The sequence below is a fragment of the Lepisosteus oculatus genome, chromosome 3 (genome assembly GCF_040954835.1).
Source record: "Lepisosteus oculatus isolate fLepOcu1 chromosome 3, fLepOcu1.hap2, whole genome shotgun sequence".
Taxonomy (NCBI): Eukaryota; Metazoa; Chordata; class Actinopteri; order Semionotiformes; family Lepisosteidae; genus Lepisosteus; species Lepisosteus oculatus.
The window spans coordinates 58,407,538-58,974,871 of record NC_090698.1 but is presented as its reverse complement, the minus strand read 5'-3'; the positions used below and the strand labels follow the sequence as shown (position 1 = coordinate 58,974,871).

The 567,334-nt window shown below is 36.6% G+C and overlaps 11 protein-coding genes and 3 long non-coding RNA genes across 23 annotated transcripts; 6 read left to right on the top strand and 8 right to left on the bottom strand.

Moving 5' to 3' along the window:
- Positions 1-87,817: 87,817 nt before the first annotated feature.
- On the bottom strand, positions 87,818-107,014 carry LOC107079782 (uncharacterized). 5 transcript variants are annotated; one of them, XR_011189181.1, is made up of 6 exons: positions 106,934-107,006; positions 100,262-100,383; positions 98,305-98,438; positions 92,732-92,812; positions 91,564-91,697; positions 87,818-90,215 (listed from the first exon to the last, which is right to left on the bottom strand). It is a non-coding gene; the product is annotated as an uncharacterized lncRNA (long non-coding RNA). The 5 variants fall into 5 exon arrangements; XR_011189182.1 differs by lacking the exon at positions 92,732-92,812 and having other exon boundaries at positions 87,818-89,470; positions 90,185-90,215; XR_001480702.2 differs by lacking the exon at positions 92,732-92,812 and having other exon boundaries at positions 106,952-107,014.
- A 29,535-nt stretch (positions 107,015-136,549) lies between these two features.
- mfsd3 (major facilitator superfamily domain containing 3) lies at positions 136,550-155,131 on the bottom strand. Of its 2 annotated transcripts, XM_015366210.2 has the most exons (6): positions 154,713-155,131; positions 153,623-153,979; positions 149,178-149,325; positions 140,508-140,611; positions 138,059-138,168; positions 136,550-136,976 (listed from the first exon to the last, which is right to left on the bottom strand). In XM_015366210.2, exons 1-6 carry the CDS (start codon positions 154,753-154,755, stop codon positions 136,803-136,805), a joined length of 936 nt encoding a protein of 311 aa, XP_015221696.1. In that variant the 5' UTR covers positions 154,756-155,131; the 3' UTR covers positions 136,550-136,802. The 2 variants fall into 2 exon arrangements, with proteins under 2 accessions (XP_015221696.1, XP_006627045.3); XM_006626982.3 differs by having other exon boundaries at positions 153,623-155,131.
- Positions 155,132-157,112: 1,981 nt separating this feature from the next.
- Positions 157,113-167,981, bottom strand: anxa1a (annexin A1a). The gene is made up of 13 exons (XM_006626877.3): positions 167,872-167,981; positions 166,348-166,421; positions 165,993-166,080; positions 163,548-163,642; positions 163,289-163,402; positions 162,635-162,725; positions 162,482-162,561; positions 162,323-162,379; positions 162,039-162,132; positions 161,393-161,488; positions 160,600-160,658; positions 159,660-159,782; positions 157,113-158,179 (listed from the first exon to the last, which is right to left on the bottom strand). Exons 2-13 carry the CDS (start codon positions 166,405-166,407, stop codon positions 158,120-158,122), a joined length of 1,017 nt encoding a protein of 338 aa, XP_006626940.1. The 5' UTR covers positions 166,408-166,421; positions 167,872-167,981; the 3' UTR covers positions 157,113-158,119.
- Positions 167,982-195,444: 27,463 nt separating this feature from the next.
- LOC102689163 (uncharacterized) lies at positions 195,445-197,362 on the top strand. Its single transcript, XR_011189180.1, has 3 exons — positions 195,445-195,543; positions 196,494-196,583; positions 197,276-197,362. It is a non-coding gene; the product is annotated as an uncharacterized lncRNA (long non-coding RNA).
- An 18,145-nt stretch (positions 197,363-215,507) lies between these two features.
- cyp1d1 (cytochrome P450, family 1, subfamily D, polypeptide 1) lies at positions 215,508-235,684 on the bottom strand. The gene is made up of 7 exons (XM_015336575.2): positions 235,377-235,684; positions 233,838-234,710; positions 233,055-233,178; positions 228,046-228,135; positions 225,063-225,186; positions 223,089-223,175; positions 215,508-220,250 (listed from the first exon to the last, which is right to left on the bottom strand). The coding sequence occupies exons 2-7, from the start codon at positions 234,675-234,677 to the stop codon at positions 219,968-219,970; spliced, it is 1,548 nt and encodes a 515-aa protein (XP_015192061.2). The 5' UTR covers positions 234,678-234,710; positions 235,377-235,684; the 3' UTR covers positions 215,508-219,967.
- A 12,905-nt stretch (positions 235,685-248,589) lies between these two features.
- On the top strand, positions 248,590-281,560 carry LOC102685231 (aldehyde dehydrogenase 1A1). 2 transcript variants are annotated; one of them, XM_069187312.1, is made up of 14 exons: positions 248,590-248,777; positions 257,029-257,153; positions 263,456-263,560; positions 265,353-265,493; positions 265,682-265,811; positions 265,976-266,037; positions 267,236-267,364; positions 267,530-267,643; positions 268,101-268,203; positions 269,336-269,520; positions 272,172-272,336; positions 272,651-272,808; positions 274,736-274,810; positions 279,817-281,560. In XM_069187312.1, the coding sequence occupies exons 1-14, from the start codon at positions 248,723-248,725 to the stop codon at positions 279,887-279,889; spliced, it is 1,620 nt and encodes a 539-aa protein (XP_069043413.1). In that variant the 5' UTR covers positions 248,590-248,722; the 3' UTR covers positions 279,890-281,560. The 2 variants fall into 2 exon arrangements, with proteins under 2 accessions (XP_069043413.1, XP_069043414.1); XM_069187313.1 differs by lacking the exon at positions 279,817-281,560 and adding an exon at positions 278,696-278,994.
- A 600-nt stretch (positions 281,561-282,160) lies between these two features.
- tmc2b (transmembrane channel-like 2b) lies at positions 282,161-303,100 on the bottom strand. The gene is made up of 20 exons (XM_015367245.2): positions 302,750-303,100; positions 301,920-301,961; positions 299,370-299,718; positions 298,888-299,040; positions 294,746-294,836; positions 294,569-294,650; positions 293,650-293,756; positions 292,917-293,015; positions 292,460-292,602; positions 291,712-291,859; positions 291,319-291,507; positions 290,114-290,293; positions 288,962-289,114; positions 287,724-287,852; positions 286,792-286,859; positions 285,587-285,826; positions 284,566-284,691; positions 283,813-283,891; positions 283,571-283,697; positions 282,161-282,581 (listed from the first exon to the last, which is right to left on the bottom strand). The coding sequence occupies exons 1-20, from the start codon at positions 302,793-302,795 to the stop codon at positions 282,328-282,330; spliced, it is 2,805 nt and encodes a 934-aa protein (XP_015222731.2). The 5' UTR covers positions 302,796-303,100; the 3' UTR covers positions 282,161-282,327.
- Positions 303,101-307,943: 4,843 nt separating this feature from the next.
- Positions 307,944-360,763, bottom strand: tmc1 (transmembrane channel-like 1). 2 transcript variants are annotated; one of them, XM_069187309.1, is made up of 21 exons: positions 360,758-360,763; positions 358,814-358,891; positions 339,354-339,395; positions 329,164-329,590; positions 328,060-328,212; positions 326,969-327,059; positions 326,613-326,694; positions 326,035-326,141; positions 323,488-323,586; positions 322,511-322,653; positions 321,365-321,509; positions 320,007-320,201; positions 317,872-318,051; positions 317,244-317,396; positions 315,625-315,753; positions 313,785-313,852; positions 312,949-313,188; positions 311,436-311,561; positions 310,909-310,987; positions 309,596-309,719; positions 307,944-308,940 (listed from the first exon to the last, which is right to left on the bottom strand). In XM_069187309.1, exons 5-21 carry the CDS (start codon positions 328,083-328,085, stop codon positions 308,711-308,713), a joined length of 2,217 nt encoding a protein of 738 aa, XP_069043410.1. In that variant the 5' UTR covers positions 328,086-328,212; positions 329,164-329,590; positions 339,354-339,395; positions 358,814-358,891; positions 360,758-360,763; the 3' UTR covers positions 307,944-308,710. The 2 variants fall into 2 exon arrangements, with proteins under 2 accessions (XP_069043410.1, XP_069043411.1); XM_069187310.1 differs by lacking the exons at positions 339,354-339,395; positions 360,758-360,763 and having other exon boundaries at positions 358,814-358,887.
- Positions 358,914-369,838, top strand: zfand5a (zinc finger, AN1-type domain 5a). Of its 2 annotated transcripts, XM_015367269.2 has the most exons (7): positions 358,914-359,079; positions 362,194-362,724; positions 363,531-363,707; positions 365,200-365,311; positions 365,828-365,931; positions 367,326-367,454; positions 367,751-369,838. In XM_015367269.2, the coding sequence occupies exons 3-7, from the start codon at positions 363,548-363,550 to the stop codon at positions 367,897-367,899; spliced, it is 654 nt and encodes a 217-aa protein (XP_015222755.1). In that variant the 5' UTR covers positions 358,914-359,079; positions 362,194-362,724; positions 363,531-363,547; the 3' UTR covers positions 367,900-369,838. The 2 variants fall into 2 exon arrangements, with proteins under 2 accessions (XP_015222755.1, XP_015222740.1); XM_015367254.2 differs by lacking the exon at positions 362,194-362,724.
- A 15,365-nt stretch (positions 369,839-385,203) lies between these two features.
- On the bottom strand, positions 385,204-402,930 carry gda (guanine deaminase). Its single transcript, XM_006626977.3, has 14 exons — positions 402,635-402,930; positions 398,412-398,500; positions 397,828-397,999; positions 396,636-396,723; positions 395,913-396,018; positions 394,671-394,698; positions 394,236-394,343; positions 393,546-393,653; positions 392,277-392,374; positions 390,216-390,283; positions 389,780-389,926; positions 388,656-388,774; positions 388,123-388,150; positions 385,204-387,754 (listed from the first exon to the last, which is right to left on the bottom strand). Exons 1-14 carry the CDS (start codon positions 402,755-402,757, stop codon positions 387,684-387,686), a joined length of 1,353 nt encoding a protein of 450 aa, XP_006627040.3. The 5' UTR covers positions 402,758-402,930; the 3' UTR covers positions 385,204-387,683.
- A 3,952-nt stretch (positions 402,931-406,882) lies between these two features.
- On the top strand, positions 406,883-412,873 carry LOC107080072 (uncharacterized). Its single transcript, XR_011189097.1, has 4 exons — positions 406,883-406,972; positions 407,384-407,555; positions 411,043-411,118; positions 412,586-412,873. It is a non-coding gene; the product is annotated as an uncharacterized lncRNA (long non-coding RNA).
- Positions 412,872-432,603, bottom strand: c3h9orf85 (chromosome 3 C9orf85 homolog). Its single transcript, XM_006626976.3, has 4 exons — positions 432,302-432,603; positions 426,500-426,606; positions 420,563-420,676; positions 412,872-416,540 (listed from the first exon to the last, which is right to left on the bottom strand). The coding sequence occupies exons 1-4, from the start codon at positions 432,401-432,403 to the stop codon at positions 416,276-416,278; spliced, it is 588 nt and encodes a 195-aa protein (XP_006627039.2). The 5' UTR covers positions 432,404-432,603; the 3' UTR covers positions 412,872-416,275.
- Positions 432,604-432,788: 185 nt separating this feature from the next.
- Positions 432,789-466,423, top strand: abhd17b (abhydrolase domain containing 17B, depalmitoylase). Its single transcript, XM_006626873.3, has 4 exons — positions 432,789-433,333; positions 436,406-436,881; positions 462,785-462,964; positions 465,986-466,423. Exons 2-4 carry the CDS (start codon positions 436,415-436,417, stop codon positions 466,203-466,205), a joined length of 867 nt encoding a protein of 288 aa, XP_006626936.1. The 5' UTR covers positions 432,789-433,333; positions 436,406-436,414; the 3' UTR covers positions 466,206-466,423.
- Positions 466,424-473,525: 7,102 nt separating this feature from the next.
- On the top strand, positions 473,526-510,578 carry cemip2 (cell migration inducing hyaluronidase 2). 2 transcript variants are annotated; one of them, XM_006626975.3, is made up of 24 exons: positions 473,526-473,707; positions 474,900-475,232; positions 476,462-476,602; positions 477,198-477,759; positions 482,204-482,373; positions 482,961-483,149; positions 485,559-485,728; positions 487,609-487,818; positions 489,216-489,421; positions 491,021-491,090; positions 491,972-492,100; positions 493,184-493,272; positions 495,614-495,745; positions 497,703-497,738; positions 498,088-498,243; positions 499,049-499,226; positions 500,396-500,611; positions 501,035-501,246; positions 503,161-503,343; positions 506,179-506,398; positions 506,719-506,820; positions 507,225-507,370; positions 507,909-508,015; positions 508,701-510,578. In XM_006626975.3, exons 2-24 carry the CDS (start codon positions 474,908-474,910, stop codon positions 508,895-508,897), a joined length of 4,146 nt encoding a protein of 1,381 aa, XP_006627038.2. In that variant the 5' UTR covers positions 473,526-473,707; positions 474,900-474,907; the 3' UTR covers positions 508,898-510,578. The 2 variants fall into 2 exon arrangements, with proteins under 2 accessions (XP_006627038.2, XP_015223642.2); XM_015368156.2 differs by having other exon boundaries at positions 474,896-475,232.
- Positions 510,579-567,334: the final 56,756 nt, after the last annotated feature.

Here is a 567,334-nt window from a genome sequence, read left to right as displayed (position 1 = left end):
AGGATGTACTGTATTAATTTTAACATAATATGCCGTAATGGTGATCGTTTAGTCAGACTATACACCATCATATGCAGTAGTATATTGCTGAAATCGTACTACTTTAATAATTATAACGAGGAATCTACAGCGTCTGTAAAATAAATTAGAGTTCGTAATTATAAATGAGATTCATAATGTTATTTAATCACACATTTATTTTGTTAAAAACTTTTTATGGTTGCTTTCAGGGATATTCTATATTTCATGGAAAACATTAGTAAATAGTTTCTAATTTCTGATTTGTTGAATGAAGCGCAAAAGGACAAACAGCTTACACCATTTTACCGTAAAACTTTAGAAATGCTAGAATTAATTTGGTAAGCGTTCTGTTTTGCGTAATACATATTAATTCAATTAAATATTAAACTTTCACTTTGATATTAATGGTTACTTTCAGTGATTTCTTGTCTTCGTTGCAAGACTGGTCTATTTTTCTATCCAAATAAATTATACAAGTTTACATTTTAATATTAAAATGGATGAAAGATTTTTGCTCACGCATACTCTCTCCTAAGTATTGCACCTTAATGCATACATTTGCTGTCAAGAAATTCCTCTGAATTTGAAAAGCTTGGACCAGGTAAAGTATTGTTAAAAGGCAATATTTTTACCTACAAATCTAATGAAACGCATGTGGGATTTCAGGCACTGCACAGGTAATCAACACATTGTGATGAATTAGGACAATAATTCATTTGTATGCAGAGAGAATTGAGTGCAATTTTTAACTTAACTAAAACTCACAAAATTAAAATCTAGACTTTAATCTTTTAAAATGTAAAAGTCTTCTACAAATCCTGACTAAAATCTAAACTGTATTCTTCAACCCAGAAATCAAAATGAAAATTTAATTATTATATGTTTGCATGTCTATAATATGCAGTGTTAACCACAAAACAGAATTTGCCCACAGCGGTTGTTGTGTTACTGTATGTAGTTTCACATTAAAATGTATATTATTTTTTTATTTTTATGCTCAGAAAGACAATTTTACAAGAGTTTTAGAAAATAAGAAGAACCATTCAAGTATGCAAAAATCTTATAATCATAATGTTTTATTCAACCAGAATATACTGTAAACAGATATTGTCAGTGGTAATATTAAAATGGAATTAAAAGTCTTACATGGTGTTATGGAACACCCCAATCAGTATTTCTGAATAGGATACTGAAATCATGTAAACAGCTGCAACCTGTAAGAACCCTTGCTATGATTTGGAATCATATGTTTATGCATAATGCAAATTCTAGTATAAAACGGTGGTAGAAACTCATGTTATAATGTCATCGAACTAGAGAAATATTTTTATAAACGTTTTTTTTTACCAGCAAGCCCACAAAACAACGTTTTTCTATCACAATATAACAGTTGGAGACCCCAAGACCCAAGTCCCTATCGACATCGTTATCACCCAGGACTGTAGCTCAGCCCACAACCAGCCATCCATCATCAAGAGTCATACCAAACATGTATGAGGAAGGGGCAAGGCCAAAAAAAGATCAATTAAAAGTGCTACAGAGGAGTCTTAGTCATTCCTATTGCAGGACCTGAGGACTGAACAGCCTTGCCTTCTGCCCCAAGCATAAATGCAATGAAAAGATCCGGAATAGAAACGGTCTTATTAAAGCAAAATAAGATGATTACATGCACACATAGCCTAAGACTCTAGAATAGTGAATAGACAGTATATATTTTCAGTGTACATCTTTCTTGGTTCATTTATTTAAAGTTCCTACTATGATATGTCAAAACCAGTATCTGTGCATTATTGTGTATATTCGCTGCCATGGTTATTTTTTAACTACAATTAACACCACTAATTGTGGGAACATAATGATGATGTATAATCAGTCATGTTGAAGATAACTGGGTGATTGATGAGCAACATTCTTAATGCTGTTAGATATTTTAGAGATGCATACACACAGTGTATTTGTCTGTATAAACAGTGAAACCCCCTGCAATTTTTTAACAACTGGTCACCAATATCCTAAGAAATTACTTGCTTCTTAATAGTCCTGTCTTTTATATTGTACACACATAATACGAAGCTCTTAATAATCAAGATGGTGTTACTTTTCGGATATGCATGTCTTCTTCCCCTAATATTCAGTCAGAATTCAGGTGAATCTTCAGTAGTTATTTTTAAATCTTATTATTTGAGACACCTAAGGCCTCATATTATTATTTCACTATATACAATTTACCAGGAGGCCTCACCTGGAAACAATAAAGAAAAGAGTACACAAAATAAGAAAAGTAAGCAAAGCCATTTAATGACTCTATTTTAAAATGTGTATCACTATGTCTTGTGACTCTATCCCTCTCACTACCAAGAACAAGGTTTCCTCCGTCTCCTAAACTCCACAGATGTACTGCTGTGACTGACATGCTCCTGTGACAACCTGATCATCTTACCTTCTAGCTAAGCTCTCCCAGGTAGCGTGCCTGCAACATCGCCTTGCCGCCTCACAATCATCCAAAACTGATGCTCACTTAGTGCTTTTCTTGCTTCGCTATAGTCCTTTTACTCTTCACTGATTCTCTGTGCCTCTCATCATACTGCCCTCTCTTATCTGTAATCCCACTCTTTTCCTACTAAGGTCTTTTTGTCCTCCCTGCTTTTCTGCTGTTGGAGTCTTAGTTGTTCCTTCTTCTCATTCTTCAGAAACCAATGTGTGTTCATTCTCTTCTCTCTACCTGGAGTGAAACCTGATAACTAGAAACACCAGGACTTCATTGTTTCTAACCACCCTCTGCAGCCTTCAGATCATCCTACAGTGTTCAACTGGTCGGCTAATTCATCCCAGGATCTCTTTAACTTCTCCCTCATCTTTTGCTGTTTCACCTTTAATAGTTGAATTATTTTTTGTTTAAATCACTTGATGTTCTACAACTTTTGCACAGTTCACAATTTCAACTTCAAACACAAACTGCATTGGATAAAAGTTGAAGCTAAGAATATAAAGCACTTTCTGGTTCGGTTTGTTGGTACTCTTCTTCTGCTGCTTGAAAAATGAGCACTACGTCCTATTTATGTCTGATAATCTGAAAATTAAAAGTTGTCAGAATCTGCAAAATGAGGCCAAAAAATGCAAAGCTCGAGAAACACAAAAAAGGAAAAACAGCGGAAAATTCAATATGATCAAGTTCATGTTCCTGATCCAACTAAAGCTCAAACTCAAGTTCATGCAAATGTTCACTCTTGTGAGTTTGAGTGACAGGAGGCAGCCTCTGCCTGGTGCAAGTCACTTTCAAGAAAACCAGTGGCTTCGGTGGCAAGAACAGCACAGCAGTCCATTTAAGAGCCAAATGGAGGAGGAGGGGCTCAGGGAAAGTGCCGAAAAAAAGCAACAGTGGTCAAACATATGTTTGTGTGCAGTGACCACACAATTGTAATGTTTTCAATGTAATTCAATACCTCTCTTGTAGTTTGTCATAGTGCAGTTAGTGATACTAACATTTTTTCCATTCACCATTTGAAACGTTTTTTGCTTAAACAGTAAATATCTGTTTTATTATTTATACTGAAAATGCTTTGCATCAGTTTGTACTTTTGTTTAAAATAGAAACATTATTGCTTATAGTGGAGGTGTGTTACTTACCCCTTTTATATAATGCAAGGTGTTTATACATTTTCTCCACAAAGATTTAATATCGCTGCCTTACATCAAAGGGCTAACAAGTAGATTACTCATACACAACCCAAATTGCCACTTCAGGTTAGAGGCAAAATAAGACAGCATCTCAAGACAACTAAGATACAATACAATATATGTGATTCATTATAATTATTATTTAATTCACAGAAATTATCATCAGTTGAGTACTGTATTTTTCTGTTCAAAATTCCTATTAACTCAAAATTTTCAAATAAAAATAAGGTGTTTGTGTTATACATTAAATCAGGTTTAATCTTTTATGAAAACTTTCATGAAGGTCTATTTACAGTATGTTGTATGTGTATACAAATATATGAGACCAACTAAGGGTGTTCAAAAACGTTTTCTTGTCTCTGTATAAGCTGTTTATTCCATCACTCCTCACAGCTCTACTTATTTTTTCTTGATCTGCCTTTTAGCACTTTGATCAGAGAAATAAACATATTTTTGTTTTTGCTCTCCTGAAATGTCTTGCTGTGCCAAGGAATTTTACTTTAGCAAGGTACTTCAGCCAGAATTCTGACCATTCTAGATTAATTATTATAAACAGAAAAACTAAAATGATTTTAAAAAGCAAGACATTCCTAACAGTGTTATTTTTTTACATACACAGTACATATACCTGCATTTTCTGCTAAAAGTTTTAGCTGCTGGTTCTGATTTAATCTTCACACCCTGTTAAATAATTCAAGTGCCAGCTGACTATTGAGAATCACATCTGGAGTGTTTATGACTAATACAGAATAAGGATGGTTTCTGTTTGTATTATTTGCAACATGTTTCATTGGTAATAGGCTGCAATTTGCAGTAATTTAAATCAAAATTACTGGATCATGGAAATTGTGGTTTCTTATTCAAAGGGAATCGTTATCAATGAAGAGGACAATAAAAAGATTTAGTTTTTTTGAATGAGTTAATTGAAATACTTGTTTTAAAATTTATTTGGCTTTGCATTTTTATCAGTGTACTGAGTTTATAACTTATTTTGCATACATGTTAAACTTATCCATATTTAAAAACACTAACAGATATGAGGATATGGAAAAATACATATGTGTTATACTGTACATGTACCAAACTGTATGTCAGGAGTCAAAATTATCACTACAACAAATTCACAAAGTTATGAAAATGGCAAATCTTTTCTGTTGCAGGTGCACCGACAAAGGTACATTCATTATGCAGATTAACATTTATCATCAACAGAGTTCATCTACAGGGGGTCTCCTGTAAAGGTCACAGACTCATAGCATGTGTTAGAAATGGTGGAGGTAATACAATGTACACATGAAATATATGCTTTGTATGTGGTTGCAAATTCTATCCTTTGGTCTCCTGTCACATTCCTCTTTTATAACTTGGATAAGCATGCTTCAGATCACTGTTCTCCAAACACTTGATGGCTCATCACCTAGGCTCCTCCTACAAATGTTCAATGGCTCTCAAGTCTGGCAAGTTAGGCTTCAAAGACAGAAGTGTCACATTCTCACTTTGCTAGAATGTTGTCACATCAGAATGAGCACACAGGAAGAACAGCAATTGAAGTCCTAGGGTTTGATCAATGTTGAGCCATGCAGCCAGGCTGGTATCATTCCTTACCAATAGAGTTTTGAGAGACTAGACACTAGTGCCCAGATCATCACACTTGGACCCCCTCATCAATCAATCTGTTGTTCATTTAGTATACAATGAGCATATAACATCACACTTGCTGATGTCCATCTGGGTGGTGTACATATAAACCACCCAGATTTATCACTAAACAGGCTCCACTGACTTAGACATGCTTAACTTGGCAGGTTAAGTCACTTATGGATGATCAATTAATTAAAAAGGATGCCAAAAACATTTTCCAAATTCATATACTTTATTTTCCTGAGACTCTTCATGCATATAGAGAAGCTTTTGTTTTAATGCTCAGTAACATTTTAATTATGTAGATCCTTATCTGAGCCACATTGGCTCATTGGGCCAGAGCTTAATTTGGTTTCCATGGTTTTAAGTGGACAGAAGAGCATGCGTACTCACCCTGACAAGACACCAGCCCATCACAGTAATCACCTCCAGCATTACTGGTCCCCATTTACACAGCTGGCTGGGTTGAAAGTGTTGGGGTTAAGTAGATAGCTAAAGGTACAGCCAGTTCCAAAGCAGAGACCAGAGACATACACACTATACTGTGCCACCCCCATATACTGTGTATACTATGGATTTATTAATACAATAAGTATTAATAATAAATGCATTAAAATACATCAATACCTGTTGATTTTAAATATAATTTGTTCTTTTTATTGCCTCTTAGTACTGTATATACTGTAATCGAATTTAGAAGCAGAATGTTTTTAAAAATTCTAATTTCATCTCATAAAACAACATTCACATTTTATAATATTTTGATACCAGTTAATAGAGGAACTACTAATATGAATATCTTCTTAGCATCAAATAATTGTAGACACATTAGGGTAGCCAATCAGGAGATCAACGACAAACGAAGTGCCAGTCCTTATTCAGAAACTTGTTTCGTGTGTATTGTCAGTCACTGCTCTGTCGTATTTACTATAAACCATCCTAGGCAGTATGAAACCTTATTAATTTTGTTTAGCTTTCATCACTGAAAAATATGGCAGAATCAACGCATTTGATGATATTGTAGAAAACATAACACTATTATCGACGTGATGTTATTAATATCTGTTTGCTACATCTTTCTTTCCTAGTATGTGGACTTGAACCCAGACAGTCCTTTCAGCAGCAGTCCCCATCAAGAATGATTAATGGAACTCCATACACTACTGTAGCTTTTCTTTTATCATTTTGCTGCACCTTTTCCCTACACATTGGATTAGACATGCAAATATTTCTGCCTTTTTTTTTAAACACCCCATCCTCTCAAAATTGAATTCTGAAACCAGAGTTGAAAGTCATTTCTTCAACATTTTCTCACTGGCGCATCTACAATTTGTGAAATCTCATGGTTTGGATTGACCAGAATCTGCTCCTTTCAGCCATCTATAAAATGACATTATGTCACATTTTAGGCCATTTTCACCTCACTTAATAAGGCAGTTTTCTACTAAAAACAAGACATAAAAATAAACATAACATTAACTCTAGGTATTTTGATCAATCCTTTTTTTTGAATTTTCTGTATTTTATTTCTATAAACAATGATTTTAAGAAAAAGAGGTTTGCATTTACTGTAACTCTCTTCCATTTTAAAGTCTTGTTTTTCTATGCACGTTACATTAAGAGTGACTTACTGTCAATTGTGAAGTATGTGTTGATATTAATCCTCGGAGTCATGCCCTCTCACCTGTTATGGTAACCCTCATGCGCCTTCTGCTCTCTTTGCGGAACTGCTACAGCTACAGTATCTCTGAATGTAAGCTCTGCAAAATTTATGCTTTCCACAGCTGAGCAATTAATGACAGCGATTCAAACACACACCACAGAACTGAAGAAAAATCTCTAAGCAGACTTCTAGCTTCAGGAATAGCTGCTAGGGGATATTCAGCAGGGAATTACTCCAGAAATAGGTCACATACATTGTTATATCCCTTATGTAAAATTCTGTCAATTGGATAACAAAATCTGATAAAAAAAGACCATTTTGAGTGTATTGCAGTAATTTATTACGTAAAGAGTTGTTCCCTTCCCCAAAGGTTAAGTGAAATCCCAAGAACAGTAAAAACAAGTAATATGGAATAACAGTAGCCAGGGTTCAAAGTTAATGATATAGACTGGCTTCAATGATTACTTCCACATTTCCACTTCTTATAACATAGTCTGAATCACACTGTATTTTAATTATATTAAAATTGAAAATTTTAATTATATTAAAACTGGAAACTTTTCAATGTGTACAGGGTATGTACTGTATATAGATGTTGATGCTTTCATGTTTGCTCTGAAGTAAAAGGTTGATTTTGTGAATCATTTTGGTACTAAGGAGCTGATAGAGCCTGAAATTTAGACTACAGTAAGTAAAGGTTCACTACTAATGTAACAGTTCTGTCAGTATGGCTAAGATGTGTTTTAGGTGGGAAAATCACAGAGAATATACAATAAGAGTTTTGGAAAATCTGTGATGAAGACTTGAGTCTTGTCTCAATATAAATTATGATTTGGGTGTTTTATTTTGCAATCTGATCACAGAGGCAGATTTGGTGGTTTGGCATTACAGCTGCTAAGAGAACGATTGCTCAGTGCCGTCAGTCTCTCCATTCCTTTCTTGATGATAACTGTATGCACAGAGCAGCTGAGGAGTATTTAAACTAAGGAACAGCAGGGCACAGAGCTCACAACAAGCCAATTCTGGTGAGAACAGAAACCCTTGAGCAACACTATGCATAAAACAATAACACACTCATTCCTAAATGCTTGTACCTCAATGCTAGAAACATTAGAAATAAAAAGCAAAAACATAAGGCTAATGCATTATCAGCAAACTATGACATTATAGAGCTAACTAAGGATTTGATAGGCTAAGGGAAGGATGAGGGACAATTCTAAAATGAATGGATACATATTTTGTCATGCAGACAGGCAGAAATGAAGTGGTCCTGGTGTGTGACTACATATCAAACATAACCTGCAAGGTAGAGAACTGAAGTGGGTATATATAGTCAAAACTTTGGAAAATACAAGTTCAAAGTACAGTATAGTACATAAGACTAGATGCAAGTTATAGGTCACTTCATGTAAACCAGGGTACAAGTATATTACTATATGACCAAAATCAGACAAGATCAAGTTTCCTACAAATAAACTGAGATTGGGAATATAGAAGCTGAAATTTACCTGGTTGAATTGTTTAATGATTGCTTCTTAATCCAATTTGTGAAGATGCTCTAATTGATCTAATCTTTACAAACAACCACAGTATCATTAATGGATGTGATAAAACCAATTGTAATTGTGATCACAATATGGGATATTTAAATGTATATTTTAAATCTCTAAAACATGAGTCTAAAATAAGGAATTATAATTATAATGAAGGTACAAAACAGATCTTACTAGCAGTGACTGTCAATGGATGAAGAATGGTCCTACTGCAAAAATGAATATTAAATGCTTAAAAGCAAATTCATCACTAAAACAATTAACTCCAAGTCTAGGGAAAAAAGAGCCTTAATAGAAAAATTCAGGAAAAAAAAATCAGAACAAAGCTGGAGTAATACCAAGCTATAGGTGCAGACATAATTAAATTATAATTATGTCAATTATTTCAAAAAAGACATTATAATTATAATTTCAATTGTAAAGTTGGAAATGGAAAATAATATTGCAACAGAGGCAAAGATTAATGCCAAGGATTTTTAGACTACAATAGTAATAGAACTATAAAAGCAGGTATAAACAATGTATTAATTAATAAACATACTAAATTAATATTTTAAGGTTTGGGTATAAAATGCCCCATGATATAAAATGAGCTCTAGGAGTCTTAGATAATTTTAACATAACTGGTAATATGGGTCTACAAGGTCAAAGACAGCTAAAAACTAATATATGGCCAGGGCCTGCTGGAATTTAACCACCTGTTCTTAAGATAATGAGTGATGTTATTCATAGACCCATAATATTTCAACTCTTATCAAAAATGGTAGTCTTAGCAACAAATCGGAGAATTGTAAATGTAAATCTGATTAATAAAAAAATAATCAATACAGAATCAGGAACCTACTGCATTAAACAATATTACTTCTGAAAGTTATGGGAAGCATAAAACTGGAAGAATGCTTTCAAAACAGAGCTATCTTAAGAGGCAGTCAACATGGACTTAGAAAAGAATTCATCAGAGTTCTTTGCGACAAGGACGGTTAATAACACTAATGCACTAAAGGATACAACGTCAGACATTTCAACTCCCAGAAAGCTTTGACAAGGTCTTCAATCCTGAGATTACTTTAATTCTTAGATTACAATACACAGGAATCCATGAAACTTTGTGCTCAGGGTTCAAGAACTGGAAAGGAAACAGCTTATCATCTTATCACTGTATGACGTGGCATTCTGCAGGGATCCTTTTAAGGACTGCTGTCATTTCTGATTAATATCAATAATTTACAGTAGACTCTGATATAGTTAGAAACTAGTTAGATTTGCAGATGATACAAAAAAAGGGATAGTGAAAAGCACAGAAGCAATGGCAAGGGAATTACACAAAGGCTTAGACAAAATCATAGAATAGACACTCACAAATGGAATTTAACATTGGTAGTGCAAAGTGATCCACATATGAAGTAGGGAAATACTGCTATCCATACTGTAGTAGGAATATACACTTAATAGACTGCACCGGTGATTCAGATATTTGGGAAACTGAGCATGAAGTGGATCTGGGTGTTTATGTAGTTTCTTCTTCTGTACTGTATGTCCTCATCTAAACAATGTGGTTCAAACACTGTTCAAATGAACCAGGAATATGTCACTTACAGCAGAATCATATGTTCAGTTTTGGTAATCATAGTCCTAAAATGATATCATGACTTAAGGAAGAGTTCACAATAGCAACAATAATGATTTCTGATATCAGGGGATTGTCATATACTGATAGATTAAAGGAACAAAATATCATTAGTCTACAAGGAAGATTGAGAAGAGATTTGGTCTAATACTTTACAGAATATAAAAAGTAGTGCAGATCGGTTCAGCCCCTGAAATTTCATACAAAGATGTGAGTTAAGGATATACTGTACAGTAGGGTCACAAACTGGAAGCTAAAAGGATTTCATTTCAGTGCGAATCGGAAATGCATGTTTATTATAGAAAGAGCTGTGTGGATCAGGAACAGGTGACTCAGTCCACAATTCTCGTTTTTCATAAGAAACGGCAGGCTGAAATGTTGTGCATGTTCACACCACCAGGGTGAGGCTTGTTCAAGCCTGTGGGGTGGCAGTGGTTGCCAACAAAGACCTGTTGACTCCAGTCTAAAGTCCTGTTATCTGATGGGGTCATCAGAAAACGATGTTATCTTTTTCCGTCACTTTTCAATCGCCTTTATAGTTGAGGAAGGAGAGGCGTGCCACCTGCAGTGGGTTGATGGAATAGAGTGAGGTGAGAAGGAAGAGGAATGAGTTAACATCTGCAGAGAACCTCGAATGGGTATAGTAGAAAACTGAATTGTTTTGTTACAGTTTTGTATTATTTTCCCCAAAAAATGAATCCCAAAAACATCATATGCCTTGCTATAGCATTATCATGAGCAGACTATAGTGCAGCGCAATATCACAGACAGAATAATGTTAGATAATTAATTGCATACATTATGCATTTCAAGACCAATCTGCCTCATCACTTAAGTCAGCTAAATATTTATTGTGAGTTGCTGTCAAGTTTGAATTGTGAATTCTAAAAAGCACCAGTGAATGTCCTTCAGTAGGGCACTGTATGGCCAGCTAACACAGCAGCTCAAGCTCTTTGTGCAAATTCACTGCAGATAAAAAGGAAGAAAAGGTCTGATTTAATCATTAGGAGACAGTTTTGTAAGATCAGATGCATCACTGAGAGATACAAAAGGATGAGAAAATGCATTCAAGACTATTTCAAGGACAAGCATCAGACCTTATTATTGATATAATGGTGGCAGACCTATTGATGGTCAGTTTTAATGAAAATATGCTGGGGTTTATTTTGGCTAATGAGCATTAAAGTCACCTACACTCAGATCTTACCAAAATTGTTTTTCAATCTCACATTTTACATAAATTGGATTGGCAAACACTATGGCAAATAGGTGAACTACTGTGCCTATGTGACACGTTCAGCTCTTCCTACTGGGATCTGATGCCCGGTCTCTCACAGGCTCCCAGTACGCACAGCGCCAGACAGCAAACTCCATTATGCCAAATAGAGTCGGTCCTCTATTGCAACAGTTTTACACTCTAGATTTTTGTTTGAAGACACAGATAGCTGCTCCAAAAAACCCAGGAACCAGTTAATTAGTCCAGTCCACAGCTCAGTAGGTAGATTTTAATAATAACTATAATTGATAATCGAATTTATATAGCACTTTCTTTCCCAAAGTATTCAAACGCACCTTACACTGTACTTAGGGGATGCTGTTGTCAACACACCAGATTTCTTATCTGATTTGTTTCGATTCAAGTCGTTGACTTGTGTCCGTTTTCAGACTACAAAGGCAAAAATAGTGACTACAGCAAAAAATATTCAGTAAAAAGAAATCACATGTGCACAATCCAAATGACTGCAGCGTGTCCACAATGAAGATGATCTTCAAGACTGCAAGTCATTTAAGATTACTGTTTATATCTCAGAGGTAAAATCACCATCTTCTGTACACTAGAGAGCATCTGAAGGGGTGGTAAAAAGAGTGGTGAGGTGTTTTCTTCAAAAGTACAGTTTGCTTGAGATGGTTCACAGCTTGTGTTTAGATGTGATAGAGAAAGTTATACTGAATTGTGCTTTGCTTTAAGGCAGCTGATGGGCAGAAGAAATGTGATGATATGAGGAGGGATCTTCTTTTACACAAGAATGTCTTTGATGCAGATTGAGATCAGACTTACTGCTCAGCATTTCTGTGACAAAGTCTTTTGATCCAACAGATTTTCAGTTTGTGCAGGCCAATCTGGGAGTGTCAATTTTCTAGGAAGATAATGCAAAACCTCACACTGCTATGATCACAATGGCAAAATTTCAAGAAAACATCAGCATGAGCTTGCTGTCGCTCACTTTTGCTCCTTATTTACTCAATGGAACATCTGTGGGACTGACTCATTAATGCCATCAAAGAGTGGAGGAACATCCAACAGGAGTGTATGCACTACTTATACATTACTGCTACTAGGACTTTGCTCAAGGGCGCCATGCCTGACAATAACTTTGTATTTTTTAATTAAAAAATATGATTAATTATTATTTAAAATATTAAGAAAATTAATAGTGTGTCATGAAAATAAATCATTATTGTTCCAACTTTTTTTCAATGAATATTTTCTGTCATTTTATATATTTATAATGCCTGATTACATACTGTATCATTAGATCTGAGGTTGCTTTTCTGTTGTGCATCAGTACATTTATGCAAAGCTCACTGTCCTATATTAGCACTACTTTGGTGAGTTCTGAAGAAAAAGATAAGCAATTAAAGGTGTGCAATAATAAAAGCTGATTGCATTTGCATTTTCATGCCAATTTGCCAAGTTCTCTGCATATAGGAATGCTAGTTTTCTTCAAGAAACAGCTAGATTAAATATTTGGATCAAGTCTCAACTAGCAACCAAACAAGCTAGATGGGCTGAATTGTCTCTTCTGACATCTTTCTTAAGTTCTTATGGGGTGACCCACATAATCTATAACTCAAGTGCAGCTCTTAAAGCAATAATCTTTGATAATATATTACATTTTTCACTTTGGAGTATGCAATAAGATATGATTGCACATTTTACTTACAGTACCTAGACAAAATAGATAATACTCTAACTGTTACACCATGGAAAACCATGGACTGAGGCGGACAGGTTTCACAGATGTCTGCTCTTTATTGTGCATAACTCCTACTGACACAGAACTGCAAAAACCAGCCAGGGCACCTGAGTGCCATAAAGCAGTAACCCCCAAAGAGAAGCGCAACAGCGTCATAAACCCTGTTTAAATATGGATATTTTTAAGGGAGTTTAATGGAAAATTCAATGCCTAGCAAGGTTTTGTAACAATCACATTGTCCTTTGTCGTACTGTACATGACTTTTGTCGTAGATGTTGACCAATAAATGACAGAGGTCAGTCTCAATGTCAGGCTCAAAGGCCACTTAAGATGTTATTTACATTCATCAACGTATTTTCGATTTACACTCAAAGCTATCTTTTAACAGGATGGAAACAAAATATTCAAACCAACAACTTCCATACTGAGCAACAAATATGCTGTGTTTGAAAAAGTTTAGAAAATGTGCAAAGCCAAGCGTTGACTCACTTTTGTCTTACCAATTTGTATCCTACATATACAAAGCTCACTTTAATCTAATGACCATTCTAAATATTCTTTAAAATTTATATTATATTAATGACATTTTATATTGGAAAAAATCTTTTCTAAGCTCTCCATTTTGCACTTTATTCTTGAACTTGTTATCTTATCTATTATAGATCCTTATATCCTGTTTCGGTATCCTTGTAGATTTTATCATGCATCTTAAAACATTTAAAGGGTGTTTTACTAATATAGACTTTTCTCCCATTTTTTCATACAATTTTCCTTAAGCTTCCTGACAAAGGTGTTATGATACACCTTATATTTTCTACATTGTACAATGTACAGTTTAATACTAACTTTGCACATGACATGTTTTTTGATGCTGCAAATCATAAACGAGCTATACATTTTCACTGAAGGGTGGTGCATGCTGTACACAAAATGGGTCCTGCCCTTAAATTCCACAATGGAAAGTCAGAATCAAAATATTTTATTATTTAGATCTAGTTGAATGAAATGGAGGCATATGGACTCAGCAATAATGGCATTTAAACTTAATAAATATAAAACTTTCTCTTTGTGAATTCCATTGCATTCCCTTATAAATTTGGATAGGCTCATTGTGTGGCACATCCATACAAGACCACCTAAGATGGAAATGCATTATAACAAAAACATAAGGATACATTTATTTGGCATGATTTAATCTTTCTAATGTACTGTATGAATTCAATTTTTAAAAATGTGTTTCTTCCACAAGCTCATGAAACCTTTCAGGGTGACCTAACTGAGACAGAGGGTACAACGCAAGAGGGACATTGTTATTTTGAGGACAATACACACAGTAAACACTGCATACTGTAGGTCAAAATGCCAAAGTAACAGATAAGCACTTGGGATGATGTTCACTAGCAACATATCAACATTTCCCCTAGACAGCTAAATGTCTCTTCTTAAAATTGAAAAAAGTAACAATCCACTAGAGCTGCAAGATCCTAGATAGTTTCAAAGCCAACTACAGTAAGTTGCCATGAAATACAGTAACCAAATTATATTTATGGCAGGATTTTAGCTGCAAAAAAGAGGCCATATCAGAGAGTGATACTGCATATTTGAGTTGTAACCGAGATGCTGTGGTATATTGTGGTACACCATAAAAATCAGATGTAGCTTGTATCCCTGTGATACAGCAATCACATTAATGGTGCTACAGTATGTCTGTTTCACGTTAACTGGAATAGAGAGTATACTGGGACAACAGCATTCACAATGTTTGACTTTTGAAACTACTATACCATCCCTTACTCTTCACAGTTTCACATTACCTATTAACTTTTATTAATTGATTCATTGATTTTTGTTTACAGTCAATTTTGGCTTCGTTAAAGAAATGTATGTTTATAATACAAGAAACGTGAGTGGTTAAAACGTTTAGCCAAACTGAAAATGCAATTGCTGAAAGGTACCATAGAAAACGGGTTTTCAAGCTTTATTGAGCAGTTCTGGCAGTCTTCCTGGTTTACAGTGGAACACAATTTTTCAAAGATCATGGCAGCCACGTTGAAAGTTTTATTACAAATATTTTTCAAAAGAACTTTGAAGCTGGGTAAGTGATTTAATCAGTTTTAGTTCATTATTGTGTTCGCCGTGAGACATATTTTTCATTTATTTTAGAAGCTTAATCTTGGTCTGAATACCTTTTTATATGCATTCAACGTTCAATTTATTTACAATATTTTGATAACTTTTTCTGAATCACAGATGCACTGCCGATTAAAAAAATTACAAATAACTTTTTCGAAGTAAAACTTCTAATAACTCGTTTATGCTTGCAATGTTAAACTGTGCATAAAACTAATCCCACATCTACGAAATGCGTACAGTACATGTACTGTATTTCTGCGCCAACACTGACAAGAGGCGCCTGTCAGTTACAGTACAGTATGTGTAAAATTAGATTGAATCTAATTTTGTTTTAGTTTTTTTGTTTCCTTGTGTTAAAAATAACAACAATAATATAATCTATATTCTTTATTATAATCTTACAATCCGAATAAGGATACTTTTTGTGGGCAATATGTCATGCTGTAAGAAATGTCGCAATAGTTAAGAATTGCGTTAGGCTCTCCGCTAAAAGCGTCACGATTCGCCACCCGAGACTTGTCATGTTTCCCAGATCTGACCCTGCCATGTGTGAATCGCGCAAACTTAAAAAAATCGACTAACGAAAACAGATTTGGAAGAATATAGAAAATATTAACACTTTACAATAGTGTTTCATATCTCTTCTTCACATTCTCGTTTACTTATTTCAAGCAACGAGTAGCACATGACTGAGGTACAGTAGCTACTGTAGGAGTCTCAATCGTCTTAATAAGATTAACTTTAATGCAAGAGCTTTACAACTGCGGTTCAATATTTTGTAGAATAAATGCCGGAATTATATTTATGTAAAGCTTTAGCAGAAAATACTATTACCTTTACTGCAAAAGACAGACTGTTTTTTGTAATCATTTTTTTAATTTAAAAATGAAAATGACCTCCTTTGCAGTATACAGCAGTTTAAGAAGAAAATAATCAAAGGATTTTGGGAAGATCTGTTTCATTTTATGCAATCAACTCAGGCATCACACACACCTTAAATATGCTCAGAGTCAGTTGTTAAGATGTCAAGATGAAAGAGCAGTTCTGGTATTGACAATTAAACATAACAGCAATGCAATAAAACAGATAAAACAGAATGTCATAGTATTGAAATGCAGAACAAGATAAACTGAATAGAAGTTTTAGAGACACAGATCTGATCCATCAGCATGTGCCTCGGAAATGTAGTACTCATTTGTCAGTAGTTTAATGATGGTCTCACAGTAGGTACAGTAGATCTCTCTAACACAAACCCCCTGGTATTGGAAAGCAGATGTTATCAACATAAATCCCATCCAGTATTTTATCATTTCTTCTTGATTTAATGCACTAATAAAAGAAATGCAAAAGTTGCCAAACGTCCCATGCTTTCATCTTCTTTGAAAGGCCTCGTGAAAAGACTTGAATTACGGGGTCATGTGTTTTCTTTAATTTTGTCACATTAAATTTATATGTCTTTAATGAACATTAAGAGTCTTGGAATAGGGATTGTGATTTAAAAAAAAATATGTTTACTCTTGTGTGGTAGACAGTCGAAGTCCTGGAAGGTCAGAGCCTTTTATGGGTCACCATAAAGTCATCAGTTGCTATAGGGATGGAATAATTCATCACTTAAATAACTAAAATCAAGTAAATTTAAAAGTCCTTAAAATAATGAGCACTTTTCAGGACCAGATATTCATTCTCTAGCTAATTTTATCAATTGTCATATCCTGTACAACTAGAGGGTTCTTCTACTCTGTCCTGTTCCTAGTTTCCCTGTGCTTTGCTTGTCCTTCTGGTTTGTCTTTGTTTGGGGCTATATAATTCCAGGTCACGCTTTCCTCCTGGCTCAGCATCGAGGGTTTGAATGTCTTGAAACCCGCCTAGCACTAGGTCGTCTCCTCTGTGGCCTGAGAGCACAGTTTTCTACCTGACATCGTCTGACCTGCTGAGCCCGGGCTAACCCCCGTTTTGCAGCTACACATAGGGTCCTTATTGCTCTCCTGCCTTATCCGACATCTTTGACATAAATTACTTGTTTAAATAAACAGAAACTAACATGCACACATAGTAATGCATACATAGTGTACGTTTCTGCAACACTTTTATTTATTATCATTGTCTATACGGCAAATGTGTCTCTCCAGGGCCATGAATGGCCACTCCTATTTTAGTGTGTAATTTTGTGCCATTAACATAACAGTTACATTCTTGTCTTCTTCCCTAAAAAGGGAAAATCAGAAATAATTGATAATAAGTCCAAACTATTTTCTGTCATTAAGTCAGCAAAAGAGTGTATAGAGTATCTTGTAATCCTCTTAGAAACAGTTAGCAGGGCACAGTTTAAATATACTTTGGCTAATGTATGAATTGTAATATGTTGTGTTATTATTAGTATATTATTCTAATTGATTAAATTGGACTCTCCAATTCAACTTAATTCAATCACTTGGCATTTCTACAAACTAATGTTCTTGTTTAGAGCCATATCAAACTCACATTTACAGTACTTCACATTACAAGTCTTGATCCACACATTGTACAGTAAGTAAAACATCGAAGCTTTCAAAGTAAATGCTGCCTCTGGCCGCATCCAATATAATATCCTTGTCCTTATCAATATCTGACTCTCTATCTCCTCTTGATATCTTGTTTTTGACTTTCTGCCTAGTTGTTCTGTCTCATCACTTCCCTTCTCTTCACTCACTTATCACACACTCATACTGTGCACTTGCACCCATGTGGCTCAACCAGATAACTGGATTCAGTACATCAGACCTGCACCACATTCCTAGATCTCCCATCCTCTCAAGCTGCTTTATGGTATAGAAGCACCTTTTGTACTGTACAGAATATGCAGTACTTTTCACCTACATGTAGAGTAGTTTTTGAACTATTACCTAAATATCACTTGTGGAATACAGAATACAGGAAATGCTTGATAAAAGCTTAAGAAAGCTGCTGCATTTAAAACAAGAAAGTTAATGCATGCTTCCTTTTTTTACCTGTGTAAAATTTTGTGCAGCCTTTTTTTCTACATCTTGTAGAAGAGATTAAAAACATTTTAAGATCTGTGATGAACAAAATAAATCAACAGTATCAAAAGGCAAAACTGGAAAATTCAAAACACTAAGAAGACTTCCCGACTAAAAAGAAAGATGTTAAACAACAAATATAGTCAAGTTGAAAGAATGAACAACTTTTAAGCCACAGAAATGACATTCTCAAGGTGTCTGTCTTATGGAGGAACAAAATACACTTGAGAAATTTGCAGAAAGATACCACAAGTGACATAGGCAATTTCTGAAAAAAATTACTTCATCATAATTTCAATCCGAAAAGAATTGAATGAAAGCCCTGAAGGAGCTTTATTGTGTCACCTTGAAACAGCAGAGGAAATGTCTATTAAACTTTAGCCTTTTCTATAGTTTTAAATCAAAAAGTTTAACACTTAAATTTGTCTGCATAAAATGTCTTTATGTAAGAAATGCTGCTTAGTCTGGGGTTAATATAAATATAAACTCAAGGCATTAAACTGATGTAAACGAATTAGTGGACATTGTCCTGTTAATCAATGTAATTATCAATAATATTAACAAACCTGGGTGAGTGTTACACATTAGTTGTAGATGAAGTGAGTGTCTTCCTATATTTTAAACACTTTGGGATAATAAATACATAAGAAAAGTTACAAATGAGGCCCAAAGAGCCCCTTTGGTGCTTGGTAACTAATTGGTCCAAAGATCTTATCCATCTGTTTCTTGAAGGATGTCGGTTGCTGATATTTGTTGTGGAATGGTTAGGGTATTGGCTTCAAAAGTATACAGATAGCTTGTTCCATAGTCACACAACATTTTACATTGTGTTTTGGATCATTCAGGATGAAAATAGGTATATAAATGGGCAGAATAATTATTAATTCTCTGAAATGAACTGTAGCTTTTGTACTGAATTATGTGTAAAATGTTTTAGGCTTTGACTATATATTGTGGACTCCTCTGGCTAACAAGGTACAGTACCTACTGGAGTATACTGTATGACACGCCTATGTTTTATGTGAAAGTTAGACTTCGTTGTGTCAGTTGACAGAAATTTGTAAAAAATAATGTTCTCAGAAGGTCAAATGGTATCAGTCACAGATTTGTGATTTCAAAAGAAAATGCAGCATACTGTAGGTAATTATTTTGGTTGATAAAAACTTTTATTGTGAAAATATCCATCATCCTTTTTTTTTGTTAAACTATTATTCTAGTTATTTTGTCAAAAACAAAAAATAAACCAACAGATTCTCCAGCCATTTCTGATAATTTTCCAGGGCACATTCATGCTAGTAAATAGGGTGGTGATTACCACCGTTTAAGATCTTTCTACAGCGGTCAAGATCAGCAGACTGGTGAGGGCAGTGTCATGATTTTTTCCTTCTCTCTTAAGTAATCTAAGCCCAATGTAACAATACATTCAGCCAATACCGTGGTGGAAAATATAACTGTATTAAACAAGACTGAGCAATGCCCCCCAGTAAGACGAATTTTAAAATACTGATCATAACCGCCACAATTTTATTTTTGAGCTGACTTGCAAAGCTTACAAATGGAAGTTCTTTGCACTGCAATTTCAGTGTAAGTAGAACAGGATTCATTGGCACTGAGCAAGTTACAGCACTGATGTCTCTCCCTTGAAACTCACAATTCTCACATGGCAGGAAACTTCTGCTGATCCACAATGTTTAGTGAACACAACAGTGATTCGACGACTTAATCTTCATATGAATGGAGTATTACATTAATGCAATACATATTATTTACTGCCATGATCCACGGCCACAATAGAAAAGTAAAAATGAATATATGATTAATTACTTATGCAAGAAATTACCAGTAGAGTACAAAAAATAAACTTCCCTTTAAAGTATGTATTCAGTGAAAAATCCAAAATTCATCAGGATTTATGTATTGTGCAATTGTGTTTCAGTATGTTCAGGTGTCTCAGTAAAATCAACTGCCAGATAGGTATAGAACAGGGTGTCCAGTCGTGGCCCTGAAGGGTTTTTATTCCAACTCAGCTCATAACAATATTAACCAGTTAGTGCCTGGTTTAAGTGGATAGATTTAACACCTTCTACTGGCTCTTCCGGTGCTGTTGTTTTTAAGAGACCTTGAAAACTTGCAGACACACAAGCCCTTCAGGACCAGGACTAGCCAGCTGTGATTGGAATGATGTGATACTAATTTCAATATCTCAACATAATGTTCACTTTGCCAATGTTAAGAAACACAGATGTACTTACTATAGTGTAAATAGTTCTTTACACACATAAACTATGCTCCCAATTTGAAAAATTACCATCTAGACAATGTTTCAGAGTACCAAAGGTTACCGAAAACATTTTAAGAAGTCATTAATTCTGAATACCATTATTCTCTTAAACTCTGATGTCGGAGCCCCTGCAGATCATTGTATTGGCAGTGTTAGACCGTAATGGTAAAGGAAAGTGTGCAGCTGCTATTGCTGTGGCAACTGTGACCTTATGCCCTCTCGGATTCATCACCGGGAAAATAGGAGTTGAAGCTGTTGTGTTATGATGGCAGAGCAACAAAAGTTCGTGTCTCTTTGGTACACCAGTCTCCTCACTATTTTCGCCCTGTTCCAGTCCTCAGGGGTATCATTGCTTCAGGTCACTTGTACATGCTTAGAACAGTATACATATACTGTATCACACTTGTGAGTCTTATGTTTTTTGTACCTGATGTACTGTATGATATTGTTATTTATATTGCATTGATTATATTAGTCTTTAAATACACTGTTTTGATTTTTTTCTCAGTGAGGCGAATGCAAATTTCCACTGTATACGGACAATAAAGTCAATTCTGTTTTCCTGAGCGATGCGTAACTGAAGTTAAGCTTGGATTTCACAATAAAAGTAAGACATTTTAGCGAGGAGGTACTGCATCTCTGATTGCGGTTGGGGAGGGGATTTTGTGGGTGAGACAGAAGTGATGCTCTTGTTTACATTTTTCTTATGTCTGGAAAATTAAAACTAATTAAATTATCCCTACAGAATAAGTAGTGTGCAGGCAGAGTAGGTGGGACTGGACTTGAAAATGTGTGTGTTCTTTTCCAATCCTGTCCTTTTCCAGTCTTCATTTGTTCTGCTTTTAACATCTTAGTACATAATTATTCCATTGTCTTGTTTGCATTATAAATGTATGTGGACTATGTGGAATTTCCTTGTAGTGTTTGTGTTTTCAGCATCTTAAGAAATGCACTCACCGCAAACATGCTGTACATACAAGAAACAAAAAGTGTATTTTTATAAATTGAGCTATAGTGTGTTCACAATCATTCATTTACACCATATTATTTAGGTCTCATAAATGTCCTTGCTGGTTAAGTATGGAATTAATTTGAAGAGAAAAATAAAAAAAAACGCATTACACAACATAGTACCGTATCACTAAAGATGCTTTTTAGCAATATCAGAGACCTATTTTTTTGCATACTGTACATAAGCAATACTGTACCAATCAAGCGATTAAAATAATTCCAAGAATGAAGCAAGCTGCATTTCCTCCAGATTAGCACTTCATTTTAAAATAGATGCAGATCGTTCACGTCTCATCATCATACTGTTAATCTTTTCACATGCTAATAGATGCTAAAACAAGCTGTTTTTCTATCTGCAGTTCTTCTTCTCACCACGGTAAATAAACAGCTGATCTATCTCTATCTGAACTCCGAGAGATGCCACAAGTAATTTTTAAGCACTCATTAATTCAGTTCTTTTTACAGCAGGTGGAGTATTCTATCCTCTCAAGTCATTAATCACTCACAGGTTGGGGTACAGATATTAATTAATACGTGGTTAGAGACTACGACAGCCCAATTCATAACATCTCTAACAAAAGTACATCCAGCTGTGGATCTAATATGTTGTAATGCAGCCATGGCTAGATTAATCCCTACACATATATGGCGCTTGTCAGGGGAGTCTTTGTGCTGCTGGAATAACCAGAACACAACAAACGATACCTGTTCAGTACTAGAAAAAAAGAAACAAAAAAAATATTCCAGAAAAAATATGTTGTGCTATTTTTTGTATTTCTTTATCATTTTAGTTGTTTACTTTTAACTCAGTACCTTGTGATGGGAGTGTAAATTAGAATTCAATGTGTAATTTTTAAGAAAACAAACAACACAAATATAACATCCTGACCCAACACTTCAGTTGAATCTATTAAATAAATTTAACTAAATTAACTTACAATATTCTTCCATGCAATGTAGTGTAGAGTGGTGTCTGTTCAGATACTTGATAGACTGCTTGAATGGCTGATGACAAAACTGCTTCTTGTATTCTCTGTCTAATCAAATATGAAGCCCAACCAGAATAAAGTCTATAACTTATATAGGGCTGGTTATCATTGATCTAAATCAAGTAATAAACTTGAAACCTTTAAATATATACACAAAGGGAGAGAGGTGCAGTACATACCTGTTCTTTGGATACGGTAAGTATGTATTATTTACTGGTATGTACTTCCTATTTTTTACTTGTTTATTTGATATTGATAGTGATGGCAATAAAAAATAAAGGGTATTGCTTAAAATGGAAAGGGATCTGTGAAAAAAATAATAATTGGAAAAGGAAATTTACTGTTATTTCCTGATTTTGTTACCAATGCTAATAATGCCTTGCCTAGAAATCCTATCCTGATTATGCCTCTGCATATTTAATACAGGAAGTATCTTGTTGACCTTGACTGTATTTTAAGTCAAACAGACAGCAAGCTTTTTCTTATAACAAGGGAGATTAAATCCTATTCCATTTCTGATTGAGTGATATGCTGTCACTTCTTTATTTATGGCAAATTTGACAAGTAACCCCATGCATCTATGGGCAGTATAAGAAAGCCACCAGATGAATTTCAAACAGCTGAATTCATGGTTAGGCAAAGAAATCTGAATTATTTATTATATGAGATATTCAAAATATATGTTTATATTTTGTGGGTTCTTCACAAGGTGATAGACTGATTGCACAAGTTGGCAGTGAGTTCTCACTAGGGGGAGCAACACCCCTGAAGTTACAGACTCCAACCCTAGGAAGGATGGTAACTGGAATCACTCCCAAGTTCAAAGTACAGTCTCAAACAAATTGTGGGGTGACTATGAAACATTATAAACATGTTAAGTACAGTGAATACAGAATAATAATAACTGACAAGTCAGTCCCATTTGTCTCTGGTCCAGCAGACCCAAGAGGAAAATGGCATAATTATTTTCCAATACAATCCCAGTAATACTGTCTTAATTACCAAAGTACCCAGAAGATTCTGGGTTTTATATGGCTCTCGGCTACGGTGGAATGCCCATGTCAGCCTCAAGCAGTGCTGCTAGGTGGCACAGATAATTCTCCAGTCCACCAGGAGGCCATTGGATCTGTTCTCAATACCTCATTAAGAGACTCTAACTAGAGGTTGAGGGTTCATCAGTCACAGGGTTATTGTTCAGTGGAGGTGCAGGGGAGGGATCAATCACTCTAACCTACCTCTCCACAGGTAAGCAGTTCCTTTCATATTTCCTACCACTTCAACAACAACACGCCCACCCCAAGTGAAACACAGTGAACTAAAAAGGGGCAACTCAAAGAATATGAAGGTGTCTATAAATTCTTCTGGAAGGGAAAATGTTAGATACATGGAGCTTGATTTGGTATAAAAAATGAAATTAACTACTTTGTCTTCTGACTTTAGATTCAGACAACACATCCACACTGCATTTCCTTTTCAAGCTCAAACACTTTCTTCTGAAGGACAGACTTATTTTAGTTGGGGACTTCAATGCCAGAAGCAGTCTGCATGAAGCAGAACCATGGGCAAGGTAGGAGTTAGATGTGTCAATATGGGCTACCAATATGGGCGCATCATCACCAACACCCTGTTTCATCATAAGAACAGACATAAGATATAATAGCAACAGCTGAGCTCCAAACTATTTCATTGGCTATGCCCAGGAAAACATCTAATATCCACATCACCATCAGCAACTCAACACTGAAGAACCAATCTATTTCCTATTTTTTCAGTTATGATGTCACACTGGCTCACAGCTGAAGAAGCACTGACTATTATCCAACCAAAAAATAACTTTTTCCTGAATGCATTAGAGAAAAGCTCTCCAGCCTCAGCAAAAAAATAAGTGCGCATATCACTTGGGAAGAACTCATAAAAAATATCAGCAATACCTGCAAAGGTATTTGGAATTTATGTCAGGAAACAGTAGGATTGGTTTCACAAAAAATAAGCAGATAGTCAAAGTGCTGATTGATTGTAAGAATAAGGCTTTCTGTGTATGGCAAAAATAACCCAAACTTCTAACAGAGGAAGCTCACCCAACAAAAAGCAAAGAACATTCATATTCTGATGGACAAACAATTTCAGTTGATTCTTCACTGCTACATGCATTGCTTATGGCCCAAAAGAGTCCTGATCAATGCCTGTTAGAAGGAACATTTTAAAGATCATTCCATCGAGAATCCACCTTCAACAACAATAAATTCAATTTGATCCTACAACACCCAATTAAAGACGAGCTTAAAACTCTGACAACACCTAATGGCATGCAAAATTATCACAATAAGGGGATGATGGAAAAACTGCAGAAACTTTTAAGCACAGTAGTCAGAAACTAACACTCTACCTCCACATTTTCATTATTTAAAGCTGAAATTACAAGTTATTTCAGTGAATGTAAGCAAAATCATTACAACAATATTCCTGTTGTTGAACTGCATCTCCCATAATCCCATTCTGGGTTTAGACTCAAAGACTCAAAGTATGTTTCACAGCCCATCTATTACAGGGAAAATGTGAAGAGCAACACCAAACTCTCCAATTAACACTCTGGAAGATCCTCCTGAAATATTGATGTCCACCAAAATTCATCAGCATCCTTTACCAACGTCATCATGATATGTGTTCACTTATCCTTACTAATAGATCTATTACAGAGCCCTTTGAAAACTGGACACCAGACAAACAAATGTGTGTCATCACCTCAGCTCTATTTTCAATATTTCTGAGTGCCATGTTCCATTTGATTATACACAAGCTCCCTGCTGGAGTGCAGATGACTTACCATATGGACAGTAAATTATTTAAACTTCAGTGACTGCGGTCCAAAATTAAACCATCCCTATGTCAGTTATCGAACACCAATACACTGATCATGCCGCAGTATGTGCCTTGACAGATATGGATCTCCACACCATTGTCAATTGTCACAATATTTACTGAACCAAGGTTCTCAATCAGCGAGCTCCAAATGTACAGTACAGTACATACCCTTGTGCCATTGATATGCATTCATAAGTATCTAGAGAATGCAGAGCATATCACATACGTTTTGTGAATTATTTTCTTAGGCAGCTGATATTAACAAAGAAATCCAGTATTGCCTGAAGTCTGCAAGTACAATCTTAGAAAGTGTGTGTCTAAGTAATGATTTCTACCTTAGTGTACAAGCCCTATAAATGGCCAAGATACAGGATACAATTACTGTATTTGTAATGTTTATTTTTGTAATAATTAAAGCACAGTAGTTTTTTTCTCTAATTCTGTTTCCAGAAGTTTTTATGTATCGAGTGAAAAAAACAGATGAACCTACACCAGGGCTTCTTCAGAAAAAGGCACCTTAATCAGTGAAATAATGATTATTTCTCATTAGTTCCATTGGGTTGATCATGTCATCTGCAGGACTAAATCCTCTCCTAGTGAAGCCAAGGCATTCACAGTAGAGAAGGAAAGAATAAGTGTTTTAAAGACATTGTTAAAGTTAATAAAGTAAAATCAACATCAGTATCAGCTCCAGGACGATTATGATTGATTTCTTAATTGCATGATGGAAGAATATGAAGGAAGGGGCATAGTGGTATCAGATTGATGATGCAAAGCGACTGCATTGAAAAAGCTCACTATTACTGGATTGTACAAGTGGATATCTCCTGAGATAACACCTGCTACTCCCAGAGAGTGTACAGGTCCCATATACAGTAGGTCATGGGTCATAAATGGGTTCATAGAAGACAATCATCCTAAACAGTGAGGGATAGTCAGTAAATGTACTCCAATCTGTGTTTTTCTATCTGCCTGATGAATAGTGGTATTGGTTATATGTGTATACAGTCCCAGACAAATTATTATTGGTCAGATACAGTCACAATACATTCTTCATCCCAATATCCTCTCCTCTCCTATTTATCTTGCTTCCTTAATACCTCAATTAAGATGGTCTCAGAGTTTGTCTATGATCTCAGTGTTTGGGTAGAACTGCTGGGTAGCATTGTTGGTCCTGCCACCATTCTCTAGTTGATCCCTGGTTGGCCACTTATAATTGGGTTGGTTTAAGGAGAAGGCAGGAGATATTGTTTTTTGATTGTTCTGATTGCAAAATGAAAAAAAAAGAGCTGATTGCAAAAAAAACGTTTTGTCCATTATGATGGTGAACATCCTTATGTGTGTTGGAATACTATTTTTTCTTGTTGTAATTATATTGTCAATAGAAAGATACCTAATGGGGTTCCCAAGTGACTCAAGTAGTAAAGGTGCTTGCCCGAACATAGCATGAGCTCTATTATTGTGAGTTTAATCTTGGCTCATGTCACTAGCTAACTGTGACTATGTTTCCAAAGATATTGGCCGAAAACCAACAACTGCATGGTGGGACTAGTTGGCCAGGGCTCTTTCAACTTTGGGTAATAGAGCAGCCCTTGAAACCTGCAGGGCATATGCGTGCTTGTGGTGCTTTTAATGAAGGACCTGTTTCTTCTTCACCTTGACAACCACATGAAAGGGGCTGTATTTCCTGTGATGTGTTAAGAGATAACTTGAAGGCTTGAAAATGGACTGATTGGAGGACTTTGCATATTCTTCCTCATTCAACCCTCTGTGTGGTGGCACAGTTCATAGCCACGAACTAAGAAATGAATAATATCAATCTGGTGATTCCAAATCCGGTGGGTATTGTCACTCCCCGCACTCTCCTTCACAAACGCCATTACCTGTACATTCCCAAAGCCACTGTTTCACGATCTCATTCCTAACTGAACCCATCACATTCTCAAATGCATTTTGTGCATTTTGCCAAGATTGTGTTTTTTTAGAAAAAGCTGTTTGCATTTTACCACACATTTGCAAATCCTTTGATGACCTATGATCTTAAAAAGGTATAATTGCAATGTAAGGTACAAGTCTAGAACAAATTTAAACTGACCCAAGTTTTAAACTTAACACCCAACAAGTTTTAAGTGTATCAGTGCAGTGGTTTCTAAGATGGCAGTAATTTGATATTTTTGAATAAAATGCTGGTTGGGGATCCAAATGAGATTTTGGCATAAACCACATTAGTTGTATTGATATGAGAATGACACCAATAAAGTTTAGATTTAAGTGGTCATTGAACACGTACTGTTTGTGTAAGAGGCTGCAGTTTGCAATTGCCTTAATGACCAGCTATGGTTGGGAAAAGTATTGCAATAAATTAGAAGGAGTTAGAAGAAAATTTGGTTGCTCATGAAACAACTTCAATTTAATTGGTGCGTTCGTTCCAGAGAGGCAGTTTGAATTCTGAGAACAAAATGGCTGTCATATGGTCTTGGTATAGTATTAGGTATACTATGTATTAGGTGTTAATGGTAATCTTCCTAGAATGAAGCTTACCATTTTGAGTGAATTGGCAAAATAGTTTTCAATGGCTATCTTGGTTTATGCAACAAGGGTATTTTTCCATTAACTCATTTATTATCCTATTGGTACTAGAATGATACTGTATACAGTATATAAAGTTTGGAGCTATTTGCCCAAAAAGATTTTGATAGCATAAGTTTATATGATGAGGTACATTCTTGAAGTGGTTAATGACCCATTGGGGACATACAAATATTTGCAACTTTTCAGATGCACATTTTTGGCTCTTGATGAAATCTGCCAAACTTCATTACAATTTATGCAGAAGCAGAAGGAGATCTGGAAAGGGCTTTTGAATATGTGGATCAGGCTATCATCTTGGTTAACACAGGTCTCTAAGTGTTGTCATAGATTGAATGGAAGGACAGTTGGAAGAAAGAAGTTCTTAGAATCACTTTAAGCTACCACTACTTGGAAACCTAATCATACTGTATATAAACTCATGTATAAACTAATATAAGTCTCCTGTCTTATATTGTTTGCTATATTAAACAGGTCTTTTGAATTAATGTATTCTGAAGATTTAAACTGCTTGTGCTCAAACAGTGTATAACCTTCCAGTGTCAAAATTGGCAGGTATCGTACAGTAAGTGTGCTATTTATTTAGAATAATAATAAGGAAACCTAGCTGCCACATTGCTTTATTACAATATCATACAGTATACTGTAAAAGGGATTTATTCAGGAGCTTTATGGTTTTCATATTCAAGAAGACAAATAACTTTAATGCATTTTTCTTTGCTATTGATATGACATCAAAAGATACATATTTGTCTTGTATAAGACTAAAGTGGTGCAATATGATAAAGTCACAGTGAATAACACTGCAGCCTTACAGTGCTGAGGCCCTGGGTTCAGTTCTAGACGGGGTGATATTTGTGTGGAGGTTGTACATTCTCCCTGTGCTCTTTTGGGTACAGGATGTACCCATTGCTTGCCAGGATAGGCTTCAGCTCCACCACAAACCTGTATTGAGTAATGTTCTTAGAATATGGATGGCTGGATGGAAGACTAAAATACATTTATCAGAGAAACAAGTATATATTACTCAAAAGTACTGAATTTTCTCTGCAGCTCTGGTAAGGAGTTTCAGCCTAATATATTTGCTACTTTTTTTCACAGGTATGAACCACTAATCTTGCATGTGTAAAATGAAACTTCAAGTTTTGGTTTCTTTTTTTAACCAAAAAGAATACATATATATATATAGTTTTTAGTAAGTTATCTAAGAGCTATGTGTACCAAGGGGTATGCTTTGTTAATTTCATTGTTAATTCCAAAACATTTACCAGGCACAATATGGAGGGCTTTTTGGTGATTTTTCATTCTGCACTTCAGAACAAAGTAATCTCTTGTAAAGATATGGTTTGTAATTTTAAGGATTTATCACTTACACAATTTATTTCCATCTGAAAAGGCTCCCTTTAATATAGATTGGTTTTGGACATTTAACATGTTGATTCGACAGTAGCTAGGGGAATTCTTACTGACACTTCTGCAGTTCCTAATGAGCCAGGCAGCCCTATACACCACCTCTGTCATGACAAGCTCTTTCCTTTGTATCAGCTGTATTTCTATCAGTGTAGCAAATCAGCTTTACATGAAAAGCCAAAGGCATTCCCAAACGTATTGCATCTCAGAGAGAACAGTAGAAGATCACAGACATTGCATGGAAAGTGGCGCTGATGAAATTCTATATATGCTTCTGTAACACTCTGCTTTTTAAGCATCTTTTATCTTTTTGAAAAAATAAGGTGTTGTCAAGCTAGATAACCTCTGATAAAAACTTTAGAGAACATTGAGTCTCCTCATTAAAACAACTAGGAACAAAAATGCAATTGTTGCTATTCAGTTTCATTCTGCGGAACCACCTTTATTTCTTAGTAAGTTATATAAATCCATGCACATCTTTTATAATAGAGGAAAGGTAACTCCACCCACAACTCTAACAAATTTATACTCTTGGACTACTTTCAAATGAATGTCTTTTGTGGTGTGTCTTAAAATCTTCATTTTATTATGATAATTAATTTGATTTAAGCTTGTCATAAATAGGGATGTGCTTAAATTCAAAGTCTTCACTAATATCCATCACCATTCTGGTGAGAGAGCTGTGTAAACCATAGATTTACATTGCTGGAGCTGTTGTTGTGCAGCTTCTAGCTTAGATATTTTGGGACACCAAGAGACGTTTTGTACAATTAACACTGTAATAGTTCTCAGACAGTAAACAGAAATGACCTCAAGAGTTAAGATATTATCTTAAACCACAAAAGCAAGAGTTGTTCATGTACTATACATTAAGTCAGTGTTTTTTTATTTTGCACAGACAGTGAAAGTAAGTTTTCTTAAATCGCTGTGGCCCGTTTTGTTGAGAAGACGTCTGCTAATGTAACTACAAACGATGGCTTAATTTTATTTCCTTTGTTGTTTAATGTAAATGTGATTATAAGTAGCCAACCAGTATTGTGTTATTTATATTCTGATATTATCTGTTTAGGTATGAAAGTCTAAAATTCAAAGTACAGTTTGTGATGCTCATTTTTAAGTCACTGGAATATTGCTGTCAGCAAATAATCAGTTTGCCAATTAAGTAATGGCTGTATAACAGGTCAAATAAGCTTTTTTGTATTACAGTAGCCATTGATAGAAAAATAGAAGAATCTCATTAAGGCTCATAAAGAATCACTGGTACTGCATAATAAAGGGGTGTATAACATCTTCAAGACATTAAACATTCAAGTGCTTGCTTCCATTACTGTGAATACAGTATGAAAAGCAGTTGTTTTATTGTAAGTATAAGTATGCATACAGTATGCTTATTCTCACATGGTCTTTGGCACCTCTTATGTCCCTTATAAATAAGTCATGTTCCTGATGCTGACCAATAGGCTTGGTGATGTTCAAATGAAGCCATACTGGAATTATAACTATTCTTTATATGGTCATATGCTTTAACCATGTCAAACTATCAAACTCTGCAGCAAACGGAGATGTGTCAAACCAATTTGATACAGACAAGTGTGCTACATGTAATGTTTCCTTTTAGCATTTAAAAAGTGTATGTGTTCTTCTTTAGTTTGGAAGGGAAGCTTCTTTACGTTTTTTATCTTTGACGGTGGTGATACTTTACTGATACATTAATTGTTGATGCAAAATCAATATACAGTAGCATCACTTACTGTAATAACTTGGTCATTATTATATAGTGTAGATTATGGTACAGACAGCACACATATCAGCATTTGTTTATGCTGATCCTGACCTCTGTGCTGTCGACATTGTGCACAGGAATTGTTTTCTTCAGGTCTGTATGCACATGAGACTTTTAAACCACTATCAGTTCTGGGGAATCTAAAGTTGTCCATAGATGGCAACTTAAAAGCATATGGAAACCTTTCATCATTTTGTCCCTTGTTTACTGTTTTTTATTATTATTGCCCACCAATCCATCCTGTTAAATTGAAATTAAAATAAAAAATTGAAAAATTGAATTTAAAAATAATTCTATTAAATTTAAATTCAGAGACTCATAAAATCTTTGAAAATTGCAGTAATTGGCAAAAGAATGGAAAGAAATGGTAATGTTACAGATTTCACAAAACAATCGCAGCTGATTACATAACAGGCTTTTTAGGATGTGTCACACTTTTCTGTTCTTAAAGAAAAGTTCAGCTACAACAGCTGCTGTATTAATATTGAATGTTGATATTGTTTGTTAATCTGATAATTGCCTAATTGAATTAGTAAGTATATTATTTCCTACTGATCACATATTTGGTATCATCATTGTTTCATTTTAATCCCTCTGTATAAAAATTGTTTAAAATCTTCACATTTTACACACATCTTCAGATTTTAAGCTTTAAGTGTGTTGTTTTTTGTTGCTGTTGATATTACTCACATACTGTACATATACAATGTCAAAATGTTTGGAGGGTTGAATAGTAATATTCTCTCTGAAGCTCTGAAAAATGTCTCCTTTACAAAAGCACAGGTACCTCAGCTTTCACAAGAAACCGCAACAATCTTACCTATGGGGCTATATCTCACCAATTAAAGAAGCACGCTGTCACAATATAGCACAAATACCCTGTAACAGAATTTCCCCAAAAGACGACCTGTCCCCTGTGCCCTAATCTTCAACATGCATCATGAGAAGAACTTCCTGTGTCTTAAAAAAAAACATATTTATTGCTGAGACAAGCCCTATTCTCCCAGAGGCTACTTGTGTAAAATAATGTTCTGGCTCACTATTCTATGTCTGTGGTTTCTTCCATGTTTCACAGCTCTCCTGAGTCTTAGTCATCAAGAGATTGTCTCAGCTACTTTTGTAGTAGGGATTCTACAGACTATCTAACTGGATTATTCTCAGATGTATAGGAGATACACAGAAATTACAGTTGGCCTGGGGGTGTAATATTATCTGGGACTAGGCAAAAAATGCATTATTTATTACAGTAGATCTATATATTAATTTGCAGATCATTTTATAGTTCATTATAAAGTCTACACATCAAGATGAGGCGACGATGCCAACAAACATGAACAAAACCTCCTGCACACAGGAAGCATGATGTCATGGCTGGTAAAGATGTAAATCGGTCAAAGTCTCCAATTTTTTATGATTTTTTTATTTCTGTAATTTTTAAGAAATAGCTTGTTGTACCTTTTGTTAGCAAATGACAAAGTGTTTGCCGTATCTGACATTTTTTAGCTCTCTGTAGTTATTATTTTCATAGGGTTTTACTTTATATACAAATCTGACCATTTTACCCGACACATGGGGTCACATGGGGTCACAGTGAAAACTGAAAGTGAAATTTAGGACAGGTAGTAGGAAAGAGCTGTGGTTATCTGGAACAAGCTTCTGAAGCAGGTGGATGAGCCCCAAACCCTGGGTCCTTTAAGAAATGGGCAGATGGAATTTAACTTTCACTAACCTACTAAATTTCCAAATCAGCAAACTGGGCCAAAAGATTAAACTATACCTGTGTTTTTTTGTGATAGAAATCAGAGTGTTGTAATTACAGATGCAGCCATTTAGAAATTTCATCAAAATTTGCAAACTGTGATATAAAGTACTACAGTTCTGTTCAGCATGCCGAATTCAGCCTCTCGCTGCTCAAAGAAGATTCTTGGTGGCACATGTAATGTGTTAGATGTTACTGAAACAGTAGCTTCATTTAATTTTTTTGTTTTCCTACTCTACTAATCATATGACTTGAAAATATTACATAGTTTAAACTGCTTTTAAACTGTTTTTTTGCTTTTTTGGAAAGGAGGAGTATATGCAATCAATGGATCCTGAATCCATTAGATTGAAAGCTCACTAATTAGATCACTATGTATGGTACTGTACTTGATGTACTGGAAGCCCACTTCTTCTGCATCAAGAATTCCAATTTATGTGTACATATGGCAATAAATCACTCTGTTCTCTATTTTATCAAATTCTTCATTTTAACTACATTTCCCATGTAAATACCTGCAAGGTTTAAAATAAAATCAATAAACTACATATCATTCAACAAACATAAGTTACTGTATATAAGCACTTACAAACCACCAGAGCTTGGTTGGACCTGCAGGACCTGGAGGACCTAAGGAAGCAGAACAGTGGATTTCTGGGAAGTGTAGTTTTTGTGGGCTGTGATTGCTTCAGCTTCCCCAGCCTTCTTTTTTCTGAGAAGGGGATTACATGCCATAAATGGAGCCTGCATCCATTAGATTAAAAACTCAACTTTCTCCAGAGACACATGTTATTATGGAATATCTGATCCTTCTCTGAATGATTAACCTTTTTAATTACATATTGCCTCAAATATGAAACTGTGTTTTTCCACAATAATTATTTTCATATTTTAAAATTCAATATTATTAATTAATTTTAATTAATTTGAAATTATTTTACTGTTGTCAACTGTGTTACCATCATGTACTTACTGTATAAATTTATTTCTCTAAAAATATTTTAATTGCATCTTTTTTGTTTGATGTGTATTACACAAAAAAGAGGAATATCATCTAACTTGTTCAAAATGAAAAACTCAACACATTAAAAAAATATATTTTAAATGTGAATTTTGTAAGAAAAAAGTAGTACCACCATGGGTTTTTTTATTGTATATTTAATACAAATTTAATCTAATTTCTTCTTTAGATAAAAAATAAAAATGGGTCAAGAGATTCTGAAGTGTTCTACAGTATATCCATGAATTGTTTTTTGTGACCAAAACACATTTTATAAATAATGTGCTGTACAGTATGTCATTACGGAACTCACAACAAATACTGTTTCATTCATGATCGTAGCAAATAAACTTGATTTTCACATGAAGTATTTTTGTTAGCATAAAACAAAAAGCTTTTTGAAAAAGTATTGTCTCCTATTTTTACCTTTTCAAGTGTTACAAAATGTACTGCAATTGTAGAATTACCCAGCAGTACCCTAAATAAAAACATTGCCAGCAATTGGCTGAAAGCTGAAAAGAGTGATTCATTTTCACACAGGTTTGTTGCCCTCCTATTTACAGAGAGGTGTGCTGCTCCCTGCAGGGAGGAGCTGAAAGGCCTGAGAGAGACAGGAGAGGTAGGGCATCAGCCAGACAGACTGAGGCAACAGGGCAAGAGTACATACAGTACCTCCCCCATCTTTATAGCAGGGGAAGAGGAAAGAGGGAGCGATGCAAGGGGAAAGAGCAGAGGTCATGGGACAGTGCAGTGCCAGGGGCGTGGAACTCTACAGTATTTTAAATATTTAGTTAGTTTATATTAAAAAACATCATATACTCGAAGGATAATCAGCACATTTTGCTAAATTGGTATTCTGTGAAGATGTGCTAACTGCGGTTTATAGAAATTTAGTTCTCCCTAAACATAATGAAACAAAAATAACAAGAAAGCAACAAATAATACCATGTAATTGTTGGTACTAGTATTTTGATTATTTATGCAAAGGAACCAGTAATAGGTTTATTCCATGCTGAAAAAAAGAAGAAAGAGAACACAACGTTTCGGCCCTGGAGCCTTCTTCAGGGGTTTTGATTATTTATTATATGTATGGCACATTTCAAATACATTTAAAAATACATTCTTAACTGTGACAAGACTGATGTCATTCCTATTGGCACCCCCCATCAACTTTGTAATACCAATGCTGTATCCCTAACTATGGATGGTTCTGTACTTGAGCTTCAGTCTAAATTGAAAAACCTTGAGGTGATATTTGATTCAGTCTTGACATTTGACCCACATACGCAGCATATTGTCAAAACATCTTTCTTTCACCTCAGAAATATCGCTAGACTACGCCCTATGTTATCACTAACTGTGGCTGAAAATCTGATCAACATTTTGTCTTCTCCCGAATTGACTATTGTAACGCTCTGCTCACTGGAGTTTCTAAATCCACATTGAACAAACTCCAGTATGTCCAGAATCTGGCAGAATCTTGAACAGGTCTAACGCAAGTGATCACATTACTCACAACACATTATGCTGGAGTCCGTGAACTGGCTTCCTGTCACGTTTCGTGTCGACTTCAAAATCCTCATGCTCACCTATAAGGCTCTGCATGGCTTGGCACCTCAGTACCTGTCTGAGCTATTATCGCCCTACTCCCCACCTCGCAACCTTCTAATTCTGGTCTCCTATCTGTCCTCATGGCACATCTACGTTCTATGGGTGAAAGGGCCTTCACCTGTTCTGCCCCCAAGCTCTGGAACTCTCTCCCCAAGGATATCAGAGAGTCACCTTCTCTAACTCCTTCAAATCCAGACACAAAACCTTCTTCTTTAGAAGGGCATTTACTTAACTGGTTCTGTTCTTTACCCCTCTGCCCCTACTGTATTTAGTAGCACCATCTACTATCTCCTCTGTGTATTCTCATTGTGCTCATCTTGTGTATTTTTTTATTGTTGTTGGGATTCTGTAAAGCGCTCTGAGAATTTTTATATAGAATAAAGTTTATTATTATTTAAATCAAATCTGTCCCACTATTGAAAACTAATTTGGTTCAACTGGAAAACCCTTCAAACTGAAATGGAAACAGAAGATGCAATTTGACTTCTAATGTTATCACTTTTACTACAAAGACTCTTCAGGAGAATTTTTAACTGTATTCAAGAGACAATGAATGGTGGAAAAAGGATTCTAGGTTTATATGTGCTCAAAAGAGACTTCTCGTTTTTAAGAACTTAAGACTCTAAAATGCCACCAAGGGTGATCTGAAATGCCAGTTCAAGGATGTGCACGTCAATGTATGTGACCAGTATGTGACTCGTGTCATGTATGGACATCTCATGAGTAAAGCCAAAACAAGCACAGAATCCTGCTAGAAAATCAGAGCAACAAATCAGCATGAATATTAAAATCTTCAACAAATTAAATCAATGTGAAAGCAGGCACTGGGGATGACAAAGGAGCAAAAACACTTCACAAACAACATAATTCTGCCTTGGTGTCCTATGTACACTCAACATTGCTAGAGGCAAAATAGAAATGAGCTCCAGTGCCATGTGTTCAAATGATTTAGTACATCATCATTGCATTTTGTTATTTAATTTCTCACTAATTTTATATTCAGTGTGTGTTCAGTGTGGTTATATTCTAATTTATTAGTTATTATACTAATTTTATATTTAGCGTGGTTCTTCCTTGCTTTTCTTTTGCTTCCTTACCATGCTAAAAGAATTTTGTAAAGAGCTCTGATACCAAGAATGAAAGGGAATAACATGGGGGGAAATATCAGCAGTGCTAATATTATAAGTAACAAATTTAACTAATTAGAACATGAACAACAACAGATGTAGTAACTTAAATCTCCATGGGAGCTTTTGTCCCATGGATGGTTGGGTCAGCGAGTTCCTGCGTCATATTAAAACATTTTTGGAAGAGCTAATACGTGAAATGTGTAGTGCATTTCCTTATGAATGTTTACTAATGTAAATGTATCATTTTTAGTTTGTTGTTTTTCCATTCTTATATGCACATTATATATTTACTCCGCTGTGCATTTTTGGTTAGAAGTGGCATTGCTTTGTTCGTATCAGTTTGGCATCCGAGAATGTTGTTAATATTGCAAATAGAATTTTGAGAACCAATAAAAAATAAAACTTCCAGTAAAACCTGCCATGGTTTTAAACTTCATTTGCATTTTTCTGGGTTGCTTATGGCCTTAGTGATCATCTCTGGAACTACAACAGGCACGTTTATCGCATTTTACTCGACGTCTCTATGCTTTTTTGTGAATTTACCAGGATATTTCCAACTGTTTTACATAACTGCGTGCTGATATTATGATAGACCACTGTAAACTTTTTTAAGCGTGTGCAAACTTGAACCTCCTGCAGTCACTGAGAATTGCTTATTATGACCTGAAAAAGTTATTGGTTGTTCCTGTTGACTATATCACATTAGTTAAAAATTTTGTGAACTGTGCCTTGGGTTTCATTATTCCTAAATCTTCACTGCACATTTCATTTTCATTCTACACCATGGTAAGCTGTTGTTTTATTTGTATTTACATGAAACTGTTAACCCAGAGTGAAAGATCTTATATCCTCTTTCAGTCTATTCTACACTTGCTGTGTTAAGTAGTTTTAATCCTAAAATGCTCAATTGTATGAATGCAAGAGGCACATGTTTTAAGATTGTTGATAATCCTGAGTCTAGAAAAGGGATTAAAGGTATTAAACTTTGACTGTTTCACAAAAGCAGCATTTCCTATCAAAAACATATTAGATTACTTATATTAAAAGGTTACCATCGACCTGATAAAAGTTGTATGAGAAAAATCTTATTCTGTACATATAATTAAACAAATATAACCATTCCATGCTTGTAACCATTCCATTATTGTCCAGTAAATGTAACATTTATTTTTAACCCTCAACCCTTTGGAAGGTTTAAGACATTTCTCTCAAGTGATTCACTATGTATATCAATACTGTCTGCAAAAGATTCAAAATTAAAATGCAAGCCTAAATACAATTTCTGCAGGAACAGTTTTAACAAAGTGTTTACATATACTTTTCTTTGATGAGCTTGTAATGAATTTAGGGATTTTTCTAAAAATTATTAATTATTTGAATGTTAGATTAAACCAGCTGTATGGCTTTTTGTTATTTAATATGATCACCTGTGATTGTAGGGTCTATTTTTCATCTTTGTTTGTCTGCAGCAAGATGAACCATTAATCCTTCTAGGATTAACAAGAAAATGAAAACCCCACAAGGCGTGTCAAGTAGTTTCTTTATTTCATTTTTTATTTTCCTTCAATGTAGCAGGAGGATGGTTGCCTAAAATGTTTCAGTGCATTCAATGAAAGATTGTGTTCTTTATTTTTGGTGATTTAACTGAAATTTAGTTTGATGTATAAACCAAAAGTGATATTAGAACAAAGAAAGAAAAATACATATACAGTAATTCACATCTAGTTCATATAGTACATATAGTTCACGAACTGATTAAACAGTAGTTTTTACACTACTGTATTCATTCAAATACATTTTACCATAATCATTCTAAAACTATATTTTTAATAGTTATAATGCATTGTGTGTACAGTATATACAGTAAATTGAAAATACAGAAGCATGTATTTATTGTTTTTGGCAACTCCTACATTTAAATTATAATAAAATCTTCACATGCCAGAAGAAGAATGCACAGTAACAAAATTATTTTCTTCTTTTCACCGGAGTTGAATTAATATCTACTTGTTCCTTTAATATGTAGGATTGTGTATACTGTGTATATAATCAAGATAATGAAAAATGTACAGGGACATGACCAAGACATTATCTTCTGTCTCACATGTAACATTGTTCTTTGTAACATCTTTAAATAACATCTTCAATCTTCAAGTTAAATACATTTCTCAAATCTTATTAAATTATCAAGTCATTAAAAAAAGCATTATTTGTGTTCAATGGTAAAAGAATGGTGGATCCAAATTTTGTTTTATAAAGAAATAAAGCCTGGAAATCCTGGTGACCCTAAATGTAATGTGTGGTATTGTCACATTGATTTTTCGCTTACTGTATATTAAAGTGAAAATAAAATTTAATACTACAGTATAGTTGTACCGTAGTTTTGTATGCAATAAGGAAACTCACTTCTCATTTATGTTTTATCTTATTGCACTACATGTTTGTTGTTGCTTTTTAAAAACAACCATCCTACTCTGTCTCCCACTTTCGGTCCTACTGCCTCTGGAGGTGCACTGCAGAATCACTGCAAGATGTAGGTCAGCAGGCCACAGCTTGGCTGCCTTCTGTCTAGACTCAGACTTGAGGGCATAAAGTCACAGAACATGCACATTGACCAGCACAATCAAAAATATAAAGCTTCATTGCACACCGAAAGTACAACATTTATTGGTATTCTTTACAGCATGCTAAACACAACTCCAAACACTTAAAGTTTACGAGGACATAGTCCTGCAACCTTTAAAATACAACAAAAATATCATTAGTCAATTTTTGTATCATGTTGAGGTTTGAATCAATGGTAACTTTGAGCCCAGATTCTTAAATTATGCAATATAGATCCGGGGTTTCTAGAAAAATAAGAATTAAAACTCCTTTTTACACGTACCTTTTTGGACCTGTTCCTTTTTCACCTAAAAATTTTTAATTATATTAAAACTGACATATACTGACTGTCTAAATTAAACAAGAGAGTCTCCTCTTATTTGGGAATTCTGTGACATTTTCCTCAGATGTTGGCAGCTGTAAGAGGTGCTGTTATTGTTAATAGAACGTGATAGCAGCAGGTCTCATCTCAGAGCTCACTACAGAACAGAGGTTTTTTTATCAGCAAAGGCTTTTATATATTGAAGATGCTTTGTAGGAGAGAGGAAAGTGTATGTCAATGGAAATTAAAATTATTAAATATTTTAATCAACCTACTGTAATTTGAAATATTTTTTATATTTAAAGTAGACAATCCAAGGTCATTTTGGAAAGTTAACCTCACTCCTGTCATCCATTCCAAGTCACTGTCCAACAAATCGCCTGAATTCCTCTATAACTGACGGTAACATTTAACTGGGTCTTACTTCACTGGGTGATTTGAGGAGCTGAATTCTTAAACACACCCACCACAATCTCATATTGGCATCTTCAGTCTGTTCTTTAGCACCTGGATTTCTGATGCCCATGGCAAGTTGCAGGTAATTCATTTCTCAGCTGAGTCTGAAAACAAACAATGTAAAGGTAAAAGATCTTCCCTATAGGTAATCCTTTAAAGCAAAAAGAAAAACTTCCAAAGCTGTAACTCTGTGTCATTACAACAATTTGAAGTAAGCCTTTAAAAATATAAAAATACAGCTCCTTATCATTGGAACAGCACATATTCAATGAATGCTAAAAAAAGGGGGTTTCTCGGTTATATGTATTTTCACTGACAGCTCTATTCTCTTTACTTATTAGAATGAAGTATTACATTTGGTTCAGAGATTTACTGGAGGCAGTCAACTGTAGAGTTATTAGACCATGATTACAATCCAGACATAGCTGCCTACTTTCTGACATTGTGATCCAGATGTGCCAGTGATTACCCAGAATCACACAGCCAGCTTGCTGAGTGGAAGGTGCACAGTGTATTGTACTATTTCTTAATCTAGGTGTAATCTAACTGTAGATTGCAAATTGACAAATTAACTGACAAAACCTAAATAACGAACCATGAAAATAAAGCAAATTAAATGTTGTTACTCATGTAGTGTCTGTCTTGGGAAAGGTATGTTTTGCATTCCTGATTTTCTTAAATTAGTGTTTTCAGTCATTTATTTTTGCATATTTTTGCTCAGGTCAGTACATTTGTTTACCTATGAGATCTACTTCTGCATAAGCTACTGTATATACAAATGGAATTAAGTTGATAAATACTGTACATTTTCTGTATCATATTTTTTCATGCACAAAATGCAAATAAAATAGTTTTCATGTTCTGTGTCTGTCTGACATAATTTACATGTAGCAAGATATGACAGTACATAGAAAATATTTTTTCTGCATCTAGTACTGTTGCATTCTTATAAATATATATACACAAAGTACATGACTCAATAACTGTGTAATGTACTACTCACTTATTTTTTCCATGACTTCCTCATTATTCAAAAATATATTTGCAAATTTAGTAATACTTACAGTGTGGGAAATAATTTGTATTTTTACTAGATGACTCTGTAATTATAATTATAATGAATTATAATACTATAATCATAGTATTATAATTCAATAAATTAATTGTATTCTTATACTGTATTGTTACATCCAGAGAATTATGAGTCTGAATAACTTAGACTGAATCCAAGTTGCTACAAATACCTTTCCCCCCAAAAAAACACTCATTCTATTCTTTAAAAAATACCCTTTAATATCTTCTACTCAAAGTAACTCATTTATATACACACTTTGACACCAATGTGCACTGAAAAGTCTAATATACCATTCTTCTCAGAGCCACTGTAAAAAACAGAGATAAAACATAACAAAGAGGAGAACTTGAAATTCCAAATAGTTCCGAAAGCACAATGGGAAACTGAGAATTTCAGTTACTGAACTGTATATGATTTAAAAATGTGGTGAGGCTCATTCTAATATAAAATATAAGAACTGTGAAAATGCTGTAGTCCAACTTTATTTGTACTAGCTTTAAAAGACTGCACAGCTCCAATTGCCATAAATGTCTGTGAATCATGGGACTTTGTTAAGCAGCTTTATAAAATCAATCTGTGACAGCTGTATTCTATATCCGTAATTAGAAATGAAACAAATGTAAATTTAAGTGCAGAAATAGCATATTCCAGTGTGAATATTTAGAATTGGTTTGTGCAATTCTAAACTGTGATTGAACTGTAGAAAACCTGCATTATGATGCATAAAACTCATCCAGCTATGGCAAACATTTTCAAATCTGCCTGGTAACAGCTGTCCTTAGCTTTCAATGTTGAAATATTAATATATGCAAACATATAACAGCTTAAGGCTCAGCTTCTGTGATGGTTATTTCAAAGACAGCTAGAGGAATTTTTTTTAGGCTTTGTGTAAGTAATATATTTGCAACTTGCATCAATCTGGAACTATAGTATTTTTGAAAACGCTGAATGATGGTGCTGAGTAAATTATCTTATTATTTTCTTAACATTTAATATACAGTATAGTATAGCTAAGCCCGAACTCATTTTTATATAAATCATATTGCAAAAGTAGAGAAGAAAAAATATCCCTAAAATAAACAATAACTCACATACAGTATGGATATTATAAATCCTACTTATAATCTATTTAATGTTAAAGACTGGGTTATGCTTTACTTGAATAACGCACATAAACAGCTTCATAACTCCTTCATAAACGCAACACAACAAGGAAAAATAAGATTCTAAAAACATTCAGTAGAGCAAAATAATCACATGACATACCTGGATCACTGTTACTGAGCTGCATCTACAGAAAGTACTTGTCAGCTCTCAAGTGCTTAATGAAGTATTCCACCATTTTCACATTATTTCTACTTTATGCTCTTAGCTTTAGGCTGAGTTCATCATGCTATGCATGGTTACAAATATGGTAATTGTATGCCTGAATGTGTAAGATTACTATTTACACAAATCATTGTAAAAGGTTAAGCATGTTGTTATACTGTATTGTGTACTCTTTATGAAGGAGTTATAACAGTGTTTATTCGCTGCATTCAAGTTAAACAATATTTAAATTTGTTACCAGAGTAATACTGTAGGTGTAATTGTAAAAAATTCAGTAACTGTAAAATTAGTTCATGTATATGTACTTAAAGTGGTTTATATATAGCCAGTTTAAATACAGGTTTACAAATCAGGCACACGGTTTCATTTCAAAACATGCCCTGTATTTTCATCAGAAAACATACAATCACAGCTCTAGTACACTCTGCGATTCTTTGTATGTTAATGATACTGAAAAAAAAAGTTAATACAGATCAGGTCAACCAATCCCTATTCCCTTTAGATGTATCACAGAGAATATTAATCACAGCCCATGAAAGTTAAACCAGTTACGGGACATGAATATTTTTGTTTTTAGTGATACAGTAATTGCATTAAGCTTGAATCTATTTTAACACATTTCATTAGTGCATTACAGCACATAAATTGAATATAAAAGTAAAACAATATTTCTTCCACCACACAAATTCACTTCTGCGTCTTCCATAATGACACTCTTTAATTTCTGGCCAAAACCTGGGGAAAGTGAAATTATACAAAAGTGCAATGGAAGTATAATGTAAAAAAGATCTGGCTGTGTCAGATCCACACAAGTAACGACTACAAATGACTACAAGATTCAATGTACGCAGGGAATATAATTAAGTTTTAATCTTAACAATAAAATAAACATTTAATGTGAAAAATCAAAGGAAAATGTGTGCTGTAGTATAAATGCCATGAACGCAAAACCACAGTAATTTTGCCTCAGGCATTATCACGTGCTTATATTTAAAATTAGGAAATGAGTTATGAAAATCTGATCCTGAGCTAAAAGCTGGGGCTGGGTGATTGCAAATAAATAAATAAAAATAGTGCATATTCATCAAAATAGAGTAGTTTTCAAATTCCCATTAATGAATTGTTCATTAATCTATTGGGAAGTTTTGAAAATGAAGAGACAACAAATATATGGATTTATTCTCTTAATTTTTTCTCTATATTGGAATGACAAAACAAATAATAATATTTTCTTTAAATGAAAGCTGCATTTATTGTCATTTTCTTCTCTTTTAGCAAAAACAAAATGTGACAGTTTTTTTCATTTTAGAAACCATACTGTAGGTATACAATTTCAATTTGTTTATTTCCTGTAATATTCCCAAAAATATCTTGGTCATGCTCATTGAAATTAATTTTGTTGTGTGGGCATTTACAGTAAGCGTGGGGAAAAAGATATGTCACTTGTTAAGAGATTTAATGGTTCCATTATTAACACATTATTTTTAATCTTACTTTACACTTGACATGCCAGAAGAGACAACCTGTATCTTTATATTGGTATGAAAAGGAAGGAAAATGTGTATCTCCTGTCTAAGGTACATGCATGAACAGAAGCAAATGTATGCTGATTCTTTATATTGTCACTTATTTCATACAGTATTTTCATTCACTCATTTCAAAAGAATAATCTTACAGTCTTATAGTACCTCCTTTTCGTGCTTTTAAATACACTTCCATGTAGTTTCCACTTTTGCCCTATAGTTTGTGTTTCACTATTCATTTTCAAGAAATCCTCTAGGTCCTTTAAGAATTTTTAATCAAGTCCCCTCATAGTTTTCTCTGTTCAAGACTAAAAACATTCTACTGCCAGTGTAGGATATTTTTTAAGTCTTGGAAAGCATCAGTATTTTGTATTTAAACTATAGTCTATGTTTTTACTATCTGCATGCAAAACCCATTATCTGTCTAGATTTGTCATCTGCCATGTTTTTGCTCACTCTGGAATGTTATCTAATTGCTGATATTCCTTTATACAGCAAGAATTTCAGGATTAAACCCATGAGTTCTAGTGACTTGAGATAAAAAGTCTAGTAAATCAGGTGTGGTTAAAGCTGCAGAATAGGACTTCATCTGTGGGTGGATCATACATACAATGTATCAATCTGCATGCAAAACCCATTATCTGTCTAGATTTGTCATCTGCCATGTTTTTGCTCACTCTGGAATGTTATCTAATTGCTGATATTCCTTTATACAGCAAGAATTTCAGGATTAAACCCATGAGTTCTAGTGACTTGAGATAAAAAGTCTAGTAAATCAGGTGTGGTTAAAGCTGCAGAATAGGACTTCATCTGTGGGTGGATCATACATACAATGTATCAGACCCAAATGATTCACACAGTGAATTTTGCTTCAGGACAGCCTTTAGGGTGATATACTTTTGGCTGCAAAGTGGCAATGTTATGTCCCCCAGCATCTGGAATTTTTTTTGGATAGTAACACTGAATCTTACTTTAATCCAAAAACACAATAGGCCCCCACACTTCCAAAATTAATCTAACAAACCCCAACACAGCCTGGACTTTATCCCTTTTCAAGCTAGAAGCTTTATGTTCTATGCCACAATTCCAGCTGACAGAAATTTGAATTTACAAATATATTTCAATATTCATTAAAGAGGAACTGGTACACTCTCTGGAGAAATTTCTTTCCCCCTGGTGCTGGGAGATATATTTCCTATTGACAGATACTGTATGACTGCCTACAGGATTGCTTGAAGTGAAAAATAGTGTGGGTCACGTGCAATTCTCCGAGTCATGAATAGGGTTTTTACAGAATAATAAGAAATAGCAACTCTGTGTATGGACATTATTATGCTAAATCCTAAAAAAATGAAAGAATAACTTCACTTAGTTAAAGGGTTCATAGTGGAACAAAATTAAAAATAAAAAAGAACAATATGTTCCCAATACTACTGTACATACTGTAGTTTTGCATGTCACCATTCTTTACCAAAAGGATTTAATGTCTTTGTTGACATACACTGTTGACAAATTTGTGGCTGAAATGATGCCTCCAGACTATGTTAAAATAAGTATTTTCTCTGAATATAACTTCAACATTGGATATACTATATTGTTTGTTTGAAGTTTAATTAAACTTGCTATTAGAAAAAATCATTTGTGTACAAGAACCTGTGCTATAGGACTCCTACTGCTATGCTAGAGTTCTCTGCAGACAGTGGAGAGGTTTCTAATCACAGCCCTGCAGCAGCTCTATTGGGATGATGGGCTGGGAAAAAGTGTTAACTGTCATCCATGTATTGTATAATGTAGGTGTGTCCTTTTCATGTCCTTAGCATTATTTCTGTTTCCTGTTGATTAACTATTTGAGGTAAGTACGGGAGTTATGGATTTATGCATTTATGATGATGAATCCAAGAATTTCATTCCAATACATAAAGTGGGATTATTTAGACCAACCAGGTTACATAAGATAAGGCTGACATGGTGGAGTCAAGGAATGAAACACTTTTCATTTGTTGACTGTTTCCCATTCATACCTGAATATCTTTAGAGGGCTCATGGCAGGTCACATGTCTTGCTTTTACATGTATTTTTTTTTAAATACACATTGGCCTCAGGAAACCTCCAGTTTCTGCACATACTATAACAATGAAGATGAATCAATGTGTCCAAAACAGTCTATCCAATGGAGGCAGGTCAGTTATTTATTAAATGTATTGCTAAAGCAAATAGCACAATTTAAATAATAATAAAGATAAAAAATACAAGGTAGAAGGTTAAAACTGGACATGTGCTCTTCAATACCGATATACTGTATCTCATTCAAAGTTTTTAGAGATATCGAAACAAAGAAAAAGTTAACACTAAAGCATGGCACTTCCCATCTACTACAAACAGGTCAAATACAGATGTTGCTGCTTTTTCCCCAGCATTAATATTTTCTATGTAAAGAGAATTGAAAGTGCATGTATAGTACGCTTTCAGGTTGAATAATATTTTATTCATAAGTTCATAACTCTGAAAGGCTGTTTTGCTTATGGATAAACTTGGTCTGACCTTTAACTTTTACAGAAAAGGAATGGAAAAAAATAACAATGCCCAAGGATGTCCTGAACCAAATTTACAATATATCCATGTCCTAAGGTGCAATTATTTTTGCAAATGAAAAACGTGTTCTGCTATGGAGGACTTTGAACCCATATTAGAGCATGCTTTGAATGAGAAAAAAAGTCAAATGAATGTGGTCCCATTTTGATCAATTATTCATTTCTTTCCTAATCACCTACATGCTTTGTTTATTATTATACATACATTATAAGATAAAATATACTGTAAATAAACCCATAAGTGCATATTGCAATTAAAGTACATGAAACAAAATTGTATGGAAAAAAAACAAGATGTAAGGTTTCTTGATCATTTGAACTTAAAACAATAGCAATACATACTTTATAAGGAAGAAAGCACAAAACCAGCACTGTGTTCTGTGTATCGTCTTACTCAAGCCTATCTGTTAACAGAGCACCTCATGAGTGCTTGTGAAATCCCTGTAGCAATAGTTCAATCTTTATCTGGAAGCCTGGAAGATTCCAGTTGTGAAACACTACAGCAATACGTAGTAGATATGTTGAGAAGAAGGAGACATTGATTATATTATCCATCGAGTTAGTTATCATCTCTAAGCAACAAGAGTATGTTGAAATTGGTTGTATGTGCAAGCATTTAGTTTTGACCAGATCATTGTTTAGAATAAAAAAGCTTAACCACAATCGAATACAAATCTAGCCAATCAGAGTGCGCTAAAAAATGATACATCATAATGTGCCATACAATTATCTGATGTTATTCCACTACTTTGTTTCACAGCAGTGAAATCTTAACTAATTCTAATTCTTTAATAGTTCTATAATTATAGAATTGTATTTGTTTACTGTTTTTACTTTTATACATTTTAAACTGTTTATAACAACATGTTAAATATTAAATTAATATTAAAAATTAAAATAGGGTTGTTTTAAGCACAATTACTTATTTGGATATAAACATAGCTTATTATTACAGCATGTTGTGAATGCAATGTACATTTTTCAGTTTTATGGAGTTGGTCACCCAGTTTGTTATTTTTCAATGAAATTCAATAAAAATCAGGTAAATTATTACACCATTGAAAAAGAGACTTTACCCTTATTACTTGCTTTGCATCTTTTTGAGGTTTATTTAGGCTCAAATCAACTGCCGTTGGTTGATTTTACTGATCACATTCGTTTGCCTTTTCGTCATTATATGTATAACCATAATCAACAACTAATGCACTGTACTGTAGTTTAAGTAGGTAGCTGCATCAGCATGCGTAGGCTGCAAAGGAACAAGGTTTATTTACTTACTGAAAAGAGAAGAAAAGAAACAATGTTTCGGCTGTGGAGTCTGAAGGAGGCTCCACAGCTGAAACATTGTGTTTCTTTTCTTCTCTTTTTAGCATGGAATAAACCTTTACTTGTTCTTTTGCAACTAATGCACTGGTCGGTTATGTAACAAGGTCACTCCCTGGAAATTAGACACAAGAAGGGCACAGAGAATGTTGTAGCTGATGCACTGGTCCCTTTGGCAGAGCAGTGGCTCTTTGGCTAAGGATCTGCGCCTGTGGCTGGAAAGTTGCTGGTTCAAATCCCACAGCTGGCAGAGGAATCCTACTCTGTTGGGCTCCTGAGCAATAGGCCCTCAATCCCAACTACTCCAGGGGCGCTATACAATGGCAGACCCTGTGCTCTGACCCCAGGCTCTCTCCCTGTCTGTGTGTCTCATGGAGAGCAAGTTGGGGTATGTGAAAAGATAATTCCTAATGCAAGTAATTGTAAAGGGTTAATAAAGTGATATTATTATTATTATTATTATTATTATTATTATTATTATTATTATTATTATTACAGTTTGTTACAGGGTTAGCTCTGAAGGAATACTTTCTGATAAATGAAGAGTTATAGTGGAGTTTATCTCCTGCCTACTTCATTTTAATAAACATTATGTTTGATATTAAGGGTGGGGTTGTTACGTCCTGTTGTGTTTGCTAAGTAGAACAGACAGCCTTGTTTGGGTTTGTGAGTGTTTTTCTTTTTCATGGTGACTGGCTGGCAAATAGATAAAATATAACTTTGTTACATAACCCATCAGAGATTCATCAACAAGGGAATCCTGCATGTTTGAAGAAAGCCACTAGATGCCCAAGAAGAGGGGGATGGGGTGGAAGTCAACTGCTGGGTTGTGGTCTACCAAGAATTTTAGGATCTTTTTGGTTGTTGGGCAGTTGTATATGTTTTTAGGAATATTATGGGGGGATAATGTTGGAGAGCTGGGCAAGTATTTCATTTGGTTATTTTATATTTCCTCTAGGTCCGTTTATTTCAGTGTAGCCAGTTAGATGCACAAAATACATTTTTTGGCATTGGCATTGTTGTTTTTCGAGAAGTTAGTGGGTGAAAACATATAACCTTGAATAGTGCAGTAGGTTATTTATGTGCTTCCCATTGTTCAAGGGAGTTGCAATTGGGCCAGATATGGCAACTGGGTTTTACTCCCATCATTGTCACTATTGTCAGTAATCTATCCCTAATTCCCACCCGAAGAAGGTTCCACAACTGAAAAGTTATGTTTCTTTTCCTCTTAGCGTGGGATAGTTAATAGTTAGAGGCATGTGAAATTTTTGGTGAAAAGAACAATAATCCAGGCACACTTGGTCAAACAAATATTTATTAACAATGACAACACAAACACTCCATTACACACAACATAAACATAAAACACACAAGTTTAAAGTACAGTATGTACAGATACAGCATTCCATAGGTTAACATCCTTATCACCCAGAACACCCCAGACTGCTACCAAGTATTTGACTCTTTGCCATTTCTGTCTGATCCATGTGTCTAATCATGGTCAGATACAGTATTGGTACAGTATATGAAAGTACAATACTTCAGTTATAAATCAGCAAGAACAATTGTATCTTGCCATCTTCATAGAAACTACCTGAAAGCTGAAAGATGAAACTACTCTCTTCTGCCTAGTCTACAGTAGTCTGTAGTACCCAGGAAACTAGCTCTGGTCACATCCTGGAAGACAAGTGACCACCAGACTTCTCAGAACTGCCATTTCTGTCTGATCCATGTGTCTAATCATTGTCAGATACAGTACTGGTACAGTATATGAAAGTACAATACTTCAGCTACTGTATAAATCAGCAAGAACGATTGTAGCTTGCCATCTTCATAGAAACTACCTGAAAGCTGAAAGATGAAACTACTATCTTCTGCAGGCCAGGAAACACCTGAAGTTACAGCAAAGAGAGTGATGGGGTGTTTTATTCACCAATGAATGCTGTTTTCCTCTTCACAGACCTGTCTGAAGACGGTGTGTGGATATGGAGTTGAGAGCATTATGTTAATGGCAACAGGTGTTGTGATGGTGCAGTGACATGGAGTGGAACTTCCTCTGACTTTAAAATGCACTTGGTACAGTATAGTGTTGAGTGCTCTATTGTGATTTTGCTTGATATCTATGATTAAAAATATTTGATTAGATTAAAACACTCATAGGTAGATAATTTAATCAATTTCAAGAGTATCTTCGAAGCAGCTTGTAAATCTCACAATTATTCATCTACCGTTATAGTAATTGTAATTATCTTGTAATTCATTTTCCTATCTTGAAAAAATGTTTGGTCCTCTTATCTCTCCTCTAAGTTGTGGAACCTGTTTCTGTATCATTAAATTAAAGTGTGACAGAATAGTCTCCGATCGTACTTAAATGAAGCTTGTACCATCTTACTTGATATCAGGCTGGTTCTGGTTTTAATTCTACATTGGTGACCTTGCCAGAAACATCTGGAAAATATCAATTTCACCACATTCTTCATCCAATGTTTCCATTGCTTCTGTGGTTTTGTTCTCTGTACATTTGCAAGGCAAATAGTGAAATTATTTTCTTGAGGACATAATGTTTGTTTTGCTGAAAATTTCATCTTAGAGAATTAAAACTATCAAACTGGCTCATACTCAGTTCAGAGCATAGGACATAAAGGTAGCAGCCATTCTTCACAAGGCAGCATAATGAGGGGAAGTATCTAGCTTCTTTCCTGAAACCAGGGCTGAAACAGAGAAAGGGAAATACCCAATTATGCCTGTATGAATTTAGAAATAAACCAGAGTACCCACAAACACACAGACAAACTCATCTGTCTGCTAAGAGAGATCTGGATGAAGATCTGGATCTGGAGCTCTATTTTTACATGAAATGTTTATGGAGAGACATACTGTAACTGATGATGTACTGTACCAACTGAAATTCCCCATCATTAGTAGGGTGCCATATACAGCAGTCTGAAGTTAACCCAATGTCTCAAGTATCCTTTTCCTCATGTGCAGCATTCAAATTAAATTCAAGACGTTTTATTGGCATAACCAATGAATTTAAGTATTGCCAAACCATATTAACACAACATCTACAGACATTTAAAATACAGGCACATCATAAGACATTTACATACAGTAAAACATTATTGAGAGAAAGGCTCACTGTTAAATTAATTATTTTTTATGTTGAATCATAATCAGATGGGCAATTGCTTTTCATACACATTAAACTCTATTCTTTAGTTATGATACCACAATGTCAGATACAGGCCCCTTGTTGTTTGGCTTAGGCCTTACTTATGTAATTGGTTGCCCAGTGGTTTGGCAATATCCCCTTCCATGCTGCCAGTGGTTTCAGTGTTGTTAATCAGCTAGAGATGCACTGTTTTTCTCCTGATGCCTTGCAGTTTTAGGGGAAAGGGGTAATTATCTTAAAAAATCTGTCTGTGTCTGTTTCAACAGTTATTGTTCTCTACTCCTGCAAAAAACTTTCTTTGTTTTTTTGTGTATTTTCACTGTCTGGTGTACTGTTACTATGCAGTGGGTTTGTAAATGTGTTTCAGCACTGTCGAAATCCACTTTAAATTTGCTAATTAAGTCCAGTTGAAACTGCAGTGAACCATGCCAAGGTGAATGTGTTCTGACACCAATTGAACCAAAATTCAAGGTTCCTTATACCCTTAGAATTAAGCATGATTTTAATGTCATATTAATGAATTAATCCTGGTATATGATTTTATTTTATTTTACACTTTTAAAAATTCATTTCTCTATAAAATAGCAAAGCAGGGATTTTTGACCACTTAGTCTTAATCATATATATCCTGAGATCTCATCAGCTTAATCTGATGAATCCCTGGAAACTGAATATTATTACTATTTTAAAATGCAAAGAAATACTTAATGTCATGAACCATGGCCATTTCTTTATTCTTTAAAACCGATAACATTTAAGAAATTAAATGTAAAGGGTTTTTGCTCAGTAACTTACTAATTATCTTGTGGGTATAATGGGGTGTACCTTTTATGTACTCTACATCCCATGTGGGATACAGTAATTAGTTGCATTCAGTTAAGGCAGTTGTACATGATTGAAAGATTAATTTCCAGTACCTAAAGCTGTTGTCTTTTTAATCTTGCTAATATTATCTTCTCTCAGTTCTACATGTTAGAAAAGAAAAACACTGTTAGAAAGTGCAGTAATACAGACAGCTTCATTTCAAGATGGTTTCAAGTCCCCAGTTGTAGTTTTTTTTTTGCCAGAGCATCTGTCATTGTGTCCTGTTTTCCCTCAGCGGAATGGAGGGTACCATTGACCTTTTTGGACCTTCTCTTGGCAGTAATTCCACATTGCATTGAGCCCCAAGCTTTATTTTGCCAGTAGGACAATTCATGCAAATGCTTTAGAAATAAGCTCAAATATCCGGAATTGTTACAGCATGTCATTGTTTGCTGCCATGTTTTCCTACTCAGCGTATATGAATAAGACTTTCAAATGAGGCACTTTTTAATATTCATTAGAAAACTAATTGAAATATTTCCTTTGGTTTCAGCCAACTCTTTTAATCAATATGTATATATATTAAATAAGCATTCGTATTTTCTTAAAAAAACAATATCCTCAATGTGAATTGTAGAAACATTTACAGAGTACACACATTACAGTCACCAGCAGTGTAAATGTTAACCCTTGCTAACCAAACTTTTCTCATCTGAATGAATGAGTGAGTGAATGTTCTAAGGTTCTGTGAGGCAAAAGACATTAAGGACTATAAAAAATTTAGTTTTATGTGTCATTTCTGCTTTCTTTAACAACTTTACTGAACAGTCCAGACAGCATTGTTAATCATTCTGTTTGTAGCGATGCGTAGGTCAGGACCCTATGCAGACAGTGTAATCCGGAAGTAAGTGGAAACAGACATGGGGAGGAGACGACGAGGGACTGGGCAGGTTGACAAAAGGGGGGGGGGGGGGGGGCGTGACGACTGTGCACTGGTGCTTGGGGGGGGCGTGGCCAAGGCGAACAAGTCCAGAGCAGGCCCAGATGGTCAGGACGCTGTGGTGAGGCCTATGCCGTCCGGCTGCTCCTGGACCTACCTGCTGGTAGCTGAGCCCAGAATAGTGAGAGTGTCTGGCTTAAATAAGGAGGGGCAGGAGATAGGAGGCAGGTGCACATAATCTACTAAAATATGAAAGAGCTGCAGCGCCCTTAAGAGGAGGGATTACGATCGTGACACTGTTCCTAACACACTCCTTTAAGCAGTTAAATTTACAAGAATGCAAATAACTAATAAAAACAATGTTTGGTTCAAACATACCAACTAGATCAATGTCACAAAACAAGAACAACTACAACACAGATTGGTTAAGTGTGCACTGTTATTGCACCTTTCATATCTGTGATATACAGTAAGAAATAGTTCTGGAGTTAATGGAGGTAGGCAAAAATATTTTTATTTAAAAATTTTAAAGGGCAAAGGCCCTTAAAATCACTGCATTCATTGAATCCTAATAAATGACTCAGTTTTCATTTAAGCTCTCAAAAGGGGTTACATACTGTATTTATTTCAATTTGATTGATTATACTGTATATTCTGTACCTTGCAGAGGAATTTAGACCCTTGCCTAGTTCTCATATTGTTTTGCTTTAAAGCTTGCTATCTTGACACTTTGAGGTAGCAATATGTGTTATGTACAGAATTAACTTCATACACTCAAAGCAAAAAAATATATAGTTATATAGAAATATACAAGAAAATGTACTGGATGTTATGTCTATAAATATGCCATATTTTTCTTGCATACATTTTTGTAACAATATATCATATATATTACTATATACTGTAGTACACTATGTAACAGTACTGGGGAGAGGTAGGGGGGGCTTGACTATATGCAAATTTGCCTAATTGCAAATTCGGCCTATTCGGTTCTCTGCACTGAGCCCTCACAGATGTCAAGACCCTACTGTATTTTATTGTTGATTGATTGATTTCAATGTACTAATACTGTAGTGTATATCATTTAGTTTATATACACAATGTATTGCTTAAGAGACCTTTTGATGTGATTTTTTAGAATTTAGAAAAATAATTTACATTAAATGTGTGGCAATCCACAAGTGTTGAATGAAGAAGTGCAGAAAGGCTCTTCTAACCAACTTCCATCAGAGTATTCCCCTGTTGACATGCTCTAAGGTCTGGAGTGATACAGTATGTACTGTAGGTGGTTAAGTGCCAATTGGAGGAGAGGCATGGTCCTTACTGACATCACCAGAAATCTGGAAAGCTACAGACGCCACAGTTGCCAGCTTGGGCAACGACTAGAGACAATGAACAGGACTTTTTGTGAGGCAACTGATCAATCATGTTTCACAAAATGTTCCATAAAAGCTTTGTCATGTTACTAATCCTGTCAACTGTGAACTGTCTTTTTCATGGATTAGTGAAGAATGTTTGAAAGACTATTATGACTACTACATCAGACTACATAGTTTTCTCTGTCTTCCATAATAAAAAAAAATATTTAGGCTCTCACTGAAACCAACTCTTCTTATTTGGTGAGCAGCACACAGAATCCTCTAATTGCATTCTGGGCATGGACACATGGCTTCTGTTTAATTTGCACATACTGTAGTCCTGTCTCATCAATAACTAATCTGTCTATATGTGTTTATTGATTTAGAGACCTTTTGTCCTTTATGTGACACATAGTCAAAGCTGAACTCAGATTGCCTTTTTTTCTTGAGCCCTCTAGTTAATGTTTTCACATAGGTACCTCAAATTAAGCATTGCAGCAAATCTTTTTAATTCCCCAGCAGTAGTTTGGTATATTAATAATAATTTGCATAACACTCCTTTTTCAATACTAGGAACATACTATATTATTTTAAGAGTTGTTCAGCTGTTCACAGAAAGGTGTGATTAAAAATATTTTGAAATATCTTGAATTAATTGAAAAACTGGAGGAAATCTGACAGGTAATGCTTTTCATAGACTTTAATTCCAATGTCTTTAATAAAACAGTTATTAAAAGATAATCATGAATATGTTTTATTGTTGTGTGGTGGGGGAAGTACTGTATAGTCATTGTATCAATATGGATTATGACATAGCCCTTGAACACTCTGTAACCTTTTAGGTAGTATTGGCCAATAACCAGCGCTAAACATACAAGTCACTGCTTGAGTGACTCCATTGCATCTAGGGAGCTATGTTGTTTGGAGTTTGTTTAATACTGTATGTTCTCTAAATCTACCCATCAATCAGAAGTGTGTTGGTGAGGCAGAACATGGGATGGTCTAAGACGTTATTGAAAGTGGTGTGATGTGATGATGTGACACAAACACTGAAAAAACAGCAAAATGTAATTCCAAAACATCTATATAAAATTCAAGACTAGGTGTCACGGCACCTTCTTTGGTGAGGGTATTAACGGGCCAAAAGGCACAGGGAAAAATAAGGAATAAGTAAAGATTTATTCCAAACTGAAAAGAGAAAAAAAAGTCTTCAGTCTCCAAAGCCGTAATGTTGTGTTTCGTTTCCTTTCTTTTTAGCATGGAATAAACCTTTACTTGTTCCTTTGCAGACTACGCATGCTGACAGAGCTACCTAGTTGTGCAGGGAAAAATAGCCAGTTTGACAAGCACACAGTAGCACTCTGGTGCAAATGTGCTTATTTTAGTGGTTCCCTTCCAAAAATCCAGGTGCAATAACCTTTTGTATGTTGCTGTTCAACCCCTATTTCTCTTTCTCTCTACACTCCAAACACCCTCTTATACTGTATGTCTTCAACTCCACCCATAAGAATGATCCATTCAGGGAAGTTTACATCTCACTAGTACTTATTTATAAAAATGCCCTTTATATAATGCATTAACATCACACATTGTTGTATAGCTCTGGTTCTTTGTGCAAGAGTATATATTTATCTGTTGTTTTGCATAAGAACTTGTGATAATTTTAAGTGACCTCTGTTTCTACCTTGTGTTATAATTTTCATAAACTAATAAAGGCCCTTTACACGCAAGATTAGGAGCGCTACTATTATTTTACTGCTAGCAACCTGGTCTACTAACCCATTTGCAGTAAGTCTTTACAGTTACTGAAGGGTTCAGATTTATTAATATGTATATGGCTATAAGTTATATGGCTATAAGGCTATAACTGTGGTCTATAATGCCACATCGAAAGTAATAAATATTCCCAGTTTCCCATAGTCTTTTCACTGTTTGATAGTCTGAAAACCTTGATTAACTACATCTGCTATACTGTATGCCACTTCACTATACACACACATCATGATCTCAGTTTTGTTATAAGTTAATGGATGTCCTTTTTCAGTCCCATAATTATGTAATCTAGTTTTCTCATAGAAATGTATTATTTTCCTGATAAAAGCAGTGGTACGGTAGGTGCATAGGCAGATTATAGTCTAGTCTGTATGTCAGAAAAGACCACAAAAGTGATAATTATTAGTTTACATCTTATTAAAGTCAGTTACTTTTCCCTTATGGGGTACATGAAAATTAATACATGAGAACAACAATAAATATTAATCATTACTGAAAAGTCACCGTAATAAACCTTATGTTAGAAGACATGCTTATACCTGTACAGGCTTATTTATTTACAAAATCTCTTTTACTGTTGTTTTTAAAGCACTATGAATGAAATATGAATGATCAGTACAGCACTTAAATCTTTAATAGTGTATAGACCACTAAAGTGAAAACAGCATAGTTGAAAAAGTTATAAAGCACCTTAGGAATTAAGTGAATCCAGTAAGCAGAAAGTATTGGAGTGAACAGAAGGAACACTCTCTTGGGTATCTTACTTGGAAAATTCTCAGACAGAGGCTTGAAAAATAGTCTAGAAAACAAATAGTGTCCTAAATTCAAACCACTTAGGTGCTTAAGACTATATTACATCCTATGGGGATTTAAAAAAGGTGTTTTGCATATTCAGTTCACAGTTTTCTCTTTGCTGCAGTTATTGATGAGCTTAGGTTTTAAAAGCAGGTTTTGTGTTAGATGATTATACTGTATTCTAATAAGTAGAAAAACAGTTTAAGCAGTTCATATTACTATTGGTAGTTGTACTCACATCTAATCTCTCTGAATAATACCTATTACATTTAATTCCTCAAAAAGTAAAGACAAGGTTGCTGCAGCTTTGGTCCATAGAAAGGTGGAACTCACTCATAACATCTTGGTTCTTCTCATAGAAAGTTAAGGTTGACCCTAATTATGATATACTAAGCCTGTCTTTCTGGAGTGGTCATTCATCTCTTGGCTTGCCAGTTTGTTAACTTGCTTGGGCATCATTCATACAACCCCCTCCCCCCCCTTATTTTACAGTCCCTTCCACTCCAAGGAAAGAGGGTCAGTATATTTGTGACACTTTTCTTTTCATAACTTATTACAACTACATTAGAGATAAAAACTCAGGGAAGGATGTTGGAACAGTCAGCAGTGTGATATGGATATTAGTAAAAAAATGACTATTACTATTATCTACCAGCATGTATCACCGAATCCTCAAGTTACTCGTTCAACAGTAGTAAGATGTCTTGAAGACAAGTGATGGATGAGTCAAAATTGCCTCCAGTTAAGAATAAGATTGAGATGACTTTATTTGGTTTTCCTAGCAATTGACTTCTTTATCTTTTGAATCACGTCTGCAAAGTCTGAAGCTCATTCTTCCTTCTATGAAACAGATCTCGCTTAAGACCAATTTGTTTCTTTCTGATGCTGAGAACTTAGTTCAACAGCTGGTTCTTCCAACAAATTACTTAAGAAACTGGAGTACAACCAGAACTGTGCTGCACGAGAGCTGACTAAGACTGAAAAATCAGACCATATTTCTCCTGTGCTGAAAAACCTGCACTGGCTACCAGTCTCTTTTAAGTTTAAGAATTTAATATTCTCCTGTTGACCTACTTAATGGTCCAAGGACTTCACATTGTATGTTAGGGGACCAAGTATTTTCAGTGATAGCCCATTGGACTTGGACTAGTCTTCCTGACCATATTAAAAATGCATGCTCTCTTGATGCTTTTGAATCTCACGTTAAAACTTGTGGTTTTATGGTCTTTGATTCACAAACTATTTCTTTCTTTTAAATTCAAATGTATACAGTACATGATTTTATAGTATTTCTGTTTACTGTACCTTTATATGTATCATTTCTGTAAATGGCCTCAAGAACGCTCTGGATTGAAAGGCACTATATAAGAATGAATTGGATTGATTGACAGGAAATAAAGAGATTAAAAATATTAGTTTTGTCAATTATCTCTAGAGACTTCTGGACTAGGATATCACAATTATATTAGCCTTAAATGGAGGGGGAGAGGAATAGGATTATGTCTGGGAACCTCTTCATGGATGACAAGCAGGTGGAATCTCACAACTAAATAATAATCCATCACGAGAGAACCTATTATTCCTGGTAAGGGAAATACAAAGACAATTTAGAGAATTATACAGATAACCAACTTAATTAGGTCTCAGATCATTGCTGTAATTCCTGTTACAGCCAGACCAATATGCTACTCCCTTATGGAAGCCAAATATAGTTTTGGAAAGCTGTAACAGATTTGCTTGGAAAATGTGATGATAGCAATAATAAAGAGTTCTCTAAAGTAATTTGAAATAAAGGGAATATAATTCAAAGTTAAAACAGATTTAGCAACTTCTATGACATTGAAATGTACTGTATAATGCATTTTCCTCAAATAAAGCACTTGTCATGTACATGGAGTTTGCTATACTTATTTGTTAATTAGTACTACTATGTTATTTTCACCACTTAATTTATTTCAGATGCATTTAAAACATATTTAAGCATTTGCAATAGGTTATCATAAGACACATCATTTGGCAGTGTTTTAAAAATTGAAACATCTTTTAAGAAATGTCAGCTCTGGTACTACAGAGAGAAAAGGGCAAAAGTCTCTGAAGGGCTTTAGATACTGAACACTGTATTGTTAATTTGTCCATTTAATGCTCAATTGTTTGTATTTAAGATTATGTTTTGGTACAAGTGTGTTGATCAGAAGGTGTGAAGAGAAGAGATAAAAATCCATAAACATCTTAATACTGACTGAACCAACTTTCAATGTGCTCAAATTCAGTGATGCGTATTTATTATTAATTATCCTAATTTGAGTTTTTGATGGGAAAATATATTATTCTTGACACTGAAACCAGTACCAACATTTAGTCACTTACTATTGCCCATCATTAATTGTTACTGTAATACTTAATTGTTAACAATTTGGAGAAGAATACTAATTGCAGTCACAGCTTCTTAAGAGAGAACATAAAAGTCTCAAATCATGTTTGTCAACTATCAGCAATGTCACTTGAATTTAGACGATATTACTGTGCATGGAAAATATACTGCCAGTATTTAAGAACTGGTGACCGTTGTGCACGAATCTCACAACGTTTATGGAATAATGAGAACAATAATACAATTCATTTATGAGAGATTTTCAAGAATGGCATTTCTGCTAGAAAACATGTACCAGACCTATAAAAATAATTTAATAAGCTACTATTAATCTACAAAAGGTCAACACCATTGTACAGTTGAACCAGGCACTTGAAATTTGAGAATGCCGATACATCACAGTAACATTGTTGCCTTAGTATTTAGCCAGACTTCCCAGGTGAGCAGAAATATTTGATCCAAGCACTAAATAACATTTCACTATTATCTAAATTCGTTCTTACAGTGTTGTATTTCATAATTCATTATAGTACAGTACGTCTGTTTTATAGTATACAGCAACTTGGATTTATATCTGTGCTCACAATATGGAGATATCGATTAATATTTTATACTCACTCATACTCATTTTCATCTCAAAAGAACAGAATTTTATAACTAATACAGAGGTGTGCAACATTACTTAAGGGCTCCCAGTGACAACTCACAATGTGCCCCAATTCAGTGATGGGTATTTATTATTAATTATACCTATTCAACTTTTTTGATGGGCAAATATATTATTCCTAAATTTGCCTGCTTTTATTTCCAGTTGTAAGATAGTAGCTGTACGGATTTGTTGAGAAAGACATTGCAGAGGAGGAACAGAAACACAAAAGGCTTTTTTTGTCCTGTTGTCAGCTTATCAGAATATGTGTGTTAGATCCCACACTTTATAAAAATAGTCACTTACGTCAAAGAAAACCAAAGCTCGTTTCATATACTGCTCTAAAAAATCAAGAGCCTTCTCTTTTAATTTAATTGTGGCTGCAACATAGAGGTTTGACAAGTCTTTTTATGTAAATGATCCAGCAGAGCAATCAATCATCTTTGTTGCATATCTACTGTCGGAGCCTCGGGTGCCTCAAAGACTTTGTTGCAAAACTTACTTGTTAAATTAGCACTGATCAAAGGCTAAAACATTTATCATGCTTATTAGAGAATAAACCTAGCAGCAGGTATCCCAAGTGAGGAAACAACCTCCATAATTTCCTGCAACAATAAATAAGATATTATGCAGAATGCAGGCAGGAATTGTTTAGGAGTGTGACAATTGTTAAAAAAGGAAAGAATTATATTGGCAGACGTTACTGAGCAGTTATATCTGTGTTGGCATCTCTGTGAAATTCCAGTCACTAGACAGACTATATACTGTAGTTTAGTCATTTTTGCTTGTTGTTATGACAAATGTTGAAGAGAAAATGATCAAATTAGTGTCACCAATTTTGTTTATGAATATACAATTAACTAAAAATAAGTAGAAAGCCCCAAATAAAATCATGATACCTACATTACCTGTAATTTAGTCCTATGACAACAAGAAATAATGCTTAGCTGCATAAATACATTCTTTTTTATCAGTACTTTAATCCAGTCAACAGTACACAAGCACAAACTATTACAACATCATGTGCCATGATTTGTTTTGCCACAGATCACGTCATCATGTTAGTGCTACCTTAGATTATCTTGGACTACATTTATCATATTTGTTTTTAATTCACTTTGAATAAATCCATTAAGAGATATCTCTCTTACTTCTTCTGCACATTTGAGTTTTGATCTCAATTAGATTTTTTTATTTAGAGCAGATCGCAGATTAAAAAAATAAATTTCCAGTTCAGGACCAACACAGAAAAGTAACGAATTTCCTATTGGAAATGTGTGAGCCAATTAACTTTGTGTTTTGAGTTCTAGTAAATGAAGAAACGAAACTTTATGGAATGCTTTATAAACAAAGTTTCATGAGACACTGGACTGTTTTAATTAAAGCAGGGGCTCAGAATTAGCAATTAAGAGAACCACGTTGTTTTAGACAGCAAGGGCACTTCAAGTATTCTATAGTACTTTCTTGAATGGTACATTCTATTTATAATTATGCATGCTTAAAAACAATTAAACTATAAAGAATCCGGAAACACAGTTTGCATATTCTACTGCAATGTTGTAACATATCAAAAAATAAACCTGTAGTAGTAACATAAAATGGAAAAGGTTATGAAACAATTTTGTGTTAACTGAGCTCAAAGTTGGAAGGCTTCACTGCTCAAACAGAAGTGAATGGCATAATCTGATAGATCAGGGATTCCCAATACCAGGTCTAGGGACCTACACCTGCTGTTGGTGTTTCAGATGAGCTCTCAGTTGCAGCATCGAACCCATAATTTACCTAATAAACAGGATTCATTTTTCACCTATTCAATGGTTTCCGGTCTTGGGTATCTTGGGCTATTTGCAGTTTAACCATTGCATTTCATTTGTAGCAAGTAGAAAAAAAGTGCAAAAGATCCAGTCAAGCAATGTTAGTTCCATTGAAACTTCAGTTAAACTCTTAATGCCTACAGGGGGCACATAAGAGATAAGATGCCTTCTAACTAAATACAATGCAACCTGCAGTTAGATTTTTCTCTTTGCACTCCAGATGCCACAAAATAAATGGGAGCCTATATCCCTATCCATAAAAATGCACCCTAAGCAGGAAAGACGTTTGTAACCGAGGTACAGTATCTTTTACCACAAAAACCCAAGTTCCATATAAACACAGAATAGCATGCTCTCTCTAGCAAGGTTAAAATATTTAGCTCCAGTCAGGTTTGGTTTGGATTATCCTGAAGTAGGGACTTTCGCCTGGTGCAAGCTTTGAGTCCCAACTCGGATTATTCCCTCTTCTTCTACTCCTACCTCTTGATGCTTCTTTTCCTCTGTGCTCTTAATGTGATCTTATATTGTGTGTTTCTGTACTGCTCCTTGACAATCACTAACCCACAACTAACCTAGGTATACTAAGGAAAGCTTTACAATTGTTTCTGCCCAAGGGAGCCCCCAGACCTCAGCAAACATCCTCTTCGCTTTGAAGCAAGAAGTGTTTTCTCTGCTAGGTGTCACAAATTTTTATCTAAAATCTAAAAGACACTTCTCAGTCACCTTAAACTGTAACAATAGGTTTACACTGTTTACAACTACTGTATATATTTTTAAAAAGGCTGAACATTTTTAATAAATATAAGAAAAAACAGATTTTAGAATCCAATGAATTTTACTTGGATACTACATTTTTGTGAATACCTCAAGTTATGTAAACATAATTTAGCACATCAAAATATATAACAGAAATTATCCTTAATATTCTTAACATGTCTATCTAATGTAATACAGTGATTTATTAACCTGTATGCAGTTCTAAAGGATTCTCATCCCACTTTGGGAAAAGATTGGAGTTTATGCATCTTAAAGTTAGATTCTGTTAAACCAGTATGGATTTGGTATGTCTGTCTTTTATGCTGTCCTGACAGTGGATCTTTTGCGGCATGCAGTGCCTTTATACAGTAGGTGCATCTCATTCTGTTGTCGAGACGTGTATAATGTTGTGTGATAGTGAAAAAGATAAATATTACAATGCATTGCAATTTATAGCAACCTAATTATATACTCGTAGCTTCAGTTTACTCTTTGTTTCATTCTGTGAGGGCAGACAGAAATTGGAGATGTCAGGAACTTCCCAAGCTCATCTTTAGTAATGTACTTGAATGTATAAGCAGTGAGAGTGCCCTAGGGTCTTAAACAAAGGGTAGTGGTGTGGAAGTGGGATGGGGGGGTTGTGGCATTTTGTCTTACATTTTAAAAGTAGATAAAAAGGAAGAAATTAAATATTGAAATTACTTAAAAACCTAAAAGTAGACACTAAGCAAGAAAGGAGACAGTGGGGGGCAAAAAACAACAAATAAACTGTGTTTATTTCTGCTGTGTATACATCTGTTTTACTGTATTTGCAGTATGTATGTACAGTAAGCAAGGTACTACATCTCTACAAATAAAGCAATACAACTGTATAGTCATCAAGGCTTTAAAATGTACATCTTTATTCAAATGTATTGTATTATTTTTAGACTAGAACTTGCATATGTATATCCGTATTTACTGAAGATTATTTTGTAATTATGTTGATTATGTGTAACATATGCATGAGTTTTTTTTTTTTGCAGTGTGCAATGTAGGGATCCAGTTTTTATCCATGTTTCTATGTTGCCGTTTTATTTCTGGGCTCGGCAGATCGGATGTATAGATCTTGGCCAAAACTCCTGATGTCCCTTTTCATCTGTGTACAAATGAATATACAGTAACTAGCCAGCAAAGTACAAGCAAGGAGAGGAAAAAGAGTGAGTGAGGACAGGAGCTCATCACCAGCTAGCAAAGTGGAACACATACTGCATTCAAATTCTGAAGTAAATGCTATTGCTTTTCCATCTAGAATTCTTGGAGAATTATTTCTGTTTAAGAATATTTGTGGTATGTACAATAATCCAAATATTTGCAGATATTGACGTATGTATTTATCTGTTATTTCACAGATAAAAATGTTTAATAGAACATGTTCTTTCTCTATAAACATTTGTTTTCTTCCTTTAGATTTTGAATGCTTAATAGACTGTTATGCTGTTTTATCTCACAGTATGTTGATGGGAAGTCACAACACTGGAATATGTTAATTAGTTTAACAATCAAATCCTAATAGATTTTATGCATTAAATTACATGCTGTACAGTATCCTAATAATTTGGTACTGTGAGAAACTGAAACAAAATATTTACATCCAGTAGCCTCTATACAGTATATGCCTCATGAGCTTTTGCTCATTTATTCATATCTAGTAATACAGCTGTGCTGGATAAAGGTTCTTGTCTTCTGCAGACACATTTACAATTTGCTTGTGTATGCCGGTTATTTCAAACTGTGAGGGACTATATGTTGTGACATTCAGACTCTAGAATGCCCTAGGTGATTTTTAATACAGGCAAGCAATAGACACATGTGACTAAAGAGATGATTCAACTAAGACAAATCCTAGGTCGTCTCTATGGTAAATTGATTTCATTTTGTGTGTATTTATGCTACATAACTATTTTTATTCCACTGTCAGATTTCTCCTGTACAGTATACATTGTATGAAATATTAATATTTTAACTTCAGTTTAAATATTTTATGGAGACTGATGCATTTATTTTAAAATGCTTGATAACAGTATACATGTATGTTATCTTGTAATGTCTCTGCAGCTTTTATGCACCGTCTATCATATATGCTATTACTTAATCTGGAAAGTACAAGCCGGGATTACTTACTGTATTTTTATATTCACGATATACTATAAATGAAAATGTGCACAATGTGTCACATTTTTTTATTGTTCTTATTCAGTTTTTCAATTCTCAGAATCTTGTAAAATATAGTTATAAATGTAAAAACTGCAGATATAAAACGACATCTCTTCATGTTTTTAACCTTTTCAAACTCTGCATTCACACTTTCTCAGAATCAGAATGCCTAAAGTATATACAGTAGCGAAAGTGACTTTCATTTGTTTTACAGGGTGGAAAAAATAGAAAGGAATTATTTCAGTTTATATGAATAATAATAATATTACTTTATTATCTTTGGGAACTATGCTATCTCATGCAGTACGTCCCCAAGAATTGTAAGGCAAATTATGCACCACCACCTTATTTTAAAAATATTTTTGTCATAGTTTTCTTTAAAGAGAAACATATGAAAAATACTAATTATCACATGGAAAACACTGTATGCATTTTTTCGTCAAGTTATTATTTCCAGAATAGGTTTAGGGTTTTTGCAACCCTTGCTAAGGAATAGTTGACTTTCTAATAATGGATGGAGAAGACGCATTTCAGGTGGGTAGCTGCGTCAGCATGCTCAGGTTGCAAAGGAACAAGTAATACATGTAGGTTTATTCTACGCTGAAAAGAGAAGAAAGGAAACACAATGTTTCAGCTGTGGAGCCTTCTACGGGTGTGAGCAAGAAGGGGAGAAGAAGCATGTCTAGGCAAGATTGGCTCCAAAGGTTTACAAGATCACAGTCTCTTTCATTTAGATACAGTATATAGATTTCCAGACGTTAGTAAGAATACTGTCTGCAAATGGGAGGAGGTGTTTGAGGAACCTTCAAGCTTGGGCTTTAACCACATGACGGGAAGCCTGTTCCACATACCATTCTTTCAACTTCCTTGTGCAGAAGAGTTACTTATTTTTCGTCCTAAATAAACCCTCTTCTCATCACTTTAAATGTTTGAAAGGCGTGCTTAAATGCCAGAATGAAGTGAAATGTATGTTTTTAGGAAATGAGTAGCTGAAATCATGTCGTGGTATAAAGAACGGTCATTTATGGGTTTATGTAAGAGAATGTTCCCACCGACAGAAAGATATGATTGGCCGAAGAGTGTTTCCTTTAGCCTGGGCAGACATTGCAGCAAGAACCAGATGGGTGCTCTCTCACAACAACGAACACCTTGCCATTCCATATTGCGTAAAATGCACATCTTAAATCTTATTAGGTAAAATAATAATCTAGCTGAGCGTCTGTGCAGTTGACACAGCAATCACTGCTTTGCTCCTAGATTCTTTAGATATCTTGGCAGGATTGTGTTTAAAGCACGGCAGTGAGAAAGAGAGCACAGCTCCTACTGTAAGTCTGATGATTAAAGGGAGGAGCTTCCATCTTTGGATTAAGACAACAATAATGGAAGAAGAATAACTCGGTAACTAGTGTTTGAAAAGTACATTTCATTGAAATCCACAGGGTACATGGATGGGATCATTGGCATATGAATGGCAATGGAAAATCAAAGCTTTTTTTACAATATTGTATAATGGCATACAGAGAGTGATATGAGAGATTTTTTCAGGGTTTACAGTTGACAATATTGCCAGGAAAACATACTAAAAACATAGACTATACCTTTATTTACAATTCGAACCCACTGAAAAAATCAGAATCTAGCACTGAAGCCTCAGAAATCCGTTGCCATAATGCAATCGGTTGCAAACAAATTAAGATGTTCAATTATTAATTTTGAAAAGTCAGATATTTGTTTTATTGCCTTAATATCTTAATGACACAGGAGCTAAAGGTCAAACAGGCTACAAACATTGGTGGAAAATCTAAAGGACCACAAACCTTCAAACAGATGTGATTGAGGCACCTTGGAGGTCTTTCTATTTAAGCTTTTTTAAACATTTAGCTTGTGCAGGAAGGACCTCCTCTTCAGAAAAAAATTGTCATGGAGTATTTGAAATATTTAGATAGAAAAAAAATGGGATGCAAAATATTAATCAAGTTTTTATTAGATCTCCTGTGTCATAGCTTGAGTTTATCAATGTAACTCCTTTCATTAAAGGAAACCATCCATTATGAGATCCAATGTGAAAACATTCATATTGAAGGGTTTTTGACTAAAGAACTGTCAGTCATTTCCTTTGGCAACAATCATTGTACTATTAAAACAAGCCAAGAAAACACATACAATATGTACTGTATGTTTTGTTACTTATAATTCAAGATCTACAGTAAATAATGGAAAAAATAAGAAATATATATACAGGAAGCGGTGTTAGTGGGACCAGCAGGGGGCGCTCACCCTGCGGTCCATGTGGGTCCTAATGTCCCAGTATAGTGACAGGGACTCTATGCTGTAAATAGGCTCCGTCCTTCGGATGAGCCGTAAAACCGAGGTCCTGACTCTCTGTGGTCATAAAAAATCCCAGGGCGTTTCTCGAAAAGAGTAGGGGTGTAACCCCGTTGTTCTGGCCAAATTTCCCATTGGCCCTTACCAATCATGGCCTCCTAATAATCCCCATCTATGAACTGGCTTCATTACTCTGCTCTCCTCTCCACTAATAGCTGATGTGTGATGAGTGTTCTGGCGCACTATGGCTGCCGTCGCATCATCCAGGTGGGGCTGCAGATTGGTGGTGGTGGAGGGGAGTCCCCATTACCTGTAAAGCGCTTTGAGTGGAGTGTCCAGAAAAGCGCTATATAAGTGTAAGTAAGAATTATTATAATTATTATTATTATTATTATTATTATTTTTATTATTATTATTATTATTACACAAATAAATCTATTTTTTTGCATAATCATTCCAGCTGTCGTGTTCACAGTTCTCATCTCATAAGCCGCTATACTGTACGGTATGTTACTGGTTAGTCACTGAATCATGCTTTAGACTGTTATAATTTGACTATGCTGGTGTACAGTATGTGTGGACAATAGATATTAAGAGCATGAACTGCGGAATGAGATCTTGGAATCTTGACTGACCTTTGCAATCATTAGCAGACTTTTGGTTTTGTGTAGTAATACATAAGTAAATAAGTAATAAGCACTGTGGAACCACACTTTTGTTGCAAACCAATGCAATCGAAATATATATTAGTTTACTTTACTTGCAATGAAGTCTCTGTAGTCACAAAGCTAGAATTATATATTAAACATCTAGGAAAACAAGTATTTTAAGAAAAGGACTTCTGTTCTGTCATACATATTATAATTATGTTGGCAGGATCTAAAGCATTAACAACATCAATAGTTTATGACCCTTGTGAAATATAAAATGTATTCCCTCATCTTTAAATTTCTAAACAAGACTATTTGCACCAAAGTTCAAAAATAAAATTATAAGAATCTTGTTAAGCGTCCACCAGTATTTTGTGATGTTCTATACAAACTTTACAGATTAAGACAAGAAAGAGACTGGTCCTTGTTACATCTCTTTTGTTCCTTGGAAAAAATCATCGTAAGGATGTAAGCACCTTAAAAAAAGAAATAATTAATAGATGCTGCTGGTAAACATGAATAATGCAACTTTTATATTCAAGAAAATTACAAACAAAACCCGCGGGGAGAGAATGGGGGAAATAATTAACTCCAGACGAGAACCTTTGTAAAACGCAGCAAATATTAATAATTTATCTGCATAAACAAATACAACATGAATAAAAAATACTTTAAAACAAAATTATTCTGCAATCCAAGCCGCAGCAGTTGCAATAAGTTCCTGAGAAACTTTCTACACTTAAAAAGCAAAGAAACGATTAAGTTTGAGTTGGACTAGATTCAAATTGAGGCAATTTTTTGCCTTATTTCGTGTTTGCATTCTTTCTGCTGGGAACTGAAATGAGAAATCAGTGGGAGAGGGGGTTATCTGAAGGGTGTCCCTGAAAAACCTTAGTCAAACAAGAATATTATTTTCCCTAGAAAAAAACATCAATTTATGTTATCTAGGCAAAAATCCCAATTACAATTATTGTATTTTAAATTATTAAATTTGTACAAAACAAACACAGGGTTGGGGTATTTATGTTGCAAAGCTTGACCCATTAAAAGTCAGAACGAACCATGACTGTGTTGCATATAATCACTGCGAGTGTTGAGAAAATGAGAAACCCCTTTTCTTACAACACACGATATACCCCTCTGCCTCATTCTTAAAACTTTCCATAGCCAAACATCGCTAATCACATACAGTACTACTTGTAAGGTGTCAATGTTTTTGGTTCCTCTCAGATGAAAATCTATGCCAGCTGGTCTGGTCCTGTCCTGTGAGAAAGTGCACAGGTTGTGTCTGTTGAACACTAAACTAAAAACTTGGGACAGCAATACAATTAAGAAACCTATACATTAAATATTCAAATGTTATAATGAACTACTGTACAGTGAATTACAGTACAGTATACACAGTGCTTCTCCTTGCTTGATGAGAGTGTGCTGATCAGATCAAGTGCATGGAGATCAAGTGAATGCATTAATAAGAATAGTAACCACGTTTATGACACTACTTTTACAGGCTCCTGAAATCTTGATTCTTTCATAAATATATGCAGGAGGAATTATCTCTCCTGACTGAAAATGCATTCAAATTACTGGACTTTCACCAGTGTTTAACCATTTATCCTCACGTTAAAATGTCTTGTAATCTTTGCTGGCTGACCCGTCACATCAACTAATATTTTATTCATCACAATCTAGGATAAAGAGTGCAGTGTTTTATATTTTTGTCATTCTGTTGGGTTGATACATTAAAATAATGGGAAGAGGTTGAACTGTGTGTGCAGTTTTAAATTACTATGAGTATTCAGTTTACTGTACTGTACACAGTAAGTAAAAGAGAGTGTTTGTTATATTATACATTATACAGTATAACACATATATAAATAATATACTGTACATCCTATGTTGAAATCTAATAATTTAATTAAAACACAAGTCATATCGTTTTATTTCTTTAAATGGATTATAGTTATATTAAAAAGTATATGTATACTGTAGAATTAAGTAACCTTTCCTGACCTTGATATCCTGCTGAGCCAGAGACACTGAGGAAATCAAGGTCATTTATCAGCTGCTGTTAACTAGAACGTCAATTATATGTTGTTGCGCTGTGAAGCCGTCAGAAAATGTTAGTGCACAGAAGGAGATGTGCCCCTGGGCACACTCATAGGGACACCCTTAAGATACAGAGTCTCTGCTGACTGAAAATGGGCAACCATATAGCTTCTATTTACCAGCTAGTACTTGAATGTGTTTTGATTTGCTTCACTACAGTATACTTTCTATTAATCCTCTGGCCTTCTTTTTATTTTGCAGGACATACAAACTAGAAAAGTCATGATCCTCTGGATCTCAAGAGAAATACAGATTCGCTCCATTATTGCTTACTCAAGCTATTTAAAATATTTATTTGCTTTTTTTAAAAAAAGGCTAAGTAAATAAACGACATATTCTACTAATGTGCACACGCAATAAAATATTGACCTCTTTTGCACTGTAAGTATGAAGAAATTAGAATAAACATCTATACAGCTACTGTACCTACTACACACCATGTCTGTATTGCAATGCACCCCTCCCGTACAGTTTTAGCAAAATGGTATAATGCTTTCTGATTTGATAATAAAATACACACTCACTAAGTGTCCCCAGTGTCATTTTCAACAAGAGAAACCAGTGGCAAAATAATGCTTAATTGGCTGCTGATCTTGATTTTATTGAGACAATTAAATACAGTTTATCTCCCTCAGGGTATTCTAATCTGAAAGATTTACTTTAAACATGTGAGTGATGTGTTTATGATAGTTTAAGGAGAAATGGCAGTTCTACAGCATGATGATTTATTACTTCCAGAAACCCTATCTGGCATGTCCTACATTCAGTTACCTCTCGGTTGCACTTAATGCTTCAAACTGTATTCAAACTGTACAATTTGAGATTTTGAAACTAATTGTTTAGATTAAAGTAATCCACTAAACATGAATTCAACAGTATGATTGCCAACAGATTTTAGAAACTTTAAAGATATGTATTCAAAATAATTAGCTGTTTTCCTTTCCTGAGTGTTAACTGTATAAGTATAAATCTTTTCTTAAATAAACTAAAACACCCCCATTTCCACATTTTTTCTGTTGTACTTTTATGAGACATTCATTTGCAGCAGCAACTAAGAAATTGTCTAAAACACAATAACAAGAAATAGAGTATTAATTCTACAGCACTGGCATTCTCTTACACAAATCAGGTTTCACAAAGTATTTTGGATTTGATGTCAATGCAACGATTAAAATTTTTATTCTAATAAGTGTCTATTTCAATTATTATTCTTTAGCAAGAAAGGCAAGGAAATAATGTCTTGAAGCGTAGTGATATGTAATTGATATTTATCTTAATTTTCTTGTCCGCTATCAGTCATTCTAAAAAGGTAACTAATGTTCTCAGCTTTAATACATAATATAACCTCCTGTTTTCTTGTGTGCTGTCTAGTCACACAATGTACTAACATACTTCAATTACCTTGTGTGTCTTGAGTATTTAAACATTGCCTAGCAAAAACCATAATCAGTGTAAGTAAATATCAGGCTTGTCGATAAATTGTCATCACTTTCCAGTGTACCCAAAGAATAAATCAATGTTGACACGATTCATTCATTGTTAACAGCTAACATTGGGGAGGTGTGATTTTGGCTTGGCTATAAACTATAAATATTTCAGATGGGAGGAAATCATTTGGTAGTGGGTAGTTTTCATCCAAAAACCATCCAACAATTTGTTCCTAACTGTCAGGAGTCCAGTTCCAAAACATGGCTTTGTAATGACATCCATGAATAATGAGGGAGACAGGGAGACAGAGGTCAATGAGGTGTGTTGAATCACAATCTGTGTACATCGCTGTATTTAGAGGGCTAATCCTGAAGTGAGCAAAGGGCAGAATGACAAAGGGGGCAGGTAAAGTAAGCATTAGGGCTCAGGTGGGCTCCTGTGGAACAGGGGAGGAGGTCCACAATGAGCTACACAAATGATGAAAGCAAGCAGTAGCCCTGGCCAAAGGTAGAGGTGCAGAACTTGAGCAGAGAAGTTCATAACGGGTCCATTGATGGAGGCATGTGGCAGACTAAAGGGAGGGGTTGTGGAGCTGAATGTAAGATGATTCCAATCCAGAAGGTAGGGGATGCAGAGCTGTAGCAAGTGATCTTAGAAACATCTCCAAGACAACTAGTGAGAGTGGAGTGGTCTGTGTGCACTATTAAGAGAAGGGATGAGAGTACAGCCCTTGGAGGGAAGTGAATGAAGGGGTGGAACTGGTGGAGCCAAACAGAGTGGCCTTTGGGGCGAAGTGGTGGCTCTGTGGCTAAGGATCTGTGCCTGTGGCTGGAAGGCTTCCGGTTCAAATCACGCAGCCGGCAATCCTACTCTGTTGGGCCCCTAAGCAAGGCCCTTAACCCCAGCTGCTCCAGGGGCGCTGTACAAATGGCTGACCTTGCGCTCTGACCCCAAGATTCTCTCTCCCTATTTGTATGTCTCATGGAGACCAAGCTGGGGTATGCAAAAAGACAAATTCCAAATGCAAGAAATTGTATATGGCCGATAAAGTGATCTTATCTTATCTTTGAAGGGAAGCACAGATCTGCTGCTTTGGGAAGAAAGCATTGAACCTTGGGTGCTTGGTTCATTGGGTCCATGGGTGGAGCATTTGGGCAGGGTATGCATGGGAAGAAGTCAATTGCTGTCACTTGCTGGGTTGCAGCCAATGTTGATGTGCCAGTGGTGGTGAGGGCTTCTCCTTCAGCCCAGCCCTGATTCAGATGGACGCAGTGAGCTTAGCCCACAAGAAGCAGAGAGAGAAGAACCAAAGTAAAACTGGGGAGAGCAAAAACAATATGTGTAATCAAGTAAGCAAGAAGTTGGTATTTATACATTTGTGGTGGGACATGAATGAGCTTAGGTTTTGACCTCCCAAACATTTGTTTAGAACTTTGTATATTGACATGAATGCGTAACATTCTCTGTTGAACTGTGATCCTCGTGTTATCGTATTTTTTTAGACGAAAAGAAGACCTTTATCAAATTGATGTAAAATAGAATATTATTAATCCAAATGTTTGTATCACATTACAATGTGGTTTTGATGATAAAAATCATTAGTAAACGTTAAGACCACCATTTCTTTTACTTTTGAAATAGTTAATCGTATATTAATGAATCTCATTATGATTTTAGATTCTCATATAATTGTGCAATTAAGTTTTATAAACATTTCATGAAATCTTTAAGAGAATAAGTCAAGAGACCTGAATGAAGGGGAATATAAGGCCTACAGCAAAGTTTAAAATAGAACCTTTTTATTGCGCATCATTCCTTTGAGTCTAATTTTAAAACTAATTTGGAGATGATAAAAATGTCATTATTGTTGAAATTTGAAACCCATCTTGCGATTTTGCATTTGATCACTGTTCTCATAATGTAAAGTTACTCTCAAAACTAGGACACACTTTAATGAGTGTAAATGTTTATAATGTTGTAGACCAATTTTCTGATATCAGTGCTGGCTGTTCCAGAGTAATACATGTGTTTGTGTATTGTGTTTTCCTTCAAAAACTAAAGTAGATTTAAAAAAATATATATATATTTTTAGTTTTATTTGCTTGTGGAACCTTATTCACATTTTGAGCTGGTAATGTTATGCTTGAAAGAATTGATTATTATGTCACCACCATGACATTTACATGATCTTGCAGCTTTTATTAAAAAAATAAATAAAAGGTTAAATTGTATGTAAGGTTAAAAAATAATTAACTGCCATATGAAGGGAAGATAAGTAAAAATAAATAACTGCCATAAAACCATAAAACAGCTAATAGCTACACTAAACCATTACTAAAACTAAGCTTATTAGAATGTAAATCTGATGATTTTATTAATTGATCCGGCAGATTATTATATTTAAAATGCTGGTTAAACCCAGACCTTTTGCATCCAACAAATGCATACTCAGTTTTAAATCATAAAGCTGCCATAAAGTGACACTTTTGAAATCTGGAATCGTGGGATGGGTCAGATTTTTAGTTTAATCTTCATTTAGCATACTGCTTTACTATAGTATTGTAATCACTGATTCAGTCAGAATGTCCAGAGTTATGTCATTTTTTTCATAAGGAAGAAGCCTTAGGACATAAGGACAATGCACAGAATAATTACCAACTGGTAAACCCATCCAATAAAGCAGTTAGAGAACACTTACAATATTTTTGGTTGTTTGCTTTTTTTCAAAGGGATGTGGCATACACATACTCATATGTATATTTAAGAGTATGTGTATGCCACATATGTATGTTAGAGAACATAACAGAGAACATGAAATCAAATCCTTCATACATTTGCAGTATATATAATTATATAGAGAGTAGAGATATATAGAGAGTAATTATGAAACCTGTAAGGACAAGGGATCCTTATGACACAGACCTAATAAAATAAGGAAAGACACTTTTATTAACAAGAGAACTGACAATAAATGGATGTGTCCACAAAATGATGAAAACCCTAACTCACACTCCGCCCCTCACAGTAGGTAAGTAGTGGTGCTTGTCTGCCTCCATTAAGTCCCCTACTGGAGAAGGTGACTCTAGAGGAGAGAGGGATTCCAAAGTGTTGGAAAAACCTCCAGCTGCTGAAGGTCCATCAGCCCACAGGGGCCCCTCCATTCACACTCTCTTCCCCACGGGTGCTTCATAGCCGCTGCATGCCCACAGCTCCTGTGCCGACAGCACACTGCAGTGGCAACGCCCACCTGCAACCACGCTGCCACAGGCAGAGACAAGAGAACACAGGATCAACGCACAGCAGGCGTCTTTTACGTCTCCAGGTCTCTGTCTGTTACAATGTATTTTGATTCCCATTGATGGTTGTGACTGATAAACTTTGTTTGCTTTTAGTTTTCTTGATAACTTTTCATCTTTAAAAATGTGTTTACCGACTATTGCTTTTCCCTATACTTGACTCTGTGACTGTTACTCCATTAAAGTATTACAGGACTTCTATGGCTCTCTGGAATTAGATGTTTGCTGTCTACGGCTTGTCATTCTACTAGCACGCATCTTAAAAGGTAAAAAATGAAAATGTCACTACACATGACAGAAGATTTAACTAAGCTTCGTGATATAGTTGTATCAACCATATCTGAGTATTTCACTCGCAGCTGGAGGCATTTCAATTAAAATGAAGTGATTCAGGCTTACCGATTTATTCACATTGTTCCAGTATTCAACCCGGCAGCTAAAATCCAGTTCTGTTTCTGTTGCTTTGGATCTTTGCATTTAACAGTCGAATAGAATCGTTTCCTTATTATAAATTTGTATATTCATTTGCACCTGATCTGAAAATTAAAAAAGGCACTCTGCAAAATTAGGATTATAGAGATAATGATGACAAAAGTGTTTTAGAAGGACTTGAAGTGTTTGAACGTAGGTGCATTGCCTTCAAATTCTTTGCCTCTTTGAAAAATTGTCAACATAGTGTTCAGGTAATTTTGCAATGATGAATTCAACACATCCCAATACAACACCTAAATGCTCTTTACATTTATTGAAGTTCCACCAAAGTGTTTACTTGAATGCAACTTCTGTTTCAGTGGTCCTAACAAATCCCAATGAAAATCCTTTGTTATTTATTTTACATCATTACAGTATTGAGCATCAAAAGAAATACTGTATATCACTTATAACTACAGGTTAATATGAGAATGGCAATCTGTTTTGTAACAAGTACACTGACATTCTAGTGAACAGACATGACAATAGATACATTATTCTGATCCATATTAATCAACAAAAGGAATGATCAACAGGGGGCTGGACTGTGAAAGTCACAGGCTAGTAGTGTGTGTGCCCAGCATCGGAATTAGTACAATTACAGTTCTGCAACGAACGCTCCAGGTAGTAGTCTTGTGGAGTTCTGTCCAGTCCCTTTAGCAAAGCTTAGAGAACCTAATCTGTTCCCTGATATGTGAGCCTGAGATGCCAAATGTCATCACAGGTTATCCCACGAATCCTCAATTCTGGTGAGTAGGCATAATACATCTGCCTAAAAGGTGTTTTATATAAGCAGCATAAAGATGTTTGTTGTCTTGCTGGAATGAGCCAGTGGGAAGGGCAGCAAGTGAGGTCTTCTAGAGCTGTGCTGTCACGTTGCGATCAATCACTACAGGTGGTGTTTTCTACTGACTAGACACTCCTTTGTTTTCCCATTGATTGGTCTTTTAGTATAAATCAATTAGAATATCATCCTGCACATCTGTGTTCCACACAAAGCTTTGAATCATCGCTAAAGGGAACCTGGCCACGTAGCAGGCAAGTCCACTTAAGATGACTTAGTCCAGAAGTGTTGTTCTCTTGATAAGCGAAGCAGTGGTTCCTTTCTATGACTTTCTTTCTTTCAGCCGACTACACATTCAACAAGTTAATCTGTTGATCATTTGCGCCCAAGTACCTTTCACTAAAGAGGTGATTTATATGCTTATGCAACTCTTGAAATCACTCACGTATTACTGTCTATCATAAATGAACAGTTAATAAAAGTTACGTCACAGATATTTAAATCAATATCCAATATCTGTGTATGTTATTTTTTTAAATGTATGTATACAGTAAAAAGTATAATATTCAAAAGCAATACAGTGTACTGTATCTCTGTTCAAAGGAAATGTTTTTTTCTCAATATATAGAGTATATTTTTAATAAAAAGTGTTTAATAAAAAAATAACACTACAACAGTATCAAAAAGTGTAATAGCTATGTTTTCAACCCTTAATGCATCCTCCAATAAGGTCTTTTAATTCTGCCAATAGATTTTTCTAGGTTTCTATTATCTCAAAAGCTGATAACTAAATATTTTCTCATAAGGCGGCTGTTTTCATTAGCATGGTCATAATAATTTGACTGAAGATTAGTTCAGATTTGGTTTAATATTTTTTTTTATTAGCTGTAAAGAAAATAAGTATTTAACATTTGTATCCTGCTTCTAAGATAATTATCCTATGATTTGATCTACTGTACACAGGTGGTCTTAGTATTATGCTCATATTGTGCTGTACAATATACTTAAAAAAACAATAACACATCAAAATACTTCAAATTACCAGCATCTTCAGACACTGTAATGATGTGTTGCTATTAAGATGTGCATAATTGTTCATTAATATAGCATCCACCAGTTACTTATTACATATGTTCTCAGAGGAAGTAGTCATTAACCTTTCACCTGGTACAACCAGCTCTGCCTCTTTGGAAAAAATTTACTGCTGTGACTTTTGAAATTTCAGCCAACTGGGAAAGACAGAAATGGTGAATCATATTGAAGGACACCAAAAGAGGCCCATAAAACATCAGTAGGGTTATAAGGTCTATAGATTTTAATTGCTGTGTGCCACTGAGCCCTTATAAAGCAATCAAGCAGGCAATCTCAGAAGGCAGCCTTGCCATTATACATTTAACAATAAAGTTTTCACCCCATCAGCAGTGCTGGGCTTATCAAGGTCCCAACTGCAATTAATGACCTTGTGTGAAGTAATAAAAAGACAAAGTTACTAATGGGCTGCCTACTAAATATCCTGTGTAGCACAAGTATTATGTGTGCAGTAAAATACATTTTTACTTGTCAATGAAATCTGGAAAATTGCTATATTTCACTTTAAACTAAATGTACAAAGCATTCATTTTGGAATCAAATCTTCAATTATTGACAAAAACTGAAAAATTGTGCTGCAGCAGTACAATTGACTTTTGTCTTCTAAGGTGTGTTATTCCTAACACAAGTACTAAAACTCCATTGAAAATAGAAATATGGTGTACTTGAAATGGCTTTTTATGGAGTTCTACAAGGATTCTACATAAAATTTGGTTTGCTTTAAGTGTTAGTCTTCGAGCTTATATTGGTAACAAGAGTGCTCCCGAATATAAAGTTTATGATATTTTAATTGGAAAATAATACTCCTGAACAAAATGTGTAAATTCCCTCCAGAAGTGTCTCTATAATCATTTTCAAAAGCAACATCTTGTTAATTTTGCTATTCACAGCCTTTCCCTTGTAGAAACAGGCAATATGCAGTGAAAAAAAAACCTTTTCTAAATCCTTGTTTCAACTCATTTTATTTTTCAGAATGCTGGTTCATTTAAACAAAACATAAATATCTAAATAAAACTTGATTCCTTTTGATTCCTGTGTATACTTTACTGTAGGTTTTGTCCCTGTTTACTACAAGGTTCATACCCCAAAAATTATAGTTAGATAACATCAAGTTTCCCTTGGGTTCATCTTTTTCCTTAGTCTCTCCCCCCTATACAGTCTTATATATTTATCAGCCGTGTCTTGATTATCCTTGCTGACACCTATGCTCTATTATTGTGCTGGGAGATTCCCAATCCTGGGAGGCTTCCATAGGTGGTAGCCATTTTGGCTCTTATGTGGACCAGGAGTAATCACTGAGCCAAAATGGCTACCACCTATGGAAGCCTTCCAGGGTTAACTAAACTCAGGGACATAGAATCTCTTTTTGGGAAATTTACATCTAAAATGTTCATTTGAATTTTTAAATGCTATAAATGACAGGGGAAAGGAGAAAAATATATAATGACAAAAACAAATGGATAAAATGATGTTCAACAGCTTGAATGCAGGAGACAAGAAATAAAACGTTTCTGTACCGCATCAATATCCTGTATTACCGACAAAGTGATATTGTAGCAATGGATGAATTATTACTTTGTAAATGTAAATTACATTAAAAGTGAATCGATTAAAAACTTCAGCTTGCTTCCTAATGTATTTACTTTGTTGCACATTCTTAGACACAAGCATTCTAAAAACAATTACAAACAGTAAATAGGTAGAACTCGTGTTTAGTTTATAGTTATGTTGAGAACTGAATTATCGAACATACCATAGGAGCATTTTAAACTATTGATTATCCCGAATGATCATTTTACAATATATGTTTATGTTTTTAAGGTAAAGCTTCTGCAGTGCTGCTTTACAAACAGATTGAGAATGTGCCTGAGTGGACCTGGGTTGTCTTGACCTAATAAAAGCACCTGCCACCATGCATTTCTCGGTTGCAACAAATAAACTGGAGAGGAAGCAAAAATATTGTGGAATCTATTGACACACCCAACAGGAACAGAACAGAACGATTGGTTTCAGTTTAAGACAATTCTCCTACTAAGTGTTAGCTTTGGGTTTCATTTTCTTAATGTTTAAAAACTAATTTGGCAAAGGCATTGCAAGTGACCGTCAATGGAAGCAAGCTTTATTTTACTCGTATCGGAAATCAGGTAAACCTAGAGTCATTATTTGCATGAAATTTATATGGAGAAGTTAAGCTTCATCAGTTCCCTTTAATGCATGTTGAAAAAGATTTTCTTTCAAGAGCATTACAAAGACACCTTTAGAGTAATTGTTTTACAGAAATGTACACCTTTTTGTTGGTAACATTTCAATTGTATGAAAGGCTGGAACTGATAAACAACTTCTCCCTTCGGGGAGTTAAACGAGAACAATCAATTTATTTATATTCCCATTAATCCTGTTTCCCATAATTTCATTTCTGGGTAAACTCTTGCTTTAACAAATAGCTAATCCTTTTTTATATATAAAATTAGTGTGAAGTGTGTTGAAATTGAGAACCTTCTTAAAATTATTAATAAAGTAATTTATTGTAGTTTTAGTCATATACAGTAGATGCTGACTGATTACTAGTTTTTATTCTCAGTTTCTTGGAATTTGTCAACCCTTTTTTGTGAATGGTTATGAATAATTCTTATTACCACTTTAATCTACCTTCCCCAAGAACACTTTGAAATTACGTCAGCTGCACTGTAACGTGTTTTGTTAACAGTTTTCAAGCTTACACTTACGACTATAAGATTTTTTTTTTCTGTAGCAGTTGGGTGGAATGTCTCTTATTGTACATCTGTTATTGTAATATTCAAACTGCAGTATTATATGTTGAAGACATACTGTTTTCAGAAAGAAAACAGTGAACCTTTAGAACAGCATTCAGGTTTTGACATCCTGCATTACTTCACATAAATTTCTGAAGAAAACTAATCAGTGTAGGGATCAAATAAAAAAAATAATACTTCTAATTCATAATGATACTCTTTTTACACATTTACATTCATAGAAATGTGTTCATTAACAGACTATAGTAGCCCTTTGAAAGGACAAGTAAAATAATATGTGGTGCTGTCCACAGATGTGAGCAAACAAATACAATCATTAAGCTGGACATAAGTCAGAAAGAATTAAGGATATTTTCAAAACTAATTTTCAAAATCAACATCACAAATGATATTATTTAAGTGTGCGTTTTTGTCTGAGGGTGCCCTGTAATAGACTGGCATCGTGTCCAGAGTGTATCCCACCTTGCGCCTGTTGTTTACTGGGATAACCTCTGGATTCCCCTACAATCCTATACTGAATAAAGTGGTTTAGAAAATGGATAGATGGATGATGTTATTTAACCCGAAGCTGGGAAGAAATCAGATTCTCCTTTTGCACTTCCACTCTCCTACTGTACATGTAAATATTCACTGGCTGCCCACAGTGCAATTGAGCAGTCAGCTCTTCAGCCTCAGTTTCTCCAAAAAAATCACAAACACTTCTGTTTCTGCCATGTTTCCATGTTGCTCTTTACTTTTAGCTCTGTCAAGAACCTGCCCGCCCTGGAACCCTCCTCAATACGCACAAGTATTAAGCATGCTATCAGTTTAGATTTGTTGTCTTGTTTAATAATGATCAGAATTTGACCAGACTAGTGAATACAAAATAGAAGTAGCTGGTAAAACATTTTGATTTGAGATGACCTTCAATATTGCAGCAGTAAATGCAGGTACAAATGCTCTGCAAAAACTAAGATTTCCTAAGACTATTGTAAATTTCCAAACCTCTGTAGTCTATATCTGCACTTTCTTTTTAATGTGGATGCCAAATGTTTTTCACATCACATTGCATTTTTTACTGTACTGATGATATGCTATTCATTAGTAATCCTGTTCAATATGAAAGGAACCACAGGTTCAGACATTTGGTGTCTGTGCTTGAATGAGGAGCCAGTGGTATATAGCTTATATAAATATATAACCTTCTGTTAGATTATGATTGAATGTCTCTTAATCAGAATCTGCTTGACACTGAGAGGCAATGACATATTGTCTTGTGCCAACTAGTCAGGGGACGGCTCATTCCCCACAGCATTCTGGGGAATGTGGTCTAAACAATAATCTACGCCTACCCTTTCACAAATAGGTTTCTGGTGGGTAGAAAAAAGGTGTCGCTGGCAAACAAAAACAGCTAACAAATACAGAGTTTATTGAAATTTGATTAGCATTGAACCAGAAGGCTCCACAGCCGAAACGTTGTGTTTCCATTCTTCTCTTTTCAGCAAGGAATAAACCTATTGTTCCTTTGAAAAATTATTATTTACACTTTAGATTCTGCTCATTATTATAGGTGGACAGAAATGAAAAAATAATGGTAGTTGTTTAACGAGTTTAATGAGACACTATTTTATGTATCATGTATAAAATATCACCCCTTAGTGAAATATGAATTTTGACAAATCTTTCATTAATAGGTCAAAGCTATTTCCTTTTAGATGCAGTACTGTAAAAGGAATTGTACAATATATATATTTGTTTATGAGTTTATTAATATAAATTATATTAATAATTAAATATAAATATGAAATAGATATAAATATGAAGTTCTGAGAAAACCCAAGATAAATATTATATATATGAAATTATTTGATTCCTCAGCTGTCTGAAGAAAAGGCTAGAAGCAATAAACAGTTAACTAGGGCTATTTTATTTTAAGACATGCAACAGGCAACATTTTTTGCGCTTGCAAAACATTTGCCCGTGAAATCCTACAACAGAAGTACGAATTAACAGACAGTTCTTTGAAAAGGCTGAAAAAAGTTTTTGCTTTTATCTCTTGATGAAATCAATCTGCTTACCATCCATGAAATATACAATATTGCTCCACAAATAACAAAGCAACAAAACATTTTAAGGCTAACATAGTCATCCCTCCACACCATGTATTTTGTCATAATTAAAATTTACCTAGGAACCTTATTTTGTGTTGTTTAATAGTAACATGGAAAATTAAATAAGATATAAATCGATGCTAATGCATCATATAGTCCAGCAAAGAAACCTTTTCATAATCTGGTTGAATAGGGAGTAAAGCCATTCTGTCTTCAGGTACAGGTATTTATATTTTCATTGTGTTTAGCATTTTCAGTATATTCTGTACAGGTACAGTCATCTAATATTAATTTCTTCTTCTTCCTCTTCTTCTTCTTCTCCTCCTTCTCCAAAATGCACACATTCATACAAAAATTATTTAACTTCTTAAGTCAAAAGGTGGTATGTTTTTATTGGCCTAATTCATAAAAATGAATTATCATGTCAGCTGAACTCTTTCCAATTATTATTTACAGTAATGTGAAATTTTAAGTAGTTTTAACAATGGAAATCTTATTTTATTAGACCATAACAAACATAATACTTAACACTCAATTAACCAGCAAAAGTATTTATAAATGACAATTCTATGACTTCAGTTAATAATTAGCAACTAATCATTAGTGAGAGTCACTTGCTACCAGGTACAGTATGTGACACTGTAATTAATGCTCTTGATGTATTATGGTTGATAGGGGATTTAGAAATGAATTTTCAGCCCCGTGTTGAAGTGTTGCTGGATATTTTATACTAAGATTTTTTAAAACATCATTGCATTAGATCATATTATATTATATATTACACTCTAGCTAAAAGTCAAATGTTTTAAAGGTTATGCCTGCAGTTCTGTTTCACATACATTGGATGTGCATGGACTGATTTTTACATTCATAATCCATAGAAATAGAGAAAGCTCTATAAGCTCTTTTGAAATCATGCTCCCTCTTGAGCCTGTGGCAGGCTGATGGAAAATGAGACATCTTAGCAGTGGTTCTCCAAAATAAGTAAGATCTTGTCTGGTGGGCACATTGTGCTTAAACCCTTTCTCTTTCAAATATACTTTTAGCCCGAAGCCCCCAGAATCACTTGACTGTAACCTTTTTCTTTGTGCAGTCACCACATACTGTATACTATTGTGTTCTGAAAGAAATAACAGTATGCTTCCAAACCTTCACATAATTTTATCAACTCATACAGTATATCGAGATTACTACCATTTAAATTTCTAATACATTCTATGGCTGATTAAATATTGTAAAGGTTTTAATTTATGAATTTCAGAAATGCTTTGAACATGTCAACATACAGTATATAATCTTAAAAACATCAATTAGCACTGAATTCTGAAAAGAATTAAAAATCCAAACTTGTGAATTGGCAGTCTACATACAGAAATTACTAGATGAACTACTGTGCACAGCTTTAAGCTTTAATGAGATGTTAAACCACTTAAGAATCAGTATTTGTGGTGGTCCATTATAATAGCAAGGAAAATGCTAAGATTAAACATTAAGAGTTCCGTCTCGTTTTTTTATTCTTTTACGTTTGCGGTTCTGTGAGGCAGACCATTGTTTTCTGCCGATCTTCCCTCAGTTGTAATGTAAATGAAGAAGTCACAATCAATTAAAATAATTGCACTGCAGTCCCTCGTCTTCACACAGAAACCAAGCTGTATAAAACAAGCAAGGACGGAATTAGTGATGCTCTTCTCATTTCCTGTCCTCCTGCAGATGGTGATGACTTCAAGTTCAGACTACATCAAACCTGAGTGGAGTATCCCAGCAGGTGGCTACACTAATGGAAAATCCTAGCTGCAGAATAATGGGAATTATTGCAGACGGCTCTTCCACACCATGGAAGTCCTGATGTATTGTTATTGACAGAGCTGCTTTTGAGTCTAAAAGGCTCATCTGACAGTTAATGCCCAGTTCTACTAAAGTAAAAACCCCTTGGGTATTCGTTTTAACCACATTGCTACTGTCCCTGGCATGTAATTCTTCTAACACAATACATTTTTCAAAATTATTATAGCATTTCGTGGTAAAGCTTACTTCATCACATGATGCCTTGAGGTGCTGTGTATACCTTTTTCCAAACATGTAAGTAGCAAATAGAAGCTGACGGACAACAGAATTTTCTACTTGTTCCTTAGATTGTAAGCTGCCCTAGACAGTCATGTCTGATAGTGTCGGCCCTTAGAAGCACAAACATATAGACTCCCCCTAAGGGCCTAAGGGATGTTTTTCCATTTTTTAGTGTTTCTACAGATACCGACTGGTCAGAAATAATCACCCCATCACTTTCACGGATAAGATAAATAAAGATAGATAGTGGTTTATGTTTTTATTAACTTTTTTGTAATAGCAGATAGGAAAGTGATACAAGAAATCTTCTTCATGATAGTATCTATGTGAACACTTCTCAAATACATAGTGAATTGAAAGTTGTGCATTGCTTACTGGCACAGTAATTTGCACAGTGCTTACAGGACACAGCAACATAAAGTACAGTACATGCATTGTGCATGTAAAATGAGAAAAACATCTAAAAGCATCATTCAAGAACCTGAGGCTAACCTTACTTTAAGCTCTTTGACCCTTTTATACCATTAACTTTATTCGCCCATTACTAGACCATGGCCCCATTGCGTAAATGCTTCCATTGAAACTTTAATGCTGTAAGTGTCTGAAAGGACATCTATTAATTATAATAAAGTTCTTGCAATTACTTTATGTGTATGCATTAGTGTAGCTAGAAATACTTTGTGGCTATCACGGCATCTGTTTCAAAATCAGAATTTCAGCACATACAGTATGCCTTGATGATAGGAATGTATCAAATCAAAACACTGTCAATATGAATAAACATTTTCTATTTTTACCGGTATATGTTTACTCACAAAGCATAAATATACAATTATAAAATTACAATTTTCTACTTGAGAACTGCCAGGCGCAATTCTGTTAATTGCACACTAGATAATTTATATAAAAATGACTATTCACATAACACAGCAGATTTGTACACAGTATCATATGAAAATTCATTTAGTAAGCACCATATTATGAGGAACATTTAATGTATTATTCCTATTCATGGACCCTTATCTATCTCTATCATCATGCTTTTAATAGAGGAACTCAGAAGTGAAATTCCCCTGTTAAATGGACTGTTTTTTCAACTGTTTCTGACTAGGCAACATCTTACACACTGGGAAAAAAACTCTTCAGGTTAAACAGAACTGGACTAACTGCTGAGTCAACCTAGGAATGACACTCCCTTTAGTGCATTTCTTGATAGGAATACATTGGTCCCACAAGGAAAGTCACAAAAAAGAGATTCTTTACGTACCCAATACATTTGCTGCTTTTTAAAAAGGGGAAAGTCAAGGGACCTTAATGAAGACTGTTCACTGGATGCAGGTACTGGATGGATTTTCATTACTGCATGATATTTCAAAACTGGGATTTCTCTGTACTGGATACGCTATATTTTTGTTAAGAAATTGTATTCTTATTCTCCATTTTGAATAAAAATATTTTTTTACAGTTGTGATTTCCCTGTAACATGTTGGCAAGTTGTTATATAAGCTCCCCTGGCCTGGGGAGAGTTTGAGACTCTTGTGTGAGAGGCCTGTACCCTCTATCCACAAGACATACCGGAGCTTTAGTTAACTGAGAGAGAAAGAAATGAACTCCCTAGCAGTTGATTGATATGTCCACATGTCTGTCATTTAGCCCCAGGCTCATTTAGTTACCAGACAGTGTGTTCACCTTGGGACTTGATAATCTGTTCTAATTTCTTTCATTAGAATACTAAGTACACTTTACTGTGATGTTCTATGTGAATAAAGTCTCATTCACAAAAACAAGACTTAAGACAATTTTGTAATATCTACTATATTACGATTTACTTTTTTTTAATTCTGCAATTGAAAAAAAAACATTAAAAAAAAACTAAATGAGACCTATAAATTCAGAGAAATCTCTTGTTGACAGCAAGGTCAGTGGAAAATTGCTCAGGTTGTTCTCTAGAGCTCAAACGCCTGGCAGCATTGTCTTGTAAAACATTATTCAGTCTTAAGCAAGATCTCCTGCTTTTAATCTTCTTTTCTCAGGTGAATCTCAGCAGAATGGTGAAGGTTAAACAGACTTGATGTTAAATGGGAAATTTTAATTTAAGATTCTACACTGTAAAAAACCAAAAGATTTTTTACATGAAGCATATGAGCGTGCACGTTCATAATACAATTATGCAGTTTCTTTTAACATGTAATAGAGAACTGGCAATCACACAAACATTTCTAGCTGTTATCAAACACTTTTCATTACAGGGGCTGTGAAACTAGGTGGCAAATCCAGGCATCTGAATGAAACAAGAAGAAACTGAGTGGCAGTATGAGTGTGGAAAACAATGATTTCATGATTTTTGTGTTTTCTAAAAAAATCCTTAGAGATGCGACAGTTTTCCAGGGTATCTATGTGCTCTTTTATGGTGATAGTTGGGTTCAAAGCAGACAAAAAAGATATCCATTACAATTTATTTTAGTTTAGTCAGTTACAGTACATATATTCCTCATCTTTCCTGCCCTCCTCACCCCCTAATAGACTCACATTCAAAACATTCCTGCTAAACTTCACTGGGAAATGTACATACATCTCCATACTTCTCTACATATGTCCTCTCCATGGCTTACAAACTAAAAGTCTTTTTCCTGTCTTATGTTTTTTCCCTGCAATTGTGTATTTAGTATCTGATGCCTGTTGGCATTTCCACCATAAGGGTGCAAGGAGGAAGACAACTTGGCATGAAAGGTTACATACAGCAAGGGCTGGATATTGCTAATAGAGTGGAGAAGGTGGATGGATATAAAGATGTAGTATAAATGTGAAGTAGGGAAGAACAGAAATTAAAAAAGTAAGTCAGGATAGCATAGACAGTAGTCACCAGAGTATATGGTCACCACTTATTTATTCTCTTCTTCATGGTCCTGCAAATTTTTAACCTCCCAATTTTATTCAGCGAACATTGAAATGTTAGACATGAAGGCCCATTTTAGCACAGTACGTAATAATATGATTTGATCTCAAAAGAGTTTCTAAAAAAGAGCTTTTAAGAAGTCAAATAATCAGCCAGTGAACATGATTTCCCATTGCCTCTCTTTATGCCTGTTAAAGTGTTTTAATGCTTATAGTGCCCAAGATTCCTTGAAAGAACATATTTGATTAACTAATCCTGGTAGATGGAAAATATCCAGCTCCCACTGTGCTGAATAGAAACCCTTTTCCAGTCCTTATGTCTAAGACCATTTATCTGCCTTGTCTAGTCAGTGGGAGATGTAACGTCAACTGTTCTTTTACGTAAGGAATTAGTGAAGTCTCAGTACGCTTGCACTGATCTAATAAAAATCGGATGTTTATTCACATATGAAAACAGAGCCGAATGCAATATATTTCAATAATGTTGATGAATGAGGGAAATGTTTCTTGGCATCAAGATATAGTATATTTTTGTATGTCAGTTTCCTGGCAAATGAATATGTAGCACAGGAAACTTCAACTTGTTGTCAGAAGTTTTATCAATCTGAATAAGATTAAATAAATTATGTTTAATCAAAGATTAAAAGATTTTAAATAGTTTAAATCAATATTAACAGGAAAATGAAAGAGAGATTATTTGTGTTAAGACTTGGAAATAGCACTAGAAATGCCTCCATGACAGGTAAAACCATCAATGATTAAATATTGCATGTCATACAGAGCATCGTTGAACACATTTCTTGTAAAAAGATTCAGATAAATTAAAATGTAATAATACACAGTGGAAGTTAACTAGAACTCTCAAATTAAGAGTCCTACCTATTCTAAAATATATTTTCACTATAGACTTTGTACGGAGTCATAACTTACTGAGGGTACGATTTTTTCTTTCTTAATCAATTATTAGTTTGAATAAGTTTTAAAATCTCAGTGATGTACTGTGTAATTCTATGAAGAATGGTCTGTCCAAAAAGGCTATATAGCCCATTAATTTGGGTTCTTAATTATTTAATAGAGATTGCAATTTTCTGAGTTCTTATTCATGATGTAAATGAACTGCAGTCTCCTCCTGTTCTGATGTGATTAGGTCTTCACACACAATTATATTCTCCTGTAATTATACAATAAAATAATATGATTATATTTTGAAAAAAATCTAACTTTGACCATCAATGAAAAGAGCCATTAGAAAGAAACACTCGGCATGTTTTTACCTCTTAGTTATTAGTGATGTAACACTAACTGATTCAGTTGCAGGAAGATGGGATTTGGAGAGGTCATGACAGAATAATTACTTTTGATATGCCAGTGGAATATACGAGCTTTTTGCCCCTTTCTGATTTTTTTGTAAACTCTTATGAAATGCAAAAAGTGTGACATGTATGGTTACAAGTGCATTCTGTACAAGTGAATCTGTATTTAAAAATGCAATATTTTCACACAATAAAAAGTCATAGAACATTTTAATCACACCTCAGCAAATCCATGAAACACACCCTGGGAAATGTACTGAGGGAAATGTGGAAACTATAGCACATTCAAGGTCCACCTGTTTGCCATAAGTAGACTCACTTATGAACTGACAGGAAGCACCCATGATCAATCCAGAACTTGTCAGTTAATAGCTTAACAAGATCATTCTGGTCTCTGAACATCTTTGCATAACAGAATAGATGTTATTTTTAAATATGACAATGTCTTTTATTTTGTTAGCAATTTCTGGACAAAACAATTCAGTGTATGTTTACTGAGTGTGAGTAATGCTTCACTGCTTTCTTTTAGGTACAGTGTATTGCAAACCATTGATTCCCTTCCGATGATGTCCCATATTATTGAATTACAAAATTGACACTTATGTGCATGAAATAAATTAAATATCAGCAATAAAGGCAACATAAAATACAAAGCTAAAATTTATTGATTGCTAAGTATTGATTGCCTCGAGTCAATAGCAGGTGGAAGCACCTATGGCAAGTCTTTTCAGATCAATCTTGACCAATTCTGCACACTGGTATGGCATAACCTTCAGCCATCTTCTCTTAAAACTTGCTCAAGATTTGTATAATGGGTTGGGGATCATTGATGGACACCAATTTTCAAATACGTCCACAGATTTTTTATTTATTTTAAGTCAGGACATTGACAAGGTCAATTTGGTTCATTAGGAGACCACAGTAGGTTTTCCTCTCAGATTTACCTGTATTTTGCTCTGACCATTTCAACCCTTGTCTTGACAATCTCTGCTGATCAGAAGCTGCCTCATAATACAACGCAGCTACCACCATGCCTGACAGCAGAGATGGGCTGACTAGGTGGTCCACTGTACTGGGTTTGCGCCAGATGTAACACTTTTCTTTTAGACCAAAATGTTCCTGTTTTGCCTCATTTCATCACAAAACCTTTTGCCACATGTAATGCTTTGTGAGATTTGAAGTGTTTTTTTTTTAGTAATGGCTTCCTTCATACCATTCTGTCATACAAGCCAGCTTTGACACACGGCCATTTTCTCACATCTCACCGATGTACAGTTCCTCTTTCAAAGTTGTAATGGGTTTAATGAGTTTCCTCCTTGTCTGGCTGTTACGCTTTCAGGGATGACTAATTTAGGCAGTGTCCGGTTATATTATACCACTTCCACTTCTTTGCTTAAAGGATATTCGGTGTCTTTAATCAAAACGTGAATGCTCAAAATTAACATTTTGAAAGACGTTAAATGTCAGCAATAACGGCAGCAAAAAATCCATAAGTAAAATATCCCGAAAATAACACTTTAGATTTGGGGTTGAAAATCCATCCATTCATCCATTTTCTAAATGCTTTATCCAATACAGGGTTGAAGGGGAGACTGCACCTATCCAGGGAAACCAGAGCACCCAGAGGATATCCATGCAAAGAGGGAGAGAACTAACAAACTCCATGCAGATAGTACTCATTAAACTGAATCCAGGGCCACAGTGCTACAAGCCAGAAATGCCACTGTACCACTGTATCCCCTTGCCGGAAATTCCATATAATGTGTTCTAAATGGAATCTATTAATAAATTAGGCCCTTCCTAACCTGCGGTATAAATAAACAATTGTGGCTCAGTTACAGGTAAACTAAGAAAAACAATAATATCTTTTGTAATGCATATGGTGGTTTACAAGCTTTTGAATGTAAAATTAAAATGTAAAAGTACTGTATAATTATGAAAATTGTTGTATTGTACTGTACTATTAGATGCATTTTACCGTAACAATACAAAACAAAAATCTACAAAAATATGGAGACTTCTATTAACAGAAGTGTTTGGGACATTTGCTCTTTTAAATCCCAGTCATGAAGTTAATGTACCTCTATGGTATTTCTGGACTTCAGGATATCTCAATGACTTCAAACTTAGCCAAATGTCATGACTCTAAGTGCTACAGTTAAACAACAGTTGGTTTGTTTCTTCTTTCTGTCTGGCATTTGTATGTCTATCTTTGTGTAAATGTACATACTCCTGATCTATATTTGTACTGTATCTGTGACACTGCAGGAAAAATATTTTTTTCAGTTTTTTTGCTTACATTTGTATCTTACCAATTTGATTTTAGGAAGGTTGATCTAATACCTGGAAGGGACACAAAGAGATTTTGTATAAGAAAAGATACCAGATCAGAAATGAGGATTGAGCACAATTAAAGCCTGCATATAACATTTTTCAGGATACAGATATAAAGTTGAGGTTACAACAGAGCTCTAAGAAGTTTGAGTCAGCAGTTGACTGACTGTGTATGCTCATATAGTTGCAAGATTCTGTAAAATGCAGAGTTACTACTTGTGATCATGCAGTAGAAGCAAAATATTATGGGATAAACTATTTCTGCAATATAACAACTTAGGTAAGAAGTTAATAATAAACTATTTATAGAATGACACAGAGTAAATGTGATACCAACCAGCTTCTACTGTTACTAGATTAATTGCACATTAGTAACAAACCCCCCAATCCTGATGAACTGTGAACCATGCCCCTAACCTAACAAAAAGGTTTATAAATGCTGTTGTGTGCTTATTTAATTGCAAACTGGGACTGAGGTAACTTAGCTACTGAAATAACTGCACCTCCTGTGAAGGCACATGTAAAAATAAGTGCTAGAGTTGTAGGAATAGTAGGAGTATCAGGTTATGGAATTAGATCAAAGGTAATGCTACCACCCTATTCATAATTAACTTTTTGGGAATGCTCTGGCACTTGTGTGTTGCTGATGCTGAAAAGAGTGAATTGCTTTGGAGCTTAAGTAACATAAAAATCAACATACCCTGGTAGTTACTCCTTTAATAAATTCATCTTTCCTGCCAAAACGTAACCTTATGAGCTTTAATTAAAAGATGAAAGCAGGTGCGTGTCATGTGTAATTGGTCTGTTCTTGGTATTAGTTAAATGTATAAGGCAATCTAGATTGGAATATCTTCCCGTGCCGGCAGTAATTGTGAAAACAAGATAAGACGGATGATTAAGCAGTTGTTGTTATGTTTCTTGCGCATAAAATATCTCCATAATAACACATTATTATATTTAAGGACTATGGAAGAAGCATATCCTTTAGGCATAACAAGATATTTCCACTTATTCACAAATCTTTGCTTCAAGTCTTCGACAAATGTTTTTTCCACAAACAAAAATTACAATAAGAAGCAGTTTTAAAAGAAAAACCTGTCCATGTGCCCAAATAAGTTTTTCATTTGATTCATCCTTTGATGGGGTGGAGGAAGATGCATAAGATGAAATTAGTATTTTGTGTATGATACTCTACATATGTTTGTAAAAAACATCATTCTACTATCCCAGAAATATCGCCAGACTACGTCCTTGGAGTCCTTGCATTGGCTTTGCATTAGGTTTGAAGGCTGGATTCGACTTGAACATCCCCATGATGCTCATCTATAAGGCTCTATGTGGCTTGGCACTTCATTACCTGTCTGACTTATTATGTCTACTCCCGGTCTCACAACCTTCGTTCGTCTGACTCTGGTCTTCTAGATGCCCCTCAAGTTCACTTACATTCCATGGATGACAGGGTCTTCTCTTGCTACAGTACATCCCAAAGCTCTGGAATTCGAAGAATATCAGACCAAGGATATCAGAGAGTTACCTACTCTTAGTGCATTTACAGTAAATCAAAACTCAAAACCTTTTCCGTTCAGAAAGGTTTACGTTATTGGTGTCTGTGTCTGCTCCATTTTCTAACTTCTGCTGTACCTCTAACAGCTTGTGTTTTTTATGCATACTTACTTTGCACATTTCTATCCTTATAACTGTTTTTACACCAACTGTAAAGTGTTTTGAGATGCTATCTTTAAAGGTGCTACATAAAATAAAGTTTATTAGATATAAAAAACTACAACAGATCAGACAAAGGAAGCCTGCTGGCACAAAATACCACATAGACGAATTACAAACTACAGGCTTACAGGATACAATACAAGCAATCATTTAGCACTTTTAGCAAGTTAGTATAAGACAGGAAAAAAATGGATTTTTTCAATTCTGTACTGAAATTCTACATAATCAGTTTTGTTAGGGTATACAGTGTATATTAATGTCTTACAAACTGGAATTTATTTTCATGAATATTTATACACTAGTGGCATACACAGGAAGACAAACTGAAAATTGTAATTAGTAACAAGAGGCTCTTTGTTAAGAGCCAATGTACTTTATATAGAACCTTTTTTACTTAGATTTCAAGATTTACAAAAACAGCCATTGCAATCTTTTATGTCACAAATGTACACGCCATGTATAAAATGTATTGTGCAAAGAATTTAGTTAATGTGAGCATCTCATCCAGCCAAAGTATCGTCTTCAATCACATAGCTGAGTAAGTGTAATACACGGATGATATGGAAGTCGGAGTCGACTGGGATAAAAAGAAAAGATGGACGAGATCATGTGGAAGTGAAGTACTGTACTTGCACATGATGGTCCCAAATATCAAATCAAAATTACTTACTGTCTATGACCTTTTAAGATAAGTCCCTCTCTTTTTTACATCAGCCATGACCCACTATTACAAATCTTTGTGGAGAATTATGGTGTAAAATTGTTTAAGCTATCATGTTCCACAGTCAGTAATGACTTACAATACAGAAAGTCTGGGGTAGCTTCTCATTGCAAAAGGGGCAATTCCACAGACGGTAGAATCTGATGGCAAGCACACAGGACTGGAATGGGGAACCGAAAGGGGAGGGAGAAAACATAAAGGTGAATCAATTGCAGCCAAAAGTACTAGAATTGTTTATTGTTAAAAAATGAGATGCAACTTCAAAAATTAAGAATTTCTTCTTGAGGTAAAAAGTGTTATATAATGGAATGGAGTTTTTTTTCTTTAGTTACTATTTTCATTGTCTTTCCATTACCGAAGTATACAGTAGGCTGTGGTAGGATACTACAGTATATGTACAAAATCATGCCTTCTTATACTTACTGTTTCACCTTATCCATTCAGTATAGTTAAATATTCAAATGTCGGTTAAACTTTCTTGAAATTTTAAACTCATCTAAATTCTGCAAATGTAGAGTGAGTGATGTGTGCTTTCACTAGTAACTTTTTATAAAATTTACAATTTTGAAAACATTGTTATTATGATACTCAGTTTGCAAAGCCTGCTCGTTCTTAAGGTTGGGTCACTGATAAAATAATTTCTCTCAAGCTTTCCTCTGAGGAGGGCTCCCAAGTGGCTCAAAGGCTCAACCTGAGCACAGGAGTCCAGACCTCACCAGCTTCAAATCTGGGCAATGTCATTATCTGACTATGATCTGGATTCCTTAAGTATACCATCACCACTAAACAGTTTTCCAGGTGCCTCCTGGATTGAGTTGGTTTGTAGTTCACCAGGGAATCTCTATCTTGCTTCACAGCAGTGACCCCTGCAGCCTATTTCATAGTTAATCAAATCCTGTGATGTTGCAGTTTTATTAGTGAGAGTTTCATCAATCAACAACACCATCCTTAACTTTGTCTTTGGGGGTCTTGTACCACAGATTTAAAAAAAGCAGATGGCCTGCCGCTACACATTTTCATTGATTCAGAGTTCAAGAATGAACGATTCCAACATTATTTCTTTCTTAAGATATCAACTGATGTCTACAAAGTTTGACGTTTTCATGTCATATCTATCCGATTTGGTGAGTCTCTGGTCACCAAGCAGTGACTCCTGTTCTGCATAGTGAGAAGATGGACTGACAAGCTCACAGGTGCCAATGCAAAACTGCAGTTTCACAGGGTGTTACAAGAGAAGCCTGCACACCTAACCCTGATTCTACCCCAGAACGGAATTCTTCCCGTTGTGCACTGTCTCTTGGGGAAACAATTGGCTAAGGACATGACCCAGGCTTGGATTCACACTCGCTAAATCTGAACCATAGAGCTCAACCTGTATAGGAGCAACTGGTTTTGACTGTTGAAACGCTTCTGAGCCCTGTAGAATAATATAATTCCCATCAATATACAGTATCCTTCCCTTCATTGCTGAGAGACAAGACATCCCGTGGGATGTCTGTATAGTGTACCAGAAATGATTTGGCTGAAACTAAACAGGTTTATAACTCTATTTTTAGTGTTCACTCCCTGAATTTACTGCACATTTCCTGTATGTGGTATCTGATTCTCAATTCCTGAATAGCTCCATTGTGCTTTACCATTTTTTGCTGCTATATCTCCTCATCAACTGAAGAAATTCCCTTTTTTACACACTTAGGTGTAAATCTTCATGTTATTCCCTTGATGTGCATGCAGCACTTTGTTTTAAAATGGTAATCTTTTCCAAAATGATTTTTAGGAGTCTGCCATCTGTTATCATTACTTTTGCACATTTTTAAATATTATAATGTACTGTATGTGTTTGACAAATTCTGTTATGGTGTCTAAAATGGAATGCTAACATCCTTACTTCTAAACAATCAGCCAGACAAACAAAAACAACAGGAAGTCCAAAGTATGTGTTCTCTCAATATAGTAGAATATGTCATTATGCTCTGTAAAGTTTGGTTTCCATGTAAAATTAGAATTTTATCTGGTTTACATCATTTCTGCACTTACTTTTGAAAGCTTACAGACTCTTCTTTGTTTGTCATTAGGATTTACATTGTCAATGGGAGACAGAGTGTGAGACTAATTTGACCTTTTATTTCTTTAAAAAAGTAACAAAAACCTTTAAGTACAAAGAAAACAACACCCAAACTTACAGCATTTGCCAATCCTTCACAGCTGCAACATCTAATGAAATACCTCTTTGTTTGGCTTTATTACAGTGCAGCAGGTGTTAGGATTTGATTACTAGTTTGATTATGTTGTACATGGCTCTAGCGATGGTAAGGTTATACACATTTTTTTCCATAAACACAAATACTTGCATCCAGTACTTGTTTCACATTTAATAATAAAAGCCTATGATAATACCAAAAAGAATACTTTTCCCTAATGTACCTTTTGTTCTCAGTGAAGGTGATATGTTCCGGTATTCAAGTTACCTTTTGATTACCATTTTTGTCCAGTTTATATAAAAATGTTGAGGATAAATTCAGTAATCGTATACGTGCAAAGCCTGAAAAATGGGGAAGTACAATGTAAAGGATGTTTGTCCTTTGTAAGAAGCATGCAGTAGGGTTGCTGAAAGACCAAAGGTGTTTCAGAGGGACAACAGGTTTTTAAAGTTTGACAGCCACAATCCAAATGCTACTCAAGCAAATCAAATGATGAACACATTTAGTTTTAATCTTAACTTCAGTATATGTGCAAATGTAGAGCTCCCTTAAACCAATAGATGAGTACCACTTATGTTTCTGAAGGATTTTTTTGTTTAAACTGTCTTTGGGTAAATCTGATTTTAAAAGAGTTTGTGCTTATGCAACAAATAGAAGAGTGGGTATTAATTTACCCAAGACACCTATGATTAACAGGATACAGTTTTTTCACCTATTTATTGTTTTAGAGTTTTCAGTTTTTTGAAGTATTCAAAAATAAGCGAAACACCCAGTCAAATAAGTAAATGACATCTTAACTATGCTGCGATGATTCAGTAGTAAAGTCTAAATATTAAGTCAATATAGGTGTCCAGTATTGCATCACATAAACCTGTCACATAATGTAGTGTGGCAGATGAACCATGTGTCTGAGAACTTGCAGGTGTTAGTATAGGCTGTGCTGGGTTTCAGATATCTGCCTGCGGCACACAGGCTTCACTGCTGTAATCAGTAAGGCAAAAAAAGCATTCTGTCACTTATTTGCCTCACTTTGGAACAGCAGCCCCTGATGAACAGACCGAGTAAAGTCCGACACAGGTTGTCCAAATTCATCTTTCAAAACTGAAGCAATTATTGTCTAAATTTTAAATTTCTAGAGTTGAACAAATATGCAATCATTTGCTTTAACCCTTCCAGTCTCACAGATTATGAATGATTATACTAAAACCATTAAGCTTATGCCAGTAGTACATATTGACTTGGTTCACATTAAACTAAACAGCAGAATCTTTTCATATTGAACACCATTTTGAAATGTAAATGTCTGAAATCTAAGATCTCATTTATATATTACTTCTCCAAGAAACATTCAGTATTATCAATGAAGTAATAGCTATCTCATATGAAGAGATTCTGGTGTGTTTTTATATTTAATACAGAGATAGCAGGATAACAGTGCCAATGTCATAGTGAGATAATGTTTCAAGTCAGCATGAAGTGCTGTATCATTGAGATATTTGTATATTATAAATCAGTGAATAAGCAGAAATAAGGTTCACAAAGTATACCAACATGCTGAATCTTACAAATTTGAAATGCAGCATTTGTATCTTTTAATTTGGAAACCAACAATGTTAGCTTGATAGCTAACTAAACAAAGATGGAAATGAATAAAAATAACTACATGACAAATCATGTCACATGACTTTGAACTCAACCTTTTGCTCATTCAGGAGCTTATTTGTATTCTGCTCCTGTAAATAACTACCCAAAACAAATGTCAAAAATGCTGTTTTTTTTCAGCTATCTTTTAGTGGGGGCATCTTTAACATTTATAATTATCAAACCACGAGGACTAACATTTACTATTTTATAGGACATTAAAGTAAATCCATAATCCTCTTGATGACCTAAAGGGAAGTTTTAATTCCTACTATTATGGTTCATTTGCTCCAAGATTCCCAAGCAGTCCTGTAATCGCTAGTCATGTGTGCATTTTTATTGAATTATTTAAGCTTCTTTCAAGGAAAGAAGACGGGGAGAAAGGCAACAGATTTCAATGCAAATGAAAAAGCTTTAGGAGCTCCCCACAGTGAAATGTGATTAAAGTCTGACAGTAAGTAAAAGGGGTTGGTTTAGAGCTGTCTGCCTACATATGAGATTTTATGCCCTATCGACCAACTGGCAGGCTCTGTAAAGATTTTCTGATTTTTTGGGGGGTTTTTGGGTTGACGTAATTTTACAACATCCAGATTTCAAGTTACACCTATTCTAGAAAAAAAGTCAAATTCACTCATATTAAATCTTTTTTTTTTTCAAATAAATCTGTATTTTTTAAAGTTAAAAAATGTGTATAATTTGTTTCCTCTTCTAGAGTCGAAAGGATTAGTTTTGAAGTATGGACAGTCATGAAAAGCCTCCCAAAAATAATATAGTTGCAGAAAACAGCAAAAGGAAAATAACAGTAACATTTTATAAGAAATAATCAAAACTTGTTTTCAATTAAAATGTCATCCTTTGAAAATTGCCCTTAAAGCTGCAAACTATTAAATATTTTAATTATTGACAATAAATTGCTGTGGCGCCTTCAAAAGCATTATTTCTAAAAAAAACATTCCTATCATGAGCTCTGTGACTGACGTACTTATGGCTAGAATGGAATTAATCAAAAGAAGGGATACACACATTGTATCAAAAAAGTACTGTATATCTCCATAAGGTTTCAGCTTTCCTCAGCATAAAAGAGCATCCCACCAAACTCAAAGAATGTACAATATTGATACACCCTTAAGCAAGTCTTGTTATCCAGTCAACTTTACTTTGCTGGGAAATATTTTTGCTCCACCTACAATTATAAATTGTAAACATACATTAAAGAACAAAGCCAAATATGTATCAAATTTCCTCATAAGAAGCATAATAGTGTATGCTCCCTGTAACATAATGCCGTCTGGGGAAGCTATAGTAAGCCACAGTGGATTTAAAAGGCCCAGATTGTTCATTAATAAAGAAAGGATAAGACAGGCCTATAAATCAACAGGGGATTCTGAGGGAGTTTCATATTAGACAGTAATTAAATAATGGCTCATGTTTCCTTCTTTCTCTGGGAATTAAATCCTTTTCACCTCCTCTCTACTGTAGCGGAGACATCCATTACCACGAGCAGCTACAACACTTGTCATATTCAATCAGCTCCAGCTGACCGGAGGCCAACTGACATCTTCTCTCTTAAAGTGCACTTTCTTCTTCCCCCAGCAGCCTCTTGTCCTTTCACATGCATGTAGCAGTCACAAGCGATTACATCACCACAGGAACACAAACAGAAACATATGGTACTGTGGACCTCTGCTGGTTTTGGTGGTTGAGCATGCTAAAGCTTACATTATAAGCCCCAAACCTTTATATATAATTTATTTTATATGTGTATCAAATTTCTCCCATCATCCGCTTATAAAAGAGGTTAAGCTCTCACCTTCTGTCCGGAATATCGTAGGGTGGCATCCCACAGTGGACAACCGTTTCAATCTTCTTAGCAGAGTTCAAGCTCAATCTTCCATAGTCTCGGCTCATCTGTGCCTCAAGAGACGCTCATAAAGACCGAGCTCTCTGGAAACATGAGCATTAATTACAAATAAAAGTAGTGTCTAAATAAGGAATCATGAAACTATTGTTAACTTAAAGTTTTTCTTTCAAAAATCCTAATTATATTGAGCTGCATACAGAGAAATTACTTGTGTAATTGTGTATGAATTATTGATTATTTCTTGAGTCCCTGATTTCTCCTACACCTTCATAATGGACTACTTTTAATTATGATGTACTATACATATTGTTATAATTTGATTTTATTATTATTGATTTTATTCTCTGTTTGAGAAGTACATTTATAGATCAAATAATTTTGGTAGTAAATAATTATTGAGTATAAAATTGTAAAGAGGGGCTCAGCGCATTTTGTTTCAACAGGTACAACCTCAATAAAACCAAAGCACATGTTATTAATAGATTCAAAGTGACCTGAAATAGAAGATGAATCATTCGTGTGTCCTTTACCCATTTCTCTTGCCACTTGTAATACTAAGAATATGATTTAATCGCTAAAGAAAATTATTTCACTATAAACTCTAAATACACCTCCTTATTTCGGCAAGGAATGAGCCAGGGAGTAGCTGTCAGGGTGTACATGGGGTGGCGGGAGGAGTGCATAAGGAAAGATACTGTATATAAACATAAGGTAGGATAGCAGAAGTAGGCAAGATCAGGATTTAACCTTACTCCTGAACTTCTTTTAAAAAATTATATTTCTTATTAAAAAATTATTAATCTTAAATCTGATAACTACCACCTAGGATTTTATTTTTAATAAAATAATTCAGTCCTACCCTTTAGGGTTAACACAAAATGATAGTAGTGAATTTCTTGATTTGTATTGAAACACTTGACTGATAGGGAGTCTCTTCTTGGTCAGGTGTTTTTGTTATGTAATTAAGCACTTATAAAAGAGATTTGAACATTCTTACAATATGTTGCAGAAGCTGAAAGAATAGAAAAATTCAATCAGATCCATAGTACATAAACTGAACATACTAAAATCATCCATTTGGAACATGCTTTTGAAAAAATAAATCACAGGTATAAAAACAATCAGCCACGAAAAACACCTGCAGGTGATGACAGAAAAGGTATCAGAACTGTCAAGGAAAACAGTGATCACTAAACAGCAACTGTCAGTGAAATCATCCACCACTTGCAAAATGCAGAGGTGAAGATATCAAGATCCATAGTCACATTTCCGCAGTCCTCAGCTGCATTATGAATGTTGACAGACTGAAGAAAAAAATGACAGATTTATGCATCTAAGTTCTTCATTTTTTTTTGCAAAACAAATGAGAAAAATTAAGGTAAAATAATTACAGGAGGTGATCTGGCTTCTTATTCAGTTTCTTGTAGCTTTTTGATCAAGAGCATGCTCATTTCTTAAACAAGACCTAGGGAATTCAGTTCCACAATGTGCAGTCAGTCCATATAACCAAAGTGGTTACTCAAGCCAGCATTTCCTTCAATTGAAAGGAAATATAAAAAAAAAACATTCTTTGAATATTCTGGTCATGTAATACAATAAGCTAGAGTCTTTTTTTGTGATGTATGGTAACTAATGATGGACCAACATCCCAAGGACAGGCAAGAACTTTCTGAATCTTAACATCTCTTTTTAACTCCTTTTTTAATTTGCATAAAGTATTTAAATATTAATAGTCAACTTAAAGGCATTCTGTATCCATCTTGTGTTATGATGCTTTTGAGAAATAAAACTGCAGTAATCATTTTAATGCTAAATAAAATGCACCAACATCCAACACAAATGACTAAACCATTATAAGAGTAGAGAGTTATCCCAGTGTCTAGGTCAACTTTAACTTGGCCTTTACCGTGGCCTCCAAATTGTCCCCAAGTATGATTGGCTTGTACTTGCTCTGCGCTGGAGCGGTGTCCACGTTGTACCCTGTCTTGTGCTCGTTGCTTGACGGGTACGCTCCGGCTTCCTGTGACACTGTATGGTATAAAGCAGTTTGGTAAATAACATGACATAAAGAGTCATTTCAGACAAGACAGTTGGGACAATTATTACTGTTATGAATAATGAAAAAAAGATTTTCTACTTAAGGGAGAGTTGGTCTTCTGGCAAACTAAATTAAGTATTTTAAAACTATTTCTAGTTCTAGACTTACTGTATAAAGTTGAGAGGACAAATAGAGCTCTTCTGACCTTATCACTATGTGATGCGCATTTACAAGAGAGATGGACATTTACCTGCAATTTGTTTCCCAGTGTAATTTTGTGGTTCACACTGCTCTCCAAACAAACCAAAGTGAAAAAAACTCTAGTGTGAATTTTGATAACACTATTTGTGTTAGCAAGACTGCGGCTAAGGATCAGTAAATTTGTTTCCCTTAGGTATTCTTTTGCCATGTAGTTTGGTTAATATAAAATTACTCCCCCACTATTCTTGTTGCTTTATATCTTACCTATCACAGAAAATGGGATATATGAGAGCCTTCAGAAATAATAGCTAAGCATTGGATTAGAAATCTTTCACGCAGTATTCCCTTTCTTTTCGGAAAGAAAATGGGTCTAGTGATATAAATCAGCCAACAGTTATTTGATCACGGAGATTGTAATAAAGCACTCTTATGTGTTGGGAGCTGTCTTGCTGTAATTCTTATGACAGGAAAGATATATTCTTTGGACCTACATGGAGACAAGAATTCTTCTCATTTATCAGTACTTTTCCTGTTTGAAATTATACTTTAGTGCCTCATTTTTGTGTTTTTCTTTTGGGTTGTAACAATAATGAATTGAGTCCTAGGATCTGACAAGTACAGATAGGGCCAGGTTATCAAGCAGAATGTTGGACTAAATATAAAAATAATTGTAAAGGGCAATTCCATAAAGAACAGGGATTCAAAGCAGGTGAAGTAACAATCAAAGAAGGGAATGCTGAGAGATAAAATATCCAACACAAGGGGAGAAAGATACTGTATACTGTATCTGTATCACAAGTGATAGTTATTATCTGTATCACAGTGATAGTGCTCTTAGTTATTAGAGCACCGTATCAAAGCACCAAAACCTGTTCAAACTCTATCCTCATTTTCAGAAATACTAGTGCTGTATACAGTATGTCACATACTGTAAAAACACAAAACACAACATTTGCAACCAGGTACATTAAAATGAATTTTAATGCAGCTCACGTGTCTCCATTTAAAAATGGGTATCTGTACACTAAGAGATGCTTTAAATATACAATATATGGGGTATCCCTTTTCCTAATGGTGGCAGTTTGTTATTATAAAGAAAGAAAAACATATTAAACATCTATTCTTATTACTATGTCCACCATGAATCTAAATTGAAACATATTTGATTGTTAACAGTTTTTAATGTGTTTCATTAATAATGCTGATGAACGTTTATTATTGAAATTTTATTATTAATATTATTTATTATTATTTTATGTTTAAATGTATTTGTGGCAGACACTGATACATTTGAATGCATACACTATAGTATACTGTGTCTATAAATAAAACAGATTTCACCATTTACCTGTAATAATTCAGTTTGAAACATTAATATTTTTAATAAATTAATAATTTTAACTATATATTATTTCTTTATATTTTTTTTCCTTTCAAGCAGATGCTGACTTGATATACCCATTGTGGATATATGGACTGAACTACATGATGTGGAATATTTGTTCAAGAAACAGCAGGAGTCTGAATGAATGAGAGGCCAATTCACCTTCTGATTTTTTTTACCTTGCTGATGCAAATTAGTTTTTTATAAAAACAAATTTATATAAGCAAAGAACTCCAGTGCATAATTTTGGCAATTTTTTGCTCCAGTCTATCAATATTCATAATGCAGCTGTGAAGATACAGTATCCACGTATAGACCAGGATCTGAGGGACAACAAAACAAATTTTGATCCTTTAAAATAATTCTTGTGTATGAAACATGATAATGAAAAGGAAATATTCATATTAAGGGAAAACAAACTATTGAAAAATACTAATTAGATTCTATAAATATATGCAAATACTGTTAATTAGAGAAAGGACCTTGGGTACTGCTATACTTCTTTTCTTTTTATTCCTGACTTCCATTGAAGTTTCTACAATGCTCTTGGCTCCCCAGTGGTACCAACCCAATGTCTCCTCCCCCAGTATCCCAGGAGAACCCTGCTATTGGTTCAAACTTCTGATATCAGAGGCCTCTGAGGTTGCCTGGTCTGAAAATCAAGTTTCAGAAAGAAAAGGTCTGGACCATAGCAAGATTCTAGTAATCACAGGATGTAGGATTTCAACATTTTCAGCATGATAGTTTCTGTAACAGTGGCTACACTGGATAGACAACCAATGTTTTTTTTAACTTGTAGATTTGAATTTGTAGCAATTGCTCACTTATCTTCTGAGTTAATGCAGCACAATCCCGAGGGATTCTGACACGGAGAAAGCTGAAGTAGAGTAGAAGAAGAACAGTAGAAGAATAATATAGCAGAAGAATTAATTATTTTGTAATGGTACTGTGATCAAATGAGTTGCTTTGAAATGTTGGTAAAACTTAAAAGATATGTTTGTTTTGTAAGAAATGTGTGGTTTAAAAAGTAACATGAAAATTCTGTACACATCTACCTGAGTTCAAAAAACATCTGAAAATCTGAGCTTGTACACTTTAAATGTACTCTGTTTATGGAGAAAATTGTAACTCTTAACAACTAATAATAATTAATATTATTTTTAAATCCCAAAACATAACACTTCATTTCTAAGTCTTGACCCTGAAAGCAAGAAGAAAATAACATTAAATGTCTGTTGTACAGTATAGTATGATTGCGAGGGGGGAAATTTATGGTTTAGAAGTTTCCAGTGGATTTTTGTTTGGAAAGCTTTGACTACCATGATGTAATTATGTTCACCTTAATTACTTTCATTCATGGACCATGAATGTACATGAGAGCAGTTTACAGTGTTGTTCACAAATTCACTGCAGTCATTGCATCCCTGCACACATCATACAGAACTGTGATATAACAGAGTCCTAAAAAACAAAAACCCATATTGAGAGCTTTTACATTTTAATACAGCGTTTTGCCTGTCTCTCCTTTGGTCTGAGTACCCGTAACAGACAGCAGCATCACTGTGTTGTGTGCAGTTCTCCACAACTTTGCTATCAACTGGGATGAACCAACTATTCTATCTCCAAGACAACAGAATGGTGGATTCTATACTGTCATTATTGGAAAACATAAGAAAGAGAATAAGGAGTTCTGAAGAACTGCAATATAACATATTGTACCCAATGCAACCCCTGCTCTCCCTAAGCACCACCAGTGAGTTGCCCCGTCACACACCCAGATGTGATTGAACTCACTTAAGAATCATGTGGAGTTTACTTGTACTGTATGTACTTGCCTCAATTTCAGCTTGCTTTCCTCCACAGAATATGTATATATTTCAAAACTCATTATCAGATACTACAACCTCTATGTGCATTAGAACACGAGGCATACAGTAGGTCTATTATAATGTGGTTGGAATGCAATTTTAGTTGAATGTTAAATTTCTCAGCAACAAATGATGTAATCATTAAGTAACAACAATATTATTTGTTGTTAATAATATAAAGCATGTTTTATCAGTCGGTGGTAGCGAGTGCCATTTTCTACGCAGTGGTGTGCTGGGGCTCTGGGATTAGAGCAGTAGATTCCAAAAGGCTGAACAAGCTCATCAGAAGAGCAAGCTCTGTCATTGGGTCTGACCTGGACCCCTTGGAGGTAGTGGCTGAGAGGAGAATGATGTCCAAACTAGAGGCCATCATGGACAACTTCTCCCATCCCCTCTATGACAGGCTTGCAGGAATGAAGAGCACGTTCAGCAATAGACTGATTCATCCATGGTGCGACAGGGAGCGCTACAGGAGGTCATTCTTGCCGTCTGTCATTCTTGCCGTCTGCCGTCTGCCATAAGACTGTACAACGCATCCACCTTGCGTCTTGGCAGAGGCAACAGCGACAGTGACCTGTTTCTGGACTAAACGCATATACACATCTACTGCTACATCTGTTCGCTTTCTTTTTCTTTTTCCCGTTTACAACCACTTTTGTGCAATATATGCCAGGGACCTGTGCAATACATTTATATTTATATTTATATCTATGGTTACATCTATATTTATATTCATACGTGTGATACGATTTTCTGTGTACTGTTCTGTTCTAGTTTCCTCTTGTGTGTCCGGACTGTGAGTAACTCTTGTATTGTATTGCATGTATTGTACTATTATTATATAATTCGTTACACTGTGGCTGTGTTGTGTGTGTTAAGCTGCTGTTGCACTGCAATTTCCCTCACGGGATCAATAAAGTATCTATCTATTTCAGTAATAAGATGCCACTAACATTCTGGAACTTTACTATATGATCCAGCGCCTGCTTAATGTGGTACTAAATTGTTTAATTTAAAGCACGGGTACAAGTGATTTAGACTGGTACTTTGATATCCTCTAGGGGCAACAGCTATCACTTTGGCCTCATTGCAATTAAGAACATTGAGAACATTCTTAACACATAGTGAGGGACTAATCAGCCGCCATGTTCATTGCAATTGGTATTTACCTGGCAGACTAGCTTTGTACAGAGCTCTGTAATAACTACAGGATCATCCCCAGTTAGTGTGCAGCTTTCAGTCTGTTACAATTAACCAGTATTTCTTTGAATTATTGGCTTAACAGTAGCACCCCTCACAAGTTTCCTACTTGTCTGCCTTTTTAGTTTGATGCACCATCCATTACTTGATAACTAAGTAAACTCAGCTTACCTGTTCTTTTCTATGACTGCTTGAAAGTCACTACCTGACCAAAGAACCTCACAGAGACAGCCGTTTTCATTCCTACTTCTGATTTTTTTCACAAGGACACAGATGCTAGTCAACTAATTGTGTGGCTTGTTTAAGTAATTGTATGCATCTAAATTAATTTAAGATTGCCACAACAAAAGATATGAATATTTGCACAATCATATTTTTTTCCCATTTTTCTTTCATAATATTTGCTTGTTTTTTTAACTTTTTTTACATTTGCGTGTATTATAATTGCTACTTCAAAGAGTCATATCTGCAAGCTTTAAAACAAGAACATTTGAAAATTGTCCAAGGATCAGAATATTTGCAAGGCACTGTATATTTCTTAGCATTCTTAATTCTATTTTAAAATATTCTACTAGCCTCATAACTAGCTTTTGATTAATCTTTTCAAATACTCCAATCTGTTAATGCTTGTCTCAAATGAGCAAATTCATGTAACAGAATAATAAAACATACAGGTGGAAATGGTGTAAGATGTTTATTGAACTGCATGTTTACTGAACTTATTGAACATTCTGGCATTGGATTTTGATTATTACTGAAAGTAGGTTTTTCAAAATAAACCAGAAGCAGTTACAACCTAGTAAAAAGTGGAAGAAATGCAAAAGAATAATAACTTTTGCACATCACATAATCTGCAATTACATAATATTAAATTTGAAATATTGAACATTGCTATCTTATTATATGGTCTATTGAGAAAGGAGTTTTTAATTCATGAGATCTTATGCAAATATTCTCAGGTTTGTATTTTTTTCATCTGTGTGGTCTATGTTACAACCCCACGTGTCTAGGGGTAAAGGGGTGTAACATTTAGGAGACTTTTTGGATGCAGGTGGGTTCTAGTGAGGGACTTAGGAAGCGTGATAAAAAGGGTCAGTGCAATAGTGATGATTGTAAGGTGAATACGTGACTGGTATGTAATAGGACACAATAACACACAGGGGTAGAGAACCAGAGTGGTGCCAAAGAAAAGAAAATAAACAAAATGGAGCTGACCCAACTACAAAAGAAAACCCAAAACACACGGTCTTTGGCATCTTCGAACACCCTAGCTAACCTCCACTGACTACCCAAAACCATACAGGACAAATGGACAAGATAATCAAAAATAATCAAAAAGAGTGGACTTTTCTATAGTCCTTGATACGAATGCTCCTATGCATGTTCACTCGTGGTCAGGTCGAGCTTTTGTGGAGCCCAGGGAAAAGCCTCTGCTCATTCCTTGTGTTCCAGCTGGAGTGGTTCTGGAGATGTACTGTAGTATGTGGGACCCAGTAGTGTTTATCATTGGGAGGATAAAGCACTCTGTCGTGGGAGCAAAAAAGTGTTTCAGATAACCTAAATACAAATGTAGCTAATGTGACTGGAGACTCCGTTTCCGGCTAACCTGACAGTCGTGAGATATCCACATGTACAAACACACACACATACGCAAACATTTCACTATCCAAACAAAGGCGATACATCTGGTTTACAACGTAAACAAACTTAACTTAGACTGGAATTCCGGGATTGCTTTGCTTGCTCTGTGGGTGCACACACAGAGTAAAGTAAGGTTGTTCACTATGGCCAAAATTAAACATTAACTCAACCCAAACATCCGTTTTCTTTGTTTTCGGAGTGAATTGAACTATATTGGCGTTTAACTCACGTGTTTCAAATTAATACCTTGTTTTGATTTCTCACCCGCAAAATGGTTTCTCCCGCAACCTGTAAGACCCAGACCTTGCCATGGCAACAGGGGCTGGCTTAGTACTGCCTGTTTCAGTGTTGCGCACGCGTGGATCGATCGATAGTTACCATTAAGAAGGGGTAGTATTTTCTTTAAAAATATTTATATATATAAAAGGAGTACAGATGTTTTATTTTTGTTAATACTATGTTCATTGTTTAATTGTGTATTCACTGGAGAAAGGTGTTCAGTATATCAGAATTCTGATCATTATTTTCTAGAATTATTTTTTTTATTTATAGTGGAATATTCTAGGGGGAGGAGTTTAACCTAGAAAAGGAACTCCTCAAGATGGGAGAAGAGTAGTGTAGAAAAGAAGCTGGGTATAACAATCTATTTTTTAAATCAATTAGTTTTGTAAGTTTGTATTTTTCACTTTGTTTTTTGGTTGTTGACTTTAGGAACACAATTCCTCACAATAAACACCATTGCACTTCTCTGCAATTGTGGCTGTGCCATCAATATTGCTGCATTCCATCTACAGATGACAGCTAACAATCTTAGCTGGCTTACAAAATTATTTTTCCATCCCTTTTTGTATAAATAGTGTATACTACATGTACAGTATATACAGTATATATGTTGTACATGATTAATAGACAAGTTAACTTGTCTATTCAATTTGCATCTTTTGGTGGTCTCAGCTGTTTTGTATTGAGCTTTGATGTTTTCTCTGTTTTAAACTAAAAGGTTTCCACTTTCTTCAGCCTGTTAGTGTAGGACATTCTCTAAAATCCCAAAAGTACTGATCCAAGGATCTCATACAGCCATTTCTTGAAAGAAGCCAAGATATGGGCTTCAACAACAAGGCTTGACACTCCCACAACCCAAAGAAGTGTCTTTTGATCTCAGTTTTAAATACAAATATTCCACTTTTTCCCTCTGTTTTGCATTTCATTGATTCTGAAGATGTTCGTGTTGTCTTTCTTAATTCTTTTAGGATTTTGAATATTTGGACTGAACCTGAATGTAAACAGTAGGGGAAATGTAATATGAATATATTCAATATGTATTATGAATATATTCTTGTATGGCATATTACAGTATATAAATACATATTTTAAGATTGAAAATAAAATAAGTTTGTTCCACCAGCTTTAAATTCTTAATGTTGAAACCAAATTTAAAGCAATTCAGAACACGCAATGAGGTCTGTTATTATTGTGGTTGATATTATAGTAATATTTTACAAAATACAGATATAGTACTTAAACTACTGCTGTAGGAAACTAATTATAAGACAACCATTTTATTTTTTAAAGTAATACTACTAAAAGAAAGTACAGTAAGTTTTCATATGGTTGTGTTTACTTAATAATTTAGTTTTCTTTTTTAATACATATAGATGAAAAAATCCTCTAGTGAATAAAGAAAGTTTTTTGCCTATACATTTTAGTATTGTACTCATGGATTTTTTTTCCTTTCATGTCGATTCATTACATTTAATTTATTAATGTTCAATACTTAATGTGCCAAATATGTCAAATTCAAAGAACAAAAAATGGGACAAATTTAATTTAGATTTCCATGCTGTTTTAAAGCTCTTTTTACTAAACTATGTCCCAATGGAATGACATCTGTTTTTCACCAGGTCTGTGTTACAAACTTTTTCTGAAAGCTCCTGCTCGTAATGTACCTTGATTTTACACAGGTAACCAGATATTTCTTAAGATTTTACTGGTTATGTTTTTGAAAAGGGCAGTGTGATTTCTCTCAGGTGACAGAGGCTGTTTTCAGAACTTTTTTTAAAAAGAAATGTAAAATAAATTAGGGCCAAACATGAAACTGATAGGTCAACTACAGACTGTTTTAAACAGACAGCTTGAAAAAGAGTGGAAGAAGGATGTACTATTAACAGTATGTTAAAAAACACAGAGAAAATGAAATAGTATGAAAGTCCAATTTATTACAAAACATGATTTTAAACTCAGATGGAAGAGCTCAGACTCTATGTTTTTCTATACCATCTTTTTCTCAGATGAAGAAGAGTGCACCTGAAAAGCTGGATGTGTACCTTAACATTTTGACTGTGTAATTTGTCTGTTCTTGGATTAGTCATTTGTCATTGTTTGTCTTCTTTGGTTTGTGGGTGTTAATGCTGAAAGAACTAAAAACCAAAAAGGAGCCCTGTGTGAATCCTCAAACTCTGAAGATCAGAGGTCTCCATCTCTTCTCCTTAAAGAGCTCCAACCCATTGGCAAATAATTCACCATAATGGAGATCACCGTTAAACCATTAAACCAAATTTATAAAAGTCCTGTGGTCTCTTCAGTGGGTTGTTTGTGAAATTAAGCAAAGTACAGTAGAGATAATTTGGGACCAAACTCTGAGTACTCTTCAGCCCTCAGTGATCAGAGCTCCCACTTTTAAACAGATTACTTGTTTAATAAATCAACAATGTAGAGACATCTTAGAAGCTATCTTTAGAAGCAGGTAGCCTATAAGATTGGTTTAACTGGGGCTCTCCAGGACCAGTGTTGGAAAGCTTATTTTAAATAATAATGCTAATTCCACTAGTAAGTAACAATACTCTCATCACACTTTACCGACAAACTGAGTAATAGCACAAATAACAGGAAGTTATGCATGTTTCAAGCAGAATTAACATGTTACTCCACACCTGTCTCACAGACACAAGCAAGCTGTCAAGTTTTGAATCATTTTCAAAACTATCACAATTTTATAACCTGTCAGGGCCTTCACCTTTTTGAATCTACAATTTCCTGCTAATTTTCTTGTGCCTGTCTTCTTGAAGTTCTTAAATCTAAATTGAAGATGCATCTGCTCTTTCCTTCCCCTGAGCTTTTTAATAACTACTATGATATATGTTCTAATTTCCCCTTTTGCAATTTCTCACATTTGGAATAGGAGCTTTTACACTCTTTAACTCTGTTTTAGTGTCTGGAGGAAGAAAAGTAAAAAAAAAAATGATGGAACATTTTTTCCAATTAAATGAAGAAGCTGTTGTTCTAGAAAATGAGATGTAACCCAGTTTAGTGTCTTACCCATAAAGTTTCCAAAGCTTTATAAAATAATTCCAAGATCAGATAAGATGCAAGAATTAGCAAGACAAAGTAAATCAAGGTCAATCGTTATCTACTTTCAGCATTTACAAAGAGCTCTTGAGACTTGCAAATGTGTCACCAGTTGGATATATTTTTTACACATGCGACAAATACTATTTTCTACTTTTGCATGTATTTGCCACACTTTCCTCTGAAACATATGGTTAAATGTACTGTATAATCCCTTTAAGTGGGATAAAGAAGAATTCCACAGATAGGGTCATTTCATATGAGACAATTGTATCCACAGTGACAGAAGGAGATAATGGAATATTAAAGTTTTGCATCCTTATAATTCATTGGTGTGGCCTCTAGGGGACAAAATGGCAGTTCTTTAATCAAAACTTGTTGTTTTGATATTATAATTTACATATTATGGATTATTAATAAAATTGGTGTATTCCTTCCAAATTAATCATTTAAAATCACCATTAACACCATCTTCAAAGAACACCTCCAACTATACACTCATTACTCAAGATTATTTCCCATGCATCATTACTGTTTTTATTTTGTAATTATATGTTTTAACAAATAAAAGGAATTCCAATGAATTCATGGAATAACAATATTTGTTTCATACACGTGGCATGTACCCTTTAGTGCCAAAATCTGCTGACCCTAAAACAGCAGTTGACCCACTGGCCTCATTTGTACGGACTCTTAATTTTGCCAGTATTATGTTTCCTGGTTTTTATGTAGTTCCATACATTCTCATATCAGATGTTAAATAATATATGGTATACTTTTAGATAACATAATTAAGTAGTAGGCAATACGATCATCTCTTAGCCTTAGACATTCTAATAACTTTCTTGAAACTATTCTGGTTCAAACTAACATCAAGAGATGTGGTCCTCTGTGTTACTGTAGCTTTCTCTGTTCTCATAAGTCAAGAGAAAATATTTATATATTAAAATATATAATCAAAAAGCTACATTAATTCCTATGCAAAGATAGATGAATCCAGAGTACCTAAGATGCTACATGGATCTTCAAACTGATCATGATGTCTTCTTGCAAAAACTGAGTCACAAGTAGAACTAGGCCAGCACCCTTAAACCATTTAGAAATAAGTTCAATAGCTTTAGCAGAAATATATCAACTGCAACCCACACTTGTAAGGCCACATACTATTAAAATATCTATTGTGTTTACAGTATCACTAACATAGAGAGGTATCATTATAATTACATGTCTGGACCTATGAGTATAATGGAGGGGAAAAATACTATTGGTCAAATCTCCTTTGCATGACTAGAACCTCTTGGGACAAAAAAAAACCCATAAACATGCTTTTATATGTGTATCCATTAATATTAAGGTCTTTGACTTTACTGGCATTAATGCACATTTGCATTATGTGCACTTTTTTCCAGCTGCACAAAGCTGCTTTCAGTCCTTGGAAACATAACACTAGGAGACCATCTCTCAGCTGGATGAAAACAAAACGCCATTTTTTGTGAACACATTTTTATGTAAATTATTTTTTCAAAAAGAAAAACTTTAAGAAAACAATACAAAACAACACAATGTAACATTTCTCTCACCTCCCCCTCAAGTATTCTTTAAGTAATAGAAAAATGAATAGGCCCCTTGCTAGAAGCAGATTGCTTTTGAAGTACTGTACAATTCAACAATATGATCATAAACTGATCAGCCCTGACAAAAGGGCTGAAACATTATATAATCCCACTTCTAGATTAAAACCTTTCAAAGACAGTCCATATCTGTTAACAACAATACATTATTTAAATCATTGAATGATAGGTGATGTGCAGGATACATTTGATTATACACATCCTATTTTACAGCAGAAATGTCTCATTTATTGTACATGATATGTTTTGGTTAACATTATGTTAAGATTTGGTTATGTAAACGGTAGAGCCTACATAACTGTCATCCTCAGAAGAGGGAGTGTTCTTAGATCTGTTTATCATACTGAGATGAATTGTGAATATTGTTATTTTATTTCCCTAGTCTGAGATTAATTCTGAAAAACAATTTGGAACAAATTGCTTATGTTATACTGGTTAAGAAAGAAGATTAAAATTATGAGTATTAAGAGTCATTATGGATGCTTTGGATATTATGGATTATGGAAGTGTAATAGTGATTATTACTATTACTATTAGTAATAAGAATAGTGACTATATTTTATTTTATTACCATTCAGTACATGCAGTTTTGTGTTATGGCTAAATAATAATTCTGACTATTATACAAATTAATGTTGGGGTGCTCCAGAAAAATCAGTAGCATTTGTATTTATTTTGTCTGATCATATAATTTCATGGAACACACTAAAAATGGAAATGTTTATTGGACTTTTTCTTAATATTGTACTATTTAATATTTTTTTCTTTGTTTTAACTGAACTAAAAACAATAAATCGGACAATTACATAATCAATACTGTCTTAAATAAATTGAAAATTATTTTCCTTGTTAGTGCAAATTTTAGAGATAATAGGAAGTGCTGCTTAATGTCAAGTGACTTTTTTTCTGCGTGTGTAAAGGGACCTGTGAACCAGAACACTACTAGTGTTGGCTATGGAGTCTGCTTTTTGTATCTGTCTAAACTCTAGTTGAATTAGTTTCATCTTAGTATTTTTTGCATAAGAATGATTTTTTTGAGGGTGAAGTTTCTATTATTCATTCATTCTTGAAGAAGCAGACATTCTATTTATTTAGTTAGAGATGCCAAAGGATTTTTTTGGGAGGGGAGGAGTGTGGGCATATTAAGATAGTAAACATTGAAGTAGTCATATGATTTTTAAAGGAATAAAACGTTTTTTTTGTTCATATGTTCTGAATCTTTGTGGGGTTAAACTCAATATAAAATGCATTTAGGTGTAGATGTTGATTCACCTTTTTAAAAATCACAGCAGTGTATTTCTTGTAATGTTTCTATTCTTTCTAAGAACTGCCATTGTTGGTGACAAATCTGCCAATCACACAGAGTTTAAGACCCAGGGTGAATTTATGCAGACTTGCGGTTGCAGATTTTCTATGTACCACTGACATGGACTGAAAATATAATATGGATTTTTATCACAGCCATGCACACAAAATAAGAGAAAAACATTTATGTTTTGTCAACATTTTGAAAGAAAACACTTGAATATATGAAACATGTTACACGATAAAGAATACTGTACACAATACTGGGGAAATTAAACACAGAATGGCACAACATCACAGATTGACAGCTAGACATGGACAGATGATTCTGTCTGTGCATACTGTATGTGTATTTGTGCCCCAGTATGTACATATTTTTACAGTACTTTAATTGATTTAATAATACTATGTACTATTGCTATTGTGAAGGTGAGTGATGAAACATAGTTTAAAGTTATTTAAGCCACACAGATGAAATTATGCCTTAAGGCATCAATTGCTCTCCATACACAATTGGATGGAGTGGCCTTTAGCTCTGATGCAAAAGCCATCGTTTCTATGGAAACCTGAGACCAGTACAGAATGTACAGGAGCAATTTCTTGTACCATTTGCCCATTTGATTAATTATGTCTTTGTGTCAGTGAATGTGGCTGGGCTTTACTGTCTCATCATGTATTGAGAAAGCTGATGTTCTGACAAATGGGGGTATTGTTTTGGGCCTATTCATCTTGGTGCGTCCCTGAGAGCTGATAGACACTGAAACAAAATGACTGTCCCTTAATGAGCTGCTGCCTGTCAGAAACAGTTAGGGACTCATACCAAACACAGTCCTCTGTAATGACAGCTATGGCTGTGAGTGCAATGTGTGGGGCGTCCATTTAGAGGTTATACTGCACCTTAAGATTAAAATGTTTAAATACAACATATTATCATATTAAACCCAAGCATAACCTTTATGGGAATTTAAAGTACAGTTTGAGAAAAATAAGAAAACAAAGAATAAACTGCACAGAACAAAAATACAGACCATATTGATTGCATTGATTACACTTCCCTATAGTGAGCATAACCACATTAGTATCTTTTATGTTTGTTTCTGTGTGGGGATTTGCTTAACAAATTTCTTGCAAAAGCTGTTTTTTAATCATAGTATATAAAACATATTTAGATTACTGGGTGCATAGCTGTAGGGGTAACCAAGGAAATACAATGTAAATAACATCTAGAGTATAAAAATAGTCAAATAACAACAGACAAATAAGTACAGTTCATATTAGAAAATAAAATACATCACCTGACTTAAATGATTTGAGTTTTTGTGAATATCCTTTAACTTCTCTTTTGTGTTCTGTGCAATACACAAAAAAATACTTCAACATAAGAGAACATTTTCTTCAGATAAATAGTACTGCATACTGAGAGGCATTAGAATAAAACAATATAGCAACGGGATCCAGCACTAATTTGATGTGTTTTAAATATATACATACAGTATACATAATACGTGTGCACTGCCCTAACAAAATATTAGAGAATGGTACTATATGTTCCACAGGGCCTTTCCTAAGTGTGGTGTGCTATGGGAAAAGAAATTAGTTGTAGGTAACTTCACAAGAGACATAATTATTAGTCTCTTGACATCCGAAGAAGGCCCCAGAATCGAAACATTGTGTAAATCACTGATGGCAAAAGCAGACCTGGCTAATCGTTCAGTTCAGACAGCGTTAAAGATATAAGGTCAGTGGCTGATAGATGAAGGAACCATGACGAGTAAGTACAATTCAGGCCAAAACAAACACACTGAAGAGCATCATCTATTGTTGTTTGAGTTTAACTATATCTCTGTAGGTATCCATGAACATCTAGAAGAATCAGTGCTTCAATATTTTGAACTGAACTTCTGTTAGAGTTTTTCTCTATTTTTTTTTGTTAGGACAATATATAAATATGCTATTATTTAACATTAGAGTTAGAGGTACGAATCTAACAACTAACAAATATGTAGGGAGAAATGTGTTATACCTAGAATTTAAAATTTAAATGTAAAACATTTTACTAATTGTTTATGGTGTATTATCTGCTTTGTTTATTTCAACCTGTAGCACTTTGATGAGGCACTTTTATTATTAATATATAATATGCAGTATAATGCTCGGCTTACTATGCACATGTCATTACAGACCTGTCTCCAGAGGAGAAGCTACAGGGGCTGGATGTTGTTCCCCAAGAAAAAACAACACCTGATCTCTCATAATTAACTGGGTTCAATTAATTAAATGCATGACGTCACGTTCAAGCCTGTCATACTGTTAATGTCAGAAAAAAATACAGAAATCCTACGAAGGTTTATTTTTATGTCACAGAAAAACTTACTGTATTAATATTCTTAACTGAGTGGATAATAAAAATGTACTTTACTGGGTTTTGCAATATCAACTTCTCTGATTTTAGTCAGCAGCACATTAATTAAAAAAGCTCCAACCCCTTTCAAACTTTCTCTCTTCATTTTGCTGATGATGACATGGCTTTTGTGACCAGCAAATAGGTGAAGCAGAAAAATGTGTAGCCAAATTTTGCTCATTTGTTACACTTGATGATTCCTGCTGTCCACTACATATGCCATATCTTTTTGGAGTGTTTTTATTCCTACTGTTCCTGGAATGTGTAACCAGAACTAATTTGACAACCACCTGTGTTATATTCTCTCCTAAAACCACTGTAATGGCAGTGGTGTGATAAATCACTCTCTGAAATAAACCTATAACAAGATAAATACAATTTATATTATAGAATAAATTCATTTGTACAGTACGTGTTTCTCATATTTAATATTCAACTTGTAATAATACAGTATTTATAATATGATGTGCCAGTTAATTTGTTTACCATTTACTGTACATTAAATGTATTCAATGCAGTTTCTTAACTACATATTGCTAGGATAAGTATTCAATAAGCATAACATTTATAGTTCACAGATACATCTGTGAATAACCTGTATGCAAATACAGAATACTCTTAAATGTTTACATGTTTAAGAGACATTTGCATCTCGTCTTTATATAGTAAAGTAAGTTTTATTCGCTTTTTATTATGTTATCATACAAATGTTATACAGTAGTTTTACATTCAACAATAAAACATTTTGTATTCATTTACTTTATGTGTAATATTCAGTACACTTCTATATTTACAGAAACATTGTTAGAAGCAATTTCATTTCAAAATCATTGGTGGAAGTCAATTATCTGATTAAGCATTAGACTACAGCAAGAGGCAAAATTCTAGACTTTTTTTAACTGGGTTCCCTCATTGGCCTTGTTTTAGACTATAAAAAAGCTTACTAAGGCTTTGCATTGCTTTGTACACTGATACTTATACCGATATCCTCTGAGATGTTAAGCATATTTCTTGCTGATTACAAAACAAAAATATGTGCAATGTTATGCATTGTAAACTACTGTGATACGGTATGTATTTACATTGTAGTTGACAGCTATACAGTATTTCCATCTTTTTTAGCCAAAAAGATTTTGATTAAACCTTACATATTCTTACATTTAAATGAGTGCAGTAGTGTTTATGCTAGATTTGCTGAAAAGCAGCCTAAATTCAGAGCTACGGTACCTTTCAGGTGGTTGGATGTATATACTGTATTCTGTACAGGCAGTATCTGTAACAGCTTTGTGGTACATAACTTAACACTGGCCCACCGATCAAGTTGTGCCGAGGCGAATTCTAATAATCACAGATGGACGCCTAGCTCCCTGCAGCTAGCTATAGCCACATTTAATCAGCTGAATAATTGTGGATTAGAGCTAATTCAGATTAATTTTTAGTGGTAGAGATTTATTTTATAGCCACAGAATTCATGCAAAGATTTCTTCCACATTAATTTGCATTTTGTCTAGACATGACATCACATTTATCCTTTTGTTTTCCATAAACAATAACTATTGACCTTGAGTTGGATAAATCTCCACTTTCAGTTAAGGATGCTAAAAACCGTTGGCTTAAGAAGGAGGGCTCAAATATAGCGAAAAGTAATTTTCTGTCTCTCCCTTATACAGGTGCAGTACGTTCAAAATGATGATTGTTATGTATTTGTAACTTTACAAAAGTCCAATCTAAAATTCACAAATTCCTGGTTAAGACCTTTAAAAGAGCACAAAAGTTTGGTTCTATTATAAAATGACTTTGATAGTTTACTTTTGATCTAAAAACTAGCTTATTTATGGGCTCTGCAGGTATACAGTATGCTATACTAATTACAAATAATGGCAAAAGGGAAAATTAACTGACTATTTAATGAGTCAAACTGCATTGTCTTTCCTTAGTCATAATAATGTTACATTTGCATGGTCAGTACTTAATTGTATAATGCTCCTGTCACTAAAAAATCAAATTGTTAACTGAATGAGAAAGAAACTTAAATCAGTTCTTAAGCCAGTTCAGAGTGCTACAGAATTATAGGGATCACTATTGTTGATGGGGTTCGATAATCTTTCACCATACAGTAGGTCACTTTGACTTTCCACATGGTAATGTTCTGTAGTATTCAATAGATTGCTGCTGTGCAAGTCCCTTGAGTTTGCTTTTATGCAGCCTCTTTTAATACCTAGTGTCTATAAGGGTAACTTCAGAAGCTTTGTAAACGTTTTGAGACTTTGCTAAACGACGTGATGGCTAAAACATGTTCGAAAATAAAATTTACAGCATTTTCAGCATATTAACCGGATATGTATAGTATAATTGTGACAATAGTCTATTAAGAAAGTCAGTATTGGGACAGTGAAGTCCAAGTTACTATTTATGCTGTATAATCAAGCAATTTGGTTTAAAAACATGATCACTGTGAACATAAATTAATTTCATGTAAGGAAATTTTGACCCTAGCTCTTAACAAATTTAAAATCCTCCTTTCCTCCCAGCACTTGTACAATCTTTTACAGTGAGATACTGAATAGTGAAATATAGTTAGATTTCCAAACATGGAGTGCTCCATTTAAACAATGTTTCCACCTCTACTACAACACAACATTGTCCAAACAGGTTTATTTAACCAAAGTAATGTCTCCCCTGAAACCTGTTAACTTTGCTTCAACTACATTGATTTAATGTGTTAAGCAGGTATGAACCCATATAACAACTGGAGATCTACACATATTCATCAGTATACTGATCACATTAGCAGCTACAATTTTGTGTCATCATGCGGATGACGGATTGAAACAACTTTAGCATTTTCTGAGTGACAGTCTGTTACAGCATGAATGAATAGTAAAGTAGAGATGATAACTCCAATCAATACATCAGTCACTCAGTCAAACCTCTTGATTTATAAGTAGTTCACACATTCAAACACATTTTTGTCAGTAGTTTTCTGTTTTCTCAATAATGCATTAACAATTACAATAAATATGAAAAACCCTTATGGGAATTATACTTTGCTTTACTTAAATGTTGTTTTCTTATACATAAGGTAATAAATATATAGGCCTTATTGATAGCTTAATGATAAAACTATCAATAAATGATATTAGGCTAAATCAAGAATATTAGACCCAATGGTCGTCAAGTGGTTAGGATTCAGTACTCCAGTCCGGGTTGGGCCTGATTCAAGTATTGAAAATCTTCAAAGGCGTTAACAAGGTCAACTGTGGATGTCACAGAATGAGCAGTGAAACACAAGCTGATGTGTAGTGAGCGTACTGGCGCACGATGGCTCCCGTCATATCAACCAGGTGGGGGATACACTTTGGTGGGGGTGGAGGGGAGTCCCCATTACCCGTAAAGCAGTTTGAGTGGATTGTCCAGAAAAGTGCTGTATAAGTGTAAGGAATTAGTAGTAGCAATAATAGTAAGGAGCCGTGGCAGCTCCTGACCGGAAGGTCCTGGGTTCAATCCCAGGTAGGGGCAAGTGATGTAGCTCTAAATCCTTCCAGACGGCTCCCAGGTCCACTCAGCCTGCTTTCCAAATGAGTACCAGGGGTTAATCCTTCTGGGGGTAAGAGGCTGGCCGGAGTGTGATACTGACCACATCACCTCCACTTTGAATGTCGGATGGTCAAGAAAAAGGTGGCCCTTGACCCCTGTTCCCCATGGGCTTTTATGGCCTGAAAAGGGAGGTACCAACCTAGTAGTAATAGTAAACATCTAAAGTACTGTAGTAAAACATCTTATTATTTTTCTTTTTAAATTGAATGTATTGTTTAAAGGAGGATCACATAAACAGTATTATATGATCATTTGCTTAAAATTTTAATGCATATAATCATTTGCAGGGAAATGTGCTATTATAAATACTGAATTCAAAAATTGATTTTTTTTTACATGTGAGACATTTCCCAGTTTAATATTCAGAACCCTTTTACATGATCTGCCGATGACAGCTGGATTTTGCTTTTCTGTACTACCTTTGAGTACCTTGGTTTAAGTTATGATTGATTGCCCAAAATAATCATTTTTATTAATGTTCATTTTGCATAATTTGAGGATTTTTTAATTATGGAATTAATCACTTCATTTTTTATTCATGTTTCCAAATTGAATATTGCTTTGATAAAAGGATTTATTTTCTTTTTATAAAGGAGGTTTGGGTAGACCTTCTGTGAGTCAATAGTTCGATAAACTGGTGGGTTTGGTAGCAGGAAAGCATGTTATAATGGCACTGCATTTTCTTCATATGTACAGTACTGTTGGTGCTTTTACCATTTATTTATGAACCACTATTTTATTATTTCAGTAAATTTGGTTTAACATAATTAATAGGATGCACATGTTTATTGCGTATACTATATGTAACTATTGATGACATGGCATCATCAAATATTATTCAAGAACAATTTTTGTTTATTAATAACAATACAGTTTTTTGTTTTTTGTAAAATAGTATTTTTACTTGTATTGTAAATAAAACTGGCAATTGGTTTTCCATGACCTGCACATTGATAAGCAAATAAAGGGAAGTTAAAATATGGAAAGTGAGTCACATTTTCATGCAAATAAGCAGCATCATGAATCTAAATGACAACACTGAGCTTCACCTAACATTGCTTAATTACAGCACACTGAAAGAAAATAATTACAGTTTTAAGCCAATCAGAAGCCCCACACCTTAGTTAGTTTATAAACAGAAAGGTTAATTTGAAAACTGAGGAGCATCTGCCATTTTAGGAAAACATTGCTGAAAGGGATGCATCCGTTGAAAGAAATTCTGCTCTTCTTATTATTTTTCATGACACATGCACTGTTACTGTATTCTGTTCATGAGTTTGTGCTTCTACAGTTTCATTCGGTTCCCCCTTCCCTGACCCCGCAGCCAGTTTTTATCACTAATACGCTAAAATCCAGTATGGTGTGTATTACATTAATAGTACACCGAGGACGTAGACCTCACAAGTAGACTACAAAACTGAGATTGGAAACAGACAAAGTAATTGTGCAGATTATTATATACCCTATAAGCACCAACGTTTGTTGAGCATGTGTAACTATTTATTGGATTATTACAGTATACTAAATTAAATTTAAAAAAATTTAACAGTGTTAATGATAATGTTTTATCTGCAAACAACTAATAACTAATAATTACGCGCTGTAATCCATGCTTCTGAATTAGTCAGAAGTAACTCTGGACCGCAAAACGCAAAAATCCAAATTCAGATCCAAAAATGAACTGAAAAAAATATTCTTCAATTTGTGGGCCTCACACTGTAACAACCTTTATTTATTTTCCTCTCTACTTTGTAGATTTTTTACTGGGATTATTTGAGAACTGTCACTATCGGGTGTCAAACTACAGTAGTAAGAGACATCAAATATTTAGATAAGAAACTTATCTTTTTTTCTTCAGTTTTTGAAGCAGTTTTATTTTATTTAGGAATCCTGTTGAGACTGAAAAAAGGTGTGCCCTAAAGACAGATGTTCATTCAAGTCATTCCATCAAGTAAAGGTACACTTTTTAGTAGTTTGGGATTTGTGCATTTTACTCCATCAATAAAATTGCCTTTAGTGTGAGTACAAGAGAAAACCTCTAAATACTTATTTCCATGATTTCACGGTAGCACTTATACAGATTACAGAGGTCCGTAATGTAATCTCTGCTTGTTAAATTCCCCCCTGTCATCACTTTCCATTTTGGTGTTGTGTTAAGGTGCTGCAAATAGAGTCACCTGTTGTGCGATTGATTTTCCCAAATCTAATTTCCCACCTTCAGTCTCAATAGTAAGTTGAGCCAACCAGATCCACTGGGAGGTATATTTGATAGTAGATTAGTGTGTTGGCTGCATGTCAAGTGAGCCTGGTATAGATAACAAACAGGTTGCTTTAAATGCCAGATTACCTGCAATGGAAAGACCATAATCACAGGCCCCACTGTAGTACTATAAAAAGGCTGAAATTGCTTTAGGTACCAGAACTTAGACATTTCCTCTGTTGTTTTAAAAATTGTGAAAGCGTGTACAAATCTTTCCACTCAAAAAAGCAGGTCAGAAATAGTTTAAATAGACCACATGAGCTACAAACAAACCTCTATAATAACCATATTTAGAACAAATAAATTAGTTTTGTCCCAGTAAAATACAGTGACACAGTTTAAAACGTCAAAACTGCTAACAGGCTGAAAAAAGCAAATTTACCCTTTTCAAATTATTTTCTTTGTGCTCCCAAATGTACTTACTGTAAATTGAAAAATGAAAAGTAAATGTAAAAAAATCAACTTGAACAAAAATACAGTACAGGTACATGAGTCTGAAAATATAGGCTAATATAATCATTCAGCTAATGAATTGGAATGTTTTTAATTGGGTTCCACTGTATTGACCGTACAAAATAATAATCAGTCTTCCAAATATATGTTGGCTGATTGGTGTCTCCAAATTGTCACTCTGTACTGTATATGTGTGCCTCCTGTCCAGAGTGTAGTCCCACTTTGCACTCAAAGCTTCCAGAATAGGCTACCGTTTACCACAAAATGTAACAAGAATAAGTGGCTTTCTGACAATGGCTGGATAGAAAAAACAGCCTCACCATGGACATGAGTAAAAAGCCATCTAAGGTCAAATTGAGACTTCGAAATGTTCTTAAGGGTCAAATGTTGAGTGCAGAGGCATTACCTGCTGTAGTCCTTTCAGGGATTATGCTTGTAAAGATCTGCTATAAAGCCTCTTTATTAATCTAGTTTAATGGAGTTTTAAATTAATGTTCAGGAGGAGATCAAACTCCAACATCGTCGACTCCCTGTCATGATCCCAGCGCACCTGTCTGTGTATTACCACCTCACAGCCCTACTGCCACCCATCATCACTCTTGCAGATTTGTCCTGGTTCATCCCTTGTAAAAGGACGGGGACGGGGGGGTGGAGGGGGATCTGAGAGCCTTTTCCTTATGACCAGCCGGTTGCACCCTTCAATCAGGTTGATTAAGCCAAAAAATCAGTCTCATATGAATTCCACCCTTAAAACAGTTTTTAGACAGGAGCTGAAGGGATGACAAACTTGAATTTCACTCAGTTCCACTCTCCTTTTTCTCACACCCCTCTCTTCACCCTGTCTTTACAATAAGGACATTAACAAAGTCTTTAATGATTTCATACAGCAATGAGACAAAAGAACAATTCAATGCAATTAAGTGCAGCACTTCATGTCGTGTGTCTTACATACGGATAATTTGTTAGTTAACTCCAAATGAATGCTAACATGTTCAGGATCATGGTGATCAGGACATATTGGAACCAAATCATCAAAAAGCCAAAACTCTCCAAAAATAATATTGTGAATTCCTCAGCTTAAATTCTCTATCTGATACTGATGAGTGATGATCCAATAGAAATCTCGAAAACAATCTTATTGCAGAAACAGGTGTAAAGGTTTCTTTAAAAACAATAAGTTCCTTTGAAACTTTTTCGCCGTTTTTGTTTTGTTTACTCTACTCAACAAATGTTTCTGAGTAGCTTCACAGGACTGTCCCTTGGGGCAATAATGTGCTAATGTGTAACTGTGAACATAAACATCTGTACTGTATGTGCAGAAAGGTTCATTGCAACAGTTCAATTGAATTGCTGTCTGTCAGGCTTAGAATTTACTCTGATTAATTTTCTCTGATAAATCACTTTGGTATAGTCTGGGCTTTTGTGCCTTGACCACTTTTTTTCTATAGAGTACCAAACTCACAATTCAACCTCCCTCAGGATCTTACATACAGAACGTGTTGCAATGGTATCATTATCTATACAGTGTAAATATACACTTACACTGTACAGACAGTACACTCACTATAAGCACATACCTGTAGGCAAATGTTTATGGGTTGTCTAACATCCAGTGCAATTGTAACATGTTAATATAGTTCTGTTTTTGTAATATTTCATTTTCACACAAAAGTGAATGCAAAATGTATATTGTATACCCACTTTTTCATCTGGTTCCATAATTATACTTAAAATGTGTGGTCAAATTAAACAAAATAATTATGGACCATTAAGTCTATAATTTGCTACTTACAGTATGTGTATTATACTCAGTGCTACTGTATGCCCTGTAAATATTCTCTGATTTCATTTCTGATATACTGTAAAAGCAGGGATGACACCAATTTTTCTGCAACATCATGGTGATAAGATTGTGATTGGATTCCTATCATCCATTACATTAAACCACTGCTGTAACTTTGTCATACTCACTGCTTCATGTTTGATTGAAAATGAAGAACTGGCAGTTGATCTCTGACTTTTGCTTTTGAACCTCCTGTGAAAAGTATTAAAATGAAATTGCTTTTCTGTCTTAGAAATATTACCAGGCTGTACAGTATCTTATGTTGTCAGTGTATACAGCTGGGAAAAAAAAATCATGCAGGTTTTTAAAAATTATTGAATAGTGTAGAAGCTCTATTCACGCAAGTCTCTAAACTATACTGTAGTTAATACTGTATGTTACAGTAGATTGCATTCAGACTTTGACGGCTACTGTATAATACTGTAGGTTATCTTCCTGCTAGGTTTTGAGTTGGTTTTAAAATCCTTCTGCTCGCGTTCAAGGCTCTATACAGTACAGCTGCCCAGTGTCTAGCTGAGATGTTATCTGTTTACTCCCCTGCAATTGACCTTCACTCAGTTGATTCTGATCTATTATCTATTCCCTTTGTTTGTAAGCTCTCTAAGGGCAACAGGGCCTTTTGTTCCTGTGCCTCCAAATTGTCAGGATGAAGCATACATTTATCTACAGAATCTTTTTTTAACTATTCCTTGTATTGGGGAATCTAAACAGTCAATAGACTTTTAAAAAGTACAGATTGGAGATGTGTGCTTCCCTCACATAAATATTTTGTGCAATTGTAAATGAATGCCTGAAAATCAAGGGGGAATTCACACTCCTTTCCCTCCACATTTGCATGCACCTTTAAGAATACACCACAGAATTTCTCATTAATATATTTGAAATTTTTCATGACAATGAACAATTCCATTTGTCCAATTGAATTACATAAATAGCATATTCACCTTAAGTATCCAAAAGTGTCACAGAGTATATTCTGTTCTTCTCTATAACTGTTCATGTCTTTGTATTAAGGCACAACTAGGTGACTAGGAGATTACTAGGAGATTGCTATAGAGCTATTATCTTCAACAGCTGTGTGCCCTTTGTCCAGTGATACCCGTTTGCATATTAACTAATCCTTTTGGTTTCAGGATAATAGGAATTCTTATTTGAAAAACAGTAACAGACACGTAAGGAAAGAAAGTAATGTGTTGTTTGGTGTGCCTTTTTTGACCTTAGCTTTACTAAGATTTAGCAACTCAAACATGCCCATGAAATTTTGATGCTGGGAATGTAATTATCAATAACGTGCGCGCACTCACTCATCACTGAGTGCTGGTTGGCAATTTAATTATATTTGAGACTTGAATTGATATGCTAACTCTGGCACTTCCTCCCTCCTGCTATAGCAGAGCCATTGACAGCAATGTCAAGTATTGTCTCCTTCATTTCCTAAACCTTGCATCTTAAACACTGTGCCTTGATTCTAAATGTATTGCATTTACATTTTCCAAGGGGTCATGCAAAGCTTGTGCGAGGGGAAGCAAGGGGATTTTAAATCACTAATTGCACTATATAATATCACTCATGATCCCTGAATTACACATAAGGTGTGATTGTCAGATTGAAAGAAAAACATTTCTTTCTCATTTCTGCTGTGGGATTGTTTCATTTAAAAAAATAGAAAACATCACTAGATTCTTTTCTCTAAAGGCTATCTTATGACCTTCAAGAGTAATTGCATCTGTTGTCTTCGAAAACAAAAATGTTTGTGTTTGTAGAAAAGTCGAAACCTTGCTGAAGAGAAGATTATAACCAATATCCTGGGCAGTAGTGGTGTTTTCATTCTCCCAACAAGCTTTTGATATGAAAACATTTATACTTGGGCATCACAGAGCACTTTGCAATACTACAGATACAATTTTACAATGTTACAGAGCAAAAGCAGTAAAAATCAGTCACTCTAAAGTACATTTCTAAAAGTAGCCTTTTATTTCATATCTACAGTAACTGGTTTCAACTTTTCTAAATTTTGCTCTGCGGGATTCCCACTTAATCTTAATCAGAGACTTAATCTGAATCATGTGTTCAATTAATTGGTCTCTATGACCTCTATTTAAATATCTTTACTAAATATTTATTCATTTTTATAAATTTATGCATCTTCACCACAGGTTCTGCTTACTCAGTTTTCAGTTCTGATGACAGGGGTAAATTACATGATATTTTAAACTGTATTAGTGGATAATATTTACTGGCACCCTTAATACTCCACCACTATCCATTTTCCAATAGTAGTTTAAGAGACATTATAAGAACATAATAAATGCCACAGACAAGAGAAGGTCATCTAACCTATTTGATAGAATTGTACCCGCTGTTCTTCTTTGGATGTGAATGCGTGGATAAAATATTTATTTATTTCTACAGTATGTAACTTCATCTTTTAAAACCAATGCACATTACTCATCTTTTAATGTAGCATTGAACTGCCTCAGCTCATATAACAGTGTTTGGCTAGGCCAGGGAAATTGATTAATATTTTAAAAGTGAATGCTTCTTACTCTTGATTAAGCTTAAGGATTTTATTACCTTGTTAAAAAAAGTGTAAATATCAAATTAAGCATCTGCCAAGTATATATCTTTTTGTAGCATTAAAAAACATTTGCTTTTCAAAACTTCTATTTTAAATCTTTTACAAAGTTAAAAGCAATGTGTACAGTACATGCTTAACCATATACAGTATGATAAAAGACGACACATAACTTTTGCATTATTTCATTTACATCAGAACTTGCCGAAAGGAATGCATCTTATTAAAGGGATTTAAGTATCAGATTAAGTTGTCTGCTCCATAACAGGAGCTGGTAGGTTGCAGAAAATAATATTATACCTGAATGAAAACTATTTATTAAGACATATTGCATTTAATATTTTCAACCTACACTGTAATGTGATGAATAACAGCTTCATGTTCATTTTAAGCTTTTCTGATTTAAATAAAAGACTAAACTAAATGGATTGAAGTTATAAGTACCTGTTATTGGAATAGTTCACAATGGTTATATATAATATAGTAAGGTAGCAATTTAATATGTAAGAACAAGTTTTTCAAACGTTTAAGAAAACATATTACAGTAGCTCTACGGGTGCAATCTGCAGAATGTATCAGGTCTACCAGCGATATGTTTGAGTGTGCTTTATTAAATGTATTGTAGTTCTTTCTCCAAAAGAGAGATCAATACACTTAAATCAGTTTGGCATGGATTAATCTTCATTTTAACAATCCGAAACAAATCTTTTGAGGTTGAAATTCAAATCAATGTGAAAACCTTGATTGGGCTTCAAATTTATAACCTTTCTGCATACATCAAATTCTGCAGGGAAAAAAAGATTAAGCACTGATTCCTTCTTAATCCTGCCAAGAAGTAAAAGGGAGTGCTGATTAATCCCATGATGAGAAACATGATGAGAAAAAATCTCCCCAAACAAAGTTGCACACAAAAACAATATTCTCCTAAAAGTGCTCATAGCAATAAATAATATTTTCTTGTCAGTCTAAGACAGGCATGTCATGATGATAGACATTCTTCTTATTGTTATTTTAATATGATTAGAATATAATAACATAAGAGTGGCTACAGATGCACAGATGCAGGAAAAGGTCATTTGTATGACCTTGCTCATCTGTTTGTTAGTTTTTCTTAAAGAATGCTCTTGGAAGCCAAGTGAGTCAGCATCTATAACATGCGTTGTCTACATGCTGCAACATTGCTTACAAAATGTCCCCAGTAGTATAATTTAAAATAATAATATCCAACATCTCAAAGGAATACACTGTGTTAACTTGAGACTGCTGGTCAAGCATGCATGTTTATCCTCCATCTAACCAGTCAAGAAAGCAATTCAGCAACAGCTTTGGGGTGATATAAGGGTGATTTTGATTGTTATTTCCACGCAATTCAAGAATTGGAGGGGAATGGTGTGTGTTCAGGAAAATAACATAAAATGTAAAAATGCATGTTTTCCCCCTGTAGACTATAATGGTGTGTAACTAACTACTAGCTAGCTGGCATCTTGAATTTACCGTGAATGCTTAAGATAGCTTCATTCTTGTAGTGTAAATGCATGACTAATCATCAGAAATTAAAGGCAAACTTTTTCCCAATTAATAACAGCTTTTCCTATTTTTTAAAACGCCTTGCTATCTTTTGCATTTATTTTGGAATATTTATGCAGATTAAAAACAGTTTTAAAAATAGTTTACTATAATGATATTGACTTGGAGCAAAATTCCTTTTAATTCCAAATCTACGCAGGCCTTCTATTTTCAATGATCTAATTAAATTACAGCTCTTCTAACAGCCTATTAACGTCTCCCAATCAAATACAGTTATTTTATCAGTTCAGTCTTTCTCCAGAATTTCTATCAACTACTAAGTAGCAGCTCATACTATCTTTAAATTTTTTAACTTTAAAAAAATCTCTTACAAATGAATTTATGAAATATTGTGAGACAATTACATTGATTTAGGCCACAGAGCAAGAGAATAAAAAGTAAGTAAATAATAAGTAAATAAAAACTAAGTGCTATGATATCTACAGTGTGTATTTCATTGAGCTTTCAATTATATTTTTTCATATAATTGAAAAATCAGAGCAATCAATTACATACCAAAAACACCTTCTATAACATTCATAAAAACACATAAATACTAATAAGTACCATAAGTAAAATAAGTACCATAAATATTTTTTATTAGCTTTTTATAATCTTAATTCGTCATTTTGTCTATAAACAAAAACAGTGAATGAGGTTGAAAAGTTGCATTAGAACCATGAAGCACCTGGTATCTACTTTTTGTATATTTGTACGTATTGAAATATTCCTCAATGTTCACCTGAAAATAACCCCCATGCCTCTGTGCCTTTGAACAAGAGGCCTTCACATGTTCCATGTTTCTTTGTCTGAAATAAATACAAAGAAAGGGGCTTTCAATAGTTTCAGATTCTATTGGCTGAAATTATCAAACCAGAACTGTGCAGAAAACTTTGCCAGAAGCATCAACTTTGAATGAACTCCCTTAACTGATTTTGAGGATTCTCACTACTACAACACAAAAGGTTCTTTCAAGCAGTTCCCTTCTGAACTTACTATTGACACCTTTGTTAATCTCTTTTTGTATGTTCATTTTTTTCCCTTCAATTATATTTGCCAAAGCTTCATCTTAGATTGTGGAATGTAATTACAAAGCATGTTAGAGTCTTTCACAGTTTGTAGAGTGACTAGTGCATTAACATTGATCTGTCAGACCAACCATGTCTAGAAATTCCCCAAACACTGTGTGACTGACAATTATTTGGCTGATGAAAAGCTTTTTACTGGTTTCAGTTTATGGAATTATTTATGCTACATATAATCCTATGCTGTTTTAACAGAATGTAAATTTGATAGAATAAAATGGTATACCACAGTATGTTTCTTATAGTACAGTATATACAGTACTGCAGGAGGAATCAATGCAGTAAAGTGTTTGACTATATTCCTCTAAATGAACTTTCATAAAATGATCTTTTAATTTAATTGCCAGGATCAAGAAGTTCTTAGTTTTTTGTCAGTTTGTTTGATAACACACAATTCCTATAGTTCCCTGAATTTGGGACTACACATTTGGGAACTTTGAGCTTAGCTGGGAAAGTTTCTGATTACTCTGTCTGATAGAATTAATAAACAGATCATGTCAAAGATTTAAAAAAAAATTAAGTTTAGTTACCTTTTCAAACAAACAGAAAAACAATATTTTGCTTTACAAAGGTGCCACTTTGTTTTGTTACAGAGAAAAGAGCTATCATTTTTGCATGAAAGTGATTGTTCAGAAGTAATTTTTCTCTCCTAAATTTCTAGAGTAGTTAGCCATCTACACAATTTAAATTCCAATTTGTTTGCCATTATATTTTCATTACATGCTTTTAATATTTAAAATCAAAGGAAACTGAAAAATAGAATGAAATAGCTGAAATAGTGTGTTACATAAGCTACAGGCATTATTTCATTACTTCTAAGGGAACACAATTTTCTATGCACTACTACAAAACTTTGTACAGTGAATGTCAACTTTAAACCAAAATGGGCGTAGAGATTCCCTAGGATATATATTTGTATAACATCCAGAATATGTCTACCCCCACCACCACCCACCCCAAAAATGGAAAGAACAGAACCCAGAAATCTATCTTGTTTGGAAGTTTGCCTGTATTTCTTACACTGCTCATAAACAAAGCTCTAAATACTTAGAGAGGAAACACACTGATATCTAATGCCTATGCACTCAAGTCACTCTGCACTTTTGTTTAAACTTTCCCATAAATATAATGTCCTGATAGGCCATTCTACAGGCTACTTCACAAAGCAAGCATAAAACTGACACCAGAACCTTCAGGCAGTGACAAAACCTTTTTGTTGAAAAGATTAAACAAGATGCATTCTCAGTGTTTTAACAATAGAAACTAAATATCATTAAGATGCAACAAAAATGCACCCCGTCATTTATGAGATATGAATGTGCATTTTTGCTATAAGCCTTTTTTTGTATCTCCAGGTTTAATGAACGTCCTGTACCTAGCACAGCTAAATGGAATGGCTATCTCTTTTCATCTTTACCACAGAGTGGGTTGTTCTGACTGCTGTTGTGTTTGCTCTCTGCAATGATTCAAATGTGAAACACTAACTTTTAAATATAAAAGCATGTTTATTATATTAATTCTGTTAGTGGAATTGTGGTTACCTAACAAAGAAGCATTGGTACTGTATGTTGCACATGTCAAAAAGTATATCCAAATGAATGTATGTCATTGTTCTTTTTTGGATTCTAAACGATATTGCTTACACTCTCTATTACAGTATTATTTTTTCAGACCAGCTTGCAACTAAATGTCTTTATAAAGTAACAATTTAAATATGACTCACAATTCAGGTTGAATATGTAAAGTTCCTTAAAATAAATACTGGTAACAGAGCTGTACTGTATATTGTAAGCCTCTAAGTGTAAGCGGCATGTAAACTATCTGATAAGAAGCTTGTTAGCATTGCAGTGATCTTTGACCTCACAATATTCTGTGACCTTACAGGTCCACAGATTGGTAGAAATATGGCAACACAACTCTAGGGTAAAAAAAAGGGATGAGAGCCAGCCAATGTATTCTAGCCTAGAAAAATGCATGGACAAAAGAAAAAAAGATCAAATAATCTCAGCGCTAAAATAAATTACAATACAGTATGTTATACAATGACATGTAGGGAAAAAAACCTATATTTCTGCATCATGAAATACTATAAAATGATTTTAAAAGTCAAATTAATTGCACTTATAATAAAAATATAAATAGGTAATGGTACATTTAAATAAAATACATGCATGTGAACAAATGTTATCTGTCAGGAAACATGATGTATTGCCCTTTGATTTCCCCCATCGACATTGAAGGGACTGCGGTGGAGATGGTGAACAACTTCAAATTCCTAGGTGTTTACATCACTGAGGACCTCACATGGGCACTCAACCCCTCCAGTCTCATCAAGAAGGCACAACAGCGGCTGTACTTTCTGAGGAAACGCCTGCATCCACAGATCCTCACCAACTTCTACAGATGGACGGTGAAGAGCATACTGACCAGCTGCATCACAGTCTGGTACAGCAACTGCACCGCATCCAACTGTAAGACACCGCAGCGGGTGGTCAAAACTGCCCAACACATCATCGGCAGTGCCTTACCATCCATCCAGGAGATCTACAACATCAGAAGTCTGAACAAAGCCACCACAATTATGACTGACCCCACTCACCCCAGTCATAACTTGTTTGTTCCCCTACCATCTGGCAGAAGGTTCCAGTCACACACAACAAGACTCCGAAATAGCTTCTTCCTCAGAACTGTCAAGCTGGTGACCTCCCCCCCCATTCCCAGCCACCAAACTATGATCTCTCCTCATTTCTTTGTGTACCACACAACAACTGTACATACACCATACCTCCCACAATTGAATGTAAGCCTTGAACGTGAAACTTGAACTTGATTGTAGTTGTACTATTTGATAATCGCCGTATTATTTTTCAGTTTTTAACAGATATGGGTACTGTTGCACTGGTACCATACTGTTGTTTACACTGTCATTGTTATTGTATTTACTGTCTATTGTCTTGTCTGCTGTTCTGTATATACTGTATACTGCACCTGAGAGACTAATGAGAAACACTTTTCATTATACACCTGTGTAAGTACAATGACAAAGTTTAATTGAATTACTCCATTCATGTTGGAGTATAAATTACTGTTGCTTGGGCACTTTGACAGGTCTTGGTAGTTTTGGACAAGAAAGTATTGATCTTAGTTGGCTCAGGACTCCAGTTTACCTGTTTATGCTAATTCAGTCTTTGGAATATGTTTTTTCTCAATGCCTTAAACCCATATGAGACCCATTTGGTTAGGCTGGGTCTTCAAAACTCCATGTTGAGAATTATCAATCGCAATGGAACAGTCCTGCGTCATCAAGGCTTACATAGCCAATGACTATTTCTAGAACGATGGTGTATGCTGACCATCCACATAGAAACATATTGACTATTGCCTACTATCGTCTGCATTCATGTGTAGAACAACTCTGGTGTAATAGAGAGCAATTGATACATTAACAATGTTGACGTGTGCCTGATTTTGGTAAATATATATTTTAAGAGTAAGAATTATTTTTTAGGTTGTGAAAAATAAAATAAATAGAATGTGTTTATTATATTATTTAAAATACATTATCTTTGGGGAAAAAACATTTTATTTTTTTCTAAAAACTGTTAAAAACATTCAACAGTCAGAGAAGAGGCATCTTCTGTGGTTTGGTGCACCTAAAAAGTCATATCTAATTGAAAGCCTGCCAGATTATTCTGGGCATTATTAATGATACAGTACATATAAAATAATCTACACAGATCCATATTCACTGTGAACCTACAGTACGTTTTCTATCAGGTTTTACAAACTTACCTCATTCTGTTGTTATACCAGTAGTCCTCTTGTGGAAGAAATTACATATTATCTCTTCAGTTATGATATCCTTTTGCTTAACAGGGTATTATTTACTGTATTTTACTGCTCTTATACTGAAGTAGGGTAATATAGGATCACCTTTGTGGAACAATACTTTTTTACAGGCTTTTTGCAAACAGGGTACACTTCTTTCTTCTAGATTAAAAAATGGTTGGATGAGATCCGCAGAATATATAACTACTACCAAGAGGATTAGGTCAAATGAATACTCTCCTCTAATTTGTAACTTTTCTTATGTTCTTAAATCATATATCAGACTGATGACTACAACTAATTTGTCCTAACACTGAAATAAACAGCAAGGTGCAGACGTTGTTTGACAGGAGCAATGCCATTTAGTGAATCCTACTGAAGGTGAAGTCACAGAATGCTAAAGTATCTGGTTTTAATTATATCTTATAATGTGGTAAACACAACCCCATTAAGTGATGTGAAGATTTCTAATGAATAGTGTATACAGTTTTAACAACAGCATAAGCTTCACGCCTATGTTACTAATGCTTGCTATTTGAATGGACATGATGTGAAAAGGGAAAATGTACTAAAATCTGATGACCAAATGATAAAAAAAACTTTACCCTGCATCTGTGATACCCATGTTTTTTTTTTCCTCCCCCGAGCCCGCTGTCTTCTGTTCTTCATTATTTAATTGCAAGTTAATTGATTAAAATTTTCCACTTGAGGCATATTTTTTTAAAATTTGCTTCCAAATTCTAAAAAGATTTGAGAGAATGTGTAAATGGCATCCAGCCTGTATCTTCCTCAATCAGGTGTTTTTTTCTGAAATATGGGGGAGGAGGGAGGAGTACTCATTGTAGGAGTGTTTCTTCTCAAATGTCTATTCATCATATACCGAAAAAACACTTAACAGTTTTCTAGACAGAAATAAGGAAGAATACTGTTTGTGATTGGCTCTAGAAGTAGGTAAATTAAAGAAAGCAAATTAAACAAGACCAATTAAAACCATCAATTGGCAACAGTGATTAGCACCTCAGATGGAATGAAAACAAGCAGACACAGGGATTCCCTAAGGACCAGGGTTGGGAACCACTGCCCAATGCAGTTATTATGAAATGCTAAGACATGGGGAGACTGCACACAGGCTGGCTCCTAAAGCTACTGTCTCATTAAAGGCACCTTTTTTTTAACAGAATGCAATACTAGAAAGGACACTGCAGAAATAGTGAAACTTTTCTGCATCCTAAAATTAACAAAATCAAAACAGGCAAGCTAATCATCCAGATGTGTTAGTAAACGTAGAAGCGATATACTGTTAAAGGCAAGAACAGGTAGGACACTAAGAAACTAAAATAAAATATGATTTCCATAATGTTGGAAATAACACTGCTAGAGATGCTGAACTGTCATGAACACACAGAAGGCTTTTTTAAAATGAGCGATTCTACTGACAGCAGATGCACCCACTGCTACTGCTGATTGGTTCTTGATCTGACATTATTATTGTCTTCTATTAACACTCACTAAATATGAAAGCTAAGAAGTAAAAAATATATTTTGTCCTAGCTTTTCGATGTAATCAAAACACAGAGATTTAAACAAAATAAGATTTTTATCTCTTTTCTCTTAGTAATGCGAAGGACTGTATTGGACATTGTGCGACAAGACATGGGTGCTATTTAATACTTATTTTTCAAGTTGTAAAGTAGCCAAAATAATAGCGAATTCTTTCAGGCATGTCACATTTAAAACAATATAATGGGAAGTGTGTTATATTGTAGAAAACCTTAACAATTTTAAAAAAGCAGACTTTGAAGGAAGGAGAAGTAGAAATGGACAGGACACACATAGATTTGTTGAAGAATGGATGGCAACAGTTTAAGGGCAAAGAGATTCTGCTTAAAGCAGAGAACATATGTATCCCAAGAGTGAGACAATCAAGAAATTTAAAAGCCTGTATCCCAAATGGTTTAACCAAACATTTAGGAAAAATACTAATAGATTTGAAAAACGCTTCATAATATGATTAAAAAACACATACAGTATGGACAGTAGACTTGCTAATGTAGGATTCGTTTAAAGAAAATATGTACAATTTCAAGCATAAGTAGAAAGTCAAAGAGTGAGATAGAGATGAAACTGAATATTGCAAAGGAGGTTAAAATAATAAAAGGTCCTTTAGAAAACAAATGTATCCAGGACAATAATGAAAAATGTCTATACAAAGAAAGGGAAATAAATAGAGTATTTTACTCTATGTACCAAGGAAAAAAATCAATGACATTCAAAGTTTTATATCAAAGAGTATAAGTGAAGTGTTTTGGATATAAGAAAAACTAAAGACTCTCCAGGGCATGATGGCTGTTCACCAATTACACTTATGTAAACAAGAGATGTCATTCAGAAGGTATGGACAAATCTTCCAATAGCCACTCAAGACAGGGTAGAACCTATGGACTTGCTATTGTAGTAATGATCCATAAAATGGGTGACAGACCTGAACCAAGTAATTATTTACCAAGAATTATATTTGTTATTAAGGTTATTTTTACTTATTTAAAAGGCTATTTAAAAATAGAACTAGAGGATCCCTTATATGGAAATACAGTATGATGCTATTTTCAGCATGGATTTAGAAAAAACAGGTTTTGCTGAACTAAACGGATATAGGTCTTTAAACAAGAAACATGGACACACATAAAGAATACAATATGGTGTATTTATATTTTTATAGATAAATCTGTTTGATAGATAAATCTGTTTTATAAATTATTGATAAATCTCAAAGATTAATTCTCAAATTACAGGTGTTAGGCATTATGGGAAATGTTTTTTGGCTAGATGGGCCAAATGGCTTTTCTTGTGTTCTTATAGGCATATGCATGCATGAAGATCAACAGATACAGTCTGTCTATAGGTATTTATGTGTACAATAGATCATTTTTCTTGCCTTACCAAAGCAACTCTGTGGCCATTCTTTTTTGGCTCTTCTTGCTCTGCTTTGTCATGTTGTACCCCACTGTACAACATTTCTTACATAAAATCTTTGTTTTTCTATTTAACCTGTTGTCAGTGTGGTTTGAACTTCCCTTCAACATCAAGTGACTTTTCAGATTAACCGGATAGAACAAAGCATTTGGTATTTATGCTAAATGCCAAACCCACAGGCATTTGTGATGAACTGTGGGACCAAACACCAGAATACAGAGACTGAGTGACCCATGGCTGCAAAGCTGCTGAGCTATGATAAGGCTAGAAGCTTGCAGGTGTTTTCACATCTACAGGCAATGAAAGGGCTGTGGAAGTAGCCAGTGTTACTCTAGTGCTTTTGTTATTATTTACTTCATATCTTCATGGGATTTAAATTACTCTCAAAACTATTAACTGTAAAACTAACAGTGTACAGCACTGCAAACAGTTTAGAAATTAGAGACAAAAAGAGACATCCTTCAACTAATGCATATACGTGTGCAGTATATGGACTTGAAACTTATTAAAAACTTTTTGTTGCTGCTTTGCCAGGGTTTGCTAGGCAAAATTTGACAACCTGGCAAAATATCATGAAAATCACTGTCAAACACATCTCTAACATGATACTTGTCACTCAATTTCACAGTAGATTTAGTGGACCTGAGTTACTCATTATAAAACGCAGCTAAGAGTCCTATAATGGAGTTTTCAGAAATACTTGAGTAACGTGCTCTCTGACATGATTGGTGTGATGGTACTGCCTTTTTTTCCCCAATAACAACTTCCAAATTACCACTAATGTTCAGGCACAATGGAATTTGCTGGTTAGTCTAATTGCAACCAAAAACATTATCTTTTAAGGTTGAGTAGACACCTGCAGTCAGAAAAAAACCTTACCCTTAAACTTACATACCCTTAGATCATACATGGTTAAAGTCATTTTCAGGAATTGTTCTTATGTAAAGAAGTACAACAAGGTCACGCAAGCACAAAAACTGTGAGAGCAGTTAAAACACTGTCTAATCAGAATCCTATTTTATTTTCTGCGCAAGTCTCCACTTTTTGTACATGTTTGCTAAATAACAGGTACAAGACAGTTAATTCAAAGCAATTACATTATTGTAGATTGTAAAACAACTGATTTAAAAATAAAGCATTTAACTCACTGAAATACAGGTTTTACATCCTTGAAAGAAAGTGGAAACCTTATTGTGCTATCGACAAGACTCAGAAAACAACAGGATACATTAACATTCTGATTGGGTGTTCGGTCAGCTTCCACTAACTGGTGCTTTAAAGACATGCACTACAGCTGCTGCAGAGAGAATTAGAAACAGAAAGAAACTGGCTGGGAAGCCAATCCAGTCCACAACCCCGCCGACAAGGGCACTGAATGTGAGCTTTCCCATTACCTCCAAGGTTGCCAGGAAACTGTAGTGTGTAGCCTGAAAAGAGAAACATAATATATGCATTAGTTAATGGATATATTGTACTGTACATACAGTACGTGTCAACTGAACATCCAAAATGGAGTGAGACACAAGAGGCTGGGAGACCGTTAATAATAAAGTATGAATCAAGCTTGGCAGACTATTATTCAATTGTTTGTATCTCTACTATTTTTTTAAAACTCTACAATACCATTACACTATTATGACTGTGATCCATAGCAACATTTAAATCCATGAACAACCAAATAAAAAATCAATATGGACAAAAATAAATGTTATAAAACTGAAGTCTGGAACCTACTTCATATAATAATATATAGTTTATATATACAGAATTCATTCCCGTTACACTCAGGATCATCTTTTAATACATTTGTTTGCCTTTCAAGAGCCAACACTTACCAGACAGATGGAAAATATATAAATGTACAATCCTTGTCATTGAATGTGGTGAAAACCATGCTGTTTTAACATACTTAGATTTGAAAACCAAAACTATAACCTGGTTAAGCTGTATTTCAGTTTCTGACTGAGCTTTAGTAGCTTTAGAGCTATGATGTAGAAACAGCTATATCCCACATCTTAAAAGGAAACCTGACATCCTATGAAATTCTAATAAGTTAACTGAGTTTCAAAGTGAAAAGCACATCTATGCAGTTAAATAAAACATGCAAAAAATCTCATAATATGCAGCTTATACTGGTACACTACTGTATAAATACTGAAGTTGAGGTTTCTTTTTACCAGTATCTTACTACTCCCAATGCTGAAACTTGCAGGACTGATCTGAATTACAAAGAAAAATTAAAATCACTGTTTTAAATGTTAAAAGTGGTGCAAAAAAGCAGCAAAAACTGGTCTGGTTTCTTATTTCTTATACTTCTATTCATCATTAACCTGATCATACAAACAAGGTTGAAACTGTGTTTCACTTCATTTAGCCTGCAACAATATCTCAACTCTCCTTAACAATCTGGTGACATTTGGTGACAACAACACAAACCCTTATTGCAGGAATAAGGAAAGAAGAATGTGAAATATAAAAGGGTTTACAGATTTCTTTTTTTTCCTCTGACCTGTATTCTTTGATCAGCTTTCTGTGTGCAGTACATCATGATACTGAACGTGACAGTGGTTATAAGTCCCCCAAGAAAATGCTGCATGCATAGGCTCAATATGGCAGCACCTGATGAAGAAATAAAGCAGAAACTTGAACCTCATTCCACACTGTAGCATTTGGTAACTTTTTAAGATGGTAGATAAGGCACTGGGACACAAGGAGGCAATAAAACTTTTCAAATCCTTTCCTTCATATTACACAGGGTAAATTGGGTTTTCTTTGATGACTATGCATCTCTTCTGCCCTCAGTCTACTCCTGTACAATGAACTTGGAGAACTCCTGGTGGTCAGAAGTCACAAGTAATAAGTTCAACATTCTTCAGAAAGCATATTTTAAAAGAGACTCATATGCTTAGAAAACATTCAGAGCTGTGCCTTAGAATGCGGAGAAGTATGTATATAAAATGGCGTTTTCATACAGAAGTTCAGGAGGTGGTGAAATTTTAATCTCGCATTTCCGCTCTCTTACACACAAACCTCTCGCCTGCTGAGCCTGTTTTGTGCACATCATGTCTCATATCTCTCCTGCCACCCCTCCTTCACCGCTGCAGTAGTCTCTCAGCTTTATTCTTTGTAACTGATCGGAAGGGGGGTTTGTCAGCCACAACTTAATTGCCATGCTCCAATTTTCTTAGCCAAGAGAGTAAATGCTAAATATTAAATATGCTGTCCTTATAAATGTCCTTGTCTTTTAGCATTAATTAGAATTTGACCAAACCTTAGCATTTTCGTGTTTTATTGCTTTACACCTGTGCATCTCTAAAGGATGTGGTTGGTTCTCTTCTGCAGCTGTTGGCCAGGCATTCATTTCTCCAGATCCTTCCACATACATTTATTATACTGGCTGTTCCTAACCATTCACTTTCTCATACTGCTTTGTAGCACACCTTCATGTAATTCAGAAGGTGATATCTGTAGTTTTGACTATCTGATCTTTAGTTGCTCTGAACAGCACACAAAAGCTTTCTGCATGTTCAGTGATTATTACAGTTAATCTAGCTGTCATTTTGATGTGTCATTTTGAGACAGTTAATAAGCTTTAATTAGCTTATTTTACTGATTTAACGCATGGAAAATGCGTAACAATATTTGTGTTATGCACTTCAAGAGTGAAACAACCTTTCTGAGTTTGAGGTCCAAATTCACAGTAATAAGAGATAATCAAGATGCATAAGAAAGCGTGTTTTACAGTGTTACTTGGCCACAACATTACAGGCAGCAGCTAGACATCATTGTCTTTATCCAGTATGTGACTTCAGCTTCAAGCTTTTTTAGATTATGTGTGGACTCTCCTAATCCACACCAGGCAGACCTCAGGCAGTCCACTGAGGTTAGGATGTCCTGATAGAAAAAGGGGTAAAGAGGGCCCCTGAGTGAACTTGTGAACTTATTCAGAGCAAAGACAAAGAGTTATGGTATAGTTTATGGTATAGACGTCTGTAGCTTGAGTCTACGTTACATCATTAGCCGCTTGTGATCAGGAATCCCCAAGCAGCAGCACAGTTTGTTGCACACAAGGCTGCAAAGGGGATGGGGGAGGTGACTTGAGCTGACCAGGCAATCCTTGACCTTCTGTAGAGAGGCGACGCTTCTGACTTACCAGGAGACTTTGAGCTTATAACTGTGCCCTAATCGAAGAGCCTGCAGAATGGCATTTCCAACATGGCAGCACAAGCGGAGCAGATGCAATCGTATTAACAGGGGTCATGACAGACCTTCACAGGCGATAAGTGCCTGACAAAGAATGCTATTCAGTGGGCTTCCTGAAAGAAGCTGCACATGTAGCACTACCCTGTCGGGGCTGAACCACTGCCTTGTTAGAAGGTCTGTACAGGTATATAAATTCAGCAGATCCTTGTGAGTCATAGCGGCATGAATGCTCCAATCAGCATGAACTCTGCTGTTGGCAGTGTAAGACTAATACTATAAAAATGTATTATCGCTCTAAGACATCACACATTTTAAAGAAAAGGGAATACAGAGCTAATGAACGATTGCCATCCTGAAGAGTGGTGCAGATTTAAAATGAATTATAGAAAACATCAATATCCAGATATCCAGTGTACATAAAATGCATTGGTCAGAATCTACTTTTGAGACAAAACTAAAATTCTATATTGTCACAGGTATACTATAAATCTTGACAGGATTATATTATATATGAAAGATAAACAATCTATTTACAAATAAATAATTATACAATACAAAAATATTGTTAGAAAAGTGATAGTGCCGACTTTTCCTTTTCTTTTGGTGATGTTAATCCCAACAGTATAATATTTTAAATCAATTCAAAACTTCAAACGAAAGAAAACAGGTGGAGCCTCAGTAAAGTTTTTTTTCTCCTAAATCTTAATCTTATGTCTTTTACAGACTACAAATATGTTTTTCAGGTGTACTCCTACCTTTCATGAGTAATGAACTTCCGGTGAATGCAAACACTAAAAATGTCTGAAAAGCCAAGCCGCCCAGTCTAAAGATGAAGGCAGATGTCATCACAGAAATTGCTCTGCAAGAAAAAAAACAGAATACAGCTTGTGAGCACTGGATTACAAACGGTTTGCAGACCACTTTGAGGTTCTTAAGTACTTTCCTGACAGACAACACTTACAAACGTATACATATGTTTAAAAACTCAAGACAATTCTAAAAATGTAAAAGGGACGCTAGTAATAAAAAATAAGCAATAGAATTAATATTGCATCCAAATATAGAATGTCTAGCATTGCTGTCAAAGTCTATTATATACTTATTTATTTATTCTTATTCTTTCCATGCCTGACACTCTACTGTAAATGTGTATCAGTTAATAAAGAGCTTCTATACGGTGTCCTGCTTTTCTGGCAGGACTGTGATGGATAGCATTGAGTAAATATGCGGCTACGTGCACATTAAATAAAGATTTATCCGTCTTTAAAGGTTCCCCAAAGCATTTTCTCTTGACTGTTTAAGTCCTTTAATGAACTCAAATGGCTTATCTGCCCATCTTGGCAACAAGCCCCAGCAGTTCAGGCAAAGCATAAGATCTCCCAGCATCACTCTAGCTAATTGAGTCCTTGGAAGAAGTTAAAGTACAGTATCCCCGGTGGGATGTGTTCGCAAGAAATCAATATCCCAACAAGATCTTCATGACAGCCTGATTAAGAGCAAAGTAATTAATAGCCATCAAATGTTTTATTAACAATTTGCCATTCTGCCACTCAGTATCGCTGAAACACTATCGACAAAACAAAAACAACTGAGTTTGAAACTTCAGTCTTATGAGTTTTTAGCTTTTAATTGCCACTCTTACATTCTGTACAGATGTATACTATGTAAAAGCATCACGGGCAGAATATTCAACATTTCTTGGATTATAAAATAAAATATCTCTGCTTCATGCACGTGAAACTGTAGTAAATACCTGTAGTATAAAACACTTCAGTAGTGAACACATTTGAAATAAAAAAAAACTGTTAAAGTTTTCTAACCAAAACGTAAATACATTTTGAATCAATATTATAAGTAAATCATCCAACGTCAGTGCTGTTTCAATTTTGTTAACTTTGCCTCTGCTCATTTACACAAGGTAAATCAAACTTTATGTTATTACATACTGCACATGCATTAATCGTATTAAATCAATTGTTGAACTTGTGTAGAGAGGCTACATGATGATGAAGTTCACATAATGCAGATTTTACAGTATTAAAATCAATTACATGTTATCTTACATAATTCAAACTAACCTAGTGGATCATCACCAGTTTAGCAATAGCTTTCAACACTTACCATATCTAAATTAATGTATATTAAGATCTAGATTCAGCCACATTCATTTCTAACATCAAAGAGGAGGAGAAGGGAATACTGCTGAAGTGGGAAAAGAAATGTGAAATTCAGAAAGCTGACTAAGCTGAAAGGGCAAATAACATTTAATATCCTTCAAAATTGCATGTACAGTATGTAACTAACATCTAGATAAAATAAAGTAAATACAACACAACTATAAGATGGGAAACAATTAGCTTAAAGAAGTTGCTTAATAAACAGACTGGTTACATATGGTTACTGTATGTTGACACTTCATTAAAAATCTTCTAGACCACTGTTTTCCAGTCCTGGTCCTGGACTACCCCTGTGTCTTCTGATTTTCATTCCAACTGAGATCTTAATTAGTTTTATTGAACCCCTAATTGAACCAACTGATTGTGATTGATTTTAACCTTTTCTGCACTCAGGAACTAGCCTCATATGTAGTCTAATTTATGTGTCATTTCCAAGAAATATTGTAAGCAGAACTCTGTTTCAAAACTGTGGTGTAAAATCATTGCTTCCCAAAGAACCGAAAAACATTTACTGTTTACCAATTAATGATGTGAAGGCACAGATAGAAATGACACTCTCAGACATTCTCATTATAAGCATTCTCACTGCTGAATGGACCCCTTGTTTTAAATTCAACCAAGTCACAGACACAATATACCTTAGTGAAAGATTTAGAAAATACAAGCAAACAGCTCCATTTAAGAGCTCAATTAACCAAACTAGTAAACTTGGAATAAAAGCCAGAAAAACCACGAAAAGTACTCCAGGACCAGTTTTGGGAAACACTGTTCAAGAATGTGAAAGAAAAAAGGCAAAAAGAATGTTATTTCATATATAGTTTAATAGTGTACAATTCAAATCAACATGTTTTTCCACAATGTTACAAAAAGATATTGCTTCCTCTGGAATGAGTCCAAGAAAGAGAGACCAGTTATGTTCCTGGGCTCAAACAAAGAACTGTAACTTTCTTGTCTTGATAAAAGAAGACTATAATGGATCCTGGATCAAGGATTGTATTCCTCAAAGGAAACAAAAAATTCAACTTAATTTGTGTCTTCACAATCAGCAGTGAAAATGATACAAGTAAAAACTACAGGGAAGTGTATATAAAACTGAGAGGACAAGACACCTATACACAAAAGGCTGTGGGAGTCTGGAATAAGCTGCCCAGACGTGTTGTCAAAGCCGATACCCTGTCTGCTTTCAAAACAATGACTAGTTGAGATGCCCAGATCACTTAACTACTAACAATCAAAGAAGGTTGATAGGCTGAGTAGCCTTGACTAGTTTGTAACTTCTCTCAAGTCTTGAGTCAAGGTCTTTTATAACACCTAATTAAAGTGGAACACTAAATTAAGTGGAAGATATAAATGGAATTATAAAAAGCTGCGTGATGGCTAAAAGTTGCTCTTTCAGAAACAAACTACTAGGTCAACACGCCGGCCTGGAAAGATTGCTCAAAATTGTAATTACAGAACCTCCAGATTATAGCTTCCATGCAAAAGAAGCATGAGGTAATACACTCATCAGTAAGGTAGCTTCACAAATTTCCATCACTTCCAATTCCTTCTTCAAAAAGGTGCAAGGAAGGTCAATCTACGAGCAGTAGTCTACTTGGGACATAGGTCTTGCAAACAAATGTGCTCAAGTTTGCTAATGCAAGCCCTGCTGCAGAAGACTGCCCAATCCAAGACAACCATGTCCCTGATGGTTTTAGAGGCGTCTTTCAATTGAAACCTGGGTCAGGCCTGAAAATATAGCTGATCTGTTTTCTTGTCTATTTGATTAGATCAACTAAGTCAGTGGTTCTCAAACTTTTTGGACCAAGTACCACCCCTGATCAAACTAAAGCACCCAAGTACCACCTATAAGTCATCTCCTCATAGGAACAGAAAATCTCAATGGCCAACATGAGCTCGCACACTCGCGCGCACACACACACACATATATAAAAATAGCACATAGCATTTACCAATTTTGTGAGAGGGGTGTACCTGTTTAGTCAAGCAAAGCCTTGCAATGTCAGGGACAAGGGCAGTGAGCTTTAAACGCAGATCTGGCGCAGCATCCATTTTGCTGTGGCTTTTTCTTCATAGCAGTGATCTTGTCAGACACAGAGTCCCTGCAGTCCCATATTCAGCTCAAATGTGAGAATATATCAGCCAGGTAGGGTAATTTTACCAGCCACACTGGACATCAAATAGACTTGCCAAGGGAGACTACTGGTCATGCAAAAACATCTGTACCTCGTGGGCTCTTTGCCCCTTGATAACCATCTCATTTCAGTATGCAGCAAAAGCTACACATGTCCGCTGCCTATTTCATTACAAAACACACTAAGCCGCAGTAATTCATGGGTCGAGCCTTGATACAATTCACAACTTTGACAGCAAAGTCTAACAGATTTGAAATCCTCACGTATTTGCTTGACTGCCAAGACCTCGCGGTGGATGCTGCAGTGCGTCCACTTCATATCTGGAGCAACCTCTCTAATTCATGCAACTACACCGCTGTGTCATTTTGTCATCGCTCTAGCACCGTCGGTACAAACTCCGAAGCATTTTTTCCAGTCGATGCCATTCTCTTTGATAAATTCATTCAGAAGCTGAAATCTGTGCTCTCCTGTAGTTCCTGTTGGTAGTGGCTTACAGAACAGAAAAATCAGTACTCCTGGCGTCTACTCCTTTCAGCCATGACATAATACTTGATTTTTGCAAGGTACTCAATTGTTCTGTTGGCGAATGTGGTGCTGTTGGAGAAATTTTTCCCCGTTTCCCCTTAAAATACATACAGGAGTCTGTCTCAGAAGTTAAAATAAGTTTTTTTAAAGCGCATGGGAGCAAAACACAGAGATGCTCGGTGTATTTTTCTCAAATTAACCTAGAACAGTCCCTAAATATTTTTCTGTTATCTATCACGCTTTCCTGTGCTTACAAGATTGGCAGTGTTCCAAAATCTCCTACCTCCCTATTTGCTAAGGAAAACTTATTTTAATACAATTGGTCACTTAGGTTCGTAGCACGCATTCCTATACAATGGTATCGAATAACATAGTAGCTCTTGTGTCCACTCAAGTATTAGCGTGCGCTGTATCGTCCTAGCTAAGTATGTAGGGTGTGTATTTGACACAAACATGAAAACATGAAAAACCGTCCCAATTTTTCAGTGCACACAACAAAGTTCCAGGGTCATCTGGCATACCACCTGAGGGCGCTCCACATACCACCATTGGTACGCATACCACAGTTTGAGAACCACGGAACTAAGTCATTATGGTTTGAGATGGAATAAAAATAAGAAACAAATGTGATTCCCAAGGACACTGCTTCAACTGTCAGATGGTCTAAACACGTCTCCACTATACTTATAGCTGCATAGTGTATAACTTTGCATCAATTCAAGGGTTTTAATTATTTGATGCTATGTATCATTTTAAACTACTTGTGAAACTCCCCAAACCTCCTCTTGATCCTGTTAAACAACAATGAATCAATTTCTCATTTCTTTCCAATGACTGGAGGTTTCTGGATGTCTGAACCTTATTATATAAATGAAAATTAATACATCATCATTGTAATGCAACCAAGTTCCTGTCTCTTTGCTTGTCTTTTTACACATTTTAGCTTTTATTTGATCAATAAAGAGGAAGAATTCAGTTGAAAAAGTCTTTAGAGCGTATCACGTGTAAGAGTGAGATAAGATTTACACTATTGGGTTACAGATGAAGATCAGTGTATGAGAGGTCAGTTTTTGGCTGGTCAGGCATTTCAGATTGTGCTGGATAACTGTCCAAGTTAGCTTTTAACAGCGTGAAACTGAAGCAAAGAGGGGAATGAATAGGAAATTCAATCCCAGACACAAGGAAGTTAGGGTGAATGCACATGGTGTCAGGTAAATGTTACGATGCGTGTGAAATTTTACATTCCTGCTTTTTAGTCCTTTAAAAATAACAGTGCATTCTCTCTTTTTAAAGGTTATGTGCAGTAAGTAAGCTGTAAAGTATCATTTTACAAAGAACACAAACCATAGCAGGATCCCTTTTAATTCTGCAAATATTACACCTGAAAGAGAATATGACTAAATGAAAAAACTGCTAAGTAATTCTCTGTATCTTGTTGAGCCTGTACAAGCCAAAAATAAAATAAATAAAAGGGAAGAGAGTAAAAGGAAATCAAGATATAATGGAGGTTATACACATAAAACCTACTGTCAGTGTTACTATTGTTGTACCAGAACAGATACCTTTTCCCTCATTTGCATTTCCTGAAAGTGATTCATAAAATTATGATAAATGCCTTTTTGAAAAAAAAAACACATATTCATAAGAATGGTTAAAAACTAGTTCATTCAAACCTACAGTATTTGATAGTTAGTGACTAATTGAACCAAGGATCCTATCTAGCCATTTCTTGAAAGAAGCCACATTCACCAATATGGGAGGCTTGTTTTATGCTCCCACAACCCTAGGGGTAAAGAAGCTGCTCCAGACATGATTTTACTTCCATGTTTTTTTTTACTTGTTTCCACTGTTCTATGTTTTAAATGATTCTTCTAATGAGCTCCACTGAATGAACTTTGGAAATGCCATTGAGGATTTTGAATATTCCAGTCAGATCTATTCATAGTCTTCTATGTTCAAGACTTAAAAGCCCAGATTGTTCTGTCTGTAGGACATGGGAGGTATCTGGTTGGTCTTCTCTAGATGGATTCCAGAGTAGTAATGTCTTTTCTATAATCTGATGACCAACATTTAGCACAATGTACTAATTGATGCCTTACTTGTGCAGGACTATTACTTAGTACAAAAATGTATCAAATCTGGGAATAATTTACAAATGATATGTTTGGTGAGTGTTTTTAATGCAATTTTTACCTGCACATTAAAAATAGTGCCTCTTTCTTTTAAGAATATACTAGAATATCAATCTGCAGTAGTTGCTCATGTAAATAAATTCAATGGGCAGAAGGGTATAGATGCACACTAAATCCTGCATCTCATCTGTACAGGTCCAGCAGTGTTGAATATGTAGCTCTTAACAGAACTTACTACTCTAGGCTACAGTAAGATCACATGGCGTTTGTTTGTAAATTTCCAACTGGAGCTGGAAGAGCATGTATAGGACAGAATGGTTAGAGATTAGCTAGCAAAGAGAGACAAATACTTGTAGGCGTGTGTTCAATTACATCTTTGCATTTACATATTTTAGTTTGTTTTAGTTTAGAAAAATGCAGTGTATTTATGATGTTCTTTTATTTTGAAACATCAATTCAAATCATTTTTGAATGACAAATGATTGATACAGTCTATTATTAATCTTCTTAAAACAAATCCCTGGACATATCTTGCCATTCTACAACAACCTTTTCTTAGAACGTTTGAATTTTTTACAGCAATAAACGTTGCACACACTCAAGGTATTCTGTCATATGAATTGAACAGACTTTTCCTGTTTTTGTGATGGTTACAATATTTTTTTTCCCACTACCCTGTCATGGACATCCAATAACATCATAGACTTAAGTGGTCAGTGTATTAGTTTGAAAGGAGTAAAAATATGGCAGTACAACAAATGCTGAGTCTGTTATGTTACTTTAATGATTTAAGACTTTTTGATCTAGATGAGTTTTATAGATGAGTATAAAACAATGCTCCTTGTACTGTACATATCCACTTATTGTCCATAAGAATATTTAGAAACAAAACGAGGCCATGGTTTCCAACAATTGTATACAAGAATCCATATTGATATAGTACATCATAAGATCATTTGCAAGTGATGGTACATAATCACATTATTCTAAAATCTCACACATTTACAGGAAGTCTAGATCAGAAGAAAAATAAGTAATTAACATAAACATTTGAAACCATGAGATTTCATGCTTGTCTTAATGCATACAGAAAATAGCTAATACAAATGTGTTTGAGGCACAGTGTTCCTCCTTGGTCAGCATCAAGGGTGGTTGTTGGGGCTCGTTAGGGAGGAGCTTCAGTGACAAAAACTGCTCAACTTGCTGATGTTTCATGAGGAACAGTGGGTAAGGTGATGTTGGCATATAAGTCTGAGTGAAAGACATCATCAGCTAGGGGAAACTGCGGAGGGGAACGCATACTCAACAGTGATGTCCTTGCATTGGTTCGAGATGCTGCCAAAGCCTGGCAAAGAGATGAGCAACTGTGAACCAGCTGACTATGTCGTGTCAATCTAAGGTGAGAGCAGGCAGTTTCATCAAGAACAATCCATTGAGAACTTCACAGAGACGAACCGGGTTGCAGTGCAAACCCACCCCCCAATTACACTTTTGCGAGTAAAGTGGTCTACTGAGCAGTGGAAAATGTTATATGATCAGATAAGTCATCACCCTGTTCTCAACAAGTGTAGCCAAAAGAACCCGACAGGCTCGAGTGCTTGTTTCCCCACGGTGAAGGGTTGTGCGCATTTTCCTGGCATGGTTTAGGTCCACTCAACTGTTTAGAGGGCAGGGTATATGCCTATAAATACAAAGCCATGCTGAGTGATCATGTTCACCCCATACTAATGCTAACGGGAGTGGAATCTCCCAGGATAATAATGTCGTCATCCACAGGGCACAAGTGGTCACCAAATGGCTTGATGAGCATGAAAACAATGTAAACCCTCCCAATCACCAGATCTCAACACAGTTGAACACTTCTAGGAGATTGTAGAGCGGTGCCTGAGACCGAATTTTCTACCACCATCGACACAACAACCAAATGCTGGAGTTTGTCATGGAAGAAGTGCTTCACCCCACCATCAGAGTTACAGACACTTGTAGAATCTACGTCAAGGTGCACTGAAGCTGTTCTGGCAGTTCATGGTGCCCCAACGTATGTTGGTTTTTCCTTTACATTGGCATTTATTTCTAGTTCTTATGGTGAAATGATGTCCTGTTCTTCATAATATTGTTTAGTTACAATAATAAGATAGCTAGTTAGTTTACAAGCATCAACATACCTGGGTACCTTGTTCCATACTCTCACAACCAAATGCATTAAGAAGCACCTCCTGTCCCTTCTATCTAAATAAATATTGTAAATAAACATTCTATTTTCTGCTCTACTATCAGTAAGGTTATCTTCTAATAAAACTGGTGAAAACAAATTGCTATGTACAGCATGTAATGCATGCATTGCTGGATCTAATATGGAGTTAAAAGATATTTTTGAAAAGGGAATTAATTTTTAAAAATAGCACATCTCTGAGATGGTAAACTGCACTTTTGCATAGTCAGAAGTAAAACATTACCTGTATTTTGACATTAGCAGTCCACCAATAGAGGAGCCCAGGATAGAAAACCCCATTGCCACCATCCCATTCCAGATGCCCAGCTCCCGAGCAGACATGTGACTGTCCAGCAGGAACAGAGGGAACATGCTCATAGCGCCTTGTTCACCTATAGAGCACAACATCCAGACATTTAATCAAATCACAAACATGTACTCAGTATTCAACTTGTGAATAATACCAAAAAGTCATATAAAAAAACTACACACTAAAAAGAGTTTCACTGTTTCCACAGACTAGAGTAGAATGGACAAAGGCATACAGTAACTGCATTCTTGCACTGAAGGATTCTACTTTTATTGGGGGGAAAAAAATGATTTTTTTGGTCTGAGAAATGATTATTTTCGTTTTTTCCCAAAGCATATTTGAGTGAAATATCAAAGAAATACATTTGTACTATTTTATATTATGTCCTACACTGGACATTTGGGCTACTTTTAATCTGTATGACTTCATGAGCTTTACTTGCTTTACTTGTGTACAAGGTTACAAACACAAAGAAACAAAGACAAAAGCAGGCAGCTTAAACCTAGCAAACAGTCATTTAAGTGTGAGTCTTACCGATCCTCTTGCTTGCTTGGAGGTTAAGGGTTTTGAGAGAAAATAATATAGTCGGCTGTATCAGTCTCTCAAATACCCCTAAATCAACCCATAAAAAAATGAAGTATTGTCAACCAACTTACTGCTTTGTTTGCTCCAGTATCTGTGTTCTTTATTATTTTCACCTAAAACAAACTTCATCTGGCATCTCTACCAAACACTTCCTGAACTGATCAAAGATGGGATTTAAAAAGCAGAGACAAATATATAGCAGATAAAAAAGCTCTGTAATGGCATTTCCATTGAAACACAAAAGAACACATTTATTAATAAATGAAGAACATGTAAATTGTGTATGAGTCCCAACACTGTAGCTAATAAAGACATCTACAGAGAGGTGTCTGACAATACATATGTACAGTATCCATATAATTAAGTCTTATGTTATATTATTGTATGGAAAAAAGGTGCAATATATTGAATGTACTGTATTATAATAATACTCCTTTTGGAAGGGTAAGGAACATCTTGCACTACTGGTGTACATATGCTTGCATTAACTAAACCACTGTTAAGTACGGCAACATTTATTAGTTAAATGTAACAGGAAAACTCTACTTCAACTGTTACTGTTGTGAGAAAGACAGGCTCAATACCTCAGGTCAAATGAAAAATATGACAACTGAAACAGTGCAGACAAGAAATTTTCAATGCAGCAAAACCAAACCCCAGGGGGAAACATTACTGGAAGGGCATTTCTGTTCAACAATAAATTGAATTATGGAACCAACGGTAATCTCTTAAAATAGAATCACGACGAAAAAGTGATTATATAACATAACAAAAGAAGTGCTAATAATATTCAGAACACTCCATGAACAATCATTGTGCAAAGAGAACATATCCCCTGTCTTTATAGAATAAGCTTATGGTTGATAAATTACATCTTCTCTCAGAATAAAAAGGCACTGCAGGCGGGGGCACTGACGACGATCCGGATTTGAAATTGAGACAGAAACTTAGCCTGATTTGCAGCAGTACTTGAAACAAATTTGTTTTTAAGGAGATTTCAAACAAAACACTGATTATTTTATTCTATAAATACTCTTAGAGCAGCAAATGTCTATGGATGAGTGAGTTTCAGCCGGGTGATTAAGCTACAGTGTAGACTGTGTGTGCGTGTCCGCTCCAGACTCAGGTCAGCAAGGGCACTTCTGTCACAGTATAAAGACCTTAGCTGTGCAGTCTGAGCATGAGCACACTAGAAGGCTCGCTTCATACTTCAATCATAGACTCTGATGTTTACCTAGAAATATACTCACATACACAGATAGATGGCTGTATGCAAACATTTATATAGGTATAAATATTAGGATTTGTCCCTGCACATGGAAAAACAATACTTTTGAAACAAGTTACCGTATTAATGTTAATAAATTCATCATATACTGTATATACCATATATATAACTGTTCTTTTATGTTCCTTTTCTCTAAATTGTTTTTCTATGGTCATTATCATTAAAATCAAGTACAAAAATTTAGAAAATAAATGCCCACCTTCACAGGTTTCCCAGGATGATCATTGATTTTGATTTTATATATCCAATAACCTTCATATGAAGGGCAAATAAAGATTAAATATGAGCCAGGTTAGGTTTTTTTCCATGCATTTAAATACTATGTTCATCACACAGCACAAAGCACAATCACTCAACAGTGAGCATGTGCCTTCTCGGTTCCAGCTTTGTGCACTTCATTGTTCAAATTAAATGTCTCTACAGTATAACAGAAATAAAGTATTAATCTCCCTAAAAAACATGAACATTTTTCTACAACCAAGCTCTTCAAGGTTAATTCTCAAAACGTTATTACAATTAAAATAAATATTACTTATGGGCTGTACATAACATATACAAATCTGTAAATATTGCTCTACAGTTGAAACGTCATACTTAAATAATAGACTCTTACATTGTCCCTTATATTACTTCCGCACTGCATTCAAACCAGTGTAAATACAGAGACCGAATCGTTAGGGCCTCAACTTCCTTTCTAGTTTTGGGTGCAAACTCCATACATTTGAAAACACTGGAGCTGCCGCGTGGTGGATATTAATTAATTCATTCACTTAAAATTCCCAGCCGTCCACTTCATCCCATCTAGAAAATATTTGCTTCTCGCCAGTGACTCCTGCTGTGCAGGAAGGAGAAGCAGCCAAAGCCTCCCTAGTGAGCCGTGCCTTTCCCCAAATACCATCTCCGCCACCTGTGCCATTCCCAGCACAGGCTTGTCTGTCCGAGCTTTGGGAATATTTCCCACTTACGCACAAGGGATGTAGGGTCCCTGTGCACAATCCAGACATGGAAGCTGACCAGACATCATTATGGCCTTTCAATGCATGGGGGTCAACGCAGGCGTCCTAACTGGTTAAGCAAGAAGATTACAGTCGGTTGCTGATTTTAATTACACTGCAGGATTGGTGGGGGTGGATTGAGGTTGGGGGTGAGGGGGGTGGAGGGGTCAGGGTGATTAATAGAAAGAATTCTTTCTCTATTATTGAGTTAGTCATTGCCTGATGATAATCTCTTCTTTAACTCTCTTCTTTATACATACAAATATGTGCACTCAAGCGTGCATCGTCTGCCACAGCAAACAATTCCATCTAGTAAGAATATATCTAGATGTATGCAGACTTACTCATTACCATTTCCACAACATACTCAAAATGAGAGATCATGTCCTGCTCTGAGGTTGCCCAGACAGATTTTTTTCAATATGCAGTTTTTATTGTTTTGTCTGCTGTTGCGGCAATCGTGGTGTATTGGACTGCTGTTGCATTCTACTTTATCTATATCTATACCATATCTACACTGATGCACCAAAAGAAACATGCACTTCTAAATTCCAGTTACCATGAAAATATGACAGACACAAAGAAACTAATCCTAATATAATCCCCTTCTGGTGCAAAACCATATTTTAATATTAATTCATTACCTCAGTATGCTTCAGGCTAAGATCTATAAAGTGTGGGGCTTTATCTGTTTGCTAAATATAGAGAATGAAAGAGGTTCTTATTGACAAAACAAAAAGGCTCACCTATCCAAATTACTGTGACAAAATTACAGGTTTCATTGGTAAAACCTAGTCCACAAACCGCTTTCATCCAATTAACTTTCTCCTGGAGCGGCAAACAAATGCAACTAAAATGTCAACAGCTACACCTTGTGGACAATAAATAGAAAAAACACAGAAATTCCAAATGCACACAGTATACAGATAGAATTAATGAAGGAGAATGTACAGATAACCAAATCTTCCAAACAGGGGGATTCCTATGTACATTTTTAAAACTATTTTTATATGAAACTTTTTTTTCCCCCATTTCATAATATACAGTGTTGCTCATGGGTGGGTGATCTACAGTTTAAACAAAACATTAAGAAACATACTGTCCATGTACAAAATGTCGTACTGCATGTCAGCTCAATTTTGAATAATAGCAAGCTTCTGCAGATTTAAAATATGTACCTAAACATTCTAAAATAGTTCAATGCGTACACATTTTTTTTATTGTTATTGCACAACTCCTAAGTGATCCCTTTGTGTAATTCATTGCATTTACAATAAACCTAATGTCTACCATTGTCTCTTTTATGGGTTTGTGAAGTCTTGTTATTTTCACTGAAAAAATAAGTAATACAAAACAGAACTAAAACAACACAACATTGGAGCTAATTATTGAATACCAGAACACAATTTTAAATGCTAGTCACGCAAACAGCATAAATGTGCATTTCAAAAGTCTGAAGCAGTTATATTACTGTTAAGGTACACTGCAATAGTTCAATACTGTAAACTTACCTAATTTATATATGAGAACGAAAACGAGAGTCCACTGTGTGCCAGGTACAGACAAAAGTTCTTGCAATATCTTCCAGGGATTTAAGGTGTGCTTCTGACTTTTCTCTTCATTGCTTTGATTTATAAAGTTTATGTTAAGCACTGGTGTTTTCCAGGTGTACAGTGCTACAACACAGTATACAGTACTCAGCATGACAAAGAGGGAGCTCCATCCAATCACATCCATTACTGTAAGAAGGCCTCCACCTGCAAGCACTGAGCCTATCTTATACCCCACAACCTGCACTGTGTTTCCATAACCCACTTCTTCCTGCCTTAGGAGTCGCACAGCAATGCCATCAACAGCAATGTCCTGAACTGAAGATAAGAAGTTCATTGTCAGCAAAGCCAGAGCAACAGCTGCAAAGTCAGTATCTGGAGACAAGAGAGCATTAACTAAACACGTCACTGCCAGTCCAGACATAGTAATCAAGAGCCATTTCTTCTTTGTGCCTAGGTTGTCCACAAAAGGAGCCCAGATTATTTTCAGGATCCAAGGGAAATAGAGAGCTTTGGTCAAACTGATTTTGGTCAATGAAAGTCCTGATGTCCTGAGATAAATAGGTAGTAAAGATGACTGCAGACCGTAAGGCATGCCCTGCACAAAGTACAGAAGGGCCAATACAGTGAGTTTGGAATTCATTGTACTCTTCAACTGTATAACTTCATGATGCATCTATTTAACATTTATGCACGACATGTTAAAAACAAACCCAGTTGCAATACAGTTCTTAAATTTACAAATAAAGAACACTGCGTTCTAACAGTTGTAATAAATGCGTGAAACTAGCAGCCTAGAAGAAGTTATATATTTATAATGGATGAATGAAAATGTGCCTGTATGTTTCCAAGAAGGTAAAGAAAAACGGAAAGCTGCAATCACTTCAGCTGTGCAGTTAAGATCATCATTTTGTCATCGTTACCTGCAGCTCGGTGCAACAGCGAAAATGAACCTGCATCAATTTAAGGACTAATTCAAGGGCTATCAATTAATTAATAACGCAATACGTAATATTAAAATGGTTAAAGGAATGCACTGGAGTAATAGTACCTTCTACAACGAGATTCATGCTGTAGTACGGTATACCTTTCATAAAAAATCTGTTGTAAATGCAGCGAACAAGACAGTCTAAACGAAACAAAATCGTTACAGATTCTCACTGCGTTAATTCAACGTTTTTTAATAGCACTGCGACACTGTCTTGGAAGTAGTTCCTTATTAATTTTATATTGGAAATGCAGTTAGTGAAAATAAACACTGAAGGCGTAAATATAACTAGACATAAATTTAATTCCTCACACAAAGTAGTAAATAGATTTGGAAATAGCTCCTACGTAAGGGAATGAAGCATTTCTTAACTACTGCCTACCACACTAACTACTACTAGCACTACACAAAACTGAACCCCGGCAAGCGGAAATGTCCGGCGGTTTTAAAATTCAGTACTTCATTTGTGAGGTTAATAAAGACTAGCACAAGGAAGGAGCAGCGAGTGCGTCTGAAAAATAATTATGCGAAAAAAACGGCAGCGCCACCATCTGGTCGAAATGTTTATGTTCGCCACGTGTCTGAAATGCACTTTTTTGTTTGTTTTAAAGAGATACAAATGAAATAATCCATACACACATTTTCTAAGTGCTTCATCCACTTAAGGGTCGCGGGGCAGTCGGAGCCTATACCGGCAAGCACTAATGAAGTAATGTGTTCGTCAAAATGTCTTTGAATCGTTGTCCATATGGAAGTAATTCGGTTTAGTGTAACGTTCATCCATACATTTTAAAAAAAAGACATACAGTACCGGGATCTACACGTTGCGTGTGGTCTCACTTGGTGTATTTTATACTATAGTGTATGTATTATATCGTATTACATGTTGCAATGAAACGTTGTACTTTTAAGCGAAAATCTGTATTGAGGTGATGCAATTTTCATTTTGGTGATACAGTAATTCATAATTTTATATAGTGTATGAAACACACCCAAAGAAGGCTCCACAGCTGAAACGTTGTGTTTTCTTTCTTCTCTTGTTCCATAATTGTATATATTCTGCATTGTAAGTATATTCACTATATACAATGTTGTATTATTTGCATTGTCTAAAATGATATTTATATATCAATCCATTTTCAATAACTGCTCCGGTGATACGGAACCTAACCCGTCACACAGGGGGAGGAAGGATACACCTGTAGGGAGACCAGTACATCCCCAGGCACATAAACACACACAATCAATTAACCTAAACACCCAGAGAAACCGCTCACAGCTATAGGAAGAGCATGTAAACACCATACAGAAGGGCATCCTGGTCTTCATCACGCCCAGGATCCAAGAGCTGTGAAGCAACAATTCTGTTTTTTAAAACAATAAGAATAAGACTGGCACCCACACTAAGTCAGGCAATCATTTACAGTAAAGCGGGTTAAATTGACCAAGGAGTCTGACTTTTCTACAGGTTTTTTTTACAAGTCCTGACTCACTGTGGTCATTAAAAATCCCTGGGTCATTACAGCACCCAGGTAGGTGTACACAGTGGTGGAGGTGGAAGGGAGACCTCATTACTTGTAAGGAGCAAGTAGAGTAGAGTGTCCAGAGAAGTGATACAGAACTATAGGGTATCATTAAATCCTTTACTGACCTCCTGTACTATACTGGCTATAGCTTTAATATCCTCATGCCCACTATTAGCATTAAAAGGAAAAAAAATACATGAAACAACTCTCAGTTTTACTCTTAGGCGATCATGTTATGTATATTTTCCCACCTATAAGTAGTGCAGAACAATGAAGAAACTCCTCTTTGATTGAGCAATGCCTGGTGCCTCAATATTTCAACAGACACACTGTAACGTCACATGAAATGACATAAGCTAACGGACAAACCAGACACACCTATAGTCCTATCTGTATATGTATACTGTAGCACTCAGTGTTGGTTCTTGGGAATATGTAATTTTTTATTAGCCTTATTGCAAAACAGTACAGCAATGCAGATAAACACACCCACTAAAAGAGCCCACTCCCTTGCTGTCAGCTCTCTCTCAACTGAAGTCCAGACCTACTGTACTTCTCAACAGGAAAAGGGCTCACTCAGTAATGTGTTGCATCTATTTCTAACATGTGCCTAGTTCACCGTTTTACATTTATATTGTAACATTTGAATTTTTTTTATATTTACTAAATCCACTCTAGATTAGGTGATTCAGCTCCCTGTCCTGTCATTCACAGACGGACATTAAGGAAAAATTGTACTATCCCCAATTTTTCATTACAATTAGCATGGCAGAAGTGCCAGGAATCCATAATTTAGAAAAATATTTTGAAAGACTAGGCTACTATTTTAAGAAATGTCCGAAGAATGCAAACAAATTTTCTTTTTAATTTTTGTCAAATGTTTAGAAGGCAGTTTGATTAACTAGTCAAAGAGAACAGAATACCACAGCAGCCAAACTGCAAATATAATAACTTTATTTCAGGAAGGAGATTTGTCAAGTTTACAATTAGTCAAAGCAGACTTGAACTGCAAATCTTGTAGCAGTCAGTATATTAAAAAGTCCCACCAGAGTATGAGTCAGAGGGATACAAGCCACAAAGCAGCAGTTACTATGACTACATCAAATATTTGTATCATTTCCTTTAGAGAAAGCTGGATTCAAAACATTGCTATTTCAAAGATCAGAGTGTATTGTAGGCTATGCTGCTCAGCATATTTTACTTAAATATAAGCTGTGAGCAAGCATGAAACTAAAGTATTGTACTGGTATTTCATCTTTAAAGAAAAAGTACAATTTACAGGAATTACATTTGCCAGGTTGGCATAATTACATTTGTAGTACAAATGAAGCTCACTACAAACATTAATTCCCATTGGATGGACAGTATTTTTTAAAAAATGTGCTCAAACATTTTAGCACCATTTCTCAGTTGCAATCTTGATACACTTTTCCACACTGTCCCATCCAATTTACTGTGAAATCTACAATGATAGCAAAAACTTTTCCAAAAGTCTATGGTTCTGGAAGAAAGCACAAGTTTTGGGAGTAGTTACTGTAGAAACTCCAATATTTCTATTTTGAAATGAAGCTATGAAGTACCCTAGTTCCTTTGTGGAATATATTTTTTTTTGGTTCATTTAAGCTGCAATTCTTACATTATTTTTAAGCATACAGTCCTAAGAACTACAGTCTACCAGGTAAAAAATAAAAGAAAACCTTGAAGTTTCAATGAAAATCCAATGTTTTCTAAATGGTTACATATAAGCAGGGAAAAAAAAAGTTCTGATTACTTCACTTTAAAGAAAAAAAACAGCACTGTGCTATTATAGAGTATTATTTGCACCAGTGGGCTCCAATCAAAGTGTTCAACTGCATGCTAAAAATGATATCTAACAGACTTTAAATGTTATACAAGAAGCAGATGTTTAATTGTTTTGGCTTCCAGGACTTTGTCACCCTCATCTTAGTTCTCACTTCCACATAAAGCTAGCAGGATCTTCTCATAATCTCCTTTGGTATCATCCTAAAAGATAGAAGCATACATGTTAAATGGCTCATGATACAACCTAAACTACTGTTTTAGTATACAATGTTTAAACTGTTGTTAGAATCAATATTTTAATTCATAGTATTGATGGATTTGTTTTGTTAATGCACAATGAATTTTTCCCTGAATACAGAATTGAATGCTTAGAATCTAGTTCGCTAGAAAGTATTCAGTTTCAAATGAGTCTACAAGTAACCAAATGGTTAGATGGACTCAGTGGTGTCCTCTTGTTTGTCAACATTTTTAATTTTCACACCACTTCCAATAACCACTTATCCAATTCAGGGTCATGGTGGCCCGGAGCCTATTCTTGGAAAGCACCGGGTGCAGGGCAGACACTCACAACAGTTCTAATTTCCCAGAAGGCAATTAACCGACCAGCACATCTTTGGACTGCGGGAGGAAACCCACACAAAAATGAAGACCATACAAACCTCATGCATATAGCACCTCAAAAACTGAAACCCAGGGCCCCAGCACCGAGGCAGCAATGTTAACTACTGCATCACTGTGCCACCCCTTTCATTTTGAGTACTGAATGTTAGATTAATGTCAAAGGCCTAGAGCCTTGGTAACTGTCTTGATAATTCACAAAGCATACGCAATGTTTAAGTGCTCTTCTTGTAATGGTTGCCCATACAAAACACCACTGGCTGTAAACATGTATAATGCCATTATGAACCAATGTTAAATGCTTTTAACTATTCAAATTTTTACTGTATTTTTCACACACTCCTTAGTCATACATGGTGGTGCAGCAAATGTTTAATTGGAGGCTAAGATGTTGCTCTTATGACCAACTGAGCCACACTTATGTCTCCAAACTCTTTAAAACATTAAGAAATATGTGCAACTGGTAATAAATTAAGTACAGTAGTATGGACTTTGTTAACTGTGAAACTATAAAACACTAGATGTCTATTTCTAAAAGAGAAAACTTGTATGATGGATACAATGGATAGGAGGTAGATAAAAGGCAGAGTAAGTGTTCTAATTATCCCAAAGTATGCAGTTTTCCATTTATGCAATCCATATCTATGTCAAGGGATGAAAGCATTTTTCTAATGTTAATAAGCATCAGAAGTAGATACTGCACAAAGTCCTACACCTACATTAAGTTCTAAGAAGAGATATTAGGAATAAAGTTTGCCTCTGCTAGGTGTATCTTACCTTTTCTAGAATCCATTTTATACTGTCAGACAATAGCTGGTATAAATAAGTACTCTTGAAGCACAAAACTATAATGATTCACAAAAAATCAGACAAATGGTCATTATGTTCACATTGAATACCAAACAGATTGTTCTTCTTCCATGTACAGGTGTTTTCATTCAATACTGTGAGGAACTATAGCTGTTGCATTTCCCCCTAAGAAGCAAATTGAAAGTGTGAACATCAAAGCTAAAAACTACTCGTTTCAGCCAGCATACTTCAAACTAGTTTTAGAGTCACTTACAAGGATATCCTGATAAAGGGTTTTTCCATATTTCTTCTTGTATTCCTCTTTAATTCGTTTTAAATCAATCTCTGAGCGGGAAACCATAATCCTCGTCAGTATTTTAGTTCTTGTTCCAGATCCCTAAGAGCAAAGTGGAAGAAAAAAAACCTTGAAGATTTAAAAGTAAACCTGGAGGGGGCCTATATATTTTAAATCTCGTTTCTATTGGCACTGAGGTGGAGATGTTGAAGGAATGGCCACCAGGTTAAGGTAAATGGCATTGTTTTCTATTAGCAAGCATGTCTTGAGTGATGGATTTTGTTTTCTGGGTGCAGAATGACCATACTTCTAAGTTTTTGATTAAAATTAAATAAGAGGACTAGCACTTTGTGTCACAACCCAGATTTGATTAAAATTTAAGACCCATCAAAGGCAGTAATTCACAACAGACTTATTTGCCAGTGTCCCTTTCCTTCTACCCCAGTAGAAGGAATCCTTCAAATCCAGGATTTGAAATAGGATCACTATTTTGATTTAAACCAGGTCATGTTATGCAACTTGCTATTTTTGGCCAAATAGAAGATTTGATCCAGAACTAGGTCTGGCTTCCTTGCTGTGACATTTTACTTTGTATCAAGGGTCATCAACTACTTGCTAAAGGTAAGATTTAAAATTCAGTGACACAACTGTAATTTCCATAAAATTACTAATTTGTGAGAAGAATCACCATACTTAATGAGAAGATTTAATTCATTAAGTTCTTGATCCATAACACACTATAGTGTTCGGTCAAAATCTTGTATGGGAAGCAAACAAAACAGATATTACAGTATGTAGTAAAAGATTTGGTTTTCTGTTTTGATTGAGAATTAAGGCAAAAGCAAAAAAAATGAACTTGCGATATACTGTAGACATTTTCAAAATGACCAAGATTTTTTACTTAAAAAAAACAACTTACCTTCATTGATAGATACAGTTTTTCAGCAAAGAAAGGTGGTTTACTTCCAGCACATTTGACTGGAAAAAAAAAAAGATACAATTCATATCGATATTGCACTATGACTTTTTAAAAATGAGTTAAAAGCTCAAATTAAAATACACTCACTAAGCAAAAGCTGTGAATGTAATTTGTAATTTTGTACTTTATGAAATGAATGCAAACCTAAGTCAAAATGGTACTGAAATGTAAGGCATTATATATTGGCAGGATTTAGGAAGTGAAGACATTAAGTCTTTTAAAGGACTAATTGTTTCAGTTACTAGAGTCTTTTTGGCCTACCGTAGCTTAGGTGGCACAGCGCACATTTGTGCCATTAACACAACAGGTTTAAGAATTCACATGACTATGTTAGTAAAGGTTTGCCAAGAGTAAGCAGAATATCCAGAACCAAGATTCATACAAATGTTATTTCAGAGGTTTGACAAAATCCTAATTCTCCCACCATTCCCCAAACCTCTCTTCACAGGGAATAAGCCAGGGAGCAGCAGAAAGAGAGAAAATAGGGTGGTGGGAGGGATGCAAGAAAAATTCAAAGGGGTCCTCAGCAGGTGATATTTATATGCAGGAGAGCAGAAGTGGGCAAGATCAAAAGTTTCCCTTCACCTAAACATGTTTAAAAAATAAGATGCCACCATGTAAGATACAGACTAAATTAAAATTACATAACTGATAATTTTATCAAAATGCAGTATTAGGATCACTTGAACAGATAGTTGAAGAGTTTTTAATGAAGTCTCTGAGGTTTCCTCACCAACAGCTGTCAGGCAGTTCTCAATGTCACCCTTCAGCTCCAGGTCAATTGCTTGTGACACATCATGCTTGCTATATTTTGTATATCTCTCAAAGGCTGTAAAGAGAATCAGAGTAATTAAACATTTTGTGATGACTGAAGCAAAATCGAAGAATCGTGCACCATACATACGATACAATATAGTTGCAGTGATTCAATACACAAGCCATATAGTGCTGATAAACATTAAAAGCTTCTTCAGTGGGTTAGTTCACTGCTCTTTCAGAATCAAAAGATTGCTCAATAGCTTTGTTTACAATGTACAAATATTGATATGCACAGTAAGGACTCACCTCACAAAATTAAATTCATAACTGGAATCAAACTTCAAAAGTTAACAAATCAAATACTTACCAAATGACTTGCGTCTTTTTTAAATCAAAGGCCTAGCTACTGCTTTCAATGGTTTGCTTTAAAAAAAAATCTAGTAATGGGTAAAGATTGATTCTACACTGAAAAGAAAAACAATGATTCAACCTTTAAGGTTTCAGGTGGGATAATGGAGGTTTTCCAGCCAAAATGGTTTTATTTACTTCAACATGAAATTATCGTTTACAGCCAACACACACTGATGCATCTCCCTACAAGAGTAATTGATGCTTCTTACTTTTCCGAAGCTGTGGAGCACTCCTGGTAGTGAGAATGTCAATGAAGACTGAGCAATCCGTGCCTTTTCGCTTCTCTCCAGCTTCATACAAAGCCTGAGGAACAAGATCCCGTCATCAGGCTTACACTGCAACTGCTAATAGGCACTCAAAAGACCTTCTGCTATTATTTGAGCTCTGCTTACTTTGCAACATGAAACTATTTGTTGAAACCACCAAGACCAAGGGAAGAAAAACTGGAAATTACACTTTAAAAAGGGTCATGGAGAAGGAACTACAATCTTACTCTTGCATCAGTGTCAGCACGTTCCTCATTCACAAGACTATCCTCACTTCTGGATGCCTGAAACAGGAGAAGGAAAAAGAAAAAAATTCTCAATTATGGCTATAGATGGCACAACAAAACAGGTGCATATTATAACCCCCCCAATACAAATGTCTTTACCTTACAGAGGGACAGGAGAGCAGCTCTGAAATCTCCACTTGTATCGGATTTGATGTGATCTTCCAGCTCCTTTTTATACTCTGCAAGAAGAAAAAGTCTGAGAAAGAAATCTTAATAATTCCACCTAATGCTGGATAACTGTGTGACATTTACCCTCCTTGTAGACTTTTTTGATGTCTTTGATTTCTTTGTTAGTTCTGGATGCCAGAATCTCAATCAAGGTGTCCTCATCAGTTCCAAGACCCTGAAAGGAAGTTACTGTAGGTAAATATCTTAGGTTGGATTAGACGTACTTGATTTATGTTGTAGTTTGACATAGTGACTTAAAGGGTTGACTATTTTATGTTTTACACTTATGTAGCTTATGCACCTTTTCAGTTTCTTCCTGCTACATGTTCCTTATTTGCTTGCAATTTAGCCACTTAAAAATGAGAATTGAAATTCATTAAAAGCAGCTTCTAGTTTCCAAAGTTGAGTCCGGAAATGACAGCTGCTTCCCTTCTGCACTTCCTGATAATAAACTTTTAAAACACCCCCAATCACCATGCTTGACATAAAACAAGAATCTGAATACAAACTTAAAAATTAGATTCATGAAGAACCACAAGCCATTTAATTGATATTCCCTAAATGATTCACTTCTACTGTTGTATTCAGAATGTCACAGTAATCTGAGTCAATTACACTGAAAACGTTGTAGGAGCTTTCCACTGGATAGAGAGAACAGGCTTCTCTCAACTGTTGGGGTTTCATCAGTAAAATAGTAAATGACTGAATGAAAACTCTCCCCTCCCTAATGCATCTTACATGCATGGCATAATGAAGCTGATGGGCATCGTACTGTGCTGGGGTTTTCAACAACGCGAGGACAACATCTTCAAGTTCCCCTTTCAGTGCCGATTTCAGGGCTGCATCCAGAGGCTAAAAAAAAAGGAAACTACAAAGTATTAGAAATGAAACAATCTATGTAAAGCCCTTTTTGCCAAGTGTCCCACTCCACCTTTTCACTTCAAAAGCGCAAAAGGTCAACAGTGAGCAAAAGACACAATCAAAACTGCTTTCTCACCTTTCCAGAAGCCTGCTGATAGGCTGCCTTGATCTGCTGACGTTGAGAGTTGCTTCTTTTCACCAGGATCTCAATAATGGTGTTCTCATCCACTCCTAGAATAAACAAACATACAAATGGTACTGGAATGAAAGTGCAAGAAGAACTGTGAAAGCAGACAAAAGGAAGCATTCAGTTGTCAAAACACACAAGAGTCTCAGCCATGCTCTTAAGTATTAAGTATGTTAAGGGAAAAAAAAATCCAGATGCTTCAGAACAATATTTTGGTGTAATTCAGTGATAGCCTGCCGACAGAGACGAGTTTGTGTTCGCCATGTCAGTGTACTTTGTACATTACTGGGCTGCTATGGCTGAGGAATCAGTGTAATACAGCACAATCACATCCAGTTTAGAGATGCAAGTTTTGAGTGCTAAGACTACCATTTTTTCCCCACTAATAGTTTTCAAAATGGGACGGATTTCCATCGGGCTTGCTTCAGACTCACTCAGTGCAGTACATTTAGCTTGAAGCTTATGAACTGTCAAGCCGTACAGTGCTGTGATTCACAGCTGCATAATTTAATTTCCGTTTAGAACTGATGGAAAAACTAATTGTCTATAGTATACTGTATATAATACATGTCTTTTTTTAAATACATTTAGCTATTTTTTCCTCACATTGCCAACACATCAGAAACCCTCTTTCAGACTCTGAAAATAAAATAAAAATGTTCTGCATTTAATGGCATGATAATGTAGGCATAGAAAGTGCAGGCTGGATACACAGGAGGAATTCATGTTTATTTTAACTGATTAATATAAGTTTGTAATTACCTCTATTTCTTTAATGTGATCAAAGTTATATAAATGAAGTTAGTCAATGCTTCAGTATGTTATCATATAAAGGAGGTCTACTTATGACATGAAACCATACATAACATATACTAATGTACATTATGCGACGGTGTGGGGTGGACTTGGTTATACATGCGAGTTTGGTTATTTGCAACAGTTTTTTGCTGCCACTCCAGATGTTCTCTGACCCACAAGACGGTACTGTAGTCAGCTATCAATGATACCTTTGAAGTCTTGAAAAATGCAGATTTTCATTCAGAGGTGACCTATTGTAATTCTGTCACGCATATATTATAGGTTACTAGAATTTATCATACTGTAGCAAATTTGCTCAAAGTGATTTCAATAGTTCACCCAAAGCTAATGAGACGGAGAAAGACGTGATAAGTTAATTTGGCATGGGCTGAGAGGCTGAAAGAACAGCAGCCTGCCTGTGAAGGCAAGGATGCTAGGACCCCTCTTCTCTTCACAAAGAATGAGCCAGGGAGCTGCTGAAAGGGTGAAGATGGGATTGAGGGAGGATTGTGAGAAAGAAGAACCAAGTGCTCAGTAGGCAAGTTGTTTGTGTAGGAAAAATGAAATGAGCCAGATGAGAACTGCCCTCTACACAAACATCTGCTCAAGAGCACTATTAAGCAAACTCAAACAATCAGGAGATACAGACACCCCTGGGGCCTTCTGAGGTGTCCTTCTGCCTTCCAAGACATGCTGTGTCCAAGACAGTGCCTGTTTCCACACATTGTTGAACCAGAACATTCTCTAGGCCACATCTCAGATAACCTACACAATCAAGCCAGAGACAACCCAATGATTTTCACTTCTCGGGCTTGGGATGGTTCAGTCTTCCACTGTTCCGTTTTAATTCAAATCATGCCTTTTTGAATGGCTATTTATTCAGCTGCTTAAATCAACTCATTTTGCAAAGTTTGCAATCACTTAAATACCACAAACTGAGCACCTGGAATTTTATGAAACACTTTCAGTATTTTGGTATCACAAGGAACAATAATAAACCTATCTGTGCAAAATGTAGATAACATTATGTACATAATGATCTACTGAGATAAAACTGTTGGTTTTGAATTAGGTATCTGTACATTTGTGAGGGGGTGTTTACACAAGTTCTCTTGAATGTGCATTTAAATATCCCTAAACTTCAGTTCAGCCAATTTCCTATCTGTAGTGGCCAATACAGTAACTCGCAAAGGGAATCATAAAAGTAGTGTAAATTACAGAAAAAGGAATGCAATGATTTTAACCATCTACCCAGAATTCATTTTCTCTGATGGCAATTTCAACTGCATGATCAAAAACAAACTCCATAAAAAAAGTATATGCTTACGTACTTGAACTCTAGCCTGTTCTCTTTTACTGTTTAAACAATCAAGACATTATCAACAATTACTATAAACAGGAAATAAGCAAATCCCGTACGACCGGCTGATGTCTGGAGGCCAAAAATAAAAAATGTTTCTTGGTCCAGTTAGCCATGTAGCTTGGTTCTACATTGCCAATGTAAATTACTCCTGTCACTATCCTCAACCCCACATCTGTATGCATTTAAAAACTGCTCAAAACTTATTTCTTCTGCATTGCCATCGGTTTACGCACCTTTCGCTTTAATTGCTTTGTCCAAAGTTGCTGCATCACTGCTTGCACTAAAATGTGCAAATGGAGTGACTGTCCCTTGATAGGTGCCCTGTCAAAAGATGGTGGTCATTTAAATATATACTCTTTGCAACAGTTAACAAAATTGCCATATGGGAGAATCTGTAAAACACAAACTTCTATTAAATGATCAGAAATAAAGGCACAAAACTCTAGAATTTTCAGCTTCATGGGAGTGGCTCACATTCCATGCTCTCTGAATCATCAGCCTAAGTAGTCATTTTTTGTGCACTAAAGTGTCAGCCTTTGCCCACACTGAAGGAGCACTGCAACTCTGAATACAAACGGAAAAACTTACCAAGTCATCAGACATGCCCATATACACAGCTTGCTGAAGAAACTCCTTAATGAAAGACATTTTCAACTGATGTTCTAGGAGATAAAAAAGTAACCATGGAAAATAATGTTGTACAGACTGAATACACCATAAAATACATCCTTCTGATCTCCTTCTATCCAATCATCAACCCAGTTTGAAAGAGAAAACGATAGGATACCGAGAAAGAGCCACAGCTGCAATGTATGACTTTGTTTTAATGTTATCTGCTGTACATGCTGGCTTTAGTAAGAGACTACAGCAGTTATACCCTGGATTGTCTTTCCTTGTTTGAAAAGCTTTGATATCTATTCAGAGCATCTAAAAAAATACAACTCAATGTTCCAGTCAAGTACAAGCTAATAAATCTAAAGATTTATTGTATTATCACAGCATGCAGACAGATTGCCTTTCATTTTCTTCACATCAAGGTTTTCTTAAACTTTATTAACTTCATGCATATATACTGTAAATTACAAATGTTTGTTTTGACAGTGCACCTACAAACTGTCGAATAACGTCCAGTCCAATAACCAAAAAAACATGAATTAATAACGGCAATATTTATCTGAATTCAAGTACTGATAACATGGCATTTTTTAAAACGTTGCACAATCACTACATCTTAAATGTCTAAAATCAGGCAGGTAAGTCATTCTTTCAAAGGATGATGCATCTTCTCCAACAGGGAAATGTTTGTACTTTATATCTTATTATGAATATAAAAGTACCAACTTAAAAAGGTTCAGAAGGAACCATCGAGTCTTAAAAACAACTGAAAGTTAAGTTGTATAAAAATTTTGTATTAAGACGGTTTCGATTGAAACAAACTATTAAGGCATTGTTAATCGCGTCGTAAAGATAGTATAACCACTTTAGAAACAGTGGTTCTTAGAAATAATCGTAGGCTTTAAGCAATAGCTTTGATTTCTACATTGGAGCTGGCTGTGCCACGCCCGATTCTGGGGATTTTCTAACTGTAGCTTTTCCTTCGCATTTTTTTGGCGAAGTACAGTAATCGTTTTAAGATCTGGGTGATAATAAATTCCAATTTTTGCAACAGTACATTTATGCAACAGAAATGTAAGTCACTTCCTAAGGAGCTTGATCTAATAACGGTGGCATTTTATTACGACTTTGATATGCTAGTATAACTTTTGTCTTAAATTAAAATGACTTCCCAAATTAGATACGAAAGTAGGGGGAAACAAATCTGGGGATTGACAGTTCTTAAACGTGTTCTTTTTTAAATTCAAACTTTAACAGACATCAGAATATAACAGTAAAGTACGATTTGAAGAACACTTCAAGGGGGATGGATAACTCAACATCTCAGCATTATAAAAATGCACTTACTAACTTTAAAGTCAACAATTAGTACTACGCCCACTTTCACATAAAGGGATCATTTTGCAATGCAATGCTGCTCTTTTAAGCACAAAACATACTACTTACTCTCACTTTTCAAATAATTCAGTTAATAAAATCCATACAGGAATACCTTACCAGTTGTTGTGGATGTTACCTGAAGATTTTCCTACGATGTCTGATTGAAGAGGGTGAGGTAACTTTCACAAGATGTATTTATACACTCCAGCTCACCACACCTAGCAACAGGGCTTGACACACAGCCGACCGATTGGCTGTTGCTAGTTTCTTTAGTCATTCAGTCATTTGCTACGAAAAAAAAGGTTCCAGTGCTTAAGGCGAAAAAAGAGGAGTGACATGATTCCTAGCAGAAAGCTATTTTCTTGTCTTCTTAAGTCACGGTAGCAAACACTCTTCTGTAAGATACTAACTGTACTGTAGATGAGATTTGAACATTGTCATCTTTAATCCCAGCATTCTTTGTACTGTACCCAAATTTTGTTCAAATGTGTATAAAACAATTTTAGTATAAGCTTTATCTGTAGTATTAGTATTGCAATGTCATTACAAAGTAGTGCAAATTACCCTGACTTGTTTTGTCTCTATTAATAGTTGCATAGCTTTTGGAGTTTGCAATGTAAATTCAAACTGGGCTTCTAAATCACCACAAAGAGAAGCCTCTTGACTGCTTCAAACATTGCAAATAGGATTAATCAGATACATTTTGGTATATTTGGTGGAATCCAGTCAAATATGGTACTAAAGAAACCATAGTATCTTTATATATATATATTAAGATAATACTTTAAAGTACAAATCTTAAGATGTTACAATCACTTAAAAGTTACCACTGTGGACTAGTAAAATAATGTGGGGTTCTATAGGGCAGACTACAGTATATCAGACAGGAATTCTCTTTAGCTCATACAATGCAGTTCATGAGCACCAAGCGACTTTCATCTTTACACATTCAACCTGGAATGAAAAATTAGTGTATTTGCACTGAAGACCAAACATGCAGAGTGTAGAGTTCTTTCAGCTTCTTGCAACTTTAACCACTTTTACTCCAGCAGTATTTAGAAATAATAGAAGCAGTACAGTATCTAGAAAAATACAGTTTGCTCTGCCAACTACCTTGATATCTTAATCCATATCACTCAGCAAAGAAAAGAGTCAAGTCTTGTCAGTCCAGTTATTCCAGGTCTGGTGCTTAGGATATGTACATATCTCTGTGTTTTAAGATCATGGCAGGTGATTTGTGCATTCATCATATGGTTAAGTAGTGAAGGTGGCCCATGTGTTTAGTGTTGTGACATCTGGAGAAAAATGACACAGACATTAAAAAACAGGATAAGGAATTGATTTTAAAGATAATTATTTTACTATGCTGTATTTCTAACAACACGAAAAACAATCCAAAAATGTTCATTTCAGCTCCAAATCCAATACATTTCCAACTTAAAAAATGTATTGTACTTCTAGTGGAAGAATATTGGGGTCTAAAAATCATCACATTTTTATTTATTCCTTAAGTTGAATGTGTATAAGTTGTGTACAAAAGGTACTGTAAAATGAAGCTAACTACAGTAGGAAAGTACAGTAAATACGCATATTTTGCAGCTGGTTGCGGAAAAGCACATACACATACATTTTCACAGCAACGTACATTAGTCATTACAGTGACTAGTGAGCAGAAAGGGGCCGCATCATGTCACAATGCGTGGGCACTCTCACTCTCACCAGTGGCAAGATCAGTGAATTGTGACAACTGTCACGCCCTCTGCAGCCAGAGGGCGCTCCTTCTCGGTCCTGTCCCTAGTTTCCGGTCTGCTGTCCTTCCTGTCCCTCTCTTTCCCTTGGGCTATATATTTCCGGGTCTTGCACTCTGTCGTGGCTCAGCATTGACGTTCGGATGTCCTGAGACCCGCCTAGCACCAGGGCGCCCCACGTCCGCTCCCTGAGGGCATAGGTTTCTATACGGCATTCCTGAACTCTTTGCACTATGAGCCCGGGCCTTTTTCCCGTCTCGCCGCTGCGCATATGGGTCTTTTCCCGCTCTCTTGCTCCCCACGGTTGGTCCCTTTGGACGTCCGTGACAACAACATGGCGACTTACAGTACTTTCACAAAGTTCATGATTTTGTATTTAATTCAAAATGTATATATTTTTTTCTGTCAATTAATTTATTTTGTTATCAACATTTAATAACCAGACTGAGAAATCGAGACTGCAGCTCCCCTTTAACCCGAATCTGGTCTTACAGGCTGATATGAACAAGGATCCCTCCTTTCTCCTCTCTCCTTGCTTTCTGTCTTTCTGTCCTTTCCTGTGTCCTCCTCTACTCTCTCTATACCTGCCTGGTTTATGCTGTGTTCCTGTACTGTTAATTGATATATTTAATTTAATCATTTACCCTTAATTAATCAAGGTAAACCAGAGATTCCTTTGATCAGTGTGTCTCACACCCAGCCCAACTAAAGTAAGTAAACAGTTTACAGTAGTTCCTTTCTTGCACTGAAACTCCAGAGAACTTCAAATGTTGACACTGAACCAAGTGTTACCTATTGTATCTAGATTCATAAGGCACCTCAGTAGCGACTCAATAACCATAACAATACATACACACACATATAAGGTATACAGATACACTATGTAAATGACAACATTCTTTCCAAAGTAGAGACATATGGTACAATGTAAAATACAAATCTTCAGGATATTATTCCTGCAGGGGCTTTTGAGAGAACATTGTGCACTTTGGCTTCATTTGAAGCTTTTGTTTTCTGTTATGTAATTTCCACCTTGGGTGGTGCAGTGACTGGGGCCCTGTGTTCAATTCCTGGCCTAAATCTCTATGAATGTCTGCATTTGGTGTTTGTCAAAAGGGTCACAAAGGGATTTATATTTATACAATATGATTATCTGCTGTTGTTGAAACCTATTATGATAGCAAACCCTAGTCAGCCGGTTCTGACTCCCGTGAAATGCGTGGTTAAAGACCCTATGTATAATCCAGAAGTGACTGGAGGAGGACATCAGGGAAGACACAGCAGGATCAGGTCAGGTAGAAACACAGGGGGTGAAGACGGCGGTGATCTGGTGCATGGGGGGAGCACAGGCCAACAAGTCCGAAAGGAAGTCCAATGGGGGAAATCAGGGTCAGTCCAAGGCCCAGGTGCCGGGAGATCCATCCGAGACGAACACAGGGAACAGGGGACTAGGAATACGTATAGTTAAAACCTTGACAGGACAAGGCACTCCGAGCCCCGGACTCAGTAGGTCAGGACGTCTGGGGAAAAGCTCCTGAGCCCCATGGATAAGCGGGCCTTCAGACGTCCGTCTTCCAAAGCTGAGCCCAGAACTACAAAGTCGCCGGGCTGAAATAACAAAAAGGGGATAAGACACAACTGGGACAAATAAAACTGGGAACACAATGATAAAGGTAGGAGCGCCCTCTAGAGGAGGGATGATAACCGTGATAAACACATCCTTCACTCATTGTAACATTTACAGTATTTCAGCATTCCTTTTGAAAGAAGGTAAAAAATAAATGACATGAGAGACATGAGTAGTGCTCTACTCTAGTAACTCCTCTAGTACTCTAGTAGGTTTAGTCATGGTTGGTAGCGTTGCAGTATATCCAATGAGTATCTATATATTACATGTGTATATAACAACATTTTATTATTTAGGATTATGTTAATGTCTAGCATCACTTTCATCCCACCTATGCTTCCAGGATGGGCTCCAGGTCTGTGCCTTGCTTATTAGGAAAAAGCATCTATCCAAGAATGGATGGATAATTGTCAGTATTCTGTATTTAAAAGGAGCATTTGATACGATGCCATATAAATATATACAGTATACATCCCAGATGTAATTTAATTTGCAAAAGAAAGAAATTGAAGACTGCCTTTGAGAGCACAGAGCAGATGCTTTTTCTCCACCATAACTATTTGTTTTCTAACGTGGCAGGGTTGGTTGAAGGACACATAGCTGGCTGATTACAGACTCAAAGTACATCCTGATAACAATTCATTTTTATAATCCAAGCCTGAGGAACTGGATCTCTAGGCAGCATGTGACCAGAGAAGTCTCTTTTTTTTTATCAGTACTTTCCACAGTTATTGATGGTAAACTGGAAAAGATGAAATATTGTTAGATTGTTTATAGTCTATATTGCCACAGGGTTACAGGGATCCATAATAATAATAATAATATTGCTTACACTTACATAGCGCTTTTCTGGACACTCCACTCAAAGCGCTTCACAGGTAATGGGGACTCTCCTGCACCACCACCAATGTGCAGCCCCACCTGGATGATGCGACAGCAGTCATAGTGCGCCAGAACCCTCACCACACAGCTATCAGTGGGGAGGAGAGCAGAGTAATGAAGCCAATTCATTGATGGGGATTATTAGGAGGCCATGATTGGTAAGGGCCAAAGGGAAATTTGTCCAGGACACCAGGGTAAAACCCCTACACTTTTCGAGAAACACCCAGGGATTTTTAATGACCACAGAGAGTCAGGAACTCGGTTTTACGTCTCATCCAAATGACAGCGCCTTTTTACAGTATAGTGTCCCCGTCACTACACTGGGGCATTAGAACCCACACAGTCCGCAGGGTGAGCGGCCCCTGCCGACCCCCTAACACCTCTTCCAGCAGCAACCTTAGTTTTTCCCAGGAGGTCTCCCAGTTAGGTACTGACTGGTCTCACCCCTGTTTAGCTTCAGTAGGTTGCCACTTGTGAATTGCAGGGTGATATGGCTGCTGGCATTATTACTGAAGCACTAAACAAATTAAAACTAACTAAATGATTAACCAAACAGATTTTAAACAATATGCATTTTACTATTATGATTTTATTTAAATACTTTCTCTTTCAATTTAGGTATTATTTAGCATAGTTAAAATTATGCCCTATGTAAAACTATTAGCTATATATAAATGTTTCAAGGGAAAAAATAATCTGTTTTACTTAGGGTGTTCACACATTTGTTAAATTGTGTAGAATTCTTAATGTTTGTACAATCAAATGTGTAACCATTGATGTGGATCAAGGTCACACCGTTTTACAGGTTTCAGAACGTCCGGTATTCCAAACTGAAAATATCCACTTTCAGTTGAAAAATAAGAACAAAATGGAAGCTATGTGCATTGCTACTTGATAGGAACTGTCCTCCTGACAGTACAATGGTATCGAGCTTGACAACTTCTCATTTTGATCTTTTGCCAGTGATCGTAAACCTAGACGAACATAGCTTATGAACTGGTTTAAAAGTCTTGTTGCAATTTTGCTAAAGATAAAAATCTGATACCATGTGACTTCATCTGCTCTAATTTTCACTGCACTCCTACAACGAAACAATAGGTTTTCCATGATGTGGTACGAATCTACTTTCTTGTATCTGAGCATTGTAATGTTCCTATTAGAATGCTGCACCCTACTCAAGATGAACTGTTTGCATCTGTCTGGTATATTTATTTCAGGTGAACCCTACCAGATCTGTGAGCAAGTCTCTCCCTTGAGATGTGAAAAACATTCAGATCTTGGTTTTGTTTTGTTTGTTTGTTTTGTTTTTTAAAGAAAGTGTCTTCTGAAATAATGTCAAAGTGTACACATTCATGTACACAGAGTGTAAAGCAATATGAGATGGTTTCCTGCATGTTGTGTTTTGTAAATACAAGATGATTTATGATATTCCTCAAGAAACATGAATTCCTTTAAACTTTAAATATTTTTGAATATTTTTCAAGCACTATTGTTCTTAACAATTAGAAAAAACATTCTCTATAGGATAGTACATTATGGTTAATCCACCAACTTAAATATGGTTTTAGTTATCTATTATCTCTTAACTGTCTTTCTTTTACATGTTCCCAAAATTGAGGGTTTTGAGATGATCCATAATAGTCCCTCATTTCCCACAAACAGGAACGACTGGTATTCATTAAATCCTCAGCAACGTATTTTGGGTCGGTGAGCATTTTGAGAAAGTTAACTCATAAAATAACTTAATTTTTAGGTTATGTAATGATATTCAGATGTCATAATTTATATATTTCAGAAAATGCAGTTAAGGAGCGTGTTCTATCTGTAGGCATTTCAATCTATAATCAGACTGTGTTTTGAAAAGTTTCTTTAAATATACAATAGTGATTTATTTCACCCAATCCACATTGGAGTTCTGGATTACCACAAATCAAGAAACAAAGATGGTGGTTGTGAGTCAGTTGAATTCATTTCTCTTCTGGGGTGCCTTCTGTGTTGAGTTTGCACCTGTGTTCACTATGGGTTTTCTCTGAGTGCCCTAAAGCCAGCTGATAGGTTGAATGGCTATACTAACTTTCCCAATCCATGAATGAGTAAGTGTGGGGACTTTTCTTCATTGCTCTGTCCTGCCTCTAGTAGCTGTTCTCCAGTCCCATCCCCAGTTCAGCTGGGATTAGGTTAAGGTTAATTAGGTTAAGAAGCATCAATAATCAAGTAAGTGCTCAAATTATCAAGGGCTGCTGAATCCAGTATAAACATTGACATTGAGTATGATTGTATTTTATTTTCAAAGTTTGGAATACATTCTTGTAATTATAGAAAGGCTATTAAAATATGTAAGACTATTTCATTTTAACACTGGGATACCAGAACTGTGCACTGATATCTTGTTGTGGCTTCTGTCTCATGCATGAATAACATCATGAATGTTTAATATCAGCCACTGCTTCCCAGGTAAACTAATAGTAAAATATTGAATTACCCCCCTCATATTTTAATATTTAAATAGTGCTGAAAACCTGATGCTGATGAACAATTCTAGGCATCTTAGAGGTTTGTCTTGTAGTTCCTCTTAATGTCACTAAAGCAATGTTGACATTTCCTCAGTAATCAGTTTTCAAATTCAAAATCAGGCAAGAAATTTTCTCACTGAAGGTAAATACTTGTTTTATAGATTTATCTTGGCCTATTGCATGCAGAATTACTTTCTGTGTTACTACTTTGTAGACAAGTGATCTTTGAGATTACATAATGCGACTAAGTTTTGCAATAGTACTTTTTCCCAAGAAACACGTTGAAATATTTGAACATTTGGAAGGTAAAATTATTTTTTTCTCAAAACTAAACAGATACATTTGTGTTTTTTTGTTTTATATTTTATATAATCTGCAATGGAGAACAATATATTCTAGCCATTTCTATGGTGCTTTATAAGTCTGAAGTAAAAAAAATACTACGCCAGACAAACGTTTTGTGTTAAATTATTTTTATGTGGTTCTCACTTGTGAATCAAAAACATAGTCAGGATTGTTTTCTGACAAGAGAATTATCTGTTCCTATGTTGCTGTGGTATATGGTATATATATGGAAGATGTATTACAAGGAAATAGGACAGTGTTGTCTGTAGCACAGTAGATAGTGTAGGAACTAAAGTATCCTTACCAAGAGTTTTACCAAGAACCAGCAAAGCAATCAGTAGTAAAGAATCAAGTATGTGTTGGTTTGGAAACATGTAGTGTATCATTCATGTTAGCTGGTATTTCATTTCTGTGAATATTATTATTTTCATAGTTCATAAATAATTATACACAGTAATTGATAATTGAGTGATTTCACTCTATAATGCTTCATTTATGAAAAAAAAGGTATATTAAGAAGAAAACTCAGGTTGAAAAGATGCGTGAGTTTATACTTTATATATTTATGCAGATTGTCCTGACACACTGTCAATTTTGTATTGAAAATAAGAAATATGATTCTTGGATGGATATTAATATATACAGTATTGATACAATCACTGAACCTCCTAGTATGACTGGAAAATTTGCTTCTCTAAAACTGAAAGATTAATTTTAATTAAATTAATTTAGATCTAAGTGTATGGAGTAGTCCATTTATGTCTTATTGTACTGTATATTATACCCAGTAGCCAATGTCAAGTCCGATGAAATTTAGTCTCAAACATTATGAACCAAAAATGTATATGATAGATTATATGGTAGTTATATGTTAGATTATTTAAATATGTTCCTTACTTGATTTAAAATGTATTTCTTCTTTTCTGCTTTAGGAAAAGGCCTTGTTACAAACATCCACCATTATGTATGTGAGCCCTTCTATGACAGACAATGTCGCTTTGCCAACAAAATGCTTGGGAAAAAGAGCAAGATATAGTTCAGTAGCTCCTGTAGAAAGGCAATGTAAGTATCAAAGATTTAGAGACAACTGTGAAAAAAACAAGCTTTCATGTAATCAATTTTAGTCTTGAAATGTTCTGATTTAATAAAAAAATAAATACAAGACTTTTGAGGCTTGAATTTAACTGAAAATGTTTGCTTTTGTACTTTGTTGATGTAAAGAATATATGGGATTCTTCAGTTCTCTGAGGAATGTGTGAGAATGAAGACACGGCTTAAATATTTTAACCGCATCAGTGAATTGTTTTGAGGAAAATTGTGCAATCGTTTTATCAAGGCAAGCACGCCTTAAAATGTGCTGCCTGTTCTTTTGAGGTATTCAACCTTATAACAGGTACAATATTATTCTCTAACAACCTGAGAAAATTTCTAGTTTTCAGAATATGAATGCAGTAAATATTACAGTTCTGCTCTGTGATGTCACTATTGAATTTAAATAGTGTTGAAGGAAAATAAGGATTTTTTACCACATGAATTGTGTATGAAATAGTCTTTATTTTAAAAATAAGAGAACAACCCAGACATTCTGTTCACATCAGATGACAGAAGCAAGTGGAGGCAGATTATCATCTTGCAACTTTGAATTAATGAAGCTCATCAGCACTTGTTGTTGAGGTGCTGATGCATAAGTGCTAGAGTTAAAGAATGGATAATCTTCACTTCATTTTATTATGTACCAGTAATGTAGGGGTTCATGCAGCACAATCAATTGCTAACATGACTTACTAACAATGTAGTAAGTTGGTAGCATGGATTCCTTTTTTTTCTCATACCTTCTTAATGGGCTTCGTATGGATGTTTTCAGATCATAAGGTTTTTCTAAGACAGTGCACACATTTTCATAATTAGAGTGGTATGTTAGTAGTTAAGACTGTAAATAAGGAAATGTTTTATTAATTATTGCGATGGTGTGTGGCTGAAATTTGATCTCAGGAAATACTGTAGACGTGTTCTCTTACGCTGAGCTCTGCTGTTCTGTATGCTCAGCAAATGTGGTGTATAGTTGACAAATTGGTACAGGACCTAGGATAGGTTGAAGAGTGATTAGGCATAAGCAGTGGATACAGAGCTCATTCCAGCCCAATGAGATATTACAGTGTAGGGCTCGCTTTACAGAAAAGAGCTGGCAGACAGAGGTGAGGAAGTTGGTAAGGGGATTCAGGAGAGTATACAGTATGTGAGATTGCCAAAGAGATTTCTCACTCAAACGTCCAAATGTTTGCTGTTTTGGGGCTGTTCAGTAGCATTCCCAAACAAATTTACTAGAATAAAACCTTCGAACTAGGATGCACATAAAATAGACATAATATAGTACTGAAAACTTAAGAGCAGTAAGTTTCTTAAAGCCATGATGAGGGAATTGTTGGATTTGAGAAATAGTTTTACTGTTTAAGTTTATTTGAGGGAGCACAGCACGCAAAGCAATATGTTTTCAAATGTATTATAATACATCACATTAAATACATTACAAAGCATTAAATAATTTAAAATGTGTTTTATGTCATGATACGTGATACTGTCATGAAGAATATCATCTCATGATTGGGATAGAAACTGTGCTGCCCACAGTATGACAGTATAATTTGCTACTACTTCACATCAGATAGCACTCACCAGAGATTCTTCATTGTGTATAAAAATAACATGTTCAGCAGTCAGTAGTAACCATGGTAGCTTACTCTATCTGCATTTCGTTCTCTTGCTCTGACACCTTTGTAGTATTATGCCTGTTGCTGATAATGAGGTTCAGTTGAAGACAAGATACTGTACCTTGTCAAGGAAGCTCCCTTCATTCAATTTTAAATCCAGGAACTAAAACTGAAAAAGGTGCACCCCAATTTCTAAACCATCTATGCTTTAATATTCAGAACCTCTAAAATTCCACATTAAACATAATTTCCAATCTCACGAATCGATTCAGAGTCTAGAAATTCAAATAATTATGTAGGCCTACTTCATGTATCTTAACCTTGTATATAAGCAGACTGAGAACTAAAACCAGGACCAAAAAACATTATTGTTTAGTACATAAAAGGCTCACAAGATTAAAATCAATAAATGATATTAGAAAAATGATATTATATATATATATGATAAAATTCATGTATTCTATCATTAAACAATACATGCATTTTATAAAATTCAAGACCATTATTAATTATAATATTTTACTATGTATGCAAATGTAATATTAATTCTAATACTTTACTATGTATGTAATGGGATATTTAGAGTAGATGTTGCTGATAAATTCTTTGTGAATTGTATTTTTCTACCATTTACTTTCAGGCGCCTGGGAAACAGCACCCCTGCCTTCCTGTTCTCATGAGCCTTCGGAGCCCCTGAGAGCTGATCTTGGATACCAGCCTTCTGGGACTCTGGGTTATTTACCAGGCTGCATCCCTGAGCTTCCAGAGCAACTTAAGCACCACTGCTGTGCAGTCCGAAATACAGAGGTTGATACAGACCCCGGAGCTAGTAAGCAAATCAATGGCAAAGTTGAACAACAAAATGTGGCTGCTAGGGATTTCTCTTTCCATCTTCGTAGTGCATATTACAAGATTTAAATGCAGAGCTTATACATATTTACAGTATATAAATGGAATATTATTTCACAGTTTGGTGATAGTCTTAGACTGGATAAAGTTAAAAAGAAATGGTTAATGGTTTACTCATTTGATTTCTTAGTTGCCATCATAAGGGAGTAGCAGATCTTTACAGTGAGATAATTACTTAAAAAAAAGAGAAAATGCCTTTCTTTCCAAGATCAAAAAGTGATCAAGAGAAAATGAGAGTAACACACTCTCACCTGAACATAAACTAACAAACTGGAACTTACTATTGAATAAAATTTATAGAACATTTTTTTCTTGAATTGACTTGAATTGTTTTAAATAGTACCACTGATTGCTTTGTTGAAACCTTTAAACTAAGGATAAAGTAAAGGTAAAAGAAAAGCAGCATGGAATTTATCACAGCCATTTGGGAGGAAGATCCTAATCTTGCCCACTTCAGCTCTCCTGCATATACTGAATATTGTATATCTTGCCCCTGGACTTCCCTTTGCAGATTTACATTTCTCTCACCTCCCTCCCTCTACCTCATCTACACCCTTGCAGTAGCTCCCTGGCTCATTCCTTGCAATAATAATAATAATAACTACCAGAGTGACCCTGCTGCTTTCAAAAGGCAAGGACCCAAAGGACCCTAAGAATTACTGTCCGATTACTTGCCTCCCAACTATGTACAAGATAAAGACCACTTTGATCTGTGAAAGGCTCTATAAACACCTTCTGGACAACGTCATCTTACCACCAGAACAGAAAGGCTGTAGGAGGTCAACACAAGGATATAAATATCAGCTTCTTGTGGATAAAGCGGTAAGAGTGGAAAACAGAGATGCAACTTTACTACGCAGGAGCTTGCATCAAGACTGGTAGAATTGCCATCAAATGGGGAATATTCCAAGATTCTCCTTGTTACCACTGTTATTTTGTGTGTCAGCTGGATCAAGAGCTCAGCATAGTCAAGACATTTCGCGACAACATCCAGATGGAGTTTGGACTGGACAAGTGCTCCAAAGTGACCATCAAGAGAGGTCACTTTGACGCCGCCGAGATCCGGAATGAATCCGGATGAAGTCTACAAGTACCTTGGTGTAGGCCAAACCAATGATATTCAACATGGCAAAACGAAAGAGAAAATCCAGAAAGAATACTACCGCCGGGTCAGACACATCCTTGGCACAAGATTCAAGCGATTAACAGCTTAGCAGTGCCGTGCCGCAGTATACCTTTGCAATCATCAACTGGAGAGAGCAGGAAATCCAGGAGAGGAATAGGAAGACCAAAAAACTGCTGACAAAGTATGGTCTCCTGCACCTGAAAGCCAATGTAGACCGAATATGTATACCTAGGAGCAGGGGTGGCTGTGGGCTCACTGAGCTGGAAACCACATACAAGAGCACAATTGTCGGCCTGCTAGTACATCAAGCAAGGATCCGACAAATACACCAGGCTCATAATAAGACATGAAGAAATGAAGGAGAAATACTCTCTGGTCAACATCGGCGAGGAAATCAAGAGCCAATATATCAAGCCTGAAATCAGCTCCCATACAACAACATCTAGTTGGGAGTCCATCAAGAGTAGGATGAAGGCCTCGCTCATCTAAGAGAAAATCAACAAACTCTTGTCGAAGCCACTCCATGGTCAGTTTTACAAAGACCCTTAACAAATATGTTGATAGAAAACTGACCTTTGGATGGCTACAAAGCTCTGGGCTACAAGGAGAGACAGAGTCTACTCATGGCAGCTCAAGATCAGGCACTGAACACTCGCTATCAGCAGAGGAATATCCTCAAGATGGATGTGGATGGCAAATGCAGGTTGTGTCACCAACAAGAGGAGCATATCCGCCATATTGTTGCTGGATGCTCTATGCTAGTGCTGAAAGAATATACACATCGGCACAACAGAATAGCTAGCTACCTGCACTGGTCAGTGCTTCAGGAGCTTGGCCTACCAGTGCCTGATCACCAGTACGATCACCAACCTGAAACAGTTGTGGAGATGGAGAACACCATCATGTATGACATGGCTGTTAACACCGATCGTACCATTGGAGCAAAGCGACCGGACATCATCCTCCATGATTGGAGCAAGAAACAATGTTTTCTCATCAATGTAGCTGTCCCAGATGACACGAATGTCTGTCTTAAGGAGGTCGAAAAATGAAGCAAATACAAGGACCTTGAGATTGAGATATCGCTCATATGTGGAACACAAAGGCAAGTGTGAACCCCATTTGTAGTCGGAGCTCTTGGAACCACTCGACTCAGATTTCAAAAGTACCTAGATGAGCTGCCAGGCAAAGTGAGTGCTGCTCAGGTGCAAAAAGTCGCTCTCCTCGGAACAGCCCACATACTCCACAAAGTCTTGACCATCGGGCAATTGCAGGATCTAAGGAATCCAGTGGATCCCTGGTCAATAGCAACCATCAGAAAAGCTGAGAAGAACTTTTATTATAATAATAATAATAATTCCTTACGCTTATATAGCACTTTTCTGGACACCCCACTCAAAGCACTTTATAGGTAATGGGGACTCCCCTCCGCCACCACCAATGTGTTACCTCCACCAGCCATAGTGCACCAGTATGCTCACCAAACATCAGCTATCAGTAGGGAGGACAGAGTGATGAAGCAAATTCATAGAGGGGTATTATTAGGAGGTCATGATTGGTAAGGGCCAGGACACCAATTGGCCAATTTGGCCAGGACACCAGGGTAACACCCCTACTCTTTTCGGGAAATGCCCTGGGATTTTTAATGACAACAGAGGTTGAGGACCTCAGTTTTATGTCTCATCTGAAGGACAGCACCTTTTTTAACAGTACAGTGTTCCCATCACTATACTGGTGCAACATGACCCACACTGACCACAGGTTGAGCATTCTGTATTGGCCCCACTACTACCTCCTCGGGGAGAAACCTTAGCTTTCCATGGAGGTCTCCCATCCAGGTACTGACCAGGCTCACACCTACTGATTCTGTTGTGAGTTGTAGGGTTATATGACTTCTAGCAATAGTAAGGGGAGGTTCAGGCAGCCTCATCCTTATAACTGGCCTGCTGTTTCCTCAGTTGTATTTCGAGTTACACCAAACTGTCTACACATCTCATTGCATTCATCTGGATCTATAGAAACTACTGAAATAAAGTTTGAGTTCATTTTTGATCTCGCACAACCAAAGATAAAAAATTTAGAAACTTTCAACTTTAGAAATAGAAACTATGGCTCAAACAGCATGAGCAGTAGCAAATTTCTTGAATTGTTGAATTGAAGGCGCTCAGAACTCAGAGAAACAGAGCTGGAATTCTATTGTTTTTCAGCAGTCCTAAAATAAAGAGGGCTCTTAAATTAGTTCTGAAATATTCAAAATATTTGTACTTTTAAAACCTAATAATAAAGTTATAATAGTTTGCAATGAGAAATTGCATAACTTCCTCATTCTCAAAACTGGTCAATATACAGTACAGTAATTACATCTTGATTTTTTAGCGGCTAATTGCATCTGTTAATAACATAGTTTATAATAATAATGATGTGTAGAAGTGAAAGGCCTTTCAATAATTTGTTATTTTTTATGGTAAAGTGTACTGGACAGTCCAGACAGTAATAAAGTGTTATTTGCTGCATCACTTCACAAGACAGTTTTCTTTGCACCACGGGGCAAAATGGTAGACAAAGTACCTTCCCTTAGGGTCGGCTGTAAAGTGTACTGGGCCCCCCGCTGGTCTCTCTAGTGAAAGGAAATCAAAGTGTGGAAGGATGTGTCTCTGTGACATTCTCAAAGGGCTTCCAGGAGAGTATGAAGGATGTTGATTTTACAACTGAAGCAGAAATTTGAGACAGAGAGCTATTTCAACAAAAGGGATTTCGACTGGAATTTGTTGAGATTATGTCTTTTTTCTTTTGCTTTTTTTTCTACTGTCTTTGGACTGAATACAACAATAGCTGTACCCTAAGGGACCAACCAAGAAGCCTTAATGCCAATGTTCACTCATCCAGCAAACAAGAGAAATGTCTGAGAAGGGCATTTCCACATACACGCATGCACACACATGCACACATTGAAATGGTGTTCATTCTGTCTCAGAGTGATCAGTGGCAAATAAAAACCCGAAATCTCAAAACTCAGAAATTAGGGGGATAGAGACTTGATATCCTAATATCAATCCTGATCACGATGTCACATACAGTTGGTTAATTATCAATGATTGTCACATTGTCATACTCAGTTACTGTATACCGCATTCCTCATGAGTGTTGCAGTCACATGCTGGTTCACGGTGATGTGAAATAAAACTGCCATGTTTGAAAAACTGTAAATGGATTGTTTTTCTGCATTGTAAACGGGAATATTAATAATTAAATCAACCACCATTGGGAGATTTGCTAGTCAAGGAAGGTACCATTATTTTAGAGGTTACATTCATATATTAAAAAGCCCTTTCAGGCTAACTCAGCATCATCAATCCTGGTTGTACAGCTAAACCCTGCAGTGGCAATTATAATCTACTGTATCTGCCTGCAATGTCTAGGAAACCTGATGTGTCTAAACAGAGAAAATAGGTCTAGTATAAGCCTTCATTTTTTCATGATGGCTCAAAATGTCAATGTTCTTTTTTTCTCGTTTGAGAGATATGCTCTTATCCAATTTATTATTAAAGAAGACTGTCACTTTTCAGATTTCAAGTCTGGCATAAGAGAGTGTTAAAAAAATTGGAAGCATATTGTTATGCAACAGCACAATTGCGCCATTGCACATACTGTCAACTGCAACCCAGTGCAATGACTAATCTATTTTTTGAAACACTAAAATTTAATGCATTCCTATTTTTTAATAGACTAAAAATACTGCTTTAGAAACATTTTTTCAAACATTCATTTTCCTTTGTTGCTTTAAATTTGCTGAAATAATGTCCTTGAGTATTATTATTGTTTCTACTCACCATCCATTTTGCTGTGACATGATAGTGTGAAGGTTTTTTACTGCTGCTGTACCTCACAGTTCACTATTCTTGCCTTAAGACACCTACAGTAAATGTGTTTGGAGTCTGCACTTTCTCTCTGTGTTCACATGGATTTGTTGTCATGTCCTTTGGCTTCCTCACTCTTCTCAGTAATGTGCTACAGTATGTAGGCTTGAATGGCAGTTCTAAATTATCCCTCTCTCTGATGCCCTGCAATGGACTGGCATCCTGTTTAGGTTGGAGCAGTCATGTCCTTTCAGTCCCGCCTTGCAGACTACTGTGTGATTTATGGATTTATGGACAGGCTCTGGCTTGCTGATCCCCATACTGGGATAAAGAACTTATTAATAATGGGTGGATGGAATCTGTCGATTCTTAATCAGCTCAGCTGACTACTTCATGTACACCCTTTGTATCAGAATGGGGTCAATAAGGACAGTATGAAAATACAGGGCCATTTTGCAATTTTACACACTGTGATTTCCACAGTCCCTTACATACTGTAAGTGGTAGTGTTGATTGGAATTACAGTGCAACTCTGATAACTACAATTGCAAACCTGCAGGTTTCTAGCAAATCCCAGTGACTGTTATTAAAGTTTAACTATAGCCACACAATGCCAGCAGTCAGAAGTTTTCTGCCACTTGGGTTATGCCAGGCCCAAGAAGCAAACAACAGATCCCAGACAAACACATGAAATCTGGACTGCAGGAATTCTTAGAGGTGCCTATTCTGGCTGAGCCACTTGTGAGCTGGAATTCTGAACAAGTAAATAAACTTTTGTTAATCACAAAAGTGTGGTTTTCAGAATGCAGTCTGCATTTCAGCATTGAGTGGGAATCGGTTGTAATTTCTGAACTTCTTCTAAGTGTATTTGTGTTATTTTTAAGAAATTACTGACAGCAAAGACTCCTCAATAAAGATAAGCAAGAATAAGTGGACTGCCTTCAAACGGTGGATTAAAGCTGAAAGAAAAAAATACACAGAAACTGGGACAGACCAAGGTAAGCCATAGATGTGCATAGCACCTTTGGAGAAACACTATCTAGGTTTTAAGTAATAATTTCCTACTTTCCTAGAAGAGCATATAATCAATATAATCTAGAAGATTTTAGAATCAAGATTAATACAGTACATGTACAGAGTTGCTATCCAATCCAAGACAAAATATTACTTGCTGCTTATTTTGTCCATTAGAGCATTATATACTGTAGCTCTCAAATTTGTATATGCACCTAATTTACTCATTTTATAACTCATTTTATTCAGTTGCCTTTGTCCTCTCTCAGCTCTGGATACTAAAATTCTAGAGTAGTTAATAGGAATCAATTCATAGTTCATAGAGTACAAGGAAGCTTTGATGTTTTGATGACTAATGTTCTCTGTGAGCTGCTACTAATCATTACATTTGAATCACTGCTGCATATCTGCATTGACGGGAGATAGAAAACAATAAGGGTTATTAATATAGAGCAATTAAATAAAGAAAAGGTATAACCATAGACAGCACTGTGAAACTGTGCAAATTAGAAATTTAACAGGTGTGAAGTCATTATATGTCATTATATATTTAACTGGTATCTGTGTCTGCTTTTTGCAAGTTGTACTACATATCTAATCCCTTTTGTTTCTTTGCGTTAATTTTGTTATTTTCTATCTGTGTTACTGTTTCTAGTCAGTTTGTGTGTCATTTTCTTTGCAACAATATCACGATACACATTTACACTTGTGATCATAATGTGAACAAAAAAAAATTGTGTATTCTTCAGTTTATTTGAAACGTCCAACGTCTATAGCATTGTTCAGTTTTTCAGGTTCCCTATTCAAAGGAACAGCAGACTTTAAGATGCCAAGCAGAGAATGCAGACAATGTGAGGATATTCATTCCTTTTGAGTCAGCTAAGTTATGCATTGCCCAGGTAAGAAGAAATGGCAACAAGTAGCTTAGAGGTTTCTCTTCTTATTTGTAGATTCTAATATTCCATCTCTGCATTTTTTTTCCTAAACAGGAGACACGTGAAAACCAAAAGGCTTATGTACAAAAACATAACTCTTCTTATACAGAATATGCAGTAACAGTCAATTAATTCATAATATGTAATAATTTTGCATGCCTGCATCCCCTTTTTTTGAAACACTAATGACTGCATAACATCTCCCATTTCCATATTTTGCTTCATTATACTGTCGTATATCAGCTCTCATATATTGTAGGTGTGCATAGTTGGTTCTTCAGTTGCCAAGAAGGAAAAAGAACCTTTAAACAATCTGTAAGATACAGTAAATGTTTAGCACTTTTTCTTTCTTTCATTGAATATTGTGAAATGAAAAAATGAATGACAAAGAACAACATTTTAACTAATTTTCAAAAGTTCTTCAAATATACAGTATATTTATAGTATAATATATATATATAGTTATTGTTATTGATTTGTGTTTGTCTTTTTAGAATTTCTATGTTTCTTTCCAAAACTGGAGTCAAAACAAATACAAGGCTCCTCAGTTATATCATATCAGAAAACCACATGACACAGTTCAACAGTCTACTGCACACTGCCTGGAGATATCATGAGCTTCTTCAAATCAGGCCCTTCTCTCTGGAAAACAAAGCAACACTTCATTTATGAATTCAATCATTTTTGTATCCAGGATTTCATAAGTTTTAAAATTAAATTTGTTTATATATGTCTTATGCATGGGTGGCACAGTGGCATAGTGGCTACTATCGGTCCCTTGCAGCGCTGGGTGTATTATCTGTATAGATATTGAGTGTTCTTCCATGTGTTTGCATGGGAGTCCTCCATTTGGTCTGGTTTCCTCCCATACCCAATCCAGTAACCAGTAGATTATGTGGCTTCTGGGAAAACCGTCCCAGTCGTGTGTGCTGTACGTGTCTGCGTGTGTCATGCCATGGACTGGCATGGCACACACATGCCCAAGGGGTCCTGTCTAGGGAGTACCCCGCCTTACGCCCCGTGCTTGCTGGGACGGGCTCCAGCTCCCCAATGACCCAAAATTGGATGCAGTGGTTAGAAAATAGAAAACTGCAAATACATTTCTTACACACCTAATGATGTGGTATAATATGCAACAGTTCATCTCTGTGGTGAAAAAGATGTTTTTTGTTAACAAAGAAAGCAAGGTACTGTATAGTAGGACAGGAAAGCTTTAAATTGACGAGGGTGGAGAATGAATGTAGGAGGATTTTTAAGGAATATTTTATTCTATATCCACCAACAATTATTAACCTTCTATGTGAGCTGCAATCTGTTTACCTTACAACTTGTTAATAGATACCTGTAGTTGCTCATACATTTTGTATGTTTAAAGAAAAGAGGAGGCTTGAATATGCTTGAATATTCTGGTGATCATTATTGAAAAGAGGAGATCAGATTAGTAACATAGTTTTTTTTTTCTCTTACACAGGTAGCTGAAGATATGCAACTAATGAAAAACAAACATTTGAATATCATCCAGGAACTAGAAGAGAACTTCCAAATTGCAGCTAAAGAAAACCAGGTTCCTTAAATGTTGTATGTAGAGACACTAGGCATATTGAAATGAAGAAATAAAGCTAAATTACTTTGCCATATGAAACTAACAGTTACCAGCATGTTTGTGCAAGTATTGGGATATAAAGATAATATGCCACATTTATACTGTATATTACCTTTTTTTTTTTTCCTCTTTCTATCTGACTTTACCCAGAAGACCTTTTTTCCTCATTCTTTAGCAGCTGTAGATAATGTGGGGGTTCAGTCAAGACTGGCAGATGACAGGTCACGCAAATGTTATTTGCATTACTGCTAGCAATTGTTAGAGACAATACTGATTTGTTGGCACTTCTGACATATAAATGTTTATTGTACGATTCCTAGTACTCTGTCCTAAAATAGTGGTATTGGTAGACACTTTTTGCAAAGAACTGTACATGAACTGTACAAGTAAACTATGAACAAAGAAAATGAAATGATCGTGGGCCCTAGAGGGAGGAGAAGGAACTGCAGCCTGGCTACAAAGGAACCTTGGGAGCAGTTGACAAACCAGCAAACAGTAGCAATTCTAAATGAACATGAATGAGGGAATTGGTAATTAAACAGGAACAGATCATTACACAACCATATGAAAACAAAATGCGACGATTGAGTTTGGAATCAATAACCTTTTTGTTTTAACTTTAAATGTCCTTCAGCATACTGCAGTTGTGTAATTCTGTTTCTATTTATTACTGCATCATTCCTCAAAACCCTCACGAGAATATGTTAGTCCTGCAATAAACTAAGATTGTGAAAACTCTGTCCCAGAATGTGCAAACATTGCCTTGCAAGAGTAACCATACAGGTATTTTTTTGGCTTAGATCCTATGTTTAAAGGTGCAAACACTTCTTTTAATAATACTCCTACAGTACAGTATAATAAGCACATAAGCAATAAGGATTTATAAAGGTTTTTTTTGTAACCTTAGGAGAAAACCGCCGAGTTCATAAGAAAACACTACCAAAACAAAATGAATACTGTGAAGAGAATACTAGAGATATATCAGAAAAACACTGAAAGAAAAAATATCTGCTATGAAGAGACAATAAAGGTAAGTTTTCATTTTCCCTGCCAATTAATTATCAGAAATTAATTAATATCTGATAATTTCAAATGATATATTTTCTTTATGTACAATTTCTACCATAATAATGAATGCAAAGGTTAATATTCTAAGGAAGAAATGATGCTGAAGCTACTGTATGCTGCAGTATATTGGCACAACACACAATTGATGTGTTTCGCTGACCTGATGGAGGCAGTGGCCAGGAGATAGAGAAAAATCCAGGAGCAGGCTCTGCAGATAAGGGGCAGTACAAAGTGGTAAATGTGAAACCTAACTTTCACACACAATCCGTATTTATGGTCAAGCACCGAGACTATTCAAAAAGGAGTTGAAAAACAGGTAGAGGTCAGAGATCAGTCCAGACCAAGGTCATACAGGCCGGGTCAGTACATGGGAGGTGAGAATGGTCAAAGTGATGAATAGGTCAAAACCAGAGAAAACTTATCCACTAGCAAGCCAGAGAACGCCAAAACATGAGAATTGACTTGATGACTGAGAATGGGAAGCTGTTACTGCTGGACTTAAATATCTGACAGAACAAAATAAGTATCGGCTTTTGCATTGGTGGCATTGATAATCACCCCGATTTTGTCGCCACGGCAACCGATGAATTGGCAGACCTATCGAAGACTCGGCCATTTGCTGTGTGAGCTGTCATTCCCATGGGTATGACATAATGAAGTATTACTATGTTAAGTCACTAACCAGTGGCACCTTTCCATGGCTTTTCAAAACCAATAGTAATCAGATGCAGCAAGCAAGCAAACTTTGAAATGTAGTGTTGACATAAGGTCTGATTTAATTTGATTTAGTAAGAGTCCCTACTGCTAAAGAAACGTCAGTGTGAGGATTTTTTTTTTAGATGGGACTTCTTGAAAAACAAATCACTCTCAAATATATTATATACTGTATACGTCTCCTTCTCTTGTCTAGGAGCTTCAAAATTTAAACCATCAACTTCTTGAGGAGAAAACTGTTGTTGAGGAAAAAAACAGAATCGACTCTACCAAGTGGGAAAAGGAAAAGGTGATTCTTTCTGTTTATTTCCTCCTTTCCTTTTTCTCCTGAAGCCCTGATTTACTGGGATTTACAGTATATCTGTAGCTACTGTATATTGTTTCACTTTCTTATTTTTAATTTGTGATAAAACATGATGATTTTTTAGATCTGTATATTAATGCAATGACATACCATGGTGGAGGTGTGCACAGGACATCTCCTTTTCTTGCCCAAAATCAGACTCCAAAAATAGAACAAATGCTCTTTACTGAATATACAGATAACTGCAGTGTACAGAGTAAATAGCACAGGATCAAAGGTTTAGCACCTCACTATTGGATTCCACTCTAATGGCATTCCTGTGAACATAAGGTTTTAGGGTACCTATCTGGCACAAAAGTTTAACATGTCTAGATGTTTATACTGTAGATAGCGGTTTCATCATTTCCAAGGGCAATGTTACAGTTTGAGAGTGTTGATACTCTGATTTGGAGATCAGGTCTCACTATGACTTCCACAGTTCAGATCTGAGGTTATCTTCAGTTGGTTTTCTGCTGTTTTGAAATGATTACATCTGCCATGTCACTGGGAAATAATGAAAGGTAGCTTCCCCCACCTCAACTGGTAGCAACCAACCATCAGCTGATTTACTTTCCTATGCAACTTTCTTTGCATGAGTATTTTGTGACAAATTTGATCAAACCTTGAAAGGTTCATCATGCACCGACCCTAGAATAAAAAAGCATGCACACATGAAATTAAAAATGCATGCATGCAACATTCAATGACACATCTAAATTGCACACACGTTCACAGTCTGTGTAGGTGAACTGGAAATCGTTTGAACATCACTCAAATGTGGTTTGCATCGATACTGTTGCAGAAGACCTGTCACAACAGCTATTGAAACCTTAGCAGCCCACAGACAGTCAGATATTGACAAAAGATTTTGAATCTAAAAGTCTAAATTCATACTACTATTTCAGTTTTAATTCCCTACATTTTTGTTGGTTGGATTTGGTTATAAAGATTTCAATAGGACTAACCATAGATGAGAGCCAATGTACAGTTCACAAGAAATCTTTGAGCTATATAACAAAAACACAGCTCTAAACTTCTTTGCTCAGTTTGAAATGCAGATATCACCCTCCCATAAAACTGCACAGTGTATGGTATTTCTAACCCTAACCTTAATTGGGGACTGTTATTATCCTTATATATAGGGCTCAGATAACACTAACTTTACACCAAACAACAAAATTGCTCAGAAGTGCAGAAATATGTTTGAAAATTCATCAGTCAAATTTCTACTTACAGTATTTGACAGGTATCTTTATGCTGTTTTAACTGTAAATAAACTAATACTATATTAAAGGTTTTCCTATTTACACTTGCAATATCTTATTGGCTAGTTGTACGTAAATGAAGTTAGTGGTCCGCAAATAATACTAGATCCACATTGGGACTGGAATAAAATGTATAGTTTGCATGCCCTTGTAGACTTAACTTTAATCTTTTTGGTTTTGGTTATAATATAGGTCAAATACTATTTTTTCTTCCTGCACAAAAATGTTTAAATAGGAAGTAAATGAGTAAGAACTATGAGGGTACGAATAGAATGCATCGCAAAAGGTCATTTTAGTTGTGGGAATGCACTTAAGTGATTTATGTCATGTGCTGTAATTTAAAAGATAATGTGGATTTTGCAGAGCAAGATTCTGGAGCTGTTTTCAAAAAAATTAGACCTGCTGCACATTCACCAGGCTTCAAGTAAGTTTCTACCATAATGCAGAGATCTGTGAAAAGTTAATCAGTGAAGTTCCTTCCATAAGGATTTTGCTATAAACTGTCATTAATCAAAACTAACCCTAAAACAGCTCAGATTTCTATAGAAATCCCTATGGGCAACAGACATGAAAAGAAGGATACTTCAAAGAAGTGATGTCCAATAAATGGATATTTGATGTGCTATATGCCTTATAAACCCTTATCATGGTAAATTTGCATGGTAATTTTGCAATTCATATGGCTTTTTTGTGCTTTTGTCTGACCACCATCTTTTCTGACCTAGATAGACATCTGAGGGAAGAAATTCACATAAATTGAAAATGCTGTTTTTTATGTCTGATTCATAATTTTGTAGTTTTGAATTACATCGAATATTTTCATTTTTTATCATTGGGTTTTCATGATAAAAGCTGACTGTAATAAAATGGAATGAATCTGTTTTTAATCAGCTAGCTCCTTTGTATACATCAGCAACACTTCAGTTTCTGCATTTTCTGTGATTTACTCATTTTCTTCTTATAGAATAATATTAATAGATCACCAGGGCTTCAGAAGAATGGTATAATTCTGTGTCAAAAAGATTGAATAATAGGACCCAGGAGACATATCCAATCAACTACAATTTTGTTTTGAAAGCAAAATATTTATTAAAAATCCTTTCTTAAATATATTTTGATTAAAGTGGGAATATTTAATATATAATGATGGCTTCTAACTGCACAATTTTCAGTTTGATTGACTACTGCAGAGAAAATTCAAGAGAGGTTTTTACTGGCTGCAAAGCATGTGTAGTAATGCTGATTGTACCCCCTTAGTGTCTGTAGCAGTGGCTACTCAACTGGCCACCAAGTTCAGAGATGTTTTCTCAAAAAACAGTGCTGTAACTTATATTTTGATCATGTGTTGAGTTATTAGAAATGCTGGAAGAGTATAATCCCACATCTATAGCATGATTCAAATTACAGTATGTTATACATTAGAGTGAGTGTGTTGTAAAGACTGGAAGCTGGGTATCCCATGTCTAGGGCATGACTGAAACTACTGTGTGTTATAGCTTTACAAGAACTCAAGATTGCTCGGATGGAACTAGGGAAGGTGCAGGAGATGTTGAAGAGCTCCCCTGTAAAAGAGAGTCCTTCAACATCTAGCATCATATCGGGTCATAATGAGATGGAGGCACAAGAGCTGGAAAAAATAAAGCTGAAAGTGAGTCTTCCAAATCTCTTTAAACTATGTATTTTAACCATTGCATTTCCTTCTTTACTGTATTTTGTTATTCTGTATGTCCACCTGTACTTCCTGGTTCTCCCATAACTGAACTTGTAAACTTTCTATCAAGCATATTCTTTAGCCTGTTTTTGTAAGAATTCCCTAACCTTTCTAGTACTCATTTTATGTTCTGTATGTGTGTTTGCTTCAGACAGAGAAATGCTGTACACCCCCACAGGGAAAACCAGCATATGGCCAGCAGCCATATCACCCTACAACTCACAACAGGCAGCCCACTAGAGCTAAGCAGGTGTGAGCCTGGCCAGTACATGGATGGCAGAGACTCCTGGGATAAACTAAGGCTGCAGCTGGAAGACGTGTTAGTGGGGCCAGTAGGGGGCGCTCATCCCCAGTATAGTAATGGGGACAAAATACTGTAAAAAGGCACTGTCCTTCAGATGAGATGTAAAATTGAGGTCCTGATTCTCATTCTCAGGGTCATTACAAATCCCTGAGTGTCTTGAAAAGAGAAGGGGTGTAACCCTGGCCGGCTGACCTTTCCCAATCATACCCCACTATGTGTGGATGCTGCACATTGGTGGTGGTAGAGGGGACTCCCCATTTCCTGTAAAGTGCCTTGAGTTGGATGTCCAGAAAAGTGCTATATAAGTGTGAGGATTTATTATTAATTATTATTATTGCAAGGAATGAACCTGGAAGGTACTGCAAAGGTGGAGGGAGGGATGTGAGAAAAATGTCAACCTAAAAAGGGAAGTCCAGAAGTCCAGTCAAATATTATTATCATTATTAAAACATAAGAAAAGTTTTGAATAGCTATATTAAAACCCTTTCAGTTCTCTGTATTGGCATTATCATAATCTACAGTACTTCAAAAATATCTTCTTTTTATGACCAGAGATTAATGAAAAAGTACTTCTGCAGGAATTAGAATTAAATTCAATAGATATTTCATTGAAATCTTCCATAGGTACCAAGAATCAAACCTGTTCTCCTCCCTATTCTACCTTAGCTGTTAAAAGACACATAAGATTAATTCATTCTAACATACTATAAAGCATGCATTTGCAAACATTAGGGAGGGACGTTTTGCTTGTTAATTAAGGAAAAAAATAATTTGTAGTATTGGTAAATCAGAGCAATATCAAGTCATTCCTATCCTAAATCACTGTAGAATTATCCATTTATTGTGTGTATTTTTGTCAGCATTAAAAGCTTTCGGAAAATAACTGTGCTGGTTTACTGATATTCTTAAGCTATTTATTTCATTATATGTAGAGTAAATGCTTGCTTTCATATCTTGTACAATACGTGGGCATTGAACAATATATCAATGATAACCTCTTTCTGACCTACAGGAGGATCGAGGCGATGACGCCCAGAGTAACAATTACAGGGAAAGGTCGCTAGAGGGGGCTCAAGCCTGTTTAGAGGTTCTGAAAAACAACCTGTACAAGAGAGAGAGGGAGATTACAGAGTTACTGTGGAGTGAGAAGGGCCGGCAGAAAGAACAGGAAGGAAGTGTAACCAGGCTGCCTTCATGTGCAATATTACTGAGGGCTGTCATTGAGAAGGTGAGAGGACCACTACACTGCATTAGTTTAAAGAAAGAAAAATACAATATGCCACCCTGAAAAACTGCAGACCAGCAGGACTGGAGATGTAAACAAGCACCCAAAGCGGCCAGACTGTTCCACTGGGCTGCTTTGTTTTCATTACCAAGGTCAACATAATATTCCTTTCACTTCCAGACCAACTTCAAGTGCTTCTTTGACATATCAGCTTAGGGCTCTGTTTAATAACAACGTCTGCACATTATGTGCGAGGGAATTGATATAGTAATTCACAGAAGACTACCGCTTGTGTTTTCTTTAGCAAATGAAAAATCTTGAGGTGTTTTAATAAATGTGCCCACAACGGTTTTAGTAGTTTTAGCATAATTCATAAAAAATACATTTTAATTCTCATATTGTTTCCATCAAAACAGGCCCATAATCTTTATCGTGAAGTTCCTGAAGCAAAGTGTGCCATTGACCACATGTCAGCACAGAACACTCTGGCTTGTGACAGAGCCAGGGACCACTTTAATCAAGCACAAAGCAGTGCAATGAATTGTGAAAAAGATCAAGGAAACATTGCAGATCTCAGCAGGTGAGATGTAAGCAGTTTTTGTTCAATAGGCAACGCCTAGTCTGCAAATGATTAGTTTTTGGATTATCCTTTCAGAATATGTAACCATACACCTCTAGGTTTATGGATTAAAAAGGCATGACTATGTTTTACTCCACCACAGACAAGGGTTAACACAGACTCTGCCCTATGAAATTCAACTCTGTGTCATGTTAAGATTTAGGAGGTGAGCAAAAAGAACCAAAAGCAAATTGTTTTAATTACTACACAATTTTATTGATAAGAATTTAAGGTTGCCTTAAAAATTTTGTTCTTGCTAATCTTGTCTTGTCCAAAAAAGTCCTAACAGTATTGTTACGAAGGCAACATTATAAATAAGATGTCTTTGTATTACCCATTTTTGTAACATGTTTCTTTTTAGTGCATTCCACATGGATATTAGTTTTTGAAAACATGAATAAAAATGCTGCCAGATAATGCTTATTCTCTTTAGTTTGCATTCATGTTAATAGCTCTTCAAAAGTACTGCCTTCATGCATCAATCTGGTAACGCATTTCAAAAGACACTTTACCTTGGTAAGCTGGACTAACTGATCATATAAATTCATATTTCTAGTCCTGTAAACAGGGAAATCATATTCATGTAAATCAATGGCATTTTATTCTTCTTTCAGGAATAACCTAGGTGCAGATCCCAGTAGCAATCTCCAGACAGCTCAGGAAACACTACAGAAAACAGAAACTATTCATATTGCTTTGGAATGCATTCGAAAAGGATCTATTCTCATGTGTTGTGGTAAGATATTTGATTTGACTATGAGTAATGACATAGAAATTTAACTTCAGTTCTTTATTCCTTCTTCCTGTGTAACTTAAAGTCACAATGCTAGTATAGCAGTTGACTACAATAACATTTATAGTATGTTAATTGAGTGTCCCGTTAATTGTAATCAACCATTATATATAGACTTGCAGGATCTATTTGATGAGCTACAGTCCTATCTTCATTGTTAGTATTATCATTGTCATGCAATTAGAAATTACTTATTGTAATTATTTAACTTTATAGTATTGGAATTGAAAATGATTAAAGAAGATTTTCTATATGTGTGGGTTAAGTTTTGCGTCAGTGGGTCTAACTGCTAGTCAATTATTAAATTACTGACAGACACTAAATTATATAAATTAAACCGGAATATCTCATGGACATATCCAATTGCCTTAGTTAATTTAATGTTTTTCCCTACTGCTTTTTCCAGGAACAGGCAGCACAGGGGAATTAAACCCTAACATTGGAGCACTGGACACAGAGCTTAATGAAGAACATAGCCTTGTAAGTAAAATCTTCTGTCCTGTCTTGTCTATTTGCTAGATAGTAGCTAATTATTCCATACAATCTGTAACGAACAGTTCTTTCCGGACCCTATGCGGACGACACAGTCCGACGGAGTGGGGGAAACACTGGGGAAACGTCATGCAGGAAAACGGGGCTGAAGACAGGGGGGCGTGTCCAAGGTGCGCTGGTGCACGGGGGAGGTGTGGCCGAGGCGAACAATCCGAGAGTAGTCCTTAGGGAAAATCCAGAACGCAAGAGTGAGTCCAAAACCAGGAGATCCATCAGAGCAAGAATTAAAAAAACACGAAGGCCAGGTCGGAACCGGCGGACGGGGAACAGGAACGGGAACCGAGATTAAAACCTTAACGGGACCAGGCACTTCCAGGTCCCGGACTCGCCCGATATGGAAATCAGAGCAGAGCCCGGATGAGCGTCAGCGCCTGGCTTTTAAGGTGGGCTGGGGATAGGGAGCAAGTGCACAGAATAAAGTCTTAATGAAAGGGCTGGAGCACCCTTAAGGAGGGGGAACTATCGTGACACAATTCCCCTGTCAGGATGGCCACAAATGTAAAAAAAGCATGTATCAATCTATCATATTACACGGTACTCTACAGTATGTGCATATTTCAATCTATAGTGCTTCATATTATACTGTAAATACAGTCATGTGCTAATTCACAAAAGGTATTTGACTAGTGCTATCATGTGTTATTTCAAATTAACATGTCTATAGTTAAGGTATCAGAATTAGTTGGATTGATTAGCGAAGATAGATTGAGATGAATTACAAACTGTCATGTAGAAAAGTGTTTTTTAAAAATTACTACATTAACCGTAGTCTTATGATAGTGTTTTGGTGGATAAAAATGAAATGCGAAATACATTTCAGGATCCATACTTGAGTCTTTTTTTGTGGTCTCTTTAATCACACAATCTGAATGCTTTAGGGTATAGAAGAAATCGTGGGAGTGAATGACTGTTTCACCACTAACAGAATGAAAAACATCACACAGAAACTCCTGGTGCTGCAGACAGAGGTGAATATTTTCCCAACAGCATGACTAAGTGGTTCTTTTTACAAAATAATACCCTATTAGCATAATACATTTATAGTAGTTCAGGTGGGTTGCAATATTCCCAACTTTTTTCTTTTATGATCTGTTACTACACCTATTTAATATTACATTTCAGCCATATACAGTACTTACTGTACTTGTTCTTTCAGTAGTCTTTTTGAAAGTTGTGCTCCACTCCACAGTAAACAGAGACTACTGACCAGATCAGTGGCAGTCCCTAGTTCTAACTACAATGTCAGCACAAGTATACATACTGTATACTGTTGTAGCAGAGAAATGTTTTTTCAAAGTAATGTCACAAATGAAATACATTTATAATAACCTATCTTATAAAAGACAACTATTCTTTTAGAAGTTTGTGTACCTTACTAACATTATTTATTATAAACTGAAACCGTCAATAGCTTTATATTTCCCTAAATTCCATATTTTCTTTTAAGAGACCTATATTATTTGTCCAATAACTGTATCTCACCTGAGATCATATTAAGATGTCCCAATGTTTTACATAAACCATTTGTAATAGGCTAGATTTTGGTTATGCCATATAATAGTTGGATAGATGGGGATTTCATTAATTTTACTTTCTGAATACTGTTATAAGTGAAAGTTACGAACCTTTAAATAAATCTAACGTTTTCTGCTTTATACAGTTAAAACAGGTCAAAGAAGAGAACAAAAATCTAATTGAGAATTTTAACTCTGAACGAGTCCTGAGGAAAAAGTACTACAACATGGTGGAAGACATGAAAGGTAATAGTGAATGCTTTTGTTAATGGGACTGTTGTTGTATAAAGATTATGTGACTGCATAAAAGAATGTAACATGAATTCTGCTGTATACATTTCCAGGTAAAATCAGAGTCTTCTGTCGCATAAGACCTTTGAGTAAATCAGAAATAGGACGTGGAAGTAGGATTGTTGTTGACTGTCCAGATGACTACACTGTGACTGTAGAAAGCTCCCGGGGTTTAAAAGAGTTCCAGTTTGATAAGGTATTCAACAGCAGCTGCACACAGGAGGACATTTTCGAGGACACAAGCAGGTAATTTATATGGTATAAAACAGTGAGGTTACAAACAAGAGGAAGCTCATCTACCCCGTGTGGTAATTGTTCCATTTACTTGCATGTTCTTCCTTCTGGGGTGGCCACTATACCAGTAGGCTTATTATCATAATTTCAAGTAGGTACCCTGTAGCTGCATCAGCATGCGTAGGCCGCAAAGGAACAAGGAAAGGTCAATTTCATGCTGAAAAGAAAATAGATATTTGGCTGTAGATCCTTCTCCAGGTGTCTTCTGAAGTGTCTTCACTTGATTAAAATGTCTGGTAAACGAACACTGCAAAGGAAAGTGGAAGACGAATTTTGTCGTTTATTTTAGTCATACCCCAAGTGATGGATATCAATGACCCTTGCCTGAAGTCCTCATACAGTAGATGTACTGTACTACTGAACATTTTTTCTGTGTATTACAGTACTGTATCTCCTTCTGTACCCCAGGGAAAGAGGAAACCTTCGGAAGGCCTTTATAGTTCTGGAGGCTTCCATTGCAGAGAGCAGAATGTAACCTTTATTCTTTTACTGTTAGGTTAATTCAGTCAGCAGTGGACGGCTACAATGTCTGCATTTTTGCTTATGGACAGACAGGTTCTGGGAAGACTTTCACTATGATAGGGGACAAAGAACTGAAAAACCCTGGTGTCATACCAAGAGCTTTTCAAAGAATGTTTCACATCATTGAGGAAAATAAAATGAAGTTCGATTTCAAGGTAACATAACGTTATTTGGCCATTGAGATTTTTCATATGCAAATCAGGGAGACAGCAGAAGTGGGAGAGAAGATTTAGTGAGTGTGGTTTATGGCTGAAAGGGAACTGCAGAAGTTCAGTTGCTGTAAACGTGTTTTAGGGGTAGAGTGAACAATTCATATTTATTTTCACACAAAAACTTCAATTTCACATGAAAAGGTTGTCTCACACCATTTCATATGTAGCAGACCAAGCCACAGTAGAAAAGGTTAGTTACTATATGGTGTCATCATGGCTGGATAAGCTGGCCTAGGGATACACCATATTTAGTAAAGCAGATCAAGGTAAAGCCATGCATTCATAGGGCATGTTTAGAAATGTAGTCTCCTGAGAAGTTGTTTCCAATCCAGACCATCTTGTGAACACACACAAAAAATATTTGTGTCATTTAACAGGGAAAAAAATTATGTATTAGTTATTAGAGGGAAAACAAAAAAATTAAACTGATGCAAAGTCCATTTTATATGCCTAAAACTTCCATAAAATGTAGAATCAAATTCTTCTTCTACTTGCCAGGTCTCAGTCTACATGCTGGAGTTGTATAACGAACGTCTGCTGGACCTCTTTGCAAATCCAAATGAGGCTTTCAACAGGAAGACTGAAATCAAGAAAGACAGAAAGGGACTTGTGTTTGTCCAGGGGGCAGAGACAAAAGAAGCTGCCAGTGCCGAAGAGCTTTTTGCACTCTTCGAACAAGGCTGTACAAACCGCCATATCGCAGACACAAGTATGTGCTTAATGAAACGTCAAAACAACCATGTTAAAGGCTTGTGATTAATCATTTTAGATAAAGTCAACACTAGTGCATGGTGAAGAAATCATTACTGACAATTAAGAAATTTGAATATAAAATATCTGTTAAGCATGGCATAACAAAAACAGAAGATGGATGATACTATCTTTAGTTTGAAGAGAACTAACATAGTATTTCAAATATGAAAATGATAAATATTTTAAATGTTATCTATCGCTGGGTATGGATATCGATGGATATCTAGAGGGGCTTTATTAGCGTTTGTCTTGTTGCTTGATATCACTTATTAAAACACAGGTTCTATAAATAATGTGCATTATCATCTCTAAGTGCTGTACTGTATGTACAGTATGCACATTATTTCTCGTCTTGTCCCTGTCCCATTTATTTTAAATAAACTTACACCTATACTGCATGTATTAAATTTTGACAGAAATGAATTCTGAAAGTTCCCGTTCTCACCTAATCATCGGGGTTACCGTTGAAAGCACAAACCACACCAATGGGAGTGTCACTTATGGCAAACTCAGTCTGGTTGATTTAGCAGGAAGCGAGCGGGCTGCAAAGACTGGGGCCAAAGATGAACAGCTGAAGGTATGTTTGCTATCTATCAGAGAGAGCAAAGCAGATGAAAATGTTAAATATAACATTATATACAGTATAAGTAGAGGAACATTGCTCATGATTTGCCACTATCTTATTCAGCCACTTTCATCAAGTCCTAAGCTAAGGTTACAAAACACTCATAAATAGACAGAGGTTAGGATGGGGTAGCTGTGTCAACACATGACTTCCAAAGGAACTAGTAGAGATAAATGATATGGTGGAAACCAAAGGGAAAGAAGAAAAAACATCATTTCAGCTGTGGAACTGCCTTCAGGTGTGTGAGGGAATGAGGAAAACTCATAAATACCACACATAAATATTTACCATTCTACAATCTAAGAAGCACAGCAGAAGATTGTACGGATTGACATTACTTTAGTGGGAGTATTAAGACAAAACATATACAGGAGAAGAAGGTTAAAGAAAAGGTTTTTATCTTTGCTAAAAAAAAAGTACAGACAAGAAATCCCTGTTTAAAATGAGAGAGCAAATCAAGAACCAGTAGACAAAAATGACAGTGCACAGCCGATGGCAACTTCATTTCTGGCCTCCTGCAGGAGGAAGAAGCCACTTATCAGGAACAACGGGAAACAGATGAACAGAACGTTTCTGGTCAGACAAAAGCAATACAAGCAGCATAGTAGTGTAAATATGTGGGTGCTCTCTGAAGATTCTTTCTCCTGTTGTCTCCACAATGCGGAATCTGTTTCTAGACTGACTTATCTACTCATCATCATTCATCCTCAGCTTTGCCTATAAACTAATATGTAAACCGTACATTTGGAGTACTACTGCATTTCAAAGCTTTTTGGTAACAGGGGTGATATTCTGGCCTTTCTGCAGTTTTCAATTAAAAAAAAATTCATTTAGAACTTTCCTGATGAAATGGAAACCGATACGTGGAGTTCTAGGGGAGAAGCTGGGGATGCTCCGCCCCTTCCTCTATCATTCAATTATCTCTTCCCTATTTAAACCCTAACCACACTAACGCGCACGTCTAAAGTTTTGAATTAAAGTCTTTTGAGTTCTGAGCGTTAGACCTATAATAGCTCACATGTCTAATTACCTACCAAACTCAGACCGCCTTTCTCTCCTCCAGCACCTCGAAGATTCTCCACACTGTTCACTTTCTGCTGTTTGGCCGTCTCAGCCTCCTGGTTTTCAACCTAATCCACCTGTCTCCCATGTCACCGATGTTTCTGCTTCTACACTCCAGCCTCCCGCATTGCGCCGCCGCACTACCGCGGTTACACCAACCCGTCTTTTTTATAAAGACTAGCCTCTTTCAAAGCTCCTCAAATCACTGTTCGACAGATGTTTGCATACTCCACCTCAATCTCAGTCTACTTTTATGCAATTCCGTCTCAGCTGAAACAGTTCTCCCTCCTTCTCTCTCCACTGCAGTATCTTCAGCTCCACCTTCTGCAAAACGGACAGCTCCTCCTCCTTCTCTTGGCTCCCCAGGTCCGTCTTCTCCTCCTGCACAGCCACCGAGCTCTCTAGTGGATACCCCTTCTCTTCAGGTTTCCCAGGACGTTTCTCAAATTCTCTGACCCTTTCCTAACTCTGTAACCGACATCAACTCCCGTCTGCTCAAGCTTGAGAAACCCCTCCATTCAGCTCCGCCCTCTGATTCAGCCCCGCCTGTCTTCAGTCTCCCTCTACCCGTCAAGGTGTCAGATTTCACCCTCAGTAAAGCTATTGCCCCAGGCTCTCAGGCTGCAGTTTCACTCCATCGTCATATTCCCGCTCCTTATTTGTGCCGCCAGATTCTCGAAGGTAAAGATGTCAATCTTGTTTCTCTCCTCCTAGCTAGCTCGGAGATTATTGATCATCGAGTAGTGGATTGTGGCAATCTTTAAAATTTCTTTAAAATCCCGGGACCTATATCTTCTCAAACGTTTGACCCTCGGCATATTTATTGTCATTTGTTCTGTCTACCACCTTACCACCACCCCAGGAGCTGGACCACTACATGTACTATATCGCTGACCTTTCTGTTCGTTATGGCGGTTCTTTATTTTATGAATACCACAAATCTTTTTCAGCTAAAGCTACAGCTACTTTTGCTGGAGATAATCATATTGTTGACTGGTACTCTCCTGATAGTGACTTTTTTCACAGAATTTTTAGTGGCCTCTGAGCCCATGCCTGTAGGATTTGCGCTTCTATTGCTCATTCTACCTCGTTCTGTCCTAGAGCTGCAGCCTCTGCCTCTTCTCCCAACCCCCCACCCTTCCTTTCCCCCTTCTATTCATTCATTCCTCTGTTTCGTTCCTCATCTTTGGACAAATATGCACGTCCAATTAAATTTTTTAGGTCTAAAAAGATTTGCGATAATTTTAACCATTCTTCTTGTTCAGCTGAGGTATGCCCCTATCTGCACCTTTGTAATTTCTGTGATGATGCCCACTCTAGACTCATCTGTCCCATTCTTCCAAATTGTCTACCTACCCTCTTACAAGTTCATACACCCATCTGTATTCCTGCCCTGGTACGCGCCCTTCAGAATCATCCAGACCCCTCTAGATGGCCTCCAAAATTGATTTTCTACTGGCCTGTCTTCATTTCTAGCTTCATCCTATTCTTGTCCCAACCTTTGTTCCGCAACTGCTGAACCTAAGATGGTCACTGCCTTGATTCAAGCTGAGCTCCAAAAAGGTTTTCTCATTGGCACCTTCCTTGAGTCTCCTTTTTCAACCCTATTGGCATTGCTACTCCTTTTCACTGAACTTTCTGCCCCAGAAAGGGACACCAGTGTTAATTTTCTCATCCCACATCACCTGTTTTCTCTTCATTATATTACTATCCATCCATTGCATCAAATTAGCAGGCCGTGGTGCCTGGCTAGCCAAAGCGGATATTTCGGATGCTTTCAAGCTCATGCCTATCCACCTATCTCTTCGTCATCTTTTTGGTATAGAATGGGACAATAGGTACTATTTTGCTACTCAGCTCACCTTTGGTTGCTCCAGTAGCCCTAAGATCTTCGACACGCTCTCTGCTGGATTTTGCTTAACACCTACCGATGACCTTTTCTCCTTTACCTCCTCAATGATTTTCTCCTCATCTCTCCGCCAGCTGACCCTCCTGGACTCGCTTTAACTAATCTCTCCACTCTGTTTTCTTTCCTCGGTGTTCCCTTGTCTCCTCGGAAATCTATAGGTCCTCTCACGAATCTGGAATTCTTGGGCATCACTTTAGACCCTGTTAAATTTGAAGCTTGCCTTCCTCCTGACAAGCTGTCTCATATTTGTTCCCTCATCTCTCATTTTCAGATTTCGAATTCTATCACTAAACGCAACTTGCTATCCTTGTTGGGGCATTTTAATTATGCTATCAGTATTATACCTCAAGTCTCTCAACGCACACGTCACTATATCAGTCGACACTCGGATGGATATCAGAATGTGGATTGTTTTACTTCGAAACTAGAACGGCCTCTCTGTGTTTTACAATGATTGGTGCTCTGCTCCACATGATCCGTCTCCCTTCACTGAATCCTCCGATGTCAGATTTGCAGGTATATTTGAGGCTCAATGGTTTTGTAGTTTCTGGCCCTCTCAAATCCAGAAGCTCTCCCCACATGTATGAGCCCTTCTGGAACTCTATGCTAGTGTTTCTGCTGCCCACATCTGGGGACACCAGTGGGTCAGAAAATCAATTCACATTTCATTGTGATAACAAATCCACCATTTTAATCAATAAAGGAAGATTCTGTTCCCTCCTAATTTCAAGCCTCCTCCGCCGTCTCACCTGGATTTCTGTTACCCATAACTTCCTTGTCAGAGCTGAACACCTCCCTGGACCTTCTAAGGCCACAGCGGACACCCTTTCTTATTTACAGATACTCAAATTCCTCAACCGGATGCCCAATGCAGCTCCTTCTTCAAGTTCCGGACTTTCACAATCTTCTATTCGACTATAATCAATTCTCTCCACCCAGCTCCAATCGACATGTTCCTACTGTTAATGCACTGAGCCATTCATCCTCCTCTGTAGTTGACCTTTATATCCACACCACTCCCTCAGACATTTCAGCTACTCACTTATCCATTGCTAGTATGCCCGGGGTGGGGGTGTCTGTTCCGCTGTGGCCACCAGAGGTTTCCCCCGAATCGGAACTAAGGGTTTTTTTCCTCTCTACTGTGCAGTCGTAGAGTGTGTTCATGTGTTCATTGCACTTAGGATTGTTGTGAAATTTAATATATAAATGAACTCAAGTCCACATGGCAATGCAAGTAACATGGAATGTCTACACTACTACTAAAATATAGCTCATTATCCAATCTCTCAGTGGTTTTGTATATCCTTAATATCATTTTGATTAAATAGTTGATCTTGTTGTCTTGATGAAATAGTGATATTCTGTATGACAAAAAACATCCAAAAAGACTAAAAGGGTGGTGGAGTGTTTTATTCACCAAAGTAAGTTGTTTTGCCCCAGGTATGATGAAAGACAGTATGTGGAGATGTTGTGGTGAACGTTATGGTGACTGTTGCTTAGTTCAAGCCAGCCCATGAGGTGAAGGAATCTCCTTTCACATTAAAAATATTTAGCTCGGCAATACATTGATACCATCCCTGAGCCAATCATTTTTCCATCCCAGCAATCATATCCTGAAGTGTCAATTTTTCCAGCAGGACGGTATGGTATGGCAACAAGAAAACAGATCTTGCTGTGTCCAGCTTTTTCCTAAGACCTGACCCAACAGAACCACTGTGGGACAAATTTGATAATGCAGCTAACAGGGGACACATTGAGTTGTGGAACATTCCACAGCAGTTCTGTCCAGAGTTTAATCACATACTTCAACTGTGGCAGGATTGTGTTAATATTCAGGGGGATCATATCTGATGCTTACTGGCATTTGTATTGCTTTACACTGTAAACACAATATTTTCACACTGTAAATGTATCATATTTTGATCTGTAATTTTTTTTTAGGCCTTCTTATTTTTTTTATTTTTAAATATTTAATTAAATTTATTAGAGGTCAGTGTTGCATTGATATTGTACAACTTTAATTTAAGAAGCATTTAATTAAATATGTATTAAGTTTTAATATGGATAGGAGACTTAATTCAGAAATTTCAAAACTCACCTGAACACTGGTGAGTGTTTCTCTTCACTCAAAGGAAGACTACTTACTATTTTCTATGTTTCTATTTTCTGAGAATTACAGGAGGCCAATTCCATCAACAAGTCTTTGAGTGCTTTGAGTGACGTTATATTTGCCCTTTCAACTGAGCAATGCTTTATACCTTACCGCAACAACAAACTGACTCAAGTCATGCAGGACTCATTGGGAGGAAATGCCAAAACACTTATGTTTGTGAACATATCTCCCTCTGACTACAATGTTGAAGAAACCCTAACGTCACTGATGTATGTATTGTTCACCATGTTTTTTTTATTTTACTGCCTACTTGTATATAATGTAATTTCAGAGTCTCCTTTTCAAAGAGAATAAAAAATGACCAGCTTTAAAGGACTGCTATGTGGATGAATTATCTGAGTCTTTTAGCAAGAACTTGCATTTAAGACACAGACTTAATCTCTCAAATATTTTAGACCGAACAAAATCTATTTTAATATAATATACACTGTAGGTTTTTCATAATAAATTAAAAACTAGATTTCAGAATTTCACTCACCATGTGACAGTGACACAAAATAAACTAGGATATTGGCAAAATAACATAAATTGGTAACTTGATCCAAACTCACACAACCTTTAGGGTAAAGAAGTACTTTCTGTTCTCAGGTTTAAATACTCTTCCTCTCCGTTTCCATTGACACTTTCAGATGAATACTGTTATTATGCAGTAAGAATATTGTCTGTTATTAGAGAATTGTAGATTGGCTTTTAATCTACTTAAGTTTATAAATGAAATATGTCTACGTATTTTCTTAAAGATTTATTTTTTTCAGCTATGCCACACGGGTTAAAGCAATAACTAATAATGTGCAGAAAAATTCTGAAAGTAAAGAGATAGCTCATCTAAAAGAGGTAAGATGGGAAAAAATACAATTCTATGCATGCCCTAAGAGGGTTTTGTGTTTTTTGAGGAATTCATCAGGTTTTCAAGGAATTCATTGTGAATTCCCAATTTTGTTGGAGTCCAGTGTTTTCTGATTGGAATTAGAGCAGAATGCATTCCTGAGATAATTAAAATCTTAAAATAATTTCCTTAATATTAAATTTATTTTTTCACTCACTGAAATAGTGGCAGATTTCAAATAACTTAAAACATTTATAACGATCTAAGAGTTGCAATTAATTCAAATGCAAGAACTGAAATTAATTCAAATGTATAATTATAAGATTATTTCAGTTTACCATTCAATTAGGTAATTGATAGCTAAACTGGACCAGAAAATAGGAAAGTGTTGGGGTTCTGAAAACCAGGTTTACAAGGTTCATTCTTAGGAAGAAAAGATTAAAAGTTTTCAAGACAAGAAAGTTTATATCTTAGAGAAGATACTTTCTCAAAATAAAAACTCGTGTAAACTAATCTCAAACCATTATTTTGAAGAAACACTTGAAAGTTAACTGAAATATTGTAGGAGAGTGGCAAACCCCTTGTCAAGAAAATCATTCTGTTTAAATTATATTTATACCATTCTTATACAAACTATGGAACTAGTGTTTTATTGTATGAATTTATTGTGCTTTCCTTCTATTACAGATGATTTTAAAATTAAAATCAGGACAGTCTGTGGAAGAGGTTTAACACCAGACTGCTTCTTGGAATACAAACCAGCTTTTTTTCTCTTAAGAAGAACATGAGATCCACAGCCCTTCAAAATGATAAAGGAATAAATAAAGCAGTGTATGTAGTAAAAACCAGTATTTTCATAAGAACTTCAATCCTTTTGTGTGTAACCTTACAGCTTTGTCAAGGCTGAAAGGTATTATGTCATGTAAGGTTTAGGTTTTGCCATTTACAGTATTCTGAAATGCACAGGAGAAAAGGCTGGGACCTAACAGAGTTGGACATAAAGCCAATATCTTTGATTAATAGTTCACTTCCTTTTTTGTTAGTCATAATCAAATGTGGATGTTTAAATATTTGAAAAAATGATAGAATTGCAAGGTTCTTTGCATATATCAAACTATTGTCTCACTGACTGGCTCACCATGACCTGTTATTGGACTACAAGTAAGTAATTATTAAAAATAAATGGGATAGAACATATTTTAAGGTTTGAATTCTTTAATCCCTGGCATACTGTCTGCCAAACCTGCAATTACTCGCCAAAACCACATAACATTTTCCAATACCGAGAGCTTGAAATTTCAGAAGGGTGGATCAGGCAGTCCCCTTGCTTAATCCACAACTTATTTATCTCAATGGTTTTTAAAACAAATCCAAGAATAAACTGTACCTGTAGGTTATGTGGCTTTCTTCATTTATTCAAGCCATCCATTTTCTAACCACTTCAATACCTTCAGGGCCAGGGGGAAGCTGGAGCCTACCCTGGCAAGCAAGGCACTCAAGGTGGGATACATCATGGATGGGACAGCAGTCTGTCGCAGGGAACAGACACAAACACTGACACGCACACAGTGACACCAGAGTCAGTTTTCCTAGATGCCAAATAACCTACCTGTATGCTTTTGGATTGTGGGAGGGAACCCCTGAAAACTCCAGGTCTGGAATTGAACCAGCACAACGAGGCAGCAATAGTTACCACTGTGCTGCACTTTATTCAAACCATTTTTCCCTAGTATAATTCTAATGTCCCTTGGATGAAACATAATGAATTTGGAGTTAATTGGCTGTACAGTCTGAAAACAGAAACAGCAGCAAGTTGTTTTCCATGTATTTCCATGTATTTTGACAAAATTCCTATGAAGATTTATATGAAGACATATGAAGATATACAAGAAAATATCAACATGACAACTTTTATGTCAAATCAACGTAGCAGGTTTGAAATGGATCAGTTGTTAATTATACCTATGTACCTTTGTTTCTTAATGTCCCGGGTTCAATCCCATGTAGGGGCAGGGTCCATACCCCCCTAAAAACACAAACAAGGCACTGAGGGAAACCTGAGGACAAAAACCAGGGCACAGACAAAAGTCAAAACAGAAAAACTAGAGCGAGAAGCCAGACAGGAAAGGTTTGGGAATATATAAGTAAGAAGAATCATTACAACCTTTTACATCACTAAACAGGTTCCTTAGCCTGAATGTCTACATATAAAACCAACCATTGTCCTGAAATCTGATATTTATTTCTAAAATTGATTAGAAAATCTTGAATCAAATTAAATTTAAGAACATGTATTGAAAACTCTCTAGTTTCATCAATTTGATGACAACAAAATGCTTTATTTCTCATGACATAGAGCCTTTTGGTTTATCTACTAACCATCAGCATAGACCAAAACAGAGTAAAATGTCATAATCTGGCTGTTTGAGTGCACAGTAAATAACTATAATTATGATGTAGTGTATACTACTTATCTCTGTCCTCCAAACGTCTGTAGCAATAAGCACTTTTATGTCTTCTTTTTAAATTATAATTCCTTAATTGAATGGTGGTAATAAATTCTTCACTGTGCCTCAAACTACCGAATATCTCTGAGACATCTCGCAGCCCCTGAAGCCATGAACCTCACAAGCAGTTTTATTCTTTTGTTGAAAATAAAATGTTTATTATTCTATCACCTCAGTGTGAAAACTTAGTTGGCATCAGAATATCTTGGACAAGAAAGATTTTTCTTTAATTCCATCTTCTCAAACATATTCACATCATCATTCCTTGGATGACTCACATTGCATAAGTTTGCTCCTATTCTTTATAACATTACACAATAAAAAAGTGCTCCACAAGCTCACATAACCCCGAAGATTTATCATAGCTTCTAAAGGAAATATTAATTGCAATATTAATTGCAGAATAAGAATAATAAATGATAGTTCCCTCTTTAAGTCAAAGAAAACAGGTTTTAAGCAAAACCAGAAAACGAATGACAAGTTGTTGTGTATTCAACATCTCTCAGTCTTAAGAATATGTCAAGATGTTTTACACAATTTTCCATTGTATTGTGCAACAGGCAATGCTGTAGATATCCCAAAACATTTAGAATGATATTTCAGTATGAATAGATTCTTAAGTATACCATAAAGCTTAAAACGAAAATGATATAATCAGCATTATCCATCAGAGGAGCTTACATTATTCTAATGCAGAACCACAACTGAGGAAAATCATCATCTTCAGGAATTTTAAACTCTTATTCTGATGTGAAACATAATTCCTTGAATAATGCCTTGCATATGGCAAAACTGCCTATGTTGACACTTGTATTATTAGATGTGAGATGTGTACAGAGTGCACTGAGGTTAAGCACATTAAAAATAAAAGACAAGAGTAAGGTAAACCTATGATAAATTCCAAAACCACAAAATAAATGTAAAACAGAAAATCGTTGTTTTTACAAGTACAGTACACCTGTACGTACAAATAAATATTTGGTTGATTTGAAATTATTCTCAAGCTTTCTGTCAGATTCCATCTTTCCTTTTTCCAAAGTTTAATTTGTTTCATAAAGCACAGTATTACCAAGAAATTAGTTAAGTGATCTTGTATGAAGATAAATTAACATTACTAAAAATTTAATTTACGACCTTTAACTTCAACATTCGGGGAGTTAAATTGATTTGCTTTCATGTGGTAGAAGCCTGCAATAAAAATTAAATTGTGCTATAAAATTAAATATAAGCATATGCTTTGGCTAATGTTGTGGGCAATTCCTCTTCACGAAGGGACTTGCCAGGCTTATCTTGCTGGAGGAGGAAGATGCACAATCTGATGTAAGTTAAATGAACTATCATATAAACTTTCGTCCTCCCATGCAATTGCATGGTCATTTTAAAATCATAAAAAGTGAGTAAAGTGAGTGAGTTCATGAGTTAGACTTGTTGAAAAAGGGCAATCAATAACCTGCATTAAAAATGCTCCTAATAATAATAATGATTGTAAGAGCTAATAAGGGTAGCAAATTGGCAAAACAATCTTCTTGTTTCTTTTAATTAATTAGTAAGGACATACAGTACAGTAAATGGAACATAAAGTACAGCTGTGTTTAAGGACATAATTGCAATGTAGGAAAAGTGACATTTCCTTTCATCCATTTACTCACCCGCTTTATCCAATACAGGGTTGCAGGAGAACTGGAGCCTATCTGGCAAGCAAAGATCACAAGGAAGAATACTCCGAGGGTGGGACAAAAGCCCATCACAGGCCAGACACACACACAAACATGCAAATTCTCACCCCCTCTGTGCCCCCAGGTGTAAAACCAACAGACTCAGGAAATCTTTCATCCCCACTGCAATCACACTCTTAAACAATGCAAAGTAACCACCTTGTCTCTTGTCTCTTGTTTCATTCTCCTGTAACACTGCTTTATTCTCTTCCCTTTTAATCATGTGTATTGTCATTGTGTTGTGTTTGACTGTGCCGTAAAACAAATTTCCTCTAGGGGACAATAAAGCTTGAAATTGAAAATTGAAAATTGAAAAAACCTACCAATATGTCTTTGGATTGTTGGACGGAACAGGAAGACGTGGAGAAGACCCATGCAACAGAGTTTCTGTACATGCGGCTAACATACAAACTCCATGTGACTTTTCTCCAGGTGTTCTGGTTTCCATTGTGCCACTGTACCCACCCAAGTGATACAGTATTTCCGTTACCAAAACATTTTTGGATGGATAATTGTTTTTTTACATTGCATTATTCTTATTAGTAAAGGCAGTATAAATTCCACTCAAATTAAATTCAATTTTGCATTTAAAACACAGCCATGTAGATAAGTGAATCCAGACTTTTCTAGGTATTCTAATCCTTACTCATGATCACCTTCAATACCATGCGCATTCTGAAGAGGTTCCAAGCAGCAGATTTCAAATAAAAGCAAGCTTGTCTAAATTAAACCACCATTGATACATTTTCCATGCTTTTACACTGGCATTTAGTTATTTGAGGCAGATATTTTGATTCATTAAAGCACATTAACATCTATAATGTGCCAGAATTCACTTGGTATTCTAACCCTAACCTTAGTAAGCATTCAAAGCCATGGTCATTCTGAAAAGCAGGAAATTTCATATGAAAGCAAACTTGTCTGAATCAGCAATTTTAACACAGTTTATCAATTTTGCATGGTTTTAACCTGACATGAATAATTTCAGGTTAATATTTTGATTCAGTAAAGCAAACATTCAACTCACAAGACCTATAAGTTCCAAACACACATTAAAGAAAGTCTGAATTTAACCTTGAGCTAGGATTAGAGTTTCATTCTCCACAAGATTTAGATATTACAAAAAATTCTACCTTTTAGAACAATTTTAGGCAATATCATATTTTGCTATCTTCTTCATTTTGAGCCATGTTTCTTCCTAAGACCTTTAAAAGAGCAAATTTTTCAATGACAACAAACTTGTCTCAGTTAGAAATTGCATCACTATTGATACAGTTTCTATGTGTTTAAGCATTCATTTGTGTGTTTCAGGCTTATTTTGTTGATTAATTGATGCACATTTTCAACACACATGACTGGACAGTAGATAGCCATTTCAAAAAGGTTGAGCAAAAGCCTGAGCTAAGATAAGGGTCAGTTTTCCTACAAAATGTAGGCATTTGACAGCAGATCTGTGTCTTAGGAAATAACTGAACTGGTGAGAAAATTATATTTCTTTGTACCTAAACATTTGTCCTGATGGAATTGGATGTTTTCACCACATTACTCATTATCAAATGCTGTTTATATTGCAACCTGTGACAAAATATGGGATGTGACTGTAAAGGTGGCGGAACTCTTCTTAGAGAAGTGTCTGAAGTTAAGCTACCACAGTTGAATGACCGCTGGAATCTAAAAAGCAGCCCTTGCTAAATCATATAATTGAGGATTTTTTACTTCCCTGAGAGAAGAAACAGCTAAGGCTTCAGTCTGAACTTGGATCAGACCACAGAAGGAGCAAAACAGAAGCTCCCATGTTATGTGTTGTCCTTATGTGGGAAAAGCAGAAGAGCTAATCAAGCAAAACAAGTGTGTTGTCAGTGTGTCTGAATTTCTGTCCAAGCAGCTCAAGGTGAAAAGAGGCTGTGTCTTTCTCAATCGTGTGTTGCTGAATGTTATCCCAAAAGGAGATGGCTCTAGAGTAACAATTCTGAAAGGAATTTGGACCTAATGAACATTAAATATCTATATGAAGGGGAACGGGAAAGAGGGGAAGGAAGAGAAAAGAGTTGAATAAGCAGCAATCCCTGAGGGAAAAGAAACAGCCTGTTCTAGAGAGATAGGGAACAGGGCTGTGAGAGATGTCCACTGTGTGACACCGAGGGCGATGTGCCGTGAGAGCAGGACTCTAAGCCTGAGAGTCAATGAGCCAAGTGCTTAGAGGTCTGTAATGAATGAACAAGCTCAGAAGGAGTGAGTGTGAGAAAATGTTAAAAACATGCCTCATGTCCTACTGTAGTTACCATAGAGTGCATTTATGAGCAAACGTGTGTGTGTGTGTGTGTGAGTGCAGGTATAAAGGGAAGAATGTGCAAAAAGTTACCCAAACAGGCTGTAATGAACATGTAAATCACCGTGGGCCCCGTCTGGATCACATCATTAAAGTGATGGTCAGTCCAGTGGCTTGACAACTCATATAAAAAGTTTAAAAAACTATTCTATTTGGCATTAAATACATTCTATTTCTATTTGGAGTTCTATTTGGAAACCTCTTTTGTATTTGGCATTAAAGACAAAACCATACAGACAACAGAAGTCAAAAAAATATTTCATATTCTAACCCTAGCCCTAGTTTTCCCTCAAAACCAAGCTCATTCAGAACACCCTTTTGCCATTAAATTTCATATACAGTAAGAGCTACCTTATCCAATTTAGCAATTTTATCACAATTAATACTGTACATTTTCTAAGCTGCCATTTTTAATAGGCGTCACTGTAAGTGCAGGACTCCAGAGCTGAAGACAGATCCAATGGCAATGTAGCAAGCCACAGTGTAGAGTGGAGTCGAGTTGGACTCCGAGGGAGTCGTCAGAAAAAAGGGAGGGTCCATGACAATACAAACAAAGGCAGCAAAGGAAATCCAAGAGCAAAAACCAGGGTGCAGGCAAAAATTTTAAAAATAGAAAAACTTTGTCAAGAATCCAAACAGGGAAAACCAAATAACAAAGTGAAGAAAATTGCAAAGACAGGTCCTAAATAGCTAGGTATTTTCACGCTTCTCTCCTACTCCTAGAGGGTGCTCCACTTCTGTCCTGTTCTTAGTGCCCTGCGATTAGTCGTGTCTTTCCGGTGTGTCTTGTTGTGTTGCCTATTTACTTCCTGTTTCTCCTCTGCTCCTGGCTCAGCATTGAGGGTACGGATGTCGCGAGACCCGCCTTGTTTCCAGGTCGTCCCACATTCGTGGCCTGAGTGCATTGGTTTCTACCGCGACATCGACTGACCTCCTGAGCCTGGGCTAACCTCTGTGTTGCCCCATTTTGCAGCTACACATAGGGTCTTGACTTCTCTCCTGTCCATTCCACGGCATGTCCCTCCGACATCTGTGACAGGTATCAAATGTTTTCCTGTGGGTTTTCGGTCCATATCTCGTTGTCATGGTGACGGCCAGGTTGGTAGGTCTTGTCTATGGTTGTGGTATTCTGAAAATGATTAGCAATATTATGGCATGAACAGGCATAATTGAATTGTGTTTTTTCACATTCATATTCTGATTCATTATAGTACATTATCAACTCATGATAAATAAACATTAATAAACAATAAACATTCCAGAAATGCCAAGAAAAAACTTGAGGTGTGGTTAGGTTTAGCTTTCCCACTAAACTTGGACATTAGAACAAAATACTATTTTGTACTGTTGTTTTACACTACACATAGGATATACTACAGTATATTTTATTCATTGTAAGTAATAATAAGGGATTCACAATTTTCAACTGAAACTAAAATTCTTGAACAACCTTGTTAAACAACTAAGCCCAAACAGCTTGTTTCTATTAATAAACACTTGGGATGAATTAAAAATGTTTCTCAATTAAATTCATTTTAATATAAATGAAATTGAGGTAAACACAACAACAATAGTAGTCATAACAATGTAACAGAATTTAAGTGGTTTTTAAAAATTGAAACATCTATAGCAACAGAATCCTCTTTGGAGAGTCCTGCTGGTACTGTAATATATTAAGAGTTCTAAAAATACTTTAAATATGTCCTGTTTGTCATTTTTCAATGCACATCTGGTTGGTGTGTATATCCTGAGAGCAATAGCATTCTGAAAGGCAATGTTGCACCACCCTCTAAACATTTTGTTTGTTTACCAGGAAAGCTGTTCTTTTAAGTCTGCAGGTCTTCACTTCAAGAACTGAAATAATATTTAGAAATACATTTGAAATGGTGGAATTTTAAAGAAAACTTAACCATATAAATGAGAACAAATTTTAACAAGCACATACAGATTCTGAGAAGTATTGAAGTTTAAAATAATGTTCTGTATATTAATTAATATGTGATTAATAAAATGAACTGTTATTATCTTCTTATTTTTCAGACAGTCAGATATGAATCCATTCAATAATAATTTGTCTCTGGAGGTTCTCGATGACATTATGTGAATGCTGTTATGTAACATAAAATTTGACTTATTTTGTGTTGGAAGTCTGGAACATAAACAGTCATATTGTTGAAGGAGTTTAATTTGAAAAAATGTCTGGATTGAATCCCTGGATCAATTAACTACTAGCAACAAAATAAAGTAGTCAAATGTATTACCCAATTATCCTTCATTTGAAGTTTCTTATACAAGTATTTTTGAATACATTAAATACACACATCAAAGAAGCTGGCTATAAAAATACCACCAAAAGAAAACAAAGAGACTCATAAAGTAATCATGTTTAGTCATTAATCTGAAGTAAAATAGTTCACAGATGTTGAAACTTCACTGAAATGGAAAACTCGAGTTTCATCTTGAATCTAACACATTTATAACTTTAATGTTAACTGTATAATGTACACATTTGTTTCTTTCAAAAAGCTCAAAATAATAAGCTCAAAATAATGTATTTGTTGATGTATTCAAAATACAGTATAAATAATAAACAAATCTACAAATACTGAGGGACAAAGGTGGGATTTTTCGGACAATTTGCCAGTTGAAAGCTGTACTAGGAAATAGATGTACGGATCCTAATTCATGTGAGATCTGATGTTTCGATGTTGTCTCAGAACACCGTCACATGATGCCAAGTTAACACAGTAAGGATTGACAATCAGCTGGAGAATTGCTCTTCCAGTCTGGTCATTGATGATCGTGGAATCCTTTGTTTGTGTTTGACTGCCTAGTTGTGTAATAAATTCCACATAATAATGAACAAAGTATGTAAATGAACTTGCCCAAATTAAACACTGAGCTAAAAGTATCTCATATTGCAAAGTGTATTTTTGTGGCATATATAAATATGAAATAGTGAAAAAAACAAAGGTACCTTTTTGTGGAATGAGTATAGCCAAACAGAGTCTGAAAATTCCTGAAGCCTTTTCTCTCTAGTCTGTAGCTCTATTTTTCAAATTACAGTATGCAGACATTTCCGTGGGTTTTGCAAGAAGAATCAAGGGGAATGCCTTTTATCTTTCAGTTTCTAATTATTCAGATGAGGCAGGCAGCATAATTACAATTTGTCAAGTCAAATTTATTTTTATATAGTGTTCATCATGGCACGACAGCCCAGAGCACTGCAGAGTACAACACATCATGTCCTGTACATACACAAACAAAACACTGATTAAAAGCACGATCAAATAAAAATGTTTTCAACTTGGAATGAAAAGAAATGAGTTTTTCTGTGATCTAATACCTTCATTTAATCTAGCATTTTTAATCAGAACCTTGAATAGTAAATTGATTTAATAATTAGGGAGACACCTCTTCTTTAAGAAATTTTAAAAAGTGTGCTAGTCTTTTTAAAGGGTGAGGACTTTGACATTTCCCACTCCTACAAGTTTTCCTGGTAATTTACAGTATAAGATTTTTTTAAACCATTTAAATTGTAATCAAAGCCTTTGTATTTTAGATCCAGATTAAACTGAAACCGATCTACCCTTGCAATTCGCAGTGAACAGGTGGTTGATGTTTTGATATAATATGGGTCTGTGACTAAGTTGCCTTGCTATAAGTTAAAATGGGAGCAGAAGCCATAAAATTGTACAGGAAAAAAGAATGAAGAGCAAAACAACTACTGCATTGATTTCAGTGCTCCAGTACTGTGAACATATTTGCAAAAAGTGGAGACAAGGGAAAACAAGGGAAATGTTGCCAAAACTGTATCTTTTTAAGGAGCTCACCACTAACAGCTTTAAGAAAAACAGGCTTCTAAAAACCAAGCTGCGGAACAGCACACACACGCGCACACTCTTACAACAACATCTAAACAAAGACCGACAACTACACCATGAGTGTCAGGTTACAGAACAGACACTAACACTGCAATGAATATCATTGTGCATCCACAAAAACAGGTTAGACACAAGAAACAATGAACACAAAAGGGCAAAAACCAAAGACAAAATCCATTAACAATAACATTAACAACAAGTTTACATATATATATATACAGTATGTGTTCCAGGCTGATGGGCAGTGATAAAGAAGCTGGACATTAAAGAACCTGGACATGATCATTGTGAAACTGGAGTGTAAACATTGTATGTAAAATTTGAAAGACCTCACAGAATGAAACAGCCCTTTGTCAAATGGTCATAGTATCTTTATTCTCCTGCAATGAAAAAGAAAGGAAACATGCAGGAGCTGTTACTTTTGACTAAAAAAAGCAGATACAAAATTTTAAAAATATGTACCTCATTTACAATGGTTATGTGAAGTTTCATAGATCTTTATTTACAGTGATAAAAGAACCTACACTGACATATTTTCAATAAAGCTGAGATGGGCATAAGAGTTAATGAATCACTGTTAAATTTAAGTCTATCCACTAAGTCAATACTATATTTTAAAACAATGCTTTTTATGTCTCTTGAGTTTTAGCTTTTGTGCCTTCAAGGTTATGTTCCCCCTTGAATTAGAAATGTGTATTCTGACCTGCTGCAGTCTACTGCTCCACAGCAACACTCTCTTCCAAACTAGTGGGCCATCACTGCCAAATGACATTCTTTTTCTCCGACTAAACCTAATGTAAAGTCTTCTCCCAATGTTAAGCCTTGGAACATTAAGATACCCTGGCATGATTTACAGCTTTTTACTGTCTGCTCCTGGGGGCACGAATGCCAATTTTGTTCTTCCCCCAGTTTACAAGACAATTTATACAGAATAATCTCTGCCAAAAATGGAAACAACACACACACACACAGATCTGTTTCAGTGTTGTCTTGGAAAAAGACACATGATGCCAAGTTTAATATATCGAGAAATGACATTCACGTTGTAAAGAAGTTGTTCACACCACTACCACCCTCTCCTCTGAAGAACAAATAGCTTCTGAATGGTGTGCATGGTAAGCCATAAATTTAAAGCAAAACATTTCACAGATTTTTTTTGCAATACTAAATATAAATAATAAAGCGTTACTGGACAATGTATATGGCATTGCTGGGTTCTTTGGTTTCCTATCACTTAGTTTAGTAATGTGACTTTTTGTCAGTCATTTTTACTTTCTTATACTGCATATTCTAGAAATGTAGTCATTACGTTTCGAATTCAAACTTAACAGAAAATATTTAATTGCAAATTGTAATGTACTGCGGTACTGTATAACGCTTTTTTTTTCATTTTAAGATGTTTAAAAATATCTTTGAGATGCCATTCACCACAAATGCATAAAATAACATCTTATGCTGTAAGTAAAATGTGCAACAAACAAAAGACTGAAATATTTTTTTTATTTTTTTAGAATTTTATGTATCATCAATATATTAAGAACGGGTATTGGAAGATACACAAAACTGCTGGGAACAAAATGTCTGATTTAAGGAGAAAAACAAATGCATGGTATTTAGCACTCTCAATGTCAATGCCTGTCCTAACTAGCCCTTGCAAAACAAATCAAAGGTCTACTGATTGAGATCTACAAAACCCACCAGACTATATTCTCAGGAGACTTAAAACAACACAAATAATATTGGGTTGAATCCCCCATATTGCATCCAACAATGAGTAAACAAGTTTATTCTGAGTGATCATAATTCCATGCTTTTGTCTTACACTGTTGGTTACTTCAAATGATTCCACGGTATTGGTTTTCTTTAGATGTATAATTTGGCATTGTAAGAAAGTAAGAATTCTAAACTATTCTCTTGAATAATTTAGATATCTAATTTAATGGAATGTCTTCATGGCTTTTAGTTATGGTTTTGTCATTATTCCACATTTCCTTTTTGACAACTCTATTTTCTAGGCTTTTTACAATGTATGTTTTGTAAAAATTGTAAAACATCTTGTAAATACAGAGACCAAATCTAATTACAATGCCTAGAGGAAGAACTGAAATAAGACATATCTGCTGAAATCCCAACCACAGCAGCTTAGGCAGGCTTGAATTAATAGCTTTAGACGTGCTTGAAGCATTTCTTAAATCTTGGAGATAAAATATGGAGAAATGGATGGTGTGTGGGTGTATATGTAACATATAACTAGACGAGATACTTGATTTTTTTCTGTTTGATAACCTTAGCTATCTAAAATTATGAAATGTGTTTAATTTTTAAATATTATAGGGGTAATTTTAGATGTGAGGTTTTATCTCTTCTTTTTGATTAACGCTTCTTTAAAATATATCCTTTAAAGCTTTTCTACAAGTTATATAAATCATTAAAAATGCCTCTGTTATAGATGTAAAGTAGATTATATAACACCATAAATAGTGGGACAAATTTATTCTCTAAAAATTACTTAAAGCTGCATTCAACTTAAACGTAGTTCAGTTCAACAGAGAGAAATGCATTGTTTTTTTCACTGTATCTGAATGTTTTCTACTTTACTAAATAAAACAACTGCCCCTAATCTAATACATTGAGTATTCAGCATGAAGTCTTGGATTTGAACAGTCATACAAATTCATATTTAAAGCCATACTTAACAGTAAACTGCCTGCTGCTTACATGTAAAACATTCCCTTTTTGAAATCAAAATTAAACTTATTTTAAAGCTATTTATTTAAAACCTAATTTTAGTTTAAATCATAACACATTTAAGTGAACAAATAAAAGTGCATTTCTAGACAACAGAAGAGAAATGGAAACATTATATACTTTCACATGCTTGATTTTTATAAAAACTAAATTTGAGTATTTTTTAAAATATTTTTGTAAAAAACACAATATATATTATTGCAACTGATATGGTTAAGAGCTTACAAAATATTGTGATTAATTCACACATCTGAAGTACCTGATTTTAAATACAAAACTTGTAGATGTTAATAAAGACACACAATGATCTAAAAGACAATTACATTTATAACATTGTAAATATTAATTCTACTTCTTATAATATTCACCATTCTTATGTTTGTAAAAGTGTTTCCTAATGTGTTCCTATATTTTTCCTGACGGAGATATTAGCAAAGAAATATTTCTTAGTTGAGCAGAACACTGCCTGTATAAGCCTTTTTATATTGTCATTATTCCATTTCAAAACTGTAACACGAGCATTACTATCTTTCATTATAAGGGAATATTGTACAACTAGTTAGAAGCTAATACACTGTATACTCAAAGAGTCTTTACATTAGTTTTATTGTAGGGACTTGATAAACATTTTGCATTGTCCAAATGAACCAGTCAGGCCATTCAAATTCACCCTGAAATTTTGCAGGATCTCAGCCACTTCTGATCCAGTTTTTAATTGCTACTAATGAGACCGAGTGCATACTTCCACATTCTTTTTTATTTAGTTGCTTTAAAATCAGGCAGTGCACACTAAGCTCATTTCTTGTTATTGCCTTTGGCTTTAGTTTTTCCCATAATTTCATATTTCACTGAACCTTCCTTTCAAAGAGGAAAGCCTGTCACTGCCATTTTAATTTATCTTAGTTTTTATTTTTAATTCTTCAGCTTGCAATATTGTTAGTATGTTGTTTGCCAGTGGCTTTAAATATCGTTTGCCCTCTATAAGCTGTTATAGTCTCTGAGAAACACTGATTTTGTATGGCTTAGGCTTCATTGTTAGCCCATAATCAGCATTTAAATCCAGCTCCTGCCCATGAACATTTTTAATCTGAAAACGGTGGAGTAATGTGGTTAAGAAGATGAACATCTCAAGACGGGCAAACCCGTCTCCCAGACACCTCCTTTTACCCATTCCAAATATCAAGACCTTTTCTGTTAGGTCTTTGTTTGATTGTCCTGATTCATCCAAAAATCTTTCTGGCTGAAATTTGTCTGGATCTTTCCACAGAGCACTGAAAAAAACAAATATGAATGGTTAATAATGGTTACTTTTTCAGTACCACCATTGTAAAATATACAGTAGGTAGCTGATCCTCTAATATAAATAATGTCAGATTTCTTTCACCTTAAATTAAAAACTCAGAAATACAGTACCTTTTTTTTCTTGAATAAAATTTTGTAGATATGCAGTAGATATAATTGTTTTCACACACACAGATAGCATGCTAGTCTCTGCTTCTATAGGAAATGTAAAGGATCAAGATTCTGAATATTAGGAATAACGTCAGTATATTAAGATCCAGGTGTTTTATATACAGCTCATGCAGATTTTAGACATAAACATAAAAACATAGGCCAATCATGGAGAAAGAACATTCAAAATGAAAAACAGCATGAATGTGATTTCCAATCTTTCAGATTCATAAATGTAAAGACATACAGTAGTACAGTAAAATTAAAAGCCAGGCACAGACCTCACCCCCTGAAGTCATTAAAACTTTGCCTTTTCCTCCTTTCACTGTTTTTATGGATGAGCTATATATAATTGCTGTATATTATTCTGACATATATTGTATTATTATATTAGTATGCCAACCCAAACAGAAAACACTCTCATGTGGAGGTGTGGAGTATGAAGTCAAAGCCTTGTTTTATTGGGGTTTCACTGTAGTTGATGAATGAGATTTTAGGAGCCCTCAGGACCATAGATGGGAATGCTGCTGGGAGAGATGGGCGATGGGTGTTTGGGGTTTTCATATATTACAGTGAGTTATTTTTTGCTGCATTTCATGTGAAAACAATTGTGTGAAAAAATGTAAAATAAATGGATCAGAAAAATATACGGCGACGTTCAGAAGAATGTATGCGCTGATGAAGAGCATGACGGAGCAGAGAACTCATCAAAACAAGCAGCTGTGTTGACATAGTTGTGCTTGTTGTGAAATATAAATGCTTGGATATGGAATGTTCTGGAAAGTGGTCTCTTTTTTATTTTTTCTACCGTGCATAACGTTTTCACGTACTTCCACCTCCTCATAATAGCACCTTATTTCTGTTTCTCAGACCTTCTTTGTTGTCTTTATGGGATGATGTGCTAGACAAAGACAACAACCATTACCTGACATGGAGTTTAATCTTTATTAATAGAGTCATGAATTAAATGCTGAGGTTTTTCTTTTCGTGCTCCATTTAACATGACAGCCAGCACTGCTCAGATAAAAGGAGTGAAACTAAATCTGAATAAACACAAATGCTGCATCCCCTCCCTGGAATTCTAAGGATTAGTTTCATTCACCTTTTCCAAACCTTGTTCTTTGAACATAATTATATTAATTAAATCTTACAATAATTGATTTTCCTCATCTTTCCCAATCCATTTAAGAGTCCAATAATAACACTAGGTTGTCCAGGAACAGGGGTTTAGAATTCTCTGAAGTGTTTTAACCACTGTTGTCATTAAACAAGGAGGCACCTTCAACACAATTAACTGAGACATGCTGACAAACAACACAAGCTGTAACTCAACAGTCAAATTCACATTAGTTGGCAAAAGTTGATGCTATATAAAAAAATTATTTTTATATAGCGCCTTTCACAACAAGGTTGCCCCAAGGCGCTTAACAATGCAAGTGGCCATACATGTTGTGAATACAGAACAGAAAAGACCAGAAGACAATGGAGGAGAGGAACCAAAAACTCTCTGGAGGAGAAAAAAAAACCTCTAGGGGTCCAAGGACAACTGGCTGCCCAACCCCTTTGGGCATGCTGGCATTATACAATTATACAGTATAAGAACTGACGTGAAGGCAGGGAAGTATGAAACTAGGAATCCGCAGGCATCAAGAACTAGAGTAGGACAAAATGGTTCAAGAAGCTGAGAGGTACTGGGAAGGAAAAGGGGGGTGGACTACAATCAATACTTGTGCCCCCCCTCCTCTGAACTCAGAACATTAGAGGAAAGAAGGAAATATCCGCAAGCCCCAAGAGAATGAAGCAGTACCTTGTTTGAGTGAGAATGGAGAGTGATGGGAGACTGACTGAGAAAGAACACTCCATATCCCAGGAGTAAGATAAGCGATCCATGATGCGTTGCTGGAGCTCAAGTATAATAATACTAACAGAACTCTGTGGGAACAATTGACAGTTGCTAGGCAGACTACTAGAAGTGGGAAAGAAAGACAGGGACTTAGAAGGAAGGAGCACCAGCTGCTGCAATTGCCAGACCTCCTACATCCACCATATCTGCCCCCAGTACCTTTGGCTCTACCCCAACTAACAAATCCAAAACATTGATTAATATAATGAGGATGCTGGCCCAGCCCAGCCCCAGATTCTATAACTGCAAGAAACATCCAAGTAGTAGAAAGAAAGAAAACATGGGACAAGGGAACAATTGCTTCTATTTAACTACTGTATATGTTTAAGAGATAGGAGGTGCAACATGTTAATAGATACAGGCACTTCTGTTTCAGTAACTACCTAGTTTCATAGGAAACACCCGCTTATATGGTAGAAGAGGACTCTTAAGAAAGAGTTAATGATGCAGCCTGTTCATTTGAGACTGTGCTTCCACCGTACAGTAGGTGTTGAAAGAGAGGGAGAGAAGCCATGGTCAGAACTCCTCAAGCGAACAGAAGAAGCAGAGGAAGTGTTCAGACACAATGAAGCTCTGAGCTCTGCGCCTACATTGGGCCTGCCTGACTCCACCCAGCCATTTCACCCGTGGAGTGGACACTCGTGGACAGCAACCCAGATGTGCTGATACAGAAGCACAGAGATCACTACATCTCTACATCATAGTTAACTGCCTGTTAAATATGCAAGTACAGTAATTACAGTAATATACTTACTCATCATGATTGACTTGATATTGATTCACAAATACACAGGTGTCTCTGGGAATGAAATAGCCATTGAGGATGGTATCTTCTGTGGTACTAGATTAAAAAAGCACCAATAAGGATAAGACTGATCTATCCATATACCTGTAGATGTAATTAATAACTGCACACCATACAAAAATTATAATTGTAAAAAAATTCCATGGGACATTTTTCTAAACCTCTTAATTCTCACAATGTTAACTGTTCAGTCGATTTATTCATTCAGCTTTACACAACCCTTAAAAGGTTCAGGAAATATTAAAACTTTTGCATCTACAGTTAGCTGTTAGAGAGCTTTAATTATTGCTAAGTCTAGACAATTATTCCCATTACAACTAAAGATCTCAAATTGTGATGAATAATTTTCATATTAATCGTTTAGATTACCGTTTTGTGGTAAAGTATCTAGAACTATACCATGTCTTTGTTGTACGATATATTCTGAGTTGTTAAATATTACTGTATACACTTCCATTTGTGATATATTAATCTTGGATTTTTCAATGAATTCTCTCAATGAAACTACATCTCTTATGAATAAACACCTACAACAGAAAATCAAATTGGTTAACTGCTCATGAGTGTGTCATATAGTTGTAAGAAAACGCATGTATTAAATTACCTATCACACAATATTATTGTATTGTTTCTGTGTAACTTTGTCAATGATGAAGAAAAAAATTACATTTCACCTTGTAAAATAAAATGTTTGTATTTTGACCATTTCAAGTTTTTCCCCAAACTAAGGTAAACTAAACAAACCTTTAAATTATGGAGATCGACATTTCTTACATTTCATTAGGAACAACAATCAGTTTCATACTATAATTGATTCTTTGTTTGCTAAACCAAAAAGGAGAAATGCTCTGTCTGGTGTAAACAAAGCTCAGATGTGTAGAACTGGCACTCCAAAGCAGAGGATCATCTTACCAGCTCAAATCACTTTCTCTTTGTTTATGTCTTACATAAGGTATTGCTACTAGTTAATCTCCACACAGACATTACTCATTCAAGAACTGAATGTAGGGTCTATTTTGTCCACAATCCTATTCATTCAAGCACTCAAAAAAAGTATGTGTTGTCCACAATCTTATTCAATAGCTTCCAGGATGTACTGTATAACATCTATCAAGTTCTCTGCTACGAGAGCAGCTAACCTCTAATATGGGAGCAGACAACCCTTGTCTTCCACTGACAGGTTCCTGCAGGTTTTACAAGCAGCTTTCAATTAACACCCAATTATAAGACGTGGAAAACACAGCTGATCTGTCTTGTTATACACTTCATTGGCTTAATGCGGTTATTAAGAATGGAGATGGGATGAAAACTAGAAACATGGGACTCAAGGACCACAGTTTCCTACCCCTGATCTATTGCTTTGGTTTGCTACTGTGTATGTGCAATCCTGTGTAATAAATGGTGGACAAAGAGCTCTTTTGCAGAAAATCTTAAAGTTTACAAATACCAAGAACTGAAGAAGTGTACTGACAGATATTGGGAATATAACCTGAAATATTGAAATGACATACAGTAGGTCACGGTAATAGGATTTCACACAATTTTCAAATAATACACTGTGAAAACTGTATAAAGGAATATTCTATTTATTTTTTTTCAAAATATTACAGAAGCCATCATAAATCAGCAACAGCAATTTTCAGCTATTATAGCAAATTCACATTTCATATTGTTTTATGAAATTATTGTTTCAGAGCCTCTTTTTTGCCATAATACTAAATCAAAGAACATGTTTTTTTAGTTTATGTCCAATGTATCTAAAAGTTGAATGCCATATGAATTTATTTATTGAATTTAACAATAATAGTTTAACATTATGGAAGAAACCAGACTGAAACAGGAAAATGCTGTGTTTAAAAACTGCAAGAGTCTTTGTTTTTGGTATGGAAATGTGTTTTTTCAAAATAGGATTCTTGGACTTACCAGTGTGGTATTGTAAACGGGACATAGGATGTATGTCTGAATACTTCGGATATAAATGCTTCTGTGTAAGGCATTTTTGGTCTGTCCTCAAACCTTGGAAGTCTGCTGGAGCCAATTTTATCATCTAGATAAAAACAGCACATGAGTAAGCTGGAGCACAAAAACATCAAAGCTTTAAGGTTAATTTGCTCACCACTTTCAGAATAGGAAAAAAAAACATCACAATTTATGATAATAATAATAATAATAATAATAAACTTTATTTTATATAGCGCCTTTAAATGTGGCTTCTCAAAGCGCTTTACAGGATGACAATAACAATAAATAAGAAGACTACAACAATAAATAAGAAAATTTCACAAGACAGGACACAATTATAATTACAACAATACAACAATAACAATAGAGGAGACCGTGGAAGATGGTATTAAGAAGAGCAGAGGGGTGAAGAATGGAACCAGTTAAGTAAAGGCTTTACTGAAGAAGAAAGTTTTGAGTCTGGATTTGAAGGAGTTTAGAGAAGGTGACTCTCTAATATCCTTGGGTAAAGAGTTCCAGAGCTTGGGGGCATAGCAGGAGAAGGCCCTGTCGCCCATACAATGTAGACGGGCTTGGGGGACAGTAAGGAGGGCAGAATTTGAAGAGCGGAGGTTGCGAGGTGGGGAGTAGGGCGATAAAAGTTCAGACAGGTATTGAGGTGCCAAGCCATGTAAAGCCTTGTAGGTGAGCATGAGGATTTTAAAGTCTACGCGGAATTTGACCGGAAGCCAGTGCAAGGACTCCAGGATAGGAGTAATGTGAACACTTGTACTAGACCTGGTCAGGATTCTGGCTGCTGAATTTTGGACATACTGCAGCTTGTTCAGAGTAGATTTAGATACACCAGGGAGCAGAGCATTGCAGTAGTCAATTCGAGAGAATACAAATATGTTGATCAGCTTTTCAGCCACAGTTAATGATAGCATAGGGCGTAGTCTTGCGATATTTCTAAGGTGAAAAAAAGATGTTTTGACAGTATGCTGTACATGTGGGTCGAATGTTAAGCCAGAATCGAATATAACCCCAAGGTTTTTCAATTTTGATTGAAGCTCAAGTACAGAGCCATCTACAGACAGGGTTACAGGACTGGCTTTACGAAGTTGATGGGGGGTACCAATAAGCATGACTTCAGTCTTGTCACAGTTAAGATGAAGGAAGTTTTGAGTCATCCAAATTTTTATGTCAGAGATGCAATTAGATAGGATAGAGACAGCCACGTCAGTGTCGGGTTTGGTATGGATGTATATTTGAGTATCGTCAGCGTAAAAATGAAAGCTGAGGCCATGTGATCTTAAAAGCTGACCAAGTGGGAACATGTAAATGCTGAAGAGCAAGGGGCCCAGTATTGAGCCCTGGGGGACACCAGACTTGACAAGACCGATTTCAGACCTGTACCCATTGAGGGAGACAAAGTGACAGCGATCAGTGAGGTAAGACTTAAACCATTTGAGGGCAGTGTCAGAGACTCCAAACACAGTCTCGAGACGAGAAAGCAAGATGTTATGGTCAACAGTGTCAAAGGCAGCACTGAGATCAAGAAGGATGAGTATGGAAAGAGAACCAGAATCAGAAGCTATTAGGAGATCGTTGGTGACTTTGACTAGGGCGGTTTCTGTGCTGTGAAGTTGACGGAAGCCAGATTGGAGGGGTTCGAAAAGGTTGTTTGTCATGAGGTGGTTATGTAACTGAAGTGTGACAGCACGTTCTAGAATTTTAGAGAGAAAGGGTAAGTTGGAGATGGGGCGAAAGTTGTTAAGATTGTCGAGAGCCATGTTAGGCTTCTTTGGCACTGGGGTAATAGCAGCAGTTTTGAGGACCGTTGGTACAATGCCGGTTCTCAAGGATTCATGTATTATATTGAGGACAATGGGACAGAGAGAAGAGAAACAGGACTGGAATAAAGTGGTGGGAATGGGATCTAAAATAGATGTTTTAGATCCCATTCTAAATTTGCTTGATAAATGAAATTACTGTCAGTGTCTGTTAAGAAGGAGAATATAAACTTTACAAATTCAGCATATTCATTGATGCTCAAAAGAGTCCAAAAGAAAAACCACAAGTCCACAGATGTGGATGCTTATTTATGCACAAACTTTCAGGCACAGAAAATTTAAAATGAAAACACAACTGCAGTGACTGTGCTAAATATCTAAAACACAACAGAACATGCATTGTGGAATTATTTCTGCCAGTAATGAAACAGAAAAAAGAAGTTGTGCTTGAAACCAATACCATCCATGAAAGAATTCAACTTTCTGTATTTTTAAACTACTGGGGCATGTATAAGCTGCATTGCTATGCTAGAATCCATGCAAAAAGAAAATCAGCAAATTTAGAGAAAGTTATTTAGCAAAATCTCTTTAAATAGAAGTATCTGTATAAAAGGATCAGTTTCTAATGATAATAATTTGTGACCTGGTTTACATTAGAAGCACTTGTTAAATTAGTGCAATGTGTGATCACCTTATCGTGTTGTAAATTAATATGGAGCAGGAATAAATTATAATAGATAATATTAAACGGTGAAGGAGAAAATTACCCATTGAAATCAGATCAGATCAGTCAATTTCTGGCTGTCTTTCAGGTTTCACCTTTCTCCACACAGTTTTTCTGTGTTGAAAGATCCTGTGCTAACTTACACTGTTATGAACTTCTACTACACACCTTAATGTATACAGCACTTGCTGTACAAGTTGAATGCTTAATGGGCATTGTTTTACTTTACTCGCACAGTACTGCACAGGCATTGCAGCTCTAACAGGTGCCTGCACCCCTTTGCTCCTGCCATCTCTTAACTTGTTGACTTCGACTTGTTATCGTTTGTGTTTGTCCTCATTTTTCTATGTATCTGAATTACTTTCTTTTCACATTTACTTCATGCATTACTGTAAATTTGGAGAAAGGCCATCTTTTAAATAATAAACTTCATAAGATTAAAAATTACCAATTTCCTGGTGAATGTGTGCTTGGACGTCTGGAAACTGTATAAGATACAGTAGGCTCCATTGTAAACCTGCTATAATTGTATCAAAGCCTGCAAAAAAAAAGGACAAATGTAAAGATTATTCCCTATCACAGAAGACACACATTTTATCCAGCTTTTTTTTTCCAAATCTATTGGCATTTTTTTTAAGAAGCAGATGTAATGAAAAAAGAAATACCCAAGGAGAGAATTACAACACTTGTAATAGCAGTGTCATCCCTAGGTATCTGGAAATACAGTATTATACTTGCAGCAATTGCCACATACAGTACATACATTATATGTTCCTGTAGCTCTTAGCTTGGCTTAACTGATTAATTAATATCCACTGAGAATGAGTTTACTATTATATGGTGATAGATTCTTCATAGTATTATTGGTTTCAGTTACTTTACTGGAACAGCCAGCTCAGTATAAAAGTAGCTGGTTAACTGCTTTATGAGGGCTTACCTGGGAAACCGCCAGAGAAAATTAATCAACCAACCAATCAATCAGTTAGGAAGGAGATTCTTTTTAAGACCGAAAATAAAAATTTGAAAAAACTTAATCTTCTTCAGTTATGAAGTTTTCATAGAAATATATTAATTCATTTTGGAATATCTACCGATATGTACTAATCACTAATTACTTGGATAGTTTTAATACTGTATTATACTTTGTTAAATGATGAATAAATAAAAAGGGGGGGGGGGGGGGCAGAGGCTATGGTTTAATAAAGCTCAGTGGATTTTCTTGTCTAAAGTTTGGGCTTGAACAATATCTGTAAAATATATTTTTAAACCTCTCCCTACTTCTATTAACATTTTGTTTCTTTTAGTGTTTATTGGAGTGGATTTCTTCGGGCTACTCTTCAACAGTAAAAAAGTAGAAACCAACTATCAAACCCTGAATATTACAAATAATGACATGGTTTGTATTTGCCTGTTTCTTCAGGGAGAAACATTTAATATCTGTTTAATGCCTCCGTCTCATAATCAGTACATTTTACTTTTCATAATATGAAATAAATGTTTTTCTTTTTAACAACCCTTACCATTTTCCCCTATTTTCTTATGTAGTTTCAAACTGGTCTTTAAAATATACTGTATATAGGCTGTAATAACTTGTAATACATTTAATTTATTTTGAAAACTCCATGTGGACAAAAACAGTTTCAATATATTTTGTTTAGTTAATTTCACTTCTCAACGGCTCCCATGTTCCTGTTGTTTAAGTGGTAAAACTGAATGTAAAAGACTGCTAAAAACTGCTTAAAGCACTGGGTTTATACATGGTAATAAGATCCTCTTCTTTATACACCAATTAATTTTTTCAATCAAAATCATAATATCTGACTGAATATCTGACTGAATATCTGACACCTCAATTATTTAAATATAATTTTACACTAAATGTCACACTTGCTGTTTTAGGACCTTTATGTTTGAGTCCAGGTTTTACCATGAACTGCCAATGTGGATCAGCCATGTGGGAGGACACCCACATGAACACAAGGTGAACATGCAAACTCATACTGTACATTGCTAATAGTTTTGATCAAAATCCAGTTACATAGACTCTTGTGATAAGTGACTTTGAATCGTTACTGTGTGTATAAAATGGGGCCTCTTTAACAACTGTAATCTGAATCTTTCACCTTTAGTACAATATAACCCTCAATCTTGGAACTATACCAGACACCACATCTGGATAACATAATCTTGTTTTTTGCAGACAAGTGTAGACAGCTAAGACATGCTTAGGTATTTACTATGGCTACAACACAATATGTCCTCAGTATCTCAAAATATGTTCTTTATTTACTGCAGTACCATAAAGTACGATGTGACTATAAAAGACGGGAAGGCTAATCACACTAGCATGGAAGGAAACTCAAATATCATTGCTATTACAGTAAGTTTGCAAAATACTGACCATGCTCAAACTGCCAAATTGTAGTATTCCACATTCCTTTATTTGTTTTTTTTAACTGTATAAGATGTATGTTGATTATAAAGGGTGCTAAAATTCCATAATGTTTTTTGTGACATTTTTGACGCAAGGAAAAAAAAACTTTTAGCCCAGAACTTTTCTGGGCTTTCTCTTTTGCTTTTGGGCTGGATTTCAGGGTTTGAAGGGGAGAGGTGGACAACAAGGAATGAATCAACACTCCTCCCACCTCACCTCTCCTCACTGCGGGACTTCAAAAGGTCAAACTGCACTGCTGTAGTTAAGGGCATTAAAGTTTAGGTTTCTGCACGCTGGTCTTTGAATAACCTCATGTTACAATATAAAAGAAGATGAGAGGCTACTACATGAGAAGCTTTCTAGAAGTGGATTTAAAAATGAGAACAGGAGGTACTGTATATATTTGCAGAAACAGGCTACCCATCCATGTTGTTGAAATCAATACCCTGGCTACAAGAAACCACAGGATGAAGTCCTCAGATCAATTACCTACTATTTATAGAGTGGTCTACATGTAGCAATTCCTCTTCTTTGGAATTGTTTTGTATCCTTATTTTCTAACCATAATACTCCTATTGAAGGACTACATACTGTATGTAACTAAGAGCAACACAAGAATTTGTGGTGGAACATTTGTTTCCTACAATATGAATAAATAGAAATTCTGACATCTCATCTGACAAACCTCAGAGTGAATTGCAATGCCAATAATAATATTTTTAAGTTAAAAGTCAAGTGCTTGAATATGTTTCCTGGCAATAATATCCAAAAATATTTAAGAATACATTGCAGCATTTTCTGAAAACAGGATGACATCATGCACATTGGCCTATATTAAGTATAAATGTATGTATATACTGTATATGTGGCACAAAACTAAAGGCAACGGTGCACCTCCGGTCTATTTTTAATGTGCAAATAATGTATATCATATTCAAATTTGAATTAATAACAAACAAAAATCCATTCATCAAGTTATAATTTAAATGGAAATGGATGTATACAGATATTAATGTATTCAAGTACTTGAATAAGTCTAATAGAAATATGCCTAGCAGCAACAGTCAATATGTTCTCACATGATGTAAACTGCATGAAAACCAAATACTTTGAAAATTCAACACAAACAAAAGAACTGAGTCATTATAAAGCATAACTAGTGCAGCTACAGATTGGATTTGCAGAACAAAGTTACCATTAGGACATACAGTACTGAAATGTATAGCAGTTTTTTTTTATTTTGAAGGCATTTGCATTAACCACATAGAAAGCCACCATCAGGAGCAGATGGTTTTCAGTATGGAGTTGATCAATGTATTGTTCAATTCAGAGTTTGTTGATTAAAGCAGCTATTTTATTACATCTGTATAATATTTATTTGGACCATAGTGAGGTGAGAAATCTTCCTCCTATTCTATTTTTCATTACAATCCAAAATAAAACATCCAGAATGAAAGAAAAAAAAACATCTGTGGATCACATATATGTATATTAGGTCAAGAGTCCTCAGTAATTGCTTGCAGATGTCAAGGAAAATGCAGGCTTCTGTAATTCTAATCCCTATTGTAAACTCAGTACCACCAAATGCCAGAAAGCTAATAGGTCAGGGACTGCTACTTTATAAAGACTGTATCACATAAGTTAAACAGCACGTTTTTAAATAGTTTTTCTAACAATAACAAGAATTATTACCTGCTAAACTTTAATTAGAAACATTTCTACAGGATTTTTTGTATCCAGATGAATGCACTACCAATTTACAATGAAACTCTTACCCTGTACAATGCTCCCTAAACAAAAAGAATTCTTAGATTTATTAACTCCAAAAGATGCAAAGTTAAAGTTGAGGTTTCAAAAGGATAGAAAATGTGTGTTCTGATGGGCTCATGACAACAGAGTGGACTTAATTTAACTTGTTCCAATGATACAGTATGTGGAAAAAATTGTTTTGCGAATGGAGAATGCTTTCATCAAGGAGTCATACAAGTTTATACGGGCTTCATACAAGTCCATACAAAGACTTATGTAAAAAAAATATTTTGAGTTGTTATTTTGTGTTACTATAAATCTCTCTTTGAACAGGTTAAGATCATTGCATGTTTCAATGGTTCTCAAGAATGGTCCAGGGATTATTCTTCAGTTAGTGAATTCTTAACCAAAACAGCTTTTTTGACTAGACATTTTTAGGACAGTTTTCCTTAGTAAATACTTAATACTGTAGTTTTCTCACTGTGAAGAAAGGACTCAAACTCAGGTTGATTCTTCAATTGTTGCTGTAGCTTTCTAAACAGACTGGCTGACTGTGTTCAGAATGAATGTTTTGAACATTCTCATTTTTTCTTCCAGTCAGTTGAATTTGAAGTAGGATATTGGTGAACTTTGCAGTACCATCCATCCATTTTCTAACCACTTTATCCAATACAGGGTTGTTGGGGAGCTGGAGCCTACTGTATCCTGTCAACCAACAGGCGCAAGGCAGGCTACTGCACATCTTGGGCTTGATATCACAGTCCACTGAGCCTAGTCCATTGCACAGTTGACAAAAGCTAACACAGACATGCACACGCTCAGTCACACCAGGACCAATTTTCCCTGAAGTCAATTAACCCACCAGTATGTCTTGGGACTGTGGAAGGAAACTGTAGAACCACCTGGACACAGAACATACCAACTCAATGCAGATGGCACCCCAGGAATTAGTGGTTAGCAATGCTAACCACTGAGCCACTGTACTGCCTAATTAAAGCCCGATGAATTGGTATTCGGTTGAACCTAGTTCCAAAGTTTATTAAAGAGATCATCTTTTTCAATGTACCCAAGCCAACATTTTACTTAAGGTACTTATCATGTACCATGAAAGGTTTTATATGAAAAGGGTGTTAATGGGTGATAATGATGGGCACTACATACCCATCATTATCATCATAATCCTCAGTGAATATGTACTGGACAAAGTTGATACCCACCAACCAGAAGCAAAAACCACTGGCATATATAACGCAGGAATCAACACAGCTTCTTACCTGCCCCAAATATGTCAATGACAGAGTTGACAATTTGTTTATTTGAAAGCATGCAATTCTTGCTCTCTTCATGCCTGTCTTCACACAAAGCGATCAATGCATCTGTAATGTCTCTGATGCAATTCTACAAAGAAAAATAAAATTAGTTCTGGAATACAGACAATATTGAACACCATAGTTTGTTATCTTAAAATATGCAAAGAATATGTGAATAGTAAAATAATCACTATTATTTGTGCAAGGAGGCTGGGAATTACAGAGAGTTCAGTTATTATAGGGTGAATGGGATATTTTTAAATAAGCAGTAATAGAATATTCTAGAGATGTACTGCTTAATGTGTTTTATGGCAGTACAATATAGAACACATTGAAGTGATTGTGCCACAAGTCTTTCCACAAAACCACGTTATCTATTTTTTTCCACAATTGTTATATGATTCTTTGGTAAAAGCAACTGGAAACCTAAAGGACTAAGAAATACCTTCATAATCAAAATTCTAAAGGTAAACTACCAATAAGGCTTCGGTCATTCTGAAACAGTTACAGTACTCAAATAAAAATGGTTTCTTTATAACAATACTCTGACCTTCATCCATCTACTTTTATAACAGTATACTGATCCATATGTAGATGGTGCTGCAATTCCCCAGCTATCACCACACCGCTAAAGCATTCTGAAAATTGTTTTCAGTTTTAAACTATTCACACCACATTACAAATTGTGTCTGAACATGTCACGTCCAACACCAAAGCAGAATGACTGAGTGTTGTCAACATTCTTACCTTATCAAATGTAGTTAAGTGTTCTTCAATATTTCGGGCCAAAAAACTGTTCATTCTTTCTATGTATTGGACTAATTTCCTGAGGCCAGGACTTGGCAGGTAACGAAACACGGGAAAGAAGTCAGCTAAGTTTCCTGCAGCAAAAACTCGAAGCACTTCATTATTTACTTGGACAATGGTGAGAAACTCTTTGTCATTGTAATCGTACCTTTTGCCAAAACACAGTGCACAGACCACATTAGCAACTGAGCTTACAATTGGAATTGTGGGGTCTAAACCACTTTCTTTACAAGGGTGTTCCATTAACATGCCGACCATCTCTGAGGCTTCAAAACAAATATGCTCCTCCAAGAGACAAGAGCAGGTAGAGTTTTTAGCCTCTGTCTGAGTAAAGGTTCTCAGAGCGTTCTTGCATATTTTCTTGTGGAGTATCCAACTCTCGCCATATTTCTCACTGAAAGTCATGCTAGTCCCATTTGCTACGGCAGAGAACGTAAATAATTCCGGTCTACCAGCAAAACTTTCTCCTTGTCTGACTAGTGCTTGCTTTATGGTATCATAACCGTTCAATACCACCACAAGCAAAGAGCCCATTTTAACCTGAAACACATCTCCATATATTCTCCTCATCTTTGTCAGGGATATATGTGGTTGATTCCCTAGTTGCAGCATGTTGCCAATGACTGGCCAGGGTGTTGGTCCTGGAGGATGATTCAGATCTTTTCTCACACTTTTCCTGCTTCTGAGGGCAATGAGGATCACAATAAAAGCACAGAGGACCACAGTGACATCACAAAAGGGAATAAGTGGACCTTCTAATATAAACAGTTTGACAGCCATCTTCACACTCCAGAGTCAGTGAAAACTTTGAGCCTAATGAGAAAAATATGTTAATTAATAACATGCACATCTAAAATGTTTGGGATTACTTACAGTATAGGGCTAAAGGGCAAACACAATAAAAATGAGGACTGTTAAATACAAAAAAATATTATTTTAATGTTAATGCAGGTTTACTATATTAACATTTAGGAAATTACACAATTCACAGCTCTACAGCAAGAATCATTGCATTCAAATTCAAATCCTGGAAATAAAATGAGCAATTTTAACTTTAATAAATGTATTTACATGTTTTACCATAATTGATTTTATTGTATATTTAGCACTAATTTGCTGTCTTTTCTTCAGGAATTGAAGCAATACACAATATTCATTAAAAAGTAAATATATAAGCAGTGTAAACTTACGAAAAAACACTATATTTATAGACTTGGATTTTTTAAACCCAGGCAGACATCACTACTAGCTACAATTCACTCTGTAATAAGCTACGTTGCATTCTGTATGACAACTTCTAAAATTCCCTTGAAAAGAATTGATCTTTACCTGACAAAAAGCAACTGAAAAAGTGACATCTTTTCAATTTAGCGTGTACACTTTAATACTAACTAGTTAAAAGAAAGAACATTAATTGAGTGAAGCATAAAGCCCTACTACTTTTTTAAAAACCTTTGAAGTAAACACTGCAGTACTTACGAAAATGCCCAGATAAAGTTTTAGGCTGCTCCAGGACGTCTCTTACAAGACTGAAGTGCCCCCTCTAAATCAGTTACAAGGTATCATGACTTGTAACGACGCAGAAGGACTAAATATTTAAATCAGATTGAGGTGAAGAGGGAAGGGCTTTGTAGAAAGAGCTGAATATTTAAGCGCTCATACTGAAAGGCGAGCCTTTGACCCTTGTAGCCTGTCAGAATTGTTGTTGTTCCTCCAGAAACTTTTTTTTTTCCATACGAAGCAACGCGAATGAATTAGTTGCCTTGCATTTTTTGTTGTTGTTGTTGTTGTTGTTGTTGATCGCCGTGAGACAGCGTTTGGAAAACAGAAAGAAAAGATGTGGGGAGACACCACCGCAGTAAAATCGGGGGGGTGTTGTTACCCCCCTCCTTTTCTCCTTGTCCAGTTTATACAATAAGGAAAGCTAAATTTGGTCAATACTGCAGCGGGCTGGACTTTTTTCTTCAAAGAACAACATTAAGCCTCCGTTTATAAAATGCATTATTAATAATTGCAGACAGCCCGAGAACGCAATTTTAAGCTTTTTTATATATATTTACCTTAATTCAAGAGCGCGCAGTGTGTAGCACAAAAAGGAGCTATACTATTTTTGATAGTAATAGCAGCTTTGCAAAATATATGTGCGCGATTTATGCATTTTGTATAAACATTCTGCTATGTTTTTTATTACTCAAATACTCCCCATTCCTTGCTGCAGTAGCTATCAACAGCTTCATATACTGTCCTAATAGCATCCTGTCCTTCTAATAGTATTTCACCATCTTTTTCTATCATTAACAACACATCTCCAAGAGATCACTGAATCTCTCAGAATATTTATGCTGCTTACAATTAAAAAAATACAATACAGGAAGGCCACATATTTGTCAAAACATTAGGCTTTTGTTTCAACTGTTTGTGTTGTGTACTAAATACAGTACATGACTGTTTGATGGATTGGCAAATTGTACACTAACATGAACAATTCCAGATACTGTATCTGTGTTTTATTTGTGTTGGTCAAGATGCACTATGTGAACTGTATTCTATTAAAAGCACAAGCAGTTGAATTTGTTTGGTCATCCTGATATGTTAAACTGACTTACTTGACAATGTTACCTCTTATGCATTTAACAATCAGTATCATAAAACACACACTGGAAGTCATTTGTAGGGGTTTAGTGGAAGTGTGTTCTACAAAGGACTGGGAGTGTATGGAATAAGCTACCCCAGCATGTTCTTAGTATAATCCCTGCAATCCTTCAGAAAACAGCTGTAGGAGCCAACAGACTGTTAGTACTCTAACTAGTATGTTAGATGGGTCAAAATGCCTCTTTATTTGTAACCTTCCATACTGTTTTTTACACTGTTTTATACAGTAGACAATATGAACTCCTTTTGAGTCTCTAAGCGTGTTTGCTTTGATGTTGTATACTGATGGTTGTGTCTAGGTTGAAGATGCATCTGGTGCATAGATTCTGTCTAGGTCTCAGTTGGGTTGTGATTAATTCATTTCTCTGTTTAGATAGGCATGAGGGCTGGCTGTATCATTATTCAATATTTAAAAGGCAATTATAACTCCAGCTATCTTAACCGAGATCTCAACTTCATTGAGTCTATTGTATATGCACCCAGTTTTTTGCTAATTGCATTTACAGAGAATTACATTTCTCTCTTGGTCCTATTTAATTTTTGCAAGTACTGTAATCATTTGGTTCTGCACACTAATTCTTTACAGACTTATCCATTAAAGTAACAAGTCCTTTGTGATTATTATCTCATTTATTTTTTAGCACTAGCTGAGTAGCCATCCCTCAACTCTTGTGATTCTGTTACAGATTTTCTTTACAAGATATGTAGAAACAAAGCTTGATGGGAAGAAAATATTCATACTGAGTCTACCTACAATAAGTGTAATCTATTACTGCATAAAATAAAAATAAACCTGCCTCTTTACTTACCTGAAAATTACTCTGCCAACAAACTGTTTAATCAGAAATTCTTGTTCTGGCATCAACTGTTAGTCATCAGGGTGATTAAATCACATGTTATATATAGATAGTTCTAAGTTCAGGAATTGAATTAAACATAAGATATGATTAAAGTGAATAAAATGCCCCCTACAGTCAGTAATAGTTCAGGGACATATTATGCTACATGATTACTTTTCTCTTTAATGACAGAGTAATAAATAGGAGACCACATTCAAGGTAAACAAAGGTTTATTTATAATTAGCACAAACTGAACACAAAATACAAGACAGATTGTCTTCAAAAAACTATTTACAAAGATTGTGAGTCCCAGAGTCCAAGGGTTCTACAGTTCAAAGCTACAGTATCTTCACTTGCACCTCTAAGATAGACCAAGTTGAAAGCAAACATTTGTTTAGGGAAGTATTGCTTTTTTCTTCACATCAGAAGACTCTCAGGACAGTCGGCTCTCTCAAGCTGAAGCTAGCCTCAGAGGACTATTTCTTTCAACCAGAAAATACAACACAGACAAAGAAGCTTTGCTGGTATTTTAAAAATATTTTCTCAAATATTAAAAATAACATTTTTAGGACCATATTGCCACTTACAACACTCTTACAACACTTTTTAGTTTATTTTGTATCTCAAATTATCAGATAATTATATAATCAATATACAGTGCCCTCCAAAAGTTTTGGGACAAAAACTTAAAATTGGTGTTTCCCTGTTGTGTACACAAGACATAACATACACTGTAAAAATTATTACAGTCAGAGATCAGAGGGTCACCTTTTATTTTTATAATATATTTTGCAAACAAAATGAATCATTTTCAACCAAAGTATACTTTATGTTCAGTCTTTTATTTAAAGAAATGAAAAAGTCAGTATTTTGTTGCAAATCCCTTGCTTGCAATAACTACATCAAGCCTCCATCCCATTGACATCACCAGACTCTTTGTTTAGTCTCTGGAGATGCTTTACCAGGCTTTAACTGCAGCCTCTTGAGGTTGTCGCTTGTTGGTCAAGCTTTCTGCCTTCAGTCTCCTTCTGAACAAATCAAATTCATGCTCAGTTAGATCTGGTGATTGACTTGCCATGTTCAAAATGTAATGAACTGGCACCCAATAAATCTGGTGCCAATTTGTCATACATTTGGAGACAAGACCTGTTTGTAGATCTCTGAATTCATCTTACCGCTGCCATTTTCAGTTAAGTCATCAATAAAAACCATTGAGCCTGTTCCAGTAGCAGCCATATGTGCCCAAGCCATGATACTCCCTCTTTACTGAAGAACTGGTATGCTTATGGTCATTCCTGTTTTCCTCCACATTCTAGCCTTTCCATCACTTTGTTAGATCACTTTGATAGATGTTTATTTTGGTCTTATCTGTCCCTAAAACCTTGTTCCAGAACTCCTGCTGCTGATGAAGGGTTTACACCTTGCAGTACAGCCCCTGAATCTTTCATGTTGAAGTCTTCTGTGGATTGTGGTACTCGAGACATGCACTCCCACACTCTGGAGATTATTTTTAATTTGGGGGGGGTTCTTTACCCTTAGAAATATTTTTCCTGTCATCCACTACATTTGTCTTTTTTGGACGCCCTATTCTCACCCTATGCTTGACTCTTCCAGTTGTTTCCTTTTTCTTAAGAACATTCCAGATTGCTGATTTTGTAATACCAAGAGTCTTACCAATTTCTCTGATGGTCATTTTCTTTCCTCTCATTTTACAAATGGCTTTCCTTTCTGCCATAGTGAGTTCTCTGGTCTTCATGATGGTTTCTGCTGAGTAATTCAAGGGAAGCAGTTTCAAAAGACCTCAGCCATGCCTAGACCTTCACAGATATTGTATGTGTGTGAAATGTATGCAACTTGTAAAAGCTGGGCAATTAGACCTATAAACCCATTGTTCCTAATACTTATAATAATTATAAATTAATAATATTATTATAAATATAAATTAATAATTGTGCTCATTTAAAATGTGGGGGATTGAACAAAAAAAGTGCTCTTGTTATATAATGGTAAAACATTTCTGCATAAAAATACTCATAGGTAAAAGGGGATATTCTATGCTTTTGTCACATTTTGGCACATTTTTTGAGAAAGTGAGAAACCTTCATTCAAATTGAGAAAAAAATTATTCCATAAGAAACATGAATGGAAATGTAGGGAAACATTAGTTTTCTTTTCTAGTTGCATTTTGAAATTAGTGTCCTGATGTATGGCCTCCAATGAACAGTATGCAAATGTATTTACTGAGTTACCTGGTGGAGTTCCAGTGAAAGTATGATCGAGTAAGAGAAAGGAATGGTTCTGGAGAGCATGAATGTTAACTTGTGCTGAACAACACGGACGTACTTAACAATTCCTTTTCCCCTTTAGTTGCTGAATGCTCCTTTAGGGTTCTTCTATAGTATCTTAAACGGTAAAAGCCGTATGTGTGACAGGGATATTCATTGTGTCTGGAGATGTTTCATTTCTGTCCCACATGGTGGTGCCCTCGCAACAGACCCTGCCCTCTGTAAAAGTCTAGAGTTTAGAAGAGATGACTGATGAGATGTACTGGTATCATTTACCCAGGGCACCCAAGAAGTTGAATTTCTCCACAGGATAAGATTTCATTACATTGTCTTAGGAGGACTGGCCAATACCTTGCAGAAAAAGTCGGATGACACAAATTGAAATCTCTGGTCATTGTTTTTCTAGCTTTTCAACATAATATTTTATTTCACATAGCTGTTGCAACCTAAATATAAACAAAAATATGTGCAAGTTCTCAGCTTGGACAAATCTATCTTTTATAATACGTTATTGCATGGTGGTGACTATACACACATACCTGATGATAATCATGGCTTCAGCTTGTAATCTTTCATTACAGATCTGTGCAACACATACACAGAATATACTGGGTAGTTCATGCTGGTGAAGGTTATCTTGAAACCTTGTCAAAAAGAATGATGGTGTAGATTGGAATACAAATGTATTCTGAGGTACATAAGTGTTCGGAAATGTAAGGGGTTCCACAAATATTAGTACTGTATCAAAATATATATTAAGGCACTCTAACGTAGCAACTACTGTACCTAACTCTCACAGATGCAAAGCCTTTGTATAGGATACAATGAATTTTTGAAAAGGTACCAGTTCAATCAATGTATACAATATAGAGTTGTACTGTATGTGATAAAATGCATGCTGGAACAAGAACTGAAAACATACATTTTCAGAAAAATCCTAGAAACAAAATATATTTTTTTTATATGTACTGTACAGTATGTTTACCCTTTTACCCATTTCATTTAAACAGCATCAGAACAGTGGTGCTGCTGCCTCACTCTTTGCCCCCTAGTTTGATTCTGATGGGATTCCATATTTCCCAAGAAAGTAATATAAATGTAATGGAATTTAACATTGGTTTTTAAAGTGAAATTACTCAAAATATTTTGTGTCAAATTACGGAAAAAAAGTAACTAAAAAAGTATATGATTGCTGATTAAACTGAACAGGGACATGTTGTTGTTGTTATTGGAAAATGGCAGTTTCAACAGGTCTCTAAAATCTTAATCTGAGAGAATATCTTTCCCTTATCAGTCATTTCTTTCCCTTTAAATTTGTACTGCTTTTGTTCCCCCCTCAGGGTAATACAGGGTGGGATATTTATATGAAAAAGAGCATGGACAGTCTGTATAGTAGGTGTATAAGGAGTTTAGAGTTTTCTGATACAGCCAAGTGCCAAACCATTCAAGATCTTAAAGGAACTGTATTCTGAAATCCTAATAAGACAGTTCCAGGATGTTAAAATGGGAGAAACAGTATAAGTTTATTTATTTATTCATTTCAGTAGATGTTGAGTAATACTGTACACGTGTCTTGATTGAACTTCCTTTCAACAGAGCTACCATAATTTGCTCAATTCTAAATAATTCCAAACAATGTCAGATATCTGTAGCTCCAAGCTTTGTTTTTAGCTGTGATGTTTTATAAACAATAACATGACTTGAGCACAAATAGCTTAGATTTTCACTCCTACCATAGTCTGAACCCCTTCCCCTCAAGAAGAAAATAGATTTAGTTCAGTTACTGGTGTGGAAGCCAACGAGGCAGAAGCAGGATATTTTCTAGAGATATATTTTCTCTATGATTTTAGTTTGCACTGAGTCTCCCGCTACACTCCTGCTTCCACTTTGCTGGCATCTTCCAGGCTTGATTTAAAGGGGCTGTCGTGTTACACACCTGTGTCATGTTAATTAAAAGTGGTGTGTCTCCTTACGCAATCTATCGGACATTTTGGTGGGTTAAGGCTGAAATCGGGGACTACCCTGTAGTACACGGCTTATGATGATCTTACACTCCACCCCCCTGAGTGCTGTGTCTTAGCTGAACTGAGTGATTGAAAATAAACAATGCATCTGGGAAAGGCCATCCACAATTACTGGATCCAATGATTTATCTTCTTTAGACAAATTTTCAAACAGGTGAACAGTACTTAATAGATGGTATTTGAACAGCATGCATTTTAACAAGTAATAGGTTTATTCCATGCTGAAAAAAAGAAGTTTCATTTCACACCTCCCTACACCTATTCTGACTTCACACCTCTTGATTGGCCTCTCTTTCTGTCCCCTGCTCCAGCCTCTCACTCCTCCTCCCTCCTAGCCTTTGTTCTCCCGCTACTTTACCTTTGCCTACTGCCCTGTCTCTCTCACACCTGAAGAAGGCTCCACAGCCGAAACGTTGTGTTTTCTCTCTTCTTTTTTTCAGCATGGAATAAACCTATTACTTGTTCCTTTGCAGCCTACGCATGCTGACGCAGCTACCCACCTGAACTACTACAGCATGCATTTTAGGTCAGTGTAGACTTGGAGTTATAAAAACCCTGGAATGTTGACTGCAGTTAAACTTCTAGTTGCACTTTAAAAGACCAAATATAGAGTCTTTATCCATTAGAACAGGTTTCCTTTAAAACTTTTGATCTGACAGTTTTGATATGCACTTAATGAATGGTGCAATGTGCAGTACGAGCAGCCCAAAGTCTCAGAAAAATAAAATTGCAGATAACAGGAAATTATCACTTGTCCAAACAAAGTTACCTTTAGCGCCAGAATTCAGAACTGGGTGTGAAAACTGTATATGTATTATGGCAATGCTAACCCTAACCCTAGCTGGGGTTGCAGCTGAGCATTTCTGCTGTCTTTGAAGACCTTCAGTCATCAGATTCGTAATGTTCTTCAAACCAAAAAATATATGTCAAAAACAATGAAAACCATTGATTGTAAAATATAAATAATAAATTGCCAATTCATCTGAAATACATATCATAATACTCAAGTCTTTATTAATCCAAATGTGTTCTTCTCTGCTTTTGTTCTGCTTGCATGCCCGAATGCACTTGTGAACAGATACCATAATGACAAGTGGAACGCTTACTGGTTCACATAGTTCAGAAAAAGTCAGGTGAAATAAATTATCATAAACTCAATTAAAGATTTGTCATTTCAAACAAATGAATGTACAGACTGGAAGAAAGTTAGATATAGCTACAGAAAAAATAAAGCAAAAAATGTTGCATTCAAATTGTGACTTCACAATGTGCTTAGGGATAATGTGAGATTGAGAAGAGACAGGAAATTAGTCACAGTTGTTTTACTTTCCTTTATTTTAAGTAACTTGTTTTCTTACTCTGCAAAAAGCACTTATTAGGATCTGTTTTACCAATTATTTGCAAAACAGCTACAGTGTCAGAAAGAAGGAGATATTTGCAATAATTTGCAAAAATATTTTATTTGCACTATACAGTCAATAATTATTTTGGTGGGATTTTAATTTTACAGGACATTAATATGACCCATTATATGTCATCAGCAGTATCTGAGCTAGTTTTTTTTGTAGGAGTAGTATCCATTAGAATATTTGTAATGGTGAAATTTATAGCAGAAGTTGGGAGAAAGGCTAGATCATAATCTCGCACATTTCCGCTCACCTCACCTGGTGTCTTGCACCTGGGACTTCCTTTCTCTCTTGCATCCCGTCCCACTTCCAATCTGCACTCTTGCAGCAGCTTCCTGGCTCATTCCTAACAATAGTGTGTGTGGGGGGGGGGTTTCAGGGAGCCTCATTCTCACAGCTAGACTGCCATTCCCTCAAGTAGGTGAAATACCCTCTACAAAGTGTATGTATTTGTTAGGATCTAACCAAACTACTCAGTCTTTACTGAATTTAGATTGTTCTTCTTCTTTCTTTGACTTTATTCATAGAAGAGCATGCAGAACTCAGCAGGTATGCTGGGGTATTTAAAGTCTATTTTGTCTCTCCTCAACATTGTTGCAGTACTTCACCCCATCCCCCAAATCACCACTCGTCACATCCCAGTGGAATCATCTTTGTTCCTCTTTTCCCATTTCCCTGCCTTGCCAGTCTCGGCCTGGGAACCCTATCCGCCACTGTGCGGTCCAGAATTATTCTGGCTTCTGAGTGTAGATGAGACCCCACTTTGGACATGGACATCTTTGGGCAGGCACCTCCTTTGGCCTGGTCTCTAGCACACCTCCCCAGTCCTCTCTCATGGCGTGCGCAGCCCTGGTCTCTGGAGAAGACTCCTTGAAGAGCACGCATCCTGCGCAGTCTGGCATCCTGGACACCTTCTGAATGACAGCTCCATCCATGAGTGTGCTGCCTGGCCCTGGAGCTCCACCATCCCGATGGTTCTCTCCTTTCTCTTCCTGTCATCCCAGCCCACCTGCCTGTATCCTGTCCGCCAAGCTCTGCTCTGCCACCAACATGTATCATAACTCCTAATGTCTCTACAGTAGCTTTAGTGAATTCCCTTCCAGGGTCATACTCGCACACTGGGACACTCAGACAAATGCACTGGTCCCAACATCTTGCAGGAGAGGTTTGACATTGCCTGCACCCCTGGCCCCTCACTCATGGACTCCAGGCATCAGGGTACAATCAGCTGTCTCACATACTGGTCCCTAACCAGTAGTAGCAGTGGAAATTCAAGTCCCTGTCTTAGTCAGGACCCCTCTATTGCCTTCCTTACTTTACCGGCAGTCAGACACGACAACTACAGAGTCTTCTATTATTTATAGAGCTCCCAGCTCCCTAGGGTATTACATTCGGAGAGCAAAGTTGCATCACACATGTAGAGTAAACACATACAACAGCAAATATTCAGCAAAGACATTGGAGTCACTGGAGTCTGCAGTGGTTTAACTACCAGAGCATGCACACCAATCACTGTCGGTACTTTCACAACACACAAATATATATATAAATAGCAGCTGAAGGAGCTCCTTGCGACCAGCCAGTCTGCTGTTCAACCTTAGTAGGATTTGGACCATGCTCTGCTATGGCAATTGCAGCTGCCAGCACCCTACATCGCTCAGCCGGTCTGCCCATCGATATTGTTTTGGCATACAGCCACCAGAGCCTTTGCCTTGCACCAGGAGGCTGAGTTAACTAACAACTGTCTGCCCTCCTAATGCGGCCAGACTGCAATCTGGAAATAACAGAATACACGAAACACCAAACATGGAGCAACTTCACTCCAGTGGCAATGTAGCCCTCAAAGTGTAGCTTGCAAACACACAGACAAGACACACAGCTCAGCAGGACTCCGAGTCCCCTCTGGACTTGTTGCTCTTACTCCGGCCCCTGTAGCCTGTTTCGCCTGCTAGCTTCTCCAAATCACAGGACTGCACACGCAGCAGTCAGCCTGGTTGAATATGGCCAGATAAAACAGGCATTCAAGTGGTCGCCCTTGCTGAAAACTGGGAATAATAATGACTCTAAATTTTTCCAAAGCAACAGATATTTCCACAGCTGTGTTTTTCTACGTCAATCTGTATGAAGTGCCTTGTGCAAAGGGATAGCATAAGTGCCCCGCCTAGGATTTAAATCCACCAGCCCTAACCTCTCTCACCACTCCTTCATACTGTTGTGCTCCTTGCAGCCTCTTCAGGAATTAGCCCCAGCTTTCCTCTTTCAGGAGGGCCAGGCCAGTCCTTTGGTCAGTCTGTTTGCTGGGCATGCTCTGCACCGGGGCTTTGCAACCTGAGCCGTTGTGGAGAGCTTTGCGGCATAGTGCTACCGGAGAGCACTCCCTTGCTTCCTCTGACAAGCCTATGTCTCCCCCTTTCTACCAAGGCAGGCAGGTGATTCCTAATTGTTATGCCGCTGACTGTAAGGCAACCCACAGCAGTCACTTGTCACATCACTGTCAACGGTTGCAGGCCCTTAAAGATGCAGTTTCTTATTGAGAAACTCTGCCTCTTGTTATACTACACCTAGGGTGTCCTTACTTTCCCTCTCCCTGGGATAGAGGTAGAGGAGAAGTTGTGCAAAAAAAAGCATCACCCTTCCAATCATTAACTCCGATGGCATTGCAACATGTACTGTCCAGAAATATATCATCTCAAACATTAAGAGTTCATTAAGCTTCTAACAATGTCAAGTGAAGTGTAATATTCTAGACAAAAGTATTTAGATAAATATATCACCTCATGTTCATCATTTGCATACATATGCCTCTTAATACTATAGTCTAATGTCTTTAGTTCTGAAGTCTTTTTCATAATCAGTTTAGATGTGTAAATCAAATCTGGTGCAGGGTTTTATACATATTTTCTAAAATGGCACACTTGCACATTTAGGGATATCAACACACAACAGTCACATTCACCTTCGCCCACATATGAAAAAATGCAGTGTGACAAAAACGACTTACTTGCCTTTTAAAACCCATTTGCTCAGCAGTATGATTCAGTCCATTGGTTTTCTTTAATACACTACAAAACTTCATGATTCATTCATAATATTTTATAAGGCAAATGGTAAGCAATAATTTTTTTAAGTATTCCACATCCACTACTCTACACTTTAAAGAAAGAAAAATAATTCTATATAAACTGTAAAGTTCTAAGGTAAATCTGAGTTAGCCTGCATAGCTAAAACACACGTAAGTTCAATCAGGAAACATATTTTAATTTAATTTTCTGCCAGTTCATTTTAACAAAAAAGTATTTGAAAAAGTATATTACTCATCCTTTAATGGCATGTGTTTGACAAAATATACTTTGTATCAACATTTTACATAGCCCACCAATACATTATGCTGAAAATCTTTATTTTTAGACCTTCACCAGATAGTCTTGTACACTTACCTTATATTTCTCTCTGTAATATCTTTGTTGGGCACTCTGTTTAATAGTCTCTTACAGTTATATTGGAATTATAAATGCTATGTTGAGAGATAATATTTTTTGTGAATAAAAGGACACATGAGAGAGACAGAGAGAGACAGAGTTAAAAGCAGTGCTATACCTGAATCTGACAAAAAGAACAAAACTCTTACAGTGCATTCAGAGATTTCAAGAGATGATTCATAGTCATACAAGTGTGTCAATATGTATTAGTAGAACACCTGTAAACTTTTTTAGGAAAGCAAATTCAAATCTATATATAAAACACTGCACATATATATTTAATTTCATATCAAAACGTTAGTTAACCTGAACTGTTTAATCTCTGTTGCATGCAAACAAAGTATCTGCCAAATTACCTTTACAGAGGCTGACGAAAATAATTTTGAAATAAACTATAATGTTCTAACAGTCTCTAACTATAATGCAAACTATAATGTTTGCGACAGTCATATTTTCAAGCAAGAATGAAACAAAAATTGAAATTGCCACTTGACTGAATGTTTTATCTGTATAGTTCTAAGTTTCTGTGTTTACCAAAGGCTGTAAAATGCATTTTCTAGTCATTTTCTCAAACTGCTACTTCAGAATACAGTGCTCACTTACCAAACTATTTATCAGCTTGTATTACTCTACAGTTTCTTAGTTCATTTTTACCAGTCTTATAGTATATCTCAGGCCAGCTGATCTGCTTTGTTCCTCTTGTTCCTTCCAGAGAAATGTCTTCTTCATTCAGATTCAATCAGGCAACACTCCCAGCTGTCAGGACAAAACACCTCCTTTGACCTCCTTCAGCCCATTGCTTCATTTCACCTTCAGAAGGGCTGGCGACAGAGAGTGCTTCCCAAATGTCATTAGCAGTGCTGTACAATTCAGCACATTACAATTAATGCAAACTTTGCACATATGTCAGCAAATATAAAGTCAAAAATAAAGCAATGTTAACAAAACGATCTATGCACTGATAAAGACGAAACTGAAACTACTGTTATACTCCTATCAACATGAATCTCTGGAGAAAATCAGGTTTTGTTTTAGGTTTGTCATTGTGTTTCCTTCCATTCATCCCACACATTAACATGATAAAAGGATAAAAGAAATTCAACAAAAACAGCTTGTTAAATATTTTAAGATGCCCTAAGAAAACATGAGGTTATATTACTCATTTATTAATTGCAAATAATTATATCTTTTATAAAACTAATAGGGATCATCAGAGAAACTGACATAAATCCTTGTTATCCACATTACAATAAAGGTTAGGATTTTTCCTCTTGTTTCTGTAGCAAAAGCTTTCATCTGTGACTTGTGTATTCCAACATTGTTTAATTTTCATCATACGCAGTCTGCTTGCCAACCATAAAATTAAAAGAAACAGTAGCTAGAAAGTAAAAACTAACATGTTACCTAGAACAAATGAATATTTTCTTCATCACAGAAAGGTATATCATAACTAAAAGACAAGCAACCCCAACAAACAGGCATGTCTTTTGTTTTGTATTACAGAATTCTAAAACATCACACAGAGGAGCAGTTCATTATTTTAACTAGGGTTAATTATGAAGGTTATGTTGGCCTAGTCTGTGAATACATTTGAAAAGACTCCAATGTTTCAGGCAACACAACCCGAAACAGGAGAGGACCAGACGTAACTATGTGTTCTTATTGTTTTAGGGAGACGGAAAACCAGTGGGGCTCCCTTATCAAAGCTAACATCTTCCCAATTATTAGTTTTACTGTCTTGCGACTGGCGTGCAAATTCTGATGTAGTGTAAAAACCTTCCTTTTTAAATTTCCCTTTTGGCAAAAATAAGTGGATTAGATTGATGTGGAGGTGCTGGAAGAAAAGAAATGGCCCACACGTCAAAACGACAATACATATTACATGGTCAGAGAAATAAATGGTACGTGCAATAGCTGCGGGTATTTTCATTAGCTATGTACAATAAGCTTCCTTTTCAAGTGAATCATGTGAATTGGTTCCAATTCAATGCAGATTAAGTGTTTGCTTGAAGCATCTGCGTCTATGAGTAACACCACTTGATAAAGTTAGCTTGAAGTAAGAAGTGGACTCCTTACCAAGTGTATATATAGGGATTTAACATGGGTGTATTTTTTTAGTGTCACACAGACCTCAGAGCTATGTCAGCAATTGAAGTGGAAAACAATAGAACCAGGAAAACTTCTGCTTGCAAAGGTAAGAGTTTTATATTTGTTTAGTGAGTTGTCTTTGTCTAACAGAATGTAAGCGGTTTTCATGCTTCAGAGAATCGCTGAAATAGTTGAACACCAGAAAGTCTGAGTATTGTTTTACAACTTTTTTAAGTGGGTTCCTGGAATTGGTTTAGCATTGTGTTATTTTTAAAATGACATTATTGAAACAGGGTACTGTTTCAAAATAATTAGAAATTCCAAAATTTTAAGAGAATATGTTTAAACTGCGGAAGATTGTTCAGGACAAAGAACATATTTCAATCAATTTTCATTTTTAACCCTTTGCAATTTAAATGTAAGTTAAAAGTGTCTCAACATAAAGTCAGGTTATTGTGCAACACTGTAAGAAAAAGTTAAACATGTTTTTTGAATGAAATATCGTACTCAGAATCTTTTGTATTTGTAATATTCATTCAAAGGTTCTGTCCTTTCCACTTTGGAGGACAAATTACTTGATGTGAGATACATAAAGATATCCTAGAGTGTTAGAAAATCTGTTGAATAAAGTTTGCAATTTACAGTGAAGATTCTTTAAGAGAAGGGTGACACCTTTATCTTTACCTTTAAGCGTAAAACCTTAAGCTTTAGGTAGCAATTTTATACTGAAGGTAAAATACTGTAGTACTCGGGTTACCCATTCACCTGCCTGGTAGAATGCTAAATTAACTCAACTTTTCTTTTTTAAATGAAAGTCTTTCACATCTTTAAAATACTTTGTAATGCAATACAACAAAATATTCCAATGTTTGGCTTCTGGTAACAAAAACTGATTGTAATAAATATATTCTTAAAATGTGCTTGAAACATCAAAATGTTTCAAAATGATTAACTTAAGGAATTAAGTGTTTTTTTAATTGATAAACATGAGCTAATAAAAGGCATTTCAATCTAAAAGTGTATGAAATATTAACATACATTTACTATACTAGCATTCTCTTGTAAAAAATGCAAGAAAAAGTAGAAACCTTTCAAGGTTCATCAACAGAGTCATCTCTGTCACAATCTGTTAATTTAAACTGGCCTCCCATATTTTGGCACTGGGAAAAAACAATGAAGTAGCCAACATGTGCAGCACTGCTGACACAGAAGAATACACACTTTTCCTGTTGTTTGCTTTGCTGATTCATGTTCAGAGTTCTTGATTTTGAGAAAGCAGTCAATAAGATTTTAGCCAAACACCTATACAACATGAAGTAACAAAGAACAAAGATAAAAACTGCAATGTAACAACAAAACAAAGTAGAAGATAATAGATATTTCAACGAAAGAAAACCTGAGGAACAGGTAAGCATTCATGTACACTGTGTTAGTGGTTAGTGTCTCCCTTTGGCTCCTATTACAAAGTGCAAATGTCTTGATATTTTTAGCTTTGGATGAATTATTGTCATTATCCTGCAAACCTTTACCCCAGTTGTTGATGGATGCAGCTTTGGATGCAGTCAAATTTCTGAGTTTCCTGGCAGGCACCACCTTTTCACAATCCACCAAATGACGCATACACATTGCGTGATAACATTTGTGGAGACTCAGATGATTGGTAATTGTCAACATATAGCTGTTATCTGTGTGTTTTTTAATTACCATAGTACTACAGTTAAATGGAATGCTAAGTTTTATGATGCACAGGGCACATGGCATTAGTTTAGCCACTACTACTTTCTGGCATCTTTACTGCATTTTTCTTTAAAATCAAAATAGACATTTCCACTCTCAATTGCAGGGCACACACAGCCACAAACATAGGCATATCGTACACACACTGACACCCCGGCCGGTTTTCCCAGAAGCCAATTAACTTATCAGTACGTTTTTAGAATTTGAGAGGAAACAGGAACGTGTTTAGGAAAAATAGGGAGAACAAACAAACTCTTCACAGACAGTACCCCAGGACTGAAACTAAGGGCCTCAGTGCTACAAGACAGCAATTCTAACAACTGTGCCCCCATGCTGCCTGTAGTACTAAATCATACTTATTAAACAATTACATCATATCTGAATAATATACAATATTCTGTCACAAGAAAAATAACATGAGATTCTATCGATTTGTTAATCATAATTGATTTAATATGGTCAGATAGATACCAAATGACCTGATGACAATACAACAAAAAGAACTAAAAAAAGAAATCTTAATATATCTAATGTACATTATATCTTAATCTCTGAAGTTTCCTGTTAATGTGCAAATTTAGCAACTGAAATAAAATGGGAACAGACCAGTGTATGTTACAAAGTGTTTATTTCTGAAGTAATTAAAAAGAGACAGCCTTACAGTTGGCATCATCAATTATTTGATGGACTAAGAACAGAAACCTGTAATTTTGAAGAGCATGTTTTTCTCTGCTTTTGAAGGAAAATGTACTCTTGTTGTACAGTATGTTAAATGAAACCTTATTATCCATGACAGTTAAACATTTCAAATTATGTTTTTGTTTCAATTAATTTCATTCAATGTTGGATAACATTTTTGTTGAGTAGACAACATTTTGAGTGTAATCTTCAACAATTACATTTTCACTAATTTGCATACATTTCATATTTATCCAAAACAGCAGCTCAGAAGAGTTATCCACAAAATTAGTTTTAAGGTTTTGTTCAGTAGAACAGGGGCTGATGTTGTCCCCAGTTATCAAAAAAAGATGTTAATGATTAGCTGCTTGTCCAATGAGTTCTCATAACACCTAATTCTTTTCCCCACAAAGAATTAGATAAAAGTATCTCAGGAACAGACTCATACAGCCTAGACATGAGGAGTTCTAGATAAGTGACAAATCCACCCCCCACTATTACCATTGCACAAAGCCAGCAGTGTTTACAATCCACCTACAGCAGTAAATAAATCTGAGATATCGACATTTTTTTTGTTGTAGTTGAGAAGGCTCTTTGGTTTTTGTTTATAATTTCCAAAACTGATCATACCCTTTGTTTAAATGTTCAGTCAGCTAACAGCGGAAATTTACAAACACTGTCAATGGAATGACAATGCATAACTGAAACTAAAACCTGACACATTTTTGCACTGCAAAATCAAAAGCTTATGGTACTTTCCTCCTTCATTGCTTTTTCCATTGTTTTGAACAATGGTTCATGATGTGCACACACCAGATTCTACAAAGTTACATCACCACAGGGTGATGCTGGACCAGAACTGCAGTTAGGCACTGCCTTAGACAGAGGGTCAGGCTATAAGTATTGTTCCTGTAGAGTCTGTACTAGTACATGTTGCAGAAAGAGATAAAACACAAGCCCCCTTTGTGGCTGTGATTTAAATGTTCTTGGCTACTTAATGAATTACTTCTTATGCACAAGCTGAGAGGAACGTTGTCCAAATTATGTCAGTAGCCATATCACCCTGCTATTCACAACTGGCAACCCACTGAAGCTAAGCAGGGGTGACTCTGGTCAGTACCTGGATGGGAGACCTCCTGGGAATAACTAAGGTTGCTGCTGGAAGAGTTGTCACTGGGGCCAGCAGGGGGTGCTCACCCTGCGGCCCATGTGGGTCCTAATGCCCCAGTGTAGTGATGGGGACACTATACTGTAAACAGGTGCCGTCCTTCAGATGAGACGTAAAACCGAGGTCCTTACTCTCTGTGGTCATTAAAAATCCCAGGGCGTTTCTTGAAAAGAGTAGGGGTGTAACCCCGGCGTCCTGGCCAAATTTCCCATTGGCCCTTACCAATCATGGCCTCCTAATAATCCCCCTCTTACTCTGCTCTCCTCCCCACTGATAGCTGATGTGTGGTGAGTGTTTTGGCGCACTATGGCTGCCGTCGCATCATCCAGGTGGGGCAGGTGGAGGGGATCCCCATTACCTGTAAAGTGCTTTGAGTGGAGTGTCCAGAAAAGCGCTATATAAGTGTTAGCAATTATTATTATTATTATTATCATCTCTCACTTCATAATGTGTTTTGAAATGGACTATTCACAATAAAGTCTAAATAATTACAAATAATAAATCTCAACTGGTTGTGTCAAGTGCTGCAATGCATAATTCACTAAAATCCTATACAGTAATCTATAACTATAAATACCAGGTAACACACATTTTTAATGTGCTTGGCTACAGCGCATTCTATTATTCTCTCAGTTTTGCTTGTCCACATTTGTTTTCTTGCACACTATCAGATATTGGTAAAATGCAAAGCCACTCAACTGATCACAAAAACTGATCAAAATGGCTCCATTCAAAAGATATGAATGCTTTTATGCCATAAGCATAATGCAATTTCAGTCCTGGCAAGTATCAAAATTACTTAATGGAAATTAAAAAAATAACTTTCCAGTATGAAGAAATCAAAAGTATGGCACCTCACTAGAATATATAGGATTAATTCTGTATTTCTTTGTGCATACTGTATTATTTCATTTAGTTCAGGAGACTATGATGAGGTGGCACATGTCCCTGGATATTTGGACATATACTGTACATATTTATATGGTCTGGTCTGAGATGCACTCAGGAAAACCAAATTCCAGGATTATTTTATGCTCACATTCACCTGGTTGCAGTTTCTCATGTGGACACCAACATAACCATATCGCATTATATTGGTGGGAGTTACATTTCAGGTTAACCATAACCTATAAAGCACACTCTGTGTATTAGTTAAGTTCATTATGTTTTTGCCATAGTTGTGCATTATTCATTTGTTATACCTTCCTTTGTATTTTATACTGTATGTACAGCTTAATCGTATTACTGCAGAGCTATTCCACATGTTGTTGTGGCACTACAGCTTCGCCATGAGGAATACTTTAGTATCTTTCACATGATTAGAAAGGGGATTTAAACCCCACATCTGTGGACATTCGCGTTATGATAGTAGCATGAGAACTAAACTTTGTACTGCTAACTCCCTCGCTCCTTGAAGGTTAAACCTAGACATCTGTAATCCCTTTCCAGCTGACATTTGAACTTTTTTAACAGTTATTCCATTGCCTGTTTATCATTCTTGGCTTTAATTAAACCATTTTTTCAATAATTTTTACCACAATATTTTTTGACAAAGGGTAGACCCATGGTCAAAATTTTGAAGAATCTTATCTTTTTGTCTACGCTGTTTCCCTTCCAATTTTTTTAAAACTAATTTTTCCCTCCCAACATAAATTTGCAGGGTTTACATCTCTGTTTTTGGCACAGTCCCATGAGCCTGTCTCCCATCACAACTGTTGGGGAGCACCAACCTCACATTCATGGTGTTAGTAGTGGGATACGCGTACCTTGGTGGTACAGTATGTCAAGCCTGAAAGTCCAACCTTTCACTCCAGTGTCACTCAAAAACATTTGAGTGAAGTAAGAGGGGAAGAGTAGGGAATGTGATGGTGTAAGCTAAGACTTTGGTTAAACTCCTGCTGAAATGCAAATTGGATACATCTGTCTTAATTGGTTGATTTGTATCCTGTGGAATGAAATTCCACAAGCGGAAAAGGGCTCATTTGATTGGCCCTGCGGGGAACTGAACTGAACATTCCAAAGGATTAGCAAACAGTGTATGTTAGCAGTAAGATGTACTGTATATGATCAAGTCTGCATCGAAGCTCCTGCAGTTTGGGGAGATAAGAAGCACGGACTCTAGTGAGTTTAGATAGCACAGGTGTTTTCTGACTTCCGTTCCATCAGCAGATAGCCTTGCAGTGTCAGTAAAGGTTTAAAGAATTGTGAATCTTAGAGAAAAAAAGTTGCAAGCTGTTCAAAGATTTGATATTATTCATTCACTTATTCCTGAAATTAGTTTTAAAGCTCCTGAGTCTCAATAGGAATGTTGATTACTGTAATGTACTGTAGCTGAACATCTGGGCATTAAAAAGGCTAAGCTGAGTAAGGCACAGCAAAAGGTCTCCAAGGAGACATTGAACATATTTATTCCAGTTAAAGGGGAAGCCTGGCCGTACATGGTTAAGCATGTCAGGATGTTCCAGAGTAAGAAAAGGAAAGTGGAGACTTTTGCAGTGCTGAAAAGGGAATTTACCAATTCTGGCCCTCCTGATGGTCATACTGAAGACTGAAGAATCAATCCGAAGGAGAGGAAAAGGAACTGAAGTGACTGTGCAAATATTACCGTTGTGAGATTCATTGATTTTAAGACTGTGGCTCCTCTGCAAGAGGACCACTGATTCATCCTAGGAGCCCAGAGGGCTTCCACACACCAAAACATTGTGATACGTACAGATATGGACAAGAGATTTGTTGACTCAGGGCTGCATCTGGTGGTCTGTGGGTCAGCATACATCACAGAGACATTACCAGTATCATTCCGAAAAATAAAAAAAATCTGTAAATGATGTCAATAACATTTTCAGCTTCAAAGTGATCTGATTCTATATTCAGTCGTATAGTCTCAGTAATAGGTTCTTTCAGGTACTACCTGGTGACGATAATGGCAGTGTAATTTTTGTTATCCTTAATACTACCTGAGTTATTTATATTATTCTACTTGCTAAGCTATATTAGTTAGTTTCAGCTGACCGTTAAACTGCTGTACCCTAATTACAGATTGTGCCTTAATTATTAGAAATCCACTAAAGGTTAAGGCACCACTGAAGGTAACAGTAAAGTGTGATTGTAAGTACCTAACAACTGCACAGTATATCTTGAATGCCTACTGATACTCTTTGTCTCAAAAATGCCACAGACATAGACTGAATATTCTCATTTTGTGATCTGTTTTACATTAAATTCTTCATTTTTGTGTTATAGCTCAGTGTTTATCTATATAAAACAAAAAACTAATAAGGTCATTAAACTACATTTGTAATTCCAATTACTGCAAAATATTCAAACCATATAAACCAAACTTAAAATGTACAGTAGGTTCTGTGCTCCAGTTTTCTTTCTTGCTAACTGGTCAGAAAACCAGCTTCTACCCTTATCTTGAAATACACCTTGGGTTTTATGACAGTATACCTTTGAGACTGTAGATACAGTTTCAAATCTCTTAAATTGTTAACTTTCCAAGAGCATTCTTTCACTTCCAGAATAATAGACTTCCGTAAATGTAGGTCATTCAGAGTAGTTCACAAATTAATGGGTCACTGTGTGATTTAGGAATGCCTTTGAAGTTCAAATCAATGGTTCTGACCTTGAGTCCATTCACAGTTTTAAAGTAAGTCAAAGTTTGACATGTAAATAAAGGAGTGGCAGAGCTTTTGAGTTTTATCAGGGAGTGGTGGTTGATTAGGCAGTGACCATGGCTCTAAGGCTCTAAATGATGAAATCCTTACAACTGAAAACTGCAGGCAATTCAACTTTCCAATGAGAAGTCTATTGAAATCATGATTCAGGTAGCTATCATGTTCCATTAGATTGATGAAAACCAAGGCTTCTCAATCTGCTTGACATTTTCTACATATCTTGAATACCTTACCAGTACAAATTGAATCTTTAGGTACTACAATTTCATTTGTAATAATTTCCTTCTTTTCAGACCACTTACAGAAATACTACAATATATACAGTACAGGTTAAGATTTATGGCCTATGTGATCTCAGAATATGTCCAACTGAACCTCAGACTAATTCAGTTTACTGAAGTGTTTACAGTACTGACACCTAATGCTGTTGTGACTGGAGTTGCATTAATGTAATATACCATGGGCAAAAATGCACAGTTTTCTAAATTTAGTAATGTATTCTTTATCTCTTACTAGGTTAATTACAACAGTCAGCAAAGCAGTAAACATTTTTTTAACCTGCAGTGATGCAGATATACATTGGTTCCATGTTGGTATCTTCCCCAACTGGCATCACTGTTATTCTGAATTGTATTTGTGCAATTTCTGCTGACCTCCTCACTTCTCTGAACAATGGGCCTTGACAAATTCAGCCAAAGTACAGGTGTACAAGTACAAGCAGACAGCAAAAAGTGCTCCACCAGCAAGATTCTTTGGTTGCTTATCTTGTTTTTTTTTCAAACAATATAAAACAAACAAGTGTATTAATTATATTGCTAAAAAAATAAATGTTATCATTAAAAACAGTAAAATAGATAACGGAGGATAATTTAATTTTGTTTCTAAAAGTTTACAAGCTTCCCACCTGTTGAACGCAGTGATTTAATTAAGATCTCTGATAGTAAAGTGCAAAGTTCCATTAGGTCTACAGTCCTGTCCAATCAGGTATGCTTATGCAAATAGACCTTTGTAGCTGGTGTGCTTACCTTGTGTTACTGTCCCGAGCAGCTCTAGCAAGACGTACAAGTCTAACACTTTCAGCTTCACCTGTATTTCAGGAAATAAACACAACATGACTACTGCACCTGGAGATAGCCAGAATCATGAACCCAGCTCTGGAGCAGCTCAACAGGATTCAGGATTCCCCTTGCCTGTTAATGATATGGAAATCAAGTATACTAAGGTCAGTATGAGCCCATGAACATGCTTTGAAGGCAACATGAGTGCTTTGAGTTTGGTTCTTTCTGCTCGTTGTTTGGCTTTTGTTTCAGTTATTCCTGTTGTAAAGGCAAAAGGATATTAAAGTCATTTCACACAGAAATTTTCCAAAAGAGGTCTTTTAAAACTGTCAACATCAACATCAATTATTACTCTTCACTATATCATTGGATTTGTAACAAGTAATTATCACAACAAAAAAAAATTTTCTGCATTGCAGAAATCACAGCCTGACCTTGTAGTTTCTGTTTCATACAAGTACATGCTTGCTTGTACCAATTTCTTATCAGCATCAATGCACCTATATAGAAAGAAATCAATTAAATGCATTAAAACTTCAGACATAAGAAAACTTTGGAAAAGAGTCTAAGCAATTTTGTTTTAATTAATTAAAAAATAATCATCAACACTTTTTTTAAATGTAGGGAAGTAAACTTAACATCATACCTTGCATATTATGTTGTATATGTATTAAATTATTCATAGCCTTATCAATTTTAATATCTTGTTTCTTGTAGATTTATCTGAATATTAATTACATTTTATCGAGAAACCATTCTTATTTAATTTTCAACTTACACTGTGATGATTAATACAAATATTTGATTTACTGTATGTGGAGATACTTTACAGTATGTTATACTCTTATTTTTAATGATTATTTCAAATTTCTTCACATTATGATGTTACAATAATATGGATTTTCCTGTCATTCGCAAAACCTGGGACATCTATGTTGTTCAGCTTGTTTCCCGATCCATTCAGAAACAGAAAAACTACTGAACTTTACTTGTGTTTTTGCAGTAATCTGAGTTCATGTTCAGCATGTTTATTCAGTTTGGAAACATACGTGTTTGCCCTTAAATAGGCCATTACACATACTTGACCTCATGCAGTTTAGTGCTTAGAATAAGTTGAAACCTTTGTTAATTTCAGTAGTTTCACTGCTTTTGTATGAAAGTGCTTCCAGAAACATTTCCTATTAAATCAGTTGATTTCCAGACAGTTACTGGATTTGAGATGCTTAGATAATTACATTTTAAACTACGCAATGCTTTATTAAAGTAAAACAAATCTGTGGAGAATAATGCACATGCAAATTTAAATATGTTGCAGTGTTGTGTTTTAAAACAGATTATGTACAGTATGTGTTAATTTAAAAAGTACTGGTCTGTATGTAGGAAGTGGCAGTTATTTAGACACAGCTTTGTCCCCTGTTAATCTGAAAATATATTAACCTTACACTGGACTAATTAGACAAGATTTAGGATTTTGTCAGATTATGTGATAACCTTTATATCCTTGTATTGAATGGGGATTCCAGCTAATTGTGTAGGTCATCTTTAAATATACTGTAGTTTGTGTTTTCTTCAAAAATCCAAAATCTGCAACTGCAGAGTTATATTTTTTGCACAAGGACGTTCCCCATTTGTACTGTAGCACAGAGGTATTAGAGTGGTATTATGGCCTTCAGCACATGTATGTGTGGAATCTGCATGTGTTCTTGTTATAACCAGTCCTGTCTATGCAGACAATACAATAACCAAGGACCATACAGACATTAACAAAGAGCTCACTGTTTATTAACAGTTGAGTTCAAAACCTGAATTCTCAAACAAAAGACTTATAAGGGTGAGATAAGTTACAAAAGATGTCAGCAAAAACTAAAGATAAAAAACTGAAAATATGTTGATTACAGAAGGATTCAGACCCTTGAAGTCAATATTTAGTTTTACAGCAATTACAGACTCAGGTCTTGTTGGAAAAGTCAGTACCAGCTTTGCACACTGGAGCTTGGTGTAATATTTTCTCATTCTTTTTTGGCACATTAAGCTTTCTCAAGGTACTTGGGGATTGTTCATGCACAGCAGTTTTCAAGTTCTTCCACAGATTCTCAATAAGATTAAAGTCAGAATTAAAGTCAGTGGCCAGACTGGGCCACTGTAACGCTTGAATGCTCATCCCTGTGTTGTCTGTAAAATACCTGACCTACTTCAGTTTAAATTTGTTGGTTGTACTGTAATATGTCCCCGTTATTGTGTTGTTTGTATTTTCAAAGCAGTTTTCAAACACTTTTGTTCTTACCTTGATGTTTGGTTGGATACTCTTAACCTGGAAACCTTTTGGTTTTGTTTATGGCTTTTCTCAGCTTCACAAGGTCGCAAGGTGCGGTTGTTGATGAAAACATGTTCACAGGGTAAGAGGTGTTCATCTTGACCCAGGTTATCTGAATTATTCAAGAGAGCTCCCAGACTGTAAACTTTTTCATGTGATAATTCTTTGGTATTTTGTGTGTGTGTTTTACTGGAGGTCTTTCTTTCATTTCATGCAAGATATGTCTATGAATGAGTTAATGCTCTGGTTCCGTGTTCCCGCATTGCAGGGTACTTTAGTATCACCGACACTGGGGCTCATGGGATTCAAATTCTCCTGTTTAGAGGAGATTGAAGTGAGTTACATCTGATTGTCTCTGTAATCCTCAGGTCACTTTATACCAAAATGATAAGCCCGGTAGTTATTTTTAATACTTCAAAAGGCTGTTAACTTGACTTATTTTCTTATCAATATCTGTTTTGTTTTGTGTTTTTGCCTATTCCTCTCTTTTGTCCTTTACTCACTGAATGTGCACAATATAAAAGACACTATTTTATTTTTGGCTTTTCTCTCAGTTTTAATGTGAAAAAGCGCACCTCCTGTGGGGTACTGGGACAGCTTTACAGGTGAAAGTCCCTCCACATCCTCTCACAGGGACAGTGACCCTGAAGGACATGCACTTTCTTATCCTTAAGGCATTCCAGTGTAGCTTTGACCTTGTGCTTTCAATCATCTTCCATCTGAAATGTGAACTTTTGTCCCAGTTTTTGATCTGATCCAGGTTTCCCCTTAAGACTTGCCATTACTTTGCTCCATCTATGTTTCCATCAGTCTTGACAAGCTTCCCAGACCCAGAAAATGAAAGCAGAACAATCTGAATAACATAATACTGCCACAACCCTGCATAACAGTAGCAAAGGTGTTGAGTTGGTGATACACTGCATTGGGTTTGAGTCAGATGTAACACTTTGCAATCAGACCAAAAAGTTCCAAATTCTTGTTGATCAAAGCCTTCTGCCACATATTTGCAGTATCACTTTAGTAGTTTGCAGAAACGAGAGGACGTTTTCTCCCATCTGAGATACTGAACTCTTCTTTCAACACACTGTTGGGTTCACAGCACCATTCCTAACCAGATTTGGCCTTGCCTGGCTGTTCAGTTTGGAGGGACATAATGATACAGGAGATGTTAGGGTGTCTTAATTGTCTTAAATGTTCACTGTCCTCAAAGAGATATTTATCTCTTTGAAATGTTTTATACCCTTCTCCAAATCTGCACTTTTATACAGCTTTATCACTGAGTTGTTTTGAAAGCTCCTTGGTTTTCATGGGTGGCTCTGTACTTGAAGTTTACTACTTGATCAAGGTATCTTACAGAGTCAATTAATTTATTCTTAAATCACATGAAGCACTATTATTGTACAACTAATTGTGTGTCATGTTAAGGTGTGCACCTAAATTAATTAACAGTAAAGTGTTTGAGTACTTATGTAATTATCACTTTTCAAAATTTACATTTTTCTATTACATTAATTATCTATTTTCTTTTGCTTTGTTTTTTCTTTCAATATTATGTGGAGTAGGTTGTGCATATAACAAATATTTATTGCTTCTTGTTCAGTATGTCACAGCTGTAAGTGAGAAATCTGTGCAGCTATGCTGAAAATGCCAGCAGCCATATCACCCTGCAACTCACAAACCTACTGAAGCTCAGCAGGTGTGAGACTGGTCAGTACCTGAATGGGAGACCTCCTGGGAAAAACAAAGGTTGCTACTGGAAATGGTATTAGAGGGGCCAATAGGGGGCGCTCACCCTGCAGTCTGTATGGATCCTAATGCCCCAGTATACTGATGTGGACACTATACTGTGAAAAGGCGCCGTTCCTTTGGATAAGACATAAACCAAGGTCCTACTCTCTTTGGTCATTAAAAATCCCAGGGTGTTTCTTGAAAAGAATAGGGGTGTTACCCCGGCGTCCTGTACAAATTTTCCATTGGCCTTGACCAGTCATGGCCTCTTAATAATCCCCATCTATGAATTGGCTTCATCACTGTGTTCTCCACCCCACTGACAGCTGATGTGTGGTGAGCATACTAGCGCACTATGACTGCCGTCACATTATCCAGGTGGGGGGTGTCTAGTGGGGGTGGTGGAGTGGAGTCCCCATTACCTGTAAATGTTTGCAAGGCATTTATATTACATTATTATTTATTGTCTGCTGTGTAATGCTGTTCCTGAAGTAGTGGCTGACACACCTAACCTCTAGTTCAAGCAGACCTTTTATCAACGTACTCAGTTTGTCCACGCCCTAGAAGATTTTGTGTTTTGAAAACCCCACATGGTTAGATTCATCCTTTTGCTATTTTAGTACATTGTACTGTAATATTATGTACAGTGGAATGTAACTATGTAATCTTAAATTAAAAAAAAAAATCATTCATAACTACTATTGACTCATTTAAAAGTTTAGAGGTATTGTTATTTTATTTTATGAGTATATATATATTTTTGATTGATTGATGGATGGATATAAATATTTTTCCTGCCTATAGAAATGACATAAATGTTTTTTCAGTAGTCCTCAGAAGCAACCTCATATTTAAACAATTGTTGTTTTTAATAATGCATAAAATTATTAAAAAGGCAGGATCCAGGTATCTTATAGACTGCACTTAAGGAAACAAGAAATGTAATTTATAACACACTGACGCAACTCCTCCAATAGTTCCTCAAAACAGAGGCCCAAACAAGGGACTGAAGAATCTCAAATTACTTAATTCAGTTTAGTCGTACATCAAAAGGAATAAATTTAGACAAATAAGTAAGACTTCCATTGCATGTTAGATGATGGAATCAATAATTATAATATAAATATAAGATCACCTACAGTATATAGAAATAAGATCTGAAGAAACAGTCAATCGTGAATAGTCTTGTATAAAAAACAAGCTTCTTTGAACAAGCTACAGCACTTATATTTTATAATAACAAACTAATGTGATTTTATGTATTTCGATTTTCAGAAGAATTTTAGTCAAATCTGGCTTAAAAGACAAATTGTACTCAGTAGTCATTCCGTAAAATGTGCGGATTTGGACTGATCAATTCACACATTCTAGTCTTCTATTTTTATAAGTTCAGGTGGGTAGCTGCATCAGCATGGGTAGGCTGCAAAGGACCAAGTAATAGGTTTATTCCAGGCTGAAAAGAGAAGAGTGAAAACACAACGTTTCAGCCATGGAGCCTTCTTCGTCCTTGGAGGATGACAGGGAGTTATCAGATAGTATTTGGAGATCTCCGTTATCAGTTAGCAGTGCAATGGCAGTACAATGGCTAATTGGAAGCTTCTTTATTAGATTCAAGTCTCAGAGAAGAAGGTATTCTAAAGGTCATAACCTCTCCTGTTGGTGTTCCATTACCAGGTAGTGCTTAATGTGTGAAGGTGTGAGAATAATTTAAATAAAAGTATGTTATTCATTGCTTGTAAATTCAGTTGTATTTCGTGTTCAGTAATTGAATGCAATTAATTAAGAAACTGGGAGCACTGCAATGCATAGATCAGAAACAATGTTACAACAGAATATAAATTGTATAATAGTTATAAATTTGATTTAGAATCTATGATTAAATTTAAACATTAAATAAACACTTCTTAGCAGTACATATACGTTTCTGTTTCTGTACTGAAATTTAGATTTTGTGGACAGCATGATTTCTATGTGCAGAATTGATGCAGTATAAATTTCAGTATTTTATTTTAATGCTGATAGTCATTCTAAAGGCAAATATATTTTCACTTTTGTCTGATGTCATTTTGTTCACTTCTGGCATTTTCAACTGTACAAAATGTAGAGTATTCAAACTCTGCTGCTCTTTCCAGTTATATTTTTCATTATATAACTAGTAAAAAAATCTACTTATTTAATTATGGATTATAATATTTAATTTGGTGGACAAAAGATCTATCCTGTACATTAAATTCTGAGCTCACATCAGAGCAACAAATATTTCATAGAAACAAATGATTCAACAAGGACACTATACAAAAGGATAGTGAAACTTCAACAGTTGGTTTTTACATGTGCACAAAGTGTTCTGGTGTTATATCTGGAAGCACTGAAGATGATTTGCACAACACTGTTTTTTTATATCTTCTGTCTTTGGTTCTGTAGATATTTATAAACAATGAATGGCATGAGTCCAGCTGTAACAGGAAAATCCAGGTGTATAATCCTGCAACCGGAGAAAAGATATGTGAAGTGGAAGAAGGAGATAAGGTTAGTTATAAGCACATTAAACAAATGTGCTTTATCGTTGTGTATTAAATCTTCAGTACATTTAAAAGACGGGCAATACTTTTCTGGCTTAATAAAGAAGCATTACATTTTCATTTAAATTATATACTGTATAGATTACCATTATATATATATTATACATACAAAATTTTCTTTTAAAGAAACATGTTGTACTGTTTTCCAGGAAGAACATTATTTTGATTTTCAATATGTCATGTCAATTGATTACAGAATCAAGTGATTCTGAAACAAAGTAATAAGTGGTAGAGGCTTTTTTTAATACTGTATCCTCAGATGACGAACATATAAAAAATGGTAAAGTTTATTTCAATTTTTTTCCTAGAAAATAGTAAGGGTGGAAAGGAAAACAATATATTTTTGTTTTATAAGAATAATCAGTTTATTTACTTATTCTCATCACCAGAAGCATACTGAAGGCTTACACATAAGGTAAGATAAACCTATGGCCTAAATACTCACAGACATTGGCGTTCAAAACTAATTACCCACAAGTTAACTGTAGGAGAGGTTTAATCAATCAAAGTCATATAACTGAATTACCTTAATCATACCTGCATTAACTCAAAGGTTAGGCAGGTGTTCATTCTCCCATACATTAAATGAATAATTCTGCTCCACTCAGGTTACACGGCATCAAAAATTGAATTCAATGCATTTGGAACTACTCTTATCTTGTTTCTTTTTAGTTTTTTTTTGATGCTGTAAAAAATAACTTTTTTTCCTTTCAGGATCTTCAGCCTGATGCCTTGCACTTTGACAGTTTGAAAGTCTACCTAAATTGTGCCATTGAGCTATTTACTTCAACACCAATACACCGATATACAGATACAGTAATATTAATATGAAACATTTAGAAACACTTATTTAAAACAGGAAAAGAACACATTGAGTTTCAGCTTCTTTTCTTAGCAATGTGTTTAAATAACAGTACACCATTGGTTTAACAGACTAATAGTGGGGAAGAGGTGTTATCATATCACTTTTTATGAAGCGCACAAACCCTTTATTTCATTTATCATAAATATACTGTATAATATTAGCGAAGGGATACGAAACACAAACATATACCTGCATGCAATTAACCTAACCCTATTTGACATGATTTATATTCTTGAATTTTAATCCTACTGTATGTAATATTTATGTTTACCCTGTTTTTTTATTTATGCATTTTACGGATTTTTATTTATGTTTTTACATATTGTTAGCATTTTAGTGAATTTTTTATGATTGTTTTTAAAGAGCTCTGAAGCATACAAAACACAAACAACACCCATCATAACCCTTTAACTATTGGCCTTCCCTATAGGGCATCTTTGTTATTCACGCCTTTTAGACTTATTTAAAGGTATTTTGTACAAAAAATGTTTAACAATGTTTAAATTTTTTATTGTTTTATTATTTTTGCACTTTACTGTGTCCATTAACACAGTGGAAGTCCAGTATTTCTGATTTTACACATTCCCCTGTAGCAGATTTTGTCTGTTAAATACAAAGTCTGTTAAATCCGAAATCAGTTAAAGCAAAGTTTGTACTGTATGTAAAAACTGCCTTAAAATAATTTAAATGGGATACTGTCTTTAACACATTATCATGGAAATTTCTCACCTAATAAAACATAATATTAATGTCTTCATTTGAGTGCAGTTACTAATAATTCAGGTATACTTGAACGATGGATTGGTGCAGCTTATTTTATTTTCTGTATGTCCCACTGACTCGTTTAAACTGGTGGATCCTGCTTTGTTCCCAGGAAGACATTGACAAGGCTGTGAAAGCTGCTAAAGAGGCATTTCAGCTGGGGTCGCCATGGCGCCGAATGGATGCTTCAGAAAGAGGGCAGCTGTTGAACAAATTGGCTGATTTAGTTGAACGAGACCGTCAGATATTGGCCGTAAGAAACACTGTACTGGAGCCCATTTAAACAACTGCTCACAATAGCTTTTTAATTTTAAATTGTATCCCGTTTAATTGGATAAATTCACTTCACTGTCTTGAATTTAGTAAAAACCATAACATAAATGCATTGGTGAGTTAAAAATACGTTTTGTTTGGAATTATTGAGATTCTTGTTGTTAATAGACTTTGGAGGCCATTGACTCTGGAAAAGTTTTCCTGGTTGCTTACTTTGTGGATTTGACTGCTGCAATTAAAACATTGCGCTACTACGGGGGATGGGCTGACAAAATCCATGGCCAAACTATTCCAGTAGGTGAGTACTGTCTGTGTGCACATTTAAAGAATGAGTTTTATAAAGTAAAGGTTAAATAATTCCAAAGTTAAAGACTTCAAGGTAAAGTTTCAACAGTGTATCAGAAAATTGTTTTTTCCTTATCTGAAGTTTCTGTAGTCCTGAATTAATGCTCTTTTTTGTAGATGGAGATTATTTTACTTTTACTAGACATGAACCAATCGGAGTATGTGGTCAGATCATACCAGTAAGTAATAATATTTTGTTAACGTTTTTTATTACATTTTAATGCTCAATGACAAATGAAGTGAATTCAAAGTCATTAGAATTACCTGAATTAGTGTAGTGTATGAGTGTAGACAATATTCAGAAAACTATATACTGTATTATACAGAATGTATTCTAATATTGCCATCCATACAAAATACGTTATTTTAGCAGACAGCCATTGCCTAGTAGGCTTCAGGTTCAGGTTAAGGCTCTGAACTCAACAGCCGTTCAAGATGAGTTTAATCTCGTTCACTCTCCTAGCTATATACTGTACAGTATACTGTACATATCTCTCCAAAATTTCACTTTGCTCATCACTTCTGTACCCTTCCCACCACCCAATCTACGCCCTTGTAGCAGCTCCCTAGCTCATTCTTCACAATAGTAAGTTGAGGTTCCATCACCCTTATTCTTTCAGTCAGGGTGCTGTTCTCATTACTGATTTCTGATTTTCAGAACTCACGACTGAGTTTGGGGAAAATGTAGTCACACTGGCCAGACTGTAAATGTTGTTGAATTACAAGTATTTCAGACTGGTCATAAATACAAATTTAATATTTTCAGTCCGTTTATGAAAATGGCTTACATTGTTAGTAACAATGGCTAGAAATGGCTCTTTAAAGTGGAGAACTCCTTTTTAAGGAAGTGTAACATCTTTAAAATAGACAGAACCTATATATTTTTGTCCTGTAAATTTTTAATTGAAAGTGTCTTGACATACAAGTCTAACTTTTGGTTTGATAACATCAGTACTGAAAGTTGTGATAAGTTGGGTGAAATAGTGAACATAAGTAACAAAAACATTGGGGTAAATCAGATCAACATAAATTCACTCTATAAGCAAAGGTGTCTAAAGAGAGCCATCAGAATTATGGAGAGCATGGTACCTCCACCACCTCCAACTCTCCCATTTGGGAGGCTTAAGGTTTAAGAGTAATAGGTCTAGGAATTCATTAATGCTCTCTGCTTTTCTCACTTTTGAATAGTGTAAAATCATTTAGTCTTTTATATTATAATGGTTTTCATAGGATATATTACTGATATATTGTCTGTCCTGACCTATTTGTTCGTGATGACCATTATGTTGTGTTGTTGTGCTGGACTCAAATTCCCCCCAGGTGATGATAATAATGAAGTCTGAGGTCTCTTTGAAGTAGGTTGTTCTTTTTTTGCAGTGGAACTTCCCTCTGTTGATGTTCGCATGGAAGATCGCTCCTGCTCTGTGTTGCGGTAATACAATTATCATGAAGCCAGCAGAACAAACTCCACTCTCTGCTCTGCACATGGCAGCATTAATTAAAGAGGTGAAGAGTGTGTTTTTCTTTTCTAATGAAATAAACTAAAACAGTGTGCTTCCCAATATTTGTTTCTGTTGTGTTGCTAAATCCGTAGCTCTAAAACCCATTTTTATATTGTACAATTTGAACAGATGTTAAAACCTTTTTTGGTTAAAATGTGTTTGAATGCAGGCTGGTTTTCCTCAAGGTGTAGTAAATATTGTGCCTGGGTATGGGCCTACAGCAGGAGCTGCAATAGCCAACCACATGGAAATAGACAAGGTGGCATTTACTGGTTCAACTGAGGTACATCATTCACCTTTCTTTCCCTTTTTTTAACTTTCGCAAAAGGTTCTATAGTTTGCTGCTCAGTGTGGTTACATAAAATCAACATTCACGTTTGGCAATACACACAAACCATGTGAATCCACACACAACAAAACGAGTTGTTAGTTGTTGCCTTCTTGTGTGTGATATCGCTTAAATTTGTATTTTCAGTCTTGTGCAGTCATGCAGTTCAGTTCTATTTTATGTCCATATGGAAATATTTCTTCACCAGTGAAAAATGTCAATTTGTATATTGGGCACCACCAAGACTTATCCCAAAACGTGTAATTAATAGTGGAGCTCAGTTTTGGGGGGAAAAAAACACTTTGAAACATGACTTTGTAATTCAAAGTTTAAATGTGAGATTCATGATGAAAATATTTATTATTTAGCTGTAAATTCTGTTGAGAAAATACTCCTTATATTTATGTTGCAGGTTGGGAAGACCATTAAAACAGCTGCGGGGAACAGTAACTTAAAACGAGTGACACTGGAACTGGGAGGCAAAAATCCTAACATTGTGTTTGCAGATGCTGACTGTAAGTTGTTGGTGTGCTTGTTATTAATTTTGCTTATTGTTAATATCTAGATTTGTTTTTAAATGTCTGTAAAATACACGCCCTGTACAAAAACACATTCAATCCGGCTTAATTGTGAAAGCAAGGGTGAGTTGAGTCAGAGTTTAAAAATTACACCAATAGGTCAGTGTAACGAACAGTTCTTTCCGGACCCTATGCGGACGACACAAGCCGACGGAGTGGGGAAACACTGGGGAAACGTCATGCAGGAATATGGGGCTGAAGACAAGGGGGCGTGTCCAAGGTGCGCTGGTGCACGGGGGAGGTGTGGCCGAGGCGAACAATCCAAAAGTGTAATCCTTAGAGTATCCAAAACACAAGGGTAAGTCCAAAACCAGGAGATCCATCAGAACAAGGAATTAAAACCACGAAGGCCGGGTCGGAACCGGCAGACAGGGAACAGGAACGGGAACCGAGATTAAAACCTTAACGGGACCAGGCGCTTCCAGGTCCCGGACTCGCACGATACGGAAATCAGATGCAGAGCCCGGATGAGCGTCAGCGCCTGGCTTTTAAGGTGGGCTGGGAAAGGGAAACAGGTGCAGAGAATAAAGTCTTAAGTGAAAGGGCTGGAGCACCCTTAAGGAGGGGGAACTATAATCGTGACAGTCAGATGATTTAGGGTCATATACAGTATGAGTTTTTTTTAATCTGTGGGATTTTCAAAAATCTTCTTCTTTAAAACCAGTAAAATTATTTATCTGGCACAATGTTACTTTACACTGATCTTGATCAGGCTCATGTGTTTACTATGTAAGACCTTTGAACTTAAAATGTTCTTATCTTGTTAGAGCTCCTTACAGAGTTTACATAGGGTCATGGTTATTATAGAATGCCATAGTACACCAAATGTTTTTCACATGTCATTTGATGTCTTATATTAGTTGAAAACATATTGGTTTCACCCTCAATAATTTACTATGATTAATAGTACTAAGTTAATATTGTCACTTAGAGAGTGTATCTTATGCACACCATGTAACACATGATCTTGTGTGGATGCTTGCTTTTTAGACTGCTGAAGTGTGGGATCAAACTAAGAAAGGTTTTGTTAGAGTTGTTTTAAGACGTGTTTTGTTTTCTGTTAATGCAGTGGACCACGCGGTTGAACAAGCACACCATGGTCTGTTTTTCAATCAGGGCCAGTGCTGCCTAGCTGGATCCAGAGTATTTGTAGAGGAGTCAATTTATGAAGAATTTGTACGTAAGAGTGTGGAGAGAGCCAAAAAACGTGTTCTGGGAAACCCTTTAGTCCCTGGAGTAGATCAGGGGCCACAGGTAGTACCTTTCAGCTTTTCTAGCCTTCATCACTCCCAAATGTCTGACATTCCTAGTATTTGTTTTTGAAGTTGTTCATCTGCATTGACAGCAAAAGGCTGTGCGTATTTCTGTGTGAGTTAAGATAGAACATTTCTTATTTTAAATGTGAAAAAATGATATAAAACATTTGTCATATTTTTTTAATTTATAACTGTGCTAGGGGTGTATCTCTCCTTTACTTTCCATCATTCCAAATATTCATTGCATACTCGGTTCTGTGGGCAGTCTGTGTTCAAAAATAACTTTTTGTTTCTTAAGTATTAATAACTCATTGTGATATCAAAACTATTCTAACATTAGAAAAAATGGGTACTTCCAAATTCCAAAACCAGACAACTTTTTTCTGTTTGCTACATAGCTTTCATGCCCTGTAATGGAGTACAAAAAAGGCTCAAATTGATTATAATTAGTCCCGTACATCCCATGCCTACATCCTCCCCTTGAAACCATATATAAAGAGGCATCTTTTTAGTTGCACTGAAGCCAGCAAACCAGATCTGATCTTGATCCTGTGAAAAACCAAAATGGAAATCATCCTTTAGCAAGACCACCAGGAATGAGTAAAAAATATTTTTTTCTGGAAAAGTAGACATAGAAAAAGGCTTTTTATCTGGTAGGAGAATATAGGCCAAAGTGAGTAGCATAAATCTACATCTATATCAGCTTCAATAAATGATGTAATGAATTGAAGAATGCATAAAATATACATAGATGTTGCCAAACAAAGTGCAGGAGCAGAATAACAAAGACAGTAATGTAGTTCATAGCCTTGCTTGCTAACAACCACGAACCTTTCATTACCAACCCAATCAACATTGGAAGCAGAAAGCCTCAACCCTAAGGGAAAAGGAAGGAATTCCAACTGGGAATCCCTCCTCTTGTCACAACAATGTCAGAACTATAACATTTATTCCAGTACAACACAACGTACATATAGCAATGTCCCCACCCTGCTCATAATTGTTGCAAAAAAGATAGCAGGGTTACATTTATACACATGAACTGCTATTTGCCAACAAAGAAAGAGAAATGAAAAATACCAGACTTCCAAACCACTAGAAAAACCTTCTTAATTCCGGAAATATTATGAAATATTATGATTTTATGAAGAAAATGAGTAGTGAAACAGTACCAGAAAAAAAATGTAAAGAGGTTAGTGTCAGTTTGGATGAAAAAATAAATGTAGAAAAAAGGTCAATGATATTGCTATTTTCAGTGAACACTGCTGTAATGTAAAAATACTTCATCTGACACCACCCTAAGCACCTAAAAGTCCCATCATAATAAGCAAATATAACACAAAAAGAAACCTGAGTTTGATATTACCCACATGCGCAATTCTAACAAATCATACAGAAAATATTAGTCTCCTAGAAAAAAGAGTGTTGTTATTCCATCATGTCTGATGAGATGAGTCCGACAGATCTAATGAACTCCTCTGTTTAATTTGACCAAAATTAAGTAGACTATATCCTCCAGCATGGAGGTCTTTTGCCATCTTTTGATACCAGCCACCTTTTTACTCACAAAACAACAATTATTGTATCTCATCTGGGCGGTTGCTAGACAATACAATGGAGTTTAAAGCCATCATCTATCCAAACAGAGCCAAATTCTCTGCTTTCAGAAGCAATTATCTGTAGTGGAAAAAATAATCTCAGGGCTTGTTGTGACTTCCAGAACAGCAGTTTCCATAAATTCTGTGTGCTCTGTCCATGCCCAGATCCACTGTGCTAAAGCTGTAAATCATAAATGGATTATTTTTCTTCCAAGAATCCAACCAGAACACTTTACTAGGTTTTCTTTGGAAGACTTGATGTTATTACAGTGGAAGTGGTCTTCTAGCTGCTGCAAACTCTCTGGGTTCTATTCCCATTGTTCACCTGGTTCCAGCTCCAGAGTTGCTGAACAGAAGTCGTCTGGGAGTTTAAAGTCACACCTACCTTGGCCATCCATGAACTCACTGCCACCATTTCAGTTTTAGTTGACAGCATAAACGGATTGCCCATTTTAACTAGTTCGTGTGGCACAACTTGTTTAGGTTTCTTCTTATCTGCAGAGGATGTAGGTGAAGATTCTATTTTATGAGTTCCCTTCATCTCATATACATTATGAAAAACAAGACAGGAGGACAAATAACAGACTGTGATTGCACACATCCATGGGTAACATGTAGAGTTATCTGCAGTTATTTCCATTGGCAGATTAAATACAGACACATACTGTATACACAATCGATTTCAAAGTTGTTCATACAATATAACTGGTTTTAGCATGATAAAATGGAAGTATACATTCATTTGTTCCCTAAATAATTTTAAAATTAAAAACTATAAAACTATCAGTATTAAATATGACAAAAAATCCAGAATAATTGTAATAATAATTGTATATATTATATCAGTTTATAGTATGTAGTATATGTATATGGTATATCAGTTTTCTGTCATTTACACATAATACTTTTCTAGTGTCCAGATATTCTTGTTTTTTGCAAAGAATAATTTTAGCTGACTGAATATAGTGGACGGATGGATATAAAAATCACAAGGCCAATTTTAGAAAGAGGAAGTGGTAAAAAAAAACAGGCTGAATTTTGTTGTTTTTAGATTGACAAAAAGCAGTTTGAAAAAATCCTGGATCTGATTGAAAGTGGGAAGAAGGAGGGAGCCAATTTAGAATGTGGTGGATCGTTCTGGGGAGAGAAAGGCTTTTTCATTCAGCCAACTGTTTTTTCTGATGTAACTGATGACATGCGCATTGCCAAAGAAGAGGTAAATAAATACACTTCACTATGCATGAACACAAATACAATCTTACAATCAGTTTATTTATATGTAACCAGTTAATGATGTAAATTAATCGATCATTTTAAAAGGAATTGGATTGAAAGTTGTGGTCACCGTAGGATTGGATTATGACCTGTATAGCTCCGTGTGGGTGGAGTTTTGTCTTTTATTATCTGCTGCGTGATTCTTCTATTATTATTAGTTTTCATTAGCATTACATTGGCAAACTTTGCAATGATTGCAACTTTAGACTGGGTCCAAGTCCTTGTTCTGATTGTATTCTTCCAATTACTTTTTAGATTTTCGGACCAGTCCAACAAATTATGAAGTTTAAAACCATGGATGAAGTTATCAAGAGAGCTAACAACACCCATTATGGTCTGGTAGCTGGTGTCTTTACCCTGGACATGAACAAAGCACTCTATATTGCATCAGCCCTGCAAGCCGGGACTGTTTGGTAGGAAAGTAATTTTATCATACAGCATGTCAGTGTTTTATTGTGCTCTACGTTTTTAAAATAGTGTGCACAAAGTCATGGATTTAAAAAATTAATAGAAAAATGCAAGTTTTGAGTACTACATTCAAAACATCAGTAGTCATGTTATCGGCCTCAAGTAGTGGTTCTTCATGATCAACACAGTTCGGGATGCCAGGGTTAAAATTGGCAGAACTGATCTCTCTATCTGTCAAGGTTAATAATACTAAACCAGCACTATCGAGTATTACAATGTGCCCCTTGCTTCCCATGTGCTGAAAAAGCTTGCATCTCTTTATCTCAAGCTGCAATAACAGCTGGACCCGGTTCCTTCAAGAAAGGTTTGGATGTATAGAACATGTATTCAGCTTTTCTAACCACCCTAACAGCACCTGTAGACCTGTTTGTCTAAAAATAGCCTTCAGGCATAATTTGTGAAGAACTTAATGTAAGGGTTATTTGTTTTCCCAAAAACGAAAATACATAAATACAGAATATTCAAACACATACCATTTTGAAGGCCCCATTCAAATAAAGTGCTGATATTATTGTATTCAGTTAAAACAGTCATTTATTAGACAAAATAGTGATAGCAGCATTCTTCCCCATTCATGTTCTTGGAGCACTTGGAGAAATGTTTTCCTCTTTCCGATTTCATGAAAAAAATTATAACAAACTGAAAATCCTGATTGCTCAACACTTGTTATACAATGTGTTTTTCTTTAGAAGTTTTTTCCTTTTGTTTTTCATTTTCATGACATTTGGCACAAGAACAGCTGTTTAAGACCTGAAGCTATAAGATGGTCAACATCTGCCTGTGCTGCCATAATATTCAAACTCAATAAAGAAAACAAACTGACAGAACCCCAAGTGAGGCACCGTGGATTATTGATTTTTAATGTGTTACCAGGGCAAGAGAAAACTTGCTTCAGTGTGCCCACGATCCCACAGGGATCTTTACAACATAAGCAGCTCCTGTTTCTTAATGCCATGTTTAATACACATCGCAGCCCCGAGACTGTTCTCTTGCCACTTCATAATTGCATATCTCTCAAGTACTCGACAACAAACATGCTGTCACATTCGAACAGCTTGATTCCTGCGTGGCAATTAATCGGTTGGTCCCCAGCATCTGAAGTAATATTTTCTTATTTCCATCACTGTGATAAATCAACTCAGGGCTATTTAGAAAATCTAGTCCGACTGATCTTTAGCAAGTGAACACCATAGAACAGTCTACACTTTATAATGGCTCCAAAGACATCAGTTTTTACACTTAAACTGGTTGAATGAATGAATCCTGTGAGCAATTATGTACATGACAAGAAAGGTGCCGATGTTAAACTATTAGCTGCCATGAAAAAAGCTATGTTAAAGCTATATTTATGTTTGTTTTGTTATTTTTACTTTCCTTATTGATTGAAGAATTTATATATATATAGTGACATACAATGGCTCTATTTAATGACACACCGTATGGTAAGTGTGCACTAGTGGTATCTTAATATGCAGTGAAATTCAGGCCTGACAGGTACATCAGTCAATAGGCTATTATATTATGTAGTGTAAAATAATTAAAATATATCACAATTGCTTTGAGAAATTGAGCAAAAAGTGTTGGGCAGTGTGTACTGTAGAAATAGTAAAAAAATCGACCGTGATTGCAAAAACAATGCAAAAAAACACAAAAAGGTACGGAATATGGTATACTTAGATTATGAAAGACTGAAAAAGGAAATACAATTTTGTGAGAGGTGCAACATCACAGTGGCAAAAGAAATAGCAGAAAAAAGATCTCTGTATGTTTAAAGTATGCAAGATACATATAGCCTGTATATGTAGTAAACATACAGTCAGCTATGCCCTGCTTTACAATTATTTACATTATGATTGTATTCTACATTCACAGGGTTAACTGCTACAACGCAATGAGTTCTCAGAGTCCTTTTGGAGGTTTTAAAATGTCTGGGAATGGAAGAGAAATGTGAGTACCATTATTAATGTCGAAAGGTATTCTTATTCTACATCTTTCTTTTCATCCATTGATTGAAAATATATTATTCAGCGTTCCTAGACATTTCACATATTTGTGAATCTGGACATATCCCTGTTTTGCCAATTGACTTTGTAGTTTGCCTGGGCTGGGTTAATTTTCTGATCATGACGCCTAATAATTTGAGAATTTGTACATTCTTACTGGGACATCTAACAGTAAACTGACCACCTGGGCAATCACCAATCTTTTAAAAGAGACAATATTGATGTTTTTGGAAGTTCTGTCTCACAATTCACAAGACATAGACATTAATTCTGTTGATGCACTTGGGCCATCTACAGTAGCTATCCGTTCTATGGAATGTTTATTTTTAGTAATAATTCCTTGGATTTTTAGATTCGATCCCAATCTAAAAGGGGATCCCTTTTAGGATCCCAAAGCATTATCTGTATGGGAGAAGGACCTATTCATCCACACTGATGTTTGATTTCATTCAATTAAACTTCACTTTTCATGTGAATAGTCCACTTCAGGAATGAAGAATACGTGTCAACTCAGGCACAACACATTTATTTAGGTTTCTGTAGATCCGTAAATTTACAAAGAGTGATAAGTCAAGCTGCTGAACTCCACCACAGTGCGACATTTGCCGTTATACTCACTTTAAACTGACGTTCACCCGCTTGGGTGAAAAGCAGCCTTACTCGTGCCACTTACTTGCAGTTAACAAAAACAGTGTTCAGTTAACACATACACAAAAAAGAGAAATGTTCATGGATAGCGAACATGACAATTCAAAAATTTGATTTTAGCAGTATGCATTACATGAATATACTGAATGCAAAAGAAACTCAGCCCACACCTACCTTAGTTGTTCTTAGTCATCAAAATTTGAGTCATCATTTAAAAACAGCACCAGATTCTAGCAAGAAACATTTCTGTCTAGAATACACACACGGAAGATCTGTGCAAAAAACACATCTGGACACTCCTAAAACATATGTATGAAGGTTTCTTTAGAGTCCTACAGACAGAGTAACAAGTAATAGGTGTCACGCCCTCTGCAGCCAGAGGGCGCTCCTTCTCTGTCCTGTCCCTAGTTTCTGGTCTGCTGTCCTTCCTGTCCCTCTCTTTCCCTTGGGCTATATATTTCCGGGTCTTGCAATCTGTCCTCGCTCAGCATTGACGTTTGCATGTCCTGAGACCCGCCTAGCATCAGGGCGTCCCACGTCCGCTCCCTGAGGGCATAGGTTTCTATACGGCATTCCTGAACTCTTTGCACTAATGAGCCCGGGCCTTTTTCCCGTCTCGCCGCTACGCATATGGGTCTTTTTCCGCTCTCCTGCTCCCCACGGTTAGTCCCTTTGGACGTCCGAGACAATAGGTTTATTCCATGCTGCAAAGAGAAGAAAGAAAACACAACGTTTCGGCCATGGAGCCTTCGAAGCCTTTTTCTTCTCTTTTCAGTATGGAATAAACCTATAACTTGTTCCTTTGCAGCCTAGAGTATACTAGTGGGAACAGTTTTAAGAATTTTGAGGATTTCGATTGTTTGGAAGCTCAATCAATACTGCAATCAAGACTGGCTGAGGAAATGTGTTCAAATGTAATATTCAAATCCCTATTCCAAATAGATTTCAATTAGAGACAACTAATAAAGGCTTATATAAAGCCTCTAAACTTTGGGATGGAAACCTGTCCTATTGTTTTACCAAACAGATTATGTACAGTATTAGGTTTTTAGACAACCTAAAACCCCAGGGAATGGTACTGTTAGACTGCTCACGTATAGAAAGAAGACATAGTTAACTCCTATTAAGTTCACAAGGCCAGGAAGAAATAGAGAGCATTCTAATTAAAAATATCTGCAAAAATGTTTGCCACAGATTATTGGATTTCTTGAGTCTTTATACTGCAATTAAGCATGTAGAGACAAGACCAAAAACTTGGTCTGAAGGGAACATTAGTATGTATTCAATCTTGAAGGCTATATGGAGGGGCTAGACTTTCTTCAAATGGACACCAAGATACAGAAGTCAGGATTATACCTAACTGTCTGTAATTGCAAGACAAAGGAAGGGAAACCAGTTCCCTGCAGACTTGTCATACTCCAGAATTTGATGTTAGTACACGGTCTCTACCCTTCTGTTGGGGCTAAATATGATTCTGAAGTATTTTAAAAGTTTAAGCAGCTACAGAAATTAAAGGTAGCCTAGCTTTATCCATTTAAAATGTTAGCTACATTAATGCAAATTTGTACAATGGATCCCCTGCCACTCTGCATTGGATAAAGGGGTTAGAAAATACATGGTAGATAATGCTGATTTTACATCCCATTAGTGCATTGAAATTATAATATAGTTACACTTAGTTTTACAACATTATGCTATGAATGCATATCAGTGTACCAGTGTTCAATAACTTAAGTCTCAATGGTTGTAGTTTTGGCCCAGAGTTCTTAGGGATATAATAATTTATTGTCCATTCTGAAAATCAGCTGCCCTATAGTGGGAATGTAGTTAACAGATGAAGGATTGATAGGGAAAATCTATTAAGAGATGATGCTGTTAACAGAAGCAACAGTAACAGGAAAAATGTCTACATCTAAGAGTACTTTATCAACATATACTAATATGCAATATTGATTATTTTTAATAGAAACACAGGAATAGATGTGGAGTGGAGAGGAAATGTTTAGCTAGTGCCCTCAGAAATAACAAACTAAGACAAACACCAGTTTTCTGTTAGCTCTTTTGGTATAGGATTAGTGTGTAGAGCTTTAATCATATCAACGAAACCTGATCTCAAACTCATACAATCTAACACTGACCATGAATATCCCCACTCAAGCTGATGAAAAACTTTCTCCTGTGAAAGAGTACTTCAAGGGGTAGCAGTGTGTATAATGTGAAAGAGACAGTAAACATTATCAGATGCAAGACAGCTTTTAATAAAGCCTGCCTTGTTATGGTGCACTAATTTGATTATATACAATAGGTCTCCAGATGGTTTGACAACACTTAAGTTCACAGAAGTTCACTGAAGTCTATCTGTAATTTCCATTTCAGTCTCCTGAGCAGTCACTAAAAATGTATATGCTTTTAAAAGAATTTTATCAAAATGGAGAGAAAATGAGAAAGTGAAAGCCTGTTGCATAAGTTTCAATACATATTGTAATGCTTCTCTAGTAAGCTATGGAGCATATTAAGCAACACTGACTTGTTTCCACAAACATGTTTTCCACATCCACAATGGTATACAAAAGACATATAAACTATATATATGATAATATGCCATACCATCACTTCTTTCCTACAGCAGATACTGTATATGGAGCATATCTCTTCTATATTCCCAAATTTCACATAATAAAATGTGATGTACAATTTCATCTGGGAAATAATAGTTATTTAAAAATGTATTAAAATACCATCAAATAAATAAATAAAATAAAATTATTTTTATAATGCAACAATTAAATTACCTTAGCAATTTAAAAATGGTGCTCAGAAATACTGAAAATATTTGGCTGGACTCTTATTTCACTCTTCAATGAAATTTAAGGGGCTCTATTAGGAATCCTTTACAGAGGATCACTACATGCGTATTATGATAGTTATTTTGGATTTGCTAATGTAGGTAAGGGATTAATAAGAATTACATAAGCAATATCCGAAAAATAAAAAATCTTCATAGTCACAAAGACACTTTACAGTCCATGTACCCAAGGACTAGCACCTTAGAGCCCTATGTAAGGGAGAAGGCTGTTCAAGAAAAGAGAGTCTATCTTAACACATTGGAAGAATCAATCTGGAGGATCTGGTCAATCAAGGATTCACTATAACCAACAATTTATTCAATTATAACCCACAGCCCCAATCAGAGATGAGCTTGGAAAGATAACTTTTATTGGGACAACAACAAACTAGCAGGAGGTGCTGGAATTCCCACTGACGTTTTTACGTACAGTGGAGAGGAACTATACCTCCACACCTTCATCTTACAGATCTGGATGGTAATCCTGATGGATTTTAATGCTCTTATCTTGAAGAAAGCAAACAATCCTACTGTGGGAATTCTAGAGGCGTCTCTGCTGTTTATCACAGGCAAGATATTGCAAAAGTTCTCCTGAATTTTCCTCTCATTCTCCTTGCTGTAGAGCTTCTCCCAGAATCCCAGTGTGACATGATTTTTACAGTTTGGCAATTACAACCCCTCTACATAGCAATCATTCTCAGACCTCACTAAGACATTTGACTCTAAATCATGAGTCACAAATATTACATTGTGTTGTGCATTTGTTTTTGAACACATGTTAGTTATACTGGATATAGTGTATGTTTGTGACATACTTCAAACTTGGTTAGAGAGGTTCCAGGGATCTCTACACAAACAAACTCACAATGGCAGGACATTTCATAATTCAGGAGTCTTTATTTCGGAATTTCACAGACAGACCCTTCACAGGCTTTCCAGTCTGCTTCTTCTTCAAAACCCTAACCACTGCCAGCACCATGCAATGCCACACTAATTAAATTGCATCTAAAAATGTTAGATTTTTCACCCATCACCAACAATCTAATAAATAAGTGACACCCAATGTATCTATTTACAGTACTTAGAGGCCTTTTGGCAGCCTCTAGTGGCAGGTTAGTTGATATTACCATCTCTTCTTAGGCCAGCCAGCCACAGTTAAATACTTTGAGTCCCATTATAATACAGATTACTTTTTTCTCCACTGATATTTGTGCTTGAGGGTCTATGACTTAATTTTGCTTTCATGCACATGTACTTCCCAACCCAAAGATATACTGTAATGCCCTTCCCACCATTACTTCATACCAGGAGTTTGTAAAGGTACTTTTTAACCACTACGTATATCAAGAGAAGTACACCAATATATGATTTCAAATTTCTGTTTTTTCAGAGCAAAAAGTCTGTACTTGTATTATTTAAAACCATTAACATATTGTGTTTTTCGTTTCCTTCTATAGGGGAGAATATGGTCTTCAAGAGTACACTGAGATAAAGACTATTACAATCAAAATTCCACAGAAGAATTCCTAAGTAAGGTCACAGTGTAAGAAGACAAAGCATGCCAACATACAGTATTGCACCAATGGCTTCATTGTAGTAGCTTCAACAGTGAATGTGATTCATTATTATTATTTGCAATGCTTTGACTATACAAAGCCTACAGAAAAGAACCAGATGTATTTGGCTTTTGACAGTACAGTTCAAGTGTATCAGTCCAAACTAGGATCAAACAATTATGGCAACCCAATTTATCATCGAGATATATACAGAAATGCATTTCAAAATATAATTTAAATGATGTTGTTTTACATAGATTTCGGAAATCTTTTAAGAACATTTAAGATATCTAGAACTGATATTGATAGATCTCAGAATTAAACCCTTTTACTCCAAATAAATAATATAGACACATCTCTCTCTCTGTCTCAATGCTCAGATGGCTTCCTTTTAAATTATTCATGTTATTTAAATTCATAACAATCTATTTTTAAAATGGCTTCCTGCTCATTTGAGATACTGCTAAATTATTCTGAGACAGCTTGAAAAAACTACCAGTTCACAGGCAAATTAGAGGTAGAAAGATATTTTGAGATAAATCACAGTATTTAATTATTTGTTGGTTGTACTTCCACTTTGTGCAAAGAAGCAATCCTTATTATAAACACATAAAATATGTAAAGAACAGAGCCAATGAAATCACTTATTTCATATCATATCATCATGGTTTCCAGGTTCCCCAAATTTGTAAGCATTGGGATTCTCTTTCATTCTCTTGAAACATACAAGACTCTCTCCTAGAGGTCTGTACTATCTTTTTTCTTAAGGAATCTATAAAAAATAATTTTATGAATCTCGGCACACATCTAGGGGTTCTACAATACTTGTGCGCATCATGCCATTTGTTTATAATTTTTTCATTTGCCCATGATCAATGTTTGATTCTGATTTTTGTGTCCAACCAGTTACAATATGTCCTGGCAGACCATGTGCTTGTGACTCAAGTGTAGCTTGATATTTGAAATGTCTAAATTAATTCAGATATCTCTAAATGATTTTAAGATACCTCTAAATAATAATTTGGCTTGCCATAAATGAAATTAAATTCCAAAAGGGGAAGTAGTTGTGAATTACTTGATCCACTGGCAAAAGGTAAACAACTAGAGTGAATGACAACCTAAAGACAATAATAACGTGCATCAATATGTGTGCCATTAGTTGCCCACTCTGAATATAGTATAGAACTGTCTAGCCCTTGAGAAACAGAGGCTGCAACATCACTATGAACAATGGGAATGTGTTAACTGCATGTTTATTTGGAGACTCTGGATACTAGGGTCACTAGGATGCAACAATACCACCATACAAAGTTTTGTTTGCATTGTTGTTGTTTGTTCTCCCTTTGTGTTATCCCACTGTGTCCTGTGTTTCCCTGAAAATCTGCCCGTCCCTGTGTCTGTGGCTGATGAGTCTTTTTATGTGTTGCAAGACAGCTATGGCCAACCTTTTCCTTTGTTCTTTGAGTGAGACACTGATTAAGTATATGTTGTGGGCTTAGGCAGTGGGTGCACCTAATGAAGAATATTTCGGTTCTTTCTTGGAGTCTATTGTTCCTAGAATACTGTTGGTTCTCTGCTGTACTGTAATATAATTGCATTATCTCAATGTTTACTGTGTGCAAATAAACTAAATCTTTCACCTGCATTTATCTGTCAAATAATTAATTCATTCTCAAGCAAGTATTTAAATATGACTCGGTGGGCTGCAAATTAGTTTGTCCTGCCTCCAAACATAAAGTTGGAAACAAAATTTTTAAATGCAACAAAATGTGTATTTTAATTTAATAAATGGTACAGAAGGATATAATTATACATAGTGGTAGTCATATCCTGAAAAATGTTTTTCATTTGCAAGCTGCAATTTATAGTCATGGAGACTGTCTTGATTGCTTTATAAGCATGGAGAAAGGCAGAAATTTAACTTTTCATATTTCTGAAATTCCTCCTGTAATATTACTTTACCTCTGATTCTCAAAACAGGATATAATTATCTAAGGGTGTCTTCAAAACCCTTTGAGGTTCTCTATAGAGATCATTTTCCAAGCTTTTAAGATACATTTGGAGACATGACTGTTAAAATTCACATACAGTAAAAAAAGACTACTAAGAGTAACCAAAGAGAAACATAACTGAGTGCAGAAGTGCAGTATACAATATAATCTTAGGCAATGTTGAATATACAATATCTAAGAAAAAAAACTTAATGATGTTTTCACCAGAATATCACAAGTGTTCATCAGGATCAGTTTTCTTTCTAAAAGAAATTGTTTAACATTCCACGCAGGGGAAGGAAGGCCCTTACGTTCACTTGTGTGGAGATGCAGGAGAATTTAGTAGGATCATATCTGAAAGCTGTGTGAAATACACAATTAGAAAACAGCTCTAAAACCCCCTTGAGCAACACTGGTCTAGTTATTGCCTTCTGGGCTGGCCTCTGCCCATTCTCGGTGGTGGGGGGCCTCTGCCATATGGCCCGGGGGGAGCGAGTCGAGGATTTCCAGGAAGAGGTCTAGGAGGCCGGGGACCAGGTGGCCTTGTAACGGCTATGCGTGGGTTTGGAGCTGCAAGAGACACCTCCTTTTGTAAGTTCACGCCAGCTCCCTTAGGGGCCGCTGCTCCTGGTCTGCCTGTCACTTTCTGAGAGTTTCCTTGGTCTTTCTTGTTATCTTCAGGAAACAAAAACAAAAAAGGAGACGGTGAGTCATTGCAGTAAGGTAAGGTATGACCAGAATGAGCTTCCCTATGAAACTGACGTGAGTCGGCTCCATTTGACACGGGTTCCACAGTGCTTTATGGGAGAGCTAGAATTATCAGTCTCTGTGCTCTCAAACCTGCAAGCTCGAAGATGTCATGCAATTCCCAGATGTGCTGCTGTGTGGTGCTACAAAGACGACCGATGTGACCTAAAGCCGATCCACCTGTAATTTCCAGGCTTGTTACTTAGGCTATAGGATTTAACCTGGTTTTAAAGGTTTAACCAGAGTGCTCTGCTATTGTGCTTTCAGATTGTTGTTGGCTCTTCAATAATTTTAGAGACAGGGAGTTTTTGGAGATGAAACAAATGTAAAGAATTTTGCAGAAATGTAGGCAGAGATGTGACAGCTTTAGCAAAAGCAGTGGATATTTTAAAATATTTATATGAAATAGAGCAAAATAAACATGATTATGGAAAATTTAAGAAGTAATTGTTTTGGCATTTTAAAAACATTAAAACTGAGAGGGCTCAATAAAGCAGCTCCACAGGCTGTTAGCTGGGAATATGAAAAGCTCTGAGAAAAGAGCACTCAGTGAAAAATGATATATTATATTCTGGAATGTTCTGCTTTTTGAACGTTTCCCTGTTCTCGGAAAGACCACTGTCATTGGCTGAGCCAATCTAGTAAGAGCCAGAATCTGTTGATTTATGTTGTTTTCGTACTGGTGATTTTGTGCTTAATAAACAAAAACGTCAAAGTTCTGACATCCACCTTGTATGCTGTGCATGTCTTTAAAAATGATAAAGTAAAAAGAAATTTAACTTAGTGAAATCTAGCCATTGGAATCGAAATTACAAGATTTCGATTCTTGCAACAACTCTTTTATGATGCAGTAAATACAAATTTTAAAATTGTTTCTATACACAAAATAAATTATACTTTATTTTAGTAGCACTCACCTATCGCACTGTTATCCGGTGCTTTATTTGCAATCATAGACTTATTGGGTAACAGGTCTTCCAGATCTTTCATTACTGAATTTGTACTGTCTTTGTTGTTCCTTCTGTTCTTCTCTTCATCTCTTTGCTATTTAAGATACACAATAAATACCCAGAAGTTAAAAAATAAATATTTATTCCATAAAGTGGTAGGCTAATTTTCAGATTGACACACAACATTTTCAGCAACACAGGATACATACCATTTGCATCTTCTTTTTAAGCTCAATATTCGAATTCTGATATGCTTTTGAAACAGAATTCAAATAATAAATAGCCAGTCTGTGAATGAGAATACAGAGTTCAATTTATTAATGCCTACCAAGTGAAAAAACAGTTATTATGATTAGATTATTTCAAAGATTAAATCACATGGGATAACAAACATAGGGCTTTTTATGTGGGGCTGAGTAAGTATCAAGACAGATGCAGAGTTTCTCTTTTTTGTTTAAGGAATGATGACAAATTCACTCTCATCATGAGCAATGGATAGTTATTAGTTACATGTTGTATTTATTTTTTGTTGCTTTCTTTTCCGTCTGGGATTGTTGTTGTTGTTTCTTAAAATAGGCTACAATTTATATTAAACACAGTAACTCTGATTCAACTTGCCAGTAAATTAACTTTGCAAATACTTGGTTATATAGGAAGAAAAACAAAGACAAGATGGGCAAGACTGATATTTTCTTCCTCATAGGTTTGAGGGAACAACACTGGGAAACAAGACTCAACAATAAAGTGTCTATGCACTTCAAATAAACACACTTTTTTATTATTAATGATATTCAATATCTTTTTAGAACATTTTGTAATAATGTTACTCTTCTACAATACTTTCAAGAGACCTCACAATAAACAGTAAATAAGCTAAAGCAACCCTCCATATCCAATAACGTCTTTATGTTGCTCGGATTATTTTGCTGTTGAAGAAGGTAGAATGAATCTCCTGTACTTACACCATGAGCAAAACAGCAGGGATTATCAGTCCTGGGTTGGCTGCATAGCTGAAGAGCTTACCCATGAAAGCAGGGAAGTCTAATTCAATAGTATCCGTAATCACATCAAACATTTTTTTCTTCCCACTGTTTGTGAATAAAGAAGTGAATAGTTTATTGTACAAAGTATCCCCCCGGTAGCACATACTAATGAAGGCAGCATTGCGAATTAACTCAGGCTTCCTTTCAGAGAACTATAAATTAGCATCCGTAAAATTGTGAAAATTGGGACGGGACAATACACTCTTCAGAAAAGTGATAACTTTTGAATAACTGTAGAGTTGTAAGAAGTGATATTGCAGTTCAGTAAAGGTTTCAAGTTTTAATTTGTTAAAAAAATACATTTCCTGAGAACAGGAACATACAAAAGTGCATTTTCCTCTAATACTCCCTACCCAATCTCTCTCTAATGCTAGACCACCTCTCTCAGTTACCATAAATGTAGTATAGAGGAGAGAGGCTCTTGCATATGTGTTAGAATATATATAAAGATGTCCATACATGTCCAATACATTGAGTTAGTTTAAAGTCGCACAATATGAAAAGAGTTGGAGCCTTGGAAAATTAGTGTTTACTTTTTGACAGACAGCATTTGATGCATTGTATTTTTAGTTTTCATTCCGCATAAGACATTGAGGATTTAATTGAACCAATTAAATGGATAAGAAAAAAAAACAGCCATATTTTCCAGGTCTTATTTACATGCTAAGTGGAAAATATCTTAAAACCTGCAGAAACCTGTAACTGGAGAACTAGTGTTGCCTACACCTGCTTCCAAATGAGCTTGAATATCATGCAAGATTCTTTTTATTATATTGTTTGGGGATAAATTTCACAAACAAATGTCAGATTTTTTAAAGCAAAAAGTCCTGTTTAATATAAGTAATACAGAGCCCTGGTATGATAAGGACACCCAAGTATTCAACTGCTAACATGGGGTCTTTCTGCATACTGTAGATAGAGTACTGTTTGCATCTCTTACCTGAAAGGTCCACAGTCAAATGACGGTGGCAAGGTCATTATCGTGTAAACCACTGGTAGCAAACTTAGGAATAAAATTAGCAACAATAGTCCCATGTAAAAATTATTAGACTTCGATGCCTTAAAGACCCGTTCATGAGGAACATTACAGCTCATAACAGCCCAGCATTGGTAGTACATGGAAGTTAACAGTCGGAGCACATTGATTCCAACAAGCCCTGGGGCATAGAAGGCTCCCATCCTGAAAAACATAAATAAAAACAGAATGAAAGCAGAAATCAACTGTTTCTGATTCCATAAGAGGATGCAAATGATTTATCTGGATCAGCTAATTCCTTGAGGGACTTTTTCAAAATGTGCAAGGAAGTTCACACATGATTGTTAACCGATTTGTACTCTTTTGTGTATTCAAAAGGAAGTTTGTTTTTGCAGCACTTCTGTTTAGCATATCACAATTCTGGAACCACAAACAACTTAATTTCCTTTATTGTTTTTCCTGAAGAAGCATGTTTTTCATTGCATTCACAAACCAAGATATAAAAGTTGTCTGTCAGTATTTCATATTGACATGTATATTTTAATTAGTTTTTCTTAATTTCTTACATGGAATTTTATAGAAAACACCATCTTAGATATAAAGCTGATATAACAAAAAAAGACTGGTGATAGTACATATAGAGTGGTTCAATAAAACATTTTATCAGCTTGTTTAGCACCCTTAATGAATCACTAACTTAACTATTAAACTATTAACTATTATTTTTACTTTTAAACAAGTCAAACCTTGTTTGCAAGTTTTTTACTTTATCAGTTTAATTGTGTGTTGATATTTACATATGTCTACAAAACAAGAAAGCATCTAGTTTCAAGACACTTTGTAATGCAAGAAAATGTTTTCAAACCTGTCACAGACAGAAACTACAAATATAGTTTTCAAAATAACTTGAGAAAGAGTTTATTTAGAATATAGCAAGAGGCATTTTATTTTGTCAACTGATGATCAATCATCCTGTCAAAACTCATGTGCTGGCAGAGGTCATTAAATCGATATGATACTTTAAGATTGACTCCACAGAATAACTGTTTTGCAGTTGCACAATCATATAACCAAAGCATGACAAGAAGACTATTTGTTCAATGCAGTGTGTGAAGTCACAGAGCCACAGAGTTCATAAGAGAGGTAAATATCTCCAAGTCTGTTCTTACCAGATCATTCCTTGGTTGAAGACGAGCCCCAACACATTCCCACTTATATCAAACTCTCCATAAGATGGCTGAGGAAGATAAGCAATTTACAAAGTAATCACAGCAGAAATATATATATATTTTATTTTAAACAAGAAAGAACAAGTGAAAATAAAGTGAACAATTTGACCAATTATTTGATTATGTGTAATAAAATGTTTTTTAGACTTTAAATATTTTAAAATATCTGAAAAAACTTATAGTATATAATGTAATGTTATTTATTTAAAACAGTGTTGGCTGAACTTTGGTTTGATAAAAATGAGTGATACATTAGCCTCATCTTAGTCTTCATGTCACGATCGTTACTCCTCCTCTTAAGGGCGCTCCAGCCCTTCCTCGTTCTGTCCCATTACCCACACCTGTTCCTTATTCCAGCCCCTCTTTAGTTCCACCTTTAAAGCCAGACGCAGGCGATTGCTCGGGGCTTCTCATTGATTTCAGTGTCGTGAGAGCCCGGGGTCTTGCTGCGTCTGGCTCCGTTATGGTTTTAGTTTCCTGTTCCTGATTCCCTGCCCCGCCGGTCCCGACCCGGTTCTGGTTTTAACTACGGATGGATCCCCTGGTCTTGGACTAAACCTCCCGTCTTGGATTCCCCCTCTGGGTTTACCCTTGGATTGTTCGCCCTGGATTCACTCCCCCCACACACTAGCACTGCATGGACACGCCCCCCTGTCTCCTGACCGACTCCTGCATGATATTTTTCCCTATTGTTTCTTCACCTTTTGGATCGTGTCGCCCGCATAGGGCCCGGAAAGAACTGTTCCTGACACTTCAGACTAGGAAACTGTAACTGATCTGGGTCATGCGTTGGCATGTTATCGTGGCAACATAATCTCACCTTGCTGATGTCATTGACAGTACAGAATGACAGGAAGCTAACAAATACTTACAAAGCCAGCTTCCAGGTCCCAGCACCAGCAGTAATTCAGGAATCTCACAATCACAGCCCTTAGGAAATCTCCAACCAAGATCGTTATATACGTCACTTGTATGTCAGAAACAGTGAGCTTGACAAACTCCTGTCGGAAATAAGGAGAAATGGATTTGTGAATCATTCATTTTTACATTTACAGTCTTCCAAAAACAATTTTCTCCACAGAATTAGTGTTTTCTGTTAGAATCATAAACAGGCGTTGGTTTGGAAATTTTAATCCAGAGGGAAGAGTGTTGTCTGATCCATCAACACCACTTACAGCAACATCCTGGAATCTCTGAAACACTGCATCCCAGTATGGTAACTGGTGCCAGTGTGTGCAGTAGGAGACGTCTTACCAATAAGACATCAAACCAAGATCCTGACTACTTGGTCACTAAACATACAGTACCATGCTATTTTTCACAAGAGCAGAGTTTAGTTTACACTAAAGACCCCACTTAATTGGTGATTCTCATTTGTCCACCTGCCCCTCTGAGTAATGTGGCTGCTGCCACCTAATGACTGCTGTGTGTGGGTCCTCTATTCCTGTGGTAGATGAGCTGAATACCCCTTTATACTGTATGTGAACTGCTTTTCATCCTTTGATGTCTTGTTGTTGTTGTATTACTTTCCAACCAATATTAATAGCTTCAAAAATGGTCCTTCCACTAAACTTTGACATACATTTACCAATCTTAAATAAGAGTAAACTTATTTAAATGAACTATTTCCATATCCATAGGCACTGAGTTATGGGAGGATAAACAACATTGCAAATGACAGAGTATGCTGAAACACTCAGTGTCAGCTTTGCCTCCCAGTTATTTTCCATCCCGTGCAAATAACCCTTTAAAAATATTTAACTTTAAATTTCCCATCTTTAGTACACCAATAAAGCACCGTGTGTCACGGGTGGATTGGGGGATGCATTTTAGTCTCAATTTATAGGTATTTGGGAAACTGCAGGTACGATTTCCAGTGAGAAAAGGGCAAAAGCATTACTGCCCTTATATTTAAAACTCTTTGGCATGTACATCCACAAAGGAAGCAAAGGATATTTAAGAGCAAAATGGTCTTATATAAGAGAATTGTTTCTTAAAGCTTTTGTCTAGGTGCTGTATATTATAATATCTTATCATTATAATTCCTTACACTTATATATAAAAACATACAATCTAAAGGAAGAGAAAACACTGGAAAAAAAGGAGTTACAATTCCAACAGTGGTCTCCCAACATGGTCCTCTGATGACATCTGCAGGGTTAATGGGCGGGGGAGTCACTGCAGTTGAGTTTCCAGTGTAATTGCTGTAATACATGTTTGTCGCCCAGATAGTGGCATTCTTTATGGACTCCTCCTCGTCTAGCTGAAATACAAAAGAACAAACCATCACTTGTCATTTCAAACTACCAGTTTCTTAGTCCTGCACTCTGAACCTCAGTTGCTCAGTCCAGTAGTATGAACTTCAGTTTCTTCGTTTTTTAGATAGATAGATACTTTATTGATCCCGTGAGGGAAATTGCAGTGCAACAGCAGCTTAACACACACAACACAGCCACAGTGTAATGAATTATATAATAATAGTACAATACATACAATACAATACAAGAGTTACTCACAGTCCGGACACACAAGAACAAACTAGAACAGAACAGTACACAGAAAATCGTATCACACGTATGAATATAAATATAGATGTAACCATAGATATAAATATAAATATAAATGTATTGCACAGGTCCCTGGCATATATTGCACAAAAGTGGTTGTAAACGGGAAAAAGAAAAAGAAAAAGAAAGAGAACAGATGTAGCAGTAGATGTGTATATGCGTTTAGTCCAGAAACAGGTCACTGTCGCTGTTGCCTCTGCCAAGACGCAAGGTGGATGCGTTGTACAGTCTTATGGCAGACGGCAAGAATGACCTCCTGTAGCGCTCCCTGTCGCACCGTGGATGAATCAGTCTATTGCTGAACGTGCTCTTCAATAGTTAGTCAGAAACTATTAATAAACAGAGCTCCAAATGTAGGCCTCTCCTGTCAAAACCGCAGTAAAAAGAATCGGTTCCAACAATAAAGATACCCTAATCAAATTTAATTGTTCTGTGAAAAACAACAAGGCTGCATATTTGTCTAAACACGCGTTCTTTCTAACTCAGAGCTAAAGATTTAATACTGTATTGTATACAAATGTTTGTGTGTAAAACAGAAAAGATTCAAAACAAAAATCAAAATGTGATTAACAAATAGGAACATTATGATGTTGTTATATTATTATTTAACATGACAGTTCATAGAACATATTGTATTGTCCTTCGGTAGCATATTAATCTGGATATTTATTATTTCTCTATTAGTTAAGCATTACCTTTTGATTCACCTCATCGAACAATGCAAAAAGAAAGGTATACAAATTTCCAAGGAAAAGGGCAAATATTCGGCCTAGTTGCCACTTCAGTGCAATGCGTGGGTGGTAGTCTTCTAGCTCAGCAATGCTTTCGAAGAGTGGAGGACAGACCAATCCTAGTAGTGACATCACAATTTCAACCTGGTGATTAAAATGAAAAACCGGTTAGCTGTCTCCAGCCCAGTTTTACTGTTTTACAATCTCATCTGTTCGTCAAAGTAACCTCCACTATACTGTATATTGTATAGATAGCAAATAAAAGAAGACACCACTTGATAATGTCCTCCCAGAATATCCTAGACTTAGAACATTTTGAAATTTCATTCACCAAGAGCAAACTCTGGCTTGTAATTCCCTGTTTCTGAGTAAATATATCTATCTTGTGTTACACTATATTTCATTTCTTGCTGCGGTTAAGAGCTCTCCATGTTTGTCTGTCTCTGGTTTTACTTTATTGCACATTCTCTTAAACTTGCTGATTTCACTTGCTGCCAGGATCTCAAATACTGTATCTTTTTTTTCTGTTTGTGCATCCTGGGAAACTCTAACCAAAACAAAACATGAGCTTTTGCATATCAAAGAGACAACATTTGTATTTAATCTTATGCTTATATTTCCTAAAACATCATTCTCCATAGTCTCAGAATATAAGACGCAGATTTGCTAGCTTTAATGAAGTACAAACACAGGAGATTTTTTAAAAGTGAAAATAAAATTCAATTGATCCAGTGTGTCCAACTGTGGTGATTATAATGATATAATATAAAAGCATTAAAAATATCCACAGACGTACAGGGATGAAATAGCTAGTTTCAAATGGTGCTAAACACAGTGGAGGAATGTTACTTTTAAAAGGTATGCCATTTCAGCTACACATATCTTAAAAACTAGCTGGGAAAGAAAGTAATTGTTTATAGTGATCTATGTCATGTGTAATTACAGTACTATGTAATGTAATATTTTACCTCTTAAAACTCATTCAACTACCACCCCCTCCACCCCCCATTTATATACATATAAATGTATATTTATATAATATACATTATATACATGTATATAATATATACATTTTGTGGTTTAATGTATATATTATATTGCTGTTTATATGAAATATATTAATTTTCCTAAACCTAAACACATTTTTGGGGAACAAAAGTTGTCATCACCTCATTTTTTTCATACCACCCTACGTTGTCCATTTTAGCAAACTCCTGTGAGCGCTTGACAACAAAATAAATCAGATAACCACTTCCTCCTAGACTACATAAGATAAGGACATTTGCTAAAACACGAAGGAATCTTCTCAAATGGATGTTTTCATCTTTCTGATTCTCCTCTTCATCCACAATAGATTCCTAAAAGTATGCAAAATTAAGTGGTTAATTCAACAGGAAACGTTTCATTTCTCGTTTTTATTTCAGGGCTCAGGCGTAATTCAGTTAAAGGCATCAAATAAACAGTAATTACCAAGTTAAATTAGGCATTATCCAAATTCAAGAAAAATAAAAGCAAAAGATCATTTTAAGCCTTTTAAAAATGTGCATATTTCTTATTCTCACCTTAAAGCTGGTAGTGATGGATGCAAACTTGTTGTCAGCTGTTTCTGAGTTGCCAATCAGGTAATCCCAACTGGTGAACATCTTCCAGGAGAAATTGAATTCTCCCTCTTCACCATCCCCTCCACTTTCATTGGCATTCTTGGCCATCCTGTAGAATTAAGCTGTGTAAACAGGGGTAGGCATAAAGTGTAGCAAGTCCAGATTGAAAACAGGTCTTCTGTTTTATTAATAAAGTGATTAAAATTCACTAAGGTTTTTACAACAGAATTTGAATGAGCATGTTCTACAGTAATGTGGGCAAAATACATTAATAAGGTTACCATTCATATTTTTCTTGTTTTCACATTATAAGATCAAGAAAATGCACTGCATTCTTTGTAGGTCATCGTTATTAGCATCTTTAAATGATTGTAACTCGAATACAGTTCTTTTTTAAAAAATCAAGACAATGGCAAGATGTAGCTCTCTTTTGTTAGAGAGCTCTGATTTGATCTGTTCTTGTTGAAATACTGTAATTAGCTTAACTTGAAACATGCTGCCTAAAACTAGAACTTATTACCAAATGTTAAAAATATGTGAACCAACTAATAAATACATTGGACAGAAATTTCACGTGGCAGAAAATACCCTTTTAGTCAGATAAAACATGATCTTGAGTTTATTCGGGCCTGGACCTGAAAGTCTATCAAACCATGATCCTACAATGTAAGTGTAAATGGCAACAGTGTCACAGAGAATTTGAACTTACGTTCGTATCACAACCATAAGACTGTACCCAAAAGTACCAACCCCGACCATCAGATATGACAAAGGCAGTCTGAATTTCAGGAATCCAATTGTCCGCTGATTGTTGTAATAACCGTAGAAAAGAACAGAGTACTTAGCATAGCCCTGTAGAAAAAAAAAAATCTCAATGGAGCAAAAAACAAATTAAAAAAATATTATAATTAAATAATAGAACTAAACACATTATTTTAGAAAGAAGGAGAATGTACAGTCAGATTGTATAAAACTAAGTGAATACATTACGTTAACTACCATTCGTGTTTTTACCCTGAGTATTTCTGGTATCTGATATCCTAGATATCCTAGATTTCTGCCACCTGCAAGTCAAACGATTACCATACACTAATTCAAAACCATTTAAAAAAAAAGAAAGTCAGAGTTACAAAACTGTATTCATCTGTATTCATTCCTCGACTTACATTGAAATCCCAAAGGACAGAAAAGTCCATAGCAGTAGGTTGTTCAGCTCTTGGCACAGTTTTTCGGGGAATACTTCCATAAGGCAGTCCCATCAAGACCTGTTTCGGCAAAAGTTAACAATATTGTATCATTTCTCAACATATTCCTTATTACTACTGAACGAATATTAATCCATAGAAGAAAAATCATATTTTTAAAACAGTTAGGCACATAAAGGTCCCCTGCTTTCTGAAAGGATTTAATTGCCAAAGCACATACTGTAGGATGTTTTATCGATTGACTGCTTTCAGAGCTGTCAGTTTTACAATGATGTCTGCACTGCATATGGTGAGGTCTGTTTGTAAGTAGCGAACAGTGCCCACTTTAAAAGAATTTCTATGAGTCATCTAAATGTTATCTGTAGTAACATTTTGCAAGTCTCAAATGCCCTCTACATGTCCATCCTTGAAATGGGCATATCACAGGACTGATTTAAATTGTTACGCCACAGAGCTGGAACTACCAGGTTGAGTCAGCAGGAAGAAATCAAATCTCCAGCACACTTATAACAAGTACTTCCCCTACTTTCGAGAACAACAGAATGATTCAGATTTTTCCTTCCTACATGAATCATGCATTTATTTAAACAAGCCCTAGTCTCAACTTAAAAAACTGAAAATAATCTGATACGTACTCATACAGAGCTGTCAGTTCATAAAATGGAAAACAAAATAGTATACGAATCCTTCTTACCTCAGGAATTACCACCAGTCCAAATGTAAATCCAAAGAGGACTAAATTCATCCCATACATCCACCTCAGAAATATGAAGTACGAGGCTACGGAGGACCCAAAGTGACCTGTACAAAATATTAAAAGAAGAGAACTCCTAAAGCACTAATACAGAAATCATCCTTCAATTAAACAAAGATAGAAACAAACATTTAAAGGACTGCTGGAGTGAGATCAGTGTTCCAGTTTTTTATAGGTGAGACTGAAAAAAGGCTTTTTCTTGATAATAAATTTCACATCTAAATATACGCATTAATGCTTTTATAAATACATTTAAATCTAAAAAAGATAATAACTGGTGGCATAGGTTTTGACCTCTTCCCCCTCCCCGGGGGCCAATATAATGTAGAGGAACCTTTGGCAGAAATTACAAACTTCTTTGATATTTAATTTATGCCATTTAAATACATTATGATTCCCTACTGTTACTCAATAAAATGTGAAAAATTGCAAAGGGAGTGAATATTTCTGACTGAAGCCACTGTTAACATACAGTATCAGTATATTTATATATGTATGGCTATTAGAAAAATAAAGAATACTTTGATTAATTGATCATTCATGATTGACTTGTGATACATCCAAGTGACTTTTGAACGTTGCATAAGCACTAAATCACCCCATTTCTGAGAGCCTTGAGTACACATGATTTAACGTTGAATCACGAGCTTGGTGAGAATCACACAAAGAAACCAATGTGCGCCATTTAACAAGAGCACCTTGCCTTTGTGCTATTAGTATGCTTGAGGCTGGACTAAGTCAGAAATCTGTGTCAAGAATAAGAAGGCTTATTTAGAATTATGTGATATTAACTATTAAAATCCACTTAATTTTTAAATGCATATAAGTGCAATAAGAGCTGATAGAGGCTGCTACTTACTTTCAACTTCTTTAATCTTCCTTTCCCAAGGTATGCACGCAGTCTTAAAATTATCAAAATCTCTTTTAAACTTGATCCATTTCTGGGGAAAGAAGTTATTACAGTCATTTGTAATGTTCGGAATTCCAGTATCAAAGAGATACAAAACAGCCAAATGCATTGACTGATATCACTTGCCTTGGTCATCATCACTTTATAAGCATACAATTTTCTTCCTTTGCCCTTTCCCAGAGCTCCTTCAAATTTTTCCACAAATTGCTGGGCTTCTCTAAAAGGAAAAATTAAGGCAGAGACTTTTTTAAGCAGGAAAATAAGGAAGTGGTGAATGCAGTTGGGATCCTTTTATTCTTCATCAGCTACCAATTTGGGGAAGGGAAACACATTCTATTTACCACAAAATAATTACCATATAAGCAATATTTTCTAAAGGCCATCACAGTATAACTCTTATTTTATCTGACACAAAATCTTTTTGTTGTGGTGAACTGACCAGTTTAAATTGCAGTACCCACCACCATGTCTCGAACCACAATCTGCTTAAAAGGACTAAAAAATGCCCTCATCAACAAAAGTGGTAAAACTTAAAACCTAAAATAAGTGTAAGATTTCATAGCAGGAAACGATCTTTAAAACATCAGAGGTGGAAAATCCAAGACAGACAGCACGCTAATAGAGACACCACCAGCAAGACTAGAATGCGGACAAAAAAATAGGAATCAAAATGGCACTTCAGGCAAAATGTAGGATGTGAGTGTTATTCCATAAAGAATTCTTCCAACATTAAAGTAATAAAATAAGTCCCATTTGCAAGCATAATATAACCAACATGATACAGATAAGACCTTAATAACCTTTAGGGTTATATTTGAACATTGGAACCGGGGTAAAAGTGATCCCACCAATGGAAACCAATAAATGTCATTTGATGAATCCTGGTTTATAGTGGGAAGTGAGAAAAGTGTGTGGCCTTATCTTGCTTGGTTGATGGAATGCAGTATGGCCAAGGAATTGGAACCCAGAAATCCAGGGATTCATATGCATAATATTCTAAAGATGAGTTTAGTGTGTTTGTTTAACACTGTTCAGATCTGTTTAGAAATGCAGTTTGTACATTCCTTAAGGCAAGCAGCAAAACCTTTTGATAACCTCATCAGGGATTTCTCTTGGAGTTTTTGTACATTTGAATGAGTGGCCTAAGAAATGAGCTGCAACACTCACTTTTTTCTAAACTCCATGGCGGTCATGGAGAAGCCAGTGATGTGTAACTACTGTTGAATTCTTGTTGATGAATAAAGGATTGCTTAGAGTGAAACCTCTAGCTAGACAACACTGGTAGAATGGATGTGTGGGCTCATAAGGGCAGATTATTAAGATTTAAAAAGTAAATGAAAAGGCAGAAAGATTGTGATGTTCGATAATCTGGATTAAAGAAAGAACTAATTGGGTTGAAAATTTAAACACTCCTGAAATTGATTTTTGAAACCCTTTAAGCAGCATGCTTAGCTGAGAATAAGAGCAGGGAAAGGTACTGTATGTAACTGTTTATGAAATAAAAAATGCCACGTAAATTATATGATCAGATCTAATATAATCAGAACTGAAGACTCTGATTGGGTTAGGAGATAAATAATGCAAAACATTATTTTATTGTTTTTTTCACAGTAGTATGCAATTCTGTACAGAATGGATTTCTGAACTTGAATAAGTAAGGGGTGCAGTTTATTATTCATATGAATTTCCTGTCTGAATAAGGAGACGATAGAGTAGGCGCTGAAGCTCCTTCCTATCTGAAAATGGAAGCAAAAGAGAGTTGGCTATTGAATTTATGTACTGTGTAATGCATGAGGATTGGATTATGAACTGGCTGCATTAGGAAAGCCTCATGAGATGTGGAACAACTGGGAGAGGCCTTTTCTAGTCTTTTCTCTTGATGAATTGACCCTGCACAATCCATATATGATCAAATGGGCATGATTAGAATGAAAATAGATAATTGTATAGTTGGAGCATAAAAGCAGCATTACTATCTTCTAACCTGATGTCAGAAGCTAAGCAAAACTGGTCCCGACACGCACTGCAATGGGAGACCTAAGGGAAACCAAGTGTTAGCTGGAAGTGGCGTTGATGAGTAAGTAGGTGGCTTGCACTGTTCCCCTTAGAGCAGAATGTCCACACCATCATCCTAGTAGTGCCCTAGAACACTGTCTATGTTGTAAGAGGTGTCATCCTTCAGATTCCTTTAGCTGTCTTTAAACCAAAGTTCTGGTTTAAAGATCCTGTGGTAATGTATGTAAGAACAAGGGTGTTAACCCTGCTGTCCTAGTTAAATTCTACTCCATGCTGATCTTCCTACTGTTCACCCTTAATTATAGTGGTGAAGTAATTTCTGACTTCTGTAACTGTGTAGTGTGCTGTTGGTGCATAGTGTTTGGCACACATCTCTCAGGTAGGTGCTATACTTCAGTGGTGGATGAAGTGAGAGAAATTAGTCCCCTTTTATATTTAAAGTTTTGGGGGATTCTTTTGGGTATAAAATACTGTACAAACATAAGCAATTAATTATGAAGCTTAAAAAGAGTTGGATTAGCAGTTTGGAGTGTTGCTTTGAGCAGAGAGAAGCTAGAAGAAGAGTATCCAATAGCAGTCCATAGACAGAGAGTCAAACATATTAGGACTACTTTGGCAGCCAAAAGTTAATGTGACAGCAAATCTGTAGCAGCCACACCAGTGAAATCCAACAATATTTCAGAGGTGCGGATTGAAGGGCAAATACTGAATTACATTGGAAGTATCATCTTCAGCAAGCCATTAATTTTGAACATCTAGTTTGATGTAGGAAATTCCATAATTAATTGTAGAGTACTGGAAAAACAGATTTTAAATGGGGATTAGGTTATTAATGTTAGCAGTAGATACATCATGAGTTTCAAGGATTTGGACCAGAAACATAATTTAGAAGACATTTCTTTGCCTGTAAATATGTATGTGACTACAGTTAGATGACTGATCTTATAATAAGGAAAAGAGGATGCAGTGAAATATCCAATCATTGAGCCTCAGTGGATGTTTTTTAACAATAATGAGTCAACCTGTTTTCAGAGTTGACTGCAGATTATTCAACACTGTGAAGGATAAGACTTGGAAGTTCAGCACACGCTGCCAGAACACCACCATCACAGGCACTGAAATCCAGATACAAGCTGTAGCAACTTCAGTCAGTGCCAGCGTCAACAAAATGGTGTTGTGTTACCACCAACCTTGTAGGTTAAGTAACAAGTTATTTTGGATTAAACATCCAGCATGCTGATCATTCACTTCAAAATACACAGCGAAAGTCCTGTGCTTTTAAAGCCAATTGTCAGAGAGAACCAAGAGGTGGCTTATTAAAAACATACAGTGAGAAACACAGCAAAGACATGGGCTTTCACCAGTGTGAATCAAAAGCTTTCTGACATGTTCTTATACCGTACAAAATAATAATATCACCACCAATGTGCAGCACACACCTGAATGATGCGATGGCAGCTATAGTGCGCCAGTTTGCTCACCACACATCAGCTATAAAGCCAATTCATAGATGGGGATTATTAAGAGGCCATGAATGGTAAAGGCCAGGATGCCTGGGTAACAACCCTAAACTCTCTGCAATTTTTAATGACCGCAGAGAGTCAGGACCCCGGTTTTACGTCTCATCCAAAGGCTGGTACAGTACCTTTTTATATAGTGTCACTACTGAAGCTCAGCAGGTGTGACCCTGTCACTATACTGGGGCATTAGCACCCACACAGACTGCAGGGTCAGTGCCCCCTGCTGGCCCCACTAACACCAGCAGTGACCTTAGTTTTTCCCAGGAGGCCTCCCATCCAGGTACTGACCAGGCTCAGACCTGCTGAGCTTCAGTAGGCTGTAGTTGTGAGTTGCAGGGTGATGTGGCTACTGGCTATACATCTGCTAGCAATTGGCTTTTTACAATTTGTGGTTGCCGCATGATATTCAAGATATCATCTTTTTTTACGCTTGTTAAAAATCATACTGTAATATGAACATAACTCGCACTTACATGTCTGGTTTAAACAAATGTAAACTGCTATGTGTGGTAAATTCTGCAATTTAATTTCAGACATAAAATGTTGCTCATATACAGTAATACGTTAAGTGGAAGCTTATCTCATTTTAACTAAATGTTTTAACTTGCAAGGTCTAAGGAAAAAATTCGTTGTTAAAAAACACACAAAAACCTTAGCACCCCTTTTCCTTTAATTCACAGACATGAGTACACTGAACATGAGTAGTTGCCATTAAAAACTTGATGCTTTTACTTTAATGCCGCCAGTCGTCTCTTCATTCTCCAGGGTTTGTTCCTCATGTTGGAGATGAGTTTCTTCTTCTCTTCCACCTCCTCCATGAGCCTGGCCATTTCCCCCTCAGACATAGACTCTTCTTCAGATGAGTCAGATGAGGAAGAGGAGGAGCTGGAAGACATCAGAGAAAACTGAGTCACACAGTTCTAACATTGGCAGAGATTTCCAATAGTATCCAAATCTGCCATTATCTGTACGCCTGATAAATGGCTCTTGAGGTCAGTTTGGTATTGCTCACTTCCTTTTTCCTTTATTAACCTAAGGGTCCTAACCCTAATCCTTCTTCCTATAAAAATACATTTGTAGTTTAATTTTACTTCAAATACATTTCTGGTCTGGTCTGAGCAACAATGTACATATAATATATAACAATATATCTACAAAATATATTTAAAAGGCAAACTTTATCCATTAATGAAAGAAGGCACTGAAGTACATACCTACTGTTGTTCTTTTTCTTTTTCTTGTTCTTTTCATTGTCTTTGTTCTTGTCTTTTCCCTTTGCATCTGCTTTCTTCTCTTTTTTGTTCAACTCTTCCTTCTGTTTCTTGTTTCCAGCCTTTCTGTTGTTCCTCTTGCTCGTCTGCTCCTCTTCGCTGTCCTCATCGCTGTCCTCTACCTTCGCTGGCTTCTTCCTGTTCACTCTCCTCTTTCTAGGAGTTTCCTCCTCCTCCTCTTCCTCCTCGCTTTCATCATCGCTGGCCGCTCTCCTGGCTCGGCCATTGTTTCTGTTGTTGTTAGGCCTCTGCTGCCGCCTGTTGCCCCGTCGCCCAGGCCTCCCTGTGTCTTCTGTGAAGGAAAACAGAGAAACCAAACACCCTGACATTGACACAAGGATATGGGAAAGGAAATAAAAACAGTACAGCTCCAACCCACAAATTACAGATATTGCTGAATAAAAAACAACATGTTTAATGTCTTCCTCTTTCTGTTTTCACTGAAATTTATTGCAATTATAATGAAATAATTCCTGATACTTATACAGTATAGCGCTTTTCTGGACGCTCCACTCAAAGCGCTTTACAGGTAATGGGGACTCCCCTCCACCATCACCCGTGTGCAGCATCCACCTGGATAATGCGACGGCAGCCATAGTGCGCCAGAACGCTCACCACACACCAGCTATCAGTGGGGAGGAGAGCAGAGTAATGAAGCCAATTCATTGATGGGGATTATTAGGAAGCCATGATTGGTAAAGGGGAAATTGCGGTTAAGACCCTTACTCTTTTTGAGAAGCGTCCTGCAATTTGTAATGATCAGGAAGAGTCACGACCTTAGTTTTACTTCTCATCTGAAAGATGGCACATTTTATACAGTATAATGTGCCAATCAATATACTGGGGCAATCAATATACTTGGACTCACACAGGCTGCAGAGTGAACACCCTCTACTGGCCCCACTAACACCAGGACTGACAACCCAGTGAGCTCAGAGGGTGTGAGCCTGGCCAATACCTGGATGGGAGACCTCCTGGGAAAGCAAAGGTTGCCGCCGGAAGTGGTGTTAGAGCGGTACAGTACGAGGTGCTCTTCCTGTGGTCTGTGTGGGTCCTAATACCCCAGTATAGTGACGGGGACACTATACTGTAAAAAGGTGCCTCCTCTGGATGAGATGTAAAACCGAGATCCTGACTCTCTGTGGTCCTTAAAAATCCCAGGGCATTCTCGAAGAGAGCAGGGGTGTTACCCCGGCATCCTGGCCAAATCGTCCATTGACCTTTACCAATCATGGCCTCCTTATAATCCCCATCTTTGAATTGGCTTCATTACTCTGTTCTCCTCCCCACTGATAGCTGATGTGTGGTGAGCGCTCTGGCGCACTATGGCTGCCGTCACATCATCCAGGTGGGCTTGCACATTGGTGGTGCCGGAGGGGAGTCCCCATTACCTGTAAAGCACTTTGAGTGGAGTATCCAGAAAAGCACTAAATAAGTGTAAGTGTATTATTATTATTATTATTATTATTATTATTATTATTATTATTATTATTATTATTATTATTATAATGCTGGTTTAGTGATTTTTTCATCTTAATGAAAAGTTTTGCTGGACAAATGTTTCAAAAATTGATCCACACAAACAATGTAATGGACACCCAATATCTGGCCAATTAGTACAATCAGTCCAATTAATGAATGCACACAAACAGGGTTTTCTCTGTGAAACAAGCATTAGTATAGCATAAAAGTACGCAAATCACACACAAGGCACTTGCATACTAAGATAAATACATAACACCATTTGACTGTAAGCTGAACACAGTAATGATGGGATCATTTAAAGCACAGGAAGAATATGACAAAATTGTAGCTTTTGCATAAATTGAAACTATTCTACTGGTTCTGGTTTGTGAATGTAGCTCATATACGTAGCTAACACATATAATTGAATTAGGGTTTATCCAATGGCATTTTAACCCTCAAAAAAAACCTCTGTACATTCCTAGCATTATTATGAACTGTAGGTACATCAATTAGACAGCGAGAATTCTTCTCTGAACCTTTTCTTCTTTTTGTCACGTAATACACTAATAAAATTGTCCATAGCCTAAATTTACTCTTTGGCTACTACTGTATGTGATTAAAAAGTTGTTGAGATTTACAAAAAGTGAAGTAAATTGCTTCTAATTTTACACATTTGACAATACCTATGTACTAGGTATATGTACTGCAAAAGACAAGCATGAAACTATAACCTTCTGTTGTCTGTTTTACTTCTCATCTGCCTGAAAGAGTATTTTGAATGTCACTTACAGCACATTTGTAATATGAGCTGGTAGCTAGACTGGTCAGGTCTTCAAAAGCAAACATTTCAATCTAACAAAAGCAGCTACAAAAATAACTGAACAGCTATGACTGGAAACATCTACAATTTTTTATATCAACAGGAAATATGAATCAGATAAAGTGTAATAAAACACAGCAATTTAATTGTAATCTTAGTAAGCAAATAAACATACATTAGAAGAAAACGGACATATTGTTGCTTACCATCACTGTCACTGTCCACGTGTCCATCAATTTCGATTCCCACTATGATAAAAATACAAACATTTTCCCTGAAATTGTTTCCGTGTGGCCATGTAAGCACTTTACAAATGTCAGAGTCAGGAATCTGAGAAAATGTTGTAGCAAAGATATTAATTGTTGACAAACTGACAATGAATGGGACATAATGGATTTTTAAAAAATATATAGATCTTTTTCATATTAAAAGAAAAAAAATAATTTACAAACCCATGTGGAATGTTATTTTAAAGTAAGTAAAAATAAAATGGGAGTGAAAGTGAGGTCCACAATAATAAACACAAACAAGTGTGTCTGTGACTTCATTATCACTTACAACTCATTGCTTTCACTTCCATTATTTTAAAATCTACAGGGCCAAACATCACCATTATTATTATTTTATTAACAGATATATTCTATTGTAATGTTTAGTAAGTAACTAAATCACACTAGAAACTAAATCAAACTAGAAGCTTACATAGTTACATTATGTGTTAAAAATTAAATGTTTTAGATTTTGCTTTATTTTTTTAATAAAACAGAACTGTTAACACACAAACAGTTATGTAAAAATACACAGTTAACTACAGTATAAAATGTAAATACAGTAAACTGTATACTTATCATTTTTTATTTTTTAATGAGTGTTACTTTTAGCAATTTGGCTTTTTTCAGTATTCTAAAATAAATAATATCACAAAAGAACACTGAAAAATAATAGTTGTCTATAAAATATTTTTGAAAGCAATAACAATGGTATATTAAAAGCACCCAAGAAACTACAGGCTAAAAAGTTAAAAAGTTGTACTTACCATCTTCCATTGTGATTTCTATGTCACTTTTGGTTCTCCTAGGCATGTTTGAATAATTTTCTGATGAACAATTTGTCCGCAAGGTTCCTATTCAGTTTGGGATTAATTGCACAGTAGTCACAAATGATCACCTTGCTCATGTGATAAAATGGCTGTTGCAAAGTCCAGGGAGAGCCGGAGCTACAGCCCAGCTGTCTCCATGGCTACTGCCAGTGATGGCCCACAACACGCGATGACCCAAGACTTTGTAGTTCAATGAAAAGATACAGCAACGGGCTTAAAAATTCAACTAAAAACATAAACAATATGTTTAGAAATCTTACTCAGATACTAGGTTTTTTTGTTACAAAGTTTAGTAATATCTTCAATGGTTTGATAAATTTAAACTACTTTGATGATTATAACAACTTATACATTAAGTAACTCTTGACTTGAATAATTCTAGACTCCTGAATTGTGTCTATACGCAAGATAAATTCTTATTGCAGTGTTACAACATCTTCTGCTGAGCTTTGAAATAATACTTATGTTTAAAACATTATGCTAAATATTTTAATCTATTTTTTTAAGTAAGAATACTGTTCTTTGAGGAAACATTCTTCCAGCATATCATTTTCAGTGCTGCATACAGTGCACAAAAACCTTTTTTTATAATTTACCACAATTCTATTTTTTTAGAAATGTCTACCAAATGTTTATTATGGATACCGAATGTTAAAGTTGGTTTCTAACTGACAAACATGACCATGACCAAATACATCTTACATATCTCTATACAAGTCTAAAATGGTTTTATATATTTGTATAAAACAAAATATTCAAAATTGGTTTATATTTTCCATAGAAATCAGTAAAAATGTCTTCTTTATCATTGAAATTGGATTTGTTTATTGCTCAAAATGAAACTATAATTCTAACGCATTATACCACCTGTGATTCTGGAAATTTCCCACTCTTCTCCTTGATGTAATTTTCTGGAAATACAACACCGTGACAGCATAGTCCAAGAATCGAGTCTTAAAGATTTAATGACGTTTTATGTTACCTTATGCATCAGATTAAACCAACTTCTGAGTCAATAAGTATTATTTTAAAATAGGGAGGGATGTGGGAAAGGCTGATATTAACATAATTCATTTGATCCCTGACGTATAATATAAAAACAAATAAGATAATGACGCAAAAACATATGAACACAGACCCTGCCCTCTGGAATTATCACAACTGTTTCATATGGCAGCAAGGCTCAGGCAGCCTCTGCTGAATAATGTAGAAGAACATGAGCACATCCACTAGCTCTCATGTTAGACACTGCTCAGGGACGACTTTGAGATCTTTCAAGTATGTGTTTGTGTTGTACAGCTTATGTTGTTCAGATGGCAACCTTGTAAAATGTGATAACAAAAATAGTGATTGTCCAAGTACTACTTTTCCTCAGTGTATTTTGTTTAAAAATGTATTATTTGTAAACTCCTTCGTAATATTTTTATAATTGTATAAAATTCAATGGATCCAGTTCTTTGTGATTACAATAAAAAGGCTTTCAAAGGTTCAAGGTTTCAGTTAAGAAAAATAATCTATATTATTTGTTAAGAAATCTAAATAATAATCATACTCATTCCTTGACATTTTGAACTAACTACAATCTTGTATAAAATGTATACAAGATATAAAATAAACATCAGTCTATTTACTGTACATGTCATTATTTACAGTATATAAGAAGTGTAGTTGAAAATATCATGTTCTCATTTTATGAAAAATTAGTAATAAAATATGAAACCCTTAAATGTTGATCACAATTACCTTTTAATGAAGCTTTAAAACAGTTTAGCGCATTTGGAATTACAGCAAGGGTAGACTCCGCATGAATAGCATGACCTTGCTAGGCTGTATAGGAGTCAAATGACAGAAAATAAATTCTTAATGTTCACAGGCCATACATTTTACATAACTATTTAAATGTTAATGTAATTATCCACATGTATATTGACAACAGGAAAGGCTGCCAGAGATACAGATTTTTTGACTTGTCAGAAATGTTTGTTTTAAGCAGTCTGTTTTTCTTTGTGCGGTGTTAATTTTAAACCGGTGTTAAAACTGGTTTAAAATTCTTCAAATTAGAGGTGGACCGATCAAGGTTTTGTCATGCCCCATACCGATCGACTTTCTGTCAGCCGGATCGGCTGGTGTGTTACTATCCAGCCAAAGACACAAAAGATAGTATAAGCTAAAATTGTTTTATTAACAAGTAAGACAACGATTGTTGCAACCAACTCACATGAAGTAACAAGCTGCAGTCTAACAGTTCTTTTATCTAATGAAGATGACCAAACGTCATAATACGAAAAGTATTTCCGACCAGGCATAGCATAGCGCGGCTCTAGGTGAGATATCAAGCGGCAGAATCCTTCATGTTCAACAACCGAAAATGGTTGGTTATGTAGCGCAATAAATGCCATTATTTTGGTCGTGATTCCTTTTGCCTTCGGGCTATTGCTGTTGTACTTTTGGTATACTGTCTTTGCTAGCTCTGCTAGTTTCTTATACTCACTGTACTCGGGCGGGTGATATGCTCTTAGTGTCGTATCAGGTTAGTTGTCTTAAAATTCTTTGTGTTGCTCCCCCCACGAGACACATTCGTTTTACAAACATTGCAAATAGCATCGACTTGATCTGGATCATATATTTTAAAACACTTCTCTCAATATCAGCCAAATGAAAGGAATATCAGCCGATCGCCGATCACATATTTAGAACGGAAATCGGCCGATTCCGATCTATAGTATTATGTTTTAATACTGGCGTGAGTAAGCTTGTTGGGTGGATGCGTTCTGTTATTGGCTTTATATTATGTCATATGTCTTTACCATGGAACCAAATTCCATGCCAAGTATTGAAAGGTGAAAGACGAAAGTTATTTGAAGCTGTTATAACATTTCAGGTATGTTAAATTACAATATCCTGAATTGCTTTGTTCCCTAATTTCTGCTTTCCCTTCCTCATAAACAGAATTACTTGCATTTCTGAGGACATGCACACTGTGATCCTCAATAGTGTGGAGACTAAAGGGTATGTCAAAGATGTATGTCAATCATTACCATCTACTAGAGCTGACAAAACCTCTTTTTAGGGAAATTGTTGTCTTGGAATAGACTTTTAGATACTGTCACGTGATTAGCAAAAATTGGCCTAGTCTGTGTTAAGCAATATAGAAATCCCTCAAATGCATTGCACTGTGATTGTGTATACAGCCAAGAAAAATATGATTTTCACTCATGTGTGAAGAAAGAAGAGGACGATGTGCATTAATCTGGGTTTGATAATGCCTCAATTAAGTGTGTTGATCTCCACATTATTGAAGGCTTCATGTCTGTCAGGTAAGCTGCTCGTAAATTAAGAAGCTCTGCTTCAGCAATCAGCAGATACGTGCGGTTAAACAAATATCCTCTATTTTGGCCATGCCAGTTAAGGCGGGAGATGACCTATTTGATCAGAACATGATTGTTACATTGCCCAAACTGTGGCTTCTCAGTGGTTTCTTGACCACAGTGGAAAAGGCATAATGAGCTCCAGGTAGAAACAAAGGCAGGTGCAAAGAGTGGCCAGTGTTTGGAACACAGTGCCTATTAAAGGTGAACTTGTTTCCTTCAAATCTGTAAACAATACTGATTGTATTACTACAGTTACTAAAATAGGCCTCCTCTCCTTTGTAACTTTTCTTTTGTCTCTGTGGCTGCCTTAGGAACCTGCAGTGGATATGCAATGAATGCACCTGTTAGAATATAGAAACATAGCAAGTGTAAAATGTAAATTAGGGATTAGGAAAAAGTGAATTTGACGTGAAAATTTGAATATGAAAAATGCTTCAAAGTCTCTGGCCAACCATAGAAAGGTCCAGGCGAGAAGCACGTATGGAATTGTTTCAGGCTCAGCAAGGCCTGGTTATGGGTTGCCATATGGTGAGAGAAGAAGAGAGGGTAGAGACTCAAAAACAAAATATTTTCAGTCCCATTTATTTAATAAGGATAGTATCTTAGAAGCTGTGGCTTGGCTGTGTTTAGCTTTAGCTTGAAAAATACAGAAAACCTGCAAATGGAAGATTACACTTTTGGGAAGATTTTGATGCCTGCTTTACTTGCTGTTGTATTTCCATACATTATTTTTTTCAACAGGCTGTACTTTATGGAAACAGTGGTAACCTTATTCAGCCTCATGCAAATTAATAAAAGTTGTAAAATGAAGCACAGCAGTATTAAATATGAACATTTTATTATAAAGGGTTAAAATTATTGTGAAGCCCTAAGCTGTTAAGTTAAAAGGGTGTTTTTTAAAAAGTAATGATTTTGTGATCGCAAACACAGACAATTGTCCATTGGTCAACATGTCAAGCCAGAATGGTAAACTTGACAGATGTCGAATGCATCCCCTTCCACACCACAGTGTCGCACCAAATAACGGCACGCGTCAAATCAGTCACGTTTGTGTTGATCAGCTAACAGTCATGGGTCCCCACGAGCACGATCGTTCCCAAGACACTGGTGTTCACAAATCTTTGAACAGAGTAAGCGCTAATCTTTCACTTGCTTATAATGAGCCTGCCTAACCAATGATCTGATTTACTCAAGAGTATCAGGCCCTCTTCACTCGCGGGCCTTTCTCAGTTTGAATATAACACTACTCTCTGCTGAAAAACAATGTTATTTTGACTGTGAAATTAATACTTATTTCGGCAGTGCAGTGGCTTTGTGGCTAAGGATCTGCGCCTGTGACTGGAAGGTTGCCGGTTCAAATCCTGCGGCCGGCAGAGGAAACCTACTCCGTTGGGCCCCTGAGCAAGGCCCTAACCCCAACTGCTCCAGGGGTGGAATAAAAGTAATCTTATCTCTCTCTTATCTGATTTGTGAAAAAGCAGTTATACCTCCACTCTCATATGCTCAGAAAATCCAGTTATCCAGGTGAAAAAATATTTACAAATAATTGAAATTTTTCTTTTACATTATATATTACCCTGATAACCTCCATGTCCTCCTGTAGGCAAAATTACATGGGAAGGTGAGGAAAAGGCTAGCAGAGAAGTGTTAATAGTCTCTGCTTCCTGTGTAAATAAAAAATAGAAATAAGTTAGAACATTTAAAAAGCTTCCAAAAAGGTTGGACTTATATATATCCTTTAAAAAAAAGTTTCTTATTCACACTGAGTGGGATTTCACTTTTTATTCATCTCAAGTGAATCTCAATTTGTAGGTAAAAAAGGGTCCCAACATTCGTGAGGGTCTGGTACAGAGAACAGGCACAAATAGGCAGACTGACATATAGTAATGTACAGTATTAATATGTCCAACACTATATACTTTCGCATAATCTACTACAGTATATAATACCTGTGGTTAAAAGAAATAGGTAATCCTCCCCTATATGATAATTAAAGTGGTGATGTATTGGCTTTAAGTTAATTAAAATAACGTTGATCAACTAAAACAACAGGAATCACAATAGAAATGACAGGAATCTGCTCAAATAAAAACCATGCATCCCTGCGACCGGCAGATGTCTGCATTTTCTCCTTCTGCCTCCGTGATTAATGAAAATGAAAAAAACGAAAATGAAAAAGGCAACAAAACTGCCTGTAAAGTCATCTCCAGCCTGTCATTCCCCATGCCACCGACACAGGAACGGGACTGTTCTTTACAGTAAAAAAACAAGACCACTGTAGATGTGGAACCAGGGAGAAACTCACTCACTAGCTGGATTTGTCTCACGATCCTAGTCTGTTAAACTGCTCATTTGAAAACTGCGGTTAAAAAAAACTTTTGGCTCGGTTTTATTCTGCTCTGCTCTTCTGCCACAGAAGAGCCCATCTGCCAGAGTGAATCGCGAATTTGTGAACGTTAGATATCAAGACCCTACTGTACCAAGGAAATGATGTGACTCGTTGTAGTGCATGTCCATGTAAACTATTTCAATACCGGTATGTATTTGGAGATCTTGGCATTCTAGGACCCGGGTATCTTGGGTTTCCAGGTAAATACCCCGACATTCCTTGTCCCCTAGACACTGGCGGTCTCGTCAGGGCAATACGGGGTGGTGGGAGCCCTGCGTGGCGCATTCCTCGTCCTTTTGGAGGGTACAGTTGTCCGTTGTTCTGTCCAGGACAGGATCTTTCCCCTTCTCTGCTTGCTACTTTCTTCTCTGACAAAACAAAGAAGTGGTCCCCAGTATCATTGATCACCTCATCAGCAAAGAATGGGAACACAGGAAAACTGCCATATTTTCTTTCTTTTTTATGCATACGGAAAAGGGAATAGAAAGATGATTGGACTCGAAATTCACAAAGGATAACAGAATATGACGATTTAAGGACAGTGATTAATTTTCCTCTAACGAAGATTACCAAAGATGTTAATACGACACTCATATTTCAGTATTGACTGACAATGCCTTAGATAACAAGTCTTCTGATGGAATTCTTTAAACTATTTAGATCATATGAAATACTTTTAAAAGTACTGTAAAGTACTAGTCAAATTAATTATTTATAATTATTTGACTAGGGTCTATCCCTTGAAAATATTTATATTAAAATTAATATACTATCTCTATAAATATATAAGATACTTAATATTTTTATTTAGAAGGATTAGGGTTCTAATAAAATTTTATTCCGAGAGAATTATTGAAATTTGCATGTGTGCGTTTTTTTATATTAAAGAAGATCCTTTTTAATAGTGTGAACATTTATATAACCCAGTTTCTGTCTTTATCTCAAACTACAGTAGATCAACACTAAATATGTAAATGTTACAAAAAATATAACTTTGTATCCTACAGTATGAGAACACCTTACCTTTTGTGCTGTTCTGTGATGGTCTGCTGTCCGGTTCGTTTTGAGCTGCTTTTTTAGCTTCTTCTAAATCGCTAGCTGCCTTTAAAGCAGCTTTTTTGTTCTTCTTTTTATTTTCTTCATTTTGCTACATTAAAAGCCACAGGAAGTATAATTAAGACAACCACATCTGCTTTGTATGAACTGGAAACATACTCTTGGATAATGTTATTGGAATGCAGAATGTCACACATGTGCTGCAAGCTGGGTTGCATGCCTCTCTTTCAGAAATTCTATTCCCTCAGAATATCAAAATACATAGATCAATGTAAAACTTGTATTTATTGTATTTATAAAGGGGAATGCAGTATGCCCAAATGCAGTATGGGATTATAAATCTATTTATATTTTTCATACATCCCTTACTATAGGTGACTGATCAGTTCAATTGATTCAATTCTCACCCTCTGATAGCAACAACTGTGCTCCAAGGTGTTGGTGATTTTTTGTATGAATGAAAAAATGAGATTCAAGCTAGTGGGTTAATCCTGATGTTACATACTATAGCTAGCACAGTTCTCAGTATAAAGAAGCATACAAATATTGTCTATTCCGCTATTGATCCCAAAGGTTCCCAGAGCAGATCCTTTCACATCTAGATCAGTCTCCATTTCATCCACTACTGATGTGCTGCACCCACCCACGGGAGGTGAGCCAGCTGTGATCCATTAGCTCCTTCCCCACCCAGCAGATCAGCTGAACAACTAAGAAATGACTTAACCGATTGAATGAATTAGTAGCCTTGGGGAGAGCAGGTGGTAGATGCTTAGGATGGAATTTAGCCAGGTAAATATGCAAACCTTTCAAAAAGTACCATGGCAATCTTTAATGATCACGCAGGTTTAATGTTTCGTCGGAAAGACAACACGGTCTTCCTAGTCACCATGCTGCGGCTGACAGAGCAATACTACCTAATGTCCCATTAGCATCACTTGCTAACTCCATCTGGCTTTCCTTGGAAGTCACCCCTCCCAATACGGAACATGTCCAGCCTCTCAGATCTAACAAGATCGGGCCTACAGGTTGATAGCCTGGCTACCACAGTTCACACTCCCCTTCTATAATCAAATCAGAGTAGTAATAACCCCTTCAATGACTAGTTATGTGCATTGTGAAAAATTCATATCTTGAAATCTGTGACAAAGCTCCTCAGTCAGGTTTTAAATTGGCTTTAAAATGTAGAACAACAGGGCACAATTTCCAGTTATTAACATGGCTCGTTTTGTGTGAAATGTAATTCTGAAATAATTCAGCAACATTCAGTATAGAGTACTTACCGTCTGAAGTTTCTTTTTTAAATCAAGGTTGGCAGCCTTGTATGCCTTAGATGTTGACTGCAGATAATAGATTGCCAATCTTTGATAACAAAAAAATATTAACATTTTATATAAAACTATAGTATATAAAATCTATTTTAAGTGCTGGTTAAAATAAAAGAGAACAAGGACAAATCAGTTGTAAGACAATGGCACTTTTATGTATTTGCTAAGAAACTCTGAAAGCAAAATTATTTTCAGATGGTTTTGTAGCTGGAATGTTTGGTTGAAACTGTAAGGAAAGGGTAAGATGCAGACCAATCCTCTAATCAATCACCTGTACTCTAGGGTATAAATACAGGACTTTAGTCTACCATGTCAGTATCCTTTTTCTAAATGACCTTGTACCAAGTTCACTGAAACTGCTAAGGTTAGCAATCTGGTAGTCAGAAGCTAATTGGTTCATTTTATAAAGGGCTAACAACTAACTCATTCATGTGTGTTAAAGTCAAAAGTGTGATTAAGGTATACATCAAAGATTGACTTACACCATGAGCAGTATGAATGGAAGAATCAATCCAGGGTTTGATACATAGCTGAAGACCTTCCCAAACCAGGCTGGAAAATCATTTTCTAGTGTCTCTTGAATGACGTCAAACATCCTGTTTTTCCCACTGAAAAAAGGGGTTAATTGTAGGACTTTATTTACCATACTTTTTAAAAATGTGCTTATGACAGCCCTACCTCCTCAAAGCTCACGAGATTTGAGGACAATCACAATGGACATGTAAAATATCTGTGCTGGGAGACTTAAGTCTCCCAAACTGTCTTCTACGCAACAACAAAAATCTATCATAATGAATCCCTTTATATACCACACTAGTCTAAGTTAAACCGATGTGAATGTGAGGCTCTTAGAATGAGGCTCTCACCCCTTCACCAATTATCTAATTCATCAATTAACTCATTACATGCGAACCTACAAATAGAGGCCTAAACGTCTTCCAGCGGCAAGTCAGCTGAAACTATTACCTTTTTACTTGATAAAAGGTATTTTTTTCAATTCTTCCATCCATAGGTAAAATTCATAAAATGAAGAAATTGTGGTAACCCCCCCCAAAAAAAAACAGAAAAGCAAAACTACTGTAGACTACAGTTATACAGAAGAACCCTCCTACCACTTCAGCAGTCACAGACAGACTAGCATAACTGAATAACCTGGAAAGCTTTCAAAACGTTCAACTTGACCCTCGTGCTTAGAACAGCAGTGGGTTTTGGTGTCAATTTGGATCAAACCGCTATACGTGCGTGATGAGCATTTCTCTGGTATTGGAGTCTTTTTAAAAAGCAATTATGCCTAAATCCCTTAGCCTTGGTGTTGGGTTAGTAAATAAGTAAGAACAGTCAAATAATTTAACAACAGAGGTTGTAAAATATGTGGATTATGATAGAAGAGTACAGTTAATAGTTAAAAAAAAGCTTTATTATAGTAAAGAACTCCAAGTAATCTTTTGTGTTAACATTAAGTAAATAATGCTTTCATGGGTCATTATACAAAGATATGTTGGGATGTTGTGGAATGTGCTCTTAAGCACTCAGGGGTTGCACAAGTTTGTATCAACCCTTGAAGGGGAAAATAAAAAAGAATTAAAAGGGAAAGCAATGATAACACACGATAAACTGGGCAACATACTCGTTTTGCACAGGCAGATTCCTTTATACACTGTTTCCTTACAACATTTACTTATTAGTAGGAGTGAGTGTGGTTGTGTGCTGGAAATGGACTTCGCCGAGCTGTTTCTGAAGATGTAGGTGCCGGTCGGAGCTCAAGAGCACTGTAGACCTATCTTACAGTGCCCTCTACTGGAGTTGTATTGTATCAGTCGTAAGATGGTAAAAGTACAGTATAACAGGAACAAGTGAAATTTAATTCCGCCCAGGAAAGCAGAAAGTAGAAACGCAGCTGTTTCTGCTGTAGAGCTTTTTCAGGGGTGAACCAAAAGCTTCCCACTTGACCTTCGTCATTCGGATCAGGAGATCCGCTTTTCTGCTGAAGCTCACCTGAAGGGCCCGCAGTCGAAAGAAGGCGGGATGGAAACGATGGTGTACACGGTGGGCAGTGTTGACAGGAAGAGGATGACGAGCAGCATGGCCATGTAGAAGTTGTTGGACCCAGAGGCTTTGAAGACTCGCTCCTGAGGAACGTTGCAGCACATTACAGCCCAGCACTGCAGGTACATGGACACATGCAGCCGCAGGACATTGATGGCCGGGAGGCAGGGAGCGTAAAAGGCGCCCATCCTACCGAGAAACGCCGAACACAGTTAACGACACAGTACTTAATCCACATTATTTCAACGAAGTTGTCCCCAGATTGTTAACTACGTGTATATCTTATCATCAAATATGTTTGCACATATATGCAGTATGTGATATGGTATTTGTACTTATATACAAATGAGGATAAGGTTGATTCCATTATTTTTTCAGGACCCATACTGAAAAACGCAAATTATTACATTCTATTGATTTAAGTGTTTGCTTCTTTATATAATATATATTTAAATATTGCTTAAACAGTATATATAGACATATTAGATATATATAGTATCTTACACTACCTTTCCCTTGCTAATTTTACACATTTGTAACATACGTTAAGGATAAACCTATTCGTACAGTTTTTACTATCACGGATGTTAGGCTGTCCATATATATTATCCTGTTGGAAGGACATGCTAGTGCTTACTAGTCTGTCATTATTATATTGCTTTTATAGTACGTTTGGTTCTGAACAGAGCTCATAGTCACTTATCTTTAATAAATGATGCTGCATTGTATATTAATTGGTTTATCTGTGGTACTGTGATACAAAATCATGAAACATTTGTTCATACCATATCATTCCTTGATTGAAAATCAGACCAAGTACATTCCCACTGATATCAAACTCCGAGTAGGATGGCTTTAATTGAGAAAAAAGAAAATAATTAGAAAATTAAGAATATGTGACACAATATAAAGTCATTTCTAAGTTAAAGGGAACTGTTTAATAGAAATTAGATAAAGAGTTGTATCCTCCAGATTATGTTTAACATGATTTACCTCTGGTGTTTTTAATATTTTGATCTGCATCTTCTGGTCTAAATCCTAAATGGTGTTTTCACACTTTGCCAAACAAGGACTATTCAGAATTACAGGTTTATGTATTCCTATGTTCTCTATTTTTCATATAAATTAGATGTGTATTAATTTATGTTACTTTTTAATATAATTAAGTAAATTATCATAATAAGTATAAATTAATAATACTTTAGCATAATTAGTAAATTAGTAATAATGAAACATCCCTCCCTACCTTTTGGAATGAACAGAGCTTTGGAATAATGTTTAAGGCATTAAACTACAATTTATTATACAATATCAAGAGTTTGCCTGTCAAATTGCTAATGGAGCACCCACCCATAAAAAGGTAACAAAACTGAAGTAATTACATGTCAGTACATCTTGATTTTTTTACTTGAAAGGTTGGGGTTGGGATTATTGCATCTAAAGTAGAGGGTCATAGGACTTTTAATATCGTTCATCATAACATGGATATGTATTAAGTACACCAATCTTCTTAATTCATGTTGTCTAAATTAGTCATGTTTGTTGATGACAGGAAAACAAGAGGTTTAGCAAAGAGTGCAAAACTGCAAAAGGAAATTCAAAATGATTTATAAATGAATTGAGATGATGTAAACTGGAAAAATATAGTCAAGTGCAGAGTGTTACATACAGGCTGTATAAACATAAGATGTGAAACCTTGAAGAAGCTGCTTAAGAAAAAGATTTAGGAGTTTACATTGCCACCTCATTTTCATCTTCTATATGGACAATGAAGGAAAGCAAACAGAATCTTTGGATATATACTGAAAAGTGGAAAATGCAAATCAAGAGATGTTATGTTACAGTTGTACAATGCACTGGCCTATCCTCATGTAAAATACTGTGTACAGCATCACTGTGTATTTTGGTCACCATAGTCCAAAAAAGAAATGGCTGTTCTGGAATCAGTGCAGAGATAAGCAATCGGATGCATTCCTGGATTTAAAGGAAAGTCCTACACTGACAAGATAAAATACTTTTTCTGAACCCTGAACTTCAAGGGATTTGATTCCAGTATTTGGAATTGAAAAGGGCATTGCCAAAGTCAACCCAACAGTGGACAGAAATGGAAACTAAAGTGAAGTGCATTTTAAAACACTGAAGTGCACTAAAGAAGGAAAGGTCTTTCTTCTTCATACAAGAGGTATTGTGAGCTTGGGAGAAGCTACCCATTCTTGTTGTTGAAGTAGATGTCCTACCTTCTGTCAAGAAACAGCAATGTGTGATCATTGGATTTAATAGTTTCTAAGAATCAAATGAATAAGATGAGCCAAATGACTTCATCTCACTTGCAGTCTTTTTTTATGCCCTTAAGAACTGGTATCTACATTGCCCTCTGCACTGTACCTGTCTGGACATTCAAGTAAGGCACTGATTTTCGTGGCACATTTTTTAATTTAATACAAAATGTTTTATTGGCTTTTGTGACAGTATTACAAAGAAAGTCTCAACCTGTTTTTCATGTTCATAAACTTTTAATGGAGCAAGTGGAAGTATATTTTTCTCTTTGTGGTATACTATGGTACATCTTATTTAAAAAAAAAACACATTAAACGGGCTCTAGACACCACAAAAAGAGATACTTACAAACCCATACTCCAAGTCCCAGCACCAGCAGTAATTGAGGAATCGTACAAAGACGGCTCTTAGAAAGTCTCCAATCAGGAGTGTTATATATGTGGTCATAGTGTCAGAAATGGTGAGCCGCACAAATTCCTATCAACACATAAAAAAAGATTTTATAAAACATAAATAAAAAATAAATCAGATGTATTAAATTGACCTTTTCCGACGATCTTGTTTCTTATGGTTTATAATGAGTCGACAGCATGTTCCCCTTAAAAACACAAACTCATTACAGGTAGGAGGTTACAGATCAGATTTTTAGATGTGGTTAGATGTGGAAGACAACTTTACATCATTATCTGAATACTTTTTTAATTTCTTGTTTATTCTTTTAAACTGATACTGTGAAATACAGAATTTAGAATAAATTCCACAGAAATGAGACACAGATATATCAGTGTAAAAGAGCATTCTGGACTGATCTGATTATTGCTGAGAGAGCAGCATTAATGAAGTATGACTTCTTGTCTCCCTCCTAACAAATAACTACGGGACAGAGATTTAGGGACATTTTTCCCATCAAGTCACAAACTTAGACTGTCTGAAACTCAATACAGAAATGATTCCCCCAAATTCTATTGAAAATGTAGGGGTGATTGTTGACCCTTCCCTGTCTCCTGAGTCACATGTAAGTCTGTAGTGCATCCTTCTTCTATTTACAAAACATATCCTGTTTAAGACCAATTATTTCTCTTATTGATGCTGAGAAACTAGTTCAGTCCTTCATTTCCTTAACACTAGACTACTATTATGTTTTGCTACCTGGATCTTCAGAAATAACTCCAGAAACTACAATATGTCCAGAAATGTACTGCTCAAGTGCTGACCAAATCTAAAAAAATCTAAACATACTGTATTTCTCCTGTGCTGAAAAAAGCTACACTGGCTACCAGTGTTTCTTTAAAATGATTTTGTTATCCAAAGCCACTGCACAGTCTGTCTTCTGTTTACTTACTTCTATTTAATGGCCTTCAATACCTAACATATGCCTTTCTTTCATAATTTATGCATTGTATTGTGTTATAGGAAAGTAGAGTGCCTTGAGAATTCTTTAATAGAATTAAATTGATTGATTACAATAGCTACTGGTGATTTAATATACCATGTAATTCCAATGTTTGTATAGGAGCTTTCTTTGCTAAATTTAATTTGTTTTACCACCTAGCCATTTTGTATTTTAACGAAATTAATAGATCACCCACCTAGCTAGAAGTTTCTACAACGACAAAACAACTCCAGATCAGTGATGATCTATTGATGTTGACGCTAGTGAAGCTGTAAAATGTATTATTACATCAAAGTAATCGAGCTGTAAATGCTTGTCTCCTTATCAAAGAAAAGCAGTCTCTGCTGTAGTAACATGGTAACTCTTTGCAATGTTTTTCTGTACAAGGAGGTTGTGTTAAACAATATATGCATTGTCATTCAAAGTCATAAGTAGTAGCATTGCAGGGTTTTGTGTCTTCACTTAACAAAACACCCAGATAAAGACATCTCAATGAAAGCCTGAAACCATGTCAGTCAGTTGATCCTCTTGACCTGCTGTAGAAAGCAGTGTTATATATAGAGACATCTGTTACCTGCCCCACCATGGTTTCCCAGCACGGACCCCTTGGCACGTCAGCAGGATCCACTTGTATCGGACGGGCAGTAGCATTGCCAGTTGAAGTCCCATTGTAGAGACCCGCTTCCCATATTGTCATATTGAACTTGACTATTTCCTCCTCTTCTCGCTACAGAATATGAATATAAAGCAATTCATTATCACAGTAGTCAGAAAGATCTTTCTCTCTTTCTCTCTCTCTGTTGTATCATGTCATGATATACAGTATTAAAACAACAAACTACTGTAAGCCATATTATAAGCCTCTCTCTAAAACATTTGTTTGGGATCTTTCCAGCCAGTGGTTACAATTATTTTTTCATTTTTTTGGTTTTCATCTTTCATTAAAATATATTTATTTACCATTTAATTCTAATTCTGATTATATGGACTCGGACATTAGTAGTGTAATGATCTGATTCAATCTGCATAAGAGAACGATGGGGTATCAGTAATATTACCTCAGGGAAATGCTTATCATTACTATATAGTCTAAAGATTAAATGGAAATCTTTAACTACATATTAAAAAAAATGGAAATGTATAACTACACAGTAAAACTATGGAAATCTTTAACTACAGTACATGTTAAATATTAGACTCACTTTAAGATTGATCTCATCCATGAGAGCAATAATAAAGGTGTACAGGTTTCCTAGAAAAAGGGCAAAGATGCGTCCAAGCTGCCACTGCAGAGCGATTCGAGGGTGGTAGTTCTCCAAAGCACTGATGACATCGAATAATGTTGGACAGAACATTCCTAACAATGACATCACCATATTCACCTGACAAAGGAAACACAACACAACACAGTCCTTTACATGTCTGAAGCATTTAAATCATTTCTGTCTAAAGTCAATTTTATAAAAGTCCTCGAGATTAAAAAAAAGTGAGGAACAATTTACTTCTCCTTTTGTGGAATGTTGGAGAAGATATTGTAATAATCAGTAGATAGATATAAATGTTGTGGAATTCATGCTTTGTCATAGGGTGGCAGATGAAGACAAGATGTAAATTTTTGTTAGAACTACATTTCCCAGAAAGCAGTGGGGGGGGGGATGACCTGCCATCTTCTGTCTTCTGATCAATTGGAGGAAGACCATTTGTTGTGTAACAGTTAAAACCAGGAAGCAGGAAGCTTCTTGTCTGGCCATTGACCATTAACACAGGAGGTGAGCAGAGCCTCTGAGAATACATATGAACGAGGAAGTGACTGAAGGACTGACAGACCCCCGGATGTGTGCTTTTTTATTTGAGATAAATTTTTTGAAGGTGTCTGAGCAGGGCTGGCCCTAGCTTTTTTGAGGCCTTAGGAAAAATCTTGGAAAGGGGCCCCTCCAGATCACAATTTGTGCATACAATAAATAATTTTATGATATAATTAGAAAACCTTTATTAACCAGATTTGAAGAACACACAATAAATACGTTACAAACAAGAACAAGAAGCACAAATTTTACAAGGATAACATGTATTGTAACATCGAAAGTAATAAATAGGTAAATGATAGCAAATCATAGCTTACAAATCATTGCACTGAAACCTTTGCACTGAAAAGGAATTCTAGAAATTGATACAGGTATGTAATTAACTAAGTGCACTCAGTAAAAGGTGAGATCAGAATGTCTAACCATATGGGAATGTTTTATAAAAAAACATTCTATAAATAAGATTGCCTAGATTTTCAGGAGGCAACACCATCAATTACAGCTTCATGATAGTAGTCGACACTGCAGGATTGATGCTCATGATGACCAGTCCACTATGGTGGTCTTGTGCCATGGCTGACCCGAGGTATGTTTTATCAACATCAAGAACCTCCTATCTGCTCCTGCCACTGTCACTGGGAGAGCGACTGCAATCCGAAGGGGTACAGGTTGAGTTTACAACACCCCCATTTAATATAACACAGAGAACCCGCAAGGAAAACAATGCATTTCAATGCTGGTTATGTATAATCATTGAACAGTCTTTTTTTACTGTTCATTTGCTTTCACGCTTTTGTTTGGCCGAAAAGCGTCAATATTTAGTCAGGGGACCCACACAGCATACTGTATGTACAATGGCAGGATACTTGAATCTGCTAACTTCCAGTAAAAAGCCTCAAGTAGACTGTGTGTCCAGTTTGAAAATGTGATATGTCTACCATTTACTAATTACATGGATCTGACAGACTCAAAACCAAATGAAATACAAATAACATTCATATGCATATTATGCATTATTACAAAGACTGGAGCATACATCTGTCTTGAAACTACTTATCCTGGTCTTCTTTTCTGCACTTTAGAAACATATTATGTTAAGTTAAGACATAATCCTCAGTTAAGATTGGTCATTTATCGACTGGTCTTCCATTAGGATAATTCACAGCGACAACAGAAAGTGTCGCTATAGTGACTTGAGGGGGCCCTCAACAACATCAGTTGCCCAGTTCACCTATGTTTCTGAGAGAGATTTGTGTTGAAGCTGTGAAGGAGTTCAGCTGCCCAGCTGCATTCATAGAGTGAAAAGGTTTAGTTAGAGCTCAGACAGAGCTAGACTTTTCTTTTTGCTTTTTTTTCTTGCACTTTTAAGAACACTTTTTGACAGGATTGCTGCATTTGTGTGTATCGTTTCCCCAAGCCCTGCCTATTAAAGGATCTCTGTTACCTGAGTAGTATGCCAGGGCCACAACCCCCACAAAAATCCATTCACGTTTGACTTTGATGGCTAGTATTCATCATGCATTTCAACTTACTTCATTCCTTTCCCACCAGCCGTAGTTCTCCAGGCCTTCCAGAGCAAACTTCTGAGACCTCCTCACCACAAAATAGATGAGGTATCCACTCCCAGCGAGGCAGCAGAGTACGAGAAAGTTAGCAAGCACTCGCAGAAAGCGAGTTAAATGAATGTTTTCTTCTTTACGGCTTTCCTGCTCTTCAACAATGGATTCCTGTGAGGAAAAGAAAAGCCATTACAGATTTTAAAGAGACCTGTGCCCTTCTCTGAAGCAAAAACAGTGGCAGTCGGCATTAACAGTGGCAGCTTTTACACAGCACAAAAAGACAAACCAGTGAATATAAGGAGAATGCACTCAAAGCTGAAATGTAGTCTCCTTCAGGTGGTACTGAGGTGCCAGTTCTGTCTAAACTTTGGAACCTAAAAGACTAGACATTTAATCCCAATATAGTCACAGTCAAATCCAATACAGGTTCTTTGAATTCATCTGTCACCTTACTTTTTCTCCTCAAAATAAAGTTAACATTTTCTTCATCTCCCAAGTCTCACCTTGTCCATATTTATGTTCAAGTCAAATTCAGTTAATCTTTAAGAACAATTCAAAAACAGTTCCAAAGGTTTCTATTGTATTTTATTATCATATTTCTTGAATATATAAGTGATTTCTTTTCAATGCACTATTAACTACTAGTAACATGCATGCAGTTACTGATTTAAAGATTACTAAAGAAATTGGGCCTTTTGTCACGCCCTCTGCAGCCTTCTCGGTCCTGTCCCTAGTTTCCGGTCTGCTGTCCTTCCTGTCCCTCTCTTTCCCTTGGGCTATATATTTCCGGGTCTTGCACTCTGTCCTCGCTCAGCATTGACGTTCGGATGTCCTGAGACCCGCCTAGCACCAGGGCGCCCCACGTCCGCTCCCTGAGGGCACAGGTTTCTATACGGCATTCCTGAACTCTTTGCACTAATGAGCCCGGGCCTTTTTCCCGTCTCGCCGCTACGCATATGGGTCTTTTTCCGCTCTCCTGCTCCCCACGGTTAGTCCCTTTGGACGTCCGTGACGCCTTTAAGGAAGCACATTTCTAAAATAGTTCTGTGTAAGCTCTAATTGCAAATTCTATAATATAGAGCAAAGGTAGTGACAGATGAAACTCAGTGATGCTCACAGAAAACATAAGAACATTTTATGGTTAATATATAATGACTCTGAATAGGTAAGGGCATGTCACACACTTTATAGTTTTGAAATATATAGTACCAGCCCTGACTCTGAAGTAAGTATATACACTTTAGGTTAAAAAATAACAGTACATATTCTCACTTAAATGCAAAAATAAATTTGTTTTGCAAAGCAAAAAGATTGTTTTAGTCATCAGATACCTTAAAGCTAGTGGTTATAGAAGCAAACTTGTTGTCTGCTGTCTCAGGATTGCCAATGAGGTAATCCCAGCTGGTGAACATTTTCCAGCTGAAGTTGAAGCTTGTGTCATCACCTCCACCTTCTTCATTTGCATTCCGGGCCATTCTGTGGGAACCCAAAGCTCGCACATACACATTCATTTTTATCAGGTTTGAAATACTATACCAAAAAGCGGCCCTGTACAATTAAATGGCGTGATCATGGCTTTAACAACAACTAAAATTTCACAATTTTTCCTCATCTTAAATTTTAAACATATCTTAAAAGTGGTAGTTAAAGTGTTCTGTGAAGGCACATGTAATATCTCCATGTGCAGACCATGGCTATACAGTAATTGTCGACATTTATCAATAGTAAAACATTAGTTCATTAATTGATTGATTAATTAATTAAAATTAAGCTTAATATATTAATTGTCTTGCATATGAAGAACTACTATATTAAGAAATACAAGAATAAGGAAATACATGGAAGCAAATATCAAAAGAAAGGTGTCCAGGTTTCCCTTTAGGTTTAATTTATGTTTCAGTGACAATTTGGCTGCATGTCAAGGGGCAGATGTTTGGGAGAATACATGTCATGTCATGTCTTTTGCCAAACTGCTTTATACCATACGGTGTCACGGGAAACCAGAGCCTACCCGTCAAGCAATGAGCACAAGGCAGGGTACACCCTGGATTTGGCGCCAGTCCATCGCAGGGCAAGTGCAAGCCAGTCATACATGGGGACAGTTTGGAGGCCACGGTAAAGGCTGAGGCAGGAAATTTGGCCAGGAAACCGGAATAATTCCCTGTTATCTTTAATGACCACTGAGAGTCAGGACCTCGGTTAAAAGTCTCATCCGAAAGACAGGAGAATACATTACTACCAAAATAAAGTAAAGTGCAGCATGTATGACATTTTATCTATCTTATGAACAAACCGTGATATTTAGACCTTTTTCTAAATCTAAACCAATATTGACAACCTAATGTGTCTCCTGGCATGATAAAAGCACTAGTCAGTGCAACAGTTGTGCTGATCCCAGCCAGTTTGAGGTGTTGAAATGATAAATGTAGGTGTTTTGCTATGTGGGGTGTATTTAATGTGATGCAATGAATACTCACGTTCTTATTACTACCATGAAGCTGTAGGCAATTGTTCCAACACCCACTAGAAAGTAGGACAAAGGCATTCGGAACTTAAGCCATCCAACAGCACGCTGATTGTTGTAGTAGCCGTAGAACAATACTGAGTATTGCGCATATCCCTAGAACGCAATGAACAGAGCCATCTCCAGCATGTTTACTTGAACACAAAGCCTTGCTTCAGATAACCAAAACTGAAATCCAAGCAGTAATATTACCTGTTATTACCCGTTATTTGTGCTTAAATCTGTGAGATGCATATATACATTGAGTAGACATAAGTACTTGAATATGTCTAGACATATTTCCATCCATTTCTTTCTTCTAGACAATGTGGGGAAGCAATAAAAGGGAATATTATATCACAACTATGCAATGCATAAGTAAAATCTCATTTAGATACTGTGTAAAAGTCTGGTCAACAAGATACAAGAAATATATTGCTGCTCTAGAATTAGTCCAAGAAGTGCAACCAGATACATTCTGGGGCTTAAAGAAAAGTCCTAAACTGACGGGATTAAAGAATCCCTTTTTAGTCTCAAACAGAGAAGACTAAACTGGAGGGAATCTGGTTCAAGTATTCAAAATCCTCAAGGACTGGCAAGGTCTTTTCCATGATCTTCTTCAGAATCAACAGTGAAAGATGAACTAGAGGATACAAGTAGATTGGAGGCTTTTCTTTAGACAAAGCGCTACGTGGGGTATAGTACAAGCAACACAACCATGTTGTTGAAGCTTACATCCTGACACCCCTCAAGAAATGGCTGGATGAGATCTTTGGACCAATAAGCTACTGAAACAAACCAGAGGGATCAAATGGCCTCCTCTCATTTGAAACCATTCTTTTTGCTCTTAAATATAACATTTCTAGGGAGAGTTTGTGCTCTTTTTAATGAAATATTTAGAATTCACAGAGGGGGCAGAATAACATCCAGAGTTGTTATAAAGATTCTCACCCCAAAATCCCACAAGACAGCAAAGTCCATAGCCGTGGCCTCCTCACTCCTTGGGACAGTCTTCCTAGGCATGCTTCCATATGGCTTTCCCATTAAAGCCTTCAAATGAAAACAGTTTCATATAGTTTCATATGTATGTACATCCATGTTTCGTGGTCTGATGCACAGGCAAGTATACAACTTTTCATCACATCTTGAACTAGTAGTTAAGCATTTCTGCCTCGGAAATTGAAAGTACATTTAATTCAAGAGTCGGTCAGGAAACTGATTTCTAATGAGGACAAATGAGGGGGAAAAGAAACTCTGTACCACCACATGGAACACCATAGAAGAGTAGCATAGCAGGAACAGAGGCATGCTGGTGTGCTGGTCTGGACTGGCTTTATAAACAATGACTGCACTGTCTTTCTTTCTAAGGCAGTTTTCTTTACTATGCTCAAGTAGGGAGCTTGCATCAACATGCGTAGTCTGCAGAGGCATAGGTAAAGGTTCATTCCACTCTGAAAGGTAAGGAAACCTTTACCTTTCTCAACTGCTGTTTACAAGTAAAAAAAGGTAAAAGGTAAAAACAAATTGAAACACTACCTTTCAGCTGTGGAGCCTTCTTCTCACCTGAAAAGAACTCCATAGCTGAAAGGTAGTTTCTGTTTTTTTGCCTTTCATCATGGGATGAACCTTTTCCTGTTCCTTTGCAGTTTTGTTACTGGTCTTCTGTCAGTTCTACCCCCTAAACTCCTAAACTCCACCCCTTAAATCCTTCTCCAATTACACCCCTCTGATTTGCTCTGAACTGAAAATACTGCCACCACTTGAATTTTGCACACAGCTGCTATCTAAATGTTGGTTGAAACTACAGCTGCTTCCCTGTTTCTGTCTCCAAGAATTGTGATATCATTTGTTAAGTCATTTTCTATGTCAATGTTATGTCATATTTTATGTTGTCTGTTATGTCATTTTGTCGTGTGAGGAAAACGCACCAGTAAGCATTTAATTGTACTTGGGTACATGTGACAATAAACATGAACTTGAGCAAGAAATCAACATTTGAATAAGAAGGAGACTGATGTTTTAGCAGATATTTTTTTGATGAGGATGACATTCACTAGTTCCAGCATTTGCAACCATTATCCAGGTTTCTGGACTGCTCTTTGTTGTGATATTTCTATCTCCATACCAGAAGACCAAGAGGACCAAGTTCACCCAATGCATAACTGTTTCTCCTCAGTGTCAAAATAAATGGATTGGCTGCTTCTATCTTTCTTATAGGCTTTACCTCAATCATTAATGGTTACCTATAACATTTAAAATGCAGATATTTTGTAAAACACACAGTACGGAATATATTCTGCCTCCAAGATCAAAGGACTTCTTTAATTTTTCTTCACTGAGCGTGTGTGTCCCCTAATAGACAATATTGTATGAAGCTCATTCCTTGTTCCCTCTGTGTGTACTGTGCAGGTTGTACTGTGGGTACTTCTTCACCCAGGTTTTGGGAGTGCCTGGATATGGATATACTGAGAAGCAAGGTACTTCGTTATTATTCTCTGTTCTAAATAGTGATGTTCCCTGTTCTCTCGGCACTCTTACTAGACAATGACTCTAAGTTTTTCACAGATCTAGAATCAGATTCTGTTGACTACTCTGACAACAGCAAATAAGTTCCTGGAATATGTTGGGTGCATCTGAATTTCCCACTGGCATCACTGACTTATTATGACCTATCTGACCTATAATGATATTATTTATACAGTCCAAAGCAGCAGTGGAGGAACGGTGGAAGGGTGGAGTTCTCCTTCTGACACATAAAGCCTTATTACATGGGGCTTGTAATGTATCTTTTTGAATTTATCTGTAGCAGAGCAGCTGAATTCTGGAGTGTCTATGTCGGTTTTAGCCACTAGAGGGCAGCATAGGAACTTCTGTTTAAAGAATAAAATATGTGCATGAATTCATATTAGGTTGTAAAAGAAATCATATGCAGGTGGTTTTAATGAGATTACTACCTAAAAAGATAGAGAACTCAGGACAGGCTGTCTAGTGTCGTGATGCGATCAAGTCTTATCTCTAGGCACCTAAGTGGGTGGCACTGATGAAGCTCAGTGGTCCACTGTGCCTGTGGCTTTTTAATTGACTTTACTGCTACTGTGTGTGTATGTACTGTCCACCAGGCTCAAGGTTTCCACTTGTTTCTCAACTTAAGTGAAAATATGTGTTCTATGCTGATACAGCTGATGCCCAATAGTAACTTATCTGTAAATAAGAGATAGTTTTCCTATTGTTATAGAATCTAATTGTGTCCCACATTTTTCCTCTTTAGAAAAACCTTTACTTAACTGGTTCCATTCTTTACCCCTCTGCTCCTACTATACTTGGTACCATCATCCACAGTCTCCTCTGTGTATTGTAATTGTGTTTTATCTTGTGTATCCATGCAAAACAACCCTAATTAAATCTCACAGAAAGCCATGTTGTATGCACAATGCACTCTAAGGAGTTCCACACTCAGGAGTATAATTGGAGTACCACCACCAAGGAAAGGTTTCTCACCTCTGGGACCATAACAAGGCCAAACGTTAATCCAAACAACACCATATTGATTCCATACATCCATCTCAGGAAAATGAAATAGGAGGCAACAGAGGAACCAAAGTGGCCTGGAAGAGGAGAAGCTTGTGATGTTATATTACTAATATTTTATAATATATATTATATTATATATTATATTAAGGTTTTAGATTGCTTTTCAGAACAAAAAGTTTTAGAAATTAATAGATTAATTATTAATTTAAATAAATACATAGGACAAAATTGATGCAATTACTATCATTAAATGTATTCAATTATAAGTGATAAGGACGATTTAATTATAACATATTGCAAATCATTTGATTCTTTGTAAATCAAAATGGGAGCAAACCACTCAATTCAGCATGCGTTTAATTCAATTCTTGTATGATCTTTCACAGAAAATGTTAAATTTACGACAGATAATGCAACATCAAAGGCATGTACAGGGAAGCCACGGTTAACACCTTAGTTTGCTCATGGATTCCGGCTGGAATGTTAACAAAACTGTGTTTTTGGAACTACAAAGTGGCATTACATATTAGACTCAAAGACCTTACTTTCAATCTCTTTTATTTTCATTTCCCAAGGTATACAGGCAGTTCTAAAGTTTTCAAAATCACGCTGAAATTTCATCCATTTCTGAAAGAACAAAGAGAATTTTTAATTTGGTCGCTAGATGGTGCTGTCGGAAAAGAAAAATGAATTCTTGGGCTTCAAGAACGCACATTTTACCGTGTGAAATATTTTTTTTGCAAGTGGAATTATTTTCATTAATAAAAACATATTGCTTCTATAATTGTATTGCGAATACATTTTACTGGTTATTAATGTTATTTCTTTAAGTACGACACACATTTCAAATTTGACATTGCGGTTTCCTGATCTGAAAAACGCGTTATTAAATTAACCTTACCTTAAGCATCATCACTTTGTAAGCATAAAATTTTCTTCCTTTTCCCTTGCCGAGGGCACCTTCAAATTTTTCGACAAACTCCTGAGCTTCCCTGAGTGAGCACAAGCAGTGAATATGGGCCAAACTAATCAGATACTTAAAATTAAACTGGACACAAACATTTGCACACTGCAAAACAATATCAGTGTACGTACAGTATTCCATGTATAAATCCTACTGAGTCAGCTTTACACGCTGATATGGACGAATATTAACAAGGAAGACTCAATTTTAATACGCAAGATGTCACCACACCCTGAATGTAACCAGTCCATTGCAGGGCGCGCACACACATAACACATGAGGAGAAACCAATTACCCTGCAGACCTTTGGAAGATGGGAGGAAGCTGAAGCACTTAGAGAAAACCCATGCACAGGAACAACATACAAACTCCGCATAAAAGGTGTCCCGGAATGGAGGTGAAGCCAGAGCACACTAGTTATATAGTGCAATTTTATGTGGAACGAGTGAGTACAGTTGTGAAATTCAGCCCAGATTAGTTATCAATGAAGCCCCCTACGGGCCAGATACAGGTAATCAAAATTACACTGGCGTAGTTGTATTCTTATAGGGTGCAAAAATATCTTCCCACCACTGTAAAACATCTGTAACGGTATTATCTTGATTGAAAGGGGCTTGCAACATTTATTCCATGACTTTGTTTACTGATAATGTTGACTGATTTTCTGATAAGCTTTAAGCACATTCAAAGCATTGCATCTTCGTACAGTAGTGATATCAATTTCACAATACCCAACCAGCGCTTGCATTATCCTTACAGCATTCATAACAGTTAATGTCATGGCTACCTTCAGAAGGCTGTAAGTCTTAGAGGACCAGTTTTCATAATAATGAGACTAAGCGGCTTTGAGTTTCCCTGAAAATCTTACAATGTAAATCAATACATTGTTGTAAATAAGATAATAGTACATATATTATGTTCTAAATCATTCTTATGTTAATGTTAACATTGATCTGAATACATTGAGACAAGTCAACAATAAGGTTGTGGAAAAGATTGTTCTATATTTGTAACTACAAATCACCTACTTCAAAGTCTCAAGTTTCCTTTTCATTCGCCATGGTTTGTTTCTCAAAGTAACAATTAACTTCTTTTTTTCTTCAACTGCCTCCTTCAGCTTTGCCAATTCCTCCTCAGTAATGACTTCATCTTCTACTTCAGAAGATTCCTCAGAATCCGAACTGAAAGAGTAGACAGAGGAGGTCTGGATGTGGTATAAAAATGTGACGCTCATTTCTACATAAAAGAAAAATCATTATGTTTGATTGCAGTGTAATGAGCACTATGGGACAATCTTACTAAATGAGTATACTGTTATTCTGTTACTCATAAATGTACTCATAACTATATGAAAGGAACTTAAGCATTTATACAATGAATCAAACACTACGAATAACGTTGATCTGAGTAAAGATATATACAAATATCAATAAATAAATGTAGGTATTTTATATTTAAACGCACAAATCCAATACATTTCTAGTTTATAACAGTTGGTTTTACCAGGTAATCTTTTTCATTAAAAGTTTGTTAGATTATAAGCAAAGGGTTTTCATGGGAATATTGTATAATCAACATTAACAATTTTGTAGTAAAGTAGGATTAAGGCTAAAACTATAAAATAATATTAATCTCATCACTTTAAGAAGTTTCAGAAGTATTCCGTATAGAGATATTACATGGGCTTTTCTGGTCTGCTCTACGTTCCTCTTGATTTTCTTGGATAGAATTTGACCACAGTAGGTCCGACAGCATCATTAGGTCTAATTTTAGTTCTTCTACACAGCAGACATGTTTATTAGTGTTAAATGTTCTTGCATACACATTTACTGCACTGTTTTTACCATGCTTCTTAAATCTATTTCAAAACTAACATTTCTTAACAGCGTCATTATCTCCCTAGGAAGGAATTTATTCCAATCCTCTTCTTTCCCAACGGAACTGAAAAATGGATGAAAGGACTGTAGTGCTATTCAATAGTAGTACTATTCTATCTACTTTGTGAAGAGGACTTACCTCAGAATTCTACAAGGCACCATGCAGTTTATCTCTCATACCTCTCACTTTTGCAATCACTACTCAGTGGAAATTCTATAGAACTTACTTTCCAAACATCACCTATATGATCTTACCTGCACTCTACTTTCTTCTTGATTTTCTTTGCCTTTTTGTCATTTGTTTTTACATTTCCCTTTGTGTCCTTTTTCCCCGTTTTCTTGTCTTTCTCTTCTTCATCACTGTCTTCTGCCCCTCTCTTGGCACTTTTGCCCCTCTTTTTCCTCTTCTTGGGGTCTTCCTCTTCTTCAGAACCTCGCTTCTTGGCTCGTTCGTTCCTCGTGTTCTTTTTGCGCTTAGGCGTCTCTTTTTCAGGTCCCTCATCTCTGCCAGCTTTTCTGTCCTCTCCTCTCACGTTCCTCTTCCTGCCTTTTGCTGTTGCTCTTTCCTCTTCGGAGTCTTCCCCGATTTCCACTGTTCCCTTGGAGTGTCTTGTAGAAGGTCGCTTTCTCTGCTGCTTCTTCTCTTTCGAATCCCCTCCACCCTCATTTGAGTCTTCAACAGCTGAAGGCAAACATAACAAAATATTATTGAAACATTCCGACTCAGTCTCATGAAAATTTACTTACACGAGATTTTGGACAGTGTCTGAGTGCTTCCATGATACAATAATCTCATTTCAGGAGCATACTTGTTCTAGCAAAAACATGATTTTTAAGGAAATTCTAGTATGATTTTAGATTCACATTTTGTAGAGTATTTTGCACAATTTTAGACATTATTTCACACAAAAACAAAGATTACAAAATAAAAAAAAAATTTTAGAATAATTGTAGATGGAGATCCATAACCAGCCAAAAATCAGGGCTTATACATTTACATAAGGATTTCATGTGATTTGATACCTATATGTTCTGTAAAAGGGCAGCGCAGTGATGCTTCATTAGCATTGCTGCCTCGCAGTGCTGGGGCCCTGGGTTCAATTGCAGATCTGGGGTGCTATCTGTGTGGAGTTTGTATGCTCTCCCCATGTTTATGTGGGTTTCCTCTGGGTGCTCATTATTACATTATATAACATTATTAACATTATTTTTAGCTAAATTTGCCTTCAGTCTGTCATTCAAGTGAGTTTCAAATTATGATTAATTAAATGAACATCTTTTTAAGTAGAAACAAAAAAATAAAAAAAGATTTAAAGTTTTAAATTAAGATTGATTGAAAATTCCCAGTATATGGATAATCACACCTTATTTTCGACCACACTCTTAAATGTCTTTAAGTGATTTCAAAATGTTTAACAAGCTACAACAAGCTCTGATTCACACTTCTCGTAACCTTTTCTGTTGCTTGTCTGCTTTTGCAGCTAGATACTTGATCATGCTTTTAATTGTTCCTCATTTGTATTTGTATTTATAATTGTTTGAGCTGCCAAAAGAGTAAAACAAAACTGAAGTGATCGATACAAAGTGCTTCTGATTTTTTCGAAAAACATTCAGGAAGAGTGACATCCAAGTATTACATATCTCATTTACAGTATAAGCACACTAGCAAGTTTTAAAGCTCATCTTACAAAACCTTTACCTCTAAAAGCATTTGTAATACATACGAACTAAGGAATAAATGGTTTCTGACCAAACTAAGGCGTTTGTCAGAGACGCTTATACCTAAAATTATTACAACATATTGACAGGCACTCATCCAAACTCCATTATAAGCCACAGGATAGAGGATAGAGGATAGAGACAAGTGGGTCGATGGTGTATTTCAGCCACTGCCTGAGAAAAGGTGGTGCTTCAGCCACAGGTGCAGACATATTGACAGGATTTGCTTCTCTAGAAGCCAGGATCTGAGGATTAAGTCAATTACTTCCTAGAACAAAAGAACAGGGTGGGACAAGTAAAAATAATGCACCTTTTTAAATAATGATCAACCTCGAAATGTAGGTTGAAGCAGCAAACAGTCTAGGTCAATTTTCACTGTTAGTTAATGAGACGTATCAGGATGGTGAAGTGGGAAATAGAAGAGTCATTAAAGTTATCCGAGACTCTGTCTTGGCCACAGACCAGAAGGTACCTTAGGTGACAAGTTGTAAGTTTCTTCCTTTGAATGGAGATGAAGTTTCTCTTGTAACACTGTGTTGTCAATAACACCGATGAAGGCAACGGGAAACTTACAAGGTTATAGACGACGTCATATTTCAGTAGTGCTAATTGGTGGTCTACAGTGCAAGAACCTATAGTATGTCGAGGCCGTATGTGAATGATCAATCCCTCCTACAGGTTTGGAAAGACGCAGTCTGTTTATATTCCACTTTACTTTGCCAATGCAGGGATGGCTGGAGCAGCCCGAGTAACACACCCTTCCTCTGATGTGCTTAAGGAGGATTGTGGGGTGACCACCCAAAAGAGTGCAGAAATAACCCAAATATCAGGAAAAATGGCTCACCTTTATAAATAAAAATTGCTCAATCTTAACAGGAAAACCACCTTTAAAAAGACTGTGATATAACTTTTTTTTTTCATTTTTGTTTTTCTTGATGTAAATGATTAAGTGGAAGAGCCTAGCGGCTGTTTGTTTGGTGAAATGACTTTAAGCATGTGAACAATATGCTATAAGCAATTAGCAACTACAAAGTTCTTCTGCTTGAAGTCATGTTTAATATGTTCAGAAACTCTCTTTTATCCAATTATGTAAATGGTCAAAACAGATGCAGGGATGACAAGCACAGAAATCAAAGAAAGAAATATTATAAAGAAGTATAATACATTTGTATTGTATTATACAAAACAACATATGAGTAATGACAGTTTTGCATAGAAATTAATTAAATTGTTTCAAGTACAAATCAATTGGTAAAATCTGGCATCATTAACAATACTGTTGTTTTTAGTTCTGAAATCATGTAGCTGTTTAAGCTTCATAGATTTGTATTAAAATAACTCTAAAAAAGTTGTGAATGTTATAGTATTGATCAATCTGTATTGGTTTTCTTTTTTAAAACTATTATTAACAACAACCTGGTATGGTGAGACCAATCAAAATCCCCTCAGTCAGTTCCATATGAAATTTTAAATGCACATGAATTCTGATGAAGTGGTATTCAAAAAATCCTTTGATACAAGCACCATTCATTTACAGTAAAGTAGACAAAAATAATCTAAAGGAAAAGGTGTTGTGAACGTTATGTTATGTATAAGGAGAAAGTATATGTTTTGTGCTGGAGAGGAGCCTGGGTTAAAGGGTGATGTCATTTTGAAGAACAGAAAACCTCAAAATGAGCACATTAAATGTATCTCCTGGAAGGCTTGGGGACAATTTTAAATGTCTTAAACATTAAATACTAAGGTTTCGAACCTAAGGTCATGGCCACATTTCCCATTGGCCTTTACCAATCATGGCCTCCTAATAATCCCCATCTATGAACTGGCTTCATTACTCATTACTCCTCCCCACTGATAGCTGATGTGTGGTGAGCGTTCTGGCGCACTATGGCTGGCGTCGCACCATCGAGGTGGTGGAGGGGAGTCCCCATTACCTGTAAAGCGCTTTGAGTGGAGTGTAAGCAATTATTAATTATTATTATAATTAATTTAAAATGCAACCAAATAGCCTACGTGTGTAACAAAATGCTTTTTACTCAATCTGTGTGTGCCTTAATGCACTTTAAAATGTTCTCTGAGCTTTTGCTTTTAGGGGATAGAACTGATAGTGATGTGATATATCAAGCTAAAATGAATGCTTTCTTTCAATTTATATTTCAGTCCTATGCAGGAATTCATAAAAAGTACTTAACACACTATTGTAAAATAAATAAATGATTGGAGACTGGATACCCAGTGACTTCTAAAAATATTTAACTGTCTGAAATTCTAAAATTCTAATTCATTCCTATTGTAAATAGACACTGAGTAGCAACACAATTTCCCTGCAAGTATCCTCCACAAACAGTATCTTTGAATTCGCTTTTTTGTGGAAAGGATTAAGAGTAATACACAATTAAAACATCAATCTATTAAAAATGTCAGGATCAGGTTTATATAGAAATATCAAATGTTATCTGAATGTACTGTATAATTGAAACAAACCAGGACGGAATAAATATTTTTATGAAGCACAATAATTCACTAGTAGTTGCCGCAAAAATCAAAGTAATCAAGTTTATAAGGTTATCATCCTATTACCAGCAAAAGATGTGGAAAGCATTATTGCTGTTCTCCAAAATATTCCTATGAATGTTTTGTCAAAATACTGTATAAGATGTTACATTACACTGAGTCCTAAAATTATTTTTCAAAGATTTAAATACTTAGAACAGAAAATAATATACCTAAGCTAGAATAGTCAAGAGGGCATTGGCCTGCAGATCAGGTATCTGTCATTTAAATGGGATGAAGACTAAAAAAAACAAGGAAGAGTTCCATTTGGATGCAGAACAGGATAATGTTTGGTAAGAGGCAACTTTTCAAAACCTTTCCTTTCTATTCATCGGATATGAGTCGTTATCAGTTAGGTTTGTAATGGGTCAGACACTGTGCTGCAGTTTGAACGTATTGTATGAATGTGTCTTCACGTAGTCCTTTAATCAGTAAGTATTTTACATCCTTCTTGTTAAAGCTCCTTGTTATTTGGGATATGTATACTAATCTGTCTGTATGGTATTATGATATCAAAAAACACCTGAGGTCAGCTGCCCCAGGACAAAAAGCAGAATAGTTTAAATCTAATGTGTGTATGATTTTGACAGGCAAAGCATGAAATCCACATTGTTGTTAGTATTTGATTTATGTAGCGATAACAAATGGGTCCCAAGATATTAGTATGTGCTCCTTCAAAAATAAAATTATATCAGTAAAATACAATAGTTTGCTCGCCTGCAATTCTACCTTAATTGATCTGGCTATTCTTTGTTCAGTTTCATGTGTTTTTAACAAGGTTAATTTACAATATTATGAGCTTCGCCAAACAGGGAGGAAAGACTACTGACATTTTTGACAGTAGTAATTGGAAAAGTTCATTTTTTCTGAAAATAAAAAAAACACCTTTTGCGCAGTTATTGTAAATTCCATACTGAAAGATGAGAAAGAAGATCTGGGCCCAAGAAATAACCAGACGAATAAAACAACATCAGCACATAAGATGTTTCAATTAATGAAATGAATGAATTACATCAGGTGGAGTTATATTTCTGGGACTATTTGGTAAGCAGAACCTATTTCAACTGAAGGAGAAGAAAGTGGCAAAACCTATATTAACAATATTTGTCAATTAAAAAGCCCATCGGGTTGTTTCTGCCAGATTTATCTTTGCCTTCTTGATTATGAATTTTCTGAGAAGTTATTTGGGTAATCTCCTGGAAAAGGCATAGCACACGACAGTATAAAAAGTCAGGACACATTATCCAATCTGGAGAAAAGAAAGCTGAGACTGCAATTGGAGTCACAGACAATGTAATGTGCCAACACCTTCGGGAAAGTGTACTGTAGAGACTCCCCAATTCTCCACGAAGACTCCACAAACCAAAGAGACACTGACATCCCCCTAAATCAGATTACAAACACTGTGAAACAGAATAATTACTTTGAAAAGGCAATAGAATTCTTAGGTTTCGTTTGCTTGTGTTTTTTTCTTTCTTTTTGACTAACAATTACACTTATTCTAAGGAGGTCAGGTCTCTTTACAGACTCAAGTTCCCAAGGTAATTTGGTGTCCATTATCTTCTACCTAACATTTGAGAAAGTTAGCTATTTGACCCAGACATTAGGTAAATTAGAAACCCAGAATCAAAAGAAAAGACATGAATTGACCAGTACCAAAAGTTACATGTGTGTGGAGGGGATAGCAGTCTCTCTTGTTTTTTACACATACAGTAGATGCACACATGTGAGAAATATACATGTACACACGTATATGTGTATATAACTTACTGTCTGTCTTACTGTCTGCAAAAAGTCTTCCAATTTAGAGTGCTTTACAAATACTTTCATTTTTACACCATTCATGTGAAACATCTCAAAGAGTTCTGTCAGTCTTGAGTATTCAAAACTGTTACAGCATGGTGATGAAGGCAGAGCTCAATTTACACCTCAGCGGAGTTCCTGAAAGTAACTCAAAGTAACACTAATTTCCTTAAAACTCCCACTAAAAGTTACTTTGTAAACTAAATGTTAATGTACACCTAATGTTTTCATGTAAAAGGTGAAGGAAAGACGAATGGTAGTGGAGTGTAGACAATGATGTGGAAAAGGCCTGCGTCCTGTGCCCATAGACACATCAGATTTTTGGTCCTTTTACTTTCAGTGAGCCTTTTAGATATCATGTATTTTAAAGTTTCAAATGTAACATTACAAAGAGAATTGCTGTCAAATACTATCTTTAAACAGTTAGATTTTGTGAGATTTTTAAAAATGTATTTTAGGACCAATCACTTGTAACTGCATTATATGAGCTTATTTTTAACCACTTAGAGGCCATCAATGACTGGATGTCAAATAGACATTTCTTGAGGACACTTGTCACTGTCATTTCAGTTTGGGCTGTGTATCCTCAGCACTACAATCACATCAATACCCAAACTTTAATGTCTCTAGCATATCATTTTAAATAGGTGGTTAGAGATTAGGATACAACACCTTTCTCTAAGACAGTACTGGAACAGCAGATCACTTAGGAAAGTCAGCGTGAACGATGTCAGTGAACCAGGCACTCTGCTCTCTTGAATTTCTCAATTAATGTCCCAGCAGGATGAGTGGGGATTCTGCGATATAAGAGTTACCATTCTTCATGGGAGATTTGTAACTGAGGTCCAGACTGCTTTGGTCAATTCCATGGCATCATTCATAAGAGAGTTAATGTGCTACTCTCAATGTCACAGCTAAATTCCACTCTCGTCTTGCACAATCTGACCTACCTAAAATATATCAAATTAGTGAAATAGGTTATCATTTTTCTAGCAGGTCTCATGTTTTGTGGAGCCACCAATACATAGTGAGTGCTGTGCATCACCCAAATGGATGCTCCAATTAAGAATAAAGTGATTGAAGTGGGCCCCCTTCTATTTGTAAAGCATTCATATTTCATCCACTGGGATCAGAAAAGTGCTGTATAAAAGCAAGGAAATGTTCATGTTCTACTTTCAGAAGAATGCAAAGTTTTGTTTTAAAAAATTACATATTTTAAAATCAAAGTTAAACTGTTTGACATTTTTACTCTATAAACAAATGGTCAATAATAACAATTTATTGTTGTTGTTATTATTATTTATTATTGTTATGAATTATTACCCAGTTTACTATCTATGACAATTTGCTGTTGATCTCACTACGCAAAGTACTTTACTATACTGCCTGTACTAAAGGTCTAAGGACTAAAGGTCGGCAAAGAGAGGGGCGGTGTTTCTAACACTTACGTCCGTCAGACTATATCAGTATAGTTATTGTGTCAGATCCCGCTACTGACGGAGACTAACGGCGGATGTAGGGGATTTACCCAGGTGCTGGACGAGACAGCTGACAGTACCAGGGACGCTGCGAGCAGCGGAGTGCGTACACGGGGACCCGGCTGAGCAGAAAGTCCGCACACAATGAGATTAACTGCAGGCTGTGCTAGCAATAGAGCCGAAACTGAGCACATAGGCGGTGTGGTGCTGCAGAGGTAGCTAGGGGGTCAGTGACGCAGCGCAGTAGCACAGTCGAGAGCAGGCAAGTAATTCGGGTCATATCTGTGGTCGAGCAAGCGGGAGTTGAAAGCAGGGAATGTGACTCATTCCAAAGCATAAAGATTCAAAAAAACGTTGTCATAATCACAAGCAGGGTCAAGGCTGTGTTAATACAGAATGGTAAACAAGCCAGGGGTGATCCCTGATCGAAGTAGAAAATACTGCAGAGGTCAGGATTCCAAGCAGGCAAAAGCAGGGAAACGGGAAATAGGGCTTGAGGAGCTCAGAGATGAAACTAAAACCAAGTCTTGCGCAGTGTCAGAGCGTCCTAAAATAATCTGCAGCACCTCAAGCGGGCACTGATATAAATTGCTCACTGGTGATGCAGATTTACTGTCGGTACACGTTTCCAAGGTAACCGGCAGTGAGCCAGGTGAGTGGCCGGCTGTCATGGCAAACACTAACATGCTGTGCAAAGATGGTATAACTTGAGAAGAGTTTGAACCGCATTCTCACATTTTTGTAATTAGAAGTTTATTTAATACAAAAAGGGGTCTCATGGTGGTAGGGTAATAGCTATCTGAGTAACACACTTTAGATAAAAAAAATCGTTTCAGTATCGATAAATAGGTTTCTCATCACTAAATTCTTTTTATTCTGTTTTTTAAAACCCATTAAGGCTTTTGCCCTGGGTGTAAACCTCATGCTGCTAAAGTCATGTTACTAAAAAGAAGGAATTTGTCACAATATTTAATATATAATAGGCTACAGTATATCGACTAAGCAAATAATTTTGACTGCTTGTTTTGAATAGCACTATGGTTACATTTATCTCACCAGTTGAAGAAGGGCTTTTGTCCAAAGCATATTGAAACAAATTATTTTCTAAATTTAAACATTTTGTATACAGCATAACTCGTTTTTGTCTCCAGATACAGTATATGTATGACTTTTATTTTACTTAAATTACAAGGAACAATTGTGTAGCTACAAAACAACGACAATCATAAGAATTAAATAATTAAACTTTTTCTTTTGAAGAATTAACACAATATATACAGGACTTTGTATAGTATGCATACAAAGCAGTAATTAAAACAACCTGATAACATGTATTCCATGTTCTTATTGTTTTATCAAATTTATTCTGGTGAAAATATGCAAAACGTTCTGTACAACCATTCCCAAATATCAAATGCAAGATATAAAACTGGGTAGATGTTAGAAACTGAAATTGTCTAAAGATTGTGTCACCAAATAGTTGTAAATTACATCATGAGTGACCTGATATGCAGTATACTGTAGTTTACATTAAGTTGTGCGTCTCCCTTTTCATATCTTTTCATTTTTCATCCTCTGAAACCTTTTCCATTTAATACATGCAGGGTCAAATTGTCAGATCACCAGATTTGATTATGAGGCTGGGTTTTGAAATGGGTTTTACCTGAGAAAACAGGGTATTACGGATAAAATGAATGTGGGTAAGAGAATGGGATAGAGACAAGTGTCAAGTCCTGGTACTGTTAGATGGGTTTGTCTGCTGGTTAGTTTTAATAATTAATAATAATAATAATTGCTTACACTTATATAGCGCTTTTCTGGACACTCCACTCAAAGCGCTTTACAGGTAATGGGGACTCCCCTCCACCACCACCAATGTGCAGCATCCACCTGGATGATGCGACGGCAGCCATAGTGCGCCAGAACGCTCACCACACATCAGCTATCAGTGGGGAGGAGAGCAGAGTAATGAAGCCAATTCATAGAGGGGGATTATTAGGAGGCCATGATTAGTAAGGGCCAATTGGAAATTTGGCCAGGACACCGGGGTACACCCCTACTCTTTTCGAGAAGAGCCCTGGGATTTTTAATGACCACAGAGAGTCAGGACCTCGGTTTTACGTCTCATCCGAAGGACGGCGCCTGTTTACAGTATAGTGTCCCCATCACTATACTGGGGCATTAGGACCCACATGGACCACAGGGTGAGCGCCCCCTGCTGGCCCCACTAACACCCCTTCCAGCAGCAACCTTAGTTTTTCCCAGGAGGTCTCCCATCCAGGTACTGACCAGGCTCACACCTGCTTAGCTTCAGTGGGTTGCCAGTTGTGAGTTGCAGGGTGATATGGCTGCTGTGACTAAAATCAGTTATCATTGGCTTCATTTTACAGCTCGTAATAAGCCTAGAACTCCTGCAGGCAGAGTAGCCTTAGAAGACCAGGACTGCAGAGCCCTAAGTTATAGGGAACCCTTATCTACAAGTCCACCTCTAGTAGTATTCCTCTACTAATATTACATCACTGATATCACTGACTGTGATGAGCCTACATTCTCACTGAAGACAGACATTTACTAAGTAACACAGTATTACATCAACCAGCAGCCTTGACTGGAAACATATTTGCTCTTCTGAAAGAGAACATACATTTTGAAAGTGATTTTACTAGATTTATGAAAATTCATCAGGAAAAGAAAAGACAACTGCATCACTCAGTCAGAAGTAGCATATGGTACAGAATGTATACTGCTACTATACTATACATTCTTTTTGAAAGTTTAGGATGGAAAAATTCAAGTAATCAATATTCAGTATTCCCAAATGTGCTGAAGTCAAAGTCTCAGAAACAAGACAAAACAAAATAAAAGGAATATAATTTCAACCATAATTCCCACCTGATGTTTCCTCATCGTCTTCAATATCTATTTCAATGCTGACTGTTGGAAAAAGAAATATAAAATTAAAAGCAAGATAGCACTTTTGAGATCACCATACACAACATGGCTAAAGAGAAAAAAAAGCTTAAAATATTGGTGAGAGGTTGATAAAATTCAATTTTTTATCATATTCATTTTATGAATGCCTTCTACAATATACTTATTGAAAATGTGATGAAGCCAGGGAATTTGCCATTTTTAAATGATTTTTCTCTTAAAGATTCTTATTCCAACTGTTCGCTGAAACCAGGATCAGGGAATTCAACAGGAAAATGAAACATAACAGTATATATTCTTGGAGTTTATAAGAGGCTAATTTCCAATAATAAAACGTGGCAGAACAAAGTTCAATAGCATGTTTAATTAAAGCTTCACACAATTCCTGATAGAACTCTAAAATCAAACTGTGCTGAAAGCCTCACATTCAAAATATACTGATTGGCAAAAATCATACCAAAGTCCACCTTGGCAAGAGTCCAGTAAATCTTGCAGATAAATATTACTGTAATTGAATTGTTTCTTACACACAGTATTCTATATTTTCAGTTTTTGTCAGATTTTTGCATTCTTCTTTTCACAATTTCTTTGAAAACCATTCAATGTATTTCTTCCAGAAATGACCAGCTTTTAAATTTTCTTGTGCAATATTTTTTTAATAATCTTGGCAATGTGTTAATGCAAAAAAATAAAAGAAGCTTAAAATGAGTAAATTCCCTTAATCTGGTCTGCCATAGTCGGTTAAGTGTGGTAACAAAAGAACCCATTAAATAATGAATATGTGTTTATAGACTTCACATTTGTTTCTTTGTGTAACTCGATCTGAAACTTACATGCATCATTACATGGAGAGTAGTGTTCTACAAAGAACACAAAGGGGCCATTAATGAAGCACCTTTCTGTACCATCAGAGACCTTTCGTGAGGGCGTGGGGCAGATTGAGGCAAGGGAACAGCACAGAAGCACCTTTGTTTCTATTTTCTGTGCTGCCAAGCTAGTAATGAACTGGGACATTCATGGGCGTATCGCTCTCTAAATACTAAACATGTTAATGTTACGTGGGAATACATCAGCAATTTTGATAAAACATACAAGTAGGAAACATTCTTTCTATTGTGTATATAGTCATTTAAAAGGTCAACAGGACTTAATTATAATGTTTGGTAATAAAATTCATAATATAGAATTGCAGTACCAGATTATTGAAACATTAACATATAAAGATCTATCCTTGGGCACAAAGTGCTCTACCAGTCTTTATAATGGAATATTTTATGATCCAGCAAATTAGACAATTTCCAGTTCTGACGATCCACTTATGCAAGTACCGATTGTCTCAGCTTTTCATCTAGGATAACAATATGACCTTTCAATGACATCGGGGCCATGATTAGTACTGTATGTCTAACAATTGAGACATAGAGCCCTGTGCAAAGGAATATAAGAGGAATGATTGAGTCAATTAGGTAATCTGCCATTATTCAGTAGCAGTAATTGTTCATATCAGAAATAGTGAGCCCATGATACTCCACTCTGTTTATACTTCAATTTAAATTGATTTCTAAATATTACAGAACTGCTTTTGAACAATGTAATGTATTGATTTGTTCACATTCAGTTCATATCGGCACACTATGTTGAAACATCTTGAATAGAGATCACTTAATTTAGAAAAACAGGGAAAGTTATTTTGCTGTCTCCCTCTCTAACAGAGAGACAACAGGTCTGAGCTGGTGGAAAGACAGCTTTAGATATGCCAGGCTAACATAAACCAAGAAAAAGATCACAAAATGAACTAGAAAATAAAACTGACTTTCAAAGTGGTAAAGATTAAAGAAAATATGTTACATTCTGTACATTTGAAGAAAAGTGTCGATGCATCAAATGGGGAGGCTTAATTTAACATACAATTCTAGAGTTAAAAACAGGTCCTTGTCCTACGCATAACAGGCATGTGACACTAACAAACCCAGTGCATGGGTATTCCCAGTACCAAATACAAGGGTTTTTTTAAGCCAAGAAATAAAATAATACATAATCATACTTACAACTCAAGCATCCAAATTAGCAAGCTCAGATGGTGTTACCCATTGCAACCTTTACAAAATGTGTTACGGAATTCTATTTCAAAAGTTTCAAATTCCACTAGCAAAACCACAGTACTGCGAAACTGCACCATTGCACTAGTCTCCCGACATCCCAGACCTTCATCAATAACAAAGATCACAATGCTTGCCTTAGAAATATACAGTTTATTTATGAAAAAGACTGTGTTTATGCTGATAGATCATTTACCTCTTGTGGATAATGTGAGGCAAAATTTTAAAAAATAATTAGTTAATTAAAATTAAAAAGGCAAAATGGTAGGGCATATACTGTCGTTAAATATGTAAAATTACAATTAAGGAATGTTATGTAAAAATTGTCGATCGTTAGGAAGGCCTCATTTAAAAATCCCAGGGCGTTTCTCGAAAAAAGTAGGGGTATAACCCCTGTGTCCTGGCCAAATTTCCCATTGGCCCTTACCAATCATGGCCTCCTAATAATCCCCATCAATGAATTGGCTTCATTACTCTGCTCTCCTTCCCACTGATAGCTGATGTGTGGTGAGCGTTCTGGCGCACTATGGCTGGCGTCGCACCATCGAGGTGGTGGAGGGGAGTCCTCATTACTTTAAAGCAGTTTGAGTGGAGTGTCCAGAAAAGTGCTATATAAGTGTAAGCAATTATTATTATTTAAAATATTGTGTGCAGTTTCAGTCACCATATTATGGAAAATACATTGTTGCTCTGGAAACGTGAACCAGAGGACACAAGTGGAAACTACATGGTAGTGTGTTTAAAACTGAGAACAGGAGACACCTTTTCATGCAAAGGATTGTGGGAGTATTGAAGTATTAAATTATTGAAATCTGGCTTCTTTTAAGAAATGGCTGGAGGAGATGCTTGGATCAGTTAGCTAACTACCAAATGAATAAGATAAGCTAACTATCCTTCTCTCCTTTGTAACCCTTCTCATGTGCTTATCACATTGATAACACAGCATGTTCAAAATATAATAACCTTTCCAGAAAGTGCTCCAGTCCCTATTTCATGAATTTGACTGGATATTTGTGCATATCAAAACTAACTGTACCCTAACCAATGAATGCTTTGTTAAACAAAATCATTTATCAACAATACGCAAAGTCAAGGTGCAGTATAAGCATTATACATAATGTAATTGAGATCTGTAAATTTAGAAAGGAAATTAAAAGAATTAAGTTCTTAAGAAGAATTTTCATAAAAGGCTATGCAGAATTTTCCTTTTAATATAACTAAAGTAGAATATAATCAGTTAGGGTGGGTACATTTTCACTCCCAATCCTAAATAAAACTCAGCTTCACGAGACAAACAAAGCTCAACTCATGTAAATCTATTTCCTTTAATTGTTTTACTGTAAAGCTTATATAACTTTTATAAGGATCTCAGTCACTGATCTCAAATGACTACCAACTCTCAGTCTTGCGTATCTCACATTGTGCTCAATACTTAAAATTAAATACTACAGCTGCTGCCACAAGAAAATATTAAAGGTGACTAAGGAATCATCACTTGATGATTGAGTTCTCATTTGGCTTTATTTACTTGTGAAAATTAATTATTTGTAAAATGATGGTAGGGTATGAAAGCCAAGCATATAAACCTGAAATTTAATTGGTTGTCATGAAAAAATCTAAAATAATTTTAATGTTATGGTCACTTCTGACCATTTTGTTTCTTCTGGAAAAAAGATGTCATATAGAATACACTTTGGAATTTTTAAATATACATGGAAAACTACAAGTCATATAGTATATTATATTTTAATTTCTAATATGTTTGTGTTAATTATTAATAAACTATGTATAGGAGAATATTCTGAATGAATATCATTTTCATACTCATTATAATTAATACTTCATTTTAGTAATTATCAAATTGCGGAGAAATTACACAAAAGAATGTAATAAAACTTTAAGTGCAATATATGTTATAAGGCAGATAATAATTCTTTCATGACTAGCATAATGGCACTCATTCAAAAACATGAATGATGGATTATTCAGTACTCCGGCCTTTTTTACAAATACCCAGACAATTTTCTTTCATTTAGAAGGCCTGTAACACATACTTATACCTTCCAAAGTATCACCTGAAATAAACTATTAAGATTATTTTTCACCATTTTACTGTCTTTGAGATTTAATTATATAAAAGCATATTTTAATAGAGTAGGTCAAATGGGCACATTCCTTTACAACAACTCATTACTATTCAATACAATAAGAAGAAATTATCTTTAAAGCTTAGGATTTTTTGGATTTTAATTATTTTACATAACAGAAAAACAAACTGAAGCTAAGACTCAGTTTTCAGGTATTATAGGTGAATATAAGACATGAGATATTAATATATGGTAGGTGTCATTGGTGTTGCACCCACACACTTACAAAAAAGCAAAATACAGTATACTATTAATATCTTCCATTTCACAAATTACTAATAGACTGCATGTAAAATTGGAATAATTCAAAAACATACAAAGCTAATAAAATAATTCAATACAAATATGTACCTTACTCATACTTCATGTATGATGATTATAGGGAATCCTTGTCATCTGTATTTTTCATGTTTTCTTACATTTCTAATGTATGTTTTGAGTAAACAAAATAATCAATATGGACATTTACATGACTACAGCAGTTCCTTTCCAAACAGCTGAAACTGGCCTATCACACAAACTAAAAAATGCAATGCAAAAAACAGAAGTTAAGTGAACAAACGCAATTACCATCACTTTCGTTGGTGACCAGTTTCTGGTGCCTTGGCATGTCTGCTGTTCAGGACAAGTTCCTCCACTTCCCAGAGGAGAAACAGTGTGTAGGGTGAGTGGCCTCCGTTGACTGGATGATTAGAATTTCACTGGAGCTGCTCACTTTTACCTGCCTTTCACTGAACTAATGCAAGAACAACACTGAGTGAAACATTAGAAGGAATGAATTTCACTACTACTAAATTTTTTATGAAGGTTGAGCTTCCTTTTTGGGGTTTAGAAGCTCTTGCCAAAATAATGATAATGTATATGATGTTAAGCTAGAATGTTAATCTCTCTCGTGATGTATTAAAAAGCTCTGTAATCAACTATTATATCTGTGTGTACCTGGAAACTAAGACTTTGTAGTATTGATAAATATATGAATGCTTCTTACATACCATAACTCCAAATTAGACTTTTTAGAGACAGCATGGGGAAGAATGAAAACCCTGTACATTGTACGATTTACCAACGTTTTAGATTTGGTTTATTCCTGTCCTTTTGACTGTCAGTAAAAAAAAACGATTTTATGTCAGGTGAAATATAAAATAAATCAATTTTAAAATGTTGTCCCCTTGAATAATATGTATGTTTACAGTGAAACAATGAAATAAATGTGGAATGTTTAACAATAAACAATTTTGCGCTTTTCAATGAAACTTGGACAGCATTCGTGCTGGTTTCCTTTGTTCAGAATAGGCATTCTTAGTCTTTCACTATCTTTGAAAAATTGGCTTTCAATGATGGTAGAAGAAGAGGAAGAAGAAGACCAGACTTTCCTATTTCGAAAATGAGATTCAGTTAATGCGCACACTGTCGATGTAAATAGTGCTACAGAACAAGTAAACAAAACCTGTCAATTCCACCACTTTCTTTCTTTAGCAGAATCCCTATTGAAGGGAAGATCTTCCTCTTTTCCACTGACAAGACAGAACCTCCCGATGTTGTAGCTGTTCACCATCCCTACCCCAGATGCAGTGCATTGGATGCTCCACCCTCTTCCATATAAAATTTCCTTGTTTCTAATTGTTGCCCAGCATGAGTACAATAAGCATTGAAGTACTGGAGAAAAGATGGTTCATGTCCCAACACAAGTCTAGGGTATTAGTTGTATGACGAGACTGGCCCAGCTGATATTTAATACACATCATCAGAACTAATTGATTTTTGCTTTCTTTTCAAAATTATCACAGACAAAACAGGAGCAGCATATAAAGTTTTAACAAATAAACGCAATATGTTGTTTTTAAATGATAGATGATAATCATCATAATGTACTAACTTCCTTAATTGTGCCAGATGGGAAATTTGCATTGCAGGCAGGTACAAGACAAAACACAGAATATACAACTTTTAACACAACATGAATCTCTTTACCGATAAGAAACATGCATGCATAAGATGAGAAAAACATGTTCGCAGCTTAAGAAATCTCTGCAATTCAGAAAAAAAAAAGAAATTGGGCCATCAGTTTTTGAGACGCATAAGATACATGCTGGATGAAAAAATAAGTAAAAAGTTAAATATATAATCATGCTTACAAATTAAGCAGGTTAATAGCTGTGGTGTGGGAATGAAGATAACTAAGATCTATTACTATTAAATTTGGGTTGCCTAAATTGATGCCCTAGTGGAAGAAGCTCAAATTCACTTTGCAAGGGCTGGTCATGACAGTTAATGATTATATTGGCCTTCCACATTATTTCTGTGATATACTGTATACTGTATGTCTGTCAGCTGTGGCTGTTGTGCACTGTGACTGCGTTGGCTACCTTCACTATCCTGTTCAGTCTGTTTCTATTACCTGTACTGCGCCTGTCTACCACAGTGAATGTTAGAAAACACATTACTAAAATGCTATAGAATAATATTGTTCTATAGTAATTTATTGTATTTATGTAACACTTAAAACGGATAGTTTAGTGTCTACTTGTCACCTAAAACCAGTGATATCAGGGGCTTAGTTTTTCTCACAAGTATCCCATAGAGGTTCTTCACTGAACAAGGCACTTGTTTAGCTTCTGAAATATGACAAGATTAAGTAAGCTTCAGCAAGACTGGGCTGCCGAAAAATGCTGTTAATCAAAATTCAAATATTTATAATATACTAGGTGTGTGAAGTCAAGTATTTTTCACTATTTTTTGGGGGGGGGGGGGCAGATTACACTATAATCATCCCTGAAGGTGAACATTTACAGAGATGCACTTTCTCACAAATGTAGATGTATTGTTATTTAGATGGGGGAAAGCTGTTTTCTACTGCTGTTGGGTTTCAGTTGCATTGAAATTTAGTTAATTGAAGTTAACACCGTTAAATTAAAATGGGTGTCAATTAAATATTCCCACCAATAAAGAAGATTATGGCATGTGTGTGGGCGTATACATGTCCATATTATGTAATACAATATAACCTTGAATAAAACAATAAACAAGTACTGTTGCAGTTAGCCGCAAGGGGGCAGAAACGTCTAAACGCTGGTAAATAGCTTGGCTGCTTACCGTAATGGATAACAGATCGAGGCACTTCGCAGTTATTTTTGTGTGGAGGAGAACAAGTCGTGTTTTGATTTTGCTCTCATAAGCAAATTATTCTGGGATGATTAAATTCAAGGAGTAAACAAGGTGTAAACTATGGAACTAGAACAACGAGTTAAGAATAATTGAAAAACACATAGTAGTGATTCAAAGATTTCTCGCCGAGGAGTTCAGAGTCATAGGTCAGATTACTGAGCTATATTTAACACGTTTAGAAAGCTATGTATGGAATATGCCTGGGGAAATGCGAAGGGTGATTTCAAAACAAAGTAACTCGACCCGTCTTAAACAGCATAATGCATAAAAACCTAGACTGCACGTTAACAATCGAACAATTTACAGGCAAAATATGCCACTCATTTCTCGATATTATTTACGTTTGAACATTAAAATTTAGAATATCTAGTCAGTATATTCATTTGTCTGTTCAGTGCATGTCCTTACTGTTCCTTCTCTTACAACATACTTTTAACCAAACACGTAGGTCTGTCATTTAACTTTACATTTTGGATCCTGTCAATTATGTTTTAGTCACAGTTATCCCTTTCTATAATTACTTGTATCTCAGAAAACATTGATAAAAAAGTCTAAAATAAAGGGGAAAAAAACATATATTAAGAATTTAAAGAGATAACTGCAGACATCTAATAAATCCCCACTGTGCTTTTATTTAAATATAATATGAAGTGAATTGGATTATCAGGCTGCTTCCTGGGGTCAGGCCTGCCCTGGGAGCAGGACAGAGCTTTCTGGTTTATATGCAGACAGGCTGGAGTCAAGCACTGCTATTTCTTAGTGCTGCAGTACAAAAACTGCTCTCTGGACCATTTCATGAGGTGCTGACATTGGGCTTCCAAGTCGCCCTCTCCAAGAATTGATCTGTTCTCTGTAGTCAGTATCTAATATCTATCCGGCTTTTTGCTTTAAATGTTATGTCCCTTGTATACATAAACATGGCCTTCAGGGTTCTGCTATAAATAAAGTACCTCACAAGCCATTGTATCAGTCTTCCCTTGAACCTATGAAAGTGCTGCAGTTCACTGCTTTTGCCTTCACCTCCAGGTGTCTGGTTTCTTTTCTTCATTAAAGTCTACTTTTGGTTTGAACAGCTGTTTGCTTGTTCTTCTTCTAGCTGCTCATTAGAATATTATATTCTAGAATTTTGTTGTTCAAAAATGATTGATGAGCCACCATGGATAATTAAAACACAATAACAAAACATAAAAGGTTTACATGCATGCATGTGTACTGATATATAAAGATGGATAATATGTACATTTTTGTCATGGGAAGTCCATTAGCCCGAAATAAGTCAATATGCTGATCCCTGTTTACCCTATTTTTAAAAAGATTCAAGTTCAGACAATGATTATAATCCTGCATAGAAAGAGCTCTTTGTTCGACCCATGAGAGAACAGTGTTTCTTATTTCTAAAGTCACTGAATTGTTGAGTAAAGGACTGGTATGACTGTTACATATTCTAATTACTCATCTGTTCATTAAACCCCATACACATGAATCAAAGACTGTAAGGAACAAAGACTTGCAAACACTAATTTCATTCTGAGCTTCAGAAGCTTGCAAATTGAATCTAAATTTGCTCAATAGTTTAATTATCATCTCAGCTCAAACATGAACATTCAAACAACAGCACAGTATCTTCACATCTTCCACTGACTTTAAACCAAACCAAAGGGTTCCCTCATGGTAAACCCACTGAAGATTCACTGGCTGCACAGGTGGAGCCACACAGTTCAGACTCCACGAGTGGGAACTACTTGAGTTGACTGACCCCTCAGACAGATGGGAATGGCTGAGTTCCAACAAGGTGGTGGGAATGAATCCTACAGTCTTGCTCAACCTGCCTCACAAAATAACTTACCCCTGTGACTGGCCAAGTTCCTGCAGTCTTGCAGTGTTGTCAGAGAGATGCCTCAATCACCCGGCCAGTACTAACTATCCTGTACAACACTGTGGGTCTCACAGTCCAGGACTGGTCAATGTTACAGTTATAGCAACGCGCCAGGCTGCTTACCAGCTGATGATTTCAAATTGTTAACATCTAAAATATAACAATAATGGCTTTTTGTATTATAAATGGGGTGTATATATAGTACATACAAGCCATTACGGAACTACTGTTGGGTAAAGTTATTGGGTAAAGATATTAGGGACACACATTAATTAGCATATATAGTGGGTTTTTCACTTTTAGCATTTTTAAAGAAAACACCAGTGTAATTTCAAAAGTGAAATTACAAATTGTCCCAATCTAACAAATTATACAATGGTCCAGAATGCACAGGAAGTCTTATAAAAGATACATTTCAGATCTGTCTATACTTGAATATTCAATACATTTTTCAGGGATACTCAGAACTCAAGAGGGACAAGTTTATAGTATCCATCGTCTTTGATGTACAATTACAATAAAACATATAGAAACAAAAAACAAACAAATATAAATATCTAAGAATATAAATTGCATTTAATTAGACTGATTCTCCCACTAGTCTATTCCTTGTACATCAACGACAGCACCTCCAGTGACTCCTCCATCAAACTAATAAAGATTGCTGATGACATCACCCTTGTACTGTAGGTCTCATGACTAATGATGACGAGACCATGTACAGGAGGGAGGTCAGTTGGTATTATGATGTGCTAACAACCACCTGGAGCTCAATACTCTTACAACACTCAATACTACAGAATACTCTCTGCTTGTGCTTGTGGTTTCAAATCCCTTCCCGCATGCGTCTCACAATCTATCATCTTTGCTGTGTTCCCTTTCATATCCTGTCTCACCGAAGATTTTCCCTAGTTCCTTCCTTCTCTTTTCCAAACTGTTCATGCCTTCTGCATGTTTCAGAAACCTTCTCCTGACACTTCCTCCCACTAGAATTATTGCTTTGTCCTCCAGCTTCACACTGTACACTTCATTGACGCGACCAATTAATTACAGTGTTGCCAAAGCAATACAATATCTAAGCATTTACAGACATTCTGGATAATTACAGAATATTATGATTTGTGTGGCTCATTCTCTCTCCTTCAGGCTGTCTCAGTCCTCCTCTCAGTTACTGAGTCTGTTCTCCACTTGGTTACTGATTCTACAGATTTGTTCTCCTCTCTGTTACTGATTCTCTTCTCTCGGTTACTGTTTCTGTCCTATCAGCTTGTGCTACAGTACCTCCTTTTGTCCCTTTACTCATTTCATCCCTTGGATTACACCTATCATCCTTGTTTTTTCATTTTCAACTTGAAATGTCTAGTCGGAAGGGAGGAACCGTGGAATGGCAGGTGAAAAAAAACCCTGTGCGTAGCGGCGCGATGGGGGTTAGCCCGGGCTCAGCAGTTCAGGAGTCGTATAGAGACCTATGCCCTCAGGCAGCGGACGTGGGGTGACCTGGATGCTAGGCGGGTCTCAGGACATCTGAACGTCAATGCTGAGCGAAGGTGAATGAGCGACCCGGAAATATATAGCCCCACAGGGAGAGAAACACCGGAAGGACAGCAAAGCAGAGGAAACTAGGGACAGGACAGAGTGGGAGCACCCTCTGGCTGCAGAGGGCGTGACATTAAAGAGATCTTATGAAAATGCATTGCAAAGTACTAAAAACGTCCAATTTATCTTGTACTTATGTTACAGTTTACATTATTGCAAATTAGCTTCTGTGCTCCTAAAAATACCAAGTCAATTGAGCAGCTGTTCTTCTCCCAAAGTATTTAAGTCACTTGTATAAAGAATGTACACTCTGATCAAAGCGTGCTGCAAAATTAAAAGCTTTATTTCAAAACAAATGCACAGCCTGTTTTTCAAAATTTAATGAAATATATAGCAAATTGCTTTAAGCAACTGATCTTCTGATATTGGTTAAACTCACTTTTCAACTCTAACCAAGCCAATGATATAAAAAGCAAAGAATGTAATTGTACCTACTTGGCCATAGAACATTCAAGAATGTGAATGCAAGCTTAAGTTTGTTACAATTTTCTCTTAATTTAGAGGGGAGGTGAAGTACACCTAAAAATTCATGTTTAAACAAATCATAAATTAACCTGAGAAATTAGAATTAAGCAGCAGTTTCTCCAGATCTTTTGATAAGAACAAAGAAAGTCTCAAAAGTTGTTTAAGAAAATGTTTATGCGACACAAGACTGGCTGCAGATTTGTCAACTTTTCATAAACAAATTTACTCCAAATGTGTTTATACCCTTGATTAACAAAATTTGATTTTGGAGTAATACATGTATCAATAACAAGAAAAAAGATTTGCACATAATGTTCACATTTATTCTTAGTTTATTCATACTGTGCTCACCTCCATGACTTCTATAGATTTTTTTCATAATCTCGCGAGGTCTGTTGTGTTTCACACTGGCCTATTGATTTTGTAGTTGGACATTTCTGGTATCTTTTATATTCCTACCTTGAGGTGTGATCAGGAGTGCCTTACTAGCAATACATCTCTTATATTTCATGCTCATTCAAATTTGGCTTCTTAGTAAAGATACTGCCCAAACCATCTTTGCCCCACTGTGAATATGCTTAAAATATTTTAAATGTACTTCTGTAATGTTTTAGTCTCTAGTTGTTTCACAAAGCCTCCGAATAGTTAGAGCAGCTTTTAAAGGTTGCCTTGACACAGCTTTAAAAGGCAGTTGAACACAAAAGCAAAGCAATCAGTTACCATGCCATCATGAGGAAAGTCAGAGAATTGTCGGAAGGGGGAAACGTCAAAGATTTGCCTCGACCAAAGACTCGACAACTCAAGCAAAAGAAGAAAAACACGTAAGACATCCTGGTTTTGATGTCCACCAACAAGAGGTTCAAATCGAATGTAAACTCCCATTCTTTCTGTGTAATCTGTTCTGTCAATCGGTTAAGCAAACCACACCTAGCTGGATGTAGAAGAGAGAACTTTTCAGTGTCTGCAAAATAATGTCTTCAAAAATTAAAAGTACTGGTTCCTGAAAATGAGCACGATAAATCCAAACAGCTACATCCAATAACAGGTAGCAGGAGAGCCAAAGTCTTTTCTGTTATTTAACATCAAAGAACCCTAATGCATGTATCTCCCATAAACCTAATTCTTTCATTGGAAATATAGTATTATCTTCTGTATTGCCATTACATACGTATATACAATCAACAAAGAAGAGAATGTTCTGTGGAATACCATCTCTACAGGATGGATAGCTGATGAAGACTTCCACACATAAAACACTTCAACAGATGAAAAATGAAGTTTCATGTCGATTCTTGGATTTATGATGGTGGGTTCGAATCAAGAAACAAAACAAAGGGCCTACAGAAGAACATAAACACATTTTACATCAGACTCAATTAATCATAACAATACTAGCACCACACAAACAAATGCAAACTGTAGGTACCAGCAGCAGCAACTTTCTTTACTCCATACAAAACCAACTACTCACACCTACAGAAGATGCTACTTCTTACAAACACATGTATAGTTGCCTGCTTCTCAAATAACAATTCCTTATATGCGCATTTAGCCATTCCATTGAACAGCAAACAAGAATGATTAATCTATTTACACTATCTTCCTTGGCTAGTCAGTTGGTGGCCTCTGGCCATCACCCTATTGTCATGGCAACCTCTAAATCCAACCCAACTGGGGTGATCTGCCACAAGATATGGAAATAATAAGAGAGAAACCTCTAATAGAAAATGTTGTAATTTTCTGGCCTTGTTTTAAATTGAACGGGTGGTGAGTAAGATAAGCACACTAGATACTTTGCGCAATGCTTGTTCTTTACCTGCTGGAGGGCTTTTCCTCTGCATCACATGTTTTGTGGAAGGAATAGCATTTTCAGTGTTGGTTAGAGTCCTACAAAAAGAACCAAGTCCCAGATCTTATACATTACCTCCGCTGTCTAGAAAAAATAAGGAAGAGAGCGAAAATTAAATGAGGGAAAATTGCTTTGGCTAAAATATTTAATACACATGACCTGCAAAATGCTCTCCCTTTTCTTCTTTCTCCACATTTTATTTTCAGTTAAAGCTATTTCTACAAAATAAATTATTTCCAGGTGCGATATTTGCTTTTCTGCTCTGGCTTGATACAGGCTTATGTAAATATAAAATGAAGTGAATTTGACCAAATAAATACTTATGCAAATAAATTAACATTGAATATTCTAATGAATACTTCATTTGAATTTTGCATTTCACATATCATACATATTCAAGGGTGGTGCCATTTAAAACATACAGTACCTCCATAAGCAGTGTGTATTCCAAAGGTTGCTTTCCATTTATGTGAAAGTGTTATTCAGAATAATTCTTTCATAAGAAAAAAATGAACCAAAAATATTTTACTACAAAAGTCTAGAAACTCAAAGAAATTGATTTATCATCAAGCCTTGTTTTCGCAAAGATAATACAATCTAATTTGCACAAGGAAGAAACAAATACATAGGACTAAGTCGCTAAACCCACCCACCCACTCACCCACCCCTGAAAGTTTCAGTGGCCCAAGGCAAATAGTTTTTCCATGTGTCCACATCAGAACTGTTCTCTATAAGAGCCAGAAGATCAGACCATTGTGTTCTCAAGAAAAGGAACAATACTGTGTTTGCTTCTCAGGCCCTAAAGGCAAAGCACTCTTCCACAAAGAGGGGAGTCTGTAAGACTTCTCTGTTTCTCTGTGAGAGAAACAACACTTTGAATATGAAAATAAAAACTCATTTCCAATGCACCCTTGAAGGATGTAACCTGTTTTCTTGTTCAAGTGCAGTGAAGACATGAATGTCTAATAATGTAATGTGCATCTTTTAGTGCATCAGTGGTTTTACAATTTCAGTTTTGGAAGGAATCAGCTTACATAAAGCTGAAAAGGAGCAGAACTGAAAAATAACTAAAAAAAAGAAGGAAGCATCACGCAGAATGAAAGTTCCCTAAAATCATTTTAGGATGATGTCACCCAAGATCAGTAGTGTTTTTCTCTGAATTTTCCGTATGATCCTGCGAGTCTGATTAAAATGCATTTCACGCATTTTTTTCACTTTACCCCAAATTAAAACTAAGCAAAATTAAGGCAATTAAGGCAAAACTCAAGAAGTTAAAAATGTTCCAGTTTTATTAAAAAAAGCTGGCTGGACAATGTTATTGCAACAAGAGACAGCATATAAACTTGGATGTTATGTGGTTAATTTCCCATGATAGAAATGTGTTTAATTTTCAGAACTACAAAACCTAAAGGTATTTTAAAGGACACAGTAAAAATGGATGAATCAATTTTTAAAACATTTTAATCCTAGTAGAACACAAGTTAGCCAGGTCTGATTGTGTAATCTGAGACTGTCTCTCCCCCAGAATCTTGAATCTTGAATCCATGACAAATTCATAGGACCAAGACATAAATGTGGGACAATGAATTAGCATATAACCGAGGCAATTAATTAGTAGATTTCTGTATAGCCATTTAATACTGTGGTAGGACTGACGGAAATAAAATAGTATCCATCAGTCACATGACCAGGAGAACTAGGCACAAAATACACTTTTTTTTTGTTGGACATACATTGTACTTCAAGTCACCATGCCAGCTTCCACCTTTTTGTACTAGCTGATAAGTTTTCAGGTACCCACTATGGGCTCCCACCCCCACCATGGTACTATGCGGGTGTGGTTTTGAATTAAATGAGAATTTCTTTAAACCTATTCTATCCCAGCAGGAACAAGAGTGTTTAAGAAACATTATAAAAGGAGTTTATTCGGGTCATTGACCTCAAGTGGTTGCTAGATAACCATTTATGTAGAACTTGCTACCGCACCAGTGGAGCTGCGTAGGACTGGGGTGAGAAAGTCTTAGGGCCTGCAGCTGACCCTGTTAAAGGGGAGCTGCACCACTATGTTTAGGTTTCAGGGTTAGAAAGAACCAGCATCAAAGAGTGTGTTTCGTGCCACAATAGAAGTAAAATGTACACGGTAACTTGGAAAACAGACAAACTTTCCAGGTATGTGCTGCACCATGTTCTGCAATTCAGAGATGAGGCAACAAAACTTCCGGTGACACGATGCGGCTCTATTACATTGTGAATAAGCAGGTTTGTGCACTCATCTCTTGTAATCCAATAAAAACATTGCTCTCAACTTTGACTAATTTGTTTTGCCGACAAACATAACTAAGTTGTTAACTCTCCATGAGTCATTCCAGTGACTAGTGAGCAGGAAGGGCCACCTCACATCGCAATGTGTGGGCACTCTCGCTCTCACCAGTGGCGAGACCAGGGGTTCATGATAACATGGCGACTTACAGTACTTTCATGAAGTTCACAAATTTGTGCTTAATTCAAATCATTTTTTATAACATCAATTAATTTTTTTGTTTAGCTAGATTTAATAACCAGTCTGAGAAATTGGGACTGCGGGTACTCTTTAAAACCTTATTGCAGAACACTTCTATGGCAGAAATCTCAAGAGGGGGACCACCCTTTGTGTGTGTTATATTATATTATGTTCCTATTTTGTTTTATTTTTAATTGAAAACTAATTAAATCTGATTCTCTAATAAAATACTAAGTCTGATTTCTTATACCAAATCAATCATGCAAAACGTGGTAGGGCTGTAATCTTCCTCAAAATGCCCCTCAGCCTTTGCAGTGTTTTTTTTTAAATGTAAATAATTAACAAATATTGATGATTACTATCTAAAACATGTTAATCATCAAGGCCTGGAAAACAAATTAAACCCTGCAAACGTCTTTTCAAAATGCCACCCTGCCACACAAGGAGAGCAATGTTTTGGTCTAATTTAATCACAATGTACATACAATGTATTAATCAAAACATAAAGGTTTATCAGAGTTGTAGATGACATTTATAATTGAATCAGTATTTGCTTACTATAACACAGCTGATTAACTAATTTGACAATCTTCATATTAATTCTTACCCAGTATTAGTGTGAAAACCTAATACCATGCTGAGTAGAAATTGCATAAATTTCAAACCACCGTTTTTTAAACAGCCAATAGCACTGCATTTAACCACATAAGGTTTTATGGGTACAGTGATAGGTTTAAGGCGTAATTGTACTTCCATACTTTAACCAGAGATAAAGATATTTCACAAAGAGAAAATTATTGTCACATGGTCCTTATCTAAAATATCTGTCTTTTTTGCTGCATTTTATCTGAATCTCAGCAGTTCTAAACATAGCAAATGATTCCTCTGTCTTTTTCATTAGGAACAAATTTAACAGGTTTACTTATTATTCCCCAATGTACATTGCAACACGGCCTTTAGCTCAGGAGATAAACTACTGAAGCAGACATAACCCAGAAACCTCAACACATACAGTGTCTCTATAGAGACTTTTTCACACAGGGCCATGTAGGTTTGGATTTTTTTCCCCCTTAATAATAAAAACCTTCATTTAAAAACAGTATTTTGTGTTTACTTGTGTTATCTTTGTCTAATAATTCAATTTGTTTGATGATCTGAAACATTTCAGTGTGACAAACATGCAAACAAATAAGAAATCAGGAAGGTGGTAAACACTTTTTCACACCACTGCATAAGTTTCGAGAGAAAAGTACTAAAGAGTGTGAATGGAGATTATGAAGGCCATTTCAAAATGTTTTGCACCTTACAGACTGTGACTGGTATGCAGTTGATATGCATTACTGACATTAGAATATACTGTTGCATTTATGTCTGGTTTCATGTTCGTATCACCTGTGATGACGAATACCAAATGTGATGATCTGAGCATGACTAATGCTATTCATTTCTTCCCTGGACACTGAAGGATGAACCTTTCAAAGCTTGTCCAATGTGCAGGCATCAGATTTTATCTACAGATGGATGGATTCAAAGAAAATCCACAGATGCAAGGTTACTGTTTTAGGGAAACATTCCCTAACATTCCAAAATGACAGAATGTGCAAACAAGTTAACACTTGGCAGGAAACCAAGATTTTGCTAGCAGAATCCAGATTTTAATGATTCTTGGAAACAAGCAGCGCAGAAACAATCTCTTTTGAGAAGAGCATGATATGGTCATACACCTAGCAGATGACATCTAATGTTAGAATGTATAGCTAAAATACAGAATAGAAATCAGGACATGCTACTGTACATCTAGGAGCAAGTAATAGGTTTATTCCATGCTGAAAAACAAGAAGAAAGAAAACACAACCTATTACTTGTTCCTTTGCAGCCTACGCATGCTGACGCAGCTACCCACCTGAACTACTGTATATCTATACCACACACTAGTAAGACCTGACCACAGAAAGGATCACATACTGTTTATATTGGGAGTTAAAGGAATGTCCTATCTAACACCCACAACGAACTGAATCTTTGGTTCAGGCACTTAAAATGCCAAGGGCAGTGAGAAAGTCATCAGACTTCTCCAGAGACAACAGTGAAGCACAGAGTAGAGGACACAAGTGGAAACTATAGTGAAATTAATTGAGAAGTGAGAACCGTAGGTACTTTTTACACAGAGGTATGTGGGTGTCTGGAAGGAGCTACCCAGCAATGTTGCTGAAGCTGACACCCTGGCTTCTTTGAGAAACTGCTGGATATGAGCCGCACATCACTTACCTATTAGCGACCAAATGAGCAAGGTGATCAGAATGGCTTCTTCTAGTTTGCATCCTTTTTTATGCTTTTATCGTCAACATAGGGCTGCAGAATTTTCAAGATGCTGATATATCTGTTGGAAGCATTTCAAATCATTATCGGTGAGCATTTTGGCATTTATTAAAACCTTCTTTCAGATGTTTGAAACTTATTTTTTTACACATATAAAAGGCATCAATCACAATGAGCCTCTTACGGTGACACAATCACCATATGACACCCAATATCTTTTAATTCTTCAGTGTGACGGAAAGCTGGCCATGTGGTGCAGGGCAGTTACCCACACATTGGAGGAGGAGTTGTGTGATTTCAGGCTGGGAGGGGTTGATTCCCAGCTGGAGATGAGCTGCACACAAGCCACAAACAGACCACGGGTTTCCTAGATTACCATAAACAGGCTCAAACCAAACGGACCCAGTATACATGAATTGCATACTCTCTGAACATCCCACATGTGTCAGTATGTGTTGTACTCTATACTGTATTATAAGGTCTCACTTCTCCACCCAAGAAGCAAGAGGAGTGTTTTGCAACACTGAATCAGTTTCAGTTAGTTTGTTCTTTATTCTTTGCTTCCATGTCTTATGAGTAGTACTGAGAAAAGTGTCACTCTCACTGGAAGGCAGAATATAACTGTTACAAAATGGAGGCTTATGCTAAGAATAGACAAAAAAGACATAGGCCAGAAAAGGTTCATCTTAAATTATTGAATCAATCTTAATACAGTGCAACATGAAACATGCAATATTCTTTTCAACATGTTTCCACCTGTGTATTTACCTACTGTTGTATTTACCTGACTGAGTGCTGTTGTCTGACAATTCTGAACAAGTAGTAAGTTAGCAACTCGAGAATTGTCTAAAGCCTCTTTCTTGTCATGGTAAAATTATACTGTATACTGTGAGAAAATAGCCTACCATTATAACTGTAACAACAAAGTAAACCTGAATTCTAAGAATTGAATTAAAAAGAATACAAACATTCGCCTGATACTGTGATAGACTTGTTTCCAATGTAACATTTCAGAAAAGAGCAAAAAAAGGACCCAAACCGGTTCATAATCAGATTATGACATTTATTTTAATAATTGGTTTTCACAAACAGAGCTCCCCGTTAAAAAAAAAAATCAATACTATGCAAAGGTATATCTAAAGGGCTACGGTGTTTGTTTGCCTGTTTGTTTGTACGCTCGAGTATGTTGCCGTTTTTTCTAGACTCGAAACATTATGCAATGCGAACAGGGCACACGGGTATTTCTCAATCGCCGAGGATTAATGCACACTTATCACTTATCCCCTCAGCCTGATCCCCTCGGGGCCTGGGTGATGACTGGTGGTCGTGGTGACGATGATGTTTTTCTCGAGCACCTTTGGCTTACCCTACCACCCCACCCCGACAAATGCTGGACGTACTGTACCGGTTAACTCCGCGTCGCTTTTTGTCCGTCCAATCAGGAGGGCTCCCCTTGCTGTGACGCCGGTGCCACTCCTCTTTACTAAAGAAGGAAACAGCGAGAGAGAGAGAGAGAAGCTGGATTAACATTGTAGCAACCAGAGACAGACACAGGCAAAAGGGGGAGCGCAGAGAAACAGGAGCAGCTGATACAAATAAAGACCAGAAAAGGGCTGTTTCCTCTGAGGAAAGCAAAACCACGTATTTTATAGTCCGACTTTTAACAAACAGGTAAGATGAAGAAAAGAAATGTCGATTTAGTCTTTTTTTTCCACCATTACACTAAACAGAAGAAAGGAATACCGAAAACCGAAATTTTAAAAGCAGGAATGGGGGAAGGGTGCTCGAGGTGTGTGTGTGTTTGGAAAGTGGGGGGTTATTGCAGTCTGAGATCGTGGATTTGTCTACCCGGTGTGAAAAGTGAGTTCAAGAATCGAGGTTTGGATTTTGTTTTGGCTTAAACGCGTGTGACCTAGACCTCAAATGTGGACGGAGCTGAAAGGAACAAAGAGAAAAGGAAAGTAGCGACAAATCCGAGAATGCGATTTTCTTCATTATTTCGGTTTAAAAATCCGTATTTAATGACAAGGATAGCCTAAATTGTAGTGCGGTGCGTGTCAAACTCGAAACAAAGGAGCAGATGTTTTCCCTTAGTACTACAGCTTATGTAAGTAAGTACTGTAATAAATGAGCTTCCATCGTTGAGACTATTATTCAGCATTTAATTACTTTGTCGGGGTTTATGTCCTATAGAAGGACTTGGAACTGCGAGTTGCTGATCTGGGACCAGATCGGACCAGTACCGCAGGCGTGTGTGTTGGTAACGCTGTCAAGGCAGGAAACAAAGAAAGGAGACAAAGCCCACAGTCCCCCGAATTCAATTACATGCGAAACCCAGTCATCTAGCCGCCGTTTTTAGCGCAGAGTGACTCCACGGGGTGTGGGTTTAGGGGGTGCAAGCGTCTGAACATGTTGGGATGGGAAAACCGTGGTATTTTCGAGCAAATCAAGCCATTGTGCGTTCCTTAGCATGACTCAGTGTTTTTGAAGGGGACCAGTTTGCGGCCTGTCTGGTCACAATGCGCCAGCCTTCCCTGTTCCTTCAGTGGGGGTATTTCGGACGTCTCTACCACCTTACAGGAATTACGCTAGTTTTTTTAACTGAGTTTTGTCTTTTTTTTTAATTTCACAATCCTAGTTCCCCGGGAAGTGACTCACTGGTTCATAAAAGACGGAGCAGGAGAGGAAACACGAAAACGTGTACAGACTTGTCTCCCCCCCTACCCCATACCCACTTTTTTTTTTTAAAAGCAGCAGTCTTATACGTGGGTGGTTGCTCCTGTTTAAACTTTGTACGTTTTTAAGGTAATGATATTATCAGAACTAGAATAGTGGACGAGATTACCGATATGTTTTTTCTAGGGATAAAGAATTAGGGTCAGACGGCAGAGGGGGGACAACTTTGACGCAATACCCCGTGGATTTGCGCTTGTTTGTCTTGTGACATTTTTAGGTTATTCGGATTATGGCGTCATTTAGAAAGGAAATTGCATTTTGAGTGCTTGTCGACCCGGGTATTTTAAGACTTATTACCGCCTCACACTTTTCAAAAATTAGTTGTGACGCTCATCACAGATAAGGTGAGGTGAGTCGAGAGAAGATTCATTTTAAGTTTACAAGGTGGTTGTTAGTCTATTTAGAAGAAACAAGATCCGCAGAACCGGGCGCCGTTGTGTAACTTTCAAATCCCCTTGTATTGTTTTGAGAAATGACTAGCGGGAGAGCCATAGTGTAGTTTTGTTTTTTTTTTGTTCTGCGGTCTTTTTTTTTCTGGGCACACGAAAGTCCAGCCTCGATGGGACATTCAGCTTATGGGTATGTTTGTCCTCCTACAGAAGCGCACACTTGCCTTCGTCTTTCGCCAGAAAACCCCGGCGCTAGATCGCTTCTTTCTTCCTTGTGTGCGTGTCGGGGGGTGGGGGGAGGCGGACTCTCGGGTGAGACGGGGCTGCGGCTCTGTGTAGGAGCTACACCAGCCGCCGGGATAAAAATAGCCGCTGATTTCAGAGCTGCCGTCGGTGAGGCTTTCTGTATCTGCGCCTCCAGATCTGCGCGTCACATCGCGCCCGTGTGACAGGCGGAAGCCGGCGCCCCACGTGACGGCGAGCCGCAGACCGAGCGGGCGCGCACGTGACGGGAGCGGGGATTGGCTTTCCGGGGAAAACCTGCGTTGACGCACCGGATAAGACCGTGTGTGTTTGTGTGCGTGTGTGTGTGAGAGAGAGAGATGGCACTGGCCAGACCTGTTTGCCCTTTACCATTCGGGGACAGGTCTCGCTGAACGTGCTGCGCGGTGTTACGCAAGCCCTCTCATTCATTCTGCTGCTTTGGCATCCACGTCAGAGGGCAAGGAATCGTTCTCCATTAATGGCAGCCCTCTTTGTTATGCGCAGGAATTGGAAGTAATGGCAGTCGATGTAGTCAAGACAGGAGCTTTTGCTTCTTTTTAATGCCTCATTTCCAAACGTGTCGTCAGCTAGATGAATGTGCGTTATGTAATGGAAGGTTCACCTGGCGCGATCTGGGTTTTGTAAACCCTGTCCCCCGCCGAGGGTTGTTTGATGTGGTTGGTGGGCGCAAATAGTGTTTTCCTCTTCGGGCAGTGATGGCCTTCTCACCTGCGAGTGCACTGCATGGCCGGCGCCCGGATTAATTGTTTTACCTACCACGTGGATGTAAATGTGCAAAAGTGCTAATTAAGTAGCTTAAGGAATGGAACTGTAGAGCTTTAAAATCGCGATTAGTTAAACCCGTTTACAGAAATCCTGTAAGGTTGGTGGTTACTGGACTGGTTTTGTCTCCATGTGTCGCGACGCGTGTGCTCGGGCAGAGCTTATTCTAAGTGCTTGGCTTGTTACATTTTGGGAGTTCTCGATACTGTTTTCGGACAACAGCAGCTCCATTTGGCTTTATCATTCAATGTCGGCAAGGTCCAACATCAACAGAGCTCGCTGAGATTACTCATCCTTTCTGAGCCGTGGAACACCCACGTTATGTGCAGATGAATTCATTGTTGAGCACTTACTGAAGTTTCAATTGCTTTTTTTTTAATGGTAGGCTGCAGAGCTACACATTTCCCTTTTTGAAAGTGGGAAATGTAAAAGTGAGTAATAGGATCAAAAATAGCCTCTGTCAATTAATGCTGCACTAAATTTATCCCCAAGGAACTGTAGGTACCTTTTTTACCCAAGTTTGAGAGGATTGTGGTATTTTCCAAGCAGATTATTTTTGAGGAAGTCTAGTTTGAGAATCCAGTGACTCTGTGAACATTTTTTTTTCTTACAGTAAGATAATAGTGGCCTATTACATAGATGCCTCTTGGGGAAACAGTTGTGTTTTCAGCCTGGATTTGAGCCTTGGCACAATTTAGAGGCTGTTGTCAGATTGGCATTCCTCTTGCAATTAATTGGACAGCAACCCTACCAGAAAGTTCGTGTTTAAACAAGATTCCCTAATTGGATTACAGGAAACATTATTGGATACAAATCAAAATCAGATTCACATGGACAAAAGCTCGTAACTTTGGTGTAAAATCTACAATCAGGAAGTGGTGAAAATAAAGACTTGAGAACATGCTCTGTGTTGTACCATTGAAGCTTGCTTTGCTGGATACAGTTTGAGTACAGTAAACCCTTTCTAGTATGGTCAACAAAAAATCAAGTTATACAGTCTGCATCAGGAACACACTGGTACCAATTCTTCTAGTTCTGGATTTAATGACACCTTAAGGGGATTCAGTACACTAGGAAATCAACTGGCAAAAGAGGTCTACAAAAACAGTCTTATATCTTCTCTGGCCAAGTGCCAATTGTCAAGGTAAGTTTTAACCATGTACTTTATTATAATGTAATGTCTCATCACGGTTTTTAAACCTAATCTTTCAGTTGCATCTCAGATTTGAATAATCCTGACGTTTAGTTATTTAAACTCCTTCTCTGCCTAATCGAACAAGGTTTCAGGATAATGGTTTATACCTATTGATTTTTTTTCATGCCTAAGTTTTTTTTTGTGTGTGCTGTGTTGTCATGTACAAATAAGCAAATTATCATGTCACAGTGAGCCTTTTGGGTAAGATACAAAACAAAGGACAGGCAAATTGTGTGGAAAAACGTTTGTTAGGTTATGTTTAGATTTTAATGAAAGTCAAAGTCTTAAATGTCTCCATCAAGGTGCCGAGTTCTTGTCATAAATCCACCCACTCCCAGAGAGAGGTGGAATTAATGGATTTTCCCCACTGTGTATCCACGTTTAGAAAGGGTTCTGCACTTGACGGTGTGCCACAGTTCATGATGCCAAGACAATGGTACTGCAAATGGATGGGCTGTTCTTTTGGTACCTGTGTCTGTGTTAATTGTAACATGATGCGTCTTCATTTTTCTAACGTGTGGATCTGAGCTTTAAAAAATTGCAGTATTGTATCACCTCAAGGAGTATGTTGACCCAAAAAAACATGTAACAGGATTATATCAATGTGAGTTCTTTCTCCGCGCATCAGGATAGCTTAGAGCGTTCGTTTTTCAGAAAGGCAACGAGACTGAATGAGGTGGATCAGATACTGTAAGTCCCCAATTGATTCTTTGTATGTTCCAAATCATAATGGCTCTTTCTGGTTTCTTTTACAGCATCTGGAAAAACGGATATGGCCCAAGAGACGAACCAGAGCCCAGTGCCCATGCTGTGTACGACAGGCTGTGGCTTTTATGGGAATCCTAGGACAAATGGAATGTGCTCTGTGTGCTACAAAGAGTACCTGACAAGGCAGCAAAGCAGTGGCAGAATGAGTCCAATCAGCCCAATTGGTAAGAATACAACCATCTACTCCTTATGACACTAGTCTTTTCTTTTGTTGATGGTTGTTAATTACCAAAAACCAGTGCATGATTGTTATCTTAGGGTTTTTAAGGAATGCATATGGTGCTTCAGTTTTTAGACCCATTTTTTGTTCATATGGTTAATACTTGTGATCGTTGCTGTATTCTGCCTGGAGTTGAAGTCAGTGGGTTTTGTCCATGTGATATGCACATCAGGTTGGATAGTTTTACCTATTATTGATGTTAAAAGAGTTGCTGGAGCAACTTAATAAGCCCTTCTTTGTTTGGTTTTATTAATATTTTTGAATGTTCCGTCTTTGGCTAATCTAATGAGGAAATGAACAAATTGAAGTAGCTGGTAAAGGGTCTTGTTTAGATGAAATCACAGGTGCCAAGTGAGAGGCACATTTAGTCATCTCTCCAGCTTTCTGTTTTTAAGGTGTAAAAATAGTTTTTGAAAATTATTTTTAGTAGAACATGTAGTCGGTGTGGTACCTTGATTTCGAAATCTTTTATTAGACCCCTTCATAACATATGGTACTAATGTAGTTTGCCTGTTTAAATATAGCTTTTTCTGAGACTTTCTACATATCTGCTAAGTTTTATTTATAGAAAAAGATTTTCACCTTCAAAATTAGTTTTAATTCAGTTTTCTTCTGTGTATTTACTTGTGAATTTTGTTATACATGCTTTCAGGCAGTTTTTGCAACCAGTTCTGAGGGTTTTTAATCTGTCCGTTTACCAAGTGTTAGATTCAACTGTCACTAATTCTTAAGTCAAGAACAGTGAACAATTTCTTCACCGTCTAATGTTCTTAATGACAGGGAGGCATTTTAAATGTTTCTCTTTTAAAGAGATGTACTATGTATTAAGGATACATTTTGTGAAGTAATAGTGTTCTGGACCTGAGACCCGCTTGTGTTGAAATCCTTATTTGGACTCTGCAGTTGTCCCTCACTCAGATTGGTTTACGAAATGCCCCACTGTATAAATGTCATTATTATTAGTGAGCTTTTCAATTGGTTTACCTGTCTAAATAGTGGATTAAGAATGCTGGTTGCAAAAGATGTAAAAGATATTTTGAACCATTCTATATTATTAAGTAAAATACTGTTTGAATATTTTATATTGAGTATTTATATATATATATTATATAGGTTCTTTAGGTTATACTGGTTTACTGGAATTAGGTAGCCTTACCTTTCCCACAGGATGTAAAAAGAAACATGAACAAAAAATGACTTTCAGAATATTCCTGATGAAATAGGATATTGTCCCATTTTGAGTGTGTGTGTGCCTTAGTGAGAGCTGCAGGAAGTTAGATGTATAAAGCTAAAATAGGGTAAACATTTAGATACGGGAGTGCTGTTTTACAATATTTGTATTGCAAACAATTACTGCTGTTACTTTTTAGCGTATATAAAAAGCATTATGGCTGCCTGAAACTAGACTAAGAATTCGCCTTGGCAATGTTTTGCAGGTGCTGGCAGCACATCCAGTAGTCCTACTTCGGAAGCCTCCGCAATCCAGAGAATAGAAGCCAGTTTAAGTAACTCCGACGTCTCTTCTGTTAGCGCAGCCGAAATATCAAGGTGAGTAGCACTCCCTGTTGGCATTAAGACCTCTGCTTTAGCAGCCACAGCAGTGCTGAAGAGCCGATCCCTGCACTGCCCCAATCCTCTTTTCAACAGCTTCTTGCTTCATAGAGTATTTCTAGACGCAGGTCAATAATACATGACAAAAAAATTCCATTCCATTTCGAACAGATTTGTTTGAACAGGGGTATTCTCCCTTCCGTAGATGTTATCTGGATCATTAATGAAATGATCGATTTTACGATTCAAAGAAGCCAGTCTTTGCTCTCTCCATTTAAATGAGAGGAGTTTAGGTTATACAATCATTCTGTTATGGAGCCTGAGGGTCAGTTTTACTACAAGATGTTGGACTTTTGCAGGGAAAAGAATGGATAGAAACATTTACTTTTAACAATCTTCTTGATTATAAACCATACATACTGTACATACTGCTTTGTGGTTGAAGGTAGGAATGGTGGTGCATAAATACTTGGTGCAATATGATGCTAACCTATAAACTCTCGGTCTTTACAGAGGTATGCCAACTGCTTCCTTGCCTGTTACTCAACAAATGACAGAAATGAGCATTTCCAGGGAGGACAAGGTCATATCGCCGAAAGCAGAACCAGCAGAACCAGGTGGGTTTGAATTTATCTCCTTTTTAAAATTCAGAAATTTAAGATTATAAAGTAAATGTTTGAGTTGAATCTTTGTCATTCTAACAATATGGGTAAAAAGTAGTCTTAAAGAGACTTACTTTGGATTTAAATGAAATAAGTACTAGCATAACTGCCTTTAAGTGTTCAAAGCCCATTTGCGCAATGGTCACAGCGCTGTATATAGACTGTTGATTAGTTTAAAGTGGGAGATATTTTATAGGCTTAATGTAATGGGTTTGTGCAAATGTTCTGAAATGGCTGTCTCTGTAAATGTAAATGCAGGTTGTTTTTTTTTTGCTTCCAGCTAGTTGTTTATGTATATCTGTGTTGTGATCCTTAACTGCTCCAGTGCCTTAAACAGCAAGGCAAGTTGGTTAAAACGGCACCAGGGCTGCTGCTGGTATCTACTTTCAGAATGCTGTTTAAACTATCTAAGGTGTCGGGTTTGACTTGTCCTAAAATATTCAGCTAAAACATTGTGTAATGTTGTCCAGAAATGTATCCGAGTGTTACTGAACCTTGTTTTAAGTAAATTTGGGCCAAGACCGTGACCCCTTTGGGTGTTTACAAATATTATTTTTATCACTCTGTGCTTATTGGAGTCAGCCACGTCTGAAAATAAGAAATGAGAATATTCTTTTAATTTACCGAAAGGAGCTAAGGGTGGAGGAATCATTGCTTCTTTTCAGTTTGTCTTCTGTCTAAAGATGAATGTATTTCCACTTTGGTACAGCAGTGCGCACTAGATATTTGTAGCGTCCCCACCTGAGGGCTTTTGCTGAGACTGTTTTTTTAGTTTTATTTCCAAGTACATTTGTTCTTGGTGGACGCATCAAGGGAGCAAGTACACCTCACACATTGTTGATAGATAAAGCAGCCTGCTAAATTATATAAAATCATTTGCGTTTTTTAACACTCCTATTATAAAAATCCAATTTCAAACAAAGTGGAGACCTTTAGGCTAGATTAAGAAACCACCTTAATTTTTTCACCAGCCTCAGTATGGAGTCATAAGTCATATTATACATTTCTAATCTATAAAGCATTAGACAAGGATAAGACATCAAGATGCATTCAGTAAGTTTCCCTTGAATTACAATGTGGTAAGGTTTTTGGCACTTATATGCTTTAGTTTCAGCCAAGTCACTCTGTATCTTTGTTTCACTAGAACATAGCAACTGTGTGTGCTAGGATTTTCTATAAAAATTGAGATCATTAACATGTTGACTTGTTTGTTAATATATTTAGGCCTTTAATTTAAATTATTGTATGTCCTAAATACATTTAAAAAAATAATGAGTTTAAAAAATAATTTAAAAAAGTTAAATGAGTAATGAGTACAAATTTGTAAAAAGGGAACTTTTTTTTTTCAGTTGTAACACAACCCACTGCATCAACTTCACATCCAAATGCACCTGGCAGTGATGAGGCAAAGGCACCTGAAATGCCCAAGACAAAGAAGAATAGGTGTTTCATGTGCAGGAAGAAGGTTGGGCTAACGGGTAAGTAAAAAAACAACAATAATGGAATATTCACACATCTTGGAAATGTCACTGTTCCCTTATGATTTACTCAAAACGGACTTCTTCACTAAAAGCAGCCCTGAGGCCTATGCTTCAGATTGTAACTTGTTGAAATGCATGTTATGGTATTTGCTTCTCATATACCTTTGGTGTAAAAGAAATAAGGAGCACTGCTTTATTGTGGATGTGCTGGATAAAACTGTCCTTTCTAGCCTAAATACCACCGTGGTTTGTGCTTAAAACGATTAATTATGATCTTGCTTCTTTTGTGGCAGGTTTTGATTGCCGATGTGGAAATTTGTTTTGTGGACTTCACCGTTATTCAGACAAGCACAACTGTCCTTATGATTACAAAGCAGAAGCTGCTGCAAAAATCAGGAAAGAAAACCCTGTTGTTGTTGCTGACAAAATCCAGAGAATATAAGGAACACAGCCTTATTACACGGAACACTGTTAAGAGTGGATAAAAGACTAATTTTTTATTACAATCTTGAGAAACCTATACAGAGCAGATGCATGAACGATCGTTTTTTTTTCCTGTGGTGTATTGTTTTTTTTTTACAAAATGTGCGGCCCAGGGCATCATTTCAGGATATCTTCTCTATATTGTCCTCCAGCTTCCTCTTTCTGCCTCACTAGCTAGATTTGTTTGTGCCAAAAATGGATTTGGAATTTTTTTTTCATTCTTGGAAAGCAGGAATTTGTTTGCAAGTCTTCAGCAGTCTTATGAGGGTCAAACCTTAAGTATTAGTAATCCCAACGTTTTTTTTCTCTAGGTTTTTTCATTCGTATTATTTTTTAATAAAAAAAAAAGTGGGTAACGAGTATTTGAATGTCTATATGTGGTCTTTGTCCTGAGAGATTGGTAAGGGTTTGGCTTCTTCTAAAACGCTGTCGGATGCATGGAGGGGGCAAGTTTTTATTACTGCACTGTTTACTGAGACTCTTGATGGTAGCTGTCATGCTATTGCACTCGCTGTCCAAAGCATTAAATGGAATAGGCAAATAATAATTTTATTACTGTAGCTAAGAACCCCAGCGCACACATCCCTTTCAGTACCAGCTCCTGTCCATTCACAGTTGTAGTGAAGCGTAACAAGATCTGATGGGCCTTTTACCCTGACAGAACTCTTCTGCATGTCCTATGCCTTTCGTGGCTCCTATTGCAATACCTTGTGAATTGCAGCATTGACCTTGAGTGTTCCTCTTGCTGATTGTGACGTTGCACTAAAAGAAGAACCTTATTTGTGCCATACGTTTATCAATGTAATGGGATCCTTGCAGAATGAGTCTAGCAGGCCTACAGGACAAAGATGTTCCCCAATAGGGTTTTTAATATGAAATTAAAAATTCCATTGAATAGTCCTTATTTATTGAACCCATTTAATATGCATCTCTTTAAACTAGGTGTAATGAGTATTTCTGCAGTGTTCTTTTGGTCTTAAATTCTCCTTGCTTTAGTTGCCTACTGTAGGGGAATGACTGTTTGCTGCTTATAACGTTTAGTCAGTAATAATGTGATGGTTACTTGATGCCTGAAGCAATGCCCAAATAGCTTGCCCCTTTTCTGTTTTTACTTTGGGTGTAGGAGTGTAGTATTATTGGGTGTATTGCATGGGTTGCGTATCTACGATAATGTAAAATATCTGAATTGTAGAAATGGCAATATACTTCACTAATGCTTGTTCAATGTTTTCACCTCTATAATGAAAGGTTTTTGTAATGTCTAGAGATCGTGCTGATATTTACATATATAATGTGTATGTGTACCTACTGGGTATGTGAGACGCTCTATGTATACACACACATACCTACGTGCATACAGGGGTCATGTGAAATGCTGCCCAAAGAGTAGCCTCTTCAGCAGCTTGCCTGGTGTCTTGCTTGGAGAATTCTTTAATCTCACACAATCAATAAAGAATTCAAAGATGTGACATTAGAAGTGGAGATTTTTGATTCAAATTCTGTTTCAAACAGGTCTTTTTAAACTTAAGTTGTTTTGAATTCCACTTTAGGTGTGAGCTGGAGCCTTTACATTTCCTGACTAATGCAGCAAATCTTAATTTGGACCCCTGTATATATGTATACTTATATAGTCTAAATTAGCAGTATGGTAACATTCTTGTAAATAAACTGTATTCTTTTAAGTTTTAACTTTTTTTTTGGCTGATCCGCACTGTTTTTCCTGTAGGGATGTGAGGTTTTGCTTTAAAGAATTTTATGTATCCATTGGATTTTAACTTTAGTTATGCAGATTTGTACAAAGTGTGTTCATATTTATGTATTGCATATAATCCTGTTACTCAGCATTAATGCAAAATTGTATCATGTAAATAAAATTATGTACAGAGAGATGTTATAAAGCTTTTCTGTATCACTTTTTTTAAAGAAATATTTTCCCTGTATCTGTGTTTTTCCATACTGTGTGGTATTGTCAAGCAAAAGTAACAAGTGATTGCTTCCATTTTTGGCTGTATTTCCAAAGCCATGTGTCTAATCCGCAGTTCCCTATCTCCAGTGTGAATGGAGATTGAGAGCTGCAAATTTTCAGAATCCCTGTTGGTTTTCCTTGCCACCTTCTGTTTTATTAATATGCACATTTGTCTCCCTACCTAAGGAGAATCACATTGCAGGAACATCAGAACACCTACATAGAGTTTCTCGTGTGTGTAGGTTTGGTCAAATTTATGAGTTTTAGGGTAATCCAGGCCAAAGCTCCAGTGTGTCATTCTACATCGTCTTGCATAATTTCACACTATTGAAAATACTTGTCGGTTCACTTGATCTTTTAGAAACTTGTGTGAATTACATCCCTTGCACTGTGACTTAATTTCTAAAAATGTTCTCCATGAAAAGCAAGTCACTTCTAAGTTGAGGACTACATTTTAAAGATCAAAACATGTCGTATGTGACAAACAGCTGTAAATTAAGATGTTAGTAAAGTAAATTAACACTGAAATGCCTGGAGGTCTGTATTGACTTCCCTCTATCTCAAGCCTCTTTTTAAACTGTCTGCACTGTGCACATTGTGATCATACCCAATTTAAATTATGATGGCCATTTTATTTTTATATTCTGGATTAGTTATAAGTTTTTTGTATTTCTGTGCCCTGTTGTGGTAAAGAATGATAGTTGTTGTGTTTTATATCATCTCCTTGTGGGACATTAAGGGACTCCTTGTAGCAACACTAACAAACTCTTTTGGCAATTGAGTGGAGTGAGTTGTCTTGCAGAATTCATGGTTATTAGGGCACTTTAGGAATCGTAATGTTTTAAAATGTACAAGATGTAAAAAAAAAAGTTTTTTCAAATTAGCCTTAGAGGAGATGGAGTTCAGGTGTGTACAGATTTCCCCATTGCCTAGTGTGAATGATTTTAAGTTCAATGTTTTTCCATAGTTTCATTTTCAGGCCTGTGCCAAGTATGTTATGGGCTTCACTGATATTTTTCAGCAAGTAGGAATTCCAGAGATACCGTCAATACAAGGTAAAAAAAAACAACAAAAAGTTAGTGAACCTCAGGTTCTTAGTTAAGTGAAATGCAAGGGCTTGGTTAAGTGTACAAGCTGCAAGGTTGATTTGTTTTTGACTACCATTTAAGTTGTTTGGATTTACATCACATTTTTTTTATGGGAATAGTCCCCTTCCCCTTCAGTTTCAGAGATGCGAGACTTTACCCAGTAACCAGGGCAGTGTGGTTTGAGCAGATGTACCCTTCGGAAACAGTTCAGCAATGTAATGAGTCACCTGCTGCCCTGCCAGCTGCCCTGTTAGCAGAAGAGCAGGGATGGGCAGTTGCTTTGACAGCTGCTACTCCAACACAAAAGCAATAAAAGCACTTGTTTGTGCTTAAAATGAGAGAAGTGAACAAAAAAGTGGAAATGAAGTAAAATTTTGAAACAAACTATAGATGTTTTTTCTGGATATGCAATTGGATTTCTAAAGTTATTCTACTTGGGGAAAGCCTACATTTAAAGTTCAGTTGGTTGTGCATGTGGTTGAACCCGTTTTTTTGCAAGGTTTGGAAGAAACCTGCTTATATCCTAAATGGGCTGGATAAATTACATAATGCTGACTGGTTGGAGAGAATGCATAATACAAATTACATCTATTTTTCAACCTGAGTGAACGATTAGATGACCATGAGGGTGGAGTCCCAATGACGAATGGACAGAATTGGAATTTTCTGAATTTCTTGTGACTGGGTGAGTTTGTTACTGTAAACCTTTTGGTTTTAACATTTTTCTACAAATTGCCATTTTGCAACATCAAGGCAAATAGCTCTGCAGGGGAATAATAATCTCACAAACCAGTGCTACATTTTCTTTTGCAGTTTAACGTTGAACTAGCCAGGGCTACATGACTACTTTGGCAGCAGTGGAAGAATTGCCGGTTTTTCAACCTCCATTTAGGGCAGAATGAGACGATAACATCTGTAGTATACGTACATGTGATACTAGGAGGCAGATAGCACAGAGAACCCAAAGTATTCTGAAACGTTCTGAAAAAATGAATCACTATCTTCTTGATCAAGCTGAAATTAATTCTTCCCCATAAAACGAATTGTAATGCTTATTGTCCGACCTGAGTGGTTTCTTCTGCAATGTATTTGGAAAGATTGAAAATTATCAAAAACATTTGCAGTAGCTCTCATGCCTTGTCTTGGAAAACCTCTCCTGCTTTTTGTTCCAGCTGGGGCATTAATTACCAACGCTAGCTGGTGCCTATAACACATTTTCTGTTCTGTTCCAAAACTATTCTTATTAAACTGCCTAATCTCCCACATCTTCACCACACAAAACTCTACGAAGTCTTGCTTTGCTATCGAAGCATTTTCTCCCTTATACAGGGCCAAACGCCTCTTACTAGGTGATCAAATGATGACGAACGGAGACGTGGCAATGACACAGTATCGGACAATGTCTATAGTGAGTTAGTGTTTTCCTGCATAAGTCAAATTAGTTATATTTCATTTACTACACCTGAGTCAAGGCAGTCACACTCTCTAATGAGCACATATTTCATACCGATTACACATCTCTTTTAGCTTTTTAAGGGGGCATTTTAAAAAGGCCTCACATAGAAACCTGAAGTAAATCAGCCTGTGATTAAAGAATCTATTATGGACTGCACTTAGCGGTGCTGATTAAGGGCCCAGTTCCAAAAACCAGCAGACACAGGTCTATGAAAGGACAAGCACAGAAAAACACTGGTTTAAAAGAATGTTCTTTTTAGTGTGTGGCTATATTGTTTTGGCTGCTGTATGTTACTGTATTTTTTTCTGTTTCTATTTCCGTTTCTTTTTTTAAACACTCAGTTGAAACAATATTCTTCAGTGGCATTCTGAGCTGAATCTGTCTCATTTATCATTCCTTCTTACCTAATGTAGTATCGTCAACATTTCCTTACAGGGAAGAAAAAGCCAAATCATCACAGCTAATGGGAGGATGTAAAGAACCTGGAGCAGGGGTCTAGAGTGCTCGTCCTGGAGACCTTCAGTCCAGCAGGTGTTCTAGGAAACCACTAAATCAAGATATGAATTGATCAAAGTAAATAATTTCTACAGGTGACTTGTCAAATCAAGTGATTTAGAGAACATTTGGAACCAAAATCAGAATACCCTTTAGTCTAAAAGTACTTGAGTGTATTGGAAAACCTGGACTGGTTTTCTCCAGATCCAGTATTGGACCAGGCTTAGTCTTTGAGGCTGACTTGAACCAGTTTCATACAGTCCAAATAAATATAGTTTTGATGAAAACGCATAACTATGGCTCATGAAATAATGACCCTAACCTTGTTTATCTTACTTCAACCAACCTACATAAGACCAAACCCCAATACAAGAGGAACTTGCAAAATGTCAAAACTCTCACCTCTGTATTCCTAAAAGTGCAGTAAAACAAATTGCAGACAATCGAAAGCTCTTGAAAAAAAGACTGATTTTTACTTATAAGCAGCTGCCTAGGGTCATCATCAGTGGGTGCTTAATTGGAAAGATCTTCCCCTGTAGTGACAAAGCATTATGTGCTCCCTGTGTGTAAGAAATAAAACAATTTATTGAGCTGTAAAATCCACCCATACGTGTTCTGACAGCTTTATCCAATACACGCTCACAGGGGAGCCAGAGCCTATCCCAGCGAGCAATGGGCACAAAGCAGGATACAGCCTGGACAAGATGCCAGTCCATCAAATAATACTGTTTAAACAGGAAGCTAAAAAGATATAATTTAATAGTAAACCCTTAAGATAGAAATATTTAAATGTTACAAACAACTAAAAGCTAGTTGGCCCAGACGTGGTTCTTAGTAGCTTATTGATAATTATAAAGCATATTGGATAATATTGCAATTAGAGTAAAGACAGCTACATTGTAGGAAGGCAGTTCTTACCTATATATAAATACTAAAAGAAACAGCCATGTAGTTTAATTCCTAGTATAATCTCTCATCTGCTTGCTGGATGTAGTGTTTGGTGATTAAGGTGAAAATTGTGGATGGATCCTGCTAATCCTGTATATTTGGGTTTTTTAAAGTTTTTTTTATGTAGCAAATCCTAGTCGAACACTTTTCCCATAGTTAGTCATTGCTGCCATTCTGTTGATCTCTGTGTGTAGTTAGTAGTATTGCATCTCTGTGTGTAGGTGGTATGTGATCTATGGTTCTGTGCTTATTTTTAAATTCTGTACCCCCCAGGTGTTAATTGTATGAAACACTGGTCGATGTTTCTTCCAAATCATTTGATCCAGTTTGTTCTGGCAGGACGCTGTGTTCCATAGCCCTGCCAATAAAGCTTCCCATTGTCTGGGCACAGCAAGTGACCCTGTAGTGCTGGAGACCCAGTCATTCGTAGTGTTGCACCAATATGGCATCATATGTCAGGCCTTATGTCGAATAACCCACGTTTAGGCATCGTAAAAACCAGAGTCATGATGAGAATTAACATGTACATAATGACAGCTCTTGAACCGCAGCTGTAGCGGTCTCAGTCACCGAGAAACAATTTTGTGGACGTTTTCAGTTTTTGCAGATTAGGAAAATGCAGTTGGTAACTAAATATATATGTATCTACATTTATCTGTCCAGCCTGTCAAGCCAAATGGGCTTCTTCCTGGTAAGGATCGAAGCATTCTGGGGTATATCCCAGAAGCACAAGGTTCAAGACAAGAACGCACCTTGGATTTGATGTTGGTGCATCAAAGGATGAACAAGCACACAAGCTAGATACTGAGCCAGCAAGTTTTCAGTGGCAGGGTTTCCAGACTGCCTACTTGAGTGCCCAGCAAACACACTGGGGAAAATGCAGACTCTATGCGTAAGTTTCCCCTGTTTGGAACTGAGCACAGGACCCAAGAGCTGTCGGGCAGCAGTGCTAACAGCCACTCCACCAATGTTTCCAATGGTGGAAACATTAAGATCAAGAAGCTTTTGACACGTTTTGAGTGAATCAAAACACATTAAAAGCTCCAGACATATTTTAGTTTATACTTAATAGACAATTGTGTATATTTGTACTATTTTTGGAACATAGTTGAAAAATCTAAATTGTACATATTATTTATCATGTATTTATCAGAACAAATAAAACACCTAAAGAAATGTAGATTTAGTTACTCTGTAGCGTTATGCTCTGAAAAATCCTTTGAAAAGCTGGGATTGTTATCTTCAATCTGCCTCAGACAATACACCTACCTCTTGGAGCATTGAAAAGTCTGGGAACAAATTCAGTCTATGAAGCCTGAATGTGGACTGTGTGTTGAATCCACTACTTGAAGGGAAAATGTAATAACCATTCCAAATACATTTAGATTAATATTTAGACAATTAGAAACAGATCTTATAAACAGTAGTATGAACTCTGCTTACAGTTAATAAAACTGAACAATATAAAGAGAACTAAAGCTACTACAGATTTCTCTGAAGATATTTAGAGACTTCATCACAACATCAAATGTATGTTCTTTCTTCTGTTTTTAATCTTGGGCTCAACATGCTCTGGGACTAAACACAGTGCAAGTTAAAAGAAAGATACAAGAGTGGATACACAATAGCAGTCAACTATGGAGATTTTTTGAACAATAATTTTTGTTTATTTAAACCACCAACCCAAGGTGAAGAAGACAACAGAGGAAATCAGAGAATTTTACAAACCACATAATACCTTCCAGAGATGTACACAATGTACCTCACATGGTTGTTGATCAAAGTCAAAGGCGAAAAAAGAAACATCATGCAAATGGCCTAACCAGACACGAGAAAAATAAAAAGGAGGCTCCATAGAATTCTTCAGAATAATCATCATCTCCATATGTTTCCTAATTTTAACCAGGTGCGTAAAAAACATGTGGAAGGCCATTGTACTGCACTACCTGAGGCAGTAATTAATTTACCGTGGGTTAAATTTGGACTGCTTAGTCTCATTTGAATTTCCCATAATAGTACATGCCCTTTTCACAGAGCACTACACAAATAGGTACTGTACAAGGGCGGCTGATTCCTGGCTGTTGATTCCTGTTTCTGAATGACCTAAGAAGACCCAGCAGTAGGATATTAAGTACTTATATTGGCATCACTAAATTCAAAACAGCTCACTAGCCTTCACCTAGAATAATTATCTCTGCTGTGAGTGAGGCCTGCCTGCTTAACTAATAAACCACTAGTATGGTAGGAATCAAAAGTCAGCAATGGAAAAACAAACCTGAGCCTTTTGTCAAGTACAAGCTTGTATATCATACTATTTATAATATACTATTAATATGCACAGAACACTGTCATGCTGTAGTGATTGCTTGTACTATGCCTATCCCAGCTGTTCAGAACACTTATTAAAACAGTTTATTAGATTCTGTGAGAAAAAAATCTTTATAGAGTTTAAACTGTAAGACTGAAATGAACTATTGCAACCAAAAAAAGAGAAGAATGTGAATTCACTGCAATTTTTTTCTGTGAGGGAATTATTGACCTGTGTGATATGTATTAGAGCAAATCAGTCTCTCAGCAGGTTTCAAAGTGAAGACTCCCCCTGGGATTAGGCTGTCTTGAGGTAGTCAGGGTATGGTTGAGCTGTGGTGTGAAAGTGGCCTTAGGAATATCCTAGGTACCTAGAAGACTGCATCTTGACTCCCACCAGTGCTAATACATCTGTAGCACCTACAGCCTCAAAGACTCACAAGAGAAATGATGGGGTAATGTTGACAGAAGACACTTTAGAGGTATCATTCTCCCTGTGCTGCTGTGAAGCTCTTAGCAGTGAAGCCAAGGTAATTATCTGCTGAGGTATTTATTCTCATATTCTACTTCCTGTTTTTTATCAGTTTCTGCGTCTACTGAAAGTCACGCTTTGCCTAGAAATGTTATATCATTAACCTGTGCCACATTTTTGCAGTTCTGGAATTTGGATTGCAGCAAATTCTCTGCCTATATCCGATAGTAAATAGATGGACTGTTGAGTTACTGTGAAACTCTTTTCCTTTGTATAAGAAATAAATAAGAACCAAGACTTCTCTTTGAGTATTCTCCTTGTTGTTAAGAAGCCTTCACCTCAGAGCTTGAAAGCTTACTTTATCATATTGGGAAACTCAAAAGCTGAGGCCATCAGGACACCACTGCCACAGTTAATGAAGTGTTTTACAGTAACGCTGATCAATGCCAGTGCTCCCCAGAACATGACAACCCCACAGACAGAAGTGGAGTTTGTCAACAGCAAGACAACAGCAGTATCATGTCTCCCTAGAGATGTTGTCTAACATTGCCCAAAGAGAACCCCTCCCCCCTTGTTGTGGTTCATATCTGGACATTAGTATCATCAACAGTACACTTTCCACACATACGAAATTGAAGACCATGGGGAAAAAAAGAAAAGCAGAAGTATCTTCTACATTCCATTAAATGATAACAGAAATGGAACCATTGAAATATGCCCAACAGAGAGTAATGTTGAAGGTTAAATTAAGTGAATACAGATAACTATTAAGACATAGGAGAAATGGAGAAAGTGAAGGAGTGGCATTACGTACAAAACAAACATTAAGGCACAGGAACAAAACCTAGATGTGAAAGATCTCTGAAGCTATATATGTTAGATTACTAAAACTCACAAGGCATTGTATTCGGAATATGCTACAGACCATCAGGTAGTTATCAATTATAATGCAACCATATTAAATTAAATCAGTGGTGTATGTGTAAGGGCAAAACCCTATTACAAATTACTTATGTGAGCCGTGAAACTTTCCTCACAAAGACCGAGGCAACTTTAAAGGCGAACTGAGATGCTATTTTTATATTTCGGGGTTAGAAAATATCAGCATTGATGATCATTAAAAGGCCAGTGGGAAATTTGGCCAGGATGCCAGAGAAACACCTGACATGGCTAAAAATTGTTTCCTCGCTGTTTTTTCAGAACTACTATTCATCTTTTCAAACAATCAAGATGGGAAGAAAGGAAACCTGGGATATATTGAAACTATACAGGTCAAGTTAAAAACAAAAGTCTACCACTTACAAATATGCAACAGAGCTTAAGAGAAGTAGAATGAAACATTCATATGAAATCTGTAGAAAATGGAACGCAACATTATAACTAGAATCTACCGGAAGCATGCATTATCCTAAGAGTACATAGTGAAAGGTGAGAAAGCAGTGGACCAAATGGTGTAATAAAACAAAGGGTTTAATTTCTTGGAATTATGTAAAGTAGCAAAGAAAGAATTTTAAAAAGCCTTTTAAAAAGAGAGCCATCCAGCTGAAGAAATAGAATCAGATAAATTAAAGGCCTAGTTAAGTAAGGAAATTAGAAAAGAAAAGAGAAGGTCACAAAACAAAATTAGGATGTAGGTGAAATTATTTTTCCAGTATCACAACAGCAAAAGAAGAGCAAAGGATGATGTTTGCGTGCTTTTGGTATCACATAGAAAGGACTACAATGTAATCTGATTTGACCATTCAAAATCATCAGCAGGGTTAGAAAAATTAATCAAATGGTCTTCTTCATAAATAGCACAGAAACACGAACAGGTCTAACATAGGAATTACAGCAAAGTGCATATAAACTCATAGCAGGAGGAACTTTTAGCATAAAGATTTGTGTGAGTCTGGATGAAGCTCCCCAGCCAAGTCTCATTGTCAAGCCTCTTTCAAGGAACTGGATGAACTGGATGATATCATTTTATCAATTGGCTACTAGCACCGAAACGAGTTGGGTGGGCCAAATGACCTTCCCTCATCTGTCTTGTGTACTTGTATGCTTAAAAACGGAGGTTAAAAAGGTTAAAAATTAACAAAAGAAAACTCTGAGTATTAGCTCTCTTATTGTGATGTGTTAAATATACTTTTGTCTAACCCCGAATTCGCACCAGAAGTGACGTCAGGGCAGCAAAAGCGTATAGTAAGCGACCATCCGTCCAATCCACACCATCTCCAACAGTTGCGTTTCATATTCAAACATGGGAAAGTCGACAGAAAAACAGCCGAAGTTGGACTGTCTGTAATTACAACACAGTGTAGTAGATTAAAAACCAGACACAAGCGGGTGGAAAAACAACCACAATACCTTACCCGTGACGGTGTCGTCAGCTAGTTATTGTGCTCGTGACAACACAGTGAAAAGTTGCACTGTATCAATGGACCACTCTGGGTCAGTATGATTATAATATTGTTGTAGATTGTGCTTATAGAGTTCACAGGTTATAGAAAGTGTGAGTTTTGTGTGATTTGACTGGATCTCTATGGGGTTGATGCTTCACTCGTGCGCAAGTGGAAAACAATAGCCTCGGAGCGTAAAAGAACGCTGGAGGACGGAGGGGACAGACGTGAGATGCAAAGATAATGCCATCCGGAGTGGTATTGTATGGGTAACTAATGAAAACAATTGGTGAAGGAAAATTTCCAAGTAAATTTGAAATGTAATTCTGTGAAAGCAGTTCACAGAGGAAAAAATAAATAAAATCAGCAAATTGCATTTGAACTTTTTTCAGTCCTGGTTCATTCCAAGTTTGTTACAAGATCAAAAATGAATGAATGAATATCATCAGAGGAATCTCTTCCAGGTATAGAGAAATAGGAAAAGTCAATACCCAGAGTGAAAAATGTGTTCTATAACCTGAACAAAGTGGTTTTAAATCCAGCCTATTAACAGTCCATACACTTGCTGTGGCTTTGAGTCCCTCTGACAATATGAGATTAGTCAATCCCCCTGTGGTTCTCTGCTTGTGAAGCCCAGCTATGCTGGACAATGGGTCTGTTTAGGGACACCTGCCTGTGTTATATCTGTTCCAGATATGCAGTGATGAAAGAAGAGACAGTGTAATGAGTCCATGTCTCTGAGCTACTGTGCCTTCTGGGGTTTGATCCATCTGAGCTGTAAGTTACCTTATCAACACCTTAGCTGTAGTAATAATGTGCTAAGACAGACCTTTTTAATTGTTTTCATCTGAAAATAATGATGCCAATGTCTGGTTAAGCAAAGGTGACAATTAAGCAACTGAGTGCTCAGTTGGAATGAAGACCAGGTTGTGACTTACTGGTAATTGGTCATGGCATATAAAACAAAGTGAAATTAAATGTTGCTTTTTCACGTATTAGAGGAAAGCAGCATTTAAACAAGCATTAATAAAGTAAAAAGTAAAATAAAGCCTTTTACCATTGCAATAGCAAATTGTTCTATTTCTTTTTCTTTAACTGATACGTTTGGTATCAGTATACTTTTAAAGTTTTAAAATAGGAAATTAGCTATGTACAATAAATACAAAAATAAACCTAAAAGATATTCTATTAACTGGTGATAAACCAAATGATCTGAACCTTTAACTATATTTTAACTCTGCGATATTGTGTTAAGTATTAAGTAAGAAAAGTCTCAGTAAAGAATTATCCAAAACATTTTAACGTTCTCAAGATTTTTTATTGTTTGTCATCATTAAACCACAGGAATGAAAATCCATGGCTTCTTCTTAGTACGTCTGCACAGAAGGGCTATGCATACTTTTGGTTGAAAAATCATAGTCTATGGCTGCAAAACCTCAAAAAACTTTATTTCTGAAAAATTAAATAGCCACATTTTTTCAAAAGCCTTAGGAATCCCTTTCTTTCTGAAAGGATAAAGAGTTTTCCTCTTAGACAATATAAAATTGAATTGCTTAAAATCATAAAAACTTCTCAAGACACAACAACATTTCTATTTTTCATAATTATATAACTTTATCTCTTGTTTCCTCATTGGAGGAACAAAGGTATACACATTCCGAAAAACACTTGCAATTAAGATTGTCTTTCTTCATTACAGGCCTTACAATCTCAATACTTGTTACCCATCTTTTCTTTTTTTGTTGTTTACATCTGCAAAGAAAAAAGATGTGTGCTTATGATGTCTGCTTGGAGGCAGTGATATTTACATAACAAAAGTATTTTAACTTTAGAAGCAAATAAAAGACTTGTCTTCTTTTATAGTCTTCTTACAGACCTTTAGCTGCTGTTACTATTTGGAATTGGGATTTGAAAACTGCAGGTGAAAAAAATAATTCCTTTTTAACACATATTCAGGGAGGATCTGGATGTCACTGTGTTTTGGAGACTCTTTGTACTGTTTTCCAGACAGGATAATTCCTTACATGCTCCTGATATTCCTTTTAAATGATGACTCCAATCTTGATCTCTCACAGCAACAGAAAATAATTTGGTTGCCTGACTTCACTGCAGTCACCTACCCTGGTGTAACTGGAACCTGGCAATACCAGGAATTATTTATATGAAGCTTTCTCCAGTCCAGATTTCTGTTGAGGCCAGGAACACTGCAGCTGACACATTTATCATGCTGTACTTCAATAACTTATCAATGATTTCCTCTGTTGGAATTATTTGCTTAGAAGATCCAACAGAGGGTATACCACTGATTTGTTGGGGAAATGTACCTAAAATTAATAAGAACATGTTCACTATATATATTGCTCATTACAATGCCAATGATTTTAAGTTCTTTGGAAATTTGTCATCTCAAGATTTTTCACACACCAGAAGTCTATTCTGATAAAAAAAACATAAACATGCAGAATCACTGGTGTCCGAAATGTCAAGGATGGCTAATACACAGTTTGAAATGTAAAACTGTTATGGCCTTATTTAGAATTGTATTTGTTATGGGTATGTTATGGCCTTATTTGGAATGTTGTGTAGAATTTTGCTCACCATGTTATAGAAAAGATATTGCTATTCTAGAATCTGTCCAGAGGGGAGCAACCCGATAGATTCTGGGTCTCACTTTACTGTCCTACACTGATGGAACAGAACCTTTTTATTCTTGAACAGAGAAGATTGTGAGGGAGCTTCACACAACTATTCAAAATCCTCAAGGACACTGACAGTCAGCCAAACAAATTTCTTCAGAAATATCAGCGAAACACAAACAAGACGGCACATGTGGAAACTATATGGAAGTGCATTTAAAGCTGAGAAAAGGGGGCACTTCTTTATCCAAAGAGTTGTGGGAGTATGTAACAAGATACTCAGCCATGTTATTAAATCTGAGACCTTACTTCTTTCAAGAAACAACTTGATGAGATCTTTAGATCAATTAGTTACTAACTACCAAATAGGCTAGATAAACTGAAAGGCTTCCTCTCATTTGTAACTCTTCTTTTGTTCTTGAGTCCTTCCTGTTTACTTTTGGTATTTTATTGTATATCTGTTTAACTTTTTAACATAGGTTACAATGGCACAATGAAAGGCATTAAAGGGATCTTAGTAAGAGTGGTCTCTTACTAAGGATTCTCCGTATATTATTTCTAAATAAGGAACTGAATGGTCTTCATTTAAATCAATGAATTAACTGTTTTATCAAACTAGTACAGGTCTAGTATAGAATCGAAATCAGGTAATGCTGTTGTGTATGAATCTGACACAAATGGTTAGTTTTAGGTGAGGCATCTGTACATAGAATTAGAAAAATGTCAGAGAAAATAAGCTCTTAGGTGCAAGCCTTCTAGAGCAGAACTACTTTGTCTTCAGTTTCGTGATAAAAATATTTGTAAGATTTATTTATCCCCTGGTGAAAGTGAGTGAAAGAAAACATACATATGGTAACATGTCATAGTTTTGATTTCTTGTGATCTCCTTCTTAAGTCATACTTTGATACTGATATTTCAACCAAACCAGTATACGGTTTTCTGAGGAAAATCCAGCCTGTGATCTTATTCTCATTGACAAGAGTCAATGATAAGGCTCATTATTACACATTCACTTATGCATTGCTGGTGGCCCATAGTACCTCTAAACCCAGCTTGAAATCAACTCATGACTGAGATAGCTGGCATGCAGCCAGATCCTGTGGCTGACAGACACTGAGTAACTTGATGCTACACATAGGATGGCTCATTTGCCTTGAGAGTATGTGTTAATACTGTATATTTTACTGCAGTAGTTGACTGTTCCAGACACAGACCCTTTCTAAAAAATCATGTAATCCTGTGATTCATAAGCCCCAGGAGATAAGAGCTACCAGCATGAGTCACTCTCGCATTTAAGGAGACAGGGAGATCGTTTCAGTGGGTTTAATTATAACTTGTCAGCGAGGATTGCTCCATGGTAAGAAATGTTTCTTAAATTTCGACAGGAACATGGAATACAATATGGACTTTCAAGCCATCTTACTCTAAACACAGTGAACATAAGGTTACTAAAGTACTAAAGTGTTATGTGTAAGCAGTTGTAGAGAATCCAACTAGTTAAAACTAAGAAGGAGAATCTGCATGAAAGATCATTTGAAATGTCTTAAGAAAATAATTTTCTGCCACAGATCAAAGCAGAAGCATTCTCAGAAAGCATCCAAGATCCATTCATGTTCTTTGATGATTTTCCTGTACAAGCTAGGCTGGTTCTGTTCACTAGTGATCAGTTTAGAGGGCAGCTAAAGAATCACAACTAGCTTTCAATGTCATTGTGAGCTAAAGCACCACAGGCAGAGCTGGTTAGGTGTAATTGTTACAGTTAGTGCAATGGCATCATCCAGCTATAGACGTCTACCTATAATCATTGCACAATTAGTATTATTTTGCAGCACTGATAGAATTAAAAGCTGTTAAATTAAAATTCTCAGTAGAGCTTAGAATTATCTTTTCAGTTTAACTTAGATCTAAGATCTAACTTGAAGGCAAAAGTGCAGGGTTTGCTTTTGCAAGTTTTTTAATTGATACAGTAGCCTTCCAATTGAAACTTTCTAGCATTATTTTAATATCTCAGATAGGAACCATCTATGTTCTACATACTTGAATTCAGTACAACATTAAACCTCCCAAGTGTCCTTGTGAGATCAAAGGTATTTGAGATATTGAAGTATGTCAGAGACTCAGGAACCCCACCTTGTGGTTTTGCTTGGTACTGTATAAATGGCTCATGTCATTTCTATCTGTTTTTCAGTGTAAACCTGGGTTACATTTCTGGTTCTGGGGACCCACACATCTGCTGAGTTTTATTGCTGCTAAGCACTTTACCTAAATAAATCCTTAATCAAACCAACAAAGTTGTTTGGTTAGAATCTGCGGTTTCTTCACTCAAATACTGGAGATTTGAAGTCACTTAAGAAATTCAGATGTGGGAAGGTGACCGCCTCCAGGCTTAGGAACTGAGAACAATTAAACAATTAAAAAGTTCAGATTAACTGTATAATTAAGTCTAATACGCATTCAGTTATTTAACTGAGTGCTCACGTGGAAACAAAAACCAGCAAAGATGTTGCGTCCCGAGCCCCAGAATTGGGAACTCCTGCAAGAAAAACAAATCCTGAGGCAGACTGTGACTTCTGCTTTAGTCCATGTCACCCAATGTCCAACAAGTATTACAGATTTTCTATCTACTAATCTAAAAAAGGATTTAGGGAAATTGTTAAACTGGTTCAATTAAGCAATTATTTTGATAGGGCTCCAAAGAGCCAAGATGAAATTCAAGCAGGCTAGGTGGGCCAAATGGCTTCCTGTTGTTTGTAATATTTCTTGTTTTCATGGGGGGAGCCAGAGCCTATCCTGGTAAGCAACAGGTGCAAGGCAGGATACTCCCTGGACTGGATGCCAGTCTCGCGCAGGACACGCACAGACATAAACACACACTCACACCAGGGCCAATTTTCCAAGAAGCCAATTAACCTACCAGTATGTCTTTGGACTAAGGGGGACAGCAAACACCCGGAGGAAACACACACAAACTCCACACAGATAGCATCCCAGAAATTAAACCCAGGGCAGCAATACTAAGCGCTGCATCACCGTTCTGCCCGAAACATATGATCTTCTAAAAAAGTAAATGTATCTGCAGTCTTATATCTGCATATAAGGACCCCCCACCTTTGGATTGTGGACTGTTTTAAAGACTGGGGCTGTTTACTGAGGTGAAGGGCTCAGTTGTTTATCGCAACAAAGAGGGTGTAGCATTTTTTAACAAATCAAAGAATCTGCCAGACAACATGACAAATGGTAAGATAAGTGTCAGATTATGTATGACTCTTCAGCAAGTCACTAGATGATGACAATATGTGCAGAATAAAGTCATTTTCCCCAAGGGTGGGTAGGCAGAAATTTGATCTATCTGCTATGAATTTAGAGGAACTAGGAAAACCAGTTTTTTTTTTGCTTTCTGTTGTTGTTTAAAGCATATCTTGTATAATTTTCTGTTTTAACATGTCATCGGACCTCACAAGATTTGGTGGGGATTTTAAAACATTTTCCAAAGACCAAAATTCAGCAAGCACATTCCATTGGAGTTAAACTACACTTTTTTTTATTGATACTGAAACTTGTAACACAATTTGACAGTTTTATCACAAAAAAAGCTTGCAACATATAGAAGCTTCATGATTTGATACCCACACATTAGCAGTCTGTGGATTACAGAATATAAATATCAAACATAATCATAGTTATAACATGTTTGAAATCATGAATATTCCCTTATTTACTGTAAAATGCTCATTGGGTACATTAGGAATGGATAAGTGTCTCATACACCTGTGGAAAAAGTGATCCTTTTCCATATGGTCCTGACACAGGGCACTTTAAAAGCTTACATCTGCAATGGACGTTTTGACCACTTTAGTTAAACTCAAGATTTCCACTAGACTAGCAGGTTTTTTTTATATGCCTATCATACTGAACATAATCTTCTTAATGGTTAATGAAAGCTTGAAACTCTTTGGAAATAAACAGTGAAAATGGAATCTTGTGAGTGAAAACTGTTTTATGGCTGTGAAGGTTAATCTGGCAAATTTATAGATCGATAGATTTAGTTTATCAATGCATGAAGCAGGATGACAGGAAACAACCACAGTCTGCGTTGTTATGGATTGGCTATGCCATAGCAAATGTCATGAAACACTCAGGGGTCACTGATATTGCAATGACCTTGTGCCCTGACACACACTTGAAGTCTACAAGGCATTGACCATTTCACAAGTATTTGTGGGAGATAATATTTATCTCATCAGGGAATTCTAAAATTCACCATAACCTAATAATTATCTGGTTTCTTATGCGCAGCCTGGACCTAACACTGGAATGGATCCCTAGCTACACTAGTGAAATAGTTTGCAATGCTACTTTTTTATCAATATGTTAATATTCAGCATAGATGGCATTAGTAATTCTCATTCATACAGTCTATTATTGAGCACAGAATATCGCTTTTGGAATCACCACTCAATTCAGCATTTTTTTTTATTTAACCAAGGCCTACAGCAGGTGAATGACCTCACCAGTTACTATGTTGACCTAGTGCTAAGTCTGTGGACACATGTTTACACGAGAGGACTCTCTTAGCTAAGTTTTACTATTCCATGTGCTTGAAATTTAAAGCCTTGCCAGTTCTGAAGTGGTGGTGACACTTGCAAGGTATGGATATGAATTGAAATACACTGCTGTGAAGTAAGTCACTCCATCTTCATATTTTATTTTAAAGGTGTTGTTGTGAAGAACATTGTGTCACTTTAAAATCCTTTCTGCCAAAATAATGACAAAACCTCCAAAAAACCTTTTCAGATACAGTATATGTCAGTGGAGAAGAACAGACATCAAGTGGAAGGAAACAAAGACTCTACTTATCCTTTCTAAGAGGGTGCCAGACTGCACATTCCCTCAGCCTCCAAACCAATTAGAGAAGACCTTTAATAACTAGGAGGTTTCCTGGGGCCACCAAGTTCTGTTGTTGAGGAAGAGAGCAGAGTCTCCGAGATGCGCTACATCACAAGAAGAGGAGGACATGGAGGTGACTGACTGATGATGACTGACAGACTTGCCTCGTGTGTCGTGAAAAGAGTTCGGAAGAGTATTTGTTTTTGAGGTGGCAAGGTCTTCAGTTGCCTGGCTGCATTCATAGAGACAATACTGAAAGGTAGCGCTTGAAGCAAACTAGGTTTGTCTTTTGTGTGATTTTGCACTTTTTATAGCATTGTACTATATAAAATAAGGAGTGCTATTTTTTATACTATCGTGATACAGCTACATCTCGAAAAAACACTAGAGAAAATCAATAAATAAACATCTAGTATCTTGTAATGTAAATCACCAAAGATGCTGTGATGATCTAATACTGCATAAGCTAAAGACCAATGCAGTGCAATTTCTCTTTTCTTCAAGTACTTAACTTTTTTAAACATAGCACAACTCTTCAAATGTCATAAATACTTAATCCTCAGTAGGGCAGTTTCAGCCCAGAATATACTGTAAACTGGAAAAAACGGCACAAGGCAGGACTATACCCTGGATGGGACACCAACAGCAATTTTAACAGCTTACTTTTCAACTTGAACTTTGGGACTTAATAAATCAACATAGTTAATGTTTCTTACACACTATAGGAATAGCTAACAAAGATAAGTGGTGATCCTTCATAAAGTCACCGTAACAGTCCAAAATATTCTAAATGAGAGATTAGCTGGCAGATAAAATAGAAATATTTCAGTAATACACTGTATTTCTTATACAATATTAAAATGCAATGTTAAGCAAATCCATACCCTACAATGCAGTTGTTAGCCATTCTAGACATTAACTGTATTTAAAATATAACCTTGTTATAAGCATTCGAAAGTTACTTAAGACCTATACCAATATACCTGTTATATCTCAGAACTGTTACCTTAAAACAAAATTCTGGTAGATGATCACCAACCAATTGTTTTTCTGCATACAAAGAAACACCGAGCAAAAAGAGAATACTTTATAGAGAAGGCAGTAACTCAAGCAGACTTTTCAAAAGGAACCACTCTGTTTCCGGCCACATAAACTTCCACGATATTTCTGTCATCACCTGAAAAGGAAGATGTAAATATTATATTTACACCATTCTTCAGTTAAGTATTTTTTTAACTTTTCATTACTTTACAAAAGATTTTCCACATTCATGCAGCTGAGAACAATTAAATGAAAATATGTCAGGACAGGAATGTGTGTCGATCTTCATTTCCTTCTGTCTTTTAACTTACAGGAATGCACACTGTATACATCAGATTGTATTGCCATGAATCATCCACATCGTTTTTATATTCAGTTGATGTTGCATGTTATTACCTAATATTCAATGTGTAGGTTTTTCATTTGTTTTTCGGGTTTTGTTATGACAAGTCATGGTTCAATTAAGTCATTTATCATCTACCTACTATTACATTTATTGCTTACCTAAATTCAGGAACTTTTCCAGAATGTTCTGAAAAGACATGACATGTCATAGTAAGTTAGTTTTGTAACAATAGGGAAAAGATTTTTAATGTTTAAAAGCATCCATTCCAGTAGTTCACTTAGATCCTAATGTATGCGATTGTGATGAATGGATTTAACGTTATTTGGCTTAACTTGCCTAGTGGGGGAAACAGCACCCTGAGTGCAAGGATGAGGCTGACCAACCTCCACCTCACTTTTGTGAGGAATGAGCCAGGGAGCTGCTACAGGGGTGAAGATTGGGTGGTGGAAGGGTGTGAGAGGAATGCTACAAGGTAAGTTCAGAAGGCATGATATATACATAAGAAAGCAGACAAGGTAAGATTAGGATCTTAATTTCCTTCCAGACTTCTGTTATAAAGTATTTATGGCCACCTCTCATCTTCAGCTTTTCTGATTTATACTTCACAAAACAACTCCGAAATCTGATTACTTTTTTTAGGTTATAAAATTGTCATCAAAAGTATTGATCTCATGAAGAAATTCATAAATACCTCTGTTGTGTCACTTTCAAAAACATCAAAAGGACTGTCTGGAACTGATGGGCTGATTAGAACAGCATCAAAATCCTTGCCCACTTCAAAATTTCCAATTGTGTCATCCAAAGACAAGGCTGTGAAAACATTATTCTTTAAATCTAAGGATCAAGATCATCTGGTTTAGGTAGATTCTTCAAGGTATATTATTATATTAAAAAAGCTACATATTAAAATATATATTTTTTCAGGAGTGAGTTGCTATAAGAGCTCATCAGGAAATAATACGAAAGAAGAGAAGAGGTCATGTGTTCCATCCAGCTCGTGTTGCTACTCGCAGACGACTGATCCGATTATCATTTCTACCTGTTTCTTAAAAGAGTGGTGAATACTTAAACAACATGGTGGGGTCACACAGTAAAGGGTTGTATCGAATCTAGTCCAAAACATAAAAGAATAAGCATCAAAGTATTTTCATTAATTACCCTCCACAAGAGCAAAGATTTTATTATTTAAAGTCTGAACCACCCCTGAAGCCCAGAAAAGTGTTAATGACAACTATACCCCAGTGAAGCACTGTATATATAAATAAGGAACAAGAAATAGGTTAATTCCATGCTGAAAGAAAGAAGAAAGAGAACACAATGTTTCAGCCGTGGAGCCTTCTTCAGGTGTCACCTGAAGAGGGCTCCACGGCCTAAATGTTGTGTTCTCTTTCTTCTTTTTTTCAGCATGGAATAAACCTATCACTTGTTCCTTTGTAGCCTTTGCATGCTGACGCAGCTACCTACCTGAACTATATATAAATAATACTCATTAAAGTGTTTGTTCATGATTGTGATGTCTGACTGCCATGCTCAGCATAGGTTTTTTTTCTGTTGTTAAATGCTCATGTAGTAACATGTTAGCGTCATTCTTTTCTTATAATGAAATGTATAAAGCCTTCAGGGTACTTTGCTGGAAAAAATAAACTGCGACCCTATTAATGAGTTAAGCTGAAAACCTTATATACCAGTGTGTTAAACATATGTGGTTAAAGGTTCTTACATACGGTAGCACACCACACTAACAATAGTGTAAGTGTCAGCAGCATCAGTAACACAAATGCAGTCTTCCAGTATTGCACTGTCCCTCATGCCCACCTTGACTTCCCCCTAGAGTAGACAGCCTGAAGAATTCCTTGTAGGAGACAGTTTCATATCCAGGGTTTTGGATCTTGAGTGCTTTGGATGTATCAAGAGCTCTTCTGATAGCGTCAAGCATTGAGGGTGAGTAACCACCAGCAACATCTATAAAAAACATTTGTAATCATATTATTTTCACATTGCATGCAACAGATAAAGACTATAGCAGATACTGGATAAATTATCTTCAGCTAAATCAGAGAAACAAGGCAGATCTGCAGGGTTTAGGCATTCATCACATTATCTGACGTTTTACTAGTTAATTGCTGAAGATAAAGTTGTGTAATACATTACAGGTTTTGCCAGCAAGGATTATACTTTGCTCTTTTCCAGGAATGTTTTTTTTCGGCATCTTGAATTATGCATTTCCATAAATGAATAGCGCCTTTTTTACCTGTGCCTAGTCCCAGTTTCACATTATGTTTCAGAACTCGACGGACATCTAACATCCCACTGCAAAGCCTGCAAAACAACCGCGAGTCGGGAGGTTATTGTTAACATAACATATAAAGATCACTGGATTCCTAAATACCTGAGCCTAAACACATGTAACGTATTAGTGAATAATATAGTGACCACTCAGGTTGGTTTAACAGGCTGCTCAAGAGCCAAGGAATATCAGTCAATTACCTGCCCGGTGTGCCCACCACACCATTTAAACAGAATGGTGCATTTCATTTTTATTTTCAGTTTTGAAGACTGACCTGATTCCTGTTTTGGTCTCTATGTTTATTTTTAAGAAAATCCGTCTTCATCGATCTACAGTGCCTGCTGTCTACTGTAGATGTTTACAACATCTGTGTATCTGCATATGTGTTTTCTGTACGTGTGGTAAAAGTTTTGTCTGAAATGATCATGTTTTGAGATATTCTGTGCATTCCAAACTGAAATATTCCTTGAAATATGTGGTTTTGTTAATGAGTGTATAACAGGAATTGATTATATTTTAACCTATTCACAGTAAATATCTCTTTAACCTTGGATGAAGTCACCTTAGATTCACAATTGGATAATGTGAGACTTTCTTCTCCCGAGATTTTGGTCAGTTGATGTCCTCTCTGATATCACCACAAAGTCTGGAGAAATTATTAGCTGGAATAATTTGGATCTGTATTTCTGTTTGGTTTATCAAACTGCAAGAGTGGCAGTCAGCCTGATTAGGCAATTGTGTCTGTAGATTGATTGACCACAGAGAAGGGAGGTGGTAGTGATAATGGTAACAGAGTGTTTGAGTGGCTGTTCGAAATTGTTTTTCTTTCTCTGCCCCTGTGATGGGCTGGTGTCCTGTCCAGAGGGAAAGCAGTCATGTGTTCATAATCCCATTCACACAGTTCCACACTGAACGTCCAAGATGGACTCTTGCAGTCTTACTAATATTCTCGCCAGGATGAGCAGGTTTCTGATAATGGAGAGATGGATTAAGACTGCTTTGTTTAGAGTCTACATTAAAATTCAAAAGGGACTGAAAAGGTGGACAAGAGATCCACTGGGGAACAAATTATTTTGATCCATTTGTTCCGTGTATAGGGATCTTCTATTCATTTTCTCTTTTTTCCCCAATATTTTATATTATTCATGTAGGAGATAGTTTCATCGGTCATGTTAAGTAATTTAGATTTTTCCCGTTAAGTGCAGATTTCTGTACTGCCAGTATGGATTGTGTCATTTTGGAAAACAGTGCACTACTCATTAAACTCCATTGTCCCATGGATGTTTATGATGTGAAGTGTGCTGTTTTCCAAAACATTCACAGTCACAGTGTTTTAGAGTGAGGAACACACCCAAACCAATACACCTTCATACTAAACTGGCAAGGCCAGTGAATTATAGAGGGGAATATTCTCTAGGCTGTCGTGACACCTAGACTTTACTACTGGAAGCACAATAGCAGGACTCATCACTCCTCCCTCCCCCTTAATTATTACTTTATTGCTTTGTACCTATTTCTGTGCACTCACACACATGATCATCAGCTGTGCTATAACATGTAAATGCAATCATTTCCTACACATAGTACACACACTGGCTCATTTACATACCTTTCTTTGACCTCGTTTGTGATGGCTTTCAGGACAAGTACGTGATTTGTTTCTACACTACAGCCCTTGTACAACAGGGGCTGCCAGGCATGTCCACTTTGGGATGTTCCACAACATTGTGCTCTTTATAATGTTACTCATAGAGGAGTTTGGGAAGTCTTAAATCTCAATAGGTAAACGAGAGCTGTAATAACAATTAGCGTAAATTGCAACACTGCCTGCTCTTATGCTGCATGGCTGGAAAATATAATGGCTATAATGAGTTGTGGGATACCATACACATCCTTTATGCTGCACGTAACAAAACTGGACCACTTGTGCCAAAACATTTCATAACATAGTTTGTGTGTGTCAATCTGCTTGACTCTCAAATAATCAAACAAAAGCAATTTACCACAGCATTTTCTGATACTCACGAGATATTGGAATTGGGACAGTGAGAAATTGCAGCGCCACTGGTTTTAAACATCTCAAGCTCCTTATCAGTGAGATGACAGCCATGTGCCATCACTGTCTGCAGAAATAAACTTGTATTTAGTTTTCACTTGGAACCTCTAGTTGTACAAGAGGAAGTACAGGAAATTCCTTACAATTTTTGTCTTGATAATGGTTTTATCCGAAGTGGCTTATTTACACTGATGCGTTGGTTATGGAGCAGTCTGGTTAAGGTGCCCAGCTCAGAGTACAGAAAGAGTCTCATAAAAAGGCAGCATTCTTGCTGTTTAAAGTTAATGAAACAGTTACTCACTGCACCTGATTTCACCTTTAAGAACTGTTGCCTCTGTCAAAACTGTAACTTCATACAATTTAAGACAATGGACATCATTATACTATGTCCCTAAGTTCCAGTCTTACCCAGGTCATCACATGAGTAATAATCCAGTATTCTACCATGAGAATCAATAAGAAATTGAGTTAATTAAAAAGTAAGCAATATTATGTATACATCTAATATTTGATATGCTGGGACCAGTAATACACATTATAGAATTTTATTAGTGGAAGTACTATTTGTCTATTACTATGAATGTGGGTTTCTTATGGTTAACATAATTTTAAATATTGATATTGTTATGGATGTTTTTAATGCTGCAAAAGTGATGTAAATTACACAACATCTGTTGGTAATATTTTTTCTGTATTTGAGTGTGCTGTGGATGCCAGATAATAATAATTATTTATAATTCAAAGTCTTGCTTTCTACACATTAGGTTGTACCACATAGCAAAGCATGATTGTAAAAGGTAATTCATGATTGCTGCAGACGTGATCTAAAACTTCTAGCACACTGAAAATGATCCAAGTAGGGGTAATAAGAAAAACAAAAAGTATACAAATTGGAGGACATGGTCTGTTGTCTTTCCTCAATAATGTAGCTTAATCCTCTAACCTATAATAGGTGGTTCTGGAGATCTAGTCTGTCATCACTGGTAGCAGACACTCTCCTGGCTCCAGCTGTCTCTAGGTATTGTCTAAAAGTAAGAACAGTTTCTTACTTTTAGACAATCTCCTCACAGTTTTGACACCAATTTAACATTTTCTAATTAATTAAATTGCTGTCATGTAGGGAGAACGACATTCTATCTGCATGCTGAATGTACTGAATAACTAATTGCATAATGATTCATCTTAAAATCAGTGTGGGGAAAGGCTGAACAGTAAAAGAGACACTTCTGGCTGCTCACTTTGCTCGTCAGAAGGTTGTACTCCCTGTACACATCTGTGTACGAGCTGCAGGCAGGAAACATATTTTTTACCAGTGCCACCTCTTCTCTGTTTTCACTAATGTGACTCTACAAAAAAAGAGAATATGAAAATGAAAAGTCTTTTCTCTTTTATAAGAAAACAACATACAAAATGATATTCCACATTCAACATGCAGGGATATGTTTTTCCATTGAGGAATTACTATGAATAAGTTGTCAGTAGAGGGTGTTAAACGCCTCTATTACTGTAAACAGACACACTGGGGTGTGGTAAGTAAATGAATGATATAACTGGTGAAGGGCTTGAGGGCACATTCTCACATGGGTGTGAACTCTGGAACATGGAAATGTAGAGAGCCTCACGGCGTTAGATGGAAGTTGCATTTTCCAGTGTGTGTATCTTTGCAGGTTTTCTGTACTTCACTGTAGTTCTTAAGTCATTGTTGTTCTGACCCCTCACACCACCTTACTTAAGTTGGGGCTGGGGTTAGGGCATTTGATCAACACAATCAGAGGAAGAGAACATTTACACAACAAAATTCTAGTTAATATACACATCAAAACTATGCCAACTGATAATTGCCAAAAACAGTTGACCTCATTTGACATTTGACATGCCTTTGTGAATTCACTATAATTCTTTGGCAATGTCTGTGATGAAAATCGTACCTGAATGTGCAAGTCATTGCTCTTTGCTATCTGACCCAGACTGTGCAGGAGTTCTTCAGAACATGAAGGTGCAAAGCGTGGAGTGATGATGGGCTTTACCTGTGGATACTTCAACAGGAGAACATTTGACATGAGTTTGCTATATTACCTTAGGTATCTTTGAATTCATTTGTAAAAATTAAAGGATTTAAGACAATTTACAAATATCTTATGATCCTATTTTACTTTTGTGACATAAAGCACATTCTCTACAAGTCTTATATGGTGTTCGAAAATGTGAGGTAATGTGTAACAAAATAAAAACTGCACATTTTGGAATCACTTCAAACCATAGCATTTTGACACTACTGTACTTCTTGAAACATGTTACACCCATCAAAGAGCCAAGAGCTTCTTTTTAAAGTTTTACTGTAATCTTTCATTAAAATCACTTACCTTCCTTTTTAAAAGCTCATAAATAAACCTGCAAATTATAAACAACAAGGTTTTACAACACAATAGTGATGTGCTACTATTGGAAAAAATCAACTTGTACTAAGTCGTATCAATCCTTTTTCAAAACACTTGGGCACAAAAACCACCACTGGCCTTGCCTATGTCTTTTGAATATAGATAGATAAGACTTTATTGATCCCGAAGGGAAATTGATGATCCTATAGACATAGGATCCATAGGATCCTATGTTTTTAATAGGGCTTTAAGTTTTTGCAATCTAATCCCACCTTAATACTTTAGTCTTTTGTGATAAACATACACTGCAATCTACTGGCTCAACCCTTTATTAAAATAGAAGGTTGGGAAATTTCTGCATAGGCTATAATTACAAGTATTTAGAATGGCAAATTATGGACTGTTGTTTTAAAGTGAACTACAGCATGTAGTTTGTCTTTGACATCTGCTTCAATTAATGACATTTAAACCATGAAATTTCAATCCTTAGTTAAAAATAGCATTTTTAATAAACTTTTGATTTGATGCGAGCAAGTGAATAATTGATAATATTTTAGAATATGACATTCAATTAAAAGTGAAGCTCAAGACTAAAAGTTAACATAACAATTTACTAAGTTACTAGTAAGTTACTATGACAATTTACAGAGAAAAAAAAACAAAAAGCAGAAGAAATAATTAAAGAGGCACATGAGAGGACACTGTTCTGCCCCCTTTTGTTAATTTGGCTGTTTTAAGCTGCATGGTCTATAAGTTTCACTATGACTGTTGCTGATATGCATTTTGGTTGGTACTTAGTTCTGTACACCCACAGTGTAGTAGCACCTATATTGCACTGCTTCAGATAAAATCTAGCTGTGTGATCACACAGAAGCCAAATCCGTGAGAAAGCAGATCTTAAATGTATGCATGAAGCATTGTAAAACTTTGTAAGATTAATTCCACTAGCATAATGTAAAAGGGTTTGGAGAACCTTGTCTTTGACAGCTGACAGGATGGGATGTTAAGAATAGATTGTTAGATTAGGATGAGAATCCAGGTTATAGATGAATTAAGTGACAAATGGGGACTCACACATTTAAGGTTTCCAACCCCAGGAGCTGAACCAGAACACTTTTCAGTTGCTAAAATTGACTTTTTGTAACATTCTCACATCCTCAACAGCAAACAACTACAACCTCGCCCTCGACAAAAGACACAAGAAAACAATTGCATAAACCCACCTACCGTTTAGTTTCCTCCACAGACTCTTTTGTGCTCTCTTTGTAGTCAATCACCGCTTCATTCCTGTCCATACAGACTTTACCCACCAGAGCTCTCTGCCCAAACCTATCTAAAAAACAAAAAAAAACAACATACATCATTTTGCCTAAAAAGCTGTGACACTTTCACTGAACATTAAACATTACTTCTGTATTGAATGTTCCTGTTAATTCACAACAACACTGTCACAGCACAACCTAACCTTATTATAAGACATGTATATTGAGATTATTCATTTTTGTGCCCAGAACAGGTACAGTTTATACTCCAATACATTAATTGTGCTTTCCCACAAACTATTTAGCAGTATGCCTGTATGCAACACACGTATTTGTTAATTTCTGCAAAAATAAAAGCAAATCCTACTTCTTGTAAAGACATTAAAAACAAAAATGTAAAAATGAAACTACTTTTCTGGTTAACTAGGTTGAAATTAATTTCCAGAATATGCCTACAAAATGATATAGCAGCCAATTTATCCACAGTTCTTCCACAGGAAAAATAATAACCACTGAGTTTAATAAATGCACTCAGCTTGTGTGTTTTTTTAAATATTTCTACTAAAATTCATCAAATATTTGTCCATTATCTTTAATGTTTTTATTTAATATAACAAATATCAGCTATTAAACAAGATATGATGATTTTCAAGGAAATTTATAAGCATCATAGAGAATTATAACTTACCTGCAATTTCTCCAAGCAGCAAAGATGTATCAGTGTGAATGGTTGCAAAGTAACAAGCAGTAGTTGTGCCATTTTTCAGGGTTCTTTTCTGGAACATTACATATTAATCAGGTTATATACCAATCTTCTACTAGTCCTTTTAATTTAATTTTAAAAATCTAGAAATGCCTTTATTTAAAACACATTATTTGAAAAAACCTAGGAGTCATAAGCAAATCTTTCTTAGTTCCCATCAGGTAAGCAGCTATTACAATATTAACCAAATGAATCAAAGCTTAAATCTGCCAAAACTTAGTGTTGGTTCTTGCTCTTTTTTCATCATACTTTACCACAGACAAAAAAAAATCATATTTTGCCTGTAATATTAGCTGCGCTAAATACGTATATTCAAATTGATCAATTATTTTTAAAGGGCAGTCTTTTAATTAGAAATAAAACAGGAATATGACTGAGTCACAAGAGTGCTCCTAACTTCATGTATGTGTCTTGAGTCTCCTGAAAGACAGAAAAACATACTAAGGACACTGACTGCCAGAAATCAAAATCAAATATTTCCACAGAACTAAATTTAGGATACTAGGGTAATCCGTGATCTATTCTACAAACACAAAACATAGACATGCTTTTCCTCTTGCTGGTAGTATTTGTGTTACATTACAACACATAAATATAATCACAATTAAAACTTTTTCACTGGCATACTGATTTTGCTACCCAAGCTGTCAGTAAGACGCAGGCATATAGCACACAAATGAGCTATATAAAACCTAAAGTGATCCAGTTCTTTTTGAAACCCACAAAATATCTTTGACCTCATATTTTTAACAATTTGTGAGTTTCAGAACTCCCTTCTGTTCAGGTGTGCAGAAGAAAAAAAATGTGGGAGTGTTTGACACACTGTCATTCCCACCTCTGTCTGTTCATCTTAAAGCACTTGTTAAGAGCTGTTTAGACAGAAATGCAAAATCTTAACAAGCCAGTTTAACCAGACTGCATGACGTACTACACTAACAAACTGGAAATAGGCTTTATGTGCTATGTTTTTTAAACTAAGGGCTGAATAAACAAACACGCAAAGTCTGAACAAGCAGCTCAATCAAAGGCATCAATGAGCAGGGACTCAGGGCCCACCAGGACCAATCCTGGCCACCACTGGTACAAAAAAATGTTTCCTGTTTGATGCATAGCTCACCACAACTTTAGTGTAAGTGTCTTCTGCAAACTTGGCATTTCTGTACTGCTTTTCAACTGGGAAGGTGTACTTGTTTAGCCACTGCAGGAGAGGCAGATCAAGAGCAGTCCCTGCGTAGCTGTACTGTGGTGCATGAATATGGGTATCGACCATCCCGGGCATGAAGAACTCCCTGCAAAACAGAACTGGGGGAAATCAATATGCTCCATAACCATTGTGTCAGCTAAACGCAAGCAGAATGGATAAGATCGCCTCTGTAAAGATGTTATTGGTTAACAAGTCCACCACTCACTGCAAATGCCAGTAATGGGATAATTTTCTGACAGAAACAAATTTTATAATGATAATCTGAAGTCATCTGAGTCCTGCAGGGCCACTGTATCTGAAGCTTTTCCAGGTCTCTTCAAAGTAAAAGCACTCAAAGTGCCGGGAGAAATCATTTATTGTTAAATTGTTGGAATGAAGCCGATAATGAGCTAATTTAGGGTGATGTGAAATCTACCGACATACTGTACCGGTCCTCAAAGACTATTAATTTAGTTAAATATTTGCATAACGAAGCAAAATTTAACCAAAAAACTTACCCTTGTTTGAGTTGTCTGATGTCCGATAACTGGAATTCCCACGTCTCAGAAAGCTGCTTCACTTCATCAGCCCGCCCATGGAAGGAAATCTGGAACACAACCAAACATCAGCCTGAAACAGACACAGCTTGCAGCTGCTGTAATAGTCCGGTCCTTTTCACGTTTCTGCTTTGGAAAATGTTCACTAATATATTTATTCTTAAAGTCTCTTAACTGAAAGGTAGCCATGACAAAAGAAAAATAATCATACGATCCACCGTTAGGATGTGAAGGCAGAAGAAAATAATTTTGAAATCCAGCAAAACGTTTTAAAGTACAAACAAGTGGTGCTAAACAAAACAAGAGGCACAAAGGGACAACCTGAGAATTCAGAATGTATTTGTTTAATTCTCCCCTCAATTTTAACATTTTGTTCCAATACCAATGAATTAACAGTGTTTGGAACCTTTACTGTACATTACAGCCACACACCACAAAGGGTAAACACTTTTTACTCTGTTGCAGACACAAAAAGCTATTTAAAGCATATGACATATAAAAGTTTGCATTAAAAAATCATATAATAACAAGTTTGCTTAAAATATTAGTATGTCTGTATCAGCACAACGGGCCCTCTTCATACTTCCATAAAAGCATTGTACAAACAAGATTTTCTTTCTTTTGGGGGGAATTTGTCCTTTAACAGTGACACTACTATTGTCAGATGCTTTTGTGCTTTAATTCTCTTTTTGTTAAGAAGAAAAGTTGTTACCGTTTTTGAGTTGCTGCTATCACTGACACCCCTAGGTAAAGGTCCTAATCACTCAAACTGAATGAACATACACCGCCTGATACACATTACATTTATAATTCGAATATATTTTTATATACTCACACATCTGCCGAGGTATTTTTAATATTTTATGTAATGCATTGTCTGGAAAAATGTATCATTCATAATTTAATGGCTATTTAACAGTTTTCATAAAAGTCACAAAATAATCATATAATGTTGCTACTGATAGTATATTGCAAATATAGGTCAACTATATTTCAAGAAACATTAGTATTTTATTGCATGCATTGTCATTCGGAAATATATTGTATATATGTTGCTCCCTTTTCTGCATGTCTCCTCTCCATTCGAACTATGTCCTCTCTAGAGATCATGGGAAACTTCAAATAGAACACAAAACAATGATCATAACACAGAGCAATTTAACCTTAACAACACAAGTGTTTTAAGCAGCTACTTATAACGGTAAATATAAATGACAGCAGTTACACAATTCCCAAATCATTACCTTTCAAATGTGTACAAAATATACAACCTCTCTATGTACATGTTTTAATGGTAATGCTGGTTTGGAAATAGAATATTCAGAGGATTAGAAAGGATTAATGAGTACTCTGATTTGAGATCAGACCAGAAAAGGTGTGGTTTAGTCTTATTCTCCAGTCCAAACTAGCAATAGCAAGTAATTTGCTGTGTGCACTTAGTTGCTAAGGAAAGAAATATTATACATTCCTGCTGCATACTTATTTTTACACAAATGTATTCAGGCATAAGGTGAATTAATACATTTAACCCCATATCCACAAGAATAATTCATATCCTGCTTCTCATTCAGTTGTTTTGAGAAAAGTATGTTTATATGTTGTAAAAGTTGTCTATATAATTCTTAACTGTCTTTATGTGGAACCACCTTAAAATGTTTCTCATTTGGGTCAAGCTGTTGCAAAAACAGAAAAACACACCTAATGGGCTTAATCAAATATTTAAATCCAACTGATTTACAACAAAATATGAACAAAGCTATAGCAGATGTGTAAGTATATCAAAATATATAAATGTAATGTGTATAGCTCAGAGAGTCATGTTTTTTTATTGGGATTAAAATACTCCGTCAAAATGGAAACATTACGAAGTTAGTATCAGGTATGGCCTCCATGTGTATTAACACAGGCAGCATTCACTCAAGCACCTGGTCAGCCTCCTGACAGACTGCTGTGGGATGTGCCATCAGGTGCAGCCAGCTGCAAATGTTAGCTGCTTCTGAGAGTCTCTTGTGGACGGCCTTGGTCGGTCTGTCCCGGAGACGTTCTCTGGGACTCAGCTTGTAAGAACATGTCGACCACAGCAAGAGCTCAACGTGGTTTTCTTGAAGTCATGTCTTTCCAATCCTAGCACCCAACAGATCTTGCATCATCCTGCTGGAAAATCTGTAGCCTCAATGATTTTTTAACATATGGCTGAACAGTAAGGCTGCCCTCAATCTGCACTAGGTGCAACCTTGTTTTAAAGTAAATTCCTCTGAGCACCTCACTTCCACTGCTAGAACAAAGACTCCGTAATGCTTACATGATGTCTCCACACCCATTGCATTTCATCGGGTTTATCAAGAGCACAGCAGCATTGACTTGTGAACAAACCACTCCATCACTCTCTCTGCTGTCACCCAATGTTCTCTAACCTACAGATGATGGCAAATTCATGTTTTGACTGTCAGTGTTACCTTTGTATGCCCTCCAAGCATGCTGATCATTGTTATTAACATTTCCATAAATGCTGCCTCCTGTCATGCCAATAGCAACAAGACAATATTCATTACTCAAGCAGAGTATGGTTATGTCCTTCCCTATCCTATCTTTAATTAAAATCGTGTCTAAAAATGGTTAAGATTTTTAATGATGAACTCAACACAAATAATATTGTAACGCTTACGGCCGACAGGCACTGTGTAAGAGCCGGCGTACCAGAGCGGGTGACGTCACCGCCCTTCCCTGTGATAGCAGGACCACAGCTACTGGGCTGTAGAGAGATCTCTCTTTAGCTCACGGGGCTAGGTCGCTGCAGAGAGACGCGGAAGTCCCGGGTTCGAGCCTCCAGTCGGGATGGGGCCGACCAGATGCGGCAAGGGCGCCCGCCTAAACCCCCGTTGCGTTACATTGGTGTCAGAGTGGGATGGGATAGCCCTTCGCCGGGGACGGCGATTTAAGCGGGGGAGAGTGTAACGCTTACGGCCGACAAGCAGTGTGTGTAAGAGCCGGCGTACCAGAGCGGGTGACGTCACCGCCCTTCCCTGTGATAGCAGGACCACAGCTACTGGGCTGTGGAGAGATCTCTCTTTAGCTCATGGGGCTAGGTCGCTGCAGAGAGACGTGGAAGTCCCGGGTTAGAGCCTCCAGTCGGGATGGGGCCGACCAGATACGGCAAAGCGCCCGCCTGAACCCCCGTTGCGTTACAATATAAAATGAGGTAGTGTTATTAAATATACTTGATCTCAGTATTTTTACAAAGTAACAATATCACTCCATCAACATTATTATTATTCATTTAAAAAATGTAAATTACCAGGGCGCCCAAAGAGCTACTGATGGAAAATGAAGGACTGGTAAGTTCTATTTTTACGTTTAACAGGTCGGGCGTTTCAGGAATTGACTAACATAATAATTGAGCAATTTAGTATAAATGAGGAAGATATAAAGACTGCTGAATTGTTGCACAAAATAGGAGATTCGGTTGTTCTCCTAGAACAAATAAATATGCAAAAAGATCAATTTCCCCCTTCAACTTTGATTTATTCTTTTACGACACAAACATACTATATGTTTCGTAGAGTGAGTTAAAGCAGAATGTATATTCTAACAAGCATGTATTAGTATTCAGGTGTACTAGTATAAGTTCTTGGTTATTCCTCAAATGATCTTTCCTTGATGAACATCTTTTACACGATCTCATTAAATATTATTGAAACAAAATACCTCTTCTGTGTTGTAATTTTCTTTTTTTCTGTAACTTTAAACATAAATTATATTTCATAAGAGATAAAAGTTTTTGCCAAATACAGAATCCCAATAATCACACGAAGAAACCGACTGTATAATTAAATAAAAAAATAAGATGCAGTTTTAATGCTTAACAATTTTTCTTGGCATAGCGTATTTGGTATAGTAGTTTGAAAGACGTAGACGTAGAAGTGAAAGAAGTAGGAGTCTGAAACAGTAACCTGTCTTAAAGTATCCACGTGTAGTGGAAATAATCGTAAATTCTAAAAAATAACGAGAAGTACTATCCATTTGATGTGCATCGATTTTAAACTTTAAACTGAATGAAAGAAGAATTTTAGTAATCGGTGTTACGTTAAAAAAAAGAATAGAAGGTTATGCTCTTGATCAATATCTATCTCTGAAGCAGTGAAATGCTACTAATTTTTTTTTGTTTAATTAATGATAATACGCACCTTTCCCTCTTTGTCGACACCCAAGACAGTGTCTTCCAGAATCTGTACCGCTTCATTCTGTGTAGAGTGCACGAACGTCCCTCTGAACACCTTCTCTGCTCGGGATTCGTTGGACCTCAACATGTTGTCACCTACAGAGTAGTACTGAAAATACTGCAGTCGTTATGCTATTATAGCAAAGTTTTGTTTCCTCCTATGGGTGGCTCCACCTGCGTGTAAACTGAAGTTATCCAATGATATAACATTATACCTATTGATTTTTTTTAAAACTTTGACGTGCATTCTTATACACGTCAAAGGTACAGCGTGTTATGCTGTCATGTTAGTATGTTTTTGTTTTATTAAAATGTTTTAGTAACATGATTTAAATGCAGAAATTACAGTGCATTTCATCACCAAACTCTTTACAAATAGTTGGTGACCTACAGTATTTTATCAACCACTGAAGTGTTGACCCACTACTTAAGACATCAGGTGGGAAAGAGACAAACTGCCTCACCAGATCAAAGCACACCACACAGCACAAGCACAGAGTGGGAAGGATTTATTATTAGACAGAACCTTCTCTTCTAGGTTTTGTAAGTAAAACTGAAACCATGGAAGGACAATCATGTCTGAACCACAAACACAAAGCTTTTTCGGAAGTATTCAGTTAGCTATGGTATTAAAAGCCTTAGACAAATAGCTTCACCAAGTGTAGTTTGTATTGAGAAAGAATTGAGAATTTGTATGTCTCATGTGCCAGAATGAAACCCAGACCACATAGGATTTAAACTGTAGTCGAACTGCTTGTTAACATTTTTTTTCCCATTCTTTTAGATCTTTGATCTTAGATTGAGCATTCTGTCAAGCGATTCAACATAGGAAATTCAAACTCAGTCAAACTCAATACAACACATAGCCATCTTATCAATGATGATGTCAATTTGAGAGTTGTGCTTGAAGAAAAATAACAGAATTGTATATCCATACAACTAATATTTTAGTAATGAATTCATATTTTACTTACTATTGTTGATTTGGTGCTTTCTACCTTACAAACGTCCATTGTATGAAACACAATGTTCCCTTACAAATAGCTATTTAAGTTACAACTGAATTAAACTTCCTGTGACATTGCCCAAGGTGAACACATTTAACACATACCTGAATTTCTTAGAGTGCTTGGGATCTTTACCTAGTGGTGTCAGTGATAGCAGCAACTCAAAAACGGTAACAACTTTTCTTCTTAACAAAAAGAGAATTTAAGCACAAAAGCATCTGATTTTTGCATCTTGTTTTGTTTAGCACCACTTGTTTGTACTTTAAAACGTTTTGCTGGATATCAAAATTATTTTTCTTCTGCCTTCACATCCTAACGGTGGATCGTATGATTATTTTTCCTTTGTCCTTTGTCGTGACTAGACTGTCAAGAGACTTTAAGAATAAATATATTAGTGAACATTTTTCCAAAGCAGAAACGTGAAAAGGACCGGACTATTACAGCAGCTGCAAGCTGTGTCTGTTTCAGGCTGATGTTTGGTTGTGTTCCAGATTTCCTTCCATGGGCGGGCTGATGAAGTGAAGCAGCTTTCTGAGACGTGGGAATTCCAGTTATCGGACATCAGACAACTCAAACAAGGGTAAGTTTTTTGGTTACATTTTGCTTCATTATGCAAATGTTTAACTAAATTAATAGTCTTTGAGGACCGATACAGTATGTCGGTAGATTTCACATCACCCTAAATCAGCTCATTATCGGCTTCATTCCAACAATTTAACAATAAATGATTTCTCCCGGCACTTTGAGTGCTTTTACTTTGAAGAGACCTGGAAAAGCTTCAGATACAGTGGCCCTGCAGGACTCAGATGACTTCAGATTATCATTATAAAATTTGTTTCTGTCAGAAAATTATCCCATTACTGGCATTTGCAGTGAGTGGTGGACTTGTTAACCAATAACATCTTTACAGAGGCAATCTTATCCATTCTGCTTGCGTTTAGCTGAGACAATGGTTATGGAGCATATTGATTTCCCCCAGTTCTGTTTGCAGGGAGTTCTTCATGCCGAGGATGGTTGATACCCATATTCATGCACCACAGTACAGCTACGCAGGGACTGCTCTTGATCTGCCTCTCCTGCAGTGGCTAAACAAGTACACCTTCCCAGTTGAAAAGCAGTACAGAAACGCCAAGTTTGCAGAAGACACCTACACTAAAGTTGTGGTGAGCTATTCATCAAACAGGAAACGTTTTTTGTACCAGTGGTGGCCAGGATTGGTCCTGGTGGGCCCTGAGTCCCTGCTCATTGATGCCTTTGATTGAGCTGCTTGTTCAGACTTTGCGTGTTTGTACAATGTACAATGCTTTTATGGAAGTATGAAGAGGGCCCGTTGTGCTGATACAGACATACTAATATTTTAATCAAACTTGTTATTACATGATTTTTTAATGCAAACTTTTATATGTCATATGCTTTAAATAGCTTTTTGTGTCTGCAACAGAGTAAAAAGTGTTTACCCTTTGTGGTGTGTGGCTGTAATGTACAGTAAAGGTTCCAAACACTGTTAATTCATTGGTATTGGAACAAAATGTTAAAATTGAGGGGAGAATTAAACAAAAAAAATTCTGAATTCTCAGGTTGTCCCTTTGTGCCTCTTGTTTTGTTTAGCACCACTTGTTTGTACTTTAAAACGTTTTGCTGGATTTCAAAATTATTTTCTTCTGCCTTCACATCCTAAAGGTGGATCGTATGATTATTTTTCCTTTGTCATGGCTACCTTTCAGTTAAGAGACTTTAAGAATAAATATATTAGTGAACATTTTTCCAAAGCAGAAATGTGAAAAGGACCAGACTATTACAGCAGCTGCAAGCTGTGTCTGTTTCAGGCTGATGTTTGGTTGTGTTCCAGATTTCCTTCCTTGGGGGGGCTGATAAAGTGAAGCAGCTTTCTCAGACGTGGGAATTCCAGTTATCGGACATCAGACAACTCAAACAAGGGTAAGTTTTTTGGTTACATTTTGCTTCATTATGCAAATGTTTAACTAAATTAATAGTCTTTGAGGACCGGTACAGTATGTCGGTAGATTTCACATCACCCTAAATCAGCTCATTATCGGCTTCATTCCAACAATTTAACAATAAATGATTTCTCCCGGCACTTTGAGTGCTTTTACTTTGAAGAGACCTGGAAAAGCTTCAGATACAGTGGCCCTGCAGGACTCAGATGACTTCAGATTATCATTATAAAATTTGTTTCTGTCAGAAAATTATCCCATTACTGGCATTTGCAGTGAGTGGTGGACTTGTTAACCAATAACATCTTTACAGAGGCAATCTTATCCATTCTGCTTGCGTTTAGCTGAGACAATGGTTATGGAGCATATTGATTTCCCCCAGTTCTGTTTGCAGGGAGTTCTTCATGCCGAGGATGGTTGATACCCATATTCATGCACCACAGTACAGCTACGCAGGGACTGCTCTTGATCTGCCTCTCCTGCAGTGGCTAAACAAGTACACCTTCCCAGTTGAAAAGCAGTACAGAAACGCCAAGTTTGCAGAAGACACCTACACTAAAGTTGTGGTGAGCTATTCATCAAACAGGAAACGTTTTTTGTACCAGTGGTGGCCAGGATTGGTCCTGGTGGGCCCTGAGTCCCTGCTCATTGATGCCTTTGATTGAGCTGCTTGTTCAGACTTTGCGTGTTTGTACAATGTACAATGCTTTTATGGAAGTATGAAGAGGGCCCGTTGTGCTGATACAGACATACTAATATTTTAATCAAACTTGTTATTACATGATTTTTTAATGCAAACTTTTATATGTCATATGCTTTAAATAGCTTTTTGTGTCTGCAACAGAGTAAAAAGTGTTTACCCTTTGTGGTGTGTGGCTGTAATGTACAGTAAAGGTTCCAAACACTGTTAATTCATTGGTATTGGAACAAAATGTTAAAATTGAGGGGAGAATTAAACAAAAAAAATTCTGAATTCTCAGGTTGTCCCTTTGTGCCTCTTGTTTTGTTTAGCACCACTTGTTTGTACTTTAAAACGTTTTGCTGGATTTCAAAATTATTTTCTTCTGCCTTCACATCCTAAAGGTGGATCGTATGATTATTTTTCCTTTGTCATGGCTACCTTTCAGTTAAGAGACTTTAAGAATAAATATATTAGTGAACATTTTTCCAAAGCAGAAATGTGAAAAGGACCAGACTATTACAGCAGCTGCAAGCTGTGTCTGTTTCAGGCTGATGTTTGGTTGTGTTCCAGATTTCCTTCCTTGGGGGGGCTGATAAAGTGAAGCAGCTTTCTCAGACGTGGGAATTCCAGTTATCGGACATCAGACAACTCAAACAAGGGTAAGTTTTTTGGTTACATTTTGCTTCATTATGCAAATGTTTAACTAAATTAATAGTCTTTGAGGACCGGTACAGTATGTCGGTAGATTTCACATCACCCTAAATCAGCTCATTATCGGCTTCATTCCAACAATTTAACAATAAATGATTTCTCCCGGCACTTTGAGTGCTTTTACTTTGAAGAGACCTGGAAAAGCTTCAGATACAGTGGCCCTGCAGGACTCAGATGACTTCAGATTATCATTATAAAATTTGTTTCTGTCAGAAAATGATCCCATTACTGGCATTTGCAGTGAGTGGTGGACTTGTTAACCAATAACATCTTTACAGAGGCAACCTGATCCATTCTGCTTGCGTTTAGCTGAGACAATGGTTATGGAGTATATTGATTTCCCCCAGTTCTGTTTGCAGGGAGTTCTTCATGCCGAGGATGGTTGATAACCATATTCATGCACCACAGTACAGCTATGCAGGGACTGCTCTTGATCTGCCTCTCCTGCAGTGGCTAAACAAGTACACCTTCCCAGTTGAAAAGCAGCACAGAAACACCAAGTTTGCAGAAGACAGCTACACTAAAGTTGTGGTGAGCTATTCATCAAACAGGAAATGTTTTTTTGTACCAGTGGTGGTCAGCAATGATACACTCAATGTGTAAAAAACTGATGACAGCCGTCATTAGTTGAAACAGCTGGCAAATCTGGGGCTATTGCAGAGGGAACAGTGGCCAGTAGTCAAGATCGGGTGCTCAGTTGTGGAGTGGGGTTGTGTTGGGAGGTCCCTTAATTAAGCAGGTACCATTGATTTAAGTGGGCACACCTATTTTATAAGCAATAGTAGCAGTTTAAGGTCATTTAAGGTCTGTGTAATACCAAAACCAATTAAAATAGGAACAAATGAAGCGTGTCACAATTTTAGGTTTCATTTGGGTCACATTGTTTTGAGATTGCACTCACGAGCTGACTCTCACACTTACAGTAAATTGTGCATGATGATGCTTATTATAGAGTTTTGCAATGGGGCGACAACATCATGACACAATTTCTTTCTGGCAATGTATGCCCCTTTTGCAGAAGTTGGCATTTTCTGAACGGTTAAGAGGAAACATGATGTTCACAAGGTATCATATTATGGGCATATACACTACATCTGTTTTAGATTCACACCAGTGTCCCTCAAATACACTAACATCTGAAGTTCCTGCAGTAATTGGCCAGATTATATTACAGTCACTTCAAATAATTAACAGGCCCTGTACTAGCTTAATTACTAATGCAATATATTTTATTCAAAATGGGAAAACCAGACAGATACAATTTATATCTGTGCAATTGCTTCTGGCCAGCTTTAGATATTAACACTGTTTCATCTTTTCTGGGTATCATCTCAAAAGCAGGAGGGAGTAATAATACTACTAATAATAAACTTTATTTTATTTGGTACTTTTAAAAGTTGCTTCTCAAAGCGCTTTACAGATTGAAAACAACAACAATTAAAAAAAATACACTAGATATATACAATGAAAATACACAATGAGAGGAGACAGTAGATGGGCGTACTGAATACAGCAGGAGCAAAGGGGTATATGACAGAACCGGTTAAGTAAAAAAGAAGATTTTGAGTCAACATTTGAAAGAGAAGGTGACTCTTAGGATATCCTTAGGGATAGGGTTCCAAAGCTTTAGGGCGTAACTGGTCACCCATAGAGACAGGCTTGGGGGACAGATTGGAGACCAGAATTAGAAGAGCGAAGGTTGTGACTTGGGGAGTAGGATGATAGTAGCTCAGACAGGTGCCAAGCCATGCAGAGCCTTATAGGTGAGCTTGAAGATTTTAAAATCAACACAAAACCTGACAGGAAGCCAGTGCAAGGACTCCAGGATAGGAGTAATGTGCACTAGACCTGGTCAGGATTCTGCCTGCCCAAGTTTGGACATGTGGATTTAGAAACCCCAGCAAGTAGAGCGTTCCAGTAGCCAATTCGGAAGAAGACAAATGTGTTGATCAGCATTTCGGAAACAGTTAGCAGTAACATAGTCTGGTGATATTTATGAGGTGAAAGGATGATGGTTTGACAATATGTGGCACATGTGGGTCCAATGTCAAGCCTTTATCAAATATCACTCACAAGTTTTTCAATTTTGACTGAAGTTCCAGTACCATCCACAGATAGGGTTGGTATTACAAAGTTGATGGGGAGTGCCAATAGGCATGACTTCAGTCTTGTCACAGTTTAGATTAAGGAAATTATGAGTCATCCTTGTTTTTAATCTGTAGCTTTTAGGATTAGTGCTGCCTGTTAAAATAGTCTTCCATGACTAAATAACACAATCAGACAAGGAGTTCCTAGTTGCAGTTGACATCCAGATTTATCATTAAGGTGCCAGTCAATGCCATGGTGGATGTTGAGGGATGTTCTTTGGCCTAGAGTGTGCTTATATTATCTGCAGCAAAAGACGAGCAATCCTGGTTTGAGTGTAGCGGAGCTAGTTTGGACACGGTGACGTCATCGCTCTCCCTGCGTGTAGCAGGGATCTCAGCAGCCTGGGCTGAGGGAGGTCTCCTTTAGCTCACTCAGCTGGTTCCCTGTTGCATTAAGCCGGAGACCCAGGTTCACGCCCCAGGTGTTGCGGGACGAATCAGCGGGGTGGAGTCACAAGACCGCGTGGAACCGCCACGGTCACAGTGCATCTGCATTTTTTCATTCCAGCTCAACTCTCATCTGCCTAAATCAGCTCATTGTTGCCTCAATGGGACTGGTTGAACGATTTCTCCGGCCACTTCACGTGCTACCGCTTTGAAGAGAGCCAGAAAACCTGCAGACACACCAGCCCCCCAAGACCATGATTGCTCACCCTGTGCTAGGCCTGCAAATACTTGTTTTAGCAAGTGGACATAGACTAGCCAGTTCAATTTGCCTTTCAAGCCATTAAAAATGATTTCGGCCCTGTGATGGACTGGTGCCCCTGCCTTAAAACCAATTGTTTGCCAGGCTTGGCTCAGGCTGCCCCATAAACCCAGTTGGATGAAGCAGTTAGAAAATGGATGGATGCCTGGAAAAAATGTTTTTTTCCTTTCAGAACAATTTCCTTCTTCCGTAAGCAGACTTCTGGAAACTTCAGAATTCATCCTCTCACTGCCATTATTAGTTAAAGGGTTTAGAGTTTAAAGTTAACGTTTAAAGTTTGAGCAGTGCTTCTCAGAAGAGGGGGCTCGTTTGAACATCTGCAGCTGCTTTCTCCACACTTTAACCTCTCCCCAGCTTTGGTGAATGTTTATCTTGGTCTCACCTCTCCATAAAACATTTCTGTTCATAGCACTGGAGAGAAGCTTGCGTCCATTGCAGTACTGTTCTTGAGGAGTGTGAAGGCTTCAATCAAGGCCTCTTGTAGTCTGCTTTGTTCAGCACTTCTCTCTGTTAATACTGCAAGTCGCTGGAGTTTCTGTTCCATAGCATCAATAAGACACTCACCAACACCATCCCTCTGGCATTCAGCACGGGAGCCTTCCAGTGGCAATCAGCTAATGATTTGGCCTCTAATCAAGTACGCATGCCTGCATTAGTAAGTCCGTGTGTCAAATAAGCACATTTGCTGGTGGAAGGACAGAGTAGTCCCCCAAGAGAGGCTTTTATTTTAAAGCTACAGTAATTCAACAGTGTTTTAGCTGAAATCATCATTTATTACTCTTGCATCAAACACCAATTGCTTGAATCATTCCTTGAATATCTGAATAGTGTCACAAGAGTAGAAAAGCATGTGATCAGCATTAGATACATTATTTAATAGTATGAGCGTAAATGTTTTCCTAATCACACATCTATGATTCATGTTCCACAATACTACCTTGGAAACTTGTATTGAACTACAATTCACAGCAGTAAAATATAGAGTACGTAGCATTCCATTTTCAATTTCTGATTACGTTTCATAAATAAAATACTTTTATCTTCCTTGCAATCTTGTAATAACTGTTTCAGGGCACACATTTGGAAGCACATATAAACTCTGTGAAAAAGTTTGATTTGCCCTTCTTAATAAAATCTGAAAAGAAAAGCTCCTCTTCTTTTACAGATATACTGATGAGACACATGAGAAAGGCTTCTTATAAGGGTACGAACAGCGAAAGAAATCTCTGGATCCTAGGAAGGTATCTTTATTTATTAATATTTTATACATTGTAACTAAAATATGTGTACAAATGTTTTACAAAAATGGTGCAGCACAAACAGGCAAAATCTATAAATGGTACACTGATCATTTCAAATAAAACATTTTATGAATTAGTATTACAGAATAGTAATGTGGATTAATCTCTTGCTGTAATTCTGTATTTATTTTTTTCTATTTAGCTTAGTAACACCTGTAAAAGAGATAATACTTTTATCAGTTTAATTGCTCTTTTCATGGGGTTATTCGACTCCTAAGGGAGAATGTGATTATGAATTATAATTATAAGAATGTCATTGCACATTAATTTTATGACTGAATTTTCAAACAGTTTTCCTTTTTCTGGTACAATATTTTATTTGCAAAAATTTCTTGAAGCACTTGAACAAAACGCAGATTTGAAAGGAAAGCAATAGCCAATTTTGAGACAGGGTCTGCATTTTTACATTTTGCACTGATCAAATAGCATGGTGTGAAAACACCTTTGTTTACAAAGTAAGAACCATTATAATGTTATTTTTTAATATGAAATGTGCACTTTACAGTACAGAGAAAAAGATTGTGAACCCCTATTGTAATTATGGAAAGTTTCCTGTATTAGTAATGTAATTATTAATACTAAACTTTATTTTATATAGAGCCCTTTAAAGTACATTCTCAAACAACTTTACAGTAAGAGAAAAAATGTTAATAAGGCAAAGAGGTAACAAAATTAGCACAATTAAATACAGGCATTTAGAATGCAGAAGAAGACGCAAGGCACAAATACAGAACTGATTGAGTAAAAGCCTTCTTCAGAAGCCTTCTTCTGAAGAAGATTTTTTGTCTTGATTTGAAAGAGCTCAGGGAAGTTGACACTCTAATATCCTTGGGGATAGAATTCAAGAGCTTTGGGGCATAAGAGGTGAAGGCCCTGTCACCCATAGTACAGTATGAAGATGATCTTGGGGGATGAACAGGAGAGCTGTCAGACACACAATGAGTGTATATAATCCAGGATATATCTTCTATCCTTGAGTTATATGTTTAATCTGATTAACTTCATCTTTTACCAAGACTTTCATCTAAAATATGGACAAATATTTTTTCAACACTGTGATAATTAATTTAATACTGGAACTCTTAAGTGCACATACATGCACATGCAGACCTGATCTATATTGACTGTCAGTGAAAATCAGTCAGGCCGACCAAAAACAGTTCAAGACTTAAATACCACTGGGTGCTGACAAGGTCATACTGTAATTTCAAGAATCAACACCTATGAAGAACATCATGGTGTTTAGTTTTTGAACCTGTAAGGTAAAGCAAAATATATTTTTTTTCTCCTGCATTAAAAATCAAAAGAGACCGCCACTAAATATAGGTTATTCTGGTAAAATAAGGAACTAAAAGGAAATTCAGAGAACCCATCTATCCATTTCCTAAACACTTCATCCATCCACAGGGTCACAGATGAGCTGAAGTCTATCCTGGCAAGGACCGGGCGCAGGGCAGGACTCAACCTGAAGAGGACACCAGTTCCTCACAGGACACACACAGACACAATCATACCCGGGCCTGTTTTCCCGAAAGCCAAGTGACTGGCCAGTATTGTCTATGAAAACAGGTCCCCACAATCAATGGCCTGTTAAATTGTTAAAACTGTGAACGACCAATGTAAACTATTGTCTAGACATGTGTGATTGTAAGTGAAATGTTTAGCAAGCAAACTTTTAAAGAAAAACTAGAGCCTGTAATAACATTTTTATTTTTTAAACAAATCAGCACGTTTAAGTATGTCTATGGAAGAAACCAGAGCCAGAGGATCCTCAGGCTAAAAAAAAAACATGCAGACATTCATCTCATACATGAGACTAAGGAAATATATCTGCATTAAATACCAATTTCATATATCAGGGGAGAGAAAGAATAGTAAAAATCACTGCCGGTAGTTGCAAGTAACAGACATTTCCCCTGACAGTTGCTTTCTTTTTTTATGAATTGAGCAGTAAGACATGTATTTTTTTATTCAAGGCACCTTACCTTTCCATTTTAAGAAATTACATTAATAAAAATCAACTAAAAAAAACACAAACTGATACGAGGAAAGAAAATATTTTTCTATTACACATACAGTAAATGTTTTTGAGTTTTGCAAAATGTCATTGAACTATTGCAGTCCAAAGTCTGGTCATGTGAGATATGGTGATACTTTATACCTTTTACCATTGGTTGAACTATACGTTTGACATAAACATGCTCATCATATGATGTGTCATATGATGTATCTATACCATGTTGTCACATTGTAATTTTACCATAGTAAATACATCCCAGTGTTAGTCTCAAAGCTGCCAAAATAAGGATACATTCATTTCTTTAAAAATGTACTTTTTCCCAATACAGAAAATCCATTTTTTCAATTTATGTCATATAGTTAACTTTCAGAATTTGAAAAGAATAACTTTTTTTAAATTAGTCTGATAAGTACAATTACCACTTAGAGCCACAAGAGGTCACCTATTATGCAGAGTACTAATAACACAATTTTAGACTGCTCTCAGCTGAAAATATGCCATGTTTTGAAAATGCTATTAAATTTGCACTAACAGTTTGTTCTTTGTAAATCACATTATATGTATTCATAAAGTCAATCAATATCAATATAGATACTCATTAACTGGGTTAACATGTAACTCATGGACATAAGACCACAGCTATACAGCCTTCCTGCAAAAACATGAACATTTTCAGCTGCTCAAGCCTAGACAGCAATGGCCTTAACCAATACATGTAGATCCAACAGTCCGCTGTACGGAAAACTGAAAGAAGCCAAGAAACCTTTGCCAAACCTACGTTTCAAAGATGTCTTAGAGACAGGAGTCAAAATCGACCAACCTCAGTTAAAAACCCAGAACAAGAGACCCTTCTTGTCCCAAAGGGATGTGACAGTATGAAAAAAGTTACCAGGCCACGTTGTTGCAGCTGATAGCCTGGTTTCATTCAACAAATGATTTGGATGACAACTTGGATCAATTAACTGATAAATAAAAAGGAGACTACATGGCCTCTTGTTTTTAACTGTTCATGTTCTGAACCCTCATGATTGCAAAGATCAGACAGGCGTGATGCCCTCTATTTTGCTAGTCCATAGGCACCAATGGCACACTGAGTATGCAAGAAGGACGAAGGCAAATGGGGACTGCTGACTGTTGTCCATGATGACAAAACTATATATAATACAGGTCCTCTCACAAAGAGTGAACCCGAGTGTCGAAACAGCTCTATAAAGAAGAGGATAGAAAGAGAGAACGATGTACTTGACCGCCAGACCACCAGAGACGAACGAGCCAGTGTTTTAATTTTTTTTCCCACTGGAAAATAATAAGAGCGTTGCCGCGCCACTTTTTGCTGGCACCCAGTTGTGCTGTCCTTCGTTTCCGCCGGTGGAATGGGCTATAATGTGTAATAGCAAACAGCACATAAACATTTGGACTGTTAAGTATACGATGTGGATGATATTTCATGTGCAATAAGCACCTTAGGCTATTTTCTAGGCTTCATACCAACTAATGTTAAAAGCTTTTTATAGTGTGATTAAAAATACAAAGCTTTACTTTTTAAATCATACAGTGCTCAATAGCACCTCTAAACAGTTCTCCTTACCTGCATGCAAATCCCCTAAACATCCAAGGCTAAAGATCATCCTGCTGTACATTTTCAGTGAACTAATTTTATTTTTTATTGCATCTCCACTCCCATTTAATGTGACATTGCACACCTGGCAGCTGGCTTTAAACTAAAATGTTAATCTGGAATGCTCAAAAAATCAATTCAATTGATCTGCTTACTTTTCCACACACTCTTAAGTTAAAAGCTTCTTCCTGTAAGAGATTGTGGTTGATGTATAAAATTATTTCTTTTCAGTCTTCTCTAACGGAGAAGTATACCACATTGTGCAAAGACATGCTGATAGGTTAATTGGCTTCTGTAAAATTGTCCGTGGTGTGTGTGTCTGTTTGTGCACACTGTTTGTGGATGGACTGGCGCCCCATTCAGGGTGTCCCGTGCTTCCCAGGGCCACTGTGACTGAATTCGATACGTAGTTACCGAAAGTGATGTGATGATCACTTTCACATGATCACTTGCGGAGTGGTGTCATCTTAACCATCTCCAGCTTAACACCAGCAAGACCAAAGAAATGATCTTTCGAAGGAATAAGTCTCCGCTGAACCGTTTCCATCCAGGGTGAGGACATAGAGGGCATACAAGAAAGGTCAGAGCCAAGTCTATTTTCTTAGGAGACTCAGGTCCTTTGGTGTGTGTGGAACACTGCTACACATTTTTTATGAATCAGTGGTGGCGGCGGCCATCTTCTACGCTGTGGTGTGCTGGGGCAGCAGCATCATGAGAAAAGATGCAAATAGGCTCAATAAACTCATCAAGAAGGCTGGCACTGTGTTGGGGATGAGCCTTGACCCCATGGAGGTGGAGAATGCTGACCAAGGAGGAGAATGCTGACCAAGCTCACAGCCATCATGAACAAATAGCTCTCATCCACTTCATGGGACTGTTACTGGGCAGCAGAGCACTTTTAGCAACAGACTGCTCCAGCTATGGTGTTCAAGGGAACGTTTCCGCAGGTCATTCCTCCCTGCGGCTGTCAGGGTGTATAACGCTGCCCTAGGCTAGGACTGTTAGCCCTTCATTTGCTCCTCTATGGACAGCATGTTTACTCCATTGTACTTTTTGGACAATCAGTCTGTATAATCCTATGCAAATTTTGCACATATTTTATTGTTTTTACAGTGACTATGATCAGCACATTTTGCACACACCTATGTATTTATTTTGTTTGTCTTTTGTTTTATAACTATTCTGATGTCTCTTTTGCTTGTCTTGGGCTGGACTGCTGTAACACATCAATGTCCCTATGGGATTAATTAAGTAGTATCTATCTATCTATGATTTGTATACAAGTGAAACTTCCCATATCCCAAACTTGTTTAAATCAAAATTGCACAATGGATTTTTTTTACATTTTTTTTAATTTGGTTGTCCAGTTTTCTTTCTTTCAGAAAGAGAATGCTAGAGTTTCCAGCATAATCTTCTTTAGAAGACAAGGTAATTCAAGCTACTATTGGCGAGTAGAAGCCTATATTTTTACAGAAGAAATATCAGGGAAAGAGGCCTCCTTCTGTGCCTCCGGTGTTTCCTGATTAGTGCTCCTCTGGCAGGCCGACTGTCCTGGTTTAGTAGGTTTCACCCCTTGGTCAGCTACAGGATCGCTGTCAGAGTCCTCAAGGTCACTGTCAAAGTCAAAGTCTTCATCCTCCTCTTCCTCTCTATTTCTTTGATGGCCTCTTTTCTGACAAATGTCCTGTGCAGCACTTTCATCTGCCTGTGTTTCAGAGTTGATGCTGAAAAAAACAATAATTTGAAGTTACGTATCCTTCAAAAGGCACTTCATAGTGGAAGGATTACATCATTTCAGCTAACAGAGAAATTTCCCAATTTTAAAATGAAGTTTACTCATTACATATGTTGAGACGAACACGTGCATTAAGGTAACCCTTACTATTATGTCTTTAATATAAAAAAGTTCAATCAAGAACATGGTTGAATTCCTTTAAACACCATAAGGAGACAGCTTTATTTTGGTTAAAACTATAAATACTATAAATAAAGTAAAAATTTTTAGCCAAATTTAAGTGAGTTTATAAACGTTTATATCTAGCCTGTACATATACAGTAGTATGTATAGTTAAAATGCTGAGTTGACAAAGTCTACAATAAGATGCCTAGAGAAATGAAAATAAAACCACAAACTTTCACAGCTAAAAAAATTCAGACTGAGAAAGACAAATGAAGTCCAGTAAGTAGATTTGGGTTATGTGCTTCTGCCATGTAATTTTAAAAAATAAATATCACATCCCCTGCAAGTGTAAAGCCTAAACATCAGGACTTCCATATTTTGAGAAATTATATCATTGTCCTAGAGGGCCACCATGTCTTCTGGTTTTTATTCCTCTCTGGACTCTTAACATGTTCATTTGAATCTTTTGGTTTTTATTACTACTGCTTTTACTTATTGACAACATAAGTTACCTCTAACATTTGTTAGCTGTCCAGGACCAGGAGTGAATATCACTGGGTAAGGAGAAGGACAAGACAATAAAAACTTTCTGCCACCTGCAAATTCAAAACTTTCCACTAGAGGGCGATCCCACACCGATGCCTTTTGCAGATAATAATAATAATAATAATAAACTTTATTTTATATAGCGCCTTTAAAGGTGGCTTCTCAAAGCGCTTTACAGGATGACAATAACAATAAATAAGAAGACTACAACAATAAATAAGAAAAATTTCACAAGACAGGACACAATTATAATTACAGCAATACAACAATAACAATAGAGGAGACCGTGGAAGATGGTATTAAGAAGAGCAGAGGGGTGAAGAATGGAACCAGTTAAGTAAAGGCTTTTCTGAAAAGGAGGGTTTTGAGTCTGGATTTGGAGGAGTTTAGAGAAGGTGACTCTCTAATATCCTTGGGCAAGGAGTTCCAGAGCTTGGGGGCATAGCAGGAGAAGGCCCTGTCGCCCATACAATGTAGACGGGCTTGGGGGACAGTAAGGAGGGCAGAATTTGAAGAGGTTGCGAGGTGGGGAGTAGGGCGATAAAAGTTCAGACAGGTATTGAGGTGCCAAGCCATGTAAAGCCTTGTAGGTGAGCATGAGGATTTTAAAGTCTACGCGGAATTTGACCGGAAGCCAGTGCAAGGACTCCAGGATAGGAGTAATGTGAACACTTGCACTAGATCTGGTCAGGATTCTGGCTGCTGAATTTTGGACATACTGCAGCTTGTTCAGAGTAGATTTAGATACCCCAGGGAGCAGAGCATTGCAGTAGTCAATTCGAGAGAATACAAATATGTTGATCAGCTTTTCAGCCACAGTTAATGATAGCATAGGGCGTAGTCTTGCGATATTTCTAAGGTGAAAAAAAGATGTTTTGACAGTATGCTGTACATGTGGGTCGAATGTTAAGCCAGAATCGAATATAACCCCAAGGTTTTTCAATTTTGATTGGAGCTCAAGTACAGAGCCATCTACAGACAGGGTTACAGGACTGGCTTTGCGAAGTTGATGGGGGGTACCAATAAGCATGACTTCAGTCTTGTCACAGTTAAGATGAAGGAAGTTTTGAGTCATCCAAATTTTTATGTCAGAGATGCAATTAGATAGAATAGAGACAGCCACATCAGTGTAGGGTTTGGTATGGATGTATATTTGAGTATCGTCAGCGTAAAAATGAAAGCTGAGGCCATGTGATCTTAAAAGCTGACCAAGCTGACCAGATAACTGTCATAACATGACTAAGCAAATAAGATTAAGAAAAGATAATTATTTATTGGTAAAATACAATTTGTTGTATTAGGAATATGCCTTTTCACATACCCTAGCTTGCTCTCCATGAGACACACAGACAGGGAGAGAAGCTTGGGGTCAGAGCGCAGGGTCAGCCATTTATACAGCATCCCTGGAGCAGTTGGGGTTAAGGGCCTTGCTCAGGGACCCAACGGAGTAGGACTCCTCTGCCGGCCGCGGGATACGAACCGGCAACCTTACAGCCACAGGCGCAGATCCTTAGCCACATGTACATATTGGGTGAATTTTTACGTTTTCAAAAGGTTTTACAGGCGCACGGTAACTAAAATATTACTTGGAACAATGATAATATATTAACAAGGATAGCTATGATATATTCAGAAGTGAATAAGATAAAAGGCATCAATTTAAATATGAAAAGTGGTGTCTTTACCAATCATAAACCCTCGTACAAGTGGCCTTACTTATATTCTATGTTGAATACAGGAAAGCAAACAACAGTGATGGGATAGTTGTCGGTTATGTCCAAGTTTTCTATTGTTAAGAAGTAATCGCTTCCTCATATTTCAATCAACTTGCACAAAAGGCCCCAAAAGAGAAGGTTATTCAAAAGGTAAAAGAAAGCAAAAGAAACAAAATTGTGTAGCATGCAATACTTGTTGTTCAAACACGTCACTGTGGACGTTAAGCACTGTTATTTTAAAAAATTAAGAGTGAGCAAATAAGTGAATTAAAATATTCCAACAAAATACAATACAAGAGACATGGAATAACAAATAGCACATGTTCCATAGGTTGGTAATCGAAGAGGAAACTGGTTGGATGAGAAGTCATTTGAAATACTTTGACCTAGTGCCAAATCTGTGATGGGTTTCCATGCCATCTGTTTTTATTCATGTCTTTCATTTCTTATATAATATATGCAATTAATAAGCAGATGGAATACAGAAATGGACTGTGCGTGGAATCATTAAAAATGAGAAATTAAAGGGAGCTCATAGCACTAAAAGATATTAAAGCTTCCCCTAAGATTTCATGCTGGATATCGATATAGTGAACCGAAAATTAATCACATAGTTATCAATCCAAAGTGCTCTGAGTTTGGTAAATGGATATGGTTACAAATCTAAAAATAATCATTTTAAATTTTCTGACTCACTCCAAACACAACAGAAGGGACTGAAAATAAAAAGGCAGTGAATGGTTAAGTTGTACTCTCTCAATTTTGAATACACAACTCTGAAGATTTTCTATTTGGTTTTGATGATCAGGAAGTTCAGGAAACACAAGCAAATATACACTGTATAGCAAACAAAAACTAAAAAAAAAATCATCAACTTTGTGAACAGAAGCCCCGCTTGCAACCTCTCAGCCCTTTTTATTGAGAATGAAAGCAATGATATGTGTGAAAACAACACCACTCAGTAACTGCCTCTATGTCTGCAAAAATGTTGCCTTGACACTTTTCATGTTTCTTCTGTTTAGCTGTATAACATCAGAAATATGGTTTTACAATATCAGCACATGTAGGAGTATGCTGTTAGAGAACAAAATAAGAGTGATGATTTTTATCTTTACAAATCTAGGCATTAGATGGGGATGTGTTAAACTATAAGACAGAAAGACTTATTATGTGCATTGATAATTATCTGTCATAATTGACAGATAGTGCAACTACCCAATTCCACATCTGAATCTCAAAGATAAGTGTAGGAGCACGAAAGTCACATTACGAGTATTATTTTGGTACTAGCAAGTGGTGCAAGCTCCCTCACATCAGAAATGTAAAACTGCAGTGAAGAATATTCTTACAAATGTGAGTAGTTTAAATGAATACATTGAATATTTTAAGAGAAAGTTTTTATAAGGCATTCAACCCCAATTTGCAGTATCTAAATGATAGTGCATGGCTTCGTATTTCTTGTTTTTATTGTAGCAACTAAATCCTCTTATGCCAGAGCAGAGACGTCTATTTTCCCCTTCAACAATGGCATCTAGAGTGCCCCTTTTGAAACTTTCTCCTTTCACTGGTGAAACAGAAAACTTACGGAATCACAATGTCTTCTTTCTTCCCACATTTAGCACAGAGTTCTAACCTCAGGGCGCATGGCTTGCAGATTATATGATAAGCATCCCTCACAGTCTTCTGAAGGCACTTGACGCTGTAAAAGATGTCAAAGAACAATTAAGCAACCCCTCAATTAAATCGTCTCCAGAATTAGATTACTGATAAAAATAATCTACAGCAGGGAGGTCGGCAAAATCCCAAGTCTTTGGTAGGGAAAAAAAAAACCTCTGTTCTATTAAAATTTAGCTGCAGAGTAATTTTGGCATTATGCTGTTAAAAGCAAAAACTACTGAGGACAATTTATCCTCTGAGATAACAGGCAGAACTCATTCATGTTTTTTCAAGACTCTCACAAACGTATTTTCTGAAAACGGAAACAGAAATGAGCTAGATTCAAACTCAATACTGTGGCTAGAAATGTGTGAACTGACACTAGAATGGCAAGATTCATTCTTTTCACCTAGTGCTCTTAAACTCAAAAACTTGCTCATGTTGAAAAGTTGTAAACTAATTATAACTCTATGTCTCCGATGATGTCAAACTTAGATTATGGCTTTAGCAGCAATATATAAATATGTCTACTTTTCAAAATGTTTTGCCAAGTTTTAACATTACAACTGATGCACAAAAAAACCTCAATTCAGGTGCTGCTGTGGGTAGTTCAACACTCAAAGGCTGGACAGTTGTACAGTACATGTCTGCTTCTGAGCCACTGGTAAGAAGGTGCCATGAATCTCCTTCCAGACTGAGGACAGGAGAAAAAACTGGCCAACAATGTTTTGGCTGTACTATTGTAATTCCAGCACTGTGTTATCTTGTATTTTCCTGATAGAAATTATTGTTAAAGGAGATCTCTCCCCATTTCATCATATTTGCTTAAACAAAGCAAAGGTTATCATAATCCTCACCATCAGGTGAATAAAAAAAAATACTCTACCACCTCTCTCTGCTATCACCTCTGTTATTCCCTAGCCCACAGGAAAAAAGCAATTTCATCGCTCAGATGTCAACATTACTTCTGACCTCCCTCCAAGCGTGCAATGTCAAGTAGACGGCGAGCCGTCATTCTGCTAACGCGTGGGCTATTTAGTCTCTGAAATTCTCATGCTGTAACCACTGCGGTCTGAAAATGATTCAAAGTTGACTGGACAGATGCAATGGTCTAGCACCGGAGTGGTGACACCCTTCCATGGCATGAACTATTTCTCAGAAAACAGGCTGTGACTTCCCTCTACCCACCTGCTTATGTCTGATGCAGCACTGGCAACTTGTCTCTCAGCAATCAGCCTTCAATCATGCCAGCAATAGCAAGGCAATCTTCTTTCATCAAGAACGGCATGAGTGTGTCATTTGCTTTAATTACATGAATGCTTTTTACATAACAGTTTACACAGATTAACTCATTTTAGCTAATATCAGTCAATTGAAATACCACACAGTGAACATCTGGTATTTTTATGACATCATATGACTTGGGCAAAGTATTCTGTGATCCCAAGGAACAATATGACTCTATCACGAAGCTTATAATAATCAACATTAGGTACAGTGCCCTGCAAAAGTACTCACCCCACTGCAAATTCCACTTTGTTTTTGTTCTAGTTTGCAATCACACTTTAAAACAGGACTTCATATAGAATCCATACAATCTACACCAAACTTGCAAAACTAATGCTGACAGAAAACAAATTAGATTTTAAAAGAATGCAAGATTGTATAAGGATTCAATGCTTAGCTCTAAATCAGTTCAGATGCAGGAAAGCTGGAAAGGTCACAAAATTAGTTTAAGGGTCTCCATCTGTATTTAATCAAAATTATTTAACTTGACTTTGTAGTAAATGAATGTAATTTCAGAGACAGATATCAAACTTCATAAAGCGATGTGACAAAAATGACCATTAAGACCAAGGAGATCATGGAACAAGAAAGTAATTAAGTGGTACAGCAGCACAAGCAGGAGAAGGTTGCTCATCCGTTGGTGTGCAGTACAATGTGCATCATACCATATAAATACCACCTACATCAGGCTGCCCTTCCACACCGAGCAGCCAGGCAAGCTGGAAACTGGTGAGGGATGCTTTTGGTCATACATTAACAATCACCTGATCCCTACATTAAGTTGGCCTTTACGAGCAAGTGGCAAAAAAGATGCTGTTAATGACAAAGACTTATAAACATAGGACTGATTATATTGCACACAAATGCCCGAAGGTTTTATGGTCAGATGAGACAAAAAAACGAATTTTGGAGGACAACCTGTTCACGCCACCCAGAAAGCTGAAACCGGGTTGGAAAGTTCACACTTCAGCAGTGCATGACCTGAAGTACAAGACTACAGCCACACCCCAGCAGTCTGAAAAGGAGGGGATGCATGGCCTTGTGTGGCCCAGCTGAAGTGCTGACGTGAATCCAATAGGAAACCCAGCTAGGCTGAACAACTGCAGTCTATCAGCAATCGTCAATGAATTTGTTGAAACGGGAGTAATCTTGCAAGGAAGAAATGGAAAACATAATATACCGTTCCACTATCCAAACATACCAACAGAAGTTATTGCTGCCAAAGGTGATTCAATCTTTGATTTCTTTGAGACCGATTTTCCTGTTATTCAGCCTCTTTCACAAATAGTGTTTAGGTTGATCACTACAGCTTTGAATAAAAATGTTTGTTTTATACTCTACTTTTAATTGATCAAAAGGTGATATTAGTAGCAGTGACTGAATATTTTCACAATGCACTGTGATGAATAGTCTACTGATGAAACCACAAGTCAAGTTTTACACTGATATTTTTTTAAATAATGACACTGGAATTTTTGTGCGTTGTCAAATGAGGTCAGTTTTATCTACTATACGCATTTGGTAAGGACTATGTGAAGGTTAAATACGTCATAAAAATGTTCTTGGGGCATGGTGTATATACAAGTGCACGTAACTGATAAATCAGTGCTTGACTGAATTAATAATCATCTTCTCAGAATGGGATAAAAGTGTCTTTAGTCTTTCAGTGGTAACACTGACATAGGCTATAAAGGACGTTACACTACAATCTTCTCACATTAGATTATATATCTTTGGTTTGAAGACATAAAATGCTAAATATCACTGCACCTTCCAGGCAGAATAAAACAATGACATATCACATGTACATGACATACAGCACCAATCTGAGTGATTGATGCAAGTGCAGGGTTTCCCGCAGTGGTACACAAAATTGATGGCCAAACAAATGCCTGAAAAACAACAAAATCTACACGAGAACCCAAACTGAAAGACTGTTAGTAATACACGATCATTTGATCACCACAAGATCATTGGCTGGCCAGCCAGAAGCCGCAATAGTGCATAATCACACGGCTCTCAAGTCCCACGCATTGGGACCAAATCTCACGCTGTCATACCTTGGTCTGAAAACCTCTATTTGCATGAAGTCTAGGTTGACTGAAAAAAATGAAGTAACGAATATTCAAATAGCTGTAGAGACTCTCAATTCCTTTAATCATCCAGTGTGTCCTTTTGTACATGTAAAAAGAATAGCATGCAACTGCAATTGTTGACAGAAAATCTCACACATTAGGGTTCTGATCCCCAGAGAGCTGTCAGTAATCAATATAGAAAAGAAACGCCTTCCAGCTGAATCATGGAGTCACAGAGAAATACTTTAGCGCTTTCATTGCTTTCCACTTCACTTTCAAAGTGAAAAAAGGCACTTCTAGCCTCAACGAGTGTAAAGTAATAAAATGTGCCTCAATTGCAAAAAGGACACTATTATGGCTTGAGGCATTCAGAAAACAGCAAATAAGGTGTTTCAAAGACAAAGCTCTTCTTCGCTCAGGATCGTGGGTTGACCACGTTTTATATATATAAAAAATACTAGTTGTTGTGGACAAATAACATCTTGTTCGGGATAACATTGTTAAGTTACTATGATAAGATTGCTAGTTACTTTGCTGTTAATCTAGCTGTAAGCTGGGGGGTAACCACCCCGCCAAAACTTTTTCCTGCTGGGTAACCCTGAATGTAATACGATAGTCTGACTTCATATCTGGGTATAGAAATAAGGTGGAAAAGGATATTCAGAACTTTACATGACAAATGGCACAGAGTTCGTTCCACAAGACAACAAGTGGGACAGGGACTTTCACAGTAGACCCCTTGTTCTGGCATGTCCAGGCAAAAAAACTACCTGTGCACTTGCACCAAGAAAATATGATTTTGTTTTATTATATTTATTTCAAGTTCTTGCAATGCTCAATATACTTTGTCTACACTACACTAAAAATATACTGAAACTGTCTGCATGATTGAAACCCTGTAAAATAAGATGCAGGGGAAACCAATAACCCTCTAGCTGGGGTCACCTCTCCTGTAAGGTAGTGTAGAGCCTGCAGACTGTCAGCTGTTGAATGGCTCCGATGGGGGAGTGTCGGTAGAGAATGTACGAAGGCACTCTGTCTCCTTGTGAAGAATGCAGAACCTGGACATCAATTAGCACTTATCTTTAAGAAAGAACTATAAAGATATTTAATCCTACAATTTAGATTACCTTTATTAAATTCTCAAATGTAGGCGGATCAGTGAACACCTGTACTGCCTCACTGAGGAAAGAGTGGGTCAGATCAGAGTGGCAGCAAGCACTAAGGAGTACAGATATGTTTCTGGATCACACACCACAGAGCTCTTTTGCATGTTGATGAAATAAGGCTAAAACCTTTGAGATTCGACTCAAGTTTAAGAAACTAATAATGAAATCCAAATTACATGAATAAGGTTGTACTTTATTTTATTAATATCACAATTAAATATCCCGATTATAATTATTAAAGGGTCTGCTGTATTACCTTGATTAGATATTTATAACAGAACATTGTACATAAACCTAGGGCAACCACTAATCATAACACAATGCACAGTACTGGATCATAATGCATTTCACTGAAAGGAGGTTCTAACGAGAACAGCAGATCAATCACGTCATAAATAATTCACCGCACAGTGACGGCATCCCGCACACAGTCAGGGCCAGAGAGGCTCAGAAATGCCCGTGATGTTCATTATCTAAAAGATATAAGGCATAATGTACTCAAGGATTGCACCTGCTGTACGAGTAGTAAACCTATAACAAATGGCAGAGTCAAGCTTTAAAGTAATGCGTTGCAATTGTGCAAATTTGTTAAGAACTTAAAGTATAACGAACACTGTTGAAATAAGAAAAAACTTTGAAAAGCAACAACGGACACCCGCCGTCCCCTAAACACAGCCGTTGTAACCGCACAGAAACAGGCAATCGGCCTCCAGTTCCACTTATTGTTAATAACGTCAAACATCCTATTCAAGTTAGTTTACTCTGAGCAAAACTCAGAACTTGTTAAACAAAAGTAAGGAACAGGAATCACATTACCATCCTAAACAATATACAGTTTGTGCTTCGTTTGAATAAAACTAAAACCTCGTCCAATCATACACACTATCTCATTCCTAGGTCCAGCTGCATGTCTTATCATGAAACGTGGGGTGTCCACCTCCCTTCCCCTTCGCTGCTTGTGTGCTTGGGGAAGCATTACTCCAGAACTCTTTCAGCCAGACAACATACAAGCTGCAGTACTTTAGCAAGCTACTGTATACTCATCAAGCCCACCAGATATCACACAGAAAACCACTGTACATCTCATGCCGAGCTTCACTCCGTGAAGTGTCGCAACTGATATTTATATTTGTGTACTGCAGCTCTTCTAACGTATTTGCCCTCATTACTGGGAATCAATGTGAACAGCAGCGAAACAAAACTGCAAACTGCACTGTACCCAGCTTTTCTTAGTGCATTAAAGCAGGCAAAATCTATACGTTTGAGTAACAAACACCAGACTGGGAGATAGGAATGTCACTTGGAAACAAAAACCCACTTGAAGTGTGTACTTACCATTTCCGCGGCTGGGCGAGGGGCTTGTACTTATTATATTTCACTTTCCACTCCAGCACATCCTTGCAGTGCTGACAAACCCCATCATGGACCTTTGCATTTGCTTTCTGTGTAGGACAAAACAATAATAAATAATACACGTATCTTCATCATGCATTTTTAAATAAAACTGATCGTCTGGGCCGCATTTTTAAAGGCAGGTCTCGCACTGCACATCAAGTGTTTTGATTCCGATGCGGCCCACATTTCCAGCACCACCCGTACCACAATTCTTTCGAAGAAACAAGATCGAAGATCGACAAGGCTAAAAGGTACACACACTACCAGTTTCTTTTACTGACATCTAATTTGCACTTGTTCTTCAGACCCAAAACACAATCCAGCCATATTTGCGAGACCAAGCCTTGAAAACCAAAGGAGTCTAAATGAAAGAATAAGTAATAGGTTTATTCCATGCTGAAAAAAAAGGTGTGAGAGAGACAGGGCAGTAGGCAAAGGTAAAGTAGCGGGAGAACAAAGGCTGGGAGGGAGGAGGAGTGAGAGGCGGGAGCAGGGGACAGAAAGAGAGGCCAATCAAGAGGTGTGAAGTCAGAATGGGTGCAGAGAGGTGTGAAATGAAACTTCCAATGAATGGAGAAAATTTAAAAGAACAGTAGTCTGTCGTTAAGGGAAGGGAGAATGTGTGATCCTACCTGCAGAATAATTTTAGTTTCAGTGGTCTTTCTGATGTATGAGTTCGGAAAACCGTCTTTGAGAACACAGACGGAGAGATTAGAGTGGTCGTGTAAATTAAAGAATGCACACTATTTAGTTGTCGGATTTGTTGAAAAGCAAGGCCAGACGTGCTGACACGATTTGGGTGCCATCAAAACTGGAAAGCTGGATTAAAGTAAAGATCGATGTCTCAGCAGTTAGATATAGAGGACAGTTCTACTGAACTCTGCATAAAATGTTGAACAGTGGATACTTCAGCAGCACTATTTGCATTTGTATGAAGCTAAAGAAATGGCCTAATGAACAGAGAAAGAGAAAATATGTACATTTCTAGTTTTCCTTTTCATTTTAGATTCCCTTCTTAAATATCTGACATTACAATGTTTCCCAATTCTAATGCCCTCTGCACAATAGTAAAGGGCATTGCAATACACCCAGCAATACAAAACATGGCTACTACAGTATATAGATGCTAAGGAAAAAGCAAGCAAAAAATGCTCTTAAAATGTATTATAGTTTGTGTCTCAGTCTATAGTTACAACAGCTATGATAAAAGACAAACGTCAACCATTTCACAACATTTATGATGAGTCATATTTTCAAAAACAATATTCACGAGAACTAAAGATTACACCAGTTTATGTGAATATACAGTATATATACACACACATGATACACACAGACACACAGCGGGATTCAGAATCACTGAATTGCTCTCAGGGAAGAGAACCAGAGCACTGAAAATTGAGCCCAGATTGCAAACTTCATGTAGTTCATGAGCTCATGACCACAACGCCCATACAGCCTGGCAAAGAAATCAGAAATGAGGCTGTTAAGTGCATTCTTTAAACTAAAGTAGGGAGGTGCAATACACACAGTATCCTGACTAACTCTCCCATCCTTGTCGCTACATTAGTTATAATTGTTTGAAGATATTAGAGATTCATCCACATCTAAATGGAACGAAAAGCAACAAAAGGGAACAAAAAAATTAAACACTCACACAGCAAACAAAGGAAGCCGAACATTGCTGATTTATGAAAGAGCATCTCAACCCATGAGAAAATAGGTTAAGTAAAAGCCAAGATACGATATCCAAGCAGTGGAATTACAAGAACTGCTGTAAAAGAATATTTTAAATAGTGGACCCTAAAGTACTACAATTAAAAGTAATTGAATCTCCTCCTTCTTTTAACTGCATATTTTGTACTGGAGCATTGAAAATGCTAGCAATTGTTTTATTAACCATAAGGTGTTAGAATACATATCACAGTTTGAGCTAACAATCTAACTTTAGTGGCTTAGTGTACATAACACCTTCTCCTTTGGCAACCTGTTTCAGCTTAGTCTACAGTAATAAGCAATGTCACTGTTGCAGAATAAATCACTTGTTGCCGAGTGACAGAAAACGTGCTGTAAGGAATGAATTCAGTGAAACCAAGCTCGGTAAAGGCCAACAGAGAAATGTTAATTTACTTAATTTATTATTGAAGACAGGCACACTGCCATGCTGCTACTGACATTTGTGCTTCAGTGATCCCTATATACTATCATCCACGCAACTCTGGGATAGTGGTTCCAAACTGCAAAACCCTTTTATTTAGGAACTTGAATATTTTATGCAGCTGCAGCACAACACATTGAAGACGTACTAGGATTTACTATCCCTGCACAAGTGAAATGTTGGTAATGCCAACAAAAAATAAAGTAAAACCAAATATGAAATATGGAATGGAATAACGAGTACTACTTAAAATTCTCACTCTTAATTACCAGGCCACAATTGTGATGAACAAAAACACTACTGGAAGAAAGCAAGACCATTTTTGCCATCAGTAAACTTTAGACAATAAGGATAGTGTTGAATATACTGACTATTCCAATATTTCTTATCCATTAAGCATTTATTATTCATGGAAAATAAACAACTAATAAATAGACAATGTGATGTTGTAGTCCATTGTAGTCTGTAGTTTTACAAAATTGTACAACAACCAACAACCAGCACCAGTACCACCACTGATGCACAAAAACTCCAGAAAACTTAAAAAACGACAACTGACTCTGGTAAATAAAGAAGAGTTACAAACAAGACGAGGCCATTTGAACCATCTAGTCATTACGATAGCTAGTAGTTAATCGACCCAAATATCTCATCCAGTCATTTCTTGAGAGAAACCAGACTTTTGGCTTCAGCAACACGGTTAAATAGCTTGTTTAAAAAAAAAACAACAAATGCCCAAAGATGGTGACCAGCCACACTGGGCTCTAAGTCCTGTCCTTGGGGTTGAGAAGTTAAACCAAGGTGCTAACTACTTGTTCATTAAATAACTCCATTTCTATGATTAGGAGTGCTAGCCCTGGTATTTTGACAGATTTCACTCTTGCTCTGGTCTACCTAAAGGTTTTCCCTTGATTCAATTCCTGAAGCAATTTCTCATTTATCTACCTAGTCTGCAGTGTAGTGTCCTTGGTAGATGAAATGAATCTCTGTCCCAGAATACAAAGTGCTTTGGGAGCCTTTGGAATGAGAATCGCAATACAGCATTCGGCAAACTGACCATTCCTCGCTTATTCCCAATTTGGTCAGGCCCAGGGATTCCGGGATGGAAGAACAGCAGAGTGGGATGAAACTGAGCCGAATGTTGTTAAGCTCAACTTTCAATTAGCCGTGCAACAGGCAAGGATAGGGAGACGAATCTAGGTAGAGAGTGAGCCTCTCCCTGCCCCCTTCCCAAGTACTGGGTACCCAGCATGGCCTTGTTTTCGTCCTGTAACTCACGCGCCCGATTCTGTGTCAGCAGTGTGGGAAATGAGGTTCCTTACAGTGGGGTGTGCTGATCACGCAGAGAGAAGAAAGCAGGCTGGACACAGGAAAGATTTGTGTTGTTAGTTTTAACTGATTACTATAGTATATGCTTGTGAGGATGTCGTTTGTTTCAGTTGATCAATGATATTTTAGTAATACTTAAACCCAATGCATAAGTACTTTAATTATCATATAACGGTTGGGTCTTTTAACCATTCACACTATATACTGTAGTACATTATGCAACGTTATAGGGTGGACTTGATTATATGAGAATTTGGATTTTCACAAAGGCTCTCTGCACCAAACACTCACACCGATCAAGAACCTACTACATACACACAGCATAATACCCTTCATCAAAAATGCTTGTTCCTGGGGTTATGTGACAATACAGCATACACCTCAAGGTTCTCGGAATATATCATAGGGATTTAAACCCTAATATTTTATGTGAGTAAATAAAACCAGAGAAGAGTGTAAACTACACCTTTCATGCATACAGTAATTGTTACTGTAGTGCTGCATAGAACACTGATCTATAGAAATACGAAGCAGAGAAGCACAAAAGACTGTCTTAACAGTGGGACACAGACCTTTTGTGTTACAAGCTACTTTTCCTATCAGCTGTCTCTAAGACTGCTAGCTGCAACAGCACTTAATGAAAAATGTACACAGTGTGCGCTATGTCAAGTGAGTAAAAGATAATCTCTTGTCATGACACACAGTGCGACCTAACTTGAGTACAATGTAACCCCTGCTCTTTGCTTGCTTCAGTTAATTTCTATTTATCAAGATTTACCCAGCAGCCTGTAATACAAACTTCCTGTAAAAATGAATCACCTTCATCATACAGTACATACATCAGCCATCCACAGTTCACTTAAAAGAGCTCCACAGGGTCCCTCCAAAGATCTGTATCTTTGCCTCTACATATCCCTATCACTCCCACAAACTCCATTTCCTCCCTATTGCTCTTATCTTTTGCCCTGGTATCTAGTTACAAATTCAATTCAAGCATCTTCACTGGCATGACTGATGAATTACAAAAGCTTACATGCTTTGTTGCAAAAGCATGTAACAATAACGCAGCATCTATAGATGCTGATAATACAAACGGGCCATAAAACATTAACATACAACAATAGAACATTGAGAGACAGGCTCGCTGTTCCTCAGGCTGTGACAGTTGATCACATACTGGGCTGCCAGCTCAGTAGAGCTGCCCCCAGAATAATCCCAGAATATCTGTCACAGTGCAGTAGAGTGTCTTTGTCTCCGTTTCTCCCCTCTACTCTTTGGGCACCCAGGTCTGTCTGTGTCACCCAGTTTCTGTGGAGAGATTGTGGTCACTGAGTGTGTACTTCATCAGGGGCTGTTTCTTTTTGCTTTTTCTTATCTTTGTCAAATATTTGGCTAGTGTGTGTTGTCTGTTTAGAAATGTTTAGAAACAGAATTCTCTGTTTAAAAAGTCATTTTGCCTCATGTTGGTCCATTCATCAATGGCTTCTTGGCTCACAGACATTTTAGTTTAACCATTTCGCAACAACAACATTCATTAATTCTATTTGCTTATACATTCAATTTTCCCCCCAATTACCAATAAAAACTATACCTCATATTTCATGAGTATGGGAAATCTTTTATTTAACAAATACCTTCCTTCTTAGACATGAAGACACTTTCCATTTAGGACTGTTGATCTTGCAAAATGGAATAATCGCAATTGGCCTTATTTTTTCCAATTTAAACTGTAAATAATTAAATAATTTTATAAATTATTGTTGTTGATTTGGTGACATATATGGTCTCTCACACACGCCTATGTTGCGGTTAACTTTACGAAGTATTGTTCAGTTGATTCAAACTCCATAGACTCACTATAAATAATTTGTTCGATAGGAGTAGATTGTCAAAAATGAATTTTCAATCTCATAAAACACATGCAGACGATGGACTGTGCTCGTTCTCATTTATCATAAATCCGGTCTGTACAAACCAAAATGTGCAAAAGTAGTCTACTTCAAAAATCCGTTTTGTCCAGCAGTACAAGCAGTTGCCTATAGTACATTGGCAAGAAACTTGATACAGTTGAACATAGATTTTGTACAAACAAAATACATACACACTAATAATAAAACAGCACACGATATAGTTGTGTAATACAAAATAAATCGAGCTTATATCTTTTTTTGTATATTAATTTTCATAATATGCTTTAAAATATGACAAATTGTACATACTCAAAGCAAGACAATGTGCATACATTCGCGACTCACCTTTAACTGAATACTTGTGCCGTATTTATTATTTTTGAAGGCAGTTGTATTTTGGTACTTCTGAGGCCGTGAGCGAGCCACATTACCTTTTTGAGAACTCATATCAAAAGAGAAATGTAAAAATTCCTACTTAAAAAAAAGAAAAAAAACACTCCGCTACAAAAACCACATGGCCCTATTTTAAAACAAACAGCAGTTATATTAACCCGGAACAAAACGGCGTGAGATATGTCGTCATTGACCCCGGCAGTGTTGGGTTTTTTCTCTTCAGTCCCCTCTGTTCAAGCGCTGCATTACAATTGGTCTACACTTTCCTTTCCCTGCACCTTCTGTACTCCACTAGGTCCTAGCATTACGTCATTCAGCAGAAACGGGGTACGCCTTCTCGAACGTGATTGGCTGCGTGTGTGTCATAGTAATCTCTCATTGGTGATATTGAGTGGCTGTCACACTGCCGAGAAAAGCGGCTACGTCATTCTGCAGCTGTGAAGACCCACCTTCTCCGTCGTCCCCTCCTCTTCTCTGTCTTTAGTTGCCGTTGGTGCCTTTGTGCACCAGTCAAAACCTCTTTCGATTTTATTGGTGGGGAAACCTTTCAGTTTATTTGGAATCCGTCTTCGGCTTCAGTGTGTCGCCTCCGAAAACAGAAGGCAGCTTCAGAGATAGAGATCGAGAGTGTGCGGTGGGTTATTGTCTAGCGGGACTAGGGCAAGTCTGGGATTGGCAGGGGTCGCGTTTGGGGGTTAAAGCAGGTCGGCAGCTCGTCCCTGTCGCTTTCAAAGTCCCGCATGAAAACCAGTAAAATTGACCCACATGTTTACAGGGTTATTTGCTAAGAGCGAGGCTGAGCCGCGGTGGGTTTTATTTAACCAGCGAGTCGGCGCAGCGAGCGACAGGACGTAGCGGAGCCCCAGTGCGAAGAGCCCACTCGCTGTCTGGGAGGTGGGAGGGGGAGTCGGGAAACACGGAGCGCTGCTGCCGCTACTTCTTCACAATCGCCGCGTTTTCTCTTTTCTGCACCGGACCGCTAAGGTTTGTATAACTTTTTCCTCACCCCTCCCCAGTCTGTGTTCTTGTGTGCGATCTCTCTCCTGTCTGTGTGCAACCGATGGCGCCGGAGTCTCGAGCCGGAACGCCAGAAATAAATATCTTTTTGTTCTCTCAGTGTTTTCCCCACTCTTGTTTGTTTTGGTTCATTTGGATTCTGGTCTTTGGGTATCGTTAACGTTTTTATAGCGATATTAGGATGTTTCGAACACGGGTCGGAGCCTTGCAGGGAAAAAAAAAATCAAGTCCTTGATGTAACTGAGTATCCGCTGCAGATCTGATGCTCCCCAAACTGTCTGCACTGCCGCTGCTGATGGTGGGTACCAGGGTCGATCGGGACTGCTGAACGAGGCAGTAAATGCTGATAATTAATCGCTTACTTCAAAATCCACGATCCTGGGAGACATCCTAAGAGATCCCGAAGATCCCGGATCGCAAGAGATCCATGCAGGTGGGGGGATGTGAGAGGAGACTGAAATTCCTAGGTACAAACTTTATCTGGGATATCTGGTGTTTTGAGCGTCTGAACTTTGTTCAATCACAAGTTCAGCGATATCTGCTGTTCCATAAGGGTTTCTAGCATGGAATTGGAGCATTTTTTTATTATTTAAACAATGGTGGTGACCCATAGTCGTTTTGCCTGTACCCAGGCTTGTTTAACGCATAGTCAATGCGCAGGCGTTTTTTGTCCTGAAGTTTCGTTACATTTCCAGGACTTCAGAACTGTCCTAAAATAGTGGTCAGCTCCCATGGTGGCGGTATTAGGGTTATAGTAGTTTGTAGCTACGTTAAAATGATCACCCAGCCTGCTTGAACGTCTTCAACGTTTTTGGTTAAATACGAGTCGTTCTTCCGTCATGATACAGCTCGAAGCCTTTGTTTCGATTTTACGTCTAGTAAACAAAAAAGACTTGTTCCAGATCCACATGAATGTGGATGGCACAGTTGGTGTCCTGAATTATAGGAGAGCTTTTTCTTTCAGCTATTAACAGCACTTAGAGCTCAGCTCATTATTGCCCCAGCACAGCTATTCAGTAGCATAAAAGCCATCACCTCCCTGAGCAGTTCTCGGTGTGGGGGAGACGACTGCAGTCGATATTATTTTCGATGAGATGAGATTTTAAATGCTTTCCTTGGAGAAAGGAGGCCCCTCTTGGAATTCCTGAAAAGCATTGTTTCTCTGCAGCCCATCACTTCCTATTCTGTGGAGGTCAGGAAGCTACATCACTAGACCCAGTTCAAACAAGGATGCGTCTAATCAGAAGAGCTCCGTTAGTCATTTCTCTGATAAGGCTCTACTCCGCTGACTCAGTCAGTCCTTTAGAATTTCAGTTCTGGAGACAGAAAGAGCAACCATTAACATGTCTGTTAAACTACCCACACTATTTAAAAAAAAAACAAATCCAGATTTTTGTAGCTGTTTATTCCAATAAATGTTAACCCAACTGCAGGACTGACTAGGACACTATGACCTTGTAAGCAGTAGAAGTGAAATCTACAATGGCCCCTTTTCGGATCACTGTCACATTCTCCAGATTCGCTGTCGTTTCTGGTCACGGTGAGGTTTTGCCGCGTTGAACTAAGTCATTTCCCAAATTCGAACCGAGCTGTGTGAAATTTCAGAACCCCGACATATTGGGCGGAGCGGTGGCTCTGTGGCTAAGGATCTGCGCCTGTGGCTGGAAGGTTGCTGGTTCAAATCCCGCAGCCGGCAGAGGAATCCTACTCTGTTGGGCCCCTGAGCAAGGCCCTTAATCCCAACTGCTCCAGGGGTGCCATACAATGGCAGACCCTGTGCTCTGACCCCAGGCTCTCTCCCTGTCTGTGTGTCTCATGGAGAGCAAGCTGGGGTATGAGAAAAGATCATTCCTAATGCAAGAAATTGTAAAAGTGATATTATTATTATTGTTTCAGTTCAGCCTGTATTCAGGGTGTAAGGGGGTAGATGGAGGGCAGTTCCAGCTACCTGGGTTCATCTCCACAGTCTTTGTGGAGTCTGCATGTTCTGCCTGGGTTTGTGTGGGTCTTTACCACATCCTCTGGTGTCCTCCCACTGCCCAGATGCATTAAGTGCAGCGCCGATTATCCGTTTTCCACAGAGGGTGTTTCAAAGGGGATTCATATCGCTACAATGTGTGCAGTACAGCTTGTGCTGGCTATCGGATAGCAGAAAAATAAAAAGCAGCCAAAGAGCCTAATGGGCTGAACACCTCCTCTCACTGTGGCCTGGTGTCTTGATACACAAACACTGTTGCAGTTATGTGCAGCAGTGTTGACCTTTCTTATTGCGGTACACTGGTCCTAGTATAAAAGATTTCTGGGGTTACTATGCATGAATGTTTATTTCCAATTGCTTTTAATATTAATCATCTGTTTTAAAAGCCGTTCACATTTTTTGCACCTTTTCTGGATGCACTGGTCAATGTCATTATTTCATTACCCTTTCTAAATGGAATACTTTGGGTGTTTTTATTTATTAGAGATGAGCGGCAATGTGTGTTTATTGCTCTGTAAATGTGTTTTTTTCTGCTTTAACAAACACAGTTCTTCTAGATTAGTCAGATATTCACATAGAGATCTGTGTGATCTCTTGATTTATTCACTATGTTTACTGTAATTATGCTTCGGGCCATATTAAGAGTGCTTTTTTTAATACACAGCTAAGGTATTCTCTGGACCAAAAACCTGACTCATCTGAAAACTGATTGTGGGAAAAGGTGTTAAAAACTGTATTTCCAACACTTTTTAACAGCACTGTGAATATGACACTTGTAATTGTGTTAAATGGAAAGGATTTAAACTAGCTAGAATGTAAGTGTGTGCATTACTGTGAGCGAATTTATAAGCTTATCTCATACTATAATATTGATAAACGCATGCAGATCAGCTGTCCTGTACACAGGCGGTGCTTTCGGTTGTTCCAAGGTTATGTTTGTTTTGAAAAGCAGTCCTGTACTGCCGGTCACTCAGTGCTTGCCCTGTTGTAACCTGACAGCCGTGTGTGAACTGTGATCTATATTAACGTCTTTGTGCGTTTTGTTTCTTTCTGTATTTCAGAAGAGAAAAATGAATAATCTTTCACTGAGTGAGCTATGTTGCCTGTTTTGTTGCCCTCCGTGTCCGAGCAAGATTGCGTCCAAATTAGCCTTTCTGCCTCCCGACCCCACCTACACGCTGATGTGCGACGAGAGTGGGAGCCGGTGGACGCTGCACCTCTCGGAACGGGCGGACTGGCAGTATTCCGCTAGGGAAAAGGATGCCATCGAGTGCTTCATGACCCGGACCAGTCGTGGGAACAGGATAGCCTGCATGTTTGTGCGCTGTTCCCCCAATGCCAAGTTTACCCTCCTCTTCTCTCACGGCAACGCTGTGGACCTGGGCCAGATGAGCAGCTTTTACATCGGACTGGGCTCGCGGATCAACTGCAACGTCTTCTCCTACGATTATTCTGGCTACGGCGCAAGCTCTGGGAAGCCGTCTGAGAAGAACCTCTACGCTGACATTGACGCTGCCTGGCAGTCCCTCAGAACACGGTAAGGAGACATTTAGGCTGTGTGGACTGGAGTTTAAACCGGTGCTCATTTCTCAGAGGGGACCTTCAGTAAATGGCACTTTCATTTCCTTTAAAAGCAACAATTAACTGAGAGGCCATCTACTTACTCCTATAGATTAGCCTGTCATTGCTATAATTTACTGTGCCTCACATATCATCTCCTTATATTCGATGTTGTTCAGTAAATGCATTCAACCTTCTTTATCTCTTAACACAAATACACAAATATTTGATGATATATGTTAGAAGGCCGTATGTTTTATTTAAATGAGCAGTGTTTTTCCCCCATCCCTTGTTTGCCCGGTGTTTGTAGGATGGGCATTTATTCTTCCTGTAATCATAGGCCCATATTTGATCTTGCCTAAATATAGGAGAAGTAGACATATCTTGTGTGCAAGCCTATATATCCAGAGTCAATAAGCGACTTTTACCAGAAACCTGTAGTAAGCTTAGAACACAGCTCGGTCAATATTATATCTAAAAGCTTCCTTCAGTTTATCAGAAAGGCTTTGGGGCTTCCTATTGCTTATTTTATTACTGTCCTTTCACTATGGAATGGAGCTGAAATCCGAAAATGCCTTTTCCTTTTATTTTTGTGAACCTTCAACATTGTTGATCTATTTCAGCTATCTTTAAAATTTCAGCCCGAGTATTTGTTTATCGTATCTTGCTCCAGTAAGTGGAAAAGGTTTCATATATATTTACCTGCAGATCTTTGCTTAACTGTTATTTATCAGAAGCTAACTGTGTTTCTACGTTGACTAAAACTCTTCATTTGCTTTTAGTATTTTTTCATCACAGCTTTCTAAGTGACGTAATTTACTTAATTAGCCTTAGGGAATGCTTGGAGTTAACATAGGGAGAAACATTATCCCCATTGTCTCTTTAATTATGCTGTGCTTTACTTTGAAGATAAATTCATGATAAAAGGGGCCTATGGATCAGATAGTGTAGAATTTGATTAAACACATTCCTTAAGGGATCATTGTTGGAACACTTTATAGCTGGGAAAAAATAACTAATTGAGATGTTGTCACAGAAGCTTGTCTGAGGGGCTCATTGTAAGATGAGTTGTAGACTCACACTTCTCAAAGGCTTAGGCCTCCACACCAGATTCTAAAATGTGATAAGCAGCTTACATATGAGTCTGATTGACAGACACATTAAACTTTGACTTGTCCTATATTTGTTAGCCTGTGTGATTCTAAACTAATCTAAAGTTGCTTTTCAAGGTGATGGATGTTTAATAATGAGTAAGAGCCATTTTGCGGGGAAAAATCCCCCTTTTTCCATTTGAAAAGAATTCATTTATGTATACCTTTTTTAACACTTGTAAGCCTTATTGTTTTTACAGATCTATAAAGTTGATCTTTTTCTTGCTCATTAAAGAAGGACCTGAGATCAGGTATAATGCATATGGTGTTGTTGAGTTGCAGAAGTGTGTCAGTGGAAGTTAATGTTTTGTGATCTTTGATTGATGGGAATTCCATGTAAAGTACATGAGGAGTACCACTGAGCTTCTATTTGTTTGACTGGTCCCAATACATTTCTCAGTTCAAAAGAACATTCTATTAAGTTAGTCAAAGTCTGCTATGTTGCGTATCATTATAAAATTCTGAAAACAAATCATACCCTACCTCAAATTTGCTGTCTATAGAAAAATTAAGCATCCATGGAAAATAAAGAGCAATCGCAACCTAAATGCAGAATAACAGCAAAGTACTCTGTGTTAAAGTAAGATCGATGCTCTTTCTTAGAATTGTTTAATGATTGAATTAACTCCCAATTAAACCTGAAATATAATCAATTTCTATTTTCTCCATTGAATGGGTCACATACCATACACAAGATGAAGGTGGAAGCCTATACCCTGGCTGGGGGTGTTCTCCATGAGGATTACTCCATGTGGAGCCTCGTGATATGTACAGTATTTAATTACTGGGAAAGAAAAAAACTTGCACATGATCGTGATGATCGGGGAATGCTCAGCAGCTGATCCGGGGCCCATATAATGACAAACTTTGACCCAGCTGTAAATTCCAGTCCTCACGGACTTTTAGAAAGAAGCCTTTGAGAAGGAAAGCCCCCCGGTCACGTACTGGGCTTGAATTTTGTGGTTGTTTGTGGGCCAGAGTTTGAGCTGTCATCTGACCCTATTAGGTTTCAGTGCAGTAATTCAGGTAGAGGCAATATCTGAGATGCAGAAAAGTGGACAAACGGATCAAATCAAAGTTTATTTATCAAATGCACAACAATACAGCATGCAGCAGTAGTTGCTGGCAGTGAAATGTCTTTTCTGCGAGCTCACAAGAATCACAGAAATCACAAAGACGCAAAAATCACAAAGTTGAGGTTACGAAAATAAGGTTACATAATAATAATAACATCACTTTATTAACTCTTTACAATTTCTTGCATTAGGAATTGTCTTTTCTCATACCCTAGCTTGCTCTCCGTGAGACACACAGACAGGGAGAGAGAGCCTGGGGTCGGAGCGCAGGGTCTGCCATTGTACGGCGCCCTTGGAGAAGTTTGGGTTAAGGGCCTTGCTCAGGAGCCCACGGAGTAGGATTCCTCTGCCGGCTGCGGGATTTGAACCAGCAACCTTCCAGCCACAGGCGCAGATCCTTAGCCACAGAGCCATAGATGTAATAGAAATGGAATAAAACTCAATATGAGTAGAGCTGCTATGTATCCATGGTGTGTGCAATATACAGTATACAATTAGTGCGGTTATGCTGAATACAGTGAAAACTGTGTGTCCATGTAGCCATTACAGGTGATCTGCTAAAGGAGCTGCAGGTTGGCTATTTAGCAGTCTTATTGCCTGCAAGGGCAAAGCAGAAGTAAACACAAAGGTTCACGTCCTGTGGCCTTATGGCGCATGTTCCTCTGTGGGTAATACGCAGGTTCGGTGCAAGGAACAGCTGAGGTGTAAGAGCATTCATGTCCACGTTCCGAATCTCCTCCAGGTTCAAAATAGCCCGAATCTGCCGTGTTAAAAATCTATACAGAGCTCTGTGTAGTCTTAAGTTTCTTCTGATCCCAATTTATTTTTACATAAATTACAGATTTGTAGATATAGACTACCTTGGAGTGCAACTGAAGGAGAAATGTGTGCTTTGTTCTACTTTGCGTTGTGTAGAAACTTGGGTATCTAATTAGAATAAGAACCTAATCCACCTATTTAAATAGTGTTTAATATTACTCTTTGTTCTGGTTTGACTTGTTATCCTGGTCTTTGATCAAATATAACACTGACTGTATAAACTCCTGCTCCAAACATTTTGAGTAGAAAACAAACAAGGATGTTGGTGCCTTCTGTTCACAGAATTAAAAATGATTTCCCGGTCACCCAAATGGTAGTATTGCTCATTACAGCTGTGGAAGAAGCTATCAAGTAATGGACTTGGTAGTGTGCCATACTGTAGCTATTTTAGAATAAAGGCTTTAAGTGAAAAGTCAATCAAACATCAGAGAAAGCAGGTCTTGTACACTAGTAAGAGGAAATGCCTACTTCAAAAAAGGAACTATGTAATCAATAAAACTTTACTTTGTTCCTCCTCAGCTGCATACTGTTACTGTTCTAGTTTGGAGGCATTATTGGACATTAGCCCTTTTATGGTTTCACACATAGGCATTTATTTCAGTGTTTGATTTTTGTTATCTCTTACAGCACACATCCTGCTCATGTTTGCAAAAATATGTAATTTAATCTTCTTTAGTCAAAGCCCAATAAAGCCATGGTTATCTAATTATCCTGGTTTGGGAAGAAACCCCATGGGATTTTGGAAAAGTCCTCTTAAAGCAGCTGATTTAATTACCATTGAATGTGAAATTACAGAATCCTTTATAGCTGTTCCAGAAAAGCCCCTTTCAGGACAAATACACGCATTGAAAATGATTCAGGAACAGAATTTGCTATCGGAGTTACAGTCCAGACGTTGAATTATTTTGTTTTGACGTGATCAATGTGGACTTGGTTGTTAGGTTATTTGTTTTTTTAAGATCCTACACAGTGAGTTGCTGTGGAATTAAAAACATTTCACTTTATGAGTGGTTAAGTATCGTAAGTTGCACTTTAATTTGGTTATGTGAACTGCTTATTTAGATTGGATAAAAAGCTGCATGTACAGTATGATAGATTAAATCATCTCATCAAGAGAAACCCAAAAACGATTAGACTCTCTGTATAAGATGTACTTAAGGAATATTGTTTTTAAGATTAGTAAGATTTAGTACTGGGTAATGTCAATCATTATGAAAACACTGAGCATTTTGTCACACCCACATCTACCTAGCCTGTGTCAGCTCCTAAGTGCAGATCCAGCCTGTGTTATTAGCCAGGTTTTTCATATACAGCTTGATGCTGGGGTGTAATTTGACTGTGTAATATATGTCGCCAGTTACAAACAAGTTTCTGAGTCTGTCTAGCCTTGAAGATCCCAAGAATCAAATATAGAAACCAACAGTTGTCTACGTATTGTTTTTCAAGAAAATTACACCTTGCCTTGGACATGCCTAAGCTGTTATTACAATACACATTTGTGAGCTATTACATTACCACCAGCGGTAGAGATGCAGTATTGCTAATGCTTGGTGAAGTGAACTCTCATAGTCCTTAAGACTGGAAAAGATCTTTTTTTCTGTGCAGTCTTTATAGAAGGATTCCCGGGGCAAGGCTCTTTGAGAAAGATTTGTTTTTATTACATTTTTGAATAGTTTTGAATTGAATGAATGCCTACTCAGTGTTTTGGTAAGTTGTTCACCATTCCATTTTGAATTTCTGTCTTTTCCCCCCAAATAGGTTTGTACTTTTGTTGGCTGTGAAACAGGGGTGCCGTGGAGTTTTGGAAAAGTCACACCGGAAGAATAAAAAAAAATGAATACATTCACTATTGCTCATGGAGTAACCCAAGTGTCGTGCTGCTCGTATGAGAGAGGGAGGCCGCGCCCCAAGACTCCTCATGCGGGGATCACAAGTTAGGAAAAGCGTTAGGTTTTTCAAGTTTGGACATAAACACACAGAGGGAGAGCATCTGAGAGCGGTTAAGCAAGAGCTCATCAGTCCCTGCCAGGACAAGGCGATGCAAGCACAGATTAAATACTGAGAGAAGTTCTGTTGTTAACATTGATAATAATGTGCTCAGGCCCCTGACATGTACAGTGTGTGTTTGTGCAGTGGGGACAGGTGTACTGCAACACATTTATATTTGTGTAATAGCCAGTTACAGTTACAGTCCAGTTCCTGCGAGTTGTAGAGGTACTGTTGATTAGCAGCTAATTAACATTTTGGAAGAAGCCAGCAATTTAGCTTTGTATCCAAGTAGTTTAAGTTAATTTTGAAAATGCCCAGGGCTCCCAGACCTGGCCTAGACAGTTTAGGACAAGAAGCATCACTTCAGATGTGATTCCTTTTAGCTTAGTGTTTGACTGTTGGAGCCATGTATTTTAGTTTTATTTTTGGGGTTCTGGTAACTTCTTCTGTCTTGCTTAAATTATTCTTAAATGTGATAACCTCGGAGTCGGCTAGTATGTAGAACTACATTTTATTGGAAGACTATTATTCTGTATAATTTCCACATTTATTAAAATGTCTGTACAGATTTCTCACTTTTTCACTGTAGTGTTAGGTTTTATAGCCAAACTTGTCTCTGTTATAATGTTGATAATCCACGCAGTGGGAGACTATCCTAACAAGGTGTAATTAAAAAGCAGCTACGTAAAATGATTAAGCCTGTCGGTTTTTACACTGCTATGGTGTCTTTGTGCAAGGTGCAGAAACTAAGTGGGTACAAGCATTGCTGGGACCAGTGCCTCGTAAAGGGGGAAGTTGTAGACTCTTGTATTGCCTGCATTATCTTGCGTTATCAGTTCCTATGGGTTAAATAACTCACAACTGATTCAGCTGGTGACTCAACTTTATTTTCTTTTGTTTAATCCGTTTGCATGAATGGACTCTCCGCTGCCCTCAAGCCCTGCCACGGTGTCTTAACCTCTGAACACACATTTCAACCTCACACCACAACAGAGACCAGGAGAAGCTTTGGCCTGGCCTTTACTACTTACATCATTTAAACTTCCAAGGGTTCTCTTCTTTTAATTTTAATAAAAAGTATTTGCTCCCAGTTTTTCATCCAGTAAATTAGATTGAAGTACTTGGAGGGAAGGTACTTGGTTTCATCCCTTGTATATCTGCTCTTAGCCACCAACCGCCAATGTTTGCAAAAGCCTTTGCTTGATGTGCTGTGTGTTGTTGAGATGCCTCTTTCTTAAAGCATTAAAAAAATTGTCAAGTACACCTGTTTTCTATACAGCTCCCTGTAATGGGTAGTATACTTGGAGGAGAGCAAAAATGTCAATACCGTACTGCAGTTTATCGCGACTGGGTTGAAGGTTGTCAAGTGGGAATTTTGTTTACATTGTCAGTTGTCTCTTGAAGTTCAAAGTGCAACCGACAGGTTAATTGAGCAGTATGGACTGGGTGCTACCACGCCTGCAAATAAGCTACATTGGTCTGTATTCATAGTGCACATCTATGTCGAATGGGTTTTGAAGGGCAATACTTCAGCTTCCCTGAGAAGCGACTTTGCTACATTTGTCTCCTTAATTAAGGTGCATGTTTCATCTTTGGGAAGGCTGAAGGACTTAAAAACCACTTAGAAAAAAACAATCATAATTTGATAACATACTGCATTCCTTTTTAATATCCTTTGTTGCATCTGTCAAGTGATGCTTTATCTATTTTTTTAAATAAAAATATAAATACTTTTCCCTGCTAGAATACAGAACTACATATTGTACACTGCAGGAACAGAAACAAGTAGAAAGAGAGAAAGCTGTTTGTTCTGTCTAGTTTGTTTAGATGCTAGCAGCAAAGTGATCTGAGGATGTCATTGAGTCATTTCTTCAACAGTGTCTTGAACAACCTATCATGCCATTACCAACAAAGCAGTCTCTCCCATTCTCCAACTTGAATACGTTTCTTTGTAGTTTCTACTTGTGTCCTCTGGTTCATGTTTCACTGTCATTTATGAAGAAGCCTGTAGGATAAGTCTTTGTCAATGTTTTTCGGGATTTTGAGTGCTTAAATGAAGTCTCCTTTCTTCTTTGTTCAAGACTCAAAAAGTTAAGTTCTGTTACCTATTGGTATAAGAAGCATTTCCCGATTTGAAAGAATATCTGCTTCCTCTTCTCTGGACTGCTTCTAGAGAAGAGCAACCAGACACTCCTGGGAATGCGTCTTACACTTGGCGGTCTTTTCGAAATCCATGTAGATTATCCCCTATATTCCTGTGGCCATACTGATGATCATTTTGTTTAGTTCAAATTTATTGTAATTGTTTCCATACCTTTATATGTGATAGAAGTAAGACTTAGAGATGTGTCTCTTTCTACGGATGGGTGCTACATTATCTACTTAACATGCAAAGAGTGTTTACACCTATCTTGAGTTGACTCTTGGAAGAACTGTGTTAATGACCTGTGAATAATGTCTTCAAGTACTTTTGGTACAATGCCATCAGGCTCTGGCGTTTTACAGTATCTTAAGTGCTTCTAGTACTTGTTACACTTCTGGCACTTATAAGCTAATACTATGTAATATAGAACTGTCTTTGCTCAGCCTGAGGCATGTTGTCAATGACTACTGTGGTAAACACATAAGTTCATTTAATTTATTAGCCTTTTCTATTTCATTGTTTTATTGTCTAAACATTTCCTGTCATCTTTGTCATGTTTTGCTTTGTCCTTCATTGCTCTGTGGCTGTTTTGATACTTAAAAAGCCCTTTCTTTTTGTATTTTTGCCTTCATTGCAACATGTTTCACACTCTGGGCCTTTCCACTATCCTTTCTACCTGTGCTTGCTATCTGTTGTACTCCAGCTGTTCTCCATTTCTTGAAGTGAATAATGCCTCTTATTTTTTCTTATATGATTTACTAAGCAGTTTTAGTCACTGCTTTCTTTTCTCTGTGATAGTCTTAGGAGGAATCTGTTGTGTGCTTCAGGGATAATCTCAAAATTGCCACCCGTTCTCTACTGATTTACTGTCTCTTACCCTGACACTATGTCTCTTGAGCTGTGTTTCGCATCTTCATACTCTGCTTCCTAGAATTGTAACCCTTCCTCTTAGACCTTACCTTGTTCAGTTTCAAAGCATGTCACATTATGATCGCAGTTTCCCAGTGGTTCTTTGAAAAGACTAGGATAATACAGACATTCCCTCTTGCAGGCACTTTGACAGACAGGAGAAAAAAGAAGCTGTTAGTCACGTCTACCATTTCAGATTCAGCTGCTGGCGTCCTCCGTAAGGAAAGCAACCAGAAACCAGACACGAGAGAAGGGTGTCATTCGCACATTCAACTACTGGAGATAAATTGAGGTCTCTTTTTCCTGTCTATAGTACCAATAAATCACTGTCAGGCACACACATCTATAATTGATAAGACTTCTAGAAAGAAGAGGTGGCATTTTATTTGAAATTACCACACTGGTTAGTCAGGATTTGTGATTTTGCCAGCTCAGTAGCTCTATATTTGAGATAGTAAATTAAAAATTGTGCATCAATGTAAAGATTTTCACATTTGAAAAGGCCTATTAACACAAATGGGATACCCGATGTTTTAGTCATTTTTGGACATTTGTATTTTGTTCTTGGCCAGAAGACCTTTCCTCCTGATGTAAAGATGATAACTAACCATCACCAATTTAGGATCTTGGATGAGGACTTAATTAAGACTGCACAGAGTCTTTTAACTCAGTTAAGATGTATGTTGTGCCATTGGCTTTTACAGTTTACTGTTCCGTGTAGTGTAGCAGATTACATTTAGAGCCCTTTTAAGGAAAGGGAAAGCAATCCTCTACAAGACTTAGTAGCACCAGAAAGGTACTATAAGTCAGTGCAGCTTTGTCTCAGCGGGAGTAAGAATTTCAGTTGTAGTTTCACATTTCTTTTTAAAACCCTGCAATCCCAGTTTTATGGTTAGGTAGAATGAACTGTCAGGTATCCATTTCAATGGCACAGTAATTGGAAGATATGAAATTGTACCTGAAAAATTGACCATAATTGTGCTGCAAAGCAGTCTGAGGAGTACTCTGCAGCTTTGATAGCAAGGGGCTAATCAGGGTTTAGACTTTGGTATAGAAATGCAAGAATTGTGCTCGATATTCAGGAAGGGAAAGGCTTATTGTGTTTCTTATAGGTTGGTATTCAGCATCATAAGAGTGGATTAAATTGTGTCATTTGGTACAGTATTAACAGATGCATTTTAAAACTTGGATTCAATTATTTCTTCAATAATGTATATGTAGCATTGCATATATGAACCTGCATAGGCTTCCTGCACTGTATCAGATAACAGCTGCATCCAGGGCCTAAAAATGATAATCCTATGCCAAATATTAATTTTGAGAAATACAGTAGTAGTTTTGGATTATGCTTTCTGTAATCTCTGAGTAATTCTCTTGAATACGTCAGTTAAGTATTAGGGACTCTAATACTTTTTGCCTGAAAAGGCAAAACAAAGTTTTGTGGTTTGTTTTTGTCTTAATAATCTAATAATCAGAACTTTAACAACCTATACATGGAGCGGCTATCAGTGGAGCATCTCCCATTCAGCTCATGGGCTCATTTCTGAGAACAGGCCGTCACAGCAGGGTCATTCAGCTTCACATGTGCTAAGACTGAATTCCAGACTCGCTGAACAGTTTAGCCACTCTGACCATGTGTGTCACATCTGAGCAGTAGTAAGGTAATCTTAAACTTAGATTTTCATCATTGAAATAGGCAGCATTGTGGAGTAGTGCTTATGGCTCTGGCCTGGTAGCTGATAGGCCATATATTCAAACCCCTGACTTGATTAAATGAGCACAAATATATGTCGATTTGGGTAAATGTGTCAGCTACGTTAATTAGTTGAATTAATTGAAGTAGCAGAAATCCCCATTAAGGGTTCTGCTCTTGCTCTCTTTATCTCTCTTGTATCCTTTTGCTAGGATGCAGATCTCATGGATCACTGTTCCTGCCAATGATCAGACTGGGTGAACAGCTGAAGAATGTTAAGGATTTGTTCAAAGTATTATTTGGGGTTAGGTTTTATGTTATACAGCAGATCCGGATTACACATGTCCCGATATTTGATTAATAATCACGCCTAGTTTTTTGATCATTTGTGGTTTGTATGGGCTGCTTGAGGTACACTTAAATCCAAATCTGGCGTTCCACAGCAAATGGGTTTGGCACCCTGATATAGGCCTGGTTAGTGACGGGTCAGCTCCACAGATTATTCCAAACAGCTAGAAATAATTCAAAACTGGGTAAACAGAAAGATCATATTTTATATACACAGGTGGATAGTGTACCATGCAGGTTGCAAAAACATGCTATAAACCTAAAATGGGGGGAACTCTTAGCTTGAAGATGGTACTAATTAAAGACCAAGGTTGCCTCATTTTTTCACCTGATGATGATGATGATAATAATTGCTTACACTTACAGCCATAGTGCGCTGGAACACTCACCACACATCAGATATCAGTGAGGAGGAGAACAGAGTAATGTAGCCAATTCATAGGCTACATAGATGGGGATTATTAGGAGGCCATGATTGGTAAGGGCCAATGGGAAATTTGGCCAGGATGCCGGGGTTACACCCCTACTCTTTTCGAGAAACGCCCTGGGATTTTTAATGACCACAGAGAGTCAGGACCTCAGTTTTACGTCTCATCCGAAGGATGGTGCCTTTTTACAGTATAGTGTCCCTGTCATGGGGCATTAGTAATGCCCTGTAATGGGGCATTAGGACCCACACGGACCGCAGGGTGAGCGCCCCCAGCTGGCCCCACTAACACCTCTTCCAGCATCAGCCTTAGTTGTCTCCCATCCAGGTACTGACCAGGCTCACACCTGCTGAGCTTCAGTGGGCTGCCAGTTGTGAGTTGCAGAGTGATATGGAATCAACCGTGAATGGGAAACTCAGGACAGATACAGTACATGAAACTGAATCAGGAGGCACTTCTTTAGACGGATGTTTGTGGGAATGGAAATGGGGAAACAAGCTAACCAGCCGTGATGTTGATGTCGATGGTATCAAGGAACAGCTGGGTAACTCGTCGTGATGGAGTCACCATTGGAGGATCCTTGGCTGGCTTATCTACTAATTAACATAGAAACTAGGTGCCAGAATGGGCTCATCTGGTTCGAAAAAATTGTTTTGAAATTGATTCATGACTTTTGAAAATAACAGAGGGTCTAACTTTCTAAAAAAAATTGTAGTTAAGTAAAAAAGTGTAAGAGTATTACTACATAGCAATAACATTTGAAAAAAAAATTACCGGAAAAGCACTGGGGTAGTACTCTAAAATAAATAAAAGCTTGTTTTCTATTTTTTTAAGGGTGGCCTACAGTATGAATCAGACAATTATCATTTTGTTTACATAGCAACCCTCTGTTTGGTTATAGATAAATGTTTTGGGTGTGGATTTTTTTATGTTGTACTACAGTTTTCTTAGTCAAAGATATTGAGTCATAATTAAGAAAACGGGTATATCAGCATTTTTACAAATGATCACTTTCCCCCACAATCAAATGATTATTCATTTTTCAGGGTGAGAATGAAACTTGTATTAACACGGGTGGTTTGGTGAAGTGTTCCTCTGTTTCTCTTCTGTCCCTGCAGTTGGCCTCCTGTTGTGGGATAGACTCTGCTTTCTGCAGCCCTCTCTAGGAGAAGCATTGCCGATACTGGGTTGATGTAATTACCATTAATATACGGTATCAAAAGGAAAAAAATATCTTGTACATAGCTATTCAAGATAAAATATGGTGAATGAGAAAAAATGCAAGTACTGAGCCAACTTAGGTCTCATGTGTCTTGTATCACAAAATAAATGAGAAAGAAATTAGACACACTGCAGGACCAGGAGTGAGTTGGTTGAAATTGAAAAGTTGGTTGAATTTAAGATAAGATCACTTTATTAGCTATATACAAGTTCTTGCATTAGGAATTTGTCTTTTTTGCATACCCCAACTTGTTCTCCATGAGACACACAGATACACAGACAGAGAGAAGCTTGGGGTCAGAGCGCAGGGTCAGCCATTGTACACCACCCCTGGAGCAGTTGGGGTTAAGGGCCTTGCTCAGGAGCCCAACAGAGTAGGATTCCTCTGCCGGCTGCGGGAGTTGAACTGGCAACCTTCCAGCCACAGAGCCACTGCTCCGCCCTTTATAAGTGGCTCTTTTCTTTGCTATCATTTTTGGTATGTACAGCACGTGTTTTATATTTTTCCTTAATGTAGGCCTAATGTGGATATCTTATTTCAGATGTTTGATCAGTGCAGTGAGATGCGGAGCAGATTATATAGGACATATTGGTTTAACCACCGCTATAGTAAAACTACTGTGGAAACTGACTGTGTACAGTGGCTTGGGCATTTAAAAATGTTGATAGTGCTTTTATTTACAATGTAAAGCTGTGATTTAATTGTGAAACCTACAGATTTTACTTTAAAGCTCAAGGGCTGAATTTTGAATGTTTTGTATCTGATACACCACTAGATAACTGATAAGGCAGAAGGAACTTTAGCAATGAAGGATGAGGAGTTTCAGATTTGTGCTTTCAGAAATCAGTTTTAAATTTGGATGGATTTGTCCGTGATTATTTTTCTACAGGCTGCGTAATTTGTGTGTATGTGCAGTCAGTTTGTCTTTCTCTTTCCCCTAGAAATGCTGTGGACGGTAACCTAATTGTGAGACTTGAACTTTTTTCTCTTCAGACTGATATATCACAAGGTGTCTTGTGACAGACTTTGAAGTGATAGTGGTCTTCTTTTTACTGAGTGGTTTTATAAATTGTTGAACGTCTAGCAGTGACTTTTTTACCCCCTATCTATAGATGGGGGTAAAAAAAGAATAATTTGCAGTTGGTGGTTGTTTTACTGTTTTACACACAAAAGCAAGCGTTTGTTGTTTGCGTGTTTACATATAAACATACAGTACTTATATCACTTTTCCGTACAGCACACTATCGTGTGCCTTAAGAAGTGGGTTTGAATTGTGAGAACTGCTTGTGCTGTTTTTTGATTGGCCTTTATGAGATAATCCTATTAACCTGCTGACACTCGTCTACATGTTTTCACACTACAGTAAATTGGTTGCAAACCTTCTGTTTAATTGGTCTGTTTTGCTTTCTTTTTCATTTTTATATTAATTTAGTTACCTAAAATTATAATTCACATGCAAAATAATCTGTAATGGCTTGAAATCATGTTTTTGTGTTGCTATTTTCCTTAAATAAAACCCCAAATGTTGTTTAAAGATTCTTGGTAACATTTTGTAATTCTGCCTTATGTTGATTGTATGTTACTTACCATTGTGTGTTTTTTTTTACAAAATATTTAGTGGTTTACAGAAAGGTATGGAACAGATCTTCTAGACTATTATGTCATACTTGAGTTTGTACTGACATGTATTTTTAAAGGTGTGTAGGTATAGCCTATTAAATTTGCAGCATTTTCTCCCAGTTATAATTAAAAAGTGGTTGTTGCAGAAAAAATAAGTAGGCTACACACTTAAATGAAAGAATACAACTTTCGCTGCCAAATGTCGTACCATTATAATACATATTATTCTGTTTTGTGCGGTGTTGAACGTTTACACCATGGTATTATGAAAAGTTTTCCCTTTTAGCATCTGTGAGGATTTGCCGCAGGGCAGTGTAAGGAGAAGATATATGATTTTGAAGCAGGCACCTGCAAAGACACGACATACTGAATCACTCACTCCACTCCCAGTTTTTTTGTCTGCTACGGTGTTAGGCAAACCTTTATCATTATAACGTGGCATAGGCATATTTTCTGACACCTCTGTAGTTAGTATTATCCCTCCGCTGGCAGGGATGACAGACAAGACGCCACCTTTGCTGTGAGGTTCTGGCACATCTGAAGGGCAAAGTTTTGCCACTCCTCCAGGCAGAAGTGCTCTGGCGCTTCAGTTACTTTTTGGGTTCCTTTAGTGAAATGCCTTCTTGAAATATAAACACAAAGTTTGGTTGGACTGAGTTTTAGTGTGTAGTTAAAGATGACTGTACCAATTTGGAGAGATGCTTCAGGTCATTGCTAGGCTGGTATGTCCATGTTTGGCCAAGCTTGAGCTAATTGGAAGAGGAATCCAGGGATTGATTAAAATGCACTTGAATGTGTTAAGAGTCCAGCTATTTTAACAAGGGCTTCAGATCCCATAGATGTGATCTAAACATAAGGCCTATGTACCAAACTGCATATTTCACAGTATCTTCTTAACAAGAACTTTACCCTTTTTATGCCAGACTGATGAGCAAGGCTAAAACCTTTAAACTTTGTTTAATCCTATCATTAGATATGGTTCCAGTTGTCCTTCACCTGTGGTTTGGCAAATCTGATTCACCTCTTTTTGCGATTCACCCTCAGAAGAGGCTTCTTCCTTGCAGCCAAGCCATAAATGCCACAGTCCTAGAGATTCATGGGTAATTTCCGATGTTGTCCAATATTCTGAAGATGCAGGTTTGTGTTGGAGGACTTCCAGCTGTTTCCTGGTTTTGTAGTTGCCTCCTGAACCGCTTGTATTCATAGAGTGGCTACTATACGACTAGCCTTAAAGTTCTCCATATCTGAGTATGAAGTAGGAAGTTATAGAGGTTTTTGTGGATTTTTTTATAGCCATCCCCCGATTTATCGATATTAATAGTCATTTGCCGCTGTCTTCAGAGAAGTCTATAACCTTAGGCTTGAGTATACTGTATTATCAAATTCGTAAGTCATTCTCTTAAATAAATCTTGTTTTTTTTTGTTCTTAAATCATCAGGGATATGAATACATTTGAATGCACTGTATATAATTTATTTGAATCTGTTTAATGGTTGAAAATATATTCCAAGAAATGTTTTTCAGCTTTTATATTTCTAGCATGCAGAAGTATGTCTCAGTCATGTGGTATAACAATCAGTTTTTTTCACTGGTGGTCTATGAAATGATATTTAGAGATTCTAGGGGCCAGTCACAGATTTGTCTTTTAAATAAACTGCCACATTTACGGACTCCCTTTGACAAGGTTATAGGCAGATTGTTTTCAATGCTAAGATTATATATGGTAATTGCAGGGTCAGGTATTCTGTATTTTTGTGTATGAGTTTTTTCGGTTTATACATGTTAGATCAACTCACATTATCTTCTGCATTGAAGACTTTCCCTTTTGCAGTGTTTGAAGTATACAGGACAAGTCTGAAGCTTGCAGTATTGTTTTACAAATTGTAAAGAATTTATACTAAGATCATTACAGCATGATGACTGTCTTTCATCTGTCCTTGCTGATTTGTGAAGTTGCTGTAGTACATGTGTTTAATATTGACAGTTAGCGGTATTAGTGTACACTTTAAACAAATATGAGTAAATGTATTACAACATCTTCCAGTGACGCAGAAATACCTTTCAGGAATGATCTTGTGGAAGAATCAGGAATGATCCGGTGATCAACGTGACCTGTGAAGTGAAGCCCCTTGGATGTTAATTGAAAAAATTTAAGAAATAATATAGCTGCAGGTTCTTCAGATGTACTGTATCATACAGTGGAGTGTCTGAGTCTGAAAGAAAACAGCGCTGACGAAGAATACTGCTTTATTAGACTTGGCCTGAGAGACCGGAATGATTGAAGAGGGGGAGGAGTAGCAGTATACACATATTCAGGCTTAGAAACTTGGCTTAGATGAATAATGGGTCTTAGAATTTATATAGGTCAGATTTACAATCTGAAGGAATATTTAGGAGTTTGCTAGATATAATCAAATGCTGATATTAATAAGAATTCTGTTCTTTATAAAGAAACTAATTATATAAATTAAAAACAATATTTTTTTCTTTAATTGGAGACTTCAAATTTCCTCACATAGACTGGAGAACCTATAAGAATGTCAGCAGAAGACATTGAAATGTTAGACATGCGTCATGTTGCTGTTTAATGCACATTGCTGGGGCACCTTAAAAAAAGATTTAATTTAGGTCTCTGGTGTGTTATTTGAAAATTTACTGTAGTACAAATTGTGAGCTAGTGCTACCAGGAGCAAACACCTCTCACATTTGTAATGTGATCTCTTTTCCTTTGCTCTAAGGTTCTACCTGTTCATTGTATTTGATCTTAATGCTTGATCTGAATGCACCACTCTAAATGTAGGCGCTGCTGATGTTTAGAGCAGAGATAATGCTGTTCATGATGATGTGAGCATTAGATGCTCTTATGCTGTTGTATATTTACTACCAGCATGAACAAAATTGGGCTTGGTGATTCTAGGGTCATGTGACTTCTGTTCAATTTCAGGTTTCGGTTTTCACGTTTTGTCATAACAGTTGCCTTAAATAACCGACTGTCTAAAATGGACTTAATCCCTTACACTGAATTAGGTTTTACTTTAATCCTCCTCACATCTACCCCAAAACATGCACAGTGTTGGACGATGCACAAATGCAGTTTTATCAGATGAATACAAAGCTTTGAACAATTATTTACAGGCTGCTTGTAAAGTTAGTCCTTTTTGTTACGATCATTGTGTAGAAAACACTCATGTAATTAGCTAAATAAATCTAACATTAGCCAGACATAGTTGGAGTGTTTCTTTCTCTTCATTCATTTATGCATTGTTTTTATAGTACCTTGATAATTGTGTCCAAAGAAAAAGTTATGCAGGAATTAAAGATGCATTCTCAAAAAATTATGGTTTTTATCGGAATATGAACTCAGATTGTGTAAAACCAAGTAAGGGGCAAATAAATGCAATAATGTGTCATGTTTAAGGATAAAACTGAACTAGATTTAAATTCAGTTTATCAGTGTGAAGTTTGGATATGTGACAGGGCACCTGTATGTTGCAATGTTGCTGCATTCATTGATACCTGTGTAGGTCTGGGGCTGTTAAGACATCTGCATGAATATTTTCTATAATAATTATTTCTGATGATTCTGATGGTCTGCTACAACTGGTTTTCAACCTGTAGGAAGTGTGCTCAGCTTGGACCCTACTATTATATTTATTGTAACTTTGTAAGTTAAGGATGTTATTTCAAGGACGAAAGGTTAGATGCATCTCTTCTCAGTCACCTGGCATTAGCGGAGGAAACATTGTATGTGCTTGTGCAGTTTTATCAACATGCGAGACATTTTTCCATCATTAGGCATTATTAGTAGGTAACAAATAGCAGGCTTAATGCCACACTCGTCTGGTGAGCATGTCTGTCGGCAGTCACTCCTTGCCCTAACAAGTTCTGCGGTTGTGAAACCGGAACAGTCACACCACAAACAATTCTCCTTGAGGCCTAAGTTTTCACAAAAATGATACATTCCTAACATTAGAGTGGCGCACCTTCTTGCATTTCAGTCATAAGGTTAGAAGGGTTGAACTCTTAAAGAGAAGTGGTTCTAAAAAGTGGCTGGTGGTGTTAAAGTCCAATGAAACTAAACTGTGCTGACTGAATGGAATGGGGGTCATTTGATTTTCTAGACTGACCATTCTGAAATCGATGAAAGCAGTCGCCTTCACAGTGGAGAAAGGCCCTCTTAAACGTTTGCACAGTTTCTTACAGTAAAGGAGATTTGTCCTAGATTTGTGCTTACCTTTGGAGATTAGGAATAAAGAATTGCACATAAAATTATGCCTGTGCTTGGGGCATTACAGTTAGGTATTATGTATTTTTAGATCAGTGAATCGCTGGATGCATGAGTAACTCAGGCTTTTCACCAGAGCTTGCTCCGCCACAAAATACAAATAAAAATTGCTTCTGACGCAAATAGGCAATCCCCATTTTCTTAGAAGTATACAGTTGTAATACTGGCCTGTGTCTTACTTCAGGCTGTAAAGCAGGAATGTGCAGCCTAGGGATGGGTGCTGTGGGTTGGTGGGTGGGATCGTGTTTCAGCAGTTCAACATTTCTGACTAAATCTGGGAGGGTGATGGAAACAATCCGGTTCATCCAACCTGTTGTGAGTTCATAGTGAGTCATTAGGCATTTCCTGGTGACCCTGTTTCTTGTTAGTTTTCAATTTACCAGCACCACCTGTGCGACTGGATGAAGTGAAGCAACACCTGCAGGTAAAAATTCTGCAGGTACACCCACCATCAGATTTCTTTAAGTAGATAAAATAATTTTAAAAAACATGCTTTCCAATTTTGTTAAAATGTTTCACAAAGTTAGCAGAGCGTATATATATGTGGATATTTATTTTGAAGGAAACTTGTGGTTGTAAGGTTTGAAGGGCAGCAAAGCTCATCCATGGGAATTTAAAGTATTGCATTTTTTCTAACTGTGGAAAATCCAGGTATGTTTGGAACATGATTGGATATCTCATGTAAGTTGTATGGAGGACTCCTAACCCTCTGATGTCTAAACAATCACTCCAGGACTGGTCTGCAGTGCATTGAAGCAAATGTGTTGGTCTGAACTAGGTTTATGATTATAGGGGTGCCTTTTTACTGTACAGTTTATATTATGTAAGAAATGAAGCTCAGTGCTAGTATTTCAAATACAAGTTCTTCGGGCCTTCTCCTGTCTAATGTGTTGTTTTCATTTTTTACAGTATTGCAGCCTAACAATAAGTGAGGTCGAAAAGTTTGTCAAAATACGTACCAGGAAAATAATGCTAAATGAATGGAAAATTCTAGAAGATTTTATCTAAAGACAAAAGGACTTATTCACAAAAAATGAACCACACAATAGAGAAGATTTGGAATTTCGTGTTCAAAAATATTTTTTTTCCAGGGAGAGACATGTTTACCTTTGCCCCGTTACATTTGGTTCTGGAACTGAGAAATCTTCGAATAATAAAGATAATCATTTTTATGTGATGTGAATACCTGAGAGGTTGTACTGACGGCCTGTGTACTTGGTGGTGCTGGGGAAGACCTTGCTACTATAATTTTAATTTAATTTGACTTGGATATTCTCCAGAAACGAATCCTCAAAGTGTGATGTTGATTTATTGCCTGGTAGCAGAGGTCCTGCAGTGTCAGTCTGGAGCAGGGGTTGGCCACCTTTCAGAAAGGGTGTGCCAAGATCTGGCTCGTGCACTTGTTTTTACAGATTTACATGCCATTGATGGTTTTAATTGTCAATAATAGCCCTACTTACATCTGATTGATACAAATATAAAAATATAATATCTCATTAATAAATTGGTACGCGCATCTTATCATTTAGTGTGATCCTTGTGCTTGCTTTCCCTTAATGAGTTCAGTTGTTAACCAGCTATGGGAGGAACAAAGAACTGACTTTAATTTTTGAAAGTACCTGTTCACAGAGGTGTGTTGATCCAAATACTGAAATAATTCCCAAATCTCTGTCTGAAAAAACATCAGTGATTTGAACTCCATTTTTTATTCCTTGCAATCTTGTGCACATCTAAAACACCATGTCTCAAAATCAAATATGATAGTGGCGGAAAATCCCAAACTACCTTCGACAAAAGGCAAGAAGCTCAACATCTTTATGTGGTTTAATGAAGCCACTATTGAAGTTCCAAGAAATTGAAAATTGAACGAATGTCGAACTTCAAGCTGACTTTACTGCATTGCAGTATCAAAGCTGTCTGGTTTAATAAACATCACACTAAAACTTTGGAAATCCAGAAATCTGACAGAAAATTCTGAAGCCAGTTCCTGCGTGTACACTTCAAACTTGGCAACGCGGACTGTGCAGTGTTTTGAAAGATATTTGAAATGGTGGAAGGCTGAGGTGTCAGTGTCACAAGAAAAAAATAAGTGTTGCAAGAAGTGCCTTTCATGTTTCGCAAGACCCATAACAGTTTGATCTACACCCTGCAGTTGGAGGTGGACTTCATTCACATGCATGGTGGTGTTGGCTAGAAGCATTCGTTTTGCAACCAATTTTTCATTGTGCGGTTTGGCGTAGTTCTGACATTTTCTACAGCCCACAAATCGTGCCAAAATCTTCCCATGGCTTTACAATGTCTGACTTTATTAAGTTATTAGAGGCACGGTTTGCAAGCTTTTCAGTGAAAACAATAGCCTAGCCCCTCTAAAAATAATGCAGTAAATAAACCAGGTAGCATGTTGAATGTAGAGAATAACAGATCAGTCAAGCAAAGTTTTTATCTGAATTTCTTCCTGGCTTATTAGACTTTAATCGCCTCCTGGTCTAGAACCTGGAGTAACAAAGACTACGTGATGATTGTAGAAAACCGTATATCCGTTTAGAATATTCTTTACCTTCTGCTCTGACTAGTTTCACTTAATCAATGTGAGGTTTCCGCAATCACCAAGTTACTGCAGTCATAATAGTTATATAATATAGAACCATAGAATAGCACCTCAGTTTCTCATTGATAGAAGGCTACTGTCTCTTAGGAGCCGTCCATAATGCAAAAAGTCAGAGTAATGCACTCCTTGCATCAGTAACAGGGCTCATACTGAGTAAGTTACACCAGTGACGGCACCCACTCTGGAATCTAGACAGTGCAGCTTGTGTTGCTGCAGAGGATCCGGCCTTTGGGATGGGTGCAGTAATCCTCTGCCAGCCCGGCTCAGACCCTGACAGGGGCAGAGGAAAGAACACACCTGTCTACCGTAATTTCATTTTTCACAAGCACTTGCTCACGAACATTTTCGCTGCGGACGTGATATTGATCATATCTTAAGATCACTGATGCAATAATCTTGGTCAAATAACACCTTTTTGTTAACAGCTACTTGGGACAACGTGCTTGTCTGACAGTTCACCGATGAGTTCAACTACTTCTGCATGTGGTGATCATTAAAATGTTGATTTGATGTGAATACATTTTCTTTTCCTGCTGCACTAAGCTTAAATGTCTCCCAGGCTCAAGAAGTCCCTAGTGTTCTGTGAATTATGGTTTTGACCATTCTGTGTTAACAAATGGCTTTTGGCCTGTCTGGGTTTCATCTGATTAATTTTAGAATCTATCTGGCCTCTGACTCGCTCCAAGTCATTTTATAGATTAATTTATTAAATGCCAGGCTTCCAGGTGTTGTTCTCATAGAAGTCGTTGAACTACACCATTTTTTAAACACGGCAATGCAGTGTTTTTTGCTTTTTTGCCAATAGTTTGTAGGTTTGTTGTTTGCTGAATGAGAGGATTACATTTTTGCAGACAGGAGATGTAGCATTTCTTTTCTCTCTTCACTCCAGGTCTGATTTGGATCTAAATTAAAATCGCTCAAAAGCAAAAAGACTAAGTGAAAATACTTTTGTAATAGGTTGGACCGAAACATCTGTTTTGCGTTTTGAAAGAGCTCTGCAAGAGACTGTGAGAATTTGCTTTACTAATTGCATTAAGGAGTAGCGTTAGGAAGGCCAGAGTGTACAAGCCCAAAGTGGGATTTAGCTAGGACACCCTGCTCAGAACATGCCTACTCTTATGCAAGAAAAAAGCCTTGGCATCTTTAATGACCAAGCAGTCAAGACCTTGGTTTAAGGTCTTACTAAAAGGCAGCACCTCCTACAGCACAGCTTCTCAAGTCACCATACTGGGGCATGGTTTGGAAATTCTGGTCCAGGGGGGGTAGAGTGCCACCTACTGGTCAGCTGACACTTCTTATAGCTGCAACCTGGTTTTCCTTGGAGGTCTCCGTTCCGGTAGTGACCAGGCTTAATCCTGCTGAGCTTCTAAAATCTGACAAGATCACGCTGCAAGGTCGTAAATCTGCTCTTACCAGCATAGTCTACAAAGTACAAGGAGAAACGTGTTATATGGTAGTAGAGAACTGAATTGTACAGGTTTCTGTGTGTTACAGTTTAACAGCCCAATTTCTTCCTGTATACTACAGAGCTGAACTACTTCTCATACACCGATGTCATTAATGCCCTTTTTCTCCTAGTTAATCCACTTCAACTGTGAAGACAGCTTAACAGGTCAACTCACTTATTATTTTATGGTACGCAGACTTAAGATATGAATTTTGCTTTGCTCAGTTTTTTTTTTTAATCTGGGATTTCTTTTCAGGGCTTCTGATCAGTATTTGTCTTGATTATCAATCATTTGGAAGAAAGAAATCTGCAGAAACTATTGCTATTTTTTGTAGGAAAAACTCAAAACTCAGTATGAGAGTGTTTAATATATGTGTTCCCAGGGATGAAGAACACGTATTTGCTTTTCCACAAAATTACACGAAACAGTTCCAGCTGAATAATGAGCTACCACAGAGCTGAAGTATGAAATCTGTACTGCCCTATTTTTGACAGATTCAGGATTTCTGCCAAGTCAGAATCTCTGGCTCACCGTTTCATCCTGTTTGACATTCTCCCATCTTCCCCAGTGTGGGCAGTAGGCACAGTGGTAAGACTAGAGATCTGTGGGCGTGTCAGCAAACTGAACAGCTGCTTGCCTTCAGCATGAAGAGCAGCTTCAGAAATACCTGGAGCACATTACTACCAATGCTTTTTAAAACCCACAGACTTCAGAGACGGCTCTTGTATTCGGGACTTTTCATGAGGAGACTTCTGATGCAACTTCAAACAAAATGATATCTGACAATTATAAAATGAGGTTCAATGTCTTGGTTTAAAACACTTCAGTTGTTTTACAAATGGCAGAAATGTACCGGAAGATGTGTTATGCAAAATTGCTTTTATGCTTACTCCTCTGTCTAATCCTCTTCCTTTCCTGAATTTCAGAAAACTCTCATTGGCTAACCTAACATCTTCCTCATCCTCAGCACAGTTGCAGTCAATCTCACCTTCTCTGACTCGTTTACTATTTATGAAGAAAGGAGCATTCTGCCACTTCATGTTACCGGTGTTCAGATCAAACCTGAAGTTATTACTTTGCCTTTGTGTTACACGTGTACTGGAAAGTTCACATCAGAGCCACATGTTTAGCGGATGCCTTTGAAAATACTGAAAATGCACACTCAGGAACAGTCACTTTTCTAAAGGTTGTAATTTTCATTATTCAGTCGTGTTGACAAAAAGCAAAACTGAAACTGATAGATGACTAAGGTGTTGCCAGGCAAGGAGTTGACACATGCCATGCTTTCTGTTTATACCCTTCCTCTGGAATTGGCATTTCCAAAGGCTGTTCTACTTGTTGACTTACCGGTAAATGGACAAAATAAAAAAAGGCCATGAATATCAGTACGTTTATAACATAACTTTATTAACCCTTTACAATTTCTTGCATTAGGAATTATCTTGTCGCATACCCCAGCTTGCTCTCCATGAGACACACAGACAGGGAGAGAGCCTGGGGTCGGAGCGCAGGATCAGCCATTGTACAGCGCCCCTGGAGCAGTTGGGGTTAGGGGCCTTGCTCAGGAACCCAACGGAGTAGGATTCCTCTGCCGGCTGCGGGATTTGGACCGGCAACCTTCCAGCCACAGGCGCAGATCCTTAGCCACAGAGCCACCGCTCCGGCCCAATATCAAATTTTTAGTGTTTAGCTTCCAAATTATCATGCTTCCAGTACACCTCTTAAGATGTTCAGTCAGCCTGCTAATTGACGGCAAATCTATCATAATACAGAAAGTTAAAATGTCATCCAAGTTTTAAATTAGCTCCTTGAAGAAATGAGAAAAATATGTGATACTCTGGAAAGGCTTTGTTCTCTGCTTAAGCTGTGAACATACTGTACCTGCTGAGTAAATCCTGGGATGTTTGAAAAGAATTAGAAAAAGTTAAGCAAAGCATTAGCATATCCATCCAGTATCGTATCGTATTTCTGCAATAGCAGGTGTATTAGTTGACTTTATTTAATGCCTTTTGTTACTTAAATGCATTAAAGAGTTTCTTTATGAATATAAAAATGAATTTCACTAGGAAATCTGTGCATAAGTAAAGCCCATCATTAGTATTTTGAAAGGCAGGTAGGCATTTAAATAAGCATCAGCAGACTTATGATCAACCATGAAATATATTAACATTCATTTTGAAGATGTTGTTTAGTTACATTACGTAAATATTTGAAATCACAGTTATTAGTGTCTGCCTTCCAAATACCAAATTGATAGTGAAAATATCAAATTGATAGTGATCCTATATACAGTATAACCAGTCAATATATAGACTGCTTTTCCCCCAGTGGGCTTAAGAACTGAGATACATTAAATACTTCACTGTACTTTTTTTTGTCCATGGCACATTTTCAATACTCATTGATCTGTCATTTTCTAAATTTGGTCTAGAAGTGAAAAGCATTCCTGATTCAAAAGCCTGTGGCAAAGACAAAGGCTGTATTCTCTAGTTGGGCTAATTACACAGGGGGTAAAAACCTAATCTATTATTTCAGTACAGATTGGCCTCGAGGAAATTATTGATGGCCAGACATTTTACATGAACTAATAGAGGTGAAGTATGTTTGATCAAAATGCCTATCTTAAGATAACTGTGACTTAATGCTGCTAATAATTATGAGATATATTATGTAAAAATAGACTTTTTGTAATTATTTTGCAAATCTTTATATCTCCAAAAGATGTATATTCAGCTTATATCCTCTCCTGAATTTGCTAGTTTTTAATTAGTATTTACTATGAAGTGGGAAAAACTCCTTACTAAGCAAGAATACTTTTAATAGATTTTATGTACATTTTTAGTGCTTAACATTCAACACCCTGTTATTGATATGTTGATATTGATTCCGGTGAGCTGTAACTCTTCTACTGTAAAAAAAAAGAATGATCAGGTTTGTGTGCACATTTCACTGCTAAGGGTGCTTATACAGTATGCATGATCTTCTGACAGTACTGTATGTTCATTATATTATCATATATTCAGAATAGTTCTGGCGTGGATTTTCTAAATGGTAACAATTTCAGCTTTTGTTGTAAAGAAATTCTGTAAATTCTATAAATTCTGTCCTTGACATGTTTAATCTTCAACTGTTCAGATAAATGCAGCATACCAAGATCACGAGGGGTTCAGAAAAGAAGGCTAATCAAAATGTGAGATTATAACTCACAAAAGTTATGATTTAAGACTTTTTGGAATGTACTTCCCTTTTATTTGGTGTGAATTTGATTAATTTGTATGTTTTACATAATTTGTATGTTACTTGTCACTAATATGCAGAGTTGATGAATGGGTGAATTTCTCCTGTTAAAATTCCTTGTACGTAAGGACCTGTGGTTTCCTTAATCATCACTGGAATGCATAAAACCAGACCAAGACAAAAGACTTCACCCAAAACAATTTTTTTTCTCTATTTAGCTTTCAAGCTGTAGCTCTAATTTGGATAAAGCTTAGACTCATTGTTTTCACTATTGTATACGAATCGGAACATGGCTTAAAGTACTGTAACAGGGTTATCTTGATTAAATTTTAATTAGGCAATGTTACAATGTGTCTGTAAAGGACTGAAGTGTTATAACTAGTTTGGAAGTTTTGATGTACATGACATTAACTTGGGTGATCTGTGTTTCTAATCTAACTACGGTACACGTTAAATGTTTTGGTGAAATTACAATGACTTCATGGGCATGTATAGGATTATCAAGGAATTGTGTAAAGAAAACAGAAAAATTCATTTTTCATGTGTAGTGCAGTGTTGAGAGTTGGCATACTCCAAAGTTCCAAGTTCCTTCATATACATAACGAGGCCAAATTGAGTTTACTTCTTTGTTTTGTTTATTGTTTATTATTTACTGAGAGGAGAAGAGAGGTTTTATTCGTTTTGGTGGTGTTAATTATTAGCATTGCATGATCAGAAGCATGACGATGAGGACAGTTTACGCCTTGGATAAGCCAAGTTCTCTTACAGACTGAAGCTCTGGATCTGCAGTGTTAGTTCTGATCCAGCAAAAAATACTACTATGATATTAAATGTACGAAAACATTTCCTTTTTCCCCCAATAAGGCTCCTCCTACAGTATGTTGAAATTCCTTTTTTTTTTCAGGTACGGAATTCGCCCGGAAAATGTGATCATCTACGGACAGAGTATTGGAACAGTACCGTCTGTGGATCTTGCTTCACGCTACGAGAGTGCTGCTGTCATTCTTCACTCTCCTCTGACCTCAGGAATGCGGGTAGCTTTTCCAGACACAAAGAAGACCTATTGTTTTGATGCATTTCCAAAGTAAGGATTGTTTCATTTATTTTGTATTGTAGTGTTTGGGCTTTGTGGTGTTGGTCATTGATTCTGCTGCATTCATTGTTTTCTGAATAGGGTGTGACGGGCAATGTCACTTGGTTAAGGATGTGATATCGATGCAAAATACATGCCCAATTATTAAAACTTGAAATAATTTAAACAAAGACAGTTCTGTTTCTGCAGTTCCTAAGCTTACTGCATTTTGCTGAATATATTAAATATTTGAAACTAACATTGTGATCTTTTTGATTCTGCACTTTAGTAACTTTTGTATCCTTGACTAACTTCTATTCCAACTTCTATACCACAAGTTCGGTATTGTAGTAAAAGCTGACGTATTTTCCGATAACTGATTCGACCTTTATTTTTCCTTAGTGAATAAAAAAAACAATATTACACTCATTAGCTAGTGAGATATGGAAACAACAGCTTTTTTAAAAGCCATTTAAAGAGAATAGGAATCAAATCAACATGCTGAAAAGACATCATTTCTGTGATCTCATGATGTCTTAAAATCATTCAGGTAAAAAGAAATCAAAATGGTTAAATATATAAACAGCTGAGTAACAATTTCCAAAAAGTAGGACTTGATCTCAATATTTTCAATGGAGAGCTTATGTACAGTGGAACAGTGTCAAAGGTCTCTATAGCTTGGAACCATTTCTCAGTTGCAATAAATGTATACTAACAACACAAACAATTTAAATATAATTTATTGCCAGAAATACAACAAAACTATTTCATTATGGTATTTAACATTCCTGTGGAAACTGCCCTCATTACAGATACATCACAAACTTGGTTTGAACAGGAAGGTGACATTATTTTACTAAACTACCAAACCCAAATAACAAATATTGTTTGCAAATGAAGCATAAGTACCCCGTGTATTTTTAACGCACACAGCATAAAATGAAGATCTAGTGAGTGGCAGCAAAGAATGTGTTTAAAACCTAGATTTCTTAAAGTTATTGCTTGCTTTTGCAGTTTATGTTGCATAACAGATCCCTATTTTTGAATATACCTTTAATATTAATCGTATGCCAGAAAATTAGCCGAATATACTGGATAAACTTGTAAATATGTTATGGTCTGACTTCATCTTCTTCCCTTCACGGTTTCATTCATTTTTGTTTGGTTTCCTGTTTTACTTTGGATAACTTCTATTTTAAACATTTTTTTCTTTATAGGGCCTGTTTACCTTCAATGGACTTTGCTTCCATTCTCTTATCTCTCTGATTAAGCAAGAATCTTTTTTTCCTCAGTGCTTTTTGAAATCTCACATTGGATGTCATAGCAGTAACTTGCAAGCCTGCTTTATGCATGCTGTGCATGCAGCATAATGAAATAACTCTTTAAACAGAATGAAATGAAATGTTCACAAAACCAACCCGAAAAGGGATTCAAGAGTAGATTCGGAAGGTCTTCCTAATGGCAAATGGGAACATGCACATAGAGCAAAAAGATTTTGTGATTTCCAAGCCATTGAATGTGATAGGCATTCAAGATAAGCAGTCTCTAGCTCCTTCTATAGTGAACTTAATATATCATCTTTTGGTAACCGTGTTCTAATTATGAATGGGATAAATGGGTGTATTATATATACTCTGCCGCATCTCATGAACATATGATACTGTACATAACAGAAGTTGTATTTAGCATATAAACATATTCATTAAGAAGCTAAGGTAAGAAACGCCTCAGATTGTGCCATTGTGGTATTGTAGTCAGCAGTGGTATGGTTGCCTCGTCGTTTCACAGTCACCACAGCAAATAAATCCTGATTTATGTCATCTCATGTAAAACCAGCTATACCAGGCTACTGTCCCCTTGCTTGTAACATCTATGTGTACTCAACTCTTATTTCTGTACTGGATTAAAATATCCAGTACGAAGGTATTAAATAAAAAGGTATTTTCTTAACAAATAACATTAGCTATAATGATTTTAAGATTACTGGAATATTATGATGATTCCACTGCAATAGTGTTCTATTTATTCACAACATTTTATTTTTTACAGATTGAACACAGCTATAAGATGTGAACAAAAATAACTTATTTTAAATGTTGTATTGGTATTGCAAATTTTGCACATTTGCTCAAAACCTCAACCACTTTTTAAAATTATGTAACAAGCACGGAGCTTTATTTTTGTATTTCATTTATCTCAAGTAGGTAAAACATGAAGATCTTTATCAGTTGTAATAGTTGTCTTGCATGTATTCAACAGGCTGTACAACTGATCTTATGTTTGTTGAAATGTTGTTAAGTTGCTGATGTGATCAGGAGAGATGAGAGGTAATAGCAATACTCTCTTACTATAACAGTTTCTAATCCTCTTCCCTTCGCTGTGTTGTGTTTAATAATTATAATAATAATTGCTTACACTTATATAGCACTTTTCTAGACACTCCACTCAAAGCACTTTACAGGTAATGGGGACTCCCCTCCACCACCACCAATGTGCAGCCCCACCTGGATGATGCGACGGCAGCCATAGTGCGCCAGAACGCTCACCACACACCAGCTATCAGTGGGAAGGAGAGCAGATTAATGAAGCCAGTTCATAGATGGGGATTATTTGGCCAGGCTGCCGGGGTTACACCCCTACTCTTTTCGAGAAACGCCCTGGGATTTTTCATTACCACAGAGAGTCAGGACCTCGGTTTTACGTCTCATCCGAAGGACGGCGCCTGTTTTCCAGTATAGTGTCCCCATCAGTATACTGGGGCATTAGGACCCACATGGACCGCAGGATGAGCGCACCCTGCTGACCCTACTAACACCTCGTCCAGCAGCAACCTTAGTTTTGTACTGACCAGGCTCACACCTGCTGAGCTTCAGTGGGCTGCCAGTTGTGAGTTGCAGAGTGATATGGCTGCTGGCTGTTTACAGGAAAACTATTCTATCTAATTTATTTTGAGTGATGGTTTCACTGTAGTGAGGGTTAATGTTGAAAGCATCTGAATAACCCCTAAATTTCCCTTGATTTGTCTTTACACAGCATTGACAAAATTTCTAAGATCACCTCCCCGGTGCTGATTATCCACGGGACGGAGGACGAGGTCATTGACTTCTCGCATGGCCTGGCCCTGTACGAGCGCTGCCAGAGACCCGTGGAGCCCCTGTGGGTGGAGGGCGCCGGTCACAACGACGTGGAGCTGTACGGGCAGTATCTCGAGAGATTGAAACAGTTTGTCGCCCACGAGCTGGTTAATTTGTGAAAGGACTCCGCAACTCAGCAACTGTGAATTTTTTGTTGTTCTCATGTTTGAACTGCACGTAATCACGCTAAGTCAGAAAAGATGTAAACCGGAGGATTCTGTCTGCATATCACGTTCCCTGCCTTTTAGACAGAGAACGTACAGGTTATGATTTGTAAACATTTGTAATGAAGGTTTTCATGCCAGTATTAAAAAAAAAATGAAATCCTCTAACACTATCATTTGGTCAGTCTGATTTCTTAACTAGATTCTTTATGGTTATCACTTTTTTATTGATTAAACTGTAAATGTACAACATTTTAATGAGTACTGTATGAAATGTAAATTCAGAAATTTGCTGTGCAAGTGTTGCCAAATGTTCAGCATATCAGAAAGCAAATTTATATGGAAACATTTTTAGAACATCTCCAAGAATCTGTATAATGTTTTTTCAGAGATACTGTAGAACTGTAAAAAGAAAAAATGTTTTCTTATTCAGTCAGCTGAAGGTTTTGTTTTATTTTTCAGACCACTCGTAAATGCTGGATAAATTTAAAACTCTTTTAGCATTTTCAGAGAAATTGTTTTTCTAGTAATTTTTGTCTATATACTGTAGATATTGCCTGACAGCCAACTTAGTTTTTTTTTTCCTGTTGCCTGTTATTAAATTATTAGGAAGCAATTTAGGAAGTCTGAATGAAGAAGACTGTGTACTAATGCTTTAAAAAATATTCTTAATTAGATATGGCCAAATGCACACAGTCAGCTGAGTGTAAATGAAACGCTTCATAATATACTGTTTACTACGTAGATTGTAATGGAGGAATTTTTTCATGGTTTGGACTTGTAAATAATGTTTGTACTTGACATTTTTATTTTCCTCCGCGTTCTTGTGTATTATGCATACATATTTGTATATCCATTTTCTTCTAAATGGGGTGGGTAGCATATTAACAATTTATCCTGACCAATGTAGTTATTTTTATTTTGTGTAAAATGCCTTTCCTGACTGAAGGGACTTGACTTATATATGAAACGGTAATAATAGGAAATAAAATGTATTTGAGAAAAAAAATGTGCAACGACCATCAGTCCACAAGATCACACTACTGTATTAATAAGGAACAATTAGAGGCTAATACCACACTGAAAGATGGAAAATGTACAGTGTTATGGCCATGGAGCCGCCTTCTTTGTGTGAGGGAGACACAAGAAAGGAATGGCCGTGTTAGAGAGGCTGTAGCAGATGAGTGTCAAGCCGAGTGGAAATCTCGGCAGTGAATTCTAAGATAATTAATCTAAGTGATTTCTTAAAAAACAAGCGGCCACGGAGAGCTGGTGGAAGGATTCATGGATTATCTTGGCCTCTGATGCTTTTGTGGCTGGGAGAAGCGGAATGGGGAGTCTGCACACACCTGTGATATCCATTGCCATGCACATACTGTACATCGTACCCCTGACCGTTTCAAGATCGCTTACAGGGCACCGTTTATCTTCTAGCAAACTCTTACTGCATCTCTCACAGTGCCGGTTTTTATGTTGGCAACAGAGGATGGCGACTTCAGAATTTCAGGGAACATGTCAGGACAATGAGAAACGGAGAGCTCTCCAGTCTGACTGATGGCAGGAATACTGAAGGGCTCATCATTATGAGGAGTTTCCTCTACCCAGTCATTAAGCATCATATTCATCTCGCTAAAAGTGCACAAATTAAATTAAAAAAATATAATTCAATTTAAGGACAATATTATAATTTTCTCAAAGTATCCCAGTGAATTTGGATATCCTGTATATGGACACTTAATGCCTGCAGAGAAGGGTGGTGTCTCTGCCTTATTTCCTTACTGCAGTCGGGCTGTTAAATATTTAATCTAAAATCTGAAAAATGGCACCTGTTCACACTTGCACCCCCACCTCCCCACAAAACAGGAAAGTGGGAATAACAGAATTGACCTCATAGGAAAATAATGATTGATCCAAAAAGTAAAGTATCATGGTACAGTATACCTGGTAACTGTGGTATACTGCTTAAATTATCCAATTTATATTGTTCTCAGTACAGGTGAAATAACATTCAGAGTTTATTTCTTTTTGTTCAACTAAACCAGTTCTGATTTACTATTCTCAGATGTTCTTCTTTGCTGTTTCATCCATGATTTAACTTGAACAGGCAGTTTTGACATTCTAATGATGTCTGCAGTACGGCCGCTAACTTGGCATGATTCCCAAGCGCTGTACAGTAAAACCTTTACAAAGGTTTAGACACCTTGGAGTCTGTGTGAATGGGAAAGTCAAAATGAGGGACTTAATACCTTTTGGGGAAAATCGGGTATGGTTCCACAGCTCGTGAAACACGCATTTCTGTAGTAATATTTCTGTTATATCTGTTAGCTAGTTCAGAAATAGTATTTACTGGCAGTATGTTTAATGAAAATACATTGCATTCTTATAGCTTACTCTGTATGAGTTATTTTTTCATTCTCATGCATGCATGTTCTTTACTTTCTACATCTTGGACCATCTCAGGACCAAGACTTAGACACCCTGGTCATGAACAGGTAGTGTCAGAAAGAGCGCAAAAACAAATTCTGTTTAGGAAAGGTAAAACCATTCTTAAAAACAAAAGCCTACATCCAAGACAAAACTGCTCTAAACGGACGCTAAGGCAGAAGGAATCGTTCTCCTTGTAAATATAAAATACATTTTGGCCTGTTGGACACCACAAAAAGAAAATAATCTTTTCATAAATCAAAGAACAATCACCTGCATAAGACTTGACATGGGACATTTTTCTATCGTTAAAGTCAGTCACTTCAGTTCTCAATTATCCAGTATGTTCTCATGTCTTTCAAGAAGAGCACGTGAAACTCTGGACATGTCCCCTGTAAAATGTGGCACTCATTCACAATCTAATGTGGGTTTATTGTGGAAGGTAGTGTTTCTGATTCTGATTCTATAAATATTGAGCGGGTCTCCTAGTCTAGCTGTTCGTTTTTTTAACTTGTGATTCCCTTACTTTATTTGCATATTTGCACCAATGACTCGAAGGTTTAGGATATGAGGCCTACAATACAATCTCTCCCTTATCTATACTGTATTGAACTGATGATTAGAATACATACTGGTATCCAATAATCCACATAGGCATAATTTGTAATAGTATACAAAAAGTGCATTCCAAATCACAGCATCATAGCACTTTCTGTTCAGGTTCAACATTAGCAGAGCAATTCCATAATGATACGATCTTGCATTTTTTCCATACAGAATCCAAGGCACTATCATGTGATTTTGGCACTGATGAAGATGCATTACTATGTATGGTCTTTATTAGTCATCAATGTCGAATGGCAATAAACCGTAGCACTTTCTGAGGTCATGCAATCTGGGCACACACCAGAGACAGCTGTTACGCAAAAGTTCAATGAATTAGTAGTATTTTGTAGATTAGCCCTTGTGAGTATTTTGAGTAATCTGCAGAGGGAACAGTACTTCCACTTTCCAGCCACAGATATAAACATCGGAAACAAAGTGTTTCAGCAGCACCTCAGCACCTTGTTACCTGTGTTTCTGATATAAACATCTCTCACTACCACCTTGTTACCTGCACTTCAGGGATAGTGTCTGGGTTGATCCGTCCATGAAAAGCATCTTTCGGATAACGGATAGAATAAGGATATTAGAACTAAATATTATAATCCCTTTATCCAAGAACAGCCCACTGCCAAGATCATTTCTCAGTTTTCTACTTGTGTTCTGCAAACAAGCTCCTGAAAATTACACTGGGTGTAAAGTTCATGACAGAAGAAAGAACCGTGGTCTCTCTGAAAGAGCCACTCCAGTGTGGAAACAAGCCTTTCGCATCATCAGAGCTCAGCGTGGTAACTGATGTCAATCTTGTAGCTAGTTTTGTTTTGTGGAACTGAGGATGAATTTATTGTACGAAATAATCAAATGCAATATTCAGTGAGTGAGTGCTGCTGTTCGACTCTTGACGTTGAAAATATCATTATGTGCCCTGTAGTGCAGGAACTCAGACTTCATGGTTACAAATGCAAACCGCAACATTTAAATAACTGAATTTAATTCTCAAGAGTCTAATCTCCTGATTAGACTCACCAGTTTGAATACATAACATCGCCATATGTTAACAAATGAATGAACACCTATTTTTTTAAAGAGGAAAGTATGCTTTACTGAATGCTTGTTCCAAGATTCTAAGATTTGCCTGCCTAAAACATAAATGCATCGGGCTCCCCCTGGTGGCTAACACGCGATATCACATCAGGAAATCTACAATTGGCTCGGCTCCATTCACTATCTCCTGGTCTAGTCTAATCTAATCTCTTGAAATAAACATTTTCCTGAATGTCAGAGAAGCAGATATTTAATTATATTTTTATTTATTTAAGATAAAGCCATCAATTTACCTTTTTTACAGGAATGATGGTCAATTATGTCACGTGTGTGAAATGGACAATCGCAATGAAATGAAACCTACGAGAGACGATTAAACTGTTGATGTATTTGAAGTCACCCACCCTTTTAAAAAAAAGAAACTTCAGAACATAATTTGCTTCCATTTTTACACTGATTATGAAAATTCCAACATAAGAGAAATCACAGCTGGAATTACTCCTAGAAATCGGTCACAGCAGCGAGTTGTGTTTCGTTCACAACCCCTCAATTGATTATCCGCCACCTGCGCTCTTCCTTCCGAAGGCACCTCCAGACTCTTCTCACACGTCCCAGGGTACTGGCGAAGCCTTCTTCCGCAATCCCTCCAGTCGAAGATTATTTGTGTACTGCGAGATGACTATATATGTGGCTCCAAAATGGATGACGAGGACGATTCATTTACAAGCGAAAAACCTGTAGATTTGGCCGCAACCTCGTTCGGTCTCCTGTTGTCCGGGTGGTTTGGAAAAGCAGAAGATTCCTCCTCCATCTTTGCCGACGCTGGGCGCTGGTCCCCCTGCTCCTGCTGTGCGTGTTGGGCTTGTAGATGTCTCTGAAGCGCTTTCTCTGTCCATAACTTGATCATAGTTTAAACCCTTGTGACCTGAGAATAACATTATTTAAAATCTGGTTGCTTTTCTTTCTCTTGTAAGGACGGTGAAACATGACACACACTCCAACCTAAGCTTCACTCCCAAATCACTTTTCTGTGGTTTTCATGAGGGTTCACGGAATTAAAGTAATACACTGTGAACGGCTGGGGCCCAATACTTGATGATACTTGTTCCCCCCCATCATTAAATCATTATAAAAAGGAGAGGATTTCTGTGGCTGTAAGGAAAAAAACACCTTTTGGGCAGGTTACAGTGGTGCATATTTACATCTGAAGGATACTTTTCTTCTCAGGGATAATAATCCATGAAAAAAATCATCACAGTGCATCTGCAAAATCAAGCAGAGTTTAATCCAATTCTGTAAGTATTAATAAGGAAGGCCCACACAGTGGTGCAGTGATTAGCACCACTGCCTCACAGCACTTTGGCCCTGGATTCAATTTAGCACCTGTGGTGCTATCTGCCTGGAATTTGTAGTGCTCTCCTCGTGTTTGTGCAAGTTTCCTCCCATAGTCCAAAGACATACTGGTAGGTTCATTGGCTTCTGTAAAATTGACCTTTTGGTGACTGTGTGTGCCCTGTGATTGACTGGTGTCCTGTCCAGAGTGTATACTTCTGCCAAATAATAATAATTGCTTACACTTATATAGCGCTTTTCTGGACACTCCACAGGTAATGGGGACTCCCCTCCACCACCAATGTGCAGCATCCACCTGGTTGATGTGACGGCAGCCATAGCGCTCCAGAACGCTCACTACACATCAGCTATCAGTGGGGAGGAGAACAGAGCGATGAGCGATGGGGATTATTAGGAGGTCATGATTAGTAAAGGCCAATGGGAAATTTGGTCAGAAGACTGGGGTTACACCCCTACTGTTTCGAGAAATGCCCAGGGAGGTCACAGAGAGTCAGAATCTTGGTTTCACATCTCATCCAAAGGACGGCACCTTTTTATAGTATAGTATCCTTGTCAATTTACTGGGGCATTAGGACACCAGTCCACAGCAGGACACAACACACAATGTTGTATTTCAAGGGAAACTCGTCTTCCAACATTTCTAGAGGGGTGGCAGGACGCTCCACAATTACACTCCACACGGTCAGCTGTTCCAGACTGGAATGAACCCAAGGCCCAGTCTGAACTATGAAGACTTCTTAAAATGAAACATAATGACAAGTATACACGACTTAGTCTGCCTTTGGGGACAAAATCTAGGTCAAATTCAGGTTGATTGCTTGCTGTTGAAGTATCTGATTGTCTACCAGTAATTAATGCTAAGCTCTTCTTGTAGGTTTTAAAACTTTAAAATAGATTAAAATGATGATTTGTCAGTGGTGAGAGGAAAATATAAGATAGATTTGGTCCGTACAGCAAATATGCAAAAGCTATATGAAAAGCTCACAATCACAAATCCACCCCATCACCACATACACAATCTAATAATGCCTAGAGGTCATATTCAAATACAGATTCTTCCTTTGCACGTAATCAAAAAAGTGAAGTTATTTGTTTAATTCACAAATAAATACTGACGAAAAAACATTACATGAAGCCAATAAAACGTTTATTCACCCCACCCGTGACCACCGTGGTGGTCATTATATCTACGTGGGTGTGGATCGCAGTCCTTGATTCTCCTCTCAGGACCTTCAGCTTGGCCTGCTAATGACTTTCAAAACGATCAGTACCGCAAAGTTCCGCGTTAGAAAGATGGGCATATTTATTTTGGGGTTGTGTTAGTTAACCATTGCGTGAAATCAGCTACTGCAGAAGGGTCGCATTTTTTTCCCACCAGAGCCATTTTTTATTTTGTGTCAATCACATCGTGGTGAAGTAACCATATCTTAATTACTGCTCACTTTATAAGCAACTTTAGCATTGCAGTAGCGTGAGGTTTCAATCGCACCTCAAGCTAAAGCTGAAATTTTATTTTGTTGCATTAAGATACACTTGTATTCATATATACACACTTAACTGAGGACTGAGCGTTATTTCTTTGCAGTATCTCGTTGAGACAATTGATCTAGATATACCGGCAGAACTTCACCTAATCGTAAAGTAAGCAAACGCCTGACACAAAGCATTTCAAAACTATATTTCTGCTGCTTTTCTTTCAATTCAGTTTTATGTCAGTAGGTGGAGTGTGGAGACAGCTCACCTCGTAATTTTCTTGTGTCCGACCTCGGATCCGAAAGAATGATTTTCAAGCCACTCCTTACACTGTTGTCAATCTCCAATGCAAATCTCATGTCTCACTTCCTTTTCAATCTGGTTCTGGGATGGGGGTTGGTGAAGTTTTGTCTTAAAGGAAAAAAACATCATGTAAAAACTTCAAAACAATCGAAAAGAGCAAAACTTTTTGTCATTCATCTAGCTCCATGTGGTGGGAACTAAACTGAGGCCAAACAAAGAGCGAATGGCAAGGAAAGTTTCAAATTAGCTTTTAAACGGTAAGTACAGTGCAGATAATGTAATACAACGGAACTGGATTTTTTCCATAAACTAAACACGCGCTACTGTATTTAAGGTTCGAGGTAGATTATGCATTTTCAAAGGATATGTAGTACGATATACAACTATATTTCCTCCTCTCTGGGAAGTTTGTGGATTTCATGCTTCAGTGCTCCTAAGAAGTTTGCGTAGATCCATCGTTTGATCGGATAAATGTGTGGTGAAGTCTTGAGCAATCATCCTGTTTAAAACCGGCAGATAAGGTTTCTGACGGTCTCTCAGTAGGACAGACGCAAGTTCTCTCGCTTCTTTTTGCTCTTCAGAGATAGTTTTACCTGCATATTTGTTAGGTAATCATACTGGTGTAATATGTCTCGCAGGACAAAAAAGTATCGTAAAAATGTAGGCTTTAAAAAATACTCGACAACTGTTGTCATGAATTAAGTGCAAGCATGGCTTGCAATATTGATCTTAACGCTGGGGTCGTGTCTGATATACTTATTTTTACGTCTTTTCCCGTTTTGTCATCATGGACACACGGAATTACATTTTCATTGCCTTACAAGCATAGTATATAGAAATATGAGTCAGAGGCGAATTGAAATAGTCTTAATTATTTTTCGACTAGATGTTTTAGTAATAGTACTTCACTACACGCATATTTCCTTTGAGCCATATCTGAGATCCGTCTCTCCCTGTTTCTAAAGAATGCTGGTGGCATATTGCATATACAATTGGTAGATATATCTCGTTATGTCCCCTGGATAGCCATAGCATACCACCTGTTGTCGCACAAGTTAATTTTGTGGTGCGGTTTCAGAGCGAGTAATTAATCGAACTCTTCGTATATAAGTAATGCTCCTGAAAATCAGAGCATGTATAGGGGGTTATTTAAAATATTCATGAAAATTGCCTGTAAATCCTTATCTGTGGTGAATTTGTTTTAATCCTGGTTTCATTTTGCATCTTTATTGGTACAGATGCTGAAATACTGTTGTGATCCCTGGCAATTATCACCGTCACTCTGATTTATTAAAGGATCGTGTCTAATAAATGTGACGTTATTTTTAAAATATACAGGTTGGCATTGCAGATTGTACTACGCAATGCGTTTTTAACAACTTTAAGGTGACAAAAAAAAGTCTTCTGGTCTTTAATGCTGAATTTTGTGTGGTGTGGTTTTTAAGGCAGCTGATACCATGCAGGTGACAGACGGTCCCAGACACTCCCCTGTGTTTCTGCCGCCGCTCAATGGGAACAGCCACAGGTCACCGGGGTATGTGCCTGGGAGAATTGCCCCAGTCCGATCCCCACCTCCACCAAAGATCTGCCCCTCTCTGAAGTCCCCGGACCCCCAGGAGAACCACACCAGCTTCACATTCACCATCGAGGAGCAGAGGAGAGGAAGAGCAGGCGAGAGGAAGAGGAGGAAATACACTTTGATCTGTTTCGCCATTTCTGTGTTTGCATTCTTCATTGCACTAATTCTTATACTCAGCTTGACAACGAGAGATGTTATAGATGGTGAGTGAATGTTGGCCAGTAAGCATGCAGTTTTCTTTCTTAGTTTACGTTTAAATTGTTGTGCCCTGACTAGCTGAGAAAACTATAAATAAGAAAATGAGCTAGGTGCAGAAAAGAAAAAGATAGGTGAAGATAATGGATATCACTGGACTTCTAAGACTAGACATTTCTTTTTTTATGACTTCTGCAGTCCAGAAGCAGCAGTAAATGTCTAAAAGCTAGGAAATCTTTAATATATTTTTGTCTTGGAAAGAGATCTTTTTTGAATGGTGCAGTGATGGTTACTTGGATTACTTGGATTCTCAGTCTTATCTCGCCACACATAAACGAGTGGACACATTGAGCACAGTCAAGACAGACAGGCAGTGCAAGTGCCCATGGGACTTGTACATAAGACTGCCACAAGGGTAGCTCAGGTGAGAAGCAGAACATCGCAACAGATAGCGTTGCCAATACTGAGCCATGTTATCTGCTAAGATTGCAATATTGAGACAAAGCAGCCCGGGCAGGGGTCACAATCTGAGCCACCCAGGAAGAAAACTCTCTTTTTACCAGTGCACCCAGATGGTCAAAGAAATGCCGTCTAGACGGCATGCAGCAGAGTTATCTGCTGTCTAGGCACTGTTCTTCCTCGGAGCACGTGAGGCACTGGGATCGAATCTCAGCAGGAGCAGGGAGAGCTGCACAAATCACACTAGCAAGCTGTAAAGACCAGTGGATATCAGAAGAAATATATGGTCTTATGCCATTCATGTGTCGTGATATAATGTTGTTGTTGTTATTATTATTATTTGGATGACTGTAATCCAGACCAGCTTACATCTGTACACAGATGTATATGACTGGGCATTTCACTGAATCAGTCTGCATGCAGCAACATGTTCAAGCAGTGACCTTCCAGATTCCAGAGCCCTGCCCACTACTCCACACTGAGCCACAGCCTTCTGTTTCAGTTGGCTGGGAAGTTACAGAGATGAACTGCAGTTGGAATGCAAAATTTCATAACCCTGCTTCTGTGCTGTGTGTTACATGTAATATATTCCTTGCTCCCTTCAAAAAGAGGGCTTAACAGCCAAAATTGTGTCTCTTTGTTCTACTTTTTTGGGGAAAAGTAAAGGAATTAACCTTCTCTTTTTTTCTGTGCAGTCAGTGCACATTGACGCAGCAACCCACTCAAATCTGTGTGACGTGCCTGTGTATATATCCAAATATTCTGTTTATCATTTCAGAAAACTGCCCACACCACAACCCCTCCCTTAGCAACTGGAATCCAGGACATGATCCAAAGAGAGATGTAATTATCAGGAAAGGAGACTTGCTTCGCTTGGAGTCATCAGCTGCACTCCGCTCTTTAATCATTAAGGAAGGAGGTATAGTGTTAATTATGACCAGGTGTTGGCACTATTAGGGTGGATCTTGTTAAGGGCAGCCCGTTTTTATAACCTGTAAGAGTGTCTTGACCAAGATAGGATAACCAATAGTTTAATATTAAAAAATAAATCCCTGATTTCTTGCTTCTTCTTACATTCCTCTGACATGTACACATTTAAAACAAATTGTGCTTTGAAATTGACAAGGGGGATTCTTAGTGGGCCGTGCTGCTGCGCAGCTCTTGGGTCCTGGGTTCGATTTCGGTCTGGAGTGCCTTTGTGTAGGGTTTGCATGTTCTTGTGAGGTTTTCTGCTCATGTTTTAGTTTCTTTCCATCTCACAGAGACATGTGGTGTGCGTTTGCCGTTGATCTGTTATTCACCTCAGGCAACATCATGACATAACGTAATTTCCTTCTGTTTTTGTATTTTTGGCGTTTTGTGCTTTTGCTTAATTTCATCTTCTACGGTAGCAGAATACATATAAACTGTGGTAGGAAGTCTGGTCAGTCTAAAATCAACCCGTTCATACAGTGGTTTATAAGTGCGAAGTGTGCACGAACAGTTCTGCTGAACAAAACGTGTTTCTTCTTAAGGTTTGCTGGTGTTTGCTGACAACGCAGAGGGCTCCAGGAACATCTCTTTAAGAGCTCGACATGTCCTCATCGAGGCTGGCGGTGCCTTACATATCGGCGCTCCCGAATGCCGCTACAAATCCAAAGCCACCATCACCTTGTTGGGCAGATCGGAAGAAGGCGAGGGAGTTCCAGGCTTTGGGAGGAAGTTCATCGGAGTGAAAGCTGGCGGGACGCTGGAGCTACACGGCCTGCAGAAGCTCTCCTGGACACTGCTGTCTCAAACACTGCCATCTTCTGGCCTGACTGCTGGGGTGTACGCCTTCGAGAAGAACTTCAGCCGCGGCATCAATTTCCGAGTGATAGACCAAGACACGGCGGAGGTCTTAATCAAGCAGAGGTTCGATACTCACGAGTCCAGAAATGACAGCAGATCCCTCCACGAGCTCCTGAAATCCCTCCCTCCTGGGCGTATTGTGGCCTTAGCTGTGGGCGACTCGGCTGTCAAGAGCTTGCTGGAGGAAACCAAGCAAACGATACAGGATTTACTGGGAAGCTCTTTTGTCAGTGATTTGAAATACAGGTAATTCAGTTTTATTTTCTGTTTCAAAGCGTGTTTTTTTTTCTTCTATTGCAGCATTTTTTTTCCCAGTTGGATAATTAAAGCATTTGATTTAGCATATGGAGAGACACTTATTAAAACTGCTTGACAGGAGCTAGTTTTGGGATGCAGACACAAGCTCTGGGCAAGTTATTCAGAAACCAAAATGAGAGGAGGATGTTGCAGAGCTACCTGGGTTTCTATCCACATTATATTTCTCTTTTTTAAAAAAGAGTTCTCCTAATAAGAAGCACTGGGTATATTAAATGTGAGCACAAACAGTATCATCATGTTATGATGTGATGATTATTTGAGGCATTCTAATACTGCAATAGAGCCAGTCCCCTTGATATGTGCATCAACCATGAAATTTTATCATTGGCCTTCTTATTAGAAGAATACAGTTGTGAACATGCAAACTCCACACAGAATGTTCCCTGGGCCAGCATAAAACCTGGAACCCTAAGAGCTGTGAGGCAGCAGTGTTAGCGTGCTGACCTTGTTTAATGCTGATTGGAGGTGAGAAAACAATATCATAACATAAACAGGTTACAAATGAGACGAGAGCATTTAGCCTGTCTCGCCCATTCTTGAAAGAAACCAGGGTAAAGGCTTGAACAACATGGATGGGTAGCTTGTTCCATGCTTCCACAACCCTTTGGGTAAAGAATGCTAGGCTGCTTCCACTTGTTCCCTCTGGTTCCTGTTTCACTGTTTCACAAAATCTGAAGATTTTTTTTGTCAGTGCCTTCAAGACTTTTGAATACTTGTATCGGGTCCCTTTGTAGTCTTCTATGTTCAGGACTAACAAGGTTGAGTTCGCTCAGCCTATCAGTGTAAATCTAGCCCCGTAAGTGGTTAAAGCCCTAGAAAATACTCTAGAGACAAATGTGGTTAACCTTCAACTCATGGATTATAGTAATAATATGAGTAATAGTATAATAGTAACAGTAATAGCACAGTAATAATATAAAGTGTGCAGTACTATTTGAGCAGGAGTGTATGTGCTCTTGCAATTAGCAGGGTGTTAGCTGAACTCCTTCATGAGTTTTTTGCCTTGACCAATTTCAGGTTTCTGGAACACTAAAGTCCTCACTCATGCTCGATATGTAGACCCTCTGCATAAGGAGGTCTCTGAAAGCTATTTTTATTACCTGCGTGTCTTGCAAAATGACATAACATCCTGCAGTAAATCATGTTAAATGTAGTAAGATGATGCCAGTCTCCACAAAAAGTTCCTGCTGGGAGCAGAGTTTTAAAAAGCTTCACATTAGTTAGTGAAATGTGTGTCCTTTCCTAATTGAATTTTCTTTGTGTGCAGTCCAGAACAGACATTTGAGCCCAAATGCTATGACAAAGACCATCTTGGAAAAGATTAATGCTTTTTCAAGAGGTGCTGGTCTTGATGATAAAAAATAACGTTTTCATTCAGCTTCTTGGATCTAATGTAAAAGGCACAGAGAGATTTAATTTTTAAAATTATATTTTGCTACAAAGACTGTTGTTGTGTAAACGCTCTCCTCTAGTTTGGAGTGATGGAAAATACATTAGGAATTTGTGTATGAAATTCCATTTAGTTGGAAGGAAAATACTAACCTAAGCTCTGAAATTTTCAATAAGGTTTTAAAGAATCTTTGGGATCTGTTCCCACCTTATCAGCTGATATTTTTTTTACTGCCATAGCAAAAGGAAAAAAAAAAGATCAGAGCCAAGAAAAATAGTCCTGAATCCTTAGACTACACTTGTCAGCCTGCCCTGTTCAATACTTCTGTACAGAAATAACAAAAACAGCATCTGGCAGGAAAGAACTGTGGTTCTTGTGCTTGAATTCTAACATTCATCCTAGTCTAGCAATTAAAACACTTGAGGCATAGACTTTTATTGACCATGTAAAAATATATAGTCATCTGAGGTCTGCTTTATCTGCAGTATTTAACAAGTCACCACTGCTTTGTTGATGGAATTATTTCAGTAATGCTTGTATCCCTGGTTTTGGTGTGAGTATTTTTTATTTTTACTTAGCAGAGACTGGCTTCTATAGTACCAAGTGTATCTTCCAGATTCACTTTGCTATTTGAACATATGATCAGCCCCAGTGTCCTTAATAACAATCAATTACTGTGCACCTCAGGCAGCAAGTACTTTCATATGTTGTATATATGCTTACTAAAAAAAACTAGTTAAATATGCATTTGGAAACAGACACATTTAATTTAATCAGGATTGATCCTCATTTGTATGTCTGTTGTTTAAAAAAAGTTTTTCACTGTTTATAGGATTAGGTATATATGGTAGAGTTTTCATACCTGCAACAGGTATAGTCTGCACACAATTATAGCTTTAGAGAAATCCACATCTATTACGAGATCTGAAAAGGTTTTCTTACTTTTATTAGTTATAATGTTTGTGGAAGTTTGATTTTTTGCACACATAATTTGCCTCGTACACTTAATAGAGTGTTATTTTCATTTTAATTATAGCAATATCATCACAGAGGCTTTAAACCTCATAATTAACTTTTTAAAAATGCATTCTGTTGTTCCGAGCAAGTATTCCTTGCAAAATCTAAAAAACAACACTATTGTAGATGCATTTCAATCAAAATTTCTGTTTACCCTATCTCTACAAGGACATGAGTATTAACTATTTGTTGAGGATTTCCAAAAACAAGGGAAATGTTCCACAGCATCATAGAATGAAGGGTAAATGTATCAGCCTTTGCATCCCTCATCCTGTTCTATATTTTTTTGTACATTCACTTTACTCACTGGTTTATTAGTGCGTTAGTGCTCTGAATAATTCTCTTTCTTTCAGATGAAATTCATGTGATAAAACCTTCCGCTATAGCCATCTGGTGAAACTGACTTACTCAGAGAAATAAAGTCAAAATTAACACGTTGAGCGATTTGCTGTCATAAGAAAGGACCAGCATTTGTGGCAGTTCTTAAATTAACAGGTGTGTGCAAAATATCCCAAGTTTAAACGGATGTTTGTAGAAACTTCACTCAGTCCTGAGACTGACAGGAAGATGGCAGAATCCAGGCATCAGTGAAAGAAAGCAGCATCCCCTTGTCCTTCTTCTTGGCAAAAACAATGTGTCCCTGGCAGTGCAGGGAGAGCAGGAAAGGGACAGTGGAGGAAATGGACTTAAAAGACAAGGAAGAATGAATGTGACCCATAAGTCCGACCATGGGCAGCGCATTGACGCAAGCACTCCACTGTGTGATGTCAGGTGTCATCAGATATTGGATGGGGAAGAAAATGTGTCAAAACACTTTTTCTATTAAATGAGATGCCTGAAAGCTTATTGTCCTCCAAGGGCTGTGTAGATAACCTTAATGTGTGTGAAAACAAATATAGGAAATCGTGTGATAAAGTGTCCCAAGTTGATTTAGTTTGAACTGGGGAAGCAGTGCAAGTTGGAAACAGGTTTCTCAGGCAGGATGTGTGTTCCTGTCAGTCATTTGTAGCATACCATTCCGTTTTTGTGTCAGATTCAACATGCATGGTAGGTTATTGGGGTTCACTGCAGATTATTTTCACTGTGATGGAAATGTTTTAGAGGAAGCGAAAAATTGAAGGGTGATCTTTTCAAGTACGGCTGATTTGCTCAATGCCCTGGGGGCAGGAGTAGGCGGCATGTTCTACTTTTCTTCACAATTCTTGTGAACTGAAGGGGTGTTGGTCCTAATTTGTTTCTTTGACTATTTCAGTTGGAAAAGTTGGAGGAAATAATAATTTTCGTTTGTTAAGGGAGTTTTGCCATCTGAGCAGAATCCAGATTTCCCATAGCTCCTGAGCTCTTGTGGATGACCTCAGTCATTCCCGAGAAACTGTGTACTCAGGACAGGCCATCCACAGCTTCCTGTAGTTACTCATCATGAAGTGTTAGTGCATTTGATTTCCAATTTGTCCGTGTGTCATTTCTCAAAGAATTGCAAGGCGACAACTGTAGTATTCATTTTTATACATTTTCACTTCAGAACATGTGATACTGAGTACTTTGCGCACAAGAGATGTAAAGATGCTATCATGTTGCAAGAAATATTGTCCCATAATTGTACATTTACATTTGTCCCAACCTTATAGCTGGGTATGAGGAAATTGATTGATTTGAGGTGTGTGTATATGGGACTAATTTATATCTTTTATTGATTAAAGCTTAGAAGTGCTCAAGACTGTAAGCTGTACGTGTTTCCTAACACAACTCTGATGGTGTAGGCGAAGAATTCAGATTTGGATTGATGTAAGGCGGTGATTGATAGATTTGAAAAGTAGGTAACAAGGACACACCTGTAGTTTGTACATTGCTTTCCAACACAAAATGCCGTGAGAGGCTGTCATGAGATAATAAGCGATGATAACGAGAGAGGCTTCGGCCTCTCTGGACAAGGAGCAAAGTGGACATTGGCGTTTCTCCCCGCAGGCAGGCCTGGGCTCTGGTCGGAGTGGTCGGCGGCGGCAACGCCTCCTGCAGCGAGGACGTGCGGGAACACGAGAACCACGATACCGGGGGGCGAGCTGTGGCCCGCAGGGAGTTTCTCACAGTGGACGGAGTCAGGTTCTCCGTCACTGCCTACAGCGAGTGGAAAAATGGTTTGTGGTTGATAAAGCCTCTCTTTTTAAAGGGGAATTTTTTGTAGTTTTTCTTTCTCCCTGTCTGCAACTGCCTGCTTCTGACTGTTGTTGTACATAGCTTTTTTAAATGTTAAATGGACAATGTATGTCTTGTCAAGGAATCATTAAGGTTATTTTCCTTATCCTTAACAATTAGCAGGCACCCTTGTGATAAGCAAGACTGTGAACACCCTCTGTAAAACAGTTATCAATACATTCAAAAAGCCAAAAACATTAAACATCCAGTAAAGCAGTTATGGTTTCCTAATACGTTGGGACAGCAGGATATAGTTATCTTAGTTAAAGTTTCAATGTAAGTAAACTAGTGAATTAGTTACACATGTTCACAGCAGTAAAGGCTTTGCAAATGTATGGGCTTATTAAGTCCTCTAAAGAGATTTTTGTGTTTTATGTACTAATTTCAACTTTTTTTTTCTCAGACTGCAGTTTGAATGGTATAAACCAAATTATGTTTTTGTGACCAAATGCCGTTGGTCAGTCTTCTCATCCCATATTCTCGCTCCTCGTTTTTGACTTGTGATCATTCGTTTTCCTGTTCCCCGCAGGCTATCCGATTTCCGGTTTCCAAGTGGATGTTGTGGATGGAGTAGTATTGCACCTAAACGACGACGTTCAGAGCTGGGGTCCAGGTGACCGGATCGTCATTGCCAGCACTGACTACTCCATGCACCAAGCTGAAGAGTTTACCCTCTTGCCCTGTCCAGAGTGCAGCAAGAAGCAGGTCAAAATACAGGGTAAGGAAGTCGTTTGTGTGTCTTCATTCCACTGGCTCTTTCCAGAGGCCAAGACAGTGCGAGCTGGTGATAGTTGGTTAATCCAACATTACTGCAGTACTGCAGTCCAGTTGACACAGGGGCCTACTGTACCTTTCACTGTGGTCTCAGCTTTGTAGCAGGAATAGAAGGAATTAAACTTTCTAATCACTCTTAAGTTTTGGCAAATTGAAGTGTTGGAGGACAATACGGCTCCATTTTCTGGAAATCTTTTACAAAAGTAATACAAAAAAGGATTTTTTTCTATTGCTTTCAAATAACGTACGTAAATTGCACATTGTACATAATCTGCTCATTTTTGTGATGTTTGATGTAGCAATGACTGAGAAAGAAATACACGGTGCTTGCTTATGACTAACATTCAAGCAGCGTACTGGCCTGTTGAGAGCCCAGTCGGGTGAAATAAAGAGCTCCCTATCTGGCAATTATGCTAACTGTCTGCTGACAGTTATTAAGGTTGTTCCTTGTGCCGCAGTATGTGGAAATGGTTTTCAGCTGCGTGTCACACAGAGATGCATTAGTCTGCCTGAGTAACGCCACTGGGCATAAAACGTCAGGGTTTCTGCACATGTGTATCTAGACGTGTACGTTTCCATTGTGAGATTTCAGCGTTTTCCCCACAAACCAAAATGAGTGTCATTTTGCCTTGATACTGTCGACTGTCAGTGAACCTTGAACTTAACAGTAGTTACAATTGCTCAGTACAAAAGTCCCTTTGTGTTTGCTCCAGGAATGAACAACAGCATGATAATAGTTTTAATGGGTGTCTGACTGCTTCATATTGGGATGATTGCCATTGAGTAATACCATATGATTTTCGGAGAAATTGCCTAGGTCTCTGATAAGGCCTTTAACACATGAAACACATTTTTGAGTCTTTCGGTTGAAGGATATTCTGAATTAAGCATATCATTACCCTAATGTCCGTAGTTCTGCAAGCTGTTTCCAGCACGTTCTGTTTCAGTGTAAATGATCTTAAGCATATGATGAATTCCTCTCAGTCTAAAGCCTGATGTCATCAGCTCTTGGAAGATAAAGTAAAACGGGGCCCGAGGCAGGGCACCGACAGGACACAGGATGGAGCTGGGAATGATGAATTCGGGGACATTTCCTTCTGGACTCCAAAGTTCAAATCAGTTCCTGGATTTAGCAAACATTGAGATTTAGGGATTGAAGTCAGACCTACATTTGTTCAAGTAGCTGTAACTACTTATAATTTGTAACCCATGTTCATTTTAAGTATAAGTATAAGTATAAGATTCCTTTAGCATAATTCACTGATGCCTTTGTCTCCTCTCTTCTTTGTCTCTTCCCCTGCTTTACTACTTTGCACATGATGCTACACAATCCTAAGTATATCATTATTTCAGTAGTGGGAGATTTGAGCTCCCTCAGAGTGTAAAGGCACTTCACATTTCAGGGTATAAAGTTAAGCATACTGCGCTACATTTGTTATACTGTATACCTAAAGGAAGGCCATGAGTTATTTTACATTTGTCTCCTTCATTTTATTTCAGTTAAAGTCATTTTAAAATTAGGACTGTATATACCTCCTGCTATTCTAATGTACTTTTGTGGCCCCTTGGTTTTTTTTATTTTTTGTTTTGTGGCTTGACTGGTAAAAGTGGTAAAACAGCTAATTTCCTGCCAGATTCAACAGCTGAAGCAGCTGGTCTATAAATATAAGATGAAGAGAGGCAAGCTTTCTTGCCACACTGACATCAGGAAGGAAGTGCACTTTATAGATTTTTTTAAATGGGAAATACAAGTGTTGTGAAATTCAAGCACAAACTGCTTCTACATTTTTGCTTTGCCAACCCACAATAAAATATACAGTGTTTATAGTTTTGCACCTACAAGTGTCTCCCTAGTTATGCTGCCTACAGTAAACATTAGTAGCATTATCAGTCATGAAGGACCCAACTTAAGAAAGGTTATCGTCTCAGCTCGTTGGCTCAGCTCCTCAGCCAACGCCCTGTGAAACCTTTCATGGCCACAGCACAGAAGAAACAATTCTTAACCTACGGTGTGTGCAGTATTTAACTCATCATCACGTTGGTCCTTTTTAGTCAGAAACTTCTATTGCGTACACTCAGCAAATGTTCTCTTCATTTGTTAATTATTTCAAGTAATAGAGTAATAGATGAGACTGTGATCCTGCTTTTTGTAAGATTGCGACCGTAGCAATCCCTTGGCTTCAGACTGTTTGAGACACAGTTTTGCTTGCCAGGAAAAAAAGTAGCCCCTTGGAAATGTTGGTTGTGTGATGGAGTGTCTGATGAACAGCAGGCTCAGTAAACCACACAGGCCTGCAAGTCCTAAGGGACAAATGCTTTTTTTTTAAAAACTGTTTTACTTTTTCTCTATCAGGAAAGCCTCAGTTCCTGCATGTAGGTGAGATCATTGATGGGATTGATATGAGAGCGGAAGTTGGTCTCCTCACCAGGAACATCCTTATCCAGGGGCAGATGGAAAATTCCTGCTATGGAAACAACCTGTGCCAGTTCTTCAGCTATGATTCCTACGGAGGACACATCAAGGTTTGCATCATAAAAGTGTGATGGCTCATGGGGGCGTGCTGATTGAGGTCTTCATAATGTACTGGACACTTTGTCAATGAAACAGAAGCCTTTTTATTCCATTTTCACAGATGAATCGTGAAATATTTTCCCATATATTTACAAAGAAGGAATTAATTAAGGGAAAAAAGGCATGCGTAATATTTAATTGAGGATAATAAATCAGTATTTAGAAGTTGAAATGGAGACAACCAAACTTTTCATTTCTTCATATTTTGGAGTATGCTCTTGATGTGGGAGCGGACATTGAATTTAAGTTGTTTGCTTTTGTCACGGTTTATGTGGTGTGGTTGCCTACAGCTTATTTATTGCCTCATGTCCGTGTCAAAACATCAAGGGAAGATGAGATAAAAGGAAGGAGCTTTGCCAGTTTCACTGTGCAAGAACAGGTTGATTACTCACCCAGGCTTGTGATGAGTAACAGCTCTACTCATCACAAGCCTGGGTGACAGCTCTAAGCTGTTTTGGGTTAGTGATGCGTACTCAATCTCCTGTAATGCTTTGAATAACCCTCTGACTAAATACAACATGGTCTAGGTAAAATTCCACTTTAATTTAATGGTAAAATCTTGCCATTTTTCTACCTGGTCTGCTTTGTAGTGGGGGTGGTACTGTATGTAACACCTGCTACTTTTTACCCAGCTGGGGCCTTACGATCTGTAAAAACCTTTGACATCCTTTGGGTTATAAAATGCAATATAAATGCAAGGTGTCATACTATTATTAAATAGAACGTCTTTCGTCACGTAAATTAAAATGATTGAATGCTTGTGGTTGCCTTGCGATCTAATATCCCACATAATTTGAGTCTCAGAATGTTTTTGTTATCGGTGTAAGATGTTGCCATTATGCTCCAATGCAGTGGATAATAAAGAAAAAACAGCTCAAGACTTCCAAAACAACCTAATTTGGTGTTACAGTAAATGTAAATGAAGAAGACTCTTCCCAGTTGTTTTTGAAAACTAGGTCATACAGTTCACCTTAATGAGTTTATGTTGGCATGTGCTAATGTCTGAGACTGTTTCAGGAGTTTGGCAAAGAAAGCTGACAAAAAATAAGACCCAACTGCAGTGAACCAACATGTACAGAACCACTACTGCACTACGCATCCGCCACCACATTCAGAAGCAATAAAATACCGATGCAATAAAACCTACTATGAGAATTGAAGGATGAACTATCTTATTAGGAATATTTACAACTACTTAAGAGGCACATTAAATAGAAAAGGCTTCCATTCTTGTTTGTTCTTAGATAAAGCCGAGCAATTTTTTTCAGGTTACACAAATACCACAGCTGGTTAAAGGAATACTAACATGGCAGAAAATTAATTAAATAATGTGTGCTGTCTCAACAGCTAAATGTGAAATGAAAGACAATGCTCTTTGAAAAATTTAACACTTGCCCCAACATTTTTACTGATTTCTTCCCTCCACCCAGGTTTAGGATCTAATTTTTTAGTTCTTATTTTTAAGCAGCATTCTTTGCCAAACTACTGAAAGCCTTAGATATTAGCATGCGCCAAAATAAACTCATTAAGGTGAACTGTATGACATATTTTTCCCAAACCAACTGTTTTTCACCAAGAGTCTTTTTCCATATACATTTATCAGAGTTTTAGCAACAGACAATTTTTTCAGGTTGCACAAATGCCACAGTTGGTTAAAGCACAACCCATGTGGCCTAAAATTGAAGAAGTAGTGTGTCTTGTCTCAATAGCCGAATTGAAAATGGAAAAACAAGGCTCTTGATAAAAACAACATTCAACATATGGTTACCGCTGGGAAATTTAACCTCTACTCCGACATTTTTACTGATTTCTCTCACCACCACCTTTCCAGATTTTAGGGAATTTCACGTCTGTGCATTTGTCTCACATCGAGCTGAAGAACATGGGCCAGCAGGTGATGGGCAGCTACCCAGTGCACTTTCACCTGTGTGGAGATGTGGATGAGAAGGGGGGATACAGTCCCCCAACGTACATCGAGGGTCTTTCGATCCACCACTCGTTTTCCCGCTGTGTTACCATCCACGCCACCAACGGCCTGTTGGTAAGTGTGCGTCTTCTTCGGTTTCCTTCAATGACGCGTGGATATTTTTAAACCGCGATGCGACCCACTGCTCAAACTGATCGTCAGGGCAAAGTCCTTAGACACAGCGCGCATGCAGAATTTCTAAAACGGTATCAAACTTTATTTTCAGGTGTAAAACAAACAAAAAGCCTCAAGAGTGCTTCAAACCTTTAGAGGATTTGAACTGCATAAAAGAAAGAAAAACAGAAGTAAAGATAAAAAGATAAAAAAGGAGAAGTAAGTCCAGTTAGCAGAGTCAGGGGAGAGCCAGTATGACTTCCACGCTCAATAAAACTTCTGAGGGGATCTACACGGTGTAGATTTTATTTTTTCCAGATGTAATAAAGCTCTTAACTTCTTTGATCTAGTTTGTGCCAGTAGCTGAGTAGCCATCTCCCAGTTGAGTAAGATAAGGTAGCTTGCAAACAAAGAGAAGCCCTGAGCTTTTGTCATAGGTTGCGATAATTTGATATCCTCTGGAGACACTCAAAATATATTATTTCTTATTCTAGCAGGCTTTGTATGACACATTAAAGGAAAATAATTTTTCTTCTGAAAAGGGCTGTCCGTAAACAGTATCCCATGAGATAACCCATTACTACTCTTGGGAATATGCTGTCATCCACAACTCTACAGTGCTTGTCAAGTGTCTATTGTAGTGATGTTTTTTTTTCCTTTGTTGCTTTGTGGGCTCTTTGGAGCATCTGATTTGGTATGGTGCCCCTTTGTGAATGTCAGCTGAATCTTAATCCTATTGTTGCCTGTTCAGAGTTTCATGTGAACAGACAATTAGTTGAAAGTTTATTTTTTGAATAAAATACATTAATGTTTTGGATCCTGAAACTAACATGTTTAAATGTTTTAAGGTTAGGATTGTAAGTGAAAAATGGGAACGTAATTTTTTTATTATTTTAGATAATGCCTTTTGCTAAGCCAAATTTCAAATAATAATACAATTACTTTATATACAGTATAGTGGGACAATACAAAGTTGCAACTAAAGAAATAACACAATGCTCTACAATGTGCAGTGGTTCAGTTGTAGGCTACAGAAAGGACCTAATGCAGTAAGGTGCACAGTAAACACAATAAAGAGAAGATAAGTTTAGGACACACTGTTGGCAACCACAGTAAACGTTCATGAATAAAATACAGTCTGAAATGAAAAATCACCATTTTGTGGTCTGGTTTTTGTTAGTGAGCGGTGTCAGGTTTAGCACTGCTGGTGATAACAAATAACATCCGCTGTTATTAACCTCGCCTGTGCTAGGGAGGTGAAAAGACATTTTCCCAGTGAACACAGTTAGTCAAACACAGCATGTGAGTTTTGTACTGATTTTTAACATAAGTCAGTGATCGAATTGTTCTACCCACAGATAAAGGACACTGTAGCCTATGACACGCTGGGACACTGTTTTTTCCTGGAGGATGGAATTGAACAAAGGAACACCCTGTACCATAACCTAGGACTGGTGACAAAGCCCGGCACACTGCTGCCCACAGATAGGAACGACACCATGTGCACTTCCATTAGAAGCAAAGTGTATGGAAACTATATCCCTGTGCCAGCAACCGACTGCAAGTACGTATACTTACGGGGGAAACGGATGTCATGCACAACTTCAGTTCCTGGCCCTTGATGATAAATCAACCTCTATTCTTTCAGTGTGGGGATGATTTATACACTTATCTGACACATGGGCAACTTGGTGCTCGTTTCTTTTACTGCCTAATTAATTTCCTAAAAGTATGATGGAGAGATTTATACGCGCTTGAAAGCTGGTCTCACAAATCATACATTGTACGTTTAACAGATACTGTAGTGTGTTACTTCTAGCTGGAGAGAGGGCCATTTTTCTAGATTGTACCTTCAAGCAGACAAAATATGTGCTGGCTCCATTATGCCCTATTTAGGGTATCAGTCTCGCCTAATAGCTGCATGAGGGAACTTTGAGACACATGGGAAGATTCCAAATGTTCTTTTCAAAAATGGTTTTGCAAGAAATTGGAATGTATTGAAAATCTGTTATAGTTCTGTGTATTCGAAAATGACTGTCTGTTTTTAATATAAAATTATAATAATTTATAATTGCATCACATTCATTTATAAATAGATGTATATTATATATAATTTATTTAAAAAAAAAACATTTTTTTTCTTTCAGCGTATAGCCCAGAAAATGAAAACATCCCACAAATTTGCTTAGCTGGAAAGTGGGAGCAGTCAAACAGTGCCATTCGTGTATTAGAACGAGAGGCTCTCATATAAAAGAATGTGAAATTCCCCTATAGTAGCCATGTCATTCTTCATGTTTTCCTGGTCCATGTGTAATTAAACAATCAAAACTTTCTCACAGTCTAAAAGTTATTAAAAAATGGACCAGGTTAATATCACTTTCCTCTTACAGGTCTGACTGTTGTACCAGTTTGGCCATTTCTTTGAGGTGCTGTGGCAGCTATCATTTGTAGCAACAGTTGTGTTTTACCTGTGTATTTTTAAAACCGTTTATTTTAAAATCAGTAAGTGCTGATGTTTCATTATTAAATGTATACTTTAATATTAATATTATCTGATTAAAATTAATAATATCTGTAATATTCACATTTCTGTCAAAATGCCATGTTTTGGCAACACAAGAATATTTCAGCACCAATGGAGTTTAATGAGGCCAAATGTAAGATTAGGAAATAGTTTCCATGGAATGTCATGTCATCTCATGTCCTTTGCCAAACCAGTTTATACCATACGGTTCCATGCAATGTATATACAGTAATTTGACAAACATATTCACGACACAGGGCTGACTTTTTTTCAACCTGGTTGGCTCTTTTACAGATTCACCTACAATACAGTGACCTTGTTAAAGGGCACAGTCAAAATAAACAGCGCTGTACAGTGTGCATTTATCACAGGAGCTCCAAAACAGTTACATTCTTCAGTGCCTCTGAAGATAACTTGTATAAGGATGATTAATTTGACATTACTTTTAGGTTGTTTCACTTTATAGATGGAATTTTTGAGTGCAACGTAGCATAATAAGGAGCCATATGGGTATTGATCTTTGTCTGATTGTATTCTTGGTGTGACTCCTTTCTTCATAAAGTTAACAGATAGAAAGCATTCTGCCCAGATCTCCTTCTGTGGCCTTTATTTTACTCCCTGCTGTTGCTTTTGCTGCAGGGCAGTTGCTACTTTCTGGGTGGCTAATCCCAACAATCACTTGATCAGCAATGCTGCTGCAGGCTCCCAGGTGAGAAAATTGTTTTCTGTCAGCCCAGGGTACGCATCTGATTTTTAAGACTGGATGCTGTGCTTTTCAAAGAGTGGACTTTAGGAAATAAAAGTTATTTTAGCTGAGGTACAATTTACAGCTTCAGCCCTTGATTGTGTTGTAGAATGTATATCGAGGGGCTTCATACTTTAAAAAAAATATACGGTGTATCTCCCACACCTATTTGTCTTAGCTTTTAAAGGTTGCATACAACACTTATTCAGGCCTTGTGTTATATATTCTTTAATAATTCTATTTAGTATTGAAAGGATGGTGAATTTATTATTGCACTACTTAAAAATGATCCTTGAAAAGCTTAGACTGGAGGGCCTTAGCATAAAGTGAATAGAAAACTAGCCTTTGTAGGGGTTATTTATGCATTTCTTTCCATCGGTTAAGTTCCATGCTTTGAGGATCAGAGCACCTTGAGTTGTATGCATTGTATTTGCAAGAATTTCATTTTGTGGTCCAGACTTGTTTTTGTTCTCTAGTCAAGTGGAAACAAAGAGATATGAATTAATGAATGTTAAAGGATTAGCTATGTAAACTGAGTTTTTCTACCATAAGGCTGAACTCTTGAAAACCCTTTCTTAGTGAACATCGATAGCTTATCGTGCCCTAAAGTCACAAAAAAGCTTTCAAAAGGTTAAAAAAAAAGATCCTATTGGTTTGGAAAGCCAAACATAACTGCACTGTAAAATACATTTAAGATTTCTTCTAAACTAAATTAAATCTTTCTTCTTACCATCTTTGATTCTTGTGTTTTACTTTGCAGCACTGTCATTGTTGTAGGTAGTGGTAGAAGCCTGAATGTTGTGAATCAGTTGCTTACAATAACACAGTTGTGTCTGAACCACCAGGACGCTGGGATCTGGTATGTGTTTCACAGCATGTCGACAGGAGACACACATGGACTGGTTCCAGAAACTAAGGCAGAGCTGAGTCCATTGGGGATATTCTATAACAACCGAGTGCATTCCAATTTCAAGGCAAGCAAATTGCATGTCTGTGTTGAAGTAAAGAAAAAAAGACAACATTCATTCACACCATAAAGCTAATTGACATTTGCATTAACAGCAATGTGATTTGTTTTTTTTCACCTTCTAGGTGAAAGCAGTTTCCATTTTTTTAAAGATTTTGCAGTTGTAGTCATAATTTGTTTTTTATTTTGATTTTACTCTATTATTCAGTTAGAAATAAAATACTAAATTAAGCACAGCTAATAGTTTTACAGCACATTATTTAGATATTCTTGGATGGAAATGAGAAAAATTCCTATTCTTCCCACAAAATCTATTGTTAAGTCTGACACTCAAGTTTAAAAAGCATCTAATATATTTCTGAAAATATATATTCTGAAAACTTCCAAAATATTAACAATTGGCTCTGAAACTGGATGTCTTTCTTTCAAACGTTGGTGTTGTCATGACAGTAGCATTCCATGTATTGAATAAATTGAAATATATTAATCTTCAGAAAGATTACAACCATTATTATCTGAGACTGCAATATAGCTAATAGATTTGAACACAAATTTCTGTTACATAATAACAGTGTTTGCAGATAATTCCTCTGACTTTACGCTAAAATTATATTTTTTGACCCATTCAGAGTTTAAGAAGTCAAGTTTATAAAGATGATGCAAGCTAATCTGTTGTTAATTATGTGAAGCGTTAATATAGTTATATTTGGAGAGGATTTGCCCTGAGTAATCTGTCCTGTATTTGATATATATGGTAGCCAGTCCTTTCTTAAATACTGTACAGCCCTGGAAGACAGAAAACCAAGACAAAAAATAAAAACAAGCAGCAATAAAAAAAAGAAAGAGACATTTGTGCTGAGGTGGTGAATGGAGTTACGTGAGGTTCAAGGAAGCTTATTTTAAGGGAGTCTAGGACCTCTCCCAGCTGTGCCATTACTGACCAGAGCTAAAATGTAATGTGATGTAATTTGAGACTAATGTAGCACACTGAAACATGTAGCAGGCAACTGAACTTAAACAGTATTTTTTCTGCCGCACCCAAATTCGTGGTCTTCATTTCTGTTTTTGTGTGCTTGGTTTCTTATTTCAGGCAGGTCTTTTCATTGACAAGGGAGTGAAAACCACAAATGCAAGCGCCGCGGACCCCAGAGAGTATCTTTGCTTGGACAACAGTGCCAGGTAGGAACTTGAGCGAGATTCAACCAAAGTTTCATGTCAAAGATCTGTCCAGAACCCATGGAAGCACAATACGAATCAGCCGTGGTGTGTGGTGGATCACCATTTTCTTAACAGTAATTCCCCCTTGGTTTGCCACTGTTATTCTCTTCATGTGTTTGTACACTGAAGTACATTACGTATACAACAAGAGTATTCGAACCAATAACATTTGTGGCTTTAAATGCATCTCAGTATATTACAGACCATGCCTGCAATTTTTTTTGTTGAAGAATTACCTAATAAATTTGATGAGCACAAGAAAAGGACTTATGAAAGACTTCTGAGACAGAGAAATCAATACAGTTTAGAGTTATCGGTTTTTCCATCTGGGATGTTCTGAGAACCTCATCTTTATCATTGTTACAGTGGCAGCTAATAAAATAAATAAAGGTTAAGAAATGTTTGATTCTACTAAATGTCATTTTCTACAGCAAGACATTGTAAAAGTCAAAGGTGCCAACAGTTGGAGTTGAAAGGTTACCACACTCTGCACTGCACACGTGGAAAGTCTGTCTGATGTGTCAGAAGCACTTGTACCTTACTAACAGATTCAGTGACAAGTGAATTCCAATAATGAACTATTTCTCTTCACTGGGGAGACTAAAGGGTATTAAACTATAGGTACAGTGAGAGATTAGTTAACTTTTATTGACAAAGTATGCCAAGAAAGAACATGTTGAAGTGTGGCCTAAGTCACACCACATCAGCATAGTGCCAGGGAATTAAGAGACTTTGTGTAACTCAACCATCAATTCCTTTTAGATGTATATAATGTAGAGAAATAAGTTAGTGAAGCCTAAAGATAAATATGGAAATTTCATATTTTTTTCCACAGCAACCTTCTTGAATCAAAACCAGTGTTTATGTAAATATCCATTTGGGTTTATAGTAACCAATTCTATGTCTCTAGAAACAAAACGAACTAAACAATGTGTAATCAAGGTACAGGGTATGTGTGGCCTTGAGGCCGGGTTTGGAAAGCCCCACCCTATGTAAAGATAAGAAATGTTGCGAGCTTAGTGTTTACCATAGAGAAAAGGATCTTACCGAAGGCCTCAGAAAAAGTTATTTTCTAGCTGTCATCTGGACAGAGTTACAAAATCATTTTTAGGATTTGGGGAATTGTCAGACAGATAATCTACAAATGGAGAAAGCTCAAAACCATAGTCATTCTACCCAGAAGTGTCATCCTACCAAAGTCTCTCCATGAACAAACTGGAAAAGTATCAGGGAAGTATCAGAGAACTCTGGAGTAGGGCCTGCAGGCCAGTCTCACCTTGGCTAACGCTACTGTACATGACCCCATCATGAGAACATGACTGAACGAGAATGGCGTTCATGGAAGGACAAGAAGGAGAAAACCAAAAATAACCTTGTTTCACTGGCTGAAGTTCTCTAAAGAGCACATCAATGATCCACAAGGCTTCTGGAACTATTTTGTCAAGACAGAGGAGTAGAAGGTAGAACTCTTTGGCCCCAGTGAGAAATATGGTTGTCGAAAACCAAACGCTGCTTTTGAATACAAGCATCTCATCCCAACCGTCAAGCATAGCGGCTTGCCATCGTTGACACAACTATGGGTTCTGCACTGTATCAGAAGATGCTAAAGGAGATTGTCAGGCCATTTATCTGTGATAAAAAACCCTGTCGAAATATTGTAGCAGTACCAAAAGCGAGCTGTCCATGCAAGGTAGCCTTCAAATATCACAGAGTTGAAGGAGCTCTGTAAGAAAGAATGGGTCAAAATCCCTCAAAACCAATGTGAGAAACTGCTCAACGGTTATAGGAAACATTTAGTTACAGTGTTTGCTGCTCAAGGGAGTGCCATCAGTTACTAAATCTAAAGGTTCGTGTACTGTGTCACACGTGGATATTGAATGTTGTGTCACTAAGAGAATAAATGTTGAAAGAGTATATTTAATTTGTTTGTTTATTATTAAGACTTAGATCAAGATTTAATTTTAAAATATGAAACTTGAAAATATTAAGGGATTCACAAACCTTTATTCATCGTTGTATGCATTTACGTTCTCTGTGTTTTTGCATTGATTTGTTTTACTAAGCAGACTTTCTTCTTTAAGTGGCAAACATACAATTGGAAACCCCTGAAAGAGCCTCAACTCCTTTGAAAAGCTCTTTTTAAAAATGATGTTTGTCTGTTTGTTTGTTTATTTTAGTGAGCAAACATACTGAAATAAGAAAGTACAACTAGGAGATTGTGAGACCTTATTTCAAAACCAGTGCCAGGGTGTCAAAGACTGGGCCTGGTTTCCTCAGATAAACCCTCCGAGTTGTGTTCCAGGTTCCGTCCGCACGAGGGCAGAGATCCAAAGAAGCCACGTGTTGCTGCTGTCATTGACCGTCTAATATCTTTCAAGAACAACGACCTGGGAGCGTGGATCAGAGGAGGGGACATTGTTGTTCAAAACTCAGGGTAGGGCACGTTCTAGCTGGATCAGCCTTGACGTCGATGTTTCTGAGGAGGTGCGATGGAAGTGGCTGATCACACTGTTGTCAGTTTATTAGAAAAAAATCCGAAACGTAAGATGAGCTGTGGAAGGAACATCAATGATTTTCTTGTTGATTTTGATCCATTTCTGTGTAGTATGTAGTTTTGCTCCATGGGCGAATAGGCTGGAAATGGAGTCTATTCTTAAATGTGAAGTGTTAGAACACACTAGGGTCTCTTTTAATACCTCGTTAAAAATGAAAGCTATGTGGCTTGGTAACATTAACTCTTGCAGTAAAGATGTTGGAGAAAAACATCCAGTGAGCAGGAATTAATTTCAGATGGTTTGCATGGTGCTAGTTTTGTTGCCTTTGCTGATTCATGTTACAATCGGAGAATGTGCAGGCAGCTTTGCTGTAAAACTGCTTGGTTCTGTGTTGGAAGCATGGAAAATTCCACTTACTGCCAAGTAGGCTTTCAAAAATCAGGATACTTGTATATGCTCCTTTGTGTTTTTTTTTCTTCTGTAGGCAGCCAGAAGCTCATATTTCATACCACAATATTGTTTATTTGGTCCAAATCCATTACTTAATTGTTTTATACTAATCTAGTTCTGCATTGAAGACATTTTAGGATTGTTTTCCTCATAAAAGGTTGATTTTTTTTAAGCTGTCTGAAGGTCTTAAGTGAGAATATATTCTCTCCTCTAGAGAGACATATTTCCAAAGCCTTTCTTAACTCCAGCTGTTTTTCAAATATATGAACCGCAAATGCTGATCAATTACAGATTTCCATAGTTTTATGTAATGAGTCTTTTCATTTAAGCTACTAGTCTGAGACTAGTATCACTAATACATTCATAATCCTACTTAAAGACAGGGATTTGAGTATGCCCTTAGTAACTCTACCTGTCTAAATACTGTATTTGCTATGTTTTTTATTAATTAAAAAAAAAACTTCATATACTAATGTGAAAATCACATATATGACTGATATATTGTATATGTATGCACAATACAGCTTTGAAAGTATTTGCTAGGACCACTGTTTAAGACACAGGAAATAATAGGATTGTTATTCAAAAGAATGTGACACCAGATTGTGAATGCATGTAAACAGTTCTAGTTTATGTAAGAGCACATTTTTACACATAGATAAACAGATGTTTGACAAACTACCCAGCCTTGACTTTGATTCTGACTCGTATAAATCGTGGGTTCAATGGCCTTATCTCCTGTCTCACCCACATCTCTGTGGGTGTTTTCATCATCCTTGTGATTGAAATTTTCTGTTCTAAATGATTAGCAGCAGCAGCTAATTAGTGAATGTTAAAAAGAAGCAGATTTAATTAATTAGTCCATTGCAGCTCAAAAGGGCACACCTTGAATTTTATCATTAATATTAATTGTTGTTGTTGTGCAAGGAACAAGGAAGATATGTAGTATATGTAGATATGTAGAAAAAAAGACTAAACATTCCATTTAATAACTAAGAACAGGAGGCACTGCTCTATTCAAGGGGCTGTTGAAGTGTGAAACAGGCTACCCACCCATGTTATTGAAGACGATACCTGCTTTCATTCAAGTCACAGCTGGAAGAGATCCTTGTAACAATTAATTACTAACGACCAAATAGGTTAGATGAGCCAAACAGACTCCTGTTGTTTGAAACTGTTCATATGTTTTTAAAACATAATTCATAACAGCATAACAGAAAACAGCAGCATGTTCTTCACTAGAATAAGTTTCAGTTTTATATTTCAATAAATATGTTCTTTCCTCTCATTCCAAGATGTGGAGATTTCAAATGTTTGCATTTTAAACATGCCTTTGGCTAATTATGATTGACAACTTCTTCAATACTGTTTTATTTTTTTTTAAATAACCACTTACTGGAAATATGCTTTTGGCCTTTTTCATGAATCTGTGTTTTACATTTGCAGTTTTGCTGATAATGGTATTGGACTATCATTTGCAAGGTATGTATGTGTGTGTGTATTACATTTTTTCCATTCAAGAAAATAAGTATTTCCTTTATTTAAATATTTCCTATAAAGGAAACAGTCTGTTTACTAATCAGTTGCTTTTTATTTAATTTTTTTTGGCACTGATAGTTCTCTAATTCGGTGTTTTACTTCTGACACATAATTTTGGCTAACTCATATCATTGACTATAGTCCTGTTGAATGTAATGTGCTTTATCACTGTTGTCAACTTTATCAGGAGGTATAAATAAAAAAATACATTCAAAATGATTAAATGATTAACTCCAGAATAAGTGCTTTAGATGCAATATATGTATCTCATTTTTTATTCTGTTTGTTTCAGTGATGGAAGCTTCCCTAAAGATGAAGGGTCCAGTCAGGAAGTATCGGAATCCCTATTTGTTGGTGAAAGCAAAAACTATGGTTTCAATGGTGGGCAAAACAAGTACTGGGGAGCAGGAGGGAGTGAAAACAGAAACAGAACTCTGCCAAGGAACAGGTAAGGAGAAAGGAGTAAAACACAGAAAATTGGTCGAGGGAAGTGACAGCTTCTACACTTATCTTTTCAGTCTGAACAAGGCTCAAGTAATTAGAAGGGTCCTCTTGGGCACTGGAATTAACTCCGGCAGCTGTGTTCATTTGAAACATCCTTGTAACCTTTTAACAATTTTATCCACAATAAATGCAAGGCATTAAGGCACTTTAAAAAAGACCATTTCTCAGTATTTAAAAAAAGATGGAGTTATGTCAACTAATCTACAATTAGTTTAAAAAACGCAGCCAATGAGCTCCTTTTCATAGACTGTAAACTGTTTCCAATTAACTGTAATTCTCCACTGCTGTTAAACATCATTTCAGTGAGGCTATAACATAAGTGGTGTTCCCTTTTGTCTTGTTTTGCTGAACATTCCTAGAAGGCTTTTGTGTTCTTTCTAAACATCTCTTAGTTACGATGTATTTCTGGCACAAGGGCCTTAATCATGATATGACAGAAAATCATTTGCTAATTAGAGTTTCCTTAAGAGTGGAAACTTATAAATGTTTGAAATGAACAGGATGCCTGTGTTTTAGCAGGAAAAAGGAGGAAATCTGAACTTAATCTGAATAATGTAGATTAAAATATATGTTCTTTCGAAAACAATGTTTAATTGGACTATACGTAGTCAGTTTCTACTTCACTATATAAGGTCCACAGTAGTCCATTTCAGGTTGAAGGAATTGTGGCTAATGGGAATTAAATGCAGAAAATGATGCACTTGGTCAAGAAGTACAGGAAAACAAGTAGTGAGTAACTTTTTTTGCAGAACCTTCCCAATTCGAGGGTTTCAGATCTACGACGGTCCGGTTCGCCTCAGCAAGAGTACCTTTAAGAGCTATGTCCCTACTGCTGACAGATTCACAAGTTCAGTCGGCTTCTTTCTGAAGAACCCTTGGCAGCTAACACCTAAGAACAACATCTCATCTGTCAGGTTTGAAGACAGTGTATGTATTTCCTATTTCTGTAATATCTAACCATTTGGGGTGTACAATTACAGGATTTCCTGTTCATGATTAAGTGTCTGGGTACCTTTTAATTAGTGAAGCTGATTCAAAAGAAGAAAAGTCTTATTCATTATTTTTAACAGTAAGATTTTTTTTCTTACATGTATTTCCCATAAGTTATGAATTTATTAAATATATATATATTAATACCAGAGATGTACAAATTCGTCATGCTAATGGAAAAATGCAAAAATAATATGTTCCATTTAACATACAGTGGAACTGCTTTCTGCCTTTTTTCAGAAAATGTGATCCGCCTCTATAAAAAGTAACTGAATGTGTATCTGAAAGAACTCATATTGAATGTTCTGCTTTTTTATCTTTCTCCTTAGAAAATAGTTTTACTGTTTCAATTTCATTGTGAAAAAGTAATACATTTTCACAGAAATGAACCAAGCATATTGTTCAGCAGTGAAGTGAAAGACTTGATTATTTCTCATACCCACTGAGCAATATCTTGTCATCTTATATGTACCAGATCTGATTGCTGGACATGATCTTTTGGCTCTCTTCTAAACAATCTGTTCTGAATGTTTTTTTTGTGGTTAATCTGTTCTACAGAAAGAACAGGAGTTGTTTCAGGCTTGTTGTTTGTTTCCTTGTGCACAACTTGTGTGGAATCTCTAACTTTTGTGGACAGTGCTTTTCTTTTGTGGCAGTCCTTTTCTTCTGAGGAAGTACATTACAGAATGTAAAAAATGATGGCATGTGTGTGTTTTCCAAATTTTTTGGACATGAATTCTGCTTCCCTCTACTGGCTGTTTATGACTTATTTGAAAGCATCTTCTGCTGGATTTCTTAGTGCACTTTTAAGGTTCAAAGTAAAATCTTTAATTAATTTAGTAGCATGACTTTTGACTGGTTAAGTTGTCTGCATTGAGCTGTTATTAATAAATTAATAATCATGGCAATAAAAAAAATTCCTGAAAGTAAAACAGTGGAGTCTCCTTTTTATCAAGCTCTTCCTCTCACTAGGAATTGAAAGCAAGTTCCTTTTAATTCAAAAAGTGTAATTATTTGAAATCCTGATTGCAACAAAAATACATTTCCAAAATGCTTTGAGTATTTGTTTTTGCATGAACAATAATAGTTTTAAAATTGCTCAACAGGTGTCCTTAAAGGTTTTCTTTGGGAAACCGGGTCCTTGGTTTGAAGAAAACGAACTGGATGGAGACAAGAACTCAATATTCCATGATGTTGATGGATCTGTAACGGGATATCCAGATACTTACGTGGGCAGAATGGACAACTCTCTGATTCGACATCCAGAGTGCATTAACATCACTCAGTGGAATGGAGTAATATGCAGTGGCAGATATTCCCAGGTAATGTTTTGTGAATTGAATTAATTTTAAAACATTGAAAATGCAATATAATAGCCTGAAAGACCTGTTGTTTCAGTACTACATATTGTAAGAAACAACGAGGATTTCAAGATTTTACACTCAAATGTATTTCTCGTGCTGTGTAACAAATAGTATTTTAAAGTGGCACTTTTTTGACAGTTGAAAAAAGGAACACTTCTTCCATCATCATCATCATGAACCTTATTTTATATAGCACCTTTAAAGGTATCTTACCAAAGCGTTCCATTAGCAGGATTTTTAGTGAATAATTTAAGGCATGTGAAGATACACATGGCATGAAACCAAAGAAAAAAGCTGAATGGTGACGTGGCTTAGGTTTATCATGCATGACAGAAATCAGTTGGATTGTGTCAAGAATCCTCCTCTCAATACTCCTCCCAGGTCTTCATTCAGACATGGGGCTCTCAGAATTTAAGCATGTCCATGTCCAGGGATGAGTACCCCAACAATTCTATGGTGCTGAAGGGAATCAACAGCCAGCGAGCTGCCTTCCAGCAGTACCAGCCAGTGGTCATGATCGGCAAGAGCTACACCGTTCACTGGAATGGCAAGGCGCCCAGAGACACAGTGCTGTATCTCATTAATTTTGACAAGTAAGTTTGCCTACTGCCAAATATAATGTTGTTTAACTTTTTTATGATCAGTAGTATTATTATTATACTTATATAGCGCTCTTTTGGATACTCCACTCAAAGCTCTTTACAGGTCATAGGGACTCCCCTCCACCACCACCAATGTGTTGCCCCCACATAGGAGGCTATGATTGGGAAAGGGCAATGGGTAATTTGATCAGGGCACAGCCCTACTCTTTTTGAGAAACAGCCTGGGATTTTTAATGATCACAGAGAGTCAGGATCTCAGTTTTACGTCTCATCCAAAGGATAACATATTTTACAGTACAGTGTCTCCGTCACTATACTGGGGCATTAGGACCCGCACTGACTACAGGGTGAGCTCCTCCTACTGGCCCCACTAACACCTCTTCCAGCAGCAACCTTAGCTCGAGCAGCAATAACCAGGGAAATAGCAGATCCTTCTTTGGAATGTCATGTCTTTTGCCGAACCGCTTTATACCATACGGTGCTGTGGGAAGCCGGAGCCTACCCGTCAAGCAACGAGCGCACAGCAGGGTACAGCCTGGATGGGCGCCAGTCCATCGCAGGGCAAGAGCAAGCCAATCATACATGGGGACAATTTGGAGGCCACAGTAAGGGCTGAGGGGGGAAATATGGCCGGGATAACTCCCTACTCTTATTGAGAAATGCTGGTGGTCTTTAATGACCACAGAGAGTCAGGACCTCGGTTTAACGTCTCATTCGAAAGACAGTACCCACTACAGTATAGTGTCCCTGCCATTAGGACCCACACAGACTGCAGGATGCGAATCCCCCGCTGGTCCCACTAACACCACTTCCAGCAGCAACCATAGATTCCCAGGAGGTCTCTCATCCAGGTACTGACCAGGCTCAACCCCGCTGAGCTTCAGTGGGAGACAGTTGAGAGCTGCAGGGTGATATGGCTGCTGGCCTCTTTGGAATGTGTTTTTATTTATTATTAACTCGATATTGAGATTCCAAACATTAGAACTCCATAAAAAAGATTATACATTTTTTAAAATATGTTTTGGGGGCTAGACACTCGAAGGTGTCACATTAAAGCAGACAAGAAAAGTACTGTATGCTATTCTTATACTTTCTGTTTGTGTGTTTTTATTAAATGTACAGTATAATCTGGGTAGGCTAAGGTAGTATTATGAACTACGACAAGCAAAAGATATGTGTATGAGTTCAGTTCAATCAGTTAGAGGTTTGTTTTTGAATTGGCAAAATTTGCAGCATGTTAGTGTGTGGTATTTCCAAGTTTAAAGTTTAAGGTGTAGCTGCTAATCAGTTGTAGCCACAAAACTAAAAGTGACAGACTTGATAGCACAATTGGCCACCTGTACCTGCACCTGAGATATCCAGGGCCTGTCCATTGGTCTTGTACAGACCCACTCAGCTGACAAAGGCAGGGTTTGGAGATTCCTAGCCTGGAGATGGACAGTAATAGAGTCTACACAGTGAACCAGAATTATCACATTCTCTGAAATAAGTGCACTCATATGACCATAAAAAAAAATCAAAAACTGTTTGTGAAAACCAGTGATGTAGTGCAGGTTGGAAACCACAAACTTTACACAATCTTTATATGCTGAGATCAATGGAATTATATCATATTATAAGTAATTATGTCAATTATTTATCCTGAAGGACCATTTGACCAATGGTGACATTCTGTCACACAACAGCACCTACCGTATTGACCATCTCTCAGGTCTCATATTATCTGGCCTTTCCAAAATCCTTCCATATCTAATATGTTTGCTATTGAATGGACATCTTGTGAAATTTCTTTGCAGGTATGTTTGCACTGTTACCTGTAGGGTCGAATATTTATATAAATCAGGAACGTTATGTTATTTTTTGTCCTGGACACACTGTGTTTAACACTTTTTTGTAATTGAACAGAGGTGACTGGATTCAGGTTGGCCTTTGCTACCCTACAGACACTACATTTCAAATTGTGTCCGACATCAACGACAGGCAGAACAACACCTTTGACAATATAGAGGACTATGGACCTGTCAGTTCCCTGGAGGAGTTACAGAAAAGACAACTGGACAGGAAGTACTTTTTTGACAAGAGCACTGGGTGAGTTTTGTGGTATTTCGCGGTATGCTGAGTGGTATTTAGTGACATTCACATAATTCTCTTCAGTTCAAAAAGATTCTTCTTATTCATCTTGATATAATCATCCAGAGATTATAAAGTTAGCAAGTCATTCATTAGGGCAAAAGAATGATGTTTCCTTTTAAAGTATATGAAAGATAATTGAACCTAGAAAGGAGAAATGCATCTTGAAATCACATCAAATACAATGCCCTTCATATTTATGTATCCTCCAATGCAATAGAAATGAAAAACAACATATGAGTTGAGTTACTCATATGAATGAGTTGGATGTTGTGTCTTGTGTCTCAGTTCTAAAAATGAATATGTAAAAAAATGAGTATGAATAATGTATGTATGCTTTTTTGTATGTAATTCAAGGGTAGGAGGCATGTACAACTAACTTTGTGTCTGCTAACTTTGACTTACTGTTTATGCTCAAAAGCGTGGATTGAGAAGCCATAAAATCATTCCCTCTCCTGTAGCATCGTGTTAAGATCATTCATTCATCATTCAAATCCATAGTTCATTGCAACAACTGGGTTTAACTCCCTCCCTAATTTGGAATCATAGTGGTCCCCTGGATAAGTGTTCATAGAGCTGTCTTTAACATACAGTATATGCAGGGCATGAATCAGAAAATAATTTTGACAGGGCTTACCATTTACTTTTGATATTGCAGCATTTTCAGTTATAAACAGCAGTGTTTGAATTGGGTTTCTAGAGGTCATTGCAAGCACTCATGTCACTGGAAGCTCATCTAAAAAGAACAATAAGGATGAGTATCCAATACCAGCCTGAGGGATAATGACTTAAAAAATGACTTCCATTTTTGAAAGATGTAAGCTGCAGTACACATGTAGGTATATAGGTGAATTTCCATGATACAGCATCTCTTCACGGCTGTGCTGTATTCAGACAAAATGCAGTGTGACCTTTATAAGTGTAAAATATTTTTCCCATATATTTCTGAACTTAAATGTTGTAAACACTCCATTCCAATTTGTGATTTACCACACTGATTATTCATATAACATAATCTATGTACTGGTTCTTTTGATTTGTTCTAATTCATTGCAGCAAGTTATTTTGTTACCCAAGACCCTTGTTTTACATCTTGCTTTCCTGAAATGGAAAATGTAAAGTATTTGTAGCAACGCACACCCAGACAGTACTTTTAAAGTTCAACAACTAAAAGGAAATAATTAAAAAAACTACAGTATGTACTTCCCAGATAATGGGAAATTTTATCTAGTACTGAGAAATCCAAGAACAAAAAATATTTTTGTATCACCAAAACTGCTGTGCACATTTTCCATTTTGTTCCTTTAGCGGCGTCTCTGAAACAAAACTGTTTCCTGCTCGGTGCAATCACAAATTCCTTCTTCTGCCAGTATAGTCCCAACGCCATGTTGTCAGTCTCACCTAAATGCCATTTATCTTGCCCACCAACTTTAAAGCGCAAACGTATTCCTAGAAACCGCATGTTCATATTTTTGTCAGTTCCACGTGTTTGTAGGCTGTGAACAGAATGGTCTCAGCTTTACATTTAATAGGCAGACTTGTAAACATTTAAACTGGCAGACGTAATAGAAATTTTATGGAAATGGTTTTGTGCTGTGGAATGTAATAAACTTGGAAAGGATACAGCTTAATATATACTTAAGCAGGAAGGCCAGTAGCAATCATGTGGATTTAAAGCCTAGGCTTGTCGTAATATTGCAATGCACATGTAGTTGGTGAGATTTGCATCTCAAACAAGACATGTAGGTTGGCTTTTGAAAATCACGTTTTTATTTTTTGCTGCATTTACGTTGTGCTGGCTTAAATCTGTGGCATGAAGTTTTAAAAACAAGGCCCATGGTGTGCGAAGTGTGTGACTAAAAAGATTATCATTCACTGTGTTGCATGCTAATTAAGAACATGTAAGTCTTTAAAATCCTGATGAAAAAAATCAAGGAGGGTATGAATTACCAGACTCGGGATCATACAGACTGGTTGCCAACTGAGACACCTTTAAATAGGACAGTACTCAGCCATCAAATGAAAGGATCAGCAAAAGTCACTTTATGGAAATGTATTAATCTCTTCCAGAGAAAATGCACAGCAGTGTACTGTATGTTATGCTGATGCTGTACTACACTTCTCTAATCTTTCAGACTTCTGGATTATAAGAACCAACAACTGATAGAGCAGGTTTTCACATTGCTTTCTTATCTCATTTAGTTCAGGTCCTGACAGGTGTTTGAAGCCCTCTGCCTGAGAGGGGAGATTGCCTGCAGCTACAAGGGGCATCAGTTTCAGAGTAGCTGAGATAAAATATTAGTATAGAGTATCCACCGTAGAGCCACTATATCCTCCATCTGCTTTTATATAGATGCATTTCCATTGAAAGCATTTGTAAAAGCACTGATTTAAGTCTAATATTCCTCTCTAAATAAGATTTTATTAAAATGCAAATGTGATGTCGCAAACGTGTTGCACCCGAAAGCCAGTTCTTCTGAACCCCCTTACAATAGCTAACACGTGCAACGAGAAACATTAATGGCTTTTCAAAGTAGTGAAAGCACATCCAGTTTAACGTCTGGAATTCCTGTGCAGAGAAGACGGCTCAAAGTACTGAACCAAAATGTTTGCTTCTGAAAGTAATACAGCAACCACCTGTCCAACAAACCGTGTAATTCCGACAGCTGTTTTTATAAGAGAGACATGCAGTGTTATTTCTTCAGCAGTGGAACATTCTAAAAAAGCTTCAGTTCAGACAGTTGACAGTCTTTTGCATATTTTAATGGCTAATTGTACTTTTTTTGTTTCTAGGCTTTTGTGGTTGTTCCTGTATGCCAGACACAGCAGAGACGGTCACAGTTACTGCTCCCGCGTGGGCTGTGAGCGACTGAAGATCATCGCCACGACAACCTCGAAAGAGATCAGCAACTGCATGGCAAAAGCTTACTCAAATAATCCGAAACCCCCAAAGGCTCTTATTCCAATGCCACCACCTACCACAACACCGTGCAAAAACTGTGGAGCTTCTATGGTAAATCATTTTTTTCTTTCGGCTGGAGTAAAAATACTTCATGTGTGTCAACTGAAATTGTCACAAATTGATAGTGATATTCAATACTAACACACATGAGGTTTATATTGTTACTACTCATTAGCTTCATGTTTTTTGTGGGTTCACAGCATAAACACAGAACTATTTCTGGATTTCTTTTATTTTTAATTAACAATGAACCACTGTTTTTACCCTAATAGGTATTGATAATCAGGTTTCAGTAGTCCAATGTATGTACTGTGAATTGTTCAATTATTCAGTTTTACACCCCTGAACTTTAACAAATGGTTTTGTTTCAGTTGGTCTTCACAAGTGATCCTCACAAAATCTACCTCCAGGCTCAGATTAAGTCCATCAGCAGTGAAGAGCTACAAAACGGCAATGAAGAATCTTTCATCACCGTGAGCAATATTACAGTTGTCTCTTTTTTTTTCAAGATTATGCAAGATGGAGAAAATTGGTTTCCTTCCTGGAATTCATTATTACATCCTATCCTTAATCCTTTTGCAAATTTCTTTAGCAAGAAAGACATTTTTATCTAGTCTACCTGAGTCTGCTAAGTACCCTAAATGGAAATATTTAAGTCTTGTCATCCTTAGAAGGACAACACTGCATTCTCCTCTCTGATCCTATGAAATATTACAGTACACAGGATCAGCCTATTTCTTTAGCTTTTGGTAAATCTGTAGAGAATTTTGGTTCTGGTGTTTATTCTAGCGAATAAAACTGGGAATCCAAAGAAGCTGGCCTCTGAGATGTGTTGGTGTCTGCTTGAACTCATATGCATATTATTTTTATTTTCAAGGTAAATGCTGAAAAGTTCCCCTTCACAGAGTCTGGATTTTTTCTGGTTACTGTGGATGCTTGCACTGGCCGAGTGACAAAGAAATCAGTGTTCCCCGAGCTGGAATCTAAAATGGAACAGTATTTGAAGACTGGAATTCCTGAGAGGTAAGAGCAAGGTCTTCGAGTGTCGTATGTTGCTTCCCATAAAGTTAACAAGTAGAATAAAAAAAAAAATTATCTACGTTCAGATTTTAAATTTTAAAGTTAAGCCAAAAATAAAGGAAAAAACGTTAACAGTTTCCATAACTTTCTTCTGTCCTTCCATCCATTTTCTTCATCCAGTACAGGGTTGCAAGAAAGCTTATCCCAGCAGGCAACAGGTGCGAGGCATGACACACCCTGGATGGGATGACAGTCCATTACAGGGCACACACAGACGCAAACACACACACTCATACCAGTGCCAGTTTTCCCAGAAGCCTATTAAACACAGGGAGAACACACGAACTCCACGCAGATAGCACCAAGATCCAGAACTGAATACAGGGGCCCCAGATCTGTGAGGCAGCAATGCTAGCCACTGTGCCAGTGATATTGATATGATGTTGATATGAATTCTGTGACTACTGATCATGTTGCTACACTGTTTCTGGTGATTCTTCACCTCACTTATGTCATCTTGTGCACTTCCGTCGTCCCTTAGGTCAGTTGTTCTTCTTGGAACTCGAGCAGTGCAGAAGGGGCTTGGCAGCATTGCTCGGTATTTTGTCACACTGGGAACAGCCAAAGAGGCAGATCTGAAAAATAAAGGTTTGTTTATAAGCACCATAACTTGTTGATTTATAAATTATTTAATGCATTTTATAAAATATAATTTAAAATACTGATACTTTGCTGGAAAATGGGCCAATATTGTTTCGGTAACATTGTTTAGTGTACTAGTAAGCTATTACTCCAAGAACCCATTTCTTGAAGAATCATTCTCAGCATCGTAACTAGAGTACTACTAGTCCAAGTATCTAGACTTGCTACAGTGTATTCAGTTCTAATTTTTTTTTATTTTCACTTGTGTCCTTGATTGCGGTTTCATTGTGGAGGTTGGAGCTGACCAGTCAGTTCACTTTGCCTTTTACATACTCAAACTTTAAGAATTTATCATACTCAAATTAAGCCCCAATTTACTGCCTTCAGATCTGAAGAGAGTTAGTTCAGTGGACCTGTAGGTTAAGAGTTGTTCTGGTTGGCCTGATTTGTAGTCTGTCCAGAGCAGCAGTATCTTTCTTTAAGTTCAGAGAGTATAACTGAAAATAAATGTGCAGATTGCGACTTTACTAGGGCCTTGTATAGTTTTAACTCTGCCATTTGATTTGACTCGGACACCTTTCAACGTGAAGTACTTTCGGTAGTCCTTTTGTTGGCCTGTTTCTGCACTGCAGAGGAAACTGTGTAGGGGAGAGGTGAATTACTGAACATGTACCCGGATTTTTCTCTTCAGAAAGCTTGGCCTTCTTTGGGTTCCGGGGACCAGCCAGAACCTCTTGGGCTCAGCTTTTTACGGGTCTGAAAGGAGAGAAGCTGGGGCTACTGGAGAAATACATTCCCCTCCAGCTGGAGGACTACTCCTGCGCCAAAACTGACTCGCCCAGAAGGAAAGACTTGGAACTTCTGAAGAGAGCTTTAAGCAAAAACTAAACTCCAAATGTGAATAGAATGAATGTGAACTTGCTAAGTTATTTTATTTATAATATTTCAAGGACCGTGCGTTTAACTATTTGTTTACGGTGTTCAAAGGTTATCGAGTTTTATGTTGCAAACTAGAGATCTCAGAAGCAATGTGTTGCACTTTCTTCAAGACTGAATCAATATCCCACACACCTTTCACCGTTCAAGTGGAAATATGCACAGGAGGGAGAAATCCTGTTAAAAACTATAGCCAAAAATACAACTTCATTTAACTTGGCTTCTTCCCAGTATGAAAACAGAAATCAGGATAAGTATTATACAGTTTAATACATTTATTTTTGTCCTTAATATGTCAGGAAAAAAATTAAAGGGGAAACTTTTGCCACAAGATTACCATTTTTTGCTCTGGGTGCTTGCAACAGGTTTTCTGCTCATAAAAATAATGTGTTTAGTCTCTTGCCAGTTTAATCTCAATTGTTGCTTGTTTGCATATGGGATTTTGAAGCATAGTATTCAGAATTGTGCAATTTGTAAATTTTACTATGTACTATAAGTATACAGCATAGCAGTGTAGATTCTAAATCTTAGAGTGTACAGTATACTGTTATTCAGTTTACTATATGTACTCTGGGAATATTTGATTCATCTTCATATTTTCAAAAAATGTTTTTCTGTGTGGCAATCTGCAGTAAATATTATTTTGTGATTCTAAGCAATGGATAAGCTTAGGATGGATATGGATAAAAAACTTTGAGAAAACTTTCCTATAGGTTATCATGCTGACATAAATTAAGGACAGGTCAATACCAAAGTCATTGTTGCCCATAGCATTCTAGTTTTATATCTAAAAACTGTCTTGTAAATGTTCCTCATGCTTGGATTGGCTTTTAAATGTGGGAGCAGGACTCCTTGTTCTGCAGTTTATAGAGATTGTATTTTCAGAAAGAGTAAATGTAATATTTATCTACATTACTTTATAATAGCAACAATTACACCAGCTGCTATTACACATGTTGCTATTACTAAGTTTACTAGATAAAATATAAGAACTTGAAAAATTGTTTTTTTATAAAAATTACGTTTTGAATTTTGCGGATGTCTTAGTTAATGGTAAGTTACTTATACTCTAGTGCAAAAAGTAATGTAAAAGAAGATTTATGCAGTAATTAGCGGTCTTTAACTGGAAGAATTTTTAACCACTGTACTTTGTTTTTTTTTTAAACTTTTAAAGAGGCACACTGCCATGAATTCATGGGCTGTATTTTAATAGATGTTTTAAGCAACAACAAATAATACCACAGGTTTTTGTGTGGGCTTTACCATTTTATGGGTAGCGTTACTTCTTAAGAATTGTATCTCATTTAAAGATGCATTTTAATTTGCAAAGTTTATGAAAGGGTGATTTTCATGTTTAATTATACCTGCTTTAAATTTCAACATGTACAGTAAACACTGAGGCAAAGAAAGAAAGTAGTATTATTAATATTTCAATCTGTGTCCTGACTTTCATTTCAGTAGTTAATGTTGAATTGCCCTTGGTTGTGGAATGTGAAGGAGACACATATCATGTTTTATATTTCCTGTGGTGCCTGACATTTATTCTGTTATTAGGGTATTTGGAAGGATGTTAACTAAAAAAAACAAATGTAAATATTTATAGTTTGTAATAAAGGAACACTATATTTCCTGAGCTCACTGAATTTTTTCAGTATTTTAATAATGTTATTGCTGTCCAGTTTAACTGTGGCATCTCTGTACTTTCTAAAGCTCTGGTTACATTTTCTAAAAAAACAAATACACCAACGTCAAGGAATGAGAGATTAAAATGAATACAGTGGAACATCGATTATGTTTTTATAGTAGCTTAATTCTGCACGGTATTTTATCTCAATTTGTTTTTTGGGTGTTGGGCATATGTTTTTGGTGTTTTGAATGCGTTTATAAAAATGTTAAGAATAAAGTTGAAAAGACAAACTCACAAACAGACTGCATGCATGTTTATAGTACAGTATTGTAGAAACAGTGCTATACCATACACATTACTTAAGCTTGCAAGATAAAGAACGTTACATTTATTGCAGAAGCTGTTTAGTGAGAAATAATATTTATTGTACATTACATGTGCGCTTTTGCTGGATTGACCCAAGATCACTGGCAAACAATGAAAAACTGGATTATCAATCAGAATAGATGATGATCTGTTTTACAAAGAAAATTTGAAGTGATATTTAAAGAAGTCTCTTCCAAGGTGATTGCTGTAAATGCCCAGTTAGAGAAAGTAAATTGTGATGCATCTGAGTCAGTTAATAATATCATCAGCAGAAAATGAGATGTCTGCAATAAAAAAAATTAGTCAAAATGCACTGTTTGGAATGAGGTCAAGCACAATTGCAAAGGAGAAGATGTATTTGTGCTGTGTGATCCTTGTCTGCTGCAAGGACATGCGATGGAATGGAAAGCATGGCCTCTGAAAGCCAAGGTGATAAAAAATTGAGACCGTGAAAAAGAGCTTAAAGGTAGTTGGCACAATATTGTTGATTCCATTATTGAAAGTACAAAGATTTTAAAATGGAGGTACACAATTTGTTTTGGATGAATACAGTATCGCTGTTGCAGTAACAACTGGAGAAAGTGACAAGAGGAAATCAAATTACTTAGAACAAATATTTGTATACCATAAAATATATTCTCTTATTACATCAACAATTGACATCAATGAAGCATAAAATAAAAAAAACATACTTCCATGAATACCAGTATATGTCAATGACCAGTAATTAATAGTCACTCTTGCCTAGTCACAAATGTTGGAGATGGACCAAAATGTCATTGCCATGCTCTTGTGGTATTTCTCACCATTCAGAGTTCATACCCATGACCTAATAGTCATATTTGCTTTGGACACGTTGTGGTCTCTCAAACAATGCCCTGCGAAATACTTGCTCTTTACCAAGTAAGGCCTTACTGTTGAAATGGGGTCAACATCAAGCGTGACCATGAGTGCAACAGGCCTGGAAGCAGCAAAACGCTGTTAGGATGGGGGGATAATATTATAAATAAGGTTCTCAAATCAGTAACAAGTTCATGGGCAGACACCAATAAAAAACCATAAAGAAGAATCATTTCATATCTTATTAGGCAATACCAAGCAAGTATCACAGCATGTTGCATTTATTTTCCAGCACAACTTGGTAATAGAGAAATAAATAGACAACCAGCTTAAACAGGACAAATATTTACAATAAGTTACACAGTTTAATATACAGATATATACAATTCTATGGGTCTTGCTTTCTACCGACCTAACTAAACCAGAATTCTTCCTATAATCATGACTTAAACACTATAAAGTGAAAGAGCATCTGTGTGCTGATAAGGATTCAAATCAGAATGAACCATAAAACAGATGCTAACTAAATTGGCACCCGTTTCCCTATTCACAGTAAATCAACACTAGACTAGTTGTTTCCCATCCTAGATTTGTGCTGTATTTCTTTCTCCCTACATGCAATACTTTATTTGTCTACATCCAATACAGAACAGTTTTGACCAAAATATCAATACCACCACTAGTTCAAAGAAATCCACCATTGTTTTTCAAATATGAGCATTTAGAAGGGGATAGATTCTTTCAGAAGCATTCTAAAGTTTGTGCTTTATTACGTACAAAAACAATAACAAGAATGCGTTGCTAGGTAGTTTGGTGAAACCGCTTGGATGTACCACTAGGTGGGGATGTGTGGCAACCTTACAACAAATTCCCAATGAAGCAGCAGCACTCTTGGTACTCGCTGGCCTTCCACGGTGATACTGAATTTATTATTAACAAAGTAATGCTTTGGAGTTTCCATCCTTTCTCCCCTTCAGTCCAGTGTTTAATTGTTTAATAACAAATATGAACTAAAACTGAAATCTGCATTCTGAGAACAACAAACACAAAAACAATGCAAATTCAGGTTGTGAAATTGTGTCTTAAATTTAAAATAAAAAGTAAATCACAATCTGATTCTTACAATAAATTGCATTTTTTATGACCAATGTTATTAATATTTTTATTTTCTAATATAAATGCTTTTCCCCTAAGTTTTCATTTGTGTCCTCAGCTTCGTGTTTCATTGTTAATTCTGAAGAATATAATTGGGTTGACTTGGAAAATGCCTTTGAAGACCTTGAATAAAATACATTTTTACCATGTATATACATGGTATATTATATATTACATATTATACTCCATCCTGAAGTTTTGAAACAATGGTCCTACTCTGGTCCTGTTCTTGGGCACTGAGACATGTAAACGGGTCTAATGATCCAGAAGATCAAAAGAAGTTCTAATAATTAACTCAGATTAAATGAACTCACTGTTAGATCATTAAGCCGGCTAATTTAAGGAAAAATTATTGAACAGTGACCAGGCCATTTCCAGTGAAGTCATTAAGCTGGCATCCATAGGAATGGACCATTGCATATATACAGTACACGAAGAACAGGGAGGACAGAAAGAGAACAGACATCATCATCATCATCATAAGCTTCTGTCATGGAAAGGCGTCTCTTTCCTGTCAAACCATATTCTGTACAGGTCATCGCAACAGTGCCAGACTGAGCTTCATTATGTGAGTTTGCCGTCTTATTTAGAAATTCTGATTTCCTTTATTGTGGAACCCACGGGCCAAAAAATGTATCTACTATTTCAGCGATGCCTTTGTTTGGCATTGGAAAAATGCTTCCATTCTTTTGTTAGCCTCTATTTAGATCCAGTTATGATCACTTTAGTTAATCAAGATGTAGGTCCTATCTCTTTGGTGTATTAAGGTGTGTAGTTTTATTTAGATTATAAGAATAGTTTTCTGGGTATTCTATGTTTGTAGAAGGTGGGGCTCTGTAACTGACCTGTAAATATCCATGGTGGTGATATTGTACAACGCTGTGTGTTGTATACTTGTATTATTTGTTGTGCATAAATATTTCTGTACATTTGGGCCTGGTCATTATTCTGTCATTCAATTTTGCCAGAGAATAAAATCAGACACGTTTTGTAAAATTCTCAGTGTTTTCTGACTCTAGAGAGTGAAATGATTTCTTATATCTTTATAATATAATATTATTCTTATTGTCATGACCACATTATTATTTGTTTCCTTATTTTGTAATATATCAACCCCAATTTGTAATGACATAAATAATTAGAATTAATTTTTTCACTGTATATTTATTTCCCTTTTCCTTACAAGCTCCTGGTTACTGGATGATATGGTATAAAACATTGGGTTAGAAGAGCTAACGTAATAAGAAACTGAGCTTTCTGTTAGTATTTTAACTGTCCCAGTGAGATGGAATATATTGGCTATGAACACAATGGACATGAACCAATACTGTGCTTAGAAACTATTACTTTCAGTCACTCCAAATACAGTATGCTAAATATAATTTATTTATCGAAAACATCTTACATTCAAAACTAAAAAGTAATGTCTAAAAAGTATCTAAACAACACTTTGTCTATGAGCCCATCTTAACTCAAAAAAATGTATTTACTGAAGCCCATGTTATTCTATTTCAGAAACCAAATTAAATTTTGGAGGAAGGCAGGCAACAGAGACCAACCAGCTGGGTAAATAATACGCTCCTATTCACAGTGTCAGTAATGGAGTTAAGGCTTTTATACTTTCACCATCTGTGATCTGAAATTAATATACATAATCTACAGTACATCTTACAAGATTGCATGTTGATTCTGTCTCCATTAAACCCAAAGAAAAATATTTCAGCAAAAAAGGGAACTATCAATAAATCAGTTTTAAAGTTTTATTATTAAACTTTTTAGAAATTTTCTTTTCTAAAGATACATACATGTAGCAAAAAAAATAAGATTCTATTGCACTTTAGAAAAAAAAATGAAGAATAGACATAGAAAATATTACTTTGTTAAAGGAGTCCTGTTAAAAGAGAGCGTTCAATGATGAGACACCAAACAAATAGCTAATATAATAGCTTACAAAAAGTCTAACAAAGGTTATAGGCTATGAAACACACAAGTTAGTGTTTACTGCCATCAAGCAGAAAAATGCAGATTGCTGCTGTAAGTGGTGCTGGTAGACCAGTAGGTGGCACTTTTCTCCACCTAGCAGGCTGCCACAGCATGGTGAAAAGCTCTTTGGCATGACAAAGGCTATATAATTAGTAATTCTGGAAAATAAATCTTAGCAAATGCACCCACTACATACTACCCCTGCAATTGTTCTAACGTGGTATCAGGAGTCTCTGAAAAAACTTCACACCCCAGTAAACCACTGTTGGAGTGATGTCTGGTATTTTCTTCGGCCATTTTGTCCTCACACTTAGGAAAAGGAAACTGACTATTGAAAATACTTATTTTAGAACATAAAACAATGTTTGTTCAGACTTTCTAGTCTCTATTTCTTAATTTGCCAACAAGGCAAATGTGGGTGTGAGGATTGAATGTGGAATAACAAGATTCCTGAGACATAAATTAGCCTAATCTGTATTGCATTAGTTGATTTGTTAATTATATACAATGATAGCTAATATACTAATCAAAAGCATTTTTCTGTACCTTTAATACTTTAAAGCGATGCCTTGAGCATTCTTATTGATCAACAATTGTATTGCTTTAACTGCTTTTAAATTTTGTAAATTGTATTTTAACATATGACATTCTGCATTGTTAAGCTTTTTAAAAAGCAAACATTCGAATAGATTTATGGGGGCTACAGTGAACCTGAAAGGATAGTACTATAAGTCTGAATTAATGTGTTGTCAGGGAAATGATCTGTAATTGCATTGTATAAATTTAAACTGGCATCTGGCTCCTACTCTAGATGTGGAAGGAAGAATAAAAGTGAAGAATAATCTTGCTGTTCAGTAAACAGTGTACTCAATTAGATTTTAAATCTTTCCAAACCCAGCAGCAATGTTAGCGTTGAGTATGTGATATGATGTAGCTCTGAAACATTTTTGGTATTAAACTTTATTTTACAGGCAAGCCCTAAACTTTGAGATATCTAACAACATTTAAGTACCAGCATTGTCATCAGATACAGAGGATTAGAAAGTATGAAATCTGTTTCATATCTTAACCATCTGAGAATTTCTTAGAGGTTATGGGGTTGTCCCACAGGGTACCAAGAATATGATAAGTTCTTTTAACCCAATTCCATCATTCACCAGCGGTCACAAGCCAATTTGACCAAACTAGAGTATATCACAATACTTTTACAAAAGATATTCTACTTAGTACTGCATAGAATGTAATGTCTTGGACTTGCATTGCATTAAAGATGCAGAAATAATGCATACCATACCGCACTGTTTCTGTATTCATTTTTCTATCAACACTGAATATCAATACAAATTTTTAGCCTGCCAAAACATAAGAAATAAGTTAGCTTCCAAAGACACTGAGGACCTTGAAAGTGGAGATCTGTATACAGTAGTATAGCAATGACAGAATCAATATGAACATTCACAGCAGGTAATGTAATGCTTTTAGAATTTTTGTATTCCAAATAACACCTAGAGTGAAGACGTTGGTCAGTCCTGCTGCTCTTACTTTCTGAAACATGATACAAAATGTTTTTCCTTTTTTTACATTGTGCCCATGTCCTTTTAGGAAATGTAGCTTTTCTTTGAGTGGCTTAATTACAGCCTGTTTGCTGAAATTATTTAAATTCTAGGATCTGCCTTTTGACAATCCTATTGTACATACAGTACATCCAAACCAAATATATGTTGATGAAGGTTACAGCTGTCTCATAAATCCTGTTGCCATGTACAGTAGATGATCCTCTCATTTTTTGTATCCCTGACTTCCTACATAAGGCCTTTGGGTATATAGTTGACTGGTTGAAGGTGACAGAGTGGTTAGCATTGCTGTCTCGCAGCACTAGGGCCCTGTGTTCGGTTCTGGACCTGGGGTGTTTGTTCAGTCGATTCATATAAGGTTTGCGTAGGTTTCCTCTGTGTGCTCCAGTTTTCTCCCACAGTCTAAAGACATACTAGTGGGTTAATTGTCTTTTTTTTTAAATTGGTTCTGGTGTAAGTAAACATTATGAGTGTCTGTTTGCCCTGTGAAGGACTGGCATCCCATCGAGGGTGTATCCTATCTTGTGCCTTGCTTGTCTGGATGGACTCCAGCTCTCTTATAACCCTGAATGGGCTAGGAGGATTAGAAAATTGATGAATGTATGATTTAAACAGTAACAGAGAGCTACATTTACAGGTTCAATGTGTGGGACTAATATGCACTCTCCAGTACTAGTTAATACTTCTGCTCCTCTTACTCTTGTACACATGCCTTTTCAAACATGAGTTTGTTTTTATTCTGATGTTTCCTGAGTGTCCCAAATTGCATTTCTTCATATACTCATCTTGTATGCATTTAACGCTATGTGTATTCTTTCTTAAAGGATCCACTGACAATTCAATATTTTCTTTTCCTGAAAAATTACTCAACAGGCCATCAGGCACTCACAGACCAGAAAGAAATTCACAGATCTGGCCTTCTGCACCTGCTGAAGATCAGTGCTCAGTAACCTTCTGTCTGCATGTTAAAGATGTTTTTTAATGATTTGGCAGCTTCAGCTATGCTTTTACAGACAAGCAGTAAAGCTGATAAATGTTATTTTTATGTCACTTAAAATGAAAAGAGAGACCAGGCGCTAACTCAAAGGGTCAAAGCTGTGAACCTGCATTTTTATATTCACCAAACTATCATGGCAAAGATTACTGGTAATTCTTCAGGAAAATAAGGCACATTGGGAAAAATGAGCACTTTGAAACAGATACGATAATGTTGGGCTTTCTAAGAAATGTTTGCATCTGACTTTTCAAAACAGGGATAGGTAGCCAAGAGGCTGTCACTAGCTTTATTGATGCACCTCTTATCTACAGATTAATCCGATTCAAACCACTGAATTGTGAAAACATGAGGTTATCTGTCATATTGTTGATATCTTTAAGGCTTTAATATGAACACAACAATGAGAAGACTAGAGTCTTTGACTTTTATGTTATATGGAGAAAAAATGGTTCTAATAAACAGTGGTATCAGTCAAAAAAATTTTTATGAAACGAAATGTATGTTGATGAAGAATGCTTTTTAAGGTCCATCCTTAACTGTGATCTAAAATAGAAGTATTCCTGCATATTAAGGAATGTTAAACAATAAAAAGGCAATAAAAAGGCATTTAAACACCCATCAGAGTGTGTACTGCTGACAACTAAAAATTTGTTTTATTTAACAGCTTCCACTGGGCAACTACTTTGTGTTGAGCTTTCCGTTCGGCTTTTGTAGGAGAAATCCCAGGCTTTTGGCAGCCTCCCGAGGGAGGAGGTTGTGCTAGAAACGGATTCACATGTATCCCAATTCAGATTCCTTTGTCATTCGTTAGCATCCATATGATACCAGAAGAAATAAAGGTTAATTCCAAGATAAAAAGTAGAAAGAAATAACACACATCTGGCTGTTGAGCCTTCTTGGCTTAAGTGTGAGGCACCTCCAGACACTTCTTCCTTTGCAGCTAGCACACGCTGGTGCAACTCTCCACTTGAATATTTATCATATATTCATACATTTTTCCCTTCTTTCTCTCCCTCTGCTGTGGACATCTCCAACTCTTTTCCTCTTGACTCTACCACCATGCATTTGCCCTCTTCCAGGATGATCCTTGATGTCATTCTTGAGAATTCATTTATTCAATGGCCAATACCTCTGCCTTCTGTCAGGTACTGTGAAATGTTTTAATGAATATGCTTGATATAACAGACTGCTACTGCATATTGAGATTTCAGAGGTGTTAATTCATACATACTGTAGGGTGACTGACTCCATAATCAACAGAATAATTTTAACGATAAATCAATCATATAAATAAAAGGAGCTGCATCTATTTTTTTTTCCTTTTTGGATATTTGCATTCTATAGTGGATGTTGTTTTTATAATATGGGATGTATTTTCTTCATCTGCACTGACTCGGACCAAATCAGTGTTTCTGATAACCTGTACATTTCATCTGATACTTGTCAAAAATAGTTAACAACAATTTAAAAAAATATTATGCAAAGTAAAGAGTGAGTACCCCACACTTGACAACAACTCGATGGATTTAGAGCTTTCTACCCAAATTATCAGGTCAATAGAAGCTTGAGACAGATTCCCAATCATTCTCCACATTTCTGTGTATTTTTTTAAATAAACATTTTGCCAGAAAGAAACTCTGAGAGATAAATGGCATTTCAAAGGTTTCCTGGGTGTGATATAAAGATAAAAGCTTTATAGAACAATTTCATTTCAATTGTTCCAAAATGATACTTATAATCCTTCTGTTCAATGGCACATGTGAGGAAAGTGTCCGATCTCTATAAACCTACATCTCTTCTGCTATTCATTCATGGGAATCTGCAATGTCTGAAGTTTAGATGGTTTCATAATATACTTCTAAGTTATGTGTTTTTTTTTCTTTAATTAATGCTTTTTCGTTGAAAATAAGGTAGTTTTAATTATTATAAGGTACTGATGCCATCAAATATTACACTGGAAAAACAATTTCAGAAAACAGAAATTATCAGGAATTAGCCAACCAGGCAAAAGTCAATCACAGCTTTGCTACACAAGCTTAACATTGTGCTTATCTGACTCAGACAAGATGTCACTGGCAGCCCTGGATTTCTACATACTGAAATACATCAATGGTTGGCACTGAATGATATTTTAAAAAAGCTAGGCAAAAAAAAACCTAAATGAAACCAATAAAAAACAAAACAAAAAAAACATGGATACCATTCTTTAAACAGATAAAAATAAACATCCTCAATTTCATTTTGAACATTCATGACCACTACTGATAAATAACACTTAACCTACAGTACAGCCTAGTTTTATTTTACTGTAATGTAACTTCTTACAAACCATTTTTCTTTTACATTTGGTTATTTACATTAATTTGATGGAACAATAAACTGATACACAGTCTATGGCTTTGGTGGAATGTGACATGAAAGTACAGATCAGACTGCAATGCATTAAATCAAGTCTAACCCACTTAGTTATGTTTAAACATCAGGGTACAATCTGCAGATAAAGTACTGCTCTGTTACCCATCTCATGACATTGGTGGAGCTGACCATAGCCAGCAGCGTGCACCATTTTTCACCCAAGTCCTGTGCTAGGACATACTTTAAGCTTTTAATTAATATAGTATCGGCTGCTTACTCAAAGAAATAATTTAGAAATAGATGAATCTCTAAAAGTTTACTTTAAATGTTAGAAATCCACTCATTGTGTGTAAATTAGACCACTCAATTCATACAATCTGTTGAGATTTTAATGCCACCAATTATATAATTGCACTACCTGTCTTGCTTGGCCTTAATGACAGCAGCTTTATCACAACAAACTAAGCTGTGATTACTCGAAATTTCACACTGTTATTGTATTTCCTACGTTTTAGAGTAAATGCTAATGAAGACAAAGTACAAATAATTTAAATTGTCCAAGTTCCATTGTCACATCAGCAATACCTATAAACACTGATGCACAAATAAACAATTAATGTTAAGTAAAATTCGAATCCACATTAACACTCTATTAATTTAAGGTACCATGTTTTCTCATTAGCAATTACTATATGCCCACAGTAGACAAACTGTGGAACCAGAAGTAGTACATTTCAGATGTTTTGTTTGGAATTAACAGACCAAAAACTAATGAACAAATTAAAAAGACGAAATAGTTTAGTTTGGCTGTGAAACTCTACTCAGGCATTTGAAGAACATTAAAAAGGCTCACAAGAGCCAAACTGTTTTTTTTTTCTTTTTAGTGTTCAGCGTGAAAATAACCTCTCCTTGTTTCTTTGCAGCTCACACTCTAAAGCAGCTCCCCACTCTAGCGTCATGAAAACCTTTTGCTGCCTAAATAGTGTCAATTAATTAGGGACTTCAGTGTGTTTCAAAATGAGTACAACAAGAGCATTTCAAAGCTGCTGCTTGTTGACTTTACCAATGAAGAGGTAGAAATAGTTAAAAAGCACTGATACAATCGGCTGTGCAAAGTATTCTGCTTTAAAATGAGTGTCTAGATTCCATACGATTTGACTTAATTGAAACTTTAATTTGCATTTTTAATCAATCATCCAAAACGAATATTTTATACCCGTTTCCTCACAGCCAAATACTAACCACTATCTGTAACTTTGGAGTCAAATCAATTGAGAATATTGGTATATAAACTGAAATTGCAATTTGCTTTCATCACTGACCCAATTCCAAACATGCCAATTCCACATACCATGCTTATACCACAAGAAGAACACAACTGCAGCATTTCAACTATTTCACACAATGCTAAATAACACTTACTTCAGAATTTTACACAGGAGAATTTGATTTTGATAAAAATAGTGGTGGTAGTCTTGACATTTTTTGCTTTTGCTTTTCTAATTACATTTGAAGGTTTTGAAGTTATTGTAACACCTACCTCTGTTTATCATACAGTACATACACATTTCCATCTCACACATTCCTACACACTGAGAAACAAATACGGATACACAGACTCCTTTGTATTCAGATTTACAAACAGGGAGGCCATTATCAGATAATGCCTTTACATGCTCTTCAGCATTTACATGTTTCCACTTGGAGAGCTTTTAAGATCACATGGCCTCAGCTATCACTTCTATGCTGACGATACCCAAATATACATCCATAGCAAACCTCACCCTGATGTGGCTGTCATTATTCTGACTCAAAATATATATGACTCAAAGTTTCCTTCATCTTAACTGTGACAAGACTGAAGTCATGCCTATTGGAACTCCCCATCAACTTTGTAAAGCCAATCCTGTAACCCTATTTTAGATGGTTCTGTACTAGAGCTTCAGTCTAAATTGAAAAACCTTGGGGTGATAATTGATTCAGGCTTGATATTTGACCCACATGTGCAGCATATTGTCAAAACATATTTTTTTTCACCTCAGAAACATTGCTGGACTACGCCTTATGTTATCACTAGCTGTGGCTGAAAAGCTGATCGACACATTTGCATTTTCCTGAATTGACTACTGTAATGCTCTACTCGCTGGGGTATCTAAATCTACATTGAACAAACTCCAGTATGTCCATAATTCGGCAGCCAGTATCCTGACCTGGTCTAGTGCAAGTGTTCACATTACTCCTATCCTGGAGTCCTTTTACTGGCTTCCTCTCAAATTCCGTGTGAACTTTAAAATCCTCATGCTCACCTATAAGGCTCTGCATGGCTTGGCACCTCAGTACCTGTCTGAACTATTATCACCCTACTCCCCACCTCGCAACATTCGCTCTTCTAATTCTGGTCTCCTAACTGTCCCCCAAGCCCGTCTACACTCTATGGGTGATAGGGCCTTATTCCCCCAAGCTCTGAAACCCTCTCCCCAAGGATATCAGAGAGTAACCTTCTCTAAACTCCTTCAAATCCAGACTCAAAACCTTCTTCTTTAGAAGAGCCTTTACTTAACTGGTTCCGTTCTTTACCCTTCTGCTCCTACTATACTTAGTACCACCATCCACGGTCTCTTCTGTGTATTGTAATTGCATTTTATCTTGTGTATTCTTTTTATTTATTGTTTTTCTCATTCTGTAGGTTTACTTCCTGAGGTTTACTTACTTTCTGATGACAACTTCACAGACAAGTTTGACTGACATACATCGTGATATATGTGGGCTTCATTCCACATTTTCAATAAAAATGTGTTTTAAGTTTTTCTTTGGTTTGTATGATTGGATGGATTGAAATGCATTTTATGAGATGCATATGTGCTTCAACGCACGTCTATTCTACCTATTTTCTTATTTTGTAAGTTGTTTCCATGGAAACAGGGAGCTTAAAGATCAAAGTGCAGTATCTTGGTTTTCTTAACCTGCAGTTAAGATTGCACGCTTTTTAAGAGAGTCCTTGTTTTTAGAATCTGTGGAATTTTCACAACTAAAAATAGCATTAAAACATATTTTCAGTTTTCAAGTGCATTTGAAGGAAATGTGCTTTGGGATTATTTTAAATGTTTACTCAACACATTAGCAGCTGTATGTAAAACATATTCTGCACTTTTCAAAGATGCTTCTTCACAGAAACAGAGTGTTTCCCCCGAAGAATCTGATTAAACAGAACAAGAATCAGAATAAACAAGTTATTTTTATTTTGGCACAGCTATTTTGTGCACTATAGAATTAAACAAAACATGACTGTATTTTTTGTTTCCATTCAGGAACATTAAAGATTTTTTACAACCTCTTCTAAACAAAGTGACAATTTTAGCACTGTCTTTGAAGAGCTAGCACATACTGTACCATTTACTTATTTGTAACTCTGCTAATCTAAATGAATTCCAGTGTTCTTGTAGTTGACAAAATAAAAATATCTGGAAGTGTCGTTACTACCTTGTGTCCTAACAGATCTCAGAAGCTAAACAAGGCCACGCCTGGTCAGTACTGAGGAGGGAGACCTCCAGGAAAATCAGGTTTCTGCTTTAGATACTTTGGGCACACCAGACCAGCAGGTGGCAGTCTTCCTTCTAAAACTGAAGTTCTGAAACCAATGGCCAAGTGGGGAGATCAGGGGCTCTGTGCTGCCCTAAATCAGATATTAACCATTGCCCCAGCTGCTTTCTTGCTAAAGGCCCCATGGTGCTTTTCGAGTGAGAAAGAGTGTAGGCACCAGAGTGCTGTCTAAAGCCCACTTTCAGCTTGCACAACCTGTCTTTCTAATGATCCCCCTTAAAGCAGTTAGTCTACAATACATCAATGCACGAAGGCTGCTGTGCGTCAGCCAACTGGGAGATGGTCTAAATGCATCGCCTCCTATATGCCAATCAGAAAGAAGTCCTATAAACTCCATAAATGCATAATTCCAAAAGTTGCATACATGCAGCAATAATGAAATTATTGTTTTTATTAGTAGTAGTTGTAGTAGTAGTAGTAGTAGTAGTGATAGTAGCAGTACTAGTAGAGTAATTGCAGTACTTTTCATGGCTTAACATTCTTTAAAATGTGGGTGAGTGAATTTAACTACTAAAATGACTAAATCCTCTCATGCTGAACTAATTGTGATCTAAAGAATTTAAATAGGACATGTTGGTGAAAGATGAAAAAAAGAGTAGAAACACATTGAGGATAGCACTGTACCCTATGTTTTGGTTGATTAGACAATTTAATTTACAGTACATTATGTATGAAAAACACTGTACACACTAGCTGGTGTCAGTTAATTTTCTTGTTAAATAATATCTTGAAATAGTAGAGATGATTCATTCTGAATAATTAAATAGGCTTGACAGCTGCCTGAGGTGTGTTACCATGGCACACCTGTCCCCCGCAGAGAACATTCACAGTGTGCTAATACACTGTATATATCATCATTGTTTAATGTCAGTACTGCTTCTTTTAAAAACCGTAATATATCAGAAAAATAGCATATTTAATATACACACACACCCTTTTAAGACAGAACCCATGAAAAAACTTTCACAATATGTAAAATGGATGGCATTAAAGATAACTTCCCTCATCACTGATGACTAGGATATGCCTAATGATATGCTGCAGGCAAATCATTTACTGTACGTTCATTCTTAACTTATGGACATATTTGAAAAATTGACATTGTGCTAAATTGCATTGTCCTTTACAGAAATCATTATGTCAAACTTTCTTCTGTGTTTCATGAAAAGATTAAATCAATCAATTCTGCAAGTTAGATGTGGGAATTAATTATGATATAACACTATGGATACAATAATCCATAAACCTTTTTGCTTCTTACATTTTTCTGTTTGTCTCAAAAATAAAAGGAAACTACACTCAACAATACCATTGGGTTGTGGAACAAGCTACCCAGCTCTGTTGCTGAAGCTAGTATCTTTGCTTCATTAAAGAAATGTCTGGATGAGAACAATTAAGTACTAACGCCAAACAAGGTTTTTCTTATCTTCAGATGTTCTAGAGTTCTTTGTAAACCATTGGCAGGTTAATTTTTTTGTATTCTGGAATGAAACATTCTTTAATGTGGATAATTTTAATTGAGGACTTACATCAGCAAGAAGCTTTTTGTGGTTAATTATCCAGCAAACAAGGCTGCCCTTATAACAGTACTGCCAGACCACACAACCTGCATAGAGACGTTTTCCTGCATAGAGAAGTGGGACTTTCTTCCTTTGAAGTGACAAAGAAGATATGTTTTCATTAAATACATTTTCACGGGTCCTGTGTCCTATGTAATGCTCATTCTGAAAATTTTCATTGTGCACTCTTCATCATATCCTTCCTATTACCATTTAACACCCTAGAAAATCCTTCATCCTGTCCTAGAAAACCTCAAGATCTCCCACACTACAGGTAACAGTTGACAGGTGACAGGAAATTCATTTTAATTTTCGCCAGTCGCCAGGGCAGTATTGGCACCCCTAGCTTCCAGTTATAGAAGACTGTGAAAGTATATTCACTGTGTGAACCACCCGGCCAGAACTATAAGTTCCCAATGGAGTATCATAAATTTTCTATCTGATTAGTGCAGACAGGATGACTCACATAGCTGAAAGTAAAAGGGAAAAGATAAGGGCAATTTATAAAATGTATTGGTATGTTCAGGAAATCTATTCTGATTCTAGGTGAGGGTTGCAGGTCAAGTGCTCAGAAGCATTTCCATTGCTTCTAGCCAAAGTTAAAGACAAGCACAGGAAAAAAAAACAATGCTTTCAATATTAAATGGATTCCTTGTTTGTGAACCAGTATTTATAAGTTTTAAAGTTTCGAAAACAGAACCAAATAAGTATAACACAAAAGCAATCCCCCCCCCCCCATCTATAGCTCCCACCATCAGTGGTAGCTGCAAAGAAACAAGTAAAGGTTTATGCCATGCAGAAAAGAGAAGAAAAGAAACACAACATTTCTATTTGAACTACATCAGTGGTAGCTGCCCCCAAGTTTCTTACCAAAGGGATCATAAGCAAGATTTAACTACATCAGAAGCACAGCTGCTGGACTCCATATATGCACCATCCATCACTCAGCACTATGGATATGTCTACATTAGTGATATGAAGACAGGACTGGGTCCTGATAACAGTCAAACCTGTTTCTGCCACTTCAAGAGGCCAAGAACATTAAAATCATCTAGGAAGAATACTAGATGGAGAGCACTGAAAACCCTTGTTTAGAATAGTGTACAAAAAAAGAACAAAAAAGTTTCCAAAAGCATAACCACATACTGTATATGAGGAGTCAAAATGTTTGTGTATCAGTTCCTGTTCCAAACAATGACATGTGTTAAGGACTTGAATAAAGTCTGTAATAGAAAAATATAGAGGGATCCAGTGCCTTTTTTGCCCCTGAGGTCCAGCACAATACGGTTCATTGGAGACTGTGTGGTCACATGGTCTCTAATCTAAATCAATACCCTAAATGGACAGCAAGAGGAATCACAGAACCCCATAAAAATGTATATTGCAGTAAATAAACACAATCATTTTTATTACAGAGACACCAGTCTGGGAAAAACTGGAAAAATATATCCAATCTGTTTAGGTCAGTGTCAACCAATTCAAAAATGCTATTAAAGATGTTTAATATGATGAAATGTAAAGATAAGAAATACCCAATACCAAAGCATCTGAATTTTCTGTGGCACAGTTGGAGATATACTGGCTTTTCCCTATTGGAAAATTTAAAAGCAGGAATTATAAGGTGTAACATTTAATTTTATACCCGACTTCATAGTTCCTCACAAAGATTAGACAGCGCGTGGTTGTTTGACTTGGTGTTTCTAAAATACAATTAAAAATCAAACAACCTGAGCTGTGAATTAAAGCAGAAACAAAAATAAATTACAGGCATGATTAGTAAAGCAAAAGACCACACCAAAACTAAGCCCCTGAGTACAGCAAGTGGAGAATTTTCATTGTGTGTTTCGTACAAAAAGCAGCAGCCATTCAATACACCTCCAGGACATTAGCAAGTACAGTGACCTCTTAGCTAGGTCCGGCCTAAAATTCAACAACCTATTTAACAACTGTCAGCAGCTGGTGCCGTGCATGATGTTTACTTTAAATACTTTCATTAAATTGGAGTTTAGTGCCTTTTCTGATCAAATTAGATTGCTGTTTAACCAGGATTGCATGGGTTTAAAAATGGGGATTATCATTCTGCAAGATGGCATTCAGTAGACATTAAAGCTGTCTGTTACTGTTTTTAGAGTCCTGAGCAGATGAAAAAATGTAATAACTCCACAGCAGCATTAGAAAGTAACTACTTTTTATGGTTTCATCTGTTCTTGAGAGTCCACCTTCACTGACATCAACTTTATCAAATCAGAACCTAACATCTGTCTGACTAAAAAGCATCTCAACTACTCCTTCAGGGTTGACCTCTCAAAATAAAAGCTGAATTTCACAGGTGTGATACATAGATATGCAAAGGCTAAAAATCACCCCCCAAATTCTTTTTTAAATCAATCACGAAAGTATAATCAAAAATGACTAAAAACAACAGGATTCAGTTAAAAATATGAGTACAATGAACAGCAAGCATAGATAAAATTGATATTAGAAAAGCCAATAGAGATGGAAAGGAATATTACAAGTGAGGCTAAATAAATTATAAGAGGTTCATCCAATACTATAACAGCAAAAGGAGGAAGTATGATGTACTGTATCTGTGTATCTGGTCCAACAATGAGAATCCTCAAGGCAATGAAAGGGAAATGACAAGTAATTTCATTCATGTGTTCACTAAGGAAGTAGTCAACAAAATGCCTCAGGCAGCAGAAGATAGAAGAGGCAGAAATGTTTCCAATCCTAGAAGCACTCAGGACTAATAAATGTCCAGGTTCCAATGGTATCTTACCAATTGTACTTAGTAAGAAATGCTGTTCACACAGTAGCCTTTCATACAACTTTTCCAGCAGTAACTCAGGACAGGAGAAAGGAGACTGGGCATAGAGTGGAGAATTGCTATTTTAAGGCCCATCAAAAAAAGAGTGAAAAAACTGTCGACATCAGGACAACTACACTTCCTAATTTAAATGATTGATTTAGATTCAGGTATAGTTAGTAAACTAGTCATGTTTGCAGGCGATACAACATAAGAGTATAAGCAAACACTATCAAAACCACAAAGGACATTCAAAAAGAATTAGATACAATTCAAGACTGGGCAAACACCTGGTAAATAACATTTATGTAACCAAGTGCACAGCATTACATGCAGATAGCAAACACAAACTACAATATCGGAAATGCTGAACTTGAAGTTGAATATATAAAAAAGATGTTTAAGTCTACACACTGCTTTCATCTTAATCTAGACAATGTGGGGAGACAATAAAGCGGCAAATAAAAAGTTAAGATGCATAGTTTAAAATGTAAAAGGTTATGTTAGAATCGTACAGTACACTAGTAAGGTCTCATTTAGAATATTGTGCATAACCTTGGCTGATTTGGGACTTAAGGAAATGTCTTTCACTGACAGACAAAAAGCTGAACTATTTTCACTTTGAACAGAGAAGACCTGGATAAACGAACCTGATCGGAGTATTTAAAATCCTCGAAGACACCAAAAAAAGTCAACCGACTTCAGAATAAATAGGGAAAACAAGCCAGAAGATACAAACTAAGTGGAAGTGCATTCTTTATGTGGGATAAGAGAATATGGAACATACACTAGCTACCCAGCTATATTGTTCAGACTGATACTTTGGATTTATTTTAAGAAAAGTCTGGATGAGTTCCTTGGATGAATTAGCTACCAAATACCAAACGGTCAAGATAGGCCAAATAACTAAATAACCTCAGCCTCTGACCGCATTGCAGAAATCCACTTGTGGTCCATTTAAAGCATTCGTATTTTTCTCGGGGTAAGTGCCACACTGTAGCACTTATGAGCAAACCTACAGATATCTTGTTGTTGCAAGCTTAGCTTACAAACTGTACATTCCAGGAGAAAATACAAATATTAGTCATGGATTTTGGAGACTACTGTAAATGCAATGTCAGATACAAACGTTCCTTGTGCACAGCAGAAGCTCAATGAAAAGACAAAATAACAGTAATAGAAATAGTCCTTAAAAGAGTGCTTGTATCACTCCCATTCCCATTCCATCCCCAGCCTGAACAAGAGTAAAGAGACCCTGCCGCACAGAAAAAGGAAAACTCAAGAATTCCCAGACTTGGAATAACCACTTTCCCAATGCTCTAGCCAAATCTCATGCCAAGAATTATAACGACACAGAGGCAAAACACTGGTGCTCTTCCCACCTTACAATGATCAAAGTCACTGAGATCTGAATTCCACATAAGAATTACCATAGAACAAAATAAAACTGAGCTAACACCTCCCATGCAGCCACATATCAGTCCCAATACTGAAGTGTGGCAGAAACCACCCAAAATAGACCAAGGTCTGATCTTAGTCCCACACACAGCCACCACAAAGGAATTTTGCTGAATATATGACATATCAGTATGCTCTAAAAAGAAAGTTAGGATGTTTGATTGTTATGAATGTTGTTTGCAGTACTGCTTTTGTTTCTTGTTTATCATCAATGTTTTCAACAGTCTGTGTTGAAAAATATATCTCCAGGGACAGAGTGAATTAACATACTGAATAGAATAAATACCCTAAATTACTTTATCAGGTAACACACATGGTTCCCTGTGGTACAGCCAAACAGGACAATACAGTGAAATGTCTTTTCAATTATTTTATCGATATATAAATGTGTGCGTTTTCAATGAATTATTCTATTCTATTCCATTTATCATTCCAGAACAAAAGGCAAGGAAATATTCTTATAGTCTAGTGCTAGCCTGCTTCTCTCACATAACCCCGTTGTGAACCCTGGGGAACATGGAGGCTATTGGACCATAAAAAACAAACCTCTAGATCAAAGAATCAGATGCTTTGTGAATGTTTGGAAACATTTTGTGAGATAAGTTTGGCTTAACCTCCCTGGTTAATGGGTAGCCTCCTGGCCATAGGATTAGGGGGCTCCAACTTCATTGGAGTGAACCAAGGGACAGCTTCAAGGTGGAGGTGGGCTGGAGGAGGCATATTTGAGGTGAATGTGAAGGGAGGTATTTGTGTTTCATATATAAAGTTAATTCCCATAATGAGTGTGATTAGGAACAGCTGCGTTTGTGCTTGTCATATGTTATCCCTCCCCAAACTTCAGTAAATAACTTCCACATATGAATGTATTTGGTATTCCTCATGGGGTCAAATCAACTTTCTGTCACATGATCTTGATTGTTTTACAAATGGTTCTTGTATTTATAGTGTCTTTTAACATTTTTGTGCAAATCAATGAAAAATATTATGCTACTAGATAGACCTAATTTAGTAATCTGTCCCCTTATAGGGTATATTAACACTTCAGTCTCCCATGGTAACCCAAACACAAAATTGAACCACACTGAAAGGCCTAGAGATTGAAATTCGAGAAACATTTCTGCATCTATTTCTTCTAGGGGTTTTTGACAAAAATTCAGGTGGAATGACAGCAACCACGTTGTCCTTCACCTCTGCTCTTATTAACTGGAATACATCACTTCCTGAAAAGCTGTAACTACCATGGTAACCTCCCCTCTTTCTTCCTTTCAGAAAGTTGTCTTTCTGCACCACATCTCCAACTGTGCAACTACTGTACACCTCAGTTAACTTCTCTCTCTGTATGGGTGTCCTAACTTCCTCTTCCTATACTCAGGTGAAAGACCCTTAACCTAGGGGGGTTTAGCCAAATCTTCTCAAACCTGACTTCTCTATAAACTTTCCTCTTTTTATTGGGAGCTGATATTTTCCTTGTCAACTGTGGGGTGATGAGCTTGATTCGTGGTTGCTGGGCTCCACATGAAAACATTTTATTTGTGGGGCCGTATCAAAGAGCTAGCACAAAGTGGGAAAATTGATCATTTTTAAATGAAGGACGTTTGGTTCTGAAGGATGACTCGCCTATGCATGTCTGCTTCAACTTCATTCATGTGGGTTTATTTCATGTTTATCTCTGTTGACAGATGGCTCTCAACTGTGAGGTAAGTAAAGCATTGTTTAAGAAGGAGAGCAAGTGAGACTGGAGCTCTGCAGGAAGTAGCACTAAGGGGGCAATAAAATATGCCACCTGACACTCCTGCTCAGTTATAAGAAAGTTTCAAAAAGAGAAGAGGCCATTCAGCCCATAAATACATTATAGCTCAAGGTTATAATGCAGCAGATCAAGGAATTTTGGTATGCATGCAAGGGCGATTAATGAAAAATCAAGTTAGAAAAGTAACAACACTGCAGCCTAAACATACAGTGGAATTGCCTAGAATTCCACCATGTATGACTGTATATTATGCTTAAGCAAATTTTTTAATTAAAAACTACACTAAAATGCTAGCAATATTTTAAAAAAGGTTCTGTAAAATGCACAAATAAAACAAGGTTGAAATACAATTGTCATAGTATACATGTAAAATTCAGGACTATCAACGCTGCTCTATAGGGGCTGCCCAATTCCTTATGGGGGGTGTTTGTGTTTCAAAAGCTTAAGCAAATTTTATGCAGTGTATTAACAACACACAAAATAAAGAGTTTGAATTTTTATGATAAATAAAGCACAGGGATTTGCAATTTTCTTTGACTGCACTGTTTGCAGTTTTTAATAATCAATCAAATCTTTAAAGCTCCAGAAAGTGTATAATATATATATAGAATTTTCTTATATAATATGTTTTTGGCCTGAAAAACATAATTTAATGGACATTTGGCAGTAACGGACACAACTTCCTCCCTATTAGGCTATTAAGCCGATGGTTTACTGTGTCCTATTTATTACTATGGTAACATACTTCAGCATATTTTCCCCAGTTCAAGATTTCATCCTTCACAGGTTCATTCACTTTTTTTCTGTGCAGTTAATAGTGATGGATTCACGCGTTTGAACACAGTCTGAATACAAAAAGGCTGGAAACCTTCAGTGCTTCTCTTTATATCTTTAAAATTGCAAAGTACAGGAATTTGAAGTTTGAACTTCATAGCCAACACCATCCAATAAGGTGCCCAGCGTTCTTTCACAAATAATGGTTTTAGTTTTTTCACCATTTTTAACTATTGTATAAAACTGAATTCAGGAGCTTTTAGTGATCACCCGCATCCTCCAGGATTTGTCATACATCTGTGGTTTGAAGATCTCTTTTTAAAGACACTGAGTGAAAATTTAGTTTACTCTGTTACTTCCATAGTTATTCTATTGGTGTTGTGATATTAAAACAATCTTCTTCATCCTGCTTTTAACACCTGAATGAATACTGTTTGTATATATGATTTTGTTAAGTAATGAGTCTGAATGAATATGAATTTTCTCAGGTTTTAAGATCAGTTTCAATCTTCAACATCGGTAATTAAAGGAGCTATCAATGCAGAGGAGACAATGAAACAAGCAAACAAGCTTTTTTTCCCCCAGATGAGGGGAAATTTAAAGATAATGTGTGTCTTTATAACGAGTATTCAGCAGCACAAATTATTCAGCCCGTTTCTGTTCTTCCTTTCATGACAACAATGAAGATGAAGAAAATTGAATTGCTAAGCTTCATCTCAACTGGGTAGGATCACAAACAGACTGTGAAAGCAGAAGTGACTCCAGGGGGCTTAATATATCACTGTATCCAGACAACCCTAAGACACTGTGCGGCGTCACTAGGCAGCACCTTCACCCGGCACACATCTCCTCATCTGCATGCCCAGCCTCCAGGACACCATCTCACTGACATTCATACTCTTCATTTATTTATATCCAAACATGGCAAATTAGCGCTCGTTAGCCACCGACTGTTTATTTAATTTCATTTGACATCATTAGCAAGGATCGGGTTTTATTGTCTTACCTAGCAACTTACAGCCAGAGAGGCTAAATCAAATATTCAGATGCAACAGATATCGTCCCCCAAGCCCCTGAAACAGTAAATCAACAGAGTGCCTAGAGCTTAAACAGCTTTGTTGAAAACTGGAGCTGATGTGCTATCCAGAAGCTGTAAAAGTAAAGCTTTTAAATGAATTTAGGGCCCGTTGCTATTGGATTAGAGCTCTGGACTTAGTTCATGGCAAATGATCAAAAGGTGAAGATATTTTACTTTGTTTAGGTAACCTAATCAGTTTGTCTTAATTAGCTTTTGCAGGGATTTGCCTTCACATGGGTAGTCCAGACCCAGCAGGAATCCATGACACTGAAGGGAACATCAACCAAAGCACATCATTTTCTTACTTATTATGCAGACAACATGCCTGCTGTTGCAGAGACTGCTTAGAGCTCTCATCGTTTTTTCAAGACAAAAACCTGTCATATTTGTCAACAGAACTCCTTTGCTGTTCCAGTTCTTCGCACAGAAGAATCCATCATAATCCACGGCCCTTTCTTTCTGCTGCACAGTGGAAAAGAACTTTCCAGAAAACTTGACCGGCACCATCCTGAAGCAGAACGACAAACTAGAACAGACAGATAATCAAACTGGTAGGAAACTGACAATTTTTCTATGCTCCCTCTTTACAAGTTGTAACTTGGAATTGAAGGCTTGTGTACGGAAAAAATGTTTGTATTTTAGTTACCTAAATGTTTTCATTGCTAAAAAAGTAAAACAAAGCCATATGTGAGACAAGGGATTGCTTTGGGTGCAGATTGTTGTACTACTTTTATGACTATTAGTATTATTATTACTTTTGAATCCGATGTTAAAAGCACTGTATCAGGTCATAACTCTAGACTGGAAGAAAAGTTACAGGAGGGTGCTGAATCCGAGCCAGTCTCAAGATCTAAAATATTATGAAAGACGCTTGAATCAATTCATAAAAGATTTTCTAACTCTTACAAACTCTGTCTGAAACTTCAAATATTTATAAGAAATATGTACAATTTACTTTATAACTTGTGGTATTTTAAATTAATAATGAGCCACTTGCCATCTGTTAATTATTGGACTAATCCATGTCTCTGATGAGTTACCATATGGTGGAGAAATCTAAATGATCCAAAAAATATTTTTTTCATGAGGATGATCAGAAAGTGTACTATGTCCATTTTCTTAAATTTGCAATGGATTAAATATTTTTTGCAAGCATATCTGTCTGAATGGCACTTTTGGTAGGACAGTGCAATGATATGTCCTATTGATGTGACGATCTTTATACCTTTATGTTCATTTATGAAAGAATGTGAGACTGCATGAACTTCAGCCTTTAAACTTGATTTTTTATGTCATACCTCTAACCAGATGTTGGTTACCAGATCATGCGCCTTGCCATGATTGCTAAAATTAATGTTTTGTTATTTGTTATAAAAATGAGCATCTGCTTAAATTATGCATTTTTTTTTGTTCCACACTCCTAGTTTTTAGTCTGCTATAAAGTCTGCATACTATAAAGATTTTCACACTACACTTATCTTTCCTCATTGTCAGAAAAAATAAAAGCTCTTAGTGACTCATTATTCTACAATATCAGTATTTGCTTTTATGGACGCATTGCTGTTAAAAAAAACTTGGCAACCATAGGGGCTCCAATCTCCAGTTCCTTTTACCTCCCTTTGATTTATGAAACTTTCCTGAGCTCAAAGAACACCTTTTAAAGAATGAATATTCTGAAAGAAAATGAGCTGACCTGCAATAAAATTCTTTCTACCAGTTGCCACTATTGCTGTGTGCTATTGTTGCTATTTACTAATGCAATTCTCAAGTCTTGCTAAAGGCTTTCTACCAGTTTTTGTATTTAAGAATTTGAATGCTGTTTTAACGTCAAAGGAGCAACCTTTACAATCTAGTTATGTCTCCAGTACAAGCTCCTAACCCGTTGCATGAATTAGGTGTGACAGGATTCATTTTAGATTACTATAATAATACAACTTGATTTGGACGCATATTTCAGAAAGCTCACATAAAGCCCCGAGTTTATTATTTTCCTTGATGACTCTTCTGAAAAGACCTCTTGAAGCCGTTTATCTTAAAGAGTGCAGCACAGAGAAAGTAAATTGCTAGTGCACAGAGATGAAAAAAGAGAAATGCTTTTCACTACTAACCAAATATCTAATTCATTCCATATTATGGCTTCTAGTTTATGGAATATTTAGTCATTGCAAAAAGTGTACGACAAGTTGGATGCTAGGCAAAACCAAGAACTGACACAGAATATGTGGGAGGGATTAAGAAATAAATGGCCTATGAGTGCAGCTGCAATATACTAAATTTTTAAACAATGTGTACATTAAAACACTATTCTGGGTTATTAACTCTGAAAGATCTCTGTTGAGCTGCTGACAAATTGTTGCACTGCTTTAAAGAAATTAAATTAAAATTTTCTGCTGCTCTTGCAGATTTAGCTCTATGCCATATAATCCCCTACATTGTTTATTCGGCTCATAAAACTTTAGCTATATATCTTGCACCTATGCATTTAAGTTACCAAATAATTTACTAATAGTGTTTATAGTTTACTTTTCACAACGCAGGATATCGACCTAGGCAGTGTATGAAGTCACAGCACACACAGAAGATCTTGTACAAAGTAAATGTAATAAATGTAAGCAGATTTCCAAATTCCAAACTTTGATGCGTATTCAATGATGCATATGAACTCGTTCTTATAATAAGTGTTGAGACAAATTATCGCAATTGCTTTAGTACACGAGTTTTTTCAGTTCTGATTTAAATATATGGTGTGCTTTTAGGGGATAAGTGTTGGAAAGGCCTACCCCTTAACCCTGAAAAGTGTAACACAATGTCCAACTGAGAAGACATTTCGCATTCCAGACAAGTTCCCAAGAAACTGATCTTAATAATAATAATAATAATAATAATAATACTAATAATAATAATAATAATTATTGACTGCTGATACCATATGCCATAAGAACCCCTGGGGGGGGGGTTATGCACACCAGACACGGGTGAAGAGCAGACTCAGGGCTACATTTCGTGGACTAGGGGGTCAGCATTCACCATAACATTCTAGGAAAAGGTAAATCCTAAGAACCTATTTATACCAGGACCACATGGTAATGGAAAAATAAGGCAGCAACTGCTCCATGTGTGTGTGGGAACAGTCCTGGTCTGTGGGGGTTGCAGCCAAATCTTTCTGTGCCTTTTCAAAACAGAAAAATCATTTTCCACACTGTGAGCCAGGTTCTACACCCTAACCATTCTGACCTGTTTGACTCATGGCTGACATGTTCCATGACCATTTGGTATTTTCTGTGGGCCTTCTTTGCTCATTTAAACCGCCTCTTTCTGGGATCCTGCTTGGACAGGGATACTTGTCTATAACCACCTTTGATGTTCCGAACACAAAATCATTTACCTTCTCATCTAGCTCCAAGCCACCCTTACCAAGAGTATCTGGCACATAAGCCATGCTATCTCTATCATACTCTCAAAGATACAGTACAACCTTGCCAGGTGGTGCTCCACTCCTCCAGGCACTAACTCTTCCAGTCAGCCCTGGTTTAAATGGCCAGCCCGGTCCTCAGCAGTGTGCTTCATTCACTTTGGGCCCTGCTAACAATCCACCACACAGCCCATCTGGCCAGCATATGTAATGACTCTCAGTATCTGCAGTATCCTATTCCTATAGGCCTATTAGCCAGTCCAATCCATCTCTAGGAGTCCTTATCTCCAGAAACCGCACTGTCTGTCTTTTCAGACTGGAGTCTAGACACTGACTAATTCCCATTTTTCCAGCTGGTCTTATGAGCCTCCTGAATTACCTTCAGAGAAGTGGCTAATTTCAGGGGACAGCCTATCCTAACAGGTCCTCGCCCTCACCTGAAATTCCACTCACTCAGAATGCAAAGGACTCCATCAGGCTGGATGCATCTAATCATGCTACAGATCTCAATTATCAGGCACCATCTTGCCTCAGCACCCCACCGTGTGGCCTGTGTTTTGAGCCAAGATGGTGGCATCCTCATTCCATTCCTCCAATATGAATTTCCTTTCTTTTAAGACTATTATCTTCATATTGCAACCTTTATGAAGAATAAAATGACACAACCAGCAGTTAGTATGTAACATTGTGGTTACTTCTCCTTTGTGCGCTGGCCACAAACACGTCAAATTCATTATACAGCACCTGAAAACTTCCACCTATCTCTAACTTAAGATGCCTGTGATGCATAACCTTATTTCCACATATCTGTAGATCACCATGTGTTATAGATCAAAGCCAGTGTGCATTTCCTTCAATAATACAATTTTAGCAGCATTTGTGCAGCATTGGTGGTGGTGGAGGGGAGTCCCCATTACCTGTAAAGTGCTTTGAGTGGAGTGTCCAGAAAAAGCGCTATATAAGTGTAAGCAATTATTATTATTATTATTTCCCTTAACTTGACAATCTAAAATAAGTTTTGTGTATTTTTATAAGGACTGAGAAGCATTAAATGTCTCTTAATTGACCTTAAATCATAAAATCATGCACAGCACTGACAAGAACTAACACAGGGATTACACAAATTATTTGTGTCCATGAAACCTTCTTGACGCTTTTTCGAAATGTAGTTTCAGTAGCTTATTGCTGCTTTTTTGTTTCTTACTGTCAGATATTTTACAGAGAAACACTGTACCAGGGATTAATTGGCTGTCAGCCAATGGTGATTTAGTTCTTTGCTATTAGAATTTGATCCAGTGAGGCACATAATTTTACTTTCAGAGAAAAATACTTTTATATAATGTGTCAGAAGATTACCTGAACTTTCTTTCAAAAAAATAAGTGCAAGGGTTTGAATATATTTTAGATACCCTTATAGCTTGGGCATGTGATATGTTAGGTAATGTTAAGTAAGTAAGCGATGTTAAGCAAGTAGTCTAGTCATTTATTCTTACCAAGTTTGTGTTTGTTACTAATTAAATTGCTGTCTTCAAAGTCACATAAATTTAATTTATTACATCAATTTGTATTTTTTAAAAGCTTTCTGGACAATATGCACAATACAAACACAATTTAGCCCACATGGGGATATAGTGGTAGAAGAGGACATGGTTTTGGTTGGTTTTGATCTTAAAGATGATTACATCTGTGCAATAACCCTGATGCCTACAGCTATGGAGCACTGAAATCTCCAACAATTCTAATAAGACCAAATTCAACTAATTCTTACATCATTCTAAACCTTTACTAATTTCCAATTGTTCAGCAAAACTGTTATTCCCATAATTACCTGTTTTACTCTATCAATAAGTATTATACCAGATAATTATACTACATACTAGTGATTAAAGAATAAAAGTCTTTTGAACCCTGATCCTGCCAGCACTGTGAATACATATATGTTGATTTTTAGAAAAATAATTCCCTGTCCAAAACGTATATTGTAAACTAATGATTTGTCTGAGTGAACTTTACAGGCACCAGGTGATAGTGATTACTTATTGTGTGACATGTGAACAGAAACTAATGAGTGAAAAGATGTTGTAATTTATATTTCCTAGAATGGCATTTAGAAGGGATTTGAATTGGCTTTGCATAGTCAACTGCAAATGTAATTTATACACCCAGTACCAGATTATGGTTATCTGCTCTCCAAAATACTAGGAAACTAGAACATAGAGCCTGTGGTTGGAGTGTATGAATTATTAATACTGCTGCCTGCTTAAAAATGCATTCACAACCTTTTTATCACTCAATAAAAGGAAGTGTGCCAATTAGTGTTCTCATACAAAAAGGCACAAGCTAATTATCCATGAGTAAATAGGCATGAGTGCTAAGCCCTCTTACAAAAGCCATTCATATAGTTGTCTGAGATGTGTTTTTAAAAGTTGGAATGTTTTCTTTTGCTAGTTACTCTGATAACTAGCAATCAGTGTACTTGAAAGCTTGAAGTACATTTGAAAGTGTACTTTGTCTTCAAGCCATGCCTTTGCCTAAGGAATGTGTACGTCATTTAGAAAATGTAAACTTCTTTTAACCAGAAGAGGAATAAAATCTAAAATGATAGACCTCAAACTACATGGGTCAGATTTGTTCAAAGAACATTAAAATGGCATAGTATTAGGAGTCTACAGGACATCAATTAAAAATCAACATCACGTAAAAACACTAAGGATACATTATACAGTATGTGTGAAGTACTGTAAAGTGGTTCATGGAAGATTTTAATTTTCAGAACATACACTAGGACAACCTATTAGGAATTTTATTAGCAGAAACTGCAATGGTAGATACTGTATGTAAAATGTCTGCTTTCTGCCTCAGTTTATCAGAGTACCTACTAAAGAAAATGCTTGCACTGATCTAGTAGCCCTTTTGAACAATCTAGCCAGAGTAAAGAAAAAAAGAAATGAGAGAACCAGTAGGGAACTGTATTCTTAATGTGGGCTTTAAAGTAAATTTAGAAACAGTACTGGTAGAATCTAAGTCACAGATTTACAATTTCAGGAAAGCAGACAAAGAAGTGGTGGGAAAGAGTTGAAGAGAAGTAGATTGTGATAGCATTACCAAGAAATATGGAATCAGAAAAGAAGATGACAAATGTTTAAAGATATTCATTTTGAAACATACAATGCATTTGTATGAAGAGTAAGTAAATCAAAAGTTGGAAAGAAATGCACAATTAGTTGACTGCATCAGAAAACATGTAAAGAGAAATAAAGCACTTCAGAAAATCAAAGTAGAACAATATGCAGTAAAATAAAATGAATATAATTAATCTGTAGCAGACCAAGACCAAAAGATGGATAGAAAGGAAAAATGCAATAGGGAATATGACACAATAAATTAAACTAGTTCAAGTGGGTAGCTGCGTTACCATGCATAGGCTGCAAAGGAACAAGTAATAGGTTTATTCCATGCTGAAAAGAGAAGAAAGAAAACACAATGTTTCGGTTGTGGAGCCTTCTTATTTAACAATAAATTAAAGTTAGTTCTGTATTTGAGCCGTAAAGGATAAAGCATTGTGTCTCAGGTGTAAAAAAACTTCTGTGAAATGAATGAGAAAATTAAATTAATATTCCACCCTTGGAAACAGACAATCTATGTCTGGGAGAGGGCGGACATTGTTCTGTATTAATTGCAATTAGCATAGAAGGGTAGAAGTGTTACAGGTACTGTAGTAGGAGCACTTAAGATAAACCACTCTCCAGAGCCTGATAGACTCCCAATTGTACTTAAGGAAACAAGAAATGTTATTCATAGGCCATTAACAAAACTCTTCCAGACGTCTCTCAAGACAGGGTAATACCAGCTGACTGTAAAGGTACAGTACCAACAACAAGAGCCAACCAAGTAATTATACACCACTAAGTCTTGCTTCTGTTTCCTACAGGGTTATGAAACAATTATAAGAATAAAACTAGAGCATCATCTTCGTGGCAATACAGATTCTGAAGGAGTCAAAATGGACTTATAACATGCAGGTTTTGCCTCACTAACTTGTTAAAATTTTCTGAGCAAGCAACAGTAGTCACAGATATAAACAGAGTATAAGATACAGTACATAATGCATAAAAATTCTGTGATTATACTGGTAGAAATATAAGTGGTAAATGCTCAGATTGCCGTCAAGTTATTAGTGTAGTACAACAGGGATCTGTATTATAACCACTTCATCCCTATTTCACTTTGTATCAATTATGTACACATGAGAACACCTGGGTCAATAATGGCCACCAAGCATATTTACAGCAAGGGCTTCCACACAGGTGTGGTTTCAAAGTTAACTAAGATAACAGCCCAGGACGCTCAGGGTCCTGGATAAAAATCCTGCACAGATCTAGTTACATATAATTATTGCCAGCATGGTAAGTAGAAGTAGGTTTCAGTGATGAAGACAGTTAAACCTTTTTCAGACAGTTGATGTTTCGCAAAACAAACAAGGTGGTTTCGGTGTGAAACTCTGGGGGAAAGGGGTCTTGGAATAAGACCAACAGTGGATAGAAGTGAGTCAAGGATTGTGAAATCCGTGCATTAGTTTGAAGTCCAGGGCAAAACAGGGGAGGAACTGCCGTTTGGTTAACTGCAAATCTTCATCCTGGGCCGTGAGAAGTCAGCTTAATTAAAAATGGTCTGCACAGATCTTGACAGAGTGGGATAGCGCAGTCAGGTTTCAGTGCACAAACCCCTTATCACTCCTGGCAATGCACATTTGTGAGTCCATTGGTGCAAAGGGCTCAAGCAACAGACTAGCCAGCAGTGGAGAATTGTGATAAAGTTGGATGAATCATCCTTCATCGTCTTCTTGACAAATGGATGAATGCATGCACTGTAGCTTCCAGCATGAAGGTCACCCACTAGTGTGATGAACATAATATCCATGTACTTCAGGTGGGTAGCTGCGTCAGCATGCGTAGGCTGCAAAGGAACAAGTAATAGGTTTATTCCATGCTGAAAAAAAGAAGAAAGAGAACACAACGTTTCGGCCGTGGAGCCTTCTTCAGGTGTGAGAGAGACAGGGCAGTAGGCAAAGGTAAAGTAGCGGGAGAACAAAGGTTGGGAGGGAGGAGGAGTGAGAGGCGGGAGCAGGGGACAGAAAGAGAGGCCAATCAAGAGGTGTGAAGTCAGAATGGGTGCAGAGAGGTGTGAAATGAAACTTCCAATGAATGGAGAAAATTTAAAAGAACAGTAATCTGTCGTTAAGGAAGGGAGAATGTGTGATCCGACCTGCAAGTACACAGCCACCACCACACTCATTCAAGGCCCCTCAGGACAATTCCGGATCACCCAGATAGCATCTTGTACCTCCAGCAACCTTATTTACTGTATCTCTTGCAGTAAATGCCCAGCCATCTACATTGGGGAAACAGGAAGGAGACTCGGAGACCGCTTCAGAGAACACGTCAGGGCTGTGAAGATTAAAGATCTCTCCAAGCCCATTGTTTCTCATTTCACCTCTGACGGCCACGACCACTCTAATCTCTCCGTCTGTGTTCTCAAAGACGGTTTTCCGAACTCATACATCAGAAAGACCACCGAAACTAAAATTATTCTGCAGCTAGGATCACACATTCTCCCTTCCCTTAACGACAGATTACTGTTCTTTTAAATTTTCTCCATTCATTGGAAGTTTCATTTCACACCTCTCTGCACCCATTCTGACTTCACACCTCTTGATTGGCCTCTCTTTCTGTCCCCTGCTCCCGCCTCTCACTCCTCCTCCCTCTCAACCTTTGTTCTCCCGCTACTTTACCTTTTCCTACTGCCCTGTCTCTCTCACACCTGAAGAAGGCTCCACGGCCGAAATGTTGTGTTCTCTTTCTTCTTTTTTTCAGCATGGAATAAACCTATTACTTGTTCCATAATATCCATGTGTCAGGACTGTCGGCCACCAGATCAGACCCTGATCGAGGCATTATGGGATATTCTGGAAGGACGTGTGTCACAGCATTTTCTAGCTCCATCAACCAGGCATGTACTTATTGATTTTCTCATGGAAGAATGGTGCCGCATCCCTCCTGCAGAATTCCAGACGGGGGTAGACTCTGTTCCACAGCTCATAATGGCCACACATGGCAGCTTAACACCCTATTAATTGACTTTACATTGAGGTTTCAATTCTTTTGTTCCCTGCTTGCAGATACTGGTATGATCTAAAACCCATCCAGTGCTATTTCTGGAATCAACATCCAACAATAAACAACTGTATGTGATTTATTCTTGTATCATTTTGCCATGAGAAACAAAATGAGCAGGAAGGGGCCAAAAGTCCTCCTCTCATTTGTAACCTTCGTTATTACACACTCAATAGCAGCTACTGTAATACACTGGGAATTAATATGAACATTTTTTTCTTTTTCTGCTCAGAAGATTCTCTTAAGTATTGATGCAGAATGGAGCTTTCTAGTGTTCGAGTTGTACTCCTGTTGCATTCTGTAGTGTGTGCCTCAGGAGGTTTAATAGACTAGAGAGAATGTGAATGCAAGGCCCTAACCAACTGTTCAATCAGATGACTAGCCAAGTAGGGCAGATAACACTGTATAAAAGGGAGCTACAATATTAGTTTTCTGGGCTTGACAATAAGTGCTGCTGATTGGGAGAGGCGCTGGTCTTAAACAAAATGTGAATGCAAGAGTCAAAGGTATTTAAATTAGTTAAGTCCTTGAGGGTTTGTCTTATCTCTCCTAATTAAAATCAGTTAATTGCTTCTGACTCTTGTGTGTTTATAATCTTGACAGGTCCACACTAGATCCCATTTCTATTTACACTACAGCAGAAGAAGAACTGATCAGGAATTGCAGATTTCTTCTCCCTGGATTACCCTGGAAGTGGCGGATTAGAAATGGTTATTCTTTGTGTTCAGCTCTGGGATCCTTCAATAAATACCCAAATGAAACCCATGCCAGCGTATTGGCTTCGACTACATGGTTGTGTAGTTCTCAGTTTTAAAAGCAGTTCCACATACTGTACAGTACTTTCTATTTGTGTCCTCTGGTGTTAGTGTTTCGGTCCACTAGAACTGAGAATTTCGAGTATTTGAATCAGGTCGCCTTTTAAAAGACTAAAAAGGTTCAGTACTACAGCATTCCTTCATTTCCTGTCTATGATTTCAATGATACTGCACATCCTAGCATTTTTACCTTCTTTATTATCTCACCATATTGTCTAAAATGTGTAAAAGATGTAACTAAACTTGACATCAGTCTTTTTCATAAAAGGACTCTTCAAGCTCAGTGTTTCCCATTTTGTAGCTATAGTTTGTTTTTGTGCCTGCATGTGACTGTCTGTATTTGTCTACATTAAACATCTGCCAAATGTTTGTTCAGTTTTGAATGTCATCTTAATCTTTTTGAATTTACTTTGCTGTATCTATGGTGTTTGCTAGCCCTTCTATTTTTGTATACACTGTACAGTATATGGGTAGCCAATATACAGTATAGTGCTCGTATAGCCATCTCATTCACCAATCAAATCCAATTAACCTGTTTTTCATTATTTATATGTCTATATAGCTAAAATGATTTTGTACCACAAAATACATCTTAAAAAGGCAATAAATGGCTACTGTTTCAATAGACCACTACGGAATTGTGTCTCTGTTATTGTTTCGCTTCGAGTAAAGAGTAGAATAAATTAAAATGTCTATGACATTTTCGCAGCAATGTGTATTAGTAATAATTTGACTAAAATTTCATCTTTAGATTGTCCTTCCTCTAATATTCAGAATTCTTTATAAAGCATTGGCAGCTGATTCATATGCCCACACAGAGCATCTAAAAAAAGAGTTGCCCTTATTCAGCATCTATGCTTATATACTGAACACATGGATTGACCAGATGTCAAAACTAGAAAGATTATTCAGTTGTAGGGAAAAATTCAGTTGTAGGTTTGCAGCGTTACTACAGAAGCTAGTTCAAAACGGAAGTAAAATAAAAAAAAATATCCAATCAATTAAAAAAAGAGCAAAAATAAAGCGAAGCATGCTTCTTCACTTTAAACCTCAGTAACGGTCTAAATTCGCATCATTAAACATAAGCATACTTCTATTTAAATCCGATGCCCTTTAGATCATAAATGTTGTGTAACAGTATTTCAGAATTCTGCAGTGTGCAGGATTAACAGCGTGTTAAATATCAATCTAGCCTACGGCATTTCTTCAGTTCCAGAAATTTATTTTGCTTTTATAGATCTAAAGGTCTGCATAAATCTGTAAAAGTCTGTGTTAATAAATTTGAAACTGACTTTCAAATGTGTTTATGCTATAAAATAAAGGCCTGTCCTGTGTAGTACTTGACTCAATTAGCTCAATACATGTAACACCCTAATGCACAGAACATTCAGAACACTAAGCAGCATCATAGTGAACAAAATCAAGATAGCAAGTTTGAATATTTTTTTATAGTTTGCTAAAGTTAGTTTTTGAAAGAATAAAAAATCCTCTCCTTCTCTAACATCTGGCATTCTAACACACCAATACAAATGTCATAATTGGACCAGGAAAGATGAACCTGTAAGGAAATGAAGAGCATTCGGAAACAAGAGATATCACATCTTTTCAGTGGTTGATGAAACAAGCGCCATTAGCCATTTCCATTTTGAGGTTTCAGTGATGAAATGTCACATTACTTGTTGTGGTGCCGTGTCAAAAAGTGCTTCTTAACTATACAGCCAGCCATTTACACACTGAAACCAAATCCGTTTGCAACTATTCATACTTGTTTGTAGTTGTGAGTCATAAATCTGCAGTTACAAATGAGATTTTAATGTGTGGGCGAGGTGGAGAAAAAAGTATCAAATTCATTAAAAAACTTTACTTAGAGGAGTTCAGATTTAGCTTCTTTCCTACATGACAAATGTGCAGTATTGTTTGGTTTTTCCTGAGTGATCAACTTTTAATGTCAAAAGCAATCGTTTGGAACTATTAACATTATTAGTGTATTTCTTTTGAGACAATAAAGTTAATTTGCTGGGGTGACTGCGGCCTAATTAAAATCTAAATAAGCCATTCAGCTGCAGTGGAAGGCACATTCTACTGACTTTCTAAAGCATCACAAATTTGTAGTTTCCCCTTGCATTTTCAGTTTTTGTTTTATTGAGAATAAGCAGATTTGGAGATATTAATTGCTTGCTGCCTAAGGTACCAGTAAAGTGCTGTTTTTGGATTGTCCAGATATTTAAAATTTTAACAGTGGTTAACCTGCTCTTTGTGTTTGCACTGCATCTAAAATTGTGGAAAATATAAGAAGAACATCTAAATGTAAACTGTATTCTAGAACATAACATTAATTTAGATGTAAATAATGCCTAAAAAACCTATTAGATTTCTACCCTGCATCCTCTGCAATAGAACAATTAAATGCACATGAAATTATATTTCTTTGCATCTTTAGGAAATTTTAGGAAATTTAATACAGCAGGAATATAAGGTGTGTACATGGATAAGGAATTGATAAGACAGCAGAAAATAATGCACACTGATAAGGATACCTCAGGGTGAAGTGAGGCATTTAGTGGGATCCCACAAGGATCAGTTCCAGAACTGCTGCTCTTTCTAAACTCCATCCGTAGTCCAGACGTGGATATTAGATACAAGTTTTACAAATTATCAGATGATACTACAATAGGTGGTGCTGCCTCGAGTGAGAAATAAACAAGAAAACAAAAGGACTTGGATACAAACAAAAGGACTTGGCAGTCTTGTTTTACATACATTAGGTACATTGTATTATGAGCAGGAAGCAAGAACATGAATATAACATTTCAAATACGTGGTGCCGAACTTAGAGGATCAATACATAAAACAAATCCAAGAGTTTATGTTGAATCACAAACTAAGCAGTGTGAAGAAGCAAATGCTTGTATATATAATTAAGAATGTAAAATTTAAATGCAAGAATTTTAAACTGACAAACTGCATTGGGTACACCTTGCTTGGAATATTGCAGTCAGTTTGGTCACCAAGCCAGAAGAAAAGATATTGCTGATGTACTGTAGATTCTGGTTGGCCGCCATTCCTGGTGTCTTATTTGGACAGATTGAAAGTGCTGTTTTTTGCCACGACAGAGGTGATTAAGGACTGTTATTGAAATGAATGGGTCAAATATCAAATATCTCAGGGTACCTCTTGAGGATTAGCAGCAGCACAAAACATGGAGACATAAGGGGAACATAAATTTGGGGCAACTGAAGTACACCTTTATACAGAGGATTGTGTAAAGGAATAAAAAATATTGAATAATCTGCTTTCTTAGAATAGATCAATGGTTAGTCCATTGTGTAGATTTAAATTCTATATTGTGGGCCTTTTTTTTTTGTTACTTAACTAATGCTGGGATATTTCTCCAATATTAAGTGATGACTTTTAACAAGACTGAATTACTTCCTGGTTCTAAATTTACTGAAGTCTGTTTTTAACTGTTCTAATATTGTATCAATATACCATCTTCTGGGACTACTGCAGTTCCTCAAAACTCCCTCTAAAATAAAATAGGTACTGCAAAATTTCATGTGTACACTCAGCTCCTAGCAACCAGAATTTGCTTTAGTCCTTAGATCCCTGAGGTCCACTGAGTCCGTGATTTACAGTGTTGGGGCTGAATAATGTGTTTCAAGCTTGTTTTCTTGAAAGGCATTTGTTTTTCCTGCAAAGAAACTTGTAGAACAAAGATTGACCCAAGCCAGCCCAGGACCAAATGGAAAAGAAGGTACAATGGTGATCTTTGGACTCGTCAATGGATTGTTTGTCCCGGACTCACCCCCCTGGACACCTGCGCACTTTGGACACGCCCCCCCATATTCATTCCCGATTCCTGCATGGCTTTTCTTCCCAGTGTTTCCTCACTACCCTGGATTGTGTCGTCCGCATAGGGTCTGGAAAGAACTGTTCCGTTACAACAAGAGGGTAAAAAGTATTAAATTAGGATCTTTTATATTGCACTATCAGCAACTTCCACAGATATCTGTACAATATAATCTCAAAATAGCAAAAAATCACAATAGAAAAATACATGGTACAGTACTTAAAGAACTGATGCCTGATACCTACTATACAATCGTCTTCCAAGAAAAGAAAGAAAACAATTTAAATTCAGAAACTGTATGTCAAGAAAAGACTCCTTAGACTGAACGTTAATCTCAAATCTGCCGAGAGGATTACCGAGTCCCCCTCCACACCCCCTCCCCAGGCACGAAACGCAAGGTCTCAAAGCACCTGAACCTCACTGTGGACCATACCAAGGTATCATACAAGGGGGGGCTGTGGATCTCGTATTCCCAAAAACAAAAAAAGAAAATACAAGGATTTCTGGTTCGAGCACAGCTGCCCATACAATTCAAACACCATTCAAGATCTAAAATCTGCATCTTAAATTTGTTGACAGGAGTTAGCGCATTATTAGAACAACTCATTGCTAGCAGCCATCCACCCTGCAACTCACAACTGGTAACCTGCTGAAGCTAAGCAGGTGTGAGCCTGGTCAGTACCTGGATGGTAGACCTCCTGGGAAAGCTAAGGTTGCTGCTGGAAGAGGAGTTATTGGGGCCAGTAGGAGGAGCCTGTGGGGCCTGTGATCTGTGGGTACTAATGCCCCAGTAAAGTGACGGAGACAATATACATGCGCTGTCCTTTTGATGAGATGTAAAACCAAGGTCCTGACTCTCTGTGGTCATTAAAAATCCCAGGGTGCTTCTTGAAAAGAGTAGGGATGTTACCTGGCATCCTGGCCAAATTTCCCATTGGCCCTTATCAATCATGGCCTCCTAATAATCCCCATCTATGAATTGGCTTCATCCACCTATTCTCCTCCCCACTTAAACGTGGTGTGTGGTGAGCGAACTGGTGCACTATGGATGCTGTTGCATCATCCAGGTGGGGTCTGCACATTGGTGGTGGTGGAGGGGAGTCCCCATTAGCTGTAAAGAGCTTTGAGTGGAGTGGAATTATTATTATTATAAGAATATTTGAATCACAATAGGCTTGTGGTGTGTGGTCCGTCTTTCTGCAGATATCCATAAAGTGGTGCTTTTTTTTTAGTTTTAACTTATTCTTGCAGAAGGTCTTGTTTCTTACAAACCCTTCAACGCTGTATTTCTTGTTATAGTAGCCATATATTGTACAGTACTGTCAAACATTTCTACTTCTGTCCTAAATAAGGCTAAGCTTATGTGATTTACTGATAAAACATGTACTACTTAATAAAGAACATTGCATACTTTATAAGTTTCATTCGGAACATTATCCTGAATATATTTTTAATATTATAGGACAGACAGCAAATTATATTTGGAACTGTTCTTGATGGATGATAATATGTTTAGTATTCTTCTCCTGTTTGTACCAATTTTATTCAAGGATAAAAATATCAAATATTAGGTCTCGAGAGTAGCGGAGATAAAAGATCATTTTAAAAGATAAGAGTGATAATACCTAAAAGGAACTGATATTCAATATTGGTGAAATTAGATCTTGAGTTTCTTGTGAAGTGACTTAAGTTTTTTTTTTCATTATGAGGGGACTTGAAACAAGTAATTCAACCAGTAAACCTACAAGTCATAACCCTGCAAGGTACTAATACGGCCATCCCAATGGATTGCCCTGCTCTCGGGAGTAGAAAAAGAACATGAGGGCATTAACTAAGATACAAAGTGCATTTTGGCTGAAACAGGAGGAACTTTTTTACACAACAGGTAGACTAATTTGATGTGTTCAGAATAATATAAAAAACCCTAATATTTTCTATTACTTCGATGTAAATTTATTTTGCCTTCGGTAAGTTGTTAGTTTAAAAATGAAAATTGTTGTGACATTGGTTTAATAACTAATTATCTCATGTAATGGCTTTATAATCTAGTATTCAACAATTAATAAACTTTTAACTTTGTAAAACATTTGAATTTTGTTTTGCTACTTTCTATCTTGAAAAATACAACTGTATGCAACAGGCAAAGATCTCAAACTACATGCAATTTCCTTCTGGATTTTCATTAATATAATTTTGTTCCACAAACTATATATTTTGTACATGGAAAAAAGATAACTTGATTTTGCAATATATCTTATTTTTCATTTATCTTTGTAAATGATTAAGACTTTTCAGTAATTTATCTGAAAATTGTATTCAATTGTGCTGTTTTGTCATTTGGTTTAAATCTGATAAAGGAGAATTATAAAAAATGTTACTCTACAAGATAAATGTAGAGTCCAAGCAAACATTTCTGCATTAATTGAATTTAGTTATTTCCTCACAATATCATGTGATGTGGAAGAATAAGTGTTATGCCATTGCAAATTAAATAAAATGAACCTAATAGTGAATCAAACTTTCCTGTAATATTTTTTAGATACTTATTAGCAATGGCAAATGTTTGTCACATTTAACTTTCACTCAAGTTGCTCATAGCGTTTGACATTGGTGCTCATAAGACAACTCATACTTGTGTGCATAGTGTGCAATGATTTTACAACAAGGGTGAGCTTTAGCCATCATTAAGGGGGAGATTTTGACTCTGCAGCCAGAGAGAGACTGGTTGTCCTAGGTGGGACCACATGGGGGCGATAACATCTCCCAAGGGAGCAGTATATTCATGCATTTCATGGGAGAATGTAGAGGTGGTTGCAGAATGCCCACATAATCAGGCAAGGTGATTTTCTTCTGAGGAGGTGTCTAAAGGAGCAGTCAAGAGAGAAGAGTCAGCTCTAAGCCTCAGACAGGCAAAGCCACAACTTACAAAAGTTTTTTAAAAATCTGCTTATGAGTTAAAGAGCTGCTTTGAGGCAGGAAGGCAGTCATAGTAGGCCATGCTTGAGAGGGAAGCCCACACAGAAGCTACAGTATGTGACCTGTCTATACAAGTGTAATGTATACTGTAAATAGACACAGAGAGAGACAGGAAAGGAGTTGCTTGTGCCTGGATAGGACATGATGCTGACTACATCAAAAGTCAGTACTTGTGTCTCGTCTCTCTCATTGAAGGGTGGCTTGGAGTAGACTCTCTGAGCTCTCCTTTTAAAACCCTATTAATGGTCACACATTTGTGATTAATTTCATGGAGCATCCTTCGATAGCTCTGCATTCTCGCATGAAATACCACGGTGCTGCTTAAGCACCCTTCTGCATCTCAGGCAGGTGCTGTCAGCCACAGGTCGTTCCTTCCAATGAAGATTTTTCAGAGCTGGAACGTTTGTGAATTATGCACACTTTCATATTTGGCAGACTTGGGTTGCCATTACTTCAGTGGTAGCAGCACTGAAACCTGGCTAACATTATGTTAATGAATGCTAAATGAGTGGATGCACAGCATTCAGAAGAAAAAGATGGAAGAGGTGGAGGTATACTTAAACCCAGATAAATCAAGTCTTAATCAATATGGGTCAGACTTCTAAAAAAGCATTCAAGGGCATAGTACAAGTAGCATCCTACTGTTCACTGAATTCACATATTAATCAGTCATATTAGTCTTAAATGATTTCAAGGATGTATATGCAAAAGAAGCAGTAGTTATTGTAGTATTTTTTTTTTCCTCAAACAACTATAAACACCATTGGGGATGTCAGCAGGTAAAATTGAAAAAGTAGACATGGTTAATGGTTGCTTCCTTACAGAGTTTAGTAAAACTACTAAACTACACAGGGAGTGCCTGTGTGCCTGTATTTTCAGGCAAAAATAAACCCATTAAGGATCTGTGATGATATGGTGTGCTTTTGAATTATACTTTGAAACTACACTAGAAGAACACAAAGCAGAGGATAAGCAAATTCAGAAAAGCAGACTATGAAGACCTATTTTAAGAGAAGCAGAATGGAACAAGATAGTTATGGAACCAGTAGTGAACAGATGACAACAATTTATAGCATCTGCTTGAAGCACAGAACAGTCAAATTATTCAAAAAATCTATTAATAATAAACTTTATTATCTATATGTTTAAAAAGAACAGGATCCATTTAAAGAAAACTGTAATGAATAACATTACAAAGGATATTAGAAAAGCTAAGAATGAGAAAAGAATATTGAAATGGAGGCTAAATATATTTTCCAGTATTACAACAAAGGATGAAATAATGTTTCAGAAATGTTTCAAAATGGAAAGCTTCTAGACACTGAAAGTGAAATGTCTGAAGCAAATTGAATACACTGCTCTCAGGTCTCCACCACAGAAGATGACAGTTTGCCTCAGGCTGAGAAAAGCATGTTCTGTGTGAAATAAAACAGACTAAAGTGTTGCACAGGTACTAGAATCACTTAAGATGCACAAATCTACAGGGTCTGAGTTTTCCAGCAGTTGCACTCAGAGAAAGAAAAAATATATTCAAAAGCTGTTAATAAAACTTCAGTACATTGACAGAGATAATAGGGATAATGCCTACTACCTAGAAATGTAAAACCTTCACCCTTTTTAAGTGTGGCACTATAAAATCAAACCAGGTAATTATAATCTAATAACTATTATATTACTTGTAAATTAACAGAAAATGTTACCTAAAGAATCATTCCTTAATCCCCTGCTGGGCCAATCAGGTACAGTATCTTGAATAACTGCAGGTTGTCTACCTATGACGCGCCAAATGGAGACAGGCGTGCCGACAAGTGGACCCTAACGATGCAGGATTAACGCTAGGATGAAGAAGTTTATAAACTAGTTTGGTAGAGAAGAAATTACTTCAGCTTATGTATTCTACAAAACATGTTGATGATGACGATGTTATCCGGTCAGTCGGATCTGACTTTCGGCGATTCTATAGGCCATCTCTCGCCACGCTTTCCGGTCTTGGACTTTCTCTTTCAGCTGTTCTATGCCTAAGCCAGTGTCTGTTTTGATAGCGTCGAGCCACCGCGTTCTTTGGCGGCCTCGTCTTCTTGTTCCACTGACCATTCCAAGCATCATTGCTTTTTCCAATGAATCTGATTGCATCACGTGACCAAAATAAGTGAGCCGAAGTCTGGTGATCTTTCCCTCAAGCGAAATTTCTGGCTTGATGCGCTCCAGAACCTCTTTATTGGTGACCCTTGCTGTCCATGGTATCCGTAACAGTCTTCTCCAGCACCATAGCTCGAAAGCATCCATTCTTTTTCAGTCAGCTTTTATCAAAGTCCAGCTTTCACACCCATACATTGATATGGGGAACACAATAGCATGGACCATTTTGCATTTGCTTGTGAGGCTGATGTCTTTCCTCTTCCAGATTTGGTGCATGCTCAGCATCGCACTACGGCCTAACGCTATTCGTCGCCTGATTTCAGGGCCGCAGTCTCCAGTTCGGTCGATCATGGATCCCAAGAAGCAGAAAACCTTGACGCATTCGATCTCTTCATTATTGATGGTTATTTTGACTGCTCTATTTCCAGCTGTTGTCATGATCTTCGTCTTTTTGACGTTGAGGTGGAGACCCATCTTTTCACTTTCCTTTTTGATTCTTAAAATGAGGTATTTCAGGCCATCTTCTGTTTCCACCAGTAATGTTGTATCATCAGCATAGCGGAGATTATTAATAGTTCTGCCTCCAATCTTCACACCGATTTCCGATTCTTCCAGATCTAATTTCCTCATGATCATTTCTGAGTAAAGATTGAAAAGAAAAGGAGACAGAATACAGCCTTGTCGCACACCTTTCTCGATTTTGAACCATTCTGTGTCTCCATTTTGTGTTCGAACAGTTGCTTCTTGATCTTTATAAAAGGATCTTATCAGCTGGATCAAGTGTGCTGGCACTCCCAGTTCTTGCAGGGCCTTCCGTAGCTTATCGTGTTCGATGCAGTCGAATGCCTTACTGTAGTCGATGAAGCAAATGTAGATGTTTTTCTGATGTTCATGACATTTCTCCATAATCCACTGCGGATTTGTGATATGGTCACGGGTACCACGACCTCGTTTGAACCCAGCTTGCGAGTCAGGTAGTTCTGCTTTAATGATTGGGCGCAGACGCTGCTGTATGATCTTCAGAAGGACTTTGCTGGCATGAGGAATCAGGGCTCTTGTACAGTAAGGTAGTTGCAACAGTCCCTTGCGTCACCTTTCTTAGGCAGTGGGATGAATACTGATCTTTTCCAATCCTTTGGCCACCTGCTGGTTTCCCAGATCTTCTGGCAGATCGCTTTGATAGCCACTGGTGGAACAGGCCTCAACATTTCTGCTGGGATGCAGTCAATACCAGGTGCCTTGTTGTTTGGTAACTGCTTCAGCGCCCATACATCTTCCTCATCCAGGATAGCTGGCTCCATTTCCACTGGGTCGTCGTGGGGTGGCTCAGGGTCACTAGTGCTTGTATACAACTCTTCCATGTATTCTTTCCATCTGCTTGGCCAGTCAGGACCTTCCCGTTCTTGTCTTTGATTGCTCCTTTGCGGGCAGTGAAAGAAGTTTGGATTTTCTTGACCTGCGCAAAAAGATTTCTGGTGTGACCTTTTTGACAGTCCTCCTCCATTTGCTTGCATCGCTGATCCCAGTGTGCTTCTTTGTCCTTTGTCCGCATTTAGCCTCCTAGCTTCGTCTCGGTCCCCAACGGCTTTGGCTGCTCTTCTTTGATCGGCGATTTAGATGGTTTCTGCCGACAGCCACTTGTTCCTTTTCTCTAATTCCTTGTATGGTATATGTTCCTGTGCTGTTTTGATAATCATGGATTGGAATTCCTGCCACAATTCGTCCGGCTGTTTGTCTTCATTGCCAAGCAGTTCGAACCTGTTCTTCACTGCGACTGCGTCTACAAAACATACAGTAAACTAATTACTAGTAGTAAATCTAAACTGTCTTGGAAATAAGCAGCTTTTACATTACTGAAAAAACTTTTTACTAATTTCAATATAATGAATAAACACGCAAAAGAACAACTCTTTTGTTAACTTAATACCACTACTGAGATATTTATATGTAAATCCCAAGTGTTCATATTTCGCAGCAAATTTAACAATTATCCATTCACTTGAATTGTCTGTGTAATGTAAATCTGTGACTACAGCAAAATCGAATTTATCACCTGTGTTTGGCCTTGTCCTGAAATTTTAGAACTCTCCTACAGTCTGGAAGAACACTACACAGCTCGCAATTTCACTTGAAACCTACGTTTTTTCTTTGATAATAGCATGGGAAGTCAACCATTCTTTAATAGTCATCCATTTGTTCCCGTTTTAAGTTCTAAAAAGCGTGCCTGCCTGCCTGTCTCCATAAATTTCTTCCTTACTTTATTTGCCTCATTACAGCTTCCACCTACAACCTCAAGTAAGATCCATTGTCTATCACTACCACTGCAGATACAAATCCTTTCTTGTTCATGGTATTTTTTATTTTCCTAGTTCTTTTTTCCTGTAGCATCAGTAATAGGTCTTCTCCAAGGTTGTTTAAATATTTTCTGCACTATCATATTCATATATTCTATGAGGTGTTTTTCTTTTAGTGAAATATCAAGCTGCACGGTTCACTGGTTACCACTTTGTTACCATTTTCCAATGTCATTGGACCCTAATGATTGTGAGTCAAATAGAAGATAACATGCATACTAAGGGCTTAATTCTTTCCTCTGAAATTCCCTTTATATTGATAAAGGTTGGTCATTTATACATATAGAAAGATGAATAGTGAAAGATTCAGATGTTTTTTTTTGTTTCACATTAAATAGAATGGTATATCTCTTTATGAGATATAAGGATTCTTTCAGTAGTTTGGTCAAATAGGTCTAATTAGCATGATAAGAAAATGAATACAAGGGGTAAACGTAATATTTTATTTGTGTTAACTTTCCAGTCTGAGGAAATGGCAGCTCTGGCTGTTAGGTCAAGGCAACCACACCCCCCTCACTTACAGTACAAAGAATGAGGCAGCAAGGCAGCTGCAAAGGAGATGATGGGATGGAGGGTGTTTTGCACAGCAGGTGAATATTTATGCATAAGAGAGTGGAAGTGCATTTGTCATCCTCTCAATCATATGTTTATAAACTCCATTTGTATCAGAACAAAAATATTACATAGTAACAGTCAGGTCGAGCCATTATAGGTACAAAGCAGTAGCGCAGATTTCACCAGCTGATACAAAGGAGTTTAAAACAGCAGGAGTAATCAAAACTTAAAGAAGTTTATTATTCTAATCAGAGCTCTTCCCAAAGAGATTACAGTAGAAAGACCCCAACATGCCACACACCCAAGAAGCTAACAAAAATGCTATTAAACCAAAATAATCTATATTTGGATTTTATATTTATAAAAACTATCTTTTGCTTAAATCAAATAACAAAAAGTAATGTGTAAAGTGGGAAAAATAACAGTAAACTGGCAACCAAGTAAAGAGTTTTATTTAGCGAATGCAAAGTGCCTGAGCCAAGTGATAATTCTGGTCCGGCTGTGTTGGTCCGGTGTGTAGTCCTCTACTGAGTCTGTGGATTGGGCAATCCTTTACGATGTGCTGCATACTGTAGTTTGTATGCAAGATGTACTGTACTGTAGACCACTCTTTTCATGGAAGGTAAAAGGTGGGGAGTTGTTTGGCAGGGCATGTCATGAGGTGCTTATTTAAGTCTGGTTATCCTCATTCTTGAGTCCAGTTGGTGTCGGCATTGAAGTCTTGCTGGGGTTTTTCCAGATTAACTTTTCTGAAGGCAGACCATGTCTTTGGTGGATTAAACAGGTCTCGTGTAGTGGTGGGCGAGAAGTATTTTGGACCTTTTTAAGCCTTCTGTGGGTGATTGCAAGTCGTCGGATGTGTGGAGGTGTGATGTTTGCTAGGTCAGGGAGCTAGAGGAGTGGGGTGCGGTGTAGGGTTCTAGTGATGATACGCATGGTGGCATTGATTCTGGGTGTCTGCTCCGTGAGTTTGTGATGATCTTGACCAGACAGGGGCACAGTATTCTGCGGTGAAATTGACTTGATACAGTTTTCGTGGGGCTTGGTTTGCGTCTCCATGTGTTGCGGTACTGTCCAAGTTTTGAAATGTCCTCATTTAGGACCTGGTCCAAGGTGTCAAAACTGGGGTCTTGTGTTGCCAGACAGATGTCATTGGCATATACAGTATAAACTTTCAGGATGTTGTTTCTGGGAAGCCACTGACATACAGATTAAACAGGGTGCGAGCCGATATTGACATTTTTAAGTAGTTAAAATCGTACTTTCTTATTGAATTTTAATATTCAGTAAGTAAAACAAATGTCATTCTTGAGAATATTTTATGTTGGGACTGTATGACAAGTATAGCAGTTTTTTTTTCTTTCGAGCAAATTATGCCACGGCTTATAACTTAGTGATAACATTGTTATTCGATGTAATGTAATATGTTTGGGGTTTAAATTCTTCCAGTTTAGGTTTTTATTTTATTCCAGTATATCACTGATTTGTATTAAACCCAATTACCTCTAAAAAGTATGCTATGTTTGTTTAAACCAGTTAAAATTCTCCAGAGGCTTGAGTTCAAGATAATTAAGACCAATATAAGTGTGAAGCATTTTAATTCTTTATTTGAGGTGCAGTGCCCATAATTCTTAGTTCACAAATAGGGTTGTAACATAACCTTTAGTCTTTGGCAGTAACAAAGTTTATGAATAGCTATCAAGCATTCCTAAATGTGTCTCTGCAGAGACCAATGCAATCAGAATTTTCCTGAGCAATAGGTAGGTGAGAAATTACCTATCACAGAAGATAAAAGAAAGGTCCATTTGCAATCTCCCATCTCCTATACTAATCTGCAGTGTCATTTACATAATATTGGCAGCATTATTTTCCAAGTGCCATTATGAGTATCATATCAGATATGGTATTGAAATCCAGTAATTCAAAAATGAGAAAACCATAAGCTAGCATGGAAGGCTAATAATAAGACTGCACCAACCACCATTATAGCCACTACTGTTAAAATACGCTAAGCCCATGGTGATACATGTATTACTAACAACAGCCCTGTGTCAGAATTTTAGACCCAGGATTTGTGACAGCTGACCTACATACTTCATGTGACTACTAAGTACCAAAAAAGCCTGCATTGTCATTATCTTTATTTTTAATTATGCAGATATTTCTACATTAAAGTTTCTTCAGAAACTTTTCACCAACCGTTTTACTCCGCTACATATTTCTTATTCCTGTTGTTATTATGTATTATGTTGGTAATGTACTGTCTACAATGTGTGGTGTTGTCTGCTGTACTATGTCCTGAGAGATCAGCGCGATTAAGAATTCCAATGTGTGTGTACATACAGTATGGCACCAGCAGCCATATCACCCTGCAGCTCACAACTGGCAACCCACTGAAGCTCTGCAGGTGTGAGCCTGGTCAGTACCTGGAGGGGAGACCTCCTGGGAAAAACTAAGGTTGCTGCTGGAAGAGGTGTTAGTGGGGCCAGCAGGGGATGCTCACCCGCGGTTTGTGAGAGACAGGGACTCTGGACTGTAAAAAAGGTGCCGTCTTTCAGTCCTGACTCTTTGTGGTCACTAAAAATTCCAGGGTGTTTCTTGAAAAGAGTAGGGGTGTTACCCGGGCATCCTGGCCAAATTCCCCATTGGCCTTTACCAATCACTGCCTCCTAATAATCCCCCTCACTGAACTGGCTTCATCACTCTGTTCTCCTCCCCACTGATAGCTGGTGTGGTGTGTGGTGTGTGTACTGGCGCACTATGGCTGCCGTTGTATCATGCAGGTGGGGCACATTGGTTGGTGGTTGAGGGGAGTTCCCATTACCTGTAAAGCTTTGAGTGGAGTGTCTAGAAAAGCGCTATACAAGTGTAAGCAGTTATTATTATATGGCAATAAACTACTCTACTTTTCCAGTGTTATAGGGGAGTGGTACACCAGAACCTTTGATCTTTCTTCTCTTGGTGATAAATTGGTTCAATCAGATACCATACTCAGCGGGACAAGACAGGGATTGAACCTCAAACCTGGGTGGTATTCGGATCGTGCTCAAACAACTCATGCTTCACAGTTCTATTTCTCTCTAAAACTGAATTATGTTTTTTTTTCTAACCACAGTAGATCTGAGCCTACATATTTTTCAGTCATATACAGTAAAATTCTCAATATGCTGCTTGAGTCACTTCATTGTGACAGTGGCTTAATAACCATTAATACAAAAAAACACCTTTGGCTCTTTATACTGTACAGTGTTCCAGAATTTTATTTTTGTAAATGTGATTGCACCAAATAAATATTTGTTAATCTTTTTTGTCAAAACTCTATAGACAGAATTTTCTGGAAAACCTTCAGATAAACACAGATTTTTTGTTGCCAGGTAACTGGCACATAAATGTATTTCTGTCTGTGTTTAGGAAAATTTAGCTTATAATATTAAAAGCTTCAAGCAAGAGGTTGACATTTACACAAACATACCTGTCCCAGCCAAAAACAAAATGGCAGCTTCTAAAAGCATCATAAAATTTAAAAAGGTATAAACACCTTTTACTTACGTTATTTACTGTATATTGGATTATAATAAATGTTGCAGAGGTAAATTGAGAAGAAAAGTATGTGAGTTTTGACTCAAGAAGTTTGTTAGACTATACAAATGTAAATTATCTGCCATATATAAGTACATTGGATTTAATTTGTTTCATGTTGATTTTCTTTCAGTTCTTCAGGAATTGGACTGTACATCAACAGGCAAGATTCTCAAACAATTCCTGCAGAGATGAAGGTATGTGAAATATTTTTTTTCCAAGCTTGGATAACTCTAGGTTCTTGTCAGGTATGACAATAAGATTAAAGTCTTTTGATAATACTTTCAAGTGGGTTGATTTACTTCAAAAAATGTGTTTTATGTTACTGTAAGTCTAGCTTGCTTAATCATGTTTTTGTTAACTTTTGAAAAGTAAATTTATAAGGCGTAGGAGCATAGCTGTAATGCTTCTGAGTGCTTCATGTGATGATTAAACAGTTGCGTGTTTTGCTAATTATAATCAGCTGTTAATGAAAAACAGGAACCTTCATAAAATGACTGAATGTTATAGCATTTTTATAGCATTTATGTATACAAGGTGCTGGACAACATTATTACCAGGTATTGTGCGGATACACTAGAACTACTCATTTTTTATCAAAAGACCATAAATGCCTAACAGCCACAGTCCTCAGAGACATCAACAGTGAAAACCACATGAACTATTTCATAATCAACAGCAAAACACAAACCAGAAGACACAAATAGAAGTTATACGGAAATGTAAAACTGGAGGAGTGAGTTTAGAAAAGAAGGAACTTTTTTTACACAAAGGGTTCTGGGTCTGGAACAAGCTATTTAGCCACGTTCTTAAACCAATACCGATACCCTGGCTTCTTTCAAGAAATGGCTGGATTAGATCTTTGGCTCTATTAACTACTAACAACCAAATGTGTTAAATGGGACAAATATTCTTAAGTTCTTAAGACTACTTATATATATATATTTGCAGGGGCAGATCAGAGCTGACCATCTGAATCAATAAAGGAAAACCAGGAGATGTCCTTAAAAATGCTAAAATTGTAGCACAAGGAAGTACAAGATATGAGTCTAAAAAAAGGAAAAAAATGACTTTCTATTTAATGTAATTGAATTGCTTGACCAAAGCACTTAGTATATAGCTCAGTCTCAGAACAGTCTGTTGCCAGGCCCCTGCCTGTGCCAAGTGTAAGCAAATTTCCAGCTACGAGAATTTAAATTCAGAGACTCACTGGGTCTTAAGGGAAGTTATTTACCATAACCAGATCTTAAACCTACTGTCGGGAGACTTTACACCAGCCACCATAAACCATAGGCTCCAGCTTGTAACCCTGAACTGTTAACCGTATCATCAGAGCTATGCACCACCAGTTCGTCTGTATGACCAGGCCTTTTCTCTTTAGTATAAAGTCCCCTAAGGATTATTGATAACTGTGTTTCCCCTCCTGGGGAAATCCTCAGGACCATGCTGAGGCCAGGGTTACTTTTCCCCCCAGTTGACCGATCATCAGGCGTACTCCCAGCTACCAACTTGATGCTCTGAAGGCTTACACACTGCAGGGTTCCCACACACCTGACCAGCGGGCTTTAAACTCAAAGGTTCTCTCACACTTCTTCTATATGAACAGTGGAATTAATGAATAAGTAAGCAGTCTCCCTTCCCCAGTCCGACTCAAGGTCTGGAAGCTGTGACAACCCAAATTCCTACTGGGGTCCAGAACCAAATTATTTCACAGAACGCCTATCGGGGAAGAAAAAACAACCCTGTCTCTCCCTCAATCCGAAACCAAAACTTTAACCAGTAGTAACCTTAACCACAAGCTGTAACACAGCATTCGTACTCTGTTGTTTGGCCAGATGTGGTAACCATGACCCATACCAGCGCCCCTAACACAGCAGGAGTCAGGGCTCCCGCTACGTTCTCAGTCTCCAATCAGTCACTGATGGGAAACCTTACTTCCCAACCAACTAGGCAGCAGCCGACATGGCTTCCACCTTAGAGCCCCTCCTCCTTTCAGCAAGTACCCCAACGAGGAGAGCGAACCTTTGCTCCTCCCCTCCTGGTCTTCATTTCTATAATGGAACCAAGCTGTTCACCAGGGAGTCTCTCCAGGTGGTGGTTAAACATATCCACTGGGAGAGCCAGCTGTGCTTGTACCTTCAGCCATCCAGCCTCACTGTGTCTGAACTTAACCTGTCTAACCCTCACAACCAAGAGAGAGTTGTTAACCTCCTATCCAGGCACTCTCTCCATGGAGGACTCTGCTTCTGTCTGTATCAATTTAAAGAGACTACCTGATGAGCTACAGCTGCACCAATCCACTGAAGCCCTTATTACACACCCCTTAAACCTTAATATGGTTTGTTCATTGACCCAATGAGCTAAACCTCTCCTCAATGACAGCTGTCCTATCAAACAGTCACATACACACTATATATCGCCCAATGGATATTGAGTGGAATTAAAAACACAACAAAAAATGTCCGGCAGTATTTATCAGTTCAAACAGATTGCTGGACTGATGGAAATAGGTTGATAGATATGAGCAAACAAACAGACCAAAAGAAAACTCCTATTCTCAATACCAGGTTTAAGAAAATATTGAAAAATAACCAAAAATGGGAATTAATGCTTACATTAGGAACTGCACAGAAGGCACCAGTCTGTTTGAATTTGAAAATTAATTTGTGTTGCTGTCAAGGAGTAACTCTAATCCTGCCTCACTACTTTGTTCTGTTTACCAAAGGAAAGTAATTACTCTAAATTTCTCTCTAACTAGCCTGCTATAAATCTAGCAAATCCTCAAGACTATTTTGTCAGCCTATTACACTATGAAATCTGCAGATTTTCATTTTAATGACCAGCACACTTTTAAACTTTTCTCTTGGGTATTTTTAGGTGTAAAGTAGAAGGCCTTTAGAGCACAAAATCCAGTGTGAAGCATAATTATGTATCAGGAATGGGTCATGGGTTAGATTGAAAATTAAGGAACTAAATGACAGAACTCTCATCTTGCAATTAACTTTTTAAAACGTTTTATCTGTGCAAAGCTATATCTGACTATTTACACCAAAAAGTAACAGGAAGCCACCTGATGAGGCAGATGTCATAAATCAATCACACACCACAGGAACCATATGAACTATATTTAATTATAGTGCAACCGGCTTCACTACCTTCAAGATACTTAACCTAAACGTCATCACAATAGTGTCTGATTAAATAGTTTGTGGAATGTTTCATACAGAAAATCAAAGGGGAAGAAATACATTGTTTGAGCTTCTTGAATTTTGTTGGGATCTTTAACAGAATGGTGCTTGCAAGACATGTACATTACTCAGCACCTGTTCTCCATTTGCTGTATAGTGGTGCTGAAGTACTGTTCTCTGCACTGCCACTGGATCATGCCTTACCACAATTCCACAGATTCTGCCATGCAGTTCAGAAGCTTCGTCCTGCAAAAGTAATTAAATAAATGCCAAATGCAATACAATACTGAAAAGTCTTACTGCAACCATGGCAACTATTAAGCTTGAGGATTGGCAAACATATAGTTTAAGATGTTTATCTCTTCTTAGGAGAAGTACATCAAAGAATCAATAGACAACAATACACAGGCAGATTGCAGGGCTGCTGAGGGGGACAAAATCCCTGCAGTGAATACTGTCTGTGTGGTAAGAGGCTTTTCCTTCAATGCCTGTCTCACAAGCAAGTCGTATTAGGGTGCAGAACATTTAAAATGTCAATAATAGGTATTTTAATAATGAAAGGATGTTTTCGGTACCTTTTAATTGTTTAGACCATATTGTGAGGCTGTTAACGAAATGTGACAGCTGGCAATATTTACAGTAACATGCTGCAATAAATATAAACATTAAAGTTCTTTAATTGTGGGCTTGGAGTATTTCACATTGCAGCAATATAGTATCTTTAAAACTGTTAACTACAGTTACGATATACAGTACTGTATTTTAATGTGTCAGATCCATAAAAATAATCTTATTAGGCTTTATATGCTAACATACCGGAATTTATCACAATTCCATGGGCAGGGCATTTAGGACATCAAAAGACGTACTTGAGGATTAGCTCACACTTTTATTGGCCAACACTACAAACATGTGCAAACATATTGTCAAACATGCCCCACATGCCAGAAAACTACTACTATACATAAATCTAACCGAGCTCCTCTTCAACCTTTTGTCACGCCCCACACTCTAACTCAGAAACGCCGTTCTGTCCCTGTCACATTCCACACTCTCCCTCGCAAACGACGTTACATTCCCGGAACCTCTGCTTCACAATCTCATCCCTGATTGAACCAATTACATTCTCACATGCATCAGATTCCTCAAATTCTCACTCCCTAACCAATCATCCAATCATACCCCTTTCCTTTCAGTATTTAAACCCCCTTCGCACACCTTCCCATGCTCACTATTGAGAAGCCTTTTGTAGTATTCTCCAGTGTGTGTTTCCAAGCCTTTTGACTGATCTCCTGTTACGAATCTTCTGCTTTCGCCTCTTGACCTTGCCTTCTGGATTTTGACTTTTGGATTGTTTTTGGATATCTCTCGTTACCGGACCCTCTGCCTCCCTTATCGATCCAGCCTTTGGATTTTGTCTTTTGGATCGTCCCTTTGCTACTCTGTGTCCTGTGGGATAACGGTCATGCATAAGGATCCTCCTTTTCCACGTATAGGTTCCGGGACACCTTTGCCAATAATTTCCACCCCATTTCAAAGAATAGCTGTGGATATTGTTGGACCTTTGGAGAAAAGTAATGCAGTATACCAGTATATACAGTACTAGTCATCTGTGACTGTGACCTGTTGAAAGGTTTAATCAAACTCTTAAAAACATGCTGAAGAAATTTGTGTCTGATACTGGAAAGGATTGGAATAGATGGTTACTTTTTCTTCTCTTTGCATATCGAGAGGTTACACAAGCTTCAGCTGGATTCTCTCTATTTGAGCTGCTATATGGGGAAAAAAAACTGTTCAAGGGCCATTGGATTTACTGGCCAGGCCAAAAGGTTCTACTTCTTCCCAGTTCAACCAACAAACTTCTTGTGAAATGGCGGGGTTCATGTACAATCATAAAGAAGATGGGTCCTATGGCTTATGAGGTGGAACATCCTGACAAGGGGAAGAACTCACAGATTTCTCATGTGAATCTCCTTAAGAATGGAGAGAGAGGAACACCACTGTGAGCAGTTCCTTTTTTGTGTGCGTGAAATGGAGGGAGATTTAGACACTTGGAATTTCTCAAACAAGCTGCAATTATCCCATCTTGGTAAGAAACAGCATTCCTACCAAAACCAGGAAGGACAGCTCTCCTAAATCATATATTGGCAAGTTCCATTGGAAGAGAAGTCTAAAGCATACACAGCGTTTAGAAAACCCCTAGGGTTGTTTCAGTTTACTGTTATGCCTTTTAGACTTCATGGAACCCCTGCCACATTTCAGCACCTGATGGACAAGGGACAAGAGGGATGTGATGATTACTTTGCTGCATATTTGAGTGCTGTAGTCATCTACAGCAACACCTGGAAGGACCATCTCCATCACCTCAGCAAAGTCCTAGGTCAGATAAGCAATGCAAATTTAACTTTGAATTCAGAAACGTGTGAGTGGGCTAAGTGTCAACTGGTAGAATAGGAGGATCCTAATGCGTAACCGTGAATCCCGCAGAATGCAGAGTAGCACAAGGACAATCCAAAAGATGAAATCCAGGGGCTAGGTTGACTAGGGAGGCAATGAGTCCGGTAACGAGAGAAATCCAAAAAATGAAATCCAAAAGGCAGGAGCAAAGATTTGGTACTAGGAGATCAGTCAAAAAGGCTTAGAAACACACACAAGAGAATACTACTAGAGGCTTCTCAATAGTGAGCATGGGTTGGTGTGTGAGGGAACTTTAAATACGGAAAGGGATGTGGTTGGATAATTGGTTCAGGAGTGAGAATCTGAGCAACCATTTAAGTTTAAGATTCGACAGAGTTGCTAAACAAAATGTGACAGCGGATTACCTGTCCCGATTGCCAAGCACCGCCACTCTTGGAGAGGAAGAGTGGTAATGTGACTGGAGACTCTGTTTCCAGATCACCAGGTACTCGTGAGGTATCCACATGTAGATAGGCAAACATTTCAATATCCAAACAAGGGCAATAAATCTGGTTTCTGGTAAAAAGAAAAGTTACCTAGTCTGGAATTCCAGGAAAAGATTTGCTTGCTCTGTGGGTGCAGAGTAAAGCAAGGTTGTTCTGGTAAGGTCAAAATTAAACATTAACTCAAACCAAACACCAGTTTTTCTTTGTTTTATAAGTGAAATAAACTAAATTGGTTTGCAATGAACAGCTTGTTTTGATTTCTCACCAGGCAAAATGTTTTCTTCGGCAACCTGTAGGACCCAAACCTTGGCATGGCAACAGGGGCTGGCTTAGTACTGCCTGTTTCAGTGTTGCCCATGCGTGGATTGATTTATAAGTAGATGCCATTAAGAGGGGGTAGTCTTTTCTTAAAACTGCTTATATACATAAAAGTAATAATTATATTTTGGTTTTGTTAATAATGTTAATTGTTTAATTGTTAAGTACCGGAGAAAAGTGTATTTCAGAATTATGATAATGATTTTGTTTAATTCTCTTTTTGCTTTGTAATGGAAGATTCTAGGGGGAGGAGTTTTACCTAGGAAGGAGCTCCTCAAGATAGGAGAAAGAGGAGGTAGTTAGTAGCATTGTAGAGTAGGAGCTGTCTACAAGAATCTATTTTCTAAATCAATTAATGTACAGTATATACTGTATTCTTGTACCGTACTATAGCTTTGTGTTTTTTCCCTTTTGTTAGTTTGTGTTATTCACAGTTTTTTTTTGGTGTGGACTTTGGGGACACAGTTCCTCACAATAAACACCTCTGCACTTCATTGCAATTGTAGCTGTGCCATCTACTGTATGTTTCTAAATGTCTGAAGGACGAGACTGTGACATACCCATATTCCTGTATTTCTCTAGAATAAAAAAGGCAGACAATACAGTAGGCAACGAACATGTAAAGACAAAAGGTAACAGATGTTTGAGTTGGAGAATTCTGTACATGCAAAATATTAATAAATAGCTTTGCTGACACTTTCACATAGGGACCTGAAAATAACTCACACACATTTTAAATGTTGATTGACCAGCCTATAATGTACAGTTATTATGTTGTCTTGACAATCTGGTGTGAATTAGGCCACTGGATGTTCACAGATAATAAGTACAAGGACTAAAACATGAGCCAGATTTATTTAAATTTCTCCTTGTGTGTTGCAGTGCCCATCTATTAAATGCAATGTTTAAGTGCTGCTGCAACTTGCACATTTCCTTGTGAAACAAGGATAATACATCCAGTATTTTAGATATACAGTATGTTAACTTTCATTCTTCTAAACTGTGTTTTAGATGGCTAAGGTGATAACTCCATGAACAGTTACAGGCTAGGAAAGGTATACCTGGCACTCTTGTTCGAAAGGAATTTACTGCAGTTTGGGGGTTAACGTTAATTTAGGCATTCAGCTGACAACCTTTTCAGCATCTCTCATCACAGAACGTGGAAATCATCATGTTATTGCACTCTTGCTACAGTGAGCAATACAGTATGTAAATAACCACAAATCAACTTCAAAGGTGGCAATGAGAAAAATGCATCATTAATAAAATATAGTCCATAGCATTTGCATCTATGGATACCACCTATGAGATGTTATCATGCCAAATGTCTAAAATGTCTGTATTTTGTATTATTATTGATGCCATTTCTCACTATTACTGAACAATATTAATATATCACTACCTTCAGCATTCACTTACTGTGCTTTTTTAAAATTGTTTTTGAAGATCCCTTTTGTGACTGCACTGTAGAGTATTACTTGAAAGAAAAAAAAAAGCCTGGTGTACTTATTGTTCCTGTTTGGCAACTTGAATATAAAACATGTTATTTTTCTATCTTCAGAGAAGAGCCAAGTTGAACAATGACAAACTCCATACTTTCTTTCACAACTTAACACACTGAGTTACTATGGAAATGTTAAGCTTCTCTATCTCAAGAAAACAAAAATACACACTTGTCTCTGGAAATTAAAATGAGCTGTAACAATAATGAAAATATTTGACCGGGCTTTATAACATTTTTAAATCTTAACCTGTTATTTTCCCATTACTTAATGTTTAAAAAAAACAGTTGTGTGTGTTAGAGGTGAAATTGGTATGGTATTGGTGTTATTGTCCTCCACAAGAATGACCAATGGCAAAATTGCTCATTTCTACTCCTAATTACTTCACAAAAATAAATCTTCATTCAACATCCTGACGATATTTGCATTTCACATATCAAGATAAAAATAACCTATTAACATGGATATCATTTAGAAATCATATTTTTAGAAATAGTTTTTAAAAAAACAAGACAAAACAAGAGAATTGCTTTTTCTGCTGTTATGCATAAAGAATAAACTCAAATGAATATGAATCAAATAGAAAAAAACATGGAGAGCTCTGTTTAGTAAAATCATGGTCTGGCTCAGCAAGAAATTGTAAATTTTTAATTAGTGTTATAAATTGGTACGACCTTTACAGAAGCTCTGTCATTCACGTGAA

Excerpts from the sequence above, each read along its gene's own strand:
- mfsd3 (XM_006626982.3), bottom strand. The coding sequence starts at position 154,337 with ATGCATCATGAAGTTATACAGTTGAAGAGTACAATGAATTCCAAACTC. Across the intron at positions 149,326-153,622 it reads CGTTCTCATATATAAATTAG|GTGAACAAGGCGCTATGAGC; the intron begins GTAAGTTTACAG and ends TGTGCTCTATAG. Across the intron at positions 138,169-140,507 it reads AAGTTCATTACTCATGAAAG|GTGCTGCCATATTGAGCCTA; the intron begins GTAGGAGTACAC and ends TTTCTTCATCAG.
- anxa1a (XM_006626877.3), bottom strand. The coding sequence starts at position 166,407 with ATGTCTTTCATTAAGGAGTTTCTTCAGCAAGCTGTGTATATGGGCATG. Across the intron at positions 163,403-163,547 it reads ATCAGCAGGCTTCTGGAAAG|CCTCTGGATGCAGCCCTGAA; the intron begins GTGAGAAAGCAG and ends CTTTTTTTTTAG. Across the intron at positions 162,133-162,322 it reads GTGCTGACACTGATGCAAGA|GCTTTGTATGAAGCTGGAGA; the intron begins GTAAGATTGTAG and ends CTTGTTCCTCAG.
- cyp1d1 (XM_015336575.2), bottom strand. The coding sequence starts at position 234,677 with ATGGCTGTCAAACTGTTTATATTAGAAGGTCCACTTATTCCCTTTTGT. Across the intron at positions 233,179-233,837 it reads ACTTAACTACATTTGATAAG|AATTGCATCAGAGACATTAC; the intron begins GTAAGAATGTTG and ends TTTTCTTTGTAG. Across the intron at positions 225,187-228,045 it reads ACACATTCACCAGGAAATTG|ATGATAAAATTGGCTCCAGC; the intron begins GTAATTTTTAAT and ends GTTTTTATCTAG.
- LOC102685231 (XM_069187312.1), top strand. The coding sequence starts at position 248,723 with ATGTCAGCAATTGAAGTGGAAAACAATAGAACCAGGAAAACTTCTGCT. Across the intron at positions 267,365-267,529 it reads TGGCAGCATTAATTAAAGAG|GCTGGTTTTCCTCAAGGTGT; the intron begins GTGAAGAGTGTG and ends GTTTGAATGCAG. Across the intron at positions 267,644-268,100 it reads CATTTACTGGTTCAACTGAG|GTTGGGAAGACCATTAAAAC; the intron begins GTACATCATTCA and ends TTTATGTTGCAG.
- tmc2b (XM_015367245.2), bottom strand. The coding sequence starts at position 302,795 with ATGCCTAGGAGAACCAAAAGTGACATAGAAATCACAATGGAAGATG. Across the intron at positions 299,041-299,369 it reads AAGAAAAAGAACAACAGTAG|CTCCTCCTCTTCCTCATCTG; the intron begins GTATGTACTTCA and ends GATGTCTTCCAG. Across the intron at positions 289,115-290,113 it reads TCGATGAGGTGAATCAAAAG|CTAGACGAGGAGGAGTCCAT; the intron begins GTAATGCTTAAC and ends TTTGTATTTCAG.
- tmc1 (XM_069187309.1), bottom strand. The coding sequence starts at position 328,085 with ATGAAAAGGAAACTTGAGACTTTGAA. Across the intron at positions 326,142-326,612 it reads GAAAATAAAAGAGATTGAAA|GCCACTTTGGTTCCTCTGTT; the intron begins GTAAGGTCTTTG and ends CTCCTCTTCCAG. Across the intron at positions 317,397-317,871 it reads TGGATGAGATCAATCTTAAA|CGAGAAGAGGAGGAAATAGT; the intron begins GTGAGTCTAATA and ends CATATTCTGTAG.
- zfand5a (XM_015367254.2), top strand. The coding sequence starts at position 363,548 with ATGGCCCAAGAGACGAACCAGAGCCCAGTGCCCATGCTGTGTACGACA. Across the intron at positions 365,932-367,325 it reads AGCAGAACCAGCAGAACCAG|TTGTAACACAACCCACTGCA; the intron begins GTGGGTTTGAAT and ends TTTTTTTTTCAG. Across the intron at positions 367,455-367,750 it reads GAAGAAGGTTGGGCTAACGG|GTTTTGATTGCCGATGTGGA; the intron begins GTAAGTAAAAAA and ends CTTTTGTGGCAG.
- gda (XM_006626977.3), bottom strand. The coding sequence starts at position 402,757 with ATGTTGAGGTCCAACGAATCCCGAGCAGAGAAGGTGTTCAGAGGGACG. Across the intron at positions 398,501-402,634 it reads GTGTCGACAAAGAGGGAAAG|ATTTCCTTCCATGGGCGGGC; the intron begins GTGCGTATTATC and ends GTTGTGTTCCAG. Across the intron at positions 398,000-398,411 it reads ATCAGACAACTCAAACAAGG|GGAGTTCTTCATGCCCGGGA; the intron begins GTAAGTTTTTTG and ends TCTGTTTTGCAG.
- c3h9orf85 (XM_006626976.3), bottom strand. The coding sequence starts at position 432,403 with ATGAGTTCTCAAAAAGGTAATGTGGCTCGCTCACGGCCTCAGAAGTAC. Across the intron at positions 426,607-432,301 it reads GCACAAGTATTCAGTTAAAG|AAAGCAAATGCAAAGGTCCA; the intron begins GTGAGTCGCGAA and ends TGTCCTACACAG. Across the intron at positions 416,541-420,562 it reads AAAGAAGACATTGTGATTCC|CATCAACTCTGAAACACAGG; the intron begins GTAAGTTTTCTG and ends TGTTTTTTTCAG.
- abhd17b (XM_006626873.3), top strand. The coding sequence starts at position 436,415 with ATGAATAATCTTTCACTGAGTGAGCTATGTTGCCTGTTTTGTTGCCCT. Across the intron at positions 436,882-462,784 it reads TGGCAGTCCCTCAGAACACG|GTACGGAATTCGCCCGGAAA; the intron begins GTAAGGAGACAT and ends TTTTTTTTTCAG. Across the intron at positions 462,965-465,985 it reads TGTTTTGATGCATTTCCAAA|CATTGACAAAATTTCTAAGA; the intron begins GTAAGGATTGTT and ends GTCTTTACACAG.
- cemip2 (XM_006626975.3), top strand. The coding sequence starts at position 474,908 with ATGCAGGTGACAGACGGTCCCAGACACTCCCCTGTGTTTCTGCCGCCG. Across the intron at positions 475,233-476,461 it reads AACGAGAGATGTTATAGATG|AAAACTGCCCACACCACAAC; the intron begins GTGAGTGAATGT and ends TTATCATTTCAG. Across the intron at positions 495,746-497,702 it reads ATTGTTGTTCAAAACTCAGG|TTTTGCTGATAATGGTATTG; the intron begins GTAGGGCACGTT and ends TTACATTTGCAG.